Here is a 576,716-nt window from a genome sequence, read left to right as displayed (position 1 = left end):
CAGAGGGATCTGGACAGGCTGGATCAATGGGCCAAAGTCAGTTGTATGATGTTGGATGATCTTAAATTTCTTTTCCAAGCTAAATAATTCTATGAATATATAATTCTGTGATTTTGAAAGAAGGAAAATAAAACCTTATACATATACATTTGTTATACTACATTAAATGCATGCAGGTTTCTATTGATAAACCAGAAGGTATTTGAAGTAATATCAAGTTTCCTGTAGAAAAGGAAAAAAAAATTGAAAGCTGCAATTTCTGATGCCATACTCTGCTTGTGAAGTTAAATGTTGTTATTAAGATTTCCTATATAGATCGTACTAACTCAAAGAAAATATATTGTGCTGCTAAAAACATAAATTTTCTAATTATTCTAATAGTCTACTATTATTGACCTGTACTTATCTGTAATGGCTGTTTTATAACAAAATATTTTGGCAGAATTTTTTTGTACTCAGCACAGGAAATTTCTTGTCAGATCTGCCAAAAAATGCCAATGACCATAGTGATGCTTGCAGGCACTTCCATGTATTTTGGAAGCAGGTCAGATGTTGAAAAAAAAAAGAAAAAACACCAAAAAAATCCCAAAATAACCCCAACCCAAAAAACCCACCAGCCCTGAAGGACCCACCCACCACAAAAAAACCAAAACCTATACTAATTTTTATAATCTTTTTACTTTTCTTTGTCCTTCTAACATTACTTTAAAGTCTTTTATTATTGTAAAAATAGTATGTTATTGAATACTCCAGACTCTTGCTTTCAGTAAAATTGTCAGGAATTAATTGAAAAGGGTAAATGGGTAGTGGGTGAAACTGATGCTTTTTACTACCTTTAATGTGTTTACCTTTTATTTTCATTTGGGTTTCTTAACCTTACTCATCTTAATAGTGACTGGTCTTCTGAAAATGAAGATTAATAAGTCCACCTTAAAACAGTTCACATTGAAAATCCCTGGAAATGTGGAAAAAGGATGGTGGCTCTTGCAGTCTATAGTTAGGTGACCATTCGTGTTGATACTTGACCCCACTTATCCTAGTGGGTTTTTTTTTTTGTAGTTTTGTATAAAAGAAACTGATTTTGATAAAAACAATGAACCTGTATTAAGTTTTTGCTCTATGAGAAAGTAGCTTTTTATTAATGAGTCTTGTTTGTCTGTCTGTTTTTTCCACAGGTTATTTCTGTTTGATGACCCATCTTGACCTTTGGCTAGGCGACTACTTTGTTAGCAGCAGCTAGTGAAAGAGTTTGCCAGAGGTAATGAAACAATGCTTTCTATCAGTAGATCTGAACATTGGCAACATATGGCAGATTATTTATTTATTTATTTGTTTGTTTATTTATTTTCCAAATTCATATAAGGAAAACAAGTGAGGATCTGGATACTAATCCCAAGGTCATTCTCTGGACTCAGACATAACAGCTTCACTGCAAGGAAGTTCCTTGCCTGGCATAATGCAGCAGGACTCAGTTAGTAAGTTCTCAAAGTTTCAGTTACATGTAAAAATATATTAAAGCACATAACCAAAGGTTGCCATTGTTTTCCTACAGAAGAGATGCCATCTTCCTTATCAGAATTAATCTCAATACGTATCTGAAGTTTTATTCATGGTAAACTTTCTGTTTCTCTTCTTCTGCTTGTGTCTTAGACATTTTTGTCAACAGTATTTCAGTATGTCCTTTTGAATGACACCTATTCTGCTTAAGTTGTCTTAATTAATCTTTACATTGCAATACTTTATTACTGTCTTGTAGTGGCAATTTCATATCTATTATTTCCCAAGATATTTTTACTCCAAAACACTAATAAAGTTTGTAATCAATAATATTGAATATTAATTATAAAATTAATTTAAATAAATACTAATAAATAGCTGTAGTCAAATACTGAAGTACCAAATGTTTGGTCTTGTTTTTGTTGTGGTTTTTTTTTTTTTTTGAACACAGAATACCTAATTTAAAAAAAAACCAAACTCTTATGGGTATATGTGTGTTTCTTAAAAATGTCCAAATTTCTATGTAAACCAATAATTTTGTTTTCCTGTTTTGTAAATCTTTTCTATTGTCTGATAGTAAGCTTTCTAATGAATTTCTAACATATTGCAGATGAATAACTGTTAGCTTTACGGCTTTGTACTATTCTGGATCAAACAGAAGAAATCTGAGTCTAGGTGAATGTAAAACATTGTTTTACCAAATAAATCAAAATCTTTTATAAATATAAATCATCACATGTAAAGCATTATACAGCTGTATGGAATGTACTTTACAAAAGTAAACTTGTTCTTTTCAGAAGTGCTGACAGAATAAAATGGATTCAGGATTTACCAAAACAGTTGCAGTAACTTGAACACATTGAGTAATTTCATCCTTTTTAAAGAAAAGATTAAACTTTTGGGTGGTAAGCTGGTTGCCATATTACACTCAAAGGTGATATATTAAAACTCTTGCAAAAATCTTCTCTGAACATCTGCAGCATTTTAGGCAACTTACATTCCTTCTAACATTAAGAGGATTCCTGTAGCTTTTGCTTCTGATCCTTACTCAGCATGAACATCACTTACCTCTTGTTCTTTGCAATCTCAGAGCCAAAGGTGTTCTATTTTAACATCTTTATACTCTTATTTTTACGTTTTTTGATCCCCTCTGGTTGATATGACCATAACTCATACAATAATTTTAACATAATGAAAATTATAACACTTTAAAGCAATTGAAACTATGAGTACTGAATTACTTTGTTCAGGTCATTTAATTCTTTTTCTTTAGTGCTTTCCTATAAAGACATAAAAAGTTTCCATCCAGTTTGTGAGTCACCAAGAATACTAAGTAATGCTTCCTTTATTTAAGATATAATCTGTAGCTTGTTTTCCTGACTAAATATCCTGATGCAGGTGAGTTTGCATACAGTGTAAGAAAAAGTCTTAGAAAAAAAGTATGAAAAGCATTCTTACACAATACTCTGCATTGTCCTAAAAATCTATTAGAATGTTAGGCATTGAATCAAATAAACTATCCCTACCATTACTACGAGCTTCATTTTAATAGTCTGTATAAACTCAAAGGACCATTTGTCTTTTTAAAAGATGAGGTTCTCTTGCAATAAATTTAAATGTACAGTGTGGATTATTTATGTTCCAGGTAGCATAACTAGATCATTCTATTTTTCTCTAATGGATTTTCTCACTTTAATAGAAGTTTATAGGTAAGTGAAATATCTTCCATCCACAGGTTTCCAGGTGACTTTTTGGTCATATGTGTACTTCAGGTCATGCTCAAAGTACAGCATTTCCAATTTGATTATTCACTAGAATCTGTATTTCAAAACAAAACCAACCAAAAAACATTCACAGGAAATGCACACACAAAGCAATTCAGTGTTCCTTTCTACATTCCCACTTCTGGGGATTTATGGAAGTACTATTCCAAAAAATGCTTTGGTAATGACCTTCCCTTCTGCTGGCACGCTTCCTTTTGTACAGGTTCTACACAACAGCAAAGTTTGTGTGAAAAGAGAGATATGGGAAAAGCTTCATAGTTATATTTCCTGAAGGCCTGGGACAGGCTTTTATTACAACTTCTAAGGATGTGAGAACACTCAGGACCAACAAATGGTTTTCTGAAAAGTCTATGAACAGGGAAACTAGCTCCTGACTCTTAAAGCATTTGCTCTTTATCCTAATACTTCTTACTATAAAGAATAAATACTAGAGAAGAACAAACAGGTACACAGCTATTCTATGGAACTTAGACAACTTATTTTACCTGACACACTCTATATTTTCTGCATGGTTGCTCTTTAATTGTGCATATACCCAGGGTTTCCCCCTCCTCCTTGCAGTACTAGCAATAATTAACATTCCTAGTATCAAATCATGCCTTTGGCATGTTATAGCAGTTACTAGTTATAATCACAGTCAATGCTGATTGCAAATTAACTTGTTTCTAAAAATCGTAGTTGTAGATATTACAGACTGACTTATTAATATTAAAATGCAGAGCTAATAATCTTGTTCTGCAAGAGCCTTGACGCTTTAAGGACTAATCCATTTTTACCATCCATCAAAGCACAGTTGTTCTATTTATTATCTCTTTTTTCCCACTTCTCTTTCTCCTTTTTTAAAATTTTTTACTAAATTCATAATTGTTTTTTTGTTTTAATTTTGATCACTTATTTGCATATCATTTGTCTCAGTTTGAAATCCAATTTTGTAGTATATGTTATCATGAATTTTTCATCTCTGTGCCTTATTACATATAAAAGCATATAAAAGCAAATGACAGTGAACGTTAAATAAGTTTCAAAGTATTCATGATCTATTTAATGCTGGTTCCTTAAGAAAACATGTTTAATAACAAAATTCAGTATTTAAAATTAGAGGAAAGGGAAGTGTAAATTTAAATCTATATAAAAATTCTTACAATCTCTATTTATGACAATATTGTTTCAACTGAGCACTGTATCAAACTGTATAAAACAATATCTTGCCAAAAAATAGAGCAGTTCCTTTGTAACCTTTTGCTTAAACATCTGTTTCTGCATGCATGTGGGTTGTATAACTCAGTGTATGCCCAAATAATATACTAGTAATTCACAATCTTGTGTATCTTTAACATAATGGTATATATTTTGATTCTAGGAAATCATACAAGTGAAGTAATATTTATTGTCTTTCAATGTTGCATATAGAAATAAGGAAGTATTTAATAAAGAACTCTAAATATAGCTCAGGTACTCTATACCTGTGCTAAAGGTTGAGGCTATGCAAACCTTGATTATCCCTAGTTTTTGAAATCTACTAGAGATTACATCTCAAACATTCTGCTGCAACATTTCCCACTCATCATTTTCTCAATCTGGTGCATAAGTTTTGCTGTAATGAGGACTATGAATTGCTATTTGTCTTGTCCTTGGTGGACTCAGGAAAATAATGTATCACTGGTAGTTTTATAACAAACCTTTTAACAGACAACACTGTTACCCTTCTATCCCACTCTTTTGTGCTAGATAAACCTCCTTGCCTAAACAATATTCCTTTTGTGGTAGTTTAAAACTATCTTCTCCTGAATCTCAGGGCTATTGAATCTTTCTTGAACTGTAATCACAGTAGAACTATATATCCTGTGTTTTCTACCTGACAGTCTTACTAACACAGCCCAGAAGAATGTCTCATTTGTAGATCAAGTTGCTGACTCCTGTAAAGCCTTCAATCTGCTCTAGACCATGGCATCCATTTTCTTCAGTATCTGCTAGATGCTCCTAATTTTGTATTTGTTCATTTCTAAAGTGTAGTACTTTGCACTTCTTTTTTAATGGACATTATCTTGTTGATCTCAGACCTTTCTCCACTCTATCAAAATTATTTTCATCCTGTCCTGAAGAGTGTCTGCAACTCTACCTATCTGTTTACCATCTGTGAATGGTCTGAAGTGCTGCCTTTAGTTCTTCATTCAGGTTGATAACCAAAGCGTTTCAAAGGATTGAGCTGAAGGCCCTCTTGGAATAGGAATTATAGCAGCTACTTCTGTATAATTGTTTTAACCTATTATACATCTACTTTTTTAGTGACTGAATGTGCATAGGAGGCTGTTTTTAATGTTTCTGTGGAAGGATGTAGTGTCAAATGGCATTTTCACTTCTGCTGCCTGTTGTCTTATAACACTGCTCTAGCTGCCCTATGAAAGGAGTAAATTGGATTATGCTAGGTTTGGTGGGGGTTTTTTTGGTTGTTTTTTTTTTCCCCAGTATGTTTTGTTTTGAAATTTTCCTTACTATTCCCTCTATACTTGGAAATGTTTATTAGATGTTTGGTTCCAATTTTCTGTCTCGTTACAGACTAAGAGTAACTGCTTGATAATTCCTTGTCATTCCCCCCCCCTCCCATTTTTTGAAAGATAACCACTCTATATCTGCCCCTTTCTTGGTTCTCAGTGATTGATACTATAACGAATGTTATGATAAAGAGATTAGTTTCTCTACCATTTTTTTATCACCACAGATACAATCACTTTGTTTAACAGATGCTGTCAGAGTTGATACTTGTTCGTTGGATATAGTTATCTTCTTTAAATATCCTAATTGGAGTATATGACCTAAAGAATTTATTGATGAATTGAAAGCATTTTCTTGCACTGTAGCATGGAAAGTGAAATATCCACACTGATTTATGCTTTTGTGCAGACATAAAAATTTACCCATTATTAAACCTCTTTTTATTTAAGTAAATTTATTCTAAGAATTGCTCAATAGTTAATTCAGCTAGTGTCTGCTAGAACATATTAATGAACTTCTCTTAGAACATGCTAAAATTAACAACTTCTAGGTAGCTTATTGGTTTTAATCACATAGAAAAATGCATTCTGTGACATACTTGTGATGCAAACATTATACTGTGACATACTTGTGATGCAAACAAATAGGAAAATTAAGGCATAGACCGCAGTGGCTTGTCAAAGATCACCTTGACACACCAGCAACAGTGCCAGGATTTAAAACCTTCATATTCCAAATTCTCTTTTTCTGTTAGAATTAGAAACTTACTCAAATCAACAGGGTCAAAGTATTGCTGTACCTGGGCATCCAATTTTGCAAGTGCTATGGGAGGCTCAATTTGTAAAACACAGTAAATCTATAGAAACAGATATACAGAAATCTATAGAAATAGGAACAATTAGGCAAAAGCATGGTAGGAGGTTGGTTTCCTTCAGAAAGTGTAGGGACAATATCTAGTCTAAAAACTTATTAACTTTTTTTTTTTTTTTGATGTTTTGCTCTGTGGATGTTTTTTATTATGAGCTCTGAGAAGTACCATTTAAAAGGAGTGTCTGAACCCAAGGGTAAGAGAAGAATGTGAGATTCGGAAATATTGGCTTATGCTGCATTTACTAGTGTTACAGAAACCTCCACATACCTGTGACACTGCTGACTTTAGCTGTGATTTCTGTAGTCTTTGTGGCATTACACTGTATATAATAAGAAGCAGTGAAATAATCCTTTAAAATAAGAATAGACTTTTAAATTTGTTGTAATTATATCTTGTCCGATCCACATCTACTAAAAAAGGTGTCTATTTCTTCTTGATTGAAGATAAGGAAGTGCTTTATTTTCAAGTAATAAACTAGTGATATATTTCACAATTAATGCCCAGTAATTATTGATGGTTTAAATATATCTCAAATTTTAGATGCAGTGAGAAAACCCAGAAAATTGAAGACTCAGACTTCAAGTTCATTAGAATAGGGAGATCTGCTAAGCACATTAAAAGAAATGGATCTCTTCTGGTTTACTGACCCTTTCTGTGTACTCTGACAAATACAGGAAAATAACAGTTTTTAACATCTTTATCATCTAGGAGTATTATAGGAATAATAATAAGTACCTGACTTGATTGGGCTTTGGTCCACAGTTCATTGAAGATATGAGACATCTTCCTATCAACTTAATACCATGTGGGGTTTTTTTTCATAATCAGTGTTAACATTCAGCTTGTGGCTTTCACTGTTAATCTTTATTATATAAAAACCTGTACAAATAATAATTGTAACACGGAACATCTGTAAGTTTCTTGCAGCATCAGTTCCCTATATCAGAAAGTGTTATCCTCCCACTACTTTGCAAGGTTTTGTACTATGTGGTAACCATACTGCTGCTGCATTGCAACTACTGCTGTAAGTGAAATACACTTGTGCCTGCTAATCTTGCCTCCCTAGTGATAGCAATATATGTTGTAGATTATCTAGATGATGGAAAAACTTGAATAATAAAATATTTAGAAAGAGCAAACTTAAGACAGCCTTTAAGTGTGGCCAGCTGCTCCAGATCTGTTTACATGCTCTTTAGTCATTCTGTTCACATCAAAATTAACCTAAAATTAACTTAGTTCTGGAATTTACATAAGAAAAAGAAATAGTTACTTCAGAAAGCACTCTTGTTCATAGCAACTTTGAATAATTTCTACCTCTGTTTTTAGTTTCAAGGTTTCATGCTGTGTTGATTGTAGTTTGGAAGCTATAGTTGAATAAATCATGATTATGTGTCACAAAAGGAGTGGTGAGCTCAAGTCACTTAAAGAATTACCACCAAAGAGTTTAAGTGAAATAGGTTTTGCATGAATTTGTGGAAATATGACTACAAAGATTTGTTGGCAAGGTTCACTCTTTTACATATTGCATGGAGTAGATGCACAGAGATAAATCATGTTGAAATCAAGTCAGAATAGAGTTGGAAAGAGTTTATAAAGATAAAAGGTATAAAAGAGTGAAAGAGATCCTACCATTGAGTCATGAGGTTTAGAGCAGACCCCCTTGCTTTATAAACTCTTACATAGTTTAGGTGCAGCTGGATCTACTCTTAGTCTCAGACTTGGTCAATGGTTTGTCTAAAAGGGAACGATATAGAAAGTGGGGTAAAGAATAAGGCAGACCCTTCTGTTCAGTCACAAGGTTCAGAGTAGTTTCCTTTGCATTCTAAACTCTCACAGAGTTTAGGTGTGGCTGGATCTATTCCTTGTCTCAGACTTGGACAAGGTTAGAGCTAAAGGGGAGAAAGAGAGTTTTTTCGCAGTTCATAAGCTTTTAGCAGCAAATCAATTTTTTTGTTTTAAATCACAAAATTACATAATTAACCTAACTACTTCAAGCTTGCAATATATACTACAGCAAAGGTATACCTACTAAAATTTTGCCCTCAAGTTAACTGAAATACTCATGTCTTACAAGTTTGCATTCCTTAACAAGTGAGGGGTTGAGCCTTGAGGAGCAGGGGTATCAACCCAGGCCCCATCGTTGACTTTCTGTGACAGTCCCCCCTAGTATTGCAAAATTTGTGGTTTGGGAGCTCTGAGCAGCGTCCCACTCAGAGGCAGGTGCTGCTTGCAGCCCACTTGCTCAGGAGAGCTCAAAGGATCTTACTTTAGGGCCACCGTTTATATGGCTGTGAGAGGATTTGCTTTAGTCATCATCAAACTTCCATCCTGATCGCAACCTGAGCTGGCAATTTGCTCTAAAATCCCAGGAACAATATATTGTTCCACTTGGTTACCACTCAGGCTATGATCTGGTGGGAACATTCCAGAGTTGTCAGGGAATAACGGATTTCCATTCTTCTTCCCTGCTTTGACCAGTTAACAGGAGCTCCAGGACAGGCAGTGCCATTCTTGGCTGAGTAAGAGCTATCGGTACAGCCAAGGGGTGCTTAACAGCCCAACTCATCACTCAAGGCCCTGAGGCCTAGCCAGCAGCTCCTGAGGTCATAGGACAGCCCAGAGAAGGGGGAGAAGTGCACGACCACACTATGACTGAGAAACCTTTAATGATTCACTGATCATTTAAAAAAAAAAAAACTATTTGACAGCCTACATTTTTTCATCCATGATAGCTAAAAGTTGGCTAGGGTTTAGAGTTTTTTTCACATTTTTAAAAAGCACTTACTACTAAGCAAATAATTTAGGTTGGATCCTCTCACCCACCCCTCTGTGGGGGGCATAATATGCCACAAGTATTTAAAAAGTTATCAAATGTGTGTTTTAAATAATGGTGGGGTTATATCCTCTATATCCCAGTTGAAAACTTTCCTTTCTCCTTGGGAAGACAACATACTTTGTTCAGTAGCAATATTTTAAATATTAACAAAATAAAGGATCAATCACTGTTTAAATTCCTCTCACCAACTGTCATGGACATTCCTTTCTGAATCCAGCAGCACTTCAAAATGTTGATTATAAGCCAAGTTGATCTATATGCAGCAGAAAAAAATATCTTTCTTTTTAAACATTCCTTTCCTTTCGTCCACCAGTATTATCTTTCTTTTTGTTATCATTTTGGGGTCTAAAACTTGACTTTGAATTGCAGAAATGTTATAAATTTATATTCTTGTTATTTGTCTTCTTCAGCTTAGATCTTAAGTGGAAGCACTGACAGAGCTGCCTATGTCAGTTTCTGAAATATATCCTTAGGTTTGCTGTGCCCTTACAATTTCTGCAGCCATTTCAGGTTAGTCTACAGATAGATCTTTGCTAATGTGTGATGTAAACAGTATGAGAACAATGCAATTATTGAGAAAATATTTCTTTCTTATTTGGAACATGGGCACTGCTAATCATTACAGGAAAATTAATAAAACACAGATATGCTTGTTGGAGCTATGCAAGACATGCTGAGAGGTCAACAACTGACTGGGAGGAGAAACACTCTAAACTAATTTCACAGATGTATTTATAAAATACTCCATCAATCCCCAATTGGCTTAATGTGTGAACATCTGTGGTAAAGACAAGCAAGGTAGTGTTAATGAAAACATTAAAGAAAAAGCATGCTGATGTTTTTGTACTCATTGTCCTAGGATAGAGTAATATATCTATATTACATTGACAAAGTTTGTTTGTCTGAACTTGTTACAGTATTTCTAGAATCAATGGGCTGAATCCCTTTAGACTTCAATATGTACTGTCTTACCAAGACTAAAAAAAAATATAATAAAGCTATAGAGCTACTACCCTGGATTTTAGGAGGGTAGCTGTTGTGAAATTCCTTGGAGCAGCAGTAGGCTTTAGGATGTTCAAGGAACTAGACGGTACAATTTCCTGGCAATCTACTTTTTGATTGAAATGGGGTCCAGAAGTGCCAGTCACTTTTTAAGAGCGCAGAGGTAGGCAATTTCAATATGATTACAGAGATACTATTCACCACTATAGGAAGAAATCTTGTACAGCCAAAGGTCGGTTGGAGCTGAAGATGGGCAGTATGTTGGTGGATAACAAAAAAGGGAGGCTTTAAGTATGTTGACAGGAAAAGGAAAGCTAAAGAAACATTGGTCTGTTACTTAAGGTTAGTCACCTCACAAATATGGATGAAGATAAAGCAAAGACGTTTAATGCTTCTTCACTTCTGTCTTTAATACCAGTGATGGACCCTAGGACTCCTGGAGCTCTGGGTTGGAAGACCATGACTGGGGGAGTGATAAGGTCCCAGCTGACTTTGAACTGGTACAGTATTTGGTGTGCACCTGAATGCACATAAATCTATAGGGCTCAACACAACTCATCCTCAGGAAGGGAAAGAGTTCACTAATGTTATTACAAGACCTATCTTAGTTATTTATCCACAGTCTTAGGTTTCTAGAATGGTCCCAGTTGACTGGAAGACAGCAAATTTTATTCCATTTTCCAGAAGAGCAGGAAAGAAGGCCTACTAATCATAGGACTGAAAATCTCACTTTGGAGCTTGGAAAAATTATGGAGAACGTTATTCTTGGAATTATTGAAAAACACTTGAAAAACAATGCAGTGATTGGTCAAAGCCAACATGGGTTCATGAAGGGAAAGTCATGCCTTATTAACTTAATATGCTTTTAAGACAAGGTTGTCAGCTTAGTGAGTAAAGGGAAGGCAGTGGATATGGCTTGTTTGGATTTTAACAAAGCTTTTGATATTGACTCTCACAGTATCCTTCTGGAAAAAATGTCTAGCATATGTACACATGTACACAGTACGGTAGGTGAACAATTGGCTGAAGGGCCAGGCTCAAAGATTTACAGTAGTCAGGGTAACATATGGCTGGTAGTCAGTCACTATGGTGTTCCCCAGAGCTCAATTTGAGAGCCAGTTCTCTTCAATATTTTTGTTAATGACCTGGACGCAGGAGTTAGGTCACGTTAAGTAAGTTTGCTGAAGATACTACATGAGAAGGATCCATTGATTCCCTTGAGAGTATGGAGGCCTTACAGAGAGATCTTGATAAATTAGAGTGCTGGATAATCACCAATAATATGAAATTTAACAAGAACAAATGTTGGATTCTGAACCTGGGACAGCATAATCCTGGATGCCTGGATGTATATAGAGGCTGGGGGACAAAAGCCTGGAGTACAGCCCTGCAGAAAGGGATCTGGGGGTTTTGGTTGATGGTAAGCTCAGTATGAACCAACAATGTGCCCTGGCAGCCAATAGGGACAACTATATCCTGGGGTGCACTAAGTGCAGTATAACTAACGTGTCAAAAGTGATTGTCCCACTAAATGTCCTCAGCATTGTGCTACCTCACCTCAACTTCTAGGTGGCGTTGTGCTCCACAAAATAAGAACACAAAAATATTAGAATGCATCCAAAGGAGGGTAACACGGATGGTCAAAGAACTAGAGAGCATGAGTTATGAAGAGCAGCTGAGGCTACTAGGTTTGTTCAAATTAAAGAAGAGGGCACTGAGCAGTGACCTCATTGCTGTCTACAACTTCCATATGACAGAGAATGGAGACAGAGGTGCTGATCTCTTCCCTCTGGTGTTCAGTGATAGGACATGAAGGTATGGCCTGAAACTGCATCAGGGGAAGTTCAGTTTAGATATTAAGGAAGAGTTCTTCACTGAGAGGGTGGTCAAACACTGGAACAAGCTCCTTAAGATAATGGCCACAAGCCTGTCAGTGTTCAAGAAGCATCTGGACAAGACTCTTAGATATAAGGTTTAACTTCTAGGTAGCCCTGTGTGGAGTCAGAAGTTGGACTTGATTCTTGTGGTTCTCTTCCACAAGATATTCTACGATTCTATGATAGTATGATAAGGTGTTCTGTATACCTATTCCTTTTTAATTTTTTCCCATCCAATGGTTTGTACGTTGAGAATTTTGAGTGCATTAAACAACTGCTTAGATAAGAACTTTTGATATATAGTCAAAAGTTGCCTGGAAAGCCAAATTGCTAAGTAACACAATCACAGGACAGCTGAAGTATGAAGGTACATCCAGAGATCACCTTGGCCAGCCCTCTGTGTTCAAGCAGAGACAGGTACAGATTGTTGAAAAGGGTCATATTCAGTCAAGTTTTGAATATCTTCAAGGCCAGAGACTCCGCAACCTCTCTGGGTAACCTGCTCCAGTGTTGAACCAATGTAAAAAAGTGTTTCCATACATTCAGGTTGGCATACATGTGTGTTTGATTTGTGCTGGATATCACTGGATATCACTGAGAAAAATCTTCCTCCCTTGCCTTTAATATCCACATCAGGTATTTATATTCATGGATTTGTTATCCATGTGCCCCCTGAGCCTCCTCTTCTCCAGACTGAACAGTCCCAGCTCTCTCAGCTGCCTTCATATGAGAGATGCTCCAGCACCCTCATCATCTTTAAGGCCCTTCACTGGACTTGTTCCAGTAGTCGATGTTTCTTTTGTACTGGAGAGTCCAGAACTGGACACAGCATTGTAGGCATGGCCTCACCAGAGTGTGATTAAAAAGTAAAGCTGAAAGACAATGAACAAGTGATGTAAACATTTGTTCTATGTGAGCTCACTTTGGTTCCCACCTTCTGACATTTATCCTTGAAATTGCCTGTGAGAGAATATAAGCTGCCTACCTCTGTCAGACATCTTGAAATAGTTGCAAAAGAAAGTACATGAACTAGCAGCTGTCTTTTGGGGGAATTAATATGTAAACTTAATGCCATACTGCTCTGCTCTGAGCTGTATCAGTGGTTCATGGTGTATCACTGTGCTAAGAAACATGGCTAAGGGAAGACCAGGGTCATTGTTTCCCCAACTCATTATACTAATCAGTCTGGATTATAGGAAGACAGAACTGTAAGCTATCAGACAGAGGAGATCTTTAAAAAGGTCATAGTGGCAAAAGTTTCATTATATTTTCAAGACATTATCCAACAGTGGTTTCCATTCTGTGATTGTCTTTTGTGTTTTCTTATACCTTTTGTTTTCAGCACAGGACTACAGGCTGTCTTGCAATTGAATATTTGTTGATATACATTTTTACCCATCAGCAATACAGATTTTAAAATCAGTGTTAACTGTCAATTTTGTTGATGATGCACAAGGCAAAATAGAGCACAGCTTGTGGTTTTACAGCTTTTTGTCAGCAATATTGACAGCAGTAAAACCCTGAAGCAGAACCTACACACGAAGCAGATATGTGCACTAACAAGATGTTATTTTTAGAGTTTCTTTTCTAGCTCATAGCTTTTTACTGGCCATATTTTAATTGGTCCATTGCCAACATAAAAAATATAATGTTTTATAGCTGTAATCAAACAACATTTGGGAACTATCTGACCCAGTAATATAATTCCCCTTCTGTCTCAATACAAGTACACCTAATTAAATATACTCCATTCTTCTCCCAATAACAGACATTTTTTAGCTTTGACCAGTCCATAGGCTTTACATTAAGCACAGGCTTTTGATTATACAGAAAAAAAAAATAATGAGAGAAAGACAAGGAGAAGGAAGCTTACTTTTTATTGTATTTGAAACATTCTTATTTTTTCTCAAATTATATTTTGAAAACAAGTGTAGTTATAGAAGAAAAAAAAACCCAAAACACCTCTTGAACTTCTTTTCTTTTCCTCTCTTATAAAATAGTAATGGCAACTTTCTAAACTTTTGACAAAAGTACTAATAGATAATATGAAACTTTCATTATTATCAATAGCACATCTTGAGAATGAATAGTGATGGCATTAATTTTCACATAATAACTACATAGAAAAGCTTTAATGAGAAGCTTTTTTTGTGAATCATTAACAAATCTAACCTAGAAATTCCACTGTTTTGCTTATATCTGATAAGCATTTGATCATACCTTGTTTAGCTAACATGAGAATCCATATTTTATGACATCCATAACCTACTTTTCTCTAAGACAAGGAACACAACTGCGAGCATAGTGTTGCACATTTACACATCATAGCTCTAGGATTGTTTATCTAGGTTTGATGTATTCTAGGAGCCTTTATTCAGCACCAGTGAGGCCACATCGGGAGTGCTGTGTCCAGTTCTGAGTTCTTCAGTACAAAAGAATCATGGACATAATGGAGAGAGTCCAACGAAGGGCCACAAAGAGGATTGAGGGCATCTCTCCCATGAGGAAAGGCTGAGAGAGCTGGGAATGTTTAGCCTGCAGAAGAGAAGGCTCAGGAGAGGATTTCATGAATGTTTGTAAATACCTGAAAGGATGTGTGTGAAAAGGAAAAAGCCAGGCTCTTTTCAGTGGTGGCCAGCGACAGGACAAGAGAGGTGGGCACAAACTGAAGGTACCCTCTGAACATCAGGAAGCACTGCTTTACTGTAAGGCTGACTGAACACTGGCACAGGTTTCCCAGGGAGGTTGTGGAGATAATCAAAAGCACCTAAACATGGTCCTGGGCAACTGGCTCTAGGTGACTGAGCTGAGGGGTTGGGCAAGATGAAGTCCAGTGGTCCCATCCTCTGGAGGTCCTTCTTCAACCATTCTGTGATTCTGTATTTATCATCAAAGTTTTCAAATATCTCCCATTATAATTTCAATTTTTTGTCAAACTTCAAGCATAAATGAAATTTTCCTTATTGGGATATCTGATTCTGAGTAATGGCATTATGATTAAAATAAAAATTAAATAATAAAAAAGAACAATGCTTCAAATCTTAGTGAGCAATTCTAAAGGAAGATGTATTCGTTTCCAGGGAGGCAGAGAAGGAGAGAGGGAGGGAGAGAGCGGGGAAGGACACAATAATAATATCAAAACAGACAGAAAACAAAACCCTTTTGCCCAATTTTGTTCAACCACAGCCCCACAGACCAAAGAAGTCAATAACCTGACTGAAGCCCCAAGGGTTACATGGATGGCACAGAGCAGAATGTAGCCCTGCTTGATTTGTTAGGCACACAGATGGTGGCTGTCGAAAGCACACTCCAGAACAACTTGTACAGTACAGCAGCAAGGCAAGCCACTAATCATATATTGCTCAGTTAATCAATCATTCACCTAAGAAAGAACAGATGGCACAATTCAGAAGGAGTCAATTACAAGTGTACAAAAGGGCTCATCTGTATTTCTGGCCTACCCTTGCAATCTATAAAATAGACTTGTCTGTTTTATGGATTGGCTAGCTGTTCACTGTCAAATTGAATTCACTGTCACGCTTATCTCTTCAGAAAGATAATTTAAAATGAATGTATCACTAATAAATTCGTTATCCATAAGCTCAGATAAGAATGAGAGTCAATAATAAACAAAGCCAAGTTAAACTAAATAAACTTTGGGAGTCCCTGTAAAAAATTAATAGAGTGATCAGTTCCAACAGTTCTTACAGTGATAGCACAAAGATGGGTGATGACCTTAACGTGATGTTATTACCAGAGAGACTGCAAGGTGCAGCACATTATATGAAGGTATCAAAGCCCCAACATAAAATAAGGATACTCTGGAATTTCACTTGGTGCCTTAGTCTTAGAGCACTCTCATGAAAGCTGTTCAGGCTCCTAAATGATTCCAGACATGGCCAGAATCAATTCAGTTTCACAGAGTATCCTATTACCTGTCTTTCCCTCGTAGGGCTTCAGACACTGGCTGTAGGTCTTGATAAAGTAGCTGCTCCATAAAATAAACTCTCAGGTGTAGTAGTGTATAAAATGTGATGGCAAGAAATATTTGCCTTTAGTGTGACAAAGTGGTTGCCACTTCTGCATAAATATTTTATATGAGATAATATTGGTTAAAATTTCTGTAATGGACAGGATCCTGTTCAACCACAAAGAGCAGAAAGCTCAAACTTAATTATGAAATCATGTTCATTCTTGTTCCTATTCTTTATCCAGAAGGAGGAAACCAGGAATAACTTATCCTCCAAGTATTAATGAGGTTTCACCACACAAAGTGACAGAACAGTCTTAAACTCCTTAGGTAGAAGCACTGAATCTGGACAACATATATCTTGCCATTCTGTTCTATTGATTTGTGAAGAAATATTAGTGGCTTCACCTACAAGATAGATCAAATCTTGCTGGTTAGAAGAAAATGTCATAAGAACTTCAGGAGAGTGTATGTGGCTGTTGATCCTGCCTGGATGTCATACTATTACTAAAAAAGGAAGGTAAAATCTGCCACAGATGGTCAGACTAAATTTAACCAACTCATTGGTGTTTGTTTATTTGGTTTTTTTGGGTTTGGTTTGGATTGGATTTGTGATTTTGTTTTTTAAAGGCAGAGGCAAGTAAGTTGTCATGCTTCCCTTTGACTCAGTGACACATAAGGTACTTTCAGTCCTGTGCTCCTATTAAGTCAATACAAGTCTTTCTCTGGACTTCAATGTATAATAGCCTGATTTTTTTACAAGCAAGGTGGAAGAGGAGATTGAAACTTGAGTGTTATGTAGTGTAATCCTTCTTCAACCTGTGTTACAATTGCTCACAACCATATTGCACTCATTTTGGAAAAATGACTTGCAAGGGAATACATCTAAAACCTGTGTCAAGAACATAGGTATCATATGGTTTATAAGTGGTTCATTTTTCAATGTATCTGCTCGGATAAGGAGTGTTGATTCAGTATCGCTGGAACCTGAATGTACCATTATTTGGGAGCCTAGTTGTTCTGAGTGCTATATGGAGACTACTAAGCTGTGCCCTTCAGCTGTATATAGTAAGGCTAAAATAGACACAGAATATGTTGATACAATTTTTAAATCCATAAATTAAAATTTATCTTCTTATTTTTTTCCCCCAAACAATGACTTCTGTTTTGGAGATGGAAATGAAAGGCTAGAGTGCAAAAGATGTTAACATTAACCCTGTAATGAAATTACTTCAGCTGTCAATTTACAGTTTGCTCAGGCATCTTTTGCTAAGTTATAACTGTATGTCTGAAAATATTTTTTTTCCTGAACTTGCAATAAGATAATTTTTCACCCACAATCTTCCTGACACAAATAAGACAAGAAATAGTTTAAAATATAAGAAATAATAATAACAAGGATCTTCAGAAAAAAAAACCAAAACAAATTCTTGAAATCATAGTAATCACCACAGTCATCGGAGTAAGTGGTAACTTTTTGATAAGTACTTATTTAATGAAAGACTGGTATGATTTACAGTATTATTATTTGTGATTAATTATTCAGCAAGGTAAAATTTGGTTTGTAAAAAGAATTCATTTTGCAACATGTTGCTATTTCATGTACCTTGTTCACCTTAATGATCATTGCTTTTAAGGCTAATGAAATTTGCACAGTTTAAAAAAACCCTGATACTGTTTGCATATCTCTGAGTGTATTTTAGCTACTTACAAATGAAAATGGAGAATGGGTTTTTAGAATCTTTTCCTTTCTCCTTTTTTTTCACTTTTTTTCTTCTTCTAGGTGTAAGTACCTTCAATCACAAATTTCTTCTAATTGTCTAACTGCATTTTGCAAATCATTCAGTAAAAGTACATTTTTCATGGGCTTTATTCCCAACCAAACTACTAATAGACACAGGACCAATTAATCAATAATATTATTTCTTTCTACCACATCAGTTCTGCTCACCGGGGTCTCCGCCTGTGAAAATGTATGCATTATGTTATTCTTCTAGTGCAAGATCTATTCTAGAGTAGAGTAAATGGGCACTAGAGTAAAATATATGGGAAACCATCTTTCTAAAAGAGAAACAGATTTCTCATTGTTTTTTAAAGACTTGAACCATGGCCTGACTACAGTGTTGGCTTCTGGATTTAGGAAGACCAGTTTCTGTTACAATGACTTCTCACCAAGGAAGTACCAAGAGCTTACTCTGAACTGGTTAGACTGAACAGCTATGGTCCTAATTTTTTTTTAATAATTGGTATTACATGAGTATCTATTACTGTCCCTAAGTGTGCTGCACTAAAGTCAATTAAATCCTTTATTAAGGTTAAAAAAAACCAAAGCACAAAACCCAAACCAAACCAAAACAACAACAACAAAAAAACAAAACAAACAAACAAACAAACAAACAAAAAAACCCAACCAAAATTACCACCTTATCATAAAAAGAAATCCATATAAGTTTTATGCTGAAATAAGTTTTTGGTGGAATCCTGATTGCCTAGCATTAATAAGCAATTCAGGTTTTACCTTAAGGAAATTTAGTCACCTGGCTACTTGTATTCTCTTTCTTCTCCATTAGAGACAAGCAAGAGCTACAGACCCACAGAAGGCCTGTAGGGAGTTTATTCAGCCTTGCTTAAGATGAGTGTCTCTCTTTTCCATTACAGATGCAAGAAATGTTAGCTCCTCTGTTTCCAGCTATGTTACAATTTAAAACACATTTCAGAAGAATGCTCTGGCCATGTTGCCACTTTTCACCCTGCCTTCTCTAAGATGAGCAGCTGTGGAGGCAGGAACACAAGAGTACTTTTTCGAAACAATTTCAGGAATGCACTGTAACAGTCATGCCATAGATGCTAAGTTATTTTTCATTTCACATCTCTCTCTCTTTTCCTGTATCCTCCCTGCCTCCGCACCCCTGCTTTTCATCTGCCCAACTCAATTCTAAGATCAATTCAGTTCATGGCGTGCACTTTGATACAGTCATGAAATATATTGTATTTCTGTCTTTTACCACTTCTTGCACTAAATCTGAGCACAAAGCCTGGAAAACCTGGCTGGATTAACCACCTGGGACATAGGGAGTGTTAGGCATTTATGTACAGGCAAGGTTTGGCCAGACTGGATCTTACTTTCTAAGAAAGCTCATGAAGACATACACATTTTCCATAGGAAACTACGTGGGAAAGATGCAGTGCATCATTCTGTTGCTTTGTAGTAGCTATTAATCACTGTCAATTCTATACGAGATAAGAGACAACCTATTTACTTCACACTTACACAATTCTTCTCTGGCTCTGAAGCATTATTACAGTAATGCACTCTAGCAATCATACTGTAACTCCTAAATGCCTTTTCAAGTCACACCTTTCTATCTTTCTTTTCATTTACCTTGTACAATATGAATATCGGTCCAGCTCAGGGCACACATCTTTTATAAGGCTACAGAAAGTATCACATCTCTATCATGTATGCTGTTTTGTATTATACCTGGATATGCATACATTTTAAAAACATGATTGTTCATATATGTCCTTTTTATGAAATGTTTTACTTCACATACAAGATGTCGTGATATCTTAATAAAACTTTTTATAGATACTTTTATTTTCTAAAAAGTATAGCCAGTAATTCCCTGCTTTATAGTCTCTCTGGTCCTTCTTTTATCTTACAACTGGATGAATGAAAATAGTTTATGTTGTCCTCATCCAGACTTTTTGCATCAATTATCATGCTGCCCTGAAGTAGAGGACCCAAGTTGCCTAGACTGTTTCCTGTTGTCTCGTGCTCTGAGCTCTACAAGTACTCTTTATGCAGGTATTTTCCACATAATATTGGTCCTAAGCAGATTAGTTTAATACATATTTAACAAGATTAAAATTGACATTTTTTCTATTTGATTCAATACTTCTGTACATGTAGGCATATTTGCTCAGAATACCATTTCTCTGTTAGTTCTGTTATTTTCTGTATGATTTTTTCAACGTTTCCTCAGACTGTACAAGTAGAGCATCAACATCTACCACCCAAGAGATGTAGCATCAGCACTTGACAGAACTGTTAATCAGCAGAAATACTCTCTATGCGAAGATCTTTCTAGGCTGAATTCAGAATGGATTATACATGTTGACGTTGTTAAATCTATTGTCTATTCCCACTAATGTGTATCTAGAAGGGCAAGAACATTATTCCTGCAGCAGATCATAATAGCAGACACATTTGCATGTTTAGTCCTGGTAGACAATATATATTTCTTGCTTAGAAGCTTTTAGGTGAGTAAAGTATCAGTAACACTAAGACAATTTATTTTTTGTTTTCAGTAGCTATTACGTAGTGAGTCTTTTCAGCATTTCTGTAGCACAGTCACCGTAGACAGTACCATATTCATATAAATCATGTAAAGTTTTAATTTAAAGTTTTTTGGAGGGATGGTATAAATCTCTGCTTTTCAAGTCACATTTCAATACACGTATTTATAAGGAGTTAGACCTCTGATTTCTTAAATATCATACATAAAACAAAGTTTAAAATTAGCATGATCTTATCCAGAAACATACTTTAATAAAGAAAATTAGTGAAATTCTAATCCATTTGAGATTTAATAAAATAACTCACATTATATAGTTATATATCATGTAGAAGCCACAATTCTGTCATTTTCTTTAATTGCTTTCTTCAAGCTTTACGAATTGGTTTAAAAATAATTCCCTGAATGGCAGGAGTTGGGATGTTAACTTTTAAAGATTTTTTTCCCCCTAAACAGTTATATTAGCTGATTTTTTTGTATATATATTTTTAATGAGGAAGTTGCTTATTAGCATCACTTCAGAAATCATAGATTTTGAAAACCTATTACATGATAGTCAATCCATGCTTACAAACATAGCTGTCCCTCAAGATACCCAACTTTCACTTAGGTTCTTGGTTCAAGCAAAATATATACTGAAGGTCGACTTTCTAACCACCAAATTAATCTGTAACCATAGAAACAGCTACAAGCTGGCCGCAGCTGGGGTATTCCTCCTGACGGAGAGCTCATCAGTTCTGCAGAGGCCTGGCTGTTTGAGGTTCAGCATTCCATGTCCACAGGAAATGTGACCAGCTCTCAATGTTGTTTAAGTACAAGGGGAATATGGATGGATGTATCACCATGTCTTCTCACTACGATACACTTCTGCAGTCGCTGAGGTAGGTAAGGTTTCCTGCCTTTTCACATTTCCTCCATTGTTCATAAAGCCCAATGATGCAAGTTTTTATTATGAGAATTTATAACATGAGTTATGTTCAGAACTACATAAGGTTGGGATCAAAACTGAAAATAAGTTCTTATTAAAAAGTTTCTACTAAAATAAACATTTTTCTCTTCACATTCTACCAAGTTTCTATGGATGACTTCATAAGGTGCTAGGTTTAAAATCAAACATTAAAAACCAAACTATGTTGTCCTATTTCAATGAGACCTGGGGTCTGATTGTTCAGAAATGCCAAATTTTATGGGATCAAAGCTCTACACTGCTGGGGACTGATATTCAGGTTTCTTACTTTTTGATAACATAATATCAAGGGGTTTAAATTTTTTGTTGGTTTGTGGTATGTTTTTGTTTTTGTTTGGGGTTTTTGCTTTGGTTTTTTGTTTTTTTGTTTTTTTGTTTGTTTGCGTTTGTTTGGGGTTTTTTTTAAGCCAGACCTGTTCACCTACTTAGAAGACAACTTCTTAAGATTTATTTGTTGGTTTGCTTGATTCTGCAGATACTTAAGTTCTAGAGGTGTGCTGGCTTTTGGATGTGGAGTTGTTGTTATTACCTAAGTCTTCTAGATACAGACTATCAGGGTAATTCACTACTAAATGTTACACCACTTAATGAGAGTTAGACAGTTTGGATTGCTCCCCAAGTTTATAAAATTATCTTTGAAATTCTATTCAACTCAGAAACTTCAAAGACTGCAAAAAGTATATAAAAAAAAATGTAATAAACAGCTGTGTTTCTGACTTCATACTGGGTTATCAAAAAAGGGCCACAGTGCCGTGTGGCTTTACCCAGGTGTTTTTATTTTCACAAGATAAAAGTCATGCACCTTGACTAAGATGGAAAAGATGAATAGCTTGTTTGTGCATGAAGCAAAGCTCAGGAAAGAACATTAAGACATTTCATGTGGGTACCAAAAAGGATCATAAGGAACTAGTCCTCTGAAGCACGGACTTATATATGTTTATATGTATATGTCTTCACATCTAGATGTACACAGAACGATAATTTCTTACAGTGAGAATTGTTTAAAAAAACTTATTTGCTGAACAGGCACATTCAATAGGACTGAATTCAAGCATCTTGAGATGGCTGTAGTATGGGGGAAGTTAGCATCTTATTACTTGCTGTGTGGGTGCTTTTATAAATTCTGTCATTGTCATTTTGATGAAGAAGAAAAAAGTGGTACTGAAAAAATGTGGTATTTCAAAAAGCAGTCCCCAAAAGTAATTGAACAGAAAATAAATACCACAGATATTTGCAGATAAGCTTGTTTCTACCCTGAACTGTTGAAATCCTCAGAATTATCATAGTTACTACAATAAGATACAGCAGTTGTGAAAAACTTCACTCTTGACATGAGGTTTTAAAATAACTGACTAGGAAATATTTATTTTTTCTATGTGGGAGGTATAAAACCTCACTGAATGATGGACCTTAATTTAAGATAAGTTTATCAATATTAAAGAAGTCTTTGATATCAGAATGCATTCTTGAAAATTCCAACTCCCACAATTACTTTTCAAGGGTTTTATTAGCAACAGTGCATGAGAACAGTTTTCTAACTCTGATGTCTAATTCCATGCTTCTAGTTTTTTTTATTCTTGTGATTTTTTTGATGCAAAATGAAGCCCCATTCAGGTCCTTTACATACCTCCACACCAGTCTTTGAAGCATTGATCACCCTCATAGGTAATCATAGGATGCAGGAAGTTGAGATTTCTTCTATTTGTTTTTTGGATGGTTGGTTTGGTTTGGTTTGGTTTGGTTTGGTTTGGTTTGGTTTGGTTTGGTTTGGTTTGGTTTGGTTTGGTTTGGTTTGGTTTGGTTTGGTTTGGTTTGGTTTGGTTTGGTTTGGTTTGGTTTGGTTGTTTGTTTGGCTTCTTTGTTATTTTCTTTCTTGAGTAGAACCAAGTGAAAAATAGGCCTCAAAGAAATGACCTAGAAAATATTTACTCAATATTTTTATAACTGAATTTATTAAACAAAGAAGCCTTTTTGGTTTTCATGCAGTTAAAAGTTCTACAATGTACAGAAAGATAGAGCATAAGGTCAAAGACTAAATTCAGTTCACCAATTTTATACTGTATTACTGCAGGTCAAAATCAATCAGGAGACTGCTAAAGCTAAAGGCAGTAAAAAAATAAAAGCAATAAAATGTGTACAAGCAGTGGTGTTGTATGGGTGCCTAACAATCATTTCACTCAAAATAAACTTTGGTGGCTTATTTTGGTTATTTGAATTTTCAGATGGGAAGCATGCAAAGAGCTTATCCTGGTAAAGGAACACAAATCCCACAGGATGGATCCACATGATTAATAAACAGGAGAGCAGCCTACTCAGCCTCCCATGCTGAAGAAAATTCCTGATTATTCTAAGAACTTTGTTATCAGATGAAAAACTTTTAAGTTATAGGTCATATGGAATACATATTAAACGGGAAGACTACATTCCAGCATGGACACTGAGGGCTTGTTCCAGTGTTACTTCCAATACAAATTTTATTTGAATGAAGAGTAAACCCAAAGAGAGAGCAAAACTCCCTGTTAAATATCATACATTGGGTGCAATCCTTCAAGCTTCACAATATCAGGCACGAACAAAAATTAGCCATCAACACCTCAGTTAGTCTAAGCAATTGGAGTTTCCCAGGAAGCACAAATAATTGATTTCATTTAAGGTTAGTTGATGCTTTAGTGCTCCAGGAAAAGTAATCTGTTACCTGACCATTTTTTTATATGCTCTTAACATTATCAATATTTCTCAGCATACTTATTCCATACTTAAGTTCTGCTCATTAGCAGTATTTCAGAGCTGTGTGGATATGTCTGAAATGTCTCTACTATTGTATCTTCATAGATGCAATACAAATTATCTGCATTTTGCGCCTTTTCTCTTGCTAGTGCCCCTAAGTATTTCAAAGTAGCTCCTCTGTAGGAGTTCTCATTAAAAAAAAAAAAAAAAATACGAAAGTATCCTTGCATAGCTTCTGGTTGTAGCGTCATATTTAATTTCTGAGTCCTTTCTTATTTGTGGCATCGGTTAATTGGGAAGATACTCACATAATCATAGAATATTCATTATCACATTTTTCTCTCCTTGCTCAAAAGGTAATCATAGTCTTTACCTTTACAGAACTGTTTTGTTTTGGTTTTATTTGGTTTTATTTGGTTTTATGATAGCATGTTGTTACCATAATAGTGCATCATCATTACTAACTCTTATTCAGAGCAAGTTTATGCAGGATGGAATTTTCTCGTTTTTATGGATGTGAAACTGCAAGAATGGAGAATAACAGGATAGCAGTCTTCATTTTTCAATAGATTTTCTATCAGGAAATAAGGAATACAGATTGTCTCCCTGGATCTAGTACATCACTCAAAGAATGAAAGACTCATTAAAAATCTATGCCATCATCCACAAACTCTGTAGCTGATATAAAGGCCAGTTTACCAGAACAGAATTTAGTGGGTTTAACTATGAGAATTCCTCATTTATTCTTAGGTGCATATATTCCTGTCTTTGAAAAAAAAACCAAAAAACAACCAACTGGAGATTCTACAGGGAGCAATAGCCCTTGCTATTATGTATATAGCCCTCCTACTTAATGAGATTCGGTTCCTCTAGGAAAAAATAGCATTGCTTGAACCTGCTGGAACTTGGTAGAACCTGCTAGAACTTCTCTCCACTACTCCAGATACCATCCTTAAGGTTGTTTTACATGTGCAGCTCCTCCATTCTCTTTGGCCTATAATTGTGTAGTTAAAGACTATGCCGGTTATGAAGTGGGGTTTTTTCACTCAAGTCTTGACTTTACAGCATGAATAAAGTAGTTCATCAGAAATCATTCTTTCCTTTGCAGGTTTTGGAAAAAAAAAACCAACAAAATCAAACATAGCATCATGTGATTTTTCAGTAGTGTTGATACATTTAAGGCCTCAGCTTCCTGGTATGATGGTATAAGTAACTGAGTTTTCATGGGTAAGGCTGTAGAAATTGAAGAAGCTACTGTCCCCGCCTATTAGTTCCTTCTGTCTGCCAGGGTTCGTGTGTCTGTAGCTGAGTTGTATGACATGGTTCAAATTCATATCAATGTGAAGCCAGTCACAGTACTTTTATGTGCTTTAATTGAAGTTTCAGCTACTTGTGCACAGAAGCAGATGTGTAGGTTTCACTCACAGGGCAGTGACAAATGGCCGTGGGACAGTAATACTTTCTGTAGCCCTTTCAAAACTACTACAAATATATGTCCTAATTTTGTGAATTAGAGGTGAATAGCAAGGTATCTTTGAGAATGAGTTTTGTGGTCTGTTTACAAAGCTTTTTCCAGGAAGTGCTCTGGTGCTCCAGACCAATGGTCTGCCATGCAGAAGTGTAGAAGCATAAAAGTGTGCACTGATAAATTTGGGCTTATATTTCCTGGCCCTCAGTGCTGCTGTTGGGTCAGGCAGGTGCCTTACAGATAAATGGCTTCCAGGTGGTTCAAAGTATAGGTATATCAATTTCAAATCTTCTTGGACAATGAGCAAGACTCAGTTTCACCTGTCTGCAAAAATGCGTATCTACCCATATATACCACTGCTGTCTTCTCATGTCCATTTCCTGCTGCTCGGGCTTCCTGCCCTTCTTCTGGTATAAGCCCTGCTCTCACCGTCTAACTCTTTCTCAAGTGCCTGCATAATCCTGGTTACTGTGACAACTCCTTACCACTACCAAAATTTCTTTTATTACATCCATATTTTAACTGGAGCGTGGCCAATGCAGGCAGAGGTCCTTTCTGAATTATGTTTTCTCCAGGTCTGTGTTATTTTAGTATGAATTAAGATCTTCATCTGTGTCTAATTTTCCCCAGTCCCCATTTAAGAAGTGTGAAGAGTAAAATATGCTCTGATTTCAGAGATCCTTGAAGATATTATTTCCAAAATCTAGTGGATCTCTGTTGTACTTGTGATTATTGTTCAAAGATCTGTAAATTCAGGTGGGTTTGTTTAATCTAAAAAAAAAAAAAAAAAGGCTTTTCTCTTTTAATGTCTGTTTCATGGCATGAGTGTACTAAAACTATTTTAAACCCCCTAAATTAATATTTCATAAATATAGGAGACATAACATTATTTTCGTTCAGTTTTGCTTTGTTTTTAATATGACTGAGTTATTTCTGTTGAAATATGAGAAATTTTCTTGAAGTCTAAATCTTTCACAGTTTCAAATGGTTAATGTTTAAAACTTAATCATTGTGAAAAGCTGAACAAAAACTTAATATAGAAAAGGTATTTCTTTTCCTATTATCATGGACCGGATCTTCCTCATCCTATTTGTTCAAATAATCTCTTTGTTTTGCACAAAAATCTAGCAAAGTTTTGGTAGAATGAGAAATTTCCATTCAGTGCACATGCATGTACACAAACATCACTGTTCAGGGAGAATAAAAGATTATATCTCACCTTCTCATATAAAAATATGGAGCAGTATATGAGATCACATATTATTAAAGATTTTATGCCTTTTCTAAGATGTACTACCTCAAATTTTGAACAAACCTTAGAATTAAAACTAAAATTTCATTTTTCAGGTAAATAACGGAAGTACATTGTATATGTATTAGCTTTCACCCTCCTCTCCCTTCAAATTGTGTGATCTCATGTGGAAAGCTTGTTCGTTCTTGTTAATTTTTAACAAGATTCCCAAAATCTCCTTGGATAAAAACAGCAGAGAATGCCAAAACAAGAGTTTTTATACAAATCCTGTTGAATTTAAAATATGTTTTCCTTAAGCAAAAATTGTTTATCTTCTCCTATTTGCATCATTCCAAATAATTTTCCTTGTGTTTCTGTTGTAATTTTTAGAAAGGTCAATGGTGAAAATATGCAAATGTCAGAAAACTTTGATGTTACCACATCAAGAGTGAAAGCCTGAACTTTACTTTGGTGACTTTCATATGTGATTACAGCTCAACTTTCCCAATAGGGCTATAGTATGTTTAATGGAAAACAAAGTTCATAATAGCCAAACATAACCTACTTAATCAAGTGAAACATCCCTGTCTTGCAGCCTAACCTTACTAAAAATGCTGATAAAACATGAGAAGGAATTTTGACCTCTCACCTTTTGCTTCTTCACACCAAGCAATTTGTTGCTAATTCATCTCAGGAAGATTGATTTTAGGCTTAAAAAGCAAAGATCTGTATTATGCAAATCATACTTTACAAGTCTTGCTGCTGCTGTTGCTCCTTTTTTCCCTCCAAGTCACCAAAGAAGACTTAAGAGGTGATCCGCAGGCCACCATCAAAGTAATTCATATTCAATTAATCAATATACATGTAGCTATGTATACAATGATATTTGTAGGTGTTGTGGGTTGACCCTGGTAGGCAGCTAAGCACCACCCAGTCACTCACTCCCCACAGCAGGGTAGGGAAGAGGATCAGAAGAGCAAAACCAAGAAATTACCCATTGGTCAACATCAAGACATTTTAATAAAAGAAGAAAATCTGCATGTGCGAGCAGAGCAAAAAATACATTCACAATTTATCATCAGACAGGTGATTAGCCATTTCCAGGAGAGCAAGGCTCTGTCACATGTGATGGTTACTTGGGAAAACAAATGCCGTGACTCTGAACATGCCCCGCTTCCTTCTTCTTCCCCCAGCTTTATATGCTGAGCATGACATCATGTGGTATGGGACATCCTTTAGTCAGTTGGGGTCAGCTGTCCCAGTTGTGTCCCCTCCCAGCCTCTTGCCCATCCCCAGCCCCCTCACTGGCAGGGCAGAGTGAGTTAACAGAAAAGGTGTTCATTCTGTGTATGCACTGCTCAGCAACACTGGTGTGTCATCAGCACTGGTTTGGTCACCAGTCTAAAAGGTAGCAACTGTGCAGACTGCTACAAAGAAGAAAGCTACCGCCATCCCAGTCACACTCAGTACACAATGGTTCCATACTCTGATTATACAGCTGTGGAAAATTAAACCTGTTGACTGTGCTTTGTAGCATAAATCAATGTTTTTACCTATACAGAGGTTTGGGAGATATATAGACTCTTTTTGAGGGGAAAAAAAAAAAAAACCAAAAAAACCAAAAACCACACCAAAAACAAAACAAAACAAAACAAATATTTGTGCATTTCAAATGTCTGTAAAATGTCCCCTGCTGTAACTGTTACTTACCTCTCCACTACTCTAAAGGTACCAAAATGAGAAAAAGAAATGTAACTCTTTAATTTCCAGAGTACATTGATCCAATAATCAGTGTGTTATCATTCTCCTGCTGCAGCTTGGTCTCCCTTGTTCAGTATAAAATAAAAGAAATCCATGCACACCCCATTCCCAACAGGGAACAATGTCTCTTCCCTCTGTTTAGACCCCACCACCCATAGGTAGGGGTAATATCTGCTGAGGTTTTCTGAACCATTTGTCAGTTGCTACTAAAATCTGTGCCACAAACTGACAGCCACTCAACCAATGGCCTTGTACACACTTAGGGCAATGGTAAGGAAAAGCACAGGAGTATTGTGTCAAATAAAAGGTCTACAGATGAGAGACTCACAGCCATGTGCCACCCTGGGCAAAGCTTGTCGTCACGCATGTGGGGCTCCAACCAGCCTCAGAGGTGTCACTGCCCTTCTTCATTCATCCATCATCATTGCTCTGCCCATGTATCCTGTGAATCAAAGTAATGATGATACATGTACTAAGACTTCTGTACATAAGCAAATTACAACCAACTTCACTGATCCACCAAGGATGCAAGGTAGTTTGATTTTGCTTAAGCCTCATTCATTGGGAGTGAAGTTGAACAACCCATGGAGTAAAATGGGAAATGCTGTTGTTCACCTGACACAGCATGACTTGTGAAACAGTGGGAGCTGCAGTGCACATCCTGGCTCTAAGATTTCAGGCCGTCCACAGAGACAAGATGAAATTAGGGGCAATTTAAGAAGTAAGACACAAGAGTATATCTGCATGGTACAAAGCCCTAAATCTGCTATATTTGAGATGATTGTCTTACACAGACATCTTAAAATATCTTCATAATTATGTCTAACATGTTCTAACATGAATACCTTCTTGAATGTTTTATAATATTATCTGCTTCCATGGTCTCACAGGTAGTGTACTTGGTGTCAGTGTTAGGTTTAAATCTAAACAATAATGAAAAATACTGCACATTTCCAGTCTGCAAAACAATAAATGTCAGCTGCACTCAGACTGTAACTCAAGACAATTAACTGGAAGACAAAAAATTGCTTTTTCTTTCCCCTGCTGCCAGAGCTGTAAACTCTTCGCCAAATTGCCTTTATAAGAATTTAACTTCCCTACTGATTAGTTTGACTCACATTAAATTAAAAAATATCTCCACTACAACTTACTACGCTATAAAAATATCCCTTTTCCTAGCATGAAGCCATTGCAGTTGTTATTTTATTGTAGTTTGAAGCTTTTAAAAATAAATAAATAAATAATTTTGAAATCCCAATAGAAATAATGTTTCTACTTGATAATCTTCTCATAAAAATCTTCCTCTGGTAACTTAAGGTAGTTTTTAAGAGTAAGATTATTTTCCTCCTTCAAACCTGTTTTAGCTATAAAATTTCTGCTCACAAAGGAAGAAAATGTTCCACTTTACTGATTCCAAACCTGAGCTACATTTTCCATTTCATTTTAAGACTATGTTAGTCCTTTCTGACTGTATAGTAGAATACAAACCTTATTTCCTGGCTGGTCATTTTTTTTGTTTGTTATTTGAAATTAGTCATTAAGAAATTCAAACAGGTAATGGAATAACATTTTTTGCATATCTTTTTATGAAACTAATAATCAGTGTTGGGGGTGCGGTGGGGTGGGGAGGGAAAGACAGTGAATAAGATTCAAACCATAACCTCTGATAAAGGAACACAGGACAAAGTTAGATGGTGTGATGAGAAAAAAAAATAATTTGACTTCTTTGTCATTCAGAAGAGGTGGTAGAGGTACAGATGTACAGAAATGACAGTTTCAGATTGGCATGCTAGGATATTTGGAAATGAGGAGGGAGATAGCTAAAGAAGTGGGCTAACTGGTTTGGACCATAGGCCCAGAGGCAGACTGGTGGCCTTGGCTGGAACTACAAGCAGAAGGGGAGGGAAAAGGGGCTGAATGAGTTGGAGGAAAAAGTGGGAGAGCTGACTGGGTCACCGGTCAGTTCAGTAATGCGCCATGTGATATCTTTCTATACTGATATGTTAAACTGGGTGTTATTTTCTTTATACTAATGATGATATGGTGTTAGCACAGCTGTTCACATTTGTTTAGGACTATTTTGCTTCTTCTAGAGATAATAAAGTAATGAATTCAAGAGTTTCTCATTCCTCTTAAGAGAAAATTCATGTTTTGTAATATCAAGCTAGGGTCTATCTAGGAATCAAGTACAACACATTTTACTGCCCTTTAAAGATAACTTGACTGGCTTCATTATCCTGCATTTACTACTTATCAAACCTGACTTATAAATAGCAGCGTACTTCGTCAACACCAGCAAAGCTTGCATAAATAAGAAAGTTATGAGTCTAAAATGATAATTACCACAATTTAATGAATCACATAAATCATTTATAATGAAGGAAAATAAACAACGACTCAGAAATGAACACATTAATTACTTAGAGTGTTGGGTTTGGTTTTTTTGTTGTTGTTGGGTTTGGTTTTTTTTTAAAGCAATGAGTAGTTTAATTTATATGGTGTGTCCATAAACAGTACAATTGGAATCCTATCAGTGAAATAATTAGTAGTTAATCTAAAGGGATAAACATATCCAGAGGAGTCCAAATTGAAAAATAGCTATTAAAATGATCATTAAACTAGGAACATTACTATAAAATTATAGCAAATGACCAATATGGTTATAAAGACAATTCAACATCTTGAAGACATCATTTACCAATCATAACATCTCTCAGTCCCCTACCAAGCCCCCCCAAATGATTTAAAAAAAAAGTTCCAAAATGGGAAATCAAACCTATTTAGATAAAAATTTACATAGTAACAAATAATAATAATAATAATAATAATAATAATAATAATAATAATAATAATAATAATGATAATAATAATAATAATAAAATAACACCAACAACAACACCAACACCAACACCAACAACAACACAACAACAACAACAACAACAACAACAACTGGGATTCTCTGTGTCTACAGTTTCATTTAAGTATGTTGGGTGAGTATGACTTGGGTATGAGTCCAGCTGATGGCTGTTTTGGGTCAGGATTATTACATGGCATGACGCTGGTGATTCACTGGAGCATCTGTCTTCCTCAGTGAGGTAAAGAGATAGTAACCGAGCACCAAAACTACAGTAGTGATATTGAATAGTTGGTGGATTGCATTTCAAACATTCTTTTTTAATGTGTGTAGAGAAACCACTTTCAATGTATGTGAGAAGGTGACTGGGTTTCCAATCCATTTATGAATATTCAAAAGGAAACACTAAAGTAGCAGAACATTTTTAACTTAAGTACTTTGAAAGATTATAACATGAATACTATAATAAAATCCCTAACAGTGAATAGTATAGAATTGTTATATTACATGTAATAATTTAGCACTTTATTTTAATTTAGAGTGTGTGATAAATTATTGTGCAATTAGAACACTAAAAAAATATTCTGATTCATTCTTGTTTATTAGTAGTTATGAATATTTATTATTAGATGTATTGTTGCATTATTTATTTTAGCTACAAACCTTATCAACTTTCTATATTATTTTGGCTTAGTAGCCATTAAAAGATCAGATTTCTTGAAATACTGTATGTTACCATTTACTTGCAATCAAATGGATTCATCATATACCATCTCAAATTAGATGGGTGATCATAGTGCGTAACTAAGTCAATCTGTTAGAACAAAACACACAGATATGAGATAGATAGATATATAGTCCTAGTGATTGGTGAAATGTCAAGGAGCTCTCTTCACTGAGCATAATAACAGTTAGGCAGGTTAAGAAATTTCAGGTGTCCTGGAGAGCATGAGCAAGCACATCAGTGCTACACTAACCTCTCTGTCACTTCAGTTCAGACTTGAGGGGGATAAGTAAGAGATTGCAGGCAACACTCAGAAGCCTATAAATTGGGGAGATCTGGAGTAACTGAGCAAATTCTTTAGAAATGCATCACAGTGTTACTAGCCCAGTTGAAAAAAAGTTGATTTTGTGAGCTTCCAGTGCAATTATGACCACCTCATCACCTCTGCCTTCTGGCTACATCGACCCAGACACCACCTGCCAGACTTCTGTCTTGCTCAGGACAAAGTTAATCAAGGTTTTCAGTGGGTATACAACATTGTTGGTGCTGTTTTGCTTTTTCTTCACCCAGTTCAGCTCTTTCATCAGAAACAAGAATAGTCTTAGATGTTATTTATAGATAAATGTAAGAAGTGTACAAACTATTGAATTGTTTTTCTTTTTGCCTATATTTTTTATATGGCATTTAGATGCTGGGGTTTTGGTGGTAATATAAAAATATAAAATAGAGGATGCTTTTCTTCTTCTTTTTTTTCCCTCCAGCACTGGAGGAAACTCCTTTTTAATAAACAGGAATACAGAGAACTAGAATAAAGATCTCAGCTTACAGAGTAACTGAGCTTCTATGTTTCAGCACCCAGTAACTGTCAACTGGTAAATTAGAATTGGCAGAGGAGAATGACTGGCAACGTGTCCAAGCAATTCACAAATTACAACAGGGCATATCATTGTCTGTAAAATCCTTATGACTGCAAGATATCATTCAGGTTTGTACTTGATAACCCATAGAAAACAGTTTTTTCTGTTGAGTAAGATAATATGAATTTGTAACTCTCCACTCACAGTTACCAGCATTAAAAATACTAATGATCTTTGAATTCTATGTAAGTTTTTTTCTTTTTTTTTCTTTTTTTTTTTTTTTTCTATATCAAGTAGGGTAATGAAAGTTCACTGTCATTTCTAATACATAGTATTTCTGATAAGAAATGTGACCATGCTGTTGAAAATTTAATTAAGATAAATATTCATCATGTAATCATTTATCTCAGTAAAAAAAAACATTTCAAAAGAAATTAACCTTTATTCAAAACACCTCAAAATGACTTACTGGGTACAAATAGACTTTCTGTGAAGCTTCCAAGGACAAAGCTTATTTTCATGCTGATGAGTAAGTAATTTTTTATTTTAACATTACCTCTGCAGTTAATTTTAAAAGCCTTTCCTTATTTCTTCACAAATAACTGCTTTTCAGAGAAATTAGTATTGCATCTAAATCCTAGGGCCTGATTAAACATCACATTATTTTTAGTTCATTGTCATCATTCAGATTGGTGGTCAGTGCTTGAAGCTTCAGTCATATTTTTTCTTATTAAGTTCTACTACAGCATCCAAGGGCTGAAATGTCCTAAAAATAAATTATTTCCTTAATTTGTGACATACCATTTTAAAATCTATATCAATTGTTTGGTCCCAGAAAGGTTGGTGTCTGATGTAGCATCTAGCTGTCATGCCACTGTAAATACATCTTTATTGTTATATTAATCACATTTAAAGTTTTCTGTGCTGTAAAGAACACACATTAGTTTTGCACTATATGCTGTGGGGAGAGACAGTGTCACAAAATAAACTGTTCATAGGAATAAGAGGTATATTATTCACTTATTTTTGCACTTTTGATGCTTTTAGAAATTACAGACATCTCACAGTTTCAGTTACACAAGGACCAGATGGCTCTGCTTTGGGATAGTAAGAAATACAATCCCAAGACAACATTCACCAGATGTCTAGGCAGCAGCTCCAGCTGACCAGACAGGTTTGCTCTTCCTCCACTCCACAATCAGCCAAAGCCAGGAAAAGTGCAAGGACAAGGGAATAAGCCACAAGCAGTTTGGCTACTGAGCACAGAGAAAATTATGTAAAGACTTAAAGCAAGCAAACAAGCAAAATCCAAACCTCAAATCCATCCTACTTGTGATTTTCTCTTTTTTGGGCGTGGAAAGGATAGGAAAATGGCACAGGGAAAGAAGTAATTGGATTTTCTTTCTTAATAAGACAGAAAAAAATAATCTTTTTTTTTTATGATGCAGGTACTTATTTTCTGGTCACCTACAGTAACTGAATTTGATAACTACAACTGTTGTTTTAATTAGAAGTATATTGTCTAAATCCAAATAATATTCTGACAAGGTCTTCAGCTGAGCCCTAAATCAGCATAAGTCTGTTGACCCAAATAGCATTTTGAGGTTTAAACTATTCGGGCATCAGTGGACACCACTTATATTTTGTTTCTGATTGGCTGTTGTTATATAATCAATGAAAAAAGACAGATTGTACTTCTATTTCTTTGACTGACATTACAAAACAAATCAGAACTTAACAGCTGGAATACTGCAGAAGCATTAAAGAACAAAAAGGGGGATTTTGTAGTTGAAACAAGTCTAAAAGCTGAGATCCGCTTCTACTCACAATCTTCTTATATATTAACTTTGTAACTCTGAACAAGTTGTTCCCTTTCTCTCCACTTCTGTTTATTTTACTGATGGATATTTAACAGAGAGGATGAAGGCAAAATTAAGTTCAGTGGGATCTACATCTGCTTCACCCTTCCCAAGTCCAGCTATGTCTAATGAAAACCTTGAATATTCACCAAGCTCGTGTTTGTCTATGCTTTGTATCATGACTTTCATGGAAAGGCAACACGAGCACATCTTCCAGGGGGAACTCATGAACTGCTAGTCTAAAAGAGCAGAGGTGCTGCAGTCTTGAGATGGTCTAGATGCAGATGAGAATGCTTTGAGAATTTTGATTGGAAATAGGAAAGGGAGATATTTTTTTTAAGTATGCCCCACCCATTCAAAATGCAAGTTGTTTTTGCTGACATGAAGTGTAATACAGTTCTTCCTTTTCTCCATGAAGAAATAACATCACGAAGTATCTCTGTGGCAGACAGTATTTGCTGGCAATCCTACAGAAAAACCCAGTGGTGAAAGAATTATGGAAAATACATTTATTTTTTTCTTACTTTTAATGTTGGTCCTTCCAGAGACGTCTGAAGTTTTTTGGCAATGCCTTTACAAAATGATGTAATTTCCACTTGCTGGTTTTGAACTTCAGTTTTCTCTGTAAAAGTTTGACACCATTTTTTAGTAGTAAACACTTATTTGTACTTTTTTTTTTTTTTAAGAAAAATTAAATCGCCCTTGAGCTCTGGATTTTATTGCTAAATTGCCTTATTAGGAGGGATCATTCCAGTCAGACTGATTTCAGCCTCCTAAGCCATCTGTGGTTAGTGGCATTACACACACAGGATTTGATCCTCATCTCTCATGCATAGACACATATTACATCAGCATGATTGATTCCTAAATTTGAAGTGATAACCCACCCTGACAGTTTACATCAGTAAGTTAGGAAGTTTTTAGATACTCTAATTAGTGTGATTGAACCATGGGTGGAAATACAAAAAAAAAGTGACATATTTCTGAATAGGTGACACACTTACAAAATATCTTCCCAAATATTTGTATTGTGTTTGATATTAAATATTAACAAGCACCTGTAAATTATATGTCTATGTATATGCATTATGATACAGCTATCATCTGATTTTATCTTTTAAAGACTCCCATTGACCTCAGTGAACTTTTGAGCCATATATAAATAGTAGACTGAGATGACAAATATCACATAGGATTGTAAATCACAACAGAAATATTATTTATGCATACAAAACATTGAGCCAACAAACTTTATAATGTCTTTTCAAGGCGTGTTGAATCAAATTTGCATGGACAAGGGTCAAGCATCATAGATTTTTTTACACTCCCAGTGCTAAGCTGGGATTTTCACTTCTCTGGTAGATAGATAACTTTACCGTCACTGTCTTCAAAATTATCATTTTAGTTGCTATGATCCCACCATTCCTTTCTTCCTTCCTTCCTTTTTCTTTCTTTCTTTCTTTTTCTCCCTTTTTCTTTCTTCCTTCTTCCTTTTTCTTTCTTCCTTTCCTTTCCTTTCCTTCCTTTCCTTTCCTTTCCTTTCCTTCCCTTTCCTTCCCTTCCCTTCCCTTCCCTTCCCTTCCCTTCCCTTCCCTTCCCTTCCCTTCCCTTCCCTTCCCTTCCCTTCCCTTCCCTTCCCTTCCCTTCCCTTCCCTTCCCTTCCCTTCCCTTCCCTTCCCTTCCCTTCCCTTCCCTTCCCTTCCCTTCCCTTCCCTTCCCTTCCCTTCCCTTCCCTTCCCTTCCCTTCCCTTCCCTTCCCTTCCCTTCCCCACCCTTCCCTTCCTCCCTTCCTCCCTTTCTTTCTTTCCTTCCTCCCTTCCTTCCTTCCTCCCTTCCTCCCTTCCTCTCTTCCTTTCTTTCTTCCTTTCTTTCTTCCTTCCTTTCTTTCTTTCTTTCTTTCTTTCCTTCTTTCTTTCTTTCTTTCTTTCTTCCTTTCTTTCTTTCTTTCCTTCTTTCTTTCCTTCTTTCCTTCTTTCCTTCTTTCTTTCTTTCTTTCTTTCCTTCTTTCTTTCTTTCCTTCTTTCTTTCTTTCCTTCTTTCTTTCCTTCTTTCCTTCTCTTTCTTTCTTTCTTTCTTTCTTTCTTTCTTTCTTTCTTTCTTTCTTTCTTTCTTTCTTTCTTTCTTTCTTTCTTTCTTTCTTTCTTTCTTTCTTTCTTTCTTTCTTTCTTTCTTTCTTTCTTTCTTTCTTTCTTTCTTTCTTTCTTTCTTTCTTTCTTTCTTTCTTTCTTTCTTTCTCCCACTGCCCCTGGCCAACAGAGAATGAGATGGCCAGTCATCCCATTTCCTACAATACTAGCATCCCCCAAAGTGAAAGCCTGGCAATACCCTAAAAGCAAATTGCAGACCTTGGACCACTTGAAGTATTGGGCATGCTTGGTAAAGGAAGAACAAAACATTTAGGGCAGTGGTTTCTTTATGAAAATTTTGGTTCTGACTTTCACAAGAGAAGTTATGATAAAGACATACTTCCTCAATAACCCTTTCTATTTTCTCCTGACAGCAAAAGTGAGGCAAAAAATAAGCACATAAAGAAATCAGTGTTGATTTAGCTCAGTGTTCCCTTAAGGAGCTTGTGATTGGGAGACAGTAAGAGGACTAGAGCACATCTCAAATTATCGCTTGCCTTTCAAACAATGTTTCTCCTTTTTTGCTCACTTTTATAAGCAATTTTATCTTAGTTATTATCCCTGTCTTCTCATATTTCATATGACTGGAAAATCACCAGTGAATTAATAAAAGTGAGAGAAAAAATCCAAGCAGGAAACAATCATGCAATTTAAATCCTAAGGTGGTGGGTTGCAGAATCACTGGTAATCATAGATTTTGTTAGAACAATCTATTTTACATAAGTTCCCAAAAGAATTTAAAAGGAAGTACCTGAACTGTCTTTCAGGTTTATATGTAATATTGAGAATATATTAGATCCTTAACCTACTCTTTTTAATAATAAAAAGGTTCTGATCATTTTAATTAAGTTTCCTCCCCCGTGTAGGAGATCCCTATAGCATATAAAAAGCAATTTAGATGTCACTAGATTTTTATCATCTCTTTGGAACATTTGTACATTGCTGTACAGTACTAAATCTGTGTGACTGAAGTCATCTGCAGGAGGAGAGGCAAGGTCAGGTGTCCCATTCACCACTGTAGGCAGAGACCCGCATTTATACGGCAGCATGGCTTAAAAGGGCATGTGGTGCCTCATGGCAAGGCTATGAGAAAGTTGCTGTGAAAGACTGGGTCGCCTACATGTGGTGGTTGTGTCAAGAACCAGAGGTTGGGGCTGAAGCTGAGAAGCTGAAAGCATGGTGAAACAGCAATGAGTGGTGTGCTGGAGTTACTGGCCTCCCCACCATTTAGGGTTATGTGACTTCCATTTTAGTACTGTGAAGTTAAAATTAAACAGGAAGAAATAAGTTAATTATGATAGGTAGCAGTAATTAAACACATGTTTAAAGGTGTGTGCCACTTAGTTCAAGAGTTCTGTTTTGGCACAGGACGGCTTAGAAGCAGCTGGGGACTAGATTAAACCTTGGTTGCCACAAGGCAATTTTGATAATCTTAACTAAGCAGTCAACACATTAACTGTATGTGCATAAACATGCTGAATATTAAGTAACTTAATTTTTAAACCAATGTCTTTTCAGATTTGATCTTCTTTCAGTCACTAGGATTTTTTTGTTTCATTATTTTTTCTTCTTTATTAGGGCATGGTTTGATAGATTGATACAATAAACTCAAGTCCCACGTTGCTTACAAAATTCTGAGACACAATTTAATAGTCATTTTAAAAAGTACATCACCATTTCAGAGCCCTCTGGTAAGATTTCTCTGTATGCAGACAGGATGTTTTTTTAAAAAAAATGTAATCCTGATGGGAAAAAATCTGTAAGGGGAGCAAAGATATTTTTTGTCTCAGCTGCAAGGCCAGACGTAGCAGAATTTTGATGTCTGGATAAGATCTGTTTGCCGTTCAGCAAGAACCACTAGATCAGTTCAGCAAGATTCACCTGTTTATAAATTGCAGCTAATTGCCTTTTTTCAGCATTTTGTGACCCTCATGTGTAAGTGACGTGAGATGTCAATAGACTGTATGTATCACTTACCCTTTTGCCAGATGATGCTACAAGAGTAATACATATTGTACTAGAATGGGAAATGCTTCTCCAGCCCTGTCTAGCAGTTAGCTTTTTTTTCTGCATGAGGTGATATTCTTCACAAACACAGTTCCTGGAAGGCTCAGCGGAGATGCATGTAGATGCCAACTGTTAGCATACATTTTGTAACTTTTGTTCACTGGAGCATGAAAGATCTAACAAGATGTAAATGATCATCCCTGTAGATAGGAATTGATCAGAAAATTCACAACTTGAGGCCTATTGGTGGGGAATTACTGTACAATGTCATTCACTTGAAACCAAGTGAGTTTTGCTACAAATGAGCAAGAAAAGAAATATTGGGCTTTGCGAGAGCTAAATTGCATTGCATGGTGGTAGTCAGCCTGTCAGTAAATGAGATTAAAGCAATTCCTATTGTATAGATCTGTCCAGAAACATAATATAGGAGAAAATACTTAGATGAAAACTATAAAAACTGCAGTTAAACTGTAAATCTAATCAGCATCGATTGGATGAAGCTTTAGGTTTTGTGCACTATTATTATTATTTTATTTTTTTATAAGTCTACAGTAGGATTTGAAGGGAGTAAAACCACAGCCATAATCAATTTTTCCTTTTCATCTAAAGCCTACAAATATTTACAGAATTATGATTCCTTTCTTTTTTCTTTTTTCTTTTTCCTTTGTTTCTAATTATTTCCTTTCAAGACCTTCTTCAGTCAGCATCCACACATCCTAGTCTTCACAATACCAATATTGTCAGTTTTCTGTTTTATTTACATTAATAACAGGCCAACGCTTTTGTCACAAAGTAATTATTTTTTAGAAATTTTAATCACAATACTGAAATTTTATATTTATAAGACAGTATAAGCATTGCTTTATATTTATACTCCCACGTGAACTGGGTGTGTCTCTGCGAAATAACACTGAGTTTGTAGAAGGTTTTCAGTAGTAGACAAGCATTGTGCTTTATGGGGTTTTAAATTATTGTTTTGAGCTTGTCTACATGGATATATTACATAGTTTATTCTTTATTCCAGTATTTTATGTGCAAGTTGAAAAATCAGTATACAAAAAGAAAGTATCCAGAATTAAAAATGACCCTTCAATGTCAAATTGCTCTCCTGCGGCTGAGACAAATAAGAGGACATGCTATGTGATTTTATTTCCACATTATAAAGAATAATGATAATTTTTTCCTTCCTCTAGTAATTCTGCCTCCTGCATGTGAGGATGAACCTAAATATAAATTAAGATAAGAATAAAATATAAAATTGACTGCTGGGAAATAATGAGCTGTGTTCTTGGCTTTGGAGGAAAGTACAGCATACTGGTCATCACAGCATAGCTGAATATAGAATTTGACATATTAGCTCAAAAAAGCAATGTGACTGACAAAAGGACATGTGAATCTGCCAAATCAGTGAGCTAGGTTTAGCTTGTGTCCTTCAGTGTTGGTTGACGAGGAGTCTGATGAGCTGGACTAACACAGAGAGAGAAATACAGAGTGCTGCATGGTGCTGTGAGCTGGGCTGACAGGGAATGGATCATCTTGATATGAGCCAGACATGGGCTGACAGTGTTTTATGTGCCAGAAAAACTAGAGTAAGGAGGGACCAATGTCTACCATAAATTACAGCAGATTCAGGAACCATTTGTCAAAGAAACTCTCCAGAAGGAACTGGGTCTTCCAGATGCTGAGAACCTAATTGCCACTTTCTAATCTTTACAGACATTTCTTTCTGGGTACTGCCTAGCTTGACCCATCTGAAAGTCATAAAACAGTATTTGTGCCCTAGATGTTATTGTTTTATTCCAAGCATCATTAGACTTTGGAGGCAGTTTATGTGATCTCTATCAATAACAGATATTTCTAATTGGTGACTGATCTTTTGTAAAGACTATTGAAAATTAAGGGGAAATTTAAATTGTAATGGCAATTTGGGACAGAGGAATAGTCTGGTATGGAGGGTGAGAAGGCCCAACTACATTAGGGGTTAAGTTGTCTGGAAGCAGGCATGCCAGAGACAGAAGGAATCCAGTAAGGGAGGGGAGGTTTCCCTTGTTGGCTGATGAGAAACAGCTGCATCATTGTCTTGTAAAGAACATACACAGCAAGTGCCCAGGGTCTACTTTTACTCAACAAAACTGGCTTTGGGGGTTAAAGGGAATACCAGTTAAGATGCCTGATGCCTATGCTTGTATAGTTGGTGTGGATCCATGAGTGGTGTGTATAAGGATCTGGCTCGTAGTTCATCTTTACAGACTCATTATGGAACCACTTATGTCAGTAAGAGTCCATCCAAAACATTGTTCATTAAATCTCTTCATATTTAATCACAAACATGTTTAATTTACCTCAAGGGATAAAGTAAAAGTCCCCCAACAAAAGCCAGTAACAAAGACTTTTCATTGACTACAAAAGATTTTAGAGGTCATGCAATCAGACCAACCAATTGGGCATGGGAATAGGCTAGTTGGCTTTACAGTAGTCTGTGATGTTTAAATACAAATAAATACAGAAGTGCTCTATTATGTTAGGAATGATAGCTCTACAGAGCTTTGAACAAACTGTCCTCCTTCACTGAAGAAGGTGGTTGTCATAATGTCAATGCAGTTGATGAGAATTCAGAGGACTTCCTTTCTGCAAGGAGAGAACCTCAGTCTCCTGTCCATCTTGCCAATCCAACACCTGATATTTTATAATGTTTACAAGGTCCTGAAAACATGAAATCTTTCTTATTTTATTCAAAATACAAATTTCATCAGGCCACTCAAAATAGGTGAGATGAAAGAAAATAATAGTTATTGAAGTACATTGTACTTTGTTTCTGAATTCCTTCGATAAATCTGATTAAATAATAATAGAAATGCTCACTCTGATTATTTTTTTTTTTTTACAGAATAAATGATGAGGTAATCTGTTGGAAGTAGGGAAATAATTTTGTGCCAATCTTACTTCGTATTCCTTTGTCAATTTCCTATATTCCTGCTGTTTCAGCACTGAGCCATATAGAGAGAGACTGAAAAATCTGAACGAGATTAAATTTTCATCCACACATTGTAATCAATACAGATTACTATTAAACTATAGTTTTAAAGTTTAGAAGGAATTTACTAATGGCTATATTACTTGCGCCCTGAGTTAACACAGGAATCTCAGTGCATTGTAAAACTTGGAGGAGTGGCTGATATACCAGAAGGCTGTGCTGCCATTCAGCGAGACCTGAACAGGCTGGAGTTGGACAGAGACACCAAAGGCAAGTGCAGGGTCCTGCACCTGGGGAGGAACAGTCCCATGCACCAGCACAGGCTGGGGCTGACCTGCTGGAAGGCAGCTCCGTGGAGAAGGACCTGGGAGTGTTGGTGGGCAGCAAGCTGTCCATGAGCCAACAGTGTGCCCTGGTGGCAAAGAAGGGCAATGGGATCCTGGGGTGTATTAGGAGAACCATGGCCAGCAGATCGAAGGAAGTTATCTTCCCCCTCTACTCTGCCCTGGTGAGGCCGTGCCTGGGGTGCTGTGTCTAGTTCTGGGCTCCCCAGCTCAAGAGAGACAGGGAACTGCTGGAGAGGGTCCAGCAGAGGGCTATGAAGATGATGAGGGGACTGGAGCATTTGCCTTATGAGGAAAAGCTGAGAGAGATGGGCCTGTTTAGCCTGGAGAAAAGAAGACTGAGAGGGGATCTTATGAATGTCTAAAAGTATCTTAAGGCCGAGTGTCAAGAGGATGGGGCCAGGCTTTTTTCAATGACACCCAGTGACAGGACAAAGGGCAAAGGGCACAAACTTCCTGAAACACCAGAAGTTCCATCTGAATATGAGGAAGAACTTCTTTACTTGGAGGGTGACAGGCTGCCCAGAGAGGCTGTGGAGTCTCCTTCTCTGGAGACATTCAAAACGTGCCTGGATGTAATCCTGTGCAACCTGCTCTAGGGGAACCTTCTTTAGCTGGGGGTTGGACTAGCTGACCTCCAGAGGTCCCTCCAAAGCCTGACCAATCTGTGTTTCTATGACTGCTGGAAAGTTAAGTTTATTTCAAATTATCAGGAATGGAGAGACAGTAAAGAGTAACAAACTGTCATGGCTTAAACCAGCAGATTAACACTACACAGCCATTCCCTTACTCTCCCTGTGCCCCCACCCCCACCCAGTAATGAAGATAAAAAATTCTCAGAAACATTTTTTAATGTGGGTTTCTATATGAGTTTAAGCATTCCTGAAGTAGTCTTACACCCGAGAAGAAATATTCAAAAACATTTTTAATCATCAGCAAGTAGAAAAGAAGCTGAACAGTCAAAACAGGTAAAATGTCTCCTGCTACTTGAGAACAGCCTTTTCAACTAGAATAACAGTCAGATGCTAACTGAATATTCACAGTATTTAAATCCTTTCTGCTTGAACACAAACGAAAGGAGTTCAAGACCAATCTCTAGGACAACTTGATATTTTTTAATGTATTTTTATAAATCAAATTCATAGAAGATTTTTCCAATAGTGATGAAAACAGCCTTTGTCAAGTAGTAACTGTAGATAAGTTGTCTACCTTTTTTCCCTTGTACTTCAATGCTATCTTCCCTAGCAGATCATCAGGACAAATACTCTTCACAGGAAACACAAGTATGGAGAAGAAAGCAAAAACAAGTCGGCATTACTTTGATTTTTTTGTAGCTGCAATAACCAAAATGTGGATAAAGCTGACTTCTATGGACAAACTTTCTGTGAGCTATTCTTAAATATCACAGTACAGTGGAGGAATCCAGTGCTGATGAGACATTGAACCCCTCAACTGTCTTGCCATAGTTACTGAAAGCTTCTAAGTTCAATTCTGCCTGTACATCCCTAGCATGCCCTACAGTCAGCATTGGTAGGGTAGTGTCAGACCTCACAACTTTTTCTCTTGAATTCTCTCACCAGAGGACTGTTTAAGAACAGATTCCCTGCTGAAATGCCCTTGAGAACAATTTCATTCAGTTTCTGTTATACACTGAAATTTTCATCATCCTTTCCTCAACGTTTGTAGCTGAACATAGACACATACTTCAAACAGCCTGTACACCAGGCCAGTTGTCACTACAAAAAGACCAAAGGCATCTTTAAATATGATGTAATTATCTCCAGTTTGCTTGGGAGACAGAGGGTACAAGCCCACAAAAGGAAAAGAACTTATGCTTCTCTGACTCTTCTAATTTCTATGTTAGTCCTCAAACATCCGTGCCTGGCACGTTACCATTTGGATTTTTGTCAGCTGGAAGAGGATACATGAAGCTGTGTAATGCACATAAAGTAACATTTTGTATTTATAAAACTATAAAATTTGGGAATTTATTCAGATTCCATTTGGATCTAGACCCAAATACAAATAAATAATTAATTATATTATGAAAATAGTCTATTGATTTAAGTTTCCCTTTCCATCAAACACAAAAAATGTGCTACTTATCAATTTTCATTTGGATGACTTGCACCCTGAATGTGAAATAGACAACGTGAGGAAGAGGACAGTACTGCTTCTTTAGCACAACCACATGTACTTAGAAGTAGTCTTTCGTTGGCATTACATTAGATTTGGACCTGATGCAAAGCTACTGCCAGCGCAGACTAAGCAACAGCATGCTCAGTTGACAAGATATGCCAATTGCAAAATCATTTTTTCTGTCGTTATGTTTCCACTGGTGAGTGTTGGGTGTGCTGGTTTGTGGTTTTAAATATTCCACAGAGTGATTAATCAAAATAAGTGATAAATTACTCATGATTAAAAATTAATTAAAAGTAAGAACATTAATTACACTTCCTTCAAAAATGAAGAGATGCTAACAGGTGAAGTAATAAGCAGTACTGAACACAGTATTGACCTACAATTGGTCTTTGCATGATTCTAAGCACTGTCCTATTTAGACCTCCTAAAAAACCCCAAAGTCAGTGTAGTGCTGTGAGAGATCACCAGGTACAATTAAAAAAAAGTTGTCATGGATGGTGAGAATATAAAATTATTCTGTAAATGCAGTGTAACAAAGAAAGTATCAAAGTACTGGTAAGACAAATGTTAATCTAAACAGAAAAGAGTAATGAGGTAAAGGAAATATGCTTCATAGAAGAATAATTTCTAAAAGAAAGAAAAAGCAAAGAAGCATTCTGCTGAGATTTGACTACATCAGGGAACTGTGTGAGATATTAGATAATTAGGTACAAAGACTGTAGAAAGGACAAACAACAGTAGGAGGAATGATAATCTCCCTAAAGAAATAAATGACTTATTCACCTACCAGACCGAAAACTGGCTGTTGGTATTCCTCAGAGTCCTATTCCAGGAAAAATAGTGTTTGCTGTTCACAATAATTTCTCAGCCAAAACTCGATTTCACTGCTTTGTTTAAGCATTTTTCATCATTTATTTAACATCTCCCAGTCTCAGCCACCTTTTCTTTGAATAACTAGTCAACAAGATCCAAACAATAGATTGGTAAATCTTGTTAGCATTTTATGTACACAGTAAAATATATGTTTCGCTGGAATAATGCTAAAGAAATTAAGATTGACTAAACAACAGGAAAATATCCTTGACTTTGATTGTAACATCTTCTGAAGAAATACTTGCATTGAAGTCACTTACATCCCTGACTATCCCAAAGGTGTGTTCATAATGATTTACTGTTCATACTGCATGAACATGGTGAATCAAGACAACTTGTGAACAATATTTAAAGGTCAGATCCTGCTTTCTAGAAGTTCAATAGTAAAAAAAGCGTATGTAGCAATGTGGTATATTCTAGGTACAGTGGGTAGTTCTCTGTAAAGCTCAAAACCTTACAAATTTCAAGGACCCCCAGTTACCTAACACAGCACATGCTTTGGACATAGTAACCAAGCCTCAGGCAGTGTGGATGTTCTTAAAAGAAGGACAAAATTCATATTGTGTGAGACAATAGGGCTTTCTTGGGGGCTTCTCTGAAATTGTGGAACAATTGCTCCTAAACCACAAGTCCAGCATAAAACATGAAGTGCAAGGTGCTGTCCTTTGGCCCGTCTTCTCTATGGTAAACATAGAGCAGTGTGAGCACTTTGGTTCTCTCACCCCCTCTCCTCCTCATCCTCCTCTGATTATAAAGAAAATGAATAATTAAATGATATCTGGTATGAGAGCACAGAATAATAATAATGAATGTATGGAGAAGGCTTCAGTGTTTTGGTATTTCAAAAATCCTGGAAACCTGAAAATACTAGTGGTGCATATGCAAGGAGGGAAGATACCTACACAAGCTTTAAATGTGTCTCTTTCAAACATGATTTTTATGAGACAATCAGTGTCTGCCGCTTGGGTAATATATGCTATTGATATCTCTGAGCATCAGTGACAGATTCAGACATCTAAATACAGAATAAATTTAGGGTCAAACCATGAATGCTAGATCACATAACATATTAAGATATATGAGACTTTCTGGGCTAAAGGGGGGAAAAAAACCCCAGGTTAATGAAGAATCAGCAATGTTTCACTACAGATTCTCCAATAAATGAAATTGCCTTACTTTTATTAAACTCAGATTCATAAACCTTTCATTAATGGCTAACAGAGAGCCATAGGTAGCTCTGGCAGACATAAAGCTGATAAGAGTCTGCATGTGCACACATAGTGCTTTGTGGAGTAAACCCACAAAGTATACAGTGGATCTGTTAAACTTACAGAAAAGCCATAGTGTAAGAGAGATTCACAGTGTGAACATAACATCTAATACTGATTTACTTATACTATAATGGGAAAGTTCCCAATCAGCTGGTGTCACCAAGCCTCAGGAGCCATCAGTGACATGGCTGGAAATTGATGGGGCATTTGCTAGCTGGAAATAGAAAAGCTAAACAAACAGAAATAAAACAACTCTCTAAATTTAGTAGAATGGAACAGATTCCTCAGTTCTCTCTTGCATCCCAGAGAACACAGAGCACTTCAAATAAACATAGCATCACTTCAATTTTTAAATAGAAAATTCATAAAAACAGTTTACTGTTTTTTGCAGACATTTAGAAAGTGAAAAAAATATACATTTTTTCACACATATGCATGTACTACATTTCTACTTTCTATATTATCTATACTGTCTTCTAACCATGGAGGAAGTTGCCACTACGTTAAAACAAGAGTTGGAGCACAACTGGAACTTCATGTTATTCTTTTAGACCTTGTGGATATTTTTTGTTTGCTATGAATTGTTTTGATTTTATTTTTGTTCAGAAGCAAAGTACAAACATGAAGAGATTGTACTTTAGCTGCTCTGACACTTAATTTAAGCATAATTTTTTTTCTGCCTTCAGAGCTCAGTTATTTAATATAGCTGTCCAACTGTTGCCTTCTCTATTCCTATATTTAAGAATATATACAGAGCTACCTGCTACTGCTTGAGTCCCCATATTTTAAAGTATTTAAAAGCTACTCTAACTCACTTTCTACAATGGATTCAATCCCACTGGGAGTCGTAAGAAAAATAACTATCCCATATATGTGTACACTTTTCAACCATCCTGAGACTGTTCCTTCCTAAACCATTTAGAGACATCATGTGGTGCTGACATATAAGTCTCATTTAACCTGTCTCAGATATAAAGCTCTCACACTGGTGTGACTGCACATCATTTAGCCTAACTGGAAATAAAACCTTACGGTTTTGTTGCTGATGAAAACATAGGTGATGACTGATATGACTGTAATTAACCACAGACATACACTTGTTTATCCAATTGTAACCATGCTGTCTAAAGCTTAAGTGCAAGAAGTGACTTTGCCCTGAGGGGCTTACAGTGTGATTTGAGAAAGGCAGGCTGCACTTTTAATTAGCCCTATCACTGATTCCTGACAAAAGCAACACTAAGGTTTGTTTTGTTTTGTTAGTGTTCAAAAGGGGGTAGAGCTAGTCCCTGAAGTCCATGTGACCTGGGGCAACTTAGCTCAAAGACTTTTGTGCTTGTTAATACCAGTTAGCTTCTATAAAGAGTGCACTGAGTTATAGAAGGCCTCTTAGAAAAATCTGAAAGAGACAAGGTGTTGAAACACATGGAGAAAGGAAATCCATAGCAAGGATAGGTATAGCACAAGGTAGAAGATGGTTTAGGAAGAGAAGAGGACCCAATGAATCCTAGATTTTATGTAGGATAGAGAAAGAGGTGGGATGAGAGAAATGGCAAAGCAAAGGCTATTATTTGTCTTCACAGAAAAAAAAAAACCAAAACTAACCACCTTTTTTAAATCTTCTTTTTTAATTCTTTTTTTTTTTTTTTTTTTTTCCATTTCCATGTACAAATATTATTTCTGGTAGAATGACCTATTCTGTGATAGTAAAATCCTGACAGGTGATGACTCTCATATCCAAGTCTTTCATCTCCAAAGAAAGCATGTTTTAATATCCATGGTTGGGTATTAGCTGTTTCATGGCTTAGGTAGTCATTGCAATGTTACCATTGAATAATTTTATATAAAAGGACCAGAATTATGGCCTGACAAAATATGAAATGTTTCCTATTACTTTTCGTATGGAAAATTTTGTATGAAACCAAAGTTGCCTTTATAATTCTTTTCTTTTTCTCTTTTCCTTTTCCTTTTCCTTCTTCTTTTCCCTTTTCCTTCTCCTTTTGCTTTTCTTTTTCCTTTTCTTTTTTCTTTTTCCTTTTCCTTTTCCTTCTTCTTTTCCTTTTCCTTTTTCCTTTTTCTTTTTTTTTTTTTTCTTCTTCAAAGCATATGCATATAACACATACAAGAGCTGCAGAGATTATAGCTCTAGTAAATTATCCCAGTCCTGGTGTACAGTGTCCTTATTGTTCCTAATGCGGGTGTGCAGGGCAGGATTTCCACCTGTATCACACTGTCTAAGCATCTGTATTTTGAGGGGGGTGGGGGAGGAGCAGCAACAAAGACATCAAAATTATTTTTAACTTCAGTGCAAGTTTAGGTGTTGTGAACTGATGGGTCTGGAGGCTGAGGTCTCTTCCCTGTAGGACATTACCATAATTATCTCAGTTACCTAAGCTTCATATTTCAGCGCATGAATAAGTGTACTGTGCAATAAAAATATTGGACAAATGGGGAATAACATTTCAATGAAGCAGCTTTTGCAACACCTACAAAGCTCATCCTTTTCTGTGAGACAGATAAAACACCCATATATACACACAAATGCATGTAACTCCTGGACTTAACAGCCATTTTTAGTGTACATCTGGGGAGAGAATGTGATCTAGCCTCCAAAGCTTTCCCTTTTTTGACTTCATTGTTGCCAACTTTTCCCTTAGGAGCTAAACATTCTCTCTCAAAAGAAGGAAAAGATATGAAACTCTGAAATATCAATGCCACAATTACTTTTTCTTCAAATATAGATTTAAAAGAAACCCAAACCACAAAAATCTCAGCAGCAAAAGATTTTTAAAGAAGATGCAAACATATTAGTAGGCCAGAGGAAAAAAATGCCCTAGTGATATTCTGTGAGTCATCGACTGCTCGCAGTGATTTCAAAATAAAAATCAATCTGAAGATGCATTTAGTGACTCCCATTTTTATAATGTGTCAGCATATGTATCTTTGGTAGATTTTTTTCTGCTGGGTGTTGTTTTAATTTAGACATTGGGGTTTGGAATGTAAAGACTAGAATAGGTAGTGGGGTCTTGCATGGAGAGTTCATTTCTCCACTACTTTGTGACTCTGTCTCTAGATTGCAGTAGACCACTTTAACCTCTTAAGGACCAATATTCTATTGTCTGCACATTATTTTCACACAAATCTTGCATTTTTGCAGTAGCAAGGTGATTGTCAAGAAAAGGACAATTGCAAATATGTGCAGTACAAGTTATGCAATAAGTAGGTAGAACATATCCTTCTGTATTTATGTACAAGAATGGTCAGACACTCACATATCTTGTCTTTAAACATTTTCAAACTCAGATGTCAGAGGTTAAACACAGTTTTTATCTCCTTTTTGAAAGATCTGAGACTTTGTGGTGGGTTGACCTTGGCTGGACATGAGGTGCCCACCAAGCTGCTCTGTCACCCCATCTCCCTGACAAGAAGGGGAAGAGCAAATATGAAAGGCTTGTGGGTCGAGATAAGGACAGGGATAACACTCACCAATTACTGTCAGGGGCAAAACAGACTCTACTTGGGAAAATTATTTTAATTTATTGCCAATTAAAATTCAGAGTAGGATAATGATAAATAAAAACAAATCTTAAAATGTCTTCCCTGCATCCCTCCCTTCTTCCTAGGCTCAGTTTCACTCCCAGTTTTCTCTATGACCTCCCCCCAAACAGCACAGAAGAACAGGGAATGGTAGTTGTGGTCAGTTAATCACATGTTGTCTCTGCCGCTCCTTCTTCCTTACACTCTTCCCCTGCTCCAATGTGTGGTCCCACACATGGGAAAAAATTCTTCATTAAATTCTCCAGCATGTCTCCTTCCCATGGGAGACAGTCCTCCAATAACTTCTCCAACATGGGTCCTATCCATGGGCTGCAATTCTCCATGAACTGCTCCACATGAGTTCTTCCCACAGGTTACGATCCTTCAGTAATGGACCAGTCCATTATGGGTCTCCTGCAGGGCCACAGGTCTTGCCAGAAGACCTGCTCCAGTGTAGGCTTTCCACAGGTTTAAAGTGTCATTTGGGCACATCCACCTGCTCCAGCATGGGGTCCTCCATGGGCTGCAGAATGGATAGATATATGCTCCACTATGGACCTTCATGGGCTGCAGGGGCACAACCTATGTCACCAAGACCCTCACCATGGACTGCAGGGCAATCTCTGTGGTAGCACCTGAAGCACCTCCTACCCTTCCTTCTTCACTGACCTTAGTGTCTGCAGAGTTGTTTCTCTCACATATTCTCATTCCTCTCTCCTCTGGCTGCTATTGTGCACCAGTTTTTTCCCCTTATTAAATATGTTATCACAGAGATGCTAACACCATTGCTGATGGGCTCAGCCTTGGCCAGCAGCACATCCATCTCAGAGCCGGCTGGCATTGGCTCCATTGGACATAGGGGAAGCTTCTGGCATCTTCTCACAGAAGCCACCCCTGTAACTCCCCCACTACCAAAACCCTGCCACACAAACACCAAGGTTTTGTATCTTTAGAAACGTCTTTTCAATGCCTCTGAATGTGAACTATTAAAGACAAAAAATCTAATATATAAGTTCTTCCTCTCTAGTAGACATGCAAAAGTCATGTGAAGCAGTTAGTTTATAGTTTAACATATTTATTGTTCCTGTAAGATAAATTGTTCAGAGTCACAAATTAAGGAGGAAATTGTCTCAGTTTGTCCTAATTTTATATTACACAGAAGTAGACTTTTGGAGATGATATGCAGCTGAATCACCAGTACAGTGTAGGGACTTGTAATATCAAACAGTCTTGGTTTTTATTCTTTAATATCATTAAACTTAAAGACATCTTCTTTCTTTTATCTTACTTCCCTACTTTCAATTTTCTTAAATTTTGTTTCTTGTTTTGCTTGATTTTGGATTGTTTTTCCACACTGAAATGTTTCCAGTTGGGTAATTTACAAGGTGGCAGTAGGTTTTTCTGTATGCGATATTCCTATCTAATTTATTTTGAGTAGCTGAGCAACATGAGAGTTGAAGGAAGTAGCTTGCTTTGTATGTTAACAGCAATACTGTATTGTTGTTCCTTTAAATCATTTTGTTGAAGACTAAATAAGTCACTAGCCCTTCTTTTCTGCAGCATGATGATTTTTACACCTGATAGCACTGATTTTATATAAAATGAAATTGAACTCCTGAAGTTCTACACACGAACATGCTTTATTTACTGAGAAATGGCACAGAATATTTTGCAACCTCTGACAATTTATCATGCATGTAGTTGAAGATGTCAATTTAATTTGAGCTCATATTGCCATCTCTAACCGGTTGATCCCTTCAGCTTGTAAACAGTCATATCCAGTGTTCCATTAAAAAAAAAAAATATAGAAAAAAGGAAAAAAAAAAGGAAACCAACCATTGCAGCTAGTCAGCTTCAGTAACTAGGCTAAAAAAAAAATATTAATGATAATGCCTTAGACCTCTTTACTACTCTTTAAATTAGAATCAAAACCATAGACTTTGATGAAGAAAGCCATAAAGCCTGCAGGTGAAGATTATTAAAACTCTATTTGTTCCAACAAAATTTGTCTTCAATAAAACTACTCTCAAAAAAATATCCAGGGTACTTTCATATATCACAGCTTATAATGACCCAGTGATTTTTCTTTCCTTTCTTTGGTACAAATGTCACTAATAGCAGTTATTAAAGTCAGCCTTAGAAATTCAGAACCTTGAAATTAATTTTGGGTCTGCAAAGACTGTTATCTTGTATCTGGCTAATTCTCAGAGGTATGGAAAATTTTCAGCCTTAAGCCAATTTTGAACCATAATATTAGAACAACATAAAAAAAAGCAAAACAACAAAAAAAACCAACCAGCCTTTCAATACCATTGTTAATAAAATAGTTATTTGCTCACATTCAGCAATTCAGCTGAATAGCTGTAATTATTGCTGATTCCTAATAGTATGACATCAAGAACAGAGACTTCAAAAATCCCACCCATTTCACTAAGCAGTCGGCTTAGCATCTTATTTTCAGACTGTTTTTACTGAAAGAGGAGTAAGAATATCATAAGGTATTGTGGACATGGTTTTATTTTAAATGGATCAGGTTTTCATAGGGACATAATCAAAGTATGGCAATTGCAAATATGTCCAGGCGAGCCCTCTTTCTCCCTCTCCCTCTCCACATACTCTTCCCCCCTCCCTCCCCCAGTTTTAAAATACTTCTAATTTTTCCACTTTAATATGCTCAAGGCAGTTTTGGGGAGGATGGCCAGTATGAAGTTTAGGTTTATACTTTGGATTCATTAATTTGCTTTAAAATAAAAAAAATATTTTTAAAGAAGAAGAAAATGGAAAGATGCCAAGATTATTTTTTTCCCTGAAGTAGCAAATTGACCTCTGCATCTCAAAAATATATAAAGTCATAAGAAAAGTGATTCAAATATTCTCAACTGAACATTATATTGAAAGTCCTCCTTCATAGTTCCCCTTATTAGAGGACTGTTACACCATTAATTAGCTAGTTGTTGAAAATAAGCATGTGAATTATAATATGGAGACCAAGTTACAGAGGAAATTAACAAAGACTATACAGAATTTTCAACAGTGTCGTTGTCCTGGAGAGAAAAATAAAATATCTGCTTGAGCTAGGTAGTGTCATTTATCTAGGCTCTTCATCTGAATGGTGATAGTTTTGAGGAGCTAGCTATGCAGAAGACAAAAGGATTGCCCTTGATTTATTCAAAGTCAAACTTCACTAACAGAAAATCTCGGTAGAACAAAGCCCATATATCTTTGTGCACTTCTCTTCTTTGCTTATCTTTTATGATCTGAACAAAATGGATCATTCATAAGTAAAAGTCCTGCCTTTTCTTTTATGAAGATGAAACTGAAACTCTTCAGCCAGGTTCTACTGGCATGTGCTACTTTCAGGGATCTGAAAGGAAAAGGCCATTATATGTCCAAGGCCATGAAGGCCATTACGGCCTGGTAATCTAATTTATCAGATCTCAGGCTACAAAGCCTATTAATTCTTTCTTTTCAGTGTTGATAGAGACAGTGGTTAAAAAAATTATTCTGAGATTTAAAGGAAATTCTGTCAAAGTCATTGGCACTTCAGTGTACTTGATTCACAAGGAGATTGCAAAAGCCCAATGCTAAACTTGTAAACAAGCACATACAGGCAGAACATTGTTTTGTTCCACTGAACTGCAGCTCTTTCAGTAAACCCAAACAAGTGAATAATGAAGTCACACAAATTCTACATTGTCTCAGATTTCACCAAGAACCATTTGGACACTTCTGATAAATAATATATTTTTCATTAATTTAATATGTACTGGAAAAGGTCTTCCTCAGAGTAAAAAGCACTCAGAAGAGCAGGCTGGTCCTTTATTTGGGGAGTATTACTCCCTGAAATTGAAAATAAAGAACCATTTATTTAAAACTCAAATTTTATTCATAAAGTTCTTGCTTCTACAAATTTGTGTAGCACTGTTTTGTGAACTAAACCCACAACATTTTTTGTTTCAACGAGAAATTAAAAATATTTTGACCTTTCATGGCAAGATTGAGTTGGATGCACATGTATCTTGTGGGGGTTTGAACTACTGAAAAGAATTTTTAAAGGTGAAAACCACCATTTTAACCTTTAAATTGGCAGCTTCAGTGTTGATTTCAGGCTGAGAAAAATGAAAATAAGAATGTTTATTTTTATAGGGTGAAATACTTTGCCATTGCCACTCATAATATGCATGTTAATTTATTACCCCTGAGTAATTCATCTGTTCTTCATATCTGTGTTCTTTTTATCCAAATCCTTTTGATACAGGTAAAATAAATGACAGAAATAGTTGTGATCTTTATAGCTTCTATTTATACTGTGTCAACAGATCAAAACTCCTACTGGGCTTTTAATGAGGGGAGAGCTTAGAACACACAGGGAGACCTTAAAGATTATTTTCTGTTTATGTATTAGAGTTTCTCATGTGCTAAAAGAAATGAGAAAATCAGAGTGGTTTACTTTCGTGATTCTCAGCTGAAAAGTATCCCACATCGTATTACTCAGGCCTTTTGTCTAAGGAGCTTAGATCTCCTCATTTGTCCTGTTATTATCCCCCTGCAATTTCACATTTTATTTTTCCCTCCCTTTATTGACTCAAGACAACATTATTAGAGCATATCAACTCATATTATTCTTCTGCTCATTACCTGTTTCTGAAGACATTGGTGTCTGCTTTACACATCAGATTTAAAATAGAACTGTGTGCCAGAAAACAAAGATAATCCACTAGTTTGTAGCTCAGGTGTGCATCTAAGCAGGTTAGACACATAAAATCTGCTGACATCATTTATATCAGCTCTTTGGGATGCTTCAGATATAATTTTAATGTTATCTAATAAAATAAAAAGTTATTACCTTTTAAGATCCACAGTGGCACTGGGAGAGTTCATGGAAAACAATTGTATAATTGATACATGTATGATATAGTGTATCAATACATATATGTATGCATAGAGATATAGATAAGATTTTTATTTTTTTTTTTATCAAAACCAAAAATAATTTAGGTCAGTAAAAATTTTGTTCTTCAAAACAAAATAAAATAACTGTTCAGATTTAGAAGTTTGAGTTATTTTGATGTGAGAAAACTAAATATTTCATTTTTTTACATTTGAAACTAATATTTTTTAAAAAATCCTATGCAAAATTTTCTTCTGAAAATTATTACCATAAAACCTGAAAATTGCTTTTGAGTTGATTTTCTTGGAGGTGTGGAACAAGAAAGTTTACTGAGTTCGAGTCAAATTAGAGGTTGTTGCATCCTTATCCTCCATTAAAAAAACAAACAAACAAACAAACAAAACCCCACAAAAACCCCAAAGGAAATCTTATGTAACCTTAAGCAGCAAAATATCTTTAATAATACAGCTGATGCCACACACACTCCCAAAGTTTCATAATGCAGGAATATTTTGGGGGGAATTATATCTCTGGAACAGAAAAGCCTTTGAATGTTGAATTGCAGCATTCTACCAATATTGGTGCATACAAATGATAATGAATTGTATGAAATTTATTTTTCTAATGAAAATTAAATTTTGAAAAATCATTTAACTGTACAGTAAATGTAGTCAAATGTTTGTATTAAACACTTTCAGTACTGTTGTGGCATGGTTGCAGAAGCAGCCTAACTACTTTAACTGTCAAGAAGAAAGGTCCCAGTACTTGATCTCCTTATATTAGATCTGGAAAATGAAGTATAATGGTGTAAAATGGTGTGGTTTTATTTTTGTTTTAAACTTCTATCTGTATTTTTCTATGGTTTTGTCTGGACATCTTCACACTTACTGACTTGGGTCCTTTTCTATACCTACACAGATGTCTATGGTAATGAACTGCAGCATTTAAGCTCCTAAGAGGCAACTCACCAGTCAGTTGAAAATAAAAGTAAAAATTAAAAAAAAAAAGGGGAAAGTTGTCCTTTTTTTCTTCTTCTGTCTAACATGACTGAAATATTGTTCTGAAAAAGATTAATCCCAACACTGGCAATTTTAACTTTGCTACTCTTTTGTAACTCCTCAACAGTAGTTGTTCAATTTCAGTACTCTGGCATTCATTCTTCATCGAGGAAAATCTAGTCTGCACTAAAAAATGAAAGCACACATGCAATTTCTATACATCTCTCTTACCATCTTTAAGTTACACAGAAGCAATCTCCCTGCAAACAATTGTCAAACACACTCTATTTTTTCATCTAAAGGACAGCCACACATGACTATGTTTGTTTCTGGATTCTGCCCAGAAACAGGCATACATAAGTAGGTCGGACTTTCAAGGGATTCTGTAATCTAAGATCTGAAAATGATATACAGGTGTAAAGAATGGGGCATTTAAAAGGCAAAAGTCCAGACGCTAGTTAAATTGGTGCTTGGTATCCACCTTTGCCAAAGAGAAAAATAAATTAAAATGAAACTGCCACCAGAGGATCAATGAATGGGAGACACAAGAAAAAGGACTTTTCTATGGGCACTAAGGCAGATGCAGAAAGTCAGCCAAGGCATTGTCATACACATTGTGCAGCTTTACCAACTCACTTCCAAGCTGACTGGATAGCACTGCCAGCAGATTCATGAAGATTCCCAGCACAAACTTTAAGCTGCCATTTCTAAGCGTGTACACTAGCTGTCTGCTGATATGAAGTAACGAGCAGAATTATGAGAGTGAACACCCCCTGCAGAATCCATCCTGTTGAATGTCCAAATCAACATAAATATTGAGGTTTACAGAATTAATTCTGCAACCCTTAGTATTTTTGTCATTGTTTCTATATTATGATTTGCTAATTGCATTATTCTTAAAATACTAATGTGGAGTATATTTTATCATTAAATTTTTGATCTAGTATACCATGAAGCTTCAATAATCCTTTAATTACGATCATTAATAGAGCAATAACCCAAATCCTCCTTCCTTGTCCTCAAAACATTCTCATAGTAAACACTGTTGAAGGAATTAGAATTGTGAAGTGACAAAGAATGTAACAAGGAAAAAAAATTGCTTCCAACTTAAAGAGTGACTGTGAAGCATGTGTTTTATGTTTCCCTTACATTCTTTTGGACAGACTTAAAGGCTCCCCAGGGATGACAACAAATAACATTTGAATAATTACCTGGAAGGATCAAATTAGACAGCAGTTGTTTCTCTCAGGATGCAGCTCTATCACCTTGGTGTGCCTGCATTCCATTAAGGTGTTTAAGTTGCCCATAGCTTCTGTGATGTCCAGCTGGTGTATTTCCAACTTCTCTGTTTCTTAATACATCTTCTTCCTTATTTTCTGTGACCAATGTTGCTCCCATATATTTTTGTTGTTTTTAATTTGTCTCCTTTCTCCATCTTCTCTATTTCAGTTGTGTTGATATAGTCCTTTGCACTTTGTGTCGTCTTTATTTTTTGTATTTTTTGCATGGTTTCAGAAATCTAGTTTGATCAATAGGAAGTGTGTTGAAATTGAGAGGAGGTAAAGAAAGATATATTTCAGTACAAGACAGGAAAACAGAGAAGGATTAGGAAAGACTTTGTTCTGGGAAGACACAGTTTTCCTCTGTGTGTACAGGTGAATAGAGTTAAAATAGAAACCTCAGAAAAGAGAAAAATAAATAATAGCTAGTCAAATGGTATCAAGTGAAAAAAACTGCATGCAAATGAATGACTTTTCACAGTCCACAGAAATCTTGCTTGTTCTGTAGCATAAGTATTGTAAACAATGATGTTTTTGAGAAGAAAGGAAAAAAACACATAGAAATATTCTTCATGTTAAGATAAATTTGAATGTAAATTCTCAGTGTGGAATTTCATTTATAGTAATGATCGTAGATCTTCGTATCACCCATTTTTCAGTTATTTGGTATACTATTAAAACTAATACTTTACTGTTCCTATTTTCAGTGGAAGAAGCTGACAAGGTCATTGTGTTCCTTGAAAGTAGAGGGAAGTCGCCAAAACCAACCATCTATCTTATCTGAGAGTAAGGGAATAACAAATGTGGGTGCTCTAAACAAAACCCACCTACCACTAAGGAGCAACACCTATTAATAAATGATTAAATTTGAAAAGAACATGTAAAACCAAAAGCAAAACAAACTAAAAACCCGTAACAAAACAAATTCCTAGATACTCTCTACCTCTGTTTCTGAAGGGGAAGGGACAATAGTGTTTATTTATAAGCAACATTCTTACACAGACTCTCTGAGGTTTCATGATAGTAGGGGCAATGAAACAAAGAAATAAAAGAATTAAAGGAAATTGTGCAAATGTTACTCACTATGTTTAATAATGCAGGAGTTGTGAAATTAAAACTAACACAAAGCTGTCTACAATTGTCCTGCTTTCAGCTGGGATAGAGTTAATTTTCTTCTTAGTAGCTGGTACTATGCTGTGTTTTGGATTTAGTATGAAAATAATGTTGATAACACACTGATTTTTTAGCTGTTGCTAAGTAATGCTTACGATAAAACAAGGACTTTTCAAGTTTCCCATGATCTGCCAGTGAGCAGGTAAATAAGAAGCTGGGAGGGAGCATGGCCAGGACAGCTGACCTAAACTAGCTGAAGAGATATTCCATACCATAGAACGTCATGGTCAGTATAAGAACTGGGAGGAGTTGGCTGGTATCTACTGATCACTACTGCTCAGGGACTGGATGTACATCGGTCAGCAGGTGGTGAGCAATTGTATTGTACATCACTTGAGTTTTTCCCCTTCATTTTTATTCCTCTCTGTTCTTCCTTTTCATTACAATTGTTAATATTACCATTACTACCATTACTACCATTACTATTACTATTATTTTAATTTCAATTCTAAAATTGTTCGTATCTCAACTTTTGAGTTTTACATTCTTTTTTGATTCTCCTCCCCATCCATCTGAGTGAGGGGGGAGTGAGCAAGTGGCGGCATGGTACTTAGTTGCCAGCTGCAGTTAAGCCATCACAATAATATGCAAGGGAAGGTGACTAGTCATTTTTTTCAGGGTTCTTAAGGTATACTGACTGAAAAAGAAAAAAATAATGATGAAAAATAATTCTGGTTTTATTTTGTATTACAGATTATTTTTAAGAATAATATATGTGTAAATGTTTTGGTTTAGGTTTTAAGCAAAAAATATTTGTACATGCATACAACAGAACTGTCTACTAAGAGTGATGATATATTCAACTTGTTCCTGTTTTTTTTTACTTAGTTTCTAGTATAAAAACTGCAGCCAGCCTGATTTCATGAACAAAGAGCCACATTTTGCATCTCAGTTTGTCAGCTTGCCTGATATAAGTCACAAAATACATACTGCTAGTAATAATGAGAGGTTCTGGAAAAGATAGCCCCCTTTAAATTGTGAGTCAAGTTGGAAACGAAGTGACTTATTTGTGTGGTTGCATGTTTTGAGGGTGAGGAAGAGAGTCATGAAGAGTGCACAAAATAATTTTGTATTAAAAACCTTTGGGTGTTCACTGCCTCATCTTCTATCTGAGAAACATTAATGATGTATCTCTTAGTAATATTTTGGATATGTGGATACCATTTAGCTTTTATTATCCCCTACAAAGGTAATTTCACATCCTCCCATGGCAGCTTGTTCCATCACTTAAGTATCCTAATAGTCCTAAAGCCTCTCTCCTCTGATATTTAACTCATAGATTCCTTAGTATAGCTTGAGTCTATAACTGATTTTTAATGTTTTGTAGACTTAAAAGGTTACTTTAGCCTTTTTCAGTTTAGAATTTCCTCTTCTACTCAAATAAGACAACTGCTATTCTTTTTCTCAGTATGGTTCATTCCCTTATTCTTACTTCATACCTTTTCCCATTGAATTTCTTCATGTTCACATAGAAATCTGGCCATATCATCACTGTGGTATGAGCTATATTGTTGAGATTATACAGTTTTGCTGATAACTTCATATATAGATATATATACACCTGTATGTCTATATAAAAATAGATACAATAATTTTGTCTTGTTTCTGATTTTGTTTGGTTATATTGTTTAAATTGCCTTTTGGTATAACACTATTTTTGGACATGGGGTGGGATGTTCACTTCTAAATATAACACATCTATAGACTGTAGGTCTGTCTCTTTATCGTATTTCCAGTTTTCATAGCTTCACAAGTTTTCATAGAATCAGAGAATCATGGAATTACAGAATGGTTTGGGTTGGAAGGGACCTTCAAAGACCATCTAGTCCAACCTCTCTGCTGTGGGCAGACATTCACTAAACCAGGTTGCTCAAAGCCCCATCCAATCTGACCTTGAACTCTTCCAGGGGTGGGGCATCCACAACTTTGTTGGGCAACCTGGTCCAGTGTCTCACTACCTCATAGTAAAGGATTTCTTCCTCACAGCTAATGTAAATCTACTCTCTTTTAGTTTAAATCCATTATCCATTGTCCTGTCACTACAGGCCCTAGTAAAATTCTCTCTAAGCCCCCTTCAAGTGTCAAAAGGCCACAGTCAGGTTTCCCTGCAGCCTTTTCTTCTCCAGGCTGAACAGCCCCAATTCTCTCAGCCTTTCTTCATAGGAGAGAAGTTCGATCCCTCTAATCATTTTCATAGCCCTTCTCTGGACCTGTCCTAATAGGCCCATGTCTTTGTTGTGCTGGGGGCCCCAGAACTGGATGCAGCACTTAAGCGAGAAGGCCAGAATTATCATTAGAAGAATCAGTCACACAGTCTGTTGAATGTGCATATCTCAGTTATTAAACTTCACCCGGCTATCCCTTTCTCTAGACCAGTTACCCCAAGACTTCACATTAGACACAGAAGCACATTTGCCTGTCCCCTACACAGAGTGTTGTTAGTATTTTCCTCTCACCAACCATTTCTTCCGAGTAATATGCCCTTAAGTCTTCCCAGACATGTGAAAATTATATTTAAAAACAAACGTGATGCAGATGATCTTGAAGATTAAAGGAGCAGATGTTAAACAAAATAAAATAGAACAAAATAAGTCTTGTTCAGGAGCTACTGGGAAAACCAAATACTTTGTGCCACTTAGGTACTGAGTTTAGACTGCCATGGAATGCTAACTGATGGCAGAGTGACTGTGATCTGTGAATATGTTGCTGCCTGAACCAGCAAACAGTTCTAAGGTGTGCTGAATGAGGCATTTCAGTAGAAAAAAGGCTTAATTAATGCAATTATAAAAGCTCAGATGAACTTTTTTTTAAGTATTATGTTCAGCAATGTTTATATAAAACAGATTTAGAACAGAGACTAGAGCAATGGTGGGGTAGAATAAACAGAATTTAATGACTGAAAATAGATATGATACTAGGATAATCCGAATTTGGTGCTTGAACTATACTTGCTTTCAGGCTACCTGGGATTTTGCTTTAATATACACACACATAACAAAACAAAGTTTAGCTTTACATTTCCAAAGAAACAATAATACTTATTTTGATTTTTTTCCATTTTTCCTGGATTTTCTATGAATGGCAGATAACCACTTTTTGGTGGAAATAACCCACATTCATTCTAATGAAACACTGTCAAGGTCATGATAACTAAGTTGAAAACTGGTGGAAATACAAACCAAGCATGTGTAATTCTAGCTTATATTTAATATAGACTTCCTCGAGGTTCTGGGGAGAAGAAATTAAGCATGATGAAATTTGTCATGGTATTTCTGTCTTCACACAGATGATTTTATCTGTAATTTGGTTTATACTGCCATTCAAGAACTGGGGTCTTTTCTGCTTCTTTGAACTTCTTTAGGTTTATATCTAATGCCATTTTTATTATTTATTAAATCACTCCTTTTGGATTGAATGGTCATCTTCATCAGAGTAATTTGATAAATGTTGCAAACCACTTGATGACATGCCCAGCTGGAAAATAGATTTGCAGAAAAGGATCTGGAGGCCCTGGTGAACACCAAGTTGAACATGAGCTACTAATGTGCCCTTGTGGCAAAGAAGGTAAATAGTATCCTGATCTGCATGCTGTTACTAGCAGGTCGAGGACGATGATCCTTCCTTTCTACCCAACACTGGTGAGGATGCACTGTGAGTGCCATATGGATGGTTAAAGGCCTGGAGCATCACTCCTATGAAGAAAGACTGAGAGAGCTGGGACTGTTCAGCCTGGGTAAGACAAGGTACAAGGGGATCTTACCAATGTGCACAAATACGTGAAGGGAGGGTGCAAAAAGGATGGAGCCATACTCTTTAATGGGGTCCAGTGACAAAACAAGAAGCAGTTGCCACAAACTGAAACACAGGGGGCTCCATCTACCAGGAAACCCTTTTTTGCTGTGAGAGTAACCAAGCACTGGGACAGGTTGTTCTGGGAGGCTGTGGAGTCTCCAACCTCAGAGGTATTCAAAAGCCATCTGGAAATGGACCTGGGCGTTGCAGGTAGTCCTGTTTTAGCAGAGATGTTGGACCAGATAACCTCCAGAGTTCCCTTCCAACCTCAATCATTTGTTATTCTACGATAAACCACTTATACATGTACTTAGGAGTAACGACTCTGCTAGATTTAGAATCTATTTATAAAGACTACTTCTACCTTTTTGTAGTGACTACACATAGTACGTTAGCAATACCAATGACAGACTTGGTATTTCAAGTACTTTGTCCAAACCACTTTGTCTTTTTTGTCATTTTAAGGGACATGACTTGTCACAGATTATCATTATGGTTTCCTTCATTGCTTCTTTTCTCTCCCTCAAATGATTATTAACAGTCTCAATAATTTTAATTCACTGCTTATTAAGTTTGTGTCTAACTGAATAAATTTTCCTAAACAAACATTAAACTATCCATTGGATACCTGAATAACCAAGCACGTAAAAATAAGCCCAGTGCTTGTGAGGCTTATTTAAGGCTTATGTGTGTATTTTTATTTCATAAATGAACTTTATTTTTGATTGTAGTCTCGTGCAAAGGTATACAAAATACTGACCAACAGCAACACCTATTATGAATTATTTGAAATTATATGCCACCTATTAAAAAAATAGCATTGATTTTTTTGTACAGTACTTTCCAATATATCTTTAGATAATGCCTAATACAAATTTCCAATAAAATAAAAGAATTAAAATTGTTAGAATGCTGACAATCAAGAACTCAAAAGTTAGGGAAAATTCAATACGAGCTCAAATACCTGATTGCATATATTTTAAGAATAATGATAAATTTTTAGTGATCTAATTCCATAGTATATTTTAAAATGTATCATTCACTGAATAACTATTATTCAGTATTAATCTTTATTTGCTTAATGTCTTTCCCATGTATTACTTATTTGGCTCCATACAAATCACCACAAAATGCAAAAATAACTTTGGATTTGAGTTTTTGTGATGTTTGGTTTGGGTTTGTTTTTTAATGACTCTTTCCTTTCTAAAACCTATCTTCAGAAGGCCCATGTAAGGTGAAGAATTATTATCCCCATTTTCTATAACACAGGAATTAAATCAAAGAGAGTTTAAAGCTCAAATTGTTAAAAATTTCTAATTATTTTAAGCACAAAAGATCCATAGCAGCATTATTCAGTGCTTTGTGTTCAGACCACAGTTTTCAGTGACCAACATCAAAGATAAGAGTACACTGTATTTCTATAAGTTATACCCCAGGAACCTCAAATTAAATAGCGGCCACCTGTGAAAACATTTTATGTGAGTTGTCTTATATCACAGAGGAATCCCATAGCAGAGACTGTATTCCTTCAGAGTGACATTATTCTATAAGGCAGTCCTTTCACACAGAGCCTCCAGTTTCTATAAGAAATGAAATAAAAATGTTTCTTTCTGTGAAAAATATCTTTTTTTCTTAATCCAAATGAGTTGTGGAGATTAACCCTTTTAAGAGGAAAGATGTATTCTTTTAAGCAATATGCTCAGTCTGAAATATGCTCCATGTCATTTGGGGACGGAGTTTGGGGGGGTGGGGGGGGAGAAAAGAGGGGAACAAAATGGAGGAAAATTTTCTGCAATCTATTTGGCTTACTTAAACTTATTTTTGGTTGAAAATAACAGTGAAACAATTAGATAAGAACATTGAAATTCTACTAATTCCAAGGCCTTTGGAATGGAATTCTACTAATTCCATTGCCTTTTACGCTTTGCCAAATCCCCATGCTATCAGTTAATGAAAAAAAATATATGCAGAAAAATGTCAGGTATTTCTATTTTGTATGAGTTTTCAGTCATCTTTAACCCTTTCTGATGCTCACAGCAAGGTGATAATTCAGATGTGCTCTTTAGAGATTTACTTCATGATTCTCAGATCTACTCAGTCTTCACTTACTTTCGTTTCTACTTGACTCACAGATATGCAATGAAATAATGCAATGTCATTCAAAACATGATCTCTGTATTATTCCAATTGATTTGCTTTCCCTGGCTGGAGCAGCCTGACATCTTTTGTAGGTGGGTAACTTGAATTGCGCTTCATTCCAGGCCTACCAGGTTAATAGCAGTGAGCTCTCAGACTTGGAGAGCTTTTCTTTGCCACAGCTCTCAAATCTGAAGAGCAAGTTGCTTACTATGGCTCTCATAGTGAAGCAGGTTTTTTTCTCTCTGATCAGAAGGCAGCTGGTACCTATCTTCCCATTTGTATTTGTTGCTGATGAATTATGGATGTCTTAACTCTCAGGGACTCAGCTCATTGTTAAAAATCTGACATAGTGTAAAACTGCCCAGTCAATACCTTACTCATGTGCTTAATAGTTTCTTAGCTCTGTGTCTGTTCTTATAACATTTTTAAATTAAATTCATAGCTATAATCTGGCATTATGAATTCAATTAATCTAGAAAATATGCAGGACACACCAAGTACTTGTAAATCTGTGTTAAAATGCTGTTACTGTCTTATAAAACACCAAATGATTTTCCTGCATTCAAAAAACCTATTACAGCAACTCTCATGGTTTAAAAATTATTCTCATGACTGTCATTCTCTGACCTATAACTACTACAGGAAATGCTATTATATTGGTGCTATGGCCTTGTTTAATAAACTTATACTACTTGCAGCTTGTTTTAATCTCTGCAGTTATCAGTTGTTAAAACTCTGTTGTTCTGTCCATGTGAAAGCTGTTTTACAAAGAAAGTGGCAACTGTTCACAGACATCAATGAAGCAAGCAGGAAGGCAGAGAAAGTAGGCAAAAGAGTGTCATTTCTGAGCTGTAAGTGTGAGAACTATGGGGTGTTTCGTCTTCACAAAACATTGTCTGTTCTGTTAGCTACTGATACATTTCCTTATGTGTTTGAACATTAGGGCAAAAGCCAGTAACTTTGGTAAGGTCAATGGAGGAAAAATAAACTGGTCTGGAATGAACAGTCATAGTACATTAATGATGTTTAGTTTTGATACATTGATCAAGTGTAAAGCAAATGAATGGACTAAACTCCTCAAGGACATCGACAAATAGGAACTTATTGAAAATTGTTACTTGCTTTTTTCATATTTTTTCAACATTTTTTAAAGTAAAAACTTCTGGGTTTATTTTTTTATTGGGTGTATTATTACAACTGTTTAGAAAAACACCTTGACTTTTTTGTTTAATCTGATGAGAAAAAAAATGCTGTAGGTCATGAAAAGAAAAGTTAGGGAGGGTGAAATTTATAGAGTGAGATAGGTTTTTAGAAAAACTCTTCAAAGTTTTACTAAAAATTAGAACACTGACAGAATCAAAACTTCTTATAAAAAAATAATACTATTAGGTGAAATTCCATTTTTTACAGAGTGAATAAAACCAAATATATAAGCAAAAAACTTTAGGGGGAAAAAATCCCAACTGACTAAATCAGACTTTCAGAGTACATTTTACCTATTTGTTATGCACTAAATTCAGGGTAAATTGAAAGGAAAACAAAATTATGTTTTATTCATTTTAAGAAACAAGAGAAATCCATCATTTTATTTATTTGCATAATAATAAAATCTTTGTATTACATTTGAGTGAAAAAACTAACCAAAATAGTCTGCCCGTACCTGTGTAACTGAGTAAAATTGTTGGTTTGAACAACTTTTATTAGAAATATTTGAAGTGAAAAATTCCTTGAAAAGTTTCTGTGATTATTTTAAGAGCAAAGGAACTCCTAGGGTGTGAATTAATATGCTTTTCAGGATTATGAGTAAAATGACTAAGCAATTTTACATTGGGTGTCCTCCTTAGTGTGCCAGTGACAGCTATGGGAAAGCTATCAGTTATTTATAAGGGAGCCAAATAAATTTCTGCTGTTATTACAGTGTTCATAAAAACAACCCCTCTAAGATATTTTGTTACTCAGTGAAGGGCAGGAATGATGTCTGAAGGATAACCCAATCACATTAACACACACTCACTACATGATTTTCCCAGGGCCTAAAATGAGAGTGATTAGCCTCTTGTTTCCTGGGTTGACCTGTTGTCCCCTTTTTGAAGACAGGTGCAGCATTTGCCTTTCTCCAGTTGTCAGTGGCCTCTCCAATCTCCACAACCTTTCAAAGATGATAAAGACCTTGGAATAACACTACCCATCATTTTTGGAGTCAGCCATGGGGTCCTGTATGGGTTGAAATCCCTCCAGTAATTCCTGATTTAATTCTAGTCCATGGCTGGTCATTCTCTTCCTTGAATCCTGCCTCAAATCATAGACATCTCTGAGACCTTGCCAGCAAAATCTCAGGAAGTGCCAGGAAGGCACTGAGTACCTCAACCTTGTCTGTGCCCACTGTCACTAAATCACTGTCTTTATTGAGCAATGGGCTTCTGTTTTCCTTACTCACTTTTGAACTAATGCAGTGGTAGAAGGTCTTATTTCCCTCAGTGTCCCTTGCAAGTCTCAGTTCCAGCTGAGCTTTGGCTTTCCTGACACCATCCCTGCATGACCTGGGCAATGCACTGAAGCTGAGTTATGGCATTTCTGTTTAGCCGAACTGTCAATGCATTGACTTCCTTAAATGTCTTGGAGGTGGAAGTACAACACGGAAGTACAATGACAAACAACTCAATTATGAGGCATATAAATAAATGATTTTAAGGTAACAGAAAAGCATTATTCTTAGAAGCCAGAGAAAGCATCTTCCAAAAGTGGGAAAAATAGTATTTAGCAAAAATCCATAAGCTGTTCCTTCTTTCAGCCTTATACAATATGAAAGAAGTAGCTGCTTAGTTACAGCTCTTGTATCTACTGAGATAGAGGAAGGAGGCTAGCTGGCAGCAGAAACCTGCCTTCGGTAAAGTTATAAAGGAGGAATGACCTACAGTGACTGGCTTACTGCCTGATATTTCCCAGATGTTACAATGAAGTCATACTACCTTAAAATCTTGTTCCTTGGGTCTTGCCTTTCTCTCTTCAGTTTCAAGGACAATTAATTATATAACAGAAATTAAATTCTAATTTCATGTCTTGGTTAACTGAAACTAAGAAAGTTATCATTGCCTGTTAAATTTTATAGCCCTTTTCTATAAGGAATTACTTTAAATGAAATGGCAATTAAATATATGGTAAAATGTTAGAATAAAGTAGATTTTATAATGGCACATAGAATAGATACTTACCAACTGATGTTACAGTCCCTAAATGAAATAGAAACACAGCCTCATTGAAATACTTCTGGAAATCTAAATCTGAACTGTTCATGTCTTTATAAGCCAAGACAAAGAGCAATCATCTGTAGGAATTACATTGTTCTTGTTGAAAGGCTGACAGGCAGACATAGAGACTAAATTTTCAAAGCAAATACTGTAATCCTATAAATTTAATATGCATGCCATTAAGCATAAATTCCCTAATGCTGATAGTCTGCAGGACACTACATCATGTGCTGAAGGACCATTTCATTACAGTATTTTGAAATGTACAAAATTTACTGTACACAAGTCAATGAAATATTTTTTATAGATTAGTATAACATGTTCTAAAGCTTAAACACTCCATGCATTTTGCAGTACCGATGCATAAATAAAATGTGCAAAGAAAATCAAAACATTGGCACGCAGCAACAAAGTAAATTGGCTTACTATTTAGTTTCAATGGAGCAGCTCTAACTGTTTGCTGATATTTGCTAGCAAGCTGGCAATGCTGGAGCTCATCTACCATGCTGTGTTGACATCCCAAATATGTGCAGCACCAAACAGCATCATATTTGTTGGGTTCCAGGGCTGCTGTAGTACCCCAAATCTGAAACTGTTTTTTTCTGCATGTTGGGACATGTCTATGTGGACTCACCCCAGCTCCACAGTCTCTTCAGAAGTGATCTCTTATTGTTCCTGTTTCCTTTCTTGTTTCTGTTTTAAAAGCTATGTACATTGTCTGTAGTCTATGTATATTGCTATGAAAATAATCTCTGCAGATCAGCAGTGCAGAGACTAGCTGGCATGGAGACATGAGCAGCGTTGACAGTAAGGGACTGGAGTTTGCCTGTGCTATTCTGACCTTCCTTGTGACAGGCAGGACAGAGCTGCCAGGTGTGTGAGCAGACTAGGCAGTATGTGAAGCCAGGGAGTGCATGGAGAAGGGCTGCTGAAGGAAAGGGAGGCACAGATCCTAGGTGAGTACAGAAAAGGGTATTAAAAGCCCCCATCTTGCATTGCCCACCATGCAGGGCTGGAGGGTCACATCTCTCCTTTCCATTGGGACCACACTCATGTGGACCAGGAGGAGAGAGACACTACCATTTCTTGTTGCATTTCCCACAGATCCTGTTCATTGTTATCTGATTAAGGTACATGATACATGTCAGTACTGTAGTAACCTGACAGGTTTGTCAGGTCTATGAAACTTTCAGGCGTTATTATCAATTACTGATTTATACTAGGTAGAGGGCATACCCATCAATAGATACAAAGAATGAAATGTATCTGTGATAAATGTTTATACCACAAACTATAATGTATAGTAGAAACCTGTGACATAAATACCACATTCATTTATCAGGTGGATTTTATGACCAGTACTTTCATTGTTAGTAGAATGTAATGGATTCACCAGTGTACTCAGAATAACATTTCTTGGATTTCCATTGGAAGCAGCTAATTTGAGTGAAAGTCAATATATTTATGCCCTGTGAAAAGCAAGTTGCTATCTAAGAAGCAACGTGAAATTTCCTTAAAAATATCTGAATATTAACCTTTAAAAAAAAAACCCAGTAAATTTTTCACATCTTGAGGAAATGTATTTGTACGTAAGTGATGGTTTTGTATCAAAATGATTATTCTACTTGATGAATTTGTATTTGCATGGAAATAAATTATTCATGTCATTACGTTATATCAGTGGGTTGGTAAAGGTTTTGTGCTTAGAATGATTACCACCAACATACCTGACCAAAAATGTTACAGCAGGAAATAACTGAAATTTTGATAGCAGTGTACATGGAGAGGTCATTCAAGATGGAGAAACCCTACTCAGATTTAATGAGAGGCTTATCTGTTTCAAACAACTCCATCAACAAAATCTGAATATCTTAAATTCAACATTTGCATGGATAAGGTTTAAAATGGTCAAGGAGTAAGTGTGCTTATTAGGGAGAGGAAGGAAAGCCCACAGAAATTCCCTGGTTTGGAAGCCTTTCCAAACTGGATTGAGCCAAAATTCATACAGAGGTAGCAAGCAAAGATTAATTATACAGACACAACAAAGAGAAAAGCAGTATACTTCTATAAGAAAAATGAAAGAGTCTTTATTTATGGGAACCTATTCTGTCTTATACACTCAGGTAATGCTTTCTGTATCAGGGTTCTCAATGGGTGGCCCTATGGTAAATAAATGGCCACATGGCAACTTAGACTAAATCAGCCAACCACTTGCCTTTTGATATTTCATCTCAACAAATTCTTACCGCAATAAACATCACACTTTCCTTACCATAAAATAAGCATCTGGCCACCAAAGGCTAGGGGTATGTAAAACTGCATAGCATACAAACTGTAATATCACAGGCACATAAAAATCGTCATAGAATTAGACAGAGATTAAGATCTGACCACAGCCTACCACCAGAAAGAACCTCCTTCCTTAAATAATTTTATCAACTTGGTCTCATTTTTTAGAAAAGGATTGCAATGCTTACCCCAAGGAAAACTATTTTTAAGACATGCATAGACAATCACAGTGTACAAAAAATCAAAATACTTTTTCTCCAACACAGATCTTACCTGGTTTTTGAAGAGCAAACTAGAATGCCAAAAAAAGAAAGAAACAAACTAGAGATGAGTTGTGGTCTGGGGTGTTGTAGCTGTTACTGTTCTTCAGTGACAGATTTTACACTGTTACAGACTCAGAGGAACAATATCAAAAGTGACATTTCAGTCAACTGCCCCTGTACTTGGGAGCCTTATTTCAGTTTAAAAGAAATAACTCAAGTTCTAAGTTTCTAAACTGCACTCAAATATTTTGCTGTAGACCTTTACATAGGAGATTAAGCAACTGAAACAGAACAGAGTGGTTCTAGCTGTTAAATTCTGCTCTTGTGGTCCCTGATCTTCTGGGTTTTTTTAATTTTCACTCAAGAATTTCTGAAGTACTTTTCTGTATAAACCCATTTTACTGCTGATTAAAAACATTATAACTTCATTATTCAAGAGGGCAAAGGGCTGAAAACAACAGAAGTTGGACATGTATGCTATTGCCTAAGTTAGACAGTATAGATAAAGGAGTATTAGGGTCAGGAGAGTGAATTAGAGCAGTATTTGTTCTACACTTTTAAATTTTAGGATATTATATGTATAATATATATAGATAATATTTTTTTAAAGTGTATAACACTTTTACCATGTGGTGTAGTGCTAGCAGTGCTTTCCAAAACCATTGTATTCTTACACAGAACTGGCTTTGACATAGAGCTACCTAAAGCTTAGTCATAACTGAATATTTGTTTCTAGTTTGATTCTCCCCAGTTGTAGCTGGTTTGTCAGTTGTACATGTGGAAGTATACATGTGTGGGTTAATTTGCTGACTTCTGTTTTAATAATTTTGTGGCCTTCCTGTAACACCTTTGGACCAGAGCTTGGGTAGCACTAGATAAAGCAAATTCTGAAGGTTTTTGTGGTTCCACACTCCCCCACACCCCCTATATTTAATAGATACCTTAGCATGAACTACAGAAAGTTTATTGGATCCAGAATTGTAAGAGTTATCTGAATCACTGTTATACATGACGTCTTCTCCATTCTTATAAATCCATGAAATCTGTATGTATGTACTCTGTAGTATTTTCTTCTAGAAGTTTCATTGAATATTATCCAAACATGAGATAAGCAAAAATTTTAGAATGTACTTTACTTTTCTGTTTTCCTAGGGTTTTTGCCCCCAAAATATTTTTCCCTATGAAAATATCTCTTTAAAATAGAAATACTAACATCTGACGCTTTTTGTTTCAGTGTTTTGCATGACACTCTTTCAGCATTCCATTGCATCCAGCGCATCCTCTTAGTTCCATAAAAAAATAGAAAGAGCAATCTGTCTGTTATTTTGGCAGGAAACAGACATTCTGGCAGCCTTACAAAGTAGTCTTTACTCTGGGGAATGCTACCTGCATGTCCCTGTCTCAAGTGATTTAGTTAGCTTGCAGAAGCATCCAAATTCTTAACTGTTTAAATTTCACTCATGACTAATAAGACTATATGAGCCATCCAAAATAAAATGTTTGTGAACTAGTTCGGAGATAAGGTGAAGTTTAGACTAAGTTAGAAAACTTTCTAGTCAAATGCTTATACAAAATTGCATTGCTGTCTTAATTTTCTTTTTCTTTTGATCTTCACTTTTGATCATCCTCTATACTTAGTAATATGATTTCATCACTTGTTATGTTGTCATGCACATTTTCAACACAAAGAAACAGTTACAGAAAATGGTAGACAATTAGTTTTTAATCACCTTTAGTGTAGGTGGAAAAATAAATCAAAGCTCTTCCTTCTGATCCTTATTACACAGTCAGTAGAGAAAAAGGCAAAACAAAAGTAGTACTTTGTGAAACAAAGCTAACCCATGCATCCAAAACATTAGTCAGGATTTCAAAAGGATGTAACAAGTTGATATAATAGCTAAGTAAGTGAGAAATGTCCATTTCTTAATTTCTATTCCTGTTTCCTGTGTTTAATTTCTCAGTTTTTCTCCTTTTTTTTTATGAGTACAATTACAGTCTGGAGAATTCTTTTTATTTATATAACTGTTTATAGAAGTATTGATAGTAGAACATACAGTAGTATGTCAATATTGTTCTTCTTTATGCACAATGTTTTACATGAACTACAATTTTTGTATGTATAAGACTGCTTCCAGCTACAGTAAAGTTGAATACAATTAATTTTCTGGCATTTTCCATATCATCAGTATATCGTCTTGGCCTTATGGAACCATATTTGTTGTTGAGGACTAGTTCATTTTTCAGTCTTATCAGACATACTTTGTTCCTATCATCATAAGAAAGAAATGTTATAATTTATGGTTTTATATCTCCGCAACTGAGAAAGAAAAATGAGTGAGAATGTTGCTTCTATAAGATACTTTTTTGCAGAAAAATGTTTCAGTTTCTGGATTCTAGAATTTTGAGTTTACTTATTAAAATTTTTATTATGTCTGCATTTTAAACTTTTTCATTGTTCTCATTTAGCGCCTAGTCTAACCATAAAGCAAAGCAAAATAAAATACGTAAAATAAAAATAATTACAAATGGTTTCAAGTTAGCATTAGCTAAAGTGGTTTTTAATGTCAATCTGTTACTTCTTTTTTTATAATAAAAATATTTTAATGAAAGGTGATCCAAAAAATAGCTAAAATCAAATTTAATGTATTATGGTATCAACATCAAATACATGTTAACACCAAGAAACCTGTAAGTAGCAAAAATGTCTTGAAACAAAAATTCAAGTAGAACTTACAAGTTCAAGACCAAAATTTCAAAACTTATATGAAAAGATCCCATTTTGTAGGAGGGGTAATTTTTTTTAGAGCATACCATATTAACATGTGTGTTTGTACTATTGGAACCACACACAAATAGCCAAATTAAATAGAACACATAGAACCATAAGTATTTAAAATATTTTTTCTTTTAGATCATTTGATATAATTGTTCATTTCATGCATATGTGGGGTTTTTTATAGTAAAAGATTAACTGTCTAAAGTAATATAATCTAAAAACTGATATTTCTACCAGCAAAATCCTAATTCTACCGTATTCTCTTGTAAGTCTCAATAGATTGATTTGAGATGCTCATTTCATATAAATTGTTCTTATCACATTCATATCAGTGGCTTTGTTTTATTTGTAGAAGGTAATTTAGTGAATTCAAGGACTTCATATTTTCTATTACTTCTTTTGTGGACATTTCACTCATGCCTCATCGTATTTGTAGGTAATTATAATTTATCAGTCATTTTGCTGTTTCTGCATTTGAAAACTAGTTTTGAACACACTTTTTGGAAACCCAATATCAACATCAAACTGACTTGGAATTATGGTATTATTTGATTTTATGGAGCAAGCAAATAAACAAAGTAAGGCACTTTTTCAAAATTTCACAAGTGTTCATTTCAGTGTGGTGGGTTTGTTACTGACTGTAAACCTTTCTATGACAGACAGTGTCATATTTTCATAGAAACAGATTGTTCTTCAAGAAAAAAATAAAATAACTCCCCAACTTTGGCATGCAGTTTGCTATCAGAAAACCTAGTAATTGTATTCTGTCATCACAAGCAGAAAGGAAAAATGGCAAGTTTATTAGCAAAGGAGACTATGATAAGGTTGCCTTAGTTTTCAAAGATGTTTATAAAAAAATTGTTTACAATTTGCGTAAATGATATTTGCTTTTTAAAACTATTTTAAGTTTGAAATGCCAGTTTGGAGACATAGGGATTTTTTTCCCACGGATGTGTCTTTCTGTTTTAGCAAGTGCAACTCACAAAGGTAGATCTTTTTAAAAATGTATCACTGTCATGAACGTGCTACAAGGATACAAAAAAGGTTGGGGGTTTTTTTGTGTTTAGAATGTAAATAACTCAGAGATGGTAAGAATTATTTAGTTTCTGGTTAGGGAATTTTGGAGAAGATACTCATTAGAAAAAATTTCAGTGATATCTGTGTACTGAATACAAATGGAATCACTGGAATCCTGTACTATCTGAGATGCATGGTCATGGGAGAAGTTTGTTCAGATTCTCTTCCCATTGCCTCTTACGCTTTTAAACAGTATTTCTGCATGCACAGGAGTAACTGATAGAGCAGATACAAAATGTGTATGTAATAATGAATATGAAAATTGTCAAGATAAATCAAGGGTAAGGTGTTTATCAAATTGAGAACTCAACCACTTTTCTTTAGAGATTTTCACTGAATGTTGAATATAGCTAAGATCTCTTGTTCATTTTAAGTTTCTATCCCTTTGATGAAGTATTTCAGTATGAATTCATAGGAGGAGAGGCTGACAGACAAATGGGGTAATGTCTTGACTGCCGAGACACGGGTTCCAGTGTAGGTTTCTGCCCCTTGATACTGACAAAACAGAGAAGCAACTGCTTATAAGAACAAGATATGGAGTATTTAATCCACTTTGCTTTTGCAGTACTTACATAGGTTTTCTATTTATGTATTCAGTCCCTTGCCAGCACTCATAGAGATACAAATTTTGTAGATTGATTTGTCAGCAGTGTATTTCAGGATTAAGCAAAATCTCATTAAAAAGCTAGCACTGTAAATCACAGCCTACATTATTAAAAAGTTAATAATGGAAATTAGAACTTACATATTGACAAAGCAACCTATTTCCCTAGCTATCAATTAAATCCACACTGGTCGTTATTATCAGGTCTTCATGTGCAGAAATTTTTGCCTTAATTAATGTATGCTCTCCTTTTAAATTTTGAGAATGATATTTTTTTCACTTTAAGTAATATATGCTGGCAATGAGACATGTTGTGCGTGCACCAGTGGCATTCCAGTGACTTTTCTTCTACCAGTGTTGTCAATCCTCAAAGCAGGCTTGTGAGACAGTAGTTGAGTGTTCAAAGCCACTTTATTGATTGAAATACCCAGTCTTTGATGAAAACTTGTTAGAATTAAGGTGTTTAGATACTTGATTTCCATCAGTCTGTACTGATTCAGGTCAGCCTTGAAAGTCAGGGAATACGCATTTTAGTTCAGAAACCTAACAATGCCAGAAGTTTCTAGTGGGATTCTCAAAATGCACCCAACTCCTGTCAATTTTAGCTCTCATTATATTTCTGTCTCAAATTGTGGATTGAAAGTTGGAAATCCACAAAAGCCACAAGCAGATGTCTAAATACATTTTGAAGCAAATGCCTGAGGAAAACACAAAGTATTAAAATGGTATGGATTTCTAACAAGTGCTAACAGCCATCAGAGGTCAAAAACTCCTTATCTCTGGAGTTAGGTTGAAAAGAGAACAACTATATCTAATATTGTGGTGAAAACAGAGCTCAAGTATTTGCTGTGGCATGAGGGCTGCTAATAAGCAGCCAGGGGGCCATACAACAGCTGTGGGAATGCACAGGCATTCCTGGCTGGAAGAGCTGTTCGCAGGGACCACATATGAGACTACGACACTGAAGATGTACAAAGAAGAAGGAAAGTTAGGAGCAAGAAACCTTTCTGATGCCCTTTTTTCGTTTCTTCTGACACTACAGGAGGGACTCATATTTAAACCCAAGGAGAGAAGCAATGGCAGGGCAGTTGCAGTCCTGATGCTTTTCCTTAGCACAGCACAGCAGAGACTATGCTGAGACCTCTGCCATGACAAGCTTGTTCAGCTCCTGTTCTGCACCTACGATACAGCAAACTGTGTCACTTGGGTGGTAAGGACAGAGCAGATACAAGTTAAACTGTGTGTGACACAGGTAAATCATTCACAGTTAATGTTAAATAGAGTAAACTTCGAGCTCTCCATTAGAACCTTTAAATAAGATGGCTATCAAAACTGCTGATAATTTCACAAGTGGTGTTTACTACACTTCAGGCCTGTGATTTCAAACAGAAAAAATCCAAAGGAATAAGAATCTAAACTGGAAATACAGCACACATCTACAGAAGCTGCTGCTTTCTAAGGCATGAGGTGCAAACTCCATAAAATAAGCCTGAATCCATCAGACCAAAACAGAGATGGAACTTTTTACATCACAACAGTTAGGCTGAATTTAACACAGTTTCAACTTCAGTGAAAATGAATCAGAAACTAGGTGAATGCAACTTTTGGTTTCCATGCAGTATGAGCCATTTATTACATTTCACTTATTTGTTTTCTTTAAGAGTCAATTCAGAAAGCACTGTTGACTTGTGTTGAAAGAAAAACAAATACAGTAATTTGATCTCACTCAGCCAAATAAAAATATAGTTGTTCATGCACATTTGTGCACTACATAAATGTGTTCTCATGTGTCTTGTCATTTTTTATACTAGCTTTGCTTGAATAAATATCCCAAAATAAAAATCATCAGCTTTGAGAAACTTATCTTCCAAATCTTGAATGGTGTTCCTTGGATTTAATGCAGTGAAGTTCCAATGTAAATGATGAAGTATATCCATAACCTTAGAACAGAGTGCCAATTAAGTTCACCAAAACTTGGAAACATAAAAAACATACAAACCTTAGTAAATTGTTATTACTGGGGAAATCAGTTTACACAAAATATTTTCAGTAAATGTTGGGGGGTTTACTTCCTTTATGGCTTTTCGTGTGTTGGTGATTACACTAAAAAAGCTTTTTACCTGAGTGGCTGTGAATGTGGCTTGATTCTGATTATGGGTACTGTAAAAAATTACAAATTAGAGATGGGAACAGTGGGGGTTGGTCTTTCAGCAAGAAGAAAACAAAAGACAAGACCAGAAAAGAAAGGGAGATAGGAATACAGAGACAAACCTAACAGGCGGCTTGTAGTGGAATAGGGTATTTGGAGCAGGCAGGCAGAAGTGACTGACCACAACCTTTGGGGCAGAGTCAAGATTGGAAAGTGGAACATCTGTTCTTCCTTCTAGATTGTTTTTATTCCAATTTAATTGGGCCTTTGCACATAGATAGTTACACACACAAAGAAAAAAAAAGAAAAAAATATTTTGTTTGCTTTTTCACTCTGAGTTACATGTGGTATGCAATATCAACAAAATGCTGTACATCCAATTTTAAGGCAAGCAACATCTTGCATATTGTGCCATGAATCTCATTCATCTGCTGGTAAGCCATCTGAATTATTTACTGTCAAATTATATTATAAACATTTTCTTGACAAATTGAAGAAATCAGGGGTTAGTCTGACTGAATTTCATCAATGCACATTTTTTCCCCAAAATTACTGTACTGAGAACTACCCTGGTACCAGCTTATGCAGCTCATTGTGGATACACAATATTGTGTTAACTATCTTTCCAAAACTTTCAGTCATCTCAGAAATATAACTGACATAATTGTTAGTAGTTTTTTTTAAAACATAGCTGAAGTACAGGTGTGGTCTGTACTAAATGCTCGATTGAGTTAGGGACATTAAAAATACATTTGTATATGAAGTACATTTTGGTCTATAGAGTGATTCACAAGGTACTTGCTAGAGAGACAGCAGGCTGAAGGCACAGGTCACTGCTCTGCCCAGTTTAGGTCATTCCTTAGTCTCCAAGAGTTTTAAAAGATCACAAAATGTGATCCTTATTGGAGATATGCTGCTTTTTTATTCTGTCTGGGAAGTGGAGGGTATATGTTTAGTAGCCTGTGTAATCTTATTCAGATGGATGCAGAACAAATAAACTGAACTGGAGACTCCCAAGCGCCCACTGAATGCCCAGAGTACCAACTTGCTAAGTGGCTTAATTGCCATTCTAGGGCTGAGAATTTTTTCCCTCTATGAAGAAGTGGCAGTCCATTATTTCTCTCTAATATAGACTAGGAAAAGCATAGAAAATGAGAACATTTCTGTAGGAATGTTAAACACTATCTATACTGTAGTGTATACTTTATATTTCCTGTCTTTTTCACTACTGTGGTAGGCAAGAAATCGATTCAAAAGATGCAGAAAAGCAACTTCACACACAGGTTGCAGGCTAAGTAGGAGGGCTCACATCAGCCTTTTTGAAAATGACAACATTCTCACTTGTCAATGTGTGCAGTAGCAGTGAGAAATCCATATGGCAGGAGATAACCGTGAAGTTAGTACAAAATGAATTACATAGTTCTTGCCAAAATTTTAAACTGTGTTGTTCCCTTCAGACTTAAAATAATTTTTGGTGGGAAATAATTAAAGAAAGTGTTATAATATCATGTGTTTGCATCTGTATTTGTGGTGGGATGACCCTGGCTGGATGCCAGGTACTCACCAAAGCCACTCTGCTCGGCAGGGAAGAGAAAATATAACAAAAGGCTCTTGGGTCAAGTTAAGGACAGGAAGACCACTCAGTAGTTACCATCATGGGTAAAACAGACTCAACTTGGGGAGTTTATTACCAATCATATCAGAGTAGGATAATGAGAAATAAAATGAAACCTTAAAAACACCTTCTCCCACCTCTCCCTTCATACCAGGTTTAACTTTATTCCTAATTTCTCTAGCTCCATCCCCTCCAGTGATGCAGGAGGATGGGGAGTGGGGGTTGTAGTCAGTTCATCACATGTCATCTCTGCTGCTCCTTCCTCCTCAGGAGGAGGACTCCTCACACCCTTCCTCTGCTCCAGGATGGGGTCCCTCCCATGGGACACAGTCCTCAACAAACTTCTCCAGTGCGAGTCCTTCCCATGGGCTGCATTTCTTCATGAACTGCTCCGGCATGGGTAACCTTCCATAGGGTGACGTCATTCAGGAACAGACTGCTCCAGTGTGGATCTCCTGTGGTGTCACAAGTCCTTCCAGCAAACCTGCTCCGGAGTGGGCTCCTATCTCCACCGATCTACAGATCCTGTCAGAAGCCCACTCCAGTGCTGGCTTCCTGCGGGGTCACAGCCTCCTTCAGGCACCCCCCTACTCTGGCATGGGGTCCTCCATGGGCTGTAGGTTGATACCTGCTCCATCATGGGCCTCCATGGGCTGCAGGCGGACAGCTTGCCTCACCATGACCTTCACCATGGGCTGCAGGGGAATCTGCTTCGGGCCCTGGAGCCTCTCCAGCCCCTCCTTCTGCATTGACCTTGGTGCCTGCAGAGTTGTTACTTTCATATGTTCTCACTCCTCTCTTCAGCTGCAGTTGCTGTGTTGCATAAATGTTCTCTTTTTAAATATGTTATAACTGAGGCACTACCACCATCTCTGATGGGATCAGCCCTGGTCAGCTGCAGGCATCGTGGAGCCAGCTGGCATTAGTTCTATTTGCCATAGGAGAAACTTATGATACCTTCTCAAAGAAGCCACCCCTGTAGTCCCCTGCTACCAAAAGCTTGCCATGCAAACCCAATATAACGATCAGCTGGAATCATAACAATAACATTTTACAATTTATTAGTGGTTTCTGATAGCCTTTTTAAATTTACATCACATTCACATTTTTACCCTGTCTGAAAGTTCTTCCACAAGTCACGGGTCCAGAATCCCTACTGAAAGCTAGTATAGGTTCTCACTTCCAGTGGAGACATCTCATGTCTTTGTATGCCATCATGTGGTTGTTTTGTCACACCTACTTCCAGATTATTCCACCTCTCTTCAAAACTGTCAACTTTTGTGCCCTGAGCGTTAGTCACGCTGGCTGGTCACCTTTATCATGTATATGCCCCCCCAGTTTCTAGTCTATGCTGAAAATGTGCATACAGTAACAAGCAACAAGCAACAAGACCTCTGCTCCGGAGTTTCATGCATGAGATGCAGTTGGCTGACCTATCATTTGCTGTCAAGAGCAGATGTGGAGCTTCTCAGTCTTCAAAGACTCACTCCTGAGTACAAAGACCCATACAGAAAATAGGAAGAAATATTGTAGGACGAAGTGGTGAGTTTGCTTTCCAGACTAACAGGGTGTGCATCTATGGCTTATCCCTATTCACAACACACAGTTTGCTGCTTGAGTCTCATTTGGTGGACCAGGACAGAGCTGACCAGTCCTTCTGTTACTACTACCAATGTTTTTGTAAATAATTCTGTTCAGTATATTTTACTAATAATCTTTGAATTACTTTTAATTAATTTACTATTGTATCAAGGCATTTCAGGCATGTGTCTACCATTAGGCAAATTATTAGCTGTACTACATTTGAAGGTTGACTAATAACTCCAAAAAGGTTTAAATACTTCTTTGAACCTAACCTTTATTTTTACACTACAATGACAACTATGACTACTGTTATTTTTACAACCACCTGGGAAAAACATTCTGCAAGAAAAGGCTGGAGGCATTCAATCATCAGACTTTTCTTCATATTATCAGAGGGAACAAGGTTCTTGCATCCTCAATCTACACAGAATTCCTGTGACATACTGCTGCTTAGAGTCTAGCGTTTAACTGCTGGTCCCTAAGACACTAATATCAGTGGAGCTCTACAACCAGCTGAACCAGGGTTGACTGCAGCTTATCTTAAAATTCCTTTTAAAATGTTAGCACTACTAAGGAGAAAAAAAAAACAGTTAAATTTACTTAAAAGCTAATAAATTTCCATGCTTGGTAATTAAGTGTTTGTACAATATGAAAAAGCATCCTATATTTCATATTTCAAAGCAAGAAAAACGTAAAATCCTTTAGCCATGTACATACAGTCACACAAGGGTAGCTGCATTGCATATTCTGTATGTAAGGATATTGCTTCCTGGCTACAGTGGCAGGCAAAAGTTATGATGATTTTTGTTACAGTTATCCAACAATTCCAGTAACAGTACATACTCCATGTGAATCAAATAACCCATCCATAACACTTGCCTGCCTTTAAGTATTTGTAAAGGATTATGTTTTAAAAATAGGTTTGATTAATCTTGCATAGAACCTATGCTTCATAGTCACCCTTCTTTTCAAGGTTGTATTTGTTTGGATCTCATTGCTTTGACAGGATTACACAATGACACCATCGCAGTACAGTTTGGAAGGGAACACTCCTGTAGTCTCATTAAAAGGATTCTGAGCATTCACACCAAAGCCTGATTTTATAGTCATGGCACTAGCAAAAATTCTTGCCTGAAGAATATACCACTACTTTCTTGGTTTCCCCTTACCTTTCCTCTTTAAAACTCTACCCATTTTTTTTCTACCACGATGTATACTTAAATGTAGTTTTATAAGATCCTTGGTAATTAGATATACCATTCTTTTGCAGAAACAGTAAAGCACAATTTTCAGGGGTTTTTTTATACCCTGCAAAACTCCCAACCACACTTTGAAATTAAAATAATTCCCCTTGCACCTCTAACCTTCATTTCATACAACTTTGCAGCACATAAGCAAAAAGTTCTTCCTTTCCTACATCACAGTGCATTCAAAGGTGTTATCCAAAGTTTAGTGTCATGCTGCTGCCTTAGCTGTTTGCTCAGCTGAGGCTGTCTGTACACATACATCTGCACAGGCTTGAGTAAGTTCAGTTCAAACACATATTTAATAATAAACTCACTGCATTTGAGACTGCGCACCTTTGATGTTCACCTGAGTATTGAAGATGGACTACAGTGCATGAGCATTAATAGAACTGCCACAAAGAGGGAAGTGCTACCATCAAAGACTTCTCAGAGAAGGAAAGTCTTTGCTACACTTCCCATTGAATATAAGTCTCTCTGTAGACCAATATCCAAGACACATGGTATCAGAAGAAGGAAGCATAGGTTGTTTTAAGTGCAGCCCTGATCCTAACCTCAATGTCAGACCAGCCATGTGGTGGAAAGGAAGAGGAAGGAATTGCACATTGACTTCCTTGCACTGCATAAAAGAGCTGTGGCAATGCATAAAAATTGTGACAATCCATTTGTTGAAATCTTCATGGTCTATTGCAAATGCAATATCCTTAACTAATTATCAACAACAAACTTGTTAAAGGTGCATTCAACTCCTGCATCCATGGAATCATAGAATCACAGAATGGTTTGGGTTGGAAGGCACCTTAAAAACCATCTAGTTCCGACACCCTGCCATAGCCAGGGTCACCTTCTACTACACTAGGTTGCTCAAAGCCCCATCCGACCTGGCCTTGAACACTTCCAGGGATGGGTCATCCACAATTTTGCTGGGAAACTTGTTCCAGTGTCTCACCACCCTCACAGTAAATAATTTCTTCCTAATATCTAATCTGAATCTACCCTCTTTTAGTTTAAAACCATTATCTCCTTGTCCTATTGCTACAGGTCCTACTAAAATATCTGTCCCCGTCTTTCTTACAGGACCCCTTTAGGTAATGGAAGGCCCCTATGAGGTCTCCCCAGAGCCTTCACTTCTCCAGGCTGGACAAACCCAACTCTCTCAGCCTGTCTTCATAGGAAAGGTGCTCCAGCCCGCTGATCATCTTCGTGGCCCTCCTCTGGACTCACTCCAACAAGTCCATGTCCTTCTTATGTTGGGAACTCCAGAGCTGAATTCAGTACTGCAGGTAGGGTCTCATGAGAGTGGAGGAGAAGGGGAGAATCACTTCCCTCAACCTGTTGGTCATGCTTCTTTTGATGCAACTCAGGCCTATGGCTGGCTTTCTCTGGGCTGCAAGCTCATGTTGCGCTTTTTACCCACCAGCACCCTCAATTCCTTCTCCTCAGGGCTGCTCTTAATCCATTCTCTGTCCAGCCTGTATTTGTGCTTGGGATTGCCCTGACCCAATTGCATGATCTTGCACTTGGCCTTGTTGAAGGTCTTATTGTTATCAAATATTAGATACACTGAGTTTCCTGAATATATTCATTGTTTGATATAAAATAAATAAATACATTTCAAAAAATATACAGTTTTCCATATTTGAAATGGGTCCTTATCCTGTTCTATCCTTTTACTTCTGTTCACATTGATTTCAGTGGAAACAGAAATGGTCCCTTGATAAAGGTAACTGGAGACCTTGGTCTTCCTGCTGTCCATTTCTTTAATATGTGAATGACTTAAATAAGGCTATAACACCTTTTTTTCTCACTCTTTGCACCTCAGTACTGAGGCAGGTACTGGTAGAAGGCATTAGTTAATGGTTCATAAACATTTCTTCCATAAATCTCAATTTTCTTGCATTTGTGAATTAGTCATAAATTTTTCCTGTGGAGTGAAACTGGCCCACAAATTGGCCAGGGAGCAGTTAATAATCTATTTAGTAAAAAGAAACTCAGGGAAAGCTGAGTGAGGTAAAAAAGTATGCCTGTGTTTATCTTTATATAGGACTATATACACATGTATACACAAGCACTAATGTACACAGTATAAATAACAGATATGTTCTGATTTAAAGTGTCAGAATGACAGCCTCTTTAAATTCTTTTAAATGCTTCATAGGAGCAGAACCTCCCCATTTAGACATTCAGTGGCATGAAAAGTGCTAGCTGTTGGACAGATTAATAATATTCATGTTGACAGCTGTTTATAGCTCTTTTGGTTGCTATTTATAAGGGTGTGTGTGTGTGTGTGTGTGTGTGCGCGCAGAGGATACAAATCTGTCTATGTCAGCCTAGATGTTTTGATTCCACTATTGCAGGTGATGGTGGTAACCTTTTACATGTGGTAAATGCTCAATAAATTAAGCATAGTGTCATCACCAAGGGGTATCTGCTCTGTTATCAGCACAGACTGGGTGAAACTGCTCTGAGGAGTGTGGTTCACAGCCATTAGTGTATGTTTCTGTGTTTTTTTTGGTTAGAACTTGACAGTTACATTGCAACTGTCACGTTTCAGTCCATCTCCCACAGTTTCTTTCACCAGCTTGGAAAGCATGTGTCAAAAGTATGCCTGAAAAATGTTAATTTCTTGTAGCCTCTTTTTCCATGATTTGCCGAAAAATTCCTGATAGATCATGTTTAGGAAAGTGAAATTCAGTGATGGAAAGGATCTATTGATTTCTTCCTACAAACACTTTTTTCCTGCAGCAGTACATTTACCAAGATGCCTTTTCTTCTCTTACCAGGTTTTAAAATTTCCCAGACAATATGATTTCCAAAATTTACCATACATGAATATCTTATACCAAGACATTTTTGTTGATATCCAGACTATATTCCTATTATATTAATTATTAATATCATCATTTTTTTAAATGTTATCTTGTATTATGCCTAATACTCCCCCTACTTTTTTGTGCACTGTTCTGGCATTGCTAGCCTTAGTAAGTTTAATGAACACAGCACGCAAAACATCTGTTTTCACTAAAAAATTGGGTCAGTTGCAATAGCTGTATTCTACACTCAAGCAGCAAGAAATATCTTTCCCTTCATGTGCTTATAGACATATAAAACCTGTATATACCAACAACAAATGCTGTCAATAAACAGGGATCCCACATGAGTTCACAAACTGGTATGTAAAAGTATATGCATTCTTAAATGGTAAAAAGCCACGAAATCCTGTTCTTTGTCATACATATGCAAATATTTAAATTATTTTTTTCTTGTTCCATTACTCTATATGTGTATTTTGCACAGTGTCCATAACCACAACTTGTCAACACATTGAGTTTTGATATACAAGTATTGTTTACCAAATATGTGAATGGACTTACTTTTTGGGTAACTTTCATCACTAAGTGCTTCATGTGGACCTGTTTTCATATTGCCTAGTGGTGTACTGAATCAGTGAAATAAAATCTCATGTACAAATAAGAGGACTCATCTGCATAAACAAACAAAACTAAGAGTAATCTGGAAAGAAAGCAATTGCAGGACAAGGCCTCAAGGACAAGAGTCCAAGTACTGATAGCCTGATGAAGAGAGACATGTTAGAACTTGTAGGGCACAAGCCCTGGGAACAAAGGAGCAAGCTAACTGCAGACTCTTGAGCCGTTGCAGTTGAGATGGCAACCAGATGGACAAAGAGGAACAAGTAGCCAGATAAGGGAACAGATAGTGCCGATAAGGAACTTTATTAATTAAGAAAGTCACGTAGGAAGAAACCCCCTAATCTTAGAATAGGAATTGTTGCTATGACAAGGTAAACTAATCAGTTCCTATTGTTTTAACGGTGTGCCTTAAATGTCAACCAATCAGTGTTTTTTATGTTTAAGATTTAACCAATCAGTGTGTAATATGTAGAAGATAGAAATGTATATAATTGTAAGAAAATCACTAATAAACAGACAACTTGCTTGCATCAAGATGCGTCCCGTCTCTTCATTCGCCGCAAGCAATAAATGTGTAATCACAACAAGGAATCAAGCCAACCAGTCATTATGCAGTCCTTCAGATTTGCCCCAGATCTAAGCCAAATTCCTACAATGTCTTCATCTCAGTCATCTACCTGAAGTTGTTTGTTCTGGTTTTACACAACGGAATTTGCTGGTCAGGGTGATCAGAGTATTAATTTGGCAGTAATCTGTCTTGCTCAGCAAAATTTATTAGCAGTAGGAAATACTAAAACAAGAGAGGGAAACCATTATGTGTAATTTGGTGCAAATATGCGTGCTTTGAAGAGGGAAATGTTCCTGGCAAAGGGCGGGGGGAAAAAAAAAAAAAAAGATTCAGGCACATGATTTGGGGGGGGGTGTGTGGTTTTTTTAGGTTTTGGGGTTTTTTATAATAATGTAGAAATGTCTCTGCAAGCTAGTAAAATTATTGCATAGACTCCCAGTTTGGTAGTAATTGCACTAACTAGTCAGCCTAGAACTGGTTAAAAGGCCTCAGTACAAGAAGCTGTCTGAAATTGTTCTCACTGCAGTATTTTGCCAAATTAATGCATTTATACTGCTTTTGAGACTCAAGCTGCACAGTGCTACCTGGACTCATTAAGCCATCTGATAAGCTCCTTACCCTTGATAACTGCTTGTCGCAGGGCAATTAAAGCTCTGAAACCAAAAGATCAATTTGCACAGAAACTGGTGTTTGAATCAGCACGGGGAATATTGAATTTCAGTATCCCTTTTTCCATGTAAAACCAGTATTACAACTATAATTTCTAATCTTATTAGTAATGCTTTAGTTGCACGCAAACAGCATCTAGTCTAACACTTGCAATACACACATAGTCACACGCAGCCACCCTCACACATTAATTGACCCTTCGCCGCATAGCCACCACCTTTCCAGCCACCAGAGACTGCTGAGTGGCAGCACCCGCATACCACCGGGTTGGTGACTGGGGAAGGGCTACGCTGGTGACACAGGACAGCTGTCACTGACACCACATACGTCTCTCTGGGAGACTTCAGGATTCAAGGGAAGGCCATGCAGGTGCCTCCATGCCAGGTCTGCTGTCTCCACACTGTAACAGGTCCTTAGAGATACAAAAGTAAAAACCCAAACCTGCAAAGACAAACAAATGCTTAATACAATCTAGTACTTGCCAGTTGGTTCATAGTTTCCAACTTAAATACTCTATTGAAGGATTCTACACAATGTTTGGATGTATTCTTTATCTTGGTTTTGTATTGCTTTAGGCCCACAGGTTTACAACTACATGACTAAAAATACTTAGGAAGTAAACATGACAGTTGTGTCATGTAACAGTTTTTGTGGAGAAGTTCAATATTTATTAGCTAATCATTCATGGTCGCTTTATAACAACCAGTGAATGTTGATGCGGAAGGCTCAGACACAACTTATACAATCAATGTGATCAAGTTAGTGCCACTTTATTAAGGGATACACAGCAATTTATACACTAGCACAAAGCACACACATTGCTTCTAGATTGCTAATAGGCTAAAGCTGCTTGTCTCTCCTGCACTCTCTGATTGGTCACAGCATGGTATCCATGCTCCTCACCTATATTCTGTTTCAACATTATATTTTCTTATTTTTCAGTCCAACTCCTTTATCTCTTTCCCACATACAGTTACTTAATAGTCCAACTTTCTTATCTCTCTGCCAGTACACAGTTTCTTTGTCTCTCTTGGCCTTGCATATGTCCTTCACAACAGCTGCAGCTTGTTACAGCTTCGGCCTGCTCGGCCTGCTATTGCAACAGTTATTTGGTCTGGATTGCTCATAATATGTCCATTTTCTTCTAGCAACTCCACAAGTGAACACCCATTTCCTGAGAGTATTTAATCCAACCCTACAATAGATGTCTAATTTATAAGATTTTCCCTTTGGCTATGGATAAAGTCTTGCTTGGATGAAATGCCAAAAATTATCTGGTGAGACAGTAAAATTAGGTGATTAAATCTTTACTCCTGTGTAATTAAGCAGAATGGAAACTTCCCACATAATAGAATTTCAAAATAAAGGAAAATATTTTTTAGAATAATAAAGAAACTATCTTCTGAAAACTGCAGTTTGATTTTATGATGAGTAAAAGGGAAGTATTTAAATTTGAAGAGTTGCTGATGACTAGTTAAGAACTATAAACAGTGAGTTAAATAAAATCCAGTGACAGGGAGTTTGTTTACAGGTAATTTTAAACCTATGAGGAGAAAAAAATAAATAAGATTTTGTGTCATTTCTTTAAAGTACGCTAGTTGTAAACAGTGGTTCTTTCCCCACCCCATCAGACTGGATCTTCTGCTTAGCTACTATTGTTGTATAGGTTTGTAGAATAAATCAAACTGGAAAAGACTTTGGGGGAGTCAGGAGATCAAAACAATTGCTTGAAACAGGGCTAACTAAAGGCCCTTGTCCAGCTTTCAAATATCCCTAATGATTGATGTTCCCATGCTCTGGGAACATGTTCAGTGTTTGACCATCCTCATGGGTAAAGATTTTTTTCCTTTTGTTAGGTTAAATTTCCCTTGCTTCAAAATGCACATGCTGCTTCTCATCCTTTCACTATGCAACTTAGTAATAATGTCTCTATCTTCTCTGTAGCTGTCCATTAGCCAGCTGAAGACAGCACCAAGTTCCTCTTCAACCTGCCGCACTCCAAACTCAGGAAATGTAGCTCACACATCCCCTTCCTTGTATGCCATTTCTTCCTGCTCTGAATGTCTTAGTGGCCATGCACTGAGTTCTCTGCAGTTTCTCTCTCTTATACTCAGGTGGTAAGAGTAGCAACTCTGAACATGAGTCTCCAGTTGTGGTTTCATAAGTGTCAAAAAGTTCTGAAAGCTGCCCCTCAGAAATGGACCTGGTGGTGGTAATCAACAGCCAGCTGAATATAAGACCATTAGCATCCTGGCTTGTATCAGAAATAGTATGGCCAGCAGGACTAGGGAAGTGATTGTCCCCCTGTACTCGGCACTGGTGAGGTTGCACCATGAATACTGTGTTCAGTTTTGGGCCCCTCACTACAAGAAAGACATTGAGATGATGGAGCATGCCCAGAGAAGGGCAACAAAGCTGATGAAGGGTCTGAGGCACAAGTCTTGTGAGGAGCAGCTGATGGAACTAGGGTTGTTTAGCTTGGTGAAAAGGATGCTCAAGGGAGGCCTTATTGCTTTCTAGAACTACTGAAAGGAGGTTGTAGCAAGGTGGGCGTCAGCCTCTTCTCCCAAGTAACAAGCAATAAGAGAAGAAGAAGTGGCCTCAAGTTGTGTCAGGGGACATTTAGATTTCGTATTAGGAAAAATGTCTTCACTGAAAGCGTTGGCAAGTATTGGAAGAGGCTGCCCAGGGAAGTGGTTGAGTCATCATCCCTGGAGGTGTTTAAAAGATGTATAGTTGCGGCACTTAAGGGCATGGTGTAGTGGTGGACTTAGCATGGACTTCATGATCTTAAAGTTCTTTTCCAGCCTATATGATTCCATGATTCTATGCTTTGCTCAGCCTGCTGATTGCCCTTTCACTAATGTAGCCCAATATGTAGTTAACCTTCACTGCTGCAAGGGTACACAGCTAGCTTGTGTTTTACTTGCTGTCTACCAAGACCCCCTTGTCCTTTACTGTCCAACTTCTGCTTAGCCAGGCAGTGTCCAGCCAGTATTGCCGCATCAGGTTACTCAACCTCTGGTGCGGGACTTCACTTTTGTTGTCACTGAGGTTCACATAATTTCTCCAGCTTGTTAAAATCCATCTGAATGGCAGACCAACCCTGATGCATATAAGCACTCCTAGTTTGCTGTCACCCACATATTTGTTGAGGATGTATTTTGTCCCACAATCCAAATCATGAATGAACATTTTATACTGTACAAACTCCACTACCAACCTTGAGGAATTGGTAGCCAGCTGTTTAATAAAGAGTTCACCCACTTCTTCTGTCCAGGATCCACCAGAGACATCCGCTATTATGCTTCCCTCATCAGCCTTCTCTCTGATCCTGACTGTAAATTCTTGACCAGCTCATCACCCATTTCATAGTGAAGCTCTGGGCAAGTGAGCAGCTTACACCTACCTCCATATCTTCTCTCTTCATAATAACCTTGTATCCATCCAAGCATTGCAGCCATGCAGGCTGTCCCACCATACTATCATGTTCCCACCATATTGCCATGTTCTCATTGTCATGTCACTATGACTGTGCATAAACTCTTAATTCCTGTTATGCGGGGTTTGGGGTTTTTTGGGGGTTTGGTGGTTTTTTTCCCTGTTGTGTGTGAGTTTATTTGTGTGCAGGCACTACAACTGGGCCCTCAATTGTGCTACTTTCCCAGAACAAGTGTGAAAGCCTTCCTCTCTGGGCAGTTCCTCCTTGCCTCCTTTTCCTCAGCTTCTCTGAAGCTTTGGTCTCCATTTTCCAGCAACCTGGTTTAAAACCATCGATACTGGCTTAGCAAACATGTTGACAAAGATGATTTCTTCCTTTTTTTTTTTTTTTTCCCCCCACCAGTTGGATTCAATCTCTCCCCAACAGTGCTCATTTCTTAGAAGTCCTTTATTCATAAAAGTCAAAGCTCTGACTGCAACATCAACCATGCAGGCACATGTTGACCTACAATGTGCAGGCACCTGATCCTCTACCATTGACCGAGGCAATATCTTTTTCTATGTAAACTGTATTGAAAACCAACCATATTATAAAATCTGATTTCTACTAAAGGAAAAAAATAAGTCAATTTTTTAATAATTGCCTTATATAGATCAGTGGTTCTTGAATTTTTTTTAATTCAAAAAGTATATAAATTTCCTGATGGTCTGTGAATCACCATGTCACTTACCATTTTAGGCTGTGGAAGAAAGTTAATAATAAACATCTTAGCATTTATAAAACATTATGGTGGTACAAAATTGTAATTTCACAGCCACTATTAGAAGTCCTTTTAGTCTGCAATACTGATACTAAAACCATAGATGTTTGGACTTGCATCTTTTGCACAAGTTTATAACTATAACAAAGTCTACAAGTTTTGAGTAGGTTTTCAGCTGGACTTGAAATACACATGTAACAACTCTTGAGTTCTGATCACAATAGTTTTGACAAAGTTTTACTGGCTAAGAACATAGAAATATGGCTTTAGAATTAGTTTTGTAATTGCCTTGGTTTTGTGCAAATCAAAGAACAACTGTATGATCAATATCTACACGGCCTTTTTTTGTAAGAATATGTGACTGAACTTTATCAATGCTACTGACTGGCATGATGAACAATAGATAAGCTCCCAAACCCATAGACTGTAGCTGAAGTGCAGGGATAGATATTTTAAATAGCATAGTTTATTTGCTCAGTGACAGCCTGACAGTAACTGTGGTTATGTGAGGGTTTTTTGTAAGATCTTCCTCTTGCTATTTTTTGGCATAAGAAGAGACACTTCAATAATGTCTGTCTAAATAAATGCATCTCTGAATAACAGTTTGGGAAAATAGGAGGTTTATGTTTCGTAGACTTACTTTACAATGTTCTTGATAACAATCTAACACGTTTGAAAAAGTCAGTAATTATCATATAGATGTTCTGTTGTCAAAAGGTTACTAGTGTTATCATGTTTCATTATGAATGACTAGGCTTGAAAAACTGTCCTATATTAGTATGGAGGAGGGTTTAAAAAGCCTCATCATTCACTTGTCTTTAATTAGAACTCTTTATCAGTCCTGACTTGGAGACATCACTTTAGGAAAAAGAATTGCTTCATTCTCGTTATTCAGTATACTCCAAGAATAATAGTTATTAATGCTGATAATTAATGCCATTAATGTATTCTCTGCCAATGTTATTTAAAAAATAAACTTCTGCCAGGCAGTTATAGCTATCATTTTATTTTTCATAAAATGAAATTTGTGTCAACTCAGTTTGTATCTGTCAAACTATGCAGGAACAGAAAGCAAAGCATGTTCTGCCTCAGCAACCTTAGGGTCTGTGTCTTTTTCCTTGTAAACACTATTGGACATGTGTAAAGTTAAAGAAGTTATGGATTATCTCTGTGGAATGAACTATGGAGTTCAAGCATGCTAAGGACACTGCCTAAGCAAACCAACCCACCATATAATAAACTGACAATTTGTTATAAATATTTATATACATTTATTTATTTATTTATTTGTGTGCAGATATGCATATAGATGTTATCCTTTCTGGAGTTTCACTCTGAGTTCTTAGTTTTGAAAAGAAATGTAAATGTGTATATTTATGATGTTTATTTTGGCCTTTTTTTTTCTTTTTTTTCTTTACTTCTTCAGATTCAGTACCAAGTTTCAGGTCTGTTTATTTCTCCTCTCCTTTCCAGATAGCCCACATATCAGTGCATGGAAATTTCATTTTGGTTGCTACCACTCTTGTCTTGCTATAGGGGTGGCCTGGATTATTTTGACAGATGTAGAAAATTATATTACTCTAAAGTGTAACACTGATCTATACTAAGCAAAGCAACTAAATTTTGGTCAGTCTGGAAAAAAAAAAAGAAAAAAAAAAAGAGTAGGAATGTTGTTTGAAACTAGCCATTTTAAGGGAGTTTGGGTACCTAGATCTTTCCAAGGATGAGTCACAAGATTCCTTACTCATCCCTTTTATAGACAAAACCTTAGAGTAAAAGGATTTTGTAGTCTTCATTGTATTCTTACTCTGTGAGCATATTATTCTCTTATCATGTCTGACTTTGAGCAGTATGGATGACCTTGCCAAAACTTTTAGCAGTAATATAAATTTTACCAAGTGCAACTCATTAGTATTCAGAGCTATGTTATCATAATTTCTAGCTGGCAACAGTCTCTTTTCTTGGTAAAGAAAAGTCATTGAAAAACTAAAGAGCTCAAATTTAATTAAAAAAAAATAGAGTTTGCTTTAGGGCTCACTACAAATTCCACAGGTTTAAAGTCCTTTCTTTGTGTTGACCAAAACTTGTCTCTCTGGATGCTGTCTGTTGTTGGGAGTGACTGCCTGGACAGATCTATGATACATTTTGCTCAGACCCTCCTGTGAGACAGAGTTATCACTGTGCGATAAGGCTGACTGAAGCAGGGCTTCTGGAATTAACCATGACCATAGCAATGGTCTTTCATGCCTTCCTTCAAATCTCAGAACAAAAGGAGAAAGTCATACAAAGCAAAATAAATTTCATATTTATAAATTTAAGCATTGCGTATTAATCCACTCGTCTTCTGCAAATAAAAAAGCAGGCCCTGACTGAAAAACAAAAAAAACCTCTCAGTGCTCACTGTGCAGAAATGAGAATGTGAAAATCAGTAGTCAATAATAAGGAAATGGCTGCAGTAACACTAAATGAAATGATAATGAGATTTCACCTGTAATATGGGTTTTAGGACCAATTGTCCTGTATTAAGAAAATCATTGCTACACCAGAGGTGAGTAATAGAGGTTAGTTAGAAATTGACAAAAACACGAATATAAAAATGGAGACAAAAGATTAGTTACTTAGCCAAGGAAATAGGTGTATAAGAAGGAAAATGGTTCAAAAATATCTGAAGCTGTGAAAGGCAGACAGATTGGTTGCTCTCATTTGTAATGACATCAGAGCAATGAGGCTACATGATAGACTTGAAAAGCAAAGAGTAAGAAATTAATAAAACATACTTTTCCAAAAATTGCAGAACCCACTGCCAGAGAAAGGGAGCAAAACAAAGCTGGAAACTAGAAATTTGTAAAAATAGTAAGAATGGGGACTCTCTACAGAGTTAATGGTAATACAGGTAGCATTAATTGGCCAGAATTGCTAAATTTTCTTCTGTCTCCTGTTAATTTTCAGGCTTAAATCTCCTGCTTAACACTGGGATGAAACTAAAGGCAGGGACAAGTTGTCTCATGCTGTTTACTACAGGCTTCTTTAGTTTTCCTCTGAAGCATCATTTGCTAGCCCCCACTGGAACAGGAAATTATATCTGAAGTTGAAATCTGATCAAATTTTTCTGGTCTTGTAATCCTGCCTTATATCTTTCCACTCCCAGCTAAACTATTCAAAACTATCTGAGGAGCTGTCTCTCAGAAGCATAAAGTTAAAGGAACAAAAGACAAAACAGCTCATACACAAACTTTCCAAATATGATTGATTCCTTTATAAGTCAACTAAAAGTCTTCTTATGAGTTTGCTTTTCATTGCAGAAAAAAGATGGAATTTGAAGATTCTATTCTATAAAGCCCTCTAAAGAGCATCACAGTTCTGTGCAATAATCTATAACTGTATTTTCATTGTAGATATCTTTTATTTTATAGTAGCATTTTATATTCCCTTGAGTCATGAATCAAGCACCATAGGCAAGATTCATCTGCTGAAGATGAAAAGAAACAGACAACACCCCCCTGGAGTCCATAGTTGATATTCTGCTTCAGACACAGAAATTGAGAAGTTATCTTTCCAGAATGAAGATGACTTATTTAGCACTATTATGCACAATTATTCTCTCTTTTAAGGTAAAACTGACAGACCGAAGTCTTTGTGAGTTCTTGTAAGATGCAATTTTATATACATGCGTGTGTGTATGTGTGTTTTGAATCACCTTTTGTCTAGAAGCAGGACAAAGTTTAGAGAGAAATATTTATGTTTTCTTAAGTAAAGATGGTTTTACTTCTCCTTCCTCCTCTTTTCATCAGATGCAATTTAGATTAATATATTCAAAATGAGAGGCTTCACAAATCACTATCAGATGCAACTTCAGACAGATTTATTATCATCTCTAACACTTGGTTAAAGAAATTAATGCTTCTACTAATAGTCCAATGAATAGGACTATCAGCCCACAAGCATGGTTATTGGAGCTGCCTTGGGACTTTCAGTTCTCAAGCCAGCTGGAAAAGGGGCTATCATACAGAAAATACTCTGAGGCTCTGGGAAAAGATATTGAGTGCACTGTGTCTTTGTGTTCCCCTAGCAGCTGCTTACAGAGTGGTAATGCAATCTCAGAGGAGTCTGCTTGCCATTTAACTTGTAGGGTGACTGCAACTATCACAGCTGCTTCAGTGAGATAATACAGAGGAGGGGGAGGGTACAGAAAAAGTTAACCCTTCAGTGATATAACTGGAAAAAATGTAGAAGCAGACAGAAAATGCAGAAGCAGGAAAATGCAGAAGACTTCTGAGTGAACTAGTTGCTGAAGAAAACCAATCCCTTTAGAAATATATATACCAAATTATTATATTGTGTAAATCATGACACAGTGCTTATTTTCAGTGCTTATTTACTCGAAGATACCTTTTTTTCTGGATGTTTACTTACATGGTGGCAGGGGAGCCATCTTTTAGTTTAGAAAGAAACCAGCACAACCTGAAAAATTCATCTCTGTATTCACAAGTTATTTTGGACTAAAATACAAATAAATCAGAAAGAAAAAAATGAGCAGCAAACTTAAAAGATACTTTTCAATTTATGTATTTTTCTGTTTAAATGATCATTGTCTGTCCTATAGAAATCCTATGTATTTTGAAACATCAGTTCCTCAGTGAAGGGCTCAACTAACAGATTTATTTCTATGGTAAATAAGCTTTCAAAGTCTGTCATTCCTTACCATGGAGAGATGTTTGGATTTTTGGATTAAAAAAAAAAAAAAAAAAAGTTATATAATTAATTCCATGCACTTTGAAGAGCTCTCTGCTTGACCTCGCTAGAATGAAGAGCTTGGACTGTCTGTAATATTTTTTGTTCTCCAACCAGGATTCTAATGTACAGTACAAAAAATCAATTAGTAGAAAGCTAGGTTGCTTTCTTTTGCTAGGAAACGAATTCAACGATTTGTGAAAAATCTCTCTCTGAGTTTAGGGAGGACATAATTATACTCCACCCCCAATGTAATTTAAAAATATGTCACATGGGTTCTTTCGAAGGCCAGTAATGATTTGAAGAGTTTGCCTCACAACATTACTGTTCATCTGTTATAGAAGTAAACCTCAATAAATGCTCTCTGCAAAATTCTTCTCAGTATTGCATACGGGGCTGAGCTTAACCATTTGCTCTTCCATCAGAGGAAAGGTGTTTTCTCTGTCTCTTTTAAGAGCCTCAAACCTGTTGTAAGTACCTTTCAAGGAGTAACAAATAAGTGGAAATCCCAAACCAAGAGAACTTCCTCAGCATACAAGTTTACGTAAAAGATTGGACAGGGCATTTTTTAATTAAGCAACATTTTGCAACATGCCCTTGCTTCTAGATCTTACCTATGTGTTGCATCCTTTGCATTTGACTCTTTCTAACTGATGCTTTATTGTCCCTGCCCAGAATAGCTGACCTTCATTATTTGCAATCCTGAATCAGTGGTTAAACACTTGTTTCCTCATGCTCAGGTAGTGAAGGAGATTTTAGCTACAGACATAGACAAATGTCTTGGAAAGACTCTAAGTCAGTTGCTGTCCTGTAATTGTTGATCAGCCAGTTTTGATAAAGAGATATTACTGATTTCATGTCACCAATGTCCTGATTCCCTGGGAATAAAAAAATGAAATAACTAAATTAAAAAATAAAGTCATTTCCATGCAGTTTTTAAAAAATTCTTTTTACCACGTAATAATTTAAGGTAAATAGAGCAGCTTGATCATACTAAGCACATTCTATTATTACCTCCTGGTACTGTTAAAGTGGGTAGGAAACACTTTTGGCAGATGGTGCAAATGTCTTTGCCTCTAAAAAAAAACCCTAATATGGAAAGCAAAAAAAAATTAAAGGTCACTTTGTTACCACTATCCCTTGTGCACCACATATCAGAGTATAAGCAGAGAAATTTAGTGCTACTTTTCTCTAGGACACAGAGGAGACCTTTCAAGGTCACAGTTGCAAAAAAACAACAGGTAGACATGATCACAGCTGTACATCAGACTAGAGTTTTCTTTTTCCATCACAAAGATCCCCAGTGAATAGCCCTTCATTCAGGACAGTTCGTCTTTTCAAGTGTAACAACTACTTTGTGATAGTCAATGAGTTGAACCAGGCACTACAAGCATGACTGGCTGCAGTTAACGAACAGGTAATTTCTGGAGCCAGAAGACTCAGTTCTGCAAACCTTCACTTTAACATAAACAACTGAATTCAAAGTTTGCTTTTTGTCTAACCTATTCAAAGTTAGTCAGTGAAAAAAATATATTACTAGTAGTAAAGGAACTGTGCATACATTTGTATTACAGAGTGTATGGAACATGTATGTTGCAAAATGAAAGTTCACAAGAGTCTGGATGCTTCAAACCAGTTAAGTATTTCCAAAATAGTGCTGCCAAGCTATCTGGGTTGGATTTTTGGCTGATGTAAATTGTCATCCCTTCACAGAAGTCAATAGCTTTATGCTGATTTGAACCTGTTGGGAATTTGGCCCTATGCCAGATTAATACAAATCACTTTAAGGACTAATTTTGGTTTACAGGTGTCAAATATAATTTTTGGTTCAAGAAGACGGTCATGAGTTTGACAGGTTCTGACAATAAAAGTTAATTACAGGCAACACATGATGAAACAGAAGCATGAACATCTGATTTCAGCAAACTCTAGAGGCTGTGTGGTTGTAAATGAAGCACAGTGAGAAATCACTCATCCAAAATGCACAAGAGAATATCTCAGTTATGAAAACAACAACAAAATCATGTCTATACAGTTTAGTTATCAAAACAAATTAGAAGAGTTTTAACTGTAGCACACCTCCCAGATTACTGTCTTTTGACCTGCAATAGACTGAAACACCACTAGACGTTCCCTGTACTGGTCCGTTGAAACATTTGTAGTGACATGCTTGGAAACTTGACGATAAAGGTGGGTTTTGTTGGTGCAGAAATTTCAGTCTCACTGAAGCACACAGTGGTTAATTACTAGTCCTGTTTTGCACTCCTTATTGTTACATGAGGCTGAAACAGGAGGTACTTAACCCACTAGCCTGTATCTTGGAAGAAAATGGCCTTACAAATATTTTTATAAATTCAATGTTTGTTTCTGTGTATTTGTGAATATACATGTTACCTGTAGAACTATTACGGTTTCATGGGACTGCCTGTCCAAGAGCACTTCTAAGCTAATGAAAACCCACAGATTAACCTATTGGGGCTCCCTTTCAACGAATGTTGTTAAGAATTAATTATACATCATGATAATACAGTGTAAAACTGCCTTTATCTCAGCCAAAGAAACGGAATTACATCAATGCTGCTTAAAGGTAGATCAGCAAAGGCAGAGCTATGTATGGCACGTGATACTTGATTTAATTAAGCACAAAGCCAAGTCTCGGGGCCCTGAGGGCACCAACAAGCCTCCATTGCCCTGACTAGCCTCATGCAGGGTTTCCTGACAGGCAGTCCCTGACCCCAGGCCCAGGGCCTTAAACTGAGCCTGAGCTGTGTGGCAGGTAACCTGGTCTCCAGCAGCCCTGGCCTGCTGACTGGGCATCTCAGAGAGACCCTGGAGCTGACCCTGCCTCATCTTGTGTGATGGTCCCCAGCCCATGGCACTGTCCCCACCCTGGCTCTGCTCAGGCTCTGTGGGGCTGTCCCCTGTGTGGTGGGGCAATGCCCTGCCCGGGCCCTTGGCACAGCCTGGCTTCCCCAGCAGAGCAGAGTGCTGCTCCCTGACAGCAAGGCACAGGAGACAGCAGGGAAGCAGTAACTGATCTGCACCATATCCCACTCTGTGTTGGTGAGGTGAGAGGGAAAGAGAAAGTAAAATAGCAAAAGCCAAGATTTACTTCAGGGACAGTACCCTGAATATTCACACAACATGGCTGGCACCTGAGGTCTAGACTAAGATTTAAGGCATAATAAGGATATTTCCCGATCTGTAGACTGTATCTCTTGTAACACCAGGTTAGGAAGACTGGAACAATGCAGGTGTTTCGGACAGGACTTATTCCTGACTAGTTGTGTCTCCTGTTAGGTCAGAGCAGACATATTCCCCTTCAATGCCTGTAAAAGATGAGCACCCAGAGCATTCAATGTTCTGGGTCTCTCTGATCAAATTCGACAAAGCTTGGGGAAAAAAAAAAAAAAAAAAAAAGTCTAATCAAACCATTTATTGTCCTGGCTTTTGAAAAAAAAATATTTTTGTCAGTTTTCAAAATACGAAGTGTATGGAATGGTGTCCTTACAGATGTCCAGCAGCTGATAAAACGGGGCTCATAATGGTAACCTATAAAGTTATCATCGCTCTTACTCCATCAGAATTGTAGCTAGGAAGATGTTCCCTCCTGAGATTCAGTAGTCATCACCTATATCCCAAGGCACAAAGTTATCTCTCTCAGCTCTTATCATTTTATGCTAACTGCAGATGGTTCACATTTATGAAGATGTCATGCTTCCCTATCAAATGATCAGATTTTGAAAGGTAAGCAAAAATCTGTCATTCTATTTGTCATCTTATTTCTTTTGCACCTAAATACAAGGGAGATTTTTTATTATTATTATTCTTTCTTTATTCAAATAGAAAATCTCTTGTTGGATTTAGCCTTCACGTTCCTGTGGAATTTCCTCTCTTGTTTTCTCTGTACATTTATTGAAAAGAATTCACTACAACAGAATATGGTGGGTTTCCTGTATAACCATGCCTTTAGAACTCTTTTTTCTTAATTTATGCTTCTATCCCTGACACTGATCTTGGAGTATAAAGAATCTTAAATAGACAGTGAATATCAAGTATTTTCATTCTAATTTCCTTTCACATGGCTAAAGCACAGTTATATGATCCCAACATATGTGAGAATCGGTCTCTGAATCAAACTGGCCATGATATACATAAAACACAATCATGTATCATGTACTTATATGCCGAAAACATTGGAGATCAGAACCTTTTGGTTGCAAAATACAAAGATTATGTACTTCATATAATATTAATACAAAATCGTTAATGCAAAAAGTTAGCACATATTAAGAGGTGTCTCATTCTTTCCATGGAGCAGTCACCATAGTGAGATAATTATGACAATGGATAGTACTAAAAGTGATCCAAGAAGCTATGTTTTTTCTGTAAGGAACCATTTGTCTGCCTATAAAAATTCTGAATTTTAACTTCATTTTTTCATCTGCAGACTAGGTTATTCAAGCTATAGAAATCCAGATGAATAATGTAGACAGGTGGAAAGTGTGATGTTTTATGAAGTTAAAATCACAAACAAAAAAAGGATCTCAAAGGAATTTTACTAAATATTGTTACATTATTCCTAAATATTCAACATGTGATGGACTAACTTCATGTCCAAAAAAAAAAAAAAGAGAGCTTAAATGGAATCTCAGAAAAAAAAGTGTCTTCTGAAATTTCACTACAGCATCCCTAGAGCAGCATCTCATAAAATAAGAAAAAGAAAAAAAAAACCAAACCCCAAAAAATATCAGAAAAGATTGATAGCTATAGATAAAGCTGTATTCTCTAACTTACAGTAGCTACATAAGTTATGAATGGCAGAGCTATGAATGAATAAAGCAGTTATTGTAACTATAAAAACTACACTACCATTAAAAGACACTCATTTTATTTATTTGTTGTGTATGAAGTATAATTTTAAAGATAATTTTTACTGTCTAATAGTATTAAACAGCATAAAAAATAAAATATTTTTGAGCAGAAGTGTGTCATGAATGCTCATTAGCTCATAAGTGTATTTCTAGAATGATGCACCTAGAATATATTAAGTAAACATTTTCCTGCATCTGTTTATTCTGAAACACTGAGACTAGTAGGCAAACTGTGTTGAGATATTACATCTTTTCTGTAACATATCCCTCAAATTATTAGATACAGTCAAGAAAGAAAGTGGGATAACTTTTGTGGGGGAAAAAACCCTTTATAAAAAGTAAATTATTTGTCCTACAACTTAAATTATGATGTTATTGGGGAAAAAAAATCACTCAAATTCAGTCCCAGGTTTTCCAAAAGCTTCTCTTCCTGTGTCATGTGGTGACCTAGGTGAACTGTGTGACAGAAAGGTAAAGAGAAATATCTGAGCTGGTTCAGGCGTGGCTCAGCAATGGTGAAGGGAGGTGCCACAGAGCCTTCATTGACACAGTGTTGTAAGGGCCAAGGGCCAAGGTACTTTTCTGTGAGCCCGGGCAGCTGATTGGTTTCTCAGTCAGTCCTGGCACTGGGGTGAGAGAAGGTTCCAGAAGTCCTAGAACTGGGGCAAATAAACAGGGGCACACATGAGCCTCAGGGTCGCCCTCTATACTGAACACCTCTGTTGGCAGGTCTGGCACTGGATCCAGGACTGATAATCTCCCGCTCTCTCTCTCCCCCACCCTCTCTAGCTTTCTCTCTCCCCCCGCCTCTTTTTCTCTTAAAGTTGTTAAGTGATAAAGCCTACCTCATCTTCCCATAAAGCTGCATAGCTTGGTTGGACATAATTGTGAGACGGTCAGCATTTTCAGTTTGTTCCATTAAAGCTGATGTTTATGTACAGACCTCGAGTGCTATCTCACCTTAATGCACACTGAGGGGATCGGTGAATCTTGGTCACTTTCCCCTTCTCATAGGTGGGATGTGACAAGTGTTGACATAAGTTATGTCAGTTACATTATCTGCAGAATACCACCTGGCCTTTAATGCTGAGATGGCTGATATGCAAGTATTTATTTTATCTAGCTCTGGAACCTTCTTTCTTTCTTGTAGGATGCTTTCAACTTCTCCTTCACTGTGGGGAAAAAAAGTGATTGATTCTGACAAACAGCCAATTTCTGCTGCAGTCACTAGGATGCCAACAGATAGGAGCATTCAGCCAAGAAGTTCAACAGACCTCAAGTTCCTGCACGAAATCTCATGGTTTAGTCTGTTTTTCAGTTTTCTGCTGAAAGAAGGAATATTTTTGTGAAGTTTTCTTATTGTTCATCATACCTCAAATACCCACTATTGCTAGCATCTCTTGGTCTCTTCTGGGTTTTGTCACTGATTAATATTTGTTATATGTATGACAGCAGAAATAAATGAAATAATGAATCTAGAAAGAGCTTGCAACCTAAATATGTTTTGAGTTGAAGAGAAACGAAAGCACGTGGAACTAAAGCTGTGACTTAAGAGTTCAAATCCAATTCCCTACTCACTGAATCCATTGACTTTTTAAAAATCCTCATACTTGCCTGCATATGCTTGGTTGAATGTACAGCCATATATCTTTAAATGCCTGGTTATATTATGTTCCTCAGAGGGAGGGCACAGCACTGACGTTTTTCATGGGAAGTAGGCATATTCACTGTTCTCAATCAGATTGGAGGTGCTTAGTTTTAACAGATTATCCAGCATTTTATAATATTTGTACTTCATATGTTTACAGCAATTCTATTAACTTTAAATGCACCCTGAAGCTTCTTGGTAATTTTGCTAATCAGACTGCTAAGCAGTTGTCTTAAATTAGGTACTCTATGCCTGACTGTGAAACTTTGGTTTATATGCCAAGCATTTCAGGAAGAAAATCCCTTGGTCAGGAACACTATTTTTCTATTTAGACAACAGCTATCAAACCCTCTAGCAAACTCTAGGTCACTCCATCCACATGTACTGTGTACTGACAGGCTTATATACCAGGTACCATATTTTACACTACCTCACAGGGTAACAAGACCCAGGCTGTTGATGGCTGTTCTCCGTGATAGTACTTTTTAAAAAAAAAATTAAAGATCTTCCAAACAAAACCCCATTAATCTCAAAAATCTTACTTTTTTTTTTTTTATTATTATTCTAGCCTAAAAACAACGGCAATAATGCCATATAAGCAAGCACATGCCCCTTGAAGCTACCATGAACCAATGTTCAGCCAAGGTATAATGAAGTAGACATGACAACTGGCTAAGAGAATGTGCTATGGGAAAAAACTGGTATGTTTGTGATGAGTCTTCAAAGTCCATCTTGAAAGTTAAGTAGATCTATACCTAGTAGATCTTTTGGCTTTTTGTCACTTGGCTTGAGAGTACGTGTCAGTACTCAAGAGCTTAGTGGAGTGACAGAAAGTAATCTCTCAAATTAAATTCTCAGCTACAGGTTATATAAAGTTTGACTTCAGTCTTCAAATCTGATGTTTTCTTGTATAGTATGCTGAGCATTTGCATGTATGTGACAAGATTAAGTCTGAATTTTACTTGAAGTTGTTAAGTATTTTGAGAAAGCATTCTGCCAAAATCATCGGTAGTCATAGGTATAGAGGGTTTTAAACAGATGAAATGTATGTACCTGAAACCAATTATCACCTAGCTGTGAACACACCAGCATCTTTTTACTCCATTTCATTCTCTGTATTGGTGATCTCTTCTGTGGAGCAAAACTCAGCATCCTGGATAGCTAATATATCGGTTAAGTTTTAGTTTATAAAAGACTGATTTTAAAATCTGCAAGCATTTTCTACTTTTTATTCCTTCTTCCTCTCCTTTTTTCTTTGTCTTTTTTTTTCTTTTTTTTTTTTTTCTTTTTTGCCAAGAACCAGAGACACATAAAACTAGATATAAAAGAACTGTGAAAGAAATCCTTATACAATCAAAGACCACTGAGTAATAGATCCCTTAAGAAGCAAGCTATTACCTTTGTAGACATTGCCAACATCGCAGACACCAGCCTTTCACTTAAATTAAGATGCAGGGATTTCTGAGGATGGGAAAACTTGGCATAATTTCAGTTCTGGTGAAGGCTCCTCCTTCTTGACATGTTATTTAATTTTTGACAGGTAGTTTACAAATGTCATCAGCAGAAAGTGGGGTTTTTTTTTTTTTATTCTTTGAAAAAGCTAAATATTTTCTATACTTTCCACTGTTATACAGACTTTCTTTTGTACTGAATTGCTCTAAAACATTTAATGTTATGTTTTAGCCTCTGAGAGATCCTTTCTAGACAGGTGTCTCCGTTATGGTAACAGGAAACAAATCCTAGAGTGCTAATCAAAAAATTTTAGTGCAATCCAAATGTGCTATCTTTTAGTAGGATTATTTCACATGAACCTTTGCTCTTGAAGTTATATCAGAGAACAACTGACAGTTCTGACAGGTAAGCCTGTGGGGGTTTCTGCTTGTGACTGTCTACCTCATCTGACTAACTCATCACCTGTCTGTTATGGCAACAGAAGAAAATGACTGTCATGTGTTAGAAGTCAATGAAGAACTAGATATGTAGAGAAAATGATAATTCTTACAAAATAATAGATTTATTTCTTTACTCTTTCACTGGTGTAATTAAGATCCATATTTTTATATTAATCATTTCAGGTGCAGTTTTTTACTGGCAGTCAATTATGCCTGGAGTCTACATAAATAGGTATACACACGCTACAATTTGTGCAACTGTACGTTTTTGGATTTACCTGTAGGCACAAAAGTATACTTGCAAAATTAAAAACTGGGTTGATAAAATTTAAAATAGTCTGTAGAAATTGAATCATTACACCTAACTTAAAAGGAGAACTCAAGGATGTTGGTATGTTCAGGTCAGGAGGTGAGAACAGCAGAGGTGGAGAAAGGGAGGACAATCTCCATTTCTAAATAAGGAAACAGCTGTCACAGGAAATTGCAAGTGTAATGGAAAGGATTTTTAATAAGTCTATTAAATCAGAAGAGGTAGTAATCACACATTTTCTAAGCTGTATATCCCAACTCCTCTATTTTCTAACTGTAGAAAAACCTGGGTGGCTAAGATGGGCAAACCTTTAGGATGAATTTGAAGAAGTGATCAAGAAAACATGCAATGAAATGGACAGTTGAAGGAACATATGCAAAAACAAATCCTGCAACCTCATCAATTTCTTTCATAACATAAATTGTTTTACGGAAGAACAATATGGGAGATAATTCTGTTTCAATTTAATATTTCACATAGTATTACACAGGGGAAGTATTAACAGAAATTGAGATCATGCAAATATAGATGTAAAGACTTACAAAGCAGGTGAAAAAGTGGTTCTAGGGAAGATAAAGCTTTGCTCTACTGAACGAACAATAGGATTGGAAGAATGTTTTTGATAACAATATCAAGGATAGAGGTTTGGTGTATTTAATATTCAAAGTGATGAATAGAAATAGTAGATTTCTGCGTAAAAATACAGGTAATGATTTGGTAATAAAATTAACTATAGCAGAGGATGAGATTATTATGTACAAAGAACTGGATCACTTGTATTATGAACTGAAATATAATTTGGTGTGTGAGGTTAGGTTATAGTGTAAGGTTATGTTATTACAGTCTAAAATCACTTTTCTCAACTTTTCTCATTTACAGAGAGAGTAAATGTAAATATGTCTTAAGTGTAAGTGAGCATCATGTTTTAACCCCAGCTGGCAATTAAGTACTGCACAGCCGCTCGCTCACTCCCTCCTCACCCAGAGAGGTAGGGAAAAGAATCAGAAAAGAATGTAAAACTCAAAGGTTGATATAAGAAAAATGTAATAATTGAAAATAAAATAAAATTGAAAGGATAATAATAACAGTTATAATGAAAAGGTGGGAGAGGGGGAAGGAATAAAATTCAAATGGAATGGAGGAAAAAAAAAAAAAAAAAGTGATGCACAATACAACTGCTCACCACCTGCTGAGCTATGCCCGGCCAGTCCCTGAGAAGTGAATGGCAGGCTGTGGCCAACCTCCCCCCAGTTTATATACCAACCACGACATCCCATGGTATGGAATACCTCTTTGGGTAGTTTGGGTTGGCTGTCCTGGTTGTGTGTCCCCCCAGATTTCTTGTGCCCCTCCAGCCCTCTCAATGGCAGGACTTGAGAAACTAAGAAGTCCTTGTCTTAGTATAAACATTACCTAGGAATAACTAAAAATCAGTGTGTTATCAACATTATTCTCACACCAAATCCAAAACACAGCACTGCACCAGCTACCAAGAATAAAATTAACTCTATCTCAGCCAAAACCAGGACAATGAGAAAGGAGGGGAAACTCCTGGATATTAGCCTTTCATAAGATGGTTACTGTACATTGTGGAAATTAGACATAACTTTAGGGTGGTTATCAGATAAACTAATTGTAATAAAGAAATTCTCATTGCTGATATTGTATACAGTTCTGGCTATGTGCATTCAGTGAAGACTGATTCATACTGAAATATGTGTAGCTTTGTATGGACCAAAGTAGAATTATCTGGAGAATTTATTTTCTGAAATTATATAAGAACATCTTAAAATAAATTTCTTTATTTGTGTTCTTATTCTGTTGGTAAGTTACATAATTTATTATTTAATAAAGGTTCTTCAAACATGTGATGTATTCTCCTGTGTCTAACTTAATGATATCATATATGGATGAGCCTCAAGAGCAACTTGCTTACAAGATAATTCATGGAGAAAATCCTCATGCTATCTTTCTCTTCCAATTTTTTTTTTTTTCAATGGAGGAAAAGACAAGAATTAATAAAAAAATAATTCTATTAATTTATTTATTATTGAGAGACACTAAGTAAAATAAAACCTAAAGCTGGATAAAACTTAAATTTTAGAACTTCCTGGCCAATGAAGAAAAAAATAGAGTAAGACAACAGTTAACGCCCCCAAAAAAACTTTTAAAATGCCATCCCATTTAATAGGCTTACTGCGTTATCTAATTACACTTCTCAAGGTCATATCTTATAGTAACATAAACAGCTATACTGGTTCATTCAAGTTCCATCGCATAGAGAAGTAAGAGGATCTATAATTTATTCCAAGTTTAATTTTATATTTATATACTCTGCAGTTACCACTGTTTCTGCTGAAGTCTGTTCAGAAATTCAAGCGGCTCCATAGTTTTGTCTGATGTCCAGCCTAAATTATTAATTGCCAGTTTGTGCTCATTTGTTATTATGCAAAAATTCTTCCAGGGTAAACTACTCCCTTCCAGTCTGTTTTTAGTTCTGATGTGCTAATGTGTTTTTTGTTTCATTGGGGGGTTTTGTAGCTTTTTTTCCTGGTTGGTTGGTTGGTTTGGTTTTTCCTTTTGGTTTTGCTTTGCAAGGCAAGTGTCTCGAATCTCTTCTCACAAAACAGGCTGTGCTGTCTCCTCTTTTGCCAGATGTAGGGATGACATTCTCTAGTTCTTCAAGTGAATAAAACATTGACTTTTCTCATCAGGGTGAAATAGTTTCAATAACAAATGTTTTGTATAAAGGACACAAAATTAAGTCCAAATTCAGAACCTAGGGAAATGTTAACCAGTAAGTATTTTTTCATATGCTTATCATGCAGTAAATATAACGCTTTCGCTTACAACCTGAAAAGAAGTTATCACACTTCAAAATGGAACACTGGCCATTTATGTTCATGAATAAACTAGAAAAAACAATGAAGCGACTTGCTCCCAACACTTGAGTGCTTTCTGTTTCGTCCAAGATCACTTGGTTTACTCATCATAAGGATGATGGTTCTTTCAACCACTATTATCAGCCGAGCCTGCACCTTCACCTGCCACTTCCCCTTCACTCTATCATGAAACCATAGCGCCTGCAGACTGACTCACTGTGGTGGCACCATTATAAACAATGGGGACATATATCTGTCTTTTACAGCAGGAAAGTCTGACTGTAATAATTCAAAGATAGGGGTTGTTTTGCATAGCCGTTTACAGACTGGTGAGCTCTCAGTGTGGGAGCACAGAACTGCCTGGTTTATATGGATGTAACCTCAGCGTGTTTTAGATACTTCAGTTCTTTACTTTTACCTGGCTATTTAACTGGATGCCTTCAAGTTTAGAAGTGCAGTCACAAATGAGCAAGATTTTTGAACAAGGAATGTATGGGTTTCAGTTCTCAAGACAGTGTAAACAAAATCTGAAAGTCTTGCAGTCATTGACATTAAGCAGAAACAATGGAGGTACGGAGAGACTGTTTCAAAACAGAAAATTAAATTTGTGTGACTTGTGGACTACGTTAATGCACTATCCATTGCATCATACTTCTCTCAACAGTCTTCAGAAAATTAGTCCCTCTCTGCACACAAAAAAATACAACTACTATTAAAGCCACACACCACCCCCCCCAAATCCCCAAAATAAATTTCACAGCAACTCCATTAACTTTCTGTAGTGAAAAAAAAATATGCAAGGGAAACCTTCATCTCAGTATTAGGCAGAGGTCCTATGGATGGCTCTGTGGTCATGAAGAGTCGTGTCTGCAGTAGATCTAGTGTGGTTTTTTTTCCTTTTGGGTAATGTCAGATCAGTTAATAGGTTTAGTGGGAAAAAATGTTTGGAATGGTATTACCAAGTTAAAATTACTAAAAAAATATTACTGAACATTCTTATCGTAAGTACAAGGAAATAATTAAGAAAGTTGCTTATAACACTAACTGCTGTGTTGTAATATAATTTGTTATTTCATTAGTATCTTTGCCAGGCAGTAAGGTTTATTTTATAGGTAATATCACACTGCTTGTTGTGTCTTGTTATGGGCATTAGTATATGGCACATACCTGCAAAAATCAAAAGCCTATATTTAGAGTATGCAGAGTGGATCTATGTCTAATTGTCTCTATATTTTGGTACTTAAAGTACTGAATTACAAATTAAATCATAGGCAAAAAGTGATGCCTCCATTTTCATTTAACAAGGTCGCTTCAGTACCCATGAGATTCATAAGAAATTAGATGCTATCTGAAAAGCTAGGATTTGTAATAATGGCCAAGATATTACGAGGATTAGAAGCATTTGAATGAACAATCCCTTAGCTCATAAAAGAAAATGATAAAGGATAAAAGGTAGCATTAACTGTTCAGGGTCTTGGCTATGTACTCTACTGCAGCTGCACCAAATTAAAAGTCACTCACTTGATCACTTAACTAAATAAAAAAAACCACAACAAAAAAACAAGTCTTAAGGTCTCACAAGCAGGATGTTAATGAAAATAAAGCTATTAATTATGCATTTAAATTTTTGTCATGACACTGGCCTGGGTAGAGACTGTTCTGTAACAATTTTGCTTCTGTACCTTTTCAGACCAATTTAGATTATTATTTTTTAAATGAAGGCTTATGTAAAGCCTCATACAGCTAGTTTTGGGGAATACATTGGTCATAAAGCAGAGTCTCACAAAGGATGTATTAAACGTTTTGAAAAGTATAATTAAGCTATGCTGCCAAATTTTGTACCATTACTTCATCCCACTTCATAAAAAGTAGTATCAGTGGCACTTCAAATTAGCTGAAGCGTGCAATAGTGACTTAAATGCTGTGCTCTGCTAGCAGAAATGAAATTATATATGCAGCTTTCTGTACCTGACTTATATTGTCTTTAACTAGAAGAGATCTGGGGACTGCTTGTTTCCTTGCCTCAGAGTGATTCAGAGGGCAGCAGAACCCAGGGCTTTGTGACTTTTGCATGCTATGGAGCTGAAAGAATTAAATAAAAGGTGGTAAATTTCTTCCCAGAGGTCAGTGGAAAACCTCCAGTCCAGGACTTTAATTTGGGCCCTAGAAGGCTGTTAGAGAAATGGTTATAATTTGATTGTACAAAAATATTTATCAGACACTTTAAAATATCTCTTTCCCATGGTCTGTCTGTAAAGATATCAGCAGAGTGAAGTTCATGGGAACTTTTTCTTTTGTAATGTATGGCATGAAATTACAAAAATGTTGAAAGCCATAGGAAATACTTGGTATTATACTAATATATACCTTGGATACCTATTCCCAGACATAAACAATGGAAAAAAAAACATATTCCATAAGTAAAACGTCCTGTTGCCTTAGAAACCATTACCTGTTACAGGTGCTCTGAATTGCCAAGTATATCATGCAGCTGAAAAGGCCATGTATACCCAAAGAGCATGTAAAGTCTGAATAAGCAACAAGACAAATCCTTAGCAGCAACAACAACAACCTAAAATCCTACAAAAAAAGGAAAGAAACCATTATGTTTTGTTTGGACTTCTTGAAAAACTTAGATACAGAGTTTATTAATAGCACTTATTTGTTGACCTCTGTCTACTGACAGAAAGAAAAATTAAAATACCAGACACACGATCTGATATAATACATGTCTTGGATGAATGGGTGAATAGGAGGGATAGATAGATAGATAGGGGATTGTTGTGGTTTTACCCTGCCACCAACTAAGTACCACACAGCTGCTTTCTCACACATACAGAAGCATATGGTGGGTTGAGGAGGAGAATCAGAAAAAGGTAAGAAAGGAAAAAAAAAAATTAAAAGGTTAAGATAAGAAAAGTTCAATAATTGAAATAAAGTAATAATAATAATATAAACAGTAACAATATTAACAACAACAACAATGATGGTTATGTTGATGATAATAATATTAATAATAATAATAATGAAGAGGATGGAGAAACAGGAATAAACCTCAAATGGAAAAAAAAAAAAAAAGTGGTGCACAATACAATTGCTCAGCACTCACTGACTGATGCATGTGGATGGACCAAGGCACGGATGGACAAATAGAGGGGGTGGGGGGGTGGGTAGGGGTTGGGAGTGGGTCAGTGGCGGTGGAGGGGAGAAAGACAGAAAGACAGAGAGAGGAGATGAGAAAATCTGTGCATTGAGATAAAGACAGTTTAATAGCTAAAGCAAAACCTGCATGCACAAGCAAAGCAAAACAAGAAATTCATTCACTACTTCACATTGGCAGGCACAGGTTTAGCTGTTCCCAGGAATTCATGCATGATGGATACTTGGGAAGACAAATGTCATAACTATGAACATCTTCCCTTCCTCCTTCTTCTCTACAGCTTTTACTGCTGAGCATGATGCCATATGATATGGAATATACCTTTGGTCAGTTAGGGTAGCTGTCTCAGATGTGTCCCCTACCAGCTTCTTGTGCCGCCCCAGCCTGCTCGCCGGTGGGGTGGTGTGAGAAGCAGGAAACGCCTTGACACTGTGTAAGCACTGCTCAGCAATAACAAAAACATCCCTGTGTTATCAACACTTTTTCAGTCACAGATACAAACCATCTAAGGTTCAATGAAGACAATCAACAATATCCTATCCAAAACCCAATACATACTTGTATAATATATATATATATATATACAGGCAGAAAGAAACAGTGAGTTATGCAGGTACTTTTTTTTCCACTTTAACCTTCCTTGCACTTGAGCTAGACAGAGATGGGAAGTGAGGCTGTGTGTTAAGAAGTCAAAACACACGTACATGTAATAAGTGATGTAGTATTTCTATGGAAGGAGGTTTCACAGAAGAATGTTTAAGAAGGAACACAAAACAATGCAATGAGGAATTTCTATAACAGAATACTAAAGTAGTCCTGTATATATCAACAGTCATAAACTTAAGCAGCCCATCCTACCTTGCTGCTAGGATATACATCTTCAACAGACAGAACTGCATAGAGTATTTTTGGCAGTAACACCCTGATGCTCAATATACACTCCAACAGAAGTGTAGATGCATATTCTGCTTGTACAGACACCTGAACACATAATTACAAATTACCCAGATGGATCTAGTAATAGAATATGAAATAGTCAGGTACTTGAAGATTTCATTGCTGAAATTTGTGGTAGCCACATTTATCAGATTCTTTTTGGTGTTGTACATCTTGTACCTTGTTCATGTGAAGGATCAGTGTATTTTATGATTGGGGAATGTCTTTTATGTGAGGTTTCAGTTGGTTATATATTGCTGACAGATAAAAATCTCAAAATGTGGTCAAAAGGAAGTACAAAACAGAGCTCCACTGCTAGAACAGCCCCTCAAAACTGTCAACAGCCTGCATGATGTCAGATCACAGCAACTGGAAAACCAGTTCATTGATTTTGTAAGTAAAATATTGAAATAGGGCAGAAAAAAATCCAGCCAACTTTTGTTCAAAATCCATTTTGTTCCAGAATGCTATGGGAAGCATTTTAAGACTCTTTTAACAACAAAAAAATAATCAGAATATTTCACTAGAGAGTCTTTCATTGGTATATGCATCTTAAGTAATAGAAAGAGATCCAGACTTTTGTTGATAAACATTTGAAGTACAATAGAACAAGTATGCATAATTTATAACACATATATATTATATATTATAACCAGTAAGAATTTCAAAGAAAATGCTAAGACAGGATAACAGAGGAGCAGTGAAAGGAGTAGAAAAAGCCAGAGAAGGCAAGCAAAAAGAGTAAAGTAAAAACAGATTTGTAGAATATACAAAGCTTGGCTTATATTAGTCCCTGTTCAGTGGCCCAAAAATGTTTTATGGACTGTAGCTGTAAACCCAGTAAATTTTAATTTGAAACAATCCCAAACAAATTTATTTCAAGAAAAATATTTTTTTGATTTTCAAGGTTCCTTTTACCTTCTATATTCTACCTTTCAAAATAATTTTCAACTTAAAAATGCAAATCCAGTTTTGCTGAAAAGGTAATTTTGTTTTGTTTGTAAAATAAGAAAAAAAGGCTTTAACCTTCTAGAAGTGAGTAAATAAATAAGTCTCATCTTTTCAGAAAAAATAATTTGGGAACAATTTTACTCTTTAAAGTTACGTCTTATCTTAAAGCTGCATTTTTCCTTAAAGCTGCATATACTTTTTTTCAATATGTGCCTTATGTAATGGAGGTTGGGCAGAAATGCTCATCTGTACTAATCTTTAACCCTGTTCTATATTACCTGTCTGCAGCCAGTCCAAAGTTTATTACAGCTGACTTCAATGAGCTTTTTGATCAGACTCCAAGTTGGGAAAGATTCCTGCATCAAGGTCTCTAAAAGCAATATTGTTCAAGGTAGAGAACAAATTGTGAGGGTGAAAAGTAAAAAGGCAACTGAGGAAAAGGTTTGGTAGACTGGGGAAAAAAAATCAAATAAAGAGATATAAGAAGCTGAAGCATGAGAGAAACTAGACTGGAGATGGGAGATTTGCATCTAATAACAAGGTGAATAATTTACTTATTTGTTTTATTCCATGTTTATACAACATAAGTGTGTGGATTTAGTGATTTTTGTGTATAAGAATCATTTTTAAACAATTAGAAATGCTTAGTTTTTTCATATTATGAAACAGATTGGTTTACATTAATAATATTCTGAGTCTGAGGCAGAAACTAGTGTTTGCAAATTTCCTCTTCTGTGTATACTCTGCTGCTCACATTCAGAAAAATACCAACGTATAATCTAAACTATGAAGCATCTCTGAAAACAATGACATGTCTCTGAGCCAATAATAACTGAAACAGCAGGATTATTCTAGGACTGATCCAAAAAATATAAAAGTCTATTCTGCCAAACCGCACAGAATTTGGCTTGAGCTCCAGTAGCATCAAATAGAATGAAGTAACAGAGGGTGATTAATTGCAAAGATACCTCTGCAGCTGTTACAGAATGCTATGTAGAAGAGGAGAGACCTTTTATTTAAAACAGTGCAATTAAAATGCAAGAAAAGAAAAATACCATTAGTTTATTACCAGACACAATATGTGCATGTAAAGAAGATACAAGCTGTGCATTGTGAAAGTTAAGTGAATGCAACCTTGTTTCACAAAAAGTATGGTTTGCAGTGGAGCCTGCGATTTTACCAGAACATATCATTATGGTAGGTTTATGCTATTTTACTATGAGAACATGTAAACATATAACTGGGAGTACAAAAATCTTAGAAGTTGTGAATAGTATATCATGATTATGAAGAGTAATGAAGAAAAGAACCTCTTAGAGGTTGCTTAGAGAACCTCTTGATTTTTAGCACAGCAAAAGGCACTTTCAGATCAAGCCATTTTTTGTTGGTCTATTTAACTAATTTTCTTATCAACCGCCTAAAAGTTATACAGGTGAGAAGGCAATTCTTTACTTACTTAAAAGGTAGAATCATAGTATCACTTAGGCTGGAAAAGACCTTTAAGATCATTGAGTCCAACTGTTAACCTAACATTGTCAAGTCCATATCACCATTCCTTCCCAAAACATGCACCCTGCAGGGTGCTCATGCAGACTAACACCGAAGTAAAGCCCTGAACAGCACTGGATTTCCACTGACTCTGCCAAGTACCTGCTGGGGCATCATTACCCAGCACAGCTTTCATTCTACAGCTGTCTCTGAACTCCCCGGCAGCACAAGATATATGGGAAAGAGCAGCATTAATGAGCAACAGGCAGCATTTGAAGTGTGTGTTATCTCTTTCAACACTGCTACTCCTCACTGCAGCCTTATGCTATTACTGTGATTCAGGCAAGTCACATCACCTTTTCTTTTTTGTTTCTGAGCAAACAGTACTTCACTGAGTGTCAGCCCATAGATATGCTGCTAGACATCCCCATATGGAATGGTCTATCATCTTTGTTTTGACAAGATTTCATTGGCTATGAAGTAACCTCTTATTTCTACCTTAAAAAAAAATAATTAAAAAATCCTAAGATTCTTCCTCACCATTAATAGTTTCCAGCACTGAATAGTGCAGTCTCCAGAAGTAAATCAAAGCCTATAGGTCCTGAAATTATTATTTATTTGTTTGTTTATTTATTTTTATTTTCTCCTGTCTCAACAAAATACCATCAAACAAGTTGGGATGGCAGTAGATTTTCCGTTGTCAACTTACTCTTAATTATAGTAAGTAAAAAGCAATCTATACCCAGAACCCCACTTCTGACAAAGTGTATTATGTTCTTTTGCTTTTTTCTTTACTTTCTTTCCCACTTTCTTTATATGCAGTTCATATGTTTCAGCCTGTCCTGGATACCGCAAATCCATTGATATATGTCTCTGATTCCAGATAACATTTAATCTTGACTCAAATCCCAAACCTATTTAGGAAGGACTGAGGAACTTCCTTAAGGTTAGGTGGATGTTTGTGTCCCCTCCGTGAATAGATATGAACTTAAATAAATTCATGTGTCCAGGCCAAGGATGCTGAGTTTTTTTCTTTGGCCTCACTTGGAAATATTTCAGTGAGACAATTCTCAAAATGTAAAATGTGTGTGAGTGCACACATAAGCAATTACACACACATTTTGCTGATTTTGAAGGCCTTCAAATCAGGATCTTAGATTAAATACTTTGAGATATCTGTCTACGCTTATTTTATTCAACACAGTCAACAGAAAATGAAAGGACTATTTATAATGTTCCAGATTTTTCCCCAGAGCTGCTCCATAGAAAGGCACAAGAGGAAACACTGATGCTGTTACTTTCACAGTGCAGAACGCAGGATCTACTACTGCATTCATTAAATTTGGTCTCTGCTTCAGGTAGCTAGGGCATTTCTGAATCAATATGCAAAACTGCTTTCATAAACACACCTTCCATAATAAGAAAGCATGAGCACATATTTGGTATTCCAGCTAGGTGAGCTTTAGCAACCAGTGAAGAGAATAGACAAAGGATTGTGATGAATATTGTTGTATTGCTTATTTATCCAATTTTCTATTTTTATGATAAATGTATTCAGAAAGTTATCTCTGTCACAAGGCAAATACATTTTTTTTTTCTCTACAGTACTTATCAGCTCAATATCACAAGTTTAGCTTTTAGTCAGATTTATGGAAACTAGTTTTTTTATTTTTTTATGCCAGAAGTATAATTCAAGTGGGATATGTTTTGTTATATTTCTCAGGGGGAAACGCCTGAGAATAAGTGGACTAAAAGCATTATATAATGTTAGAGAGAGATTATTAAAAATGTAAAATGCAATTTTATTTATTTGCCTAATCACTGGCTTTTCCAGATTTCATTGGAAAGTTGGTTTTTACTCCAAAACTTGCCTTTTTTTTTGCCATCGTACTTCTGTCATTGTAACAATTAATGTGATTTGATGCAATTATTATTTACTTGGAAAATTGGAACCAGAGACTTAAAATATAACAGACATTTATTTGGAGTTAGCAAAAGGGCTGAGCTGTGGAAGACACAAACAGTAGCACTCTATAGCAGAGGTAGCCTGGGCATTCAGCTTTACATAGAGTTACAATAATCCAAGCTAGTGGGAAAAGAATATAGGTAGTGTCCCTTTTCCTTTGTATGAAGCTTCTCAGAAAACTGAAATTGAAATAAGATAATTTTGCACAACAATGCTATCCCGACCTACAAACCTGGCAAGGAATGCAACCACAGCATTATGGTGCCATCACTGTGAGGAAAAAAAACCTGGGCTTGGGGGCAGAGATAGGAACTGGCCAGAACTGTGAAAATATTCCCTTTTTTAATTGGCATTCTATAAGACCTGATTCAACACAACGCAGAAGCAGTTGCTCTATCTGGAACACCAAATTTCATGCACTTTTAAAGTGATTGTTGTTGTATTAGCTGAAGCTGAAATACATAGTTGAATATTGTTCTGCATGTTATTAACATACTAGTCCAGTATTCATATTCTTGATAAAATTAATATAAATTTTGTATATTTCATACTGTCATGTGAGACTAAATTACAAAATGTTAATACAGTCATGCCAGGAATTCAGTTTTTTGAACAAAAGCAATATGATTTGACAAAAATATCTTACCTGCACAAGCTTATGTTGCACTATAAATCACTGTCAACTGGCATGGGGGAAAAAACCCAACAAAACCAAACAAGAACAACAGAAGGATGAGGATAATTTGTGTCTCTCTGAAGACAAATGAGGAATGATTTGAAATTTCACCTTTACAGAGTATTTTGATAATGAAAGCAATCAGTTAGTTTTGGTCCCCTGAATACAAACCTCATTTGTTTAATACAAGTTTATTTAACAAATACAAATCATGTGCAAACTCTAAGACAGGCTGTTTCTTTTTGGAATGAAGTCACAGATCATGTAAAGATTTTTGATTTATCTAGTATGTCTTATCCAGTAAATAATAATTAAAGAAGGAAGGGGGGAAATCTCATTTTGTTCCTAATAGACAACAAAAGGAATTGGTTTTGATGCTGTGACTAAGGAATAAATATTTAGAACATCATGACATTTTGTATATCTCTACTGTATTAGAGCTTATTGTTCAATAGAAAAATATACTTTTTAACTCCCAGCATAGATTTATTAGGTACTGTGAGATGTGCTCCACCATTGCAAAGCCAAAAATAGCACATTCATAATGTCACATACTCAACTGCTTCTGCAGTCTCAGAGGATCTTCCTTATTGCATCTTTGCGAATGAAAGATTTACAAGCACAACAGAAATGGCCTTTAAAAATCCCAGGTATTAATGACACTTTTCTGATAATAGCTTTATTGCCTTCTATTAAGAACTTTATTACATCAGTCTAATACAATACTACTATATTACTGCCATAATACAATATGATGAATGAGTGCTACCTCTCCCATATTGCATTAGCACTTTATTAAGTTAGTCGAATGCAGTCATAGCTTAGTATGATGGATGAGATGCACACTATTGTCAGCAATTATGTATGAAAAATAAAAGTCCATAATTCCTATATTTTCTCACATTTTGTCTATTGAAGATAGTTATATGTAGTTCCCAAAAAATTCTACCACCAGTTGGCTTTTACAGTGCTTTGCATTTATCAAAGCATTCTGCAAAAAATAAATGTCAATGTCTTAATTTAAAAAATAACCAAATGAGGGCTGATGGGATTTTCTTCATGTTACGGGGCAGGTTAACTGCACTGCTGTAAACAGAACTTGTGCTTCTGAACTCACTGGCTACTGACCTTGGTATTGGTATCACTGGCTGAAAGAGGGATCCCAGTGAAGTTACTGAGACAAAAAATGTGAGCTTTCTTTTTTTAGCATTGTCCTCTGTCATGCTTCTTTTCCACCTCATGGGCAGGCAGCATCATACAGAGGTACTTTAACTAAGTTAGAAAGACTAATTCATGTACAGAGAGATCGGCAATGTGCTTTTCCCAGGTTATAATGGCATTGTATCATATACTATAATGTAGTATTTTTTCTCCAATATCTGAAATTAATGGACATTAGTAAAGTTTGGCATTTGCATAAAGGACACAGAGGCCATTTATACAGTACACTAGTGATAAACATGTGACTGATAAACTTTAAGACTAAAGGACTATTACTGGGGAGCAATATGTATTCAAGTGGATGGAGAGGCTACCTTTCACAGCTCTCAGTAACACTACAGTGAATGAGCTTCTGCATATTATGGTAATTAAAAAGCAATTTCAGAAACAATTCTGGCCTTTGTGAAGCTATAGTAAAAAAGGCAGCTAATACTAATGTGTATGCTTAATTTTAAACACACATCTTCAATAAGAGCATTCATATACTTCTTTGTAGTATCCCCTTCACACAGTCTACTGAAGTTAAGGCCATGGTGAAAAAAGTTAGATAAAATATAGACAATTATTTACATTAAAGTACAAGTTATTAATTATATTTGATACATTTTTTCTTTTTTACACTGGAATTCAAAACTTGCTCAGAAAACATATTGCAAAACTAGACATGCAGTGTTTGTATCATCTAGAGGTGAACATGTTTATATCCTTGGGAATGTAGATTTATTCCATTCTGTAACGTATCTGACTAAGAAATTATCTTATCAATCAGCTGATCAAAAGTAGCAGACACCAAATATTGAGAAATAACAACAGAAATAAATATTTACATGTAGAAAAGACAGAAAGAATTTCAAACACTTTGACTTCATTCAGCTAATATTTGCTCAGTGTTCAGCATCAATGTTAAACCCTTCAAAATTGTACAGATTTAAGACCATACTTAATTGCTTTGCTGAATCAATTCATGTTTTCAATTGTTTGGTATTAAGCATTTCAGTATTCAATTTGGAGTCATTAAAAAAGCAAAAATGATTGGCTAGTTATCTATGATTAATAAATTCACAGAAGTTATGTATATTCTAAACAAGAAAATATTTCCATATATACCAACTAAATGACTCATAGAGTACACTTTCTGCTGTCATCTGAAGGAAGAAAACTTGTCAAATGAGATTTTGATATTTACAATAATGGAAAAGGAACATTTTCAAAACACATAGTTTTATCATTCAAGTCAACATCAACTGTTAGATTTTTATAGTTTTGACAATTACCTGAAACAGGACATAGCAAGGTCTAGATTTTATGCAAACTGGCAACTGTCAAGTGTTCAAAATGAGATGTCTTAGAAAATAATTTTCATTTATTTTAAAAAATGTTACTTTCATATCATTATGCATTCTCCATTAAGTATTCTCCCACTGATTTTATGCAGCTAGTATTTAACCTCATATGACTGAGTTGATAATTGTTACAAATTATATAGAAAGTGATTCACAGTTGTTTATTTAGTGGAAAGGTCTAATAGACAGTGAATACCAACAGATACAAATTATTTTTGTGAAAGGTAGACCTTTCCTAGGAGGCAGTATGAGTTGAAAACACAGCACTGCATTTCATTTCAGGGTTACTTCTTTGTAAAGTACATTGAAACACAGTTTAAAAACCAAAACCACAGCAAAGAAATTCCTACCAGAACAAAACATTTTGTGTGATGCACTGTTCTCCCTTTGGAGAGGATTTCAGAGTATGAATGCACTGAAAATTTGAAAAATGTCAGCTATTTCAGTAAATGCATTACTGACAGGCACTTAGATATAAGATTTAAAAATATGTATAGTAAACAGGGTAGTAATGTAGCAAATAATATTATACTTCAGGCCATACCAGTTCACTGAAGCCTGTAGACCTTCATCTCCAACTATACTTATCTTCATAAGAAATCTTGTGCTCTTTTTAATCTCAGATTGTCAATTTTCTGTCAGTTGCAAGATAAACAGAGGCAAGCAAGCAGTACGGAAATAAATGTTGTCTGAATTTATGATGTTAGAACTTAAAGACTAACATCAGTACCACAAAAACTGCCAGAAACAACCTGTGTCTGGGTCTCCTACTGATAAGCTTACCCTTGGAGTATCCTATCATACTCCTAGGCACTCTTTTATTTTGACAGTAGTTAAAAAACGAATAATTGTAGTCTAGTTTGCTTTAAAAACTATAAGCAGATTTTTAAAATCATTATTGTATGTAGAAATAAATTATTTTAAAAAGTAGAACAGAAAGTTGAGAGAAAGAAGAACAATTTCAGTCACACAGATGTAGTCACTAGCTTTTTCAAAACCGTAGTAAAAGTGTTTCATGCATGGATCTTCTGATCTATGTGTAATTGTTAACCTAATTCTGTTCTGTGTAGATTCTCAGTGCATGCATTGTGGGTTAACACATTGAATATCAGTAATTGATGTGAAAATACTTCTCTCACCTTACACATTTTCAGTTTAGCAGGAATGGTATTGCAGGGAGGTATTACCAACTAGACCATAGCATAAATTTATTGTTATTTTTAAACCTAGTCCTAGCGTTAGCCTTTCTGTTTTAAATTAAAAAATAGTTCAAGGCAGAACATAATTTAGATCATTCCCAATATTTTACCTAGAATCTTATTTCCCAGTTTGAAATTGTTTAACAATATTACCTGAGCAATGGCTCTGACTGAGCATGACATGTCACAGGCAAGATCAAAGAAACCATTTTAACTTATAATGCATTTTTTACATCAAGGTACTACTAATTAACTAGAATATTCTGGGGGGGGTGGGGGTGGGGGGGTGGTTTGGGGTGGGTGGTGGTGTTTGTTTGTTTGCTTTTGGTTAGATGTTGTTTGGGTTTTTTGGAAGCCTGATTTATGAGTTTATGAGAATGTAGACATTTAACCATTTTGGAAAGAGGGGATTCAACATTCTCTGGGAATCAGCCACCTGGCAATATTTAGAAGAGCTTCAACAGCAACCTATTTTTTTAAAAATCCCTTTGTTCTTCTCTATAAGCAATCTCAGAAAGATAACAGCATTGGATAATGCTGGCGTGTCCAGAAGCAAACTTTTAAAAATGTGGTTTATATGTTCATAATTATATTCTTATTAGTGATGTAGCATGCTGTATGAATCTCTCACAGTTCTGATGTGTGCAACAAGTAATAACAGTGAAAACAACCTATTAAAACTTTAGGATAAAATTCATTGGGGATTCAAATGAGCGTGGGTTTGACCTCCAGCTTACTGACCTCCTCCTTTTGAAGGTTGTGTTGTAGGAAGCTGGAAGCTATCCCTCAGGTGATCATGTCAGGACAGGGCAGGCTTTTTGCAAACTACATCTAAGAAACCTTAGTTCTTCTCCTGGAAAACCAGGGGAAAGTGACTTCTCTCCCTGCAGGTGACTTCCATCACTGCAAGAGATGCTTCTTCCCCATCTTTGACTTTTTCACTTCATGGAATTGCTGGTGTTCCATTTTCTCACAGGCACAGCAGCTCAGCATGGATAGTCCTTGCCTACTAGTGTAAGAGACAAGCAGCACTGCAGGAAAGGAAAGGAGGGAGTCCAGTCCCTTTCTACTGCTCCCCCTATTCCTGGATCACCAAACTCTGGAGGAAGCTATGGGGAAGGGATGGAGGCAGTTCTGGATTCAAAGCAGGGTTAGGCAATATAGATTGTACACTTGACTAACACCAGTGCTTGAAACCTATGGTAATGCTTAGTGCCATGTGTATTTCAAAACACAGTAACACTGAGATAGAGTGATATGCCATCATAAATCTACATAGAGGAAATGAATAGGTATACTGTGGGAATATTCCCACTGTTGAATCAGAAGTGTTCAGTGTACCAGGGATGCAGAAAACTAGCAAGTCAGAAGAAAAATGGTGCCAATTTCTTCATCTACATTAGTCTTCTGTTTCAGAGGGACTTCTACTGACATAGTTAACCTTATAAGAAAAGAATGGACCTGTCATACATCATGTGACGCTCCAGTAAATTAATAAAGTGTAAAACTGACTTAGAGGTAAATTGATGAGTAGTGATCACCTTGTCCCTTCCATTAGTACATGGATAAGTGCTTCATAAACATTTAGCTTGCTCACTTCAGCTGTGTTAAAATTAGAGGGTGTTTCACTTGCTGTCATGCAGGTTTCATTGCCATCATTTGGAAATGGCAAGGAGGGTCATACAATGTTTTTCAAATGCAATGTGATTCTGAAGTGCATTCGTGTGGTGAGGCCTTATCATAAACACTTTTATGGTCCAACACTGTTGCTCAGTGTTTTGGGGAGGATACTGAACAGAAAATAATTTTTCCTTTGTTTCTTTACTTCTATTCTTGGAAAAAAAAAATCCCAACAATAAAACAAACTGAAGAAATTTTGTTTGGACACTGCAAAGAAAATTTTTATGTGAATCTGCACCGAGGTTTCTATATCATTCTTTCCAAAGCTGTGTTAATTTTCCCTAAAAACACTTACATCTATAAGTTTTAAAATTTTTCTTTATTTAGAATAAAGAACATGAAGGATAAGACCTGCTTTAACATTCTGTGCAGATACCTAGGAGTGCAGGAAAATATTAAAAGTAAGTCCCTCAACCATACAGCTTTTGTAAGAATGGTATTCTAAAAATATATATTAAAGTGTCTGAGCTGGTTATGTCACCCTGATTAAAATTTGTACTGGATTCATTTGTTCTCACTAAGAAATACGCTGATTGTCCTTTTGGCAGAGTATGCCAAGTTGAATGAAGCTACTTTAAAGATTAATAAATGTCACCCCTTACACCAGCTTTGCATCTTGCATCCTTAAGGGCTGTTCATCCTGAAGATGGGCAAGTGGCTTTACTGCGGCCTACCCTCTCCAGAGATTTTTGCTGTGATGAAGCAGCTGTAAAATTTGCTAATTGTTTTCCAGAAGATGTACCTGTAGGTGTGAAGGGATGCTGTAGATCTCCTGAATGTCACTGCAAGAGCTCTTCTGAGAGCACGTCCCTCTTTGAGCATTGTGTGGGTTACACTGAGTGACTGAAAAGCAATGCAGTTTCTCTCCACTTGGCATAGAGCTGGGACTGAACTTAGATAAAGCTTTTGCTGTATTCAGCTTTCACTGAATTACCTAGTATAATTTGATTCCTGATCAAGTCATGACAATTTGGCCTTGGAAATACAGGAGAAATGTCTTTTTAAACTCTTTAGTTGAATGGATGTCTCTTGGAATATTGCCAGTTTTAATAAGTACGTGTAATTATTCTCTGGGATTTAGATCTTTTTGGTTAACGCTCTTTTGTTCTTGTGAAATTCTTCTCAATCAGAAACATAGTCTATGAGGTGTTCTTTTGAGTCTGTGTACAGAGTTAATTGTCAGAAACAGGTATTTTAAAGGCCCACCAATGACACATGGAAAACTTCAAAAATCATTCAATTTAGAGTTACTTTAGAACATATACAATACATTTTGTGCAATTCTCATCCCTTGTTTATTATGAAGAACATTTGCATGTAAAAAAAAATCTGTGCTCATCTGCTTCTGTTGCTTATTTCTCACCTTAAGATATAATCTTCAACTTGAAGCCTTATGATTATGGTAGCTTCCTTAGACATATTTATTATGCCACAAAGGCAGGTTTACATCTTCAAGTTGAGAATAAGGGAGAAAGAACAGATGAACCCTTAAACATCACAGATCCTGTTGATAGGTGGATGTTGCTAGCAGTGGAAAAGGTCAAGAGATAAGACACACAGGAATTGAGGTAAAAAGAAAATAATTTCAAACAATACTTGTTTTCTAATAAGTTCAAGGGAAAGTCAACAGGTTATCAAAATGCAGAGATACGATATATATGATCTGTGAAAATAGTCAATGGACAATACTATACATTGATTTTATAACTAATTCAAATGATCCTGAAAATATATTTGATTTTGATGTGGAAAATCTTTTCTACCTAACACTGAAAGGCATTTGGGGGTACAATGTAGCAGGTAACTGACCCTCCAAAAAAAAAAAAAAAAATCCAACCCTGGAACCCTTAAGAAAAACAAGACAGACCAAACCAAACCAAGAAACAGACAAAAAAACCCCAAAACAACAAACTCCCCGAAAACCACAACAAAGCTACCTAACAACTTTTCAGATGCAAAGATAAATAATGTGTTTATTCGAACTGGCATTTCATTAAGAAATCTTGACTGACGCTGTTGAGTAGAAAGGACTAAACCATGATGCATGGGCTTTTAAAAGTAGTCATACTGCTTCATTATAAAGCCATCTACATAACGATATTTAAAACATTTTATACACAGATTTGATTATATGCTTTCTTCTGGTTATGGAGACTTATGGCTTCAAGGCTTGATAGTAAACTATTCTGTTTAGCAAATGATTTTATATAGACTGTAATATTATATAGAAGTTTTATTTCCCACCATAGTCTTATTCATTTCATTCTGATTGTTAAATCGATTTTTCTTCCATTTCAGAGCCGGTCTGAATTAGTTGCTGTTACTAGATAAAAGCAATTTTTTTCATTCATCTGGAACCCTTACATCCTACATTTTTACTGTAAAAAGTTCTTGTAGGAAATAATCAAAAGCATGTTCTTAGTGCTGTACACTATTGACATAATTGGAAAAGAGAAGGTCCATTGTATTTTCATTTACCTTGGTAAGAAAGTGGATGCAGAGACTTAGATGGGATATCCAGATGCCATTCATAATGCTGAGAAACAGGGACAAGAGACCTAGTAGTATTCTCATGTTCTGTACACAAGTTTCTGGGAAACACTTCTACTTAGTGGTATCTTGTTCTTTTGTGATTTGGTACAGGATTAGAAAACAAGTTCTCTGAGCTTTCACAAAACTTATTACTAGGTCTTATGGTATAGAGCAATAGTTTTTTTCATTGGAGCCTTTCTATTTTTAAATGTAAGACTACTTACACTGTAATTCATTCAAAGAAAGTAAATAAGAATGTCTCCATAATCTAGGCCTTATAGCCTTATCCTTCTAACTTTAAATATCTAGCTGTCTTTTACAAAGTTATGTATTTTTATCAGAAAACACTAAAAGTAAGGGACCTGCTGCCACACTAGATTCAGTAACCACACAGATATATTACCTTTCTCCTGGGATAACTGATGAGAAACACTCTTTTAATTCACAACTCCTTTAAGTTACAACATTTGTTTTGATAGTTGTAATATTTTTCTTTATTTCTTATTTTTAACAAAAATATTGAGGTCATTAAAAACAAGTGATGATAATAATGGTAATTTTCCAGTGTTACTAAAACACAAATTTGATTTAATGAGACTTAACTCAAATATCTTTATATCAAAGGGAGTGGAAGATTTATGATGTAATCCTTAATGAGTTTTTGAAGTGTATTTACTGTAAAATGGTTTAATTTCAGTCTTGTACTTGACAGAATCTAATGGAACAACTTATCAAGAACACCACAAAGGTTGTGGTCTTATTCATGAGCTGATCTGCGCTGTTATTTTTTAACAGTGAGAAAGAGAATTATGAATATATTATGTATTTTATACATGTATAAAGAAAATGAAATGTTCTTTTGGAACATTATTACATGTAATATATTTTTATGAAAACTAGTTGCAATTTTAATTAGCTTTTATCCCCTTGAGATCTGAAAGATCTAAAGAACAAAAAGTCAAATTCAGGAAATGACGCTTTGGTTTTCATTAAAATATAATGATACCCTTAATGCTTTTTGATTCTTTTCACAGTCAAAGACTAACAACAACAGATTAGGAAATAGTACAGATTTTTCGTGTTCTGGAATGCCATATTAGAAACAGAAAACAGTTTTGAATGTGAGAACAGTTATTTTGTATAAAAGGTAAGTACCATGTTTTACTGAGCATGCAAACATTTTAGACAATTCTGTTGAAAGATAATTAAATATTCTGTCCATTAAAAAGAAATCCAACTACCTTCTCAGAAGAGCGAAATGTCAAAAGTTAAGGTAGTGGATGTTAAACTGGGTGATTATATACCTTTTCAAAATAGTCTTTTCACTAGGAAAGGAACAATTTTACTGTTTTGTACAGATGAAGGGCAAAACCCAGTGGACCTGAGTTGATACATGAGCTTTTAAGCACTGCTGCAGTAAAACAAACAAACAAACAATCCCCCACTAAATAACCATAATGGGTATTTGTTCTCTATGTTTCTAAGGATGACATTTTAATTTCTGGCATCAACAGACTTCATATTCTGTAAAAATATCTGTAGACTGGTATGCAAAGTCATTTGTTTGTCTCCAGTGACTTTACAGGTGGTGGCACGTCAAATTTCATTTAAACGTTGAGTAACTGTGCTTCAGTCCAGAGTCCTGTATCTCTCTCTCTTTAGGTGAGATGAAATGTCTCACAGGTTGGTTTAGCTTTGGTGCTGAGCTTAGCAATCAACTGACACCAACTAAGTAAATACAATGACTGATTCCTGTGAATATGATACAGTTATTATGCAATTTTAAACTCTATGACAAACCAGATTGTTACAGATGTCATCTGTTTTGGTTTTTTTATAATTTCTTATGAACTATATATTATGTTCTTTTTAAATTGAGGTGGCTGGGCATCAGAAATTAATAAAGAAAACCTGTATGCTGGCCTTCTCCTTGTTGCTGGTCTCTGGGTCACCCTTTGATTTCTTTTCTATAGTTTCTGGTTACTTTGAATTTCCTGTATTTTAAAAAAAAACCTTTGTTCTAGGTTTTGCTCAAATGAAAACTAGATTTGGGGTTTAAAAGCCCTGTTAGTGTATGTTCACTAAAAAGAAATGTTTGTCCAGTCCCCTCAAAAAGCCCTAAAGATTTGGGGGCACAAAGACTGCATGCTGAGATACAATTTCCTAATCTGTGTATGCTTGCATCTTGGTAATTTAGAATTACCTGGATAAACTGATAGATAGTGCATTTAAGATTTGCTTAGTAATATACACAAAGAAAAGGAACACACCAAATAACAAACAAACACAAAAGGAAGAAGAAAGAAGGGGGGTGGGGGTGGGGGGGTGGAAGGAAGGAAGAACGAGAAGAAAAGCATTACCATAAATGAAACATTCTTCATTTTAAGAAAATAAATAAGAAGAATTATAGCATCATCCAGGGAAAAATATAGTAAAAATGAAGATTGTAGAAAATGTGGAGCATGTTGGAAAAATAGCAATTCTTCAAACTGACATTTTTTTTTTCTTTCATAAAGAGTACAACTAATTAGATTTCTCTTCTCTAATAGCATACAGTTTTCTCACCATTTTCAAAATAATTTGTTTGGTATAGGCTATAGTTTGGTATAGGAGGGAATGTTTTATATAGCTAAGCTATCTATTGTAGAATTCTACCTTTCAATTTAGTTTTAAGATAATGAAAATATGCCTCCAAATTGTCCACTCATCTCACAGGTTGCAATGTTATTGCAAAGTATATCCACTAGCTTTGGAGGTTTTACTGAGAAAAACCTTTATTTTTACCACATCTATTAACTATCTTGACAGTCTCACTTGTTAGAAACCAGCTTTCAACAGAAGAAGATCCTGTACTGTACACTCTAAACTGGGAGAAGATTTGCAAACATAAGATTAGAGGATGAAGAACAGAGGTAGACTTATGTCAATATCGTTAAATATCAGAAAAGAATTACAATGCTAGAGATTAATATTATTAAAAATAACACTATGCCATTAATTCCAAAATTTACAGCAGTGTATTATTTTCCATTTTTTATACAATTGTATGATTTTTGGGTTTTTTATTTCATACAAGTGTAAGTTTTTCAACTAAGGAAAGCACACCAACATTTACTTGTTTTCCACTCCTTATCAGTATCTGTGAGTGCTGTGTATACATATGTATGTGCATATGCACCCTTCTATGTCTCTCACTTTACTGTTTAACTGCATTGAATAAGAAAGCTGGTGAAAGATCAGCCTGGGCTGATCTACCGTTTATATTAGGAACTATGGAGTTTGATATGAACTTAAGGAAAAGTCTGCCACATTGTAAAAATGAGGAAAACTGCTTACAGAAGCAGGACTGGCTGTTTTGGCACACTGTGAGAAACTAATAGGTCATTCCCAAGCAAGGTATGAAAACGCCACTTAAACAACAGCCAAACAAAAGTAACAATTATTTAATTGAAGTTTGGGGGGGTTTTGTTTGTTTGTTTTTCTTAGCATCATTAGAAGTTCTGACAATTTGTGAAGGGAAGTTTCATTGGCGCAATTATATGCTAAAGAGGGCACCCTCCTGGAGGGAGGCTGAATGTATGGGTGAGTTATTCTATTCCACAGGAGTGTGTCCCTACATTAATTTATGGTCATAATTTATATGCATCATATATAACTCTGTTTCAAATTACTATTACCTTTTGGTTTTTGCTCTTGTTCTACATAATATGGCCTGTCATGTGAATTTGAAAGTTTATTTTTTCATGTCCTTGTCAGGTTAAGATTTTGATTCTAAATTGTAACATGCTATGAGTTCTTGAACGTCTAAGACAAAACTATTTTCCATGAGTAGCACCACAACAAAGCCTTTACTCTCACCCAATTCTCCGTGCAAAACTGAGGTACAGAGACATCAGCACAGACATTTTCCAGCCAAGGGCTTGTAAATCCAGAACATATTTCTCATGACTGAATTGAGTTTGAGCAAAAGTCCAATATCTTCTAGGTATTTGGTAATTCCTTGCCAAATAACATGTTGGGGTTTTTTAATTCCTTCATATTCATACTGAACAAAAGGTCAAATAAGTCTTTTGATGTTGTTCAGTACAGAGAAATCCTTCATGAGTGAAAAGTAATTGATGATTTCCAAGTCAGAGTGTTTTGAGCTTTAAGTAATAAATGAACCTTAAATGGGAATAGAGGAGTAAGTTACTTTGAGAATTGCAAATTTCTGATCAGATAGGTAAGACTATATAAAAATGTAAACTCCCTTTTGAAACTCACTCTCTGAAAATCCACATGAACAAAATATTTTCTTAATTTCCATTTTTTACTTCTGAACAGCAAACACTGCAACTGGTTACTGGTACAGTTGACTGCTTCCAAATTGTTTGCTAATGTTCAGTTTCCCTCATGTAGGTTTGAATGGGACCCCTGGGAGGATAAGTGAACAATGCTAACATGGGAGCACAAGGATTTTCCTTTAGGACATTGTCAGAGTCTGATACACTCTGACCAAGCTCTTTTAGATATTCTACACGTGGAAGGTGTAATGCTTGTTAACACCTTTTCTTATTTGAATATATTTGATGCTATACCAGATTTTGATTTAGTGACAGATACAACTGTATACTTCAATCACAGTGCAGGTACAAATTATATTTAGCAGAATATGGCAGTTATAGTTTACAGTTGAATCACAATACAAATACGATGCTCATTACCGGTCTTTATAATATACCCACTATCATGACACTAGGCATCCCTAGCCACCAGAAGGAGTGTGTGATTTGAAGCCATCTCAACTCCATTTCTCTTTGCAGTGTTCTTTTGGGTTTTGTTCAGTTTTTGTACTCTGCTGGGCTGAGCCATGTATGCACACGCGCTCACATCCTGCTGTTCTGGTTAAGCCATGAAGACATATGCAGTCTTTCAATTAACTCAGGGTTTAACAGTTACAAGCAGCTGATATGATATAACAGGTTAATTCACTGAACAGTTAAAGTCAGTTCATCCGTTCAACTGATATAGCTAGTTGGCTAATGCACTCAGTTGATGTGGCTGGCTGGTCCCCTCAGTTCATATAGCTGTTTACCCGGACCAAAGGCCACCCTTCAGTCCCCTTTTTGTTGAGATAAATCCAGCTTTCTTTGTGACAGCCATGGTCTGTCACTGCATACATTCTTCCCTGAGCCTCATGAATACACTTTCTGTGTCTATCTCCTCAGAGCCTTCTTCCATTTTAGGTGTTCAGTGATCAAAGGCACAGGTATTCTGGGATTTTCTTTTTACCCTACAAGATGTTACAAAATCTTGGAACAAGTTACCTAGGCTTCATATGTGAAATGGATATCAAAGGTTTGAGCCTAGTTCTGTATCAGGTCATTAACACAGGAAAAGTTTTAAAATGAGATGATAAGACACTACCAACAAGGAAAAAAGGTACTAGCGTAGAGAAAAAGTTAATGCTCAAGAAAATGACAAAAGCTAAACCTCAACAGACTGAAGAAATCTCAGCAAGTTATGAACCTGAGACACACAATGTAGACAGATTTGCAACAGTTGGTTGCAAATGGAGTTAACACACTGTGAAAACCATCAAAATAATGTAAATGTCGACTGATTAGGTAAGTTAGGGATTACAGTTAGATTTAAACAACCCTGTGAAACACATTCATATCTAAACTTATCCTAAATCAAACCATTAAACACGTACTACTGAAACCAATGCAAAATTGTCATTACAACACTTCAGTTCCAGGTTATGGATGAGAACATCACCAAAACCTGTAATTCTGAAAACATATTGCATGAGACCATAGGAAGAGGTTTACACCTAGTCAAAAAAGGCTAAGTAGCTTAGGCAGTGTTCTCATTTGTAAATTGGAGGATAAGAATATTCAGTTATTTGCAGGAAATTGTAAGGACTGAGAGTAGATTGCTGGTTGAGAAATTACGGATATATTGATCTACATGATTATCATCCATTTGTGTTTGACATTTCCATGTAATTAAACATATAAAGTAACAAGCATCACAAATGAAAATGAACATTTCAAATGTCCAGAAAACCTCTATCTAACAACCTCATGTAGGAGAAATTACAAGAAATAGTTCAAAATGAATTTGTGTTTTATCACTTTTCTTTTTAAAACACCTATTTGAAACCAAAGCTGAATAACTATTTAACAAAGTAAACTCAAAACTACTCAGAAGTGTTCCACCAGAGATGTGACAAAGAATTGCCAGTAGAGCTAATGTTCTCACCTTATTTTAGATATGAAGGAGGTCTGAATACAATGAAAAGAACTAAGAATGAGAAATTACTTTGAAATTTCAAATTATTAGAATGAATTTATATTTTGAGCACCATTTTGAATCCCCAGAAAATACTGTCACACAATAATTACATGAACGGTATATGATGTACTGTGTTAGATGTCAAAACCTGCACATCAACATGTTTTCTAAAAAAACCCAACAATTTAAATGCTATTTATTTTCATACAGGCAAAGCCCATATAAAAGAAAGAAAATTATTTCTGATACAATTTTTGGACTAAGATTCATACAGTCACAGTGAGCCTGTATTGTCAAGGTTACTCATTGAGTATAGAAAATAACCAATTTCACACACAAAATACAGTTCCTGTTCAAAATTGCAGTGATGTAGTTGTACATAATGGAATCCATTTTGGAAAAAAAAAAGTGATGCGGTAAAAAAAAAATCGTGCCTCAGCAGATTTAAGGTGATACAGCCAAACACCTTATCAAACAAGGTTATTAAACAAGATTCAGAGGAAATTTGTCATTACCATCATGAAGACTAAATGACATTACTTGCAGAGAAAGTCATAATAAAGACCAGTTTCTGGAAGCCACATCCAGACAAGATGAAATTAAGAATTATTAAACAATTTTATGTCATCTTCCTGCTAGATTACTGCTCTAGTCACCAATTTAAACACAGTAAAACTAGACTAAGGTATTGAGCTTCTCAAATTAAACTAGTTGCTTTTGGGAAGATACGTTAAAATTAAACATAAGTTATTAGCTCCAACAGGTCTCTGCATGTTTGAAATTATCCATTTCGAGTCATATTGATACCATAAAGGTAGTAAAAAAAAAAAAGAGTATTCTTTTCATGTTGTCTTTACAAAACAGATTCTTTTAAGAGTAAAGCTGACAGAGTGGATCAGATCAAGGGTTCTTCTAGTCTTGTACCTTATTTAAGACAGTAGCCAATAATGGATATTCAGGAATGTGAATAGGGAATACAAGTCATAACTCTTCCCCAGAATAATTTCTTAAACTTCAGAAATTTGTTGCTTAGGCAACTCTGTATTTAATAGCCCTGAACACTTTTCTTCAGGTCTTTTGTGCAGTTAGCCATATTTTGTAGTAGAAAATAAGCTGCATAATACAAAATCACAGCAGAAACTCACAGTGTCTAGAGAAACATCAGACTGTCATAAGCTACATTTTGGGCATGAATCTTTCAATAATTTGCTTTAAATGGAAATTATCATGTTATCTTGCCTATTAACCTCTAAGCTCCCATTTGCTCCAGGTTCAAATGCTTGTATCTCAAATAGACAGAAATATCATCAATATTGCTGCATAACAGTATTAGAATAGCTCCTTCAAAAAGTCTTGAATTCTTTCTAAACAACATTAACAAAAATATCCCCATTGGACTTCTGATTTTTGGCACTTCGCTCTTTGCAGGACTCCATATAAACAATAGTAGTGTTTTGCATTGCCTGTGTATTTTATAATATAAATGTAAGGGTTTCTTATTTCCCACCCCCCAGCCCCTGCCCCCTGCCCCAAGAAACTAGTTCAGAATTAGCTGTTATCATAGTCTAGTGATCCCATTACTGCATCATGGATTTCTAACACCCATTCGTCCCTGCATTATTACCCTCACTATCACAGGTGGCAACCTAAAGCCCTGAAGCCAAAGGAAATGTGTTCCAGGTTTTGCAGGAAAGTTTAAGTAGCAAAGACCAAACCACTGAATTATCACTCATATTCCCAAATAATTTTCCAGTTATAGGAAAATCCTACTAGTCTTCAATGTCTTTTTGCAAGGTTACCAAAGGGTAACCTTTTGCTCAGGGTTCCACTTAGACATTTGAAGAATATGTCTCAGTGAGACAATGCTCCACAAAAGCAATCGTAATTTTGTTGTCTTAATACTAAAGTACAGTAACAGCTGATTAAGCAAAGAAGGTATATATAAAAAAAAAAAAATACCATATATGTGAATTTGATACCTCAGCTCTACATCCAAGATGTTGTTGTCCTGGTTTCAGCTGAGATAGAGTTAGTTTTCTTCTCAGTAGCTGATGCAGCGCTGTGTTTTGGCTGTGATGTGAGAACAATGTTGACAGCACACTGATGGTTTTGGTTGTTGCTGGGTGATGTCTATACTAAGTCAAGGACTTTTCAGTTTCTTGGGCCCTGCCAGCGAGAGGGCTGGGGGGGCACAGGAAATTGGGAGGGGACACAGCCAGGACAGGTGACCTGAACCAGCCAAAGGGATATTCCATACCATATGTCGTCATGCTGAGTATATAAACTGGAGGAAGAAGAAGGAAGGGGGGGACATTCGGCATTATGGTGTTTGTCTTCCTGAGTAACCGTTACACATGATGTAGCCCTGCTGTCCTGGGGATGGCTGAACACCTGCCTGCCCATGGGAAGTGTGAATGAATTCCTCGCTTTGCTTTACTTGCATGTGCAGCTTTTGCTTTACCTATTAAATTGTTCTTATCTCAACCCCTGAGTTTTACATTCCTTTCCGATCCTCCTTCCCATTCCTCTGGGTAAGGGGGAGTGAGTGAGCGGCTGCGTGGTGCTTGATTTCTGGCTGGGGTTAAACCACGACAAATGTCCTATGATCTTTTCTTGGAAAATCAATAATCTATTATGCATGGTACTCTGAACTACCCTTGTGACTTTAGATTCCTCAAAAGAGCTGAAAATGGATTTAATGCATAGTTTCTTATCTGGAGCTATAGATTGTTTTTCAAATCTATATAGCTCACCTTCTTTTCTTCTGTGCTTTCAATTTTACTTGCCAATTGTTCTGTTCTATTTGAATTTGTTCTACCAAGATGAACACTTTTCAATATTCCATGCATAAGCCATTATCACTTATTGTTGCTCAGTGGGTCATTTGGCATCTCTAGCTTAAACTCAGTAATTAAAAGAGCTTAGAAAATCCTTAGCCTGAGCTTTCCACAAAACAGAAAAGTGAATTGTTCCCCCAGTGGTTCCTGCTGAAAGGAAAGAAGGAAATTGAGGAAACAGGACTATTAAACTCTACACCACTACCTCATATTTTATTCAGTGTGATCAGAGAATATTGGCTAGTTCACTGCCACGGGGAAAATTTTCATCTTGATTGATGGCAGTAGTTCCTACTTTTAACTTGAAGAATTAGGATTTAAAAATATATAATGATTTTAAAGTACTTCATCATAAAAAAGCTGTTTAAGTAACTAGCTCTCACCCCAGTACAAACTATGAAACTATTTAAATAGATGTGGTAAAGCAGAAAGTGACTGGCCATCATTTGAATGAGTAGCAACCTCCAAAAGCTAAACTAAGTACTTCAACAGTTACTGCAATCCTAAATTGCAATGTGATTCTTTAAGCCCTTTCATGTAGGACTAAGTGAATGACTCTATGTTCTTGTCAATCATTCAATTGAATAAAAAAATATAAAAATAATTCAAACAACTTAAACCAGACACCTAGGGAAGAAGACACTAGGTTCATCTGCTTTTTGTTTTGTTTTATTATAAGAAATGAGTAATATAATATTTCATATTATTTTATGCTCTAAATGGCACAGACAGTGTAGAGATTTTCAGATCCCTTGGGTATGTTATTTATCTGTTTAGATAGTAAATTTAAAAACCAGTTTAATTCTGGACTGAGCTCAGTGGGACTGCACATTTGCAGAGTTAAGCATGACTGTGTTTCATGAATTTACAACAATTTCACACTATGACATATTTCATGGTGTAAAATGCCATAAATCAGGTCAGTAAATAATCCAATTAATTTTATGTGGTATTAATAAAATTCTTCTCTATATGACTTTTCATTTTGGCATACTGAATTCCTGGTACACTGTGAATTTGATTTTGTACACTGCTTTTCTAGTTAACTTGAATTATTGTGTAGTCCGGCTTTGCATTACAAGATGGCTTTATGCTGTGATATTAATACATGTCCTTTCTCAGCAGTCTTAAGGGGTTATATTAGTAGCCAAACTTTTAATAGATTAATAAAATGTCAAGATAATATTTATTATTTGAACCTGAATGACTCTTTTTATTAAATAAAAATTAGTTTACTCTACAGGGTAAGTTGTGTACGTCTTGTAATGCACTGACACAATCATTTTTGTCCTGATACATGTCAATGACAAATTATGAAATTCAATAACTGTTTCATAGTCAATGAAATTTCTAAATGAGATTAAATACTTTGACACATTTTAACAGAGGATATTTGTGTGAACACTGTTCAAAATTACTCTAAAACTCTAATGAAGAACTAAAATCTCCAGATGTTTGTAATACTTCTAATAGATCATCTTGCTTCTGGACTGTATGGAGTAACATTAACTATCTATCACAAAGCAATTTCTACCTCTAGGCTTTATACTGTGGTATTGATACATGTACTGTATTATTTTCATTGTAGGATAAATCGTACTTGGAAAGAGTTGGTGAAAAAGAAGTTCAAAAGGAATGTAATTTTCAAAGGATCCTAAAAGGCTTAATACTCAGATCTGCTGAACTACAGCAAGAGTTGAAAATAAACCTCCTGTATTCTTACTTGGTTGCATTTGTGCTACTTCACACAGCTTACTCCCAGGGTACCGTATCTGGATATGGGCCAAACCTTAGATGACTTAGCCCCACACCATAACAAGACCCAAAGGTGGACCAGTACTCTTTCCCTTACCCATCAGCACCCATGCCCTTGTTTCCAAGAAAATAATCATTGTCATATGTTTTGAACAGGTACCAGTTTGGTTAATTGGATGGAGGCATCTGAGAAGTACATTATGTACCAACAGACATATCTAGACATAGACTGTGAAAATACCAGCATCAAAGTTTTTAATATTATTCTGCTTTTTCCATGAGAGGTAAACCGAGGCTGGGACATTTTTGTGTTTCCCAGTTAGGAAAAACAATTTATTCTGCATCTAACATATTTTATAAAATTCTGTTTACAAAAATATACATAGATTTTCATTTCTGGGTGCAGAGTGCCTACCTTAATTAGAGACAGCAACTTGTTTCAAAACAGCTCATATCTCATATTTGTAGGAAGTTTGATCAGGCTGTATGAGGTTTTCTGTCTCCTCCTGTTCACTAACATGTAACTCCTCTCCAGCATCATCTAGTTAAATGCACTCTGGCCTTTGTCTGACAGATAGTTCAAATTTCTGAAGACTTACATTTACTTTCATTTTGGACTGAAATAGGAGTGCTACATATATCTTAAGGGGAAAAAAAATGTTTAAAAAAACTTCAATCTAGTGTCTGTGGTAGAGTGACATATTGCTGTCACAGTTTAAAACACCAGGATGTCTACTGGAATTGAGATCAGCTGATATAAATACTGGTATTTAAACACAGTCTCAAATAAACTTAAATTCATCAGAAGATTTTTCATACAGTGTTTCAATTTGTATTTTTGTCTCCCTCCCTAATTGCACTAATAATCTATAATAAATTAATAATAAATTAGTGTATGCCAGAACATATAAACCCATGACAATGTCTGTTTACATGTGCCATCCCAGTCTCCAAGGTACACAGCATGCATTATTAAATTCTGAACAAATACATGTTAGATTAATATCTGAAATTAACTGTATCTGTTCAGGTTACGTTTTGCTATATCTGATTCTCTGTAGTTTATTGAACATATAGTATGAAATCTAGAGTAAGAAACAATAAAAAAGGAAGTGTATTTTATATATATATATATATATATATGTTTTTTCATTGCACAGGAAGCTAAACGATATTTTAGTTTAATGCAACATGCAACATTCCTAAATATTTTAATGCTATGTGCTTCAAAATTTGAAACGGCAAACTGATTATCTTCTTATACACTTTATTAAAGAAAAAAACAACAACAGAAATATTTAAAAGGTACTTACATTGCATTCTAAACTGTTCAATATAAAATATAATGGGCAAAACATAATTATTCTATAATCTGTGCAGCTGATAACCTCATTCTGAACCAAATTTTGACTTTGCAAAGCAGGTTTTCGTGTCAGTTTTCCTTTCACTAGTTCAGGCACAATAACAAGTGTGCCTATATCCGATGGGACTGACCATTTTTCTGGTAAAATTAAGTCCACAATTTGGCTGTTCCGCATCTCACTAATCATGGTGGCAGAATTTTCACATTAGATGGAGTAGTGGTATCAGAACAAAACTGCAATACCTTCAGGCAATGAGTTTTTAAGTAGCAAATTCTTCTTCCCAAGTGAGAACTACAGAATGGCTTTTCAGGTAGTGCTGTCAGTATATTTCTTTATAATTTCAAGGTGGAAAAAAATTAGAGAAAAAAAAAAAAAAGCAGAAATTATTTTCAACATTGTGCCATTACATTTTGTTCATATTTACAGGCCAGAATGAACAACAGTAAAAAACCACTAATGAAAGTAAAAATCCTGATTCAGAAAGTTCTGTCTGAATTTAAATTCCTGACTGTTTGGCTCTTTACATTTCCTGAAGTGATACTGCGAAGGATATCACCTAGACAACAAACATTGAGGAGGCTGTCTGAGCTCCAGCACACTGATTCAGCAAGAACAGTCTGACACATTGTGATATAGTAATTTCGGAAACCCAAAACTGCTTATTTAAATAAATTTTAACATATTGAATAATTCAACAATAATTGATTACATTGGGTAGAGAAACCCTCAGTAACACTCACTCACTTACATTAATGAATTAGAAATAGAAAATGCTGAAATAGGAATAGAAAACAGCTAAATTTGCAATCAAAAGTACTTTACACTAAACAGCAAAGACTATGTAACTGGATAGTGCATTCTGATCAGCATGTGAAGTGTAGTGAACATGGAAGATCAATCTAGTGTTAATTCTGCCTAGGAAAGTAATTCTTATTAATAACCTTTCAAGTCCAGGTATTTTTATAAGGAAAATTGATCATGGCATTTACATTCTTATCTATTGGCATTGTGCCACAAACAAGGAAGTTGATTTAACAGATGAATCATATGTAGTTTTTCTGTCATGATTATTGATTATCTTTCAACCTATAAAGACTGTGTAAGGTTATGAAGCACTTAAAGATTTATTACCTTTATAGATCTATCTTTTCTGTAATGATGAAAGTAAACATAAATCTCTGTTTTACCAAATGATACAGTAAACATGATTGCTTGAAAGAATTAAAAACATATTAAACATAAAGATCTAACATTTACGGCAAAATTTTTTTAGGTTAGGCAAATAATTGAACAAACATTTTTAATAGGTTGTTCTGCTTTGAGGAGCTTAATTTTTTTTTATTCTGCATTTTGTCAGAATGTATAGAAAACTACTTAAAAATAAATTGCATGTATAGTCCTAAGAAAAGTATTGGGTTTTCTTCTGCATTTGAAGTGGGGCTGGGGAGGATATGTAGGAAGGAAAGGGAACAACAATAACAAAAAATGTAATGACAAAGAAATGAAGAGAAATCAGCATCAACAGTTGTATTTTCTGAGCATCCACTAATGATGCTCAGAATTATTAAAGTGACAAAACAGTACACCTGCAGGCACATATAATCTTGCAATTGCGCTGAAGAACAATGACCTATTTTGGGTTGACAGAAACTGCCATCTACAAAAGGCTAGCCCTTCCCTCCGTACCTCTGTATACCTTCAAAACTGCTGCTGTGACCCTTCTGTAACCACTTGCAGTTAGAGTCTTGCCAACAAAACTTTTCATTTTTAAAACTGTTTAAGAGAATCAAGATCATTTTGACTAAAATTAATTAGGTCTTGATGGTCTGTTCATGGGGCTTTGGGAATAACAGACAGTGGTGAATAGATAGGTTTACAGTGGTGGCTTCTACTCCCTCAAGCACATTCAGAACACTATGGCTGTCCACACACTCAAAAGGCATTCTTAAAAGGTAGGCTTCATCCTAGCCTTTTTGCTCAACAATCCTTTTTTATGCTCCATGGAGTACAATCAGTGTAGTGACATCACTCTATTCCTAACCCTAATTTAATCCTCATGGTACAACTAGAAAGTGATCTAGTTGGTATTCTACTATATATCCTATTAGTATATGCACAGGTACTGTTTGCAGAGGATCAAGAGCTGTTCTTGGCTGATGTTTGTAGGTAGAAAGAAGATAACTGAAATGCTGCAAAATGTTGTTGATCTGGACAGACAGCAGGACCTACTCCTCAAAACACCGTTTATTTTGAAAGCCTTAGAGAGCTTTATAATCTTATGAGTCTGGTTTTATTCAGTAGAGAATGAATGCATCTAAGATACAAAGGATAACAGTGACTTCTAACTTAGACATGTTTTGTGGGCTACTATTCCAGTTCTTGTAAGATCTGAGCATCACCCTTTGTACTGTTTACCAGATCGAGCCAGAGTGTTAAGAACTGCAAAGGCCATGGACACTGAAATGACATTAGAATAAGCTTGAAATATGCTGAAAGACACTGTACATAGGAAATTTGACACGCAGAAAATAGGGACACACTTTGTTTAGTAGCACTGTGTATAATGACACATGAATATTTTTCTGTTAGAAGTTAATATGGGTATCAATTACATACACCAGGGTCTTTCATTTGCTGGAAAATCCTTTTTTTACAGAAAGTCCCAGATCAGCACTAGGGTGTAAAGTGAATATGAAAGTTGTGAAACTTTTTACTAGCAGTTTTAGAGAAAGTAAAACATATTTTTCTTCTTAAGAGAAATATTGGAAACAGACTGCTTTTAATTTGTCTAAGATCAATCTGTCTGTCTGTCTATCTACCTATCTATCTATCCACCTGTCTTTCTGTCTACATTTGTATGTGGATGTATTTATTAGAAAAAGTAATAAGTACTTATTTACTGGAACCGTTTGGAAATAGAGCAGGTCAATAAAAATAAATGGTACCTTTTATTACTGTTATCATTACCAGCATTTTAGAGATTAAACAGATTATTTAAATGAGCCCATAAAACCATGTTTATAAGATTTGTAAAGCATGTTAGAGATGCTTAATATTTCTGTTGATCCTTTTCATTAGAAATTTAGTTAGAATTGGTATTTCCTCTCCATTTGTTTCCAAGTTCCATTCCTCAGCTCCCTGAAACATGCCAATCAATTTACTGCTACCTTCTTATAAAACCTTCTTTTAAACCTGATACTGTTTTGACCTTTTCTATAACATTTCAATTTCATATAAAACCACCTCCCACACACTATTAGCATTCATGGTTTTCAATCTGGATTTGATCTTAGCATATCAAGAAAACAACCCTTCTTCATGTAAGTGACTATTAGTCAGTGATTGATGTATAGTAGCCAATGATTCCATTGTATCCTCTCTCTACCTTACACATCCATCTATCCATCAGCAGCTGCTACAAAACTTCTCTTTCTTATTGTCTAGTACATATGCAAAGACTTGCTTTACAAGTAATCCCAGCTGTTTAGAAGACAAGCAGTAAGGACATTGGACCTCTGTGTAATTCTAATTTGTTCCAAGATGTCATGGCTTAGCCATGGCAGACAGCTCAGCCCCACACAGCTTGCTCATGTCCCCCTGCAGTGGGATGGGAAGCGAATCCAAAGTGTAAAAGTGAGAAAACTTGTGTGTTACTATAAAGACAGTTCAATATGTAAAGTAAAAGCTGCATGCAAAAGCCAAGAAAAATGAGGAATTAATTCACTACTTCCTATCAGCAAACACATTCAACCATCTCCAGGAAAGCAGGGCTCAATCCCTTGTAATGATTATTTGGGAAGACAAATTCCGTAACTCCAAATGTTTCCCCTCACTTCTTCCCCCAGCTTTTATTGATAAGCATGACATCCTGTGGCATGGAATATCATTTTGCTCAGTTAGGATCAGCTGTCCTGGCTCTTTCTTCTCCTAAACTCTCATGCACCCCCAGCCTACTCACTGGTGGGGCAGTGTGAGAAACATCAAAGGCCTTGATGTTGTGTAAGGAGTGCTCAGCAATAAAAAACCCCATGCTTGTACAGTCAACACTGTTTTGTTCACAAATCCAAACTACTATTAAGAAAACTAACTCGATCTCAACCAAAACAAGTACACAAGAAATGTCTTCTCCATTTCTCACTGTACGAATGTTCTCTGCATGTAGATATTCCTTCCTGAAATCCTAGCGTAATTAGACTAAATGGCACATGAATGTCTTCAGTTTGATACGAAATTGGCAAAACAGTCAATAACTTCCACAGTAACTATAAATGGATTAAAATGAATGCCTAACATAATCAAATGATTCTGGTTTCCTCTGCAGTGACTGGAAAGACAGAGGCACTGCAAGGGTTGAGCCAGCCAGTCCTAAGCAGATGGCAAGATTCCTTTGGAGACGCCTGTTCCTTTCCTTTGATGGTGAAAGGGGTCCAAGTAATCAGCTTCAGCAATTAGACAGGTGAAGTTAATATTATCTTTATCACTGTGCAGCTGTTGATGTTTCTATTAATCTTATCATTAAAGTATGAATGCGATACACAATAACCCCTTAGTGCCTTAAGAAGGATCAACGCATCCATTTTCTTTCAGATTTCACCTAAGTGAGTCTCCCTTCTAATTTTTATCTTCCTCTTTTTAAATCATGTTATTGGCTTTCTATATGAAAGAATGAATCCACTATTTCTGGAAGGGTATTTCTCTTTGTAACATTTGGCGGTTCTGGTGTCAGGTTACTTCCATAGGTATCAGAGAGCAAGTGTTGCTAAAAAGTAAGTAATTACTAATTTAAAATATACAGAAGGCAATAAACAGAATAACATGTTGGGACTCATTTGCGTGGTGGTTTTCCTTCTCTGAAATGTAGCTGGCTTATGACTGTCCTCATTGTCTATTTTGTAGACCTCATCGAGGTCCTATGAACTGAACAAGTTCATCTCAGTGACAAACTCCCACTCAAATTAAAATCTTTGTCACACTAACATTCAGATTGCATGATTTAAGATTAGAAAACCCCTTTAGAATACAATCTTTGTGATGGAATCAATAAAAAAAAAAACAAAACATGGGTACATTCTTGGCATGCCCAACACACGCAGTGGAGAGAGATTAGACATTTCAGATGTTGGTAAAGAAATACACGACCTTTCCCTGCTTCATAGGACATTGGAATAAGTTCAGCTGACACAGTTAAGCACCTGCCATTATTCACAATGGCTGTGTGATAGTGTGCCATTTATAAAACTTTACAGCCTCAGTCCAATTGCTAGTAGATGCAGTTCTAGCATGAAAGCCAAGGAATTAATATTTATTAAGATTGTGCTATTCTTTTAGCTACAGGAAGGGTTCCTAAGACTCAGAGTGGAAGAGTGCAGATTGTGCAATGTTGAAACATTTGCCTTGTGTCTATTTTGGCGTGGTTTCTTTGAAAGTTTCATTCTGGGACTTCTGCTTTCATAAGCTGCCTATCTGGCAGCTTTCACTTTACACATGGGATGTCATTACATTCCCTGAGATATATTTGTTTAATCTTTAGCAGTCCATTATTTTTGCTGTAAGCAACATAAGCTATATAAAAAGCTTAAGTATAGTAGAAGAAAAAGGATTTATATCTAATAATGCTCTCAAATATTTTTATCCAGCTGAAAGATCACTTATTAAATTTATTAAACTCATTGAATTTATATGAAATAATTTTGCTAAATGTGGATTAGTGTGTAGGAAAAAAATATTCAATTTGTGTATACACAAATTTTTCATTTAACAACTTCATCAACTACTTAGTATTCAAATGTCTGACCCACTAAGTAATGTAAAGAGAAAAAAATAAAAAGAAGCCAGTTTTCTTAAGACTTTTAAGTCAGTGACATTCACAAAAATGACTCCATTTTGTCATTACTGTACGAACAGAAACTCCTGATGCAGCATGTCCGAAGAAGAGCAATGAAGCTGGTGAATATTCTGGATCACAAATCTGATGAGCAGCTGAGGGAACTGGGGTTGTTTAACCTGGAGAAAAGGAGGTTCAAGAGGGACCTTATTGCTCTCTACAACTGCCTGAAAGGAGGTTGTAGTGAAGTGGGTGTCGGTCTCTTCTCCCAAGTAACAAGAGCTACAACAAAAGTAAATGGCCTCAAGTTGTGCCAAGGAAGGTTTAGATTGAATATTAGGAAAAATTTCTTCACTGAAATGGTGGTCAAGCATTGGAACAGGCTGCCCAGGGAAGCAGTTGAGCCACCATCCCTGGAGGTGCTGAAAAGATGCGTAGGTATGGTGTTTAGAGACAGTTTAGTGGTGGACTTCACAGCATTAGGTTAATCATTGGACTCGAGGATCTTAAAGATCTTTTCCAACCTAAATGATTCTCTAATTTTATTCAAAAAAATAAAATTAAAAAAATTAGTTTTATTATCTCGTCTGTGTTGTTAAGTTCTTTAAAAATATATATTTAATTGCATCACCCTGTATACAGCAATATTTTTTTAATTTTTCTTTTTTTAATGTTTTTTTTATTATCATTTTCCCCTACAAATCTGGTGGGGCAGTTTAACAGTTACTCTTCTGAAGTTACATAAAAACCTGTCCTAGACAGAAAAATCTTTGACTTGGCACTTTGATCTTACATATAAACAAACACAACACACAGCCATGACTACCAGGATTAATATTAACACATGCTGGATGCCTTGGCTTTTCCCTGTCTATCGCACCCTACAGAACACAGTATGTAGAAATGTGTTTCAGTTCAACACTGACTTGTATAATAACTAGTGAGATAATGAACAAAAACAGTGAAAGATGAAGTACAATCTCATTGCAAGCAGATTCAATACAGAGAAACACAGTGGTTATGCTGATATATATTGTTATGCCCAAGTTATACAGTTGCATTTATATGAGTACATCTGTTTGAATATTACAGTCAATAAAGCACTGAGCTGAGCTTCAGTCCTGCTTCATTAGAGGCATATTTTCCTCATGTTAAGTATATACAAACAGAGAAACCACTAAGAATTTTGAATTTTAAAACCAACCAATGAACCAAACAAACCCATCAGGTATTACTAATTATACAGGTTTGTACTGTGAACAAAGTAGAGTTTTATTGAGGAAAAAGGATTACCATACATATTATTACTTCTTTTTAAGTATATTTAACTGAAAGTGACTAAAAATGCTAGCCATACATAGAAATTTTTAAATTTGCTTGTCAGGTATGTTCCAATTCAAAGTACAGAACTTGCAGTCTTGAATTACTTTCCTATACAGTCACACAGTGACCATTTGTCATCTTTGTACTCCTAATTTTTTTTCAATTTCATTTAATGAAAATTAAAGTGAAAATTTCTAGGGTTTTTTTGTTTGTTTCTCCTGAATCTTTAATGACTTGGAAGAGCAGACAGAAAATGTTACGATGGAATAAACTGGGGTTTTTCCTCCTACTAATTCCAGATTCTTCTGATTAGTATAAATTAGTTGTGCATACAAGGAGAGATTTTTAAGAAAATGTTTCTTATGATATTCACACTTTATTAAGTTATAAAAAAAACCCCAAAAACCAACAAAAAACCCAAAAAACCCCAAACCCAAATTCTTGAGTTTTGCTGCATAAACACCCCACCTTTAGCTACCCCAGAAAGACTTTTATCAATGGGGGAATCTTACGTTTCCTCAGCTACCCAGATCTCTCTTTGACAGATGATACAGAAGGCTAATATAGCTTTTTTTTTTTTTTTTTTTTTTCCCCAGCCTTAAACACACTGACTATTTGGGGCCTGTTAATGGGATTTTCACAGCACTGTTTGAGACAGATGCCCAGCCACCTCCTTTCTGACCTCTCATTTTACCTTTCTGAGTATCCAGAATGTCTTTTCCAGGGCTGTTTTCTTCTATTATACTTCTGAATGTATCAGCTTTCTCCATATTTTGTTATAGCTACATCTATCTGTCTCAGAAAATAAAGTCAGCATGGTTCTTGTAACAGGAAGTCATATTTAATACATTTAGCAGAGTTCTTTGACAGAGTGAATGAGTATGTGGTGAAGCAAAATCCAGATAACCTATTTTGCTTTTTGAAGTCATATTATGAAATCTGAGCTGTCAAGAAGAAAATAGAAGATACTGTAATTGATTAATAACTAAATAAGAGATAGGAAATGATGTCAGTGCTGATGGTCTGACTTCAATCATATACTGTTCAAGACATTTATAAATTTGTAAAAAAACATTAATAATGAGCAAACTGACTTCTTAAATTAATCAGTGTTATTTACAATAACGCAAATTGTAGCTAATGAAGGAGTCCTAGAAAGATCTTATTATATTAATTGATCAGAAGAGACAGAGACAGATGTTTTAGATATTTTTTTCCCTTGGTCTTTTCTCTGTGCGCTTAGTATCTGTTTTCTCCCGAACAAACTTTCATGACTCTTCTCATTTTGGAGAGTCTGATTCTTTTCCCTCCCAAGGTTCACACCTTTTTCTTCAGATAGAGTTAACTGAAATAAAGTTATATCCTTTCCCACCTTTCCCTTCTACATTATATCCTCTCTTCTTTCATTGCTAAAATAATATCCCATGTCCTGTTTTGCCTTTTATTATCTCATCACAGGAGGTAAGGGGAAAGGAGGGTCAGGGATGGAGGGCACTGTATTTTATTATCTATTTGCAAAGAAAGACATGAATTCACAGTGCTACAAGCTTAATATTTCATAAACATGTGATACCATAAAATTAACAACTCATACCCTTGCCAAGGTGCTCATTTGGCAGAAAATTTAGACTCATGTCCAGATGGGTTCTGCATTATGAAATCACTCCCTTGTTCAAATTTTGATAGAAATGCTCAGGTTCTGTATTTTGATACCCTCCACAGGAACAGGTTTTGGCTTGTGCATCTGTTCCCAGTTGAAGACATGGCAAATTAAGTTCTCTCTCTCCATGGACTTCCATACCATGAAGTCAGAAATTGTTCATCAGGTACATGTGATAAAAAGTTTTGGGGTGGGGAATAAAAATCATAACATGCTATGTACTTTGTTTTTAAATACATTCATTCCATTTAACTTTGATGTAGCACAAAGGTAAGTAAAGTGGGAGTGCTATCACTTGAGATTCACTCTTTAATTATTTTATACAATTAAGGAAGAGAGAGGGGCACCCTAAGAAGGATAGTCCAGACCTTAGGTAGGTTGGACTGTACCCTAGAGGTGTCTAGCTGTGTCTGTTACCTATGGAAGAAACCTAGTGACAACATTTCTAGCTCAGGTAATTGTCTAAATTTGAGTGGGTTGAAAATGCTTACACCTATCTGGATGACTCCCTGCTCGTATAATACTATAAACATAGTATTTCACTAAAGAAAAAAAAATAGTCATTTTATATTTCTATGTTAATGCAGATTTTGCAAAATGCAAAACAAACATGTTCCAAGTCTCAATATAAAAGTCTTTTTTTTTTTTTTTTGGATGCCAATAAAATAGTCAGATCTTGAATACCAACTTCATTCCGCTAGAAAACATAGTTCTTTTATGAATAAAAACAAGAACAACTTGCAGAGCTTCAGTAGTAATGAATTTAGATGATTTACAGAATCAGAATTACTTACTCTGTTCTTTTGTAATTCTATCTGTACAATTCAATGAAAGACATGACAACACAAAGATGAAATAAGGAAGAAAAAACAGACTTGCTAAATATGGCATGTAGTAAATTTCAGGAAATAATTGAAGATGTAATGTGAAAGCTGGATTATGCTGGGGAAATTCAAAGAAATTTGCTTTCTTGTTCAACACATTCTGCATGATATCTTTATACCATACATGCACAGTAATAAATTGAACAACTTGTTAAAATTTAACTTCTGTGTATGTACAACTGACTGTCTCTTCCTTGAGTCTTTCTATCAGCATAGGAATACAAGGAGCTAAAGTACCTCTACAGTAGTCTGTAGATGTATGGTTTCATAGGAATCTATAATTCCATCCAAAGGTATGGCTTTAAAACAGGTCAGCTTTAATCTCACTGTCACCAATGACAACAGCAGCGAGAGTGGGACAGACAAAATCTGATGTGAGGTAGCAGCATAGCATCAGTTTGCGTTATAATATGAATCCCAAGTACTCACCTGCAGTAAAGTTGTGTGCCACCACATGTTCATTCCTGCTGTTACCCATGACAACTGCAAAATGCCATGGTATAGCAGGTATCTACTTACAGTCGTACTGTCTAATGTCAATGGGAAAATGTGCAAGTAATATATCTGGTAATAATTAATAATAATAAATATACATACTTATTGCATATCCATTACCAATAAATAGATATCTTGATACATTTTTTGCTGACTTTACTTCTAAATTATTTTAAAATACCATTAAAAGCTGAAAAGCTACCAAAGAAGCAGGGAAAAACAGCAGTTTTCACAAAAGGAAAACCCAATAACAAAGGCAAGTGGAAGAATTTCTTGATATTGCCAATTTAAAATTTAACTTTTAACTATTAAAATACAAAAAATATAATAAAAAATGTAGTGGACAAAAGAAATTTAAAGAACAGGTTTTAGGAAAAACTATAATCTAAAAGTTATTCTAACCAGACTTGATTACCAGAGAAAGAATATAATATAGACTTATCTATATAAAAATGTCAGAGGACATTAATTTAGCAGACGAAATGCAGTTACATTTTTATTTAGAACTTTATACTGTTTCATGGAAATATTAATCTGTATATCTAGGATTAAAACTTTTTTTGCACTTTGGAAATGGCCTTTAAAGTCTAAACAGAGATGAACGAAACCAGAAGCTTGTCCTAAAAAAGTGAAGAACTGCAGTGTTTTGTGCAGTGTGCTGTTATTCACATTTTCATTTGCTTATGTAGGAAAAAAGAAACAAAAAGTGGAACACACACACACACATGCTTTGGTAAATAATGATCATTTTAAATGTCATTAAGTGCTAACAAAGTTCCAAGTATATATGATCAAGTAGTAAAGTAAATGTCATTGCCAAAAGGCTTAAGATTTTAAATACAGATAAAGAGAAAGAGTTGAGGGAAAGCAGAAAAGCCAAAGATAGTGATATGAGTCTATTCTACTAGCTAGGAATGAAGACAGCATTAATTGATATATGTTAGTAGCTATTAAGTCTTCCACTAATAGTAAAGTGAGAAGGGAAATGATAGAAAGTAAGACCCTAAGTGTAGACAGAAACATAATTAAGGAGATATTTAGAAAGACATAAGCTTAAATGTGACTAGCTAGGATTCTGACAAAGAAATTATATAATGTAATGCAGGTGAGAAAAATGGCAAGTGCACAAAAGGGAAATGGTGTAAAGCACAGACAAGAAGAGACTGCAGAGCTAATTGAGGGAGATTTTAAAATTATAATCAAAGTTTAAATAAAAAGAGATAATAAACAAAATATATACATAAGATTATTAAAAATTTAAAGGAATAAAAATGAAATGCAGTAATTATAATCTTAACTCATGATAGTATTTGATTTCATTTTATATCTTTTCAAGCTGTTTTGATAATGGACTCTTAGTAAAGATACTGGGTACTTGCTAGGATACTGTAATTAATAGGATTTTACTGTAAGAAATAATTGAACACTATGAAAAGACCAAAGTTTTCAAGTCAAAGATAAGAAAATGCAGTATTTCAGAATCTTTCTGATTTGAAGTTAAACAGGAAGCCTGATGAACAGAAAACCAAGATTGGAAGCCTTTTGATACGCCCGGATTATTTCTGACATCCCATGGTTCGGAGACATTTTCTGCAAACAAAGGTAATCCTAAGAAAAAAATCATTTCAGGGGGTCTTTGTTTATTACATTAACTACTGCTCTTGTTATTTTTTTCCTGTGAGGTTTTCTTTTGTTGTTGTTAGTGTTGTTCTTGTTGAGGGGGTGGTAGTAATAAATTCTGTATATGAACAGTGAGTAGTCCCGGGATACGTGGTGTCTGACCAACGTCCAACCATGTATTTGGGTGCATTTTTAAATGAGTCAGTATTCCTTATAACACTTCACTGCATGTACCAGTCAGATGGATAAAAGGACTATTTAGAATTTACACAACTAAGGGTGGCTGCTGCTCTCAACTCTCTTTCAAAGGGACATCAAGAGACATGACATTCATCTGTCCCTTAAAAACTGAGAGGCTTCTTTTGCTTTGGGATACTTTATTCATTCTGTAGGATGGAAGTACTGATGTGATAGAAAGTGGGCTTTGGGACGTGCTATTACATCATTAATATGCTGTTTCAGAAAGGCATAGAATATTTGGGACTTTAAAAACAGATTTGTTATAAATAATGTCTTTTTTCTTTGGAATTTATTGATCCATTAGGGAGAAGGACATAACCTTGCAAAGGAGATGATGACATACTTTGTGTTAAGTGAGCTGCTTTGGAAATTCCAATATTATATTTAAATACTTTAGAACTAAACATACGTATCCTATAATAACCACTACATTAATCATCCTATATAAAGATCTTGTGTTAGTTACTCCCAGGTAACTTATCTGATCTTATAATATTTCACAGAGCATAAAAATGGAAATATTTTGATATGGAGATTCAAAATCCCCCTGCATATTTAGCACAGCATTTAGTCTTATGGAAAAAAAACCAAAACATTTAAAATATTTTACTTCCATATATACATGCACATACACGTATATACATATATGTATATATATATGAATGGAGAAAAATAACAAGAGTCAACTAAAATATAGGCATCACAAGTTTGGGAGACTTTTTTCTGCCACTGATTGTTTCATCAGAAGTAAGAGAGTGAAGAGGAAATAAAGAGGAAAAGATCAAACTCTGGCATAAATCAAGAAAGCCCCTGTCAAGGAGGCCACAGGTCTCTAGTAAATTTCTGGGTCTAAGTACTTACCAGAAGGACTGATTATAAACCATACAATAGATATGCCTACAATAGATACATCTACATAATATTTCTCTTTGAGAGGCAAAAGGGTTCACAACTACTTTTAACAACAATAAAAAAATTAAAGATATGTGTGAAATAAAAATTTAAAATAATAATAAAAATATAAGTAGTTATCCCTGAAAGAAATACTAACTTTGTGTAGCAAATGCAGAAAATGTAACTCTATAGAGTTACGGCTAGTCCATAAAAGCACATTTCAACCGTTTCATTCGTGATACTTAAAAGTAAATTACCTACTTCATTAGGGGTTTTTTTATTCTTAAGTTTATTCTCCTTCTTTCCCTATGTCATCTTCCTGTGACTCCCTTGTCTATTTCAAAAGAACAATTGGAAAATGCAGTTAGTGATATTTTTTTACACTACTTCTGCTGATTATATTGTTATTATACTGCTCTCAAAAATAACTCCAGTGACGTAATGTTGTTCCAAGGAACCACATTTGATTGAAGGGGATTAATGCAGACCCTGGTGTTTACTTATTACAGATTTTCATGAGAGGTAGCCAGATCATTAATAAGTAAGTGAGAATTAATAATTCTGGTTTAAGGAAAGAAGAAGAGCTGATAGGAATGCTATGGTCTGAGCAGTACTGTGACAGTAGTAAGGATTTCAGGTACAACCAAACAACTTGGGAATACAGGTTATATTTGGTAAGTAGACTTGTGAGTCCAAAATCCTAGTATTTTCTGGAACTGTTTTCCAAATACATCTGAAAAAAAAAAAATGTTCTGGTCATTGGGCAAGCTGTGGAAGCAGACACATGCTGTGAGAATATGGAGCACCACAAGTTCTAACAATACACCAAGCCAGGCAGATGTAGGCAAAAATTATCTTAGTGAAATTTCAATAGAAAGAAAAGCCCTCTGGATTTGATTATTACTCCCTCTCAGGTAAGCTACCCGCTGGAAAGATGCTGCAGAGAAAACCAATAGCGTCCTAAAAAAAATGGTATGGGAAGTCATCCTGATAGGACATGACAACAAATAATAATTTTTATACCATCGGTCATGTGAAGAACTGCAACGTGCTTTACCATATATACCACAACTTATGGACAAAAATATCCAGGAGTTTGGATTCTTTGCTTTAAAAATATCTTACTGCAAATCAATTATTTTCATTCTTCTTCTGGTTATGTGGGTGATTTGGAGATTCAAACACAATTACTCTATGATCTGGAAAAACCCTTCTCACAGTGGTGTTCTCAAATCAGATGGCAGCTTCTTCATTCATAAGAATATGTGTTAAGAGAATGAGAAGCCATTTTTGCTCAGGTCTTTCAAGGAGTGTAAATTTTATATATCGTAGCTCTTAAATTAGTACAACATGTAAGACTTCACCCAACATGGTTTGGCAAACAGTTGTTGTAATTAGATTGCCAGTCTACTGAAAGATTTTATAGTATCATCTAGATTGCGCTTCCGCATACATGCTGGCTTTGTTACAAAGAATCCAACAATGCCTATTTATCATTCTTTTTACTATGAATACATCAAAAATCAATTATTATAATAATTTTAATATTGTATCTATGAATGCCTGGCTTCCCCTTTCAGTTATTTAGCATTTTCAATTCATAGTGCATTAAAAAAGCAAAATTACATATTTTTTCATAAGACTTGCCCTAATGTGGTCTTACCTTTTCTCCATTTTCTTGTTTTTGTCCTCCCTAGTGAAACAGTGAATTCTAAGTGGCCATCTGTCTGAATGGTTCTCCTCATATAGGTAGAGCTGATTTATTTACAAGACACATCTTGGCAAGCGTTCTTATATTTCACCTAGGGTTTCAGAAAAACTGGGAGCTGTTTCATAATTCACAACCATCAAGTGAAAGTACTTTACATTGCTTTGTGTTGCCTGCACAGGGAATATGAAATATTTAGATGCTACAGTGGGGTTATGAGAGACAGTTTTGTCACATCAGTTTTGGCACTTTCTTTTACACATGACCACAGCAGACAGTCAACACTTAATCATCAAATCTGTATTTTGAGAAAAGAGACCTGGAGGCAAAGAAACAGAAAAGGAATAAAGAAGTAAAGCAAAACATCATAATTAAAAAAAAATAGCAAAAATTATTAATGACTGATTTTTACAGATATCAAACCAACCTAGGATAATATTTTTTTTAACATTATGTCTACTACATTCTGTATTAGTACAGGCAGAATGCCACATTGTGTAAGCATGGAGGTGTGTATGGAATCAAGAATATTTGACACAAAGTTAAACTCAGAGTAAAGACTAAGTTTTTAGTGCCTGTTAGAAAAATTAGCTCCACTATTTTAAGAGGAAGAAAATCATATCAATACTTGTCCAAAGATAAAGAGGGTTAGTTTGCACAGATCATTATGTAGCCATGATCTACTAGCCATAACGTGGAGACAACCCTACAGAACCCAAAGCTTATGGGACATTAATGCAAACTGCAGCTTGGAGAGTCACTAAATACTAAGATATGAGTCCCAGACCCAGGCTGTTGCTCCTACAGGAAAGGACATAAATTCAAAGGAACGAGATTATCCTAGGGGGCAAGAGGTAAGCTGAGAGCTCAAAAAAGACATCTTGGTCCTTTGGGCAAGATGGTAATAACTGATGTCTCTAGGATGGGCTGCAGTTGCTGTCACTGGATGATGCTTCAAACCATTCATTCTTGCCTGCCAGCATCAGTCAGTCTAGTATACGCCCAGAGAAAGCAGCTGCCTCTGGCAGTTTGCTGCCCTGGGTATTGCTTTGCCTAGTCAACCTAACCAAGATACACAGCATGGCCCCAGGAATGACCATTATATTGTACATTAAAGTTTAATATTTTCTGAGATGTCAGGAGGTTAAGGGTATGACACCAGGGACAGGGAAGTTGCAAAGCTGAACATGAGTGCAACTTAAATGACCTCTAGAAACTGTGATGCAGTGAGGAATCCCTTATGGCAGGAAGAAATTTAATCAGAACATACAAATAGGCAAAGGGTTGTATAATAGTGCTAAGACAGATAGCAACGGTAACATCCTTTGATTCAGGATCTGACTGGTAGAAAGAAAGTAAAATACAATTTCTTTTTGTTTGAATAACATGTGCTAGACCTATTGGTCTAGAATAATTTAGGTAATAACTGTGATGAATAGTTCTTTCATCATGATATTTAGTGGTATATAAAACTGTGTCTGAAGCAGACTTGAAATTAACATCAGCTTCTTTAAGCAATAATAAGCCCTTCAGAAATAGGGGGAGGTGGTCTCAGATTTTATCTGTAGTGACAGAAATAGCTGGTAATTAAGGAGCTCACTTTGTACAGTCAGTAGTTAAGGCAAAAAGAGTAAACAATTTTCAATTAAATTTGACAGCAGAGAAAAATGATTTTTTTTAAAACTAAACTGAAGTACAGACAGCCACTCATAGCTAGAAAAAGAAAAAAAAAACAAAACCAACCAAACAAAAAAAACCCCAAGCCAAAACAAAACAAAACAAAACAAAACAAAAAAAAAAAAAAAAAAAAAAAAAAAAAGCAGGTTGGTGCATTAAGGTAAACTAAATAATGAAAGAATCCTGAACTTTGACTGAATTCATTGAATGCATCTGAAGTACCTCCACACAGGAAAATGTACACTGGCTTCTGGTTCTTACTCCAGTCTAGTATTTCACTCTACTCTAGTATTAAAAGCCCATAACACAGTTATATTTAGAATCAGCATTTCTATTAAGCCTCTGGAATAATAGTTTATTCAGAATAATAGGTACAACAAGAAAGGAAGGAAAATATTTAGGGATTTTTTTCCCTTTGAAAAGTAAATTGTGCATGGAAAGGGGAAAAAAATAGAATAGCAGGGACAGTACCCTTCACAATACGGTTAATAATAAACCTTCTTCAAATTTATTAGAATAAAAAACCTAAGTTACTGATATATATATATATGTACGTATATATAATTTTTAGTATCCAAAGAGAGCTAGTAATGCAGATATATACTAATCTGAGTTATGTAATTGTATAAGATATAAATAACATGTTTATATAGAAGGAAATTTCATTTTGGGATTTGAATGTTATCTCAGTGCACAGCTCCTCATTATAGGTTATCAATTTGTTTTGCATTCTGATAAAGACCCAAGAATTCTTATTTATCAAGACAGGTGGCAATGTTAAAGGTAAAAAAAGGAAGAAAGAAAAAGACAGGAAAAAAAAACAGTTTCAATAATGTCTCAGCTGGGTTTGGGGTACTAAAGGGAAAAGGCATGCCAAATCCTGAGCTTTCCATGTGTGCAGCTATAAGACAGACTGTAATGTCACTTGTGAACCGGATCCTGAGCTCTGAATTACTAATGCTGTCAGAATCACTCTGAACAAAAAAAGAAAAGTTGGAACTCATCAAAACAGAATACAGAAAGAAGCATAATTTCAATTTTCTTTTTGTAGGGTCAAGTTTTACAAACCTTTTGGTATGAGTCCAGAAAGACTTTCAGACAAGCGGCCAGTATTCAGTGGGTGGCTATAAAGTAAGGGCTTTTTCAAGTACACAGTCAGCCACTCTTACAGGATAGCTATTTTAAAACTGTATCTGTGCTATCTTCACCTTTACAGAAGTGCTCTTGCACTTTCAGCATCCCAACATATCTTCTAAACAGGTTCTCCAAAAAATTTCACAGAATGGTGAGAGGGGAATCAGGTATTTGTAACAGAGCAGCCTAAGCAGAAAAGAAATTGCCTGGTAGCCAACTTTAGTCAGGTAAACTCCTTTGGTGATGGTAAAGCAGTCAGAAGAGACTGAACCTGAATACTAACGGAAACGACTGGTCACTCATAAACAGTTATTTCAGAGAAGTAGCTTCAAATGTCTGCATATATTCTGATGACCGAAAACCCACTTGTCTGAAACAGTAACATTCTTAGCATTATTTTTTTCTAAAGAGGTATCTCAGTACCGCAAACTAACTAAACATTATGTAGACCTTGCAAACAAATTAATTATTAAATGATAGTATAGTACAGCTTTTTAATATTTTTTGTGAGAATTAGTAAAAAAATACACATAATCCACTCGTTGGTTTATTTCACTACAGATTTTAAATAGTTTTGCATCTTCCTAACTCTAAAACAGAGTAAAATTCCAGCACTTCATGCAATCATCTTCTGTGTTTTGCACATATGCTTATTCAAATTCAATCTGTTACTCAGCTGTATCAAACTGATGTAAATCCACTAACATTCCAGCAGTGATAATAGAGCTATGTAACACCTTAAAAAGATCTTTGCAATATATTAATTAAATTCTCTGTTGGCTGATGGAGGACAAGTACTCATACTTGACACTTCGATTTTTCCTTTTCATTTTGCATGCCATTTAAGGAGTAAAAAATGGCTTAAATCCAGGTTCTCATTAGTCTATTTTAACAGGAAGAGGGATTCCAGGATAATATATAGATACTTTCAAACTGCTGGTACCAGGAGTCAAAGCATTCAGAAGGCACTGGTGACTCAAAATTATATTCCTAATCATATATTCCATTTTCATTTTTCCTTTTTCTTTGTGTCATGAATTGTAAAATATCAGCACTTATTTTCAGGTCACACAAGTCAAGGCTAGCAGAGGAGTAGAGGCTTCCAGCAGGGATGATGGGTCAATCAGATACCTCTAGTCTCAGCATGAAGCCTCTGCTGCAGCAAAGGTAAAGGAGCCTTGGCCTGGAATTTTCCCAACAAACTAATGGTTTTTATTGGAGTGACAGGCTATTATTGTTTTTCTTTGATCTTTTACAAGAAAAAGCATAAGTAATTTTGTCTAATAGGGAACTGTTTAAGGTTCCACACTGGTAAAATGTCAGTACCATCTAAGCAAAACTACATAATACCTTTTAGTAATGAATGACATTTTTTATTAAGATTCATTTTTTCTTTTTCTTGGGGACTGTGCTAATATATTATATTTGCCCTTGAAAAGTCTGTTGCATATAATTTATTTTCTGTTATATACAATCTAACAAGATGAATCAGAAGATGAGAATATATACTGGTTTCTGCATTTGGCATAGCATTAATAATAAAGTAGAGCAGGTTAATCACAATCTATGAGAAGCAAATCTTTTAGCTCTAGGCATTTTTCCAGAGGCATACAGATTTTTGAGCCCTCTGTAAAAATGCCACTACAACACCATTCCCCCTAATAACTTACCTTTGGTGTAAAGCAGAATTACAGAATCATGGAATGATTGAGGTTGAAAGAGCCATCTGGAGGTCCAGCCCCCCCTGCTCAGGAAGAGCCATGTAGAGCTCCTTGCCCAGGGCCATGCCCAGACAATTCCTGAATATCCCTAATGATGGAGACTCCATGCTCAGTCACCCTTACAGTTTTAAGATACTCAGAGGGGACCTCCTGTGTTTCAGTTTGTGTCCATTGCCTTTGGTTCCATCTCTGGGTACCACTGAAAAGAGCCTGGCTCTATCCTTTCTGCACTCTTCCTTTAGGTATTTGTGCACATTGATAAAATCTTCCCCCAAACCTTCTCTGCTCCAGGATAAATAGTCCCAGCTCTCTCAGCCTTTCTCTGCAGCAGAAATGTCCCAGAACCTTAATCATCTTTGTGGTCCTTCATTGGACTCTCTCCATTACATTCATGTGTCTCGTGTTGAGGAGCCACACAGTGCTCCAGTTATGATCTCAGCAGTACTGAGTAAAGGGGAAGGACCATCTCCTTCCACCTGCAGGCAACAGTTTGCCTAATGGAGCCCAGGTTACCATAAGCTTTTTTTACAGCAGGGGAACATTGCTGACTAATGTTCAAGCTGGTGCCCACCAGTGTCAGTCTTTCTGTCAAGCTGCTTTCCAGCTGCTCAGCACCCAGCATATAGTGGTGCATGGCTTTGTTCCTCCCCATGTGCAGGACTTTGCACTTTCCCTTATGGAACTGCATTAGGTTCCTGTCAGCTCATTTCACCAGCCCAGATGACAGCATGACCGTCTGGCTTACGAGCAACTCCTCCCAGTTTTGTGTCACTTGCTGAGGGCACATTCTGCTCCATTGTACAGGTCATCAATGAAGATATTGAACAGGACTGGGCCCAGTATTGCCTCCTGAGGTACATGGCTAGTGGCCTCCAACAAGACTTTGTGCCACTGCTCACCACCTTCTGCACCCAGCCATTCAGTCAGTTCTCAGCCCACCTCACTGTTTGCACATCCAGCCAAAACACCAACAGCTTCTCTATGAAAAGCTTATGGGATACGGTGTCAAAGGCCTTCCTGAAGTCCCAGTAGAAAATATCCACTTCTCTCCCTTCACCCACCAGGTTATTAGAAAATTATCGAGCTTATCACAGTAGAAGTTTACCAAGTTGGTGCGGTAGTGCTTCTAATCCCCTTCCCTGGACCACTTTATGATCTCAGGAATCCCTGTTAGCCCTTAGCCTTTGTGTAATGGGTTGGGCAGTTCAGCATCCCTCGACCATACTAGCAACTCTTGCAGTGCTGAGGTGTGAAACTGCACTAGCTGTACCAGAAACATCCCTTATCTGAAGAACACCTGCTAGCCTTGGAGGATGCCTCATCTGGAACATGACATCCCTAACAAGTCTTACAACACTCTTTATTATGATTCCAAGTGATAGGATACTACAGTCAATGGAATTTTGAGAAAAAAAACACTAATGACCAACTCAGATTGAGGCCAAGATGGAAAGTTAGGGATAACTAAAGTCCCTGAACCTATAAACAGTGGTCTTAAGTGAGGTCCGTTTAGCTCTCCTGGACTGCAACAGGTTATGAACATCATTACCCTCTGAGTGGGATGTCTCTCAGAGCTCATGAACTCCTGAGTTTGTGGTACTAGGGGGACCAGCACCTAAAGCTGATGCAAGAGCTTCTGCTAATTACTCTGCTTTTCGAGGCTCAACTCCATCATCTGTTAAGAAATGCAAAGGCACCTGACTGTTTATTTGACTGAACACAAGGGTAACATTTAACAGGTATGCCTTTGTACGTATATCTCTATATTCCTTTGTGTCTGTGTATGTGTGTGTGAATTGATTTAGTAACTTTGCAGTACAAGTGTTTCCACTTCTAAATGAATAGTTAAGCCACTTACATAATTCAAGAAAATCCTGTTTGATTCACTTCATACATTGTAAACTAGTTGATGATTTATGTGCTCCTAACATCCTACGATCAACCTTAAATTGTGAATATTCCATATACACTTTAGATATAAACCATTGACCAGGTTTGAGACTAGGATTGGATCTAGATGCACCTAAGCTCTACGAAGAGTTTAGAAAGCAAGGAGGTCCACCCTGAATCTCATGACTCAACAGGAGGTTCACCCTTACTCTTTTACATTTTCAGTCTCTTTGTAAATCATTCCACTTTAATTTTAATTTGATGGTCTTTTGTGTGATTTATCTATGTAGTAAGAGAGTGAATCATGCCATCAAATTTTGTGCTTCCATAAATTCCTATTAAAACTGTTTTGCTCATACCTTTGATGGTGCTTCTTTAACCAACTTAACATAAACCATTTTTTCATGACAGTTGGTCAAGCATGACATTCCCTTGGAGAAGCCATGCTGACCACTGATGACCTTCTTGTCCTTCATGTGCCTGGAAATGGTTTCCAGGATTAGCTGCTGCATCACCTTCCCAGGAACTGAAGGCAGGTTGACTGGCCTGTGGTTCCATGAGTCCTCCTTCCTGCCCTTCTTGAAGATACAAGTGACTTTTCCTCTCTTCCAACACCCAGGAACCTCTCCCGGTCGGCATGACTGCTCAAAGATAACTGAGAGTGACGTCACAATGACAACAGCCAGCTCCCTTAGCACTTGTGGGTGTGTCCCATTGGGACTCATGGGTTTATGCATGTCCAGTTTTTTAAAGTGTTCTCTAACCTGATCCTCTTCCACCAAGGGTTAACTCTTCCTTGCACCAGACTTTCCTCCTGGTCTCCATGGGATGGGATTCCCGAAGACAGCTCTGGCTGGCAAAGTCTGAGGCAAAGAAGACATTGAGGACCTCAGTCTCCTCTGTGGCTCTTGCTCCATTCAATAGAAAGCCAAATTTCCCCTAGTCTTTCTCTTGTCACCTTTGTGTTTATAGAAACCCTTCTATATATGTTTCTGTTTGATATTCCTTGCAAACTACGTTCCCTTTGGGCGTTAGCTTTGTCCCTGGATGCTCAGAAAATGGTTCGGTATTCCTCCCAGTTTATCCGTCCATCCATCCATCCATAACATCACAAGGTTACTCATCTTTGTGAGTTTGCTCTTCACCCTGCCCTCAGGATCCTTAACTCCACCACACCATGGTCTCTGCAGCCAAAGCTGCCTTTGATTCTCACATCCCCAATGATCACCTTGTTGTTGGTAAGCATGAGGACCAGCAGAGCATCTATTTTCATTGGCTTCCCTGTCACTTGGAGGATGAAGTTATCAAGTTAATATGTCTTTCTGTGCTGTTTCTGCAGCAGACATAGAGGTGGCTATAGTCCCCAATGAGGACGAGTGCTTGTGAAAATAAGGTTGCTCCTATCTGACTGTAGAGGCCCTGATGCACTTGTTCTTTCCTGTTCAGGTGGTCAATAGCAGGCACTCACTGTAACATCACCTGGACCAGTCGTTTTCTGGTTTTTGTTGTTTGGTTTTTTTTTAATTTTAACACATAAGCTTTCAGTTGGTTCCTCATCCATCCCCAGGCAGAGGTCTACGCACTCCAAGTACTTGCTCCGATAAAGAGCAAATACCCCTCCTCATTTTCCCTTCCTGCACTTCCTAAAGAGCCTGTATCTTTCCATTGCAACACTTCAGGCATGGAAGCCATCCCATCATGTCTCAGAGATCCTAACAAGACTGTAGCCATGCAACTACATACAGATCTCTAACTCATTAGGTTTACTCCCCATACTGCCTGCATTAGTATACAGTCACTTCAAAGGCACGCACTGATGCAAGTTTTATTATAGTGAAATTTAACAGAACAGTGAACACGCAGATAACATGTTGGGATAAAATTGCAACTAGCTCAGAGCTGTACACCTCCCAGTTCTTCACAATGTCTCAGCAGCTATGTCCTTGCTCCATATACTTGTTGCATCCGCTTGTTAAACACACTCTTTGAAGGAAGGAATGCTGTTTCTATACATTTGCCAAGGTCTTTTTGTCTCTAGGCATCACTACATTATACATGTTTAATAATAGAAACAGTGGATTCAAAATAAAATAAATTAAAAAAAAGTAATCTGTAACTTCATTTCAACCTGATTCTAGACCTTTTTAACAGCCACTCCCTGTCCTATTTGTTACTTAAGTGCTTCAGAGTGGGTGAGAATTTTCCCCAGGAGCTGAGCAATGAGGCCAAGCCAGGAATAACACCAGCTGTTTTGCAGAAAACAGAGCTACACAAACTTAGAATAATAAAATATAATTTCAGTAGATTAATTTGTCCTGAGATTAGACCAGGATGGCAGATGAACATGGTGACCTAAAATGAATACCATGAGGCACTAAATTTGATTCTGAAAATGTAACTTCAAATTTTGAAGAAAACTCTTTTTTTTCTTCAAGAAAGCTTACAGGAATGTCTGGAAGATATCAAAATTGCAGCTGGTCTCTAAGCCATCACAAGCTCTGAATTGTTTCCACGCTTGCTGGTTTTATAACTGATGGTTTTTCAACGCTGTTTTAAAGTAAATGGTATAGAAGGTGGACCTGAGGAATTCATTGTGTACCTGAGGAATTCACTAAGGACCTGACTTAATTCCTATTCAACTGAGAAGCAAATTTCTTAATCTCAAGAACATATGCCACAAATACAAATTGATTCAGTCAATAGAAACAGAATATGCAGGTTAGTCACCCATTCTTCCCTCTTCTGGGATTTCAATATTTTCTATCATCACTCAAATCCTCATATGGTAGAATTCATTATTAGACAGATTACAAGACAGTACTAAATAAGGCAAAAAGCTTAGTAAAGAAAAGGAATACACTAAATGCCTGTCAGTCATTTAAAACATAATATCAATTGTAACAGTCTTGTATATCGACTAAAGATGTAATTGTCTGCTTGATGGGACAAAGGGAGGGCCCTGATGAAGTGCGACTCTTTTCACAGACACCATATGTGAACATTTCAGTTCTTTGCTTTTCTCTGACATTCAGAATACAGAATTATGCCAGTGAGAATAATTTTTACACCTACACGAACTTACCAAGTCCTAATTAAATGAAAACAGAATTTAGTTATCAGAGTTGTTACCTCTTCATAAAGATATTTTAAAACAGTACGGAAAAGGATTGATCTGGGTTTACCTTCACCCATTTACAGCTCTTGTATTGTTGCAGCTTATAGTCTTCTTCCAACAGCATCACTGACTTTCACAGGACAGAGTTTGTGACTAGTTCACTATACAAGTCACTCAGTAATAGTAATTCATATTACATATTTCAGGTTCTCCTGCTAAAGACCTGTCTGGTTGAATTCCAATTTAGACATTTGGTGGTAAATATACATCAATAAATTCGTTAGTTATAGTATGGCAGAATGTATTGGAACATCTTTTTCATCTTTTTTAAGGAATAAAAAATAACATCTGTATTTCTTTCCTTATTAAAAAAAACTCAGATGTATTAAGTGGTAGATTATATACAAAAGGGAACATTGTATTATTTTTTTTTCTCATTTCGCTGATATATTTTACTACTTCTGCTAGTCATCTGAGGATTGTGTTGTACACATATACCTCATCCCTGACTTCCAATGCGCTGGCTATTTCACATCTCCCTCTCATCTGCAGAGAGAACATATGCAGTTTTCTCTATAGCAGAAGTTAGTGCACCATCCTTAAAAGATCAACATGCTCACTCCAGAAAATATACTCCGGGATTTATAGAGAAAGGTGCTTTTATTCTGCAAACAAACCCAAAACTTTTTATATCGCTCTTTACATTCAAAAAGATGTGTGATCCTGTAGATACAGTTATATACATACATGGCTAAAAACACTGCCTAATTTTCTGCAGCACATTTTAAAAGTATTTGGTCTTTGTGTGTGGCACCCTTTATGGCACTGGTGATCTCCAAGCAAGTATCAGAACACTTTTTCCACATATCATGACAGTCCTATAATAGATTCTGTCTCCCTCTCTCTCACATACATAAAAAACCTCATCCACACACCCACCCACCCAACAGAAAAAATGTGGAAATATAGCTGCTCTTCCTTTAAGTCAAGAATTAGTTAGGGAAAAGTGTGCAACATTTCTTCTATTCCTGGATAATGGATAAAATAACTCATTCTACTAATTTCAGGTGGAGACATTTGAAATCTGTCCTTTGATAATTTTTTCCCCTTAGGACCTGCAGACTCTCCACATATAAACTATGAAGAAAATATCTAACTAATTATCAAACTACAGTTTTTGTTTTGTCACTATCAGGCTTGATTCAGATGCCTAAACACAGTTTTCCAGCACCATTTACAATGCTCATGAGTGTCCAAGAATATTTTAGAGTTACCTACATGCTACCAGGCAGCTGACAAACAATGCAAAAGACTTCTGGGAATCTCATCTCTTCAGATAGGTGTCAGGTGAGATGAATGCAGAGGGACATCTGGTGTGCATGAGACATCTCTCCACAGGTGATCAACTGTTTTCCTCTCCTGTGGTTTAGAAACAGTAGACGATATGATGGAAAAACTTTTCATGAACATTTAGTTTATATTACATATAATTTTTTACAATGCCATTTTTCTTAAGTATATCTAGGGTGAAACTAGACAAAACAAGAGCACCAACAATGATATGAGTAATCAGGCTTATTTAATAAGTGTATTTATCCAAAATTAACAGCTATTGAAAACTTTTTAGAAGTACTTAAAAATCAGGATATATGGATTGCAGCACCTTTTCCTCTTTTGGGAACTCCTTGTCTTCTAGGGTGTATCATCTGCCTTTAAATGCTGACAAATTCCTATCTAAAATATTTCACAAACACAGAATACGTATCTGCAGACTTTTGAAGAAGAGTATGTACAACAGAACAGCCCAATAATATGACTATCTGCCTTTTTACAAGTTTACAGTACTAGTATGAACATTACAATAGTAGTAGTATGAACAATATAAGCTTTGTATTACTTGTGCATATTTTAAATATACTTTTCCAAATAATCATCATAAAAAGACTAAAGAGCCATGTTATCTTACATTTTGTAAGGCAATAAAATATCTTTTTACAGGAATATTATCTAAAAGCAACTTTAAAAACAGGTGTAAGAGGAAATATTTCTTAAAGTATGGCAATATCACATTAATTACGAGTTACTAAATACATGTCTTTTTGTACCATTTATTCTCAAACAGATTGAAAATTATACTTTAAAATGTTTTTCTTATCCATCTGCAAGCTACAATTTTACTGCATTTTACTGTCAGAAAACGAAGCTTCATTCTTAAGAGAAACCAAATGCTATTACAGCCTAATGCTTCTTTTACTGAAGCCTAGAACTATGCCATAGTTCTGAGATTGTTCAATCAACTGTTACTACAAAGACAACTGAACTCCTAGCTGAACTTTAAAAGCAACCACACCAAATCACAAACAACAACAAAAAAGGTTCAGAGGGAAACAAAGAAATGAATAAAAATAGTGATTTGACGGTCTATATATTGGACAAGAAAATTATTTTTCTTCCCTTATTTAAATAAAATAAAATAAAATAAAATAAAATAAAATAAAATAAAATAAAATAAAATAAAATAAAATAAAATAAAATAAAATAAAATAAAATAAAATAAATCACGGTATATATAATGATGGCTCCTGACTTGAGGTCTTAGTACTTGGGTGCATCTTGGGTTTATTGAAACAAGTAGACATTATTTATAAACCAATTAGCTTTACCTTTGTGATCCCTGGTGTAATTTCATACAGTGTTTTCAGGGCCTGATCCTAATGAGCAGAAAATACTACCTCTCAAATATCTTACTTACATTTCCCTCTTAGGAAATCTGACCATCCCCCTACTCCCAACACTGATAGATCAGAGTTTCCTCTTTGGCTGTGAAAGAAAGCAAAGTAAGATTTTTTCACCAAATACATAACCTGTGTATCTTATATCACTGTATGTTTCATCTACAGGCTGACAGTGAAAGTTGCTTGAAGAAGTCAAGAAGCCAAATGATGATGTTTTAGACAGATAGAAGAGGATGTCTGGCATAACAGGTGTTGAGATAAAGTCCTTCCTTCTTCATATTCCATCTTTTCTCTCCTCCTAAAAGAATATCCATTTTTATCTAGAGTATGGGCCTAAACATGTGAAACTTCTTTTACTACTTCCTTAAGTAGCTTGACGTCTTCGTCAATAATATTTTTACAGCAGCTGGATGATGCATGGAGGCAAAGGCATACTTAACCCTGTCTTTATGAAATACTATGAAAAGCTTCTGACCTGTGAGAGGGGGCACTAATATAGGAAATGCAAGGATGTTGGTACACAGTAGATCTGTCTTATTTGCCTGATAGAGCATATGCTGACAGCCAAAACGCTGAAGCAGTTAGTGACGCTTCTGCAATTTATTTACTGGACAGCTTGCTTGAGACATCACAAAAGCACCCATAAAATAATTATTGCTGGAAATATTTGTTAAACTTGCTAAATAGGGAAATAAAGTGGCCTTTTAGCAACTGCAGTTAAAGAAACTATCCACCATCCTACTCCCTATTTATTTTCCTCAATCATTTAGCTGTCATTTGTATAATTTAAATTTCCCTGTCACGTGATGTTTTTGGGCAAGGGGCAGAATGGACACTTGGAGGGAAGGAAAGGGTTTATGAAATGTCCAGATTAATTTTGTGGATAATAGTTCAAACCCTCACTTGAAAAAAAATATAAAAATCAGCTAACCTAATCAAATATATTGGCTAGATAGTTTAATATTTTCCTTCAAGCAACAAAACAGGAGTCTGGGGAAAGAGGCAAATTGTGTAAATTGATTTGTCAAGTGAACAATGCACAGAGCACTTACATGCTTTGGGGTATTTTATAAGGAAAAGCTGGGGAAAGCTGGAAAAACTGGTTGTCTGGGCTCTGGGACAGAAAGTTGTTTCCTTTTTTGAGGCCATGACAAAGGCTGTCTCCACAAGACCTACTTATTAAAGTAATGAAAAATTGTACTCTAAAATGTAAACTTGGATTTTTAAGTAACACTTATTCATAATTATCTAAATGTATAAACAGACACGTGATCTTTCCTACTGGAAGCTCCTGTGCTTTAGTTTTTGCTTAATTATATATACTCACCATAACAGTTTTGTCCCATTTATACCTCCTTTTTAGGAAGATTAACTCTGAAAATTCAACATTATGTTGATGGCGTAATACAGATGACAAAATAAAAGATAATACTTTTACATTTTCATTTTCTTCATTTTGTTTATTCAACTTCTAATTAAAAATCCTTGTCTCAGTCTCCACCATTTGCATAATCTTCATGTTTTTCCTATGCTTCTTTTCCTATCACTTAACTAAATAGTGTGATGTCAAAAGCTTTATATTTTCTTTGCGGAATTTTATACTCCTACGTGTACTCTCTAACATTTTTCTGTGGCAACATAAGTACTTTCCTTTAAAGGGTATGTAAGCACATTTTCTTAAAGGGCTGCTTACAATCTGCATTTATTTTTGATAAATATTTAAATAATTGCTTTGATTAATTATTCAGGGCCAGTAGTATTTACTTCAGATGACAATTAATTTCTTAGTTGTTTAGTACAACCCAAGTTTTTTTACTTTTTTCCATATCCTCAGAAAAACCTTCTGAGTCTTGTGTATGTTTTTGTGTTTACTTACATATCAGAAAGCCTTTGTTGGTGAATGTGTGGGATATTTAAGATTAGGCACATAAGGTTGTTTTTTATATTTTCTCCAGTGTAGAAAGAGAATCACTGGGCCACATTTTTCATAAATGGCTGAGATATGATAGCAGGTATTGTCATGGCTATTGTGCTTTTGGCTGCACAAATGGTTTTGTTCAATGCTTTCTTTTCTTCTGCAACTATCCTCTCTTAATACATACTTGCATCCTAGTGGAAATTATATTCTTTCTGTATAGCTGCGCCTTGTACATCTATTATAATTTCATTTTCTCTCCCAATCATGTGTCCACAAGCTTTGTATTATTTCATCTGCTTGCAGATTAGGATAGTTTTACGACACACAAATTAAAACAGTGCTGTATTTAGACACGGTGATTCCTCATTTGTCAAATTAATTTTTTTGTTTTCTCAAAAGAAGGAGGAAAATGAGAGGTATATGTAGGGAACATAAAAAGTAAATTTTAGTGATACTTGAAATAATTAAATAGGGAAAGAGAAGGATTCGCCACAGTGTTCTGCAGTCTGTCTTTTAGAGAGGCCATTGAATCAGGGCAACCTGAAATATCCTGTCAGCATGTTTCCTGCATAATTCACCTAAACTGGTTGCCCGTATTTTGCTATTTGTAAAAATAACAAGAACATTGTATTTGTTTATTTCTTTTAAAGTATCATCACATGTACCTTTTTTAATATATATGTATACATATAATAAAAGTATTCTAATGACAATATATTAAAAAATCCAAACCAAACACAAAACAAGAATAGGGGCAAAACATTCAAGCAGCTAACAAGCATGTGTAAGAAAGGAAATAGTAAAATAAACTCATGTTCTGGAATTCATGACTCATGGATGTACTGAATACTCATTTTGGGAGCCTTACCTTCAGTGTTGTCTGAATGCAAAGTTGCATCACCTCATGGCTTTGTGAGGACAGTTTTAGAAGTCTGCAAACTTTATGACAACTGTGAAAACACAAGACAAGATTAACCAGAGATTGTGAGCTTGATGATGTTCAACAGTAGTTTACTGTAATGTAAGATGATTTTGGTTCTTGCTGAAAAAATTTTGTGTTGGTGCCAAGATACATAGCCAAGCTCAGAGACACAAAGTCCAGCTGCAATAAGGATGCATTTCACTGTGTGTGCAAGCTTCATGTGGTCTAGTTCCAAAGCTTCCATAGTCTACTATGAGTATTTTTGTGTTCATCACTGCCTTATAACTAATTTTGCATTGCTGGTAAAAAGCAGCTATCATTCACCACATTCACAGTTTTTATAACTGGGAGCTTGCCCACAGTCGCTTCAGGCTTATAGGCAGTTTTGGTCCTGAAGATTAGAGAACCTGCATATACCAGTTTTCCAAGCAGACTTTCCAAGCAGACACATCAAATAGTCCAAGTCAACACAGAGCCTTCTTACTACTATTACGGTGATGAAAATCATCAAGAAGTTGCTTTCACTAGTGCTGCTTTCATATTTATAGAAGGGCTTTTTCTAGTCAGAGGTAGCATCCTGGTTTTGGCTGGGATAGAGTTAGTTTTCTTTTCAGTAGCTGGTACAGTGTTGTGTTTTGGATTTAATGTCAGAATGATGTTGATAACACACTGATAAATTTAGTTGTTGCTAAGTAATGTTTCTACTACGTTAAGAACTTTCAAGTTTCTCAGGTCGTGCCAGCGAGAGGGCTGGAGGGGCACAAGAATCCGGGAGGGGACACAGCCAGGACAGCTGGCCTGAACTACCCAAAGGGATATTCCATACCAATGAAAATCATGCTGTGTATATAAACTGGGGAGAGTTGGCTGGAGCCTGCAGATCGCTGCTCAGGAACTGGCTGGGCATTGGTCAGGGCTTGGTGAGCAATTGTACTGTGAACCACTTGGGGTTTTCCTTTTGGATTTTATTCCTCTCTCCTTTATTATTATTATTATTATTATTATTATTATTGTTGTTGTTGTTGTTGTTGCTGCTGTTGTTGTTGTTGCTGCTGCTGCTGTTGTATGTTGGGTTTATTGTTATTATATTCTATTTCAATTACTAAGTTGTTCTCTCAACACATGAGTATCACCTTTTTCCCAGTTCTCCTCCCCATCCCACTGGGTGGGGGGTAGGGAGCGAGTGAGCAGCTGCGTGGTACTTAGTAGCCAGCTGGGGTTAAACCACGACAGGTAGGTAATATGCTCCACACATTCAGTTTCTAAAGATGACCAAGCCATGAACATTCCACTTGGGTGTTTGTAGCAATTAAAACAAAATGTCCAAGAGATGGGATTTCTCTGCTTATGAGAGGGCAGGTCCTAAGAAGGGTGTGAAAGGATGATGACCATGCACTTGAAAATTTTGAGGGAGTTGCAAGAGGCAAGAATCAAAGAAAACAATTTCTGCTCTGTCTGTGGGGACAAGTTCTTACAGATTAGGAATGTTCTGCTCTTTTGAAGTGCTATATTGATGACCACTCTCTGCATTAAAACAGCTTGAACAATTAAATTTCCAGAATCTGAAGACTGAGAGGAAGGGACACTGGTGACAAGAAACTTTTAGAGACTAATCAGACACATTTTCTAATTCTGCTGTGTAGAATATTCAAAATCTCAGAATGGCACTGTTGGTCGAAGTAATGTTACTTGTTACTTCAACTATCTCTGCTTGACGGCTTTTTTGTGTTGTTTTTTTTGTTTGTTTGTTTGTTTGTTTGTTTTTGGTTTTGTTTTTTTGTTTTTTCCCAAACCATGAGATGCAAACTGTGAGGTCTGGTATATGTAATCCCGAAAGGAAATACCTACACAAAAATATGTAGTCTGTTCTCAAAATGTTCTTTTGTGTGTGTTTTCAACTGTAAATTAAACATACTGAGAAAATGTCCAAACAATCACATAAACTGCAAAGTGAATAGTCTGCTCATTAACTGATTACTTGTTACTCTCAAGACATGAATGCTGGTGAATTACATGGTTCAACCTAGCCAGGTTTGCAAATTGTTTAATAGTGAATATAACCATGTCAGAGGATTTCTAGATTTTACTGTAACACAAGATAGGCAGGACCCATGGCAAAATTCTGTGTAAGTATGTTATATGATTCTTCAAATGCCTAAAAGAATAAGGTATCACTTTCTTCTCTTTAAATCCAGTGGTGAAGTGGGTGGGAAGGGAAGGCTGGCAGCCATACTTCCTTAGAGGGAAGAACAAGACAAAAAGCACACCTCCTAAATGTTTGTCTAAGGCTTGTCCTTTAAAGGACTAGTTCTTCTTAACCACATTAGTTATTCCTGATTTTGTTTATTTTATTATCATTGTGCCTCCTTTTTTTTTTTTTTCTTATTCCTTTTTTCCCCCTTTTTACCTGGTATGTATTTTAATTCTCTGTGTGTTCACTGTGTACTTCCAAAATGATAGCTGGGGTGTTATTAGCATACCTCAGAAAATGAAGTATGGCAAAGCCAACCAGAATTTGCTTAAGCATACTGACAAAAAATTCTGAAGCTTAACTCTTCTGTCTCTTCATAACATATATTTTAAGGTCCAAGATCATGAGCAACATAAATTTAAGTACTGCACAGGAATATGAAGTCACTCTATGACTGCAAAAATTTCTTAAATTCAGTAATGCTTCTTGTAAAGCTCAGCAATAAAGGTTCGCTATACTTGGGAAAAAAAACAAAACACAAACACAACAACAACAACAAAAAAAAACCAACAAACCAAACCAAACAAAAAACAACCCCAAAACTATATAAGAAAGGACTGGAAACTGCCTTCCAAATTTCTTGTGAAGTATCAGAATTTTTCAGTAAAAATATTTTGAAGGTCCTGTGCCTCTCTCATAATTTTCCCTCCCCACACCATACCTCTGACTACTATATGCCCCACAGAAAAAAAAAAAAAAATCATTTCCCTGGGTAGGTGACTACATAGAATGATACACTTAGAAGATTTTATTTCGATTGTTTCTGAACAGCACTGTATATAGCTTGAAAAAAACAGTTTTATGACCCCTGTCTAACAGGAGGCTGAAGTCCTCATTAGAAGACTGGGGAAACTCTTCGATTTGACTGTCTATTTCTGGCAGACAGAGATTGCCAAGAGTTTAAGATGAAAAAGAAAAGTGATATAGAAGGATTTCTGATAGCTTTGGAAAACCAGGCAACAAATCCAGCAGTAGAGCTGTCTGACACAGTGAGAGGGTTTTTTGATCTCTAAACCTGCTTTTGCCTACTACAAAATACAGTAGCAGAATTCTTCAGCCACAGGAACTGTTGTCTTCACAGGAAACTTGTCTCCCCTTTCTCCAAGATGCCTTTCTGTAACATTGTCATGGGCTTATCCATGGGCACACACTTTGAGGTGCTCCACCATGACCTCACACACGACCGCTGATGCTTCAAGGTGTACCTACTGCAGCACAGACATAACCATGGCCACAGACACTCCGAGATATACCTGCTCAGGCATGGACTTATTCATGGCTACAGGGGCTTTGGGGTGTCCTGCTCCCACATGGACTCATCCACAGGTCACAGTCCCTTTGACTCGAGTTTACACTGGAGTTCCAGCCTGTCCAGTACAGCAGCACAGAAACAGCAGTGATGCCCTGGCCGCCTGCCAGCCCCAGTGCATCACCATTGCTGTTATTAGAATGTTCCCAGGCACAGCACAGTAAGATGATAAGCAGTACAGCAAGCAGTGAAAGCAAGAAGCAACCACTAAAGCACTAGACTAATATGCATTAAGGCAAGCCGGTCCCACAGTAAGCACAGAAACCTGCCCCTTCATAGCTAAACAGCAATAACAGCTATAAATTCAAATTAGCACATTCCAATCAAATCTGTTGTTATCTCGAACCCTTCAAGCCTCATGTTGGGTGCCAAAAAAGGACTGTCGTGGTTTAACCCCAGCCAGCAACCAAGCACCACGCAGCCACTTGCTCACTCCCCCTCACTCAGAGGGCTGGGGAAGAGAATCGGAAAGGAATGTAAAACTCAGGGGTTGAGATATGAACAATTTAATAGGTAAAGCAAAAGCCACGCACACAAGCAAAGCAAAGCAAGGAATTCATTCACCACTTCCCATGGGCAGGCAGGTGTTCGGCCATCCCCAGGAAAGCAGGGCTCCGTGACATGTAACAGTTAGTCAGGAAGACAAACGCTATAATGCCAAATGTCCCCTCCTTCCTTCTTCTTCCCCTAGACTCAGCATGATGTCATATGGTATGGAATACCTCTTTGGCTATCTTGGGTCACCTGTCCTGGCTGTGTCCCCTCCCAGTTTCCTGTGCCCACCCCCACCCCCCCTCAGCCCTCTCGCTGGCAGGGCCCAAGGAACCGAAAAGTCCTTGATTTAGTATAAACATCACCCAGCAACAACTAGAAACATCAGTGTCCTATCAACATTGTTCTCACATCATAGCCGAAACACAACACTGTACTAGCTACTAAGAAGAAAATAACTCTACCCCAGCTGAAACGAGGACATACAGGATAAAGCCATGGACCTCAATCCCTACTAGTTAAGTTGGTCATTGGCCTGATGCATCTCATCTGGATTCTTACTCAGGGTTCTGGCCTGGGTATGATGACTGATACACTTGCGTTGAATGCTCACAGTTACAAAGACCATTGCAAATTTATACCTTTACTCTCTACATTAATAGTTTAACTCTTAGGCTTTGGCTTTTTATTGCAGATTTTCTATTGCATAAATTTCTTTAAGAAATGAAAATTAATCACATGGCATATTATTAGTTACTTGCAGATACATGTACTGGAACCATATGCTTTGTCTGTATTCACAAATAGGATGGATCGAAGTTTTCTTTTCTAGCCCTGAGGTGAAATATCTTGAGAGAACTAAGCTTCCTTGTGCTTCAAAACAGGATGGCCACATCCAGACTGAACATCAAGAATGTTTCCTTACCCAAAGCTAAAGCTCAGAAAGTACTGGGACAGGCCTAGTTAGTGTGGCCAAAATGGCACCAGGAACTGTGCTTATTAGCTTATTATTTAACAATGTGGAAGATTGGAGAATAACATGCAAGCTGATGTCTGTAACCTGACACTGTTTATTTTGTGTTGCTTTACAAGTACAAGGCAGAATTTAGACCTCCTTGACTGAGAATACAAAAGCAGGTATCATTTTGACAAAAAGACCATGCAGATTTATGCATGTGGAAAATAGGGCAACGGAAAGGATCATGTTCAGTACAATCACCTTTATGAAACTTTATGGGAACTTAAGCTTTTCAAAGAAATTTAAGTACCTTTTTGATACCTTGGGATATCATAACTGTATTTGCGAGAATCTGCACTTGGGTGTATTTATAGAGATTTAATCCACCCAACAACACTCTTCACTCAGAGACATCAATTCTTATGCATAAAAAGTACAGATACATTTTAGACCGTATTTTTCAAAAACCTTATCAAGAAGTTACTGATTAACAGACATAGTTAGAGAAAAATAGTATTTAGACAAAGCAGACACAGTTGCACTTTTCCAGTCCTCTTATATTGGATGTTCTGTAAGTTTATTCTGCATAGCTTACTTGTCCTGAAGCTTCCTCAGAAATAGAGGGGAGACACTGTAAGGTACAGGTTACAAAGGTTGTCTTTGTCAAAATCCAGCTTTTACCCATGAAGCTGCTCACTGTATTTCAAACAGATCCTTATTTAACACAGGTAAAAATGTCTTATGAGGAAAAGAACAAATGTAAATGAATCTGCACAAAGCTATCAGCTGAGGAGAGATGAACCTGGTCTGCACTCTTCAGGAATAGTCTAATTCATGGATTTGTTTTTAGTTGCTAAACTTATGTAATGATACTTACTCAGTAAAGCAGTTTCACGCAAAATCAACCAGCAGGAATAATCATAATTCTGAATAATTTCAGGTCTTTTTCTTAAACTGATATCTTTGATAACAACATAACCCTGCAAGCCAAAATTGAACAGCCCCTTTTTCAGACACTTCTCAGCTGCTAGACCTTTTGCTTTTCTCCTTTGCATTTCAGTAGATTAAATTAATGAGTATCTAAGCTCTCATCTATGGGTTTTAGCTTATAATCATAAAAGACAAATTATGATTGCATCCTCTGGTGTTTCTTGTAAAATTTGCTTTGCTGGTTTGAAAGCCCAGAGAGGCTGGTTTGAGAGACAGGGGCCAACTAACAGATAACTTGAAGATAAGATTGTTAGGAAATTCTTTGATCCACAAGTCATGTGCTTTGAAATCAGGATAATTTTGTGTCAGTGAGTGGGCACCTTATAAAAGGGTAGAATTGTTTTCAACCAGCAATCTTGTGATTAATGTATTTAATGGCTTGTCCCCTCTGCCACACCTTGTAAGGACAGCTATACAGTTATTTCTATAGACAGAGTCAGGAGTTCTAAGTGACATTTGGAGTAACAAAGGGTTAGATAGAAGGAAACACTCATGTGAGAGAGCTCCACATATGTCTATTCAAGCCTATGATGACTACAGTTTAGGATAGACTATTCCAAGTCCATTTTAAGAAATTACTGAAACAGGCTTTGGTTTTGTTTATATATCAGCTTGTTTAAGTCAAATCTTTGCATAATGTAAAATGCAGAAAGGGGTTTTTTTTAGGAACAAACATGGTCTTGCCCTGTCTCATTAAAAAAAAAAACAACAAAACAAAATAATAGTCTTTAGTCTTTATTTTAGATTTTGTGCATCTTAAAGAAATTCGGACAGGAGGTGTACTGGTACTAAGAGCTAATTTCTAAAGAAATATTTTTTTTTTTAGATGACAAAAGCAGCTCTAACTGACTATGAAGTGACTGTTAAAGTTGTAATAATGCTTATCAATGCTTCTGGTTTGACTCAGTCTGCTGAAGGAAGCTGAAAGACTCCAATGTACTACAATGAGTTTTCATTCAAATAAGAGTACTTCAAAGAACTGACTTGTTTTTAAAAATTTAGTTAAGTCCTGCACTTCTCTCTTGCTGTTGAAAAAACTTTCAGAAAAGTTCTGTGTGTTTAGATAAACTTATGGTTATCCTCAGGGACTGCAGATCATTCAGGCATAATGAGCAAGATTTATACTGTTCAGTCATTAACATTGTAGCTGCAACTGCCCTGAATGCAGTCACTGTTGGTAATAAAATCTGGCCAAAACCTCTGGGCAGGTATTCTGCTTAGCTTGTTCTGCTGTAGCTGTAGCAGAACAGCCTCTGCATGAGACCAAACCTGTATGCCAAATTCTTGCAACTGACAGGGGCCTGATGGATCCTCTGGTGTGTGCCTCCAGAGGGGTAAGAAATGTTTTACATCACTGATGACCTGGCACTTGCTTGCTTCTTCCACGCAAGTGTCTCCAGACAGGCATGTCCAGAAAAACCTGTGATTACTTCTTCCTGATCTCCTTGACAGATGTCAGTAGTAGATGCCTGGGAAAGGCAGAATGCATGGACAGGGCAAATACAGAATGATAGCTTCTGGCATCGTAGTGTGGAAGTATTTTCAGAGTATCATCTGGTGGGATTTTTTTCATCTTTGGTAGACCTCCTTTTATATTTCTAATCACTTTTAAATCCATTTATATCTTTGGCCTCCATAACATCCTGTGGCAATGAGTTCTACAATTTAATTATGCAGTGTGTGAAAAAGCACTTCCTTTTGTTTGTTGAAAATTTTCTGGATGATAATTTCATTTAGTACCCCTTGTTCTTGTTTTAGAAAAATATTGCCTAATTGCTCCCTAGCCTCTTTATTCATGGCTTTTATAATTTTATACTTGAAGAACATATCCCTTTGGGTACTTTTTCTCCAAGCTAAAGATTCCTAATCTAATATGCCCTTATACAGAAGTACTTCTAGCTTTCATCATTCCCCTGTCTTAGCTTCCCATTTTAGTTTTACTATGCTCTTTAGCAGATGGGAACACCAGAGTTGCAAGTAATGGAAGGCACACAGTCAATTTCCAGTGCACTGAGCCACAAAAATGAGTTAAACAGCTAACTACGTATCCAATATGAATCTATTAAAATTACTATGGAGCTATTCTGCAAGTTTTCTATTCCAGATCCTTTGAAGTCCACTTAAACTTGAATACAAGGCTTCTCAACCTAGAAATCTCTACTTCCTACCTAAGTCATTGCACTGAAGAATTTCCATGGAATTAGCTGCTATGAAGGAAGAAAAAAAAAGTTGTGAGATAAATATAAACTTGTTTTACTCTGATACCCGTGTTGTTTTGGGGTAGCTCCCCAGGCAATTCACTGGTAAAATCTTATCTTCATTGATAGGAGCAAACAGAGATATACTGAAATAATGGGTCAGGTTTATGGAAGATGATGATTTTAGAGTTTAGAGCTGCCATAGAAGACATTGTCTTCTATTTTTTTTTTTAGCTTAAATTTAGTCTTTGATGTAGTCCATCAACATTTGGGTGAGTTTTAAAGAAAAGGCCTAACTTTCTTTTCTCCTTGAAGAATTCACTGCTTACCTGAACTCCTGTTACACATTGCAGTCTGCATCCTCTGCTTTGTGTATTTTCCCAAAAGTTAGAAGAAAAACCATGTGAATGTCATAAAGACAAATGGCAATATAAAAATTCTGTGGTTAGTGAGTTTACATATGTTTGTCAGAATTTGGCATTTCTGAGTGACATTTGAGCCAACTCCAAGTGGAATGTATTGAAGTGCTCAAAGGAACACATCTTTCCTAAAGACAGTTCTGCTGTATAACAATGCTGCCTGGGATTCAAAACAGATGCTTGAATGCAACAGAACAAGAAACTGCTTCAGTGAAAGTTTAGAGAACAGGAAATGTAAATTCACCTGATTATTATCTGGAAAGAATATTAATAGGTTGCCCTTAATATAGTTGCTGCCTTTGGTAATACACTTGTAAAACCAAGAAACACTTGGATCTGATGCAGGCAGGATATAAAACTGCATTTTCTCCTAAACTAAAGCCCAAAGTTATCTCACTAGTTCAATCAGAATATTCAAAGTTTATACAGGAATGGTAGAAAAGCTGCAACTTTGTGAAATTGTTGAGGACCTTTGGAACAAATGGACATCATAAATGTTCTCTGATTCTTTTCTAAAGGGATTCCACTAAAAGCCTGTGAAATAGAGTAAGAAATATCTCATAACTTGTGAGGCTGCCAAAGAAACTTTGAGTATTTTTTTCTGAAACCTTTAGATGGATTAAACATTTCTGTTATTTAAGATATGAGATCCAAAACCGCTTTCAGATTTTTGAAGATGTTTCTTATAAATACCATTAGAACAGTCAGACACAAGGGGGCAAGGCACTATAAACATCATATTTACCAGAAGACTCATAATTTAATTATAGGAAATGACATCATATTTTTGATTATAGTCAGTGAACTTTGGCTATGAATTATAATGCCAATTGCACTGTATTTAACTACTACCCTTGTATCATAGTCTTGTTTTTAATGACTCCCCTTGTAGGAGTTCAAGTCCTTTCTTTTAATGAAACTATTTCACATTTTGTCCTTGCCAATGTCAGTTTAAAAGAAATGAATACTTCCTATCTGTCTTGTTAAGGGAGATGACCTGTCCAACCTCTCAATAGAAGGTTTGGATTCCCATTAAAACTTTGCAGTTCTCTCCTTTCCTTTCAGCTACTGTGTGTGCTGTATCTTTGTAGATACTTTTTCAAAAAATAAATGACCTAGTCAGAAGCAAAGAAGATTTTGCCCCAAAACTTTAAATTTGTTACTGAGTGATAGTGCTAGATCAATATGTGCATTAGGTAAGGTGAACTGATTGGACAAAAGGAGAAGATCAAAACGAAGGATGGTTACTATCCTTTGAACAGAAGTTAACCTTTAAGTCCCAGAACTGTTAGTTAATGTGTAGATCCAGGTAGAAAAATGGTGTGTTTGGTGGTAATCAATCTTTCAAGATGAGTGCTGATATCAGTTTTTGCTGATTAAAAAGTAAGTTAAGGCATGATATTTTTGTTAAGCAGAATGTTTGAACTCTTTTCTAGAACTGATATTGGTTAGCAGTGCAGTTCTGGGTTAATTGATAATAATAATAAAAGTGTGATAATGCAATAAATATTATTTAAATTTTTCAAAAATTATTTGTCTGGCCAATGAGAATTAGATTCTAATGTAATTGCCAATATTACTAACAGATGTTAGCTAAATATAGATTAGAAGAAGTAGACTAAAAAGCACATTGAAGATGGCTCTTCCCCTAGAATATATTTCTTCTAGCCTTTTACCTTTACTAATGCAGGTAAGATGAGCAATTCATGTAATGTCAGCAATAGGGAATGTTAATTCTGCCTCCTGCTCTCTGCTTAATGAAACAATATTTTTTGCAATAATTTTAACATAACTGACAACAAATTTTACAAATGAAAGTAATAAATATTAAGTAATACATGCTAAACATGTCTAGTTTAATCTGGTAGTTAAAGACAGTCACTACCTTTTTTTTATGAAAATAACAGATCTGGCTACAGGCAGATTACAGAATACCATCAAATTTCTGGCTTCTGAGTACAGACAGCAGATGACAAACTGACATCAAAAGAATAGAAAATTATCATTGTGAAATTAATTTAATAAAATAATCTTAATTTAAATTAAAAATCTAATAGTGATGTTAAAATAATATAAAATTATAACTGGACACCCGCCGAAATTAACAAGTAGCATCTAATCTTCCATTACATTTACTGTAGCAGGAGAACAAATTTGTATTTTTTCTAGCAGGAATCACATGGGGCTGTGATTTGAAAAATATACTTTTAGACAAATGTAATATTTTTATCTTCCTAACAGAATCAGCAAACTTCTGTATATCATTTTGGGTGGATATTCTGATGACTAGAGGGGTGAGAAGAATGCTGAATTAGTCATAAGTACTGATGTCAGTGGCAGTAGCCAATTTTACCCAGTGTGTTATGGGATACCTGCATTACTTTTGTATCAGATGTCCATATTTTTGATGTCTATATCTATTATTTTATATTTATTTTACATAGTATTTTATATATATTTGGCTATATTTATTATTTCCCAAACAACTCAGTTTCATATTGCTTTTCCTGAAGTTTAAGCCAAAGCTTTCTTCCAAGAAGAATCAGATTTTCTGAAGTGACCCTCTCTTAAACCTTCCTATGAAAGTTCAGTTTTGTGTGAAACAAAAATGTCCTCGCTGAGACATAGATTAACAGAATACCTTTGCTTGCTTTAGTAGGTAGGGCATTGTCACAGGCCTTGCAAATTATGCATACTAATCCCTCCTGCAGCTTTAGTCTGGCATATTCTCTGTAAAAGTTCTAACCACAAAGGTACTTGATAAAACAGTATTCCCACTTGCTCTCCTTGTCTTTGACTCTCTGTTAGGTCTCTTAATTTTTTATTTTATTTTGTTTAATTTTTCTCTTTACTAAAAGATGATTGTCAGACTGCAAATTCTAAGCAACAGAGTAACGTTATTAAACAGGGTCAGTCCTAGAAAAGCAGTTTACTGCCATTCAAAGAATGGTAACAGATTATTGAAGCACCGTTTTCCTCTTGTGAAGGAAAGAGCAACAGATATCAGTATAATAATTTTCCACATTTATTTTTAACAAAGATAATTTCAAACAATTTCACCAGGTGTGTAAGTAGGGATTAATGATCTCTAACTGCCTGGATCATCTTCAGCAACATTTTAAAATTGAGTTACAGCAATTTATTTCACCTCTTTAGGACATTAGCTACTTTTAATATGAAATTGAAAATTTTTAGCAGCTGAACAACCTCAGTTTATGCAGATGATAAATGAAAAAAACAAAATCAAACAAAAAAACCCAATAAAATGTTACCAAGATTTGATGATACACTTAACGATTTGTATCAAAACCTTTTATTTTAATCTTTTGATGTTATTTCTTCTTTATCATTAGAAAAGAAGTTGAGGGTAAGCAACTCCTTAAACACAGTACATGGTAAAGAGTAACAATCAAATTTTTCTTATTGATACCATGTTCTTCCTTAACTGCTTCCTTTCTCTCACTAGTTTTCTGGCAGAACTGCTAACTTTCAGTACTCCCCCTTCTAATGCAGATTAAGGATTTCTTATCTGATGCTTGTGTTAACTATTTGATCTTTGTTTTCATCTTACCCTTTTCATCTTCCATCCTGCATGTCAAGTGCCAAGGGCATGGCTTGACTGTTCTGCACTTTAGCATAATGCCCCCGGAGACGTTTACAAACCAGCAGATTTTAGAGAATCCTTGAGGCTGTGCTAAACTTCGCCAGAGGCTGCAATGGCCCTAATATTACCAAGGGGTCATGAAGATTTCTGAGACATCTTTGCCTTCACGTCTTCTTTGCTACACTAGGCAGACTCCTATTACAGATGAAGAACAAGCAGCTAGTATTTTACATCATGCTGAAATGGTATAATATACATTTTGCTCCTATAAAATTTAAAACACTAAGTCAGAATGAGTACCAGTATTTAAGCAATAGTTTAATAACTGTGAGGACCATTGGATCTCTTTAAGGGGTCTTCTTGTCTTTTTATTTTCTTGTAGATCTTGTAACTTATCAAGATATGGGCTATCCATGGAAGTTCCATCTGTATGTGAGGAAGAACTTCTTTACTTTAAGGGTGACAGAGCACTGAAAGAGGTTGCCCGGAGTGGCTGTGGAGTCTCCTGTGGAGATACTCAAAACCCACCTGGACATGATCCTGTGCAACCTGTTCTAGGTAAACCTGCTTTAGCTGAGGGTTGGACTAGATGATCTCCAGAGGTCCCTTCCAACCCTGACCATTCTGTGATTCTGTGATTCTGTCTTCAACAGCACCAAGGACTTAATTGGTACTTTACAGACCATGAATATGCTTTAAAAGCAGTATGTTTCTGAGGACAAAAGTTATGAACAGATATGTACTACAGGTGTACTCTACAAAATGTCTGAATACTCTGATGTGTCACAGAACCACAGAATGTATGAGGTTGGAAGGGACCTCGGAGGTCATCTGGTCCATCCCTGCCACTCAAGCAGGGCCACCTAAAGCCTCCTGTGCAAGACCATGTGTAGGCAGCTTTTGAATATCTCCAAGGAGGAAGACTCCACAAAATCTCTGGGTGACCTGTGCCAGTGCTCTGTCACCCACACATTGAAAAATTGTTTCTTGATATTCAGAGGGAACCTCCTGAGTTTCAGTTTGTGTTCACTGCCTTTTGTCCCATCACTGCACACCACTAAAAAGAGTATGGCTTTTTTATATCCTCCTGTCAGATATTTGTACATTGATAAAATTCTGATTTTAAGACTTCTCTTCTGTGAAGTCCCAGCTCTCCCAGCCTTTCCTCATATAAGAAATGTTCTAGTCCCTTAGCTTTCTAAGTGGCTCTTCTCTGGACCTTATCAACTTCTCTATGAGGATCCTATGGGAGACTATTGAAAGTATTACTGAGGTCCAGGTAGACAATATTCACTGTTTTTCCCTCGTTTACCAAGCCAATCATTTCATTGTAGAAGGTTATCAGGCTGGTCAAGCATGACACTCCCTTGGAGAAGCCATGCTGACCACTGATGACCTTCTTGTCCTTCATGTGCCTGGAAATGGTTTCCAGGATTAGCTGCTGCATCACCTTCCCAGGAACTGAAGGCAGGTTGACTGGCCTGTGGTTCCATGAGTCCTCCTTCCTGCCCTTCTTGAAGATACAAGTGACTTTTCCTCTCTTCCAACACCCAGGAACCTCTCCCGGTCGGCATGACTGCTCAAAGATAACTGAGAGTGACGTCACAATGACAACAGCCAGCTCCCTTAGCACTTGTGGGTGTGTCCCATTGGGACTCATGGGTTTATGCATGTCCAGTTTTTTAAAGTGTTCTCTAACCTGATCCTCTTCCACCAAGGGTTAACTCTTCCTTGCACCAGACTTTCCTCCTGGTCTCCATGGGATGGGATTCCCGAAGACAGCTCTGGCTGGCAAAGTCTGAGGCAAAGAAGACATTGAGGACCTCAGTCTCCTCTGTGGCTCTTGCTCCATTCAATAGAAAGCCAAATTTCCCCTAGTCTTTCTCTTGTCACCTTTGTGTTTATAGAAACCCTTCTATATATGTTTCTGTTTGATATTCCTTGCAAACTACGTTCCCTTTGGGCGTTAGCTTTGTCCCTGGATGCTCAGAAAATGGTTCGGTATTCCTCCCAGGTTATCCATCCATCCTTCCACCCTGAGTATGCTTCCTTTTTGTCTTTGAGTTTGGCTAGGAGTTGCCTGTTCATTCATGCAGGCCACCTGGCCGTTTTTGATGACTTCCTACATGTTGGGAGTAGTCCAATCTTGAGCCTGAAGAAAGTGATGTTTGAATATTAACCTGCTGTTAAACATACCTGTTCCTGGTGTCACCTCATATTGGATGGGGGAGTTATTTTCTCTTTTATCACCTTTAATACCATAGAATAAATGTAGCAAAATTAAAAATACTTGGTTACCTATACTATTTTTTTTGTACCATGTACAGAATCTTTTGACTAGAAATCAGAACATATTGGTCAGTGATACACATAGAAAGTCCCAAAGTCTAATTTCTTTAATGCACAAAATTGTGACAGAATACTTACGTTGTATCAAAAGGAATTACATCAACCTGGATTCAGTTCCCAGATGGAATTTTTAGGAATAAATAAATCCATTTTCTTCTGGATTAAGTTTAGTCTGGAAATCACTGAGACTCATACATGTAGATCTACAATATTATGTTCATAATCACTACATTTCTTCTCAGAATTATTTTCAAACATGGTTTTCAGTTTAAAGAAGTCATGAGTCCCTGCTAATATTTTCTATATGTTACCTTGGACATGAAAAAATTTTTGCCATGTAATAATAGAGCAACAAACATTACAAAGATTATAGCTATACAAGTTGATAGATATTGAAGATAAAACTGATATTCTGACATATTTTAACTGCTAGTTCTTCCTTTAAGGTGGTGAGGAAAAAACCCTTTGTAGAGGGAAGAAAAGATCTTTTACTGTTTAGATCTCAGGTGTGAGCAGCACTCTGAATATATAAAGGTTTACAATGAAAAACAGTGACAGGAAATTTCTGCTGAATTCCAGTGACTGCAGTTTTCTACTTTGTACTTTATAAATATTTATCCAGCTCTAAGTCCCTACACTTTATGATTTTTTTGAGATTTTTCCTGTCATGGCATTTCACTATTCAGCCTTTTTTAGCATGTCCTCTGAATCATTCAGACTTCCAATAAACAATGCGAGTTTACTGCTTCAATACTAACTACATTTAGACGCTTAAGGCAGCAAAAACTGTCAGATACCTCTCCTTCTTATTAACATTCAAGAAAATCAACATTTGAATAATGGTAAGGCTTTGGGAAAAAGTAGCTAAAGTAGGATACACATTATCACAGGAGAATATTTGCATCCTGTGAAGTTATTCTAAAAAGTTCAAAAGAAATGCTACTCCTAAGTTTTCACTCTTTTTGAAACGTAAATTTATAAAATAAATTGATGCTATTTTCTCCTGATAGCATTTTTTACTCTGTTCAAAAAAATGAAAAATGTTAAAATATTCTCATCAATGGAATAAGCACTCCTCAAAATCATTGATATAACTAAACAATTAAGCCATGCTGCTTTGGAGAGGTCCAAGTCTTTCATGAATTCTCTTACCTCAATTTCACTAAATATTTTTCTTGACAAAACAATTTTTAAACTCTGGGAACATAAAAACAATCCATGTTTCCATTTCTGTGTTTACTGTTATGCATTACCTGGATCTATTTCGAAAAAAATCACATTTTACACGAATGGAATAATAACTGAAAGACTACTTTGTATTAAGGGAGGACTTGAGTTTTTCTACCATCTTAGAAAAAATTAGCATGGCATATACATCTTGAATTAGAAGTTTTCATGCAAGCTTAACTGTATGCTGAGGTTTCTGTCTTTCCTCTCATCATTAGATGTCAAATGGGCTATGATACTTATGAATTAAAATTATGGTACATATAAGTTAAAAAAATCACTTTGTGAAAAGCAACGGAGTTTGCTAGACTGCTGGTTTCTACCTAATTTCATAGCACTAATGCTCATGTTACAGTCACTTGCTGAATATGTGGTATGATGTCTTTGCTATAAGTTACTGTATATTCACTGCAGTATCTTCATTGTTTTAGTGAGGCCAAGACTTTATACACAGTGCCTGAGCCAAAGAATGAGACATGCAGAAGCGCAGTATAGCAATAAAAGACCATGAAGAAGAACGAACTGGCATTTAGCAAACCAGACAGCAAATATTAAAAGGTTAGACATTCTTCCATTTCCAGAAGAAGAAAAAAGCTTCAGAATATTCCTTATAATGCTTTGTCTGTGATGAAATTTTTCTTGGGATTATTAAACAAATTATATTTTTAAAAGGTAACATCAAAGATCTATGATATGGTTTGGCTCTAACAAAGTAACTTGGGAGCATATATTTATAATACTTTCCATTACATCACGAACATATAAATATACAATCTTCAAATATAAAACCACTTCTCTAATCTTAGGTTTTCTTCGGCAATACCTTGGGAACAACTTGAATGAGTTGTTTTTTAACACAGCTGAGCAAATACAGTGCAAGATTTTCAGGCAACCTTTGATTGAATTTGTTTTGACAATACGTGCAACCCTTTGGTGATCTTTCTGCAGGAATGTTTGTAGGATTGAGTTTTACTGGCAAGAGCATTAGAGCAAAGTAAATTTCAAAGATGCAAGTGAATTTTTGCAAAGCCTGGGTTTTAGAGAAATAGTTGCAAAAGCTTTAACAGTCCTAAAAAATTCTTTCTGCATTCATCTAAGGAAAAAAAAAAAAAACACAAACAAAAAACCAAGTGATACAGCTGACACTTTAGAAATAAGTAACCAGTAAGTTAGTGTTTTATATGCTCATAACAAATGGTCCATGAACAGGCAAGCTGCAGAGAACCATATGAACTAAACAAAATAAAAAGCAAATCCTGAAAATAGATCATTTGAATGCTTCTAAATATATTCAAGGATATTCTGGTTTGCTTATTTATTTCTTTGTTGGAAATTATTCCACATGCAGACAATAGGCTAAATTTGTTGAATAAATCAATTGTTGCAAATTATTCACTAAACCTTAATCAATAATGCATTCTGTGGTGGATTCACTTTGACAGATGTCACTATTACTAAAAGTAATGTCTTGTAATAATGTAGTGCAATGTGAAACCTCATGAATAGTTAGCTGAACAAAGGTTTGCACTGGGAAGATAGTTAACATTTGACACCATCATCTCCAAATCACATTTAACATATATGAGAAAGATTATGATGCAATTGATTCAACATGTCTCTAAACACTCTTGAAAAGCAGAATGGAAATAAAATGGCAAAAACACATTGAAAAAATAACAGTTGTATTGAAACATGTTACTGCACTTTTGTGGAGATCTAGCAGTATTCTCAACTACAACTGCATATTTAAATACCTCCAATAACTGAAACATCCCTAAAAAAATAAATATCTGAATATATTCTTCATCACCAGTTGGCCTTATAGTTAAGAAATGCATCTTCTAAGCAATATAATTTTGATGATATACTGTGTTAATACACTTTAAGAGCCATGTTGGTTTGATGATGTACACATGCTAATGACAGGCCAGCTGGTAGCAAGAGAAATTAATTTTGCAGTTGTCATTCTGTTGCTGTCACAGAGTATGTAAAGTTAATTATTTATACAAATAAGATAAATTTGGACTTTCCTTTCAAAAATTATGCCTATATTTTATGCATGTGTTGAGAAAAAGAGACATTTCTGATAGGTTATGAAACATCTAAGAAATGTGCTTCATGTGTTGAAAGATGTCACGAGCTTTTTTGACTACCTCTTTAGGGCTAGTGTCCATTACATACCTGCTCTTTAGGTCTATTTGCCTTTCTGGGTATTTGGACTATAGATAAATTAAACAGACGCAGTTAAATTTTCAAAACTACATTTATAACCCTAAAACTATAGAGGCAGCATAGCAGTGATGGGTAAATGGAGTTAAGCAAGGTAGTCTGGGGGAAAGGTCCACAGAATGGGTCCAATGCCTGTGTTATGTTACTCATTTATCCAAATATTTCATGGGTTGGCTTCATAACAAAGTTGATAGTTCATTGAAAATGGGTTTCAGGAAAAATGGGTGTAACATGATGTGCATACAATATGTCGGATGGTGTAAAGCTTAAGAGCTTTGGATGTAAAGAATGTGTACTTACTGCTTGAGCAAGAGAGGGATCTAGATGGAGCTAAAACCTGCAAAGGTTTCTGCAGAGGAGTGTAATGAAGGAGGGATGGCTATAATGGTACCAGTGGCACATCCCACAGAAACCATCTACACTGCTTTTAAATGGACCAAAGCAAGAATCATAGTCAAAAAGGTACAAGGAAGGGGAATACAAAGGAATGGCCCAGCAAGGAGGTAGACGCCTAGGAGGAAGGCTGACCCTGAGAACACTGGAGCCCAAACTTTTTCAGCTAGGGCCTGCTGGAGAAAGTCAGGTGACGGCTAGTGCAGGAGGTAGGGCTACTTCCTAAATACAGACATGGTATTCTTGTGTATCTCACGGTGTTATTCTTGAAGCCTTTCTGCAGTGGCCTTGATTGGTTGTTGGTTGGTTGGGTTGTTTGGTTTGTTGGTTTGGGTTTTGGTGTGAGGTGGATTTGTTTTTCTTATTTGGTTTTGGGTTTGTTTTATTACAAAGTCCTGTAGTTGTGGGACAAGAATGAGCTCAGGGAAAGCTTTTATTTGATGGTTTCTTTACAGACACATCAAGAGATATTTCAAATGTTTGTGAAGGGTGTATTAGTTGCCCTTTTTACTTTTAACTGTTACCTTCATCTTTTCCTTCACAGTGACTCCGCGTATGTAATGCATTACAAAATTAGCAAAATCTTCCAAATTATGTATTAACAGAGGTTCTTCTTATCTGCAAAAGTAGAAACACTATCTCTTCATTTCCTTCCTAGACATCTCATGCCAAGGATACTAGAGAGCATTTCCAGCTTATTTTAATATCTTTGAAGGGGCCATTTCTGTGACAACAATGCTCCTTTCTCATTTTCACTCTGTCATGCAAGGGAATTGACTGTTGTCTGTTGTAACAACTAAAATTAGATTGGTTTGTCTGTACTTTCGGGGTTCTCTTTCATTTTTCTCTCTCACATATCTTTTGCTATCAATTTTAACTTTAGTCAAGAACTCACTTTGTGGTAGAAACAGTAGATCTTTCTGACACTTTTCCATATACCTCTACTTCTGTCATACACACATAAGCAGCAGAGTTACAGGAAAAATTTCTATTTTTGCTCACTCTTGCCTCATAAATTGCCCCCATAGTATTACAGAAACCTAAAAAATGAAATGTATGAGCAGGATTCCAAAATATGGAACAAAATACCATTCCCAAAATTCTGCAGTTAAGCTAGTTACTTAATATTAGAACAGAAGGCAGGACCTTATTTACAGCAAAACATCGTTTTCTGTCAGTGCTTTCATGCATTTGATCTAATGAAAATTTGTTATTTCCCCTACACAAATTTACGTTACAATATCAGTATTTGCATAAAAAGCAGTCTCTTCATTATTATGCCCTTTGATGTAACTGTTGCACAATTGAAAAAGAACAGAGAATTCATGAAGAGAAATACAAATGCAAATAGCTTAAAATATTTAACATGAAAATATGAGAATGTTTTAGTAAGACCATTAATGTGATTGTATTGGGTAGATATTCTTCAGCTTCCCAGTCACAATGAAATTTATCTCAGTCATCTATCTTCCTTTATCCAGGCTTTATCTCCTGTATTGTGCTTTGCTAATCTTGGGTTGGAATTATGCAGTTCTCCCAAGTTTAGTCCATACTTAATTATAATATAGTATAATTTTGTTATTTCTAAAATATTAATATTTAATTTCACAAACACATATAATAGTTATATTATATTATTGTAATTGATATATTAGTGTACATTATATGAAAACATAATATTTAATGCATGCATAAGAAATAATAATGATAATGATGATTATGATGATGGTAATAATAATCATAACAACAACAATATCTTATGTCATGATTATCCTGATGCTGCAGATCACAGCAAACTCTTGTTTTCTGCCTTCAGGAGTCTGTTACAAGTGGTCTACAGTGACAAGAAAATAAATATTTCATATTTTAACATATTTAAAATAAGGTGAAATGGACTTTAAAAAGAATGATGTATTAAAAAGAATGATGCATGGCTATGTAACCAGCTATTTTTTTTAATCAATAACAATCTACAGAGATTTTCCATTTCTCCATAAAATTTTTTAAAGCTAATTTTAGAAAACTGCTCAAATTATTTTGCTTTTCTGAAAACTTCAGGTATTTTCTTCTCACAGTTAACCTGCAGCATTGGCTAGGAAAAGATAACAAGTCATTGTTTCTCATTTCTGTTTATTGAGTAACTTCTTACTAATCAAATAAATACATGAATATGTGGAGATATATATACATATATATGTTATCAACTCAATAATCATGTAATGCAGAATTTTCAAAATAATCCACATAAATCCAGATCAAAAACACCTGTTAGTTTTTTTCTGGATACTTTTTCTGCTGGATTAGTTCATTGTGACAGCTCACAGGAAGGTTTGATGGGCGCGGAAAGATGGCACAAACTGAATTAAGAAAGTGAATGAACTGGACCAGGGTGCCCCAGACACCCTTAATTTAGTGTCTTGTTAGATTCTTCTCCTTTCTCCAGAACACCTAGTCCTGAAGGGATGGAGGGTATGATTCTATGCTGATACCTACATCCTGCCCTCTCCAAAGAGACTCTAGAGCTATTTTAGCTAGGCACATCACTTTCAGATTTCTAAACTTAGGTAAGCTGAAACTTACTTTAATTGCCTCCAAATAACATAAAGCTAAAAATAAAAATATTTCAGAATTCTCAACAAATACAATGGATTTACATAATAAACATTCTGTAGGCCTTCAGTTACTAAAGCTTCTGATTATCTCTTTTGAATATTTCTTAAGATTTTTTCTAAGTTAATTTCATTTTAATATGTAACTTCATACTATGTTACATAATTTAAGCCCCCAAACTTAAAATGTGGAATGTAAGTCTTTCTTTAAAAGGAGAAAAATAATTAAGTGTCAGATAACTGTGGAAAAGGGGAAGCATTATTTAAAAACTGCTGGGAAACAGAGCAACATTTATTTGCCAGGTAAGCTGCTGAGGTTTTGAAGATTCTTGGGTATCATTTCTATAAAAGACTACTGATTTTTAATACCTGAGTTCAAACCTCAAGGGCTCTTTTGCCAAGAATATCTCCCTAGTGAAATCTGAAGGGCTCCAGGGAAAAGAACAACCTAGCTGGTGGCACCCAGTATCCAATGAAATATAGACCTGTATATTCATTTCAAGGTCTTGTTTCTGCTTTTTTTTCCTTCAGGGTTTTGGTGGGGTTTTTTTCCAATAAAAATCAGTTGTTAGTCTGTAAACTGCATTTATAAGTGACTGGAAATAAAATTCATAAAAGGAGGTGCAAAACCTAAGCTGAACCTTTACTTCTATGGTTGTGTAGTCTAGATGTAGGATATTTTTCAAAAGCTGTGCTTGTCTAATAATATTAATCGGGTTAAATTATACTTCATGAATATGTAATTTGTTTGTTCATTATAGTGGGTTACACTTCCATTTATAAATAATGATCTGGTTTTATTGCTAGCATAGATAAATATTAGAGATATAATTTAAAGAGTTTTATTAACAACATTGTACCTAAAATCTCCACAGAAATACATACGATTTCTATACTACCATTTTCTCTTAAGCATTTATTTTCCTTTTGTGCTTGTGCTGGGATATGCCTCTAACATATTAGATATAAATGTTAAACACTTAATGTCTATATCAGACAAAATTAGACATGCATTTGGAAAAGTGTATTGTTTTTAAGCATTATACTGGTTTCTATTCTAGTACCTTCACATCTGAAGACAAATGCTGTAGTCTACGAATGTTCCTCCATGAATATGACGATTTCTACTGCTACCTTTACAGAAGACTTGTTTAGTTCTTCAGACAAAAGCATGGCTTCAGTTCTTTTGATTCGTTGCGTGTAGTTTAATGAGTTGGCCTTTATTTTGAGGTCATTTATGTGAAAGTTTAAAGTGATAGCACTCATATAATTAAACTCAAATATTTGTTCAATCATTTGAACAATCAAATGATGTGTTCAAGTGCTTTTCAGGTTAAGACTCCTGAAACCTAAGTAAAAGATTAAACATATCTTAACTTTTTGAAGGCAGGAGGCAAGGTTATGTGGAGCATGTACTTTAACAGTAATTCAAGATTCAACAACTACAGCTAAAGAGCCAAAAAAATGTCTATGCTACGTTTCATTTAAAAATCAGATATGGTGACTATCAATGTTTCACAGACTGATAATGCTGACAAAGAGAAATCACCTTCCTAGTTATATTTAAAAGTCACACACAGTTGAACTGTACTGGGGAAACTTGCAGACCCACTGGATGTTTAGGTCTGCAGTCCTTCCCCAGCTGTGCTTCAAAGCTTGTGGAAACCTGACAGCTACTGCTGGCATAGGAGGAAAAGCAAAGTTCAGAAACATTATGTGCTACTGCAGACTGGTCTATGGGATTGTATAGGTGGCAAGCAGAAGAGGAGGATCATGCTCTTGTTACAGAGCTCCCAGCTGCTGGAGATCAGGCATATGGCAATGCTTTGTAATTATTTGTATTTCTTCAGTGTCTAAAGACTCCAGCTGGGATCAATGCACTACTGTGTAATCTCTTACTGTGTAAAAGATGGGCCCTATTCCAAAAAATTTAAGATCTGAAGAGACAAGGCAGAGAGATAAAATAATCATTTTCAAGAAGAGAAAGAGAAGACATGGTTGGTATGAATTGTGCTAATATGAGGTTTAAAAAAAATATTTAAAGACTTTTTAAAAAATAATTAATTTGGGGGATGAAAGACTGGGAGAGATAAGCAGTCAGAAACATCTAAATGAGAAGAACAAAATAAAAGGAAAAAGACATTGAAACAGGATACAAAGGAAGTGACGAGAGAAGATAAAAGGAAATAGAAGATAGAAAGGAATGTGGATAAAAGCAAGTTCATTCACAGACCTTTAGAATGTAGTGAAATTTGATAGTACTCACTTTTTGGCTAATCTTTATTAAAGTAGCTAATCTTCATCCCTGAAGATACTACAAACTGAATGTAGTAAATGTGATTCCTTGTGGTTTATTTTCTCTGACGGCATTACTAGATAATAACTTAGTCCAACATAATTGTCTAAACAGTGATGACAATAGTGAAAAATTATTGGAATTAGTCATGGTTTTGTGGTTTTATTCCAAGATCTACTGGGTGTATGAAGTCACAGGCAACTAGCAAAAGAGCTAAGAAGATCAGGGTATTAGTTGCATTTTAAGAAGATTAAACTTTACAGAAAAAAAAGTAAAAAAAAAACCAACAACATTATTCTGTAATGAGAACAAAATAAATAAACTGCAGTAACAGCACAAAATTATTTAGGAGATGTAGACAGGAATACAGTTCAGTGATTTTCAACAAAATGCAACAAGTCATTTTGCAAAAAAACTGAAAAAACTTGGAAAAACTAAAAAGTTCTCAGGGTTCCAACATGCGGTTTGCAAACCTGATTGACATTACAATATTACCTAACTGCATTGCTATAGGTCCTCGAGAGTTGCATAAATCAAATCAGGTGGTTAGGCTCATTTTACATTTCCTGCTTTTGGTGGTTTTTTCCTTTTTAGCTCAAGCTGCAAAAATTAAAACTATGGGATGTCTACATGTTTGTAAATTAAGTTTATAAAACAGAAACAATCAATGAAATAAAATTAGATTGCTGTTTTCAAGTAACTTCCTTTTGTTGCTTAACGTATAGTTTTTAAATTAGCTAATTTAGTAGCATGTCCATCTTTTTTCTTGTATGTAAATTAATGATTTCTAATCAAAATTTTTATTATTTACTCCTTAATGAATAAAAAGAACCTTGAATAAGTGCTTAATCCTCAAATGGTTTTACTATCTTTACCACTAGTATTTCTCTAATTCTGTTGGAAAACAGAATACAGTCTTGCTTTGCTCCTCCTTAATGAAACTCCCATGTGATGGAAGGTAAATTTAGTGTCATAAGCATGACTGAAAAAAACCCTAGTAACTTCAGTAAAGTTGCAATAAGATCAGAATTGATTATCAGGCAGGATGTAAATAACAGGAGTAATCATGCTCAGTTACACCCATAAAGAGGCTATTTAATTCTCCAGTGTTTAAGCAGTTTGTGATTCCCAGAAGCTTAGACACATGTATATAGACATAATTGATATATTAACTCTGATTTAACAATAGTACTATAAGTTGTCCAAGATACTTCATTCTCTTTTCTCACTCAATCCCAAGGAATACTAATAAAAGGACCAAGGAGAAACTGGTACGAAAAGAGATTTCTTTTATATGAATACATACAAGCCAAAGTTTGGTGTGAGCAACAGCTATTTTCTGAAGGGCAACAATTAAACACCAATACATACAATTTCTGAGTTCCAGAAATGAACTTTTTTTCTGCCAGGCATGTAAGGATCCATCCCATACCAGGCACTGCCAATCCTTTAAGCCATTTACACCCCTGCAGAAGATGACTGAATCTGGCAGGGTTCTGAATGCACATGAATCAATAGGACAGTCAGTGTCACACAAAAAAATCCAAATAGCGGAAAGTTCCACTGCTACTTCACGGTGAAAATTCAGACTAAAACTATCATGTAACTCTTATTTAACCACATTTAACATCTGGTAAATTAAAGCAAACACTAACCTATGAAATGGGACAGTAGGAGGGAGAACGTCTTGAAAAAAGAAGACTTATAATGGGTGTGAATCATTTCATTTTAGATAAAGTATTATCAACAATGTGATCATTTGAAGGATATATTTGTATGACTACTTTAATGAAGTTTTAATGTATTAGTTACAACACTAAGTGTGGGGTTTTTTTATGCCGATTAGTTCACATTATAAAAGAGGCCAAAGTCCACAACAATCTTGGGTGCATTATTTATATGCATTGTAAAAACTATCAATAGAAGTTTACCCAGGAACTCAGGAACTATGTCATTCCAGTTCTGTAGACTAAATAGTATATATTTTACCACTTAGCAATTCAAGCTTAATTTGAGTTTCTTGATCCAATATGAATAAAAGAAAATTTAACAGGATCTGTGAGGGACTTATACATGAGACTGCCCAAAGTCCCAAGGAATTAGACTTGATCCAGAAGTTAACTGGGAAGATTCTTCTCTCACCCACTATTATCACTTACCACACACACTGTGGCTGCACACACCTTCCTGCAACCTGGTCACCAGTTAGTTAAACTAGAGAAAAATACATTTTTCTCCTCAATAATATAGAAAACAGTGGTACCATCTTGCTGACCTAGCATTCTTTGTACACTGCAGTGTTTACAACAGAGAGTTGCATTTTGTCTTTTACATTGGTCTTAGATATTTGATTACTTTTTTATGTGGTTACTAGAAGGAAATAGGGTTGGACAGGAGGTAATTAAGGAGAAATCCTGGAATTTAAATGTTAAATGTTTCTTGAACATTGATTTTCTCATGTAATAACAAGTCAGCATTATATGATAAATTGTAAATAGAAATAAATCCCCTCTTAAGGCGGAGCCAGTACTTCAAATAAGATTTGAAATCAATGTGTTTCCATTTAAGATTATTTTTTTTCACGGAGGTCATATGTAGAGGGAGTGGTTGTTTAACTAGCAGGTATGGTCTCTCCGACATCATAGAAACAAGAAATTGAAAAAAAGAATTAGTAGTGCACAGTAGTGTGTTACTTGTATTTGCACGCTGAGGTGATTACATGAAAAAGACAGGTTAAATTCCTTACAAAAATAGAATAGCATTTTCCTCTCTTCTCAACACCTATATTAAGTTAAAGATTATTTTACTGGGCTCTCCACATCCATAGTTTTCTACCCTAATAACAGAGGGATTCATTCCCTTTGCTTCAAAGCAGAGAGAATTTCAAAGGACTGAAATTTCAGCTGTATAGTCCCCAAAAGAGTAAGAAAAAAAGAAAGCTGAACTGATCCATTGTTTTAGTAATGTCTTTCTCATTGCAAAAGTCCCTCTGCATACAGACTGGGAATAGTAACTGCTTTCTGTGTTATCCTCTAGAAAACTGACTTATCTGCTGCACTTCAGGCCAGAAGTATGAGTTCTAGTATACACGTATGACAATTTCCTAATAAATTAATTTAAACTCTTACTATAGATTCTTAGAGAGCAGGGACTTATCTTTGATTTTGGTCTTTTTTCATGAAAGTCTATGAATTCTGGATATGCAGTGTGTTTACTTTCTGGGCAGTGGAGAAAGCAAGGTAGTAGTCACTGTCAGAAATTTATCCTGTAAGTCAGTATATAGAGAACTCATGCACTGACACTTTAAACAGTTCCTACTGTAAACATAAACCCAATTATATCACGTCACAGTTAACTATCTTACAACATAGTAGTGACCTGTTTAAAACAAGCCTAACCATTCGCACTAAAACTTCACTTCCAAAGTTCTGTTTCAGAAATCCCCCTTGAGCTATTCAGCTGGCACAATCTGCTTCATTTTCAATCAGTGCTGGTGCTACCACTTTTCACCTTTGTTACTGCTCTTCAGCACTATAGACATGCTGAGCTACCCCAGTTGTTCGGAGAGGCAGTGAACAACCCAGGCAGCCTTGGGCTGCTAGAATAAAACAGCAAAGAACTTTTTATTGTTCCATGATGAAATATTATTTGTTTCCAACTTCAGCTTAAAGCTGATTAAGTATTTAATTTATTATTGTTTCTACGACAGAACTAAAATACCAAACTCTGTGTATGTATAACAGTGTAACTGATCTCCTCCTTGTTAAAATGCCACCAGGTGCAAAAGGCTGGGGTTTTTTGTTGGTTTTTTTGTGGGTTTTTTTTTTGTTTTTCTTTTTTTTTCCCCTAGACATAGCTTTCAGAATAGAGAACAATACTTTCTGGAAATTCAGATTTTTCTTTTCCCTAGTTTCATGGGAAGATATTTGAAAGATATTATTAGTTTAGGACTCCATCGAAGGTCATAGAGTAAATTTTCACTATCACTGGTGATGGTTTAGCAAAAGGCATCCATACACTATGAACAAAACAGCAGTTAGCACCTGAACTTGTCGTATAACTACGTCCTGTATCTATAATGTTGGAAAATGATGATACCTACTTTTGCAGATACAGGTGAACTTGATTTTGGATAGAACTTCATTTTAGTACAGACTTGTTCCTTGTTAAAAAAACAAACCATATATACCAGTAAGAAGGTAGAAGTTAAAAATAAACCTTTTATTATTTTTTCCCCACCTAGGTAGGCAAAGCAGCTTGAGAAAACCTATTGCAACTGTGTTTTTTATTATGTGATTAATTAAAATAATTACTTGATTTTTTTTCCTTAAATGCAATCTCCTTCCATCTTACTATACCTGATGGAGACACACAGCATTTACTGCTGCCAAACTAATTCAAATGTCTCAATGAGGTGTAAATATATGCAATGGTCCTGTTACTGTAGTATTTACTTCCTAACTGCTCCAACTGCTGATTTTTGACAAATACATCCATCCTACAAAAATATGTGTGTGTGAAATACATAAGATTGCCCTCCCCTGTTAATATATTTATTGTTTGCTGACCATTAACGGTTTGGAGACTATTTGCAAAGGAGACTTTATGATATACTTCTACTCATGGTAACAAAAGAATTTCTATCTTTCATAGATGTGTTTCACTCACATGTTAGGATTTTCTGCTTTTTTTCAGAATGAAACAATCCTTCTGTAGAGTCTAAGCAAGCTTTTCCAGAGGAAAAGATAAACTCAAACCAGTTTTATTCTGAGTATTTCCAGTTTTCTCCTGTTCTCACAATCCACATTAGTCTACCTATTCAAGTTTGCCTTATATTAAGTTTCTAGAGCATTTATAAAGTTAAGTGTAAGAATATTTTTCAAATCATACTTACTCTTGAAGAATTACAGACTATTCAGTGGAATGATTCCCATTCTTAAGGGACTAAACACAATTTAACTACTTTAACATACCATGAAGAAAGTTCATATTTAAAGAAAATTATATGAACAATAAAGAACTCAGTATGTCAAGATGTTTATTTATGTTTAGGCATTCATATATATATATATAGTACATTACATATATGTTTATATAATTGATGAATTAAAAATATAGACATATTATCAAGAGCTGTTACAAATATACATATATATATTTGTTAAGACTTCAAGAATAAAATTTTCAAAATTGTAATCTCCTCTAAATAACCAAATTAAGCTGAAGCACATAAAGCAAACTTCATAAAATTACATTTGAGATTAGTGAATGTCCAATTTCTGTCCATCTTATTTTACTGGATAATTTTCTACATCTGAATGATTTCTTCTTACCTTTTCCCTCATGCTACCCTACTGTATGTATCTGAATGTGTAATTTTTTATGCCCTATTTATCTAACAGCAGTGTAGAGGTAAGATCTCAAACCTGACGACAGTAAAAAATGGTGATTTTAGTGATTAGTTGTGAGGAGACAGTGAATATTACCCGTGTATTAATTTTCTGTATATTATACTGGAGGTTACAAGTCACTCAAGAAATGTTCCTTTGCACTGAATTTTCTACGAGATGCCTAAAAAAACAGATTTTAAATGGGCAGAACAGCATAAGGAATATTCCATTAGGGCATTATTTCATGATATTAATAACACCTTTTGGCATCTTGAACAGTGATGGAATTACTTTACAATTTACATTACAAATGTGCATTAGAAATGCATGTAAGGAACTCCTGTAATTTTTTTAAGTTACCCTGGTTCAGCTCAAAATCTCAGTTCTACATATTTTTATTTACAGTATTCTAAGATGCTGAAAACATGAAGTCTTTCTGTTCTCTATTATTCCTTTTGTTCCTTGTGTTTATTCCCACCTGAAGTCAGAATCTCAGACTGTGGCATCAATCATAGCACAACAATGAAGAGTGATGTCACAAAGGAAAGATTATTATTTCAGGTGAGAGAAAACAGGTAAAGCATATTAATTTTTCAGAAACAAAGAAATCAGGTTTTCATACAAATGTCCTTTGTAATACAGAGTAATAGAAATGAAATGCAGTCAATATGTAGCTTGACTACAAGCAGATTTTTTTTCTTTAAGAGATGCTTTTCAAAGCTGTACCACAAGAAGACAGTGATCTTAAAGGTGACTCAAACAGAAACAACAAATGAAGCATGGAATTGCATCTCAATGGCATGGAAAACAAAGAAGCTTGAAAGTTCTACTTCTTTGCCTGTTTCCAATTTAATTCTTTTATTGTTTTTTCTTCTTGTTTCTTTATTTTTTCCCCTGTTTAAATAATACATGGTTTGTATCAATGGTCGATTGAAAAAGTAACTGAATCATGAACAATTGACAAGAAAATCAAAGCACACAAATTTAAAAGGTGGGGGTTTTTAGTGTGTTTACTATCTGGTGAATTTAATTGCCAGAATGCACAACAATGAGTACTCATCTGAGACTTACAAGTATACCAGTGAAATTAGAAAGGGTGAAATAGAGCTTTACCCATATTCAATAGAAGAAAAAGTTAATAGAAACATCTGCTTCAAAACAAAACAAAACAAAACAGCACAAACAAAACCAAAACCAAAACCAAAACCAAAACCAAAACCAAAACCAAAACCAGGCTAACATTTCCCAAGTGTCCTCTCTGTATCAATAGGGCTTATTATATTCAAATACTCATAAACTTTGTTTTCATTTTTCCTTTGAAGTATCCCCTTTAAAATCAGGCATACATTTCTGCCTGCCTTAGTTTTGTTAATGTTTCACATTTAATATCTCAAATGCTTTATAATGTATTTAGAAAAATCAGCAGTCAGCTGCATTTTCATATATTGTTACAAATAATATAATTATAGGTTTTAATTTTCTGAAATTAAAATATATCCTCCAAGAAAATAATGGGAATTTATTTGTTCTTTGACAAAAATCTGACATTTTTATTTTTATACTTACAGATTTGGATGCCAAAAAGTTTATAAAAGTGAAATTCTGAACCTACTAAATTTTGCTGACAATTCTTTCACTGATTTCCCTAAGGCAATTATTCATTGATTGATAGTACCCTAGGCTTTGGCTGAATTGCTCAAAGATAAATATCTGCTCGTGTTCCTTTTTCAAGGAAGGTTGTTATAAAAGTAGTGTTTAAAAGTAATAGCCATTTACTGAAAAAAACCCACCAAAACTATCTTGGAAGAAAAGAAATATATATATATAAAAGCTAAATATTTTAAAGTGAATGCAATTCATTTCAGACAAATAAATTAATTATAGGCATATTTAATTTCCTTCTTTTACTGTCAGAACTGATTACAATGATGAGACTGACTCACAGGATATTTGCTTTACAACAAAGGAAAGGTTTTCTGTTTGAGTCTAGTCTTCCATAGAAATCTAACCATGGTTCTAACTGATTCTGTTCCTACCTAAATTAATACACTACTCCACAAGATTTCAAATTAATGGAAGTCTCACTGAGATTTTCGATGAGGTCCTATTGTATACACCTATGGCTCACTGAGCCTAGTGATTTTCTTTTGCAGTGGAAGTTCCTAATAATTAAGAGACTATTCATCTTCTGTAGCTTGCTTAGCGATAACCCCCTGAAATAGTTTTCCAGGAAAACCTATTCCATTTAGGTTTTAAAAGACTCTATTTACTTATAGCAATACTCAGAACACTAAAAAAATCTAAGTACATTATTTTACCAAAGTTCTTGTAAATGCCATAAAATCTGTGTCAATTTGAAGTTTTACTGGAATCCCTTAACACACAGTAATACCTACATGAACCTGCATGAGGCTGAAGAATAGTTTTGTGTGAATCAAATCTGAACAAATATACCAAAAGTTTTCTTGATATATACACTAACAGTACTGTTTTATAACAACACACACTTTCACTAGGATTAGGCTTTAAACCAGAGCTAATATAAAACTGCATTCCAACCGAATTATAATAAAATAATATCAGTTTAAAACTACACTTTAACATTCTCTTTTTAGAATGTCTTTTTTAATATGTTATAAAGTTCTGCACTTTACAAGCTTTTTTCCCCACCCCTGCTCAAAAGTGCCAGAACAGACAGCTCAGTCCGGCATCGGTATTGTACAGCAGGGCCTTAAATAACTTCATTAATTTGCAATTAATAATGTCTCACTTTAAGTTGAGATCTCACTGAATTGGTTCCTGAAGCTATGTAAGTCCCACCTACAGTAGCAGTAACTGTATATTAAATGTAACAGCAATAAAGTAATGGACCTGTTGGAATGCTAATTACTCCTAAGTCTCATTCAGCACAAAACTCAGTACCAACAGTATTTCAGACTAAACTGTGTCCTTGTTGAAGCAGGCTGGGGCAAGAATAACAGAAGTTAAGGTGGACTTTTAAATTTATGCAGGCTAGAAAGATCATAGACTCAGAAAGCAAGCTGTTTCCTTCATGTTAGATAGATGAGAAGACTGAAAAAAATGAAAATATGAAGAAATCAGAATTTCCTCATGTCTCTGCTCACAGGTTAGCGTTATTGCCAGTGATAAAGTTTTAAGCAAGACAAGAAGGTGCCCACAGGACTCCAAGAAATCAACTCATTAAAAAATTGAAATGGAAAAATATTAACAGTACATTGTCTTTTTTTTTTTCCCTTTTTTTTTCTTTTTTTCTTTTTTTTCTGTAAACTAGTTAGTTGCATGCAAAGTGGAGTAGGGTTTGTGCAAGGACTATAAATCATTCTTAATTTCTGAAGAGTTTCTAGGTGGAGGACTAGAACACAGGATATAAAGGATGACAAGCTAGCTTTCAGGCTTTTTTGTTATATTATGAAAGACTTAGAAATAAAGTAATTTATCTAGAGAAACAGTAATTTTATTTTGAAAAAGGATACCTACATGTGCAATATAATTTATTGCTGAATCACAAGCTCTGCTTTATGTTTATTGAGACAAACATGTTGTGACTTAGCCCTCTTACATGTAACTAGCAAAGATGGTGATAGCGATTTCAATGAATAGAGCAAAATGGGATTCCAAGAAATGTGAGAAGAATAAAAAAATGTCAAGGTTTCAGAATTTCTCTTAATCATTATCAGAAACCCAGCAAGGAGAGGAAGGAAGCAATCTTGAAATACCAGAAAGAGGAGTGTGACCTTACTAAGAAAGGATGCATAGTAATGAAAAATCAATACCATTACTGTCTCCAGAACAATGAAGCTTTCACATTTTTCTTTTACTTTCACAAATCTTCAAACTAGCATAAAAGTTGATGAAGAGAACAGGCAAGCTGAGATACTTTTTCTGCGCTTCTCATGTTTATTATCTATATTTTCATTTATGTATTATGCATCTGTTTAGTCAGGTTGGTTTTGTTCAGTCAAGCTACTTTGTTTAGAAATCTGCATCTTTTATTTCCTGTATTTTTTTGTTGAATCATGTCTTTTTTCAAAGTGTATTTACTTTGGGTAATAGAAAGCCTTGACCTCTACTGGTTTACGTAAGAGACAGTTTGTTTTGTTTGGAAAGAATATTTTGAGCCTCTCAAATACAGTGAATAAAATAAGTGGTAGAAGATATATTGGTTAATGATGATGAATATAGAAATAAATTGTAGTGCTTATCCTTAAAGACAGTATATCAGTGGCTAGACCCCCCAGCCAGCAGAAATTGCCTGGCAGACCTGTTTAGGACTCTGTGAAAGGTAAAGCCATGAAGATGCCCTTTGGCTCTACATGGAGCCACAGAGATGACGGGACTATTAGGAGCCTGTTTCAGTGTAAGACAGGGGTTAGGTGGTGCAGCGTAGCCAGTATGAGTTTACGTGGGCTGCATACTTAACTTCCATTTTTCACTCTGCAAGTCTCCCCCTGCGCATATCGGCGCAACATCAACAGCCCGTTGCAGGGGAGCTTTTAGCAGTGGGGTTTTTTCTTGCAAAGGATGACTTCGCAATCTTTCACTAGGGAAAAAAAGATCAGTGGTAGTGAGCAGCAAAAGCAGGGCGGCTCCCTGGCAGCCAGGGCACTGGGAGCAGAGGATGCTTCCTGTGTTTCCATCGTGGCAGGGCCTGGCAGCCAGGGCCTGTCCCACCGCCCCAGCCAGGAGCAGGCAGCCGAGGGCACCAGGGACAACCACAGCCCCGGGCACCAGGCAGCTGCCTGGGGACTGGGACGGCCCAAGGTCAGGTTGGGGTATGGGCCTGCCGGTCAGCCTGTGGCTGGGCCAGGCAGGACAGGGCTGGGGGAGTTGGAGACCAGCCCAGCTGGGAGTTGCTGGGGCAGGAGCCAACAGGATCCAACAGCCCCGGGGGGCTGCAATGGGGTGCTGGGCTGTGGGCGGTGGGGGGAGCCCCAGGACAAGCAGGGCTGGCAGAGCCTCAGAGCTATGGCGGTGGGGAGCACATACATTTTGCTTATGTGACATGGTAAAATCATGAGAAATAAACAACATATTAGAGATACTAAAAGACCACCAAAAAAAGGCAGTGCTAGAGAACAGGATAGATGCAATTTGATAGGCATTCGAGATGAACCTTCATCAAACTCTTCGGTGGAAAGCATTCGATATCACTTTTGTTTTGCCTACAGCAGTCTCCTGCATCCACCCTTGATGTTTCATTTTACAAAGTCTTGCTCCCCAGGCTTTGGGTTTATATTTGAACTAGAAGGAATCTGATTTTTTTTTTTTTTAAAAAAAAAAAGCCTTATTAAAATGTACCATCTTCTGGTACTCAGTTTTAGAAACTGACATTGCATAGATTTTCTGTCTGAGGCCATAAGTATCCTTTAAGTCTTACCTCCTGGTTTCTCAGGGACTTCTTCCCCAAATCAGACAAATCACAAAAGAGCCTTTTTACTGTCCAATTACTGGAAAGCACCTCAAGTGAGTTGTAGAGCCCCCAACTAACAGTAACTCATATGAACTGAGTTGCAGTCCCAGAGAAAGGAGAGTGCTTCAAAGATGGTTTGAAAAGAGCTGAGCCACTTGGAAAAAAGATGTGCACCACACTTTGCCATTAATGGCCAATAGTATTTATACATACTGTACACCAAGGCAGCCTATCAAACACACAGTCAAGGATATTAGAAGCACAAAAACATTTTCATTTGTGCTTCCATGCCTACAGTATTGTACATGCATAGACAATGTAAATAAAAATGTCCAAGCACAATCACTGATAGAGATGCTAGCATTTACAGATTAAACAACATGCTGTGCAACAACTACTGTCACCTTATATTCAGAAAACAAAAGTTGTCTGAACTTGACCACAAGCACCAAATCTGACATGAGCTTGGAGTTATTATAAATATATGGCATATAGTGCTTGGTTTTATTCTGCCATAATATGGCTTCTAAATTCCCAGAAGTAATTTCCACAATTTCAGTCCCAATAATTAGTCTTAGTTTTCAGTGATGCCAGGAAACTGTAACCAATATTTGACTGTTCTTCTTGTCTTGATCTATTTATCTGAAAGAAGAGAGTCACACATATTCTTTCAAAAAGCCCAGTCTACCTTGCTCTAAGATTGCAGAAATTCAAGTGTTCAGAATCCTCAAACCCGGTTCCCTAAAGATTTGTTTCCGTTTCAGATTAATGAAAATGCATGACTAACAGATTAATGTAGTAATCCTTGCTGTAATTCTGGAAATGTCACTAAATTAGATTGCATTTGGTTTTGTGCATCTTAGACAGAACGTTAACATTTTAATCTGGGCTATTCATTTTTTGCTTAGGCTATCTCTGACCTTCACTTTGAAACAGGTTTATTTATAAATGGTCCTGTGTTTTAATCAACAATATGATATGAGTTCCTGCCTCTAGAAATAAACACCATATTATCCTTCCTAGCTTTTTTTCCCCCTTCCAAATGGCTAATATTCTGTTTGTAAAAACAAACAAACAAACAAACAAAAAAGTCTACTTCAGTTCTGAGTTCAGTCATTGTTTATGTGTATTAAATCAACTGGATAAAAATAAATAGAAATCAGCTGCAGCTTGGCAAAGCAGTTGCTTCAGATTCAGTCTCCCTGAAAGGTCTCATTTCAGGTTTTTTCACCTAATGGAGACCTGACCTCACTGACTTTTTAGTAATGTTTTCACGTTATATGGTGCCTTTCTTGTGTTGCGCTAAGAGAATTCTGTGAACGTTCCCTTCTACAAGCAAAATATTCCATGGCAACGTGGAGAGAGAAACACAGAGTTGACTTGTTTGTTGAGAATTTCTTACTGAAAATAAATATATTTTACTTCCTGTGTGTGTAGATAAACTGAGTCTGAAAGAAGTGGTGGCTCTAACTGTGTAAGATGTTTTAGGTGGAATTACTCCCAGTAGAGAACAGTTCTTTTGCAGAACTTAAATTTCCAGTTGGGAAGTTGGAAAGATCATTTCACGTTTGCTTTCTGGAGACCGATTTCCATATAAGATGTATGAAGACAAGGGCTAGAGATCAAGTCACGTATTAGCCCTTGGATCATTCTGTACCTAGCTCCACCCTGACCCTAAACACTAAGAAATACAGGGAACTGAGGCACTCATCTCTTTGTTTTACTGCTCAACACAAGAGCTAGTGGAAGAGATGGTAAATGACTGAAAACTTCAGCATTTATCTCCCTGATGCCTACTTGGTTTTGCATGGTAAAGCAAAACTAGAAAAAACCTTCCAGATAAGCAAAGAACAGCTCAAAGAATTTTATTGCAGATTTTAAGGGGGGTGGGGGGGGGGGGTGGGGGGGGGGGTGTATATCTCCCCACCTCCCCCCGAAGATTTCATAATTTTTCAGACAGTCTCTAGAGGAGAAAAAAATCCATTATTCTGAAAGCCCTAACTTTGGCAGGCAAAATCAAAGAAGCCATCCTACCCTGAAAATAAAGTCACTCACAGCAGCTAATGGAACAACGTCTTCACCTACTGCTTGCTTGTTGTGTTTCTACATCTTTACAAGAAGGACTAACTGCAATTTTTTTATAACACCTAATTATGATACCTTCTTTCAGCCCTACATACTATCTTTTAATCTTGGAAGTTTGTTCTACTGACTTTAAATTAGAAAGGGTTTGGGGTTTTTTTCACAACGTATAAGACAGTTTTAAAGTGTTCTCACTTGCTGCAGTTTCTTGATTAAACGACTCTGCCTTCAGTTGTTTTGCTGTCAGCTATGTCCCGTTCACCTCTAGAAACACAATATTTTCATTCATTTTAACAAGAGTTTTGAATGAGGGGAAAACAGAGGTTATTCAAGGATACCTGAAATTTTCACTTTAATCCAGAAATATCTTTTTAAGTTTTGCCCAAGAAACTCAGACACCATCAGCCATTATGTTTGCCTCACTATTGAGGCTTTCAATACAGTTCTACACACTTTTCTTTCCCAAACCTCAAGGAAGATCTTGGGAAAAGAAAAAAGAAATCTCTTTCTCATTGATTTTGAGTCTCTTTTCTCCATTAAAAACATTTAATAAGACATGAAAGCCGAAGTACTTATAGATTTAAAACCATGTCTTTTGTTTACTGTAGTATACTTATCAGCAAACCAGTGTGGTTTTCTCCATCGAAGTTTTGATTTAATTAAATTCAGTTTTCAGAAAGAAAAACAAAATCTCCTAAAGGCAAAAATGGATACTTATCTCTCAGATAAAATCAGAATGACAAAGTAACCATAATAATACTTGGATAAATTTAACATTCATTCAAGCATGGCCAGGCTTGACAGATAAAAATGTTGGGCAGAAAGCCGCTTTTTGGTGCCTCAGAAAAAAGTATAAAACTATAAATGTGGTGTGTATACTCATACTGCATTATAGACCTATAGAAGGATCTTGCAGTCTTTGATGAATGCAGCATGAACAGTTAGATGTTTTTATTTTTTATATTGAGAAGTCTGGCATGGTTTTGGTCATGTTTTGTGTTTTTTTTAAAATCTCTTAATCTTCAGCTTAATTTCAACAGCATTTCAGAAGTTCTTTCATAGGAATAAACATTCAGAAAAATTAGAATGCATTAGAAAATGAATGAAATTGTTCTTAAAGATGTTATACAATAATGATGTCTTATCTACTGACTAGAAACTTCTTCATGATGCTGCAGAAAGTAGCAAAACTAAGCCACTAGTTTAATTCAGTATTATCAACTCTTCCGAAGTAAGAATAACAATTTTCTGCTCTCATTTTATCTTTTAGTACATGGAGACATGTCTCTAGTTCATGAGAACTTATTTTTTTATCCATAATATGTAGAATCAAATTGAACATCAACTCATCTTGTCTTTGCATATAAATTAAAATGTGGTTTGGTGACAATCTATGACAAAACAGTCTTAGCTAGGATGAGTGCTGGTTCAAAACTAAACAATCTTTAAAAAAAAAAATAGCATGAGCAATATTCTTGATTTTTTTCCTAACTCAGCAGAAGTTTTGGTTCCTCTGTCCATGTAAAATTTCACCTCCTCATTCTTGTTATTAGAAACTGAAAGAATTAGCTTGAGGATCAGCTTGTCCTCAGCTTTGCTTGACAGCAACCACCTTGCCAAGCTTTCCTGTGCGACTACACTATGGCACAGAGCAAGATTGTACATAGTGATGCTTCAAATATTTAAAAAATCAAATTATCTAATGGTTATTAAAACTCTAAAATAACTGGTGACTTAACAGTGATGGGGAAAAAAAGTTGAAACAGTCACACTCAGAAACAAATGATCATTTAACTAAGGCTTCAAATCTTCAGTAGGTCAAAAGAATGCCAAATTGAGCCATTTGCCTAGAAGTGCTTCCTATAATATATGAAGATATTGGATCTTTCAACAATACAAATCAAATCAAATACATACCAAAATTCAATTGCCATTAGGATCAGGAACACTGGTATTATTCAGTCCTATTAAAGTTTCCAGTGACAATGATAAAATACCAACAACCAGCAAGGGTTTTGACTAGCGCTTCTAACATTTTAGAAGCACTCACTGCTGTTTTGTATTCACTGTTACTTGACAATGAACTGCAAGGTTTAGAGTTCAAACAAAGGGGAAAAAATGCAAAAACATAAGAAAATATACAAGGGAAACACTAAATATGATAGCGCTGGGGACATCATAGCGGCTTCTAGTTTCAAGAACACAGTTGGGAAAAAATAAAGAACACAACGTTATATACAGTTGATAGTGATGTACCAATAAAGGAAACATAGAATAACCCTGACTGAGGGTAATCCTAGATTTATTCTATTTAATTTTTCATTCATAGATGACGGTGCACAGAAAGCATTTCTTTGACTTCTACTTGAGGATGGAAGTACAGTTGCAATTTCTTCAAAGTTGCACAGATTTCTTTTTCAACAGTTTTGAAAAAGGATTACATAAACTATTGAACAGAGATTGGATGAGTTTATGAATCCATTAAATTATTTACATTGTTGCAGAAAAAGAGCTTGCAGTTTCTTTCTTTGCAATATCTTTCAGGAATTAGAGACCAAAATAATCAAACACTTTTATCTATAAAAAGATTTTTTACAACTTATTCCCTTGACATGGTTTTGGTCATGGTGGGAATATTACACCCATAACCTGCAGGCTTTAGAACATCCTCACAGAATTCAGAGTGGGCTTCAATCCACTTTTAGCAGAAATTATTTAAACCTCAGTTTCACAACTAAGGTTATTCAAAAAGGGAATACTGCAGTCCTAATAGTGTTCTACTCAGTAATTAAACAACTTCAGAACTAAAAACCAGTGCCAGGATTACATGGCTATCCATTTAATGGAGATGTTTTATAAATATGTAAATATATCTAATACTGCCCTTGCTGTGGTAGCAGGAGAGCTAATAATACTGCCTAGAAGGCAGAGCTCAGCCTCTGTGATGTTGCCTCTTAGAAGCTTCAAACCCCATGTCTTACTCTCTTCTTCTGGGCCTGCCCTGAATAACAGAGTGATTCTTTTCCAGCACATATGTAGAAGAGGCAAAAAGAATGCAAGTGTTCCTTGCTTTCTGAATATGGCAAACTGTTCCCGGTTTCAGTGCTGGTGGAGTGGAGCGTGATTCAAAGAAATGGAAATGCACACCATCTGAGTCATCAAGCCTGTAACATGAAAGCTCTGGGTAAGTCTGCAGTATTACCACATAATTTCCGCTCTTTGTCTTACACTGGTTAAAGTAGTCGTAATAGGTTATCAACATGTCATTTCCACATTTCTTCTAACATTTTGTAACATTAAACAACAGCCATCCCAGGCTGTAAAGAATCACTAATAAAAATATAAAGTAATGAATATTTTTCAGTGAGTCAGTAATATCATATTGCAATTCAAAGTCTGGCAAAATGAGTGCATGTGGAAATCAAAGACGTACTCTTAATTTGAAGTGTGAAAAGGGAGGATGGGAGGTGGGATTATTGATGAGAGATTTCAACTGCTAGAAATTCACTAATTGTCTATAATTTGAAAACAGTTTGGCTAATTTTCTTCAAATATCAGTTTGTTTGCTTTCTTAGGAAATTTTCAGATAGAATATATGTAATAAGAAAAGTTAGGGAAATGTTGAAACATGACTTCAGCATAAAGTTAGCAACTGTCACTACACTGACACTGAATGTAGCTTTGAATGATGATTTTAAAACAGAAAAAGATGCCAATACAGTTGAAACACGGTTCTTTTTTTATTCCTAAAGTAGGCTCTCGTAAAGCACTAAGCTATTTGGCGTGATGAAAACTAAATAGCCAAACTATGTGAATCCGTCACTAGCAGCTGTGGCATCACATTTCTTACTAACATATTAAAATTTACTGCAATATTTGAAACATGCAACCAAGTTGTAGCCAGATGGAGATGTTTTAAAGTAGATAGCTGCAAACACAATCCCTTTGTGCTTTTTAAATAACCATGTTAAATATTCTGGAAGATAGAAACTGCAGTTCTCACTGGCATGTATCAATCTGTTTGTCTGTATCATACTAACTCAAAACCACACTTCTAGGCCATCTCCCACAAATGGCAATAAAGTATAAGTTTTATGTTTGCAGAGTGAACTAATGTCCTAACGTAACATTGTAGTTTGGGATTCTGTTGTAAAAGCTGCATAAAATGAATTTTGCTGCTCTTGTTGAGTAGGTGTAGGAATGCTCACAAATAACCCTTATTTTTAAAGAATCTGAAGAGGTTACTAGAAGGTGCAAGATGAAAATCATGTAGACCATTCTACAAAGTGAAATGATGCAATAGTTGAAAGATTGTCTTTAAATTAAAAAAAAAAACAACCAACCATTATGTATAAATAATCCAGGAATACACTGTTACTGGCAGTTTACATCATATATTATAAGTTTGGAGCTTTAGTACCTTTAATTTTCACATGTATTACTAATACACATATAGTTAGGCACCTGAATTTCCACTGTGTATATTTAAAGACTGTACTGGCAAGTATTTGTTAGTGCAATGAGGAAGTAATGGGATATAATAATGAAAATTCAAGAACTGCTATGAAGACTCCTTAGTAGCACTATAGTCAGAGTAGATATAATCTTTAGTGTGAACCTGTAACTACATGCTGCAAAGGCAAACAAAAGGAAATATGTTTCTAAAGCATTAATTTACTGGGTTTAGAAACCTGGGCAAAATTTTCTCCTTCTAAATACGGAATTTTTATGAGATGGCAAGTTCTTTCTTTTTATTCTTATCCATGCAGTTTCTGAGCACTTTTCAAAAGATATTTCAGAAAACACAACTGAAACTAGTCTGCAAACAGCCAGCGAGACACAGAAGTAGAAGTAAGAAAATGATACTAGAAGAGAAACACAAAGTCAAATGTAGGTTCATTATCCAATGGAAAATGAGATTTATCAAAATAAATACAGTCTCTGATCTTCAGATCCTGGGATACTTCTTCTGTTTGCATCAAGACAAAATGGACTTATCCCCAGCACAAACGAAGTTAGTCTTTTCCATTATTTCCATCTCAGAACTCGTCAGGACACCAAACACTGTACACACTGAGATATTATCAACAGAGTATCATACTGTTTTCCTTTCCTTCTTTTAGTGTAAATTAATCATGAAGGCCTGTGAGCTCTATGAGATTAACAAACATAAACATTTAAAGTTGACAGTTTGATGGATGTATCAGTCTATCCATAATAGCAATAGTTTGTATTTCAGAGGGAATTTTTTTACCTATGACTTCATTGTAGACATTTGCTGAAGAGGTAAAGGCATTATAATACAAGTAAGTGTTGTCCGAGCTTAATGAGACCCACCAGTTTATCAACCAAAGAGAAACAAAACTTGTGATGAAAAGAAATGAACACCAGTGTTCTGATTACAGCCATAATGTAAGAAATGCAATTTATTGTATGCTAGAGAAGTATGCATAATTTACTGCTGGAAACAAATTACTGAAGAACTTCCATTGCAGACATTACTCGTGTGTGGAATAAAAGGCCCATTTCAGAATTTTACACACCATTTCCTGCATTTATCCCTCCTGAACAACAGCAAGTAACTTCCAGATGCAATTGAAACTAGCAACTTTAAAATGATAAGAGTTAATTTAAAGTAGGTTTAAAATAACTTCTCTAGAAAGGAAAAAAATATCTAAGCCCATACTGGTAAGAAAACTAGACCGGTGTTTTAGGTTTAAAATCAATTCCTCCATTTGTAGTTACTTACAATAAAAGTTAATAGTGCAGATTTTTTTTTTTCTTCCTTTAGTGGAAATTTGAATGTAGTGTTTATTATTTAAATTTCACCCTTAAATGACACAAATGAAAAGTTTCTGTTTCTAAGTATTTAATTTCTACACATCAGAACTACACTGGAAAAGAAACCTGAGTGAAATTTTGCTTATGTGGGAAAGCCATTCTTTCAAGTCTTGCTATTTAAATGCTGTGTCCTTCAGAATGTAGAATAATGACACACTGCCTTTTGTAAATGCTGGAAATCCATTGAATGGAAATATTTCCATAAAGCACACATACACAAAAATATCATCATACGGTTGAGTGAAATGCAGATTACCAACAGAAAGAATGAGATGAACTAACTCTTCAAAGCAAGTAAAAGAAAGAACAAAAAAACATCTGGTGATACTGGATGGCTCATTAGACAGCTAAAGGCTTTGAATTTTTCAGCTCTTAACAAGCATAATTTTGAACTTGAACTATTAATAAAAAAATTATTACAATTTCATTACTTCCTCAAAGAGACTAAATGCATCCACTTCATTTAAACTTACTGGACTTCCAATAAACAAATAGTCTCCAGAATTAGCATTCTTCCTGGCAGGCTTAATAGATAGATTTCTGAATGCATAGATTTATGTTTCACTGTTAATCCTTCAGATAGTTCTTGAATCACAGTCAGGAGTATTGGTGAAGCAAAGTGAAAAAAACTTAAATATTTAATTACTGGTAGATTCATGCAAAAAAAATCCCAGAAAAGAAAATCATTACAAAACTCAAAACTTCACTAAAACTAAGGGTATGGATAAAACTAGGGCATCCTATTTCAACAAACAGAAATAGAAAACCAAAGGAAAATCAATCCTGTGAACAGTTTGTGGCCCATAGAGAAGGGAATACTCATGAAATTATTTAATCTAGCTTCACATTTTGTTTGTGAACACTTACACACTGGGAGAACTGTCTTGTAAGATGCATTAAGATGCACACCAGTTAGCCTCCTGCAAAGTGGCCTGGATGTCTTTGTCCCTGACGTCCATGTGCCTTTTCAGTCAGGGCACCTTTGTCTTCTTCCCACAGAACAGAGGATGAGTGAAGGATAAAGAGTTATTACATGGCAACATAAGCTAGGTGTGGCACCAGGATTTTCATGACATTTAGACTTAGGATCTAGTAAGTACCTCTAAATCACAACACTATCTCAGGGAAGAACCTCAGAAACATTAAAGAATGAAAGAACAAAGCTGAGTTTATAAAATGAAACAGAAAAAGTTCAGGGCTTCAGACTCAGAATTCTGGAAAATCCAAGATTTGTTGCACTAACAGTAGCTCCCATCAGTCATGCCATCCTAGAAGGACAGAAAAGAAGGTCAGAGAAAGTGCAAATTAAGATATCACAAGAAAACATTCACAGAATTAGTCCACCAATAAATAGTTACTAGGGGTTAAGAAGGTAATTTTAATTATTTTAACTCAGACTGGGGTTCATTTGAATGCAGGAAGAACATCTCTAAAACTGTGTATATGAAGTTTTCCTCTAAAAGGATGTTAATCCTAAAGAAGCAGTTGAAATTCAAAGCAGTGAATGGACATTCATTAGTAAATCATTACAAATTTCATTGATGTATTGGAAAATAAGACAGAGAGGTGACAAGATCTAGTCTGGTTCTGCATACTTTTACCTTTATGCCAAATTTGGAGAAAAAAACCAACAATCCCAAACACATTTGCAACCCTCTTTCTCGGGGTGACTCTCTTGAAAATGACAATGAATAAACAAACAAACCATGCTGCTGTTGAACCCTTTGTAATGCTGGGCAGCAGGAGTTTAAAGTCCTCTACCTGAGTTACATAGTATCTACAGCATTCTTTCAAGTCATTTGAAAAAGTCTTTGTGGTGTTTTGCCAGCTATATAATTCTTATTCTATTCACGTCCTTGAAATGTATCTTGTTTTATGTTCACATCTTTGTTGTAAATTAGCTCAAGAGTGTGATTAACAAATCACTTTCTGTAGCTATATATTTGCCTGTTACAAAAGAGAAATATCAAGTTAAAACTTTGATAGAGCTACTGTGTGCATAGTACATACACTGTGAAAGCAAGTAGCCACTTCAAAACATGTTAATAGAATCCATTATCTTTTCTTTTAAAAAAAAAAAAAAATATATATATATATATATATATATGGTTAGTGTTCATTCAACTTGACTTATAAGAGCAATCTTACATGTAATCAAACATTGAGATTTTTTTTTTATTTTTTTTTATGACAAGGAGGAGAGTTTTGGTGGGAGGATGTATACAGTCACTTTCCTGCATTTCCTGCATTTTCCTGTAGTGAAAAACTAGATTTTAAATGCACATTAGAAGGACCGGTGTAGAAATCCTTGCCTATTCTTACCACAGGTTGACTCTGCAAACTCTGACTGAATCAGTTCTAGGAGTCCCTTTCCCCTTTTTAAAGCCACTCTGAAATTCGGCATTTGAGACAGATTCATGGGGAAACAAAATTTGTATTCTTTGTGAGAAAGCAGAATTGTACAAGTCTGCTATCTTCTTATTGGCTTCAGCATTATTACACTGTGGGGCTGTGGACAAGAGTGTTATCTCATGAATGGTTCCTCAATTACGATAGCACATATGTATATAAACACAAGTCAATATACGCAACGTCTATAGAAAGGTTCAAAATACAATAGCTTAAAGGAATGAAATAGAAACACCAATAGTAATACCTTGCACTTTAGTAATACTACCACTGTTCTGCAGATTGGCAAAATGAAACGCAGGGGGAAAGATCTGGCCACACTTACCTAGGAGCTTATGACAAAGCTAGTAACGAAACACAGTTTAGAAGCCCCTAGTCAGCTAACCCATGGAGAACTGTAGAGGAGAAGAGATAGAAATGTGAATGATATCCTAAATATATCCATTTCAGTGAAGCAAAATAATTAGTAATAGTTCACATCTTTTTTTTTTTTGTTACCACTAACTAAGCAGTGATATTATTTTTCTTTTCCTTTTTTTTTGTTTTTATATTTTTGACGCGTTTTGTTTTTAAGTCTTCCCAGCACATTACAATTTTATAAAAATCCTTTCTACAGCAAATTCAGATTTTTACATTCAAAGGTTTATTTGAACCCTTTCTGAACGTATATTAATTTCTAGCAATAACTCCCAAGAAAGCTGCACAGGCAATAAACAAGGCTTTATGTGGCTTTATGTGATTATTTATTTATCTGGAAAAAAAGAGTATGAGCTGTATGAGCTGAAATATAGAAGAAGATATGAAAATTCTGTTCTAATTCAGGAATAAAATGACAAATATGATTGCAAAAGAAATCTCAAATACCTTGAAATAGAGATCTCCTAAAGTGCAAATTCAGTGACCACTCAGAAAGTGAAATGCTGACTTTAACTGAAATCAACAATAATTTTCTTACACATAGGTCAATGTGTATATGACAAACTGAACATCAAATGATTTCAGGCTTGTGACAAAAAATCTACAATACTCACACATTAAAATACTAGCAAAAGTAATGGAGAAGTTTCATTAAAGCAGTAGCTAGGGAATACAGCACTGAAACTTTGAGAAAAATAGTGAACCATTTCAGCTATTTGAATTAATGATTCATCATTAACTGCATTTATTATTGTAGACTTTATAAAGAAATGCTGTTGGCAATTTCTTATTTTTTCTCCATAAAACACTGAGAAACAAGAGGTCTGAATATTTCTTCATATTCTTTTTCTCGCCATTTTTCCTATTTTTTACTGCTTCTTAAATACCTACTAAGAAATGAAGAAAATAAGGCAGGCACTTTTGCATTCTCAGAATAACATTTTCTGCTTGAAATTCTCCTGAAAGACACAACCTCCTCTGCAGCAGGTGTAGTTTTAATGATGCTTTGATGCCATATGTCAAATTTCATCACTTGCTGTGAAGAGTGACATTTCTTTTGATAGCTCCTAGCAACAGCAATACCAGTTGTTGGTGGTCAGCTCACACTAGACAAATATTTCCTGCAGCAAGAACATTTAATTTCAGTTTCATGCCAGGCTGCACACAATCTCTGATGCTCTCCTCCGTCTGTAATTCCTTTTAAAGTAAAATTAATCCATATTATCAATTCCATGCACACTACACTTGTTTTCACGTGCACACTCACAAGAGTACCACTACATTCTGCACAGGGACGTTTCAAAGCTGCCTTCAGAACGGGATTTCCTGTCAGTCTAGACAGTGAGTATGTAAGCGTGCTGCAAGGTGCAGCTGGGGACGACTTTCAAGACTGTTTGCCCACAGGTGCCAGGCAGTGGAAGCACATCATTACTATAGCATTAAATGTACTGGTACTTCAGCAGACATCCAGGTAGGGGAGATTTCTGAGAGACCTCTGCATGCACAGAGCGTTGGGGGATATGACATGTCCCTTTGCTACTGTCATAATTATTCTTTGAAAAGTCATATTGGTATTCTGCTGCCATTGGCATCTATAGATAAAGGGATCATCTGACAAGTCAGCTTGATTTTCCAATGGTACTTTACATATCTTTTTCTTCTAACATTACTTGTACAGCAACTTATAATAAATTGCACTGCAGCTTTGCAAATAAAACACTATTGGTTATTGCTGATCAGTGAGACCTTTAACATTTGCAAATAAATAAACAAAGCAATAATTCCAACCTCATTATAAAAGGAAGACCTAGGAATTAAATGTCTCACTGCTGGGTAGAGGAGAAAGAGAAGTATAAAATATCAAGCAATGATTTTGGGAAGGGAAGCAATTTGATACCTTTTCCAATTCAGTCTTCATTTAAAAAGTCACTGACATCTTTAATAGAGGAATATGAACTCAGGTTACAACAGGGATTGGAAATATTAGGCATCATATTTGCATATCTTACTTCAACTTCAACTTAGTGGAAGCTGATGAACTATTTATGCTAAAACAAGCTGTTAATGAAATCCTAAAACTGTCAGCAAGTATCTTTAAGTACCAAAGAAATTTTGGAGAACTGGAAAAACACAAAGACAATTTGTCATTAAAAATAAGAAAGGCAAGAAATCAGAAATGTGTAGTCCTAGCAGGTTAACTTCAGCCTTGGACAAATAATAAAACTCAGTCTAAAATAAATTTTCAAATTTATCTACATGGTAGAGTAAGAGCCAACATGAATTTGTTAAGTGTAGATTGTATCAAATGAAGCTAATTTCCTTCTATGACAGGGTAATAGACTTTGTGAATAGAAAGGAAGTGTTAGATATTACATATCTTCATTGCAGAAAGCTTTTGCCACTCTTATACGGGATTTTCATAAGAAAGCTAGGAAAATGAAACTGTTATCAGGTGAACAACTAAGTGGCAAGAGTGTTTTCCAGACAGTAACACTCTCTTGAAATAGAATATATCAAATAAGGTTCTGAAGTCTGGTACCACTGGATAACTGTAGTGAAAGAATAAGGACCCTGATAATCAAAATCACAAATGAAACTAAATTCTGACAAAGTGCAAAAATATCAGAGGACAGAAGTGTATACCTAAATAATCTTGACAAATATAAGAAACCATGTGAAAAAAATAGGGTGTAATCTAGTAAGGAAAAATACGAAGCTTTACACACAATTAGATGTAAGTGTCTGCACAGCCACAGGCTGTGGGAAACCTGTCTAGGCAGCAACATTGCAAAAGCTGGTAAAAGGGTGGTGAACGGAGTTACAGTGACAGCATACATCAATCAACAATATCACAATAATGATGAATTCTCATTTAACTTAATGAGATAAGAACTGGACTATTACCTGCAAAAAACCCTGAAGTCACAATTTTCTCTTCTAATTGCTAGTAATGTCTCAGCTGGGATACCATCTCCAGCTTTAAGCATCTTTGATTCAATTGCTTATAGTCCATGAAACAGTAAAAAGTGTGAAAATAGGTCCTGGAAACACAAGAATGGGTAAGGCTGAAGAAAATAGGTGTATTAGGTTTATAAACATGATGATGATCTCTGAGTATATAAAAGGTGTTTTGAAGGAGAGAAGGAATAATGACATTAAATGACAAAGGAGAGTTGAATTAACTTCAGGAAAAAAAGTCTAAATTAACAGTAAGAAAGGTTAAATATATCACTGGGACTACTATCATTTGAAACATTTTAAAGCATGGATAGACTCAAAAATGTTAGTGTTTCAGGAGTGACATATATATAATTGATCTGGTTTTCAGTATCTATACGTATTTGTCTACGAGACAGTTACTGTTATACCCTGTTGTTTAGTCTTGTGTCATGGTTTAACCCCAGCCAGCACTTAAGTACCACGCAGGCACTTGCTCATTACACCCCCACACCCACAAACCACAGACACATGCCGGATGAAAAGAATCAGAAAAAGTTAAATCCCATGAGCTGAGATAAAAACAGTTTAATAACTGGAAAAAAATATAATAGGAATAATAATAGAATCATAGAACCATTTAGGTTGGAAAAGAACTTTAAGATCATCAGGTCCAACCATAAACCTCAGACTGCCAAGTCCACCACTAAACCATGTCCCTAAGCATCACATCTATGTGGTTTTTAAATGCTTCCAGGGCTGGTGATACCACCATATCCTAGGTCAGCCTGTTCCACTGTTTGACCACCCTTTCAGTGAATTTTTTTTCCTAGTATCCAATACAAACCTCCCCTGGCACAATTTGAGGCCATTTCATCTTGTCCTATTGCTTGTTACCTGAATAATAATAATCATGAAAAGAAACATAAGAAGAAGAGAGAAGAAGAAAACCCAAGACAGACAAGTGATGTACAATACATTGCTCACCACCAGCTGACTGATGCCCAGCCAGTACCCAAGCAGCAATCGGCCACTCTTGGCCACCTCTCCTCGGTTTATATACTGAACATTACATTCTATGGTATGGAATATCTCTGTGGGTAGTTCAAGTCAGCTGTCCTGGCCATGCTCCCTCCTGGCTTCTTGTGCCCCTGCTCACTGGCAAAGCATGGGAAATGGAAAAGTCCTTGATTAGAGTAAGCACTGCTTAGCAACAGCTAAAACATCTGTGTGTTATCAACATTATTCTCATACTAAATCTAAAACACAGCACTGTACCAACTACTAAGAAGAAAATTAACTCTATCCCAGCCTAAACCAGGACACCCTGGAGACTGACCACAGAGAGATATAGTTTAGAATAATTCCTCTTGGAATTATCATGGGTTTATGGGTAATCTTTATCTGCTTAATAGTGTGAATTCCTCACATACTAAAGTTTAAGATTACAAATCAGATGAAACCAGAGTCTCCCTCAGTTAAACTATCAGATTTTGCATTTCCCTGTAGGATTATGCATACAGCCGATTCCTAGGATAATCTTATTTTGTGCAGATATCAAAATCCCTGTTCTCTTCCTGAAGTGTGTTGTAGTTTTTGTTTCTGTTTTATATGCATATAATAGTTGCTTGTCATAGGATGTAGGGGAATATTTACTAATTTATGGGATATATGAAATACTGACTTCCAGACAATGTGTTACATGTCTGTATGTCACCATGGACTGAGTGTGATGACCAAAATAACCCCTTGTATACCTGAATATACCTGCATCTCCAACTTCTTTCAAATGTTTTAACAAATATTATCCAATTCAGCACATAATACTACTGTATTACATATAGTTTTGTAATAATGTAGTATTGGTCAATTACTATTTCTTCTGTTTTTTATTCAAGGGAGCTGAAATATGGACAAGGCTCCATGAAAGTCAGTGGCAAATTCAGGCAAAAAAAACCCTCAGTTGCTTCTCTGGTGTTCCTTTGCCTTTTATATTCCGTCTCTTGGTCTCTTAGTGTTCTTGTAAAGCCGATACGGTCAGTTTGTATTCATTCTGCAGGTTGATACCTCCATTAGCTGCATTGCTGTACAGCCTGCAGGCAACATGTACTGTGACTTAAGAAAGAACACCAAAAACATATGTACAAGAGCACTTGTGACAAAAACAACGTAATGTGAAAGAATTTCTTCTGTATCACAGATATTTTGTTTTCCAGGTTCAAAAAAAATGCCTCTGTAAGTGTATTTTTATACTTTAAAAATCATACTGAGTAGTGTGATATCTGTGCCTTAAAAATATTTGGAACACTGAATTTTATTATTAAGGAGAATTATTCAAGAAAATTTAATAGCCAACAAGAATGATTTGTCTATGTTTCAAAATTATTATTTCATTTTAATTACTTAAGATATCCAGCATTCAGAAAAAAAAAGGCCAAATAATAAAATAATTTAAAAGAACCCTTATCATTTCAGGTTCAGTAATTATTACATATTCTGAGGCATTCTAAGACCCAAAAAGCATATAGTCTAAATAGAAAAGAGAAGCTAAAAGTCAATACACAGAAAGAACCACATCAAATTTTCAATTTGAAAATGGGTCCAGCTTATCAAAAACTGCAAGTATGCAGATCCTGAGTGGGATTTCTGCATTCTAAAATTTAGCCAAAGACCTCTCAGGAAGACTGTATTAGAGCAAATAAAAATTACCTCAATCCAATCAGATGCAGCAACTTCCTTTGATTTTGTAAAAATTAAAGGTATTATTAGCAAGTATTTGGTACTGTATGTACCAGAGGTCTGTTATTCCTCATTATATTGCAATGACAATCAGGATCTATTCATTAAATTCTGTTTTTACTTCTTAATCTGTTCTTTTACTTAAGAAAAGAATACAAATAAATAATAGTTGTTCTTTCTTCTGCAAAGATGGCCTTGTCTTTCAGGTATAACTAGCTATAAAAGATACATTCTTTTTTTTTTTTTTTTTTCCCTAATGGAGCTTTTTTTCTTTCCTTTAGATGTTTCCAGTAAAACACCACTCTCCATCCACCAAGGAAAGTATTTTAAATGACCTGCAATGCTCAGTTTTGTCAGGTTGCTTTCTGCTGTTCCATTATTCTTGAGCACTTTACAGCAAACAGAGCAAAAACATATCTGGGCTTTCTGTAGGGACCTAGAAAAATAGACAGGAGTTGTGCCTCAGGCATTCCTGGGAGAAAATTGGGAGGGGTAAATGCAGTCATCTCTGGTGAACTCTTCTGAGCCAGGACATATCCATAATTTATATTTTATTTCTTTTTCAGTAAAACATTTGCAGAACATGCATTTATTATTTATTTATTTATTTAAATGTTTGTGGTATTTGGTGGAGAGGAGCTGTGGAAATTTAACTATGAGCTCAAACAAATCTTCTGAAAAGATGGGATGATTTTTAAGTCCTCATTAAAAAAAACAAACACCCCTCCCTCCAAAACCCAGAAAAAAGTGCTAGAAAAACACAGGTTTCCAACTTTAAACTATATATAATGATAAGACAAGTAAAAAGAATCTTTACAGAGACTGTACAAGCACCGATTTGTCTGAAAGACCAACTGTAAGTTCAGGGATCTCTGAACTGGTCTGTTTTGTCGTCATTTAAAACTTTATTATTCATTTTGAAAAACTTGAAAAGTAAAAATTTATAAAAATAGTGAGCATTGTATAATGTTTGATTAGAAAAAGGATCAGCCAAATAGTTTCTTAAAATATTTGTATGAAATTGCATTTTAGATTTTTATGTTGACTGTCACCCACCTTTAGCTTTTTCTCTGTTAAAAGCAGATTTTAAATAACTAAATTACTGACCACCAGAGTGATTAGCACTTCTGAAACAAAAATATCATAGGGAGCAACAAGAATAAAAATTAGCATACACCACTGAGAAGTCTAACTTATTAGTAGTATACTTCTCTGTAAAATAATTGAATTGTTTAGGAAGTGTTGAGGATGCAAGTACAGTTATTTCAATTTATGATGCTGTATTGGTAGAGCTGCCTTATCCTGGAGCATGACAGATCAGCCTAAAGCATCAGCTCTGGTCTGTGGTCTGATTTTAAGATGTGGTGAATAGCTCAGGGAGGTGCTGATTGCCCTTAACTCCCACCGATTTCAGTTCTTCAGTACCTAACAGTTTTAATCCCTTCAATCCTAACGCCTACAATTAAACTGCAAATATTTCCCCCCTGAGCCACGTAGCCTTCTTCCATTTGGCATTCATTGATTTCCCACCCTGCTACTATCTCCCCGATTTCCAACTGAATTAAAACACAGGGAGAATCATGTTATTTTTATTTCCTTGTTGGTGTTTTGCGCTAGCATCACTGACAGTGTCAGTGCAGCTCTGGGAATAGTTAACAGCTTTTGTCAAAGACAGCAGGGAACACTGAGCAAACTGAACAAAAATTAAGGGATATTTATAAACCAAATGACATCTCCTACAGTCCTTAAGCATATTAAAGACAAGTTCACATGTAGAAACAAACTATGATTGTTTATAAAAAAACAAAAAACAACCCAAACAATGAAGAGAAACTTCAGATGACTAATAGGCAGTTGGAAGGTAGCCTGGTGACTGACAGTACTGATTCTGAAATAACCAACATTATTGAACAAAAAGTGGGTCAAAAGAAGTGAGTATTTCTGAATACAAATGTTTTTGTTTCTGATGTTAAGAAAGCAGGAAAACATAGTCCGTTAGATGAAATCAGTAAGTTTATAGTCACTAATAAAGGTGGCATGTTCAGGCCTATTCACAAACTAGCTCCTTCTAAGAATCTTATTTGGCAAGTGTGATGAGCAGAATGCCACAGCATCACACCACCTCACACTTGGCCTGATAACAGTAAAATCAATATCTATTATCATACAACAGAAGGTATGACTCAGGAATGTAGAAATTAGAGGGATGTTCATCTAAAGCCCTTCACATACAGGAACCAGCAATGGGTGCAGCATCTGTTGCACAGGTACAGAAGACGGGTTACTGATCCACTGCAAGTTCACTACTTTGGTAAATTTCATGCAAGTGTACTTAATTGGATATTGACAGTTACTAACTCATAAATACTTTTTCTGCCTATGACTGAAGTGCATAGGTAAAACAATAACCTTTACTCAGAAACAAAACACTGAACCATGCACAAGAGTATTTTGGACCCCAACCAAGCCTCCTTAGCAGTAACCACTGTATCATGGTGGCAAAATATACAGCTTCATCAATACATGAAAGATCCATGCATTTACAGGTTTTGCAAGAGGACAGTCATGAAGATTAGCTACTTAGTAGCTGCATATTGAATTCAGGTGAAAGAGCATTGCTTTGTTTAAACTGCCATCACAAGTATCTTTCAGGCTGCACTAATACCTTCTGCTGAGCCCAAACGCATTACCACTGCCGTGTGTCAGTCCGGTAGGGAATGTTTGTGCCTCTTAATATGGTTTTCTTTCTTATTCTTCTGCTGTCGATATCTTCTCTTTGTTCTGTCATTGGAAAATATTCCTTTTTTTTTTCCTTTCTTCCTTTTTTTTTTAACCTTTAAGGGAGTTTAGGGAAAATGTATGCATGGTGTTTATATAGAAATATTATTATCCCTCCTATATTCTGTTTTTCTCCCTGTTTTGGGTTTGAGGATTTTCTTTCCTTTTCAGTTTGGTTGTTCTAGTCAGTCTCACATTCACAGTTCTCACTTACTCTTTATATTCTCCTTCAAACATTTAACTGAAAAGGTGCTCATTATTTTTTATTTCAAGGTCTAGTCAAGTGTCAGAAATAAAGGGGAGATGTCTACCAGCTCTGCAGCAGCAGATGCCAATTTATTCCTATGAATATGATTCTCAATCTCTATTTTCTCTTTTCAAGGTATTGAGACACCTCTGCCACATAAATCCATCTTACTTCCACCAAGATTTTCTTATCTGGGCAATGTTGCTGACTGTATTAATAAAATAAGTGAGGGAAATATGCAGTCCACAACGCATGAATTAACTTGATCACAAACATCTGGGTTTTTAAAACTTCAAAATTAGCAAAGGATTCTGGTAGAGAATAAATCAGGTAGGTAAGTACCATTATAAGTTATTAAATTATTTTGAAATTGTTATGAAGTAATGCAAATGTAAAAATTATTTACTTTCATCTGCACTCCTCCCAAAAACCCTTTCAGTTTGGTTGGTTGCTTGGGTTTTATTAGGTAAATAAGGTAGGTGGATGTGTTCAAAGGATTTGACTGCAAGGAGTTGGCAAATAAAAAATATTCTCCCTAGGTGAATGATAAGCCTCAACGTGGGTACTCTAAAGCACATTTTTTCATGAACATTACTTCTTTCTGGAAACTGTACGTCTTTGACATCACATAAAAGCTGTGTGGTCTCATGACCACAAGAGCAGTGACAACTATTTTTCTGCTCTAATGTCTTTCAAGGGTGGTTTCTTAAAAATTAAGTATTAGAACAGACTTCAGCCAATAAGGGAAAATGACACCTAAAGGAAATCTGATAAGGAGCCAAAGAGAGAGAAACCAAATACCTTTTGGCAAATCACTTCCACTATTCCTTTCACTAGTTCAGGAAAAGATGGAATAATAGTACTGAAAAAGACCCATCAGCTTCCACTATGAAAGATCAGCAAAAGAAAAATGCACTTTGACAGGATTCAGGTATAAAAGACAAAGACGATTATTGTCACCAGGTTCTGAAAGTCCACTTCAGATTCAGTTTAGCGTTGGAGTCCGTTGATTGGAGTCCTCAATTCACAATATTCCCCATGCTATTCACATTTTAAACCATTTTAATACTTTGTTTAGCCATTGTGTCAGGAATATTTAAACTTTACTTCTGTATACTGTCTTTTCATTACTCTGCTTTGATTACCAAGCAATCTTCCTGCTTCATTTCACTATTTCAGCCTCACAAATGTGAAAATGAAATAAACCCTTGAACATAATAATAACAGATCATTATGATAATGATGATGAAAATAAGAATAATGGTAGAATGATGATTATAATGTGTTCAAATTTCTATTGTTTTATGCTTCTTTCTGTTCAATCTTCCTGCTGTAGGAGTACTGTTTGGCTGTTTTCACTAGTGGACAGGTAAGTTGGGTAGATGATCAGTCAGAAATTTCTTTCTTTTAGACTATACAATGAAAGTCTTCTGAATGACTTAAAGATTCACTCCCTTCTGCCAATATCCCATGGCTGGTGAGTGCTGAGGATGCTGACAGCCATTTTACTTTGTTTCCGAACACAATCTTCCCAACAGAAGCTGCAGCCAGAGCTGCCACTAACCTAGTCAGTCTACTGTGGTCAGGTGCCATTTCTCTATTGAGTCCAGGAAACTTTAAATAACCTTTATTTACTTCCCGCACTTACAAATATCCTGTTAAATATCATTGATCACCACCCTTTTTGTACTAACCATAAGAGCTCGGACAGTCACAAACATCTTTTATTTAGGTTTCTCAGTTACTTTGTATTAAGGATCGACAAAACAGTAACCATGATTAATACATCAGAATTAGCATGTATGGTTGATAACTCTCCTCTTTTTATCTGTATTTCCTGACTTTTTTGAAAGCTTTCTTTGGATTGTTTCTTTTTTTCCCTATCTGCTTTCTAAATCTCCTTCTGTAATACTAAAATTTCTGTCTCTAAGCTTCCTTGGGGACATTCATTGTTCCTGGAAACCAATCAGATACATTTCACACAAATTAACTTAATTGACAAAACATATAACAACCTTCATATAACTACCAGCCTTTTGTTATGAAATATCTGTGTCTTTTTTTTTTTTAAGTCTGTTCTGATCAAAGTCTTCTAAAAAGATTTTGCAGTGTTCTGTAAAGATAAAATGCACCCAGAGAGAACAGTCATTAAAACATACAGATTGTTGTGAAGCTATAAATATATATATAAAAATGTATAATACTTGTATATAATTTGATACAGTATTTGAACTGCAGTTTCTGCTTTCATTTTTGTCCAAGCTACACTTGTCAGAATGTAACTTGTCTGTAGCATGGACCACATATTTGTCTTTTTCCACTCTGAGGTCACTCAAGGTTTTAACAAAGTCCAATCTACAGGAAATTTTATGATGCAAATAAATGATTACAAATAATAAAAAATGCTGATTTTTTTTTTCATAAATATACACATATATCTTAACAAGTGGTGAAATGAGTTTTAGTCAATCTAAAATACTATTCTGCTGTAAATGTCTTCCCTACTAACTCCTCACATTAAACTGCAGTTTACTAAATTTTCAGACAATTTTTTCCACACACATGCACACATTGCATCAACTCACTTCATGTAAAAAAATGTAACATGGCATCCATAAAACTTGAATATGAGCTTTAACTTTACTCAGACTTTGTAATAGTCATCAAAATTGCTTGATAAACTTGTTAATTTTGAAAATAGATATGCAATTCAAGTACTTGCACATTTTACCTGTTTAGTTTGTCCAATAGTTAAAATATCATGGAATCTTTTCGTACAGAAGGGGTACAAAACATGATGGTTCTTTCTGTGTCTGCTTTTAGATTCAGTGATTCATACAGAATTAAACCAAAGTTTTCTAAGCAGTTGCTAGCATATAACTTCCCTTAGACTTGTGGTTCAAAGCTGGGTCAGCAGTACTGCCATTCATGATTGTTCTACTACCTTTCGGCAACAGTTTGTTCTTGGTATTCTGCCATCTAAAAAGTGCAGGGGGAAAATGACAGCCATTTCTACACTGTGAACTGAATTAGTAACTTCTGCTGCAAACAGACTGTATTCAGTCAGATTTTGAGCACTTCCTGTGAGGCAATAAAGCACAGCAGAAAACATATGTAGATAATGTAAAAAAGTGTCTTGTTATACCTAATGTGTGGGATATTCATTCAGATAAAATTTTCTGAGTGACTAATTGACTTAAGAGTCTGACCTTAAAAAATATTGTAATTGTTGCCCATTTTACCTTTTTATCTTTATTGTGTATACATATTCAATCTTACTCTCTCATGAGGAGAGTTGTAGAACTGCTATGGTACTGGGTTTAGCAATCTTTCCACTTTTTGCTTTAATTTGAAGCAACGTATCATTGCTAGAGAAGACAATTTGGTCACTGCATTTCATAACAATTTTATATGCTGAAAGAACTGTCCACAACCACCCTTATGCTCCTAAAACCTGTTCATAATCCACCAGAAAGTGTGTTGGGTCTTCACATTTCTTCACATTTCCCAATTAAATACACAGCATATATCTGACAATGACCTTTATTCTTTAAATGTGAATGTTGTATTAATGCAAATAACTGATTTTTATATGCATAACATGAATAACTGAAATGCTGAGAAAGTTGGAACATGCAGCTCAGTAGAGTGGAGTTATCTTACTTTTTCTACATTCCACTCTTGTTCAGGTAATGTGCTGTTAGAAAAAAAAAAAAATTAATCAGTAGTGCTCTCAGAGGAATGAGTGACTCCCATATGTATTATCACCATTAAAAAATTAAGCTTAAAGTCAGCTGTACAGTCACACATACATCAAGATAAATGGCAGTTTTATTTTTCTTCATACAATGAGTCTTTGAAGTCAGCCTTCATGTTTCCCAACATATACATCCTTGAAAAAATATTTATTTCCAGAATTCAACTACTAGAAATAGTGACATCATTTTGAAAGCTTTACTTTTAAGGATGTTTTGCTTACTTGCTGTCTGATAGCACCTCTGATTGTCTCATCCTAACCCTCTGCATATCCACCATAGTCCACATTCTATTAATAATGTGACTCAAATGAAGTTTGGTAGGTATCAGTAAGAAGTCTTTTCAACATATGTTTAAAATGAGGTATGTTTATTAGGTTTTAACCTAGAATTCATTAGCAAAAAAAAAGTTTTGTTTTGTTTTGTTTTTTTCCTTTGTATGCTATGGATGACAAAAAGAACGAAACAAGCTTGTAAAACCTTTATGTAAATAAATATTCTTTTTCTTTTTTTCTTAATTTTTTAAACAAGAAAATTAACCCTTCTTCAATGGGTTTCCAGATGCTGGATTATATGCCAAGTCTTCATGCCTGAAATATAGCTACTGTGTTCTTAAAAAAAGGAAGACCTTAGCTGTCATAAGGCATTTGTCATTCTTTTGCTTATTTGCTGAAGTTGAAGTTCTGTTAGTGTTTTCCCTGATCTTTCCATTTTCTTCAGGGCTGAGAATGACAGGAATGCAACAAAAGGGGAAAAAAAAATCATCTCTGTAACCAAGATGCTCAGATGAATGCCCAAGGATGGGTCAGCTGTGAGCAGTACAGAACAACAACAAAATACCGCCCTCCCCAAAACAAATCCACCCGAAACCAACAAACAAACAAACCCAACCAACCAACCAAACCAAACAAAACAAAACTCTTTTTAAAAAGACAGTTCTCATAACATGGAGTGTTTCAGATTGTCTCACTAATTTGCAGTTACTTTTGAATACCTGTTAGAGCTAAGGAAAATAAAGCCATGGAGCAGAAGGCAGCAGTGATTCATTACTAAATCATAACTGAAATAGGGATGAGGAAAAGATGTTTGTACTCTAAATCCTAATTCATGTTAATCTAAACATCTGAAAGAAAGGAAAAGAATGACAGAGGCAATGCTTTCAATAGGCCTCTCCTTACTGCCCAGAACCATAAATTGTTTTAACTTCTCCTTCACTTTCCTCTTATCTTCTAGGTGCCATATAACATGAACCTAATTCACTTTTGTCTGTATCTTGCTGAGAAAAGTTGTCATTCCTAATAACCAGAAGACTAGTTCTTACCGTCATGAACACTCATCTAGCTGTCTGTGCTGAAACCTGTGTTGTGTGCAAACTACACATACCCCATCTATATAATTCACTCTGCCGAAATCTCTAGCTCCCTTGAAAACAGTTTGGCTGTACACAGGCTCACATTTTGAACAGGAAGCTCCAAAAGGTATGCACAAAATGGTGTTTTACAACTTTTGGGACATAAGCTACTGTAGTTATGAAAGCCTAACCTCTAGAGCACTGTTAACTGGCATTTTAAATAATCATCAAGCATCATAAGACACTCTAATTGGATTCTAGGAAACAATTCACAGTAGAAAAATGTTACTGCTTTTTTCTCTCAGGAATGATTTGTTAAACAGACTGCAGTTTCCTAGTATTTATTTGTTATTCAGCAGTCACCTTTGTCAAGAATTCTTGCCCATGCTTCTTCCATGGCTCAAGTTTGTGCAAATATTTAGTCCTTTAAATTCCAGGTGTTTTGAGTGAACATGCATAACAGATTTATGTATTCTGAATTAATGAGTCTGACTCATGCAATCAGGTTTTCAGTACAAATACTGTTGAATTCAAATTAAAAAATTATTTTCCCTGAGTATCGTGCACATTCCTGTCAGAACTCTTATTTGCAGTGGTGGTCTTGATTGGGCCACTTAATATTTAGGTAGTTATTTCCTGCCTTGCTTTCAAGCTAGCATCCCAAAAATAGTAATTTTCCTGCTCCTGGCTCAGGTTCTACCACTTCTAATTAGCACAGAGAAAAGAAACAAGCAGCACAGGTTTTTGCTTTGTCTAGGATTTAAAAATGTTTCCCCTCTTTCATTTAGTTCAAATCTACCTTCTTCAGACTTAGTTAGTCATGTACTGTAACTATATTTATCTCTACAGAGATTCTCTATTTACTTATCCCTCTTAGTGTTTGAAGAAGTCCCCACTTACTCTCCTAAGTCTGAAAGGATTACTTTCTTAGATACATGCATGTGTCAATTCCTGGGTGACAAAATGACAAACTAAAGAGGCTTTTTAATATTAGAGATATAGTGTGTTGAATAAAGATTGCTGAGGAGGCCAGTTTGCACAGGAAAACTTACTGCTGCATTTGATCCCTCTCACACACACAGTAAGACAGCAAGTGCATGTGAAAAGGAAAAGCTACAAATATATCTATGAAGACATCAGAGAAGAAAACAGAGCAGGAGAAAGATTTAACTGATGAAGAACTGAAAATATCAAGACAGTGTAGGGCAGAAAGAGAAAGTGTAAAGGGGTAAAGAAGAGAACAGATGAAGCTGATTCAGCTGCATTGGAGCAAAAGATTGCTACAGAATTTCACCAGAGAAAGGGGGAATAGAGAGAAAGCTTAGGAAACAAGAATACATTTACTACAGAATACTTAATTCTGTATGGGTATGGAATCCCAAAGAGCACTACGAATCACATTGATGGGATATATGTGGGGCTAGCAGTGCCCTGCTTTATTACATTCATATGGCACCTGTCAGTAGCAAGGTATGTGTGCAACTACTGACAAAAGAAGAATATAATTTGGCCATATGGCTTGCATTTCATCCCAATGTTGCCTTCAATCAGCCTAGGTGGCAGACAACTTGTGATTGCATCCTCTTGTCCATCCACCTGGCAGCACTAGTCCCCTGCCATTCAAATCTGTCTTGTCTCTGGCCTGACCTCCCAGCTGCTGCCAACACACTGCTCATGTTGCTTATGCTGCTGCTGTACCTGGTGATGATCGGTCCCTTCTGGCCTTCCTCAGACTTTGTGCTCCTTCACCAGCAGCTCCAGCTGCTGCTTCCTGTTCTCCTGTGACTCATTCCCTTTGGCTATATTCCGTTCATGTTGTTTGCCCCTCTATGGACTTACATTGGTGAGCACAGGATTCACATGAAACTGATTTAGTCTTCTGTAGGCTGGCACCCAAATTTTTTATTTATGTCTGCTTAAGAGATAATACTTCTCCCCTAGTTCAATCATTCTGTAACCTCAACAATTCCATCGTTCACTCACAGACACAGTAAAGATGAGGGCTGCAGGCTTTTTTACTGCATTGCTCAGGATTGCTTGGCACAGAATAAATTTTACTATATTTTGTGAAACTGACAGTCATCTTCCAACCCGTCTTTAATTAAAGGAAGAACTCTGATTAAAGACAAGCAAGTCTGGTAGTCTAAGTTTTTTCTAAAAAAAAAAAAAAATTCCTAGTCTTCCAACAGAATTTTTTAAATACTCTGGATGTATCATTCAAAACCTGCCTTACATGGATTACATACAAACATGAAAACAGGAGCCAATTTTTAATAGCAACACAAAGTGGCATTTCTCACATTGTGACCTGAAAAAACATAAACACCTCCTAGCTGACATCAAAGATAACTTTAAAAATTCTCAGATGATAAGGCCAATCTTTTTGCTGCATTCCCTAGGACTAAACAAACCTACTTCCATCAGGATTAATCAGTATTAAAAAGGCTGCTTGGTTTAATCTATCTTGTGCGCTCCTGGCAAAGATAACCATATCCATAATCAGCCTAAAGGTCAAACCATGGAAAAGGCAGTATTCATTTACCTTTGGGACACTGACAACATCACTTATTGCATTTTTGCTACCCTTGGTAGTGTTTTTGTCTTGTTATTTACTAAATGAGAGCTATTAGCCACAGTAGAAAACTATGGGTTTTTTTACAGAAAATAGAAGATACATGTATAATGACAGATGGTTGTATATGTTCAAATACATTTAATAACTAAATTTCAATAATATATTTAATTCACATAGTTGCCAGGAAATCTGGGAACTCAATTCACTACAAACTAGAGCGTGATATAACAACACAGAACAGTTTCTCGAAATATGTTGACTCAAACTCTCCTCAAAAGATCTAATTTTCTTTTAAAACAGTGTTTCTGAAATTGTGAGCCTATAAATATCAATGGAATAACCTGGCTGAGGAACACACCTGTGTCTGAGGTAATTTTCTTTTTATTTATCTATAAATGTCCTTTTGTATTTATTTCTCTACATCTATTTGTCTATAAATAATGATATATAGGATATCTGTAGGTTTAAATAGATCTAAAAATATTTAAACACTTCTAGATCATATATAGATCTAGATATAAATAACTAGATGGATAAATAACTGGAAATTTATTTATAAATTGTATAGTTATTTTAAATGACATAAGTTTGTGGTGAGTCCTTTCACTGTCTACCATTTGGATATAATTTAGCATTTAAGAGGAGACATAGAACACTAACCATAATAACACATTGGTGTCATCATTCTTTTGTGCCCCTGATTTTTCTAATGTAATTGAGTTAGATTTAGTTAGATCATTTGGTTTTTTCTGATGTGAAAAAATAATCAGATAAGCCACATCTTTCTCCCACTTAGATACATCAAGTTGTATAAACATTTCTGAACAAAGTTTCACATAAAGAAATAGCACATTTTGAGAAATGTGTATTACTCATTACTTATCACATAAAGTGTCTCTACCTTCATATAATTATTGATAGAAGAAGGAATGAATACATTTATAAGTAACAGTTCAGAGTTTATTGTTTTCCTTAACTGGAGTCCTAGAGTGCAAATTTTCAAGGATTTTTGCTGCAACTATAAACAAAAGAAATCACACTTTTTATAAGCAAAGATGTATGTTTTCTTTTGATCCTGCATCTCCAGAAGCAGTAATCATGCTACACCATGAAAATTAATGAGATTCATGCTGGACTCGGAAAATAAATTATTTAGCCTAAATTTTGGGTCATATTGAGGTTAAAAAAAGAGTTTAAATAGTATATAAAGGAGCAAGGAGATTCCTTATTTCTGAAAGAAAATAGAGGAGGTAGTTAAAATACTTCCAACTTTTCTTCAAATTCTGGAACTATTGAGCTACTTGAACTGATAAAGTCCTGTATATTTTAGAAGATTCACAGCCACTGGATATCTGTATTATATTTCAGTGGGGGTATATAATCATATAATAAATTACTATACCATTTTTCAAAAATGTCAAGAATATTTCAATGCATGGAAAAAGTCCATTAGCAATAACATCTCCTTAAAGCAACTTGACTAGCTGGCTAGATCAAATTATTAATATAGTAAAACTAAGTGTCATGAATTTGAGCAGTTAACAGGTGGACTAATTAAAGATCAAATGGCTTGTATGGTATAACTGATAACTATGTTAATAAGAAAACAAACATAACTTTGCAAAGGGAAGTATGTATTTGCAGTGTTGGTGAACTGCACTTCTTAAATGAAAGTGATAACCAGCAAGGAAAAAATTAAGTGCATGTAATTAAAAATGCCTGCAGAGAAAATGGAAGTGTAAACAAACCACAGAAATTACATTGTACAAGGTATAGGGGTGAATCCTGTACATTGGAAAAGCGTCCAGCAAAAAGAAACACTGAGGGCTTCAAATTCATTTCCTAGTTCAATTGCCAGAGTTGGTCAGGAACACAGAAGTTTGATGATGTCTGTGTGATGTTACACAGGTCAGCATTCTCTGCATCCACTGAATTTACTCCATTTTCCAGCAGTCATTTGTCCAAGCCAGGGGGAAGGCAGCCTGGGAACGTCTGTCTGTTTGCTATGACAATAACACATTTTTTAGTACTTGGAAGGTTTTCACAGTTTGCATGTTAAGGGAAACACCAGAATCCAAATAAGACAGAAAAGTAACAAAATATAAAGCTTATCAAAATAATTGGGTTTTGGGGGTGGGGGGGTGGTCTTGGTGGTGTTTGTTTGTTTGTTGGGGTTTTCCCTTCCTGAAGCTTAACAGACTTTGAGGAAGGGTGAAAGTGCAGCAGTGATGTCAATGTGGGAGGGAGGGACTGGCCAGAGTGCTGAGTCTGCTGCTGGTCCTGCTGCTGTCAGGGGGACTGGGAATCGGACTGAGGGTGCATGACACAGGGGTGGAGCCACCTCCCTCCACCCAGTGCCACTATTACCGCAGCCTGATTTCCACCCTCAAAACTAGCTATCCAAGTATCTGGTCCCAGTTTTCTGGGATCTGATATAGGTCACACAGGCAAGGGTGCTGCCTCCCAGCTATACCTGCTTATTTCGTATTGGATATGTTTTCATGTGGCTGGCAAGAAGCTGACACAAGAAAGTAATTACCCAGCAGATGTGACCACTCTGGTGCAACAGTGAGAAAATTAAAGCAATATGTGAGAACCACTGACAATTTTACTCCAATGGGTACAGAAAAACTTCTGCTCCTGTTGTGTACTATTATGTCCATGTACCATTCCACAACATGTGAATCTGATACTTTAAAGTGATCTTCATATCTTGTAACAGGCATTTAGAACTGACATAAGCTACTGACATCAGAGGGGCAGACCCTGAGCCACTGCCCAGCTGCAGTAGCATATGACCTACACAGTACATCACCAGTCGAAGATGCAGCTTACAGCTCCTGACAGAGAAAGGTGGTCTTGGTTTAATTCACGACTACTTAATAAAGTCCCAGAAGGCTGGTTCTGTAAATTGTAATTTCACTGCTGTTTAATATTCATTAGTGCTTAAAGCAATGACAAGAACTATGTACATATTATAAATATATAGATTAAGATAGAGAGTCTTTTATGTCCATTAATTTCCTTCCCCAAGGACATACAACCCAATTCTGTAATGCCTAATGTTCCTGAATGCTTGGAAACCACATTAACAATTTTCAGAAGGGTTTCGATGTTAACTGAGTTTAAAGGAGTTTTGGTTTCCCTGTACTGCCATATGTCCTTGTTAAGGGGAAAGAAAAAAAAAAAAAAAGTAAACTCATTTCATTTTGTTCTCCTGACTAATGTTTATTTTCTTATTGAAGAACATGTTTGTTCTTTCATCATGCTGTATCTGTTGCACTGGTTAGAACTGCATAGTAATAATCATATGGTAAATTTTTATTTTAGTAAATACATCCATAGATAATTAGAATTTCACTATATAATCTAGAATATTTACCAGAATATAGCAGACAACAGTGACACATACATATGAGAACACTGGCCTATTCTGCATTAATTGTGTTTAAGGAAGTTCTGCTTCACCCTTTTGGCTGAACATTGATGCCTTACTTGACAGTTGCTATTGCTACTAATCATTGGGTTGCACCGCCTTTGTCTGACCCTTTGCTAAGAGCATAACCTGGTAATCTATGAACTAGTTTAATACCTAAGTACGTCCCCGAATAACCTGCTCATTGCACTGTGTTGTGTGCACCTCATTTCCCTCCTCTTTACTTCTGTGGAGCATACTTTTACTAGAAAAAAAAAAAAAAAAAAAATTAAGCAAACAAACCAACCCAAAGAGCTGGATGTACTGGGTTTGCCTGAGATGGTGCTAATTTTCTCCATAGCAGCCCACAGTGTTGTGTTCTGGATTTGTAACTAAAACCGTGTTGATAACACACTGATTTTTTGGCTATTGCTGAGCAGTGCTTAGTGTCATGCCTTTCTCTTTTTCCTATTTGACCCTGCAGCTAGTAGACCAGGGTACACAAGAAGCTGGGAGAGGACACAGCTGTGACAGTTGATATGAACTGGGCAAAGGTGGTACCATATAACATTGGGCTCAGCAATAAAACCTCAGGGAAAGGATGAGAGATATGGTTATGGTGTTTGTCTTCCCAGGTAACTTTTACGAGCACTGAGGACCTGCTTCCCTGGAAATATCAATTCTTCAGAAATTCAATGACTGTATACTGATTTTTATGATATGTTTGAAAGCTTGCATCAGGACCTTGGCCCAAACTTTTCTGAAGTCTGTGGGTATGGGGACAGATTTGCCTGCTCAAAAGAAGTACTGAATAAGTTCCTTGTTCTGCTTTGCTTGTGCACATAGCATGTGCTACAGCACTATCAAAACTAGCTGGCTGCAACAAGGCTTTTACCATCCCATACCAAGTTAACTTCAATAAGTAGTTCCCACACCTTGCTCTGGCACAGCCACCAATTCCATATAAGTTTTCAAAAGTTCATCTACTGTCCATGCTGTTTCTTCATTGTCTTCAGACCAGTCCACCTTGCTTCTTGCCTCTGCTGTGTCCAGATTCTTCTTTTTCTGTGCTCCTCTTCCAGCCAACCTTTCCTCATCCAGGCTCCCTTCTTCTCTCTGCTTCCCCCAGGCCTCTCCTTATCTATCCTATATCTGGGGCATGCTCTCACTCCCCCCTGCTTCTTCTGGGTCTTTCTCCACCCAGGCGTCCTCTTCCATATCCCTTAGAGCTATTTAACTACTAAGCAGGAACCAGCCACAGCTACACCTTATCCACATCAGCCAACCCACTGCCCCTGAAGCCAGCCCACAGCTGTATATTATCAACATTAATTAACCCAGCTTCATTCTTCTACATGCATACAGCTTTATTTCACTTATTAAACTGTCTTTTTCCAGATCCCCAAGTTTTTAGCTTTTGCTTTTCCAATTCTCTTCACCATCATGCTGAAGCAGAGAATGAGCAAGCAGCTGGGTGAGGGCCAGGTTCAGACCTCCATACTGGAGAACATTAATAGTGCTAACAATCATTTAAGGTTTGACATTTTAAAATTCAGTATACTTGTCAAAGTCAGACCAAAAATGGTAGTCTAATTTGCATTGAAAATTACCATATGTGATTAGACTATTTGTTGCTGCACTGCTATAGATTATGACATTGAAACTTTGTATAAAAAGCATGTTGCACTCCATATTTTAAGAAATGGGATAACAACTTAGCAAACCATTAAACCTGTCTAGCTTATGTGTTACTACACATCGTTATATATATACTATATATATACTGATCAAACCTAAATCCTTGTTAAATTAATCCCAGTGAATAAACAGACAGTTCTAATGAAACAGGGAGCTTTATTTGCTTGAGCTTTTACTGAATGAGATGGCTCAAGAATGCTACCTGGAAATCAGAAAGAAACTTCTGTTAGATAAAGGCTGCTATACACCACCCAACCAGGGGGTCCCAAACAAGGGTCACCTGTATAATATTAAATTGTTACAGACCTTTCACTTTTTCAACACCAAAAATACAGGAATTTTCCAGCCTTTCCTACCTAGCAGAGTTCAAAGTAATAGATCCTGAAATACTAATTTGGAAAGCTGGGACAGCCATGCTATGTTGTGTGATTACAAGAAATAAGTGGGATAAGAAGGTTAACAAAGGAATTGTAAATTTCTGTCTTTAATTTTTTATGGCTATTACTTTCCACAAGAAGTGCCAAAATAGTGGTGCTCTGCTATTATAATGTCCATTTCTTTGATTAGGACAGTTTGTTAGTTATTTAATAAATTATGTAATAATGGTCTTAACTTGGTAGGGATGTCACTTGGTTAATTAGTCAGTGAGTAACTGAAATTTATTCAACATTGTGAGCAACCACTGGCAATATTTTTAGTTCTCATGTGCTGCATCAAGACTAGTCAATGACTCAAAGTCTTGCATAGCTGTCTAAATTTCAAACAGATGTTCCTCAGATGCTTCTGTAAATTAAGAGACCATTTCTTAGAGTACACCTGATTAAACTGAACAGTGCAAACATGTTAACGCAGGAGAAAGAAACAATGAAGGCTGATTATCATGCAGTGCTCAATTTGTGCTAAAGTTAACTATCCTCTTTTCAAGTGTTGAAGTATGAGAGTGAACACTACATCTCTGACCACAGACATTCAAAGAGAAGTAACACCTATCTCTGGCTAACAAGATTATCTCACCTTTACTGAATATCAGCATGGTTGTAAGAGGTCAGTTTTGTCATGTCTAGGGTAGTAAGGGAAACTGCTCTTTAACTTCTCTTTATCTGCAGTAACAGAAAGACATTTCAACTGACTACAGAATCTGTGGTATAGTAGGAGAATTTGAAGAGAAGCAGAGCGTTTCTGGAAAGAGCATGTTGGTACCTGTAGTCCTTAGTCCATAGATGTTCCTCCCAGGTTTTGACCCACTGAGCGGTTAATGTAGCCTGTATTACAGTGGTTGGTTCACTGATTGGTTTGTTTGTTTACTGCACAGTGTCGATTGTCATGTAAAGTGTTAAATAGTAGAACTCAACTACAAACTTGGTAGAAGTAGAAAATCAGATTAGAAACCAGAGCTCTACACCCTAAAGATATGGGGATGTTCTTCAAGGGCATCATTAATCCCAAGGGAAAAATTCCTCCTCTTGGATCAGTAACGGAACAACATATTGCTTCTTCAGAATTTATCACCAACAGTGCATATATTAATTTTTGGTGATATATTTCAAAGTTTTCATCTCGATCTTGGCTCAAACTTATCTGAAGTCTGTGGGTATGGGGACAAGGTAGAACCAAACTTTACAAAACTGAGAATTAAATGGTGAGGAGTGTTTAAAAACTAGGGATAGGATTACTACCCATATTAAATTATAGCTCTTTACATAGATATTATATAGTAAATAGAGATAATACTGTTTATTTGACCATTGTGACACACTGAATTGACTTTTTACCTTGACAAACAGAAAATATGTTATCATTAAGAAAAAGTGTATTTATGTCCTACTTTCATTCCATGGTTGCAAGAATCATCGTCACACAGAATAAAGTTCAAAAATTTGAGATATTGCAAATAGACTTTTTTTAAAAAGAAAATCATTAGTACAGATTGTTTCATGCCTAAATAAATCAGCATTCTAATGCAATATTTTGACAAAATACTGTATTTATTTCCTTTAATTGCTTTATACAGTCACAAATTTTTACCTTTCTGTGTGACCTATAGCATCACAAGCAGTTCATCAACCACTGAATAAGATTGTGAACAGAGCATTTTACTAATGTGTACTTTTTTCCTCAAATGGATCTGTATCAATTGCACTCTAAAAGAAAACTAGATAACTGCAAATAGTAGATGTATCCTTCAGTAGTAGGTGTGGGTGCTTTACATGTAACTGTACCTAAGATTACAAAAGAAAATACAAATATTCCAATAAATACATGATTTCCAGAATAATGGTGCTGTGCTAACATTGAAAGGTGGTTTTAATGCATTATAGTATTCTCAAGATACCTGGAAAATGAGAGGAAAACAAAGTATGTATTCATTAAGAAAGTAATTTGAGATACTCTGGAACAAAAAAAAAAAAAAGTAAAAATGCTATGGTAAGGCCAAGCATTTTCCAGAATAGGAGTACCTATTAAACATGTTTAAATTCACCATTGTTTGTGAAGAACAGAAGGAAAGAAACTCCAATGTAAGGTATTTGTTTCATAGGATATAGAATTACTTCAGTATTTCAAGCACTTTGTGTTGACTGCTGGAGTTAATACCCAACACTATTTTGTTACTAATTAGAATCTAGGACTAGTTCTAGAACTTTGTAATGAAAGTAGTTTTGGGGCCACCAGCATCAAGAACTTACCATGTCAAACATTTTGTGTTAACTACACTATTCTCCATCAACTGTCATTTATAACAATTATGCATTTTATCAGACCTTAAAAACCACCTAAACAGCAAAAAGTCTTTTCAAACAATAAACAGTCTTTCAATAATTACTTGTAGAAATAGACAGATGAAATGGTATATCAGTTTCCTCTTTCTTTCAAAAATTGTGTTTTATAGAATAGAGCAGTTTAGGTTAGAAGGGACCATAAAGATCATCTAGTTCAAAGCCCCCTGCCATAGGCAGGGGCACCTTTCACTAGACCACATAATCACAGAATGGTCAGGGTTGGAAGGGACCTCTGGAGATCAGCTAGTCCAACCCCCACTACTAAAGCACATTCACCTACAGCAGGCTGCACAGAATTCTGTCTAGGTGGGTTTTGAATATGTTCAGAGAAAGAGACCCCACAGCCTCTCTGGGCAGCCTGTGCCAGGGCTCTGTCACCCTCAAAGTAAAGAAGTTTTTCCTCATATTCGGGTGGAAATTCCTGTGTTGCAGTTTGTGCCCATAGCCCCTTGAATAAAACAAGCTTGTTAGATGTAAGCCTGGAGGTGGTGTCACAAAGTTGGAGGTGAGATTGATGGCACAGCTGAGGTGCATCTACACCAGTGCTTGAAGCATGGGCAAGAAACAGGAGGAGCTAGAAACCATCATACTTCTCTCCACTCAACTCTTTAGCTTGTCCAGGTCTCATTAAATGACAGTGCAGCCTTCTGGTGTATCAGCCAGTCCTCCCAGTTTTGTATCACCAGCAAACTTGCTGAGGGTACACTCTGTCCCTTCATGCAGCTCAAAGCCAGTCTAGCCTTGAGCACTTCGAGGGATGGGGCATACATAGCTTCCCTGGACAACCTGTTCCAGGGCCTCACCACCCTCATAGTGAAGAATTTCTTCCTTATATCTAACCTAAATCTACCCTCTTTTGGTTTAAAGCCATTCCCCCTTGTCCTACCTCTTCTCCAGGCTGAACAACCCCAACTCCCTCAGCCTGTCTTCAGAGGAGAAGTGTTCCAGCCCTTTGATCGTCTTAGTGGCCCTCCCCTGGTCTCACTTGAATAGGTCCACGTCCTTCTTCTGTTGGGAGCTCCAGAGCTGCATGCAGTACTCCAGGTGGGGTGTCACAAGGGTAGAATAGAGGTGATCAATCACCTCCCTCTACCTGTCAGTCTCACTTCTTTTGATGCAGCCCTGGATATGGTTGACTTTCTGAGCTGCAAGTGCACATTGCTGGGTCATGTTGAGCTTCTCATCCACCAACACCCCCAAGTCTTTCTCCTCAGGGCTGCTTTCAACCCATTCTCTCTAGCCTGTGTTTGTGCTTGAGATTGGCCCAACACACATGCATGACCTTGTACTTGGCCTTGTTGATCTTCATGAGGTTCACATGGGCCCACCTCTTAAGCCTGTCAAGGTCCCCCTGAATGACATTCCTTCCCTCCAGTGTGTCAACTCCACCACACAGTATCCCAAGGTAAAGGTCTCAACCCCAAAATTTTCCACCAGTACACCTTTTCAATACGAAGCAGAATTCCCAGTTGTTGTGATCATAAGAATCTCTTTAATTTTAAAGGAATGAAAGACTTACTGCTAAAAAAGATAAACATACTAATAGCTAAGATTAAACAGATATTCGTCAAACCCTTCCCCCAACAAAGGGGTTGCAATAACTGAGAAAAAGTATTGCAAAAATTCTATTTTTTTTTCCATTTTGTTTTACTGAGTAAGTACATGACAGTCAAACAGGGTTGCCCTTTACCTGAAGAACGGCATTTCACTATCTGGCAATAAAACTGCTAGATTAAAAATCAATTTTTATCCACATTCTTGTAAAGCAATATTTTTAATTAAAAAATAAATCAGAGGCATTTGGGACATAAACATATCAATAAGGTCTGTTGAAAGTAAAAAAAAAAATATCTATACATTACCTTGTAAATTCTCTAAAGAGACAAAAGTATTTAAGTACTATGTACTTTCATTAACTTCAATTGTCTTTGTCCTTTATTACAGTATAAGATGACTGAACAATAAAAGTCCTTTTTATATGAAGATCCTTTTCCCTCTAGGATAGTTGGGAGCCAATGTTCACCACATTTTAAATGGATCAAATAACAGCACTTTTGCAAATCCGTCGTGAACAGTTCCTCGTTTGGGAATCCTGACTGCTATTGCCTAGCATGTTTTTTCTTTGATAATTGATCCACCCTACTACCAACACGGGGAAAAAAAAAATCTTTTTCCATATAGCTAACCACCAAGTAACCAATATACTTTTTCATGACAGGATAGATGTTCACACATATACTGCTTCCTGGCATTGGTAATGTCACATGTTTAATTGATATTAAGAATAAAAAGTTTGAAAAAAAGAAAGCCCCAGAAAAGTCACATGAAAAAAATCACGTATTGATAGCCAAACATCAAAATCAGAAATCAGACGAGAATTCTATAGTCTGCACTATGAGGGTTCACATCACTGATCCTTATAGATGTTAAAAGCCTTTAATCAAATAGCCCTGTCTATCTCAAAGTTGAATCTTTTCTTCAAACTTCCCAAAATCCATAAATTGCTTGCTTATAGATGTCAGGTGTCCACTCAGGTGAGCCTGAATGAGCATTACAGTAGTCCAAGGTCTATCAATAAGAAAGTAAAAGATTGAAAATAAATCCCCAAGAGCTCCACTAAGTTGTTCTCTTTTCTTTCGATTCACAACCTCTGTTGTGTTCATATTCTTCCTCTAGATTCATGGTAGCCTTCTAAGCATCCTGTATACAGGAAGGCAAAGCCTATCTCTAGAAAAATATCTGATAGTGCAGAAAGATGAGGAAGAGGCTGGAAGGATGCCAGAGGATGAAGACATACTTCCTCTCCAGCTGTGCGAAGGTATTTACCTTTCACCGGCTGTTCTCTAATTGCTGTAAGAATGGGCTCTTCATAGTAACAATATTATATTCAGCACTCTTTAATAAACTTTTTTTTAACAAACTTTCAGCATACTTTCAGCCTGCTCATGTGATGCTTTTAAGCCTTTTGCCGCCCACTTGAAATTAATCACTTGGACTTAATTTTATGCACCTGCTTTCTTATTACAGGTGCATTATTTCCTCAAATAGAATAATAACAGTTGTGCTACCAAAGTTTTTCTCTTGTACTTTGCCAAGGCACTTGGCTTCCTGTTGATTTAATCACTGATTTCTGTAAATATCACTTTTTGATTCAAATAAAAACAAATTGTTTTCCTAAATCAGATATGTTTATCATAGTTTAGTACAAGGGTTGACACAAGCAAAACAGAATAATAAACTAGGAACATGAATTACTAAGACTACTTAGTTTGTTACAAAATTGTAAAGGTGCAGTACAATACATATCCATAAGTACTGTCAGGACAACTGTCAACACAAGTGCGCTTTAGTTACAGGTTGGGTTTTTTTAGGCGAGAGAGCTCCTTTTCTGCAGATGTAACCCAAAGGAGAAGGATTCTTCAAAAAGTAAAATCTTTTCTCTTCCTTATTATCGGGAAAGGAGAGCAGGAAGAAAGGTCCTCTAGCATTTTTTACCTACCAGTGGGAGATGGTTTATATAAAATATCAAACACAATACAAGAGTCTTCAGTAACTTTGCACAGTCTTGCTCTTTCTCTTGACCACAAAAAAGGCAAAAAAGAAAATTTAAAAAAAATGGGAAAAAGGAAAAAATCCCACAATTCTGAAATTGTCATTGCCTTTTGCATAAAACTCACTAAACTGTATTTCAAAGGATTCTTTGTATTTTAATTTTTTGAAACTATCTCTTGGGATAACATTATTTCCAACCAGAAACATGATTTTTACCTACTGCGGCCATTAACTCATGTTCTCTCAGTAATCTATTCCCTCCATATTCTACCTGTTATAACATATGACTTTAACACTATTCCACTATCCAGGTTGTAAAGATTACCTTTTTTTCTAGCACAATTCCAATCCATGTTTTTACAGCAGATTTCCACATTTGCCATAGCTTTGTTCTTCTGATTCTGATTTTTATTCCTTGTGTACACTATATATTTTTTTATTTTATTTCAAGTTTTATAAAAGTTTATATACTGCAGCATTACTTTGGAGAGAAATGGGTATCATACACAGACTCTTAGAGAACTGCATTTTTAAGCAGTGATCAGATGGCTCATAGCTATTTTTATATTACTCCATGCTATGAAATAGAGAGGAGAAAAGGAAGGGAGGAAGGAAGGAAGGGAGGGAGGAAGGAAGGAAAAGAAAGGAGAGAGAGAGAGAGGGAGGGAGAGAGAGAGGGAGGGAGAGAGAGAGGGAGGGAGGAAATGGGAAAAAGATTTTTTTTTCTGTTATTATAGCCTGAAAAAATGAGGTCCATTATTTACAGAAAATGGCATCTTCAGATCTCATACTAAACTGTAAATAGTATCAACAAAAGATAACACCTTTTTATGGTAAACCACAGGAATAAGAAAGAAAGCAACTAAAAGATAAACAGAAATTTACATTAACAAGCAATTTACATACAGCATGATGGTTCCAGTCTACACACATTCAGTAACTGGTGCTTATATATCTATATGTCACGTATGTTTTAGTCCTGAAAGAGGTGTGAGGACATTTGGTAAGGCTGTTAAGTCTATCTGTAACATGCAGTTTTAAATGGTCATTGAAATAATGCATGGAGAGATATGAAATTGCTGAATGAAATTTTATGGCCCATATTATGCAGGAAGTCAGCCTAGATGATCATAATGGTTGCTCTGGGACAAAAATTTACAAAACTAAAAAAAATAAATTATTGATTTGAGCACAAAAATGAAATTAACTGATAAAAATCTAGAACTGACAAAGGAATTTCAAAATAAATGAGTTCCTAAATCTTTTAAACTTATTTGGAAATCTCAACTAATGCTCCATGTCAAATCAAATCATTATAATTGATCTTGTTATCTTACCCTGAAGAGCAGCTACTTTTAAATACAAGTTCAGAGACTTTTTGGAGGAACTATATTTTTCAAATCTTCCACCTCTAAAACTGTCCACTGTATGAGAATAAAAAGGAAAAATACATAAGAACAAAAGCATGTGAACAAAAATTTGTAGCCTATGGAGGATATTGAAATATAAATGCTCTGACTTCCAACATTTCACTGTTGGAGGTGAATAATGCACATTCTTTTGAAAATAAGTCTTTCCTGTTTTCTAGTTTCAATATCTTATAGTCTAACATTTGTTTAGAAGTGTACCCTGAAACATAGATATATTTTTTTTCCCAGTTATTAACAATTCCTTACTTGGAAGCTTAAGGTTGCCTGAAATACAAAGAAAACCAAAGAAAATAGATTGATGGTTGTTCAAAGCTGCTCAGAGCTTTGTAATGTTAAAAAAAGACCTAATTTTTATGAGTTGAAGTATATTTCTACATTCAGAACCTAAAGCTATATATCTTGGAGTATTTTCTACACTCTTTTCCAAAACATACCTTCCTGCCTTGTAATCACATATCAGCCTTGGCACAAGTTTCTGTTATGGAGCCAGCTATGTGCAACAGCTTTAGAGCTCTAATTTCTCTTTACAAGTCTGCATTACTGTCCTGGTTTCAGCTGGGATAAAGTTTGTTTTCTTCTTAGTAGTGGGTGCAGCACTGTGTTTTGAATTTGGTGTGAGAACAATGCTGATAGCACACTGATGTTTTCAGTTGTTGCTGTACTAAGTCAAGGACTTTTCCATTCCTCAGGCCCTGACAGCAAGAGGGTTGGAGGGGCATGGGAAATTGGGAGGGGACACAGCCGGGACAGGTGACCCAAACAAGCCAAAGAGGCATTCCATACCATATGACATCATGCTGAGTATATAAACTGGGGGAAGAAGGAAGAAGGGGTGGACATTTGGTGTTATGGGTTTGTTTTCCCAAGTAACTGTTCTGCGTGATGGAGCCCTGCTGTCCTGGGGATGGCTGAATACCTGCCTGCCCATGGGAAGTGGTGAATGAATTTCTTGGTTTGCTTTGCTTGCATGCACAGCTTTTGCTTTACTTATTAATTTGTTCTTATCTTGACCTTAGAGTCTTTCATTCCTTTCCATTCTCCTCCCCATCCCTCTGAGTGAGCAAGCAGCTGTGTGGTGCTTGGTGGCTGGCCAGGGTTAGGCCACAACACTTACAGAGAAGTAACTCATCAAAGCTCCAGCTGTGGATCTTAAGATACTATCAAAAGAAGTAGCCAAATGTGAGAGTTCCTATTTTTAAAAATAGGAGTTGTTTTATGAATTCATTTACACTGAAGTTTAGTATGGGAGTGATATGGAATCCCTGGTCTTGTTTTCCTAATAATGTATTATCATGTTAAGCGACCAAACTAAGCTCTGATTGCTAAAATGCTGGAAAAAATTAGAGCTCTTTAGTTCAAAATTTCTAGTCATAGAATTTTGTGACATATCTGAGATGAAATAATGGCACATATTGAAATGAAAACATTTACACAGGTATTTAATAAAATACATTTTTAAAGTGTTGAATGAAATTTGCTTTTGCTGTGGGAAGGTTTTGGATATATTCTTGGTGTTTAAAATTCATTAGCCACAGCTAATGCCTCCTGCAACCCAATCAGATTTGTCTCCTGGTTATCAGGTGTACACACTCCTTCATTTTTTTTTTTTTTTGCTATTCACTCCCTTTTCTCCAAGACAACAGACATGCCTGTGCAAAAAACCAAGGAAACATCCTAAGATTCAAAACACTTTCTTTTCATGGAGGTTGTTTTTTTTCTCACCCTTTAGCATTCTGTATTTTTGAATATTGAAGGATTGCATCAAAAGAGTTTCCATAGATTTCTAGAGCACACAGAGAAAGTATCTACTCAAAAGCTGATAATTCTCCCAATGCCATTAGCTCAAGTTTACATAAACAGAAGGAATCAGGAAAAGTAAAGGAAAAATAATAGCTTTCAAATAGCAATTTTTTCATAATACTAAAACTGCATACTTTTCCCTGCCATTTCTTAATTGGACAGAGAAGCATTTTAAATTCAGTAGAACTTATTTAGTGAATTACACAGGTCATTTATACAGATATTTCATTTACTGAAGAAACTAATGGAATTTCAGTTTTAAAATAACTTTGCACTTCCCTTTCACTTTTCTTTTTCAGGTGAAGAGACCAGTTGTTACATAGAAGAAATCTATGCAATTTATTTATATAAGGAAAAAAAAAGCTTGGGAACTTGGTTTTGGGAACTACCTAAAAATCTATTTTACAGATATATATGCAGAGATTAATATGGAAAAATTACTTCCAATAAATCTCAAATAGTCTATTACAACATAGCCTAAAAATAAACCCACAGGCAGCATTGTATTTGCCTCAGGAATACTGTGAGAAAACAGATGCAACTTCAATAATCCTTTAAAAAGGAGGGGGCGGGGGGGAAGGTTAAAATATATATCAAAACAACATCGGAAGAATTTTAGAGGGGTAACTCATGCAGTGCTCTACTTCTCAGTTTTTAATAAAACAATGGTATCTAAAGTATTCGTGAAATGTTAATTAAATACATCTCACCATAACAAAGCCTGTACAACAACAGCATATATATGAGTATGAAGGATTGCGATAGTTAGGAAATTGAAGGTGAAAAAAATTTTGTATCTCTTATTTGATCTTCTCATTTCAGTAGATATACAATTCATTCAGTGAGATGGAAAAAGTAACTTAGAAAATAATGTATATATCCACCACCTTCTTTCTGGTAAAAGAAATGGTAATTGACAAGGATAATCAATTTATGATAATCAAATTTCTGTTGTACAATTTAGACAGCTCAACAAAAGATCAGAGCTTTGACATTCATACAGAAATGAAAATAAAATATTGAATTCTTTTCCATGTATATATTTCACTTCAATGCATGGATTTTGTTCTCTACTGTGCTCTTTCTGGTTGATATTAAAAATACACTTTCTAGCAGGGCCAGTGGCAATATGCTTCAAGGAAGAGATTTTAAATTTAGAAATCAGGCTTTTGGCAATTTTTTTCCCTCGGGGAAAAAATGTTGATTTCATTAGGACTGTATTAGAATAGAAGTTATCAAAATATCTAAAGGAAAGCAAAAAGCCAAAAAAAATGATCATGGGAGAGAACAATGCAACAGAGAAATTGCCACCTAGAAAAAGCTTGTTGTTCATATGATTATAGCTGACATATTACTGAAGACAAATGATTAATTCTGTCTCACATCCTTGAAGGCTGACAAGGGAGACAGGTCTATCCTTAGACCCTTGTCCTTTAATTGGCTCCAAACAGTCCACCTCTCAGTGTGTTATACAATAAGGAAAATATGGAAGAAATGGTTTCAGTAACAGGTAAGTAAAGAAGGATGAGATCTATGTTCCATTATTGGACACTGGCAGAATTGAAGTTGAAAAAAAAATCTAAAGTATGTGAAATTTCTATTCCATAATTCTTTTCCTTAGTAGGAATAAATGATAGTAAGAGCTAAAAAAAAGTTAGTGATATCAATTGATTTCCAAAATAAAAACAGGATGTGATCCCAGTCATGGCCTTCAAGTAGAAATCACAAGTACTGAGAATAAAGAATCAGAAGTGTACAGTGCTTCCAGTTGATTTCTTAGCACAAGATTTATATTGGAGCAAAAATAATTTCATAGATGTTCCAGAATATGTAAAGAATTCACACATTGAAGAGAGTTTGCACAGCCGCTTAATGAATATATACAAATAATGAAGCAATATATAAATGTCATACTCAGATTAAATAATTGTTTTGCAAATTGAATATACTTTCAGAATTTTTACAGGAAGTCTTTATATTCAATCTTTTCTTTTTTACCTGAACTGGATAGCATGCTGACAGAGCTGCAAATACAAACCAGACTGTGGCCTGAAAATAGTAATCTCAAACGCTTTTTCTCCAGACTTATGCTAAATAAGAAGTGAGATATAACCACAGCAAAACAAGTCAGTAGAATATCAATATGTCTTTTCTGAAGACCAATACTTATATGAGCTAAAAAAAATATATTAAAAATTCTCTGTAGCCATGTACCTTTAATAAAATTGAAGAAAACAATTATAGCCATGACACCCAGCTGCTTTATCAAAAGATGCTTCATCAGTTTCACTTGCTTTGCTTTAGCAACTGACCTGCTAAAAATAAAAATTGTCAGCTATCATTTCATATTTTGGAAAATGTAATTGATCATGCTTAACCTATTAAAAATTTATTCTTTGTTATAAATTAGTAAATTCATTTTTTCTTTCCTAGAAACACAAAACTATTAAGTATTCCTGTAGAAACTTTAATAACTTATTCTAAAAGCTCACGAAGCTACTTTAAGTAGTTCAGAAACTTAATCTACACAACTTAGAATTTATTTGTGTATGAGCAAAAGGCTTTTCAATGCAAATGACGTTTTGGTGGGAAATAATTTTAGGGGAAGAAATTTCTTGTTTCTAAAATATTTTTTTTCATTCCTTTGGGAAACTCTTTTCTTACATATAATGAGCTCATTTTAACATAATTTAATTTTAAGGTAGATGGTTTGACATACTTTTTTTTTTAATGGATCTACTGAAAAATTTACCTGTTTTCACTCTGCAGTGAAATAAGGTATTTCTTTTTACATGTGGGGTGCACTACATTAATACAATGTTATACCTTTTTAAAGTACACCTCACATTGTTACCCCTTTTTTCTTCCTACTGAAGGTTAATTTATTTGATTGCAAATACACCATAAATTTTTCTATCACTAATTGTGGAAGTGTTGTGGATGTATTGCAAGGTATTCTGTGAGATATCAGAAATACCTTTAAACAAATTACAGTAATGAAAAGACATGGATGCATAAATCCCTATCAAGTGTGAGGAATAAGACCTGAGGGGAATCATCACAGGTTTGACAATCCTGTGTATTTGGTTTGGATTTTTATTCTTCAGTTCTGATTCAATTTAATTTTCATTTCTGTTAGTGTTTTATGATGTGTCACTATCAAGTAAGCATTAGAAGAAGAACAGAAAACAAGACAAGATAAGAGGGTTAAAGAAAGTCTAACAGCGGAAATGCACTGTACATTCTGATGGATAAGTGGAATGATGAGATTCCATTTATTGTTGATTCACCTACATTAAAAAAAAATCTAAAGTAAATCAGCTGTCCTGAGGAAAAATTCCATGTTATCTCTGAAGTCAGACACACAGGAATGTGATACCTTTAACTCCTTCAGGAAATAAGTTATAATTTCATGGACTCAGAACAAGATTACATAGAGGTAATGTTTCAACTAAAATAGGGATATCATGTAAAATATCTATTAAATATACTGTAGTTAGTACAAGCAGTATAAGTATACTAGATAAGGAATAGGTATGTCTAGACTTTGAAAGCAGAAACTTTTGAGTTGCCTCTTCCTCCTCTGAGAACTCCAAAATAGGCAATGAGGGTAAGGGACAGTATTGGTTAGGATGTGAAGACATAAAATTTGTTTACAGATTGCACACAGGCAAAGCATGAGAAAAACAAAATACAAACATGATGTTTTGTACTGAGGCTATGTTATATGAATAAATTGTCATAAGGGTTTCCATGTAAGGAAATAGTTCTTGTATACTGTCCGTATGTTCAAAGAACAATTTCACTTTCCAGAATACCCCTATACAATAGGAGTGAGACTCTGGAACTTGAGGGCCAGGAAAATAATGATGAGGACGAAGGCCCATCCAGTTTGGAGGAGTTGCCTAGGGAGAGTGAGTCAACCCCATACATCATGACTGCTTCTGCTAAGAAAAAAAGATTTAGTGACTCCACACTGAGAGGAGCAGAGGACCCAATATGCTGACCAGACACAACTCACAGGGAAGTCTGCTGCCTCCCTGGGGCCTGCATAAGGAACGTTAACAGAAAACTTTTGTCTGGTACGGCCCTCTGATTATTACCCATTACTATTTTTCCAGGTGGGTTGCAATGAAGTCCAAACAACAAGTTTGAGGGCAATCAAAAGAGACCTTGTGGTCCTGGGATGACTGGTTGAGGGATCAGGAGCTCAGGTAGTGTTTTATTCTGTCCTGCCAGTTGCAAGGAACAATGGTGCATGTAATCAGAAGGTCACACAGATCAATACCTGGCTCCAGCCCTGATATCACTGGCTGAATTACTTTTTTTTTTTTTTTTTTTTTTTTAACATGGGTCACTTTACAGGGCAGCAGACCTGCTGGCAAGACAGAGGGTTTACCTGTCTCAAAGGAGGAAAAGGATTCTAGGTCAGGAGTCGGTAGGGCTTATTGAAACAGCTTTGAAATACATTTAAAGGGGGAAGGGGATAAAACCAGGGTCAAGTGATGAACCTGGGGGCCGCATGCCAGTATTGGAGGTGAGACTGATAACCCAGCTGATGTGGATCTGCACTAATACATGCAGTATGGGCAAAAAACAGGAACAGCTGGAAGCCATCATGCAGCAAGGAAACTATAACATGGTCACCATCACAGAAACATGGTAAAATGACTTGCATGACTGCAGTGCTGCAGTGGACGGCTATATACTCCGCAGAAGGTATAGGCAAGGAAGGAGAGGTGGTGGAGTAGCCCTATATGTTAAAGAGCCTTTCAACTACCTTAAGCTTAATGATTGTAATAAGGACAGATGTTTATGGGTAAGGATTGGGGGGAAGGCCAACAAGATTGATAAGCTGGTGGGAGTCTGTATTGGATCACCCAACCAGGATGAAGAGAGAGCGAAGAAAAAATTATGCAGTCAGCTGAGAGATGTCTCATGATTTCTACCCTTTGTCCTCATGCAGGACTTGAACTTACCAGAGGTCCACTGGAAATAAAACACAGCAGAGAGGAAACAGTCCTCTGTTGAAGACTGTTTCAACAGTGTGTGAAAGATGACTTCCTGATGCAGCTGGTGAGTGAGCCAACTAGGTGAAAAGCCCCTCTGGACCTGCTGTTTACAAATAGAGAAGGACTGATGGGTGATGTGGTGGTTGGAGGCCATCTTAGGCATAGCAATCATGAGATGACAGAGACTTCAATTGTCAGAGAAGTAAGGAGGAGTGTCAGCAGAACTGTTACCTTAGACTTCCAGAGGACAGACTTTGGCCTGTTTAAAAGACTGGTCGACAGAGTCCCTTGGGAGATAGTTCTGAAGGGCCATGGGGTCCAGGAAGGCTGGACATTCTTCAAGAAGGAACTCAGAGGTTCAGAGGCAGGCCGTCACATGTGCAGAAACAGAGGCAGGCCGTCACATGTGCAGAAAGACAAGCCAATGGGGGCGAAGACTTGCCTGGCTGAACAGAGAGCTTTGGCTGGCACTTGGGGAAAAAAGGAGTATACAGCCTTTGGAAAAAGGGGTAGGCAACTCTGGAGGACTTTAAGGTTGTCACAAGATTATGCAGGGAGAAAATTGGAAAGGCAAAAGCTGATAGGTTTGCCACTGCTGTAAAAGATTAAAAACAAAACAAAACACATCTTTACAAATACACTAGGAACAAAAGGAGGGCCAAGGATAATCTATATCCTTTGTTGCATGCGGTGGGAACATTGCCACAAAGGGTGAGGAAAAGGATGAGGTACTTAATGCTTTCTTTGATTCAGTCTTTAACAGTAAGACCAGCTTCCCTCTGGGTACCCAGACCCTGGAGCTGGAAGACAGGGATCAGGAGCAGAATAAAGTCCCAACAGTCCAGGAGGAAACAGTTAGTGACCTGTTGCTCCACTTAAGGCACACACAAGTCTATGGGGCAGGATGGGATCCACCCAAGGGTACCAAGAGAGCTGGCAGAAGAGTTTGCCAATCCACTCTCCATCATTTATACACAGACCAGCTAACCGGGAGGTCCCAGAAGACTGGAGGTTTGCCATTTGTGATGCCCATCTACAAGAAGGGCTGGAAGCTGGAAGGAGGATTTGGGAAACCACAGGCCTGTCAGCCTGACTTCAGTGGTGAGAAAGGTTATGGAGCAGATCATGCTGAGTGACATCATGTGGCAAGTGCAGGACAACTGAGGGATCAGGCCTAGCCAGCATGGGGCTATGAAAGGCAGGTCCTACTTGATGAACCTGATGTTCTTCTCTGACAAAATGACCCACCTAGTGGTGCTGGAGCACATCCAAAGAAGGGCAACAAAACTGATGAAGGGTCTGGAGCACAAGTATTATAAGAAGCATCTGATGGAACTGGAATTGTTTGTCCTGGAGAAAAGGAGGCTCAGGGGGAACCTTATTGCTCTTTACAACTACCTGAAAGGAGGTTGTAGACAAGTGGTGGAAGGTCTCTTCTCCCAGATAACAAGCAATAGGACAAGAGGAAATGGTCTCAAGTTACAGAAGGGGAAGTTTAGACCAGATATTAGGAAAAAATTATTCATTGAAAAGGTGGTCAGGCATTGGAACAGGCTGCCCAGGGAGGTGGTGGAATCACCATCCCTGGAGGCATTTAGAAAACATGCAGATGCAATGCTTAGGGACATGGTTCAGTGATGGGCTTGGTGGTCCTGGGTTAACAGTTGAACCTGATGATATTAAAGCTCTTTTCCAACTTAAGTGATTCTATGATTTTATAAGAATGACCAGCTGATTTGCAGTTCAAGATTTGCAAACCAATGTCTCAGACTGAGCTTGCTGTCCTCTGTTCACAAGAATGAATTATTGTGGACTCTGACCTTCTTTACCCTGGCTGTCCTGCTCAGATTTTGCAGGTTACCACTTACCACAACACTCAGGGTTTTTTTCGGGAAATTTTGTAGAATTCACAGAAGTGTTTCTATTGTCAGCACTCAATAAGAATCAACATCATCTCACAATTGTTTTGTTGTTAGGCCTTAATGCTATTCTAATTCCACTATTTATTCACTTTCTGTAAAAATCTGAAGACTATTTTCAAATAAAATGTTTTTTTACTGGTGAATTTTTTAAAGGTAAAACAGACTTTCACAGATTTTTAAAAATTCAAAACAAGTTTCTCAGCCAAGACATTTAACTCCTGAGTTCTTTCAGATTTATGATCAGTTTTTCTTGGTTTTGTTTTCTGGGTTTTGATCAACTTCATTTGTTCTCTTCCTGGCAGTGATTTAAAAGTATGCGAGTTTTAGTAGAAGCTGTTATTTGCTGCTGTCAGTTGCTGTTTAGGATCCAGTTCAAAGTAATGTTCCTATTAGCTGAATATGTTCTGCTACCTTTCAGAATAGGGCAATATCCACTGCTTATCATCTATAAAAATAATTTCAGCAGGGATATGTCACTTTTCATGTGGTAAAGGAAAAGCACAAAGTCTAGTTCTCCGTTACCCTGTACTTCTTCTTTCATTACAACAGATGAGAAAAAAAGAGGTTTTGTTTTTTATTAAAATATTTAAAGAGGTAGAATTGATCACACAAGATGTAAATTTCTGTAGAATTGAGACAAAGGAAGTCAATATTTTTAAACCATACCTGAAAACATACTATCCAGTCATGAGAAAAATGACCACATTAGTACTTCAGAAAAATACTCATTTTGGCAACAGTTCCTGATAACTCAAGAGCAATAAAGAGCTGAAACAGGGACTGAATTCATCTTTTTGAGAATAAAGTACCATAACTGTTAATGTTCAAGTATGCCCTAAAACCTGCAGTAATATTTTAAGAGTTAACATTTGAGAAGGCATTATTAATCCCCATGAAATGTGTAAATACTTGCATACCTGTGATTCTTCTGTATTATAATGTACTTCATTCATCTGATAGTGATGTCAAAATACTTGCAATAGGCATAAGCAATGCAACAGTTCCTTATCTGAATGCTCTCAAAATCCCTTGGGATTTGGTTGACTTTATTCAGCTTTAGCAATAGTACTTGAAACAGATGTTAATTCTTCCAGAGTTACACAGGTTGCTAGACAGCCTCAGGGCCCTACCATCTGACATGCATATTTTGGTCTGTATATATTTTCGTATCCCACTTATAGGGCACCCACTTTCTTCAGCATAAAAATAAATGGTAAAATTTGCCTTAGGAAACATTACTTGAATATTTTCAGCTTTACAAACTGAATTGTTAGAACAGTTTCAAGGAACTGACTTTTTTGGTCACTTATTACACCAGGTTATGTTCATAATTTCCTGAGAATGAAACTTTGTACATTCACTTTGAGATTAGCAAATGCCAATAAACAGAGGACAGAGCTGAATCACAGAGTTCCCAATAATTTAGCACTTTGATGATTAAAGGGATGTGAAACTGTTAATTATGCAGTGTAAGTTTCCATGAAAAACAGCTGCAAATGACAAATTCTGCTTCAGGTTCTGAAAGCAAATAAATATCTCAGGCAAAGCCATGCACAGCACAATAGAAGCTGTTCTCTACTACACACTGAATAAAAGAGAAAGATGGAAAAGCAACTATGATTTTAATAGTTTGTTCTCCCCTGTCAAAATAGAGTACTGTAGGAATTCTTCTTTTAATACATAGCAAAGATAGTCAAAGGGTGAAAAAAAATAAGAATACCTAATGTCAGTAGGTGCGGGCTGAAACAAAATATAACATTTTTTATACAATGTAAAGGAAAATATTTAAATCATCTGTTCCCCAGATTCACTAAAGGTATCTAGTTTTGTTGTGTTGAGATCTGGAAAAAAGAGCTTAATATCAATATAGTTGTGGCTGGTCTTATGTTCAACTCATTTTTACCAAAAGATTCTGCAGAAAACCAAGCATCCATAGAACATCCACAGAAAGAAAAATAGATGTTTTAGAAATTTTACACTGTTAATATAAGAAGAGGACTCTTTTACCTTCCAGACAGATAGGCAGTTAAGCATTAAAAATATCACAGTTTTTTCATGGGGATACCTGAAGATTTCCTTAAAATCCTTTTCAGAACCATTTGATTTACATCACTTTAAATGAGGGGAAACTCGAACAATTGCCTCAATATTCCTAAAGCAGCCAATCATCTTGAAAATTCATGAGTCTAAATAAAGATGAATACTCAGTTTTTAGGGAAACAGAGTGGTTGAATTATATAACTAAGTCTAATTCTCTAAAACTTCTGGCACAGGTTTAGACTTATTTTCAAAATAAATCTTCTCGCTTCTTTCAACTTTTTTTCCTTCCTGTCTTCCCAAATGGATATACAGCTGTAACACCACCTGAGAGTTTCTAACAACATTTCAAAGTGCATGTCTGTCACCTTAGACGTGACATAGCCTGTTCCTTCTCTTCCAAAATGGATGTGCTCATCTCTACAGTTCCAGAACACCATTCACAAGCAGCTGTGAAACCAGTTCTCCATTTTGTGCTGTAGCATTTTGCTGCTTTACTTTAGAATTTATAGTATATTTCAGTATATTTAGGTAATGGTAATAATATCTTGATTGAGCAAAATCTTCTCAATAGAACTGCTCAATGTTCCATGTACTCTTCTATATCCTTTATATACAACATAGAATTATTTTGCCAGTATGTCTGGGAAAATGACAGTTTTTTCACTTTCATGTAGTAAAGCACAGTGTTTTTTGTACACATTCCTATGGGAAAGTAATCAGTGAATTTACGGAAATCTTGAAATTGAGAAAAGGGGTGAAAGTAAAACTGGTAATACTATAGATGAGGAAGAAGTACTTAAAAGGAAGTATAAAAGGTGAAGAAAAGGAAGAGTAATGCAAGTAGTGGCACTATAAAGGCATCCAGTTTAGCTACTCTAACATCCTTTGACTTCTACCTCATGAGATGTTATTGTCAACATAAGTCTCCTTTTATCTCGGTAATACTCAATCACTCAATCAAAACCAAGAATTTTTATGCTTGAATGCTCTGCAAAGAACAGCTTGGGACTTTTGTTGACGTTGCTTGGGGGATTTTTGTGGGGGTTATTTGTTTCTTTCTTTCTTTTATAGCAGCCACTACAAAAATATGGAAATCTGTGTTCTACTATAATTAAAATTTAAAGTTATCAAGACACCAGTACTAAATGCTTTGGATAACAGATCATAAGAGCACTGTCACTAAAAGTGATATAAACATTATAAATACCAAAACATAGCAAAGCAGGGGACTACCTGCATAGATAAGCTTTATCATCACTGAAAAGTAAATCAGTTGCTATATATAATCTGTTTTCTAAGAGAAAAATCCCAACAAATTTGCTGTCAAGAGCATATAACCAATTTACTTTATGTGATCTTTGGTTTTATTCCATGTTAATGGAAACCAAAACCAGCCCAATAAGCACACATTTCTAACTGCTAAACTCATTATCATGGACAAGGGTCTGTTGTCCGATCAGAGGCCTTTGCTGACATTCGAAGTGCCCTACAATGTGCAGCACATTTTCCCAAAGCTGGCAAGTGAGACAGACTCTGAGGGAGACCCAGCCTGGTCTGGTGACCGGAGACTGGAAATTATTTCCTACAATGTGAGAAACCACATCAGATGTCCTTGTGTTGGCTGGCCATCAAGCCTGGTGCTGACAGTAAAACATCCCCTTGTAGAAGCTCTGTTCTCTTTCCTTAAAGTAATACTTTAAGTCTAAGCTGCAGTCCAAGCTATCATTTTATGGCACAATATAATGGTGCACAGAATTCTTTTTCATATATGTAATCTACCACCCTTTCCTCCCCTCACAATTACGAACTTACCAACTATATGGATGCCACAAAAAAACAGACCACTATTTTTTTCTTGACAATTTGGGGGAACTAGCTGATTTTTAATAAACCACTGAAAGCGGCATGTGGGTTTGTTCTTTGGTGCTGTCTTAACTTTTAAGTTGTTCTAACTTAAAAAATAGATAATGATTCTGGAGAATATCAGTACTTCTTGTTTTCAGCAAGATGCCCTCTTCACCAGAGGCTACAGAAAGATTGTGAAAGAATAACTTTTCTTGCTGGGGGAATTCAGAAGTTGACATATAGCTCCAGAGTTCACCTAAAGACACATGTTTGTCTTACTCAAATGTCATTCATTATTTTGTTAGCCTGAAGGAGAAAAAGCATCCTTTCTTGCACTGGAAGTTTGAGAAGCATACATAAAATAAATAAACCCATTTGCTGTCAACATTCAAGGGATGAGGAACGAATTAAATTTCTGAAAATAAGCAGAATATCAAGAATGCTAAATAAGGAGTGCAAAAAGGTACATTTGATTTTTACAATGAAAGACTGACATACAGGACTCAAGTAGTGAAAAAGACATCTCTGTTTTGTTTTGGTTTTGGTTTTATTTTTTATTTTTAGTTTAAATCCTTAAGACTCTAAAGAACACTACATAGTAGAATATATGAATTGCAATGAAACCTACTTGTCAGGAAAATGCTTAGTAGCAGATTACTCATCATGCAACTCAGCCAGGCAGCTGTTAATTTTGCCAACAGATGTTCATTTTTCCAGTCCTGGTAGTCATAAATAATTTTTCCCCAAAGTCCAATGACAAAATCTGTAAGATCCACAGTTAATTCTCAAAGGCATGTAAAGGTTGAAGAACTTGCTGGTGTTTGATTAGAAAGGAAAAGTAACAAACAGGAAATCTACTATTGTGGAGTGAAATGTTTACCTATCACATACTTTGATTTGGAAAATCCCTCCAAAAGAGTTACCTGTGTTTGCACTTTCTTAAAAACTGGCTGACAGTGAAAAAGTCAATGCAAAACATGCATCTCATGCAGGCTTAAAAAGAAAAAGGGTGCATTCAACAATAATTTATTCTAAATGTTTATGAATTGTTTTTTAGATGTCAGATTTCTTATTTTACCTACTAAACAAACACAGGAGGTATTCAGTTGTGCTACATTCAAATACTTAATTACTGGAAAGGCAATCACAAGATTACAGAAACAGCTATTCTCCAGAAGGCTTTTGATCATATCTTTATTCAGCAGACAAATCAAAGTACCTGTGCATATCCTGATGATGTCTCAGTCACACAGGACTGATATAGTAGTTCAGCATGGGTGGATTTCCAAATTACACAAATGGATTATATTGCCAACAGAGATATTGTTGTGTAGAAAGTCTAAATTGAACTGAACCTTTTTATAAAACCTTAGTTTTGAAGACTATTTATAATTCAATTTTAAAATAATTCATAATCATAACAATAAGAATTTTGACAACAATAGTGGTTGTTTGGGTCTTTTTACATTTACTTTTCTTTTGCTTTTCTTTTCCCTGATAAAACTTTTTAGAGCTGTACAGATATTTTCTTTGTTTGGGAAATATGCTGACTTTTTCTGTCCTAAATTTGCCATTATGTAGCTTCTATGAATTTAACAAATCCCCGAGATAAACCACAATTTTCTGATTCCTTCCAATTTCTAAAATCTCAGCTTTTCATATGGTGTGCAGATCTGAAATTACACAGAGTCAGGTAAATGGCAATTCACACTGCAGTGGCAGTTGGGTTTTTAAATATTCAGGTGGGATCCAAATCAGCACAAAGGAACTGCGTCAGCTGTAACAGCATGATTTGATTACAGATCATATCCTTTTTTTACATAAGCAGCTCTTCCCTCCCAGAAAAACCCAGATCATTCCACTTCCCAGGAATCTAAAACAATATGCTATACAGATGGTCTCTGGCTGTTAGACACTAACAGTCTAGCTGTCGGTCCGTATTGACATAAGCCGATTTAATCAGAGATACCTTAAGCTACCATAGCTGCGAGCAATATCAATCACACTTGTACAAATTCAGCACAAACTAGTTTGGGTCTGGGAGCAGTCTGGTGAGTTCATGCAGTGACAAGCTACCCAAATCTATTTTACTTCCAGAACTATGGGGCCTATTGTGTAACTTTTACTGCTTTCAGAAGCAACGCCTCAGAGCTTCATTTGTCATTCCAAGATACTAAAAAGCATCAACTGGCACAAATCAGGAATTTTTCAATCAGAATTTTTTTTCAAAACAGATTTATTCGTTGGAATTTTTTTACAGGAAGATTCTAGATAAGAATGGGTCTATCCAAAATAACTAATTAAGCACTTCATGCCCCTTGTTAATTAAGCTGCTGTTGTTTTTCTTGGGGGGGGGGGGGGGGGGGGAAATTGATCATAGGGACTAAAATCCATGGTGTTGTCCTTTCATTACATTCTGTATAGTTTCGGGTATGGAGAGATATATATATATATAAAACATCTCTTATTTTTCTGGCCATATTCTGGGAAAAGATTTTTACAATAGTGCTTTTTTATATAATACCGTGCATCTTTAACTTCCAAGTATTTTATAAAATTTCCTATATAGAAATATTTATTTACAAAATACAAATTTATACATTATTAATTAGGAATTGTAAAAATAAGAATAAATGTTTAGAGTCCTTTAGCAAAGATACATCTAGATGTTACCTCTGTTCTTCAAATTGAAGCACACATTCACTAATAATTCTTTGGACATAAACAGAAATTTCTTCTTTCAACTGGGGGGAAAAGTCCTAATGGTTTTAAAATGCTTATTCTGCTATGTTCAAACTTATTGTGCCAATTGTGTGATATGGAATAGTGTGTACATATCCCAGTCACAAACAGATTCTTAGGTGAAAAGTATTGCACATACATGATAAATCCTGAGATGAGAATCTGACAATCCAAGTAATCACTCTGTATCTTAAAATCCATGATAATGAAAGAGAAATCTGGCTCAAAAAGACTTGTGACATATCAATGCACCCCATTTTCCCACATATCCAATCACCAAAAATGCCTTGTTCAGAGACACAATCAGTCCTTATGGTCTTTGCTTATTTGACTGGAGTAGGAATAATTCCTCTACACACTGAGGAAGAACAGACAAGAAAAATAAATTCAGTTCCTACCCAGAATCAACTGTTCAGGTTTCCTGGTTTATTGTAATAAAGTCTTATATTCAAAGCAATGGATCCAGGCCCCAAAATACCTGCTTTTAAACCTGTCAGATGAAGAGCTGTTGGGAAAATGAAGAGAAAATCAAATATTCAGATATTTTTGTCTATATGTTACTAAAATAACCAAGATTAGCTTCTGATATTTAGTTAGAGGGGTTTGGCTTTCCAAAACAAACAAACAAACAACTCCCCCAAATAATAAAACTGAATACATGGTGATTGTAGGCTTTCATTTCCTATTAAACTTATATTGATGCATCATTAAAAGAAATTCCATTTTCTCACAGAGCTGGCCAGTTGCTAATTGTTTTATGGTCAATATTTATCTGAACTGCTGTGATTTTTACTCCAAATTATTATTCTGTCCTCCTCCTCCATTTCTTCTTGTCATTTCTTCTCACCAGTAATAACAACATAGCTGCAATCGTTGACATGTTTACAATGATGATCATTTCATGATTCTTTCTGTCATTTGAAATTTCCGTTTTCCTCCCCATGAAACCACAGTAACTATAAGCTGGACATTTTAAATTAGGAAGTCTAGTAATGCAGCTTTTAATGAAAGCCAGGTACATTGGCCATTAGGTCTATAGCTTTTAAGTAAGCGCTTAACGTCTCAATATCCGTTTATCATGTGTAAGAGCTGGCAGCTGTGGAATGTGTTTCAAAGGCAGTAGCTGTAAATATTTACTAAAAGACCATCAGAAAATGTTATTCAAAGGTTTAAGTCTCAGCTCTGAAGTAGGCAGGATCAGGTGAAAATATGATGAAAATATATTATTGTAATGCAACCCAGATGAGAAACGTAGGAGAAAAATAACTGAAGAACTTTGACATGAGACTTTTAATATAACAGTAAAACTTATTGGACATACACCAAAGCTGTCCAGTAGAGCTTATTGGATCCATTTGTGAGTTTAAAGTTTTATAACAGACATAAAATATAAGTACCATTATGCAGTACTTTATGTTTGCAACTCTTAAGCATAAGTTCTGCAGTAGCTCCATGAATTAGGTGAATGGTATCAATGGAAAAAAGGCCACTGACAGCAATGCAAATAAATGATAAAAGGGGAGTATAAATAACATCGTTGTAAACTGTTTCATAAAGAAATTTCCTGTTCTGAAAACTAGTTTATTTTATATAACTAAATAAATCCTGTGCCTTTCTGTAAGTGTTTAGGGCTGCATTTTCAATCACATCAATGTTACATGTTTCCAGACAAAAAAAGTTAAACAATATAAATTAGTCCTACAAAGAGTTTACCAAGATGAATACTTAATCTACTCACCTCTCTCAGAAAGTTAATAATGACAGCTGAGCAAGATGAGAATCATGGAAGTGACATGATCAGTGTTCATATATTAGATCTGTATTTAACAATCTTAGAATAGCATAAGTAAGATAATTGAAATAAAATTCATCTAGCAACACGATCTGCAACAAGATCTAACTTTCCACTGTCCTTATCCTTATGTTTCACTAATTATTTTTCTCCAGAGAAAGTAAGTATGTAAATATATAGATTTGTACTTCTATTAAGGCTTTATGAATTATAAGGTTTCAATCGAAACTCACTGTATAGTGAAGCACAGTTATGGCATAATGATCACAATAGTATGACTGTGTAAACTTAAAATTTAAAGTGACAGGGTTTAGTTTATACTTCCTTTGTATATTTTGGAATTGCTAGGCTTAAAAATAATTCAGAATAACTAAACCCAGTAAAGTCTCATGAAAAAAAAATGCAACTATTCTGGCAGGTACTGACTGAGACAAGGAGAATAGTGTGATGTAACAGAATAGTGAAGAGATGGGAACAATTCACTCCCACTTGAAAATATTTTTCTTTAAGGATAAGTAAGACTCCCACTTACCTTTCTCTTGGATAATATTTTCCTTCAAATCTTTACCCCTTTACACTGTCTGTATAAATGTTCATCTTCTACCCTGTGCTTTTTATCATTGTTCTCATTTCTCTGTCATCTCTCTCCTTCATACCCAAAAACCCTTATTTTATTTATTCTCCAGACAATAAATCCTGAAGTTTGCAGGACACCACACTGTTCACATTCATAGTCAAAGTCCTTTTCTTTGAATTAATATTTTACCGCTGGTATTTAAACACAAATTACATTTTAAAATAAAAAGTTTAAAAATTATTATTGCTTTTAATAGATTGTTTGGAAGATAGTTGTTTTCAGTATTAACTTAAATATCTTTCAGAGGAGTATATGATAATAATGTTCCTGCACATACTCCCACCCAAAAAAAAACCCCCCTCCAAACAAAATAAAACAAAAAACACAAGCCAGACAACAAAAACAAACAAATTGGAAAAATTAAGAAAATTCTGCTTCTCAGGTGGCAACAGATATAAAAGGGAAGGACCACCCACTGAAAATCATAGTCCCTGTTGAGTGCCGATTAGAAACTTTCCAACTAGAACACTGAAAAAGAATTTTTCCCCCTCTAGTGTTCCCTACAAATCTGAAACATATTCCTAAATGTAAATTAACTTGCCGAGAGTCGTAAATTCACTGTGCAGTATAAAAAAGGTGGGGTTTTTTTTGTCAGGAAATTGTACATGCGTGGGGATCTAATGATGATGAGAACTGTTACTTGTATATCTTGTAAAACTGTGATCCTACTCTATCATCTGGAGAAAATTTAGAAAATATCTATTTTATTTTTGTTCTGGTTTGACTGCAGTCCCCAAATTGTTGGTGTTCCTGGTGAAAAAGATAAGTTGCAGGCTTGTGAGATGTAAGCTTAGATATTACATATTACAGATGGGAAAGACATAATTTTGAGAGAATTATGTTTTAAATGGTGGTTTACCAACAGAAGGAGATAAAAGACAGAACACATCAACATAGTATTAAAACCTTCTGGATCACTCTCCGGAGGGTTGTGTGAATGGTTACAATACAATTATTGGATTTGTAGAATTTGGCTGCCTCCTCTGCAGCAGCTTACGCCGGGAATAGAATCCCTTCGGAATACTCCCCTTGCACTAAAAGGGGACATCATTCTCGTCTAAATGTGCACATTTACTTTTACAAATAAGACTATACTGTATGGCCAGATAAATTCACTTACCATATGTGCATATCATTTTATTCTGTTTAATACTACATGTTTTCCAATCATTAAGAAGCAGGATAATCTCATAGAAGACTTTAAATTATTCTGTTTGGAGAAAGTACTCTGCTTTTGTAGATTTTCTTTTTATTTTTTTAACTTAATTGCAAGGTAAAAAAAAGTCATGTAGAAGTTGTCTTCTCTGAAGCATTTACAGACAGATTATGACTTGTAACTTGTGTATTTTTACCAAGCTCTTAGATGACATTTCAACTCACGATCTCAGTAAAGTGTCTTCACAAATATAATCTACCTGCTACAAATCCTGCACACCTCTAGTATTACTGCTTCTTGTAAATAAATACACAAATAAACCATACCCTCAGATAGCCATTTCAAAATTGGTTTCAAGAAATTACCATCAAGAGTGCATATGGTCTCTCCACCCAGATGAGTTTTTAAAACCAGGCTTATGATATATATAATTGTATGTGAAAGTCCAGGATTAGTACTTTTAACGTGCTAGGCAACACAACATACTTACCTTCCAAATAGTTTACTGTTTAGTGGCAACAGACACCAAATACAAAGAAGTTAGTGAATGAAAAGCACGCTACTAAAGTTTAAACTAACAGATTCAGAATACCTTGGTCTGTAATTTTGGTGAGAGTTTGAATGTCATACAGAAAAAAGTCATATTTTGTGGGGGAGAATTATGTTTTGGGTTAGAAACATCTATTTTAGTTAGAAAATTAGGAAGAGGGATGTGATTGTAATTCCATTTCAAATCAATTTGAGCTGTGTAGTATTGCGCAAGATATCTCGGGGGAACTGAAGCATGAAGAAGTTAAATTATTTGCCTAAGATTGTATGGTAAGACAACAGCTGACATGGGAAATAAGGGGTAACTTTTCAGCTCAAGTCTACATTCTAATACTGTTCTTAATTTCATTTACATATCAACCCACGGTGAAGCAGAAAAATGGATTACAATGCCTAACACTGAAAGAGAGTAGCAAGGCTTTTAAAAAAGAGAAGAGGCTGTGCACATAACATCTTTTGTATCTGTGAGTGGCTAGAAAGAAAATATATTAAAAAATTCAATATGCAAGGACATCAGAGTAGGGAAAACAGCTTGACTATCTCTCAGGTGGTTGTGTGATTCAGAGGATAGCAAGATTCACAAATGGATCTTTCTCCTGCTTACACTTTTCTCCCTTTCAAAATATACATATTTTTCTTCACAAAGTCCCAATTGTCCTGAGGCCACCTGGATGCTCAGGAACTCTTGACAGCTCTCAGACAGAGATACTGCTCTCACACTAACTGCAGCTCTGTGCTGGGACACCAGCTCCTCTATCATCCAAAGATATGGCTGGCTGGGAACCTCATCTTGAGCATTCATGATTCCCTCTCTCACTGTGCCGCATTCCTTGTCTGTTGCCAGCTATACCAGCGCTGCTCCAAATACTGTAACTTCTGTGTTCAGAGGTAGCATACAACCCCTTTTACTGTGGCCAAGCAAAGTACTTTGGCATGCCCTCTGCTGCAAATTTTTGCTGTGACAGAACACTTAAAACAGGAATTTCCACTCTTGTGCTTTGCTGCCCTTTATCTGAAGAGAAGGAAAATGAGTTAATTTTTTATAGGGCTTACAGAAAAAAGTAAGGAAAAAAAAGTATGATGTGTCACATAGCACAGAACTTTCTCTAGGAGTAGTCCCTACAATCCATGCATTCAAAACAGCCTGCAAGTTCCACTGGACTCTTTCTATCTCAGTAGAAGGCAGACAATGAAAAATAATCCTTATTAAGGTGGCATTTTCCACCTAATAGAGCAGCTGGAATAATCACACCTTTTATACATCTTTATGAAAACAATAAATTCCACAGTAAGTGGAATATTAAATAATTTCTATTTCTTGGTTTATGAACATATGCTGGAGATAGAAACCAACGAAAATACTGCTTCTTGTTTTGCAATCTGATCTCAACTTCTATTGTTGCAATTGTAATCTTTGCATATCATCTTCCAAAGCCTAGAAGAAAAAGCACATTTCTGGAAATGCTGCAGATAGAAAGCATTTTTGTGAGATTGGCTGCTGCAGCTCATTGTAGCCGTCATCAGAGAGAACTTAATAGACATATAGCATTTTTATATATAGCAATCTCTATACACTATAGCATTCTGTCTCTTTCTCTGACCTTATCCTATTATTTTTATATCTTCTCCTTCTAATTTAGATTCACCCAGTCAATCAGCTTGCATACCTGCCTAGTCTGCTTTAACCACACACATTCTAAGGTAATACCTGGAGGAGGCAGAACGTCAGAATGGAATATGCATTCCTTCCCTATGTAATTGCACAATGGGATTCTTGCCAAGGTGAATACAAATAATAGAGGAGATACCATTTTGCAGTGTCAGCCCACTAATATATCAGAACAATGAAAGATTCTATTAAATCCATTTCTGAAAGTATGCATAGTTTCAGAGGCCTGGTACAAGTACATCCTCTAAACACAATAGTACAACTTTGTAATCTCCACTACCCTCCAAAGTTTCTTTCTGAAGAACAGCAATTTGTCTTCAGTTTTCTAGGACACACATTATATGGTCACTTATTTATTTTAATTGAAACACAGACTAAGGGTCTTATCTACTGGTTGTTCATGAATAAATGAATGATTAAATGTAAGCGTGTAGTTCATACAGAGTAAATGTTGAACTGAGTCCATAAAATAAAATCTCGTCCTGCTCTTGATGAAGCTAAATGTCCTCATTTTTATTGTGGTCAATTACCATGAATATGATTCCCTGAAAACATGCATGCATGCCCTGTTCCTAGACATACATTTACATGAAAAGAGTAGACAAGTTTGACTCCATGGATAGAAACCATATGTTTCAAAGAAGTTAAATGGCCAAGTACTAATCTCAAATAGCACTTACAGTCATAGGACTAGATTTATATTTAGCTGATAGTCAGCAGTTTACTGTTTCCTTGGTTTAGTTCCCCAAAGTGATGACACAAGACTGGATGATGGATAGATCATTTTTATGTAAGATACCAGTTCTATCCTTTCCTACCCTGCTGGAAAGAAACAGGTGATTACTTCTGGATTTGCCTGTGTCCCAGCCCTCTGCTGACAGTAACAGGCAGAACTGTGTCCACCACTGTTAACTTCAGGCAGCATGTGTGCTTCATTCATGCTTGGCTACACCTAGAATACATTCAGTCCATGCACTGTATTCATATTTTGTTTAATCTGCTATGTCAGTAGCTTCCTACAGGTAGATACTAGAGTTAGTTACTCACCTCTGACTCTAACATTGCCATGTTGTTTTCTGTAAAGCTGTATTCCATTCAAATGTAATACTTCCGCTAATCTATACCAACAGAGGAATAAACAAACCAGTTTTAAGCTTCCTTTCCTGACAATATCCCATCATCACTGAGAGACATGGACGTTCATTAATCCTTAAGACTTAGGTTTGAGTCAGAGTGTCCCTGATAAAGAAGTCACAAATCACCACAGTTTTATAAGTCTAAGTATGGCAGAGTAAGGGTCATGAATCATATTCAGCTAGCCAGACAGTACTTATTTCTTCCAAGACTATTTACAGAACATCCTACAGTATCTATCTTTAATAGCTTATCTCTTGTGACTGGTATCTTCTATCAAGCTTGAGTATAATCAACATTCAGCAATATGATGACAGATTCACTGTGTGCTACCATTAACCCTCTGGCTCAGTTCTGTTTGTAAAAACAGGTTTGACTAAATGTAATCGGAAGCATTTGTGAACTGATGTTAATTATGTTTGTCATAATTAACTCACCTGAGGTATGCTTCTAAATTAGGAAATAAATTGAAATGAGTGGCTGAGAGCAAAGAATAGGAAACTGACCACTTTGAAATGTAAACATATTTCATACACTCCTTGAGTACACAAGAAGTACTTGATTCCCATCATAATTATGGTTTCAGCTGCCATTTTTGTTATTGAATCATTGGGTTTTTTTAACTGGTACCAGGTGAGTAACATTCTATAATAATGAACTCAGGCTTTAGTCATGAGCATCAATTTTTGTAGTCCGTATGTGTGGTATCATTTGTCTGACAGCTCAAAAAAAGCCAAATTGGATAAGTAAGAATAAATAAATTCAAATTTTTATTTATAAGGCATCATATTTACATTGGTGTAGAAATTTAGACTACAGTCCTCTGACAGCCCTTTCTAACCAGAAAGCTAGTGATTCAACAGACCAAAGCTTTCATGGTCAATGAGTTACTTGTTGGTTAGCTGAGCTGCAATAGCAGATTTTCTATTTCCTTGCAGTACATTTCAGTTAATCAAATTTTTAAACATGGTGTAAGCAAAACTAGCACTCAGACACCAAGGTGAGTGGCTCTGCGGCCAGCGCAATCAGCAGCGAGGCATTCCAGCATGGTGTACAGGGGGTTCCTGAACCAGGGGAACCTCAGGGGAGCCAAAAGAGGTGCCAGGAGCCCCCGGCTTGTGCCACAGCGGCTGATGGGACTCGGGCAGGGCCAGGAGGAACGGCAGTCAGGCCTCCCCACATATAAAGGAAGCCCTTGGGGAGCACAAGCGACCTGGCCATGGTGCAGCAGTTTGTGCAGGGGAGCATGCAGGAAGGGTGCTGAAGCCCTGCCAGCCTGACCAGGGAGAAATGTTACCCACCCAGAAGAAAGCCATGGCCTCTCTGAGCTCTGCACCCACCATGACTGATACAGCTGCCCAGGCAGAGCTCCGGTGGGAATACGCTGCCACCCAGGTGACACCTGCCAGCTGTGCCCTGCTGTTATGCCAGTACCGTCCAGCAACAGCGAGTGCTTCTGTGGGAGGTGAGCCCAGGCAGAGGAACTCCTCTGCCCAGTGACAGAGCTCTGGGAGCAGGTGGGTGGGTTGGGGAGTACCAGGGAGAGAGGGAGACTGCTGGAACCATGCCCTACCTTCCCTGAGACAGGCCCAACAGGGAGACAGGACACATGATAGGGAGGATTCCCTATCCTCTCTACGACAGGCTGAACACAGCCCCTTAAGGGACAGGGGGCAATGGCAACAGGTTCCTGCCCAGCCCAGTGTGTGTCTCCTCCATGACTGCACCACCTGCCCCGCTGCCCGTGCGTAACAGGTGTGAGGCTCTGCAAGTGGAACCGAGCAATAACAAGGACGATGGTTCATACAGCCTGAAGGTCTTGCCAAGGTTAAGTCATCCCACACTCTGCATCAAAACTGCTTCCATGAAGACAAAAAGGCAAGTCATTGTCACAGGAGAATCCCTTGTGAAGGGAACAGAAGGCCCAATACGGAGAGCAGGCCCACTTGTTAGGGAAGTCTGCTGCCTCCCTGGGGCCCAGGTTAAAGATGTGACGAGAAAGCCTCCTACCCTCGTACAGCCCTCGGATTATTATCCATTATTGATTTTTCAGGCAGGCAGCGGTGAAGTTGTAACAGGAAGTCCAAGGGCAACGAAGAGAGATTTCAGGGCCTTGGGATGACTGGTTAAGGGATCAGAAGCACAAGTAGCATTCTCCTCTATCCTTCCAGTTGCAGGGAATGATGAGGGAAGAAACAGGGAGAGCCAGCAGATCAACACCTGGCCACTGGCTTGTATCTGAAACGGTGTGTCCAGCCATACAAGAGAATTGTTTGTCCCGCTTGCACTCAGCACTCTTAAGGCTGCACCTTGAATACTGTGTTTGATTTTGGGCTCCTCACTGCAAGACAGACACTGAGGTGCTGGAGCGTGTCCAGAGAAGGGCAATGAAGCTGGTGAAGGGTCTGGAGCACAAGTCTTATGAAGAGCAGCTGAGGGAACTGGGGTTGTTTAGCCTGGAGAAAAGGAGGCTCAGGGGAACCTCAAAGCTCTCTACAGCTGTCTGAAAGGAGGTTGTATTGAGGGTCTCTTCTCCCAAGTAACAAGCAATAGGACAAGAGGAAATGGCCTCAAGTTGCAACAGGAGAGGTTTAGATTGGATATTAGGAAAAATTTCTTTATCAAAAAGGTGGTCAAGCATTACAACAGGCTGCCTAGGGAAGTGGTGGAGTCAACATCCCTGGAGGTATTTAAAAGATGCGTAGAAGTGGCATTTAGGGGCATGGTTTAGTGGTGGACTTGGCAGTGCTAGGTTAACAGTTGGACTCAAGGATCTTAAAGATCTTTTCCAACCTAAATGACTCTGTGATTCTATGTTTCTAAATGATTTTTGAGTAATGGAATTTACTTCACAACTGAGTCAGGCCTGTAGATTAACCAGGCATTAAAGGTGTTATGTTGGAGAGCCTACAATTAGATTTTACTATTTTTCATGGCTTAATGCTACTGATGTTGACTTAGTCAAACATGTCGCAATATAATTTCATTCCCTCAGAAAAGCCAAGTATAGTCTTTTAGTTCAGGCTACCTCCTTTTAAAAGTCATAAAAGTCAAGCCAAGCAGGAATTCAAGAACACATTTTTTTTCCTTATTGTATGTGGTATTTTTTAAACTTCTCCCCCCCCCCCCCCCCGCCCCCCCCCCCCCCCCCCGGGAATCATGCAAAGTAAAAACAAAATCCTGCATCTTCATGGCATCCCATAACTTCAATGAGTTTTAAAGTAAAGCTCATTGTAGGATTGGAATCTAGATCTGTGAAAATGCAAAGAAATTGGACTTTTCATGAAAATGACTTCTAGTGGCAGGTTTTTTGCATTTGGTTGTTTTGTATATATGCTTTGATGATACGACTTTGTTCTTTGAAATGTAAGTTGTACACTAACAATTCTTCAAATAGGGCTGTGTGAGACTTTTTAATTAATCTAGATGAGCTATACTTAATCAAACTAATTTCTGACCCTTCCAAAAAACAACCTCAAAACCACAAATCCCAGACTGGCAAGACTGCATGTTATTAGTGTAAGTTGTGAAATGACTATACTGCCACTTCTAAAAGACAAAAAATTAGTCATATCCAAATGTAAACATGCCTTCCTTATTTTTATCATTATAATATGAATAACAAAGACATCTTTTGAACACTTTATGACAGTTTTTCAGGGTTAAGAAGAGCAATTAAATAGAAATTGCCTTTTTTGGGGCACAAATTTATCCAGTTCTTAAAATCTGGGTATATTGTGTTGTGGTGGATAACCTTGGCTGGTTTCCAGGTGCCCATAGAGCTGCACTGTCACTCCCCCTCCTCAACAGAACAGGGGAGAAAATATGAAAAAGTTTGGGGGGTCAATGTAAAGATAGGGAAATCCTTTACCAAGTACCATCATAGGCAAAATGGACTCAACTAGTCGAAAATTAATTTAATTTATTCTGAATTAAAATTATTCATATGGTGAGAAACAACAAAAAATCAAACACTTTTTCCCTACTCCTCCTTTCATCCCAGGCTCAGCTCCACTCATTCATTCCTAATTCTTCTGCCTCCTCCCCACCCCCAGTAGTGCAGGGTGATGGGGAATGGGAGTCCTGATCAGTCCACAACAGTCCACAACAGTCCCTTTGCTGCTCATTCCTCCTCAAGCTGTTCCCTTGCCCAAGCTTGGGGTCCTTCCCAAAGGATACAGTTCTTTATGAGCTGCTCTGCGTTGGTTCCTTCCTATGGGCTGTATTTCATCAAGAACTGTTCCAGCATGGGTCATCTCCATGTGGTAAAGTTCATCAGGAACAGACTCCCCCAGTACTGATGCCCCAGGGGCCACAGGTCCTTCCAGAAAACCTGCTCTTCTGTGGGCTCCTCTCCACTGCTACAGATTCTGTCAGGAGACTGATCCTTTATAGGCTTTACATGGGTTGCAGCTCTTTTCAGGACATGTCCACCTGCTCTGGCATGGGTTCCTTCACAGGCTGCAGTGCATGTACCTGCTCCATCATGGTCCTCCATGGGCTGCAGGGGAACAACCTGTTTCACCACAATCATCTCCATGGGATGCAGGGGAATCTATTCCGACACCTGGAGCACCTCCTCCTCTCCTTCTCTCACCTTGGTGCCTGCAAGGCTGTTTTTCTTACATTTTTCTCACTCCTCTCTCACAGCTTCTGCAGAGTGTTTTTCACTCTTTCTTCAATATGCTTTCCCCAAGGTGTCACCATCTTGGCTGCTGGGCTCAGCTGTGCCCTGTGCTAGTGGGTCTGTTGGAGCCACCTGGAACTGGTTGTGTTTGGCATGAGGCAGCACCGGCCTCACCTCACAGAGGCTGCCCCTGCAGCCCCTGCTGCCAGCACCTTGCTATGTAAAACCAATATTTGTTTTTAGATATGATTTGTAATTTTCTTCCTTGTACATGCTTTGATGCCCATGTATTAAGCACACCTTTTACAACTTTATAAACACTAACTTTAAATTACAGTTTCATAATATATACTCAGAAATCACAATCAAGTAGCTGTAAATATCTAATTTGTCTGTATAAAAATATTATTCTAAATTTATTCCTAAAAAAATAATAATTTAAGTAGAAAGTATTTTTAAACTACTTCTTTTGTTCCAAAGTTTAAGAAGTGTTCGATCAAATACTAAGATCCCAACACAACTGCAAATCATGCAATATCTTTAGAGGAAAAATACAGTGTATGAAGGGTGAAACAGGAGTAACTAAATGATGGAGCTGAAGTGTTTTAACTGCCCTTATGAAGTACAGAGTATCTTGAGATCTGAAACAAAATAAAAGGAAGAATCTCCTAAAGGTTCATTGAATTCATTAAATAATAAGTATACTGTTATTTAAGTTCATATTACATATATCTACTTCTCATTTTAATATAAAAAATATTATGATTTACACCTAAGCCTGAGGTAACTAAACAACCCACAGTTGCACCATTAAGTTAGGAGAATTGCAAGTTTCAGTTTATTCCCTGTAGAGAAAGAATAACTGCAGTTTTGACCATGACAAATACTTGTTATTTCTCTATAATAACAGGTCTTGAGCTATAAACCATGTGCTGTTGTAGTCCTAAATTCCAGAAAGGTAATACCATATTAGTGATGCAGGAGACATATTTAGTATGAGCTTTAGGAAATTTTGAATTAAAAGAAATAAAAACCCTGACATTTGTAATTATCAGTTGTGTTCTTCAGCTGTTTGTAGCCAGCCAAACACATAACAAATATAGCCTTAAGTGTTTCCAACCTTAAAAAGCCCTATAATTTTTGTTGGTTGATTGATTGGGTATCCCCTTCAACTGAAAAATCAAGCCACATAGACAGGTATGAACCTGCAGATATAGTTAAGAAAAGTTTGCAACAAAATCTCTCATCAAATGTTTTTAAAGAAAAGTAAAATACTATGGGATAGGAAAAGGGATATTCACATGGGTTAAGAAGGTGTGAAGAGAGAATACAGAGTAGGAAAGAATGGCCAGGTTGCAGATAGTGTGGATATGATCAGAGAAGACTCACAGGGAACCTAGTGGAATCAGCTAGATGTAATATATTGACAAATGATTAGGCGAGAGAAAGGGAGTTGAAGTGATTAATGTTCCCATTTGATACCCAATTTCTCAGGATAGTAAAGACAAGGGCTAGCTGTGAAGTACTGCAGAAGACCATCACAATACTGAGTGACAAAAGACTAAATTAAATTCAACAAGAAGAGGTGCATATTTTCCAAGAAAGGAAATAGAAAATTATTTTTTTAGAATGAATAAAAATAAAAGAACACAGGAAGCATCATCCTGCCACTTAATGAATCTAGAGTGCAGTGACATTTTGAATGCTATCAGCAGATTTGTTCCAGACCACTCCCATCTCGAAAAAGCATGTTGTAAAGTTACACAAGGACAATTACACCTGTAGAAAAGTTTCACATGAAGAATGATTAAACAGAGCAGATTATTCAGTCTAAAAAATAAGTGACTGAACAGATAATGATAGGTATCTATAAAATAAATCAAATGTACAGAAATTGAACAACAAATGATTATTCATTGTCTCCTGTAATACAATGGGTAAAGCTAGGAAGTGGCAGGTTCAAAACAGAATAACTTTGTGTCCTCAGTGAGTGTTATGAAGCTGTGAAATTTCTTGCTGCAGGTTCACAGGCTCATAGGACTGTTCAGGCTGGAAGGGAGATCAGGAGGTCTTTAGTCCAAACTCCTACCCAAAGCAGGGTCAACTCTGAGATCAGACTTAGCAGATGAGGTCAAATTTATAGAAGGAAATTATATTATAGACTATTCCACCCACAAACCCCCTTCCTCTTCCCCTCCCCCATCCCCAAACCCTCTGTGACTCTGGGGAGCTTAGAAATGGTGGTGGGTACAAGTCTTCTGGAGGTATGTTGCTGTGTTCTTGCTTTTATAATATTCCCTAGCCATGTAATTTTGATGGGGACAAAATATCTTTTTTCTGATAAAGTATAGCTTCTTTCATGTTCTTACGAATGTACTAGTGAAAAGTGTGATTCAATAGAGGAATTGTTAAATAAATGAACAATGCATTTCCCAAATGAAAACCTAAAAACTGTAATGAAGCACTAATAAGAAAGAGGTATATTATAAAGATTAAACAATGTATATGAGAAGCAGTATGCCATTACTAGTTTTGACACCAAGCTCATGAGAGTTGTGCCTTAATTGCCACTTAGACAGCATGCTGAAATAATTGGCTGTAACTGCAGATTCACTCTTCTGCCATTTGAACTGCCTGTTTTTTCATTCTGGCACACTGCTTAGATCTGGTTCTCTTCGATATAATATGAGGGCTATAAGCAATTGAAAAAAGTCACTCTGCTGCCAGAGTTCAAACAGTTATTATCTTTTATAGTGATTTTAGCTCAGTGTGGCTATGAATGAAGAAATGGTGACTATCTAACTACTGCCATTTTGCAAGTAGATAAAGACTGCTGTGGACCCAATCCTGTACCTGCCGAGTTTCAATTGTAATTTTTTTTGGTGCTCAACAGTTCTCAGAAAGGGATCCATGGATCAGCATGACAATCATGCCCATCTATGACCTCAACAACAGGACTTGAGCAGTGGGATAATACCTCTCTGCTGGGGGTTGCCTCATTACAAGCCTTAGCCTGAAGGCAATCAGCAGTATGTGTGAGCAGCCCAAGGAGCAAATGTATATTGCCAGATACACTGTAATTTTAATGTTGGACACAAACAGCAGTTAGTGCTAAAAATCCTGCAACACATACACTCTACATATGTAACATTGACAAATTTATGCTAAGAATGCTACTGTGTAAAGGCAAACAGAAGTCAGGAGTTACCAGAAAGAAAACTGCTTTTGTCCTAATTTAGCCCCATTATACATATACATTGTGTAATTATGTTGTACTTTCATACAATTTTCTGAGTATCCTTGCCTCATTCAGAGTACCTTTCATACTCTGTAGTGTTCCTACACAACATCTTTATCTTCATTATTCACTGTGTGGCCATATGCCTTGTTTGCTGAATATTATTCAAACTCTGCCTTGAAGGCAGAACTAATTTGTTTGTAGACTTTTCTACAGTATTTATCACTGATATTACACTGTGGCACAAACAAATCACTTGATTTTTACAGTACCCTTGGAAAATAGAATGTCATTTTCCTCTATACAGGAAAGCATAGAAGATCAGACGCACCTATTAATTTGGAGTTCCTGTTGTGGCATGAATTTTTATATCATGTGACAATATATTCTATTTTATCTATTGAGTAAAAAGCTCAGAATACATTTGCTCTTTACTACCAGACTTTTCAAATCCTAAGACTCTCTGAACATGATAGTTTGGTGACCCATAAGAAGTTTTGATCAACATGACCTTCACAGAACCATAGGTTTCAGTGTCATAAAGAAGGACAGCCCATTGCCATATAGCACCATTTAAATGGCTATTTGTAAGACTGTTCTTTCTGTCTTCCACCTCTGCATTTCCTCATTCTGTTTAGAACTTTCTGAATAAGCAAAGCAGAATACCTAAAACCAGCAGTTTTATTACATAGTCTCTGTTCATATCTAGAGCATGCCTATCTATTCTTTACACTGGATACATGGTAATGGATTTAAGGTTATAACTAAAGTGCATATACAAGAAGCTGAATGGCTGCAGAAAGATCTCAAATCCAACACTTTCTGAGCTTGGAAAGCTTTGCTATGCTAGTTGGTGCAAACTGGGATGCAAAGATAGATGAAGGAATCACAGAATCACAGAGTTGTTTAGTCCAGAAGGGACCTCTTGAGATAATGTAGTCCAACTCCCTCATTCAGACAGCATTAGCTAGAGCACAGGACCACATTCAGTGGGGTTTAAAATCCCCGCATATGGATCATTCACAGACTCTCTAGACAATATGCCTTCAGTATCTGACCACATAAAAACAAAAAAAACCAAAACAAAACAAAACAAAAACCAAACCAAAACAAAAAAAAAAAACCCACCCAAAAGTGTTTTCTTGTGTTCAAGTGGAATTTCATGTGATTTCATTCCTGGCCATTACCATTTTTCCTGCCAGCAGGCACTACTGAGAAACATCTGGTTGTCCCATTCTTGATTCCCTCCCATACATCGATAAGGTCTTCCTGAGCCTTCTATTTTCTAGGCTGAAAAGTGTCAACTGTCTCAACCTTCCCTCATATGAAAGATGCTTCAGACTCTTCAATAATTTTTGTGCTCCTGTGCTAAACTCATTCCAGTAAGCCCATATCTTTCTTGTATTGGGTAGACCAGAACTGGACACAGCACTCCAGCTGTGGCCTTAAAAATTCTAAGTAGAGTGAAGGATCACTCCCTTGACCTGCTGGCAATGTCCATTAGCACGCAGCAACCAAACTCAGGATGGTGCTGTTAGCCTTCTTTGCCCTGAAGGTGCATTGCTCTCTCATGGTCAGCTTGTTGCCCACCAGGACCCAAGGTCATTTTCTGCAAAGCCGCTTTACAGTTGGTTGGCCTCCAGCATGTACTGATACCTGGGGCAATTCCTCCCCAGTTGCAGGACTTTGCACTTCCCTTTGTTGAAATTTATGAGATTCATCTCAGATGAATTCTCCAGAATTTTGAGGTCCCTGTGAATGGCAGCACAACCCTCTGGTGTACCAGCCGCTCCTCCCAGTTTTGTACCGTCTGCGAACTTGCTAAGGATGGAATTTGTCCTAGTGTTTAAGTCATTAATTAAGATGTTAAACAGTATTGGTTACAGTAGGAACACCTGGAGTACACCACTAGTGATTGGCCTCCAGCTAGGCTTTATGCCACAATCACAATCCTCTACAGACAGCTGTTCAGCCAGTTTTCAACTTACCTTACTGTCCATTTATCTAAACTCTACATTGGCGGCTTGGCTACAAAGATGTTATGAGACACAGTGTTAAAAATCTTAACTATGGTAAACTGTGGAAGCTAAACTATGTCACTGTTTTCCCCTCTTACACAAAGGCACTCACCTTATTACAGAAGACAGAAGGTTCTCAGGTTGGACTAACATATTTTCCCTTTGGCAATTCCATGCTGACTACTCCCAATCACCTTCTTCTCCTGCACGTCTTTGGAAATGGTTTCCAGGAGGATTTTCTCCATCACCTTCCCCGGAACACAGGTAAAGCTGACTGGCCTGTAGTTCACTGGATCTTCCTTCTTGCCCTTCTTGAAGATAACAGTGGTATTTGCTCTCTTCCAGTCTTAAGGAACCTCTCCCAGTCACCATAAACTTTCAAAGATAATTGTGAATGGCCATAGAGTGACATCAGCCAGGTCTCACAGCACTTTTAGGTGCAACCAGTGAGGCCTCAAGGACTTATAAGTCAGGAAAGTAAAGAAGTTCTGTATAAATACCTACTAGTAACAGATGATTGAAACCTAGTATTCTGGGAAAGAACTCCTTTGGGTTCTGGATTGTCTGATCTTCCTGCTTGCCAAAATCCAGACATTGTCCTTGCTTTCTCCATAACCCAGCTCATCAGCTGGCTCTTATACTATGTATCTGAGGACTGCACAGCAGAATGTTCAGTATAGTCATTGCAAGCTGGTTCAGGTTCAGAACAGCTTGGGCTGACTAGAACTTTCATGGTACACAGCAATCAGCTGCTCAGATACAGTCAGATACTCTTTGTCTTATGTGCTACCCTTATGGTCTTGTTTTTTAAAAATAATTGTGGATTTTCAATCTGGAGGACCTGAATAGTAGTGCAGCTATGATGCTGCATATTCTTTTTTAGCATGGCTCTGGGTATTTTTTTCATGTTCTCAAGCAAAACTTAAGGACACATGGATATATTTTAGAGTGCAGGACAAGCTGGAATTATGTTGGAAGACTAGACTTGTCACAGCATAATTCTGACATAGTGTTCAGAGTAGATCCTAGAACAAAGATATCCCCCTTGTGACTGGGAAGGAACTAGTGAATTTTCTTGAGAAGTGAGCAATTAGTATGCATTCATGCAGTACGACCAAGAGAAAACCAGGACATAAGAGCAAAAAGAGACAAAAAAAGTGTTGGACACACTTTCTGCTTTCTTGGCAACTGATTTCCGGTTCCTTCATAACGCCCAGCCCCACATTCCCTGTACTTCTGGCCAAGTCAATAAATAGTTCTTCCCATGTCCTACAGGCCCAAACACACTTGCTCACCTATTAGTCTTTTGTCCAGAAAATTCCCAAAGTTCTGTCAAATTCCTTGTAGTATGCAGGCACAAGTTAATCAGACATTTCCAAAGTCTCTGAATGAAGGTTCTTTATTTCATTTTTTTGTGGCCCATATAAGTCAAGAATAAAAAAAACCATCCCCAGCTCCAGTACACCTTAAATTTAGTTCTTAAAGCTTCGTATTTCAATAATTCTTAGTATCAAATACAGAAACAATATTTCTTCTGGTAGCTGGATCTCACTCAGGTCAGGATCTGGTGCGCATGAGGCATGGACAGGGTCTTAAAGGAATATACAACACTAAGAAACTACTGCTGAAGTATGCAGATTGGAATTGTTCAAAAAGTAGAACTTGGCACCGTATGGTCAGACATTTCCATAGATGTCTACAAGCCAAATCTGTCACAAAGGGTAATTCCATGCCCCAAAGGACATAGATGTTAGCACCATTCAGTGGAAAATTCTGAAAGTTTATAATATTGACAAAAAGCACCTTTTCTCAGCTTTTCTTTCACATATGGCTGAAGTTTACTGATAAAGAGCAAATACTATGCATACAAAAAGATTTCTTTAAGAGAAGCATCTAACAGATAATTATAAATAATGTTTGACAAAGGTCTAAGCAACTGAACACATTTTCTTATACAGTATCAGAAACCTTTGACACAGTTATTAGATACATTTAATCTAATCATCATGTGACCAGTGCCAATTGAGTTTTTACTTCTGCAAAAATGGCAAAGCAGTTCAACTACTACATCATAGTTAATAATCATTACATGTTGTTTAAAAAGAAGAGTTCAGTCAATGCACATTGAAAATATGTCAAGATAGATTTTGTGTTCTATCAGAAGTTCTACAAAACATGATTTCTATAGGTTTAATCATCATTACTGTTGTTGGAGATAGAAGTTTCTTCCTTATGAGTGGAACTGAATAGCAGTATTAAATGTTCAAACTGCTACAGAATATTTGGTTACATCTTTTGGAACTTACAGTAGTGTCAATTACTACACTCATACAATGTATTTTATTCAATAATAGTCCTCTACAGTTAGAAAGAGTTAGACCACTCTTTTTAGCTTTTGCTTCTTTCTGCTTTGATTACACAACCAATCTGTTTTTTGAAGCTGCTTTTTCTCCCCACTTAACCCATATATAGTAAGTAAGTAGGTGGCTAAGAATATTTTTGGTTTCCAACAGCACTTTAGTTACTGACATTGAATATCAGTGTAATAGCAGATACATTAGATAAATTAACATAATCGATAGCACTGTTGAAAAAGGAGTCATCTTTGTTAACAAGTGAAGTATCAGTTCAAAGCATTCACTAATAATGGAGTAGCCAAACTAAAAACATTTCTGCAGCCTGTCCTAACCACAGGTCAGAAGATTCTTAATCACTGCAAATACCAGCTGTCCATGCCACCTGGAAGAAAATACTGAGGCTTGAATCTAATGATATTCATTTTCAGTCAAGTAGAATAAACTTTCTGAGAGCCAGTGATGAAGCCAATATCTTAAGTCATTGCAGATTGCTTTGCTATATACCATATTGCTAGTGCTTTTGTTAAGGACCTGGGGGTATGAGAGAGCATGACTCATTGACAAAATTCTAGTAACTTCTGCCTTGCCTTACACATTGTGTATAAAAATTAGTGTTATTTTAACAGATGGACTGATCAACTGAGAAAGCAAAGTCTGCACAAATAGGTCATTTGTACCACAATGCAAGAATTGTGACACTTTTATGAATTATAAATATTTTAATAATTAGTGCAGCAGCTATTAACAATAGTGAAGTATAAATAATTACTGGAAAAATCAACAGGTTTATTGATGTATTGATGCACAGTGAATTATTTAAGGAACAGCTTATTTACCACTTTAAAGTGGTAAATTTAAAATATTTTTAAAACTTTAAGTGGTAAATATTAAATCAAAATCAAGTTTAATATCAAGATATCAAATCAGGATTAATGATGACTCTGTTTCTTCCTCTGATGAGCTCAGTCCTCAATCTTATTGAAAAAATTGCTTTCCTGCATTGAAACAACATAACATTGTTGCACAGTCTTTTTCAGTTCTACATATTTTATTTACTCCACTTGCTTTCTTTAACTTTCTGACAATAAGTAGTATAAATTGATAAGGCAACTTCTTAGCTGGAGAAAGAGTAATCCCTTAACCAAATTTTTCAGGTTAGTCCACATGGTTAACTGCATATAACATTGTCATGGACCATTATTGTAGTTTTCTGTAACAGTAGATACCTGAAGTAGTATGAGAGGGATGGGGGGGTGGGAAGGAAGAAAAAAGAAGATAACACCACCACCACCACCCAGTATAGTGCTGTCTTTTTGAAAGGGGTAAATAATATTTCTGAACAGTTACGATATGTCAGTCTGGCACAAATCCTTAGTTGAGAACTGAAGAAGGATGCAGTTAATGTCATTTAACTAAGTCTACACTTGTCAGATTAACTTAATTTGAAATTAGGGTAAAACCCCCAACAAATTATTATTGGTTAAACAGGTAAGAGCAATATGACTTAGGCTTCCATCTTTCCAGACAATGCTTTTCAGACTCTGTCTTGGTACTACATGATTTACCATATATCAAGAGAATTAAAAAAAAACAGTGATTAGTAAACCTTGAAACCAATTAGTTGACCTGGTTAAAATCCTTTCAGTACATAGATTTCAGAGAATCATTGCAGTTTTTTTACTTTTGTTAGTAAGTTTGACTACATTAAAATGAATAATAAAGATTTGATATTACACTTGTGATATAGATAACAAATATAGGAGTATGTTAGAATCACTTTGTGTTTTTTATGCAGGCAAACAGGCTTAAAGAATACTATGCTGAAATAAAAAAATGTATGGGAATTATCATAAAGGTTTGGGTACATATGACACACTTATTAGAATTTACTTTGGAATTTATGAAAGATTATGCCATGTTGACATTTTTAAAATCCAGACTGGATATTTTTGAAGATTCATTTGACTGAAATTACTGAAGCATATGCAGACATTTAGAAGAATCGCATACTATGTGTTTTGCAGATCAGTGAGATCACTGTATTCTGTCTGGTATTACATTGTAAGACTTTCTATGAGGAAATATTAGCACATCTACAGTTCACAAATATGAAATGGAAAAAAAAAAAAACACCAAAACCAAAACCAAACTCTAAAGAAGCCTTTGTACATCAACAGGAAGTCCAACCCCCGTCCCCTGATGTTTATCCAAGAATGATCACCAGACTGTTCATTTGCTTCTTCGGCCATTTCCTTTACCACCTGTTTCATAACTGAGATTCAGTTTCCAGAACATTTTCTAAGTAATTGTCTTTATTTGTTCAGCAAAATTTGTGGCTGCCCTTCTACAGACAGACCAGAACATGAAGAATGCTTTACACAGTATTAGAAAGCACAGACAGATATAAAAGAATTTCATCTGGATTTATAAATACTTTAAATTTGTATATTAGGATTTCTGGAATATAAATTTTAATAACTGAACATTTTTAGCACTGATTATAAAAGGTATCCCAAAACATTCAACTGTTTGCTTAAGAGAAGACCAACAAAAATAACTGGACAATGCAGGGAGTTCAACTATTGCATAGAAAACTTGTTAAGCAATATTTATGTTTTACTAACCCAAAGAGAACTAAACTTTGTCTTCTCAACGGGACTAGAAATAAAAACATTGTTAGCTTTCTGATTGAAACTGTCTAAACATCAAATTTATAAAACTTCTGAAAGTAATGCTAAAGTCATGCAAACATTTCTGATGTTATCACTTTAAGCTTAAAATATATCATTGTAATAGAAACTTGAAGATGTCTTTTATATTTTTAGTGTAGTAAATATAATTACATAAGGTAAATAGTGCCTAGGTGAACTATTACCACCAAATAATAGTGGCATTAGTGGCTTTCTATGATGGACTGAATGCATCAGTAGACAAGGGAAGAGGTACAGATGTCATCTACCTGAACCTCTCCAAGGACTTTGATATCAGCCCCCACAACATTCTTGCCACTAAATTGAGAGATATGGGTTTGATGGATGGGCTGTTGGATAAGGAATTGGCTGGATGGCCATGTCCAAACACTTACAATCAATGGCTCAATGTCCAAGTGGAAACCAGAAGTGAATGGTGCCTCTCAGGGATCCAATACTATATAATATCCTTGTCAGTAACATACACAGTGGGATTAAGTGCACCCTCCACAATTCTGAGGATGACTTCAAGCTGAGCAGTGCAGTTAATCGTTCCAGAGGGACAGGATGCCATCCAGAGGGACCTTGACAGGCTTGAGGAGTGGGTTCATGTGAACCTCAGGAAGTACAACAAGGCCATGTACAAGGTCCTGCACCTGTGTCAGGGCAGTCCATAGTATCAATGTAGATTGGGCGTGAATGGACTGAAAGCAGCCCTTAGAAGAAGGACTTGGGGATACTGGTGGATGAAAAGCTGGACATGAGCTGGCAACGTGCACTTGCAGCCCAGAAAGCCAAAAGAATCAAAAGCGTGGCCAGAAAGTCAATAGGGGTGATTCTCCCCCTTTACTCTGTTCTTGTGAGAGCCTACTTGGAACATTATGTCCAGTTCTAAGGCACCCAGCACAAAAAAAAAAAGACATTGACCTGTTAGGGCAGGTCCAGAGGAGGGCTACAAAAATGATCAGAAGGCTGGAGTGTCTGCGCTGTGAAGAAAGACAGAGAGTTGGGGTTTTTCAGCCTGGAGTAGAGAAAGCTCTGAGAAGACCTGATTGCAACCTTTCAAAACTTGAAGGAGACTTATAAGATTGAGAAAGACTTTTTACTAAGGTCTGTAGTGACAGGTCAAGAGATAATGGTTTAAAACTAAAAGAGGGTAGATTTAGATTGGAGATAAGGAAGAATTTTTAATTATTTTTTTTTTATGATGAGTATGGTAAGACACTGGAACAGGTTGCCCAGGGAAGCTGTGGATACCCCATCACTGGAAGTGTTCAAGGCCAGCTTGGATGGGGCTTTGAGCAACCTGATCTACTAAAAGATATCCCTGTCCATGGCAGGGGGGTTGAATAAAATGATCCTTAAATGTGGGTTCCAACCCACACTGTCTATGATAATTCTCTTTTTATCCTCTCAGCAACATGCACTAAACATACTAGTGCTCATATAGTTAGCAATTTGTTGTTGGGGGGGTGGGGTGGGGTGTTGGTCTTTTTGGGGGTTTGGTTGGTTGGTTTTGAGTTACACGTCCTGTGGCTGGTTGACCAAGTTATTGAAATCCTCATGTGACACTATTAGGTCCCCAAAATTATTTCTGACACCCTGGATAATGTTATTATCTAAATACTGCTGTGCCTTTCTTGCCTTTGTATAAAAATGCCACATCTGTCTGAGAAGAACATTACAATATGGACATTTAAACAGTATTAAATATTTCTTATTATTGGCACGTCTTCGTCACCGTAGTCAACTACCATGAACCTATTGTAGACCTGAAACAAAGGCAATCTCTTGCAGAGTGACTATGAGAAAGAAATTGACTTTTCGTCACCTCAGAGGAGTTATTAACTGTCACCTCAAGGAAGTTATTAACTGTCATGGTTGGCCTCAGCCTTGAGACTTTAATCAACTCCATCTACTACATATGACCCAGTGGAAGACAGCATTATGCATGGAAGACTTTTATGTAGTCACCAAAACTGTATGGGCAGGAGCTTTACACCTTATAGCCAAGACTTATTTACTGGACAAATGCATGGAGATGATTCTTAGTATAAAAAAGGTATCTATGTTGTTATGGAAGGTAAATAACCTTTCCACTAAGTAAGTAAATGGCTAAACCAGGGGTCCTCAAACTTTTTAAACAGGGGGCCAGCGTGCGGATGAAGTGGCAGGCAGTCATCTGCGGCTGCTTGGTTTCCCCCCCAACCCCCAACCCCCGGCGGGGGTGGGGGGTGGGGGTGGGGGCGTGGGGCAGGGGGGTTCTGTAAATACCGGGGGTCGGATTGAGGACCCTGGGGGGCCGTATCCAGCCCGCAGGCCGTAGTTTGAGGACCTCTGGGCTAAACAGTCTCTTACTTAAGGAGAGACTAGAAAGAGCTTTGGGGCAAAAGATGAAAGTCCAGCCTCCCTGGCAAACTATAAGTGCAAACTAACTCAAAAGAGCTAACGTACTCTGCTGTGTGAGACACGAGGCACATGGCAAGTCTAAGACCCTGTCTATCACACTGTCAGGAGGGAAACAAAAAATCAATTAAATGAAGAAGAGAGACACAAAATAAGCACAGAACTTCCCTTTCTCCCACCCATTTAACACCATTAAAGTATAAATCACAGAGTACAGAGACCAGCTGGAGGAATCTAAAGCTGCTCTATATTTTTTTAGTGTTTTTTTCACTGCACCATATGCAATTGAAAGTTGCCAATTCTCTTTTATCATCCCAGCTATACATTTCATGCTGTTGCCTTTCTTGTTATCCTATCTGCATCTCAATGACATTAAATCACTCATCTACCTTTCACCTAATTCTTTTTTCCTTCTTTGCCACTATTTGCCCACTAGGTGACAGTTCTTTCCATTTATTTCCCTCCCCTCCCTCCCAAGTAAAGGCTATGTCTCCCATTGTGCTTGACCTTTACTTCAGCTGGAAGATGAAGGAGGGAAGAAGCTAGTCCAGCTGCAAAGGGTGGTGTAGCATTCACAGTCAATCATTTATCAGGTGATTTTGCAAAAATGAAAGTGTAGAAAGCAAAAAGAATACCCTGTCCCAAGGAGCGCTATCAGCCTGTTCTTTCAGTCTTCTGCCATGATGGGACATATCAAATTCCCTTTCAGCAGAAAAGGGAAGACATTAGGACTAGAACAGATGCAAAATATATTAACAAGGTTCTGAAAATACATGTAATAGAAGAAAGGTGGAGAGCACATATGTGGCACTTATAGGTTAAAAGCAATGTACACTCGCACTGAAGTTTAAATGCTAAAAATGTATGGCTAAAATAGAGTGACTTTTATAGAATTTATTGGTTAATTCAGCTCCCAGTGTCCTTCAGGTTTCCAATGGAATTACTGGAAGAACAAATAACCTGGAGAAACACTATGGAACTAGGAGGGAAATATAGCTGGCTGTTAGTATACTTCTTTTGCTGTTGTTTTAGTAGCCTCAGCCATGCTGTTGTACTGTTTAGTCCCTTTTTTTAAGGAACAAAGTCTGATGTCTCATTTTCTTGGTTTGAATCTTCCTCCATATACCCTAGCTTCAAATTCATAGAGCTGAGCCTGCTATACTCCAAAATTAGTTTTCCTGTAGGTCTCAGATCAAGTTATGGAATTCTTTAATTAGCAAAAATGGTTTGGGACAGAAGGAACATAGTAAGTTTACTAAGTAATTATAATGAAGGAACAACAAAGTTACTGATAGCAAAGGTGGAAGAAAAGGTGTTGAGTACACACATTAATAATTTGAATTCTGTCTCAATTTTGTTGTTAATGTTGCTTTGTCAGTAGTGTTGTTGCTAGCTTTTTTCAGTTACGTGACCCATCCTATATGTCTTTTGCCGCCTAACTAATGCACATTTCTTAGGAAAAGGAGTGTTGTCTCTACTAACTAGTGGAAGCTTCTGGAACTAAAAAACATACAGGTAAACATGTTAACTTTGATGGAGTTATTTATTGTCAGTAAAAAAGTTACTATAAAATCAGATCTGATAAATTAGGTTCCCTCTCAATTTTCAGTGAACAGAGCTAGTTTTTAATTATTTTTTATTTCATCCCTACAAAAGCTTAAATAAAAATTACATAAACCAGAAGAAAAATCTAAGTCAACTATCTTTACTGCTAAAATACAAAGTCATGATGAACAATAGAACAAAGAAGTTCTGTCATGTTTGTGTTTCCTGCATGACAAACATGACAGATATTGGGCATTAATATGTCAGTTAAAATATTTGTTGAAAAATAAATCTAAAGAACAATGTTTTACTGATTCAGCATAACCCCATTTGTATTTATATTGTAGTGTCAGAATGGATTTAAGGCTAACACAGCTTTACAAATACACGAGATATTTTAAAGTCAAAGTGACATCCTTATAAAGAATCTTATCAAAAGTAGGTGTCAAAGCAACTTTATTAACCTGACCTAAGTTATCTCACACTGCAAAGTTTAATACCTCGTTAACAATCCAGTCACCTCCTAAATCAGTAGTAAATCATCCAAGCATCTTTCTATTTACATCAGTTACCAAAGCTGCTAACGCACCAAAACTCACTAGAGCTTACTAAATGCTAATTGTATTTTTATTATTTTTTTATAAAAAAACAATAAAATTTTAATGTATAGCCTCACCCACCCCAGATCTGGGAAACAGTAATGTTGTTTATACACACATACATACTCTATATAATTTTTTTTCCTAGGTCTCCTTCATCAATACTGCAGCTGAAGACCAAATGAGCCTTCTCTACCACTGTTTAAAGTGTGCTGTGGCCCGATTTCTTTCTTATGCTTTAACTTAGGTCTCCAGCTAACATCAGCTGAAAAGGCAATGGCAGCCCAGCTAGAGTTCTCATGAGCACACAGTTTCTTATAATATTGAGCAACTGAGGTGTTGATAACAGCTGGCTGTTATAACACTCCTCTTTAATTAGGTATGTTTCATGTCTTATGAAGTCTCAATCACATTAACTTTTAGGGAAAGATACCAAAAGGAGAAGACAGAAGGCTGGCTCGCTTTGCACTAATCCTTTTAATTCCTATCAGGTTGCAATGAATCCTTGAACTGAACTAGAGCCAATGAGAAATTTATAGCTCTCTGGATTTGGGGGAAATGCAGCTATTTCTTCTTTCTCCTAAAAGATTAATTACATAATTTCATAGAAGCTAATTGGTTTAAAAATAATAAGTTTGATGGATCATCCTTATTCACTGTGCTTTTTACTATGGTTTACACTTGCTCTTTTACTGCCCTGTTTTGCATTACTAAATCTTTATTAAACTAATGAATAATTATTATTTTTTTCTACAGAATTATCCATGGTCTAATCAGCAATGTTTCCAGTTGTGTCTTTAACTCATTGCCATCATTTTTGCAGGACAAAAAATGTCTGCATTGTCTTCTGTAACAAGCATTTTGTTGAAATCCAAAAGTTTTAAGATTACTCAGGCCTATTATGTTCTATTTAAATTCTTATACTAGACCAGTATTGTCCAAGCACATACCAATTTAAAGTGAAACTAGAAAACTAAAAACCTAACATTTTTCATGTAGAATTCTTTCTTGCAGCATTTCTTTGTGAAAGAATATAGTCTTCCTAGTTTAATTTAAAGGAATGAATACTTATATATATGGTGTATACTTTTCCTCTTATACATGAGACCGATAATTCTCTACTTAATTCTACTTTAAAGTAGTTTTAAAGTGCTACATTAAAGTGAGTTTTCTCTGTCAGTAAACAAATCCTGCAAAAAAAATAACCTCAGATTATGTAAAATCCTTAAAGTTAATGATTCACTCTGTTAAAATCCACAAAATAATATCACTGATATAATTATTGATGATATATATATCACTGATATATATTTATATAATTATATATATAAAATAGAGGTTTTATTTTAAAATAATTAATAGCCATTAATAGAGGAATAAACCCCAATGTTTTTAAAACATTGCCTATTCTATATTGCCTTTACACTCAAGTAAGTATGGAGAAATGAGACTGTAGGATATTGTCTAAAGGATCAATAATAAACATATACATACCATGGTCTGCCTGCATAGTCTATGAAAATTTGTAATTGAATTTAAATGACATGTTGTTCACAGCTAGCTAGGGAAAAAACAAACAAACAAACAAACAAACAAAAAACCCCAAAACAACCAGAAAAAAAAAAAAAAAACCCACAAATGTAAAAAAAGAAAGAAATCTTCCAAAAGCCAGGCGACAGTTTAAATTTATGCATTCTTAAATGAGTAGCTAACAAATAGTTGGGAAAGAATAATAGATACAATCAAAACAGCTTGCTTTTTTTTTTTTTTAAAAAAAAAAAGGCTACTTAGTTAACACCTTTTGCTTTTTCACATTTAGTCACCTGTATTAAAAGTCCCAGCCCAACGGACTTTGATCGTTCCAATTCCGGAAATCTTGCCAGATACTATATGAGAGAAGATAATGAAGCACCAAAAAATCTTCCACTTACTGGCCTAATTCACTTCTGACACTCCAACAGATCTTCCTCCTCTTCAGGCATAATGAATATTGTCAACTCACAGATTTTTCTGCTTTTCATCTTCTTAAGGAGGAGGAAGGAAGAAAGCTTACCTTAGATGTTAGAAGTAAATTACTACCATATTTAATGTAGAAATTCAAGACAAAACTCCAGTAATAATAAGGCGAATTATTATTATTGAAGTTGAATTATTCAGTGGTATCAATTAGCATAGTGATAGCACCACAATGTTAAATTTAGACTTCCTTGTAGACCGCAGCAACAGCTTGTTTCCAGAGCACTTTTAAACATAAAAACAATGTGTGCGCTCAGAAATAATATCAGCTGAAACTGATAATTTCCCTCTTTTGTGGCTTTGTTTGTTTTTTAAACCAAGGACTTTATAAAGCCTTTCCAAAAATACTTTGGTAGAAAAGCACATGTGTTCATCTGATTGTTAGATTCTAGATTCTTATTGTTCAGTTTGCAGTTGATAAACTATATAACTATAATCAACAAATGTAACTTATACATCACTTTTCTTATTATAAAATCTACTTGTAGAAGTGAGGCCCATTTGTCCTGATTAGTCACAGTTTTTTAAAGAAGCTATATTTTTCTAAGTGTGTCTGCACTGCAATTCATAAACTGTCAAGCAAATATTTTTCCACTTTGTTAAGGCCTTTGCCCTCTCAGATTGTTTTATTGCAGAAGTACCAAATTGCATCTTGCACATCTGAAGTCATTTCAAGCAGAGGAGAAAGCTCACCTTTTCCATAACTTCCTTTGGAATATTTGCTATAAATGTCTTCATCTTTATGAGAAAGAGGGAACATTTCTTAATGCAAAGAAATGCAAAATGTATATCTTACATGGTTTCTTTGAGCTTATTTTGTCATAAAAGTACAGATGTGGAATTGTTAAAGTTCTAGTCAGTAATTCATATAAAATAATAGAAACGTGAAAATGAGAGAAGGAACAAATTCTGTGCAACATTTTTTTCTTTTTTTTTTTTTTTCCCTGAAAAAAATAGCAGAAATACTTCTACCTATTGCTTATCTCTCTAGAATACAGGCATAACTAGTACTGTTGATGTATTCAATTTACAGCAACTAGCCATTAACTTTCCAGAATTCCCACTATAAATACTTTTGTTGGCTTTAAAGTCTTCAAGTCAAGCTTTTACTACAATGGTTTTCTTTAATGCCACTCCTATCATTACCAGTTTTATGCACTATTTGTTTAACCACTTGATCTTCAAGTGAATTGGTTGCAAAGTAACTTCAAAAGAAAGAATTTTCTTTCAGAATATTTCCTTCCATTTGCTTACAAGTTTACCTTCAAGCCTTCAAGACATGTTGAAAATTGAATTCATGGTGAGAAGCCAGAATAAATTCAGGCATAATTTGAAAAAAATTCAAATGGAATTTCTACATTATTCTACTTTTTAAAGTTTGTTTAAGAAAAGGTCCAAAGCAGCTCTCGGCTGCTTTGCAGTACACTTACCTACACTCGTAAATACTGAAAGCTTCATCTTCTTTCCCCCTCCCCCTCTAAATACTATGGATGTCTATTTACTCTTATTTACAAGAATGTAAACAAGTTTAAATTTAATTGCAAGGGACAGGAATAAAGGGAAAGACAAAGGTGATTCAACTGACTCCAATCTTAGTGTAAAGTAGATACATGTTACAATAATAAAGTACTTCCTCTTCAACTGACTTCTGAAAAGCAACTTAACTATGCAGAAGGGGGCATGACCAGGTGACTTTTGTGGAAATTCATCTATTGGGTGCAGCACAAGGCAGAAGATTTTGTGATAACATAATATTATGTTTTTGCAGTCAACACATGAAACCTGATATAGTTACAAAGTAGTAGCAGAGAGAATTCATGGATACTACTCAGTATAAATGTGGACACCATGGGTCTGGTCAGATTTGCAGGGAGTTTTGACAGAATTTAAGGACCTTTAGGGCATATCTTTCTGGTCATGTACACAGGATTGTAGAATCATAGGATGGTTTGGGTTGAAAGGGACCTTCAAAGATCATCTCGTCCAACCTCTCTGTCATCTTTCACTAGATCAGGTTGCACAAAGCCCTATCCAACCTGACTTTGAACACTTCCAGTGATGGGACATCCACAGCTTCTGCGGGCAATCTGTTCCAGTGTTTCACCACCCTCACTGTAAAAAATTTCTCAGTGCTAGAGACTGGTCCTTAAGTACATTCAGTTCAATTCTCTGGCAGCACACTGTTTCTCAAATCATGATCACAATCCAAGAATAAACAATGTTACTTTGACAAAAATGAAAAGCACAAAAAGAATCTCATAATTAATAGAATATTGCACTACAACATTAGGTTTTTAACAAAAGATCAACAGTGTAGTTCTCAGTAGAAATAAAATACTTCATTAAAATGTTACAAATCTTTATGAAAACTTTCCTGTAACAATGCCCATTTGATATCATGCATATGAAATATTGTAAGACTTTTTTGTAAGAGGTCATGTACCAAAAAAAAATAATTGTAAAACGTTTCAAGGAATGAAAATAAGCTATTTATAAGGAATATACTGTAATCCAGAATTTTATAACAGCATGATAGTATTTACAGGCAGAAGTTTTATTGCACTTGCACCAGATGATTAAATTTATGGTAAGTCATATCCTGAAAAGACTGCATCTAAATTGTATTAAAATCAATATGCAATCTGTTTATGACCTTTTGACATCAAAAGGAAGTTTTTATGTAGGTAGTGAATAGTATTATTGATTTGATTTTAATTGCAATGTAAATGTACTTATTTAAACCTTATATATAGGTTATTTACATTAGTATTTCTCATATTTTCATTGCCAGTTCAATTTCTGTATAAGGTTTTATGTGGTAGCATAAACCTGCAATTATTTGCTTTGTGGCAGGCCTAATGGCTTTAAGTAAAATCAAGTATCCCATTGTGTTAGATGCTGTATGAACATATGCTAAGAAGCAACTCCTCTACTGAATATGAATGTTAAACTCTTTAATGACAGGTGAAGACAATGCAAGTAAGCCTATGCCATCATCAGCCTCCAAGGATGCTGAGATCAAGACATTAAAAATTCCCAGAAAATGGAAAATGCAGCTTACCAAAATGTCGACATTTGTTCACCCTCATAAGTGATATCTAGTAACACTAGACTTCCGCTTAGGTACCACTAAACACAAAGAAACAAACTCCTTGCCAGCAATTAACAGTTAGGGGTATTGTTCTTGATATGAGGCATAATGTTCAAGGCATACATAAACTTATCCCCTTTGAATAGAGAGAGGCACTACTTGCCCTACAGTTCATAGATTTTTCTCATCACCCCATATTAAAATTTTGATTCAGGGAAATTCAGCTCATATTCAACCAGTCCCTCTGCCCTTCTTTGAACTCTACTTATCATATTAAAAACAAGTGGAAACTTGGAGCTCACTCATGTGTAAATCCTAGAACAGCAGAATTTAGAAAAGGATTTGCACAAGTTGACTCTTGAAATCCCAGTGTTCAGAGTCGTGACTTCATGAGGAGCACAGAGATCTGAAAGCACAGAGACATCATTGGAAAGACAGCTCCAACGTTTAGAGAGTTCTTAGATCATTTAGATAGCTGTGCAAACATCTGCTAGGTGAAACCCTAAACACTAAGATCTGATCCCATAGCTGATCCTGCTTTGAGTAAGAGTTTGGACTACAGACCTCCTGAGGTTCTTTCCCACCAGTTATTCCATGACCAGAAACTTTTATGCCACAGCTCCTGGTCCAACTAGCGAGTTATCATACACAATGAAGGTCATAATGTTTTCCTCTAGTAAGTTTCCACATTGTACTAAGGGAAAAATTAATTTTGTGTATTTAATTTTAAGTAATTCAACATTCCATTACTATCTGAGTCCAACATTTCCAAATACAAGGAAAGAGCCATGTTTGTGACAATGTAAAGATGAAATAATGGCTTAGCAAGTAGAAGGTTCTACTTAGGCTTCCCTAGAGTGACAAAGACAGTATATCATAGCTTACTGTGTAACATAGCCATTAAATACGTCAGCAGATCAGATACCCCTTCTTCTGCAAGTCTACCTCATGCAATTATATGTAAATTTTCTAACCCTTTTTTGAATGAGGTATATGATATTCCTTTAAGAGATAAACAAGCATGAGTTACTTAGATTTCACGCAGTCATGAAACAACAGATCCCATTAGAACACTGAATTCCTAAGCTGCACACAACTTTACAGACTTAGTCAACCCTAAAAACTGGCGTATTTTGATAGGGGCAAAAAGTAATGAGTGAATCTGTATTCTAACCCCCACCCCACCACCACCCACCACCCTAAATGTGGACCGCTGAATTGCCTCCCCAGCAACTTCCCAGTCTTGATGACAATGTTCTGCTACAAAGTACTAGACAAAAAGAAAAATAAATTGTACAGAGTTGTAGCATAGAACTGTTCACCTGCCCTACCAGTTATCTTTAATATCACAGTTTGGGATTAGGAATAAGACTGCTCATTAATGCCTTTATTGCAATGAAGTTCCAACATCTTCAACACCAAGAAAATTCCTACTCATTTCTTTAACAGTTACAAACCTTTTTTTAAAAAAGGGAGTAAGAGGAAGTAAAAAATAAATTTATTGCTTATGTGCTACAGCTCAATAAAGCTTATTGCTTTTGATACTGCCACTCTTCCTGACCTTTCTGCTTTCTACTTTTTTCTTAATGTATTCTTTTTTACCACTTTCTATTATGTCTGCACATTGTGATATGTTTCTACAGTATGAAAATATACCCCAAACTAAAAACCCTACAACATTATTTTTTTCAAAAGTGGCAATTTGTGGCAAAATGTCCTGTACAGAATTAGAGAAAACATTCAGCTTTTGTAAATGTTGTCATCTTTTTTTTTTATTTTACTATAAATTTTTCACATTGCACAGACTCCACTTTTTGGTGCTTTGGTTTTTTCAGTCCATGACCCCAAATCTACAAATGACACTGTAGAGCTAGACTCCAGTTTCCCACAGGGATCTCCAGATCTCCCTGTAATTGGGTAAGAGGACTTGTGCAAAAAAACTCTCACAGAGCTTTATCTGTTAAAAAAGAAAAGACTTCATATCTGAAGATTGTTTCAGAGGGGTATTTGAATGACTAACAAGGCCCTTTTTAAAATTCAGTAGGTAAGCTTTTCTTGTTTATTAGCTTTATTACTTGTATGACCTTTCATTTTGAAACAGGAACAGTTAGCAAATCCGTGCAGCTTACTTCAGCTGAAGATTTCTAAGCGTTTCACTGAAAATATGAATGAGTTTTTCTCTGCTCTGCAGGACATTACAACGTATAATTTGGCAAAGAAAACTTTAAATGTTTTACTGGTCACCTGCTGATCAGTAATTAACTTCATATACTCCCCTCTGTTTAACGCAATATGAGAATATTAATTTGCTCATGAAGGAATGCTGACAATTTGCCTGACTCCTCACCTATTTTTATGAAAGACACTTCAGAAAGAACAAACAGTCTCTTCTTCCTGGTGTGCCAATATTAGCCAGAGTGACAAACAGCATGAGCATTATGAAAATGTCTGCTACTCTACTTTCACTAATATTTCAACGTTTTCTTCTAATCTGATCAATGTCTATTCCTCTTTTCTATTTTTCCATCAAGATATGAAATCCTGAACTCAGATTCTGGACAGGATGGCAAGGGCTGAAGCACCTAAAAATAAATTTGAAAAGAAGTGGGTTTCTACCAATTTTTGCACTTGCCTGGTACTTCAAGTGTGAACTCTTCTAATGTAAACCATTGAGTAATTATTAGTGTCTTCCAGTACTGCCTCATATACAGACCTCTTGTCTTTTCCTCTTAGATTTACAGGGCAGAAATAAGCATACCTAATCACAAACTTTGAATCTAGTCTGTGCCAAAGCGTGGGCAACATGACTAGTGCATTTGGAAAGTATAAACTTCAAATATGTATCTTACACCACAAGTCTGTACATGGATAGTAGACTATAGATCCCAAGGGGAGGCCTGGATAGAAAAGAACATGTCAAGGCAGATGTACGCATATATGGTAGTCCTATTCATGCAAAACAAATAAGTGAGGAACTCTTGTTCTTTATTTCTCCCTTTGAGATCACTTTTTTGGTGATATATCAGTGATGTTGTGGGTATGCACAGACCTGTTCCAAACCAAAGGTACATTTTCTGGTTGCAGGGATTGGCATTCAAAACTCAACATTTACAAGCTGTCCTATGATTGCAGTAGTTCTTTTATCATTCTATTATCTTCAATAAATGCAATTATTTGCAGATATCTAGTATACTATCTTTTTTAAAAACTAAGAATTGACTCATAAATGGAAGATAACTATGTTTTACAAGGTATTTTGGAACAGTTAAAGTAAAACTGTCAATGGATAAGTAGAAGATGAGTAGACACTTGCCACATCTTAATTGACAAATTAATGTAAATCAGAAAATGTCTGGACTGACATTCTAGGCTTCTAGGAAGTGTTTTAAAATAGCTTTGCTTGAGGACAAAGTTAACAACAGCTCATGTGATCAAATTAGAAAGTAGTATAGGTGTACAGAATCTATATAGATTAATAAATATGGTAAGACATAAAAATATGTACTTTGCATAAATAACTTGTCTCTTCAGTGGAGAAAAAGCATGACAGAAAAAAAAAATGTTTCAGAAGAAAGGAATTCAACATAGAAAACCTGCTTTCTTCCCAAAGACTATAATCTTCAGGGTGAATGGGAGAAGTGTGTTTTTTCTGTGTTTACTTTTTTCCTGCCTTTTGTGTGTGTATGTTTCTTAAAAGCCCACTCTTCAAGATGTAATTCTTCTGCATTACTTTGCGTCACCTCTAAAGACAAGTTTCTGCCTGCTGAAACTAAAGCTACAGGGATTTGCTTCTCTCTGTGGTGAATTTCATATAAAACATTAATCCCAGCAAAGCAGAAAAAAACTGGCATTTATTATCAGTACTTCTTTCTTATAGAATCGTTCATTGTGTGACATTTTAAGTCTATTTCATTCCTTGCACAGCTGTGTGGTGTGTGACTGTCAATAGAACAGATTGAGATTCAGCTTTTCAAAACTGTTTACAGGCAGTTTATATCGCATTATCATCTGTTTATATTGTCCTTTTTTTTCCTGCCAACTTTATAAATTCATATATATATTTTTATATAAATATAAAATATATATAGTACTAAAAGTGATCTAGTTTATTTCTAATAGTTTCAATGTGACGCCCTTCTGAATAGAATAATTAATGTTCCTATTTTTAAAATATCTTGCATACATTCTTAGTCTAGGTTTTACAACCTTACTAAGTAGTATCATAGCTAACTATCTGAGTTACTTAGTACTAACATTTGAATGATACTTGACAAAGGGAATTTGAACATTTCTAGGCATGTTACAAACTTATTTATGTGGTAGTCCAGGTCAAATATTATTACTAAACTAATTTTTAAAAAATAATAATAATAATTTACCGTGATTGTATACAGAAAATATCTGGTTGAGACGTTTATATCCTGTTTCAAGGAAAAAGAAATGAGGAAGCGTCAGAACCACAGCCAAATTCATAACAAACCTAAAGAAACAAATAAGAATACAGTTGGTCAAAGGAAGACCTTAAATCATCTCTACCTTTTGACAAGCAGCCAAGTAGTTGGCCATGTGTCTCTCCTTGGCTACTGGACTATAGACCATTTTAAAAATTAAACAAACAAACAAAAAACACCCCTAGAGATTTCGGAAACTGAGCTTGATTGTGCATCCACATAGTGCATATGCATGCGTAGTATGTGGAGGTATACTTCAGAAATTGCTTGAACTGCTTTATTTCTGTTATGCAAACAGAATCAGTCAAGAAAAAGTACAGATCTAGTTTGCATATAGCAAAAGTCAATTTCACCCTTCCACTAACAGATGAAAAGCTGACATACCAGCCATTATATGGTCCTCAGGGCAAGTTTCCAAAAGTGAGAAAAATGCATTGCTTAGCATATCTTTTAAAAAATTATGCAAATGTACATTGAAATAATTGGTTAGCCCTCAATTGAGCAGTACAGATTTAGAGCAGCTTTTCAGACTCCATGTGTGGGAAAATTGCTTGGAGGGGGGAAATTAGAGACCTAATAGAAGTTGTAGTATTATAACAACCTTTTTATGGAAAAATACAGTTGCCATTTTCGGACGGTTGGCATGCATGGAATCTACTCCACCATGGTTCCCTAGGCAACACAACCTGCTACCCCAGAGGAGCAGTGGAGGGTGAAGTGGAGTGGAGACACTGTGAGCAGGCTCTGCTGTACTCCCTGCAGGACTGGGAACTTGATGGTACCATACAGCTGATAAGCTGCATAGCAGCTGTCAAATGGAAAATATATGAAAAGATGTCCGATACTGGGCCAACAACTGTGGTGAAACTGTTCTCCTTAGATGAACCTTTCTCATTATAATCTCATTATAATACTAACACACACCTCCATCCCAAAGACCTCCAAGGCACGACACCCTCACAGAGAATGTGCTTTCTATTTCTTATCAACTATGTCTTTAAATGAAAGCTAGGTAAGTTTACACCAATCAATAATGAAAGAATGTATGACTAGAGTCACTCAAGCTCAACTTAAAGAAAAGCAGAAAAAGTGAATGAGTGAGAGGAGAAGTTAGGGAAGACTCCATCGTAACTTCTGGGATCAGGTGACAGGGCTAAACCTGTCTTCTCCCCCTCAGGGGCGCCTTTTAGGAGAGAACTTTGACTTATGCATGCTAAATAACTCACTTATTCTAGCTGTCATTAGTAATTAAGGTTTTGGTTGTATATAGCTTGGTTGTGTATCAATTCAAGCTTGTTTTTGCAGACAGTCCCTATCACCTGCAATCATGAATCTTAACTTGTCCTTATTTATAATAATGAATGTGTGAGAGCCCTTTGTGGGTGCTAGCAGTTGCTGACAGTGGGTAACACATTAAACAAAGTGCAAAGACCCGCCAAGGAGTCCTCCTGATGCTGTTGGTGTGTTTCCCTGAACAAGGCAGTCGAGTCACTCTCTGATCCAGTGGGACTGTTCAGTGAAGGGTCCTTGTAATGAGACGCTGACAGACTGGTCGGGCACAAGGGTCTCATCTTTCCTAGGGTGCTGATAGACAGATCAAACACGTGGGGTTTAGAAGATTCCATGCCCCCCCTTTCATGTGACACCATGATATAATTAAATTATTTCAAGTGACATCAAATCATTTCATGAAAGTAATTAAAGTGAAGACAGGTCATGGAGTTATTTAACAAAAAAATGTTCCATTGGCCAGGTAAAATGTTCAGACATTTGACACAGATTTCAGTAACACCACTCCTATAAAAATAAGGCAAAAAACTGAACTCAAATGAGAAAAAAAGTCACTTAAAGACATGTTAAACTTGAGAGGCTGTAGAGCAAGGCCTCAGGGACAAGAGTCAGAGTACTGTTAGCCTGATGGAGACCTGTTAGAACTTGTAGGGCATAAGCCCTGGGAACAAAGGAGCAAGTTAACAGCAGACTCTTGAGCCGTAGCTGTTGACAAAGAGGGACATACAGCAGGACAAAGAGGGACATACAGCAAGATAAGGGAATGGATAGTGCTGATGAGGAACTTTGTTATTCAGGAAAGTCAAGTTGGAAAAAAAACCTCTAATCTTAGAATAGAGATTGTTGCTAAAATAAGATAGACTAATCAGTACCTATTGTTTAAATTATGTGTCTTAGAAGATAACCAATCGGTGTAGTTCACGCTTAAGATTTAACCAATCAGGGATTGCCTAGTATGTAATGCTTAGCTTAAAGAACCAGTCTGTTTAAAGCCCGCAGCTTCTGAAACATATATAAACTCGTGATTGTGTACAATAAATCAACATCTTGCTTGCATCAAGCTATGTCCCATCTCTTCATTTGCCGCAAGAGGCCGCTTCCTCCTTACTCTTGAGGCCTCCAATATTAGATCTAACATTTCTGGTTCCCTGAGGTTTACAGCCATGAGGTCTTCCTTGCGCATCAAAAGGGAAATTTAAATAGCACCTGGGAAACAAAAAAAAACCCAAAAGTAATGTGTATGACTTTTAAGTACCCCAGACCACATATACTCCACGAATACATCATTTTTAGAGGGAAGGTTCACCAATATTCAGTTATAGGTTATTTATTTTCACTAAAATACTCAGAAAGAAACACTATGCAGTAAATGTGATCAAAAGTCTTCATAGAAGTGATTTATAGTGTTTGGACAACCCTTAAAAATACTGAAACAATGACAGAAAGAATGAAAGGAAAGGATACAGTCTTTACATTTTCTGCTAGTCTCAAGTTAGAGATCAGAGAGCAAACAATACAGATTTCTTGCCTAGTAATCATGAAAGGCTTAAGATTACCTAAAACTAGGCTTTTGGCTAAATTAGGAGGGAAATGCATCCTATGAAATAAAGGTCAAGAAAAGGCATTATAGCTCCAAGAGATTCCTTATTCTCCCTGAGACACAGGGGTTTTTTTCTTCTATCATTATGATTTTTTTTTTTAATTGTTTCTATTTTACTAAACATCTTTTCCAGCAAACTGTCTTCATGTGGAGGGGGTTTTAGCCAATGTAGTCTGAGCTTTTCTGTGCATCTCACTGTCACTTATTGCTTAACAAAAGGACATCCTTTACTTTCAGGAAGACCTAGATGGATGTCACCAAAAAGAAACAAGAAGCTTTTCAAATATTCTTCATCTTCCCCTGTAGCTTCTCTCCCTGATTTGTCCTCTCTCCAATTGCTATGTTAAGGTTTCAGATTGTTCTTGAACCTCATTCTCTCTACCACCTATATCTAGTATGTCAGTTTGATATACTCTTCAAGAGGAGACAAAAAAAGACTTTTCTAGGGACAGACCACCACTAGACAGAATTGAGGTCATACAGTTTCTTCACTGTGAGGGTGGTCAGTCATTGTAACAGGCTCCCCATGAAAGTGGTAACATCACCAAGCAAGTCAGAGTTCAAGGAGCATCTGGATGACACTCTTAGTCATATAATTTAGTTTTAAGTAGTTCTGCAAGGAGCAAGGTGTTGGACTCAATGATCCTTATGGCTCCCTTCCAGCTTGAGATATTCTATGATTCTATGAATTTAAAAACTTCCAGACCATTCGGCTCTCCTCAAAAATGCAATCACTGTATGCCAGTCATTTCTATTTTTTAAAGTTTATTCTGTCCCTTCCTCAGATGGTCTGCTGCCTGCTTCACATTTCTCTGGTTCTCCTGAGAAATGATGTGTCAAAGAATCTTTGGGTTATATCTTGGTTTGGGATTAGGACATACAACTTTCTTCAAAGTGCAAACACCTTCTGTTGCTCAAATGGAGAACAAAAGTCAAACCTTCATTCAGACTCTTACTGCTGCTACACAAAAGTCCAGTTTTTCCATTTTGATGTCCTCACAACTTTGTTTTGTTTCTTTCTCCTTCATAGGGTCCAACATTCATGATTCTTCTCATGCTCTTGATATTGCACTGCTATGCAAATATCACAAAAAGAGTAAAAGTAGGCAAGTCTTACCCTACATTGGTTAATAGAGCTGCATGATACTGAAGCAGTCTCTTTAAGTGGATCAGATTAACTCTCTCAGTTTTTTAGGGTAAAGCATCTTGTATTAGAGCACCCATCTGCACAGACAGAAAGGTACATCCAGTTGCCTTCTCTACCTGAAGGTATTTAAATTAGTGTCTCCATTTCTCTAGAAAATTACAAGTACCAAGCTGCAGAGTATTCCAGAATGATGTTACTTAATCTTTGACTATTCTTAAATCAACAATGGTGTTTTTCAAGCAGTACCAGCAACAGACACACAAAATAAAGCCCAGGCACAAGTAAGTCCTGTTTTTCATCCATTCCACAATAATTTGACATCATTTATGGAAAAGTTTGTATCAACAGTGGCAATCAGAAGATGCTGATTTTTTCTACTTTTACCTCTAAAACAATTGCAATTTAGAAACCCCAGGAAGAATTTACAGTTGTCTCTGGTTTCAAGACAAAGACTTAAAATAAAATAATAGTGTAAATTGATTTAGAATGCATTTCTGAAAGATATTCTGTAAGAATTATGAGCTCTTTGCAAGGAGCTCTTGATAAAATATTATGCCCTACTTAGTGCAATGGATCATAATAGCCTTAAAATAGACTGTCACAGAAATTAGGACAATAGGGGGATAAAAGAAAAAAGAAAACCACAATGATTTGTAGAAGAAAGTTATTGTAATAAAGCAGTATGTTCATTTGTTTATTTTCAGGGCTTTTCACTGTCCAAAACGTTGGGCTTAAACCAATATATTTCAAAAATGGCAATGATTTGCCTGTTTAACTGAAGAGCTAAAATAAGCAGATGCTTGCCCATCTGCCATCTGTCTGTCTGCCAATGTTGAAGAAAGCACAGTTCAAAACAGCGGTGCCTGAGGTACCTCTATATACCAAATACTGGCAACTGAAAGTGTTTTCTTTGTAAATGCCTGCTACACAGTTTAGAAAATACACAGAAATCCTTGGTCTGACAAAATTATTAAGTATATTATCAAAATAATTCACAGCATTCCTTTTTTTATATGTAATCTTTTTCAAGACTTGCACGTTGTTTCTTCCAATAACAATAAGGAATCTTCCATTATTGTTTCTAAGATGATGAAACAAACGGATGTTACTTACTGACAAGCACCAAAATCTAATATACATTCTTATTTAGAGATAGCAACAAAATATCACTTGTATAAGTAGATAAGCTCGGTAATTGTATATATGGCACTAAAGCAAAAATATTATTCAGATCATTACAATTTGAGAAATTTTTGTCATTGACTCACTTTGAAAGGTGAGTGAATGACAATGACATCATGGGGTTCCATACATATCCTTCTCTCAAAGCCTGCCATAAGGCAACTCTTTTCTTTGTAAGTCAAAGGGTGATTTCTATGATCGCTAGCCCTGCAGTTTTGACTTAGATCTGAAAAATCAACCACAATTTTATCTAATAATCTTGCAATCAGGGATTACTGGACAGTTACATGCCAGTAACACATTAGACAGAATATTATATAGGATAGTTTTGAATAGCTGTTTTTTCTTAGCAACATTAGCAAAAGTAAAATTTATTAGATCCCTAAAATTAGATAACAGTATTCTTTAATGTGTTCAACTAGTTTTTGACCATATTTTCTACAGTAAAATGAGTGCTACAAAGTTGACTTAATTTTCTGAGAAAGTTTTTCTAATGTTATCAAATTAGTTATGAAAATAGCTATGTTATTACTAGATTTGTGTAACTTAATAGTTTGTGGTATAGATATTTTGCTGATTACTTGTTTTTTTAATGGAAATTTTCCTGAAAGTTGCATCAAAAATTTTCACTAATAATTTTTAGAAATTCTTCGATATTAGACAGTCTTGGATATTTTTAACAAAATCAATTTTTGTTTTTTTGCTATTTATAATGTAATATTTTTCCTCTGTAAAATGTTGCAGTTGTCCACTGAGTAAGAAGAAAAACCATTACATTTAAATAGCAAAACAGCCCATGATAATAAAGACGCATAATGAAAACCCTTGTTTCCTGCGATTTTGAGATCTATCCTCCTTTGTTTAAATGCTTTTGATAACTGAATTTCAATTAAAAATTGTAGAATGCAGCCTGTGGAGTACTGCAAGTAAATACATGGAAAAACTGAAGGCAATGAATATATTCTTGTACTCATTAAGGGCGCAAGGAACATAGTTGTTAGGAATGACTAGTTGTACGAGTATCACTGAATGTGATGCAAATATAGGAAAAAAATGAAGATCGGAATGAACTAGTATTTCATTCTCAAACTATAGCATTGATCTTCATCCTATGTGACAAGGAACATTGAAATGTTTTAATTTTGTCATTAAATATCCTCACAGAGAATCAAATAGCTTCACATAGAATGAAGACAGTCTCAAACCACAGTTAAAGCAGTACTATTTCCCTCTTCATAAAAAATAAAACAAAACAAAAAAAAATCTCTCTTAAGGGTCAGAGCATGCAAGGTAAATAATTATGTGGGAAAGACTCTTTTCCACATGAAACAAAGGGAGGTGAATGGGAGACTGTTTAGTAAGGTGAACATAGGCAAGGGTCAGCCAGAATCATTTCAGTATTACTAATAGCATATCTTTCAGATAGATGTCTGAAATAAGTGATGATGCCAACATTAACTTCAGGGAAATTCTATAAAGACAATTATAAAGTTTCCTTTCAACTGTCAACTGGTTAAAAAAACATTTACCACTTTCCTTGATTTATATCCCTCTTCCAGATATATATAACCAAAGAAAGAAAACACAGAATATTACTTTTGTAACATTGTCTCTCGTCCTGTCAAAAAGAGTGGTCAATCATTGGAACAGGCTGCCTAGGGAGGTGGTGGAATCACCATCCCTGGAGGCATTTAAAAAACACATAGATGCAGCCCTTAGCAACATTGTTTAGTGATGAACTTGGTAGTCCTGGGTTAATGGTTGGACTTGATGATCTCAAAGCTTTTTTCCAACCTAAATGATTATATGATTCTATTAAGTACTTTAAAGTGTTATACATTTTCTTTAATGTTTTGTTTTCTATGTTACACATAATGTTTTGTTCCACAGTCTACTTCTAATGAAAATACATGCCAAAAGTCAAAATATATATTTGGGGAAAAAAAAAAAAAAAAGTGTCAATACAATCTAATTAATGAAATTAAGGCTTGCAAACAAAGAGTACAGGCTACACCTATTACAGAGAGTATTTTGATTTGGAAGGCAATGAGTCTGAAAATCATAGTCAACTCAACATGAACTCACAGAGCAGTCCTGTGGTTTGCAAGGTTGCTGTGATCTCTTGATGTACAAAAAGGAGCTGCAGAACAAAAACGGTGATGTGACCTTCCTTCCATGCACAGCACTTGCTATGCTGAAACTCAAATATTTTATCAGTCTTTTGTTCAAGCTTCAGGAAGTTTGTATGAATAAAAAAAGAACTGAAAAATTTATGTTGCTGGAAATGTAACCCTACCACCTGGGATTAATACATTCAGTCTATTCAGTCAATAAAGGGAAAATCAAGATGCAACGTGGTGATAGATATACATGGCAAATATAATTGAGATTAGGGAGGTTTTTATCCATGAGAGAAAGCAACCGTAACAGTGTTTTTGATTCCAAGACTATCTGTATGTGTCTATATTGGTATTAAAAAAAAAAAAAAAAAAAAAAAAAAAAGCTCCTGGCTCTCTCCATCTGAATAATATCTTCCCGCCTCCATGTAGGACACATCTCCAGCTGATAAGGTAATACCATGTGCTGTTCTGAATTCTTTAAAAAGAATTCCTTATTTTTAAATTAGGGAGCAAGTGTCCTGTTTCCAGTAAAGTTCCATAAGACTGCCATACTTTATTTCCCTATTAAGTTAAAATAATGTATCCACATAAGAGTAATGAACAACTAAACCTTTTACAGCACAGTTACCTATACTTCTATGAAATACAATTTTTTAGTTTTAGAAATATTTTTTAATAGTGAGGGTTTTCTGATTGACAGATTTCTTTTTATGTAGTATCTTAAATTCAGCTTAAATCAAGTAAGTTATTCTTTATTATTAAAGACGTGGTGGAGTACAAAATTATTCTACATATATAACTTTGTGTTATGATTCTAGGTGTATTTCATATGAGAGGTTATAATAGCTGCTTGATGATCATTTTTACACATCAAGTTAAAGATAACTGATATGGACTGTCATAAAGTCAAATTAGAAGTCCACTTAGAAGACATTTAAATCAACTATTTTCTTCATAATTTTTCAGTCTTCTGAAAATGTGAAGAAAACAGATTCTGATGTAATACTTTTATTGTAAATTTCATTTTTCAATATTTTTATCTTCAATTTGTTCAATATTATTTATTTCATTGTACAAAAAATTACAATTTTCCTTATTCCTGAAACATGATTAGAATAAACTCATTTATAAAATATTCTTGGAGAGCTCTTGTCCAGCAAAGAATATTCTAACCACACAATATCTTTATACAACAAGAAAGACTGAGCAAGATACTTGAACAGTAAAACAATTAGACATTTGCAATCAATCGTGACTGTGAGAAATGAATCTGCCTAAAAGTCAAAATGCTCTTCTGCAGCGTGCAAGTTACCTTTTAAACCTACATAATCAGAAGAAAAAAATTGCTGAAGGACCTGAGACTAGTGAACAGTATATGCACAATTTATTTATTTCAGTCCTTCCTCCTTGATAGGGACCACAAGAATTATTTTTATAGTCTCATTCCAGATCTGAGCACCTATTTCCCTGAGATACCACCATGTGTATCTTTGTCCTTATTTCAGAAAAGGGGATTGTTTTATTTAAGAATTTGTATATGAAGTACTTAAATCTTTATGGTAAGCCAAGTCAATCAGGAAATTATCAAGAAGAAAAATAAAACCACCATTAAACAAGTTTATCTTTTCAGTGGAGAGAAAGCTTTAAAAAAAAAAAAAAAAAAAAAAAAAGTGTCATATATTTTTCCAAAATGAGAGTGAAAAAATCTTTGAAAACAGACAGTCAATTTTTCCAGGTGTAGTTTATAGGCAAGATGAGTGTAAGACTCAGAGAAATGGTAAATATTAGAAAGGCTGTGAATATCAGATTTCACTGTGTTTTTATTGAGTACTGGCAATATTTGGACTATGAATATTAGTATCCTAACTGAAATAATGCAATTCTTTTATGAGCTTGCCAATAGTTTGATTTGACTGAGAGTAAGGCCTTTATATATATATATATATATATATATATATATATCTCGATTCTTTAGCCCACGTTAACTTCACAAGGTCTTTAGTCCTTTTTGCAGCTCAGGCTATTGAAGTTTAGTTGTCACTTGTATGTGACAAATTAAATGGCAAGATCAGCAAATTTTAGCCCTGCTTTCGGGGTTGGCTTCAAATTTTAGTAGTTTCCCACATGCAGAGCCAATGTTGCTAAATTCAGTAATGTGTATTCTGATGAGCCTTTCTTCGGAAAGACACTGAGAGAAGGGAAGAGTAGTTAGTATTAACTTCAAAGGGACTGAACTGTCTCACTGAAAATGGATTCCAACATTCTCACTCTTCAGAAAGTTTTTAAGGGATCCTATTTGGAGTATCCATAGGTATTTGTAGATGAAAGCAAATGGTATTGACTATAACCAAATTAATGTCAAACCTGTCAAGTGAGTTTTCCTCTACATTTGGTAACTGTAAAATTCTACTTGGAGAAGAGAGTTAACGGTTTCCTTTGTGATCTAGGAGGATTTATCTAAAACTTTCCAGAGTTATATGTATATTAATTGCTATTTATGTGTAAGATCTGAAATTGTTGCAGATTTTTCATGTTTTCTTTAAGTTGAGAAGTTTTGATTTTTGCCTCCCTTGTGGAAGATATATGCTCTTTCCAAAACATCCTTATCAGGATTATTGTATTTTTTTAAAATCTTTCAAATAATCACTGTAGATATACTGCGAACAAAGGATAATATTGGTACTCATAGTGTCTTTCAGCATTTTAGCATATCTGATGCCAAAACGGCACAGAGTAACTGCTCAGAGGTGAATTTTGTCTTTAAGGAGCAAAGGTATTTATTTCATGCAATGTTGGGGAGCTAGCTGATTTGCACTGGACAAACTAGCTCCAAAGTTTTCAGTGAAAAGTTAGGTATTTTATACAGTTTTCATGGAGGTTACAACATCTTTACATACATATTAATTTGATTTTGACACCTAATCATTCCATTCACAATAGGTGGGATCTAGGTGGAATAGACCTCTCAGTTTACTTTATTCAATGATTTCCTGACTTGATGGTCTCCTTATCTCCTTCAGGTGCCCACCTTATCTTTTCTAATTATTCAGAGTACATTCCTCTCTCAACACAAACAGAGCATCACCAAGAGCATTGTACCAAACTCATCCTGAATAATCTTTTTTTTTTTTTTTTTTTTTTTTTTTTTTTAAGACCTCGTTCTGTTTCATATCCTATTGAGGGAGCTTTCCAAAGTTAGATAGTGGCATACTCTTAAACCATAATGTTCCTAATACTGACCGTAAATACATGATTCAGATACAAACATCGCATGGATTCCTAGGAAAAAAAAAATGCTGTATAGGGTAATGAGAACAATGTACAGTCAAGTTTCTTAGTCTAAAATAACTTTACATGTGCCATTTAAACTAAAGAAAGAACCGCTATTAAATTTTTCAATTCCCTCTTAGGAATCATTTTTTGGAAGGAACAGTCAGTTTAAAGTTCTTACAGGAACAATCAGAATGGCTCACATAACTGAAGTTTTGAAAAGAAATATGTTTTATGCAGTGCAAAAGAAAATCAACTAGAATCCCCAGAATTAGAATCAGGGAAACAGCTAGCATATTAAGGAAGTAACACAACATTCTCCTTAGTGCGATTACCATCCCATCTCTGTAAGAGAGATCAGCAATTATGGAAAGCTTCTGATACTGTAGGTTGTATGTCTCCTTTTTTAGTTTGCTTTCTTCATACCTTTTTTTCTTTAATCAGTTGAGGATGCAAAACCCATACAGTCTGTATGTTCAAGACAATTCAAATGAACTTCCTAAAGGAAAGATAAAAGTGCTTACAGGTTTTTATCATGGCCAGAACAGTCGTCGTCTTTAATAGGGATTTGAATACCTTTTATAGACCACAAGAGCTACTTCAGCCCCAGGCAAACTATTTGATTGTAAGAACAGATGTTAATTTAATGATGCAGAATATTTCACAGTGAACTCTCACAGGCCAAAGTACAAGAATGTGAAGTGGGTTAATATCCCAAATGAACAGGGATGGTACCAATATTTTATAAAGCAAGAGAACTCTTGTCCAAAACATAGTTTTAAATGTTTTAAAAGCAATGTCAGGATAAAAATTATCTAATATAACCAATTCTTTGTCATCAACAAAAAATGCTGAATCTGTCCAAAAAGTTATTTCCCATTAAAGACAAAAACTATGTAAAAAAAAAAAACACCAAAAAACCCCGAACAAAACACCAAAGCAGCCCAAAAACTTCACCGAAACCCCCAAAACAACAACAATAAATCAATGACTCTCATTAGTGTTGGCAGACTCTTAAACACAATCAACTAATCACTTCATCCATAAGAGACAGCAAACTCCTGGTTTCACTAGTCTTATTTCCTGCCCTAACATCAAAGTTAACACTTCAAGCAATTATCTTCTCTCTCTTTTGCTGCTCCCTTTTAATTAACAAGTTATGAAATACTGAATGTCAATGCTCACTCTTCTGCATGGCTGCCTAGTACTTAGCCTCTCTGATTAGGTAGACATTTGTCTCATTCAAGATGTAAAATATAAAAATGAAACTAATAAACTGTACAGTGTTTACATTCATAGATTTAAAAGCAAATATACAAACCTGTCTAATATCATGAGATGAAAAACATATGGTATAATTCTATGTAAATTATGCTGTGGAAAAAATAAAATGGAAATTGATGTGATTATTGGCTTTATGCCATGTACTATATCTACAGTATCAGTTATTAAGGGAAGGCATAGGTAAAGAAACTCCTTACTAAGAAAATACTTCTCCCATTGGCTTATGATTGTCCTGATAATGAAATGATTAGTTAGCACAATTTCAAGAAGCATTATGCCCTTTCGATAGTGCAGAATCTAATTTCAACATTTGGATAGTTGTGCTATGAGGTTTAGGTGGACCAATTACTTCTCCTTCCCCCTTGCATCTTTATTCTGTTTTCTCTATAGAAAATAAGTTAACCTCTGGCACCTTAAGTGAAGACAAAATATACACACACACACACACACACACTAAATAGGAGAATAATAAATGACTAGAGGTCTCAAGGAAAACTTATTGTTATCTGGACATCCACAACGATGTTTTTGTTACTATGTAGGCATTTAAGCACAAGTTAGAAAATGTCTCACTCTTTCATAAAAGTGGAAAGATTTATTGTCAATGTTTGCAGCTTGGCCATAGCAGAACTGAACAAATAATCTTGTTATGCATGGATGATCTGCATTTCTCTTTGTAGCAAAAGAAATATCTTATCAACCTAGAGAGTAATTATTCATATACTCTTTACAGTTTTGCCACATCACCTTTGGGTACTGGTCACAAATCTACATCACTGTCAATTTTTAGTGTACTAAAAATGTACACACAAAAAAAGCCCCAATCACCACCACACAAAAAACCTACAGATGGGAACTTAACCTGTCCCTCCTTGAGAATACTGGCTGTGAAGGGATGCTGGCTGATCTGGAACTTCTCTGTCATGAGTTTCACATGACACTTTCACAAGCTGTATGTGTCTGCGCTGCCAAAGAGTCTGATGGAAAGGAGTGATCTGAAACAGTACTGACAGTTCAGTTGGCACGTGTAAGGTAAGCCTCATCCTTCTGGAAATTATTCTTGAGGAATAGAATTATACTGTCATATTTGGAGGAACTTTCTTGCATAACAGGCCTTAGGAATTGTGGAAACTTGATATTTTTGAGTGGTTAATTAATAAATGATACACTGAGAAGAATTCACAGTGTGGCTATTTACTTACATGTATTGCCATACAGCTGTGATATCATCTTTCTCCTTCAGTTACATACACATGTTTATTTTCAAGTTACATATAATGTACACCAAATAAGAATGTTGACTATATGACAGGAGAATAACGGTCACAAAACCACTGCTGTGGTTTTCTCTAATCTGGGATAACAGAGTTCACAAGAAAAGACTGCTGAAGGCACTTCTCTCATCTGTCCTACTTTATCTTTCTTTACATCTTCCTAGGTGAGAGGGAAGGGGAGGAAGTTTTGCTTTGACACTTACTGAGTCACATGTTCTCACAAAAGTCTTTGGCCATAGTTTAATACTCAATGCTTTCATCATCTTTCAGCTCCATGTTTTATCTTTCCTTTTCAGGTTCCTGCCCCAGTCTTATAAAGCCTCTACTGCATGTTTTCATCTTTCTTCTTCCACACCAAGCTCCTTCCCAGGGGTTAAAGGGGAGGCTAGCAATGCTGCTGCATTTACTCTGGTTTAGCAGCACAGATTTAATCACACAGACGCCCTGCCAGAAGATCCTCCCAAGTCCTTTTTAACAGCTCAGATTTTTCTCTAAACTTCTAGATAACCTTTCTTACTAATTTAGATTAGACTGTGCTTTAGATGTGTCCTTAATGATCAAAGTCAGACCAGAACCAAGTTTCTACAGATACCACCTATGGACTATTTTGCATAACAAGATCCCTGGGGCAGATTTTTAAGATATCCTTCTTTTTTGAATCCTTGAACCTCAGGTACTGTTTTGTCCTCTCAATTACCAGCTGTGAAATTGGATGTGTGCATCCTTAATATGTGAATGCAATTGGGCTCTTAAAAGCCTAGAATAAGTGGTATTAGTTGCAGCCAAAAACACTCCAGGGTGCAAAACTGAACATAATATTTTCATACACATACAGAAAGGAACCACCCTGGGACTAGTCTCAAATGGAGAACTGTAATTGCAGAACTGAAGGAATTTAAAGCTAGCAAGGTAGCAGTGAAAGACAACCAAATTAATCAGAAGACTGCTTGTAAGCATCCTAAGGCATTAAACACTGATATTAAAGCAAAAATCAAATCCAGGGAATTGGATATAGAATTCAGATTATTTTATTATGGATTCACAGTAGAGGTATCTAGAATTTTTTATTTAAAATATCTAGAGTAGTTTGAAAGCTAGACATTTGGCCCCTAGGGGCAGAAATAATTTGTAAAATCACAGAAGAGTCAGTAATCTGTAGCCTTCTTAGAAGTTTGATTACATCAAGAGACAGGACTTTAAAATGATTAGGTAAAGAAAGAATAGCAGTGGCATATGCTCTGTTCTGTAACTTATCTCAGAAAAAGAAAAATCACCATTAAAACTAAAATAAAACCCCACTGGTCTATATCATTAATAAGAAAACCTGCTAGAAAAAGAGGGTGAGATAATAAGTCTTGTAATACTTAAAATAAAAGGAAAAATACAAATTATACATGTCTGAAAAGATAATTGTTCTCTCATTTTTTAAGGATTATGAGTTCAGAAGAAACCACTACAATCATTTACTCCTTCATCAAACTCTGGTGTTTTCTAAGTTTTGAATGACATAAAAACTGTATTTTAATTTTTCCATAATTAATAAATACTGAAAATATTGGTTTCAGAAATGAAGGCGCTAGTTGGTAATTTTCACCTTAGTAAATGCTATAGGAGGAAAGAAAAAAGGTGGCCTAAATGACTATGAGTATTTTTTTTTTCTCAGACAAGCTATCTCTAATGAATTAATAAAGACGACCACCATACCTGTAAATTGTGCATAGAAGTATTTATTGCATCAATAGTATACACATCAATACAAATCCAATAAATGAGAGATATGTAGACAGTATTTTTTTAATGACAGCAACAGTTTTACTGATATTAATGTTAGCCTAAATATACAAAGATTTCAAGTAGGCAAAGACAAAAAAAACAGACAGAAGTAAGAAAGCAATCTCAATAATTTACTCATAGTGAAATTTGAAAGACTGTTTTACAAATTAAATTATTTACAACTAGTGCATTAAGATATTAATTTATTTTCTTCTTTAAAATAAATCACAACAATAAAATTATTGATTTTGCTTCCACCATGATTCCAGCAAAGACAGTACAAACAAGTAGCTATAACATACCTGGCAGCTTACTCTGAGTTTGGGGAAAAAAGCTCTATCTGCCAAAGGATTTTAAAATCCCGAGAAGGAGGCAGTAAAATGGTAGGGTGTATAAAAAAGATACTCAGAAGTGAGGCCCAAGTTACCTATGAACAAGAACAGAAACAGCAGCACAGGAACTGGCCATGGGAGGCAATATCAGGTAAGAAGCATCTATATCTATTTTTCAAATATTACGCAGGAAGAAGTAGTTCCTAAATACAGTAAGACACAGAAATGGATTATTTCTGGAAATGAAGTGTGCATTGCATTAGATTGGAGGGGAAGTAAAAATAATAAAAGTAACTAATAATTCCAGAATTTAATAGTTTTGTAGTTAAGAGATAATAGTGAATGCTCTGTTTAACAGGTTAAAAAAAAAAACCTCCACAGTTTTATAGTGTCTGAGGTCAAATAATGTCTATATTTGAATTTTAAAACTATTGTCAACTTTCTATTTGTACCATAACTTACTTAAATTTAAAGCAGGACTATTACTATGAAAAATCCCTAGAGAAAAGGATTCCTTGTCTTAGAACAGGGGTCCTCAAACTATGGGCCATGGGCCAGATACGGCCCCCCAGGGTCCTCAGTCTGGCCCCCAGTATTTACAGAACCCCCCCATCCACGTCCCCACCCACCCCCGCCGGGGGTTGGGGGGGGAAACCAAGCAGCCGCAGATGACTGCCTGCCACTTCATCCGTGCGCTGGCCCCCTGTTTAAAAAGTTTGAGGACCCCTGTCTTAGAAGGTAATACTTTTTCTGTAATTAGTTTATGCTGTGAAATCACTCAGAGTCTCAGGACTGTGGCATCAGGCCTGTGCTATTATTTAAAAAGATGTCCTATTTATTAGGAAGTTCAACTAACCACACACACACCGATAGCAATTTAGTTGCCCCACATCCAAGTAAGAAGTGTTTAGAGCTTCAAGTCACTGCACGCATAAGGAAACATTTACAAGTTAATATGGAAACAGTGGTTTCCTTAGGGAATACTGCAGATTTTTGCACATCGTCACTAAAAAACATTCAAAGTTTCACACTTAGTTCCTGATGGACTGTCTGATCTCGGTCACAATCAATCTCTGTTTTTCATTCCTTCCCTATGGTATCCACACAGTGATGTCTCACCCACTTCAGTTACATACCGTTTCTCCTCAAAGCGCACAGCATACTAAATAGAACAACAGTTACACTGCTTTTTTGTGTCACACACCAAACATCTCAGAAAATCTGTTTGCTTATAAACTAGCACAAAAGTGTCCCTTCTGATTTATCTTAGTCAGTGAACATGTGTATTCCATGGTTTAAATGCACAGGAAGAGAGGCACCCACTCAACTTACACAAGACAGCTAAAAGGCCAAACAACAGAAAAGAAAAGAAAAACCAGAGGGAGAAAAGCAGCTGCATCTGAGCCACGCTTCGAAGCGCTGCTGCTTTCATCGACATTTACCTTGGGTGCTCCCTGGTGCACACCAGGCTGGTGAGATGGGATTCATCCTTCACCCTGTGCACGGAGTCAAGCAGAAAGGGGACTGGAGTGCCTGGGCTTGGAGGAAGCCCCTGCTGTGCAGGTGAACCCCTGAATCTGGGCCACTAGAGACCAGCGTCTGCATTCACCAAATGACACTTGTACTTCCAGCCTAGGTCTGACATCTGGATTAAATTCTGCATCTCGGTGATCATTCTTTATCGTAACAAAACAAAAGAATTTCATACTGCTGACTCAGTTACATCTTTTGTAAGCATCAATTTATTTCTAACAAGTACAAATTTCGCTGGTTTTATATCAATCTGTTAGCAATGCTGAGCCCTCTGAATTCATAATTTGAATTATATGCTGGTATAAATCATGCTTTCTGCACGATTTTTACCTACTACATACTTTTTTCCTTATTGCTCTAAGGCCTTACAAAATTATTTAACCAATTTTAAAAGAAACATCATTTTAGTAGAAGGATAAAAATAATTTTCTTCCTGGGTGGGTTTTGTGGAAGATTTCAAGTCACACATAAATATGGTACTACCATTTCTATTGTGGAGACACTATATTTTATTGATTTTTTGTGAAAATAAACTGAACATCTTTAGTGAGTTTTGCTTTTAGATTGTATTTGTGAATTGTCTTTTCCTGAGGTAGAGAAAAGGAACTGCAGACTAATTACATTTTTGTATTTCTTTGAGATGCAGAAATAACGTTAAAACTGTTGCCTTCTTGTTGATTGACTTTTTAAGAAATATATGTGTATCTAAGATCACAATTTTAATTTCCCTCATTTTAAGAAGTTCAGATTAATCAAAGCAATGTAGGAAGAAATCACAAGTCTATGCTGTATCCTTAAGAGGGTAGTCAGTACCCTTCAAGCCTAAACCTGGAACATAGGCAATTCCAGACTAACTGTTTTCCTATTGCCCCAAAATATCTTAATGTCAAGTCCATTTCCTAGGGGGTAGAGGAAAAGATGTCCATTCTGGGTTTTTTTTGTAGTTACTAAGAAATTCTGAGCAATGAAATGCAAGATTTTACCCTCAATTCTGCCAATTATCTAATGGGAAGAAGAATAATCTTGTGGCAGACACTATTCAGTAATAAGCCTGCCTGAGAACATCAGCTCACCAGATACTGGTCATCAAAGAGCATGACAGCAGAATATCCTTCAGGAAGCAAACTCAACAGAGTTAATGATAACGGGAATGAGGTGGGAATATGCATGCTGGGAATATGAGTAAATATTTCATGTTCTCTTCAAAGAGCTATTTTTCCTTATTATTCATTTTCACTTCTGATTAGCAGCCTATTAACCTCCTCCTCAGAATTTCCTACTCTCATTGTACAGTAACTGGCTCTTGCACAAAAAAAAGTTTCTGTGGTGAATTTGTGCCCCCTGCCTTATTACTTTCTCATTGTTTATTCCAAATGAAGTTAAAAACCAATCAAACAAACAAGAACAAAAACAAACAAACAAACTCTTTAATAAGGAAGGTTATAAGAGAAAATTACAAACAGCCTTTAATATGCAGACAGTTCAGGCTACTGGCTGCCTGAGAAATATAAATCTTTGAAGACCTGAGTGCTGGTGCATTTCATAGGTGTTTTATGCTGTTGCTGATTCAGTTGACCACTGTATCTTTAAAACCTTACTCTTTTTTTTTAATGCAAGAAAAATATATTTTTTTAAGCTCAGTTTCAGGCACTTTTACCATTTACTACTCTTGGCAAATTTGGGTATTTCTGTAAGCATATTTGTTATTGAGATAGGTGATTTGAAACTCATCATTTATGTCTGTAAGGCACAATCTAAATAAAGTTACAAGAAAAAAAAAGTTATTATGATGGAGAATTTTGACTTGTTATAAAATATAATTATTAAAAATGGGTCCTTTCAATGCCTGAGTGACAAGTTATATTTCTTTCTCTAGCTTTCGGGAGAAAACAGTTATAATTTACCTATTTTTTTAGGCAAAAAGATGAGCTGTTATCTGATTATATCCACTGTCCCTTATTGTTGAAAAAAGATGAAAAAAGTCGAAAGCAGGGGATGTTTCCCCTCCCCCCCTAGACCCTATCATGCTAATAAATATCTACAATTACAGGTGATCTAAACCTCCTCTACCAGACCAGCTTCACTAAAGTTAATTACAACTCTTGTATTTGCAACTGTGAAATACATCTGTATTCAAAACACAACATCTGTATAGGGAGTGCAGTGTTCTCCAGGCATTATCCAAGTTATTTTGTATGTTTTTATTTCCATACTGTGAATTGCAAATGGGTTAGCTCCACTATTTACGTTGCTAATGTGGACCCTCTTTTTAAGTCAAGCTAATTTACGAATGTTTGCCCAACAGTATCTTTTGGGATGGGCATGAATTGGGCTTTCCAGAGACACAGCATGGTCTACAAACTGTTCTAGGACGTATTCTATTAAATATTCTATTCCAGATACTTCTCTTCCCCCCAGTAGTATTAATGTCAGGATGAGGAAGGAGCAGGATGAATTAAAATTTAAAATTTACCTAACACGTTTTCCAGTTCTCTACTTAAAGTGCTCTACTGTGTGACTAGAAACTGGATAAGGAAAAAAATCCTGAAAGCAGGGTTGTTTTCCTTTTAATGTATGAGTGTATTGTGATCCCACCAAGTACCAACCTGTCAGTTTCCACTTACATTTGTGCTGCAGAGAACTTCAGTGAAGTTGCTGCTAAAAACTGTAATAATGCAACCTGTACTGATATTGCTTTCTAGTAGTCCCATATTTATGTTCCCCTAAAGAGAATCGGGGATATAGCTACAACTGTAGCTATACATGCAGGAAAGAGACAAGACACTGTCTAAAACCCTTTTCTTCCCAGTTGAAGTTCTGCCAGCAGAAAAACCCTCTCTATTGTTTGTTAGAGACTTAATATAAAAAGCATTCTTCCTCTTCCCCTATAAATTGCCATAGTTTTAGTGTTTACTTTAATTTATTGTTCCCTCAACTTTTTGTTTCCATCTTCTCTCCCACAACTTTGGCTTTCATTGGCCTTCTGACTGCTATGCTATAGTTAGCAGAACCTGCAGCTCCTGTAAGCAATCCTCCCTGTTTTCTCACTTTAGATAGAAGACCGAGTCAGTATTAGAAGGTAGAGGACAGAGAAACATGGCAAGGATGACAACTGATAGGGATAAATTAGTAGAGAAAAAGATAGTGAAAAGGAATAAGACAAAGGACACAAAAAAAAGCTGTAGCAATCTGTGACTGAGCTGAATGACAGAGCAAAAGGACATCTTATTTTGGAAATTTTGCTAGTATTTATGAGTATTTTACAGAGTAGAATTTTCAGTCAGGTGGACAGGACAACACATATGGGATGAAGGAAAAATCCAAGAGATATTTCAAGCTCTTTGATCTTGATTTACACCTTGTCCATGACCATATTAAGCACTGGATAAAACCTAGGACTACACCAGCAAGAAGTTTAGAAACACTAACTTTCTTGTTGTTCTTGAAAAATGCCTTCTTCTACACAGGCTTTTTACAGCAGTCTTTTCTCCCCATAAACTGTAGCAGTATTTTCCTTTTTATTTTTATTTTTTAAAGAACCATCAGTTTGAAGCTGCTAAGGAAGTCCTGGGGAAAATGAGTGAACAGTTATGGAACATTAGTTGGCAAAGGTGCCTGATATTTCATTGTCTATTTTCCACCATCAGTCACCACATGGTTGTCACCTCATGTCCTCCAAATATACAATCCAATGAATTTAATCAAATAATAACATAGAAAAATAAGATTAATGCACTAAAAAACAGATATTTTTTTTAAGTTCTCCAGGCTTTTAAAGCCATGTCTTGACCTAGTATTCTTTTTCCAGGCCCATAAAACCAAGAAAAATGTCTTCTTGATTGAAAGAAAATCACAATATACAGGTGTCAAATAAGCATTTTAGAAGTTAATCTGGAATTTTGAATGCCTTGGTTTACAAGGCATTTAATCATAAATTATGTTCTCCTAGACATTTTAACACCCTTAAGATCTTGGTTTATGTTTCTTTTTACATTACCTAGTTATTTCCAGTTGCGAAGATATATGAAAGCTGCCTATAAAGCACTCTGCAGGACTAGTTCACAGCTGCCAATTCTTTCCCCTTGAAACTGAAAGCTTCCCTCTGTTTTCAGCTATAGTCAGAGCAGCTGTAATACTCAAGCTCGGGGTATTCCCCTTTATAGTTTGCCAGTTCGTTGGTGGTATCACCAGGGTGTATACCACAACAGTGCTACAGTTACACTTCAGCACTGCTTTTTCTGAAATGTATCAGCAAAATCTAATTGTGTGCATTTATTGTTCTAGGTAGATGTCAATTACCATACAGAACAATATGTTCAGATTTGGTCTAATGATTGCATACTGTATACACAGGCCCAGGTGAGAGTGTTCATAAAAAAGAAGCAAAATGGGATGTCAAATCTGAGTATTTCCTATTTTGATATTTCAGAGTCATACAGAGCTTTCCAAATCCAGAATGGTTATGAGATTATTGGCAAAATAAATCCAGGAACAAAAATTAGGTTCATGCAGGAATGACTTGATCTAATCCCAAGCAGATCATTTCTCCTCCCTCAGTTCCCCAGACTATGAAATACTGATTCTAGCTGCAGTCAGGGAAGTTTAGGAATGGGCTGTGATTTTAACAGCTGGTTCCACTGAATTAAATTAAATCATCACCAGAATAGACTTTCTTTCCATAGTGCTTTATAACTCGGTGGGACAGTTCCTGTCAGCACACATTTAAAAACTGAGTGGTAACCTGACTTTCATGTCTTTTTTCTAGGGAAAAATGGCCTGAAAAATGTGCTAGACTATAATAAGAGATATTTAGAGTCTAAAAAATATGTTTTAAATTCTTTGGCAGGTTCAGTAGCACATAACTACTGATTTCCTTTTTGAAATCTGTAGCAGATTTATGTACACAAAACACACAACACAAACATAACATAAACATAAATTTAGCATAATTTCAGAGACGGGCATAATTATTAAAAGTTAAATTATTAAAACCTCCATGTAGATTAATTGTTGAGCTACAGTCTCCCAACTGTTCACTAGTCATTTACTGAAGCCCATAATACTGAAGATTATGAAAAACCATCACTGATTGTTGTATGAATATATGTCTAATATATGTCTAATAGCTTTGAGGGAGGGTTGAGTTTGCTGGTTTGTTTGTTTTACTCAAAATGAGATCAGTTATATTAGATCAACAAAGATACAATTTTTCTAAACACTTGACACAATTGTGTGGCTTGACTGAACACTAGCAATAATAATATAATAAAAATAATATATTTGTTTAACTATAAATGAAGTTTCAACAATAACACAAAATCAACATTCTTACAAAGCAAAACACTGCTTGCAATTTTAAACTCATCCTATTTTCACAAACACTTCAGCTTGACAGAACAAGATGACAACACGGGCATCATTCCTGGGAAAGCAGTAGACAACTATTCCTTTCTATTACTTTGAATGACCCATGCCATCTAATTTACTCATTTATACTTGGCAAAAAGAACCCAAACTCGTGTCTCTACAGCTCCATTCATTAGCCACTTTTTGTGTCACAAAGGACAGTGAATCCTTAATTGATCACGGTCTACCTTCTCCATTATTTTCATAATTTTGTCATGTCATTTCTGTCATGTCCTTCCTCAGTCATCTTTCATCTAGGCTGAAGGAAATCAAAGATATTTAAAGACATCTGTGAGGTCCTCAAAAGATCAGGAGACTGACTTCAAAATTCAGAAAGACAAGTGAAAAGTATTTGTCTTTTTATAGGTGTCTTATATTTTCTGACTCTTTCAGGATCCTTGGAGATTACGTTGACAAATTTTCCTCAGTGAACATAAAAGTTACAAGCTTTTAGACTTGTTTTATAAAAATATGTAAACATATTCATTGGAGCAGGGAGAGAAAATTGTATCTCTTTCTTTCAGAATACCCTTATCTCCCCTCTCCTTATTTTCTGCCTCTATGAATTATGATGATCCCAGAAAAATGGGACTAATGCAATGGGAGAGATCACCTGCCCTGTGTGCCCCTCTGATCTGGTGGCACAAGCAGTCACACAGCAGGTAGAGAAGTCACCAGTGTCAGGTACCGGTTAAAAGAAGCAGGTAAAATTCTTCCCTACACAGGTTTTGTCCAGGGCCTAATCCCACATGCATGCTGAGAGAAATGAACTGCCGAGCCTGTCTGTGCCCAGCTGCTGGCACCAACAGGTGAAGCCAACAATGGGTATAAGCAGAAAACAGCCCCGGGTACCCTGATTGCTCAAGTGATATTTTAGAGGGGCATAAAAGGACTTTCTTCCTTTTCCATGAAGAGCTGAGATAAGAAGCACAGCTGTGGCTTTCCTAGCTGAGAACTCTTGCATCACCACACTATCCATAAGAAAAGAATCTTTTTTCTTTAACTCTCTTTAGACCATAGATAAGAAGAGTTACCATCTTCCTGCTCATGTAATCAATGAATGTATTCCTGATGGTTTTATCCACCTGATGAATGAATCAAGGAGCAACTTGCCTTCTCAGCTAAGAATGACTTAGGAAAGTTTTCCTAAGGACTTGAACTAGGATAGTGTGGATATTTCAGCTCTGTTTCAGTGTCCATTGACAGCTTCTCCTCTTCATGGAGGATACTTCTATATTAATCTAGTTTTTTCTTGTATAGTAAGTTTGGTTATTCTTAAAGTACGATATGATTATCTAATAAGCAGGGCTCTTTTTCCCTGGGACTGTAATGAATTTTATCCTTTTCAGTTTGCTATTTACTTGCCTAGTTACAGATTTTCTGTGGAGATATTCTTACCCCATAAAACCCTCTAAATGTTATCCCTTTAATGCTTACAGAGTAGTTATTATTGTTTATAGCAATGTATTATTGTATACACCAGAGTCCAACTGAAAAAAAATATGCTACTTTTGCTTTGGACTAACAGACCATTTCTCTCATACCACAACATTTTCTAATTTTCCTGGGACGAATTAATTTGAGAATACATGAAGAGCCAAATACTGCTACGTCCTTTTTATCTGTACTGTTTAGGTGCAGAGCTGATCTACTGCATTTCTCCCATCATTTCCACTCACATTATCTTTGTCTGTTATGGTCATTCTGTTATATTTACTCCCTGTGTTATTTTTGCCATATTTTCAATTGAATTTCACTAGTCTTTCTGAAAGAGGTCCCTTTTTGTTGCTATTGATATTTTGCTTTTCTAATAATGTCAATAGAGTTATCCATACTCACTAAGCTTCCCCTTGGACAGTATTATTATCTCTTTTGAATTTCAGTCAAAACCTCATCTTTTATCAAAGACACAGTTATCCACCTGCGATAGCAAAACCAATTTTTCAGTCATCAGAAATCTCCTAAAATTTTACCTTTCTTTATCTTGTGTATTCAACAAATCCAAGAGGCTTTGGATTTTACACAAAGCATAGGCCTCATCAATATTTAATGTAATCTTTCCTAACCAGGCTTCTTTATCCCAAAACTTTTAAGTGTCACTTTAGACCCAATCTGTTTGAAAGAGATCCTTTCTGTATAATGACCTAATATTATCTATACTGTCATAACCAGAGAGCTTGCTGCTGCTGCAGAACTTCTGCCTACAAAGTTAAGCCATTTAAAGATTCAATTTATATCTGATAAAGTAGCTGTAGTGTTAAAATTATTTCATGAATCAGTGGTCTTTATCTAGGGCTAGAAACTGGGTGAAGTGGACCTAGCTCAAGATCAATCTGAGGATGCCAATAAACTTCAATCTTCATCATTTTCAAACTCTCCACTGCTCATCACCAAGAATCCCCCTCACATCTTCCTTACATTTTAACCGAGGGCCTATGTTATCATCCTTTTTTGTCTATTTTATGTTCTTCTTATCCCTTTGAATTCCTTTTTAGTATCTTCTATGGTAATCACTCAGTTTTCTAGCTTTTGTCCTTTGTTTCAGATTTCAACTAAGACACAGTCGCAATGAACTAAAGGGCAACCTTGACCCACACAAAAGACTTAATTAGAAAACTGCTTTTATTGGCTTGTTTTTTACCTCTGTGACCTAATCTTTTATGCCTCTTTCCTACTGTTTAAGGAAATGAATATTCTTTAATTATACAGGAATATTGCCACACTAAAGCCAATTCTTATTAACTACTAAAAAAAAAGCCTTTTATGATTGAAACAGGAAATTCTCACTGGAATGCTAGTATGCCCTGGAAAAATCTCTTTTTAAATAATAACCTCATGTGTAAAGCAACAGTAATGTGTTCACAAAGAAAGAAGATATGCTTATTTTCTGCTTGCTAGCTAGAGATAAGACAATTTCATTGTTTTCTGTTTTTTAAAATAGCATTCCAATGTCCAGATATGTTTTGCAAGAAAGGCATGATGATACACAGAGAACAGGAAAAAAAACAGGGGGAAAAGTAGAGATTTTAACTACAATGAAACAGATTAACTAGCAGATAGCATTGTGTAAGCCTGTGAAATTCTGTTGTTTCCCTCTTCCTCGGTTCATTATAGGTGATTTTATAATCTCTCTGGCTGTTATTTCTATCAATAAAAATGCAAGAAACTGTTGTTTTTAAATAATTTATACACTATTCAGCTACTTTTAAAATAAATTTTGTGATGTACTGCAATGAGAATTTCTGAGTTTGCCTTGTTAAAAGCTCATATAGTGACTATTAATGGCACATTAGAAAGCTGGGTTGTACAGTCTGCAAAACCTCCTAAATGCCATATCCTGCCACTGCAAGAAGGCTTAGGCCAGAATTTTAATGGCCCAGTGGTGACAGTGCATATGCGTCTAAGGACAATGCACATGCAGAATAAGCTAATTAACATCAAACACTAATTAGTCCCTCAGTATTTAGCAATGAAGTATCAGCAGCTGTCTTAGATGCCATATGCTAATTAGCATTAATAAACTTCAGAAATAATTGTCTCCATTGTTCTGTGTCATAATACTCCTTCTAATTATACTTTGGAGAGCATTGCCTATAAATGGTAGAAAGTGTTACATTGCATTGCTTGAAGTTTAATGAGCAATTTATGGCAACTTGTGGCAATAAAAAAAAATCTATATCAGAAAAAAAAAGATTAATACCAATCTTATATGTCTATAATTAGCATGTTGGCTTGTACCTGTGTTCAGAAATTTTGTGAGGTGGGAGGGAGAAACTTTTCTTTGTTCTGTGTGCTGTAGTGTATGCAGCAAAGGAATAAAAAGATGATGTTTAAATGTAATAGAACAGATTCACTGTGTCTGCATGCAAATGCTCCAAAAAAGCAGTTTTATATCTCACACAAAATTGTATGAGCTATCATACTGTAGTGTTTATGCTCTGTTCTTGGATTTTATGGTTGTTCAGAATTCTCTCTGTCTAACGGTGAGGAAAAAAGAGAACCATTATTTTTGGTTTACTCTGATCAATATGCGTTATCAACTATGGATGTTTTTCCACAGATTTGTATTTTCTTGGAGACATTGAAGAACTGTATGACTGTTGGCTTTTTTTTTTTTTTTTTCTTTCTTTTTTTTGGTGGTGGGGCAGGGGGTGGGTGGAGGGGGGAGCTTTAGTTGGAACTCCAGCAAAATCCATAGGAAACAAAAGTTTAATATTAGGTGTGTGACATAAAACCTCAGACAACCTGAGACTCTGGAAATCCTTTTAGACTTGCCTGAAAAGTTGTAATAACCATTGCTAAAGACATCCAGCACTCCACTGCAGGCAGTGCAATCTTCCATAAAATGATCCCTCTACACACACACCGCTCAGTGTCTATCTTGCCTGGTTTAAAGTACGTCAATAAAGCTAAGCAGTTCAAATATAGCAAGTATATGCAAAATTTGAGCACACCTCCCACCAGGGATTCTCAACGGGGTGGAAATAAAAGCAGGAAAGGGCATATAACATGGAAAGGCTAGTGACAAGAAAGAAGAACCAAGCTCAGCAACAGATCCAGAAAAGGGAGCCTGTATCCTATAGAAAAACACCAGACAACCCCCACCATCAAAGACTTAATTCCTAAGATGGGTCGAGTCAGCACAGGGCAGCTGAGACATGTTCTGACTGTGTTTCACCAGAAGTACTAACAAACATCACAGGGATTGTGCTTAAGTTTCAGCTACCTGTATTTTTGTAACTAGTATGGCTTAAAACAAAAGGCAAAGATCCTAACATCAGGCTTCCTTAGATATTTGTTTTCTTGTTCTCCTCTTCTTTTTCTTTATGTATTTACAAGTCTCCCCCCAGTTCAACTATAAGAGTGGAAACTACTTAAATAAATAAACTAACAAATATGTACATGCAGAAAGAGAAAAAATCTTTTACTGAAAAATCCCCATAAATTCAATAGTAGGGTTGGTATTTGCCCCAGATTTACACCATTAAGTAAGACAGCAGTGGAGTGACATGGAGCTATCTAAAATTCCATGCATTTTGACTCATGATAGTTATTAATTTCTCTGAAAAGTCTAAATGTTGAGGTTTTAGAGTCAGATACTTGGCACAAATGATAAGTGGGACTGTTAGTTTTCTTTTCTGGAAAGTCTTTAACAAATTCAGAAATGGAAAATAAAATAAAATAAAATAAAATAAAATAAAATAAAATAAAATTAAAAAATAAAATAAAATAAATAAAATAAATAAAATAAAATAAAATAATAAAATAAAACAAAAAGAAAGGAGGCAATCCACTGCCCCACTGCCAAACACTGTTTCATTACTCCAGAATTAAGCTGCAATTAATCCAGCTTAGTTTTACTGGAAACGGAAGCATCCTGAAGGGTTATATTGCAAACAGAAAATGTTGTTCCACTATTTACTGATATTTTTAAAAAAATTACTCACCTTCCTCCAAAAGGTTTTTAGGAATATCCAGGATGAAAGGAAGGAGGAGTGCTTATAGAAGCAATTTTTCAAAAATGAGTGTGGCAGTTGGTAAATCCATTAGTGTTTAACAGCCTGATCTGAAGTTGCAATCGTTCAAGACTGTGACAGAACTCTGTAAAGATTGTTTCCTCCAAGGAAAGGGATCATTAGCTAATAAAAATGACTAATATTAAGAGATGTTATTAGTCTATTATTTCTACCAGTGCAGAATCTAAATAGGAAGATTTCACTGATTGCATTAATGCCTATAAAACAAACGAAGATGGAAGAATGCATATACTTAGGATAAGCACGTATTTGTATGAAAGCATGAAATTTAACTTTTGCGGCTGGCATGGGTTTGAGGCACAAAATATAGTTACAGGTTGTGTTTGGACTTGCAATTTATGATTAAAAGCATCTACAAACTCTATTAATAAACACATATGCCCTCCCTATGGAAATAATAGTAAGGTTGTTAATGATGCAGGGGGAGGACCAGACTTGAACGGAGGTTTCACCCTGTAAACCAGCTTCTTAGCCATAATTTAAAGATGCTTGTATTCCAATTTACAATGATACCTATTTTCTCCCATTTTAAAACCATTTATTAGCCTCGTGTAACAGTGAGAAAGAAAGGAAACATCCACTTCAAACCAAAGTCATAATTATTTCAAATGCATGCATTGATAAAATTTGTTAGTGTATTAACAGTATGTCCATAAAATTAAGTAGATTGTGTATCTTTACTTGTATTCACCTGCAGAAACATAAAACTGGAAAGATATCCTAATAAACACTTTTATACATCTAAATTAGGAGTAGCTTTCTTCATATCTTAAGAGATTTTCTTTAGAAATAATTGTTTTACTTTAGCTTTGAAATGTCAAAAATAAAAACTATCTTTCAAAAAATGTATTATTTATTCAGACCTGAAGGGGTTTCTTTCAGCAGTTAAAACTTCAGCTTGGACTAACAAGGTGATTTATGCATTTGTTTTGTACTTTATTTCTTTAAAAAAGTTTAATGCAATTGGTTTGGGGTTTTGTTTCCACAACAAGCCCTAGGGCTTTTGATAAAGCTTTTAACTGGAAACATTTCTACCTTTACTTTTTATCAAGATTTTATAGCAAAGTTAGTATATTATGTAGGTAGTTGATTTAGATACAGCATAATTTTTTCTCATTTTATATTAACAAGATTTTCTTCTTCTGACAAGTTGATGCTTCCTTTTACAGTACCATGTATCATAACGCAACATTTTTCTTGATTGTAAACATATTAAAAATATAAAAGGATAATTCAATGCTTCAATTTTTCCATCACTAATATATAAAAAATCTTGACATTACTAGATTTCTGCATGTCAACACATGGACTTCTAAGCTGCCCATTTCTCCTATATATCAGAAACATAGACTATCTCATATGCTGAGGGCAAGATGACAGCATGTAATTATTTCCAACACAAAGGATGGTGCAGAACCACACTGCTGTAAAGGGGAGGATCAGAAGATACCCTGAATTCTTCAAATGTTTGGTGAGGGAGAAGTATGAAAATAGATTTAAAAAAAAAAAAATAAAATCATGAAACATTTTGCCGGTCCTGGATCAGTGATGTGTTTAATGAGGAACTTGCTTTAAGTTTATATAAGATCCTTTTCAGGATTTTCTTAGGACTGTTTATGTACCTAGGTGAGTGATTGTATAATCTCAGGTGCATTCTGGCTGGCTGAACACCTAAACAATAGTTCCACCTTCCTATTCAATACCCACAGGACAGATGAGCTCTAAACCTACATCTCCCTCTAGCTGTTCCTTGAAGTGACTAATAAGAATTGCTGGCCTTGTCTTCATGGAATTTAGGGCTTTGTGTCCATTAGCGAACAATGAGACCCGCTGGGAACACATTTGTGGAGTAAATTAGTGGGTATTTCCTCTACTGTTCGGTATATCCACACTGTGCGCACTGCAGGCGGCTTAATGTCAGACAGGATGCAGAGCGGTCCAGTCAACTGAGTGCCAACTAGTGGCTGCTGTGAGTGTGATTTTTCTTCATGTCTTCTAGTCTGGTTTCTTCCAGAAAGAAAACAGTTTGTGCAAGCCAAAAAGATCTACAGTGTAAACCAAAGCAAAGGGACAATTAAAGAGTTTTTGTTCAAAGACAACTCTTGATCAAAATGAGAAGTATATTGTAAATACACTCTAAGAGTCTGCAATCCTGACCTGTTTTCTCATGCTCTCTGCTGTGTAACCGATTTCTACCTAGAACCACAGAATCACACAATGGTCAGGCTTGATAGGGACCTTTGGAGATCAGCCAGTCCAACCCCCAGCTAAAGCAGTGTCACCTACAGCAGGTTTCAGATGATCACATCCAGGCAGGTATTGAATGAGGGACTCCACACCCTCTCTGGGCAGCCTGTTCCAGGACGCTGTCACCCTCAAGGTAAAGAAGTTCTTCCTCACATTCAGATGGAACTTCTTGTGTTGCAGTTTGGGCCCGTTGCCCCTTGTCCTGTCGCTGGGTGCCACTGAAAAGAGCCTGGCCCCGTCTTCCTGACACTCGCCCTGAAGATATCTGTATGCATCGGTAAGATCCCCTCTCAGTCTTCTCTTCCCCAGGCTAAACAGGCCCATCTCTCTCAGCCTTTCCTCATAAGGGAGAAGCTCCAATCCCCTAATGGTCTTCGTAGCTGGGCGCTCTTCGGTAGTTCCCTGTCTCTCTTGAACTGGGGAGCCCAGCACTGGACACAGCACTCCAGGTGCTGCCTCACCAGGGCAGAGCAGAGGGGCAGGATCACCTCCCTCCACCCGCTGGCCACATTTCTCTTAATGCCCCCCAGGATCCCGTTGGCATTTCTGGCCACCAGGGCACACTGTTGGCTCATGGGCAACGTGCTGCCCACCAACACTCCCAGGTTCTTCTCCACAGAGCTGCCATCCAGCAGGTCAGCCCCAGCCTGTGCTGGTGTGTGGGGTTGTTCCTCCCCAGGTGCAGGACACTACACTGGCCTTTGTTGACCAGCCTGCCCAGGCCTGGCTGAATGGCAGCGCAGCCGCCTGGTGTGTCAGCCACTCCTCCCAGGTTTGTACCATCAGCAAACTCGCTGAGGGCACACTCTGTCCCTTCATCCAGGTCAGTGATGGATAAGTTGTACAGGACTGTACCCCTGGGGAACACCTGTAGCTGCAGACCTCCAGCTGGACTGTGCTGTTGATCACAGCACTAAGCTCTGCCATTCAGTCAGTTCTCAATCCACCAAGTCAAAGCACTTTGCATGTATGAAAACTGTGAGATATTTATTCTTCTGTTAATTTCAGATAATCTTTATAACATTTTTTCCTAACCCTTGGGAACTTAGGGCAGAGATATTTCAACTTCAAAGGACTTTCTGGACTTCACTGGTGAGTTTAAGAGTTGAACTTTCTTACCAAAGATTCTTGAGTTAGTACTGTTAGCTCACTAGCACAGGTTCTTTCAACACTCTCTGACATAATATATATATATATATGTAAATAAGAAAGCCCAGTCATGCCAAAGCAAAACCAGACACCCTTGCTGACAGGGACAGCAAGACAGATCCCTGGAACAGTGACATACCCAGTCTTAGGTCAGGTGAGCAACAATTTGAGGGAAAAATTTCTTGCATTCAGTATTGCTTGCTTATCTAAGACTGAACAGTGAGGACTATAACCTTCATTTTTTTTCCAGTTATTATCACAGTACATACATTTTTACAAGAATCATGTGAATTTTATTTGTGTTTTATCTAAAAAAAATACATTTAAGAGAAGTGTAGTCAAATTACAATTACTTTAATCTTTGCATAGTTTATTTTACTTATACAAAGTCAAGCACTTCAAATGACTAACAGAAATAGCAGATGGTTTTCACATATGCAAAAGGCGTTTAATACCCATGACACATTTAGCATGTTCATTTTTATTAATTGCAGTGGATGTTCTCAGAAGCCAAGTATCTGTCCTACCAGGCACTGTACAAATGTAACAAGCTTGAACTAATGCTGATTTAATCATATTCATTCAGGAAAGCGGTTACATTATTTGCATTGATTCAGGGTCATTGGCCTGCTTAGATTTTAAATACAGAGAAATGTTACTGGAGTGCCAGTTTCTACTGGTGTTAACTACCTACCTCCAAACTCAGATTCAAGTTCAGAAAGCACTCCTGACAATTTATATTGAGTAAGCTGCTGCATTAGCCTCCTACACTGAGGTAAAATTCACTGACAATTTCTTGCTCATGTCATACCTAGTCTACCTTCAGGTCAAATCACCGCCTCACTTTCCCATCACTTTTGTTGTGCTTCACATCTGGAGATGTTCAATGGCTGAAATACTTTAATCATCAGATTTACACAAGGTACTGGTCTTACAGTTTAGGCTTCCTGGACAAGCTCTGCTTTCCTAAACTCCAAGAGTCTTCAGATTTCTGCACCTTCAAGGGTTCAAGGTCTCGCCTCTCCAGTTCTCTGTTCTTTTGCTTTTAGCTGTCACTGTATCATTTTGATAGAATTCTTCAAGAACCCCAGAGCTAACCTGTTCCGTAAAATGCCTAAATTCAAAACCGTGAAGGAACCCTAGGCTAGTTGGTCTAGTGTTCCCTAGCCTTACGCATCTCCTTTCCAAGGATTTACCAGATCATAAAAGACTGCCTATGACCTTTAATTCTCAGCCTTTTCTTTGCTATCTGGCCTTACAATTCAGTATAGTTAATCTTCCTATTTATACCAGTCCATGGTCCATAAGTGTAACAGAACTGACAATCTGTTTCCATTTTCAGACCCTGATGCTGTGCACCTTTCCTTTTTCTATTTGAAAGGGAGGACCATGCCTGGCATAGATGTTCCAGCTTCTTCATAGATGAGGTTCCTTGCAACCCAGGCAAACAACTGTTTGGAGAATAAGAAAAAATAAAATAAAATAAAATAAAATAAAATAAAATAAAATAAAATAAAATAAAATAAAATAAAATAAAATAAAATAAAATAAAATAAAATAAAATAAAATAAAATAAAATAAAATAAAATAAAATAAAATAAAATAAAATAAAATAAATCAAATCAAATCAAATCAAATCAAATCTTATTTGAAAGAAATAAATTATCTGTTTAAAATCATAGAATGCTAGTGACAATCATTTGGCCGCAAATCTTGAATAAAGGATATTATCAGCAAAGAAAACATATTTTTTTAAAGTCCTTTTAGTCTATTCCATTTACATAGACTATCAGAGACAAACTGTCACATTCTGGTTTCTTTGATAAAGGTCAGAGTGGAACGTACCAGTTGCCAGAAGAAACTCTCAGAGGAACTTTAAGTAGATAGATAGCTAACTACTTCATATCTGAAAAGTGCCATTGGTTCACAACGGACATTCTTACAAATTCTCACCCAGTACCACCTCCTGAGGATTTAGTGCCAGCACAGCTACACTTCTGTAGACACATGTATGTACTTGTGAGGGGAAAACAGGGAGCAGACCTATTGTTATTTCATTAGAGAAAAAACAACCTAGTGTAATAAAAAAAAAATAAACCTTTTTATTTATGTGAATTCCTTCCTAGGGCAATTTTTCCTTTATATTTTACCCTTACTGACCAATCCTGGATCAGGAGGGATATCATATGTAAAACATATGCATTATTATAGCTAGCTCTACAGTGTGTTGGGCATTTGGGTATGCGTAGTTGTAGTATGTGCCAGCAGCAGTTATCTATCTTTTCTGGGTTAGGTTTGTGGGGGTTCTTCTGCATAAAACAAAGAACTAGGAAGTTTCAGTAAAGGTAGAAACAAATGCACGTTTCTCATGCTAAGTGAACAAAGCAGTAGTAAATAGATACTCTGCATACATGGAGATACTAAAGGGAAATATAAAGTAAGAATAGGAGTAATAATAGTTTATTCTTGCAGGTGATTCACTAGATAAGTGAATCTGCAATGAATCTCCAACATTTCTGGCAGGGTGCCATTACAGCAAGACATTACTTATACTGACACGCTACATTCTCATGTCCACCTGCGTGACTGTCAGTGTGACAGCCACCAGAAGCAGAAATGCTTGCACTTCATGCATTCCTTGTAAATCATCACCAACTTTTTTTTTTTTTTTTAATATAAAACTGAAAGTTTTTTTCTCCATTACTTAGGACTTGATGACACGGAATATTTTATAGCTTACTTGTCATAACAGATGCTCCTTTCATTCTGCAAACTAGGATAAAGAAATTATCATAGGCAGTAAGCATTTTGGCCCTAAATAAATGCTGTGGGAGAAGTTATTTTTGCAGGAAAGCAAAAAACCCAAGGACTGAGTGATTTGCAGCTTTTTTAGATGACTCTTTTTACAGCTCCAACAGTTGTGGTCTAGCTGACAAACTGATCCGCGATCTAACAATTGAAAAGGAAAAAAAAAAAAGACTCTAAAATTTATATCAGATGAGGAAAAATTAACCCTTTGTAAAACTTCTGCATCAATGACAGATATTGCAAAATTATTTCCCCTAGTCAGAGTTCAGAAAGTGTTAACGTCAGTGCAGTAAACCAAAACAATGTGAAGGAAAATAAAAGCTCTCTTTATACTAAAATATTAAAGTCATACTATTGCTTTAGATGTGGATATGTCAGTCATATGACTGATTTTCTGGAATGCCCTGCAAGATATGTAAATTGAAAACAATGTCCAATGTAAAAGGAACATCAAAGTAGCTGTGCTACACTTGAGGACAGATAGAAACACACTACCTCCAGCTTTTTACTAATAAAGTCTAAACTGCTTGTGCCTAAACATAATGATCAGATTGTTCAAATGGTATTAATTATTGATAAAACATAACTTTCCATATATCCGTACTTGAAAGAATTAACTTTGAAGTCAATACTTCAAAGTATTCAAAGTACTTCAAGCCAAAGTGCTTAAAGATGGGTAGAATGAAACTCATAATTAATTGTGTACACATTAAATTCAAAGGGTTAAAAAAGTCTTCTTCCTTTACTCAATATAAGGTTTCCTTTTGCTTTTCAAGTTATTGGAAATAACTGATTTAATTTAGTGGTTTTTACTTGGTAAAGCATATTTCATTTCAACAAAGTGGTAAAAATCTGGTGGAAGGATAATTTCAAGATAAGCCAAGTTCATAGTAAGACCGTAAGAAACACAACAAAGAAAGACAGAACATAGATCTAGCAACTGGAACACAATAATATGTCCTTATCAAAAATGGGTTAGGGACAGGAGAGATGCTAGAAATGGTAAAACCCTGGATGACCAAGATTGTGGCTGCCACAATATTTGCCTTTATGTGCAATAGCTTCCATGAATTTATAACAAGTGCTTTTCTTCAGTCGTAGCAAAGAATCAGTTAAAATAATTTCTCATGTCGTGATCAGCCTTGCATTTAATGTAATGCCATATTTTACTGAAATGCATTCTGTTTTAATAGGTTTTTTTCTTACAGTCTTGAAAAACAGAATTCAGAAGAGCCTAGCTTTCACTTCAGGTTAGTGCACATTTAACTTTTGTTGTTGTTGTTATTGCCTTTTTTTTTTTTTAAGTTAATCCATTTATTTACAGTCAAAGTTTGTGATCTTTTCAATCCTTTATACCCTAAGTTAGTGCATTAGTTTACTTCTAAATGTTGTGACACACACTCCTAAATATAGTTATCATTATACTTACCACCTCAGTCCCAGGCGTCCCGTTTTATTACTCCTATATCCAGTTCTCTAAATATCACACCTCCTATCTGATTTGATAAAAGGATGTTTTGCTGTTAACTTCTCTGGTCTTTGAAGTTCTCAGTGTTTTTGTTCCTGCTGCTGCAGTTTCATGTTACTTCTGTCAAACAAGCCAAATGAATCAGTTTATACAATCCTGAATTTTTTGAAAACCTTTTTCTTAGCCGGGTGCCTCTCATCTTCATATAATATAAGGTTATTTATTTACTTTATTCTCTTAAAAATGACAAAATAATTTCCCAGAGAAAAACTGAAATATCTACATCCATCCAAGTTAGGATTGTCACACAGCGAGACAAGTGACTAAGTAATTGATGAGTTTTTCCTCTGGATGATCAATGAAACGTCACGTTCACCTTAAAATGGAAAAAAAAAGTATCTCAAAAATACATTGTATACATTTTGCACATTTCATTTCTGAAGGGAATCAGCAACAAATACTACTTATTCATATATAGGAATGATATGAAGTTGTGTATATGCCACTGACAGTTTTGAAAAATCTTATTTACTAAATTTACTTTGGTATGCGCAGGATTTATGGGGTTAGCTATATTTTAGATTCCCAAATACCTTAAAAATTTGACTTCTTTGTTATGTCCTACCTAAAATAATCTTGTGTGTCGGAACACAGAGGACTACTCTGATGTTAATAAAGTTTTGTTAAGTCAGCAATGTCACCAATAAAAAGTTCTTTATGCAATTTACCACAGAAGGCCTGGCTAAGACCTGTATACACCACCTACAGCAAGAGAACCACAAGAAAATATTTTAGTGGTTCTCAAGTAACAACTTTTATGGAGTACAGGCTGGATTACACTGAAAAGGTGATGGAAGAATGAAGAACATTGAGAGTGAGAGACAGGTTGCTTGAAATGACAGATAAAAAACCAACTAAACTGACTGGAATAGTATTACATTCTCACTGTCAGCTGTGTTAATACATGTTTAGAAACACCTTGACCATATGATATGCATTGAACAGCTATTGCTTTAGTTATCCTAAAAACTTCTGATGCAAAATATTCTATCCTTCCATCAATAAAGAATACATATCATTTTACCTGTATAATTACTGATCAAATCAGTCACAACCGACAATTTAGTGTTTTCATAATGTCTACTGATGTCACTGTCATTTGGAAACCGTGATTTCTGTGACTGCCGAGAAGTAGAAGCTGGCAGAGCTGCAATGAGACAGCTCTTTGCTAAGGGGTGCTTGCCAGACATGAACAAACTCTGGACCTTTGATGAATTTTTGCAGGAACAGGCATGCCTGAAGCCTGTTGTGGAAGGGCCTGTAGACATGATGGTTACTCAGAGTTTGAGAAAGGCCAACATGAGCAAAGGCTTCTGCAGTGCTTTTGACATTCCTGTTTGAGCTTGAAGGGATCAGTGAAGAGATGGGCCACTTTCATCATGGGGATCAGAATATCTATGGGCCTGTCTGAATAGCTTGGGTGCTCCACAGTCATACCAGTGAAAGGCAAAGCAGAATTTACACCCACTTTATTAATAGTGTATGAGCAAGTGTTGAAAAAAAAAACAAAAAACAACCACCAAACCAAACCAAAAACAAAAAAAAAGGAAAAGTTTCTGTGCTATCTGGACATTTACACTGGGGAGTGGGGTGGGGAAATGCAATCTTGTTCAACAGCAGTGAAATAGATTGATAATGTGAGAGACAGTTGCAAATTTAGAAAGAGTAGATGGAGGAAAAGGCTGGCTGACTGTTACAGAGAGCTGTATAAAGTTCCTCAGATTCTCATGCCCTAAGGCAGCCAGCAGAGCTCAGTATGGGCTGCTGCAGACAAGAGGGTCCATGGGACTGTCTGAGAGGAACTGTTGTGGGATCCAGTTCAGGTACTTTGCATGATTTTCTGGCATTACCTTTCCATATCTTGCCTATGAACTTCAAAACTGATGTTGTAGCAGTTTTATTCCCTGTGTCTGTATTTAATATTTGGTCAAAAGACACAATAATCCTGCTGCTATCAATACTTTTATAATGGAGATGCATTGTAAATGGGGACTATGAAGATGATACAGCTGATAAGCCTAAAAAGGGATTTACAACGGCATCAGTAGAATGTACAGTGAATTAAAGCTTTAACACTAGGTTTAAGCTACAATATTATTTTTTCATAACCAACACCATCAATGAGATGTAACTGCATTGCCAAAACCTATCTAATAATAGCAATATTTTTTCAGTCTAGGTTTTCATTGTTCATTGCACAAAGGTGCATATTAGTTCCAATGGATATTTTCTCATTTTCACAATCATCAATCTGATTTGCCTTGCTGAGTTTGTTCTGATTCTTAAAACACAACTTCAGTCGTTGCACTATAATCAACACATGCATCTGTCCTTTACTTGAGGTTATCTAAGAAGTCATCAATTCATCCTTTCAACTGTATCAACTCATTTTTCAGAATATAAAGGCTTTCAATGTAAGAAGTAAAATTCAGTACCCGAGTTTCTCTTATACAACTCTTTCTGGTATGAGTTTGGGTTATTTTGGAATTTTTTGAAGTATAATACCTTAGGCATCAATGCAATTCATGATTTGATATTGAGATGAAACATTTGTCTAGAGTAAACTTTCAGAAGTAAAAATAACAAACATTACTTCTTTCCATTTTTTAAAGATTGGTATCATAAAATTTGACTACAGTGCTGCATTACATCAAAATATTTATCTAATATGCCTTATTTTCATAAGAGGAAAGGTTTATTTTATTTTCTTCTCCTTTTTTAAGAATACATTCTAATTTGCTTTCTGAGAATTACTACAGTAAGCCAGACCCAATTTACAAAATTAAATCCTGGGGCCTAGTGTACATTGACAGTGATATGATAAACAATTCTGCTTTGTTACAGTATTTTGCTTGAAGCCAGAAAACAGCTTTGAGTTCAGAAATTTCTTACTAAAAACTAACAATCAAACACAGAATACTAAAGTGTTCAGTAATTATTTATTTTTATTTTTCTTAGGAGGCACTGCAAATTAAGGCGAGGCTAAAGCAAAAAAAGCATTACCTATAAAATGACAGACAAATTATGATTAAAACCATTAATTCTTTATAAAAAAATGAATGGAAGCTTTTTCTGGTGTTTTTGCTTTGTTTCTTTCATGCTTTGACATGACAGACTACACATTAATTATTACAATCTACTCTACAACCCATTGCATGGCACAGATTCCTCAGCCATAGTTCTTAAATGATAAACGCTCGACTTGCTTATCTACATGACTGCAGAGGGTTGCTAGACTAAAATTCATTCTTGCAGTAATATGCCAACTATTCAAGCTATTAGGCAGTACAAACTCTTAAATGTTCGTGAAGTTTTGGCCTCTGTATTCAGTTAGAGCAATAGATCAGTAATTTTCTCAATGCCTTATTTTATTCTTGGTACTGTATTAGGATACTTATTTTGTTGAGTGAAGATGATCTGGTGTCAGAAGTAAAGTCATCAGTGCATGTTTTGCACTTAGATGGCCTAGTCTCATTAAAATTTAGGTCACGAAGAAATTAAAAAAATATATCTATAAAAGGGGTTTGGTTCTTCCCCAGCCACATGAAACACACAAAGATGTCTTTAGAAGGGCTTGGAATAAAGTTTTCAAAGAAATCAGATGTTTCTGAATGAGTGGTAAAGCAAGAGGAGTTCTGCAGGAAGGGTTCTCTTTTTCACTCTTCATTCTTTTTCTGCCTTTCTCTCCTTCTCTGATTCTGCTAATTCTTTGAAAATGAGTGAAGTCTTTGCACAGTTCTACAAGTGTTAGAAAAAAAATAATTTGTTGACATCTATAATGAATAGATATAACAACAAACACACTGAAAAAGTTTAAACAAAACAAAAGTTCCCAGAGGCTGTGCAGTACTGAGACACCAAAAGAGGTATAGAGAAAGGCTATAAAATACATACTAACACTGCAGATCTGACAGTTGCTAAATTAGCATTATCTTGCTCCTTTCCATTTAAAAATAACAGATTGTATGAGGGTGATTTCTTTTAAATAAACAAACTTTCTGAAATATCGCTATAGATTGATATTTCTCTGATCTTCATGCCCCTCCTGGCAGATGTGGTTGTCTGATCTGTTCACACTAACTTTTCTAAAGGTTTCCACCTGTCAGCTTTGAAATAATGAACAGTTGTTGAAACACAGAGCATCAACTAGCTTTGTAATGGAACTTCCTGATAAGTCATTTGTCAATGACGAACCCCCTCCGCTAGGTCTTCTTAGAGAAGGAAGAGGTCTCTGTTGTGGAAGCAAATCTACCCTACACATAATTACATGCCTTAAGTATCATATATTTGTAGTAAGTGTGTGTGTGTGTGCCCTCCACATTTTGTGTTAGCCGTGATGCCTTGAATTAAGGAGACAGCATGGTAGGGTACTATAGTTTGACATTTGATTTTTCATATTTATTATTCAGAGCCATTGACCCTGGCAACTACAAACCAGTCAGCCTCATCTCTGTGCCCAGTAAGATCTTGAAACAGATCCTCCTAGATGATATGTTAAAACATATGGAAGATAGGGAGGTGATTAGAAACAGCCAACATGCCTTCACCTGGGGCAATTCATGCCTGACTAATCTAGTAGCCTTCTGTGATGGATCGACTGCATCAGTGGACAAGGGAATAGCTACAGATGTCATCTACCTGGACTTCTGTAAGGCCGTTGATATCATCCCCCACAGCATTCTTGCCACTACATTGGAGACATATGGGTCTGATGAACAGATTGTTAGATCGATAAGGAATTGGCTGGATGGCTTTTTCCGGAGAGTTACAGTCAACAGCTCAACATTTAGGTGGAAATGTGTGACAAGTGGTATCCCTCAAGGGTCCATACTGGGACCAGTATTATTTAATATCTACATCAGTGACATACACAGTGGGACTGAACGTATCCTCAGCAAGTTTGCAGGTGACACCAAGCTGAGTGCTGATAATGGTAGAGGGACAGGATGCCATCCGGAAGGACCTTGACAGGCTGGAGGAATGGGCTCATGTGAACCTTCAGGAAGTTCAACAAGGCCAAGTACGAGGTCTTACAGCTGTATCCGTGTTGTGATTTAATCTGGACTGGTAATTAAGCACCATGCAGCCCCTCGCTTGCTCCCTCCTCACCCAGAGGGGTGGAGATGAGAGCTGGAAAGGAATATAAAACTTGAGGGTTGAGATAAGAACAATTTAATGATTGAAATAGAATTAAAATGAAAGAACAATAATAACAATCATGACAATAACAGTTATAATGAAAAGGGGAAGGGAAAGAATAATATCCAGAGAGAAATGAAGAAAGAAACATGTGGTGCACAGTGCAACTGCTCACCACCTGCTGACCCATGCCCAGCCAGTGCCTCAGCAACCACCTGCCTGTAAAACCCATCTAAGAAACACTTTCCTGGTACAGACTTCCAGCACTAGACAATTTTTAACTCCAAAATCTGATCTGTTTATATGGCTATAAATTAAAATCAGAAATGAGCAAAGTCTAAAAAGTCTTCATATGTTCTTTTAGAAGAAAAGTTAAGGGGTAGAGCCTGTATTGTTTTAAATAAATGATTAAATAAAACTATATTGCATCTAACAGGAAAAAAGCTCAGGTCCTTCCATCCCTGATTTTCACTGCTGACATAGCATGGGCAGCACAAGATCAGGTTTGTCAGCATCTGCTAATATATACATGTCACTGTGTTGCAGTGGTAGCAAATCATTGTGTATGTGTTGTAACCACTATGAAAAATAAATGCAGCAAGAAAATCAGCGAGCAAGTACATTCTATGTAACTGTGCTACTTTATCAGCTGACTAGCAGGAGGTACCTGTACCTTCAGCAGCTGTCATATCCCCTTCTCCTCTACTTACATCCCTCATCATGCAGGAGAGCCAAGGTCAGGCCACATAACTGCATCACCTTCACAATATCAGCACAGCTAAGCTTTCCCAGCCAAGTGAATGGCTGAGAGAAAGACAGATGAGGTTGCTTTCAAACCAACCTTCCCATTACACAATACTCCGAACAGCTGCTAAGCCACCTGGCCTGCCACAAGATTATACCTTATTTAATTCTCATCCACCAGAACTCAAACACTGTATAGCACTACTATTTCTGACCGCAGGAAAAAATGTCTTTTTTCCACATTGTTAGAGTTTGGATAAAACATGTTTTCAGTAAACGTTGTAGCTCCACTGAAGACAAGAGATGAATAAACTCCACTAGCCAGCCAGCTGTTATTAGGAAAAGCATTGAACGTACAAGTACATGGCAAAGTTGGAACAGAAGTTGGAGACCAAGAGGATTCATTTGTAATGAACACAGAGCCATGGTCACTGAATCACATATACTCTGTTCATCTAGCCATTTGTCAGAAAGATAGTGTACTGGGTTTGCATGGCAAGGTGTAGCAGGAGGCTACAGGGGTGGCTTCTTTGAGAAGCTGCTGGATGTTTCCCCCATATCTGATGGAGCCAGTGCCACCTGGCTCCAAGATGCATCCACTACTGTCCAAGGCCAAACCCATTAGCAACAGTGGTAGCACCTCTGAGATAACATATTTGTAAAGAGGGGGGATAACACCTGTGTAAGGGCAATTGCATCCAGAGAGAGGAGTGAAAATATGTGAGAGAAACAACCCTGCAGACACTCAGCTCAGAGCAGAAGGAGGGACAGGAGGTGCTCCAGGTGCCGGACCAGAGATTCCCCTGCAGCCCATGGTGAAGACCATGGTGAGGCAGGCCGTGCCCCTACAGCCCATGGAAGTCCACAGTGGAGCTGATATCAGATATCCACCTGCAACCTGTAGAGGACTCCGTGCTGGAGCAGGTGGATGTGCAAAAAGGAGACTGTGATCCATGAGAAGTTTATACTGGAGCAGGTACCTGGCAGGACCCGTGGACCCATGGAAAGAAAAGCCCATGCTGGAGCAGGTTTTCTAGCAAGATTTGTGACCCTGTGGGGAACCCACACTGGAGCAGTTCATGAAGAACTACAGCCTGTGTGAAGCACTTATGTTGGAGAAGTTTGTGGAGGGCTATCTCCTGTGGGAGGGATCCCATGCTGGAACAGGGGGAGAGTGTGAAGAGTTCTTCTAAAGAGGAAGGAGCAGCAGAGACAACATGATGAACTGACCGCAACCCCCATTCCCTGTCACACTGTGCCACTGTGGAGCTGGAAGTAGCGAAACTGGGAATAAAGTTAAGCCTGGGAAGAACGGTGAGGAGTGGGGGGTCTTAGATTTGGTTTTACTTCTCATTATCCTACTCTGCTATGATTAGTAATAAACTAAACTTATTTCCCTGAGTTCAGCCTGTTTTGCCCATGATGGTAATGGCTGAGCGATCTCTTCCTGTACTTATTCCAACCCATAAGCCTTTTAATATATTTTCTCTCCCCTGTCCAGCTGAGGAGGGGAGTGATAGAGCAGCTTTGGTGAACGCCTGGTGTCCAGCCAGGGTCAACCCACCACATATGGACAGACAGCAAAGACTGACTAAACTGAAGAGAATGCGGAGAGAAATACATAGTCACGGAAGGACTGCTGATGTTAGACACCAAAAAAACCCAACCAACCAAACAAAAAACCCCAAACAAAACAAAACAATCTGTATAAATAGCCAGGATTTTAGCAAACACACCTGGAAGACTTGGAGATACAACTTGCACATTTTCAACTGATGAATCTTTCTACAAGTGCATCACTAGTGTGAAGGTTGTGATAGGCTCAATAGAAAAGAACCATTCAAGGTCAGTAAGACAGCAGCACCAACACCACACATATTCCAACAATCAAAGCCTGCTTTATGGAAAACTTATCAAAGTGTCTGTCCCATCCTGATTTGTCATGAGAAAGATTATAGGATAACCTGACGAAATGAAGATTTACATGGTATTCAGAAAATGAGAGTAAAGGTATTTCCAAACTATTAATTGTAACATACAGATGTTTGGGTTTTTATGAAGTACCTGCAAGTCTCATCTCTATAATAGTCTTCTATACAAACTTGACCTAAAATAGAATTGCTGGGCACATGAATAAATAGGCTTTACTGTGGAACAGGCAATATATTTTTTCTTAAGAAAATTATTTCCCACAAAACTGATGGACTTTAAAAAAAAATAATTAAGAATTCTCTGGAGAAGAACATAGTAGAGTCTACTTAGGTTTCCAAAATAGTCCTTAAAGAAACTAGGCTACAGTGAAGATATAAACTCATTGGCAAAAGGTTAAAAGATAGAAGACAGGTAATGAAGGTGAATGGCCAAACCTAATAGTATCAGCAAATGGGATTCAATACAGATATAGGATACATATGAGAAAAATTGTCTTATTCTGAATAAACAGTAGTGATCTTTGAACTATCCTCTACCACTGAAGAATAAGTAGGTCTATGAAAGAAGCAGGGCAGAGCTTATATGCTGCTCAAGAAAAAAGGAAGTATTAGGAAAGAAAGAGGAGAAAAAAAAAATACTGATGCATAACATGACCTCACACTTTGAATGTTGTGTGCAAACACCCCCATTATCACAAAAAGGTACAACAAAAAGTGCAACTTGGAAAAGCCAGAGAAGGGCAACAAAGATGACAAAACAGATTGCACCATATATATAAGGAATTCACAAAGAGTGTAAACTATTTAGGTAATGACTAGACTAAAACTTCTGAAACCGTAGAAGAGACATGAGATAATAGGATATAAAAACTTGACTAACAAGGGGGAAAGTAAATAGGAAATGAATGTTAGCAAATTTTCTAATACCAGATCTAGGGGTTATTAAAAAAAATAATAATCAGGACTCAGCTCAAAACAAACCAAAGTACTTAATCTGTTGTGTAGCAAAGCCATAAAATTTCTTTAAGGCATTTGTTTCGGACATTAAGCAAGTCTCTGTGGTGACCATGAGTTTCCTGGGAAGTGCCCCTGAAGCCTGCTGTTTCCTTATGCTCTTCTCCAGGCATCTGCCTTTTCACCAGTAGAGTTATAACCGGGCTTGATGAACCTGTGGTGTGGACAACTCATATATTCCTCAACTACTGATTATTTCGTTCCTACAGAAGAAGGAACACAGCTTTGATTAGTTTTCTAAGGCAAGAATAGCTATCACAATCAAGGGAGGTGGTGTGTGTGTGTCTGTGTGTGAACCTAATTAGAATCGCATATCTGCATTGAGTCAGTAATTCTTACATTGTTAGTAAGTTAAAACTGTTGGTGTCTCCGTTACAAAATCATTGGCCAATTTTTCCAGAATAATAAGGGAAAGACTAGGATGTCTGCTACACTCAGGTAACTTGTACCAGGCAGGATCAAGAAGGTATCTATATTTTTAAATATTTTGATATATTGAAAAATCCATTGTCTGGTGGTATTACAATGACTATCAGCTGATTAGATAAAAGACCAATTTAACATGTTACCCCTGTTCAGATCTACTTCTGTTTCCCTGATGTTATCAGGAGCAAACCCTAACCTCATTGAAGCAAGAATACAAGTTTGTTTAATTTAGGAATAGTGTTTTTCCTGTTTCTTTTTGATCAGTACCCTTAAAACATGCATGCTCTTATAATATCCAATATATTTCACTTAAGATCTTGAGTTTCAGACCTTTTTTGGTAGAACTAGACATACTGTCATTTGTGGGTGCTTACTCTTATTAGGGCTGCTCAAATATCAGAGGGTACACAACACAATAAAATAGTCAGTGATTCTACCTCCCTTCTTGGCCTAGCTAAGCCAATGGGCAAGTTATGATAAAATTAAATTATTTCTGCTCTCTACTTATCATATTTATATGCTGTTATGATCAACAAATTACATAGTTATTGTAACTATTACTATCTATTTATTATGGAAGGATGTACAGACCTTGTTTTGCCATCTACTGCTCACAGAATGAAGAGTATAAGGGTTGAGGAAAGGGTGGTGCAAGTGAGTGACAGATACATGTGATAATAGACTGATGTTGAAAGGTGGTGAAAGAAAAACTCATGTGAGTTCCACAATTAGTTTTGTTGCTATGGTTTCTCTGGATTTGGAGAAGATAAGCTAAAATGAAAAAAAGAAAAAAAAAGGTAGTGTGAGAAAAGTTGAGAGTAAGCAGGGAAAGTGTAGAAGGAAATTAGAATGAAGGGACAGGGAGAGAGAAAGTGGAAAATCTGAGGAAGCAGGTGGCCCCACCTGTCATTAAAAAAGAAATTCAACCAGAGGCAGCTAGTAAAAGTTCACAGATATTATATCTGTTATTTTTTTTTTAGTGGGCTGGTTTTTTCTCTGGTGTTTTGGGGGGGGTTTTGGGTGGGTTTTTTGTGCTTCCCCCCCCCCCCCCCCTTTAAGTCAAATGTTGAAACTCCTTTAAACAGCTCTGGGTCAAATGACATGGTAGTGAGAGAGACAGCACTGTTTTACGCTCATGTCAGAGATAGTTTCCTGGTTGTTCTTACTGAGCCTTCTGAAGCATTGGTCTGGCATATTCCTGCTGCATTAATCCGTCTGCATAGGTTACACCATTTGTATGCATCTCACTTGCAAAAAAGGTCAAGTAAAAGTCTTCATCACAAATAAGACATTTTGTAGCTTCCATTATTAACCACTTTTCACCTCTTTTTTGTAAGTATCTGTCTTTCTCATTTTGTACAGTTATGACAGTGAATTCCAATGACATAAAAAATTACTGAAGGAATCATACTTTTAATTTCATTTTTTACAGATGCTAAATTACAATGTCTTCATTGCATGGAAATATGTCATGCCTATCCAAGAATACTGTGTATTTGGGTTGGATATAAGTCTGAAAGTAAATAAGAAAATAGCTAGAACATTATCATGTTTAGCAAGACACATTAACAACTAATGGGAAACAGTATAATTAAATGCAACTAGTTATTATTGACAGTTTGGATATGTGTATTATTACTGCTTGTAGCTTGAACACATACAGCTTTCAACTTAATGAGCACAAAAAACATCAACAGAAGTCTAACATACAGAAGGAATTACATTTCATTAGTGAAAAGGACCATAGCAATACTCTAAGAGTACAAAAGTTATATAATCATTAATAGAAGCTATTGCTGGTGAGATATGTGTAGATAAATAGGAAGAAAACAGAAAGCTTTAGTTCTCAGCTCTTACGTTTATAAGTGGTTACAAAATACTTGATTTAATTTCCTTTTATTTGATCAATTGTTGACTATTTCCATACCTTATTTAACTGAATCTACTAATTAGTTTGGCTTTCATTTTAAGTTAGCCCTTAGTGAATCAAGAGACTTCATGCTGTAGTATTTCTCAAGAATGTGTGCCAGAAATATGAAGAATTATCCTTTTTTGTTATTGTATTTACTCTGCAGAAAGCTAATGGACAATTTTATCAGTGGAGTCCCTGAAAACACAATTTTAGCAAAACATTGAATATTCACTTTGAAGTAGAAAATGCAATTTGTTGTGTGCCTGTAAAAGGCCTCACAAAATATTCCCTACTATCATACACAAAAATAATAATAGATTTTGCTATCTTTTAATATTGTTGTTAAGGAAAATCAATTTTGATATTGTAATTCCAGATGTTTATGTGCAAAAACAGGACTTAAATCACTATGTTTATTGAATTAAGGAAAGAAAACATTATTGACTCCTCAGATTTTGCTTTTCAAACCTAGAATATTTCAGTCAACCATTTGTAATTTAAGCATCTATTAGGTGTTTGCCATATAAAATATTAGGAAAAATGTCAATAATTAGCCCTAATGAAATATTATTTGGGATAAATTGCAGCTACAGAGTTATGTATAGAGCTTTGATAAAGAAACATGCATAGTCAGTAATCTGCAATTCTGTACCCACTACAGTCAGTTGGAAAACTTGTAGTGATACCAGGACAGATTTCAGCCTGGCTGAAATTAATAGGTCAGAATACTATTTATTAATGATGCTTCCGTTTGTTAATCAGTAGCTGAAGATATTGGGGGGTGGGGGGAGGTGGGGGGTGGGGGGCTGTCAGACACCCACACAGCTGCTGTCAGGACACAGGGAGAAAATAAGAAGGAAAACCTCATGGGTCAAGGTAAAGACAGGGAGATCAGTAACCATCGGTTACTACCATCACGAGCAAAAAGACTCAACTTTGGAAATACCAGTTTAATTTATGGCCAATTAAAAATAAAATAGAATGGTAAGAAACAAAGACAAAAACTGAAAAGACTTTCTCCCTGCCACCTCTTATTCCCTGGTTCAGCTCCTTCATTCCTGACTCCTCTACCTCCTTCTCTGCAAGCAGAGTAGGTGGATAGGGAATGGGATGACTGCAGTAAGTCTGTAACTGCTCTTTGCTATTTTTCTTCCCCATAATTTGCTCCTGCTTTAGTGTGTGTCCTCTATGGGCTGCAGTCCTTCAAAAAACATCTGCCTGCTCCAGCACAGTGTCTTCTCCATGGGGTGAAGAGCGGATATTTGCTCCAGCATGGTTGTCTTCAGAGGCTGTGAGGGAGTCTTTGCTCTGGCACCTGGACCACCTCCTCCCTTTCCTTTTTCTTTCACCTTGGTGTCTGCAGGGATGTTTCTCTCTTTTTTTTTCTCAGTCCTCTCTCTTGATTGTATAAACAGTAGGTTTTTACCCTCTCCTAAACACTAAACTTCCTAAAGCTACCATTTTAGCTGGAGGGCCTAGATGTGTCCTGCAGTGGTTCCACTGGAGTTGGTTGGAACTGGGTGGCTCTGGCACCAGGCAGCCCCAGCCCCTTCCCTGCAGCAACCCAGCCAGAAAAGTCTTGCCATGGACACCAAACAAAAATACATATAATGGAACTCTGCAATTACTCTGAATACTTGGACTAAAAAATAAGACAATCCTATAATTCCAAATATTGGAATTAAATGTTGAGAATTTGAATTTATGATATTTGCTAGAGTTGTAAATAAATATGAACTTCGCATTACGAGTTCAGTTTGAAACAGAAGTTACTCTTTATATAGATACCTATATACATACTTTCACCCACATATACACATACACTTACATGTGTTTTTTATGTTTATGTATGCATACATAAATATGTAATCGTTATTGCCATAGCTGGGATTTCTCTGTTTTCCTTACTGTGAAGTATTAAAGATGTATTCATCTAATAGAGCATGGGAATTCTGCAGAAAGAACATAATGTTCTAACTGAAAACATGTGAACTGTCAATTCTATGTGTATCAGTCTAATTATGTAGAAGATACATCATGATTAATTGCTTTAAGACTTAAAATTGGTTCCTCTTGAGTAACTCTTACAATAAAGTTGTGTCAATACAATTTCCTTCTAACTTTCAGTTTGCACACAAAAAAGAGCAATAACTTCAGGTTTACAAGGATACTGACTAGCATGCAAAATATTATACCTGCTTTTTCTTTTTTTTATTAAAAAACTTATAGTGATTAATGAAACACATAACATTATCTTTTCACAATCTGAGATCGAGAGGTAGGAGAAGAGCTCTATAAACTCTCAGATAGAACATTTACATTCATGCAGTATTTGTGAAGGGATTTTTTTCTTTTTCTGTTTTTGTTTTTTTTTTTTTTTTTTTTTTTAGGGTGAGGTTTGTGGGGGTTTTTCTTTTGACAGGATGGTCTAGGTTACACTAAACAGATCAAATACTATGGCATGGATGAACAATAACTAGAACACTCTATGCAAAAAATAGAGGGAGTGTGTATCTTCAGTGGCGTCACAGATTTTCCTCTATGTCTGAGTCTACGGACCGAACAGTCTCAAATAAGAAAAAGAGAGTATTCTCATTAAGTTCACAGTTGACAAAATTGGTGGAGTTTATAAGTACATTAGAGGTTGGAATGAGAGTTTAAATTATTTTGTTGATTTGGGGAGATAGTCTTGTGAAAGAATCAAACTTGGTAACAAAAGAGCTAGGTTAAACTTCGTCATATATTCTCCTGAGCAGGAGAAATTCCATTTTAGTTAGTCATTAAATGAACAAATCTGAGATTTGTTTCTACTTTGCCATTGAATCACCAAGTGTGTGCAGTTTATTCTGAAACCCGTGGCACACAGGATTACTGCACAGTTAGATGCATGTTACATCTCATATTCCTCTGCCAAGGATCAGGTACATAACATGCAAAAGCAAACAAGTATACAGTACACAGTGCTTGTTCACTGTTCCCACACCTGCCTTCTTTGAGCTGAGGGACATAGTCATTTGTGTCTGTGCCCTAAATCCAGCAAGCTGGGAGTCAACGCCTTCACCTCTGGGTTTACCTTCATAAGAATATCTTTTGTACAGATAGAAAATAGAAACTAACTGGTTACATCAAGGTAAAGAAAGATGTGAAAGTTTAAATGAATCAAGCTGCACACAAGTCATCTGTAAAAAGAAGTTATGACAGGGCAAATTTCTTGCAGGAGCAAAGCAGCGGACTGCCCAACGCATTGAATAATTCTGCTATATGAACAAAGGTCTAGAAAAGGAGACCTATAAAAAGGTATTAAACAAGTGTGGCTGTTCCATTAGGAGAAAATCCACCGATTAGAGACTTGCTAACTATATTCAAACATAAATTTTGCATGTGTTCATGATTTTCTGTGTGTATATAAATGTATACATAGGGCTCTTGTAGGACTCTACTGTTCTGCCTGTCTGGTCTTGACAGGGCAAAAAATAAGAGCTGTAACTGTAACAATACTTGAACAAAACATTACAGATTTTTTTTTTTTTACAGTGGGATAGAGAGCTTGATTTGATCATGAATATCAGAAATTTCCTGAGGAAACATAATTTCTAAGAATGTACAGTTCAAACTTTAAGCATCCCAAGATCCTTTCTTGGCCTAAGTTTTAATGAATCTATCACTAAAATATATGCAAAAGATTAAGACATGCTGGATCTTTTATACTGCTAAATGTTAGATGTAACTTTTTTACGGTATTCCAAGAATCTACTACTTCTAGGGTTTAGTTTTAATATACAAGATGGTTATCGATTTACTTTTGTAACCTTAGAGTCCCAAAAATATTAAGGATAAGTAATTAAGGTGCAGGGACAAATAATTCTAGGAGATTAAGCAGTTCAGTTAAAGAAAGGTCAGCTTCACATAGATAATAAAGTTTTGATATCTTTTAGAAAACCCATATGTAGAGTTGTACTAACAGAAATGCACATCTTGAAAAAAATCATATTGTCTGCCTGGAAAAATATTACAGAATAAGTAACTTGACTGCCTCAACAACCAACCAACCTGTTTTCTCTGTGTCTCCCTAAAGAATGAAAAGTTTAGATAGAAATAAAGAAAACTTTAATTAGATACTTTATATGTAGGCTTCTGTACAGGAAGTGAAAGGTGTTCAAATATTTGTGACATGTTTTTTATGCCCAAATCCCCAACACTCAGAAGCTTTTTTAATGTCTCCTGAAATTCTTTAGAGCTATTAAAGTCAAAATTGATTATGCACACAACGTAATTAACTGACAAGACTTTGCATCTAACAGCAAACAGTACAAAAGCTGGCTTTACTAATCAAGATTAGTAGGAGCTTCCACTGCTAGTTCTGAGAGAACCAACCTGAGGAGGCAGAGGAAGGGAATATGTTGGGATCCCTTTATACAGACTCATAAACACTGTAGTAACAGAAATAACACCACTCTTTTTATCTAGCCTCCCACCTCCCAGTGGGAGCTACTAAGGACATCTCAACGAATCCTTCCCAATAAAGAGAAAGAAAACTTTTAGTTATTTAGTTTCCACAGAAGACATACAGGTGCTACCGAAGGCCAAATAACCATTGTAACCTCCCTAACTGTGAATGCCACATTCTTTATGTCATATTGAGGAAAGGTAACTTTTCTGCTTTTAAATGTTAGACTGTGAAAATACTGCCTTCTCAGAGGGAAACAAAGGCTTTTTGTCTCGATCCATAGACACAGAAGGGTCATGAAAGCAGAGAAGGAAGCCACATTATATCTCCATTTACAGGCTTTTCACATAGTCTATAACCCTAATGATGATCCTGTAAGAATCGGTTCAAAGAGAACAATATTGTCTCAACATTGCCAACAGAGACCTGGAGATGGAATGTGGTCCTCATGGACACCAAGACACAAAGACCCTGGGAAAGAGAACTGCATGGTACGAGGAGTACTATGCCACTCCCAGCTACCTGGGACTGAAAGGAACAATTACAATAAGGCAGCATAACGACTGTCCAGAAGATGGATCACAACTACTGTCATAGCAACAAACCAGAAAACTTGAACTTCAGGTGAACTTTTCTTCATTATAATACAAAAAGACACCTCCTGGTCTGAAGCTACCCATCTCTAAGGCAAACCACGTCTCAGATATTCTTCTTTGAACATGCACAGTAACCTTGCTCAAGGAGGAGGAGACTGGCAACAATCCATGGGCCAGAGGAGGAGCAAGGTGTGTTGCTTGGCATAAAAGATGGCTCCTTAGCAACTGAACTTTGAAGATCTTCCCCACTAAGGACCACGACGATGGGAAGGACTCGCGGGACGCTTGCCTGGACCTGGGACCATAGGGACGCCTTGGATCCATGGTGGTAGCTATAATCCTCTTTCCTTTTCTTTTTACTTTACCTTCCCTTCCCTCCCTGTCACTCTATCTATCACACATTGCTTTATGGGCAAACAATGAAGTTGTGCTGTTTGATCAAAGCATAACCCCTTGGTGTGGTTGCTTTTATTTTTGCACTTCAAGATCATAGTAAATGAACCATCATGAGTCCACTGAGTGGACCATGACAGATCCCTACCAATGATACCTAGATACAATAATTAAGTTCTAGTCTCTGTTGCAGTTCTGAGGATCCTTTTCAGGGACTCAAGGCCTAGGAAAAAAACCTGATAGATGGTGTCTAGGATGAGCCTGCCCTAGCTGGGCTCTTTAGGTGCCCTGAAGCTCATTACGCATGTTCGTTCTGTGCTCTGTGAGATACCGGGGGAAAAGTATTCCAAAAAGTTCAAGGATCTGTTGGGTTTAACAGTTATTCTCCTTTCCATAAATTTCATCATTGCGAACAGTTCTAGAAAGATAATGTCCTGCTGCAATCTCTTTTACTGGTCTCATTATACTCAAAATTCTAATGGCTATGTGTATTTTACCTTGCTTTTTTTGGTCATATCATTATGCTTTGTAGCTCTTTTTCTACCCATTTTTAGTAATTCTAGAAATATTCCACAAACCTCCTGTTGTATGTGTCTCTTTCTCAAACCTGCACAAGCACAGGAATGCACATACACAAAGCCTCGCTTGTCCTGAGTCTACAGAGAATAGTCAATAAGGTATTGCTTCTTTTGTACTAAAATTGCAACATCTTCTTAGTTTTACAGAGAAAGTCTCATATTCCAAAGTCAGCTTTAATTTAGTATTTTTCAAAGATCTTACTTTTTTTTTCAAAAAGAGCTCCTTTTCAATCATTCAGATAACTGATCATAAATTCCAAGAAAGTACCTACATAGATATGTTTTGTTTTTCACACACATGAATTAACACAATGCTTTTCATTTGAAGGCTCAAATTTTCAAAATTAAAAAAAAAATCAATTAAAACTATCCAAAAATAGTTAGTTCCACATCTAGAGATAACTCATGCAGTCTCGCTTTTCCTTCATTACTCATTAAAGTACTGTATTTGTGCATTTTCAAAGACTGTATAAAAGCACCTTTCTGTGCTTGATCAGAAAACATTATCACAACACGAGTGTGAATGAAGATTCAAGAAGTACAGAAAATCAGATCATTTTCCTTTCACCACAAGACTCTTTTTCAGAAAAGGCTCCAGGGTAGCTACGATTTATCTTTATTCTTAACTGAAATTTTCATGTTTTACATTGCCATTAATTTCTAAGTTAGAAGCTGAAGAAATCAGTACCCTTGTGATTTACATGGCCTTATTTTCTCATCATGAGCAACAAGACTGAATAAATCTCTCCAGAGTTTGTCTGCAGTTAACATTACTATTAGCCAAAGATCTCATATTCATGATAGGTTCTGAACACGCTGAATTTGTCAGTCTTGGGATTTGCACAAAACTCTAACAAACATTTCTGGAGGGAAAAATACTTTTTTAGATGCACACCACCAGCGAAGTACCAACCTGTCTGCTGAATGTACCTCTTGACATGGTATGAAAGCATATGATCTCAGCAAGCTAATTTTCTTTTAATACCATCATATGTAGATGACAGAGAGAACAAAACAACAACAAAAAAAAAAAAAAAAAAGGCAGCAGAGAAAGAATTCCTGATAATGATAAGGTAGCTATATATTAAATGTTTCTCAGGTATTTTTAATACCAAAATAGCAGATGCTTTAAAATTATGTATGTCAAATTAATGAGCTAGTAGGAAGGCTTGAATTGTACAGCAGGAAAATAGTCCAGTGCTTCTAACATAAGTATTCTGCCACTGTTTGTCTCTGAAGACAATGAACGTTAACAGAATGGGAACAGTTCTAACTTTTTCCTTCAAAATCCATAACTGATAAATAATGTTACTGTCTCTGCTCCCAAGGGCTTACTATCCACTGCTACTGTGAGCAGTAGCCAGATTACATTAGTCTTCAGGGAAAATTTTTTGTACAAATGTTACATGACTAGTTGGTAAAAGTATGCCTCCATTCTTCTTTTTTTGTTGGTCATCCCTTTTACTTTCACAACACAAGAAGCAGTAGCTTAAGGGGAGACAGGCACTAGGGAGAGCATGTGTCTGGAAATGCAGTATTAAATAATATTAAAAACTTAAATAACTGCAGTTCCTATAGTTCATCAAAAGTTATATAGACAGGTTGCTTCCATTCTTGGTTTTTTAAATGGAAAATCAGTTTCTCTACTTTTTCATAGTTCTGTAAAATTCTTAGTAAAATTCTCAGTAAAATTCTCTTCCTCCAAATCATAATCTACTAATTTCTTCCCTGTCCTTCTACAAAAGCAAAAATCCTACATAACTTATTGCTTCTCAATAGCTGTGATCTCCACTATCTAGCTTCTCATATTGCATATAATAAATATTCAAAAATGAGATTGTTAGAAGTCAGTGAAGATGTTTCACAATGGTTACTTAGTTATTCATTGTGACTACAAACATTTAAAATGTTAGAAGGAATGCAATAGTAAAAAAAAACAAAACAAAAACAACAATCTTGAACTTTAATCACATAGAAGATTGGGCAGACCGATAAGAAATGTTCAACATTCACAGTACTGTAGTTTTTTGTTAAAGAATAAAGCCCTTTGGAATCCATAACCAAATGCAAGACAAATGACAAGAGACAGAGCTAAATCTCTGGATATGTTTGTTCAAGTAAGACGGAGCACTGGTATTGGTTTTAAAAAGAATATCTATTTTACCTTACAAAAGCTTTCAGTCTTTGCAATCTATCCACACTGAAAGACTGAGAGTGACATATCATCTAACTTGTAGTGTTTTCAACAGTGGTATCTATGCCTGCATTAGTTGCCCTGACTTTCTTTTAAAAACAATGGAGAGAAGTTAATAATCTATTTTGGATATCTACCACAGGGTGAGTTGAATCACATCTTTCAGGTGACTCCTGTGATTTTAAAGGGAGGTTAAATGACTAGGTCATATGCTAACGTATGAAGTTTGGAGAGATAAATCCCACTCCACAATTTGGATGGTACTCGGTATGAACTTTACAAACCAAATTCAAATGTACAGGCCTACTTGTTCATAAAAGGCTGGAAATCAGCTACAATGCTGAGATTAGTATATGTATGTCTATTCAAGCAGTGACTCTTTAGATGGCTAATACCTGTTCAGAGTATTTGGAAAAAAATTGTTAGACATTTTCTCCACAGTGGCATTCTAAAATTCCTCCCTCCGGTCCTAGAGAGGAACACAAGAGATAAATATCTTCCATTTCATGTCAATATCATTACAGTCATTCTATCTACATGTTTATAAGGCAAATGAACTTGCAGTGAGATTCAACCTTGTAAAATTAAACCCATGTTAACTTGCATGATTCAAACGTGCATTGCAGCAGACAGTGCTAATAAGGATGGCTACTTCATAACAAACCTGTCCTCTGTGCTTCATGGTGACAGCTGACACAGCTGTGGATAAGGTCAACTGGACACTAGAATCTTCTTAGCACCCAACAAATTTTGATTTCTACCCAGGGTAAAACCTGCTCAAGAAAAGCCAATTCAGCATGTTGGCAGAATACCAGGCTGATGTGGCTCTACTATTCTTGCACTTAAACATGCTCTTTCAGAGTAGCACCAATCTTGCTGTACCTCTAGCATACGTCTATGGAAGCCTACTAAACAACAGAATGCTTCAGTTCCTGTTGTAATCAAGAGAAATAATGTCACAAATTCCTGCAGGAAGACTTTTGGGATTCTCCATAAGTATACAATGCATATACCATATGACAAAATATATAGCTTTGCATAGCATGTTACCTACAACAAATATATTATGATTAATAATGAAAGCATATAGAAAGGGGACTAAAATATATGTGTATAAAAGACAGTCACTAGGGATTGTGTGTTATAGTAGTTACTTTTGAAAGTTAGAACCAGCAGCTCCTGTCAAAAATACACATTTATCTAATTATTTAAAAGGACTGAGTTCTGCGTTATTGTAGACATTGCCAAGACAAGATAAGCTTATGAGAGGCATATTGAAGCCATTATGTAGGGTATTGTCGAAAATATGACAGGCCATAACTCTTGTGGAACTTCCCTTGCATATTAATACAGAATTCAGCAGAAGGTTTTGATGAAGTTAAATGTTTTGACAGAATAAATTTGGCCTTTGAGACAAAAACAAAACATGGTTTTCAAAGCTTCCTGCTTTCTCTGGCAGCAAAACCAGTAAATTACAGCACAATAATATTTGTTTCCTCTGACAGAGGCTGCAGCTTATGTGATGCATCACAAATGTGCAGTCTAGCTAGCATGCTAGGTATTTTTTTTTCCTTTAAAATATTACCAGGTTTTCATATTTGCAAATAAAAAAACCCTTAATCATGTTTAAAGTGCTAGAATAAGTATCCAAGCATTTTGTAGACTAGTCAAGGAACTAACACTTGCTTTACCAAATCACAAAAATATGCATTTCCTAGTGATTAAATCCAATACCAATATCACAGAATCCAAGAGGTACAAGTCAGGATTCTACCTGTGTGTAAATCTAATGCCATTTGCAAAGAACTTGTGAATTTATCCAGAACTCATCATCAAAACGAAGGAATGTTATCCATTTTAGTAGTGTTCAGAAATAGGAACAATTGAACAATTACTCTGAATTTCGAATTTGAATGAGCTTGAAGCTTAGAAGTAGTATGTCACCTAGACCCAAATAAAACAAGAAGATCCTGATTAATTTCATATGACAGAACTGGACACTGAAGCCTCCAGATCTACACAGAATGAGTTATTGTATACATAACTCCTCAGATGCGGTAAAATTGATGAGAAAAGAAACTTAGAATGATTTAGCACAGTTAGGATTCAATTTCATGGCTACAAAATGCACCTCCTAGATTTTTTATAAAAAACAGTCCTGTGTAAACATAGTACCTCTGCAGAAAAAGCAGCAGGGAAGCTACAGACTGCTGACAGATTAGCAGAGTCTGAGCAAAATGCCTGAGAAAGAAGGAGGGTTTCTTAAGTACATGCAAAGGTTAATTTCCAGACACTGGCTTAGAACAACTATGCAATTTTATCAGCAACAGAATGAAATACCTACTAGCTGTAAAGTCTTTGAAGCGTTTCTCAAGACAGTAGTCATGCACTGTCCCATTCAGCCTTCTTGAATTATTTGGAGTTGATTTAAAAAAATAAACGTGAAAAATCATATTTTAACTCAGGGTAATTTAGAAAAACTCAGTTTTGACATTTCTGTACTATATATGTTTTGATTTGAATAAGCCTGAAGATCTATATTTTGTGTGCAAGACATTAAAGACAAAATGTCTTTGGCTAGCAGCATAATTCACTGAGACTACTGTTTTAAAAAGTGACTTAAAAAATATCAATACAATTTCAGTGTAAATATTTTTTATTTTTTGCTTTTTTATTTACAAATAAAGCTAACCCTGTAGAATTTTTTATTATTAATGAGATCAAAACCTCTCCAAATACAAAGTTGTGTGACTCAACAGAAATAGAAGTTCAGACCAAAACATAACACCTTTTTTTTTTAACTGTGCATTTTTATTTGTGTATATGTGTGTGTGAACGTGACAAATGATTTTTCACCTCTCTCAAAATGCTGAGCTGATTCCTTTAGCCTTTCTGATTATCAGAAGCCATAGGCTTTTACACATCTTACAATATTTGTCCACCTTGTGAAGCAGTCTGAAAACCTTCCACATTAAGAAGCCCAATTAAGTCACTGAAGCATGAGGAAAAAATAACAATATTTTGTAATCTTCAGCTTGTCTGTTTATTGCTTTGCTCTTCACAGAGGAGTCTGGAAAATACCCGTGACCAATGATTTTTCTTCTGCTTTGGAAGGAATGTTCTAGGGAATAACTAACAAGTCTTCGCTTTTTGCAGTTTTTACTTTTCTTTCTGTAGTTTAGGAAACGAATCCCAGCAATGAACACTGATAAACTTCCCTTGGGCCACAGACTGCAGTGTGTTTGTCTTCATCACTTATGTGGATTTACTATTTTCCACTAAACATTTTCAAGTATGTCATATTGCTTGAACTGAGTTTAAACCAGGCAAATTTCAAAGAAGTCCCCATCCCAATCTTACCATTTACTTTGGTAAAATAAATTATTGACTATGTAACGAAAACATTCCTACAAAAGAAAGAAATTAAAAAACCACTACTTGTATGCAAAGGTGGAGCTCCTCTTTCGGCAAGTCAGCTCTCTCCTGCAACTCTAGACCACACTGGGGAGCTATCTTACACTGGTGCCTTTCAAAACACTCCTTGTCTCTCATCTGCCTTTCCCTTATCAGTATTCTGTATGTTCTGGTTTTGTAAAAAGAATTCATACCTGAAAAACAGCTTTCTCGTCAAATACAGCTGTAGCAACTTGGTTTTCTTTTTTCCTGTTCTCTAGAATTAATTTTTCCCCAGTTTCCACTTCTCTTTCCCTTTTTATTCTCTCCCCAACCGAATTCCCTGACTGTATTCCTTAATTAGTGCATCAATTATAACTTGCAGTATTTTTCTGAAATAAAAATTGGGAATGGTGGTCATTCATTGTCCATAATATTTCTCAGAAATACTCACTGCACATTTTTAATTCCACTTATAGCTCACCTTTAGCTTCTCATAAAGATCACACAAACCATATTGTTAATACAGATGACAGATGCGGCAGTCTTAATGTTTTTGCTTATCTGACAGATGTGTGCTGACTGGACACAGGTGTATGCTTTTGGTACACCTTTTTCTGCTTTGGGGTCTGGACAATATAGGAAGTGTAAAATCATTAATATAAAGTTAGATGACACATTAGGAATGGAAGACTGTCTCCAGATTTCAAAGTTCAAGTTAAAAAATAGATACATTTCCTTGTAGCTTGCATTGCAAAATTGTACACACTTTGGGAATATGTGTTGATCAACTTGTGTTTGTGAATACAAATGAAATTCCTGAAATTAAACGTTTAAAATCTTGCTGAAGTCCAGTCACTTCAGGTGCAAGCATATAATTGAAAAAAAAAAACAAACACAACAACCAAAAACAAACAAACAAGCAAAAAAACCAAAAAACCAGTAGATGTAATTTAAGAGCCTTTAATTACTGTAGATCAAACTGTCACAACACAGAGGATTTGTGTGATGTCCATAAGGTCACAGAAAATATCCTTACGCTTAGATTCCCTGCCTACATTTCCTGAAGCCCTCACCTACCCTGTATGTCAGATACATGAAAGGTCTTGCACACTGTTTTCCTTAACCTCTAACAACTACAGACCTGCTTGTCTGTATTTGCTGTGACTGCTGACTGTAGAAAACAGTGGTTAAAGACCCTCCTGTTATCTTATGCATGACCATACACATTCTTAAGAATACTTTCTAAACAGACAGCAACCCTTCCTGTGTATGTGCCCAACGCTAACCCGGATAGCTTGGTCATAGTGAAGTGCAGAAGTGCCTTAAGTGAAAATGGAATTAGCAAAGAACAGTGTGGGTTTATTAAAGTATCTTGCCCTTCTAACAATTAATGTTTGTTTATTAGTATCTTCAAATCACATTAGTGATTGGTTGTTTACCTTGCTGAATCAAGTATGTAACACTGATTTGAAGAGTTTCATATTTTCTACAGTCCAATGTTTCACAGAATGTACTGACAGGTAAAAGTAATGATGTCCTTCAGTGATGAAGCTGTTTCTCTGCAATAAAAATAGCAGCAGTTCCATACTTGCTTTTTTAAAGTAACATAGGTAATAATCAATTCAATAATATTTTTAAATTTCCTATCACTGTAGCAGTTGTTGTCCTTGTGGTTAACAAAAACAAGCAACAAACCCCCACAGCAGCCTCTTTTCCCCAAGCTTGTATAACATTTTGCAACAATAAAATAAAATTCTTTGTTGTATGTGACACACTGGAAAGATGAATTATTTTTAATGAAAGTAATCTATTTATTTTGACTACATTGACAGAATAAAGTATTCTTTTGCTGAAAAGATGAACTTCTGCCCCAGTGAAATCAATAGGTATTTGAAATTTGAATGAATTTAACTCACATGGAACGGATATTAAATTTAGATTGGAGATGATTTATGTAATTCCATCAGTCATTTTTGCATACGTTCATACATGACGGGATACTATGAATTTAGGTTAAAAAAAAACCCATTCACATAGGTTCTACCTTCCGATTGCTTTATTAAATCTCCTAACTTTTATTGCTATGAGGAGAGAAGGAAAAAAAAAAAGTCTGAGCCAAGGAATATGCATATAGAAGATATCAGCGTACACTGCAGTGGAACAGGCATGCACATTTAACTCCATGTGCATTGCACCTCTCACCCCTATTAAAATCTGAACAGAATATAAACCAAAGCCTCATCATAGTTTTATGCTCGAATGCATGAAAATAATTATTTTAACTTATATAATAATTTTGAATTTCCTACTCACTTTCATACACAAATGTAGGTTCATAAATAGACATTATCTTTGAGTAAACATACACATACAGCTCTTTTTTCATTTCTGCTTCATGTTATGGTTTGTTTTCCTCTTTAGACCCTAATGTGGGCTGTCTATAAACCAGAACTGCTGTGAGCTGGAGTGATTCTTGCAGGTGCTGCTGCTTTTCTTTTGTTTCTGAGCTTCTTCTGCAGACTGTGGTGCTTCAGAAGGCACCTGTCACCATAGGCCTGTTCACCCTCTGGGGCAACACAATGCGCAGTAAATGCACTTCATAAGTGTACTTCTGGGATTTCATCAGAACATCATCCTCATTCATGCGCTTGGCTTGAATACTGAAGCTGCGTCCAGTTATTAACGAATATTTTTATCCATGTTTTGTTAGTGAAATCTAACATGAGCTATTAAATTACAAATTAAGCTTTTGTAATGTGATGATGTTAGTAGCTAGAGTGTTATAGCAATCTGGCAACAGTCTATATCAGGGGTCCTCAAACTTTTTAAACAGGGGGCCGGCGTGCGGATGAAGTGACAGGCAGCCATCTGCGGCTGCTTGGTTTCCCCCCCCAACCCCCGGGGGGCTGGGGGGATTCTGTAAATACCGGGGGCCAGATTGAGGATGCTGGGGGGCCGTATTGGGCCCACGGGCCATAGTTTGAGGACCCCTAGTCTATATATTCCTCTCAGGATCCTATTCCTCTTTCCAGTTGATGACTTAGACTGTGTATTGTATGCACATATATATACATGCATACACAGAAGTATGTATATACACACACAGTACTTCATTATGCATGCAATACTTTGCACATATATTAAGAGTTTGAAAGAAGTGTCTGACCAAAATTTGTGCAATTTTTTCAGCTGAAGCTAAAAAGTACTAATAATTTATCTTCTTGGTAGAACTAAATATACTCCCATCTTCTTCAGAAGAAGCAGAAGTAGAAGTTGCAGTTGTCACTTATTTTGTTTATTTTCTATAATATTTTAATGCAAACAACTTTGGTTTGATGTAAGGTGTGTATGACAATGTTTTACAGAGCTTTGTACAGGAGCACAGTCTTGTGTTAGAGACACTGAGCATACGTGATAGATTTACCAATTCTAGTAATATTTTATTGACTAAAGTACCTAGCATTCCTGGCCATGATACACTTGGACTGTATTATCAACTGTACCCAACTTTTAGAAGAAAGAATAAAAAAACAAAACAAAAATTCTTTTACTAGATCTGTAATTTTTTTTTTTTTCTCTGAAACTACCTTAATCCCACTCATTTGTTCACCCTCTTCTTTGCCGTCTCCAAGCAAGTACACCTGAATATCTGGAATCTGTACACTCTCTAGTTCACAGTCAGATATATTCATTTAGACAAATATGAAGGAAATAGCTGAAGTCAGTATTTCAGAATATAAGTTTTTGCAACACTCCCTGTCTGGGTACTTTTGCTTTAGTTAACTTTTACCATAAAAGAAGAGACTCTACAAGCAGGATACACACAAGTGAAGAGCGTAAAGCAGTTATCTGTAGGCCAACACACGTGCAAGGCTAGCACCAGCAAGCTATATGTTCAGTGTTAATATATATATTCTCACCACTCGAGAGGTCCAATGCTTTTTTCCCAGTCAGGCAGTTATACTTTAGGTGGACAAGAGTCAGCCTTGGGTGCTCTGTAGTGCAGATTTGTCACAGCGCTCTCCAAACTAGCCAGCTGCAACATGGTCTTTTACCACCACATACCAACACACTCTTCATACCAGTCCCTCTGCTGCCTTCTCCTAGTCTCTCCTCATCCAGGGCCCTCATTCTCTCTTCCCTCTGTTTCTTCTCAGCTTCTTGGCTGCTCCCTCTTCATTGGCTGCCCAACCCATTAACAGAGCCAGCCACACCTGCACCTTGTCTACATCAGCCAACCTGCCACCCCTGAAGCCAGCCCACAGCTGCATATTATCAATGTTAATTAACTCAGCTTCATTCCTCTACACAGATTGATCCTGAACAATGCCAAGTTACTATCTTCTGAATCTCCTCTACTATTTGTTAAGGTTTTATACCTTTTCATGTCAGCATTTTCCTTCTTTAATCTCTGAGCTCCTAACTATCTCTGTTTTACCTGTTAAATTTCTGGGGGTTTTTATTTGTCTTATTTTGCTTGCCCTTAGTTTCTGTACTTTTTCCCACTTAATCAGGAATTTTCTTCATGAAAGTCATGGTCATACAAAACTATGCTGTGTGACATTAGGCCTCAGTTCACAAAGAAATGAACCCCTGGGAGTCAGGTTAAGCTTTAGCACTAAAAAAGCAGATATAGTGCCCATTCCACCATCTTTTCTGTCTTTGGTGTAAAAGTCAGGTACGCAAGTGGAAGAAAGGATTTGCCAAATGTAGCAGCTAAACGTAATGATGTTCATCAGCCAAAGTCTTATCGCAGTTGCTGATGCTACTATGTTCTCTTGGGAAAACATGAATATCAGCTACCATTAAAAAAAAAATCATCCTTTTGCTACTGTTGACTTTATTAGTAACATAATTAAAATCAACATTGTCATGTTGTTTCTGAATAATTATGAAAATTTGTCTTAGATTATATTTCTTATTCCTTGACTCTTCTTCAAATCCAGGATTACATTCAACAGCACTTGCCACAGCAGTATGTTATCAAAGATGATCTTGGTACTGCATTATACTTGCAAGACAAACCAAAACTGTGCAACAGAATTCACAACTAGCTGAAGATGAGAAATGTACCTCAAAAAACTGGCAGTAAATTTATCTCCATGAATCTTTTTTTTTTCCATGCTGGACCCACACTTTGAGGCTTTGAGGTCTGGGATCAGATAAGAAAACAAATTTTGAATTTGCTTACAGATCTCAGTATAGATTGCAGAAGACTGACTATTGTGAAGCTTTGCAGCTGTGATCCTATGAAAACAAACTCATTAACTTTTGGAATTATGTAGGTGATGTCTACTATACTCTTCCAGATCAAAACTCTTGATTTGAATGTATTCAAACCTGAGCCTGTCCAAAATGTGACTCATTCTAAGCTTTATGATCTAGACCCCGTAAAAAGCAAATTAATCATAAAAAATGTTATGGGCAATGAGAATACAGTTTCTAATACTCCAGAACTTCTGCTTCCCGTTTCAGCAGGATTCAGAATATGTGAAGAAATACAAAAAGTTATCCTGACACATGGCATTCAAGAAAGTACTTGGAAGACTAGGGAAAGGTTTATGCTACATCTTACTTCTCACTTGAAATATAATGGTTACTTTACCATTAATCCATAGCTGCTCAAACAATGAAAGCCAAGCAGTGTAAGGAAGATCAAAAGAGATCCTGTACATGTGTATTGCACTTCTGTGCAAACAATAAATAAGGTTCCATTCTGCTAGGCATTATGTAAAAATATAACCTAAACAAGCAAGTCAGGTAATGAAGGCCCTGAAGTCTATGAAAGTATTTTTTAAAGAGAATTGTATGTACAAGAAAACTTAAGTCTTGAGCATCCTCGTTTAATAAAGTTTATTTATCTCTAGTAACAACATTAGAGCAAAGAGCACAAAATCCATATCTTTAAGGAAGATATTTTATCATCACAGAAAAATTCACTAGAAGTTTTGAAGACCATCATTACAGAGAGAAAGAGTTTAACAAGCATGTTTGAAATACTGCACCTTTGTAGCTCCTTCTTTATGAATGTGCAATGTTTAATGATTGCTCTAAAGAAACAAAAAACCCCCGTTATTCTCCAAGCATGTGAAAGTCAGCCATATTCATCACTTGAATACTTTGGCCACAAGGATAAGACAGAATTGCCTTATGTATTGCATTAGGTATTTAACCTCTCTTTTTAGTTTCTGGGTTCAGCTTCCTATATCTGGATATCCAAATGTAAATGGAGCTATACATTTAATTTTCCCTACAAAAATTTTTGTTAATGAATGACTACTAAACTATTTTTTGCATCTCAATAACCATCTTGAAAAAATGTTACTATATAAATAAAACCTGATTCCAATACCCATGCTGATTAACTTAAAATTTGAGAGAGGATAATTCCCTATTTGTATTTTTAACTTACTTTCAAAACTTGGCAAAGAGAAAAGCTCTACAAAAGCTGTCCTGCTGTTTGCCTTCTTACAGCTGACAATGTAAGTATTTGAGAAAAATCACAGTTATATCAATTTTCTCAAAATTCAGATTCCTTCAGTTTCTGACTTGTTTTAACCAAATGAATCTGATTTTATTCTATCTGGCTAATACAAAATGGTACAACCTCGTAGTTCTCATCCATCCTAAACTTTAACTGATTTCTGTGGGGGTTACAGGCCTGTAAGGGCTATAGCCTTGCACCATAGCATGTCTGCAGGATCTAGCATGGGCATACTATGTTAAAAAATGGAATGCAGACTGCACATGCCGAAGCATCCTCCTTGTCCACTGTGTTTGACACCTTCCCTGTTGTAGAGCAGCTCCAACAAGTAAAATAGTTACAATCCCATTTTTATCATGACTTAGACTCTGCTGTTGCCTTCACCCATATAGCTCTTTGGTGAGGCCTCAGTGCTGAAGTTATGTCCCTTACTTTCATCAGAGGAGTTTTTATCATGTATGCTGCGGCAGGAAGCAGGTCCTGATAACAGACTATGGAGGTAAGATCAATCTGGAAATAAAACTTAAGGTATTATTTATCCAAGAGTTAACATATATTTTCTCTTATTTTATAAAGGAATTATGTGTCATTCTATCACTGAATCCTGCCTAGATGAACTGTGACAAGGACAAAAAAATTGTGGGGTTTTTTTTTTTATTCAGACTGGACTGATTACAGGCAGTAAAGTGAGAAAACCTTAACAATCATCAGGCTGTTGTGTATCTTTTTTTGCCCCAAAAATCTGCTGATTTTTGTAGAACACTTGGAAACTTCTGTCCCAAAATTACTTTGTTCCCATAAAGTAAGCCTTAGAACAGTAATGCAAGGTGACTGTATAATTGAAATAAGAATTTATTTGGATTATTTTAATTTGTTTTCCTGAAGCTAGGATCCTTACTCTTTTAGGATGGTCATGAAAATTAACTTCTTTTTTAACATTTGACCATACACTGTTTTCAGAAACATTCAGTATACATGGTGAGCTCTCAACAAATATCTTTGCCATATCTGCCACAGTAACTTGACACTAGAAAATCCAGAATGAAAAATCTCTCTCTGATTAATGAAACTGATAACTGTGGCCAACTCAACAAGTACAGACTAGTCAATAGCACTTTGCTGCCAACACATTCCCAAGGACCCATATGAAGCCCAGTCCAGGACTTAGTGAGGAGACAGAGAAGGCAAGAACAGAATTTGCGGTGACAAAGGTGCAAGTGATATCCGAAGAACAAGAAGAGAGTTTGAGACATCTTCCCCTTTAATGGGGAAACTCCTGTCACAGCAGTAAGGAGCTAAGGACCCTGAAACTGCACTGTAGTAGACTGACACAGAGACAGGATCCTGATATTCCCTACACTTATCCTTTGTGTTACTTTTACTGTCTGCTTGAAGCAATTGAGTAGAAACATTTCAAATTGCCTAAGTCATCTCATGGAAATTGAAATCACTGTGTTAGGTCGGGGGATATCTGGCAAAGCTAAAAACAGGCAAAAAAGTGTCCAACAGTGGTGAGGCCCACACAGCACCCATATGACATAGTGTTTTCAATGGTGGTCAGGCAGGGACCGCTCACCTCAGTGAGCAAGTCTGGATGTAAGTCAGAACACTGGGTACCATTTTCTGTAGGGTCATGACTGAGGTAAAGCATTGCTTATTTTCACTGGACTGCATTTCTGGCTTTACTTACGTACTTATTTCCTCAGCTAGAAATGAAGCACAGCTGTTCAAGCACAAAATTTAAGTCTTTAGAATTTAGAAAAGTAAGATGTACACACAAAATAGGGGAAGTTTCTGGGTCTGGTTAAGCAATAAGAACATTTCTGTGTGCACGAGAGATCAAAAGAAAGCAAAAGCTCTGTCTAGTTCCTGCCCTATACACATTTGTGGCACCGATAGTGTCTCTGTACAGCTGAACTTTTCTTTAGAAACATATAATGGCCAAAGAAAATAACAGAGGATGAGGGGAAGAGGAACACTGTGAACAGTCAAATGTAATAAAACGAAACCTGTAGGAAGAACAAGAAGAAAAGGAATAATGGCAAAGGAAAATGAACATTTTAAAAAAGAATACTGAAACCGTGTATTAAAAACTGGAGGGAAAAACTTAGGTCACCAGCAAAAGTTTTACTGAAGAAGTGAGAAAGATGAAAAGATTACTATTTTCCCCTAACAGAATCAAAGCAAGCATTTTAAAGAAAGTTTTGTGCTGTATTTTTTCCAAAGTGAACAGTCTGTAAAATTGAAACGTTTTAACTAAAAGCCAGAATGGATGCTTGAGTGCATAATACTGCCCCTATAGTTTTCTGAAGATTGTTACTTCTGCTGTTCAAGACCTTTGATCATCCTTTGCCCTTATTTTCTCTAGGTAAAACTTCTAGCTGCTACTGATGCAGTTCTTCAATTATAGAAATTAGAAATGGAGACAACTGATTTAAAATGCAGCTTGTAAAGATTTGTTTTATAATAAAGAATGAGTAAAGTCAAGTATTTTTTTCCCTTTTGCTCATTTCCTCTACACTCATGCTCTGACTTCTCCACTCCCCCCCCCCCCCCCCCCCAATTTTGAATTTCTAGTCATCTCCTTCCACACCTTCACAACAGCAATGTAGTGTCTTCTTTTGGACCTCTGCAATAATTCCTCTCCATTGTTAAGCCTATTCACACTGTACAGTACATGTGACTGACAGAAAAGCTTAGAAAGGGCATGTCTGAAACATATGGACTTATTTTATGTTACCAAATAGTGCTGTCTGAAATTCTAGCATAAAGATTCAGTCATGCAACTCCTTATTTAGACTTTTCAACTAAGATTTTATTGTGAAATGTTCATAGCTGAATTTACTCAGAAAAGTAACATCATCAGGATCAGTAAAACTCTTCATTAAAAGAGATCAATCACAAGCTATTTTTATATAGATTTTATACAAATACAGATTATTCATGTCTTTAAAGAACCAAATTCTCATTTCTTAAATTGAACCAATGAAAATTCCAAATCAAATGCACGTCTTGTTATGTTGTTTCAGCTCTGGCACAAGGGGTTTCTTTTCAAAGAAATAGCACCTTAAAGCTTCTTTCTATGGAGCCCTGACAACTGCTTTAGCAGTTACCACTTTTTTTCCCCCTGTTTTGTTCCATTGAATCTTGGTCAACTTGCAAAAATTTCTATTGTATTTTGAAATTTTAGTGCATGACTTCTCATTCCTCAAAAGTTCTTACAAATGAGACATTCGTTTCACAAGTGACAACATAAACTGAACATTTCTTGTGAGTTCACTCTCTATTTTACCTGAGTATACCAAGGTAACAGTGATAAAAATAAAAAATGTCCATCAATGGGCTATGTAGTATTGGAGAACATTAATTTTTCTGAGATCACACTCTCCTCTCCTCTCTTCCTTCCACTCTTATTTTCCCTTTTTCCTTTTCTCTTTTCCTTTTTCCCTTTTCCCTTTTCCTTTTCCCCTTCCTTCTTCCCCCTTTCATCCTTTCCCTCTTCCCTTTTCCTTTCCTTAAATTATACCAGGGAGATTTCTGAAAGTATTTGTCACAACAGATTTAAAAAGACAGCAGACATTTTATTATTCGTTCTCTTCCTTCCCAGGATCTGATGGCCCTTCCTGGCAGTAAAAGAAAGGTTTTTGAGCCTCAGATGCTCAATTAATCTCTTAATTTTGAGTCATCAATTCTGCCTGCATCTCCCTTTCTACGACTGGGGCAGGAGCACAGGGGAAATAAAATGCCTTGTAGTTAACCAAGTCTCCCTTCAGTCCCTCCACCACTCAACTAAGTTAAAATGATTGTCCTTGTCTTGTGAAGAGATGAATGGCCCACAAATGTATGTGTTCTCATCATGAGTTAAATTTCTTTACCACTTTTTTCTCGTATAAGACCATAGAGTTTATCACAAAGCCCAGTTTAGCAATGATATTACAAATTCAGGATGAATTGCTTAGATCTAATGAGAAAATAAATAAATAAATCAGTATCTCACATTTATTTCCTGGATGGAAGAGTGTATAAAAGTTTCTAGTATACATATGTTAACACTCATTTTAAAATCCAGATGCAAATGGAATCTGTTTTTCCATTAGCACATACAGTGACGTAACTGTAAAAGGTCTGTGAAACTGCATGAATTAAATTCTTTCTAAAAAAACCATGGATATTTGCTTCCACAAGTTTTACATTAGATTTTCAGTTTACTTCAGTCAGGTCTCTCAATCACGTTAGCAAATGGTTTGAGATTTTTCATTCTTTACCTGAAACTCCAAGGAAACCATACTAAGTTGTTTGGAATCTCCATTAACACCTGGATTTGCCCCCTTCAGGTAGTCCCATATAGAACTGCTACTATATGTTATGTTACCAGCACCAGTCCTGCAATTAAGTCTAAACTGGGTTATTGGGGAAAAAAATCATAATTCTCCGTTATATACTTCAAAACCACAAAAATAGAATACTTGATCTTTTATGTTTGGTTTTTTTTTTCCTTCTAATATTCCTTCATCTCTTCAGTAATACAGATGGCATCCTTTGTCACTGGAGTCAAAAGACATTTTCCACTATGAGGATCAGTGTTCATTTACCTCAACTCCACATAATTCAAACTATTTAACTGTCTTTCAGATTCAGTGACTGCCTGAGAAATCTTTAAGAACAAATTGTGAAACAACTGAAATGGTCCATTATTGCCAGAGGTATGGAGAAAAAATGCAAACTTTTTCTCATTACAAAATTCTGACAGCCTTATTTTTAACAAATTTTGGTGCCTTGCCTTCTTCAAGGAACTGGACTTCAGGAAGAAGTCACATCGATGTCATGACACTTCTTGTGTAAAACCAATAAAAATACAGAATATACCTTCAAATAATACGTTTTAAAAATAAATTTATTGAGACACAAGGTTTTATTATTTATATTTTTTTTTTAACTTGGGACATTCCAGGGATTATAAGGAGCTGCTCTGATAATTTTCTTTACTCTTACAGTTCTTATGGATGAGTAGTTTGCAGATGCATCCACACAGAGTAATATATCCTCACAGAGCATTTGCTGTCTTCTTACAGCTCCAGTGTGTTTCATCTGACTGCTCTGGGCTTCCTCTGACACTGCTGAGCGTAACAGCAACTTACACTTACATGGGATAAGTTGCTTCATTTAGACTGTTCACTAGCATTTGTCCACACAGGGAATTAATACAGGGATAAATTATGTGCTCTGAATCCCTGCCAGGTTTCCTTTTTCTTGCAGTTCTGCCCCAAACAGAGCTGCAGGCTGCTTAGCTGTTTGATTTAAGGTCTGTATGGTATGTCCTGAAGTCTAATTTCATGATTGTCTGTTGGGTTTTCCATGGTGTCCTAGTTTTGACCAGCTCATGGGGAAAAATGGATATTCTGCATTATGTTGTAAAACAAAAACAAAAACAAAATCCGAAACAAAATTAACCATCTTTGTCAGATCTTTAGTTTGTATATTCTCAGAATCTGAAACCTAAATTGTGAATTACAAAACAAACAAACAAACAATTATATTAGGGAAGGTATAAGAACCTGATTCCAGCTGGAGAACTGAATGTAACTCGCACAAAAAACTAAATTTAATGATTTTTTAACTTCTAATTACATGACCTAGTAACCTTGATGATGTTCTTTTAATGTAAGATTCCATGCAAGATCAAGATATAAACTAGATTTTCCCATTTTAGTTTTGGAGATGGATATGATACTTTTAAAACAGAAATGAATTTGATTTCCAGGCTTTGGTGAAGCTTCTGTAGTCTAGAGAGAAGCATTTTTTATGATACTGTAGAAGATTCATTTGTTAAAAAACTTTCAGAAAAACACCTAAAAAATAAATCTTCCAGAGAATGGCTGTTCAAAGTCTTATTTTTTCTCAGTCTTCCAATTTAACCTTTTCTCTAATGACACATTAGCTAAATTAAAGTATGGAAAAACATGTACTGCTGCTTTTTCTGTAAAGGACACTTTCAAAACCTGATATATGATTCATCAACCTCCACCACTCAGAGCTTTGCATAATTCCTAATAAATTTCCTGCAGAACCAAGAGCTGCTTTTTTTAATTTAGCAGCGTTATGATGCTCTCTATGAAAGGGACAGCTGAGAAAAGTCATTCTTCAACTGCTGCGGTGAAGAGCCTAGCCCAGAAATTTTGGTTGAACACAGTAGTTTCATGTTTCACAAGGTCTCGAAGGAGTACCTTATGACATGGAGTACAGGCTTTCTCCCCAGAGCAGTTTGTTTTAAGGCAAAATGTAATTTCACCATTATACATCCAAGGCAACATTCATTTAAGCTGTCATGTGCTGCCCTGTCCAAAATGACACCCTAGGCTTCTGATAGTCAACAGAGAGAGAGCTGTCCCTGAGAGTTACATCATTCTAAGACATGTGCCTAAAGTAGATGATGTGCCTTTCTGTACAACATCGCTGTTTACTCTGTATAAGCCATAGTTGATTAAATATTTAGGCAGTTTACCTTTGAACTATTAAACCGGAGGGGAGGGGTGGGAAGGAGGGAAGTGTATAGGTTGCATTCCTTTCCTCATTATTCAGCCTCTTCCTCCATAAAGACAAACTTAAATGAAATATATATTATATCACATAGTAAATGTTTTTCTGTGAAGTCTTCTTCATTTTTTACCTAAAGCATTAAAAATGCTTCTTTAAAAGTTACAGAGGAAAAAAAAAAAGTATATATAATATGTTTTAAATGTTGAAGAATTAAAAATTACTAGTCTGGAGATTGTCTGTATCGTTGTTATATAGACATTCTTCATTATCCTGCGCACAAATGCGATTGCTCTCCCCTACTTGCAAGATTACATACCAAAAGTAAATCAAGAAGTTATTTCCTACAAACAAGTGCACAGTTGAGAAAACCAAGCAAACATTTGCAAGCTCTAATATCAATTTCTTTTGCGAAGGAAATGCAGAAAGATTTTGTTTCTCTAGCTGTATTTCTCCCATTGTTTTTGAAAATCTATTCTATTTGAGGACATCAAGACTATTGGAGTGACAATGACATGCTATGGGTTTCCCTAAATCCATAGTCAAAAGTGTAAATGTTTTTTCTAAATGCTGAAAACAACATAGAATCAAAATTAGGTGTACAAAAAGTGCTTTCAAATTTTTTTTCTTTGCAGGATCTTACATGGCATTTGTCACCTCACCATTTCAGTCTTGTAATAAACAAGGGGGAAACATAATCCTCAACACAGACTTTGGGAAGAAAGTCAGAGAGAAATTACTTGTCCAAAGTAATTGTTTTAAGGCAAAAAAAAGGAGACCTACAACAGATTTCTAGGAAAGCCACTTGTCAGGTCCTGAATAGTACTCCTAGTAGAATGCGTTAATGACAATATCCAAAACTTTTCTGTTTCAATGACTAAGAGATCCAGGGCACAAACACCAAAAAGGTCTGACAGTAGCAGAAACAACAGAGTTCTTTAGTGTTTATTTGTACTTTCATGTTCAGTGTTTGTAATCTGTATTGGATTCATAATGGTAGATGTAGTGGTCCTTCCTAAAATAAGACTGCAGCAAGCAGTGCATCTCTGAGAACGTACTTTTTTGTTATCACTCTTCCAATACTCTTGATTTAGGGTTCATACTCAGCTCTAGCAAATCTCTGCAGAACACATACCAGAAATATAGGCTATGCTTGGGAAGAGATTATGACCCCACATAAATTGCTTTTTACATGAGAATGCTTTATATTCAAGCCTTGCTCCAGGATGAAAAACCTTCCTAGCAGTTAGAAATTTCAACAAAGAGAAAAAAGATATGACATCAGCCTAAGCTGTGCCCAAGGAGCTGCAAAAAAATATTACTTGGACTCTTGTTTTACAAGATCCCTTATTTGCTACAAATCAAGCTTGTTTGCTTTAATAGTATAATTGAGTAAGAAATGCAAACATTCCCGATCATTTTTCTCTTCCCCTAGCAAATATAGCAATGGTTTGATGATTGTCTGATAGCCCACAATGGAAACTCTTCACCAGGTACAGTCTAGGATACAAATTTTTATTAGGTCTGAGCCCTGACTGTCATATCTGTTGTTAGCAAAAATAACAACAGAGTAGATAACCTGAATGAATGGTAATGATAAGCTGGTGAAGGTAGATTTCTTGCAAAAGACACCACTACTGCTACTTGCTTTAATTCACTGAAAGACTTCATGAGTCTTTAATTTAATGTACTTTACAGGTAGTCTGTTAAACACACACCTTTATTTAAAGATAAGGGTGCAAAAAGCATCAAAGGTAAGGATGCAGAAGCACAGGTATGATCAGAATATGACAAATATCTTCCAGACTGTCATTGTATAAAAAGTTATATTACTGGATTACTCTACAAAATACCCACAGAACAAAATTCTGGACCCAATGGCAAAATTACCTGTAACACCAGTGACTTAAGTCCTTCTAGTCTCATATTAACCATTTTTGTATTCTTCTTCTACACTTTTTTTCTGCATTTTTCCATATTAGCAATAATAATCAATTCACAGCTACCTTCTCAAGTTTCTTAAATGTTATAGTCCCTCATAACACTCAAAGAAAATCCTACACTTCTTTTTTTTGATTGGAAATATTAATCCTTAAAAAATAAGTTTATTGCCTCTGATGAGTTTTTTAAGTCTGTGGAATTAAAAAAATACTTACAAAGCACCTGCTTAACCATCCCACAGCAGCTCAAGGGATGTGTTACATATCTGCTTTGTATTTGGCTGTTTAAATATTACACTGAGTGTTGTTTACAGTAGCCTAGCTTATTTTCTCCTTGCCTTAGTCTGCTCTTACACTTCCAGATAACAAAAAACCCCCCAGGCTTCTTGATAGAAGGAAAGCAGAGAAGACTTTTTGCTGGTGAACCAGGCGTGTTAGCTTGATTCTTACTCCAAACAACTCCATCAACAAATGAGTGTCTGAATACCTTTCCTTGGCTGTCAAAGGTGGATGAATCTGACGTCGGACCTGTAGCTACAAAACCTGTCTTGCTGTAAATGTGCTAACCCTGTTTGTCAATAAGTCTGATTTACAGACACATTGTACTTGTTGCAGAGTGCTTTTTTGCAGAATGTTCATTCACAAATTGTTCTCACCAATGATTATCAAATTAAACTTATTAATGTAAATTAATCTTATATAAGGTTAATAAAATATTTTTTGGCAATAACTGTATTGTTTTTGTTTTAAGACACTGGCTAAGTGGCATTGTGTAACACCTCACAAGGTCACAAAAAACACACATATGTCAGTTACCATTCACAGGTCTAAGCTTGCTTTCCACTTCACATTTTACAATTTTTTAAATTTTCATTGGCAGCGTGTCCCAGCCTCCTTATGCAAGAAGATGACATGGTGCTATATCTATATGGTGTGACATGAACCATTTTATCTAAGGCAGCTATAGATGTGAGGATGCCACAATAGTCCCAGGCTTCTGCCACACAGGATGGTGGGAAATTTGAAAAGAAGGCTGGTACTCCTAACCCAGTGACTCATGAGATCCTCCACCATGTACAGCTTGTCAGAAAAACAGGCGGGAGCACTATGCAGATCATAGATTAAATGAATGGTAGCGAATATTAGGAGAACAAGAAGTATGTTGAATGGTATCTAGGAGCTTCCTTCTGAATAGTTAAAAATAAAACAAACACAAAACCCTACATTAAATCAGCTAATTAAAATTATAAAAAAGCAACCCTGAACTTTAATTACAATTTAAAAAAAGATAAGAGAGGTTCATAAATTCAGAAATAAAACAGTTTATGACTGGTAAGACTTCAACAGATCATCCAGAAATTTTACCAAAATGCACTGAGGGAGAACTAGAAAGTTAAATATTGGTTTAATTACACTGATTTGCTCTCAGAGCTTTGACAGTATGCTAGCAACAGTGTCTGCTTCATAAAAGCCAGCTAGGCAAAGCACAGCCTTTTCTTCTAAAGTCACGGCCACACAGCAGTGCTCTTCAGAATGATACTACTATTCATCCTATCCAGTGTTTCTTCACTTGTCCAAGCATTTATTTGCATGTGACTATAGTCACAATAATTCTGTCTCAATGTCTTTTTAACCATATTGGACACAGCATGAAAGTTGTAACACTTGATACGGAAATGAATGAAGTAATAAGGTTGTGTGGACATGGCTGAATCCACCTTAAGATAGAAACAATTTTATCAAAAAAATCAGCTGTATGCAAATATATATACACATATACAAACTTAGTTCCCCAGTCTATCCCCTTTTGTCTGTGCTCTGAATAGAAACAGATGGAATATAAGAAACAGAAATACTTCAGGTCTGCCTGAGAGCATGAAATATCAAAAATGCTAATTGTCTTTATGGGATTTTGCAGGCATGGGACATCTGGGAAACAGCAATAAGGTTAAGAGAAGCAACTGAATATTGTAAAGCACCAGGTATGTTGCAAAATGGGCCTTAACTCTTGCCCAGAGGAGATGGAGGTACACTACAGTCACCGTCATTAATTTTTTAGTTCTACTGCGAGTAGTCTTATCAAGAGTGACAAAGCTAAATCCATCAGGTCCACTTTTACACTATAACAATGGTTGAAATCAAATATTTAAGAGATCTTACCATAAACCTGGGTCTCTGACTGATTTAAAACCTATATTTGTAGATAATTTGTAGATAAATTCCGATTTGTAACTCTTTCAAACAGCATACTCGTATCTGTATAGGTTTCCAACCCTTTGTTTAAATGGCACTAAAAATGTTCTCAGTAGAGTCTCAAGTCTAGCTAGATATCAAATGAAAAAAAAATTTGGTTTGGGGTTTTTGCTGTTATGAGAAAATCCACACTGTGCAACTAAAGCAACAAAGACTCACTTTGTCTTAATGAAAAATATCTTTCTCTCTCCTCCCTCTTTAAGTGCTTGGCACTGCTAAAATGGTTTCACTGTTTGTGATGTACTACACAGGCTCAAATATGCTGACTACAAATTTCTTTTCAGGACCATCTCTCATATTTTCTAAGAAAAAAACCCCAACTTTCAGAAAATATGGTGGGTTTTTTCCTAGCTATAACATTCAGTTTTTAAGAATGCTTAAAAGCCAATAGCATTATTCACATAAGTATTGCAGAATTCTTTCAGTCTATGATTATTAATCTATGTGACAAGAACAAACATTTTATATTTTGGAATATCAGTCACCATTCAAAAGTTTTCAGACCCTATATCAAATATTACACTTAATTTTTTCTCCCATAAGAAGAGGGGAGGAGGAAGAAAAGTAATAACCCAAATGACCAAGCAAATAAATATATTTTTCCATTAGGAAAACAAAATTGAAATATTTTGTATTTCAATTGGAAAGAAACATCTCCAAAATTAAATATTATATAATTCCAGGACATTTCCTTTGTCTTGCACCATCACTGCACCTTAGCCAAAGGAAGAGACAGAAGTGCATCACAGGAAGGATATGGCTTGCTCACAGGCAAGGAGAAACCAACAGCAATACCTGCTGTGGAAGTCAAGAACATCTATGAACAAAAAGTGACATAATTGGGAAGAGTCAGTTGATAGCACAGTGTCAGAATAGGGTATTTGAGGGCATCTTTTTCAGCAGAGTTTCAGCATCCAGTTCTTTCATCCAAACTTAAAAGAAGAGACATGTTTAAACTTCAGAATTTCTTAGACAAGAAAAAAAAAAAGCTCAAGTACAAAAGTAAAAAATTAAAATGAAAAAGGATGCAGCCAAAAAGAATGAAAGAAAAATATTTAGAGATGGTACAAAAAGAAAATTTTATATTTCATATAAACACAAGCTGTGGCAATTGAAAGATTTCTAAGATGGAGGGTTTTAATAGAAATGATTGCTCAGGTGCCTTTAATTACAACAACAAAGTAGCACCTCAGTTGCTTTTGCTAAACTGCTCTGGCACTTTGCAATTCTATATTTAACTGACACTGTTTAGTTCAAAATGTCTCTGCTGAGGTTACATAAATTATTCTTCAGCAAGGTAGAAAACTGTCATTTCTAACTTTAACTAATGCTTTTTAATACTAAGGAAATTCCATTCAGGACATTAGCTGTCATTCTGAATTTCCATGTTTATTATTGAACAATATTTAATATTTATTTTCATTTGTACTTGTCATTATTTCATTAACAGGCTTTTTTGTATTTCAGTCATATGAAACATTAAAAAGTATATTTCATTTTAGCACACTGAATAACTGATAGAGAATTCTCACAATGCTACCTATGACACAGGTAAATTCTGTAATGTAGCTTCATAGATTTTGCAGTTTGAATAAATAATACATTTGATTAAATAAAAAGATCGTAAACCTGAATTTATATTACTTTCCAAATTAATACATTTCATACATTTATGAAAGCTTCATATTTACTATGTGTAATCCAAAATAATGCAGAATGATAAAGCCTGATTTTCCTTCAGATACTGGGTGTATATTAATGTAAATACAGTATCTTCTACAGAGTTGCTTCTGATTTACTCTTAGTTAGACCTCATGAATATGGATGGCCTGACAAAAGTTTTTTTCTTAGAACTGAGTTATCACAAGTATTATGGGCATTAGGTAAGATCCAATTAGAGGAATTACTTCAATTGTTGAAAATAATTTTTAATTGTATAAAAGGATTCATTTACTGACCTCAATGATACCTCACAATTCAAGGAGTTATAAAAACCCTTGTTTATCTCTAAAGCCAAATATTTCTATAAAATTCTGTATACAATGTTCAGAGATTATTTTCTTTAGCCTTACTAGTGTTTTTATCCACGCCTGCCCAGAGTTAAACTGCTTTCAAAACATCTGTTACCTATGATGTGTTTTCAACTTATAGCTCTATCCTTCATTTCCCTATTAATTCCATACAACAGGTAGATTAATGATTTTAGTGGTTTTTGTATTGCTCCCATGCACTGCCTAGGATCCATAGATAGAGGTCTTGACTGGTGATCATGCAATCGTAATGCAGACTATAAATCAGCTCAGTATAAACATGGTAAGACTAATCCACATATTTTAGGCATGTATCCAAAGGAGAAAGGGAAATACTGTTTGTCTTAATTTACTTCAAAAATGTATCTAACCATTCAGACCTATATGTAATTCAAAGACACTTTGAGAACAGAAGAAAACACCAGAGGCAAAATCATTAATTCTAATTAGGTTATTAATGATGTACAGACTTATAAAAATTGTTTTACCCATTCAAAATTGTATGATAATATTTGAACTAGAATTTTAAGCATTGCTTTCCCACAGACCTTTTGCTATTACTTGACAAAGCAAACTACTTCAGAAATGAGTGCTCAAATAAAATTTTTGTGTGTTATTGCCAGCTTGACCAAAAATAACCTTGCCAAGGGGTTGTTCAGTGTAGGTTTAAAAGCTTTAGGTTAGTAATCATCTACATGTTGCACAGAAATAACAATTATAAGCTACAAGCTAGAAAAACATACATGCCATCCAGCTGAAACACATTTCCCAGATTGTGATTTATTCCAGTAATACTGTGGGTGACAGAGCAGTAAAATATTACAGTGGGACAGTGAGTAGAAGACCTAGTGTTCTAATTACAGAAAAACACATATTTGCCCTTCCCGTCCCCCAAGGCAAAGAGACGTGGCAGCTCTGAATGTCAGGCTATTGCTTTGACCCCTTTTTTGGTAGAATTGTGGTATGGTTCAGAAGAAGTTGTAATTTGTGATCTTGCAAAAGAGAAGCCAAAGTGGTGCAGATACCTGGAGTAATCATCTTGGTTACTTAAGCAACAGAAGTTTGCAAATGGAAATAATATTTTTAATAGATTAGTTGATGTCAGGGGGAGAAAAAATCTTTTCTATGACAAAGATGTTTTCAAGTCTGTAAAAAAATCAAGTACAAAATAATTAATCAGTAATTTTTTTGTAATCATTGTTGCTTTGGTAGAATGAATTGATGTGTATGCTGATAATCATATTCTTCTAAATGAGAGGTTTACTCCACCGTGCATCATTCAGTTTCCACTCCCAAAATTTTAGTCCTTTTATTTTTCTTGAACTGACCAGTTCCCAGCTAAACAAGCCACATAAAAGGATAGTAAAAATGGTCCAATACTGGCCAAAAGGGCTCTTGATGAGTAGAAAACTGGTCTCCATGCTTTTTAAACACCTAGAACTTTCTAAAATCTGAACTTTCTGTTAATGCTATTTCTGAGCAAATCTAGAACACCAAGCTACAAAGGCTGGAACTCCCAGGTAAGGCAAGAAGTTGTTTTAATTCTGAAGATTGCTAAATGGCGCCAAGGTATTTCCAAGAAGTGTAATAAAAAAAAAATATTGCTTTCATTATTTACCACTCATAGCCCCCTCCTTCATCCGCTAAATGGTGCAACAAACTAGACCAGGTTAGCATCATTGTCTAAGTTGTAACAAACAAGCTATTTTCATAAGATAATTTCATTGCAACTTTGAGCAAGTTTATTTTGTCTTATTCCCTCCCATTCTTCTGTAGAAGTAAATAGCAATGAAAAATATAATGTTTGCCACACAAGGAAAATAAGGTAATGTTTATGAATTCTTTTGAGAAATTTGTACAAAAAGTATTGGATGACTAAAAAAACCCAAGAACAAAATTACCTGAGTTCATCGTATCTCAGAATCACTTGTGATCTGCAATTGAAAGACACTTAATGATGCTGGTATTCACTTCAGTGGAGTTTATTTCAGGTATTGGAAAGTTAGTTTGCAGTGCATATTCATGTTCCTTCACTTAGTAGTTCTGTATAAATTAAGCTGTAGTATAAAATCACCTTATAGGTACTCTCTGTGTGACTATACATTCACATATATAACAAATATTTTTATTCTGCCCACACAAATTACATTTTATTATCTGTTTATGAGCTGTCTATTCTACAGGTTGCAAAATGAAAGCTTCTAGAATACAAAAGACATTCAGGAGGTAGTATAGAATGAAATCTGTAAATACTGAGACAAAAGTACAATTACAGAAGTGTTCTGTAATTATTCATAAGTGAAGGATATAAAATAAAGGAGCTTGGGGTTTGTGTTGTGTAAGTACCCATTCTTCATGAACAGTTTAAAGAAAACAACATACACCAACGTGGCAGCAGCACTTGTGTCTTTTAAAAAGAACCTGCATTAACTTCCGACAATTGAGATTTTGCTGCTGCTGCTGCTGATCTTAGAAGTGGTACTGGGTCTGAATGTTCTTTTGCACAAAAGGTCAATGGAATTAGATGACACTGTCCTTCTTTGCAGGAAATAAATTAGGGTCATCTACAAGAATACCTCTCCAGGTCAGTCTCAGAACAGTAATAATCAAACCTGACCAAGCAGCAGACAGAAGTCATACTGAAGAATCATAAATGAATATACTCCTTCCTTCTTAAATTACACTGTTTGGTTAAATATAGCTAATTTGGAATCACAGTAGGGTGACTTATCACAGAAAAGCCAAAAAATCCAAAACCCCACTACCTTTTCCTTGTCTTTTTCTTTAGTAATCTTGTGTGCATTTAGTCCTTCCCTCCGTCTTTAGTCCCTAAGATGCAAGACTTAAGGAGATGAGAAAACAAACACTAAACATGGACACGGTACGCAAGATAACAGGGAACTTCAACAGTATATCTGACCTTTGGAAAACAGCAGCTAGAGTTCCTCATGGTGAAAAAATGCTTCCAAAAGCATTTTCACCTCGGAGACCCCTCATTCACAGCTGCAAGCCTTAGCTTATAGATCCATTAAATTGTGCCCATATCATGAAAATTAAAACAACAGATGACATCTCAATTTTACGTTCTTGTTCTGCAGCTCCTATATGTCACAGAGAAACAGAGCTGCATCATCACTTCCTCTGCTCCAGAACAGTTTGGGCCACCTGCTGATGATGGCCCAAATGTTCTCTTCTGCTGGCTTTGTCAGTGTAAGGAGACAGTGATTTGCTGGTAGAGGAAGCATTGCCCTGTCCTGCCATGCATCTATGTTCATTTGAAGTTTGCCTGTATTGTCAAATATACCATGTGCAGTCATGTCATATAACCAACCCATATACTTTAATGCCAGTATACAGGTAAATCTCCCTAGCGCTACTTGAGAGGTGAGTCCTGTGCAAGGAAAATGGACGAAATGGAAGAACTGACACAAGCTTTCCTGCCAGCATGGTCCTTTTTCCAACAATGATGAGAAGGCGCTTCAGCTCTGCTGACTCACTCTGTGCATATGCATCGAGTATATTTTCATGTGTGCAAAGGCAGTTATTAAAACCAGCAGAATGAATGCTTTCAAGCCTTACACAGGTACAGAACCATCAATATTCATTATTTAACACAGATCAAAAGGAAAGGAAATAAATTTATCATCTCTACCAGTTCTAGAAACTCTTAAATGTTTGAAAACTGGTAAACACTATTGCAGTGGCAAGGGATTTTTAAGTCAGCCAGTTACAGTGAGAATGGCACAGAACTGTAGAGGACTTTCAGATGCTTTGACTAGAGAAATCATGGACCAAGACTGCAGCTGCAGGAGAGACACTGAGAAATAACAGTTGTGCTTTACAAATTACAAAAGGTGGAATTAGACTACATAAATATACTGGTCAAGCAGTGCTGGGCTGATCATAAAAAATGAATTTCTAAATGAAGGTCATTATGAATGTGCAAGACCAGCATGTGTATTGCCAGTGCTTTATTTATTTGTTCATACAAAACCCTGTTGTATGAAATACAAACGCTGTAATGGAGGACAGCTGGTTTTGCCTGGTGCTGCACTCAGAGGTCAGTATGACCAACTTCAGTGAATATTATACTGAGCTCATAGTGCTTTCTCCTCCAGCTCTTGTGCTGCAGTGACATTCCCACTGGAGTCACTGAGAATGATGCATGAGCAGAGACAGAATACAGATTGAAGTACTGAACCATAAAGTGAATGCTGACAGCAATTTCTAGATTTTTCCAAAATGAAAGGTTTATTGTCGAGATTCCTAGATACCAGAAATATCTTGTCCCCTTGGGAACTAAAACATACCATGCAAGATACCTATCTGGATGAAAGAAATTGCAAATCTCTTGTTCTCTAAAACTATGAAATATCTAGATTTCTAAGAATGAGGTCTACTGATCAGGTTAAGTAGTCAGCCATCTTTCCCTGCCCCCCCCCCCCCCCTTAGGAATAATTAAGGGAAGAAAAAAATATGAGACATTTATGGAAATTCATGGAAAATGACAGACTAAAGAATGACAAAAAATCTGAAGCATCTCAATGTCAGAATGACTAAATATTTTTGGCAAAGCATTGCTCATTTAGAATACTAAAACCAGAAACCAAAACACTTCTTTTTTTTCTCTCATGGGTAGCTTTGGATTTTTTAATCACAAAAGAAACCAAGTTGTAAAAAATAGCTGAATATGCCATTGACTATGTTAGTTTGGAGTTGCTTGCCTTTATCTTTAAACACATGTGATAATACCCAAAGTAGTCTTTCTGACATACCGATTTAAAGGAACATCCAAAATCGTAGTTTAGAATGGATATTTAAAGGATGCTTTGGATTTTCAAGGGAAGTTTAGGGAGGAACCCACATTCCTTATCTAGATTTCCGTTCAGTGATTGGCATAACTGGTAGCACTGACATAACAACTATTGCAGAGGTACTCATTACTAGTATTTGGAGAATTAGAGGGGGCTGGAGGGGGCTGGAGGGGAGGAGGAGAGAGAAGCATGTGTCACTTTGTTTTGTTTTAATTTTCTTTTGTTTTGTCTTAAGATGGGGAGGGGGTTGGCACCCCCTTATACTGCTTCAGTACTCTGCCTTTAACAGTCTAAGTTGCATTTTATAATTAAAAAAAGCACCACAAATCAAATTAATGCCTCTTGAGTAAAAATTAAATTCAGGACTGGACTCAGTTTAAAGATTTTGTTCAGAGTTTCCCTAAGGAATGGTTGTACACAAGCATGATGACTCCTTCTAAGAAATAAAAGGTAAAATGTACTATTATTATTTTAGACCAGGTAGCTACCAAGCATTTCACTGGTTACTGCCTATGCAGAGGGAATGCTGGCTTCTGCAATCCCAGAAAAATCAAACCAAGACATACAAGAATTCATGATGAAATAGTTCAACTAATTAAAGTATTTCTGGAAGTAACTACTGGTCAGCTTAAAGGAAGGCCCAGAGCTCAGACAATATCCAAGTAAATATCAAAAGCAAATTCATAGTATTCAATTAAGGGATGTACTGAAAAGCTACCTAGATACAGTTAGAAACACTGAGGACATGGACAGAGTTAATTTTTGTCAGCTAAAATTCTACCCAGGTGCTATACTCACACACAAAAAAAATAGCCTAAATCCCGCTTATTTCCTATTTTGAAATCATTAATGTCATAATTCTCATTTAACTTCCAATAAGCCATGGAAATGTGAACATATGAAAGTTCTTTTCCATCTGATCTTAAAGAGTGGAGGGAATGAAGGTTTTTAAAGAGTCATTAGAAAAATAAAAATAGGAACGCTGATCACTCTTCTCCCAGTCACCAACAAAAGCCATCTTTCTTCTCAGTGAGAACATAGGCTCCCTCCATCTCTGGTCTAACAAACATCTAAATATCTATTGAAAGCTGCAGTTCTTCAAGGAAGAAATGAGATCTGCTCCACCACACGTTTCCCTTAGTTTTGCTAGGCAGAAGATACAAATCTGAATCCATGTTGGGCAGATAGCCTTTGAATCTGGCCCATCTGAACCCTTAGTAGGTGTTAAAGAGTCACAGAACTATTGTTTAAATGGTTGAAACTCCTGCTATTATTGTCATGAAAAAAAAAAAACCAACAACAAAAAAACCTTAGAAACCTTCAGGAAGGGGTTCGTGTCAGATAATACAAATCTCAGTAAGGCTGAATAGATCACTTAACAAGGCTTACCTTAGATACCAACTGGTTATAACAGTAGTTTTCATTTTGCAGCTGTATAAACAGGGTTTCTAACCCTTCTCCATTATCAGAAAAAACACGAGGTTTTTTTTTTTCTGTGGCTCTGGGCTCATGTTCTGGCAGTGGATGTGGTACAAGCACCTGAATGAACTACAATTCTCACTGAATCAGCATGGGAACAGGACCTGGTCTTTAAATTTGTTAGCTTAAATGCCTAGTTTAGTGAAATTAAATGTCTTTATGAAATTTATTTGAGTCGGGGAGAAGAACAATTAACAGATGCTTAATTTATCCTTGCATAATGAACAAAGATCTTTTTGAAAGCAAATAAAATTTCAATTTAAAGACATTCACTAGATAACATTGTAAGTCTCCCAGGTAAAGTTTTAAAGGAATAGACACTATGAGAATTGAAATTTTAGGATTCAGGACACGACTATCTTCATTTATTTTTTTCCTACCATTACACTATCTAATTGTTAAGTCTTCCATGTAGCCCTACTTCTTGACTATTCCCAAACCCAGGTTTTCATGGAAGAGCACAATAAAGGCAGAAAATGACAAGAGTATGACATGATGCAATTAGATGCCATATGAAGGAAAAAGTATATTAGTGATCTGAGAAAATGTCACTGCTGTACACAAACGCATTAGCACAGTCACAAAGAATAGGAAACTGAGACTTTTTGTTCTGCTTTATACTCCGCTGGTCTGAATAGTATCCAAATGAGAATTTTAAGTTCACCGAGAATGCCATCTATTCAAAAATACATATTATTAAACACCATTGCATTAGCATCTCATTGATCCAACTTAATGAATTAGATGGAAGACCAAGAAATTCTTCTCATCTTTGTCTTCTGCTTTTACAATACTAATTGTTGAAATTATTCACTCTTGCTTGCTCATTTGCACAAAGTTGAAGCAGTATGAACAACACATGCTATAGAAGTGTGGATAAGTTCCCCATTTAAACCTGCATCATGCACTCTGAAGAAAACTTTGCAAGAGCACTTTTATCATAGTGAGCTGAACTTTCTCTTACCTCAGCACATAGTAAACTTAAGCCATTTACTTCCTTGGCTTCTGTGTTAGAAAATAGATATAAGAATTACCTCTTGCCTGCAGAGCCTTCTCTGCAAGTCCCTACGTGAATCTCCTCTTAGTCCCCCTGCAGACATCCTGTCTTTGTAAGCCAGCACACAGTGTTTCTGAGACCCCGTCTATTAATGACCTGGAAAAGGAGTGTGCCAACCTTTGTTTAAACTTGGCTATAAGATGTTTCCAGATACACTTGTCCCTGCCTACACTAAAAAAAGAACACAGTTTCTAAACTCAGTGGGTGGAGGGCTGGTAGGTGACAAAGCCACGGCTCTGAGCCATCAGAGGTGTCACCGAGGGGCAGGCAGGTGCTCTGCGGGGCTGTGCTGAGGACTCACAGAGCTGAGCCACCTTGGATGCCCACCTGAGGTAACACTGACACACTTCAAATGGGACCAGTGAAGAGCTGCACTGTCAGAAGGCTCGGTCAGAGATACTGTGGTAAAAATAGTTTCAGGTCTTATGAAAACTTCACCAGTCTCTTTTAAGCACAAACACACAGAATGGCAGGTGCTCACACTATCCCACCTGACACCATGCTGCTACAGTCTGGACGTGGGAGGAACAGGACACTTTGCAAGACTATTGAAGTCTGTGTCATCACAACTGTCCTGGAGACCAGGCATAAAAGTGCAGATTGCTTTCAAGCTGCGCTAATGCTGTAAGATTGAATCCAGCTTGAAAAGAGCTGTTATTGGATAAACAGATACAGCCTTCAGAATCAGCCCCTTACCAGAGCCTGTGTGCTGTAATACCCTCCAGCTGTTCAGCCCATCGCTGTAAGACCACCTACACCCTGTGGAACATTTCCTTAACAAAATCCCTTGGAAAGGGTTTTTACTCCACCTACCTTACTTCTATTTATAACATGTATTCAAACAAAGAGGAACAGACAGTGACTTTTTTTTTTTTTCATCCCAGCTGAAAAAAACCCCAACCAAACCCAAAACTTGTTAAAATATTGCATAGATAAAAAGCAGACTCTGCCTGTAGGAAATTAAATATAAATAAAGGAGTAAACCAACACTTTTTTTTCCTTTGTAATAGAAATGTCGGGGGTGGGGTGGGGGGTGGTGTTAAAAAAAGAAAGTGAGAAACATGAAAATACTAAAACCACTGAAGTAGAGCACCTATAGTTTTAGTCACAGAAATATTCTCCTCTAAAGTCAAGAAATTAGTTCTTCCTCACCTTTATTTTTTCAGTAAGACAGCAAAGTTTATAAAAAATGAATTCTCATGTAATTATAGGAGGTTCCACACATGCATAGAGATGTTGAGAAAATCACAACTAACATGCATGGAATAATCTGAGACTATTACCATAAAAATCCTGAATTTTTATTTATTTGCTTCTGTCAGTGACTCCAATCTGTTTAAATCTTAGCAGTACATCAAAATCTGGTGATCATAAGGAAAAGACACATTTTTCAGAAAGAATATGCTGCCCATGCCATCTCGTTATAGACTAATTTGAAGAGAATCAACTTCTGCTTTAACTATGTAATCAAGAACAGATTATTTCAGAGGGTTTGCTGACAATAAAAATATCCTACTGTTATATGGAATATGGTTTGTGCACCAAATCTGTCTTTCAATGTTCTATGACCTCCCATTAAAACCAGCATAGAAGGTTACACAAATTGAGCAAGAAGACATGAAAGAAATAAGAAAAAACTTCTACTTTCTACATGCAGGAAGGTGAACATCTGATAAAATCTTTAAATCTTGGTAACATATCTTCATTTTCCTTTATCCTTCTGGCAGAATATTTTCCCAATTGCAGTTTACAGACTGGTTGCCACACTGTAAGCACTACCCACTAGAGCTCTCTGTAAAAAATTTCATTCTTTTGCTGCATGTTGTCTTTTGAAAGATCACTCGTCTCTCTATGCCTTCCCATGAATGAATCCATAGGTTTTTGTTTCCCTTCCAAAAGCAGAAATAAACACTGGGAGAATTGCATATACAGTTTGGTAGCGAGTTTCTTGCTGAAAGTGAGATATTTCAAAACCCACAAAGTACTGCTTCTCTTCCCGATGCTGGGAAGGAGGCTAATTAGCACCCTAACTACAGCTTTTCTGAATGACTGTTTAAGTATACTTCTGAGCTAACATACTATCTCAGCTGTAGATTGCTGTTAGTTAAAATCTTCATTTTAGTGTATGACAGTGTATGGAAGACCAAGGATTCAAAGTCCAGGGAATGGCTGTTCTTGATCTTTCTGATCTAGTGCATCATTTCTGCCCAACTCAGACTGTTTCTTTGTCCCTTCTAATTTCTTTGTCTCTTCTAATGATTTCTCTTTCCCATATTCTGTCTACCTGAATGCTATTATTCTGAAATGCTGCACTAATTTCTCCTCTCTCATTTTGCTGACCTCATATCAGAAGAAATTAACAGCATGAGGGCAGAAGAGGACTTTACCTTCAGTTCAGACTAAAACAGTCTCAGCAGTTGAGAAAATACTATCAAAAGTAATTTTTGTCTTTAGGTTTGAGCATGCTTGGCATAAAGGGATCATGGAGAACTTGGTCTTCAGGTTCTAATATTAATTTCTGAACATTTTGGCAAATAATTACTTATATTTCTTCATAACAGAAATTCCTGGACTCCTGCCACTCTCAGGTTTGATGTTAAAAGTATTAATTCAAACCATGAAGTATTTTATTTTTTTTTTCTTAGTGGAATACTGAAAAAATCACCCCCTTCAACTGTGTTTTATTTTTCTTCCTGGATGCAGCCAAAAAAATTACATTAGTCAAACTTTCCTAAAGGACTAATTACTGGCTTTGACAATGTAAGTGTTCAAATACTGATAAAGGACAAATATTGCAACAAATATTGCATCTACGTGTTTAAGGTCAGCATGTGTAATCAACCACATAAGAAGCAGCTTAGTGCTAGTATACAGGTACTGAACATGTGTTTAAGGAGCAGCTTCTTCCCATTTACCTAAATAAAGCTACTGTTGTATTCACTGTTGCTTAATTACAGACTCAGGTATAATTATAATAGCAGCTGTACATACAACCTGCTAGTGCAGGATTCATACCCCATGGAGTTTCTACCCATGGAGTTTCTAAGAGAAAAATTAACACATTCTCAAAACACTACAAGGTAGATCTGCTGCTCTGTTTTAGCAAATTCAGCCCATTCATTTAACCAATATTAAACATGGCTGAGCACTGTTGTGCAGCACACAATACTGTTTTACAGGACTGATGTTACACTTTCTAAATAGGGGGCTCCAACAGGCAATCACAATCTCAGGAATTTTAACCTACCACCTCCTATTCTGAAAGCCTCGTTGCTTTCCTTGCTTGCAGGTTTGCCTTCCTTTTCAGTGCAGCTGAAGCCTCTGCCAAATTCCACCTCTCCTCAAATTCTCCTGGGCAACACACACAAAATGTGTTTTTCTCATTTATTTTCTCAGTGAGTAATCCCATGTCCTGTACAGTTTGAAAATGGCACCTACCAGCACTCTCATTTGCCAGAACACTCTGGAATTCAAGAAATGAGTGGGAAACAAGCAACTTTTTTCTCAAGTGGAACTTTACTCCATCCTTTTGTAGTTGCAAGCAGATCTTTGAATGGTGTTATGGCCAGTAGCTCAAGAAGTGTCATCCCAAGCCGCATCTCTCACCTCCATGTGGTCATTTACGACCACATTAGTAAGGCGCCAATAATGAACTGTGCATATTTAGCTCATCTAGATGATTTTTATCTTTTTTTATTTTTTTAATCAAGCACACTATCGTTGCACAGGCTGATGCAGAGCAAAAGTTGAATACAGAGGACTTTTTCCTATGAAACATACCTCAGAAGAGGTGCTCTTCCTTATGAAAAGTGTTAACTTTCTGGTCAAAGACAGCATGTGGCTTAATGAAGAGACATTTTCAAAGGAAAATAATTCTTACTTTAATTATTCTAGCAATTTCTGATATCTCCCAGATCTATTAAAAAAAATACTTCAAAAAGGGAGGACTTCAAAAAGCAATTGTCTATTAAAGCTATCTGCTCCACTGCAGAAGATTTTCCTCTAATAGATGCATTCTGAGGTATATGGTTTTAAAAATTACAGAATCTCTGAATGATGGGGGTCAGGACAGCAGGTAGATAACAGAAAAAATACCTTTATGATTTAAACTCTATGGAAGTAGATTAATAACTTGTTTTCCTTTATTTTTTTTTTAACCTCTGTCCTTCATAAACATTTTACCTTACCCAGCATTGAGTTAAGAATGGCTTCAAGGCAACAGGATGGAAGTCTTCTGACTTATAAACAGAGACCTTAGTAATTCTTCCCAAGATGCCTAGTGTATTCAAGAACAAAGTGTGCCTTCAGAGTACTTTGTTTAGGAGAAGTGTAAAGCAGAGCCCATTAATAATCAGAACAGCATCAGGGCATCGAGGAACATGCTTAAATCCTGAGGTAGCAAAAATATTTGTCACATTCTGACATGAAAAAGAAATAAATTCATCCTCTAGAAAAAGAGACAGATAACTGAGCTGTCAAATTATTTTCCTTCAGTAAAATGGGGGGAGTTAGTGTAGGTGTATGGGGAAGCATGCCTCTGAATTCTCATTTGGATTTGTTAGGAAGAAAGGCTAAAAAAAGACTAAATCACTATTACAAAACATTCCTAAACAAAATATAAACTGTTGTACTACTAAGTCAAAATTTACTTCTATTCATAATTGAAGGACCCTTAAGATTTACCACAGTGTCCTGAATTTAAAGTTCAGTAATGTGATTGGTACTTTCTGTTACATGTTATTCTACGTGAGGAAATATGTCAACTGACAGGAGATCAAACCTGCCTTTTTCTATAGACCTCCATCAAGGACTATCTTCAGAACCACCAAAAAACTATTAAAGATTATCTGTGTAGAAATTTTGTATTTAAGAGAAAGTTTTCAAAGCATGAGCTTCACATTTAGTAATTATGCCAGTGCCATGCAAGATTTGAGGTTACAGTAATTTAGCTTTCTTAAGTTCTAGCTGCTAACTTCCCGGTCAGTTGACAACCTGGGCAAAGCCCATGTTTTCCCCAAAGTCCTTATGCTGCATGTTCAACAACGGAGATAATTCCCTCAGCCTCTACCTGCAGTCCTGCTCAGCTTCGCAACTGATCTGAGCAGTCTGCTCATAGGAAGAACAAACAAGTCTACTCACACGAAAATGTTAGTGTACATGAAAAATTTGTGTTATGTAGTTCTGTATTTAAATAGAAAATAAATACAACACTCAAGCAAATTTATCCATTTACCATACCTGAATAGTATAATCTCATTGAACCTAAACAGCTAGGAAGTTGATATAATCCATCAATTTCCATGAAATTCAGTGGAAACTGGGAAAATTAGTGCTCTTCAGTAACAAGGAAGTTTTAATAACAAGCAATCACAGTAGCGTTCTATATCTCCTCTAGCTTTACCTATCACCCTAATAAGACAAAATATTAGCTAGTTTGTAAATGAGTAGGCCCATTAATAAATAAATAAATATTTTTTGGAACATTATAAATAAATAAATTAATAAATTATTTAATAAACATGAGTCCACATTAATCTGCTAAAGGTAACATTTGATTTCCTATTTCCTGAGGTTTTACACTCAGCACATATTGATTTGTGGGGTTGGTGGCCAGAGTATCATTCTCATTTCTTGCTTTACCTATCCTTATTTACCAAAAGCAAAAATGAACTCAAGTATCCTGTTGAGATCAGTCCAGAAAGGATATTTAATATTCTTGATCTACCCTTGTACTTTTCTTACTTAATTAAAAACCTCTTAAAAAAACCCAAACCAAACCAGCCAAACAAACAAAAACAAAAACCCCCAAACCACCACCAAAAAAGACAACTGTTGACAAGATATCAACTTATTCAAACAAAGCACTCCAAAATGTTTCCATAACACTTTCAATATCTCACTTATTTCAAATAAGTTTTGCTAATATAAGAATCAGTAAATTGAATAATAAGCCAGACTTAGGTATATTAGATGAAGTAGAAATATCCCTGAGGAAAGCAACTATAAAATAACTTCCCCAGAAATAAAATTTCTTGCTCACCACTTGAATTTTTTTCCTCCTTAATGACAGCAAGCAAGGTAGCATCTTAAGAGTGAGTTGATAATATGACCCCCTGTTTCTAGGTAAATTCAAACTCAGATACATACAACTACAAATACAGTTATCTTTTAATCATTTATATATATATATATGAATTAATTTAAATTGCTTGATCTTAAGCCCCAATTTTTTGTTATTAACTACCCAGCCACATCCCTAGAAGGAAACACACTCCAAGCCCTACTGAGACACAAGTTGTGCTCTGCAAGAACTGTTGCGCTTGGTTGTACCACAAGTGATTGATAGTTTTGCCCTATGCAGTGACTTTGTGGCTAGAAGTGCATGTGATCATCGTAAGTCATTGTACCAAATGCTTCTTATAATGTCAAACAGGAATCTGGTTCTCCAGTGGATAGATTTTGAAGGAGCACACAGAGCTTTGAGAGCACTAAGCATCCATCAAGAAAAAAAAAATTAACAGAGGCTTGGGTTTGGATACCAAAATATAAATTGTTCACTAGCCACTTACGTATATTTCAGTAGTGTAAATACACATATTTAATGTGCACATATGTCTATATGCAGAGGTATACATGTGCAAAAGAAACTTATAAAAATGTTATAGATCTGATTTACTATTTGACATGTATTTAATTTTAGATATAAAAGTGGCATCTAGTCAGCAAGTCATTTTTACTACTTCCTATGGGAAGATACGAATATTGCTTTCTTCTCTATTTGACAACATTTACAGTTTGATCAAAGATATCAGAATTTGAACTTTAGACAAGGTAGCTGTTATTTTGCAACCTAAAATATAAGATCTGAAAGAGATAGAATGATCCTTTTTCTTCCCCCCCTACCCCCCACCCCCACCCCCACCCCTGCAGAATGAGATACACGGTGAGTTTAATATGGTATTAATAACAAACTAAACATTGAAGATTTCTGATATTTGTTTCTTTCCCCTTTGGTTGCATCCTGTAAAAGAGCTATATATTTTTACTGAAGATTTAGAACAGATGAGCTATTTAATGCCAGTGTAATCAAGGTGAATATTAACTCCAGACAGTTGTGCTACATGTATTTGGAATAGGAGTGTGACTGCTTTAAGACATCTGCAGTTTTCTGGTAGCTTATCAATCTAATGTCATAAAGGCAGTCTCCTATAAAATAGGAAATACTTTCACCCAGTTTTAGTATATTTCATAGAATTTACCATGCAACGGTAAATAATATTAATAAGTGGTTGACAAATACACAAACATTACATACTTTTGTCCTCTAATTAAAGTCATTAATCCTTTCAATCCGGTACATTATATCACTTTGTTTTTAGCAAAAATAAGACATTTACTATTTCCAGATAGCTTACTGGAAATAAGAAACAAATGACCATGCCATTTAACAGTGCTGTATAGCAAAATATTCATTTTTTTCCAGGTCCAGATCATAAATTCCATTGTTTTCAACGTATTGTTTTTCTTATACTGAGTACCCAGTGTGTGTCACTTAACATAATACATCTAAAACAGCAGTATAGCAGTGTTGGTCTCAGGAATGCACTAGACATTACTGGTGCAGAAAACAAATATACCACCACCACCTGAAATCTATGGTGAAAAAGTTGAGAATAAAAACCTGAAAACTATAGTTCCTCTCTTTGTAGTTACAGAGGTTAGTGTGCCTCTGAAAAAAACTAGTAATCCAATAGGACATGACCAAAACATTTTATCTCCATTGTTTATCAAAATGATTGTTTCCATCATTTCTACTTTCTTAGATCAGTTTGGCAACTCTTATTTCCTTGCTTTTTAAAACTTCACCTAGAGCTCCTGCTAATACACTTCTTAGAAAAGTAAACACAATTCCATAATGCAGTGCAAATGTTGTCAACTTTCTAGAAAACTTTAACAAAGGTGCATTTCCCCACCAAGCTGGAGAAGATTACATATAAATACAAGCAAAACATCCACCCAATAAGTCTTCAGTATACCATAAATAACCAAGCAGTATCTGATATTAAGAACCAATAGTTTTTGTTTTGCTTTTTGTAATTTTAAGGGAACAGGGTTATATGCCTAATGAAGAAGACAAAGCCGTAGATAATTGAGGAAACTGATCATTTAGGAAAAAAAGCAGCAAGAATGGAAATTAAGATCTTTCTTTTAAAATGTTAATTACTTTTCTTCCTTGTTTATACAAAGTTCACCTAAGCTTGACTGTGCAAAGTTCAGTGAGAACAAAACAAATTGGGTTTTTGGAGGTGTTGTTTTGTTTCTGTAGGTGGTTTTAATTTAGAATTACATAGAAAGTGATCAGAAAGATTTCACACAAAATTCTTAAAACCGATGTGGCCTAGAAGACTGTTAAAGTGCTTAAATATAAATAATGTCTCAAGCATGGAGGTTATTTCCCTCTCAAATAAGTAGTGGTAAGGGCAAAATTTCTCTGATTCCAGTGCAAGGTAAGACAGCTCCATTTAAATCGTAGTGCTATTGTCCTTTAGATTTCTAGTATTTTGGCCAGATGTCTATCTATAAGAAAGTTGTAACTCATAACACAGAATGGAATATTTATTTCATGAAAAATAAGGACTAGTTGCATACTGAGGTATAAATGTACTTTGATACGCTGTTCATATCAATGCTAACTCTGATTTTATTAACCATAGCCAGTAAGAATCTTACAACACCAAGAGACAGTCATACTGACAGAGTAAAGAAAGTCCTTACAGTATATTGAATTTCTCCCAGAAATCTTTGGGTGGCAAAATACTTGTTTAGTAAGGGTGCAATGATTAAGTCAAAGGAGGTCACTAAGAAAACATGAATTGCCACAAAGGACATAAAACAAACAAAACTGCCTCGAGGTGGAAAGAAAATATATCCTTTCTAGTCAGTATGAGCTTCATCTACCTTTATTTGAAAATATTATTCTACAATATTGAAATCTTAAGGATATAATTTTAATGGAATTATTTCTGTGGTGTTCCTTAGAGGATCAAACTTTGCACAAAGAAAGGGAAGAAGCAAATAATAAGCAACTAATGTCTTCTTTTACCTGTCATACTTGACATGAAAAATAGAAGAAAATTAACCAAAACCAAAGCACACACACACATTCAAAACCCCACACCCCTCCCCCCAAAAACAAATCACTACTGCCTTAAAAAAAAATACTTCAAACCACGCTCAAATTCGTATGAAATTTCTTCTGGAAGTTGAATTAATAGCAAACTTATTGATTTACTGGGGACAGCGAGGGGAAATCAGCCAGTTCTAAACACTTCCAGCAAGAAAGAATTACTCTACCTGCATCAAAATTTATGCTCAGTGCTCTGCAGGACCCTCCTGGACTGTGTGTGCCTGGCTGTGTTGTCTTTCCAGCAGATTAGGGGCATTGAAGTTCCCCATGAGAGCCAGGGCTTGTGATTGTGAGGATACCTTCAATCATCTGTAGAAGGCCTCATTGACTCCCTCTTCCTGACCAGGGGGGCTGTAGCTAACAACCACAGCAGTGTCCCCCATGTTGGCCTGCCCCTTAATCTTTACCCATAGGCTCTTGACTCATCCTACACCCACTCCTAGGGAGAGCTTGTCACATTCCAGTTGCTCCTTCACATAAACAGCAACTCCACCACGTCTCCTTGCTGGCCTGTCTTTTCTAAAAAGTACACAGCCATCCATGACAGCATTCCGGTCATGTGATCTATCCCACCGTGGCTCTATAATTGCAATGGGATCACGGCCCTGCAGACACACATAGGTCTCTAATTCTTCCTGTTTGTTCCCCATGCTGCGTGTGGTGCTGTACAGGCATTTCAGAGAGGTAATTGGGCACGCAGGTTTCCCTGGAGGGATGCAAGTGGATCCTCCATAGCCATGCACACCCTTGAAGTGGCTGGCCTTCTGGTACTCAACTTGGGAGACAGCTAAGGAACACATATTGTTGCTCTGCCTGGCCTGGCTTATCCCCTAGTTGGATGCGATGGCATGAGCATTGCCGCTTTGAACCTGTCCCCTCTGAGTTTTTCTGTTTAAAGCTGCCTCACCAAGGTGGCCAGCCTGTTGCCAAAGATTCCCTTGCCTTTTCCAGACAGATGGATCCTTTTTTATGGATTAAGCCCTGAAAGATGATACAATCTCATGACAGTAGTTTTGATAATAAGCAAAGCCATGTATTGAAAACCCATTTTTAGAGTTCTCTAGCTTAATTTTGGAGTCAAATATTTTCCAATACAATTTTCATAAAAGCACAGTATCTTTTCGAAAGTGATAATTACCTTCAGCCCCCTAAAGAGAACCCAAACATCGTCAGAGTAAAAACTAACCACTTGCAAATAGCTTAGTATTTTCTTGTAATAAAGTCAGTGTCTTATGTCAAAACTCCTAGAAAAGCATGAAAGATATCTGGGTCATTCTGAATAGCCTCAATATTTTAAATTCTGTTTTCATCTTTCCTTTAAATGCTTCAATTTTAATTTCCAACGTGTTTGCACAGAGGACATGACAACCAGTTAACCTCTAATTTTACTGCCAAGATGTTAATGTCCTAAAGCAGAATTTCAAGGAGCAAATACCTATAATGAAAAATCAAAGATGCCACGCTTACAGGAGCCCAGTCCTGGGTTTGGAACATAGCAGTTGCTGTACTTGATCAGACAACAGGCTCAGAAAATCCCATCACCTGCATAAAGCAGAGTCCATCACTACATTTTCTCTAAGCAATATATTTCCTCTTGTGCTGGTTTTGGCTGGCATAAAGTTAATGCTCTTCACAGTGGCTAGTACAGGGCTATGTTTTCAATTTGTGCTGAAAACAGTGTTGAAAATACAGACATAGTTCCATTACTGCTGCGTGGTGCTTGTAGTCAAGGCTTTTTCTGCTTCTCACCCCACCCCAGCAGCGAGCAGGCTGGGGGTGCACAAGAAGCTGGGAGGGGACGCAGCTGGGAGAGCTGACCCCAACTGACTAAAGGGTTATCCCATACCATACGACATCATGCTCAGCATATTAAGTTGGGGGAAGAAGGAGGAAGTGGGGAATGTTGGGAGTTAGTGTTTGTCTTCCCAAGTAAATGTTGCATGTGGTGGATCCCTGTTTTCCTGGATATGGCTAGGCACCTGCTTGCTGATGGGAAGTGGTGAATGAATTCCTTGTTTTGCTTTGCTTGCACAAGTGGCTTTTGCTTTGCCTGTTGAACTGTCTTTATCTCAGCTTATGAGTTTTCTCACTTTTAGTCTTCTGATTTGCTCCCCCATCCCACCAGAGGGAGAGTGAGCAAGTGGTTGTGTGGGGCTTAGCTGCTGGATAGGGTTAAACCACAACACCTCTACTGCATCCCAGGAATGAATGTATTTAAGTACAGCAGTAATATAGTGCAACACATGGGAGAGAAAATCCTCTTCAGTTCTTAAGGCATGAGACCTGCTTTATCATTACATACATAACAACAAATGTATCTTAAAATTTAATTACAGGATGACCTTCATTTGCAATAGTTTCACAGGGGTGACTACTTACTCTTGGGAGGTGTAATAATGTATATTTTATATTTTCTAATAACACTAATTCTTAGTGTCTACCAATCTTTTGTAATAATATAGTGTAATGTGAAGGAATTACACCAACCAGACTAGTTTATGCCATGGAAATCTGGTCTGTTGAGATTCATTTGCTCCTACTTTAACTTTCTCTGTCTTTCTTTGCTATTGTCTATCACTCTTAGAAAAAGAATATGTCAGACCTGAATCTGAACGAATCCCATTAGTTTTTATTTCCTTTACAGAAATAAAACCAGAAGTGTTATTTCTGACCCTTCTCTGCAAAAAAGAAACAAACAAGATGTCCCTCCCAAATGTCTTTTTTCTGTAATCTTTCTTCAGCTACTGTACGATAAGGTTTTGTGGAAATTATCTCATGTTTTCTTTGACTAAGAAATCTTGGAAAGGTGAGCTTTCTTTTCACTCCTGAATACTGTCATTATTCTCTGCAAGAGTTCACAAGAAGTGTTTGGGTCACATATTCACAGTTAATATATATGAACCCAAGTCAAGTCCCTTAAAAGGATGTTGCTTGTTAACAAGGCCTATTTTCCTGGCCCTGGTTGCTGCACTGCAGATAAAGTGGAGTCTTCTGCAAGGAAAGAAAAGATCACATTCCACAAGAGCTGGTGAGCACATCACACAGGGGAGAGGGGCTAGAAAGAACAGTGAGATTCACAGTGGACCCACAGATATTGTGTGGGATTTTTTGAAATCCATCATGTAAAGGCATAGGAAGGAAAGGGGAGATTTGCTTACAAGTTACTTTGTTTCTATTCTTTCTCATCCCCTGTTCTTTTTATTTCTGAAAGCTCCTTGTTTCAATTTCTGTTCTAATAAGCTAGCTTTGTATAGTCAAAGCGCTCTGATGTACAGACTTCAAAGACGGAGTGGAAGCAGGGCCATCTTAAGGGTTTAGGGACCACATCCTTATCCCCGAAGACAAAGAGAAGTTCTTGTCTTGCCTTTAATATACAGTTCTCTAACTGCCTAATGGTGGGGGAGACGAAATAATAATAAAAAGAAATTCCTACTTTTCACTGAGGGATAATTATTCTATCAGGGAACATCTCCCCTCAGTCTCACTGCTTCTTTTGCAGCCCATCCAATCCATTGAAATTCATCTTGTTCTTCTGCATCTCTACCTGAGATGATGATTTAGCCAAGTACACGTTTCTGCTTCTAAAATACATGAGGAAAGGCTTTTCATCTGTTGTGGGTTGACCTCTGCCCACAACTCAACCCCACACAGCACTTGCTCACTCCCTCTCAGTGGGACATGGAGAGAATCAGAAGGGCAAAAGTGAGAAAACCTATGGATGAAGATAAAGACAGTTTAATAGGTAAAGCAAAGCCACTCGCGCAAGAACACAAAAAAGGAATTAATTCACTACTTCCCATTAGCAGGCAGGTGTTCAGCCATCTCCAGGAAAGCCAGGCTCCATCACACGTAATGGTTACTTAGGAAGACAAATGCCAAAACTCCAAACAATCCCCTTTCCTTTCTCTTTCCTCCAGCTTTTGTTGCTGAGCATGATGTGATATGGCATGGTATATATATTAAAAATAGATATATAATATATAATCCTGGTAAATATAGGAAGTTTGTTTTTATTTCAACTCCAGTTCCAGCATTCTGCTTAGATGTCTGGAAAACTTTGTTTCTAAGGGACTGTATGTATAGTTCCTTACAAGGTTCTGGTACTACAGAATACCCAGATAAATTTCAACCCTTTGAAACACAGTCTCAAGCTTCTCTTGAGAAGTCATTTCTCTCAAAGCCACACGAAGGCAACACAGATATGAAGAAATAAATTCAGTGTAGCTGCAACTGAGATTTTGAAGCTCAGAGCATTGCCTATTTTCTTCAAAGATGCAATGGGAAAATTAAAAAAGTATAATTTAAAGATTTACTGAACATCTGACATTCCCAAAAGTAATGCTGTTGATCAAACTCTGCTTAGTTGTCCAAGCTCTCATTTCATCCACCATAGACACAGAAGTGCATTAGTAACTCCATATTTTAGTGACATTTTTACTTGCAGGAATTAACTAATATTAGTACATTTGTGTCATGATGTAGCAAGGTGTAGTTTAATCTGCTTTAATCAGCTGAGCACAGCTGCAGGAAAGAAGCGTTTTCTTGTTTATCTTTCTGTAAACATTTAGGAAGTTTCAGTGGGCAAATTCCTTGTTACTCAGTCACCTAAGGAAGCTGTTCACACCACTGATTTCTACTGCCTTCTCCTTATGACTCTCTACATAATATTTGAATTGGGTTTTGTTTGTTTGTTTTAATATTACAGAGTGTTAGGGATGATTTGGAATTGTGACATACTATGTAGAGATTGTAAAGTGGAATATCATTATTTTGAAGCTTCTTGACTTTCATTAGCTTTGGCAAGTTTGCAGATCATTCAGTCACTTTTCCAGGTGCTCTTTTCTTGCTGCTGACACTTACTAATGTTGCCCTACCTGCACAAAGCAGTGCAGAAGACAGACAAACATTGCCTAAAGGAATAGTTCAATGATGCGACCATCTAGGCCTGAACAGAAGACACTTCACACTTAGCAAGCCAATCCAACTATACACTACCCTACACAACTGAGACCTAACAATGAATGTAATCTGAGGCTGTACAGATAGGTTTTGGTAAATGTTGCAAGATACTCTACAGAAGAAATACAACTATACAGATTTATGAGGTTTTGTCTCATTTCTGGTTTTAAGCAACTTTGCTGAACTCTGTTTGTTTGTTTGTTTCTCTCCTTGATGTACACCTATCGGGTCATGTACTAGGCACACATACATCTGTCCTACTGATACAAGGAACTGGGTGACAGAGACACAGGACAAATACATGTGCACTACAGTTATCATTTGCTTAGGAAATTAAATCATCTTTTTTCCTGGAATTTTGCTGTAACACTGAACTTTGCTAGTTGTATTTGTTAATGCTCACCTCTGATGTACTTAAAGAGAAGCTTGACAAGGAGAAAACAAAAAAGTTTCCCCTTAAAAAACTCATACTGTACAAGTTTTGTTAATACATGCAAAATTTCTTACAAGTTATAATGACAGACTGTTACATTAATTCAAAGAATCACTGAAAAAAAATACATCTAAGTTGTAGGCAGGTAGAGAAACTAAATTTAGCCATTATTTTTGCATTACAGCAAAACCTAAACATGGCACATTTTAAAAAGATTTACTTGGTACTTCATTTTAATTTATGTAGAAAAACAAATACAACCAAGAATAAACCTATTGTGCTGTGGGTTTGGGTTTTTTTCTTGTAATGATTTTCATTCCATTAGCTTTTTCCCGATGTTATTTAGCTTTCTAACAGTAAGTCTTCAGATATAGAAATGCTTGTTGGGAAACTGGTCTTTAACCATATGAATCTTTACATATATATTAGATTTAAATACAAGAAAAACATCTGTCAACTCCTACAAGTTAATACACAGCTTACAATACAAGTTAATACATAGAAAATGCTATGGTTTTTAGAAGAAAAGGCATTTATGCTTATCTTGAACAAAGAATAAAGCTATATTATTACTCTTTCCCCATCTACTTTGCAGTGTCATGTCTACATTAAGGAATAATCAAAAGATAATGAAAAAAATATCTTAGTACAGCTAAGGCCAAATTTGCCCAAATTATTAAACTCTATACAGCTTTTCTGGATAAAACACACAATGTTCAAGTCCTTTCCCTCTTGCTGGTATTCCACAGGGACAGGCAGTTTAAGTTACATACTGTAACGTCATCTGAAGTTTGAAATTTTAACTGATTCAGTAAAATGCATGGTTATCTCATCCCATTGCTTTGGCTACTTATATCCAATAATTTATAGTGAGAATGGTTGTTTAAATGACTACTTTAAATTTTCAGTTGCCAGAAAAATTAGTTTTGAAATGCTTAGTTGAAGTATTTGGTGAGGGCAAAAAGGAGAGGGAGGTCATTAAAGCTTCACTATGTAAAGCAGTTCTGTACAAAGCTGCTAGAGAAGATGAATTATTTTTCAGAGGTTTTTCGTATTTTTCACATAAAGTACTCAGAAAAACTTTGCAATAACCAAGTATTTCAGAATCATTTTACACTGACCTGTGTTGGCAGCTCTGAGACTATTTTTCTGATTTATTTTTAAAAGAAATTTATTTCCTGCTGCAAATAGATGAGAGCCCATTTCAAAGAGAAACTTCCTTTAACCTGGTAAATAGAATTGAGATGAGATATTGTTTCAATCACCACTTGGACTCGTGGTGGGGGTGGACACAATGTGGTTATTGCCAGGTTGACCTGGAATTGGTGCTCTTAGAAGATTGAAAACAAGTTCACTACTTAAAGCCATATATATGTTGTACCAGGCAACAGCAGCAGCTAGACTCACAGATGGTCCCTTCAAACAGCCCTGTATGGTGACAACAGCCCTGCTTCTTTTCTTTCTTATCCAGCAGTGCTCCTCTGAAACATCTGAACTGGAACCATGGAAGTTGCAATGGAGTGAGTTCAGAGAAGTAAAGCCTAGGGTATATAAGCAAGACAATTCTTGGAGCTGCCATTTTCCTTCTGATTAAAAGAGCTTTACATTTTGATACTGTAAAGCTGTGATCCCACAAGGACTGCTGCTCACCTCTGTACAGCTGCCTGGTATATCTTCTCAGAAGAAGTATATCTATATGAAGCTTTCTTATTCTTCTCAGTGTTCCCTTTCTAGTATGAAGGCAGTATTGAACACAAAGGTTTATACCTCAAGTTTGTAATATTTAGTGTTTTCCTAAAGCCATAGTCACTGACAATAGGTATAGCATGAGAATCACCTGTTAATCTGTTGAGGAGTGTGTTTGCTGAGAGTGAGAGATAGAGAGAAAGGCTCCCATGCCTCCACATGGAAAAAAAATTCATCATGACAATCTATAAGGACAGCCAATACACCTGGGAACAAATCCTGAAATCTATTTATGCACATTAATAAAAGCTGTTGCACTACTTTTTGTAGTTTCATTTTATATGAAAATTAATATACCTCAAATCAATATACTCCAAATTAATAAATTAATATACCTCAAATAAATTAATGTACATCAAATAAAAATTAGATAGAAATTCAAAATGTCTGCCCAGTGGGATGGAGCCCACTGATACAGCAGGAGAGGGAGGAGTTTGCTCACTGAGGATAAGGAGGAAAAGGAGGCAGAAAGAAAGGTAAAGAAAAAGAAAAATCAAGGTCCAAACACTTGAAAAACTGAAGTTCTCTGAAGTGGATGAGCGAGGAAGAGGGCACCCCAACAGCGCTGTCTGTACCTTCCCTGCTGAGGTTTCTGACAGATCTGGAACCCAAATTGCTCAAGGTGCCCAGGCCTCATGCCATTCTCAATGGTTTAGACCAAGAAATCCTGCTAACTGAAATCAAAACAAAGCCTCTGCAAGGCAAAAAGAGCAAGTAGCCTGCAGAAAATATATGAAAATGCCAAAAGTACATGTCAGTTATAGGAGATACTGAGGGCACCCATGTGCTTTCTCAGACTCAGTCACTAAGCTCACAGCCAAGGCAGCCAATCAGCCACAAATGATTGTCATGGCACAACTAGCTTGTTACAAACCAAAGCTGTTAGTCACACATACTGCACTGTCCTTCATTGCCAATATGTTGTCACTAGGCACCAACTCTTGCCTGAAGGTTTTGTTCTCGTTCTCTCAGTTTCATATCCAAGCTCTACATATGAGCACATATACATAGACATGCAGAGCAGAAAAACAAAATAGTTGAAGAAAAGAAGAATGTGTCAACTTACCAAGGTGTAAATATTTTTTCATATTCCAGTCAGTCAGAAATGCCTATAAATAAATGCTTTCAAATAAATCAAAATTTATAGATAAGATGCCATCTGTAGAAAAGATGTCTTTTAAATATTCTAAGATCACAATGAAATACTATTCAAGAGTTCTTTTTTTGCCCTCAGTAGATCCATGTTTTATAACATTCTAGTAACAGTGACTTACTAGCCCAAACAGTAAAACTTCATCAGACTTTCTGTTTAAGGACTGACATTTTAGTAAGTTTATGTATTCAATTTTTTTCAGTCATTAAAGTGTAAAAATAAGATATTTAACAATAACTGTTGTCGTGGTTTAACCCCGGCTGGCAACCAAGAACCACACAGCCAGTTGCTCACTCCCCCTCACCCAGAGGGATGGGAAGGAGGATCGGAAAGGAATGTGAAACTCAAAGGTTGAGATAAAAACAATTTAACAGGTAAAGCAAAAGCTGCACATGCAAGTAAAGCAAAGCAAGGAATTCATTCACACTTCCCATGGGCAGGCAGGTGTTCGGCCATCCCCAGGACAGCAGGGCTCTATCATGCGTAACAGTTACTCAGGAAGACAAACGCCATAATGCCAAATGTCCCCACCTTCCTTCTTCTTCCCCTAGTTTATATACTCAGCATGATGTCATATGGTATGGAATATCTTTTTGGCTAGTTCAGGTCAGCTGTCCTGGCTGTGTCCCCTCCCAATTTCCCGTGCCCCCCCAGCCCTCTGGCTGGCAGGGCTCAAGAAACTGAAAAGTCCTTGACTTAGTATAAACATCACTCAGCAACAACTAAAATCATCAGTGTTCTGTCAGTGTTACTCTCAACCAAATCCAAAACACAGCGCTGCACAAGCTACTAAGAAGGAAACTAACTGTCCCAGCTGAAACCAAGACAACTGTCTTGTCATGAGCTCTGTAATGATGATTTCTTACACAAGCACCACAGAAGGGCTCTGTCTGTTGCATTGTGTGATGGCTATTTTCCCTAACAGGTTTATTATCTGTACAACTTGTTTAATGAGTGAAGGCTACATTTATGAAAATGAAATTTCTGCCAAACTTCAGTGTTGTATGGAAAATAAAAAATCAGCACAAGGAAAATCCTAACATTGAATTGTAATCAACAAATAATTACAAAAGTGATAGTTCTTCCAGGAATTTTTGTGGTTATGGGGTTTTTTTCCAAGTTCTTGCACTACATGGAGAGAATATGGTCATAGAATCAGTGACAGCAGAAATTACCCAGTAATTTAGAGTTACGCAACTGGTTCAGCATGCATGTCAAGATAACCAAAATACTTTTGAAGAGTCTCCTTCATACCTATCTGATAAGATTTCCAAATAGTTTATCACCCTACTTGGAAAGAAAAAGCAAATGTTTTGGGTTTACATAAGAAAGGATTTTTGTTTATTTTTTTCAACTATAGCAGTTGTTTAATTAAATTAAATTACCTCTGTTTCATATCCTTAAAAGAAAAGTGGCTATATCACAAGATATAAGAATACTGCTTTTATTCTCCAGGAAGGCTTCTTCTGTTGCAAAGAAACAAGCAAGGCTATGAGAAACAAAGATACAGACCTGTACAAAGTTGATAACATGAAATCTTTGAAGCCGGAAATACGAGATGAAAAAGCAATTGAAAGAAACTGCATTCAAGGCAAAGCAAAAACTTCATAATCTGATTACAGTGACATTTACATGAGAAACATGGGAAACAATGAAGCAATCACCTAATCATATTTGAAGCATCTTCTGGTAAAACAAAGTCAATATATACTCACCTATTATCTTATCATTGACTGACAGTTTAAGAAACAGCAAAGCATATGAAACAGTTTAGGCAGGAATGCCATGGAAATAACAGAGCAGTAGAAAAAAATTGCCTGCTTTTATTACAGTGACCTAAAAAAAGAAAATTTAGTTCCTGAATGTAATCACTTAAGACACTACTTTCTAGAAACAGAAGAATCCTTGTCTATGCCCAGCTTCAAGTATGAAGGCTGACAACCTAGATTCTACCTTTCTTATCACTAAAATTGTTTTGCAAACTTTCTTTAATATGATGGTAACAAACTGCAGCATTGAACTAGACCTTTTTTGAAGCTGAGGCTGATTAAAAAGGAGTTATGCATCTCTGTGATATAAATAACACTAAATTATTTGTCTCTGATGGCTATGAGTTTGATGTACTTCAAGAAACCGTTTTCAGATGTGATTTGCAACTTCCCTAGGAAGTTATCAAGAAGGTATCTTTCTTAATGAGTCAAATAAATGTGTCTCTTGCTAAAATATGCAGCACATTTCAGAAAGGAAAATATAACCACACTTATCTAAGTTTTGCTATTTCCTGTACTACAGCAGCACTGTTCTTAGAACTGACAAAACCCATCAGATGTCCCTGGCCTTACCTCCTACAGCTACCCAGGTGGATGGACCCTGCACCCTATTGTACAGATATTGAAATGAGCAGCTGTTCTTTCTCCAGCTTGCTATTGAGTCAGTCTCTGGCAATAATAAGGAGCTTTAATCTTTCTGAGAGTACAGTAGATGAGCACGCAGCAAGCAAAGGTGGGCTACAAGGCTGCATGAACCACATCAAAACAGCTACTGGCAGAAACATAAATGCTGATATCCACAGAAATGGAGTGGTGAACGCTTGTCCTGGAAGATAACTTCCAATTTCCGAGCCCAGAAATGACCAGCACTGGTAATGGTAACCTACCTGTATGAATGGCTGGCCAGGGTATTTGAGGCCATGGATTAATGCAGTACTCTTGTTAATGATAATATCTGTTAGCTCTTCAGGGCAAAATTGAATGAGGATCTGTGGCCCGAAGGTGCCTCTAGTGAAACTGAGCATACTATGTATCTGCATTTAGGAGGGGGGAAAATAAAAACAAACCAAACCAAAACAAACCAAAAGCCATTGTGTATAGCAATAGAGGAAAGACCAGATGGTGTGTACCTTGCAGGCCTCAATTAGATTGAAAACCATGGTGGATGTTCTGACCTACTTTGCAGCAGATCTGTAATACAGGCAGCTTCAAAAGGACAGTGATGCACTGTACTGGAACGCAGAGCCAGGTGACTGTGACCTCAGCGCCAGTGCCCATGCAAAAGCATGAAGAACAGGAGCATCATTCAATTAGCAGACCATTACTGATCACCCTAATATGGAGAATAATCTGATGCCACTGCAGGAACTCTAACACAAACCTATAGCTATCTAGAGTGGTAATTATCTCATTACCGGTAGGCTCCAGCAACTCAGTTATATACATATGTGTATCAAAGATGTCTAAGATGCAGCTGGCACTGGCACCAGCTGAACCAAAGTCCAGGCATACCACAGTCACTGTAGAACCATGGTACTACCGTCTCAGGTATTCCCAGCACACCTTGACCTACTTTTGATAAATCAGACTCTATACAGGAGTGAAGCCAAAGGGAAATGGGTATAGGGTTATGGTAAACATGACTTTGTGGTGTAGTACAGGATGATTGTGACTCTCCTCTGTCATTTCTGTTGATTGAGATAGTAAGAATGATGGCTAAGGTCTGACAAGTAACAGAGTCCTTGTCCTTATACATAGTATGATAAACCCTGTGGTGGCAAGGCACAGACTGGGCTTAGGTGAGAGCAGGGAAGAATTGACATGAGACACAAGAAAAAGCAGCGTGGATTTTAAAGGCTCAGAGGACAGGAAAGTGCTGTAAAACTGTAACTAGATGGAAAGGCAAGGTGTCAGTCCTTATGCACACCGGTACAGTCATGCTGTTGCTTATCTAGCTGTACAGAGGAGACAAAGAACTTGTGTTTTGAGAAATTTGCAGAGCCCAGTGAAATATTTGGAGAACACCTTGAAGTGACTTATAGTCAGGTGATTGTACCCCAAATGAACAGTAGCTGTACTGTTCACCAAGAATTTCAGGGTTGGTTTACGCTGGAAGAGTGGTCCTGGAGCATAAGGCAAACAGTAGTATTTTTCAAGCTAAGCAATAAGAAGTATTTATTTTTAACCAACTGTTTACTGTAGTCCATAACAATCTGTTACACTTATTTTTTTGATACATTACAACATTTCTTTTGAAATACATCAGGCATTGGTTTTTAATAAGAGAGATTATGTAGGGTAATGACAGGATGTAAATATATTGAAAGTGAGGTCAATTTTAAATTCGTTAGGTTGAATAAATTAGGACTTAAAATTGCAATGCCACAATGTCAATGGCAGCATTACTGCAATAGTGCCAAAATACATGCAAACCACACAATTAAATAATATTGAAGTTGCAAGACTGATTTTTAATTGATTTATCAACAGATTGAAATACATTTATAACAGATCTTCCAAAACTGTATTGCCAATGATATGTATCAATCTGGCATTTTGCTCTAAAATGGCTAAGTGTTGCTTTTCAAGCTTTGAATGAATTGGGCTCAGTAGAGCCGTTAGTAAGAGACTAACCTTTTTTGGTAACAAAGTGAAATCATAAAATAGGCAATAACTATAGTGTTCAAGTAAATTTAAAAAAGTTCTCTAAGTACAGACACTTGCAAAATTGCACCTATCCAGCAGAATAATATCTAATTTAACACAGTTACTAAAGATAAATGATTTTTCTTGATCAAATTATATCAGGATGAATAATTTTATACTATGTAATTGGTGAGCTGGATAATTCAATAAGCCTATTTGCTATGGTTGACTTCCTTTCACAAGTAGAAATTCTGTAATGAGGAAGGCAGTTTTGTCAAAACAGCTGCCAAATGGCAACAGCATAATAAAAAAAGCCCATTAATCAGAAAATTAATTAAACATTCTCTGTATGTAAAACCTGCTGCATACTGAGAAAATGTGAATGGCCTGACAGTAGCATTTGTAACAATTTATTCATTGGAGAATTGTAGGAAACAACCAATGTGTCAGAACAATATACAAATACAGCTATTCTACAGGATGAAAAGGACTCAATTTCTAAGGTTAACTGGCTAGGAAAATAAGAGAAACAAATTAAATATTTTTCTTCCTTTTCTTCTTAATCTCTGTATAAATGCCATAGGATACCATTCGTCTTAAGTGAAGAGTGCTCCTGGCAAAGAAGACCAGAGTAAAGTGCAGTTGTAACATGGGTGGTGGGTATCAGACCCCTGACATCTCTCAGGATTGAGTAGTGTTATGGGACGAGCTGGGGCAGAGTTATTCTGCACCATTTGACACTGAATGAGCTAACAATAGTTTTGATGCTTGTGAAGAGTTTCCGAAGTTTCTTTGCATTTGTTGAAACAGTTGATCTATTCTTGGCGTTTAACCTGTGTAATATTCATTGAAGGCTCTGTTTTGAAAACATGTTGTTAACTTTCCTCAAGCTGGGCAATACCTTAAAGATCAAGCTGACATGGCAGTCTTATGACATTGAGAATCTGGATAAACATTAACCTATAATGGTAGGCACTAAGATAAACATTGGTCTCTACATTGATCTGAAAAAAAGAAAAGAAAATAAAAAAAAAGCAGGGTAGCAGTCTATATCTACTATGGAACAAACACAGAGTTGGGCCAGTGGTCAGTATTGTATAGATGTATTTTATATAACTTAGTATTGAACAATAGAATTTGCTCCCTAAGAAGAACATCAAATTATTTTGGGAATTAATGTGGAATTTTGAGGTGTTTGACCCTTTGCTTTCGGTGGAATAAAACTTCAATGGCTGTGCTGCATATCCACAACCATTTTGTATGGTAATGAAATGTGCCCTGATTTTCTGGGATATATAATCATAGAAGATTACAAACAAAAGTTCCAAAAGCTTCCAATGAATTTAGACCCCTCAGTCCTTTGAAAATCAAGGAGACTAAAACAGGTAATGGCCTTAAGCAATTTCCTTGTATCTGCATAATTGAGTTTGAAATAAATGAAAGAAGGAAAATTTGTGGCCTCATGTGCAATGCCTGCTACTTTTAAATAACATTCAACATAATTACTTCTTTTTATTTCACATTCCTTATTTCATTTTTAAGGCAGAACTGACCAAGGACAGGATGATACGGCTGAGAGGAACCCCAGGTCCATGGTCCCTATCAACTGGAAACGCACTCTGACTTTAGGAAAGCACAGATTATTTCCAATGGAGTACATTTGAAATACCCTTTCTTTTTGGCACCAGATGTTCTTTTCCATACCATGTATTTGATTTGCAGTAACAAGAAAATTTCTGTTTATAGTGCTATGTCTGGTTGGATGGATAGAACGCCTAAATTATTTTATGTGCTACATAGCTAATGAAGTGATCTAAGTATTTCCATAGTACCATATACAGAAAAGATTAAATCAGAGTTATATAGAACAGGTTAAATTTAATGTCTGATTTTTTGTTTCCCTTCACATTTTGTTAAGGGAAATGATTTATTCATAGGTAGGTAGTGCTTGAAGAGCCCATATATATTTTTGCTATGGAGGTCAAGATGATGCTGAAATAACATGAAGTCAACTCTTAGACTCTACAGAACATTTTATTATTACTGCAGTATCAAAACAAACAATAGGAAACTGAAAATTAATAATTATGGAAAAAAGCCATTGCATAGACAACAAAGCAAACAAATTGTACTAATGAGGAATAGCTTTTGTGGATGTGTTCCACTTGCAATATTTTAAAACTGTGTCTCCAGCTGCAGAAATAGTGTGTTGAACTGAAACCATGAAAACCACTGAATCATTCATTAGCTTGCCGGAGGTAGAGGGTGGTTAGGCGGCAGAGTGGGCTAATGCAAACTGGAGGCGAGTTATGTCTAGATTTAGGTCACAAGTGAGACATATTCAGTGGTATCAACTTGCTTTCTGTGGATAATTTGTCACCTGCACAGATATCTTTTATGACTGGCAATCTGTTCCCACATGAAAAAAGATGGGCATAGCAATAATATTGCAATCTGGATTAAGAGGCTGTGTAGACAAGTATTTAAAGTGACTGCCTACATGATGACTAGCTCTTTTCAAAACTATTGCTCCATTCAGAAACTTTAATAAGTATATAAATCACAGTCTTCCTCATAAAATAAAAAAAAACCACGTTTGTTTTTAAAATAACACTAAAATTGAGAAAAAAATATAAAAATTATTGTATAGATGCACGAATTTTTTGAAGCAACTAAATAAATCTCCAAATTTTATGTCTTTTGGGATAATAAAAACAGGCATTTAGTCTCTAAAATACTAATAACACCTAACTGTATACATAAATACAGCTGTACAGCATAAGAAATTACCTACATAGACAGAGATATGATTAGGAAACCTCTGCCATCTAGGGGATGAGTGCTCTGGGTAGATACAGACTTTTTGCTATGCAGGTATTATTTGCTTCGAGGCTAAAGTAAAGAAAGCTTTGATGCTGGAAAACCAGTGAAGTGAAACTCATGCTGCGCTCAGTCGTCATATGTGGCATCTGTGTGTGTGCTCAGGCTGTGCATGGTGTGGTACATGTGCACAGGAAAAGGAGGTGGGCTAATGCAGCTGAGAAAACAGAAAACTAACAACCATCAAGATTGTTGTATGCCTCCTGTTGCTCAAATGATGGTCTTTTTTTCATCTCACTCCTTGAGGATGTCAAGGTAGCCAAACAGAAGTAAGAAGGACTACTTTGGTGTATCATTTGTAGACTGGAGCATAAGATGTGATTTCATGACATTCAGCTTCACAAACAGGAAGCTTGAAGCCACAGGTGTAGGTTACTTGACTCATTTGCTTCCAGGTCACTTAATAAATACGCAACAGTGATACATTGTTCCAGAGAGTTTATACACTGAAAGCAGAAGAATCAACGTGAAGCAGTCTGTAGGCTGCACCATAATGTACTGAAAAGTGCTAGTTATTGTGCGGTATTATAAGCTCTTTTTTTTTTTTTTTTTTTTTTTTTTGTCTGATTTCTCAGGACAACACTTGGCAATTAACCTCTGAAGTTGTGACACTCAGATGAATTTTTGCTTCTATGTCATTCTTATCCTTTAATTCACCATAGAGAAGATTAGAAACTCTTAGGCTTTCATTTGCATCACTTCAATCCTTATTTATTCTATATTCAAAGGCAAACCCCTGCTTTGTAGCAACCTTCTACTTATCTCCAACCATTTAACAATCTTCTTGGGAGCTTTGAATGGCATCTAGAGTAACAACAAGTTTTACAACTTGGAAGTCTTACTAACGAACCACAATTATAGGTTTATGAGCCCAAGGCAAACTCTTTATTAATATATTTGAGAAGTCTGCAATTGGTTTAAACTGTTGGTGGCAAGTTTGTGAAAGAAACGTCCTTCTGGGTGGTATGCTTTTCTGATGGATTACTGGCATGAAGTAGGCTCTTTTTAAAGAAATATGCTGGGCTTTCTGTTGTTATTTTTTTTGAAAGAGAAAATGTTATTTTTTAGTTCACTTACAAGCTGCATCAGCGTAATATCCTGCTAAGAAAAAAATCAATACTGAGAACAAAAGTATCGGTTGGATAGCTCTTCTATGCCTCTATTCTTTATGTTTGAGGCATCATTTTGGAGAATAAAATGAGCTCACAGGATTCTTAGCAAGTTCAAAGTGCAGGATAAAAGTAGCATTTCCTTTTAAATACACCACAATGCACATAATTCATTTATTTCAATGTCCATCTATTTATTATCATAGTTACTCATACAATGAGCTAGATATGAGCTTTGGTTTAGACCATCTAAGTGGCCACTGTGTATGCTCCTAATCTATCAACTCTTAATTGTTTTCTGAACAACTTGTTGACACTGTTGGGAAAATAAATGTTTATTTATGAAGTTGAAGCAGATGCTCTAAATGAAATCAATGAACAGCTGGATTAGTATGTAGAAGGTATGAAAATTAACTGGTGAGCCACATGTACCTTGCATTTAAAAATATGAAACCCTTGCTTTTGCTTCCATCTTCCACCTTTAAGTTGTTAAGCACTCTTCCAAAAAGTGGACAAGAAAGAGAAAACAACTTTCTCTCTTCAATTTCCTGACATCTATTTCTTGCTGGTGGGTTTATCTAAGGCCCCTCAATGGTTTAACAAAATTTAAATATGATTTATGTTTTTTCTTAGAAACCAGATTCCTTTACAGTTGTAAAGTACTAAACTCTTAAATAAATACATAATTAAAACACTATTTTGGAGTTTCATAAACTGTTTTGCCTAACTGTCATTGCCAAAAGTATTATAACTGCTCTATAGCATTTCCTAAAGGGTTTTGAAATATTTGGAGAAAAGAAATATCCTGGAAGGAGCCAGGTTCTCATAACAGCACTAGCAAGACACAATGAAGTGACATGTAAAGAAAATGTTTTGCAAATATGGAAAAGTAATGAATTAAACCAGCCTTTACCTAACCTGTCTTAATTTTTGACCTGCTTAACCTCTGATAATGTATTTTGACAACTTTAATGTTCCCATAGCAAATAGATGATGGATAGAGTTTTGTAACACAGTCTAAAATAACTGTAGATGTTGAAGAGTGTTGCATAGAATTTTTATTAAGACATGCTTATAATATTATCTCTCTAAAAAAAAAAAAGATTCCCAATGTATATTTGCCTCTATTGCATCTTGCCCCTGATTGCATGTATAACTACATTTCAATATGCCAGATCTTTCATCCTAATCTAGAATGAGCATTAACTGCAAAAATAGGGGCTCTTATCTCTGGCCTCCAAGTCAGAATCTCCACTTGGAGAGATGCCCCCAGGGACAGCACATCACCCACAGTGAAAGCAAGCAGGCAAGAACATGGGTTAACCATAGTCATGCTTTTAGCCTGAACAAACAGGCATTCATAAAAGTTGCAGGTCAGCTCCAGGAGATTTACAAAACAGACAGCAATGTTGTGTCTGAGAGGTGTTAAAGAAGGTGAGCAAAGCACTCTTGCTTTCAAGTTATTCCCACCACATGATCATCAACACTTCCCTTCACCCCATTGTCACAGCACTATCAAAACTAGCTGGCTGTAACAAGGCTTTTACCATCCCACCAGTTTAACTTCAATAAGTAGCTCCCATGCTTTGCCCCAGCACAGCCACCGATCCTCAACAAGGTTTCAAAAGTTCATCTACTGTCGATGCTGTTTCTTCAGCCTCTTCAGGCCAGTCCACCCTGCTTCTTGCCTCTGCTGCATCCAGATATTTCCTTTTCTGGGCTCCTCTTTCAGCAAGCCTCTCCTCATCCAGGCCCCTTCTCTCTCCTACATCTGGGGCACACATGCGCATGCTCACACTCTCTCTCCCCTTCCTTTGCTTCTTCTGGGTCTCTCTTCACTTAGTGCTCCTCCCCATACAGTCCTCCTCTTCCATACCCCTTAGAGCTATTTAACTACTTAGTAGGAACCATCCACAGCTGCACATTATCCACATCAGCCAACCCACCACCCCTGAAGCAAGCCCACAGCTCTATATTATCAATGTTAATTAATCTGCCTTCATTCCTCTATAATTCGTCTACACCCCACCATGTTCTTTGCTAAGCATCAGCAGCTAAAGGGCAGGTGCTTGCCACCCAGTGGCCCAGGAGAATGAAATAGGGGATAGGTGGGGACCTTTGTACTTGGCCAACCTGGTTGCCTTCTCAGATGAAAAAACTTGCTGAGTGGATGAGGGTAGAGCTGTGGTTGTCATCTGCCTGGAGTTTGGCAAGGGTTTTGACAGTCTCCCACAACATCCCCATAGACAAGTGGTCAAGCTCTCTGCTGGACAGATAGACCATCATTTCTGTAGAAAATGATCTAAACTACCAGGGTCAAAGTGTGAATGGTTCAAAGTCCCACTGGCAGAAATCAGATGTAGAGTTCTCCAAGAGTTTCTCCTGTGTCAGGTGCTGTTAAGTATCATTATAAATGATCTTGATGATGGGACTGAATAGACACTAACCAGGTTTGTGGATGACACTGAAGTGGCAGGACAGGCAGACAGTGGAAGGAAGAATCAGCATGCAGAGAAACTACAACAGGCTGGATAATTGTGTCAAGATTTGCATGAGGTATTACAGAGAAACACAAGCCCTTCACACCTGGGACAGAATAATCCCAAGTAACAGCACAGGCTGGGATCTGACTCAGTGGGGTCTTTTATCACTTTATAACAATCTTTGATTATATTAGAAAGAGAAGTGGCTGCTATATTTCTGTGTTGTGACTCTCACCTATCCAATCTCCTTTCCAAGTCACCATTCATGTAGACTCCCTCACACTATTCAGGACAGAGGAATAGAACAGAGTAGCTCTGGTGACCTGAGGGACCCCGAACCTGTGACTGTGAAAGATGGAAGTCTTCCATGTATGCTGCAGTTCTCTTTCCAGAGATGTCCTCTCCAATTCACTGATGCTGAGTCACATGCCCATCAGTGACTCAGGCATAAGCCCCAAGTCCCTAAGGCAGATGTACATCAACTGTTTTTCACCAAGAGAAGTGACATCAATTCCCTGATGGAGACTGTTGAGAGATACAAAGGGACAGAAGAGGCCAAGCTGTGATCTCTCAGGGAGAAAGATGGTATGTGTATCCTTGTTATGAAGGTGCTTTTAGACTCTGCCTTGTTTTAGACTCCTGCTGTCTTGGTTAGTGGGAGAAAAGAGCTCAGGGTGAGCAGCAAAAGGAGACCATTGCAAACTAGTGTTGAAGATGTCCTCATTCATAGGGAAAGAAGGGATGGAGAGATGAAAAGGGGGGGCATGATGGAAGGTATATAAAGAAAAGGAGAAGTGGAAAATGAAGTAAATCTGTAACAGTAATCTCTTGTTCATATACAGATATATATTAACCTTTCTATATTGGTCTCTCCACTGCCATACCTAATTATTAATGCTGGAAAGAAAGCAAGGACAGATATCTTGTTTTGGGTGGCTTTTTGCAGGCATAGTCAGGTCAGTTGCTTTTATTTAAAGTGTATCAGTTGCTTTTATTTAAAGTGAAACCCATAAAGATTTGCAAGAAGAAAAAATTAATTCCATGAAGAAACAGAACTCAGAAGTTCAAGATAGGTTTTAAGCACTGACAAAGTAAGAGGTTGAAATTCAGCAGGGGTAACAGAGCACTTTGTTTCCCAAAGTTTTATTTTGTTTTCTAAGTTTGTCAGAAAAAAAAGGAGAAAAAAAAAGACAAAAAAAAAAAAAAAAAGACCCAGTAAAAGATAATTTATTCATCATATACAATCTGTTAAAATTATAGCTAGTTCTGGTTCTACTAAGAATAGATGCTTAGCATAACTCTGGAATACCATCTAAACATGCTCCCTCATTGAAAAAGACAAAGGGTTAAAACAGTTCTCTTTAAAAAAACCGAGTGGAAAAGCAGAAGCTAAGAATTGTAAAGAATTATTTTCAAATAGCAAAGAAAAAAAATGAGGATGTAAAGGAAAAAAAAACCCTCACAAACCCTTGTGCACTGGAAGCATATGCAGTTGCATATTAATGACGGCATCTGTTATGTCCTGCCTCAAGTTCCTTTAACCACAGAATGTTACATAACCACTGTCAGGAGATTTAAAAGACTTCCATTAATTTGTGATGGCAGCAATTAGCAAGGAGGGTGTTAATACTTACTGGTGCTCAAGCTGTCAATTTCCAGCTATTTTTCATTTGGATGCTTTGTAAATTCTCACTGTTGTTTACACAAGGATATCACTGCATCTAGATAGAAAACAAAATTTTTCTTACTGGTGTGAGATACTCACCAGACAGCTGAAATTGTTTTAGGAACAGCTAAGGATATTTTGCTCAGAATAAAATCAATACTATCTATAAGTCAGTACATACAGAAAAACTAGGAGGTGCTTGTTTGATAAAGTATATTTCTGTTTGAGCCCATTGCAGTTCTTGCATGTTACATGCTGACATATGTGCCCTATGTAATATGGCAATGTGAATGGTATGAAGTAGATCTTGGTGAAATATATTTGCGTTAACATCTTTTCATAAGGAAAAAACATTTAGTAAGAATTGAAAGCTTTTTAATGAAAACACGCTAATTTTTTTACAAATAGATTCTTTGACAAGGTTTCTCTAGTCAAACACTGAGTTTGTGGTCAAGAAAATACAGTGACTTGAACCTACAGGACTTGAAGCTCCCAGACAGGAAAGTATTTTTTTCACGTAAGAATGAAACTCGGTAGCTGAGTTGACAACATTTCTATGTCTTACTTTAGAGTTAGTTGCTCATCACATTCTAAGAAACATGGTGGAGGCCAAGAAACAGCACAGAACATCAAGGTATCAATGAAGCTCTCTTGTTATTTTCTATTACAGGTGATGCTCTGTCGAGGATAGCATAGACCCAGTCTCCTTAAAAGTTCTGCTGGAGGTGGCATCCAACATCAGGAAGCTGTAGTTATGCCGAGCTAAATACGTGATCATTTAACTTAGCAGATTTAGTCATCCTATTGTGGAATGCCAGTTCAGACTGGTTTTGAGATAATTAGTCATTTGATAAAATTACAGTATGGTCCAGCATCCTGAATCACTGGTGGTGTTTTGAAATCACTTATTAGTTCACACATCTATTATAAATATAATACTAGCCTATATTTAAAATATTTTTGTGTCACATGGGTCTGCAAATCCTTTATGTAGTATAAACATATGGAATTGAAGAAGTACATCCCCTTCTGGAAACAGAGGGCAGCAGCTGAGCTGTGCGAACCATGTTGTATAATGATAAAAGGAGAGAAATTTTTTCCAAGGAAAGCAAATTCCATCACCTACAAAGAACAGCTATGGGATCTTTTTTATGACCACAAAACCCCAAAAATCATAGAGGTCTTACTTGAAAGATCCATAACACAGTAAACTGCATGCTACTGGGTTTTTCTCTGCCTCAGATTAATTACTAGGTTAAACTGGCACTGTCCAAAATTAAACTTTTGATTCTGTAGAATTTATTTCATGCTTAGCATAAAAAATACTGTGATCTGTCCTAGTAATATCTCCAGGCTGCATTGCTTGATAACATTAGTTAATACATACTGAATTGAAAGAGTCCCCATCATCTGCAATGGTTTTCGCAATCTGTATTTAAATGTTCTGTGCCTACAGTATTCCAAGATAAGCAGAAATAATATTTCTTGGGTTTTGTGAGCCTTTTTTCCCCCACTGGTAAAATGCAATAACTTCCAATGCTCAGTTTTGACTATAACTACAAATGTCTTTTACTCCTCTGTGATCATCAGTTGCATGGCTAATAACAGCAGGAAATTCTGAATAACCGTAGAGTAAGAGGACACCTGGGGACAGGCAGCTAAATCAAACATATAATTGAACTGTGGAGCTCATTTTCAATGGATGTTGTGGATAACAAAAGAATAAATATGTGTTAAAAGATGTTAAACAAACAGAGGATTGTCTATAAGTCACTATTAAAGATGATGATCCAGATGCATTGTCCAGTTCAGAAAATTCAAGAAGTATTTTTTTTCTGATCATTAATAATAAAGGAAAGTTTCAAATAATTCCCTGTTTATTGTCCCTAATTACCTGCCTTTGGTAGGCAAAGGGAGGATTGTAGGTGGCCAAAGAAGGACCTTTGGTCTACTACAGACTCTGAAAGTACTTATATTCACTCCCTGGATCAGGTTCTCCTGGGGAGAACAACCATACATCAGCTGCTGTAGCGGTTGGGAATGTACCGCTTCTTACACCTCTTTGCTTCCTTCTTTGCAGCTGCAGCCCAGAAAGGGGAAGGACACAGTGCCAGCACTGATGGCTGTCATGACCTAAAAGGAGACATTTAGGATGACCTCCTCCCCTTATGACCAGCGACCAAGTTTGTGATACCCTTGGACCGACAAGGTGAAACACCACCAACCAACCAGTTTTATGATATACTAATAGAAAATACAAGACGTGGTTAGATACAATAGCTCAATGGCGATCACTTTAACTGGATAAGCCAGTCCTGTGCCACATGCTGTTACTTAGATCTGGTCAGTAGTCAATAGAAAGACAGACAGGAGAGACGAACGGGGTGGGGGAAGTGTAGAGAGAGAAAGTGAAATCATCAGCTGTGGATCCAGTGGTGTTTCACTGGTCCTCTTCACCCTAGGTGTCTTGGGGGGGGTCCCACCCATGCTTTCATTTACTTGCATTTTATGCTTTCCAGAGGGGACACTACATACAAAGCAAGAGTGGGTGTCATCTGTCTGCATGAGCTCAATGTGTGAACGGTGGTCACAGGGGGTCCTCATTGGTGGTCCTGAGGGTTGTAAACAACCCCTGCTCTGCACCTAAGCTGTTATGTTATGTTACCACAGCAGGTTTTTCCAGGAAGCACTGGACAGAACCCACCATTGCAAGACCTAAAGCCATTCCATCCTGTACCCCCTTGTGGTTACCAAGTTAGGCAGTTCCTTTCCAATCTGACCAGAACAGCTTTGCACCAGCTCCACTTGAATTTGTGCACTAAGCAATGTTTCAGGCAATTATCAATATATCAGATCTTACAATGGAGGAGATGGTTCTCTGCTGTGTCACAGAACATGGCTCACAAACCTGCAGGACGTTAGTACTATACTACATAGTACTGTAGCATATAGTATTATACTATATGCAGTATTGTAATAGTATTTGGAGCCAGGGAGTTCTAAAGAACTGATGGTGCTGTGATGGGATCGAGCCACGGTTTCTCTGGGTGGTGAATGGGGAATATGAGTCCAAACATCCTTTTGCCCTCAGAGGTTGGTAAAGGGTAAAGGGTGTCTTAGAGATCCACCTTTGTTAAAACAGCGTGTGGGAGATACTGAAATATGAATTAAATTTGTTAATGAAGCCACATGCCCTTCTTACACTGATGTCATGCAGGGATTTAAAACTGTCCATCCTGTACGTCAAAGCACAGCACATGTTGATGTACTTTAATCTTATAGCTTTGGATATCAGTGTGTTGAAGTTCAATATGGGGGTATGCCCTTTGCATACCTCATGCGATACCAGAAGCTGACCTGGGCAGGCTAATGTTAACTTGAGCGATCATATCTGCAAGGAATTGGACATCCTGGATTGCAATGTAGACCCACTCACAGATAGTTGGGGAGTCAAGGCAGGCAAAAACTATTAATCTTCACAAAAGCATTTTGAATGTAACATACCTAAACACCACATACAGATACTGTTTTACACGCTTAATTTATTTGACTTAATTATCCTAGTATATCAGTTGTACAACAATATCTGTGTCGAAAAATGCTAAAGGAATGTGTTGATGCCCAGAGGCTAAAACTACATCTATACAGAACTATTTATGCCAATTGCATTAGATGCATGCTCCAGTCCATGTGGTGTTCAGACCAGCACATGATCACAGCAGCCTTTTTGGTTTCCAGGCTGTGAAGAATTACACCTAGTGTTTCCCTGGGGGATTCTCCATAATAGAGACAGGATACAGCAGAAGTACATCCCTGGCATTGAGAACTGCTCATGAAGATGGTGGTATTGAGGGTCCCACTGCAGGAAAGATTTCAGCTAACTGGAGTAAGTTCAGGGGAGAGACACCAAGACATAGAGGTCGAGAGCAGGGGGGGCTGTAGCGCTTGCCTTGTGAGGAGAGGCTGAAGGACCAGGGCTGGTTCAGCCTGAGAAGGGACACCTTATAGCAGCCCCTTGGTGTGTGTAGGAAGGCTATTAAGGAGACAGAGATACGGTCTTCACACTGGTGCACCGTGAAAGGACAGGAAATAACTGTCATGACCTGGAACAAGAGAGGTCCTGACTGTGTATAAAGAAAAGCACTTTCTTCCTGCGGAGAGCCAGCAGTAGGACAGGCTGCTTAGAGAGCCTGTGCTGTTTCCAGCTGTGGAAGTTTTCAAGACCCAGCTGGATAAAAACCTGAGCAACCAGGCCAGACCTCAGAGCTGGCCCTGCTGTGAGCAGGAGGTTGGACTGGAGACTCGTGAGCTCCCTTCCAGCTGGAATTATCCTATGATCTTATGATCCTATAGGTGTAACCATTTCAAACGTAGTGACATTCACATTCAAATCCACAACTGAATCTGTTCAAACTTTGGTCTTACAGACATTAACCAGACTCTAATTTTAGCTGAATTTTTCAACCATTTTTCTGCAAAGAAAGAAAGGAAGGAAGGAAAAAAACCCCACTGAAATTCATGTTGATGTGAGAATTTCAAGCAGTGTTTCTATAATTCCATGTCCCTGAAAAGAAATCTTTGCCTTTGGAAGTAGTTGTAAAAATGGTGGCAGGCCAAAGGTAGCTCCTGAATGGATCCTGTCCAGAGTACAAAAGTATCTTGGAGGTGGAAGGCAATTAGGTTTTGCTCAGGATAAGCATAGCTTTTTAAGTCATCCTTCAAGGTGCATACTCAGATCTGTGTCCAGGATCTTGTAGACTAATATGTCTGCTTTCTGCAAGGTTCCAGTGAGTATTACATTCTCAGAAGCACTGCAAGTCACTGAGAATTTCAAAGCACTTGACAATGTTTTGCATCCCTATAAATATCTTCTTTTCTTTCTTTCTTTTTTTTTTTTTTTTTAAGAAATCAGGGTAGGAAGAAACTTTCAAAAAAACATCAGCAAAACTAAAATCAAACCACAAACTGAAACAAAGAAAGACCCAAAACAACAATAAATTAAAAAAAAACCCCAACAACAACCAACTGAAAATGCTTTACTGAATAAGGCATACCCCTCACAAAGCCTGCAGAAATGTAACAAAAATTTCAAGTTGCTTCTGCCTCCAGATACATTAAACAGTGAGTATAGAGATTTATTTTTTTTGGATAAAAATCCTGATCACATTGACAAAAACAAGAATAGTATCCAGATTATACACTGTATTTTGAAACATTGTACTTCTACTTTTTATCCAGTACTCACAAGTTCTTAGTTCTTAAAATGTGTTTGGTTTTAATGTTACTATTTCTTTGGTGCTCCTCCTCTCCTATGTATTTGAAAATGTGCTCTGTAATATCCCAATTTTAATGCTCATAAATGTCAATGAACCTACCTTTTTGGAAAATGTGCTCTATTTCATATTAGTGTCGTGGCTTAACCCCAGCTAGTGACTAAGCCCCACGCAGCCGCTCGCTCACTCCCCCCACAGTGGGATCAGGAGAGGATCAGAAGAGTAAAAGTGAGAAAACTCATGGGCTGAGATAAAGGTACAGCAAAAGCCGCGCATGCAAGTAAAGTAAAACAAGGAATTCATTCACCACTTCCCGTGGGCAGGCAGGTGTTCAGCAACTCCCAGGAAAGCAGGGCTCCATCATGGCTAATGGTTACTTGGGGAAGACAAATGCCATAAAGTTGAACGTCCCCCTCTTCCTTCTTCACCCAACTTACATACTCAGCATGACGTCATATGGTATGGAATATCCATTCAGTTAGTTCAGGTCAGCTGTTCTGGCTGTGTCTCCTCCCAATTTCCCGTGCCCCCCCAGCCCTCTCACTGGCATGGCCTCAGAAACCGAAAAGTCCTTGATTTAGTATAAACATCACCCAGCAACAACTAAAAGCATCAGTGTGCTGTCAGCGTTACTCTCACACCACATCCAAAACACAGCGCTGCACCAGCTACTAAGAAGAAAATAAACTCTGTCCCAGCTGAAATTAGGACAAGTAGCGAAGAAAAATTAATTCAGTGGGAAAGGTTTGTGGTGGGTTTGCAAAATGCCATTATTTTATATATTAATAAAACTGGTGGAATCTATTTTTTTCTTTATTATATTTTTTTATTCCAATTCTTTATAAATTATTTGTTTTAATTTACACATACAGGCAATATACACACCCATGGGCTCACTGTAGCAATTTGGATAATTAAGTAAATTCTGTTTGCTTTTGAAAGTGTATTTGGATTTTTATTTTGATTTGATGTTATTTTTTTTTACTTTATCTGACAGATATTGGCTTCAATTATTATTGTTCACTGTTTTCAAGACTTAAAAGTTCTGCAGAAAGCACGATATCCTTATCCATAGAATAGCCATCTGACGCACAGAGAGCAATGAATTCGAGCAATATATCAACAGTAGAAAATCTATTGCTACAAGAGGCTGCAGCCCAGTTTTAGGTGGAAGACCTTTTATTTAAAAGGATAGGTGTTCCCAGAATACAGCCTGAAGTACAACTATCCTTTGCAAGAAAACAATTCTCTTTGAAAAGCAAAGCACTCAGCTAGCGTTCAAGTAAGAATACATAATCAGGAGAAAGTCTGAAAAGGAGAGTACCATCCCTCCTGATTTTCACAGTAAACCTACTACAACTATCAAGTGCAGTTATTGATCTTTATTTATTATTGATTATTATTGATCTTATTATTTGTTCTAACCAAGACTCTCAATGGTTGCAGCCTAAGTGCATGACTGGCAATACAATAGGTGTGATTCAAAATATGTCGCCTTTCTGCGAAGCAGCAGGTTATTTAAATTACCTATTTTTTCTCCATTATTCTAAAATATATTTTGTGTTTAAAGATGGCAGCAATATTGTTAGATACACCTTATTCATCTCAATGTAATGTGTACATCCACTGTAATGACCTACTGAAACATGATGGAAAAAACTGAGTATGGATGCTTTTATGTAAAGATACAAAGGTCGTATGTTGATGCATTAAAATTTCTATTACTCTAATTATAGACTCCTTTAAAAATGCAAAATATGCCAAAACACATGTATATAAACATTCCATATTTTCAATATAGGCTGGCTTCCATTTCACACATTACTGCTTTCTGAAAGCCTGAATTTCAAAATTTCTTTCATAATGGAATTTTAATCATAAATTCACTAATCTGGCTTTTAAAATCCCACCTCTGACCAAAGAGCAGTATCAATTGTAGAAGTCTCACCATATATTCACTGCCTCAGCCAGGTTAACCAAGCATAGCTATCCTTTGGAGAAAAAGGACCAACAAAAACCCCCAAACCCCCAAAACAAACAAATAAATGTAGAAGCCTGAAACACCAATTAGAATGCTCTGGTATTTTTCAAAATTCATTTAAATATATATATAAAAAAAGGTTCCTTTTCTAATTCTAAAGGAGATTTTTAAAAATGCAGTACTTTTTTTTTTTTTTTTTTTTAATTCCAAGGTGTACAGAAGATCAAAATGTTTTGAATTTCTAAAATTAATACAAGAACAGCTAGGATTTACATAATCTTCAAGTTGTCTCTTGTCTTTGTTACCAAACTAGGAGAATAATCTAAAGGTAAAAAGCTTTTCTGATCAGTATAAATCCTGATAAACTTTTAGCCTTTCTTTAAAGGAAATAAAATTCATTGCATCTAAGAATACTTGCCCATTGCAGATATACACTAAAATTCCATGCCATCAAAGGTAGTTCTTTGTTGCTATTGTTGTTGTTCATACAGTTGTCAACAAGACAGACATGTAATTGACTAATACCTAGCTTTACTGGACTCAGTCCATCAAGGAATGCTTTTATTGCTGTTCTTTTATTTATTCTAAGTAACTGCTTCCTGACTTGTACTTTTCTTGATCCTCTTCTGGACTATGTAGAGCCTAGAAGAAAAAGAGTAAAAACAAATGGAATAGCACTGAGCAGTGCTATTGAGCTTCATTATCTTTTTTGAAGTGTGATGTACCACCAGCGGGATTTTTACTGCTTTAGGGAGACAAAGTATGTAGATATAAATTGCAAAGAAGAAAAACAGAATTGAGATTCTATGTATTCAGAAGGAAGAATAGGTAAAAGAAGGTAAAATAAAAGCAAAGCCCCAAGTAAATAGAAACATAAAACATTTTGCATGAATTTAATGTTTAAAGTTGAATGAAGTCATAGTCCTTTCTGCAATATAACTGCAGAGCTGACTGAAAATGGCTATTTAATTCTTAGCATAATTCAGACTAATTAATTTGTTTCTTATAATTTTACAGAGTTCTTTTGCAGTTCAGCACTTTCTGTATTTAGCTGTTTAAGTTGGTGCTGTGTATGACTGATATAACAATGAAATGTGAGCATTCCAAGTGTGAATAGATACAAATTGCCTTGTTAGTGGCTGAAACATCTGGCATAACATATTTTTACAGTAAAGTGAAGGTGAAAACTACATTTACATTTGTTGGTACTATCCTCCACCTTATTATTCAGTTTAGGATTTAGATTAGGCTAAAAGTACCATATTTTGCGAACAGGCATTAAAACATGCATTTCAGAAGGAAGAAAATGAACCTAGACCTGTGATTAAAGAAAAAAAAAAAAAAAGTAGATATGTCAGCTACATTACACTGCCTAAGAAGAGAACTGGTCACAGTGTCCTCTTCTTACCACTTGCAGGCAACTGATGATAAATCTTAAATTCAGAAGGGGTCATAAAATCTCTATGCCACAAACAACAAACCACGTCTGACACTCTGGTAGAAAAACTGAAAGAGAGAAATTATGTTGTCTTACGGAACACAGTAGGAAAATGATATATTTTAAAAGATTTTGGTTCCCTGTGACAGAATAAACTTTGTTAGATGATGTTCTTAGACAATAAACTATGCTACCACAACTCTACCATTGAGTGTATCATATGAATAAGAAAACATCTTGTTATTTTGCATCCTTCAAATGGCCACCTAAGTTATTACACCTAGCTATATATTTCTGAGGGTTTTTTTTTCAGGTTGTTGGTTTTTTTACATGCTCACAAACACACACTCACAAAAAAAGGAAAACTTACCTGCTTAGACATAATTTTACTTGTGGCTAAGAGTGTGGGAACTTCTGCCTGACTACTGAGGCAAATGCTACTTGTTCAGTATCTTCAGTTGTTTACTTCTGGTCAGTGGTCCCACTGAGCTTTTGCACCTGGCTGCCTTAGAAATGGCACTTCTGACTCTTTCAGCTTATCCAGAAGTAACTTGCTTGGAAGGTGGACTGTTTCCCAGTGACAGGAATTCAGGGAAAAGCTGAGACCCTCACCACTGTTCAACAATATTGAAGACAGAAAGCAAAGCTGTGACAGGGTGGATATTGGAAGCAGAGATCATGGGCTTGAGACTGAAGGGTAATGCAGTAGAAAGACACTGGAAATAGGATCTTTGATTGATAGCATAGAAACAGTGGGCATGGATCAACACCCCTCCTGAAACATAGCAAAGCATTTAAAAAAAAATCTGAAGAATTATGTATACAGAGATCATCACAACCTCCTCTATACTTAGGTAAATACAGTAACCAACCCTCCAGGCAGATCTAGAAATGATCATGGAAGAAGTCACCTTGGAAGGCACAGAATTTAGGAGCTCCAGTTTCATCCAGGTTTATCCAATGGAAAAAAGGGTACGAACCTTCAGCATGTGTTCTTCTGAGTCCCTGCACTAGATACCTACAGTTATGTGGTGTAAATTTTTCTCCCACAGTATTTCTCTTTTCACACTTCGTTGCTGTAAATGGTTTTGTTATTAATTCTTTAGTAATGTTTTTTAATTACCCATTAGTACACTAGCAACTTCCCACATAGTAAGACTATGACTGTGGAGGACAGCAGAGGTATAGTCCCCTGGTTGTAATCAAGATGTATGAAAACAGGGGACACAAGGAAGCTCAAGTTAGCCTTAGGCTGTACCACACTTACTCACACGAATTTGTTTAGATTTATTTAGTTGAGGTTAGAAAAGAACTGCAGAATTTGGACAACAGTTTCTTACAGTTCAGCATTTTGAGAGCATTCTGTACTTCATGCCTAAAACTGTTTACTTTCAATTACAGGCTCACACTGGTGAACATTAGGGGTCATCACTCAGCCACTTAATTGTAGACAAGGCCCAAAGAGACTACTGTCACTTAAAAGAGTAACAGAAACAACAAAATTAGACTCAGATTGAAATTTGGCATCAGCCCAAGCATGGGAGGGAACCAGTTATCTTGGATGGATTGTGCAAAGCACCATTTATCTGGATTTGTAATGTACTACTTCAGGCAACTTTTTGATAAATTCACACTTAAAGGCTTTAGTGCTTATTCATATGCTTACACTGTCCATGTCATTCACAGTTTTAAAGATTAAACAAGCCTTAAACATCTTAAGGCATTAACAGTGGAAATAATTACTGTGGGCAACCTGAAATTTATTGCAATGATTAATGCCGGCTTGTGTATCACTTCATTCCTACATAAATCTTAAAAATAATACATGTAGAAAACAGTGATGTATCTTCCACTTTATTGGTTACTCTGGTATTTGCATCCCCAATGCCCTATGAAGTATGATTTAAGTGTCTTCTCTGATATCTGATATCTTTGATGAATCAAGTGACAGAAGAAGACAAAATTCTGCTTCTGGCAAACCCTGCGGTGGACTACCACTGAGTAAATGTGCTGAAGAGTAAGTGTGGCAAATTCAGAGAAACAGTCGCACTTAGGTAGTTTAATAATAATGAAAAAAAGAATGAGAGAATGCTCACAAAAGTCTGGTCTGGGAAGATGCTGAAAATACCCGTTTTATATGATGTGCTATGGATAGTGATGTAAATATATCTTCAAATAGCAAGCTCATCAGTGACATCTCTCAACAGAAACAGTCACGCACAGTGTTACGCACACAATTCAGTGTTTGTAGGCAAGAAGTTCAAGTTTTCACTATTTCTTGATCTCTGAATTTTCTGGAGCTTTATGGTAATTAAACATAATGCATTTTTACACTGCCATAGCCTTCTGTATCTGATTAGCTATGGGTTTAATATTTTTTCATCCTATTTTATTTAATTAGAACCGCTGTGTACATTCTTTCCATATTTTTATGAAACATATTCATTTGCAGAATGAAACATTTGCAAAAAAATGTGAAATATCATAAGTTACTTGTTTTGGATTCATAGTCAGAGATGTTTTCAACAGCTCTTTAAAATCATTATGACAATTATCATCACTGCATTACTAGCTAATTGGATTGAACTGATCCTTTGCAAATTGAGACAGCAATTATTTTTTTTTTCACAGCAGATATCATTAGCTAGGAGCAGAAGTGATTCAGTACCAGCCTGGAATCTGATATTCTGGTATGTTTTTAAACAACACATTTTATATATTCACAGTTGCTTGTGGATTCTCCAGTGACTCACCACCACTGGAACAGAATGATGAGTGTCATGACAGTGCAAGCACATGCTATCTTCTCTTCTCCATAACTGAACAGAGTGATTCTGGAGGAAGTTATTGGTGATAGCTCACCAGAGAACCTTTTAGATATTGGAATGATTGGTCTTTGGTTTCATACCAAAGATCTCTGTCACCTAGGAGAACTTAAATATAACTATACAAGAGGGTTCATGGACAGGGTAAACACAGCCAAACCATCTAGAAAGAGATTTTCTAATCTTTCTTACACTGATCAGGAAAACTATGTTAGAAAACATTCTAGCACACTGAATTTTAATGACATTAAATAATCCCAAAGGTGAGGATCACAGCAGCTCCATGTAAAGTGCTGTTTGGTAAAGCAATGTAGAGGAGATCTGCATGCTGCCCTAAGGCCACTGGACAGTCACCTGCAGGACTCTGGCTCATTAACATGTCATATAAATTCTTGTGAAGCTGGTCTGTTTCATGACCATGCACTTTAATAATTTAATATTAATATCCTTCTTGAATACTGTTATTTTTCTTTTTGTTGTTCCTTGGGCTGCTACAATTAGCAGCCTGCAGAAGAAAATGTGCATTTGTACATAACACCAGTTTTACACATCTTCACCTGTTTTTTCACTAGAACTTTATACAGTTCTTTAGGTCTTGTGCTAAAATTCACATGCATCTTTCAAATAATTTAATAGAACCAGATAGCTAGTTTGCAACGATATTCCAAAAAGCAAAGAGATTAAACCTATATTACTTTCTGTCTCTTGCTCCCTCTTGCAAGTATTTTAGCTTACTGTCCACTAATGCTTTTTATGTATATCTTTCAAAATGTGTAGAGGCAATTGGCATGAACTGAAACACAGGAGGCTCCATCTGAACATCAAGAAGCACTTTTTTACTGTGAGGGTGACTAAGCACTGGCAAGACAGGTTGTAGGTCTCCATTGCTGGAGATACTCAGAAGCCACCTGGACAAGGTCCTGGGCAACCAGCTGCAGGTGACCCTGCCTGAGCAGGGCGGTTGGACAAAATGACGTCCAGAGGTCCCTTTCAACCTGAGCCATTCTGTGATTCTGTGAATAGCTATAAGCAGCTCAAAACAGAGAAATATAGACAAGACAATAACTAACAAGAGAATAAAGCTAACCAAAACATCTGAAATCCTACAGAATATAGCTATCACATGTCCAATCAAGGTTGTCATGTCTTGCTTTAAAAGTAAAGTCAAATTCACGATCTTCAAAAATAAGGTATCTTTATTAATACTAGAAGATGTAAATCATTATACTTAATGTACCATGTTTAAGTGAGGAAGAACAAATCAGTTCTCAGACTATTTTATTAATATCCCTAAATTGAACTAATTTTTTTTGTAAGTATCATTTCCATAAATTAAATTAAAGAGAATAACAGCATATTGTAGAAGTTGTAAAACACATTTTTGGTTTTGGATTCAAATATGAAATTTCAGAGAGCTTGAGCCCTAACACACAAGTAGATTGTATGTATATAGCAGATCCAATACTGACAAAAAAGACTTCAGAAAATTATTGTCCTAAACTTAGAAGAAGAAAAATAATGTCATATAGTTGGTTTGAATTAGATAAAAAACATTATTAAAAAAAAGAGTAAAATTTAAAATTAAATTAAAGACCTCTCACAGAGTGCTAAAGAGTTGAATAATTTTGCAAGAACTGAAAATGCACAAGTGTAGAAGCACATAATCTAAGCAATCTTCTTTGAATAAAATTACCATATATACAGAAATCAGCACATAAAGGTTTTAGGTACCTGTAAAGAAACAATTCATAAGCAGATTTAGTGGTTGAATGAAATAGTAACAAAGAATTACAATAATCTAGCTAATCAAAGTGATTTCTTCATGAATTGGAAAATAAAACCTAACTCTGTGGAACACAGAGAATCACAGCTCGGCAGCCCTCTGCACACCCTGGGGCTCATCCCACTTGCACTGGTGTTCCACCTCCTCAAGACGGGTGTTTCCAAATCCCTATCATCTGCCAAAGCTAGTACAAAATTACTGGTAACAAAGAACTGTCTCCCAGTATAAGATCACTCCGAAGTCTTCCTGCCAGTCTTTGGAGACAATGTTCACGAACCATGGAATAAAAGCTATGTCATTATTCTTAGCAGTGTTAATTATGCATCTGTAAATAATAATAAAGAGACTGGCGCATCAATACCTGATATTAGTCATATGCTTTTTTTTTTTTTTCTTTCCTATTATCTTTTAAAATGCCTTCTTGTCTCATGGACTGTTAGGTTTTTATTAAGACATCATCAATAGGATGTGAAACGAGTAGTCAGAATTGCTCCCTAAGCATCAGCTACAAAAGGCTCGGCTCCTTTGATTAAAAACTGTATACACAAATAGATAACTCTGATGTAGGAACTATGGAACCTTTACCTCAGAACTCAAAAGGCTGACTGACAGCTGTGCCACATAAATCACTCTTTCTTCTTGGTCATTTTGGCACTGTTTCTTCAATAGAATTCATAGGTCTGGGATGCCTCTTTATTTACCTGACATATTTTGATATAGCCAAGCAAAATTTTATTTCTCAAACTTTGGAAAATGCTAGACTGTTAACTAAAGAGTTGGGGGTTTTTCTTATAAAAAAATATATCCATATAACTGTTGTATCCTCAAAAATAACTGATAGAAGCGGTACGGGTTTTGCAAGTGGTCAAAATGCAGAAATTCATTCTTTTTAAAAAAATGAACTTCTTAATTTTAATTCTCTATGAAAACTAAAAAGAGTTTAGAAACAATGTTTTGTAAAAGAAAAATTCTGGAAAAAACCTTCATCTCAGCTTAAATAAATTGAAGAGTTCTTTGATTACACTGAAAATCTTTCCAGTTTCTATGTTTTATTGTATCATTTACATAGCAAAATACATTGCAAGAGGCTGATTTTTTTAAAGAAAAGATGTTATAATTATGGAATGTTAATCATTATTTTTTTCTTCATGAAGTTTAAGGACTAGACATTTCTCCTGATATGGAGATGTTCATTGATATTGTAATAGTTGAATGGGTCAAAGACCATAGACCTCACTCTAAAATTTTAATTATATCTTTACTTCTGCCAGAATAAAAATGAATCCTTAGCTCCTTATCTGACATTTTTCTAATACTTTAGTATTTGAAGAGCCCCTTTAATTCCTGATATTATGTATTTTGATCTTTGTTTTTCTTCTTGCTTCCACTTCCCTCAATATTTTCTCTTTTCCTTCTCCAAGTACCTGTTCCTCTCTTGCATCATTCAGCTACAATCACAGTGACTTGCAAAATTTTCTACAAGAAAGTAATATGAGATCAGATATACAGATACTTTCACACATGTATAATATACATGTATATACTATATATACATATAAACTTTAAATATGTCACTTAAAGGACAACGTCTTACTATCTTATTAATTACAGGTGAGATATTGTAACAAAATTTTTTGTGTCCTGTAATATGCTTGAACATTAGAAGTTTCTTCCCTTGTTTATGCAGTGTTTACTGTGTTTTGCATTCCATTTAAGCGTCGAGGCAGTAAGTTACATCACTGATATTAAGTCAGACCATATATACCAGCAATTTTTGCAGTATTCATCTTGTTTCATCGCAGGCTGCATCCACGGAATTCAACTGAGTTACTGCTAAGTGTGGAAGTACAGAGTAAGAATAAAATCTATCCTTTGCATCTTTCTTAAAAAAAACCAGCAACTAATTCTTCATTTTTTGATCACATTAATTTCCCAGAAGCCTTAAATTAATATTAGGAAGACTTATGTGTCTGATTTATATCATATAATTCATAATTTATTGCCGACGGTATTTTAAGTAAGGAGAAGATTTTTATTTATTTTTGGTCTTGGTTTTATAAGTTTACCATCATAAACGGAAAGGACTGTCTTATTTTGCTTCATATTTTACAAACAATATATAGAAGTATCAGTCAATTACTAAACTTTAATTGCTTTCCAACACAATGTGCAAAAGTCTATATTAAATAATTATAAAGATTTACATATTTCCCTCTGACAGTTACTTCTCATCAGCAAAATCTCCTATCTAATCAAGATCTTTTTATATTTTCACATACCAAAAGGGAAAACACAATTTTGCTATATGATCCTTCAAATATTTATGCAAAAATCCTGAAACTAATCACAGGAAGAAGTAAAAAAAAAAAAAGGAAAAAAAATATTTGCAAAAAGCTATAGTGAAAATATTCATATTAAAGAAAGTTACAGACCTTAAAATACAATACTTCTTTATCCCTGAAAAAAAAATAAATGACAATCTGAGGAGTATGATGTTTGAGTGCTTGAGCAATACTGTGGTTTTACGTCAAGTGGCTCAATGGGGCTAATGTCCTATTTGCATAGTATAGGACAAAATGCAGCAGGTATCCCATGAGGCACCATTGCATTGGTAGGTGTTAAATAACCGTGAGAACTCACTCCTGCATAAAACGCCTCTGGTTTTGTGCTTAGACGTACAAAATCTGCAAAGCTAATTCAGTCTGTGTACTACGTCTGCTATAGTCTTTAGGTCTCATCTGTAGACCTCCCCAGTGTAGCCAAATCTATTCAAATAGTATGTTGCAAATTTCATTCCATACACATCTCAAAGAGATGTCAGTGAATATAAGATAACTAATATCCTTTTAGTGCTTTTAGACAAAGATGATGTAAATGAAGTTTTAAAGTTCTTTGAAAAAATATATTTTTTAATAATAAATATTTTTTTTTCCACACATCTTTTTTTGGTTTACTGTAAATATTTTCTTTTCTCGAACACCCTGATTATTTTGTTCTGTAGGCTTTTGACTTTTTTGGTTCAGTGATATCCTTGGGTTTTATTTTTTTTAATTCCAGAATTAATCACTCACCCATATTTTTCTACCATCAGTCATTTTCTGTATCACTGATGAATTTGGATATATTTCCTTTGCATTATATTTTGTTACATTTTTCTTATTTCTTAAGCAACTGAAGAGGAAGAACAAAAAAAACCCTACATAGTATATAACATCTTACATTTTCAAGCATAGCATTGATGCAAAGTCACCACCAATGTTCATATGCTGATCCAGTGATCATGTCTAATTATTCTGTTTATAGAATATGAAATGTGGAATATGAATTTGAATTGCAGTCAATATTTGTCTAAACACTCCACAAAACTGCATTGAATCTCACTGTGTAGTGAATGGTTTAATATATCATTTTTAAAAAAGAAGAGTAAAAGATCTTTAACTATTTCTCTTCTGTCTAGAGTAACCATGATGTTCCCCCTTTGAAAAGTGAAACTTGATTCCTAAAGCTGTACCTTGTAATAACAGTTTTGATATTTCCAATGTTTTTGATATATAGTCATTTATTTAGAGCAGGGGTCCTCAAACTTTTTAAACAGGGGGCTGGCACATGGATGAAGTGGCAGGCAGTCATCTGCGGCTGCTTGGTTTCACCCCCCAACACCTCGCAGGGGGGTTCTGTAAATACTGGGGGCCGGATTGAGGAGCCTGGGGGGCCGTATCCGGCCCATGGGCCATATTTTGAGGACCCCTGATTTAGAGGCAAGATAAAAAAAAAAAAATAAGAAGGACTATGTAAACTTTTTTAAATTTTGTAATATTTTTGCCAAATGCACCAGAGAAAATACTCTTATGAAGAGCAATGTAACCTTGAAACAAAAAGTAACCATTACCCCTGTTTTTACATTATCACATACTGAATGACACTTTGACTGTCTGTCTCCAAATGACAGTAGCTTCATTTCACTCTGCTGATGTATGTGGTTCCAAAGAAGTTAAAGATCAGCAAGTATTTTGACTGCTATAATTCAGGAGCATGACTTCTTCAACTTTCAACTTGTTATATATGGTTGATACAGTTGGTTTTGCTTTGTTATTTGTTTTTAAATTAGAGTCCTAATTCTTCATTCAGGAGTTGAAATAAAGTTCTTAGTTTTTTAAAATGTGCTAAGCACCTACCTTTTTTTTTCTACCAGTAAAAAAGAGGATGTTTTCTTGAACAGTGCATGCTGAACTTTGAAACTCTGCTATTAAATACTGCAGTAAATATCTACCTTATTTTTATTGAAGGTATTTATTACCTTATTTAGTTTTTTTCTTTTGTTTTGCTTTTCCTTGGGCAGCTTGACTTATACCATGGTCTTATACCATGAAAAACAGATGTTGCTGCAGTACAGACTGAAGAAAGGATAAATGGAAAAGACATAGAGCAGGTAGATCTATATATATACAAAATCAGTCTATCATTCTTCTCAAGTTTTCCATGCAAATCCAATGGTTAGTATTACAAATTTAAAGTATGTGCTTATATTTTGTTGAATCTAAGTGAATGCAAAACAAAAATAAAGCAATGGATAGCCAAGCATTAAATTTACAAAGGGAACATAAACACCACTCAGGAAACCACTTGTTTCCCTTTAGAAACAGAAACCTGAATAGGTGCTGTTTAAGTCAAAAGACTTTACTCAGACTTCTTTTATTCTCCAAATACTGCATAAATTCTGGAAATCACATGCAGCTAAGTGTCATTTTATTCACAAAATATCACAAAACATCATGATAATGCTCTCTTGGGTTCTTTCTAAACATTCTTAAAGTGATATAAGGATAGCTGGCTTTGTGAACCTGTTGAAATATTCTAAGCAATGTAATCACATCAGGACAGACTTTTTCATGACCTAATTTATACTACAGGCAACCTAGAGCTGATTCTTAGCTGAATGAGCTGAATTATGATATCCAGTGCTGAAATCATCAAGCCCTCTGAGCTGTTTTCAAAGACTTAAAAGATTTTATTTACCTTACCTAAGAATTTATTTTTTAACACTAGAAAAAGAGAGTTTATGAAGCTAAGCAGTCCACATTGTACTCCACATATTTTCCCAGATATATATTTTTTTAATTTCTTACTAATAATTTCATTTTTTTCTTAGGGTTTGGGTGGTTGTGGGGTTTTTTTTTTGAGGGGGAGGAATGTTTTGTTTGTGGGGCGAGGGGGCTGGGTGGGCTTTAATAAATGGGAAAACCTGGAACAAGCAATAAAAAGTTCTTTATATGTTCCACAACCCCAAGTATTTCAGAGCTTTTTTTTTTTTTTTTTTTTTTTTTTTTTTTTTTTTTTTTTTTTAGCCTATAAGGTTTGCGGGTACCACTAAAATCCAGTATCTCCTTGCCCTTGTTTTCAGTGCTTGCTTAGTGTATAAAATTTGAGGTTTGTTTTTGGTGTTTTTATTTTTTTTTTTCTTCCTCCTGTTCTGTTGTCTCCATGCACTGTTCTGTACATGTACTTGCTTTTCCAGCTGGTATTGTAAACATCACCATCCTGCATATGTTAAAAAACGAGCAGCCTGCTCTTTCCACTTTTAAAACTCAGAGTAACAGAAGCAGATTGGCATTGTTTTTTGACATGCACAGCGCACATTACTGCAAGATGTCATATTTCCCCAAAGGGGTACTCAGAATGTCAAGAAACTTGGACCAGACACAAGAAGATCATAAATATGCTACAGAGAACACACCAGGATATTTGTATAGGATTATCATTAGGTATCAGATGAATCCTGTTTCATCACATGCTCTCTGTGGAATAGGATTTGATGGTTACATACTTATGATAATATGAATTATATCTCTATTTTAATACCACTGCTTTGCAAATAAGATTTCAAAAATAAGTGGTGCTTCTATTTATTCTATAGTTTAGATCTTTAGAAATCTTAGTTAAGAGAAGAATGGAATTGCAAAGTTTTCCATGGCCATAAACATCACTTATTTACGCTTCATACCGTAGGGTGGATATTCACATTGTGCCAGGAACATTAAAAACACAGTCAGAGGCAGTCCCCACCTTAAAAAATCCAAATCTGAATTTATTTGATATGGAAAAATAGTAGTTTATAACTATCTGAGGGCAGAAAAAAAAAAGTGTATTACCCTATAAATACCTTTTAAGTAAAAACTTTACAATGTTTTAATTAAAAAATGCAGGCAAAAAAAAAGTAAATCTAATTTCATTTTGATCCAAGTGCCTTTTCCCCCAAAAAACCCTAGTAGAACAAAATGTAATGAAGAGTTTTATGTTTTACTTAGGCCACAACCTTATTACTTCTTCTGGGAACTATTTGCAATAACCTATACAGTGCAAGTCATGATTCCTACTTTAATGGTTCCTATCTTGTGGACAGTTTCCCTTCTAATAAATCTCCACCCAAGAAAACTCAGAAAAAGAATGAACCTGCTACAAGCCAATGCTACAATATTTTGATATCACAGCTGGTCTCCACCTACTGTGACCCATAAATATAACCCTGAAAAAAAGGATAAAATGTAACAATTTAGCACATATAAACCATTGATTTACCTTCTGTAGGTGGAACTTTTACACCTGTTTATGCTTTCAGATTTCACCATTAACAACCCTAACTTAATGGCCACCTATTTCCATGTGGAATAACAAAACCAACCCTGAAGAAATTAAATCCTGATTTACCAGGAGATTGGTAATACATGTCTGTAAACAGCACTGTCATGAACTGACACCCCTTTCCTGTAGTAACTCCCTCCCTGTGAAAATGCAACCTCTCGGTACAGCCACATACTGTTAGAAGCAAATCTGTGGTGCAGTAGTTTTGCACAACTTATATTTTCCCATAGTCCTACAGTTTTTGTCCTCTCTTATTTTATGTGTTCAGAGACTGAGGGTAGAGATGCTAAATCTGGGCTTCCCACTGCAGGCTTTTGCACTACTCAGCCACATTGCACCTTTTTCTTCTTATACCCTACATGGAAACCTCCACTCCAGTAGCCACGGTATCACAGATTGTACAAGCACATTCTGCAAGGTCTCAGTCTGGCCCTAAAATAGAATTCAGTAAATTTCTCCATGCCTCAGATATTCACCTAAATGGTGCAGGAACCGAGTGGTTTATACTAGGACTAATCAGAAAAAAAATCAAATTGCAAAAGTCTAACTGTGCTAGGCAACTTCCTTTGATGACTTCCACAACCAGCTAATTTTGCTCATTTCATAGACTGAGCCAAATGTTGTGTGAGCTATATACAATCTTCAGCTGTACGTACTGTGCATCTCTATTAAAAAAAATCCAGCCTCTAGAATAAACATACCCTTCAGTTCCTCTCTCAGGCCTGCCTTCCTGTTTATTGGTCCATTGATTGAGTTTTTTCTCAATATCTGTTATCAATATTTAAACAGACCTTATGACCTGTGGCTGACTATTCCGGATCTTTCCCATAAGTAAGCAAAAAACACCATATTTTTTTTTTTTAAGGGATTGTGTAACTACCTGTCTTTTGACAGAATCCTGGCTGCTGCTGCTGCATTGTCCGTACTTCAGTTGTTTTTTCTTGGTAAAGAAGTCAGCTCATTTCTGATTAGCTGTTTCTGAAGATATGGACCAAATTCATTCTACCACAGAAACACTGTGTTTTATCACACTGAGTATGCTGTTACGGACTTGCTCATCACAGGTGGTCTTCACACAGAGGTGCTTGGCCTCAAACCTGAATTTTGTTTCTGAATTTGTTCAAAAGTATCTGTATCACATTCCGGGTCCTGGTATAATTATATTCCTTTGGCTGTTGCCTCCAGGGAGTAGAAACTGCCAGTTATTTATGGACTGGTTGGTAATATTGTTATTCATCAATATATGTTTCTTACTAAGAAAGCAGCACACCGTATCTCTGACCGTAGGGGTAGTTTTGCCATGGTCCTGCACTCACAGATGAAGGAGAGACCTGTCTTGTTCCTCAGAGCTTATCCATCCATCCCTCAGTTTACAAAGGCAGAAGGAAAGAGTTATGTGTTTGGGGAAAAAGTCCAGCCAGTCACCCTATTTCCCTGGCAAAGTTTTTTATTTGTGAGATAAGAAAGTTATCCACCAGCTCTCACGTGCCTCAGCCAGTCTTGCACTGTTCTTCATATCAGCTCGCTCCCCATCTGAAGCCCTTCCTCACAGTCGGCTATGTGCTTACTGCAAGGCAGAAAGGTTGGAGGCAAAGCAAAGCCTAGGTGAAAATAATCACCTGCTTCTCCAGCCACACTTTCCTGCTTACCTTTACAGGGACAACCTTTATGCTGGGGGGCAGAAAAACTCATCCTTGATGCCTGACCTTGGCCCTATTGCCAGCTGGCCATCCTCATTTCTCTTCCATGCCTTCCCCTGTGGTTATTATGGGAAAATTTCAGCAACAAACATTTGTAACACTGATAATTGTGTTTGTTGGGACATGGACCTCACAAAGCTGCTGAGCTGCATGTAACCACACTGCAGGGCTCTGCAGGCCTTTAGGGGATGCTTAATCTTGGGAGAACAGGTTGGACTTGTCATCCCACTATGCATGATGATCAAAGGCTTACCTTGGTCTCACTCCTACCTGCCCAGTTACATACTTTCTAAGCACCTGTCTTGCTATCTTCAGAAGATTGGAGTCTTTAAAGGAGATACTTACTTTCCTCTAGTTCTAACAAAGACCTTTGAGACTTTGGTTGAATGGGAGCTGTATTTAGAATGCTAGACAATTGAAAACTCAAAATGTGTCTGTCACAGTAAAGCACGCATATACTTCTAATGATAAAGCATAAAGTAAATACAGGATGGACTACTGCCACCTCTTGGCTACCTATATGTTAAGGCATTTAAAAAAAAAATATTAAGAATTGTTCATGTTAAGAAGGTTAATGTCAAACACAAAGAATAGCCTTTCCAGATATTTTTTTTATGAGGATATCACAACAGGAAATGGCTAGTGTCTCAGCAAAAGGAACAGATGTGTAACATGGTGAGACAGAATGCCAGTCTGCAGCATCTTGGTGAAAATCTCAGCTGAACCAACCACATCTGAACTTTCACTCATACAAAAACAGGAACTTGAAAACTTAAAAAAATTGATTCCACAAATGTTACTTCTTTTTTTTCTCAGATTTCATTCTCAGTGTAGTTTGCAACCATTTTTCAGAACAACTATTAGTGATTACAAATCTTAGAAACCTAGAAGTCTAGTTTTATAGCCACATTTTTATCCACAAAATGTACAGCTGAGTGTGCAAAATGGGTTGAGCTACTCAGTATTTTATTCTTCTCTGATTAAGTCACAATTGAAAATACCACTATTCAATTTGAACACACAACCAAATGCCTGACAAATCTAAGTCAGATCCAAACTATTAAAATGCAAGCTGAAGATCCTCAATTTTTCATGTACTCAATAGGTCATCAGGGAATAGAAGTCTGCAGTATTTTCCATATATTACAACTTGACAGAGCAAGAAGAATAGCAATTAAGCCACAAAATGCTGTATCAATATATTCATTGCACCTACAAAAGTATCAGAGATCTGTACCAGAGATAGATACATTTAAAATTGTTTTACAATTAGCAATATTGCTTCTATGAGACTGATACCTAAATATTGATACTGGCATTGTTTAGGTTATGGCCTTTTGCTCCTCACCAAAACATTTCATAAAAATAGAACACTTCATCAAACTAGTTTTAACGTTTTGTCACTTCAGAAAAACAAAACAAAACAAAACTGAAAAACTATTCCAGCTTCTGACAACTAAAAATGAAAGCATTTTTGATGTGTAACAAGCAGTGTTTAAGGAACAGCTAAATAGTTTCCCTAGGCTGATGAAAATAATGAATTTACAGATTTTTTTATTGTTACTTTTCCAGCCAAAATCTGAAAATAAAATAAAGTAAATAAACAAATAAATAAAAGAGGAAACAGAAATTATTTCAGGTGGAATTTCTATTTTTAAGACAACTTTTTTTTTTTTTTTTTAACTACCACAAACTTTTCTATCATTTATAGGTACTTGAGTTATAGGTCCAGAATTAGAAGGGACCTAAGTAAATAACTTAAATGTAGTCAGGCATTGCTTACTGTATCCTTTTCTAGAAAACCTTGTATGAACTACTTTGATTCAAGAACTGAACTTCACCAGCTTTCTCTTGTGAACAGGTAAGGGCTATTCTAAAAATAATTTTCAAATTTATGGTAAAATATAAGGATGTTATCCCTTTAAATAGTTTAGATACCTTGTAGAGGAAAATTCTGTTTACTATCAGGAGCTGTCAGAATTTAACAGAATTATCAGGGCATATATGTCACTCTGTAGGCGTGTCTGTAAATTAAACATGAATTTTGAGCCCAGAGGCATATTCCTCATATCCAAATGGTACCAGAAGCTTCTCGGACTTTCAACTCCCCTGCATGCTGTGGGCATCCACAATGATGTCAAGTACTCAAATTATTGTGAGTACATCTTTCATGATGCCTTGGCTTGCAAACCACAGTGATAAACTGATAAGCTAATGGCATACAACCCTTTCAAAGTTACCTTATGAGGTTCAGGGGTGGAAGAGAAAAGGAAAAAAAAAACCCAAAGAAAACCAAACATCAAAAGAACATGGAGAAAGCAAGAGAGAAAGCAAACCAGAAAATTAAAACCTCTTCCAAGTGGACAGCTTGGGAGAGAAGCAACAACAGCCTCCGAATTAGTATTGTCTCTTAGACATCCTTCCCAGTCCAGGAGGCAATTTCCCCCACATACTTTTTGCTTAGTAGCTATACATTTCTCACCACGGCCCACTCAAACTGCCCACTGGGTCTACCTGCCCATGCCTGGAGCATGTTTGACCCGATACAATCAGTTGCACACTGATTGATTAAGCTTTATGCATGTCTGTTATAAGGTAATTTTTGTTGAATATGTAGATATTACTACTAGACTGTGGAGTTATAAACCAAAAGTTGTGGTGGGAAGGGTGAAGACGTCTTAGTACAGAGTTACAGACTGGAAGCTACAAGGTGAAGGAACGGAGACAGAGGAAGAACCGAACAATGTGAGTAGCAAAGGCAATCCCTTCCCACAGAAAACCCAGCATACCAGTGGTTCAGATTCCATGTCTGAAAAACCACAGGAAGATGAGCACTTGGGATGGGAGGCTAAAGGCACTGCCATAGCATCCTCATGGTGGGTCTGTGAAGGGGTGTGGAGTTCCTTGTAAAAGGCAAGCTACAGGATTACAGGAAGAGTTTTGCAGTATGACTTCTCATGTTGCAAGGCTGTATTGGGTTTACATGGCGAGATTTTGGTAGAAGAGAGGCTGCAGAGGTGGCTTCTGTGCAAAGATACCAGAAGCTGCCCCTATGTTGGACAGAGTCAGTTCCAGCTGTCCAGCTGGTTCCAAGACAGACTCACTTCTGGCCAAAGCTGAATCGAGAGGTGTTGGTAATGCTTCTGTGATAACATATTCAAGAAGGGGTAAAAAAAGGCACTTAACAGCAGCTGGGAGAGGAGAGTGAGAAAATGAGAGAGAAACAGTTCTGCAGATGCCAAGGCCAGTGAAGCTGGTGGGGGAGGGGGGACAGGGAGGGGGCGGGGAGGTGTTCCAGACACCAGAGCAGAGATTTCCCTGCAGCCTATGGTGAAGACCACAGTGACACAGGTTGTCCACCTGCAGCCCATGGAGGTCTACAGTGGAGCTGATATCCACCTGCAGCCCATGGAAAACCCCACACCAGTGCAGGCAAATGTGCCCAAAGGAGGCTATGACCCGCTGGAGAACCCATGCTGGAGCAGGCCTCTGGCAGGAACTGCAGTCCATGGAGAGGAATCCACACAGGAGCAGGTTTTCTGGCAAGACTTTTGATTCTATATGGGACCCACACTGGAGCAGTCCATTCATGAAGAACTGTACCTCATGGAAAAACAAATACTGGAGAAGTTTTTGAAGAACTGTAGCCCATGGGAAGGATCCATGTTGAAAAAGTTGGTGAAAGACTGAATCCCATGGGTGGTACCCCATGCTGGAGCAGGGAAACAGTGTGAGGAGGAAGGAGTGGCAGAGAAGAGCTGTTTTGGGCTGACCACAACTGTCATTCCCCATTCCCCTGCACCACTCAGGGAGAGGAGGTAGAAGAGTTGGGAGTGAAGCTGACCCTGGGAAGAAGGGATGGGTAGGAGGAAGGTGTTTTAAGAACTGTTTTTATTTATCTTTATCCTACTTTGATTGATTGGAAATAAATTAAATTAACTTCCCTAAGAAGAGTCTATTTTACCAGTGACAGTAATTGGTAAGTGATCTTCCTGTCTTTATCTCTATTGATGAGTTTTTTGTCATATTTCCTTTTACTGTCCTGTTCAGAATGGGGAGTGATGGAGTGGCTTGGTGGGCACCTGGTGGTCAGCCAAGGTTAACCCACCATAAATAAAGGCTGAGGCACTAAGTCACTCTGCAACACAGAGACATAGTATCACTTAGGTTGAAAAAAACCCTTAGGATCATAGAATCCAACCATTAACACTGCCAAGTCCATTACTAAACCACATCCCTAAGTGCCACATCTACATGTCTTTTAAATGCCTCCATGGATGTGACTCAACCACTTCCTTGTGCAGCCTGTGCCAGAGCTTGATAACCCTCTTGGTAAAGAAATGTTTCCTAATATCCAGTCTAAACTTCCCCTGGCACAACTTTAGGCCAGGGGAATTCAGACTGTCTTGTCACTTGTTACTTGGAAGAAGAGACTGACACTATAGTGCTGTCTCCCCCTTCCATCCCTCCACAGCTTGCTCATATATGTGAAGATATCATATAATAAAGCGAACGGTGTCCTGAACGGACTGCCCACATTGTGAGGTTTAGACACGCTCATGGGGAATGCTTCTTTTCTGCTTTCTCACTTTGCGTTGTTCTGCTTCTGACTTAATGATCTGTATAAAAGTGACTATGGGAAACAAAACTATTTTTTGTTTTCTTGTCCATTTAATAACAAAGGAATCCTTCTGCCTGTCCATTTTACGTGTGATTATTACATTTCTTTTTAAAAAAATACCAAGAAATGCCTACATTTAGGGAGTATTTCTGAATTATTATTTCTATTTTACACATGGGAAGACTGAGGCTCAAGGACCTTTAGAAATGTAATTGTAGTTATACAGTGGCAGAGCCAGGAGTAAAATCAGGATTACCAGAGTACCACTCCAGTACTCATCCCGTTTTAAGAAATGTTAAATTAAGAGTTAATTTTATAGAAATTACACACACACACACACACACACACATAAATAAAATAAAAAAGACAGAAAGGAAGAAAAAGAGAAAGGGGAAAGAAGAAGACGACAACAAAGAGGAAACAGAAATTTTTCAGATCCTTTTGCAAATATATTCTCATAAGAAAGACATTCTGAAACAATTGTACAGTACCTAAGTCATGCTAGACAGACCACAGAATAAGCAAGCAAGGTTTTTAATGTTATATGCGAAAAAGGGTAGTCCTTGAAACATCAGTGGCCAAATACAGCTACAGCCTCTGGGTATTAAACTGCCAATAGCATGCAATTGTACAATATGCTTTACGCTCCTCAGCAAGATAATCTTAATTCCCCATTTCCTCCTTTTTATTTTTTCCTTTGCTCTTCCCAAACCTGACACAGAAAGTTATTCTGTTTCTGTATCACTTTCAAAGAAAATTCCAGCGAAGTCTCTAACCCCATATTGTAAAGAGCATTGTTTCCCACAAAATTGAAGGAAAATAGCATACAAATAAGATAGGATTTCCTTTCAGGTTTTTTGACAGTTGTATTTTTGAATATATATGCACAATACTTATTTTCTCTTTCCTGCAAGATGATAATCTTGGCTGCATTGTATCTATTTGATGAATCTCTTATTTTTAGCTTGCTACTCTGACTGTGTCACCTGAAATCTCAGGTCACTGCCACTTGCTTCTCACTTTAGTCAATACCACTTAGCTGCCGTTATCAGCTTCGGGTATTTTCTTTCTTTTAATTTTCATGTATGTAATGGTGTTACTTGAAAGTGAAGATGTGGATTCTTTTGGGCTACCCTGTCGTGCCTCGCTTCCAGATGATGTTGATATTTTATCTTCTGTACTTGCTGGCTGCACTTGGCTCCTTTCATTATTTTCTGTTACTTGTTTCCCAGTGAGCAACAACATGATGAACTTAGAGACAAACGCTAAATGAATCACAACAAAAGAGATCCCCAAAGAAAGAATTGATGGAGAGCCACTCAAGCGCTAACATCAGAATTGGGAGAACAATAAAATAAAACATAAAATACAAATAGAAGAATATCATTAGAAAAAGGAGGAAAGGAAAGAGGAAGACCTTAAACATTTAAAGAAGATTAAATATTAGACATTTATTTAAATGAGGCCACATATAATGTCCATTTCCTTTCTCATTAGTAAACCTATTCCATAAACTGACAAAACCAGTTTGCATTTATACACCAAACCTGATCATTTAACAATGTTCTAGCTTTTAGAAAAGATTAATCACCATTAACTTTATATCTGGTTTATATATTATACACATTATTCATATTATAAGTCTATTATTTTAATATGTTAAATTTAAAATGTTCACAATTATGTATTTCTGTATTATGTATTACTGTAAATCAGAAGTAGTTTTACAGGAAAGTAATAAAAAAAATAATTGTCATTTTTCATGCTTTCTGGCAGACACCACTTACTTATATAGCTGAAATCCCAACAATCTTGTTTGCTTTTTAGTCTAACACAGCTCTAGTGACAGATAAGCTGATATAAATTCTTATTCTGGCTTTAAGATTGATTTTATGTGAAATAAATAAAAAATTCTCAAACTCAAAAGAATAAGAATTTTCTTATTTTAGTAATGATAAAACAGGTCTATTATTTTTCATTACTTTTTCATCATACCAAATAAAATTAAAATGTCTGACGTGACCAAAATTGTGGGTTTAATAACCCAAAAAATAGATTAAATACAAGTACGAGCAGCAACAGGTTTTCAGAATTTTTTCCGTTTTCAGAAAGAAAACACTTTTTAAAAATGCTGAGAGGCATTTGGTGATAAGAATAAAAGACGCTAGAAGCTGTTTCTGAATTTCATTTCTCAGTTTCCCTTGACTTCAAGCAATTCACTTTAAACTCTTAGAATCAGCTAAACTTAATGCATGCCAGTACTGTAAGCCCTTTCTTCATTTACTCACTTCTGCTTGTCCTCCTTTTTTGGATACAATAAATATACATAAATATATATACATATACATATATATAATAATAATTCCTATTAAATTTGAGTTAAACTGAAAAAATACTGTGTATGGAGTGAAATACACTGTTTTCTAAAATTCTTGCTTTGAACTTTAATCAGCTATCATTTGTGATATATTTTGAGCTCTTTGTCTTATATAAATAATGTTGCTACTTAAAAAAATTATAGTGGGTCTACAATCTAGATCACCATTAACTTCAGACACGAGCAGAAAATAATTTTAGGCAGTCAATGAAGTTTAAATGCCTATGCAACATCATACACTATTAACACAAGATTTTGACAAGCTAATGAAAAAGCAGTGAAGGTATTTTAAATCCATGTAATTTAAGTAATCTCCCTCTTAAGTCTGACAGAACAAAATCAAAATAAGATATAATCACCCAAATCAGAAAGATAAAACCTTTAACGATCTATTTTGACCAACTACCAGTTGCAGCCATAAGTATTTTCTAACTCATACAAGAACTTTTTTTCCCTGCTACTCAGAAATAACTAACACACTGAAATCCTAGGTTTAGAAGGCTAAGTATTTGAAAATATTGTGACATATAATCCATAAAACTCTAATATATACTTTCTTATTCAACTATGTATACTACCCTTGATCCATGGATGAGCTGTCTATCTGTTGTCCTTTATGCCAAGTAGCTTGTGTCTTGGTAAAATTCCAGCATGTTTAATTGTAATTTGAAAAATAAATATTACGCCATTATTTTGAACTGAAGAAGTCATTCTACTTCTTTTGTGCCTGAGATATTTGAGGTTTTCTTTACTTTGAGCTCTATTTACCCCTAGAGGTAGATGTATTTCACCAATTAGTGAAATATTTTATATTTTCTGTTTATGTTACAGAAGCGGCACAAACTGATTTAGGGAAAGAATTTTGAAATAAAATTTATAGCTATATAGAAGATAGATGATTAGATAGAGAAATGGTTTTCATGCTGAACATAAAGTGTACAGACTAACACTGAAAACACTGAGCTGAATAAAGTGTGTAATATGGATGTTACTGATGATGCATTTAATAGTCAGAATTCAGATCTTTCATACACTGTAAATGCATGTTTGCTGATTTCTTTCACTGCATACATTCACAGATTTTTTTTTTATGTAATATGCATTGGTTTGGCAGTAGAAATGTGTCCATACAGCATGGGAAGACAATTTCACCTTAATTTTTCATAGCACGAGTTTGTCCCTGGACTCACTTAAGGCTGCACAAGAAAGTGTATGTTAAGACCTGTGATTCACCTGATGTGCTTCCTTCTGTACTCAGTGAGCACTAGATGGAGGTTTGTGCTTATCTTTTAAAAAGCATCCTCAATTTTTCTCCCCAAGACACCATTGGATGCAGCTTCATAGTGTTTTCCTTTTCTGGGTTTGGGAGAAACCCTCACATTACAAGTAGTGCCAATTCTAAACCTACCAATTGCAATCCAGAAGAGATTTAATGCTGTTTTAAAAGCACCAGAGTGGGTGCAGAAACTATATAAATTTCTGCTTTTCACAAGTAAGTTTGCAGCTATATTCATGCATAGTGCAGCAGCTTTGCTTTTAAGACATGACAGCACTAGTGAGAGCTCTAGCTATTGTTAGCTAAAGCATTCTAATGATCACGTCAAATCTCAGCTAGTCTTAGTGCTATCGGTGCTGTCGATGAATAAAGTTAAATGTTAATCCTTGCTCATTTCCAAGGAAGTTCTGCCACCTACCAGCTGAAAATGCATGATCATGGCATCACAAGTCACTGAACTCAGTCAAAATATGAGACTGATAGCAGTAAAAGCAGATAAACACTTAGCTGTAAGACTGTTGTAAAACTAATCTTGACTGATATTAAAAATGGGTTGTTTGGGATTTTTGCTGTTGTGGACTATTACAAAAATATAGTGGTTAGGAAAAAAAAGATTTATTTTAATAGCTATGATAACAGCTGATTGAACACTATATTCTAGTTGTTTTCACCAACAGGTATTTCTTCACTATTCTTTCTAAGGTATTGTCTATAAAGAACAAAATGCTATTGGCTAGTGTTAAGATAAAATTCACCATTAATCACTTCCTTTACATTTGAGAGGTGCGTGTAAAGAAACCCAGGACTGTGCCCTCAGGTTAGGCTTCCACAGCAGTGTGTACTCCCTCAGCACAGATATAAATGACTGTTTAAGGTGTATGTCAGAACAGGTTGCTGACCTGTGTGTCCTCCTTTAAAAATACAAATGAGTCTACCGAATACATGCATTCTATTTATGTACAGGATAGTGAATCAAGTTCTTAATTTGTTTGTGGCTTTTATTAACTACAATAAAATGCTTCTTTTAGGTATGATATAAAACCAAAAAGTGATTCAAAATAAATGCTTTTGCATTCTTTTAATATTTTTGTTTGTTTAAACCAGTTGAGGCATAGTATAACTATGAACCAACACACAGACCTTCTAAACTGCTAGTAAATAATCATCCCTTTCAACAGCTTCTTCCAGAACTCATGCTCTTGAACTAGCAAAGCCATGAGTCACCTGTTCATGCATAACACTGCTATTAAATGGGAAAGCGCATGTTCAGTAACTTCTGTTGTAGCATTCAAAAATTTCATTTAACTGCCAAAAGGATATTCCAGCAGCTAGAATACCGTGGTCATGCTGTGCATCCTCCAGACTACAATGCCAGTGAGGGAAAATGCAAAGCGATAGTAACAAGGGAAATAGTTGGCAGTAGGTGCCACCCAGAGACCCTGAAACACAGATTCTTCCTCTCAGGAGCTCTACCCTGTCTGTGCATAAACTTGCTGACCAGGGTTGGTGAAAAAAACCCAAACAAACAAAAAAACCCAAACCAAAACCCAAGCAAATTCACTTGCTTGGTATCAGTCACTGAGAAATGGAATAAACCCAATACTATTTAAATAAGAAATGTCCCTGTTTGTGCTTTACCTCCATTTGCCCTCAGAAAGCCTTCCCTGCCTGCTTGCTGCCTGCCCTCCGAGGCGTACCACGCAACAGGCATCTACCTGATGAGTCAAGGAGCCTGACCAGGCATCTAACCTTTCATTAAAAAAAAAAAAAAAATTCTGACATTACTACCATTTGTGCTATTACAAAACACATAGGATTTACAACTGCAACTTCTACTGAATTTACCATTTATCAATAGAGAAAAAAACGGTCTGTGTTTTAATAAATCATCTGTGTTTATTCAATTCCTTTGCTATTTTGACTAGCGCAGTCTTCCTCAATAATCATCTCTGAAGACAATATCAGGGGCTAATAGCTATAAAATGAAGAGAACAGATCACCCATAATGGAAGCAATAAAAAAGGATTGTATTAAACAGAAATTGCTGGTCTTCCCCCCGTGCAATCTACCAAAAATTAGGCCCCTGTATTTCATATTTCTTTTGCCATTAACATAAATCAACTTAAGCTTAATGGGGAGGAGTCAAGAATCCCATTATTAAAATAGATCTAAATGAATAGCACATAGACAGTGGTAATAATGTGAAACAGTTTTTCAGATGCATTTACTGACAGCATAACATGCCTCTGGGCATAAATTATTGGGAACACATCTTTTAAAGCACACTGAGATTCAAAGAATGCATGCAGATGCCTATTGCTTAGACTAAATTTAATCACCTCCTGCTTGTGACCATTTGGCAGCTTCAGGAAAGTTTTCTCCAGAACTGGCTCTCTGAAGCCAAACTAATAAAGTGCTAATTAAAGAAAGTACATGGAAGACATGAACACTAGGAGCCTGAAGTAATTGGCTACAAAAAAGACAGAGCTGAAACACGTCACTTTCTCTGCTGCTCCTGATTAGGCTCTAATTCAAATACCAATATTTCACTGCACGTCAAGGTGCTTTGGGAAAGATCTCAGACTTTCTCCATGGAGTAGAGGGTCTGCTACAAACATGATACAAATGCTTAAGAAAAAGATCTATATCTAATCCTGTGCTACCATCAGGATAAAGTTTGTGGCAGTCTGGGCAGTATACAGAAAGCTTTTATTTTCATTCCACAGTGGTGACTCAGATCAGATAGAAATAAAGGAAGCCACGATTAAAAAAAAAAAAAAAAAAAAAAAAGGCAAAAAATAGGTTCTGGAATAGAAACCATCTCCCAAGCCTGTCACAACTGAGCAGTAATTAATCTGAGGATCCTTTCATCTGCCTCGCAGGCAAAATGGAAAGGACAACTACTGACACTTTCCTGAAGAAATGGATGAGCAAGAAAGAAGTGAAAATCACTTCCTTCATTTTATTTGAAATGGGTTTTATTGTCCATTTCCTCTTGAGTATCATAAACTTAACTTTGATTGCTGATTACATGAGCTGATGTACAATTTCATTCTTGTTGCTATTGCTGCTGTAGCTCAATAGATTTCCTTCATTTCCTGAGAACAAATCCATTTTCTTATCTGTTTATATTATTATTATTTAATAGCAAGAGAAGATATTTTTGAGGTAAATCTATTCCACATGTGAAACAGGAAATCACGCAACTAACTGGGCAACCACTCACTTTATGATTCAGTAGAGCTGATAATTTAAAGGAAAATTACTTACGTATCAATAACCACACTACATTCATACATTAACACTATCAAGCTACTTACACACACTTATACATACTTACACATACTTAGTCATACATTTAGGCATATGAATTTAACAAGATATGGACCTCTGTTCAATGAAGTTCTTTAAACATATACTTAATCCCACATCTGCTCAACAAACCTAGGTAAATATATATATAATTTGAAGATCGTTCACATGCTACACCAGAGATGATAAAAATAAGATAATTCTAAATTTTGAGTTAGAAAGCCTTGTTTTTGTTAAGGTTTTTCACTGCATTATTTTCAATAGAATACTGTAAATTAGAAAGATATCACAAGAAAACAAAAAATGCAGACTTGTAAAATTATGTGAATTATATTTTGTTATGCTAGGGATAAATTCTACTCTACTTTAACAGTACTTTTAGACCAAATAATACTTTCTCTTTTTTTTTTAAGTTAGTAAACCTGAATCCAAACTGCACCTCAGAAAATATGCAAAACCTCCTCGGTCTCTCAATACAACATGATAAATTATCAATCACAACCATTAAGAAAATGTTAACAAGAGAAGTGGGCTACTAAATGCTTCTAGCAAGGCATTTGGCACAGTTTAATATTTTCTATGGTTACTTTATCATAGTTCAAATTCGATTTCAAAATCCAGTATTTTTCAAGTATTAACATCTTAATTATATTCCTTTCTTCTGACAAAAAGCCCCAAAATATTTTATCAATTTTATTGTCTGAGAGTGATATTTATGTTCATGTTTGTATTTAAATGAAGGCAGGATCCTTAGAAGACAGTTTCCATACCAAAAGATAAAAGCAGTCATAGCCACATATTTTGAAATTTACAAAATACCAACTTTAGTAAACTCTAATGGCTGCCATGACTCACCTAATGGAGTTAACTGACAATTCAATCTTAAGGATAAACAAGAAAGAACAATTTCATGAATGTCACTCTTCACAAAACTTTGTACAAATTCATAGTGCTCACTAGTTTTGATGAGGTGGGGAGACATGATTCTTCATGATAGCACCTCCTGTAAGTATCTACTGCAGTGTTCACTAGATCTAATTGTATTTGAATTTCATTGACCTAGGTCTAATCCTCTCCTTCTGTACTTCCTAATCCTAACCCTTCTGCATTTTGTACAAAATACATAAGCATTAATTGGTATTGCTTATCCAAAATGAGTGCCCTAAACTAGCATCCCAAGGAGCTTCTCATAACCTTATCCTCTAAATACATTGTACTTAAATAGTTCTTGACATTAAAATAGCTATTGATATTGCAACTGAGAAGTAATCCCCACTGCCCTGGTGATAACTTGTTGCCGCATGAAACAAGTTTTTTGAATATGCCGATAGTACGGGCACTCTTCTGGGAAGTGGGAAACAGGAGTGCAAATTTCTTCAAGGCAGAGGAAGGAACTGAATCTGACTGAGAGCCAGTAACAAAATAGCTCAGTCTTCCAGTAATCCATTTTCTTGACTTCTTCTGCAGATGTTTAAAATACAGCTTGACATACAGTAAAACGCTGCATGAAGATCAGAAGGAAGTTTTCAACAGAAACGAATGCCCAAAACCGTAAGCAAAGCATCAGTGAAACTAATTGCTTCTTAGCATTTCACTTTGGCAAGGGAGTAGAAAATTTATACCTTTCTCAGCTTGAAGTGTAGAGATAACACATTTCTAGTCTGTTTTAGCCACAACTTAAATATTTTATTCAGAAAAGTTATGCAGAAAAAGGAGGGCAAATGCAGTTTCAAATCTAGAAATGGGAGAGCAAAGTACATTTTGACACACTGCAGCCAGTGAGGTGAATCCCAGTGAAAAGATTTTTCATCCATTCTATGCATACATTATATGTTTTAGGAGCATATTTCCTCCTCTTTACAAGACATAGTTCTTTTTATATTCGTAATACCAACCTTGCAATTACTGGAAAACTTCAGCACTAAGAAGAGGATGCGAGCAACTCTCTAGCACTATCCCCCATTGTGTAACAGCTTGTTTTGGTGTTGGTCTCAAAATAAATTATTATTACAGGAATATGAATGTCTAATGTGAATAGGTAATCATTACACTATTCCTTTTATTAGGTCAAGGCTAGCACGTACCTTCACTTGTCTATAGTCATAATAGATGTGGCTTCTAAAACAAGTAGCCTTTTAAATTTTTCACTGTTATTGTTTCACCCTTCTGGCTCTTTGTCTAGTTACTGCTGAATCATAGCCACCCAGCTGCATTAAAGCCACACTAGAGATTAGGCCAAGCTTGTTATCTCCTTGATATAAAAAACTTTGTAATAGTTCATAACTTACAATAAGAAAGAGAAAATAAATCCAAGATAAGAAGAAAGCTATCAGTATTCTTAATAATCATTTGAAAAGTATAACAAGATCATGTTTATTGGCTTACAGAAATCACTGTAAAGGGAGGGTGGGATCTCCGCCCTCCCCCCACCACCCCCCCCAAGAAAAATAAAGGCTACCCCAACGTTATTTAACTGAAATTACCAAAGAAAAGGTGCTCTGTCTTTCTGTCTCTTCCCTCCCTCTCTCCCTCTCCACCCCATCCCTGGTGGGACAAGAGGCATATCCATCAAAACTGAACTGTATCTGCAAAATTACTTTAGATTTCACATGAAGACATTTATTTTAGCCTGATCATTTAATAATATATTCATCTATAAAATATCAAAAAAATCACTGTGAACAGTAAAAATAATGCATCACAGTCAAGGCTGTATGCAGAATCGGTTTGGTAATCTATCCCATATTAGTTGTAGAATAAGTATGAACAGCAGAATTAGATTAGATCCCGAAAACAGTCAAGTTTAATAATACCTGGGATTTTTAGTGTGTTTAAAATAAAGGGAATAAAAATACTGCTGAAAATATTTACATATGCAGCTATTGAGTCAGTTATGTGAAATTTTTTGTCATGCTATTTGATGCATGAATAATGCATTTCAAACTAGTCATGAAGCAATTTGGACCTGCTATACCAGTCAGCTTCACTACTTTGTTCCCCTCTCCTTTTTAACATCTTACTTTTAGTAATAATGTTAAGATTAGAAACCTTTTTTTGCACAACATCCTTATTTATTCTTCCATAAAATGCAACTGACTGCAGTAGAATTATACTTCAGGTTACTTAACTCTGTGGTCTTCAATCCATTTCGAAGAAGATGTCCCCATCACCCTTTATTTTTGTTGCACATACTAGAGTATGAATTAGGCTCATGAGCTCCAGGTGGTAGATGTGCCATGATCTTTCTTTGACCTATTTTCTGAACTACAGTTCTGGATAGACCTTTTCATTTTAATACTATATATAGATGCGAAATGAAGTAATCATTTGGGTCAAGAAATTTAGTGCCAAAAATTTGTGTCAGATTTCTATAATGGTGTTATACACAGAAGTTTAGAGCATCTGTGCTGTGACGTGCATTTGAAAGATGGTTATTGTATAGCATAATTTTAATGTTGGTTCCCAATGGCAATGTTAATCTGTAGTATGGATGCTAATGCCATACTCAATTGCAAGACTCACAGTGGCATTAAAGAGAGCAGACACAGGCACATGTATAGTTTTCATTAGGTTTAGTACTAATTTCTGTTGACATATAAGTGAAGCATGTATCACTTTAAGTAGAATTGAAACCTTACATATCATAACTAGTGCATTTTCAAATATAATTCTTATAAGATACCGATAATAAGACATAATTCAATTACTATTAAAGCAATTATTTGTAACCTCTTGGGCTTTGCGGAGAAATTATTTCTTTACATGAGGATTGCCTGCAGTGCAGTTAAAGTGAAATATAAATGAAAAATATTATGCTACCTTTAATAATGAATTATCAGTCTCAAAGTGGAAAGAGAAATGTTACTTTCCAGCAGCCAGAAGGCAGGTGTTCACTTAGCTAATACTTTCAGTGTTTAATTTCCCTGTTTTAGCTTCTGTTATTTCTCTACCTGTGCCTTATTCCCCATTCTTTTTCCATTCCCTATATTCCCAATGTAGCTCATGCCCACATGCTTTGTGAAGCTTCTGCTCTTTCCCAAGCAAAAAATTTTGCACAGTAGAGAGTATGTAAAAAAAATTTCACTTGTTTAATTCTTTACAAGAGCACTATCATGTGATGCAGTATAAGAAAGCACAGGCATTTGTTGTTTCTGCTATTTCTAGAACTGTCCAAATTGAAAGACCTGCAAAATGTGTTTTCATATATTTTTATCTTTCTCCATCACAGGCAATCTGCATCGGGTGTGAAGTGTTGGACACCCTCCCCTGCATACAATACACCTCAATAATGTCTGTTTCTTCATTTTGCTTCTAGGCAACACCAAAGTTCACTTCTTGGAATATCTTTAATAAGAACAACCAGCAAATACTCCAACTTTTCAACAATTTCATGTTGCTAATGAGCATTCATATAACATTGCCCTAGCAGCCCTTAAATAAACCAATTAAATTAGATATAACCACTGTAAACATCTGTAAAATATTGACACACACACAGCAATTAAATCTCTTAGCAAAGAAAAATGCAAAGATTTAATGAAGCAGTTCACTCATACAGAAATGAGAGTGCCATGACCAAACAGCAGAAGCAATTGAAGAATGTGTTGATGCGGATCAGGCTGGGGAGATACCGAAGAATAAATTAATGTTAGAGCCAGGAATATGCCTACTGGTGGCCACGTTAAGCACTTCCTTTGTCTCCTGATGTTCTGCAAGGAAAACGAGTTTAGCTGGGCTTTAGAAAGACAGATAGGAGAAAAGAAAGACGGAAGGTGGCTAGGGATAATTAAAAGTGCAGTATATTATCTAATTACTCATTTAGACTTACTGGAGTGAGGAAGTTTGGAATGACGGAATAGAGGAGAGCTGGAGGAAGACCCAGCTCCAACACTGCTACCAGGACAGGTGCTCCCTTATTTCAACCTAGCGCTAACAGCAATTTCCTCACAGTACAGAAACCTCCTTACCCCCAACATCCAGTGCTGAGCTCCTTCAGCCCTTCTAGAAACGTGCATCCAGGTTTCCTCTGCAAACAGCACTCATTCTGGTGAGATGCACAATTGCACAAATCACTGGCTTCCTATGTGCAGAGACAGATATTATTTTTTTTCCCCCAGAGAAAAAAAAGGAAGACAATACACTACTTTCACTGTATAAAAAGTCTTCACAAGAATTAGCCTTGAAGGGAAGGCCTGAACCAGAAAGTGTCATCCTCAGCTATTGCAAGTATTTACTTCATATAATCCTCTTAAATAAAGGTCATCCAAACCCATTTTAAAAATGGGCTGCTTTTTTGCCCTCACTATGCTGTTTGGAAAATAATTCAGAATTTCATTGACTGGATATTTAGAAAACCTCCTGTAAATCTATCCATGACCAGTTCAGAGTAATGTATTCTTGTTCCAGCATAGTCCTTTAGTTTATATAACTCTTTTTCTCTGATGTTTGCTCCCTGAGGTATTTATAGGGAGCTTTCAGCTGAGTGAATTCAGTCAAATACTTTTAGTCTCTGCCAATAAGAATAATTATTTTTCATCATGATCATCCTAGAAGCCCTTTTCTGCATTGGCTCCTGTATGACATTATCCCTCTGGAATACCAGATGCACACCGTACACTGGTCTTTAGTACAATACCCTTAAATACCTCCCTAATTCTACTGGAAAAAAATTGCTTGACATATCCTAGGATTGCATTAGCTTGGAAATACACAACTGCTACTGTAGAAAACTACAGAAGAAATATTGGCATTAATAATTCATGTGTTCATTATAAATGTACTGACCATAATAGAATATTTTAGTATTAATTCTAATAACCAGAGGATTGCCTTCTGTTGAACCAAGTGAATCTGTTAAAGTATCCTTGAAATGAAAAATCAGTCTGAAATTCAAGCATTCAGACTCTGCAAATCCTAACTTTAACCTTCATCCTCAGTTCTGGTCCCTGCTCACTTGGCATTGAGCATGAGATTTAGCTGCTCAGCCCCTGATTTCCATAGGACTGATTTCATGGTAATGTATTGCTTAACATCAGTGTTCAGTCAAAATCAGGCTTTCCTATTGAAACAGAAGACAGCATTTTCTGTGTAACGTCTCTCTTTGTAATGTTCTCATACTGGAAATGCTGACAAAATTAACAAATGAAAACAACAAGCAATTGGGCACTACTTCAAGAACATTTGAAGCAGTGGCAGCTTTCAAGGCAGCAGGGAGAACTTCTGTCTTTCTATTCCCAAGATCAGGGAGGATTTTGGGACAGCGTTAGCTCTCATTACAATTTAATGTCTAGTAGTTGCCAGGCGGAACGGTTTCTTATGGGCCGTGTCAGAAACTGGCATGCAGCATGCTCCAATGATGTCCACTCTGGCAAGAAAAATTATGAAGAGCTTGCTGTATCCCACACGTAACCCATAAAGAGAAATCTCTAGTCACGCTAGAGCAGTTCTTGGTGCTCTTTTCACTTAAGCAACCAAGGATCAGAACCAATATATCAACCAGAAAAAGTTCCTGTGGAAATTAAACCTCTGTTCTATTCTACCACATCAAGTTCATTCATTTCAAAATACCCTGTCATTAAAAAACAAAACCAAAAAACCTAAACCCAACAAAAACAAAACAAGAAAGAAAAAAACACAAACAAAAAGAAATTAAAAACTTGGTGTGCATGAAGGTTTCCTGGATCCTCAACAGAAATGTACTAATCACATAATCCTCTGTGCCATTCTTAGCAAACAGGGGATTCCAGGCAAAGCTCGAAATAGGAGAATTAATATTCTAACACTTAATAATCTTAGCAGTTGTAACCCAGTGTCTAATATGTACTGTGGCAATGAACCAGTAAAGCCCATGCAACAGGAATGCCCTCTGTGAAAAAAAATCCCATCCCTCAATTTCCACGGAGCTCAGGTAACAGGAGTATCCATATACTTTATTTCTGTGCTGAGACTGAATGTCTTGATATTCACTGAGAAACAGCAAGTCTCAATGAAGCAACCAATACCTACTTACTTCCATAAAATATATGTACCTGAATGCTACAGCTTTTGGTGTTTCATCTGTTACTTGAAGGCAGCACGTGTACTCTCATAGCCACAGGATAGTTAAGGAGACAGGAATCTACATTAAATAAAATTCTACCTGAAACTAGGTTGGACTGACTTCTCATTGTTCCTTTATATGGTGTGTTAATTTACAACACTGTTCAAAATTGATACAGGAAACCTGAGCGGTAAATTTGTGATTTCCTTTTTACTCTCACACAAGAAACACACAAAGAAACAGCATCTGTCAGCCCACAGGCTGGCTTAATGTATCCAAGATTACCTCGTTCATGATTCATTTAGAGTGATAACTCTCCAGGTTAACGAAGATGGAAGTCACTGTTAAAGTGTTTTGGTTGTGGCAAAATTAAGGTTCGTTCAGGTGCCCCTTTCCTCAATGTGAAAGTGTATGAGAGCTCTGTTTTTATGCTAACTTTGACAACAAGGTTACCAGCTACCTCTTTTAAAACTTCTAGGATACTTGCAGAATAACTGTAGGACTCATCTCTCTCTCTTAACCAATACATACACATCCCCATGTATAAGCATCCCACCTATATTTCACCAAGTACATCCGGAAAAATGTCTTTATTTATTTCCTACTTACCTGTGAAAATTTAAGGAGATTCTATATATTCAGCTCTTGAGCAGTATTTTACTGGTTTCAGATTTTATTTCCTGAATTTACAAAATACTTATACCTTTTACCTAAGAAAATTGAAATTATACAGAATTTTCATGATGTGGAATTTGACCATGCAGTACAGAAAACTGCTAAGAAAGAAAGCAAAATATTGTCACCTCTCAGAGGGACAATCTTGTTTGTACAATATCACGTAAAACTGCTGCAAGAAGATTAACATAGCACTTCTTCCTGTTTCCCCAAAAGAGTCTGTTTTAAAATAAAAGCATTAATAATATTTGAGACACAGTGAAAAAGAGGTAATGACCTTCCTTTACAGATGAATAAAACTAGACTGTGAAGGGAGGAACACTGGTACTGTGGCAGGTGGCCTTCTTTTAGGTCACCCATTGAGCCTCTGGAGAATACAATGAAGAAAACTAGAAAAGACTGAGAACTTGAGAAAGCCTTGAAAACAACCAGCCTCAGGTAACAATCGAAAAGTCAGGCTTGGACTTCATCACTGATTTTTCGTCTGGTAACTGATAGCTGTTGCTATGGCAGCACATTTGCCTAGCACTCTCCCCTCACGCACACACACACCCCTCCCCCAAAAGAGGAAGAGCATAAACTCAGATAGACAATAAAGGAAAAGCACTCAAGAAGACAACAAAACATTCTGTAAGCTTCAGTCTACAAGATTTTATGTAAAACAGCTACTGCAGGATTTCTTTCACTTACTACTCCCAAAGGTAAACGTCTAAACACAGAGTTTTGCAATTAAGAGAGTATATTCAAAGATATCTATGCCTTCCACTTGGTATAGATGCTCTGTATAGCTAAGGAAATAAAAGTGTATTGGCAGACTTCTGAAAAAATGCAAAAAAGTATTTCTTAATTATCTGGGAGTTCTGCAAATCACCCCACTTAGTCCAACATTTTAAATACGGTTTTAAGAACGTGACAATTATATTGTCATTAGAATAAACAGAATTTTTAAGCCAAAATTTGTTCGGAAATATAGTCTCTACATACCATTTCCTCAGTTTCTAATAAGAACATACACTTTATTCTTATGTGAGATCTTATTTATTTTTTTAGTTTTAGAAAAGAGAAAAAAAAAAGGCAATCTATAAAGGCATTGCAAAATATATGTTTTATTTTGCCCTCAGGAAAGTAATTTTCCAAACATAAATCTAAAACTAATTATTAGAATCTCAAGTTTAAGATTTTCTCCTGCAATGTGACATCGCCTGGTTCATGTCCTGTAATAAAGCCATATTTCAGTTCCATATTGCTGTAACTTACTTCATCTTTTTATCTATATATTTACATATAGAAAAAGATCCCTACAGATAATTTTTGAATTTTCAATCCTTTTTTTTTTTTGTAATATTTGGTGTAACAGATCATGTGTTGTTCAACTGGAACTCTAGATTAATGACTGAATCATAATTTTAGTCAAGAAGACATGATCAGTATCATCTCATGCACTCCATTAACATGCTTAGACTTAGACAAAATTATCTTGAAAATTTTTGCTTGTTTGCTTGGGCTGGATGCCTGACTAGCTTTTCCTCATGAAGGTCCAGATTTCTACTCTCATCTAGCTGAGACATTGCTTCTTGCAAGACCAACTCTGTAGAAGAGGTGTCCCACAGAGCCATACAGAACAGGAAGATTTGCTGGGCAGCTCCTGCCCTGTTGCTGCTGCTATTGCTGAGCCACTTGGTTTTACATTGGTTGAAGGATCTAGCCAAAGGAATACTTAACGGCAGATTCTAAGTGAAGAATTTGCCCCGCATTTGTAAAGGGAAACAATCTACAAGGAAAATCTACCTCCTTGGGGAAAAAGACAGTTTAAAAGGGAAGTAAATAAATACCATACATGTCATTTTTATAAGGTTCATCATGTGCCAGCATAAATCCTGATAAACCACCCAATATAATTATTTAGCAACAGATCAATTTCCAATGATAGATTGCCCTAATGTCTGTATAATGTCTAGTTGGGTTTTTTTTGTTTTTTTTTTTTTTAAAATGCTATAAAAATACGAGGCTTTATTTCAGGGGTCCTCAAACTACAGCCCGCGGGCCAGATATGGCCCCCCAGGGTCCTCAATCCGGCCCCTGGTATTTACAGAACCCCCCCATCCCCGTCCCCCCCCGGGGTTGGGGGGGGGGGGGGGGGGGGGAAACCAAGCATCCGCAGATGACTGCCTGCCACTTCATCTGCGCGCCCCCCCCCCCCCCCCCCCGTTTAAAAAGTTTGAGGACCCTTGCTCTATTTGATTTCTCTAAGAGTAGAGGGAATTCCAACCAACTCTATCTGGATAATAGGAGACAATAAACAATTCTGTCTTTGCAACAGTGAAACATCCATGTGAATGTTTTTTATCTTTAAAAGGTATCTTCAAAATAAGCTAATATTAAGAACTGATTTTAATATCTTTACTCTTGATATTCCATCTTCCAAAATGGAAAACTCAAAGCAAGTAATGTACTAACAAAGTGAAGTTCAGATCCTTAAGCTTTTTAAAATTTTATGTTTCTAAAAGGTCCTGATTACTTTGGAAACTTCTATTTAAAAAAAAAAAAAACAAAACCATAAATTTCTCAACATGTTCAGCCATTAACTCAAAAGTAATAAAAATGCAAGAGACTCAAAGGGCATCTGTGACTGTTTATGCTTCCTAAGACTCATGATCTCCTGATTTATATTTTCCCAGAGACAGGAAAAAACATAGATCAAAAATATCTAAGGCCAATCACCATCTGAAGATCGTGAAGGCTAGCACTGAGCAACAGTATGTCAAACCAGAAGTACTTCAATTATCCCAATCTTGAGAACAAACACAATTCTCTTTCTTGTGAGAGAAATTATTTTAATTGATTACCCATATAGTTTGAAACTGTCAGTTGTGCATCTTTGTGGTTGTGGTTCCATGTGCATTTGGGCTAACAACAAAATGAGCAGGGAACTGAAATTCATCTATCACTTACGATTTGAGGATTTTGTCACCCCTGAGTCTCTGCAAGATCAGTTCAATTAAGAATAAAATTTAAACCTTTTTAAAATGTAGCTGTAGTGCTGATAAGTCTTGCTCAAATAAACCTGCTAAGCAGCCTTTGGGGAATATGACTGCAGGACGGCTAGCCATACCTAAATATAGCTAACAGTGTGGTTTCATTTTTCACACAGGTCGTACATGGCCCTCGGCACTCACAGATCTCTACTTCATACTGTGTCTTTGTTGATATTGTTTCTCAGATATCTAGCTCTAAGAGTATGTCTAAACATGCTGTGGTTTCAACATGGTCTGCTCTGGGATTTTAAATTCTGCACTGCAGCTCTGATAAAGGAATTCCAATGGTCCCCTCTTGGTTCAGAGGACCAAGGACTCCATCAGTATAAGTCTCATGTTTGGACTGAGATCCTTAGCCTGAAAGCATCAATTTGAAAGCCACAATCATTTTTCATCTGTTTTTGCTAATTATCTGCATGGCACTGTTGAAAACAAGGCAGAAAATGTCCTTTTGCCATTGTATGAAATTTCTACAAGCTAAAGCACTGTGTGTGCTTTTGTTCCTGGCATCTCAGAAAAGATACAGTAGAGCTAAAGAAATTGTAGAGAAGGCCAAATATAACGAACAAGAATGTAGAAAAACGCCCATACCAGGAGAGAATAAAAGGATCATTTGGATATCTTCCATCTGTAAAGACGACTGAAAGGGCATCTAATTGAGATGTGCAACATCAGGAATGTAATGAGTAACGTTTATGCAGAACTGACTTTCATTAAAACTTGCAATACTACAATTAGAGTAAAACAATACAACTAGTAGAGATTCAATTTAAAATTAATAAAACACAGCACTCTTTCACACAGGGGGCAGGGAACTTCTGGAATTTCCTGGCGCAGAGGTCACAGCAGCAGACAGTATCAGCAGGATAGAGAAGAGATGAGACAAATCATGGACAATAGCTCCATAAATAGATAGTGAAAGAAGTAGAAGAGGACAGTCTTTGCAATGTCCCCAGTCAAATCATCAAAGTTGCAGTGGAGCTTGAGGGTCAGCAGAGCACAGAAAGAGACCAAGCTTGCGTGCTTTTCCTAAACACTCTCTGCTATCACCACTGTCATAGACAGACTTGCAGAGTAGATGGTATAACATTCTCTCCTTTCTGGTATTCTTATACCCCACCCTGCAGAAGTTGTCAGTGAAATCAAGCATCACAGTCCTAAGCAATAAAGGAAAAAATGAGAGAAATAAAACAAACTCTGATCCAAACTACTGGAATAGGAGAACCAAGGATGGACTTATGAGCAAGGATTAAACATTAGACCAATGGCAATACTAAAAAAATTTTGGTTTGTTTGTGTTTTTTTATTCCTGGCCCTATTGCTCCGCTGGCAACATCCTACTGTCTGTGCAAGTAACGACACAACTTCCAATGGCACAAAGTGCCGCAGAGTAGCTTTAGGAGCCATCAGGCAGAGCATGGAATGAACATTTTTTATCATTTGGGTGGTTTGGGTGTTTTGGTTTTTTTTTTTTAGTTTCTTTATTTCCATAGAACCCTATCAAACTGTTTCTCTGTTTTTCTCTGCCTTTTTAAATTTGATTTTTTTTTTGTCATGAAACTTTCTAGTACAATTTTTTTCAATCTTTACAAAGCAAGGAAAAGTGATTTTCTTCTAAAAGTTGAAAATGTCATTGAAATCAGAGTATAATAGTTCCAATTTTGGTATTTTCTTCTGAATAGAAGCAATAACAAAAGATAAAACGAGAAGGGGGAGGAAAACCACAGGTGTACACAAAGATGTGTCTGTATAGTGATGCATACAGGAAGAAGAGAGGCAGGAAAATGGGGGTATAAGGAAAAAATAACTGAGATATTACAGACATGGATGATGGCTGAAACTGGATAATTCTGACTTTATTAAATGGGATATTTCTCTACCTCATATACTAATGTAAGCTTAGAAATAGGTAGAAGGAATCATTAGAAACATAGAAAGTAAACCTGTGGAGAGACACCAGACTCCAGTAGGTGAGAAAAAAAGGAACAGGTAAGACAGGACGACTGAAAAGAAACACACCAAATGCACAAAGCTTCAGAGAACAGATGCAAAACTTTGTCCTTTTGATATATGAGAACATCAAGGAACTGCAGTAAAAGCAAGTAAAGACGAACTTAAATTTCATCAAGGAAAAACTTGTTTTCATAAAACGCATGATGAAGTCCATAGAATGTTTTATTTTTACTGGAAGTGTAGTTTTAAATTGTACTTCAATCTTTATTCCCCCTCAGAAAAACAAAACCAAAAGTAAAAATTGTAATATCTTAAAAAGAATCTAAACCATGGGCAAGTCTTCAGAGACACATTTATGGAGTTACAAAATTTTAATTTTTTTTAATATTTAAAACTTTAGAGACCCACTAAAAAAGGGTTATGAAAAAGATTTAAACAATGCATAATGGAGTGTTATTCATGATCTATCACAGTGCCTTTGTAAGAAGGCTACTTCCCGCTTGTTCACCTTGAGTATTCTTTCAGCTTCTTCTGAAGGATTTAGGACTGCCAGGGGTAGGAGACTTGCCTAGATTGACAACCTGTATGATCATGTACAACAGTTCCTGTGATTGAGGCAGCCAGCATGGCTTCACCAAGCATAAGCCTTGCCTGATCAGCCTCGTGGCCTTCTATGATAGAGTGACTACATCAGTGGAAAAGGAAAGAGCTGTGGTTGTCATATCTCTGGACTTTTGTAAGGCCTTTGATGTGGGCCCCCACAGCATTGTCATAAATTGGAGATATGGATTTGATAGATGGACTGTTCTTTGGATGAGGAATTGCTTGGATGGTCACATTCAGAAGGTAGTGGTCAATGGCTCAATGTCCAGGTGGAGATCGGTGACAGGTGGTGTCCTGCAGGGGTCCCTATGGGGACCAGCACTGTTTAATGTCTTCATTAATGACATAGACCATGGGATCAAGTGCATCCTCAGCAAATTTGCAGATGACACCAAGCAGAGTGGCACGGCTGACATGCTTAAGGAACAGGATACTATGCAGAGCAGAGGTCCTCAAACTACAGCCCGGGGGCTGGATTGAGGACCCTGGGGGGCCATATCCGGCCCGTGGGTTTACAGAACCCCCTGCCTACCACCCCCCGCCGGGGGTTGGGGGGGGTAACCAAGCAGCTGCAGATGACTACCTGCCACTTCATCCGCGCGCCGGCCGCCTGTTTAAAAAGTTTGAGGACCCCTGATCCAGACGGATTGGAACGAGCTCAAGAAATGGGCCCATGTGAATCTCACGAGGTTCAACAAGGCCAAGTGCAAGGTTCTGCACCTGGGTTAGGGCAACCTCCAGCATCAATACAGGCTGAGGGTGCAAGAGACTGAGAATAGCCCTGAGGAGAAGTATTTGGAGGGACTGGTGGATGAAAAGTTGGACATAAGCCAACAAACTGTGCTTGCAGCCCAGAAAGCAAATTGTATCCCCATTCCTGGAAACATTCAAGGTCAGGCTGGACGGAGCTCTGAGCAGCCTATCTTGTTGAAGATGTCCCTGCTTATTGCAGGGGGCATTGGGCTATATGACCCTTAAAGGTGCCTTCCAACCCAGACTATTCTATGAGTCCACGATATTTTGCTTTGCTTTGAGGAAATACATTGCAAAATCAGCACATCTTGTCATATACTTTTAGAGAAAGAAAAGAATCACCACAAATTCAGATATAATTCTGATCTGGAAAGGCCTAAGGCCAAGAGAAATATTTTGTGTTTCACTTTGTTTTATTCCAGACTACTAAAAGAAGGCAGATGGGGATTCTTAATAGTTTTTTTCCAATTAAATGGTCAACTGTTCCATTAGAAAATAGAACTAAAATTCTAAGAGAATCAATGCAACTTAAGGCAAAAGAAACCGAATAATCACTGGAATCTTTAATCTGATACGAAAGAAAATGTCATAATACTTCAAATGCATCTTCTGCAGTTCTGCAAATTTCCAATAGACAGCGTCTCTTTCCATGCAGGATAAGCCATCCAGTGCTCTGACCAGAATAGAGTCAAGCTTGTAAAGTTGTTTGTCTGACTCTAAACCATCTATAAAAGGCAATAAAGTTCTGTTTGCATCAAGAATGCCAACGGGCCAACTGAAGCTCTGAAAACTTGCTGAAAATCTTGATTAAATGAATCGCATGATAAAGTAATTGTGTATCTTAAACTGTGGAGAAAAAATTTACATATTTATACTGTACAGAAATGAACAAATCTTATCCTCAAGAGCTCTATGCTAGAAAGAAAAAATGCTTGAGAATTTTAGTTTTACAAACTAAGCAATGAAATGTATTAAAACAGAAATTTAAAATATTGCAATATTTTTGTTAACTATTGTAATAGTTTCTTTAGTTACCAAAATGTAATCAGCATATGCCCTTGAAATATACATTAAGAGTTTCCAAAACTAGAATGCAATGGTAGACTCATTTTACAGGTTTAATGAAAGTATTGGATAGAGAGTTTTTTGCAGAAAGCATTTACATTCCAGTTGCATTATTCTTAAAATAAAAAATGTTTGTCTCAGGCAATGACATTTTAGGTATCAGCCAGAGAAATTGCCTATCACACGCTCGTACATGTAGTTGAACACACTGGTAAAATGCTATATTTTATTTATTTCATTTGCAACTGCTACTTTTAATTACCTGCAAAGGTGTGTGCAGTCCAAAGTAAAACATTGGCAAAGCAGTAAATGAAGGTATATTCATAATGTGATATTTTAAATTAAGGAAGATAAATTAAATTACCACAAATCTTTGAAATTTTTGAAGTTTTATGTGTTTACATATTATCAGACAAAAAGTGTGAGAAGGTGGGAGAATTTCCTACATTTCAGAAAGATGCAATTAAAAATGTATTAGTTATTATGGAACAGTTGGCTTGTAATGTATCCAATTCTCCTTTTAATCTGCCTATTAGCTTCACGTTTTAATAATTGTCCTAAATGTACTAAATATAGCTGAAGCACAGTTGTAAGTCATGATTCCTATTTTTAAGATGGATAAGGAACAAAACACCTCTTTAAAATTCTCAGATTTTCTTTGAAGTTTGTGTTAACTTTTCTCATAATTCATGTCACACAAAAAGCTCTTCTCCCTCACCAGGTTGTCTGGCTGTTAGTTAGCAATAATCAAATCACTGTTGACACTGCAAACTGAAATACAGACAATGTAAGCTTTAATGTGTGTTTGGTTTGGTTGCTTTAGATGTTTTCACCTCTTTCCTACTTTTCTACAGGCATTCTTACTGGTGACCTCTTCAAAATGATCTGGTGAATCTAAGCACTTTATAATACATTTCTAACATTACTTTTTTCTAACTTATTTGACAGATGAAGTCAGGGAGTGAGGACATTGGCAGATCAATCCCCCCAGGGGAGGACAATGAGAAGTAGCTGTAGGGACAGAAATGCTGCTCAGGGCCAGTCAGGAAGCAAGTGTGCCTACATTGTATCCAAGATACTTTGTCTCCTTCCAGTGCAGCCTGCTATGTGTGTGCACTCTGCATGGCTAATGTTGAATTGTTATTGCTACCGTAACTTTCCAGGTAGTCCTATATAGTGACTGCAGAGGAAGGGGTAAGTATATATAACTATATATACACACACATATCTATGTATGTTATTATAAATGTAAAAAAAAACCAACCAAAAAAAACCCTAAATTCTACTTTTACTATCCTCCTTTTTTCCCCAAAAAAAGCTTAAAATGTGTAACTGTAATGAGCTGCAATTAGCAGTAAATGCTGTATTTTGGTTTGTTTACAACGGAGCTGCTTAATACTGTTATTTACAAAATTGCTATGGTAAAAACATCTAGTCACCTAAACAACTACATAAAGTTCTTTTCCACCAAATGATTCTTGAGTAATTTTTTAAAATGCAAACTCAGTTTGACAGCTGTGAAAACTGCAGTCATGTAAATCTGCATAATTCAAGGCCCACACATTTGCAAAAACTCCTAGTGAAAGGCAGTGAAACTAGAAGCTTTATTTCTGAACTAAATGAAAGCTTTATAGAATACAGAGAATGTACTTTGTTACAAGTGTTGGAAAGTCAAATGAAATCCCAGAGTATCTGGAAAACAGTAATTACAGCAATAACATGCTTTTTTTCTGTTTTGTGGTCTTTCCTGAGCTAACAGAAGCTGACCAGACCATCAGAAAAGTTGTGCATTTTCTATCTTCGGAGACGGAATTGGCTCTAACTTCAGAGTTTGAGTAGCGACTTCCAGACAACCTCCTGGATCTTCTTCAAACCTAAGTTGTTCTATAAATATTCACTTTATGATAATGTTATCTGTGAGCCTGTACACAAAGGTTGAACCTAAGAAATAAATACATCAATACAAAAGTGTATATATACTTTTATGCATGTCCATTTCCCTTTTACAACTTTCAGGACAGCAATCCAATCAAGATCAAACAGAGATGAGTATATGGACTACTTTGCTCAGAAACTTCCTCTAGAGACTAAGAAACCTTCACTGAGTATTGCAGCTGATCTGTACAGACTATTTCTATCCCTGTTCTGCAAAGTACCAGTCTACTCAATGTTTTTATACCACCTATAACGGATTTCTTTCTCTGACATTTCAAGATCCTCAAATATCTGTAGAATGCTACAGGAGACTTGTTTTTATCATTGGACATCACATTTTGTGTAGCTGATAAATTGTAAGCTCCATGTATTAAAATTAAGAGTACTTTTCATTAATTAATGAGCAGTATATTTAACAATATCATTAATGATAGCTTAGTGTGGAATAACATTAATTTGAATATCAAGCAATGAAGCAATAACTTCCTTTTTGCTGCTGGGAGCCACCATTTCAACTAAACTGTCATTCTCTCTTACTTTATGTCAGTGTCAGAGTTCTTACTTGGCACATTCACTGTGACAGTGAAAACTATCCTCCACGCAATAAAAATCTGGGTTGCTATACAGTCCTTCAGATAATCTCATAATATAACATTAACTGGACTATACAGTTGTGTTTTGATTTTTCCCCCCAGAAATTTCACAATAGGTATATTTTACAGAATTCCTAGAGATTATTTTTTTTCTTGTCTTGTTTCCAGTGTCCTAGTAAATCCTTAAAACTGAAGTACTTCTTAAATACCAAAGATCTTCACAGTGTGATGTGTAGATTGTATAATGTATTCTTCCTCTTTCCCAAAGTCTAGAGATAAAACAAGCACTGAAGAAAAACTATTAGTAGTACTACATAATCGACTGAACTATGATGAAATTGTTTTAGGGAGAGGAAAAACACCAGTATTAGCAATTTTTGGTGATGTGACTACATAGTTTGAAAGAAGGACTGCATGTATTAATTAACTTTGTATAGGGCTTAAGAACCAATTTTGCTTTGTAATAACCAGAAAAATTCTGATTTGATTTTTAATTCTGGAAGGAAGTGCTCATTCATATAAACAAATATCTGCTGGAGATTCTCATTTTTCCTTGAAATATGGCTCACTGAATTTTCAGTACATATGTTTACACATAAAACCTGAAATTCTGTGTATCAAAATTATGAAAAACCAAAAGTTGATCTCAGATAACATTTTATTCATTTGCTTCTACTGCTGTCAATGTGACATTTCACCCAATGTATGTTGAGAACTTTCTTAATTAAAATTTGATGGAAGAGAACAAAATTTAATTTCATTATGATAAAGATTATTCAGCATGTCAGGAGAGGACTCCTATGTTTCAGAAAAAAACACACCTGACAATGCTCTTTCCTCCAGTAATCTATTCTTTCTTTTCTCCTGAATAAAAGTAAGCAATCTCTGTTGTAACCAGGCCTATCAAAAACATTCAGTAAACAGCCTACGACAGACTGAGTTAAAGAGACCTGATGGCTCATAAAATATATCTCTAGTGCATAAAGATTATGCTCGTTTTAAATTGAACAAATATATTTTTCCAACATTTTGTCACTTTTCTGGGTCCGTCTAAAGTTCCTTACCATCTTTTCAAGTTTTTCAGGATCTAACAAATGTTTTAACTTCACAGTCTGGCTGCAGTTGCAGATTACTGGAATAAATACAACAGTTTGGTAGTGTGGCTTAGGTAGGGTCCACAGCCCTGCCGCTTTCTGAGGGTGAGCACCACAGCATACAGGGTAAGCCCCTTGGCAAACCCGACATAACTTTGTGAAGAAGAAACGTTTCTCACCATCAACAAGCTCCCCTGTTAACTGAAGTGCCTGTTTTGACATATTTTATCACGGATTTAATAGGCCAGAGAATCTTGCCCTACATCTGGTGTATCCCTTTCCCTCCCTGGTTTTCTAAGTGTGCTATGGGGACAAGAGTAATCAAGCATGTCTGCAGAGACTGAACTGACCTAATGAACATATGTCTGAGTTAATGAACATTTCCATGAACTCTGCCAGCGCACTTCCTAAGGCAATTGTAGGCACTGAGTGGCTGTCATTTTCTGAGCTGCAAACTTGTTCAGCCAGCTTGCCTCAGCAGTAAGTCACTTCAGTTAGTGTTGCTATTAATAACCACATTTAGAGGAGCTCTAATTTTGCTAGGAGTTCAAGCTTTTGTCAGGGGCAGAATGCTGCACTGATTGATTACTTAGATCCATAACTGCATGCTACTAAGTGAGAGTAGTGAGTGGTCTGATTTCTTTCATATTTTGTTTCCTTAAATCTCCAGAAGTCGTGACACTGAAAGGAGAGAAGTTGGAAGATGCATTTTGGGGTGTTATGTTAAGAACAGGTTTCCTTGTATTGAGGGACCGTCTGTCTCCTTCTCTGTATGGGTCAGCTCTTATTTCCATTCTAGCTCTGGCTATGCAGCCTCATAAATTATCTACCCACTTGCTCTCTTGAATAACATCACGAGGTTTTATTTTTGTGTTTGAATACGTAGGATGATGTGAGGGTCCACCAAGTTGTCAGAAAGCATGTCTATTCTGGTAGTATCTGGGGTGGTTTTGCAACATGATATGCCAGCTTTGCTATCTTTATGTAAGCAAAAGGACAGCTTATCTCATTAAGGTAGTCACAGTTGGTATATTGTTATTTTAATTAAACTGTAAGTTATTTTAATTAAGCTCTATGGCTTTCTCATGACAGTAGACTTCACTCATTCTTTGGGACTGTATGAACACAGCCAGCCTGAAACTGCACACAGAATATTCACAGATCCCTAGAGAATGAAAAGACAACTCCACCATCCTTTCCTTCCGTGCTCAGATAATGGCATGCTCTTTCACAACAGCGCAAACTACGAAAGATGAGCTACAATTTTTTCATCAACAAAAAAACAACAAACTATTTTACCAGCCAACTAATGTCATGTGACCGATTGACTAAGTGGTAAAAATTTCATTGCAATTCAGCGGACATAAATGTAGAATGACACACTTAGAAAAAATTATCCCGATTTTACATAAAACATGAATGGCTGTAAGCTGCCTGTTCCTACCCAGTGATGGGGCTGTAACTGATAGTTCTGTGAAAATGACAGCTTAGTGCTCTGTAGCAATCCAAGAAGCAAAAAAATGTTAGGAATTTTTAGGAAAGGAAGAGAAAACAAATCTGAAGGCATCTTACTTCTTTGTAACTGACATGTGCAGCTCCGGTCCCAACAGAGGTGTCTATAGAGGCATGTTGTGCCTCCCTAAAAAGGGATGTAAAGCAGTTGTGAAAGTTACAGAAACAAGTAACAAGAAGAGAAGTTTCTATAGATGAAACAATCAAAGTGAAGACTCTTCTTTACAGAAAAGAGATGCTTAGAGGGAAATGATACAGGTCTATACAATTGTAGTCACAGAGAAAGTACATAAGTAATCATTGTTCATCACCTTTCCTGTCACGTGAGTTAGGCATCTTTTTTTAAAAAGTGTCATAGTCCATATAGGTTCAAAAAGCAACAGGACAAATACATGAAAGAAAAATCCACCTGAGCCTAAAAAAATACATCACTGTATCTAGCCCTGGAAGTCCAGAAGCTGCATATTTGCTGTCAGGTATCCTGGGAAACTGCATGCCTGATTTACCCCCTTCTCTGGGTATGTGCTACTGCCCACTGTTATAAACAGATCACTGAGCTACATCCACATTTGGTCTGACCTGATGTAGAATTGCTTCAATGAAAATGAAAGAGGTGTACATTTTTTTTCTGTAAAACATCTAGTCCAATTTATGAGCTTTTACTTCTATTTTCTTTTCCTTCTATTTAAGATCTCACTGAATAAATTACAATGAATAATATATAATGCATATATAACCATCTCTCAAATAAATCTAAAGATAGACACATTTCTCTTGTAAATATTACAGGCTGCACTCCTCCTATCCCGTATAGTTCTCCTGGTTGAACCTTTGACAGGAAATTCCCCTGCTAGGCACAGCTTGCACTGTTCGGCCCTTCAGCCACCATGAGGGACTGGAAGGGCTGTTACCCTGCAATGGTGTACTTCTGACTAGTGGAGAATTGCTGGTGGTTCCTGATCCTTCCATGTACTCTCTCCTCAACAGGACTTCCCTGTACCCAAGAGCACCACCATGCAGAGCTGTTGCGGTTTCAGGCTGCTTGCACAAGGGATTTTACGCAATCCCTCCCTTCTCCTCACAAACCCTCACAGGATGCTTAGTAAGCACTCATCTTCACATATTTAGCATGTTACATCAGAAACTAGACAGAATACTCACTCTTTTCATTCACGGGATTGATTCAGTTGACATACCAGCACCAAGGCACCGAAAAGTGGACCATTGCTGGTCAAAGGTAGCAGATAAGCACAGCTGAGTACTCATGCAGAACAGCCCATGGGTTACCTGTATTTATTGTTTCTCTTTCTAAAGAACAAGACAGAGATTGCGGTTCTGTCCCTGTCAGACCAAACTCCTTGGGTGAATCAAAGCATAATCATGGTATTTTAACATAAGTTGACTACAAGAACTTCAGTCAGTTTTTAGTAAAGAAGACATGAAGGAAAAAGCCACCTTTTGCTTTCCCTTGTTTCTATGCTAGAGGTGATTCCTGTTCATCAATTAGCACACAGATAATTTCTCAGAGAATTTTGGATTAAGAACAGGTAAAGGCAATTTATTGATATGTGCATTTAGCTCAGTTTGTTGTCTTTGCACAGACAACCAGCAAGCTTGTGAGCTTTCAGGTAATAGCTGCAAAAAAAAAAAAAAAAGAAATTCATTGTTACATTTATGCTGACTGTAGTTCTTGTCATTGCTCTGTCTCTTTGGAGTTGGAGGTCTGGAAATGCAATTTATTTTCTGACTGGTCTCAATACTCATCATAGCAGGCAGGGAACTCCTTCACAAAAGCCACCCCTCAGCTGGCACTAATCACTCCCCTCACTGGCAAAGTCACCACAAAGGCCAAAGATTGAATGGAAATGAAGCCCCAACCTCCATCTGGTCACTCCTGGTCACAGCTGAGGTATATGGAAGGATTATTACATCAGCTGCATGGTATTTGTTCTGTAGACAAACTGAGAATTCCAATCTTCCAGGCTATCAATCAAAAAACTTTTATGGACACTATATCCTTTAAAAAAGGAAGAAAGAAAGAAAGGAGAGGAAAAAAAAGGGAGAAAAAATATTTATTGACTGTGCTTCTAGTAGCAGTAAAACCATTCTAGCAGTACATCTCTGTCATGATCTATTTACTTTTAGCTATAAACGATAGAGTAGTGGAAATACCTGCAATGAAATATTACAAACCGTTGCAATTTCAGCTTTGCATTTTCAGCCACTATGTAATTATCTCCCAGTGTATCTGCCATTGAAGCTCACTATGTATAATTCTTGTTAAATAAACATGTTTTCACTCACATTCAAAATAATTGGGAAAATAAGCAGAAATGCAAAAATGGTATGTACAGACATTTGAAATAAGACATAATTTCTCTCCTGCAGTCTTTAAGGTTGATCATGACAATAATTATAATTATATCCTTTTTATGCATATATGAGCTCAACATAAAATTACCACAAAAGAAAAAGGTAAGAAATTGTATGCATATGAACAGTTTAACCCTGTCTAACAAAACAGAAAAAAACCCAAAAAAGTCAAAGTAGACCGAAGTATTCTTTTCTACATATTGTTATAATTCAAAATACAGTACTGTATGGTTCTCAAGTGCAGACTTAGCTAGTATAAAACTGCAAATCCTGTTTCAAAATAAAATCAAAACAAAATGGCCAATTACATGCTAAGAGAAATGTCATGGGAAGAAGAAACCACCTTCTTGTTCTCTGTAGACTTTCCAAATTTAAACACTTTATCATACTAAAAAATATATCTGGAAAAAAATTCCAGGTAAGGAAGCAGTTATTGAAATGTTATGAGATTGACCCAATCTAAGGAAGTAAAAGTAGATACTCATTTGGAATCCTGCACTGGCCACTAGCAAAGTACCTAAATCATGAATTCATGACTAAGAAAAGTCGGACTGATGTTGATGGCAGTACTTAGGCCTAGCAGCACAGAGCCTTCTGCAGAAATAGACCGGGTAATGGTAAAATTATGAAGAGAAAAGCTTTCATCAAATGAACCACTTGAGGAGAAGCAAAGTATAATTGTTTAACTTTTTTAAAAAAGCTTATATATTTACTATAATCAATATGCCCAACAGGAGTTTCACAGAGCCATATCCTGCTAATCACATCAGAAAACCTGTGTTTTTATGAGACATCACAAGGAATTCAGATAAAACATTTGAAGGGTATGTGCTATTTGACACCATCTTTCCTAGACCTTATAGAAAATATTCTTACCGTCAGTTGAAGAACTTCAGCAGTAATATGTTTCTATTTGAGACTGTTCAGCATGCTTTAGTTTTTGTCTCACTGAAGCCTCATTTATGTTCTGATTTTTCAGGGAGATGTCATGTCAATTCATACCAATTTTTGATTGAAAAGATCTTAGCTGCTACATTGCATAGGTACTTCTGTGTTACCAGTCATCAGCTGTACAAACAGGATGTTTTCATCTGATAAAAGGCATAAAATAACTGTTCTCCTTTTTCTATTGTGACCTTTTGTGACCCATAAACAAGGAATTTTCTGACCGTATAAAATTCATCAACAATCTTGCCATTCAGTGATTAGAAATCAGGTCAATTGGACACAGAAACACAAGTGAATTCAAGAGTTCAGCCAGAGTTAAAATGGATTGCTATGTAGACTAACATGAATATGCAAAATTAGAGCAGTTATTGGGAATATATACAATTTTCTATTCTAAGGTTTAAAATGTCTTTTAAATAATAAAAAATAAGAGTTAATCATCTGCTACTTTTTCTCAAGAAAGTGATAATGGATTATCAAGCCTCAAATCTGATTCAATGAGGCTATTCTAGTTAAAATAATTATTCTCTTGTCTTTAAGAAATCAAATTTGCAAATCTACTACAGTCTTGTTTTAAAAAGGCTAATAAGTTAACTTACCCATTTAAAAACAAGACATGACAGTGATTCATCTTTTAGTTGTTTGCTTCATAATCTTTGTTGAGAAAACAATGTAGGAATCCTTCTTAAGTGTCTGGATTGGGCTATTGTTGGTTAAATATTTGTCTGCTGTGTATCAACAAGATATCTGCTGTATATCAACAAGAATATAGTCTTCTTCCTACTGCTCTACTTTGCAGCCTGTGTCTTCACTTCTCAAGATCTCTGCTATCATACTAGGCTTGTCTTTCTCTGGGCTTCATCAGTGTGTTAAAAGTTGTAAAACCATGGTAGTACTAAAGATGAACATTATGTTGGAAGGGACCTTTTAAGATCTAGTCCAACTTTCTGCTCAAGCAAGAACACCTAGAGCAGGTTGTGCAGGTCAGTCTTCAGACAGCGTTTGAGTATCTCCAAGGATGGAGACTCCACAACCTCTCTGTGCAACATAACAATGCTTTACCACTCCCACAGTAAAATAGTGTTTTCTTGAGTTCAGATGGAATTTCTGGTGGTTTAATTTCTGCACATTGCCTCTTGTCCTGTCAGAAGGTACTAATTAGAAGAGCCTGGCTCCCCGTTTTTCATATCGTTCCAGAAGATATTTATATACAGTGCTAAAATCCCCTTAAGCCTCCTCTGCTCAAGGCCAAACAGTCCCAGCTGGCTCAGCTTCTCCTATTGAAGATGCTCCCATTCCTTAATCATCTTTGTGGCCATGCTCCAGACTCCTTACAGTAAGTCCTTACCTTTCTTGTACGGCAGAGCCCAGAAATGGACCCAGCACTCCAGACATGGCCTAACCAGTGCTGAGCAGAGAGGAAGGATCACTTCACTCGACCTGCTGGCAATGTTCTTGCTAATGCATCCCAGGATACTGTTGGTCTTTTTTTTTGCCACAAGGGCACAATGCTGGCTTGTGGTCACCTTGTCCACTGGGATCTCCAGGTCCTTCTTAACAAAGCTGTTTGATAACCTATGAACGCCGGTATGTACTAATGCATGGGGTTATTTCTCCCCAGGGGAAGGACTCTGCATTTCCTTGTGTTGAAGTGCATGATGTTCCTCTCAGCTCACTTGTCCAGCCTGTCTAGGTTCCTCTGAATGGCAGCACAACCCTTTGGTGCATCAGACGCTTCTCCCAGTTTTGTATCATCTGTGAACCTGCTAAGGATGCACTCTGTCCCAGTGTCCAGGTCAGTAATGAAGGCAGTATTAATTAAGGTAGTTGACCCCTGGAGTACACCACTAGTGACTGGCTTCCAACTTTACCTTATGTCACCTATCACAATCCTTTGGTTGTTCAGCCAGCTTTTAATCCACTTCATTGCCCATTTTGTTAGATTATCTACAGTCAAATTTGACACTGTCAAATGCTTTTCTAAAGTAGAGGTAAAAAATATCACCGCTCATTCACCAAGCTAGTCACCTTATCACAGAAAGGGTATCAGGTTACTCAGGCATAATTTCCCTTTGATAAAGCCATGCTGACTATTATCAGTCAGCTTCTTGTGATTAATTTGCTTAGAAATACTTTCCAGGAGGATTTTCTCCACCACCTTCCCAGGGCGGTGGTGTGAGAGATGGGGCTGACCGTCCTTTAGTTCTCCAGATCTTTCCTCTTACCGTTGTTGAAGATAGGAGTGTTATTTACTCTCTTCCAACATCCACAAATTCTCCCAGTTGTCACAACTGTTCAAAGATAATCTAGACTGGTCTGGCAGTGACATCAGCCAGTTCCCTCAACACTCATGGGTGCAACCCAACAGGTCCCATTGGCTGAAGTATATCCAGTTTGTTTAAATGTCTCCTAAACCGTTGCTCCTCCAATATGTGAAGTCTGCCTTGTTTGAGTCTTTCTGTCTGCTCTCAGGAGCCTGGGGTTCCTAAAGGTTGGTTTTCGTGGTGAAGACTGAAGCAAAGGCAGCACAGAGTATCTCAGACTTTCCATGGCTTTTGTCACAGTCATCCTGCCCACTCAGCAGCAGGCCAACATTTTTCCCAGTCGTCTTTTGGACATTTCTGTGTTTATAGAATCATTTGTTGTTGCCCTTCACATCCCTTGCCAGATCCAACTCAAGGTCAGCCTTGGATTTTCTAACCCTATCCCTGCAAGGTTGAACAGCAACTTTATGCTCCTCCTGGGTGACCTGCCTCCTTCCACATAAATCAGTGATATAATTCAGTTTCCCAGATATCACAAATAAAGGAAAGAAAACTGGAGCATTATGGCAGAACCTCTGAAAAGTGTGTTATATTAACTTACTTTGTAATATTTGTCTAACATTGAAGAAGCGTGAAGTATCTTTATTGCTCCAGGGGAAAAAGAAATCTTTTCTGAGCAGAACAGACACAAATTGTCACAATTAGATCACACAGTTCAGTGCTCAGAGAACAGCAGGTCAATTCTCTAAATTATTTTAGTTGGAATATTCCTTCCTATGCTTTGTTTATCCAGTGGTGAAGCATAGTATTTACCTGAAACCTTCAGCTGGTGTAAATTAAGGTAGCTACACTGAAATCAGTGACTCAATTACTTCAGTAAAGCTGCATTTATTAAATTTATTTACTAAAACGTACTTTTTTCAGTCTTACATAGTAACCAAAAATAAAAACATAATGCTTAAGATGTTTTGAGATTAACAATACCACAAAAAACAGTACTGGCAAAAAGTGGAGCTCTTCTGAAACTCAGAATATGTCATTTCACTGTATTTTGCCAGCCTGACATTGCACAAAAATCTTCAATGAAATGAACACAAAATTAAGAGAAAATTTGAATTTTAATTTTCAAACTTACTGTAGGAGAAGTTTAATTGTGTGATACAATGTATTTTGGCTGTCATAGGAAACAATGTAGGAACATTATAAATTCCCATTTATATTTTTTATTTTATTGTTAAAATGATGGGGCATAGACTGATGATTTGCCATGGATTGAAATAACCTAGAATTGGAAGGAATTTTCTAGACAAAACAATCTGAGTTGTAATGACTGAGTGTTCTGAACAAGGAGAAATGCAATCACTATTTATATATTACAATTATTATTTTCAACATTTCTGAGAAAAATGAGTCCAGGATAACAGAAGAGAGAAATGCATCCAACTGCCTCATTAATAAGGACAATTAGTTTGGGCTTTTTTTATCTTGTGACATATACTGACTCTAAAATACATGTAATAATTATATTTAAATTTTAAACTGTATATTGAATCAGCATAGCAACACTTCAAACTCATGTCCCACATCATGTTTTCTCAAGACAACAAATTATTTCAGATTATATTCTAAATGGTTTTGAGGCACTGCAAGACAATACAGGAACAGTTTGTCATCTACAAAAAGGAAAAACAAATTTCCGTTTGGTAACGGATTAACTGATTGGTGGCTAACACTTTCATCAGTAACAGAGTGAGCATCTATGAAGATGGATCCACTGTCCTTAGTGCAAGAACTGAGAATGAAGCAGACCAATCTAGGAATTTTGGAAACACAAGTATGAAGTGTTAGCCACAGAAGATTTCTGATCCTTTTGCCAAAGTATTAGCAGACTAGCAATAAATTCCACCAGTCAAAAGGTCAATTAAGCCAATTTGTGATGAGAACTCAGGACAGCTTACACTTGTACAAAATGAAATATTGTTGCTAGATTTAATGACATACTAGTAATCCTGTTGGGATTTTTAAAATTAATTAAAGTGAAGATTTCAGAATATCAGGGAACATTTTTTAACAAGACATGGAAAGTGTCTAAGGCAGCTGTAAAAATACCTATTTATTTATTTATTTATTATTTATAAAAAATGAAAGCTTGCCAAGAAATATTTTTTCCTTTTGATTAACAGTCTTTCTGTACTTTGTTAAAAAATGTCCAGGAAGTTGGTTTATTCAAGTAGTTCTGTTCTTGTTGAGCACTTAAAGAACACTGCTTCTAGTTAGTATGAAACATAAAAATTTAAATTCTTAGAGTTGGTGGTTGCCCTCCATGAGCTTTCATCTGTTCCTCTGCTGTATTGCAAAGATTCTGTTTCCTCCTCTCCTTTGAAAAAAATATCTTCAATGTGCACTTTGTGGCTGCAAATGCTTCCAATATTTTAACATGATAATGAAATAACTTTTGCAACAGTCAGCTTAAGAAGCCAAAATGGAAGAAAACAGCATGATGAAATACAGTGCCTTTTTTCCCCAAAAACAAAATCTGCATTTATTTTAATAATAATTCTTTTATTTAAATAGTGAGGTAATTTTCTCATTCCAGTTTCAATATGATAGCAAAACCTTTTTCTAAATTCTTTTTTTAAAAAAATATTCTAATAAATGTTCCTAACTACAAGCTGAAACAACTTCACACATACATGAGCCATTAAGAACATGCTCAAATACACGATAACATACTGTAATTTTCACTTGCAAACAGCTTCGTTCTAAAAGCAATTAAACACTTACTTTTATATATGCATAAGTCCATTTGCAAACAGTTTGATTCTGAATGCAGTTACACACTTAATTACAGGAATTACTTGAATATAAAGCCAGGAAGAGAGTAAGTGGATAATCCTAAAATTTAAACAATTTTATTCTTAATTTTGTGAGAGAAAATGCAATAACAACCTAATGTACTACAGCAAACACATATTTTGTCCACTAGGTTCAGTAGACAAGACATGGTAAACATACAAAGAGACTGACAGAGTTATTCACTTACCCTCTGCAGAATACGCCTGGATTTTATTATCTATTCCACAACATTACTGAAAGATTAGAATTACTGAAGATGATATTAAAATATCAAATTCAGTTCTGTACCTATGAAACTGACTTCAACCATGTGTTCAAGATTAGCTGTACTTTAAAGAGGTTTTTTTCTCTCAGCTATAACTCAATCAGAAGATTAAACGACTTTTTACAGTTACAAAGAAAAAAATCAATCTAAATTCACCATTAATTCATGTAATTCTGCTGTGTTACCTGAGACTTTCAATAACACACACAACAGAACACACAGCACTAGCAAGGCACAGTGAGAGCATTTAGGAACAGAATTTGGACTCATGTCTGAATTATTTTGGTTTGGAGTTTAATTCTGCTTCTACAGCCTTTGCAAATAGTTTTGGGATAGCTGCATGTCGTGGTTTAACCCCGGCCAGCAACCAAGCACCACGCAGCCGCTTGTTCACTCCCCCTCACCCAGAGGGATGGGAAGGAGAATTGGAAAGGAAAGTAAAACTTTAAGGTTGAGATAAAAACAATTTAACAGGTAAAGCAAAAGCTGCACACGCAAGCAAAGCAAAGCGAGGAATTCATTCACACTTCCCATGGGCAGGCAGGTGTTCGGCCATCCCCAGGACAGCAGGGCTCTATCATGCGTAACAGTTACTCAGGAAGACAAACGCCATAATGCCAAATGTCCCCACCTTCCTTCTTCTTCCCCCAGTTTATATACTCAGCGTGATGTCATATGGTATGGAATACCTCTTTGGCTACTTCGGGTCACCTGTCCTGGCTGTGTCCTCTCCCAATGTCCCATGTCCCCCAGCCCTCTCGCTGGAAGGGCCCAAGAAACTGAAAAGTATAGACATCACCCAGCAACAACTAAAAACATCAGTGTGCTGTCAACATTGTTCTCACATCAGAGCCAAAACACAGCACTGCACCAGCTACTGAGAAGAAAGTTAACTCCATCCCATCCAAAACTAGGAACTGCACTTCATTAATGTCTCAGATTCTGATTTCAATTACAGTGCTATTCTGTTGGCATAATTTCCAAGATACTATAGGAGTTATTTCTGATTACGTTAATATTAGTTTAATAAGAATTAGTGCCACAGCTACTCTGAAAGTGTATTCTAAAATGCCTCATGCCCGTCAGCTAATTATGTGTTTGAAAGCTTATTTTTTTAACAGAGTAGACACTAAAGCATGTATTTATACAGATATAGTTTCTATAAATGTTTATTTTTTTTTATTTTTTAAATCATAGAAGCTTGTTTGAGCACTTGCAGATTATTGAGTGCTGCTATTCCTCTTTTCCATAGTTCTCACAAAATTACAGAATGAATTTTAACAACAAATGGTTATTATGATGAAAGGGAACTTACGGCAGGCTTTTCATTAAAATTATTCACCATGAGAGAGAAGGCAGTAGAAAGTAATGTGATTACAAACAATTGTTTAGTTGTAAGAAGACTCCACTATCTTCTAAATGTTATCTGTCATTACTTCAATGATTAAAAACATTTCTACAGAATTTCTTTGGAGATTAATTTTAAAAACACTGCCCCAGTAAAGATATGGAAATATCACTGGAACCAGAAAAAGGAGAGACAGACACGCTGCAGTGCGCACTACAGCTGGAGACCAGTTTGTGAAAGATGGAGTCCAAACACAGAAGATGACACCACTGTTGCTCTGAGATAGTAATCCATGCATAAGAGTGAGAAAATGAGAAAAGTCTTCTATAGCCTAAACTTTTAGCATTTTAAATGTACCAAAATTAACCTCAGAAAAGCTGGGTGATACATCATGTATGAAACTCTGGAATTCACAAATGTAGAAAAACAGTTCTAAGATTTCATTATTAAGATTACCCAAATTACCAAAGGCTCATCAAGTTGCTTAAGTCCTTTTTTAAAGTACTTATGAATTGGCTGTCATTCCATGGGTGTTCTTCAGAAAGAATTGGTTAGATTTTTTGGAAGTTACTTAATTTTTATTTTTTTTCTGAAATCTATTGTACAGCAGGTATGGCAACTAATTACTGGTTCACAGGAAGATTAACCAGTGACTGCACATTTAGGTGACAATAGACATTTAGTAGGATACAACCTAACCCTGCCAAGTACCCAATTTTCACACAGGGACACACTGGTGTAAACTACTTCCCACAGGCATCTTTTTCTCATGTCACTTTTCTGCCAGTTATTTGCTTTCACATAACCAGCTAAAAACTATGGCCTCACTAGATTCAGAACTTTATAAAGCTTTTCCAAAAAACACATGGAAGTAGTTCAGGCCTTCTGTGCCTCCATCTTCACAAGCATCTATAGTACAGGGAACATCTCAATTTCTATCTTACTTGTGCTGACATCTTTGTTTGATGTAGTTTCTGGCAGTTTGACAACACTGGCAGGCCAGTACTTGGCAACATTGGTTCTCATTTCCAGTCCTCTGAAGCAGATTGAAATATGTGTCCCATGTCCAATCATGTAGTCTTTAAGAGTTATTTAAACGAGCCTTTTGAGTAAGAAGGTACCTGTAATGACTACATATTCATATGGACACAGGTGTAATCAGGGTCCTAAAATACAAACTATTTATCTATCTGAATCGAAAGGGCTGAACATGGAGAATTTTTTTTTCTTTACTGCAGTATAAGCAATATTCAGAAAGATTAGTTTTCTGAAGAAAAATAGATTTGTAAAAAGCAATTGCTTTTTTTATTCAAAACTGTTTAAGTTTACTAACATTTATCTTGTTCTTGATTCCACCTATGAACAGGATCAAAAGTGGTTCTTGAGAGTATTTGCAGAAGATGACTGGTTTATCAAATTTCTTCTCCAGGCAAAAAGTAAAGAGCTTTGCATCATCATTTAAAAAAAAAAAAAAGAAAAAAAAAAAGAAAAAGGAAAAAGGCAATATTCAAGAATAATAAACTCAAAGTTTTATGAAAGTATATTTCATTTAAAATGAAAGATTGTTTTTATCCAGAAATGCATTCAAAATGCTTAAGGTCCTATTTCTCACCATCTTTTGCATTATTCATCAAATAATTAGAGCATAACTTCATTTTGCATACATATCAAACAATATACATTCTTCTCCTTTTCAGCTTTACTTCACCTTATTTGTTGGAATACCTGGTGCTGAAGATTTTTTTGGCGTAAGCAGGCATTTTTTATAAATTATCCATATCAAATTAACCTCAAGAAATTAAATTAAACAGATTAAACTTTAATATGTATGCATTTGAAACATTTCTTGTATATGTGAAAAACATGCTCTGATTCCAGTGAAAGGCAAGGAAAACCTATTGTTTAACATGTAAGAGCCACACTAAACTAAAACTCATCAGCACAACTATAACAACCATATAAAACACACAATACATGCTTAAAAATGTACTGGTACAGTCATATTCTTTTTTTGTGGTGTGAGAATGTGAAAAATCAACTGAAGTATCTCATAGACAGCACTGCTTCCTATGGATTAATTAAGTTTCACCTTTGGATCACAATCATCTGATCCAGTACTTATCATCTGAAGCTTCAAGACAAAGTATCAAGGCTCCAGGAATGCTGTAATATGGATGTTCAAAATCACAGCTTTTTAGAGGTTGCATACTGAGGAAAACACTTAAATCATTTAAGTGTTTTTCAAAACCTTGATTAGAATCTCTACGGGATCTGTAGCAATGGAAACTACTTTCTTTAATGGGTTCTCAATTCAGTCTTAGGGGCTGACATTTGGAGATCTTTCCTTCTTCCTACCCTGCCAGACTTTCCTTCGGGATCAATGCATGTTACTGGGATTGTTTTGAGCATGATACCCAGGCCTCTGATTTAGCTGGATGCTTAGATTTCTTTGTTCTCTGTTGTGTTCAGTCACAACACGAATTCTTGAGGCATAGCCATTTGCTACACCTGTTACTATACTGGAGGCACCAGCTCCAAGGATGTCTTAGTGCTCCCACTACCTCCATCTCTACAAGCAGTGCTGGCAGACAACATATATGTGGCATGGTGGCATTGATGCTTGCTGGCTCCTTCAGCCCCACAACTCACATGTGAGTAATGAGCCCTACAACCAACTGTCCTCCTGTGCCAGCACCAGTCTCAGAACTTGTGTTTGTCCTCTGGAGTACGGTGATCCCACTTCTGCCTCCTCGTTTATTGGCCTGGTCATGTAGATCCAACTGCAGAGACACAGGGATTAGAGCTTTTTTGATATGCATCTTTTTCCAGCACAAAATCAGTGACAATTTTATCACAGACTCAGGGCAGAAAATATGCTTCTTCCACATAGACCTATGGACTGATTGTTTTCAATACACAGATTGTGTGAATATCATCCCATGCATCTGTTCAGAAAGCACCAGTGAAAAGTTTTAGTAGGTTCTCTCACTCACTAGAACAACTGTTTCAACTCTCCATGGAAATGCTTTGGTGTCTACCTCTCAAGTTAGCTGTCATATTCTTTTGGGGTTTCCTCTGCAATTATTTTCTGTAATTGTCTTTATTAAATTTAAAGTCAGTGGCCATTTATTTTGAGATACTGAGATATTTTGTGATTTCCCAGAAGTGATACAAACAGGTGAGGCGTATCTTTCATGTCTATCACTAAATCCATAAATTAGGAAACATCTTTCACAATACCTTTTCAACTTTTCTGTATGTTAGAAAATGGAAATAGCTTAAGACCTTTATGCATTTTCCTGACAGGTCCCTGAAGTTTCTTTGCCTTGATTAGGCAGTCTTCATAATCCATGTGTCAATCAGAAGGTGATTTCTTCTTTTTTGCTTTCTAATGCAATACCAGCACAGAGGGATTATAGATAGGATCTGATCTTAGTAACATAAATAATTTCCATTTCTGATGTGGTTTGACAACTCGTCAATTAGTGATTGTGCCATTCCTTATCAGTGCAGTAACTTCACTTGCAAGGATTATTTTCAGATGTTATGTTAGCCTTGGATAAATACATTTCAAATTTTAGGCCACAACTTTGTGTATCGCCTGTTCCTGGTACTTTCTACTGGTTTCATAATTGATTCATTGACATATTTAGATTAGAGTCTATATAGAGACAGAATCACTTGCTGGAGCAATTTTTTCACATCTTTTATCTGTAAATTAATTTTGTTACTGTTAACTAGGTTATCCATATTTTCTTCAGTGCTAAATATACTCTCTTCTACATTTGCAAGCTATGAAAGTCTTGTCTTGACTGAAGTTTCTTACATTTCTCAAGTGTTACGGAATTTGTTACTCTGCATGTTTTAATACTATTAATGCAAGGGAGAGCATGGTTTCAAGGAAAAATATTTTCTTTTAGCCCCTGTACAGCTTTTTATGTTATCTGGCTTCCATCCCTTTCTTAAATATTTCTTCCTTGTTTTCTAATGTTGCTTTTGTCAATTATAGCTTTAGGTTTTATTGCTGTAAGAACTGTAACTTAAGTATCCTCTTGCACAGAAATTGCTAATGATTCTGAGAGAGTAACTGGAACAGATTTACTATGATTGCCATCACGCTTTAGGCAGTAGCTGGTACCAGCTGCAAAGTCTCTGGGTCAGAGTTCTGTGTTCAAATGGGAACTTGTCAAACTTTCCTCCTAGTTTAACACAGCTTTGAGAATTTGATATGGCATTTTAATATCCAGCTGCTTTCTGATCAACTGCTTGTGTTAATCTGGTCTTTTGTTTGTTTGTTTGTTTTAAAGTCTGAGCACCAGCTTCTGTTTTCATCTTTGTGATGTTTCCAGAAGTAAATAGTGACTCAGATTGTTTTACTAATCTGGTCATAAACTGGTACAATCTTTCCATATTGTTATTCACTCTTATTTTCATGTGTGAGCAATTTCATTGACCAAGATTCTTTGATGTTAATGCCCAACATTACAAAAGGTAAGGAAATTTATATAAAATAAATGGCACTTAGCTTAATTATAGGGCCCGGAAACAAGGAAGCCTAGAAGAGGGAAACAAACAACTAGAAGAGGGAAACAAACTATAGATACCAAACACTGAAAAAGGAAGTTATGGTATAGGTTTGGATAGTCCTGTGCAATATGGAACTTTTTTTGTCTTAGTTCTAAAGAAAAAATAAAGAAATAGAAATCATAAATGTTGAAGAAATTGTGCTTAAGCAACCCAACAGATTAAAAACAAGAAAAAAACTTGTAAATCAGAAATTCAGGGACTTAATGAAGAAACAGTTACCCAGCTGGTAGAAAGGGTGCAATAGTAGTAGAGTAAGTTTCACTATGCTGTTTATCCACATTCTGAACAGTGAAACAAAAGGTTAATAAACAGTAAATAAGCTGTCTTGTCCCAGACAATTCGGATCAGATTTGTAAGACCCATATATTCAAAAAACTAATATTTGTAATCATATAGTTTCATTTTTCTGTCTTGAAAAGCTCCTATTCAGAAACACTGGTCATCTAAGAACAGCTGAAGCTCCTGCTTACATTTTTCCATTGTAAAAGTAAGCTATTTCTAAAAACCACCATTTTAAAAATTAGGGCTACATACAGATAGGTATCACTTAGTTACTTTATAAGAAATGAAGTTTGCCTGTAAATCTGATAATTCTGTCCTCTGATTAGAGCACAGTGAATTTTTTCTGCCAACAATTCATTTTGAAGTCCTTGAATAATAAGACATGATCATTTGCTTACCATTTCATATTTAAATAAAATGAAAACTGAGCTTGAGCTGTGCTTGAAACTTGTAATTATGTGAAAACTTTGAGCTTTGATAGTCACACAACCTTGTGCTTCTGTTAGCAAGGTTATAAAGCAATAGGAATGTGTATTTCCAGGATTTACTATATTTTGAGTGATTAAAGATGAATTATAAATACAAAAAATAAATTGCAAGTGATAGCTATGTTAACATAATAGTGTTCTTTCCTGTAGCCTAATTGACTGTTTAAGAAAATATGATGAACAAATACATCAAAAATATTGGAAATATCTGATGAGTGATAAGCTCTCCTGAAAAAGTTTCCTCATACCTGGAAACTGAGCATCATTTTTGAAGAGGGACTTTGTGAGATGGATGTATTTCAGCAAATATTTTTGTACATTTATAGACAGAAGGGGGGTGGTGGCAAGGGGGGATTTCAAGTATGAATGAAAAAGCAAAGATAGTGGGAGAGAGGAAGACTGAACCTAAGAATGCTGAAACTGTAAGCCATTTAAAAAAAACACGGTAAATACTGACAAAAAAACCCTAAATAACTATTGTTTAATTTATTAAAATAAGTCAATTACATGTTTTGTTCATAAGAAAGATGGAACACAGAATAAGAGGGACACCTAACAGGAAAACAGCTAACAGGAAAAGTACATCCATTATCTAGCAATAGAGCAAGTTAATGTAAATGTTCTGAGTCTTAGGTTCTTTCCAGCTTGTACCAGATTCAACAAGAGATCTTCCTTTTTATTTCTAGATATTAATTACTTCACTAATTTTTAAGTTGATTTATTCTCCTTGAACTTTGGATACTTCAATGATAATACTTCAATTATGCCAAATAAATTTGAAGTTTGAGCTGTTTAGATATTTTGTTCACAAAGTTCATGATTACTTAGGGTTCAAGTATAATTTATGCAGCAGTATTCAGAAACAAAAATCAGCCTCTAAATATAAGCAGTCATTTTTAGAGTTCATAGATTTGAATAGGTGAAGTTTTGATCACCTGTTTTGAACAAGTTTCTAAATGAACAAACACAAAAACAGACTGAAAGAGAAGAATCTTTAAGTACCTCAAAATTAAAGCTGTTTTAGAAACAGCTCAAAATATTCACTTAAGCTTCTAATTTCAGCTGCATTTTTTTAACCTGTGTTACTTCTATTTAAGTTGAACTTAAGAAATCAATGAAGTTGTAAAGAGGCAATATATGCAAAATACATACATTATGTAGTCATGCTACCTTTTTAATAAACTAATTTTCAAGAACTACTTTTTGTAAGAGCTACTCTGCTAAGAAATAGGAATGAAAAAGTTCAAGAAGTAATGGAAAGCAATTCAGCTTCACAGTCTTGTGTCTTTACAATGCTTTGCTGCTTTTGTTTTGCTTTTCTTTCAATTTTCTGTCTACAGTGTCACACACAAAAGAAGGCTCTTTACTATTTTGCTCTAATCTGAAAAAAGTGAAGCATCACTCACATTACAATCCTGATACTTATCTTAATTAAGAGAAATTTCACCAACCCTAAGAAATACATAAGCATATTATTCTATCCATATATAGAAATGCTCTATCAAAATTCATTCCATCAACACTTTTTTTTTCCCCCTACAAAGGATGATGAAGAAACACACATTCTTCAGTAAGTATTGCTGTTCAATGAACGAAGGCAAAAATTTGTAAACTTAAGGTGTGAGAACTAGGAACAGTCAAATTAAGGTTCCCTACTTTGTAGAAATTTGCAAGAAAAAATAAGTTCTTCATGAAGAATGTTTTTCTCATAATTTCTTTCTATTAATCATAGTATCATAGAATGGTTTTGGTTGGAAGGTACCTTCAAACATCATCTAGCTCCAACACTCCCTGCCATGGGCAGGGACACCTTCCACAAGACCAGGTTGTTCAAAGCCCCATCCAACCTGGCCTTGAACACTTCCAGGGATGGGGCACCCACAACTTCTCTGGGCAACCTGGTCCAGTGTCTCGCCACCCTCACAGTAAAGAAGTTCTTCCTAGTATCTAATTTAAATCTACCCTCTTCCAGTTTAAAGCCATTCTCCCTTGTCCTATCACTACCCGCCCTTTTAAAAAGCTTTATTTATTGCAAATAGGAATAGAAGACAGATAAAGAAAGAAGGGGAAGTTTGAAACAGTTCTTAATGCATGCCAAAAGATCATAAAGAATTTCAGTGCTTTCATGGAGGTACTCAATGGGTTCTTAAGAGAAGTCCAGGGATTGTTTTCAAAGCTGTGAGCTACTGAGACCTCAAAAGGAACGCAAAATCAGCTTCTAGCACACTTCTGAAGCAGTATTTGGAACCAAAAATCTGTCAGCATTTTCTGGATGGCAGATGGTTGGAATGGTTATAATCTTTAATTTTCATTACCTAAGTTTGTGATCTTTTAAGAAACTCCAGCTCTTTTTATACACTCTTCACTGCCTCAACATTTCTTCCTCTTGATATTTCAGAACACAATTTACTTTCGTGAGAATGAAAGAACTGCCATACTGCATTAAATCAGTGTTTCACCCAACTTGGTATCCCATGTCTGACAGTGTCAATTACTGTATGCTTAGGGAAAAGTACAGGGAATGAGGCAAGCCTAGCATGATTTTCCCCTGTCAGACCTTTACAATAGGATTACCTTTAGTACAAGGAGATCAGTAACAATATTGTAACACTTGTACTTCCAGTCCATCTCCCCTAGAAGCTAACCCAGACTTTTCTTAGAATTCACTTCAGAAGAGCAAAATCTTTTAAAGTAATACCAGTACTTCATTAAAAACTCTAGAAAAATTATATAGAAAAAGGTTACCTGTCATAAGTAATGTTTACTATTTTTCTTTCATGTTTCACCGTTCAAAAAAGCTCTATTCAGCAACAGATTATACAACAATAAATCATATAAAGATGAAGTTGTTACCCCCAAAATTTAGCCAGAGAAAACCTGTTAAATGAGATACAGTTAACCTAGCTACTCTAAATACTGATTCTGAATCCACAACTCCGTAAATCTGCAGCTGTTCCAGCTGTGGTTAGCTGAATTAAATGAAAGAGTTTACTCATTTCAAATATACACAGTACTCATTTCTCACTGCTTCATCTGATCCATTTTTTATTAACTGGCACTGGTTATTAAACTCTTATATAAAACAGACTTAAATTCAAAAGCAGTGCTGTTTTCAATTTGGAATGTCTTTTAGTTTCTTTCAAACTATGAGTATTGCTAGATGCAGCAGTATGAAACCTTGATTTCATGAGATGACAGAATTATTTTGTTCCATTTTTGCAATGAAACCTGCAAATATTAAACCTCTCAGAGGCAAATGCTGAAAACAACTTATACTTCGTATTGATTAAACACTGAATATAAACAATGTTGAAATATTTTGTTTCATTTTTGAAGGTTTTGTTATATTACAGAAAATCAAAGTAACAAATTTATGTGCTTCAGTCCAGTTGAAACAGGCTATTTTCTTTGCCTTTTCTGTTTTTCACTGTCTAATAGAAAACATTTATTTAGAGTTCAGCTTCTCATGATCTCTTTTTTTCTGTTTTCCATTCCTATCTAAATACTACAAAGCCGAAGTCTGCTGTCCTTTACCACCCCACACAGAAGGAAAGCATTACTTCAGTCAGTGGCAAAAGTGTCAGAACAGAGATGTGGAGGGTAAACAGGCATGGATGGCTATTTGAGCAAAGGTGGCAAGGGATAGTAAGAGTTAGGAACAAAGACTGCAGGCTAAATGAACGAGCAACTTGGTTAGGAAATAAAGAACAGAGAGGGTCTCAGCTCATTTTGCAAACTGTCCAATAGCTTCTGCACAAATACCTGGGGACTGTAACTTTGTGTTTCAGTCCAGGTCTTCTTTCTCTTGCAGCAGCCAGTGACTGGCTATCTTGGGAATGACTTTCTAACTGCGTTGGAAAGACTCTTGTGTGCTATGCAATATCTCATTGCAATTGTCTTATTCAGCTTGAGAAAACTTGTATGCAAGGTTTAGAAAATCTTTGATGGAAATACTAAATTCCAGGAGATAAATGAAAACACAGAGAAAATCAGCATGAGTTGGAAAAAGGCAGTTTATACTGATATGTAAATGGGTATCTTTCCTTGGAATAAAATCAGATATTCTAGACAAAGGGAAAGCACTGAAACCAATGGTTAGGTTTTTCTTCAATCTGGCTAAACAATTAAATATCTAATTAAGATTCTCAGTCAATGCTATCTTAATTGACTAATACATCATTCTGTTAACACTAATGGTAAATTAAATACGCTTGATCGATATTCAAACAATGAATTGTGGTTAACTGACATTGATCCGAATGGGCATTACTTTAAAATATTAGCTGATGTACATCCCCAGCTGTAGGGATTACATATTACAGTATTAAATTTCAGGCTATCATTTGCAAGAAGCTTTAGTGACAGTTAGTAAGCCTTCCTTATATATGAAGAGGAATTGCAACCAGTCATCTCAGAAAAGAAAATTAAATTATCCCCTTACAAATAATGTATTATTTTTCTCATTACATCGGTTTTCTTTTTTCTGCTGAAATGACTGCTTGGAACAATTAAAGACTTCTTAATCATAATTTACCAACTTTGTTGAATTATGCTAACATGGAAAATGAAATAACTGAATTAAGAAAAACAAGTGCATTAAAATGTAAACAAGTACAGAAAAAAGAAAGCTGTAGATAAAGGAATTGAGGTCAGACATCCAATTGTTGGATGCAGAAGACTCTCAATGTCCTGTGGAATGAATGGAAGAGTCATTCTGATTAAGATTTCCAAAAGGGGCTAGCAGCAATTAGTATCCAATTTCTAACTGCTTGAGAAAAATCTGCTTCAAGGGGAGCAATACTCAAAGGACGATCCCTTGCACTTTCAGAAATCCCCATCACTAGTTATTTCACAGTTAGGAATGACAAAAAAAGCCCATTAATTTCTATTTTAAATGTTGGCCTTGTTTCATGGCTGGCTATCAGAATCATGGCCTGAGCAGTCATTTGACATGTATTTACACCTATTATTCACATTACTGTAGCAACTAAATTCTTAGGAGTTCAACATTATTTTAGTTATTTTTAAAATCAAGTTTATCCACTTGCATTCATGCATTTATGGATTCCTGTGTGTATACATATATATATATATGCACAGATATAGATATACTAGGAGTGAATAACTTGGTAAACAGATCAGGCCTTGTGTTTCAGGGGATGCCTCTCCAAAGGCCTCACAAAGTTACAGTCCTAACAAAAAGATCACTGGTACTGAAGGTGAATATTAAGAGCACCGTTCAATTTGCAAAGGATGTTTTTCTACTAATAAGAAATCAGTGAATAGAAAACAACAACTACACAGGAATGGCACCTAAGGTGGCTAGGCAAGGCCAGAACATTTGACTAAATTAACCCCACTTTTATGAAGAGTCGGACAATTCATCTTTTGGAATATAATGAGGCAAAACTGCTGAAATAAATATGTCTTGCTGGCACAACTGAAAGGAGACATTAGGAGAACACCATTTGATATACTGAGAATTCAGCAGGCATTAAGAATTCACCAATTTTAATTCCCCCCTGAAGCACCGAGGCATCAATTCATGGTCCCCTGCAGTTAACGGAAGCCTTCACAGAAATCCCACATAGCAGCCCAGCAGCTTCAGGTCTCTCCGATACAGTGAAGAACATGCTGTCTTAATTATTTCTCTTTCCATTATTTATTGTTGCAGCAACTTCAGCCCTGTAACAATTACCAGGCAGTGAAATGGGAGACTGAGGCACGACTTACTGCTGTGCCACGGTTTAAGTGATCTGTCACGCCAGTTTCCACCCGGATTCACAGCACCAGGTGCCGCCTCGTCCCACGCGGCGGAGGCGGGAAGGGCGGGCTCGAGCTCCCCGCGCGGCACCCGCGAGGAGCCGCGGTTACGCGCGGCCTCGGTGCCGAGCTGCGCCCCTTGCCGGCCGAGCTGCTGATCGCAGCTGCTGCGTGGCAAAGGAAAGGGGATTTGTAAACTTGACTTCTTCCACGTTCGATACAGAAAACGGACTAAACTTGACTTTTCAAACTTCAGGCATAGGGGTAATCTGTAAAGCTGAACTGTACGAGAAAATCGGAGAGGGAAAGAAGAAGACGGGAAGCATTCACACGCACCCCAGCTCGGTTCCCGGCCCTGCCCTCCCCAAGCGGCAGGCAGCTCTCAGCGCCGTGGGGCGCATATTTATGACTTCAGTGCCTGCCCAGTGCCTCCCCTGAGGCAGGTCCTTGGGTGTCGACGCACATGTGCGTCAAGCCATGTGGAAAGTTTTTTAAATGAGTCGAAGGGGTGGTGTCGGGGTCCGAGATGTCTCCAGAGCCCTGCCAGAATCACCTTCAGTCAACCTTGCCTTCAGTGCGCAGGCGCTTTGCCTCAGCCTGTGTGACTCCTGGGCTGGGCTGTGGGCATGGGGACGTGCCCCCCCAGCCGCCGAGCGGGTGCCCCTCGGTACCTTCCCTCAGGCGTGGGGGATGTTTAGGGCATGCTGAGAATGTTAATAGTCTTTCACAATGTTAATAGCCCCTCACATCTATGCTTCAAATTTTCGGTTGACTTTAGTGAGAAACAGGCTCCTAAATATCTCTAGTTTTGCTGTTACATTGTGAGACCCACCATCGCCACAGCAGATGTGTTGTCTCAACATTGCTATGGCAGGAAACTCATGCCATCACCACAGTGAATGATCTATCTATACATTGTTAAGGCAGGAAGATAACACCACTGCCACAAAAGAGATTTAAGGCAGGAAGATAACACCACTGCCACCACAGAGATTTATCTATACCTTGTTAAAGGAGGAAACCAACTGATGCCATGGAGCAATCGAGAAGGCTGATCCTGCAAAACTTAACTAAACCCCTGTGCATGCACCCAGTCCTGGGGTCAGGGGGATCAAGGTGCCTGGAAGCCCCTGAGGACCACCTGATGACATTGGGCACGTACACCATTGCCAGGTGGAATGTTTGGTTAAGCAGAACAGCTTGTAACAACTCTAAAAAAATGGAACCAACTAACATCAGACGGAACGTTCCCCCACTGGACTTGGAAATGTATTGGACTGTTGGGGTGTCACAGCTCCGGGGTGGTTGCTATTGCTGTGAACTCTTTCCTTCTTTCCTTCTTTCTTTCCTTCCTTTCTCTTTCTTTATCTCTCGCTCTCTCCCTTTGCATTCGCAGATTTATTGTTGGGCAAATAAAGTTCTTTGGCTCTTGACTCTGCTTTGAGTCTTAATTCTGTTCCTGAGAATACAAAGAGAACCACGCTCTGGTCTCAGACCAGCGTGCGACACCTGTATTCTGTGCAGCTCAAGTCAGAACTTACATCAAAGCCTTTCTAATATTAACAGTGCATTTGGTTGGCTTTCAACTGCAGACTCCATCAAATGGCCTTACAAATGGGAGCTTGAGCTCTAAGCAAATTTTAGAGAGGTGTGACACTAGACTCTTACCTCTGCAGTTAGTAGAAATGGTGAGCTACATGCATCTAAAGTGGGTTCGTGTCCATTCCTTCAAACAACCTGTTGGTCTGATACATACCTTCTTTCCTCTGCTCCCATGGGATTTTATGCCTTGCTTTGCTGTTAAGCCGTATTAATTTGGGTTCATTTTATTTTGAGGTTTTGTGAGGAAGTAGGATTGATGGTATATTGACCCTATCTTGTTGATATCCATTTCTAGACAGCCCTCTAATAAGCTTTAATTTTACCTGTGTGAAACATCTTACATTGTCAGAGATGTCCCTGGCACCTGACACGCAGGAAAAGATAACCATTATGTTGTTTTATTAGTATAATCTTATAATGATGGTCTAGGGAGACTGGGGAGGAGAGAAGCGCTTCATGGATGCACGAGACGCCACCTTTAGCACAGACCATGAGAAGCATCTCTTGATACATGAAGCTCTGAACCCACTGTTATCCATCATATATTCAGAAGAATATAAGGACACACTAGTTGTGTTAGTGCAACTGAGCACACAGGTGCAGATCTGCATCTATGTTCGAAGAGCAGCTGAGCTTTCGTGGTTATAAATGATGCAAAAGGAGGATTATCTAAGATCTATAAGGTGGGCACAGCAGCCTCGAGGTGTCTGGCTCAGAAACACAAACCACAGATCAAGCAAAGCTGCTAAAGGATACACAATCTCTTAGGGAGAGGTAGGAACACAAGGAAGTAGACACACATAAGCACACATGCACATGTGCGTGCACACACATACACCCTATCTTGTTGGGCATGTGAGAAGATTACTGAAATAATGGGTGTTAAAAGTACCTAAGACAGTTGGTATCTCAGGACAGTTGAAGCAACAATTAAAATAAATGTAAGAGAGCATGAGGTCTAGCTACACTGCAAAGTAATGAATGCTGTTGCAGAGCTGTAGATAATTAAAAGGGATTCAAAACCAGCTATATCTTGTTTTGTACCTTGCAGCATGCTAGATGTGGACACTGGCAGCCCATCTGAGGCAGTGAATTAAAACAGTAAAGGCTCTTAGGTCAGCTCTTTATAGGGAAATTGCACTAACAAACAAAATAAGAAATAAACTGGCATGCACCATATGCATGTAATAAAAAAGATAAAGGTAGAAAAAGCCATTCTAAGATTACTATTCTGTGTTTTTATTTTTTGAATGAAAGCATCATGAAATCTTGCAAACCACACAGATCTATAGTGAAAAAGACTGTGTTGTTTAAACCATTCATGGCTGATTTTATCTGACGTAGTCACAGATGAGCACTGGAGTTAAGACTAAAAGGTTTGAAAACACTAAAGAAACTAGGATTCTAATTTCAAAGTCTCAAAATTACAAACATTTAGAGGGAATTTTTACACTGGAATATTCCAGCATTATTCTTTGGGGCGTGTATATTAAAGTGTTGTGAAAGAAGAGTGCATGAATGAAAATGACAACCTAAAGTGCCTACATTCGTCCTTGGCATATCTCAGTGAACTTTTCCATTGAACTGTTCATTGGATACAATAAGTATGATGTTCTTCAGAATAAAATATGACCCAAAATGCACCTGCCCTTCTACACTGGCAAGTTCACTTTGGTGGAAAACAGTGCTACATTGCTGTTAAGACCTGGACCCAGCATCAAGAAGTACCCTAGCAGGGAGTCTACATATGGGGGGGGAAAAATCATAAATGATCAGGTTTACACAGTAGCACATCATCCCCATCATTTTGTGCAGAATTGCTGAAATGAAAAAGTGAGTTGTATTCACTGCCATTGATCTCACTCACTGCATTATCTTCAGGGCTCACCAAACTTGTTAAAAAAAGGGAGAAAAGAAATACCAACACCTCTGAGCTGATCAATTACAATAAATCTATGCCGTATCATAGTATGTAAAGGAACTGTCTTAGCAGTTAAATTTCTGATATGATTGATAAATGTTATCTGGCAATACAGAAGACATGAGTATTACCTCTGTACAACATGCTTTACTCAGGAATGTTGAATGAGAAGCCAACACAAGCTGTTATATGATAATTTTGGAGGCTAATCAGATCTCCATCTTTCTGAGGAGCTGTTACAGTAAGTATGATAATTTCTGTGTTTACCTATCACAGTTTCCAATGTTATCATTCTCCATGGTCAGGATATTTTATTTATTTCAGTAAGATGATAAAAATTGCCCTTACTCTGTTCAGGCTGGTGTTCAGAGTTGTCAATAATGCTTGGGTTTGGTTTTTTTTTTCCTTACTACTCCCATCACTGTAGAAAAAGCAAGGAAAATAGTAAAGGAGAAAGCGGATAGCAATACTAAGCATAGAAACCAGTTTTCTTTGGGTTGCCTGTGAAGCAAGACTGAATCACAGCTGAATTCTGGAAGGGGACAAAAAAAAAGGGTTATTTCAACTTTTCCTGCCTTTCATTGTGAAGTTGCATAAGTGGTGTGCTGGCAGGGAAAGAGAAACAGGAGAGAAAGAGGGTAGCCTGTACAGTGGGAAAAGTGGGACAAGAGTAGAAAGAATAGGAATGTAGGAAGTTTTGTGATATGCAAAGAAACTTTTTAAAGAAATCTTAAGGTTTCAGAAGTTAGTGCTCCAGTTTCAGGAAAAGTGAGTGTGAAGAAAATCTACACTCAAATCTATTTATTTTTGCATATTCTTTCCATGACAGACTTTTTCATTACATAATGCTGCACTATTTTTCAGAAACTGTCATTGTTCTTTTTTTCAAATATAAATACAAAGAATATGTCATATTCTGTCCTTTTTTTATATATATTCTGGCACTAGGGTCTTTATATAGATTTTATTATCTGACATATTTTTATTTAAGACACAGACCATTTGGTCTAGTTACTGTTTTCTGGATTTTGTAAAGCTGCATCTGCTGGAAGGTATATACAACAAACTGATTTAAATGCACTTCTTTGTTTCCAGGAGTATTTTTGTTAACACTGTATTAAGTCAAAACAAAATACGTTTGCCATGACACAAACCTGGTGCAACTTGGCTTTTTTTATCAAAGTGACATCATACCTGCTTTTCAGTTGCACAACATGAAGAAAAAAAAGTCTGTTACTGACCTATTTATGACTTGGGGTGGGCCTTAACTTCAACATCTGAAGTTTAGCCAGCTCATCCAGGCTAGATATCTAGCTCTATTTGTAGACATAAGGAAAAAATAATGGCATCACTATTGTATATGATGATCTGTCTCTTGGACAGATCTTTTTCTATTGAGTATAAAACAAGCTGAAATAACTGGTGCAGTTAAGATACCTAACTAAAGTTAAGAGAAGGAATTTTATGTTTGGCATTTGCTTTATTGCACATCTGACTGTATTTTTCCAGCTACCATTTGGCAGTAGTGTTTTCACACTGCAGTCAAGGCTTGGTTTATCTACTTGCAGTCAGCACAACAAAGAGATCTAATAGGAATGATTTGTCTTAACCTTTGCTTAGTCAAGTGTGTATTCAGAGTTTACTTTAATAATGCATCAAGAAAAGTTTTTTTACAAATGAACAGTCATATGGAACTGGACACAGACTTTCCCTTGTACCTCTGATTTATTTGTCCTACAGCTAATAAATGTGTCCTCCATGTGGTGAAATCTACTTTCATTAAGCATCAACCTGCTTCATAATGGAAGAAGAAAAATAAGAGACAAAGTGTTCTTATTTTTTTTAAAAAAAATATTCCATTGCTTTTTACGATAAATGCTTTTATGGTTTAAAAATCAGAATATTGACCTGTTAAGAACCCTAAAGGCCCAATAACTTTGAGCTTATTAAAGGACATGATTCTCACAGACCAAGAACACAATACAAGATTTTTTTTTTCCTGCTTCTGCTTTACAGACTGTGATACAGTATAAAGTATTCAACTTGCTTCTACTGCAAAAGTTAATCTATTGGGAACTGGATTACATCCTCTACTAAAGTAGTGCTTGTACTTTGTTTTGCAAATATGAAGTCTTTGTCATCCTGTAAATCAAGCTTAAAGAAAAATACAGACAGGATCAGTATCTCAAAATCATATCAAAGAGGAAAAAGTACAAACAAAAAGAAAAGTCCAGGGGAATTTAAAACCGCTTGAACTCAAAACAACAGTCTAATTCACCCATTGATCTTTGTTACTTGGGATGGAATTAAATGAAGAAAAAACATTCAGAAAGCACAAAAAGATTATTGATGTTAATATGGGCAATAATAGTTTTTCCTCCTATCAAGAGATCTGGACATATTAAAAAAAAAGGATAACAAAGTCAAGAGAGCTGAAGAAATTAGACTAGAGTGTGGAAGTATTAAAAACTTAATACATACAGCAGAAAGGTCCATTTCTAAACAATTTCAGTTGTCCTGGGAGCTCAGGATTCACTTAAAAGCACAAATTTGCTTTGTTTGGTTTGCTGCCTTCTTAGAAGTTGATAACAGCTTTATTTAATCAAATTGAGCACCACGCTAAATCTAGCCCTTCAAACACTTTTGAACTTCAAGTTCTGCTCCAAATACTGTTGTCAGGCTTTATTGCAGATAATTTATATTACTCATATTTATTATGGGATTAACCGTCAGGATTAGTTGCAGCGCACAAACATTGAGGAGCTAACAATCCCTCTCAAAAAAAATTAGAGAGACTTATTTTGAAGATGCAGCTATGACAAATAAGCAGACAAAATGATCAGTATCTGTTTTTTTCACTTGAGTAGTGCTTTTTAAAGAAGATGCAGACCTAAGGCTACCTTGATCCTTGTTCTTCATTATTTTGTTACAGATAAACTTGTTGGGTTTGGGTTTTTTCTTTTTTTTTTTCTTTTAGTTAGGAAAGTACAATGTTTTGAAGGGTGTGACTTCAATGGAAATGGAAAATATGAACCCTGACCCCAAAATGGGCACTTCACACTGAGCACTGCTCCCAAATGCACAGAACAATTCCTGCTGATTTCAGGAAGAAATCCACAAATCCAGGTGAGGGCAGAATTTAGGACTATGATTTCACCGTGAGAGTTACTGCTAGTGATTCTAACAAAAAAGTATGAGGATAAGTAGCAGGCAACAAAACATTACTAAAACACCTTAGCCATCAAGCAGAACACACAATGTGGAATCATGCATCTGACAAAGACATATTTTGCATACAACCAGGTAACATAAATAATAATTTGAAAATAAAATAAGGTTAATATATTCCTAAGGTACAGCCTTAAGGCAATATAATAATAACAAAATAAGCCACAATGCCCCTCATCCTACCCCCAAAGCAAGGGTCTATGGTAAATCATTGTGTATATGACACCCTTTCTTTTAACCAAATAGGGCAACAGATGTTGGAGCTCAGACAACTTCATGACATTTGACTTATTTCTGCTTTTGAACTGGTATTATAAAAAAACCAGTTCTCTAGAGCAGAGAAATAGAACTCTTTTTTTCTTTTTTTTCCAAGTGACAAAGTTTCCCCACACTGTCTCAAAAGAGTATATTCCAGATTGGCCAGACCAGACTAAGCAAGTGATGGTATCTATTCATTTTAGTACAAGTTCATTACAGAGTCTGACTGCAAAGTTTAAAAATGGACAGTTATACAGGGTTTGTTCTTTCTAGCTTTTTGTCCAATTCTTTCAGTCTTTTAACCTCAATTTCAAGTGATCACTCTTCATCTTCCTAAAGCCCTTTCAGTATTGTCTCTCCTTTCATTTTTCTTTCCAGTTCATATATTTCCTTCCTAGCAATTTCCCCTTGGTTCCCATTAAAAAAGTTATGAAAAATCTTCTACCTATTCTGCGTGGAATTAAATGAAACCTGTAAACTCCACCTCTGTCTCTCTCAAAAGAAAGTAAAAAGTATCCTTTGAATAATTCTTAGGAACTAAAGGAGGATTTTTTTTCTTTCTAAAAAAACCTGTCATTTAATTTAAATAGCTATTACTTTGTGATCAAATCCATCCTTTCAGAATGATGTTTACAAGTGTTGGTGATGTAACAGGTTGCATCCCAGTTTTAGCTCTTTGCAAATTTCCTTGTATATGGATCAGTGATAACTGAGTCTGAGTTTAAGTAAGTCCAAGACAATAATAGGAAGGATCAATCTATTTACAGTCTCACCAAAGGCAACTTGATATTGTTCATGGCTGCTGTACAACTGATCATGTAAATAATATAACTCTTTATTATCATTTTCATAAGACTTCCCCAATGTCAAAAAAAGACACAAAAGTTTTTCCAGTGGGCTTAGCACCACTGAGTTAATATGAATTGAGTAAATTAACTAGAAGTTACTTCAGCATTGACGCGTCCTTCACGAATTTCTCGCTTTGATTATTTCTTGGAAAGAAACCAGAAAAACAAACAGGCTGGTGTAGTGTACAAAGCAATTAAAAGGGAATCATTATGCATTAAATAAATGAAACCTGCACTTAAGGCAGAGATATTGCCAGAGATAGGATGCTTACCTAATGTGGTAAATCCTGTGGGCTTAATTCTGCATATAGTTGCACTTTGCTAATTCTGAATTAGCCCCACTGAGTTTCTGAGTTTAGGCTGAGTTTCTTAAAATATATGTTGGGAGCAGATTTGGGTGTCCTGGTGTATTAGCACTCAATTTTGAATTTCTCAGAGATGGTCAGAAAAGATCAGTTGGAGATCTCTGTGCCACTGCTTCATATACACATAATTCTTTTCTAATATACAACATCTATTTTCCTCATATTATACTGCCTAAAAAGTGAAGCATTCCTGTCCATCATTCCTCACAGAATGACTGGAATATTCTTTTTAATCAGTTAGTCACATAACATGTTTGATTTTCTTTGTAATACCTAATGCAAATGATAATCTCTCTTGTCCTAAGAATATAAACCACAATATTAATTAAAGTGTCTTTAGAGAAGCATCAGGATGCTCTAAAGAGCATCTGCCTCTTCTGCAACTGCTGCATATAGCTAATTTAGAAACATGTCATGGGACATTAAGGGAATGCTGCTTCCCACCAACTCTGGTGCCAGGGGTATCTCCTGCCTGGCCACTGGAGCCCAGCCTGGGCAGGTCTCTGTCCCAAGGCGATGAATGGGAAAGCTGTAGCTTTCCCTGTTGTACCTGTTTGTGGATTCAGGCAGCAGCAAAGCTGAGTGTGTAACCCAGACATGCACACACACACAGAGGACATAGACACTGCCAGCTGCCCAGATGGCTGCAGACAAGGTGCTGCCTTTAACAGCACCCACAAGTAATATGACCAGGACTTACACAAAACATAGCCATCTAGACGTATAGAGACATGTAGACAGCCAAGTCCCTTTCCTCTTGTTCAGCTGGTCAGGACTGAGGGTCACTAATGCAGGCATACACACATATGTCACTCTCTAGGTTCCCAAGCACATGCACAGTTGCCGGCCTCCCAAGTACTGTCACAGCCTCTCTGTCTGCCTGGTACTCCTATCTGGATCCCAGGTACTCTCACTCATGCCATGGCTCTCCTGTCACCAGTTGATCCAGCTTGAAGTTTGCTAATGAGTTACACACACATACTCCCATAGACACCAGGTTTGGGGAAGATGTAAAGACTCTGGTAACCCCCAGCATCCAGCAGCAGGCACATGGGCTATGATGCACAGTCCTGCTCCAGCTGCTGTCACTGAGTCTTCTGCTCACTCCCCTTACCCCAGATCCCCCCGGCAGCTGCACCGAGGACACACACCAGTCCCAACCCAGTGGCTGGACGTGACACCTCCACTCACTTCAGCAGCTGACACCACAGGGCACCTACACCCCCAGCCTGACTCCAGTCACTCACAGAGGTCGTCTCACCAGTAGGAACACTCAGCCCTTACAGCCCTCAAACACCAGGTAGAGAATGAGATTACACAGATAGTTAAGAAAGCATTTATTGAGAAAATAGGACAGACTGGGGTGATTGGACACCAAACTTAGTCAGACAAGCGTACTGACCAACTGACCAGCCCCAGTTTGAATGTGACCAGCCTATAAAATATATGCTTTTCTGTTTAATTTCCTCTTTGTTCCTCTCCAACCTTTCCCTCCAAATGTTCCTTCAGAAGTTTTGCATAGTCCCACAGGATGCCCTTGAATATCCCAAATCCTCATATTCCTCATTTTCCCCTTCATATCTGTCCAAGGTCCAGGTTGGCCCTCTCCAGTGTTGTGCTTAGCATTCCACAGTGACCCAACAATTAGCAGCTGGAGGCTTCTGGTCCATGGAATTGTCTCTGTTATGCCTGTCCTCAATTTGTGTCTCTGCTTGCTTTTCTTTATCATTTCCCTTTTTACTTTTAATTCCCTTTTGCATTGAAAATGTCCCTGATTGGATAAGCTTAACGATGCAGATGCTCTCACCTACCACGTACCCTCACAAAACCTCACCCTTGGGGTGAGCCTGGCCAAGCAGCTAGTCCTCATCTATAGTCCATGCAATTCCAAGAGGCAGTGAGCTAGCCTAAAACCACCAAAAAAGCAAGATGCTGAGAAGATCAAAGTTTCCATTCCTTCATTCCATCTGTCATGAAAAGGAAGAGGAATATTTATTACTTTGAAGAAGGAGCAAGTCTCTCTGTGACACAAGAAACTTCTGGAAAATTCTCCAAGGACAGTTTCCTTAATAGCCAAGAACTCCCTGGTAAAGCATAAGGACAGTGCGTAGTGCTGAAATAAGACCATTATTCTGACATATTTGTACAGTTCTAAGTTTTTGTGGTGGTGGTCTTGTTTTTAAAGTGGCTAAATGCTCCGTGGTATGCAGTTAACACATAATGGGTAAGCACATACAAATAGTCATAGCAGAAACAAGTAGACTTCCCGCTACAGAGCACTTTTTGTCTATATCCTACGAGGTGAAGAAATATTAAATCTCCCTGTGTGAATCACTTTCTATATATAGCTTCATACTTAAAAGAAGAACAACTAAAAGAGTACAAACTTTAACTTAAGGGCCATATCAAAACATAATTTACGTCAGAGAGCAAAATTTGCTTTTAAAAAAACCCAAAATCTTAATTGAGTATTTTCCTGTGCTACTTGTTATTTCACACACAGATAAGGGAACAGCACAGGAAAAAGAAACAAACCAAAACCAGACCCATAGACAACATCCTTGAACATAAGCAATCTGTTTATTAAGTAGCAGAAAAGGTTCAATTTAGTACAGAATCTAAAAGCTTGCTACTAATATAAATGGAAATGAGATATAAACATGATTAGGGTTTCCTACTGTTTGTTCTTCAGTTTTTATTTCATTATATAGTAGCAATTATTTTTAAGAAGTGTTATTAAATTTCTGATAAGAGTTCACGGTTGCCCTAAATCAACCTCATAATATATCTTCACTTAACTATGTGCAAGACTTAGTTTATCCAATGTCTGTGCACATCTCAGGCCTCTATTTACAGTTAATAACATTTTTTAGTGGAAAGGAGGTTCAGATACAGGTAGAACTCAGAAACAGCTACAAGATAGGACAAGTGCAACGACTGCCTGCTGTTTAATAAAAATGCATGCTCTGATTAATCTGTCTCATGTAACTTGTTTCTTTTATGATCCCTTGACTTCTGCAACTTCCTGAGGGTTGATTAGGCTCAGGCTAGCCCATTGAAGCAGGCAGCAACCGTACTTGCAGGTCATCAGTCCAGAGACAGCCCTGGAATCACAGAAGATGTTGTGAAGTGAAAAGGATCCTGCATTTGGGGGAGGAGGGATGTAGGACAACCTGGTTGTGCTGTGCCCCTGGAACAGCAGAAGATGAACATGGAGAGCAATTGTAGGGCACAGAAAAGGTTGATATCACGATGAGCTGGGTCCATGGGTCAACAAAAGTGAAAATACACAAGCAAGGAGGAGATTACACTGTAGGCTGGGCAGAGGTGACTAGCATCTCTATCTAGAGTTCTTATAATCTAGTCTTGTAAATGGAGAGATAGTTGAGTTTTAGGACTATGATCTGCAACAGAATATCTTCTTGTAGTGGTTTGAGTAAAAGGAAAAGTTCTGTAAGGCTGCTTTCAGCATATGAGATGACATGTGCCTGAATGTTTTGTCTATAAGAATAATGTGATGAGGAAAATTGGTGAAGGTGGAAAGGTCTGTCCAGTGGAGCACTGACTGAGCCAGGTACACATGGAAATAGATAAGCATGAAGCAGGGCATTTGGCCTTGTATCCCTAGTGCCATTGGCTGAATACTCTGAGACACCATCTCTGAGGAATAGCTCCTGTAGGCCTCAGAGTATGGGTGTAGTGCAAAGCAGGCGACAATGATGCTGACCCTTTTGGTACAGAAGAAACATTACCAAAACGCAGTCTGTTCACAGAAAACTAAGTCTTGCTGCCTGGACAGCATATCCAGGCAGTAAGGCAAATTTGAAATTTAGTTATATACAGTATGAATTAGCATGATTCAGAAAAAAAAAACAGCTGTAGACAAATGACTCAAAGTTTCATTTATCTAAGTAAACACTTCACATTTCTCTTATAATAATTACTTTTCACGCTGCTGTACTTTGTGCCAGGTGAAACTGAAGTGCCAGGCTGCCCTGAAGTTATTTTTAGACTAACCAGCACTAGCAGGAACAGCAGCACTGAAAACTTCACAGAGAAATAGGTTTTCCCGTGTTTTACAGTCCAGTTTGTCATGTTTAAATGCGAAAGCAGTCATTCATGAGTTAGCATTTTGAGGGTATGTCTTTCTGATGCAGCCAGCACTGAACAAAACTGATAACCAGGGCATGTACAGTCATGTGAGGTAGCAAATATCAGCCTGGGAAGAGTGCCATGTTAACATTTGTCCACTGCTCCAGCACTGGAGTTGGGCTCTTTCCAACTATTTTTACTGGGTATGTCATATAAAGGAACTAGCCCATCAATCACATGAAAATTTAATGTAAACCCCATTTTATAATTTTTCCATAGCTTGTTGCTGTTGTTTGGTGTTTTTCCTCCTATTCAACAATCCTGGAGTTGGATACTTCACAATAATGTCAGTGTTCACTTCTTGAAACAGCAGTTATTGAATCTTCCTGATTGCTTAACAAGGTCACACAAAGGCAGATAAAGAGAAGCTAAACTCATTTTTGTTTAAAAAGAAATCTAATGATTTTAGGTCGATGTCATAATTTTCAAGAAGGCATTTTAAAACATTTAAATATCTAGCTAGATTTAGTAGTATTGTCCCTAGCCAGTTTATCAGACTAATTCTGTGTTTCAAAGTCAATTTTCTATGTTAATAGGTAGCTATTTGTTGTTGTTGCTGAAATGGGCTTAGTTTTCACAAATCCTGGAATCATATTATTATTTATTCATCTGGATCTTTAGCAAAAAACTTAAGAGCTGCTATTGACAAAATTTATAATTAACTTAATGCTCTTGAAGGTCATTCTAGTCATTTTGATCATGAACTTCTGAATTATGCCCTCAGAGGACCCCTAGAGAACATGGATAGTTAAGGGGATAAGTCACAAAGAATAAATCAAAGAACAGTATAAGTAAAAACCTGAAGTTAGGGAAGCAGGGAAAGGCTAAGCCTAGAGACACATGAAAAAGGAATGGAGGGGAAGCAAGTCTACAGAAAAAAAACCAAACCAAAACACAACCAGAAAAAGAAGATGTAGAAAAGACATTAGTATGGCATATTGCTGAGATAGAGCACTAAGTGTAGTATGATTCTTTCAGAACACTCCTTTATACTGTCTTGGAGCTTATGGTGAGACCTTTCAGGGCTTCTCAGTTATGGAAAGACCAGTTGTGCATTTACAGGTAAAGCTGAATCCCATTTTGCTCTTCACTCAAGAAATCAACCTCTTGTTAAAGACAAAGAATTTACTGTACTATCTACAAACAGTATGTAGGCTTTGAAAGGAACTGGATTTTCTTCTTTGTGAACTAGGAGGTGTAAAATACAGGAATGAGAGAGAAATCAACACTCCAATAGTAATTTACCTGGTAAAATAAGGGGTATTCATGTGTTTTTTACAGAATTAAACTTTCCTTGATGTTACTTAAACTCTTGCTTTAAACTTCCATCTTTGCTTTAGATTTAACTGTAGGTTTCCTCCAAATTTTAAATTCTCTGGATTTGTGACTATCACCGTTGGGATACTAACATTTCTAGTAGTGATACCGGTGATAGTAGTAGGTAATAATAATAATAATTATAATAATGATTTCTAAATATTTTTGCAACTGAGATTCAAAACCAAAACCAATTTTTAACATCTTTAGTCTTCAAATATTAGTAAAATACCCAAATTTAACAATGTGAAGATAGTTTCCAGTCATTTAAAGAGTTCATACCACTGTGTTCCCTTTTGTTAGAAGCCAGAGTGGGTTATCCTCTCAAGTTTGGCATCATGAACAATAAAACATACAGTTTAATAACATCACCAAACCTAAACACTGAATCCAAATCCCCCATCAAGTCAGGTTCTAACACTGACTTAAAATGTTGGGGCGTCTAGATTAATTTTTTTATTTCTCTGATTTTTTTATATTTCGGCTCAACTGTTGTCACATTTACACCACACAGAAAGACGGTGCAGTCTTTATTACTGAAGAGAGATGAAATTTTCATCACAGAGTTCTTGTGGTTGGGAGATTATAGGAAAACTGAGAAACTTGACAATATAGCATGTTGAACCAGCGCATCTGTTGGATAGCTAGAAACATTTATGCTTTGGTAGCAATAATCTAAAGCTACTTGTCTGTCAGAGGCCACGAAGGAAAGACTGATGTATGGGCTTAGGGATATTACAGTGCTCTCACCTTGCCCAGGAACCTGGTGCTTGTTGCAGCCTCTACTGCCTGCAGCCCTTGCACCTAGGAAGTGCACTTCAGAGGCTGGAGGCCAAACCATAGTGACCTCCCTGCTCTGCTTTCAGGACTGTAAGAGTGAGCATTGCTCCTGGTTTTGAGCATTTCATGTCTTTGTTTTTTGGCACCTACTGAACCATATTAGACTGAGCAGAGAAGACAAGTGCAGTACAGCCTGTTCTTGTCAGGTAAATGGAGGCTTCTCCTCAACCTGCTCCATGCTCTGGAATGCTGTCAAGCCAACCCACTTCTGAATCCTTTCTGACTGATGGTAGCTCTTCTGCTGAACTGTCAGGAGTTGGAGTTTCTGCCCTTTTTTCTGCCTTCCTTCTGAGCCATCTGTCCACCTATGCCTTGCCCATATGCCACATCATACAGAGCTGTGATACTCTTGTGCTGCAGTACCTGTATCTTCTCTCATTCCAGAATTGCTTCTGTTCTTTCTATTCTTTAATTTCCCGGAAAGCTGAGACATTTTTGGCATTTTTTACCTTGTTTAATTCATTCCATGGCAATACACAGAACAGGTGTAATGTGGGCAAACAGGCAGCACAGGTGAGTCATACTAGATATAAACATAGCTGTTTGTAATACATGAAACAAATGATCTGAGTGGTTCTTGTCGCAAGTGTGTGTTCCTCTGTATCATTCTGCCTGCTAGCCTCAAGAAGAAATTGCTCCCTATCATAGTGTCTCATATGTAGTCCCTTCACAGTAACAAGCTGCAAACTTGAAAAGGCAAATTCCTTTCCTTACTGATAATATGCGCTAAGTCTTATGGCTTTTGCTTTTCCATTTAATTTGTTTCTTATGAACTAGTGTTCAGGTATATTTGTATCCTTTAGAGGGAGATAAGTTTGAAAGCTGGGCTCATCAGCGGGACCAGAGAATTAGTTTACATGCCCAGGGCTAGGAAGCCTGGAAGGCAGGTATGTGAAATCAGTGATGCTGGGAACCAGAGATCCTGGGTATGTCATCACAAAGCCTAGCTGACAAGGATATTCAAAAGATGAACTTTCAAGTGATAGACAGTCACTTTGATGTACATCACTACATTGATATCTCATAATAAGATAAAGGTAAATCCTTGGGAGATGTCACATGATTGGAAACCCACACTGAAATTACCAAAGAAAAAAGACTTCTGATGCCTTCAGTTGCAGACATAGGCATTGGCCCTAGAAAGCCTCTTTGTCTTTTCATTGTAATGATTGCTTCACAGGGAGAAAATAATAATTAGAAAAAAAAAAAAAAGATAAAAGTGGTATGATATTATACAAAAGGAATAAAGCAAAAAAAACCCTCAACCTGAGTATCTGAATAATATCTGAAGTGCTAGAAAGGTTTCAGTATAGGACTAGGAAAAGGAATTGGAGTTGGAAATCTTTTTTATAATATCTGCCATTATTTGACTCAATTAATAGCTAGGATGGAAACTGGAGGCTCAAGGGACCACCATGAAAATGTGGATAAAATGGCATATTGATCTGGCAGTGCTTCTCACCAAGAAGAGTTTAATGCATTGATATACCCATAAGAAAAGAATATTACATTTTTTAAGCCTGCATTGCACCTGATGGGATGACAATTTAAGAAACAGAGAGCAGTAATGATTAACACCTCTCTGAGCCACTTTTCACTATGTATCCTCCATATGAAATTGTGTGAATGAAATAGATTTTTATGAACTGTATAAAACCATACAGAACTGTACAACTAATCTAATGACCGTGTGCTCAATAGATGGCAATTCCCATCTCAAACAATCTTTTCTATTTCTGGTTTTAATTATTTTTGAAGAACAGAGAGGATGCAGGGGAATCAGTGAAGGTGGCATTTCTACTTATACTCAAATACTTTTGTTTCTAAAAGAGAGACTGGACTAAAGAGACCTGAAAGCCATATCTAAGCCAAGGGAGAATAAAATGTCCAATTTTTCATTATTTCTTCTGAAGATTCTTTCTTCTGAAGTGATGATGGGGCTGTTAGATTTAATTCTTTCATGTTGTAGAATAGCTGCTTTCCCATCAGCACTTATATCCTGATTAATTTTACTTTCACTATTAAATCTGTAAGGGTGTAGGTTTACTTCTCAAATGGTATAAAATGTTCATATAAAAGAAGTTTTTCTATGATGGAAGTCAAGTAACATTCAATGGTGAATTGATTCCTGTGCAGAGGGAAGGGTGGTGTCAAAGCAGGGAACTATACGCTTGGACCGAATTGACATTACATAATATCAGGTTTCATAGTCTGGATGAGCACTGCTAGCCACCCATGAAGCACATTTACCTGTACCTAGAGGAGCAGAGTATTCTTGTTGAATATGTGTTTGCTTGTGTTTCAATTGGATATAAAAATCACACTAAATCCCAAAAGCGAGGCACTTTTTTCACTGTATCATATGTGTGCGCATTCAAACTACTGACCAGGGTTGGCCTGGCCTGTTCCCAGGCCCTCAGAACCGCTCCTGTTCATGAAGAAAGGATGGACCAGTCTCTTCATCTGTTTGGTCGCTGGTTACAGAGAGATTCCGTTATGATGAGATGCCTGAAATGTAGATGCATGGCTCCAAAATGCAGATCACAGAGGAGCAACCTTTGGTAGCTGTGCCTGCCAGACTGAGGAAGGTGGGCAATGGGGAGAACCTAAAGAAGCTTCATGAAACTTTTCTTTCCTGCAGAAGAGCAAAACCGAAATGCAATCTCTGTGCAAATGAAACCTTGAGGTTACTAGTATCTATAGTGAGATAACACAGTTAAGAAAAACAGTTTAAGGGGTAAAGTTCTACCTTCCCAGTAAACACCAAGAGTGGGAGGTTCTGTATGAACCTGCTTATATTGAGGTTTGAAGATTTCTGCACAGATTATTCCTCATTCAGTACTCACTCCTTGAGCTGACAACACACAGCCTAGCCCATAATGTACGATTCTGATATGTGGGGCAGTGAAAAACAGTTTTCAGTGAGTTTTTGGTAAGCATAAAACTGTTTAAAAAACAATCTGAAGACATTTCTAAACAAAAAAATATGTGTCATGCAGTTGGAAAACTACCTTAAAGTGCTTCTCTATCCCAGTTCTTTCCTGTAAATTAAAGCACTCACACAACAGAGTTAGTTTTTTAAAGTTTCAGTGTCATTTTCATTGAGATGCTTCTCATGGGGACATCTTTAAAAAACACTCTATCAATCTCTGTCAGTTTCTCAGAGCAGTCATTAGTGAAATGTCACCTTCTAAGTTCCTCACACTGGGAGTTTAGACAGCTTCAGATTTTGAAAATAAAAACTTAAGATAACGTAATCGGTACACTTAGTTAAATTCACTTAAAGGTAGAATCATTGCAGAAGAGAGGCAAATAAGTATGTTAAATTACTGTATCTGGCAGGGAGGGGGAGCGGGGGGAGTGCTTTGGTTCAATATTGGACTATTTCACTTTCCCATAGCCACCTTTACATTTTTGCTGAATTTTAAGTAAATAGTCCCAGTTTCTGTGGTTTCTGAGGTCTCTGTTCTCCCTGTAAGGCATATTTATGCAATTAGCCAAAAGATTCTGCTATATGATTCTTATGAAAGAGAACAAGCCTCACAGAGAAAGATTTTCCATTGAAAACATAGTAAAGATTTCTTGAGTGAGAAGGTGTCTAGGGGAGCACATCACCAAGATAGATTCTGGATTTTTAGCTAATGGTGGGTAAAAATACCTAGATAGTTCTGAGGTACAGAGCCTGGAGACCAGGATTAAATGGATGTTCTAACCAATTAGAGATGCTTAACTGATTTCCACACTCCCTTACAGTGCTTGGATTCTGTAGTCATCCATACAAAAGGTGGAAACTATTGCCAGCTCATGTAGCATAGAGTCAGATGGCTAAGGAATGCCTCTGACAGTGAAACCAGTGTTTTGTGTTTCTGTAGTTAGAGGAGGGCCTGCAATGTCCTGAATCAGCTTTTGAACATATGCCTGACATCTTCTGTCACACAAAAAGCAGAAATAAAACCTCATAATCACTTTTCTGTAAAAAGAAAGAAAACCAAAACAAAGGTATTTCTTTATACAGCTAGGGAATCAAGTACTATTAGTATGTTAGGTGCTAAATACACCTAGTAGCTTGACATCATCAAAGCACTTGGGCACAGCTGTATTGTATCGCTGGAATGCTAAAGAGCACAGACTGGAGGCAAATCCTTGGGCAAGAACAGCTATATAAATACATGCATGTATATTGCAGATGTTTAGAGCAAAAGGGGGTGTGCCTGCCATGAGAAGCTACTTCCAGGATTAACAGTTCTGGGGGACTGGTCTTTCAGGTCACAGCTTTATACTTAAGAATGTAAAGCTCATTCTTGCTATATGTCTATCTGCTTTTGTGAATCTGACTAATGTAATATGCAGCAATGGGAGGTATCAGAGGAAGGTTAAAAGAAGGCACCTCTGTATTCAAGAGGATAATCTGGACTGAAGTTAATGAAACGAGATTTAGTTCTAAACGTCCAAGTCTCTGATTTTATAGACTTCTTTATTTTCTGAGTAACTGAACTTTCAGGGATTAACTTTTCCACTTTCAAAATGTCTTATATTTTTACCTCCTTCTTTTTAAACTGGAATTTTGATGAAGCTGATTAAGTTGTCAACTTTGCTAGGTACTGGGAAGGGCTATTGTACAGAAATTAATAATAGATATGATGACACCTAGTGGTGCTGGAAAATATTTATTCTTAAAATAAAGACAAAGTGCAATGCAGTTTAAGTCCCTCCATTCAAAACAACCGAAAAGGCTGTCTATTTGTGGTCCTTCACTCACCTGAATATACAAAAGTGCAGTGGTTTGAAATTTTAGTTCTGTATTTTCATTTTGTTTGCAAGAAAACATTAAAGAAAATAATTGTTCTCAGTACAGAAAATAAATGCTTTTTTTGAGATTCCTGCTTGCCACCAGGTTGCACTGACCTCTCAGAGTTCTACAGAAAAACAGTTATCACCATATGTAGCTGTATCTCACTAATGAAATAGCAAGGTTTAACTGTCTGCCTTTCCTAGGGAAGTTAGTTCCGCTATGCAAAATAAGGAGTACAGAATTTCCTCTTGTCTTATAAGTTACATTACAGAAGGCAAAAAGGCTTGGCAAATGAATCCAAGTATCTTTTTTTTCCCCAACTTTAATTACTGTAGTATTATCATTGACTGTGATTGGACTACTTGTTTCTTACAGTGCCTACATGAACAGGTATCTAATATTCAACTTCCCCAGTTTCTCAAAGGAAGAAATAGATTATCAGAAGTAATATGATACCACTTTTATTAGCCAATGGTCTAAAATGTAGAAGCAGTTAACAGATGAATCAACACTTAAACATTTAGGATTTACAGGTATCTGTATAAGCTCTTAACATAGAACATATGTAAGTCCATGTAGCAAGTAGCAGCTGGATCATGCAAGATAATTGAAATTACCTTAGCATTTCTACCTGTGTAGTCTAAGGACTTTTCCAACTTTATATTGTTTTTCCAAGAGTCTCTTGCAAATGCCAATGAACAAAAAGAAAGCCTCCCTTCCTCACTGTTCTACTATTTGATGGTAACACCTCTGTTCTCAGTAGGTATCTTAGATACCTTCTTTGCTAATTCCTACTTTCTCTTCCCATGTGCCATATACAGTGTTTTACTCTCAAAGGCGTCTGTCATTTGTCAAGAGTAATAACAACAAAAAAAGGGAAAATCAAGGTATTTGTCAGAAGGTGAGGGGTTACTAATCAAACAATGGAATAAAGACCTAGTTATAAAATAGATAAAGGAGAGATGAGTAATTCCTATTTATGGAGATTTGCTGGATTTTATTTAATCAGAAGGTGAGCATGCATACAGAAAAAAATAATAACATCCATCTTTGCACACTATGTTTTTCAACAATGGATAATAAATCTGAGTTCATCTCCATCCTAAAATCTGTGAGCAACAAATTTTCTAAAAAAAGTATGGAGGAAGGTACTACGTAATACCTTAGTGTACCAGTTCTAAGGCGGATTTTCAAGAGTGACAAGAAATACACCACACTATTCACAGGATGGTGCCGCAGGCTCATACAGCCCACAGAAAAGGTGATGATCCTCTGCATTGCCATCATCTTGCCTTTTGCTGGTTACAGAGTACAAATCATTAGCTGCAATTTTCTCCTGTAGGCAAAGATACTTTTAACTGCCTTGAATTTTCCCATACAAATCCATGATACAAAAGAGAAACAGTCATAAAAAGACACATGAATGACATAAAAATTTGCAGAGACAAAAAGTGACACTGTCAAAAAATGGCAAAATGTGGCTCTTTTTTCCTCTAAGTTTATATGACAGTTATCTTTCCAGCAAGAAGAAATATAACAATTTTAGACATTGAGAAAAAGACAGGTTAAGAACATTTCTGTTTTTAAAAGTCACAAATTTGCTCTTTAAAACTCCTTCTGTTTATTTGAATTAAGGTTACACTCCAGTACAGAAACACGTATCAATGAAGTCTTATGACTAATGATAAATTGAAGTAACTTATTAACCCTTTTTTCCAGGGTAAGGATTCTACCTGGTAGTAAAGACAAAACCAAACTCACTTCCTCCAGTCTCTGACTGCAGGTTGATGATGCAGAGATAATATATTTATGGAAGAATGCCTTTCTGTACCGTGCAGAGAAACAAGAGTTATCTGTTTAAAACACCAATAACAAAAGTTAAGAGTCTGAAACACAGCATATATGGACTGCTATGAAGAAAATTAACTCCACCTCAGCCAGATCCAGTACAGTGCTTAGTAGTAGGGGTTGCTTCAGGAATGCAGCAGAAGGCATGAGGAGCACTGTGGATAGACTGGCAGTCCGTTGCATCAGGAGCATGTATAATGCAGCATAAAAGAATAGTACCCTCCAGAAAGCATTTACAATCGTAGAGTCACAGAATCATAAAATGATTTGGGTCAGAAAGGACCTTAAAGACCATCAAATTCCAACCCCCTGCCATGGGTAGGGACACCTTCAACAAGACCAGGTTGCTCAAAGCCCCATCAAGCCTGGCCTGGAACACTTCCAGGGACGATGCATCCACAGCTTCTCTGGGAAACCTGTTGCAGTACCTCACCACCCACGCAGGGAAGAATCTAGGCCTTATTCAGAAGTCACAAATCCTAAGGTGGTGAATGTGTCTCAAGAGTTACGAAGGAAAACAATGTAACCTTCGTATTGTCAGGGCACAATATGTTCTTAGGAGCCTGACAGCAAGAACCACTTGTTTATACATTAATACCTTACCTAGATTTTCATGTGAGATACATGTATGCAGCTACACTAAATTAAGCTCATTACAATTATTAATGTTAAATGAAAATAATATAATGAAATTATGAAATGTTAAATGAAAATAAATACACCATACCAGTGCCTGTATTTTGAGAGTGCAGAGGTATCATACTCTGTAAGTGTCAAGAGGTAGCATACCTCATAGAAGACTTTGGAAAAAGAAAGAACAAAGCCCTAAACAAACATATTAATGGATGCAGCATGCTGTAATTTCTGTGGCCAGCAAGTTGCGGAAAAGGAGGTTAAATCTTTATGTGTGTATATCTATAGATATGGATGTGGGTGTAGATCTAGTTAGACAGGTATTGACATTGATTATTTAATAATAAAAGAAACAAACCATCTTTTCAGTTCTATCACACAAGACTCTCCCCCAAAAATGAGACAGAGACTTCTCGCTTCTAATATTTTTAATGAACTACAGAGAGTACTGACAGGCTGGCCTTTTTTCCACTGCACAGAGGACAGACTGAACTGATAGGTAGGTACTTTTTATATATAACTTCTATGACTCATCATGTGGAAGGACAGGATGCAAGAGAGTGCCACAGTATAAAAATTAAAGCCAAAACTTTAGACCTAGAAGAAGAAACCCAGTGAACTCACTGGAATTTAGCTATTAAAGCTCCAGGTTAAGAAGGTAAAGACTATGTGTTTAATTATAAATATTTGGATCTCTCCATTGAATTTAGTCTTATGCTTATTTTGTTTAATCAAAACTGACACGGTAGAGTAAACAGAGCAGTAGAATATCTTAAAATTAAGTCTTTTGTCACTTAACATACAAACCCTGAAGTATTTATTGCATTACTGACATTTCTGTTATTGACAGATCAATGAATGACATTGAAAACAGGGGATACTTAGATAAATTGTTTCATTATTATAACTAATTTCCCAAGGCATCAATTAGGTAAGTTGTAACTACAGATGCTTTCAAAGTTTTAAGTTGTAGCTTAATAAATAATACTGGTAAGACCCATTAATGATGTTGCAAGCAATAGGAAAAATAAAATAATTTCATACTTAATGAGACTGAATTTCATTTCAAAAGATTAAAGGCAGCCATACTGCTTTCAAATCTATTAATATTAATAATAATAATCTGTGAATGACATTGGGTTTTGGCCTGTTAACTCCATATTCCAAGTGCATTTATTTCACTGAAGGAAATAGAGGCAGGCTTTTCAAAGACGTTCATTTAGGAATACAAAATATTTAGTTGGAAACATTTGTTTGGACTTTCGAGGGCCAGATTTTTCCCATTAACAAGTTGAAATCTTTTCAGATTATTTTTACTGGAAAATTCATTAGTGTTTGTAAACAAATAATGTTTGCAAGTGAGCAGGATGTGTGAAAGTGAGTCCGTGCCCATTCTGCACTTTTTCATTCCTCCCTATCCATTCCTATGTGTTTATAGTACTGCCCATTCTCTTGCACTTAGGTTAATCCCTTGTACAAACACCTACTACACTCACAGAACAGCTTCTACAGGGCATTTTGACACCTTGATTCATATTTCAGAGGTTTTCATGTTTCATTTCTATAGAACAATATTACAGTATGAACGAAGTCTTTGAATGAGCCCCAGCCAAACAGAAATCACAAAGACACAAAGATCAACTTCGAAACTACCATTTGTCACTCATCTGCATCTCAAAAGAACCATGTGATTAAAAAAACCCACAACACAACAGTATTTCTTCAATAGGCTAGATTGAAATTGAAAAAAAAGAAAATGAAAAAAATTCCTCATAGGATATCACTAGGGTAAAATCAAAGTCAGGATCTTGGAAATAAATATCTCAGGAAACAATTGGGTTTTTGTAGCAGAAACAGTAAATTCAGCAAAGTACATATGAAGTAATTCTAAGAACTGTTCCTCATCCATTGATAATGGCACTCTTCCTCCTGTCACTGTCAGTAAGGGTACATTATGGAAATTTAGAGTTGCATAAAAGATAGATTTGTGGTAATTATCATCTCAGGTGATATTTGAAAACAATGATTTTTTGTGTTTAATTGACATTTGCTGGAAAGATAGCGAAACCAGAGCACATATTTCACAGCACCTGATATCTTTTAACAGATCAATCAATTCTTTCTGTTTCATTTTTTTTATTAACAAGTGAGACATACGATGAATAGCACTTCTCTGAAATGACCCAGAGAAGCTTTAGCTTTTTTTTTTTTTTGCTTTTTTTTCCCCCTAAAGCATACACACTGTTCAAATATGAGTTAGTCTTTTCAAATATAAGCTATATAAAATCAAAATGGGATGTGGACTAAGATTTTGCCTCAAAAACACATATGGGTTTCACTTTTAAGGTTTTATATCCTATCACTGTTTTATATTTGTCACACTAGAAAGTCTGATTGCCTTATTTAAGAGACAATAGTAATTGGGACACAAACAATTCTGCCCCCAAGTTTCTTAATCCATTTTTTGAGTTTTCAGAGCAGACTGCACAGAAGTGAGACAGTCAGCAGCAAGTGAACACAAGTTCTTAATTTTCATCAATATGAGAATAAAAGCAATGCCTAAATGACACCTACTGAAATTACCTAGGCTGTTGCTGTTACATGACATGACTTCATTCCCCACAATTAAGGCATGCCCAGCATAGTACACCACCACAAACATTTGTGCTACACAAAATTACTTGGTCTCCTTTTGCATATGTCATTCCATTCGTAGATTCCAAAAAACATTGTTATAGTTGTGGTAACTCAGTGCGCAATATGGTGAATAAGCTTTTAGTCAGACTAGTGGCATACATGTCCCACATATGACAAAAACCATATAAATCACTTTGATATCTAGAACTTTGTTTTTAACCTATAGTCCTTAGGCTTAAAGCATTGGCAGGCTGGTTTTGAATAGTCTATAAGGAAAAGAGAAAAAATAAGCTTATGCTTAAATTTAGCAGGCATACATTTGAACCTCCACTGGGAAGTGTTGCCATGTCCACAGATTAAATGAAAGATTGCTAATGACTGGCCTGCTCAGGCTAAAAACACCAACAAATAAAATCACTAGTATAAAACACAAGCAAGGTTGCAGAAATGGATATAAAATGCTGTTCATATTACAAATGACAGATTCAAGGGCTTGATGCTTGATATTTACATGTACTTTTTGTATAACACCAACTAGACTGCCTCATAATTAGAGACAACTCCCACGAGGTAGAAAGTAATTGCTCATTTGTAGATGAGGTACTTCTGGATCAAGAAGTGATTAAAATATTTATATTGCACAGCTTGTTCAATTCACTCATATTATCAGATTAATTAACTTTAATTCACCATGCATTAACATTTATATGGTTTTCCTCCAAAAAATGGTACTTGAAATAGAATAACTTTTTATTACCTATTTTGCAGCTTAATAATGTCAGTGTGTGGGGCGGAGAGATGGCTACTGCCTCATTAGCAATTTTTATTTATTCTATAAGCATTATGTTGTGTACAGGACATGAAAAATATATAGGTACTTATGATGAAGTAAATTTCAGTCTGGAATCTCCAGGTAATATGGCTTAAATAAATAAAGACTTACTAGTAACAAGTATATATAATTCTGTGAGTCCTGAGAAAAAAAAGGTTAGGATTTTTTTTTTCCCTTCATCAAATCGAAGTATTTGTATCTGAAGGTTTCATAAAACCTGATATTCTACTCTGGCCTTTATTTATGAATTAAAATCTCTACACTGCTGTGATTTGTGTTGCTTTCTTTCCCCCAAAGGACTTAGTAAATTAACTGGGGTACCAATCTACTGTGTGCCTGAAAAGTCATCTCAACCTCTACCCTTTTTTCTATACACAACCCATGGAAATAGGGTGCAATGTATTTGTGTCAGGGCTAGTATATTGTTTATGATACCAAGTCCCCAGATTTCCAAGGTGAGACTTTGATAAGCATCATTAAAGTGTCTGACAAAAACTGCAGTGGACACATCTGCAGGTTGAACAGATGCTCCTGAAGCCTGACTGCTTAGAGTTCAAAGCAGGCTTTATAGCCTGCCCAAGAAGATGAGCAATATCTCAGATTTTAACTAACTGGTTTAAGATCATTCAGACATGTTTATCCAGCTTGCTGTTACAGCAAGGCAGACACAACCCCTACAAATGTACTATCAAACAGCAGCAGTACTGAGACACTCTACCAGCTCTGGGGACTTTGCATCATTAACTACCTTTTCCATATTATGTTCCATATGGACATGCATGGAAAGGCAATGAAAAAGGCATTTTGGGCAATGAGAAGGCACTTTGTATTCTTAAATAGCGTATCCTTGTTTCTGAGGGAGAAAGCACTGCCAATCCATAAATCACAGAAGAGCAGAGTGTTTAGGCTGTGGTTATAGGACATACCAGCATATCGAGGTTTAAGCTTCCTGCAGACTCAATAAGCTAATTAAAAAATAATAATTAGAAAAATAAATACAATTAAAAAAAAAAAAAAGAGGTCTGGAGCTTGGGCTTTAAGATGGACAAGATAATATCCAAAAACCACTATTGACCATCAGATTATATTGAGACTACACTCCTCCAGTTAGAATTGATTTTTGTTAATCTCCAAGCAACTACTAAAACTATTACAGGAAGTAAAAAATATACCTAATAAAGATAAAAAAGATGTATTGCTGGAATCAAAACTGTTGCTTTCAGTCAAAACCCTAGCCTTTTACCTTATCTACCATGTTTAGCTTCAATGTGATCAATAGGGATGGGATGGCTGACAAAAGATACGACAAATCAAAATGTTTCTTTGATGGTTTGTTGTATCTGTTTTACATACCAATTTCTCAAGGATTTCCTGACATGTTTTTGGTTGAATTACATTAAAACCCCATTTATAGGTCTTATTAGCTACTTAACCACTAATATTTCCACCAAAGTTACATCAGATGATTACAGTGATTTTATTATTACTGGAACTTAACTTCTCACATGGCTACTAGAACTTCTAGAAAGGAACTCAAATGGGCTAAGCTAGTGAAAGTAGCATGTCTCATTTTTTGATCAACACTCAATAACTTTTCAGGGTATGATTATACTTAAAATTCAATAGTTATGTCAATGTAAATTTTTGAGACAAAATCTTTGTGCTAGATACCACTGCAAGATAAAGAAATCCTCAAGGAGGTGATCATACTAATAAACCATTATTATTTCAGCTTTTGTTTTCAGAAATCTGTTTGCTTGTTTAGCAGTTTCACAAGTGTGTTGCCTAAAGATCTGACTCTCAGCCAAACCAAGACTGAGAAAAATGTCCTAGGGATTAATTACAATGTAGGTGAAAGAGAAGCACGCCATTTTTTCCCTGTAGTCAATAGAAAATGTGATACATAGGAATCTGGAACTCTTGGTTTTATAGACACCTTGTCCACACTTCAGAAAAACAAACCTCAAAGCAAGAATAGAAGTGATTTTAAAATAAATGTTAAATGAAATCTCTGAGTTACAGTATTTATTTGCCTTCTGTTTTAGTGCAGATAGACAATGTCCAGTGGACAGTTTAGGGCAGGGGATCTGCAGTGAGCCTTGTTGCCCTCAGGAAAGGAAGAAAAGATGGAGAAGAGCTGTCAGAACTCTTCATTTAGTTCTATCAGACACAAGCTGCCTACAGTGTCTGCCAGCATAAAAGAAAATAAAACAGATACTTGTCCAGTAATAGACTCAATGGTATCTCTTAAGAGACTTTACCGTGGTTGGTTAAACAATAGAGAAAAGAGAATTAAGTTACAGGAATGTACTTGCCAAAACAAAAGCCTACAATGTCACTCTGACCAGCAAAGGGCCTTTACGGTCACAGTTAGTGTTTTCACCTCTAGGCATAGTTCTTAGACTTCGGCATAAAAATTCTGAAAAAAAGCACATAAACAAAAGTAGAGACCTCAGTGAGGAGCAGTCTCTTTCTGGAAAGAATTGTAAGGGATTTTGAAACTACAAAACAGAAAAGATACACAATAAAGGCATTATATTAGTATAAAGAAGGAAAGAAAGTTATTTTATTGTTATGTTTTACAACAATTAAGACTGAAGTCACTTCTGTTAAGTTTTAACCACACTAGCATTATTTCCTTAGGATTTTTGCTTTGTTATAGTTAACTGTACCTTTGATTATTACTGTTTTTACCTTCTGCTTTTGATCATTAAGAAAAGTAACAGCAGAAACTTGTCCACAGCAGAGCAGCCACAAGCTGATTTCCTGGTTTTCATGTTTCAGAATGAAAAATAAACAAAGTTCTCTTAATAAATGTCTTTAGCACTTTGTGTAATGCTTTTTATAGGAAATATTTTTTTTTGCTTACAATGCCAAAAAGGAAGTCTTTCAAGGTTTGATTCTCAATCCTTGTGCATCTTATTGGTCAAAATCACACTGAAGCATGCCTTTCACATTTATTTATAGCATCTGTATTCATGGAGTCACAGAATCACAGAAAATCCAGGCTGGAAGGAAGTTCAGGAGGTGTCCAGACCAACCTTCTGCTCACAGCAGGACCAGTTCTGAGGTCAGACCTGGTTGCTCAGGGCTTTGTCCCATTGGGTGTTGAAAACCTCCAAAGATGACAACTGCACAGTCTTTCTGGGCAGCCTATCCCACCACTGGGCTGTCCTCAGACATTTCCAGAAATGTCCAGAAATTTCTCCTTGTATCCAGCATGAACATCTCTTATCTTGGTTTACATCCATTGTCCCTCTCACTCCCACCTCACACAGTTGTGAAGGGCCAGGCTTCATCTCCTTGATAACCTCCTTGCAGGCAGTTGGCAGGCTGCTGAAACAGCCCCTGTTTCTCAGTCTCTCCCCACAGGACAAGTGATCCCACTGCCTCCACCCTGAGGCCCCTCTGCTGAATACACTCCAATTTGTTGATGTCAGTCTTATATCAGAGGTCTAAAACTGGACAAAGTATTGTGGATATGGCCTGTTGAGTATTTATTTATCCTAATGAGTACGAGGAAGATAAACACTCCCTGTAGCTGCTGGCCATGCTCCTATTCATATAGACCAGGGAGCTGTTGGCCACCTTTACTGTCTCAGGCTCAGCTCACTGCTCAGCAGGCCCCATGGCCCTTCCTGCATGGAGCTGCTCCCATCCTGTCTATTCTGTCTGCAACCTGTTGCCATTGTAGGAGCTTTTCTGTCCAAAGAGCAGCACCTGACACTTGTTCTTGCTCAGTTTCACAATGTGTCTATCTGCCCATTTTTCTAGCTTTTCCAGGTCTCTCTGTATGGGACTTTATCCACAAGTAGATCAATTGGTCCCAGAGTTTGGTTTCATCTACATAATTGATAAGCATCTCTCAGCACCCTCAATGCAGCTTTTATGTGGGTTAAAATTTTTCCAGTAATCCCTGACTTGATCCTTATCCAGTGCTGGTCATTCTCCTCCTTGAGCCCTGTCTCTAATCACAGATGCCTGGGAGACTTTGCCAGCAAAAGCTCAAACAAAGCAGCCACTGAGTACCTGCCTTGTTTGTAGCTGCTGTCACTAAAACAACTGCCTTCTATAAACAGGTCTTCATTTTCCTTGTTCAGCCTTTTCCTTCTGGTGTAGCAGTAGAAGCTCTTCTTGTTGCCTTTGGCATCTCTTGCAAATGTCAATTCTGAATGATTTTAATTATTTTTATCTCAAATGGAGAAACTCCTGTTCTTACAAGATACAGAATCAACTTCAGCCTTTAGAGTCTACATAGACATCATGTTATAGTCAGGGTTTCTCAAGTTGTAAGTACAGAATTTCTTGATTTGATGGAAAGTTTATGTATTTGCATGTTATTCTTGATTGGCATAAGTACTAAATAGAATGCTCCTCCGTTTTCGTGTTCAGCAACCTTTGTTTGTGCAGAGACTGTTGTAAATGTATTAAGCACCTGTGCATTTATGCATTTATTAATGGGTAGGAATTACTTTGTGGTAAGGTTTTGTCCCAGATTTCCCCCTATGGCTGCATGTTTAATATGTCCCACTTCCATGAAAACAGAATTCTTGTGATAGACCCACTCCCATCCCCTTCCTTCCAGCAATTTGACAAAGCCAAGGAATTCTAGATTTTAGTGCAGATTTCAAATGTCAGTGATAAAGGACTTGTTTCTCTCACCTGCTTTAACATCTTTTTTTCCTGAATTGAACTGCCTGTTTAGTGGCTTCTTTGTCCATCCATGGAATACTTAGCACAAGTCCAGGTAAAATGTATGGATGCACTCCTTTCCTTGATAATTCTTTTCCCCCAAGACTGCATTCCACACATATACATCTATGCATATACATATGCATATCTCAACAGAAATCAATACAGAACTGAAGATTATTCTTGTACCTCAAGTCTCAGATCAACTGCAGTTCATGAATGAACTGGAAATAGTACCTATATTCTTAATGTAGGGAAGACCAGTTTTTCTTAATTCATTTATTGGTGAAGACCGAAAGCTTGGAAAGAAAACATTTCCTACAGACAAAGGTTGTTGATTCCCAAAGGAAAAATTGTTTTTAAAACTGGGAAGCCAAGGGTAGTTGGTTTCTGTTGGAGGTACTGGTTCTGGGACTTTCTTTATAGAGCCATATTTACTGACAAATGCTTCAAACTTAATTTGGACTTCAAAAAGAAAAGCCATGCACACACAAATAAACATACACAAGAGAAATAAAAACATTAGAGTAAGTTAAAAATGATCAAGTTTCCCACTAGTAATGAGATGTTGCTGGAAACAGTTCTTTGGATTTCTTTAGAGGCTTCTAGTTGCCGAAGACAGGCATAATATTTTCTCATTATTAGCTCTTCAGCAGAGAGGAGAGAAAGTAACATGTTCTTTGCAATCACATAGGAAAAGTGGTATTTTGAACAAGTAATTTAGAGCAGTAAAATGAAGGAAAGATGACTGCAGAACTTACAGTGATGCACAATCAAGCAAACAAGCAAAAGAGGACTGTGAACTCTTCTGTCAGGTTTCTTCAAAAAAAAAACCCAAAACAACAAAAACAAACAACCTTCTGAAATCTGATTTAAGGAAAGGAGGAAAGAATAAGAAAAAATGGAGTGCTTGAGCATATATGTTCCCACACTGCACCAGGTAATTTTTAATCTGCATAGTTTCACATTCATCAAAACAAAACTAGCAGATGCAAATTGTGGAGGCATCATTTGGGCATCTTGTTGATTCATCATTTCATCAGTTTTCCAAGCAGTAAACAAACCATTTTCGGTTAAACACTGTCTTTGGCAAAGCAGTATATTTTACATTTGTGCTTCCAAATGTGAAGAAGCGATGTCATCCCAGCTGTTCTTTCCCATACACAACAGCTTTCAAAAATAAGGACTTTTACTGCCACAGATGCAGGAGGTAATATTTCATCCCATTTTCTTAAAACACATTACTGTCACCTTCAGTTATTATTAGGTAGGGCTTTCAAAAGCGCCTAGACAAGTTATCTTCATATCTTTTAACCATCTCTATGGTAAAGAGAGTTTATGGTTAAATCTATGGTTAAGGCAAGAAGTCCCTTGAATCACATGATTAAGCAGTGACTCACACACAGAAGAAAGTAAGGCAACTAAGTTCTGAGTTCTGGAAAGTCAGTTTGCTTTCTTAAAGACATATGCTGTCTTGCACCTTTTACCTTGATTTCTCCATCTATAAAAGGAAGATAATGATACATAGCTGTTATATGTATCTCACTGGCATGCAGAGGAGACTTTTAATTGCATTTAGGTTAATTTAGCATTGAAACTGGTGATGAAACTACCATTGGCATTAGTGACTGAACTATTTAGAGTGCCGATTTATATGTGTTTCATAGGGTTTGAGAAGACCTTACAAAACAATCTGCCCAGTCCTCTAGTTTATATAACCTAGCTCTATCTGATGGTCATCTAGTCTGTCTTCAGAAGCCTCCCGAGGTAATCTGTTCATTTGTTTAGCTATCCTTACAGACTTTTTTCCCCAGTTTCTGAAATGAATCATTTCTACAACAAATCAAGTTAATTATTTCTTGATGGTAAGAAAAATACTCTATAACTTAATGACAGTTTACTGTGTGAAGTTTAATATTGTGCTTCCTCTCACCTTTCCTCTTTCTACCTCTTCTGTCATCCTAGGAAGATTACCTCGGTAAACATCTCTCTTAAAGATGTTTACATGGTACTTTTAAGGCAGACAACTACTAAAAGAACAATTACTTCTCTGCTTAAACATGACACTGGTTAGATCCCTGATGATGCTTATCATCACTGCAACTATGTCATTTTGGCTCAGACACCATATGTGAACAGATGAATCTCCTAGATCAGTTATTCCTCCCTCCTAGCAAGATTTCTCTCTCCATTTTAAATTTTATATTTGCTGGGTACGGAAGGCCAGGTTGACTTAAAAAATATAGTACTTTCCCTCATTTTAATTTCATTATGTTAATTCAAGACCATAACTCCATTTATAAAATTTACACTTAATTCAAAGCTTATCCTTCCCAAGCACTTAGATCTTATAAAACTCTTTATTCAATTACCGTAATCTTTAATACAAATTCTGTGTAGTTCCAGGTCAGGGGGGGATCTCCGGTGGCCCACACAGTAAATCTTCACAGTCAGAGAAGGTTTTCACTGAATCACAGGAAAGTTTTTTGCTGGATAGCAGAGACCTGATAAAGCCAAGGGAACACTGGATGGACTTCTGAGGGATAACCCTAATAGGCCCTGCGTACACAATACGCATGGATCTGCAGCAGGTTTGTGAAAGATGAGAATCCTGTGGTTTCAGAGAACAGAGCTGGAAAAACAACTGAAGGCTGGGCTTTCACACTAAGTCATTACCACTTACCACACCAGCTGCATGCAATCCATTGATAAGACAATTTCTGAAATACAAGCACCCAAAGAGATGAGGTAAGAAAGAAGAAAGAAAAGCAAGCTCAGTCTCTCACTGATTTGAGAAAGAAAAGAGAACTCCAACAGTTTGGAAGCATGAGCCAGTTGAAATATGTTCCTTTGATAGAAACTATGCTCTTTGTCCTGATAGGCAGCTACAGAATAAAACTCAGACTGTGCAGATGAGGGAAAGATAATGTAACATATATTTGTTGTAGGCACCTAGCAATACTCTGTGAGGAAACATAAGACAGAATGCAACATATGATGGCCACTATGGTCTACTCCAATAAAATAACAAATAACATCAAATTTCTTGTGCTGTGCTGCTGATGTCTAAGGGCAACAGAAAAGTTGTGGTTGAGAACACACAAAAATAAAAAAAACCAAAGTGTTGTACACCAATTTCAAAATGCAATAATTTCAATTTTGAGTGAAAGAAAAAGAAATTGATGCAATCTAACACATAAGCTTTTGTAGCTGTAAGTTCTTTTACACAACTAACTTCACTCATTTTTATTTTTCTTTCAAAATAATAGAGTCACTCAGGGTGAGTAGTAAATAATCACAGGTTTAAGCTTTCTGTGTTGTGAAACACAGGAAAATTCTTCTGTCTTGTGAGACAATGAAATCTAACTAATCATAAGAATTTTTTTTATTTATTTTGTAATAATAACCTTCATTTTACTGCAACTGATAGGAAAAAAAAGGAGGCTGAGGAAGGAAGGAAAATGTGTATGAAGAACATCCAGACAGATGACCTTAAAGAATATATTATCAGGAACATTATGTATTCTAGCACAAAACTGTGTCTGATTTTCTTACAACTCCTTTAGTTTCACAGCTAGTCAATCAGAGGTATGTTTGGGAGGTCTCTGACAAACATAATAATCTGTTTATGTCTCATACCAACTATTCTCAGTAAAACTGTAATTAGAAAACTAATTTAGGAGGCTAAGGTCCAAGTCTACAAAGATATTCAGGCACGTAAGTTCTTATTTAGATGCCTTATTCCCCTTGAGAAGCACTCAGACATGATTGCCATAACAATGAGCCTTGCATTTTTTATTTTCAATGGATTTATGATAAGGTCTCTGTAGTGCAATGGCAGCTGATTGTCCTGGTTTTGGCTGGGGTAGAGTTAATTTTCTTAGTAGCTGGTGCAGCACTGTGTTTTGGATTTGGTGTGAGAATAATGTTGATGTCACATTGATGTTTTTAGTTATTGCTGGGTGATGTTATATACTAAGTCAAGGACTTCTCAGTTTCACAGCCCCTGCCAGCAAGAGGGCTGGGGGGCACAGGAAATTCAGAGGGGACACAGCCAGGACAGCTAACCCAACTAACCAAAGGGGTATTCCATACCATAGAATGTCATGCTGATTATATAAGCTGGGGGGAGAAGAAGGAAGGGGGCACATTCATCTTTTTGTCTTCCCAAGTGACCATTACGCATCATGGAGTCCTGCTTTCCTGGGGATGGCTGAACACCTGCCTGCCCATGGGAAGTGATGGATGAGTTCCTTGTTTTACTTGCTTGAGTGCGCAGCTTTTGCTTTACCTATTAAACTGTCTTTATCTCAACCCATGAGTTTTCTCATTTTCACTCTTCTGATTCTCTCCCGCCAGCATCCCACTGGCAGGGTGGGGCATGAATGATCGGCTGCATGATGCTTGGTTGTTGGTTTGGGTTAAACCACAACACTGATGTAAATATTTCTAGGAAAAGTCTACTCATCTCAGCACAGCACAGCTAAAGCCAGTTAGATTCACACAAAACAGTTTCTCCAACAAGGCTTCACATTTGCCAAGAAAGCTTGGTCCCTTCTAGGCAAGATATTTCTGTGCCACATACCACGCATTAGAGAAAATCCTGATGTTGCAACCTTAGAAGAGAGCAGAAAGCAGAGTAAGTTTAAATTGCATACTTGAAATATTCTGATTAGCTCAATAAAAGTGATTGTGTTGTTTGATAGAAATAATAAAATTCTCTTGCATTTTGAAACACTTCACTTTTTTCATTAATTACAAAAGCATAAATAATTATTTGAGAAACACAGCAGTGTATAAGTTGTGATTCAGAGGAAAAGTGAAAAATTAGATATTGGATGAATGGACTGATATCTTTTCCAAAAGAGTAGTGTCACATTTTTTTAATCTTACTGATGTTATCAGTATTTCATGTCCCAATATTTTGCACAGAGTCCACATACATATTTCCACAAGTAGAGAATGTATTTTACCCATGTTTTTAATTTTTAAACATTGAAAAGTAAATTGAATGTGTTTTTCAGGCTTTTTTTCTGAAAATTAAGAGTAATCTCTCTAATGCCTCTGAAATTCATTCCTACCAAACATCAAAATTCACCTATGATTTAGAACACTGAAGTTGTAGACTAGTTTTCTACACAGTCTTTAAGGACTTTCATAACTTTGACATCCTTTGATCTATCCCTCACACATCTGCCTACATTACTTTCTCATTCAAATTACTTTGTAGAGCTACTTATAAAATGGATTTTTGAAACATCCCTGTGTGCAGTTGGACTTACAGAGAAGAAATCAGAGTATGTACTATGCACAGAAATACTGAGAAAATGATACCTAGGAGTTGGTTGACACAGGTACTTGGTGCATACCAGCCTCCTATTAATTTAGGAAGTGTTGGGGATACTAAGAGGAACATGTAAATGCAGGACAAGTCCAAAAATAAAAGTAAAAATAAAAATTATAGAGAAGATAGCACAACTGTAAAAGAGTCTTGTAACACACAGCCATTCAGCAGGAAGGAGGCAGGCATAATACAGCTTTAGTTTTCAACCCCTGACCTGTGAAAAAATGAAGAGCGTCCAATACAGAGCTTCTAGGCAGTTGCAGAAGAATTACTTCACCATCTCTCACAGTGGTACACCTTTCTTTCTCCTGTGAATTGCAAGTGGTGGAGAAGTATGATAGACTGAGCTAGTGTGCATCACTTCTAGCCTTGGTGATCCCTGGAATGCATCTATGCCTTTTTCTGCTCTGGCATATCAGTTCCTCACTATTGATTAGGCAATGTAAGCAGAATGCTGAAATGGAGTGCGAATATGTAATGCGTTATAATAAATGGGAAGAAAAGGCCAATGAAAACTTGAACGTATGCTTAGATGCTTCCTTAAGAAAAGTCTAGAGCAATTGTTTATTAGCATACACCAAGAGGACAGAAGAAATAGGAACAGGTAAAAAACTTGATCTGAAATTCTTCTCTAACATTCCTAGCTGATAATAGGAAATCCTAACAGTTACATCATCACGCACTCAAAAATTTAATCCCAGCTATTACCAATTCCAGTAAAATCCTGTGAAATAGAAACTTATCAGCCTCTTAGAAATTTGAAACAGCAAGTTCTTTTGTTGATCCGATGAAATAAAACAGAAACAGTAAAGTTTACCTTAGGAAGGAGACTATCTTCAGTATTGATTCAATGTTGTCTTTTAGCCAATGCTGATCTATAAATATGTGAATCACCCTTCTAATATGCAACCATAAGTTATACTACCTATATCAATTGTCTAGCCCCAACAAGACAGAACTGTTTGTCATTATGCACAAAGGAGTTCAATGGTACTTTAAACAGCAGGAATGATTTCACTGCAGGACACTAGCTTTCAAAAATGTAGATTAAAGAATAATCATTAAGAAGTGTTGCAGCACAAACAAATTAATAGGCTGCAACAACACTTTTACCCTTGGTCAGATTCTACTGTCCATGCTGCTTCTCCTTCCTCCAGAGGCCAGACAATACTTCTACTGCTGCTCCTCCAACCAACCCCCTCTCCTACCATCCTCAGTGCTATTTAACTACTTAGCAGGGATGAGCTACAGCTGCACATCATTCATGTCAATCAACCCACTGCCTCTGAAGCAAGCCCACAGCTGCATATTATCAATATTAACCCACCACCTTCATTCCTCTACAGAGAAGCTTAGATATTCTTTGATAAGGAGAATAGCAGATCTCTTTACCAAAAAGTCACCAAAAGAGTAAGAGGTGGTATTGTTCTAGACTGGGTATATAAATAAGGACATTATGAAAGGGTTTGTAAGAGAAAATTACCTTGAAATGTGTTGTAATTTTTTCACTTGGTTTAAGTTAAATAGAAAGATAACAAAAACCACAAAGTTACCATGTGAAGACAGCTGGACCGAGTACTTCATGAAGTTCTATCATACAGAGCATGGAATATTTAGAAGAAGCAGGATGGGAATATCAAGAAGGGAGTAGAAAAGAAGAATGCAAAGGACGATCAAATATAGTGGTGCACTGGTATCATAACATACAGTGCAAACTAGAAATTGGAAAGATTAAGTGATTAGTTGATCATAAAACAATTATAAACTGTTGTATTATGTGCTTCCTGAAATGTGTTTCTAGTGTAGTATTTGCAGTAAAAACACATTATAATGAATGTTGCTGTTGATGAAATTTCTTCTGGAATTTGCACACCTGTTCTGTCATGTCCAGGAAAGATGAACTGAAAATGGAAGTGGCTCTGGCAAGGGCATGCAAGCAACCTATGGAGCAGAACACATCTATTTCAAGAAAAACTTGTAAAATAAACATGGACGAAGGATATAATTACTTCCTATTATTACACCATGTCAACTAACATTTGCCAATGATAGTAACTTATTTAAACCATAGTGATATTGACATTAAATAGATATGTAATGGATATTAAGAAAATAAACTAATTAGAATAAGTTTTGTCTGGGAGACTAGGGAAATGTGGAGGCAGATACAGCAATGGCTTTCCAACACACCCAAAATTATTGTCTTTTTCCTCAGAACCAGAAGTGATAAGCAGAACTGGCTTTCTTGTCGTGTTTTCTTCGTCCTACTGTCCAAATATTATGGTTGCCTATCTCACCCGTATTGAAGACTACCCCTTCCTGGGCATGTTTTCTTGCACAGAATAATAGAGGTAAGGCCCAGGGATTTTAGGGAGACTGAGTGAAAAGGAAGTAGACAAGAACATCTGACTTTAAAAGTGCCAGAATTCAGTTTATTAAATTGGGCTAATGTTGCTCTAAAGCCATGTTATTTTGAATACATTTTCATTCTTCATAAAAAGGAAGAAAGGAGGCTTTTGTGCCAAATACATGCTTGTAAATATAAGTACTGGTTTTCATTTTGCTGTAAAACCCATGGGTGGCTAAAAGCAAGATATTCCCCTGTATTAAGGAAATATAAACGAAAAGGTGAATTAATTGATTAATCATTTGGAAAGACACAGCAAACATTGAAATATCTTATTAAGTTTTAAAATACACATAATTGGTTTCAGTGCTTTACATGAGCAAAATTAACATTATTATTAATACTGTTTTGAACAGGTTGCTAAACTGGGGTAAATCAATTTAACTTTGCTGATATCAGTGAAGCTTTTCCATTTTACCTACTGTTACTCTGCCCCATTTTTAAAAATTAACTGATGTAGGCAAAACCTATTATTTCCTCTAAAGAAAAAACAAATGTTGTAATGATCAAACATTCCTTGTTTGAGAAACAGTTCCGCACTTTCAGAAACAAAGATTTTTGTTTAAAGGAGCTGTGTAAGGTCTGTCAGATTCAGTACAGTATGTCTTATTAATGGCCTCTAAGCCAATCCTCAGATAGCTGTAAGCCTACAGCATTATCCAAGATGTATTTGAAGAAAAAAATTGCTTGACACTAGAGAAAAGGTTAGCACTACGCTGCAGGGATTCTAATTCTTAGTTTCATTAAGGAATTAAATTAGAGTGAAACTTTTACCCTTTCCTCCTCCCCTCATCACAAAAAGGAATGTTAACCTCAAACGGACCTGCTGCTCATCTTCAGTATTTTGCAACCTTTTCTTCGCAGCAAGGGCAAAGGCCTCCACATTGATATTCTGAAGGGAATCTGCATGACATTGTTAGGAATGGGGAAATGATCTGAAAGTCCCTACACAGCCAATATAATTCTGATTAAAGCTTGGCATTTGTTTTCTTGCTCTTTGGAGCAGACAGCATGCTGCCTGGAATTAGAAATATGAAAGGCAGAGGAACTTCCTACTGTGCAGAGGGAGTGGGGTTTTTTTTTCTCCTCCTTTTAAAAATGCAGCTAAGTTTGCAAACTTTTTTGTTGTTGTTTTGAGCACAGATCATTAAAATGAGGTCATCCTTGTTTTCCCTTTCAGAATAAGATGTGCTGTATCTCACACGTTTTCCTCCAGAATTACTGAGAAAGTCCTTGCTGTACTAGCTTCCTAGCTGATATTTCATCTTTAGCATTTTAAACTGGAAAATCATGATTTAGTTCTTCAAGCAAAGAGATGTATATAGCTTTTGAGAGAATCTTACACATATTATAATAAAAGTAAATTAAATATCTATAGTAAAATACTAAATTTTGAAGGAAAGTTCTTGTTTGAGTGTGTAGATGCTCACTTACATCAAATACATTTGTAACCCCATTTCAAACTCTGACTTAAAAATTATTTGATTAATTTCCATTTAAATGCACCTATCAAGAATCCTGGATGCAGACTAGTTTCCACCAAATTAGAAAGTCCCTAAATGGTGCAAAACAAAATCTTTGAGTGAAATCCTAATTCCCTTGAAGTCAGTGCTAGAACCATCACTAGTCTTCAGGAGTTTATGAGTTCCTTTATTTTATTTTTTTTCATTATATGTATTATATCCATTATTTAAAATCTGTTGCAGTTGACTTTTAACTTGTAATGTGATTCAATGACAGCATTTACCGTACAATCTTGCAGTAAAGTATTGAAAAAGTCATACAGTAAACCTTACACAGCTACCATATATATTTTTGTTCTTGTTTCTGAAAGTGCAGTACTGTTTCTCAGGTAAGAAATATTAAGTCACTACAACTTTTGTTTATTTATTGAGAAATTATATATTTTGGCTGTATCAGTTCATTTTAAGAAATGAGGCAGAGGATCAGTAGGTCAAATGAAAAATATTTGTTCATATCAATTAAGTTAAGCTGCAGCAGAAAAATGAGGACAGCAGGAGTCTGTCTCCAGAAAACTCATAACATGAGATTCAGGTGACCCCAGACATCTAAGTTTGTTCTTGAACAACCCCAGCTGGTTCAGGATCTGTGCCAGTGGGTCCCCCTGTTTCTCCTCCGTAAAGAGGCTGATTGATCCCCTTATTTAGCCTGCAAGAATCTCAGAACATGTACAAAATTTAAAAAAATCTTAAAACTGTCTAGAGATATGAGAAGTAATTGAGGGAGATTATTGAGCTTTCCAACAAAATGGTTTGTTGAATTTAATAATCTTTACCACTAGCACTTATTTTCAGATTCAGAAGCAGTTTAAATTCCTAAACTGCTACATTTGCATCACCAGATTATGGCTTAAATACTGTTTTCCTTGAATTCTTCAATGAATTTAATTCATACACTATGAAAAATAAGGAGGTACATTACATATAACATATGGTTAAATATTTCATAGAGAAGCAATGTGAAGAAACTGTAAATATGTACATACGTATACACACATACATAAATAAAACAGCCTGACAAGTTTAACACAGATCCAACTGTTCAGAACAAATATAATCATCCAGTTTCTCTCCTTTTTCATTTGTAAACAAATTTTGTCATGTAGGAACTATGTCTGATTAAATTTGTATGAATAATTTTCAACCAAAGTTTAGATTTGTAGTTTTGATATTATTATCTTTGCAGTTAAGCTTTTATAGTAGCTAAAAATAATTTTACATTGAGTTACAGTCTTCAGAACAGATTTTTTTTTCTGTTCAGGTAAGATTCCACATAAAGAAGGTCATGCTGACCTGTCTATGTCTAGGAATAACAGTACCAAACTCTACAAAACAGCTAAGAGTCCAGAAATAATCAGTGACATACTTCTTTATGATTTTGTGCAATGCACAAAGTATTTCAGAGACCACTGTAATAATAGTTTAGATCAAAGTAATGTGAGGTCAGAATATCTCAACTAAATGAGTGAGAGATGCATGTTTATCTGACATGTCCTGTATTTGCAGATTTTATGAGGCATGGTGATCTAGTCCAAAATCTTACTTAATACAAATGTTAACCATTCCTGGTTTGTAGCTATATAGTTTGTAGTGCAAATTTTTATTTTCCATACTTAGGACCTAGAAGATCTTGTGCCTGTCTGAATTTTCATCCTCCATTGACAATTTATATTTTTCAACAAGGTTAATTACAGTCTGATTAATTATCTGTGACACCCATTAATATTACCTGTGGGATATCTAAATCAGGTATTTTTTCCCTAGCTTACTTCTAGCTAGTGTTCATCTGACCACTAGAACAAAAATACTCAATGACTGAATCCTATGGAGAGCACTCAGGTGTGTCTCTGGTATAGACCTAGACATATGTCAGGTTTTTTAATGAATGTGATGCTTACTCTGAACAAACATAATAAAAGGATTTCTTTTTCCAGTACACTACTCTGCCTCACTGTTTCATTTTTCTTGATAAGCCACAGATAAAAAAGCAAGTAGGCTTATTGCAATAGACACTGATGCTGAGAATGAAACAAAGGTTTTGCTTGTATGGCTGTTACTAGCCTTAGGCATGACAGCTGCAAAGTTAATTAATTAAATGATCTGTACTTCAGTTTCCTCATATGGGATATAGTAAGACCTATGTAAAATGGTCTTACCATTATGTGAGAGGCAAGGATGATGATGAAATTTGTAATGAAACATTTGATCTATTTCCCAATTCTGAGACTCTTCTGATAAATTTCTCATTTTAATTTCTTTATTATTTGAGGAATGTCTTTAAAACATCACAAAAATAATTACTATCACTCAGCAATTATATTTTGCTATGTCATGACAAAGTTGACATGCTATTATAAATATATATAATACCTATACATTATATAATATATGAATAATGTAATATAATGAATTATAATAAAGAAAATATAATATAAAACTTAAAGCCTTTGCCTTTACAGGCAGAACTTTTGTCTGTCATTTAAACAAAAATTAAAAAAAATAATCTACTGTAACCACTTGGGATTATTTTACAGCACTGAAGTTTAAGCAAAACTCCCCACTAATTTTGCTGAGATTTCCTTTATACATCAATGATACTATTGCCTGACAGCATTAGCAAGCATGTAGTACTAATGACAACTGAAGACTTCAGAAAGCCTTGTTGTTACCATGTATCCAAGTGATATATAAAATATTCTTGCATGATAAACCAAACTATTGCCAGATGCTTAGGAGACTGACAGGCTGAAAGATATTTTCTGTAGCCATTGTGCTTAACAGAGACCATCACCTGAAAAAGTATGATTGAGGGAGGGTGAGTAAATGAAGAAAGCAACAGGGCTTTTTCTGTGTATCTTGGCGTAGTGGATTTGCATGGCAAAGTTTTGGTAGTGGGGTGAGGCTACAGGGGTGGCTTCTATAAGAAGATGCAGGAAGCTTCCTGCATGTCCGATGGAGCCAGTGCCAACTGGCTCCAAGATAGATCCACTGCTGGCCAAGGCCAAGGCCATCAACAATAATGGTAGCACCTCTGGGATAGCATATTAAGAAGGGGGCGGGGGGGGGGGGGGTGGTGGGGTGGCGCGGGAAGAGGCTGTGACCTGTGAGAAGTCCACGCTGAAACTGGTTTTCTGGCAGAACTTGCGACCCCAAGGGGGACCCGCTCTGGAGCAGTCTATTCCTGTAGGAGTGCACCTCATGGAATGGACCCATGCTGGAGCAGTGTGTGAAGAACTGCAAGGACTCACATTAGAGATGGAGAACTGTCTCCAGCAGGAGGTACCCCACTCTGGAACAGGGGAAGAGTGTGAGGAGGAAGGAGCAGCAGAGACGTGTGATGAGCTGACCACAACCCCCATTCCCCATCCCCCTGCACTGCTCAATGGGGGGATATAGCGAAATCAGGAATTAAGCCCAGGAAGAAGGGAGGGGTGGAGAAAGGTATTTTTTCTGACTTGAATGGTGATAAATTAAACTAATTTTCCCCAAGTCTAGCCTGTTTTGCCTGTGACAGTAATTGCTGAGTAATCTCCCTGTCCTTATCTCAACCCACAAGCCTTTGTTTATACTTTCTCTCACCTGTCTGGTTGAGGAGGGGAGTGACTGAGCAGCTTTGCTGGGCACCTGGCATCCAGTCAGAATTAACCCACCACACTGTCTATGACAGTGGTGTATCTATGACAATGGGACATTCTTTGACTGTAGTCTGTTAGGGAGGGACGGGATCCACTGGCCTGGAAAGAGGCAAGGGAATCTTTGGCAACAGGCTGGCCGCCTTGGTGAGGCAGCTTTAAACAGAAGGACTTGGGGGGAGGGGTCCAAAGCGGCAATGCTCATGCCATCACATCCAACCAGCGAATAAGCCAGGCCAGGCAGAGCAACAATAGGTGTTCCTTAGCTACCAGCTAAGGCCAGCCACCTCAAGGGTGTGCGTAGCTATGGAGGATCCACTTGCATCCCTCCAGGGAAACCTGCGTGCCCAATTACCTCTCTGAAATGCCTGTACAGCACCACACGCAGCATGGGGAACAAACAGGAAGAATTAGAGACCTGTGTGTGTCTGCAGGGCCGTGATCCCATTGCAATTACAGAGCCACGGTGGGATAGATCACATGACCGGAATGCTGTCATGGATGGCTGTGTACTTTTTAGAAAAGACAGGCCAGCAAGGAGACGTGGTGGAGTTGCTGTTTATGTGAAGGAGCAACTAGAATGTGTCAAGATCTCCCAGGGGTGGGTGCAGGATGAGTCAAGGGCCTATGGGTAAAGATTAAGGGGCAGGCCAACATGGGGGACACTGCTGTGGGTGTCCACCTGGTCAGGAAGAGGGAGTCAATGAGGCCTTCTACAGATGATTGAAGGTATCCTCACAATCACAAGCCCTGGCTCTCATGGGGAACTTCAATGCCCCTAATCTGCTGGAAAGACAACACAGCCAGGCACACACAGTCCAGGAGGGTCCTGCAGAGCACTGAGCATAAATTTTTGATGCAGGTTGAGGAGGAGCTAACAAGAAGAGGTGTGTTCCTAGATCTTGTACTCACAAGCAAAGGACTGGTTGGGGATGTGAAAGCTGGGGACAGCCTTGGCTGCAGTGATCACGAGTTGGCAAAGTTCAGTTCCTGCGTGGAGGAAGCAGGGCAACAAGTAGGACTTCAGCCCTTGGTTTCAGGAGAGCTAACACTGGCCTCTTCAAGGACCTGCCTGGAGGAATTTCACACCTTGGGACTCTAGAAGGGGGTGGGGGGGGTGGGGTGGGGGTGTCCAGGAGGGCTGGCTGGTATTCAAGCATCACTTCCTTCAAGCTCAAGATAGGTGCATCCTTACGAGTAAGAAATGATGCAAAGGGGGCAGGAGGCCTGCATGGATGAGCAAGGAAATTCTGACAAACCTCAAACAGCAGAAGGAAGTTTACAGGATGTGGAAAAAGGGACAGGCCACTTGAAAGGAATATAGGGATGTTGTCAGATACCTGTATCCACATACTTAAATGTATTAGTCACTGTTATTGATTTGATCTAAAATACACACAGGTTTCTCCTTAACAGTCTTGTCTGATTTCCTTTTATTGCTATGTGTTATGTGTCATCTCATGCAGTGACACTAGTTGCAGTCACGACTTGTTCATACATTATAGAAGAAAGAACTTTCAATGCAGCATAAAATGGAGAAGAATCAAAAAAATCTTGGCTTCAGCAGTAATAATATATTCCTCAAAGCAGACTTATGCCAGAAAACTGAGATTAAGCAAGCTCCAGTAAAATACATCTTGTGTGCACTCAATGTCTTCATGAAAGCATCATGTAAGAAACTGCAGATTACTCAAAACCAAAACCAAATGTACAAAACTTATCAATATTTTTTCCTCAATTATAGCAATGTGAGGTGTATTTGACTTTACTCTCTAAGGAAAGGAAAAACAAAGAAAGATCACAAGTCGTCTTAATTCTTATTAAATAACTGTAAACATAGGCAGCTTTCATGATGGTGATTTTTTTTTTTTGCAATGCTTCAACTAAACCAGCAGAATAACCCTGATGAGTCTGGCTTTCTTTTTACAAGATGCTGTCCTGGTTTCAGCTGGGATAGAGTTAATTTTCTTCTTAGCAGCTGGTGCAGTGCTGTGTTTTGGATGTGGTGTAAGAACAATATTGATAGCACAGTGATGGTTTCGGTTGTTGATTGGTAATGTTTATATAAAGTCAATGACTTTTCCATTCCTCAGACCATGCCAGCAAGAGGGCTAGAGGGGCACAGGAAATTGGGAGGGGACACAGCCAGGACAGCTGACTCAAACTAACCAAAGGGGTATTGCGTACCATAGAATATCATGCTGAGTATGTAAGCTGGGGAAAGAAGAAGGAAGAGGGGGGGATGGTCAGCATTATGGCATTTGTCTTCCCAAGTAACCATTACACATAATGGAGCTCTGCTTTCCTGGGGGTGTCTGAACACCTGCCTGCTGATGGGAAGTGGTGAATGAATTCCTTGTTTTGCTTTGCTTGCATGTGTGGCTTTTGCTCTACCTATTAAACTGTCTTCATCTCAACCGACGAGTTTTCTCACTTTAGACTCTTCCGATCCGATCCTCCATCCCACTGCAAGGGGAGTGAGTGAGCGGCTGAGTGGTACTTAGTTGCCAGCTGGGGTTAAACCACAACAGATTCGTAATATGTCTTGAAGTGATTTTAAACAAGGACAGGTACATTAACTGAGACAATGCTAATTCATACCATTAGGGGAGGGAGGGGGAATAAAAGCTTTTATTAGAAAAAATAATGTCCTACACTGTAGAGAGAAGGATACATTTCATACATGTGCATAATGCCATAACAACAACAATAACCTACTGTTATGAATCCTTTGTTAAATGAACATTTCTTTTAAGAACTAAAATTTTGTTTTCTTCTTTAACAAACAGTATCAATCTGCCAAAGAAATGGGATCTCAGTTGAGGGTAGTTGGATGTAGCTAGAAAAATAAAAGTAGGCCCCCCAGGAGAGTGGGGGCCGACATATCTTCTAAACTACAGCTGATAAGGCATAAGATTTGTAATGAAATTCTGGATGGTAGAGTTGATGTATATTACTTTAATAGAGCTGATGTTAGAAAATTATGTCCCAACATAAGACCAGTACACTTCTTTGGGGAAAAAATGCTCTGATGGTTAGGTAAGTGAACTTGGGTTTCAGCATCTGCAAAAGAACAATCTCATGATGCAACATTATCAAATGGTTGTTTCAAACAATGTTTATCCTGTTTCACAGGAGAAGAGAACGTGTTACGTGTTTCTTTTGCATAACACCTCTAATTTTCTTCATGGTAATTGACATGAACCACATTAGTACCACAGTAATTACATCATAGTTTACATTCTTTTCCTCTAACTCAATTTCTGAGGATTAACCCACCTCCAAAGAAGACTCATGTTCCCATTTTCCTTCCTCTTATCTCACTGAAACTTTTATTGAATAAGCTTCCTGAGGAATAAAAGACTGTTTTTTGTAACAGTTTCAGTTATCCTTGCTTGAAGAATAAATTCAAGAGTAATTTTTGACAAGGAAGAACTTTTACCCCAGACTTGAAAACAATTCAGCATTGTCATCAAGGAAAAAAAAAAAAACCAACAACAAAACCACCACCAAATATTTCTCTAGTCATTTTTTTCATGCAGTGACGCAAATTATTATATTTTGTCAAATAATACATGTAATGTTTATCAGTGCAACTTCTAGGCGCCAGTATCACACTTTCTTTTACCCCTTTCAGGAAAATGTACATTCCACTTGAATTAAGAGAAGAATTTCACATTGTGCAGGAGAGCAATATTCAAGTGGAACAGAATGTATGTGCAGCCACAGTGCATGAGACACTGAGATCTGCAGAGTCCTTTTCTGAGTAGTCTTTGAACAGATGTATAAATGTTTTCTTCTATTCAAGCCTGCAGAACTACATCTCTGGTTCTGATCACTACAAGCCACGGTTAACCTTTGCTTTTCCTTTAGAGACAATGGCAAGGCATTAGGTATCTCAAACCCACTCTTTGTAGCAGGAGTAAGATAGGTGAAGTTTATACAAATCCCTAGAAGACTAAATTAAATGAAGACTACCAGATACTAATCACCTACAGGTTGTTCTCAGGGGGGTGGGGGTGGAAATGGGGGGGAAAAAAAAGGTAAAAGCAAAATAGAAAAAAAAAAAAGAAAAAAGGAAGGCAGAAAAAAAAAAAAAAGGTTGTGCAAACCCAGTCAGTTGGAAGGAACATGTATTTTTTGACTCTGATGTCAGAACTCCACTCCCTATTAGCAGTGAAGTGTTTTGATTGTGAAATAAGCCTGGCAAATGTCAAAGTACAGTTATGTCAAATGATATTTCAGATGATCCAAGCAATGTCTTTCCTCTCTTATAACAACTTATAAAATAACATACATGAGACAGTGAATAGATTATTAAAGACAACCCAGTCATCGATAGCTTGAAAACAAATTTTACTGAGCTTTGTGATATTTTATTTTTATTTAAAAGAGCAATAGAACAAATAAACACCTTGCCAGATGTTTGTTGTCAAAGCAGCTGACAACTGTTCATTGTCAGAGCTGTTTTGGCTGAGCCTTGCAGTTTTTGCAAGGCAATGTAGGAGATGCCATCTCTTGCAGGGCAGCAGATGAAATCAGGTGTTGAGCACAGAGGGAGCACAATTTACTCTAAACCTTTTTATCAGTCTCAGCAAAAACTTTGTTTCATAAAGGGTAACAAAAAAATCCTTTGCAAACAAAGATGTTAATAACTTTACATGATAAATGCTTGCCTTCCTCAAGACATTAAGCCCTTTTTTTTGTGCAGGCTTTGCAGAAATTGAAAACTGAATTATAGAACAATTTTCTATGTCTTTGATAAAGTAACTATAAAGGAACACTCAAAAAGTGCACAGAGCTGCAAGGGAGGACCTAACATTGCCACTGTATAATTGACAAACAATATAGGTGATCTGGATGGAGAGGGGAAAAAGGATAAACCCTTAAGTCTATTTATTCTCCGCTACCACAGTGGTAGGGCAGATGATTTCATTTTTTTCATTCTTTTCTCCTGAGGTAAGGAGATGTCTGTCAAAGACAATCACTGCAAAAGAAGTCAGAAAACTATTCAGAACTTAGTACTAGGAATCCAAAAATATAACCAAAAGCAGTGGAAAGTAAAAGTATTTTCACTCCTGGGAAGGTATATCAACAGACAAAGGAAGTAATAAACCTAAAAAGAAAAAAGAAAGAAAAAAAAAAAACCACACCAGGAATACAGTATATTTTTTAGATCTTTCCTGATGTTAAAACAGATGTAATTGCTTTCATTTCAGTTTAGACCTAAATTTATGGTACCCCCTGTTTAGATTCCAGAAATTATTATTTTATGAAGATGTTTATAAATTGTACTTTTTTCTATTTCCCAAATGTAAAATGCAGTGTTCAAAGCCTGTAAGTATTTATGTATTAGAATAATTTTATGTGCATGAATAACCTTGTTGACTGAAAATAGTAAATGGGGATTTCAGTGAAACTCCTCATACTAGGAAAGCTATTCACTTGTCCAAATATTTAGGATTTCAGCTTTTCAGCTATCTGAAAAATACATTTTAAAAAGTATCTACATCCAGAAAAGAATTACATTCCCTAAATATATATATATATTTATAGTTTACACAAGGAAGTGAGATGATTAAGATGAGAGATAAAAAGAAAAAATCCCAGTGCTTTCCTTCATACTAGTTTTAAAATTGTCTGAGCATTTTGTCTTTTGAGATTATAATAATGTTTTCTCTTTTTCTTGTAGAATTGGAAATAAATACCAATATTTAATATTTATGATATCAAGTGATTATCAAACACAGTCTGGATCTCACAGGTCCCTGAAGCTTTTATGTTATGCTATATAAATAGTCTAAAATTAAAGTCTGCTGAAAGTAGCTGACACTATATACCATCATGTTCTAGATTTGTTCCAGATGCTCATCATTTGGTAAACTTACCATATATGCTAAAGCATTTTCTCTGAAACAGTGTTAAGAAGAACAAACATCCACCTGCAGACAGATTAATGATAAACTTGCATGTACATAGTGTTTCTGAAGAAAGTAGGATGAATTTAAAGATGAAAGTATTCAGAGATCCAATTACTGAAGAGGATTACACTCTACAGTGGCTGTAGGAGCCGGGCTTCTCTTTCTCCAGGTTGACTCTATATACTGGTAGTAACTGCAAGGACTTCACAGTCCACTAAAACTGACTGAATGGCAACCTTTGAAAGTCTCAGCCTTATGGACACATACAACTTCCTACTTCAAAAATCAAGTCAAATATTCATATGTCTGGATTCAGCAAAAATTAAATGTCAGGGAAATGCCTGATAGTAGTAGACATTGCACAGTCTTGAATCTGGCAATCAGATTTTGCCATTTTTTTTTCCCACTGTCTAGGGCAAGGTAGAAGGCAGAAAGCAAACACATTCAGGGTGTTCCTGTAAAAGAGGAAAAAATGGTTAGTAAGGAAAAAATGTGTAAGGTGTGGGAGATGTAATGGAGAAGAAAAAGAATGAAAGCAGGAGAGAAAGAGAAAAGGACCTTATGTTCTTCCTGCGACTGACAATGACGCAGAGATGCTACAGAAGGCACATGCGCATCACAGAGCACTGTGGAGGTATTTGTTGTTCTGTCAGTTTAGAAATAGAAATAACTCACTGGACTGAGCCTGAGGGACTCTTATGTAAGACTTCAGTCTAATAGTTGTCTCCTCTAAGTTTTAAGAGCAAAGGCAGAAGGTGAGTAATACAGAAATGTGTAGTGTTGAGTCAGTTTTCTTTCATTCCCATATTTTTATTCATTCTATTATAATTCCTTTTAAAAAAAATCTATTTAAAAATGCAAAAGTTGAAATAAGTTTTGTGCTGCTAATTGTTCACCTCACTCAGGAGAGGAGAGAGGATCACAGTGGGCTGTGACTCTGCGACATCTGCCTGCCTAAAACTCTTCTCCATGTGGTGACAATGCCTTTAGACAGCTGGCAAAGTTTAGATCAGCTCCTGTCCTTCATTCTCCTACCCAGAATGAGGGTAGAAATCCCTTCAGAAGAGGAAGCTTCTGCTCTTAGGACTGTAATTATCACACTGAACCTCTGTGTTTAAAGCCATCTACTGAAATAATTCCTCAAAACCTTGCCATTCGCTTAGAAGGAAAACAGACAACCCAGGTGATGTAAGAGTATGCCTCCCCACCAGTTGTGACTTTTGAACGTTTTTGGCATAGTGATTGGCTAATTGGATATATTTTCATGTTTCGTGTTTCATTTGAACACATTTAAGGTGCTTCTGTGTCCGTGATGTGTTCACATACATTGACAGGGTAGCAGGTGAATCACATTGGTCCCTGACAGCTCAGTGGCTGTGACTGCTCCACTCCTTGGATTTATTTTATTAGATCTGATTCTGCATGCATGTTTCAGGTCTAACCTACTGCTGTGTTGTCAGACGTTAATTTTCTTGTTTGTTTACAAATGTGAAAAGAAACTCTATTCTTTGGCAATTTTTCAGCTTTTGTTGCTGTTCAGAACAGTCTTAATTTTTCTTTATAAAAGTCTTTAACTCATTTCCATCATCCTGGTGGCTATTTTATGTAATCAGATGCCATAGTTATACAATAATGTTCCAGTACAGTAAGATTGCATTTTTGGATTAAACCAAGCTACAGCAATTCGTGGAAAGTAATCTCTGTCTGTCATCACATGGAAAAGCTGGGGTCACCACTTCTGAGTACTGCTCTGGGACCTCAGAAGGGACCAGTCTGTTATTCACTGCACTGGTGGTGAAACTGGACAGCTCTCCACCAGCTGAAGGTTTACTTATAACACTATCATTACAATCCTTTTCTACAACATACTAATTAATAAACTGTCCTTTTCTTAGTTGCTTTGGGATTGAAATCAGGAAGCATTTTTTATTTGTGTTGTAGCTAAGTGACCTGGCCTCCACCTCAGAAGCTCACTAAAGACATAGCAAAGAAAATGCTGACAAATATTTCTATCCCTGATCTCAGTAGAAGTTTTCTTTGTCCTTCAGGTAGCTCTCTAACCTTGAAGCTGGTGCAGTTCTGAGATTTATTTAGAAGTTCAGAGCAGTCACATAATCAAGTTGCCTTGTTACCACCTCCAAAATGGAGCACTTGAGATCTGGGCTCCTGAGGGCAGCTACAGAGATATTAGCTCATACTGTTCGGGGCAGGGGAGGGGGGGTGTGGGGTGTGTATTTTCCCCTGCCTTAACTTGTATGCTGCAATTTTCTGTTCTTGGTTTCTCGAACTAACTTGTGTTGGTGTGCAATTCAACTGCAAAGACACATGTTGTGCCTCAAACAGTTCTGCAACTTCTGTTTATATTGCAGTTAGGACATGCTTCTCCTATTTACAGCTTTTAACCACTTACATGGTGGTTTAGGGATTTTAATTTTCTATATTCCATTCATTCAACAAAATGCAGTTTTATAACTATGCTTATAAGCATGCAGAAAATTTTCTTAGAGGCTGTGCCCTTTCAGACTTTGGTACTGTGCCCAATAAATTATTCCCTCTGAAATAGAGGGAAGTCCACATTTGAAACTACATTTAAAAAACTGTTCTGTAAGATTAAGTCTTTTAAAGTTCTATTGATGCCTATGTCTTATATTAATTGTGTGGTATGCCCCCAGATATTTTCACAAAGGGCATTTTAGAAAGGTAAATTCAGCTGATTGATGAATTTCTCTGCAGAGGTTTATTAACATTTTTGTCAATTTATCCCATTAAACACAGCAACATCCCTAGGTGGTGATGAACTGCAATAGCAGCACAGGCTTCACACAATGATGGCAAACTGATTACAGTAATTTTCTCAGTAGTATCCTCATAGCACAAGAGAAACATTGATCTTTACAAGTATGGCTAGGTGAGTAAAAAATACATGGATAAAAAACAAATACGTGCTTATGAATATTCATTTAGAGAAAACCTACCTCATTATGTGCTCAAACTTCAGCAACAGTCTAAGACATGGAATTAAGCGGAATTAACAGTATTCAAACCAATATTTCCCTCAGTAAGACAAGCATGTCAGAACTTTGTGTAAGTGTACGTATAAGCTGATAAATGAGGCGTATATATCGGAAACTTAACACTAAAATTTCACTTTCTTTAAAAGAAGGAATAAGCCACACAACCTACACACACTCCAGGGCCCACAAATGCCAGCGAAATGGTTCCTACCAATTTCAGCAGGCAGCACACAGTGTAATAGCCTACCAAAAAAAAGCTTAAAATGCAGGTTTTGGTTACTAAATATTTACGACAATGTGCTTATGAATAAGTTACATTTCTTCACAGGCAGTATTCAGCAAACAGCTTCAAATAATAAAGAAACCCCAAATTCTCTATTTTCAGGAATATCTCAAAAAATGGCAAAAATCACTGAATAAATTCTTCACTGCAAACTATTCTCTTCTGTGACAGTGACTCCTTATCTCTCACAACAGAAGGTATTTACTTTTACTGCATTACAGTTTTTCTTTCCTATAACAAAAAAATAACTGCTCATAAGAGTTTAAGAAATACTATGAATGCTACATTAAAGAATAAATATTAACATATAAAAACTTTTTAAAATTTAAGTGAAGTATGATAAAATAGGGAAAATGGAATTTAAGCAAAGAAAAGGATTTAAAGTACTCTGTAAAAGCAAGCTGATTGTAATATTGTTATCCCAAAAGAAATTATAGAGGGTTCAATGATCAGGTCACTCATAGTCAAAGAATGGGAAATCTATCTAAAAATACACTGTAGGGGAAAAATATTTTGCCCATGACATAGAACACAGAAGTAAATTGAACACAACTTCTCTCCACATTACCACTTGTAGTTTGTGAATTGTTTTTACTTATCTACCTCTCTACAGTAAAAAAAATAATTTGATTTTTGCTGCTTAATATCCTAACAGGGCTATGACTGCTATATATCTCCTAACAGGCCTATATCTGCTTTGCGTTTCGTCAAGCTTTCCAACAAAATATTGGCTAAATTAGTCTTTCAGAAACTGTTTTGTGTTGTTTGTTTGCTTTAAACAATGATAGATAAAGCAGAAATGGAGATGGCTGGTGATGAATTCTGTAAAATACAGAAATGAAAGGCTGCTGAATACTGAAACATCTTCAGTATTCACTTCTCCCTTAGAATACATGAATCCACCTCTGCTCAAAAACATTAATGTGGCAAAAAGTGTGATTTTTCCTTGCTTTGATGTTTTTCTAAGGCTGCCACATAACAAAGGAAAAGACAGCTTGTTTTTCTAATTGCAAATTGGCTTTACCAGCAGCAGGAAAAATACACTTTCAATTTCTAAACACAAAAATATTTGGTGTGATTTTTTTTTCTTTTCTTGAGAATGAGTCATCAAAGTATGCACTTTTTTTTTTTTTCTTCAGAGCAGAGTAAATTCATCCCAGGGTGAATCTTAGCCATAGATTACCAGTACACTGACTTCTCAAATCTGAGTACTCATTTGTATGTGTCTTTAATTTTCTTGCTACAAAATAAATATTAGTTACTGAAAAGTATTTACAAGGGGTTTTCAGTATCATTCAGGACTATCACAAATATAGAATAACCAAATTCATGTGGATTTAAAAGAATATATCTTTTTAGATGACTCTTCAAAGATTAAAAGTCCAGAGTTTCATGATCTTTCATCAAAATACCTTCTTATTTTCTCTCTTAACACTAAAACTAACATTATCTCACATAAAATCCCACTGAAGGAGCTATCAAGGGCCAAAAGGCATAATAAATTTAGAGCATCTTTAAATATTTCAAATTAAAGAAATATTTTTATTCTTGGCTTTAGAAAAAGTATCATTTTTGTGCTTGCACATTTATGATTCCTTTTTACAGCTTAGACATGCAGCAAATACTGTTCCCTTGGATACATTGAAATAATGAAGTTATGTTGCATTTAGTAATAACTGCATTAGTTATTACTTTCTATTTACCTATAAGGCCCTGGATTTCCAACTCATTTTGCATATTTAGGTCTATTCAGTCCTATAGTACAATAAACACTCCCATTTTGGAAATAAGAATACAATAAGCAGTCCCATTTTGGAAGTCAGTTGAACATTAAATGAAATCTCACAAATAAAGAACATTATTAACCCTAATTTATTTTTTAAAATTTATTTATTTTATTTATTTTATTTAAGGACCAATCCAGAGACCAAGACAATCAGTGTAAATGGGTTCTGGATGAGGTACTGTATGATTCTGACCTGTAAAACTCTTAATTAGCTAGTTGGACAGCAAATACAAGTCTTGACATATTTTTTAGCAATGATGATGCTAACTATACATGAGATAAATAATACTTCATATTCAATACTGTTATTAAGAAAGCACTTTTTAATAAGCTGATATTATTTTTTTACAGTGAGAAAGATTAATGCCAGGATTACAATCAATACATTACCTCTGCATGAGGAAAACCTTGCTCCTATAGAAAGCTGACATTTTGAGTAAGGTCAATTAAAATGACAAATTTTAACAAAATGTATTTTAATCCATGAAGAATTTTTTTTTATTATTATTATACTCTGCATTCTTTCCCTCATTTCCACATGCTCATTTAAAGAAGATGATATACATCAATTTTTTTACTTCTAACTCCTCATAAAGCTCTCTGGATAATCATGAAAGATAACATAGTTCTTAAAGCTGGTATTGGAGAAGAAATGATTCATAAGACAGTTTCCTTATTGAAATATTTCTGACTATAGAATGTTTTGTACAAATCTAATCAAGTTTCTCTGATACAGCTAGCTCCAAATTATTTTCTCTTCTCTCCAAATTATCTGTCTCTTCACAGATATGGATCAAACATTAAAAACAAAATGATTGATTTTGCAGTGTGGAATGTAAGGACAGCAAGTCCGAAAACCAAAATAGATTAGATGATCAGGAAAACATTTAATCTTAGAGGACCACGGTACAAACTCTTCAGCCACCTCTTCTGTCTTCAGAAAACTAACTTCCTAATGTGTGGACTTGAAGAAAAATCTATCTATCCCAAGCAAGACAGAAACTCAGATCTAAAGCATTTAGAAAAGGGGGACAACATTAACATTGTGTCTAATAAATCAGCATCAATCAAAAAAAAAAAATTGGAGGCTGTCACAAGATAAAATCTATTTTGGTTTGCCTAAAAACAATTGTTGCAGGTTTCTTTCTTTCTTCCTCCGTAAAGGCTTTCCTATGACTCGCACACTGACCACTTATTTATAGCCATAAATCAAAATGTAACTTTCAAGAAAAATTATTTTTATTTCCCTTGTATTCTACCTAGGTGACAGAAGAATCCATTTCTAAATATGTATTTTTCCCTTTGCAGATTACAGCTCTCAGAAATACTACACTTCAAAGACACCATGAACCACTTCACCTCATCTAAAGATGGGTTTTTAAACAGGTCATATAAATCACCCAGAATCTGGTATTCCTCTCCATTTATGATAAATGGCATTTGATACTAACTCAGATGGCATTAGAGAATCTAGACATCTGAAGACATGCTTCCAGGTCCCTTCACTTTCTGTCTCACATTGGGGAGAGCTAAGAATAAAAATAATATTTATCTTAAAGGGCTGATAACTAATAGAGCTAAGAAAATACCTGATGCAGAAAATCTCAGTGTTTGAAAATTTTTAGTTAGAAAGTAACAAAGTGTAGGAAAGTTTCAGAGTGAATGATGTAGTAGGAGCTGAAGGTGATAAGAAGGGGTGGTTTTCTCATACAAACCACACTTTCTACATTTTCCTGATCTATTGATGCTGGCAGAATCATGTATCTGCTGCAAGCACAGCAGTGCATGCAGAAAATACATCTGTGGTGAAGATATAGAATCTGGAGCAAGAATTCTCACAATCATAGGTTAGCCAAATGAGGATATTGACATCAACGAAAAATGAAGCATTTTAGTCTTATTCACCCAATAGAAAATTCCACCAAAATTAGTATCTTTCAAGAGAATAGGACCCTTAGAACACAGTATAAAAATACATATATTTTTCACTTTCATTGCAGTTGAGGCAAGAGGTTTAGCTTTGATTTGCAAGCTGTGATGTAGAATGAAGCACAAATACTGGCAGAGGCCATGGTATTCCTCTTCCTCTCTACCTCAGTGGAATTAAAGTGACTCGGTTCTTTAGATGTACACAGGTAACTTGGAATCAAGGCTACTGTTTTCTCCTGTGTAGCCTCTGAGTATGGGGCTTAATTTTCAGCACTGCCCTGAGTCTGAAAGTCCTTTCAAGTAGATGGCTGTACTACAGGACTCAATAGCTGACTCAGTGATATAGTTAGATATTCATAAAGGATACATTTTATGGCTTTTCCACAGCAATGGAGTGCTTCATGAGGTTAAGTGTCTAACAAGCACCACAAGAAAGGTGGCAAAACCACCAGCCCAGGAGTAAGAGAGGACAGGGAAAAAAAGCAAGGAAAAAAGGCATGGAAAAGCTCAGGGGCAGAGCATGGGAGCTAGTAAATCACATTAACTGTGCATCACACAGACACCTTAAAGACTAGTTTATTTCATGTAGCAATGTTCTTTGGTTATTCAATGTTTCTTTTGATGCAGACTCTCCCTTCATCTCACCCTAAGGAAAACTTACCTTTGTCCAATGCCCTCATCATAACTCAGCCTCTCTCTTTGGCTACTTCAGGGAAAAGCAAATGGCAAGCTAAATAAGTAAAAAAACCTGAAGTCTTTCTTTGGTTTTAAATTAAGGCTTAGCTGCTATCTGAACATAACAAGTGAGGTAACTACTCTGCATAGACAAAAGATGGTGAATGTTAAGACTTTGCTGGCAGCCAAAGTCATAGTGATTCAGTCAGTATCAGCAGGTTTTAATCTAGTTCCTTTAATGGCCACCTGCTCCCAAAATACCCTGGCCACTTGTTTCTGTCCTCACATTGCCAACTGGCCCAAGCATCATGTAGCAGTGCAAACAGACTATCAGATAAAAGAAATCCATCCAGTCAAAAGTTACCCAGAAAACGACTTGTAAATGGATCAGTTCCATGATAATGTTTACCTCCTGGCTGCATGAGCACTTGCATTAATCACATTTGTGCAGGATGAGAAGAAGAACAGCTAAAACCTTTTGTTATATTTTCTCAAAAAGCCTATTTATCTTTGTAGCCATCTGGGCTTACATGTGCAGAATGAATTTCTTCTCATTCTGCATAATGTGTAGTTACGGCTCATGGCTGCTCAGGACTATAAAAGACCATAATCAATACTCTTCATACATGCTGTTGCAAACTCTGACCAAGCGTGTGAGGGCCAAAAGTTGCAAAGAGGGAGGGATGTAGGCTATAAGGTAACTTGCCATTCATTCTGTAGTTACATGAAGTAGCTTCAGTGTTTATGGTGATGATCATGAACAAACCACAATGGAAATAACCTAAGTAAACAATTATAACAATAAGTTGCTTTTGCAGATACTCCAGACCTCATATCAAAGCTCATGTTTAGTTTCTTCGGTAGCTGTTTGATGCATGGGTGGGAAGGTGTTGTGTTAGAAATTGTGTGTATTGAATGTAGAATAAAATAGAACTCTACGTTTGTATAATTTGCAGTCTGAACTAGTTGGGAAAAAATAAATTCCTCCTGCATAATCTCTTTGATCCATGCAAATGGAACACAGAGTTGGAATAAAAGACAACAAAAATCATAATTTTCCACTCATCTAGTGATAATATTTGATATTCATGTTGGAATTGTGTTGAAAATAAATTGGGGGTCTAGTCAGAATAAAAACTTTAAAACATACAAATTTTAACAGCAGTAGTCTATTTTTTGGTACAGTTAGTTTCTTCTTGTTTTCTGAACAAATAGATTTCCACTTACTCAGAAAATAAATATCAACAAATATTCCATAAAATTACATTAAAAAGTGCTTCCCTGAACAAGATGAGTGTTGACATGCAAGATTTATCACTGCAGACTGATCCCTCAACCTGACCTTTTTATCAAAACTGGATTGGACTTCTGCCATTATAGATGGTCTTGTAAACATCTAGATGCCCCCATTAGTTTCCATAGCTTTCCACCAGCTGAAAAACACTGGAAGTGGTTATAGCAATATAAGCTCTTCTACCTTGAAACCAGATCAAGCTGATGATGGTATGACAGTTCGGTAAGTTCTTAGCAGAAGTTTTGATAAATGCTTGTGCAACATATATTACACATGCATGTGTGTTTGTGTGTGTGTAGCAAGCTTTTAGCTAAGAACTTTCACTTTGTCTTACATGAAGAAGTCTGGAAGAAAATTTGAAATTAAGCAATGTTATAACACATCAAACAAGCACACTGAAACAGTTTCCTTCTGCTCTTACTGCAGACTCCTGTGATAATTCCACTGGTTTTAGAGCACTTACGTATTTTGTGAAGACAGAATACAGTATGATTAAGGGGACTGGATTAGATAACTAGACCATTAACCTTTTCTTCATATTTGTTGTGGTTTAACCCCAGCTGGCAGCTCAACCCCACATAGTCACTTGGTCTCTCCCCCCTGCCCCAGTGGGATGGGGGAGAGAACTGGAAGAGTAAAAGTGAGAAAACCCATGGGTTGAGATGAAGACAGTTTAATAGGTAAAGCAAAAGCCACACATGCAAGCAAAGCAAAACAAGGAATTTATTCACTCCTTCCCACCGGCAGGCAGGTGTTCAGCCATCCCCTGGAAAGCAAGGCTCCATCATGTGTTGTGGTTACTTGGGAAAACAAATGCCATCGCTCCAAACATCTCCCCCCACTTCTTCTTCCCCCAGGTTTATGTGCTGATCATGGTGTCATGTGGTGTGCGATATCCCTTCATTCAGTTGTGGCCAGCTGTCCTGGCTGTGTCCCCTCCCAGCTTCTTGTGCACCCCCAGCCTGCTCGCTGGTGGGGTGGGGTGAGGAGCAGAAAAGACCTTGGCTCTGGGTAAGCGCTGCTCAGCAGTAGCTAAAGCATCTCTGTGTTATCAACACTGTTTCCAGCACAAATCCAAATCATAGCCTCATACTAGCTAGTATGAAGAAAATTATCTCTATCCCAGCCCAAACCAGCACAATCCATGAAATAGTCTGGTTCACTTCTAACACTCAGAAGAAAAAAGTGAGACACTGACATAAAGTTACTATAAAATCAGCACACCAAGACAAGGTGTTTGGTATGGACATATATATGTGCAGTACATGCTTATTAAATGGAAAGGTGGTGTACGGTGTGAAGAATTCTGTGAAAATCATTGTGCAGTGATCCCCAGAACTGTGGTTAAATCCAGTTAAGGCTATTGTTTGGTATGCAATTTGCACTGATTTTCATCACTGTAACTGGGAACTTCAAAATTTAAAAAAGGTTATGACTATATTTACAGATGGGTTTGACTCCTTCAAATAATTGTTCACTGATAAGGGACAAGTTGGTGAAACAATCTTCTCTGCTACTGTTAAGCATCTATCTCTAAACCAGAACAGAATTGTATTTGCTACCTAATTTCCAAATAATGAGATCTTAGTACAATTTTAAAAATATAAAAATAAATAATTACCAAGTACAGACAGGTTCCCTACTTTTGACCTTACTAAATCTGTAGATTTTTAGTCACTGAGTTCCTAGTACCTTCTCAAATGAAAATAATTAATTCTCCTGTCAGCAGGATAGCCCCAAACTCTTTTCTTCCAAGAGAAGCTCCAAATATATTAATTCAATTTCACCTAGGAAAAAAAGAAGAAAAGAAAAGAAAAAAAAAAAAAAAAAAAGATTGGTCTTTTCTGGTGCAGCAGCATCAAAACCTGACCTTTGAAATTCCTTGCAGAATTCTGCCAGAGAGCTGCAAAAGAAACAAGAAATTGGCCTCAGCATGGTATTGCTCACGTTTCACAAACACTTCAGAAAACTAGATACAGTTTTCTCATGGGTGTACCTTCAACTCATTACAGACAGCAAACTGTGAGGACTGCTCACAAAGCAAAATGAGTAAATTAATTATATGACAAGTGTTAATATCTTATTTTAAATCAGTAATCCCTAAATATCAATTAAAAGTTTTCCTTGGTGTTGGAGACTGTTTACATCTAAAAGGACAAAAAAGCATCAGAAACTTAATGTCAGAGTAAACTCGTGAATTTTTTTTCCCTTTTAAAATATTCTATAAGAGTAAAACTAGTCAACATTCTTCAAGCAGAGAGCTTCAGTGCTGAAAATCATATCTTCATATGAATAAGAAGTTTCTACGGGAGTTTTTTAGTCCCATGAATAAACAATTCTGTCATTGTGACAAAAAAGTATTTCCTAGTGGGATATTTCAATATATTGCTTAATCTAGAGAAATGTAACTCAATTTTAAATTTAGGAATAACATGGGGGAAACAATTTAAAATCATATAATTTTCTTCAGCCTATTCAAAGATTCAGATCAATCCTAGTTCAATCTTAGTGAATGCTGAAATGGTAAGATAGCACTGAAATGGAAATTTTCCTATGTCTTTATATTTCACATAAATATTGTACCCATCAACAAAATCTGAAGTCTCTTTTACTGGCTATTTCACCTTAATAAACACTTTAATACCCTGAAAAGACACTGGTTGCAATTTGCAACAAGCTAAAAATTTCTGTAACTGCTCAGTGTTACTCTTCCGTCCACAAGAGCTTTCAGAGCTAACTCCAACATTCCCATCAGTATATGTAAAATGAAATTTTGCTGCTGTAGGAAGGGGGAGTGGGATTGAGTTGTCCCTGCTACAGAAGATGAAGTTGGTGGATGAGTGAAAAGGGAGATGGCAGAGAGAAACCTACACTATCTGGCTTTTTTTTTTTTTTGTGATGATGCTCTTACAGGTCACTTCCCCCTCGACTTGCAGTCACCTTTCTTACACCACAACCTGTCCCTCAGAAGTGTCAGCAAACTTAGCTTTTTAGGATGTGGATGGCATGTTCCTTGTTGAAGATAAAAGGCCATTGATATATGTAAGAATCTAGCAAAATCAAATAGCCATGCAATACAGAAAAGAAAGGAACACGTGCCAAAATTTTAAATAAAACAAAAATCTGAATATTCTTTGCAGTAGGCTGACCCAAAATCAAATCTGTATTTTTGTGAATATACTTTAATACTAATGAAAAAAATACTAATATAGATATCGTAAAGGTCTTTGTTGCAACATTTATTAAATAGAAACTTCATAGAGACTGAGGATCTGATTCTGAATGCAGGGGCAACCATTTTTCTAAATTATTTATTTTTTCTTAGGCATAGTAAATATAAACAGTTAAGCTTCTTCTCAAAAAAAAAAGTGTAGAGTAATCTGGAAATTATTATTTTATATCAGCTGGACAGATGCCTATTTTTAAGTTTTCTGGCACGTGAGGAGTTTATATTTTTAATGTTCAAATTGCTTTTCACTTAAAATGTGGTGTGCTCAAATTTAGTTATTTTATTTTACTATGAGGACTAAGCACTGCTATACAAAAATCAGGCTGCAGATCCATCTAATAGAGTATCACCCCTCTGAAAACAATTAGTGCTCATCTTTCCCAAATGTAGTATCCAATTGATCCAATTATATACATTCTATGAAGAGGTATTTACTGTTGAATTCCTTAACTTTTCATTTTGTAGGATAGGTTCTTATGTTGAGAATGGATGACAACTCCTTGATAAATTGGTATTTTTTTATAGCTGCAATACTCTGATATTCTCATCTGTGTAAGAAATATGCTTGTCATCTTTATGCCTTTTTCCATTTTAAATTAAGTAACCCAAATATTTTAAAAAACTGTTTTATTATAAAAAGATTTGATTGTATTTTTTTTATACTCATCATCTTTCTCATTGCCTGTCCCTAAACCTGTCTGGTTTTTCTGTACCCTTTTCAAAGCAAGGTAATCCATATTGCAAGCAGGATTCCAAATGAGTCTGCATCAGTGATTTACATAAAGACCTTTATAGAGCATTTATTCACATTCAGAAAGCAAACACAAAATTAGTGTAAAAAAAATTAAAATAAATTCATTTTCCAAATCAATCTCATAGATTTTTTGCAGCATTAGCAGAGCTCTCTTGCTGAGAGCTTCTACTTCTGCTGTCATTCTACAATTATATGAAAAAAAGCATTATATCTCAGTACAGGAAAAGTGGAGCAGCAATCTCTCTGGTATTGAACAACACTGTATGTCAAGTGGTGTGTAATACTCAGTTGATGCACTGATATAAATCTTAAATATACAGTTTAAAATCAGCATTAGTTCGAAAGCATAGACATTGCCTCTCCTAAAATGTTAAGTGCACAGATTTAGAGTTTTGTTTAATATTTTGGGATTATAACTAAACACTTAGTTAAGATATCTTCTTTCCATGTACATTTCTACTGGGGTTAAAAAAAAAAAAAAGCGGAAAAAAAAAAAAAAAGCTTGCTAAAATATTTTTGAAATCAAAACCCAAAAAAGGACAAAACTCAAGGATCACGTAGTGACTTCAGTGGTGATTTTTCATGTAGTATCAACTGAATATCAAATATCCACCTTTTTCATTCATCAGTCAGAAGTTTTTGGCTCTAATTAAATTTTCCCTTTTTCTCACTATAGGAGTTGATACATCCAAGTGTTTATGAAACTATCTCGCTTTCTCCATTTGTAGATGCAGTATTACTAAGTTCACAGCATCCCACTTCCCAGACAATATTAGCATATCTTATTAGAGTAGACTTACTCTGGCAAAACCACCAAACCTGTGAATAAACCTCCCTGTGATATTTGAAAGTGTTAGAATATACTTTATTTCTAAACTGGTAGATTCAGTTTAATTTTATGCCAACTAAATATAGCAGAGGAAAAGAACTGTCCTTGTTTCTCATTGCATAAGAATTTTTAGTGCTTACAGACTCCATGTGTACTTCTATATCAGCTTCCACACTGTTGAAGACTGGCTGAGAGAGCTCTCATCAGTCTTGCAGAGCATCCAGGGACTGTGAGAAACTGGTAGTGCACTGGCTTTCTTCTTGTCAAGTCTGTAACACACATCTGGTGAGGGACTGAAACAGAAAAATCTCTTTGTATTACACTATACCTCTGGTTTCCTGTTGTTGGGTTGTTGGGGTTTTTTTTAATGTGTGTATATATCCTATATATCACATATATATGTATATGTGTGTATATATATCATATATGTACACACATATATTCTGCATGTGTACATATACTCTGATGGAAATGTTTGAGAAAAGTATGTTGCATTAGGTGATTTTTCAGTGCTAGCTTCATCTTTTTCTTGATTGCATCCTGTAATACATAAAATGCATTAATATACATATTGTGTGTAATATTACATTACCTGACATATTCATAGTGTACATGTTATTAATAATACACAGATTTATGTAGTTCCAATTGGATGTACCTTTATATTATTCAGAGCCAACAAATCTGGTGCAGGTTATGTACTTCATCTCCGGCTAGATTGCTTAGAGTCCATTACTGTGTAACAGTTTGTGCATAACTATAGCTGCAGCAGAAGATACCACTAAAGAGGATAGCCGAGGGAGCATCAGGTAGTTGCTATGCTCCTCCAGCACCTGGCTGATTTGTCATCCAGACAATCAATGACTGAAGTTGTGGCAGTTCCATTTTAAAGGGTTTCGAGAGCAATCTTCCTTTTACTAATTTATGATAACTCTTTAATGTTCATCAACTGTTTAATGCTCATCAGTGGTCATGTAAATAAAAATATGACAACATGAAATTTGGAGGCAGGGGCAGTGAACTGTGATGACGCCCTGAGGTGTCCACATTCAAACTAGAAATAAGAAATCACTTGATTGTTGTTAATGTAACTTTGACCCTTACCTACTAAACTTCGCTAGGTGTGTTAGTCTGAATTCCATGTAACGAATGCAAATGTGGCTTCTAATTTGGAGCTGGTTCATGCCTGGACAGAGCAAACTAAAACCTACTTTTATAGGTATTTTTAGGGGTCTGAAGGAAGGTGAAACTGTCAGAGTTAAGGTCAATCAAATCAATTTATGAAGAAATGTAGTTTTAAAACACAAGTATTTTTACATTACAAACTGCTAGAAATTGTCTATCACACTATATTATCAAACTATAAATAAAAGCAAATTAACTACAGTGGCACTCAATCAGTTCTCAAGACTTCTTCTGTAATAAAAACAGACATATAAGGCACTTCATTAGTAGAGGAGGCCTCTGAAGACAATTCTGGGAAGACTAAAGGAACTGTCCCATTTTGTTCTGGATATATCCACAATTTTCTTGAAAGTGATGTGATATCTTTGTCTTTAAGAAGTGAGTGGCTACGGTACAAGGTGCAAAACCTGTGGGGTTTATATGATCTAGTTTGTGATAAGATAGCAATATCACAATTTCAAAGACATTCTCTGTCTTCACAGCAAGATGACTGTAACACGGCATAGTCTTCACCACTAGAGAATCTATCATCAATCTAGTTAGATTCTGTTTCATTATTAAAGACATCATGTAAACACATAGACAAATCCAGGTCCCAGAACAGCAGAGAGAGACAACTACGTTTCATAAAAAAAACATGAGTCCTGGTGGTTATTAATATAATTGTATGTTTTGTCTCATTTGTTTAACTGTGCTAATTCAGTTTAGATACATGAATATATTTCCATATCGTGGTGGTAACTCTTACTGTTCTCTCCTTTAGGAGCCTTACGTTTAGAAAAAAGTCTATGGTTTTTCTAAGATAACAAAACTCTTCAACTGAACATAGCAGTCAGGTATAAGGCCTCTGATTATAGCTTCCAAACCTATGAGCTCTGGGCACCTCAGATGATATAGTTGTACCTATTCCCTACAGATTTTAAAATATAATTTTTAATGACTCGTTGATACACTTTATTTTTGTTATTAGCTACTTACTTTCTCCATGATCTCCACAGTACAATCATTATATATTTATCAAGCTTCCCACCCTTAGTAAGATGCTGGAAGCAAGATAACTGAAGAAGCTTAACGGTACTTATTTTTCTATTATTACTGAGATGGAAAAAAAGCAGTTTTCCAACCAAAATATATATTTTCAGAGGAATGTTGAAGCTAATGAATCAGTCATAATTATAAGAATTTTAGTCAATACAGGAGAGCTGTAACCTTGAGAAAGAGCTAAAGAGTTATTTTGAACTATAATTATTCTGCAAATCTCAGATACCAGTTAATGATGCCAGATAAAAATAAATTAAAATTTGATATTATTATAATTAGAAAAAAAACATCCTTAGAATAGTTATGTTACTGCTAGAACATCTGTTGAGCCACCTTGTTCAATAAGATCACCAGGTTCTCACTTTCTGGGCATTGTTCCAGCATTCTTGGGGAATATCATGGATTTCTACTATTATGGATTTTATTCTTAACTCTTGTTTCTCTGAATCATCCCATCTTTCTGAGTTTGTCTAAGAATTCTCAAGTATAGCGATACATATAGGAACGTTCTTTTGATTCTTGTATAGGTTAGCAGAAGTACTCAATAGTCCCTTTTTTCATATCCCTTGTGATCTGGAGAATTCAGAATGCTTATTTCTGCTTTCTCCAAAAAGTGTGCATGTTGTAGGTATACCGTGAAAGGGAATACATGTGAGAATGTCCACATTTTGCATAAAATGTTCAGAATAAAATGTCATTCCTGAAAACTGAAAAGTATCTGGGTAATAATTAAATTGCTAGCTATCTCAAAAGGCAAATATATGGGAAATCCCACCAGCAAAATGAGAGTTAAATCCTACTGGAGACTTTTTGGTAATATGGCAGTACTGATTTAACATTTTTTAGATATTTGCTATTCTGTGTTATTCTCTTTATACAATTTAATTGCAAAATCTGAAGATAATTTTTACTGAAAAGAAATCTAAAATATGACCATGTGTGAAAGCAATCTAAAATACAAAACTATGAAATCAATGTATTCATGAACTATGAAATCAATGAGTTCAAGCTCAGTCAAAGCATTTCTGTGTGGTGAAACTATCAATTCCTGTATAAGCAAAACCAGAAAGAAGGTAGGACCTAGTCCTATACAGAGAACTAGAAGCTGAATAAATCATCAGGTTTTTAAGAAACCAACCAAAGTATCAGAAGCTATGTCATAATTATTTCCTGAAACTTCAGATCAGTGGATTTAGAACTGAATTATTTTCTTGCTGTAAGATGAATTAGAGGATACAAACCCAGGACGTTTTTGTCTTAATCTAATGTGCTGATAAATGCACTAATCTAAATTACCAACTAATCTGATTTATTAACGTGCATGTTGAACAGGGTTATTAGATTGCAAAAAACCTTCAGTATCTGATTCACAATTATCCAACACAAAGACTGAAGAGAATGAATCATTTGTCTTCAGACAGACAGTAGTTTTTCCCTTTCTCTTTCAAAGAGTATGTCTCCAACTCATTGACTTCTGTGCTTTAACCAAGATTAAATGATCTCCCTAAAATGATTAGAAAAAAAATAAAATCTGGAGGACAAGCCCAGGTCTTGCAACTCTATCATTCCTGTTCTTATCTTACGGATGTATTCAAGGCCAGGTTGAATGGGGCTCTGAGCAACCTGGTCTAGTGGAGAGTGTCCCTGCCCATGGCAGTGGGGTTGAAATTAGATGATCTTTAAGGTCCCTTCCAACCCAAACCATTCTATGATCTTATGCTTATCAGAAACCAGCCTTCTGTTCCTTATCTAGATTTAGCCCAATCTCCTCAGGAGTTCAGTCTGTCTTGGCGAAATATGTGGACTGAAGTTTCCCTTGGTGATGCTTTCATTCAAACCACCCTCACTTTCAGCTGCACATTCAGCTGAACCTTTTCTCATGATCCAGAACTTCAACAACAGTCAGTTGGATTTATCCTTTCCTACCAGCTAGCAGATCCTCTGTAGTCTCTTCTTTCATGCATTAATACTAGTGAGGAGATTGCTTCTCTGTCTTTTAGTCCATCTACTACTCTTGATCCTGAATTATCCTTGTTGGTGGAACAGATTATTTACATGCTTGTAATCTGAGTGAAATGGCAGTAGACCAATATAACTGAACTATAGTAAAACACCAGTTCAGACAAAGACTGGAAAAAGGTTAAGAAGCACAAAGTGAAAGCTTTCTGATATATAGACAAAGCAATAATTAACTGTCTCTCTCCAACTAGCTATAATTAGCAGGAGCAGAGCTAATGATTATAAATTATGCTGGTGATCTTTTCTTTCAGCATTTAAAAACACACACAAAAGCTTGTCAGCAAATAGTATGTTTAAAGAGCCCCTCCTCCCCCCCCTTTATTACCATATACTGTCATAGACTGTCATCTCTCAAGAGAATAGCTGCATGGCAGCTACACTACACTTCTAAATAATACATCAAAGCAAGGTTTGTCATTTACAGCCATTATTGCGCTTCTGAGTGAATGAGTTGTGGCTCTATTTTCTTATTAATTGAAGATTTCAATAGCTATCTTAGGTACCAAGGAATGGGAGAGAAGGGAACTGTGAAGGGAAAGATGTCTTATGTAATGAATTGTTAAGGTACAAAATACAAAACATGACTAAAGTATTCTGTGGAATCTGAAGATAGAAAGAAAGACTCTCATTACCTGCTGACAGCATGACTTATATCTTACCTGTCTGGATAACAAATGCAACATGCAGGGAATGCAAGTTCATCAATTGTTTTCATGTTGTGATTTCATGGATTGGAGAGTATGTAATATAGCATCAAACAAACAAAGAAAATAAAAGAGCTTCCACAGAACTTTAGTCATGGGTTATAAAAGGAAAATGTGCTTCCACAAATAATTCCAAGAATATATTAAAGAAATAATTAGAGGAAAATATCCATTAACTTTGAGTAGCTCTTTCAAATATGAAATGCACTCGCTAAAGATCATAGTGTCTTCCTTTTCTGTACTTTGTTTTCAAGCTGACACTGAAAACTGAGAAATACTTAATATCTGTGAAAAAAATAAATATTTTTATTCTGTTGGAGATAAATACTCTTAAATGAGTATTTATTAATGACACTGGGTATTGTATAATGACTGCTGGGCAACCCAACAGATTAAATTCTTAAAGGTAGTAATCATTAAAGAACACAAGCCTGCCTCATTTTCAAAAGCACTCCTACGGCTCAGAGTCTTAAAAATGTATCCTTCATCACTAATAGAGAAGCATAAAATAAATAAAAAAAATATCATCCATGTATTTAAAATTTTGTTTTAAATAATTTCTAAAGGAGGATATTTTTCTTTCTTGAAACCAGGATAATTTTCTTCCTTTCTCAAGACTGAGGGAGACCAAAGAAGCCAGCAACAGGGACAGGTTGGATCTGCCTCAAAAGGCACAGCTGAGCTCTGGAGGAGCTTCTCTGGCTTCTTTGCCTGAAAGGAGGATATGAGAAAGCAGGACACTTCTAAGGCTTGGACATCTACATTGCAGGCAGAGAGGATGTGGATGAGGAAACCTGTTAAAAGGGAGGTCTCAATGAAGCAGTAGATATGAATCACATGGTAAGTTCCAGGGAACAGCCGATTTCAGATGGGCTGGTAAAGAAAACAAGGTGAGACAATGAGGCACTGGCAAAAGGGTCACAAGACTTGGAAATGTTCTGGAAGGTTCTAATGGCTCCTTCTCTGGGACACAGCAGCCTGTGATGGCAGGCTAGTATATTTCATTGTCATTCATTAACGCTGCTTCAAATTCCTCTGAAGACAAAGGGCTGAAAAGAAACCTTCCCTACAGAATGGAGAGAGGTGGGGGGCAGCAGGATGGGAATGACACAGGGAGAGGGGGCAAGGGAGAGGGAGAGATGGCAGGAATATAAGGATTTGTGACTCCATGATTTCACATAATCCTACACACAAAACAAATGTAATAGAATATACTTCAAGGATGGAAATATATTCAGAGGAAATAATGTTTTAAGGCTTCTTAATCATAGTGGCTTTAAAGCAAGTGAAGTGAAGATATTAATGCATCCACAAACTATTAGGGAACTCTTTCATCACAATTTCTAACTCCACTGTAACTGTCGCATTGTACATACATACAATTTTAATTTCATCTCAGAGCAACACACTGATGGTTAAAATATTTTAAAATTATATATAGTAGTCTCAACAGAATAATGACATTTTCATTGAGCTTAGTATGCTACAAAAGCTCAGAAATAACTAACATGTAAGTTTTATGAAGATTGCTGATTTTTCAGATATGAAAGAGTTAGCTGAAAAGCAGATTGTGGACAATTATGGGCATTTTATGATGTATGCGTTATTAGATATAGCTCAGGCAGCAGACCTGAGGTCGCCTGTGTGGTGCAATTTGACTGGTGTGAAAGCTAATTTAGGGCAGCATTCTGAAAGTGTGGTTTCAATTTTAAAGCTCAACAGGGACACAGAGTGTTATTGGTTACTGTCCTGCCTACATGACATGAAGACAACTGTACGTAATTAGAATATTTCCAGGAAGCATCAGAAGACCACTGAGCACACTGTGCATCTCTTGAGCCTTACAGAGCTTCAAAATACAAAACCCGTAGAGAACAGTTTGGTGTTTAACAATCGCATATATTAAAAAGGAAAATGGGAAAGAGATAAAAGAGAAGCCACTTTTGTGTCTGTGTCTTTGAATTCTATTTTAGGGCAGGAAGATAAATTTTATGAAATTACCATTTCATGATTGAAATTTGTAGAGTGCAAGGAGTGCAAAGTTCGAATATTTTTTCATGGGAAGGCTTCTTGAGCTATAATGTTCACAAGATTGATTATTTCAGTCTCTAGTGTACCTCCATCAATCCTACAGTCATCTTTGAGTTTTTTACATAAAAGTTTTTCAGGACACAGTATCTAATGCATGCATATTTCCTCATTACAAGGTGAAATTTGTACAGCTGTATGTAGGGAAGTACATATGACTAAACACGGCAAACTCACTTTAACTTCAAATACTTTTTAGGTGTTTTAAACTTTCCATATGCTTCAAAGTATTTGTGCTAAAAAAAGCCCGGATTGTACTTGTGTGGGAAAGAGGAACAGAGATACTTCCTGGCAAAGTTCATCAAGAAGTCTAAATAAAAATTATCTCTTGTAGATTGTTTTAATAACTGTCTATATAAACACTAGAATAAAATGTAACATTTTCTTTGATAGACTGAAGATTATCTTTCACTGTACTCAAGTTAGGTATTTTCCTGAAATACAAGGATGTGGTCCCATGACATTCTTGATTTATGACCTTAGCCCTTTAATTTATTGAAACATGAGGAATTTAAACAGTTAATCTAAAGTGAGGTGACAGATCACAATACTTCTGTAGGAAAATCAGGCATATAAGCACAGAAAGGCAGTATTTTTTAAAAAACCCTATCTATAGATAGCATTAAAAGGAAAAATTCTAGCAGCAGTCACAGTAATTGCTGGAGGATGAAGACAATTCTGTTAAACAGAAAATCAATGGCAACATTTGTACATGAAGTGACTTACATTACATCCTGTCACGGAACCTTAAACCTAATTGACACTCAATAGGTCTATCCTTTCCAGTTCTCCTTTCTAGTTTATTTCTCTGTTAAAAAATGACAAGTCCTAGACAACATGTCATCTGAGATTCTCAAAAGCTTTTATTTCCTTGTGTTCCAAAGGGCTGTGTGGCCATTTGAAAGAAAGAGTTGTATCTTGAGTAGGTTAACATGAAATAAAATCTTGGTGAACACAAGGCAGCCAGTGGACTTAACAAGTTAGGACCAACTCAGTAAAGGCTTATGTTAATCCATTCATCATCACTGAAACCAGTTTCTGAATCTGCAGTTCCTGTAGCAACCTGCATCAAGTATCAGAACTCCTTATACACTACATGGGAAGAGTTAAGTGTTTGATAGTAAAATTCATGACTGCTAGTACACAAAGCAGGCCAGTAATAATACCCCAAGTCAGGAGGAATTAATGAAGAGACATTGTAACTTAACTCCCTCCCACCCTTAATCTTCAGGCCATGCATTTCCATGCAGACCAGTGGCACGTCACAATCCAATCTGGAATTCCTCATAACAGCTAAGGACATGGCCCTCTTAAAAATGAAGCAGCAGGTGATTTTTCTCAAATTTAACAAGGAAAAGGGAGATCTAGACTCAGTTACATCTACAGCTGGGACATATTCAAGCCTACAGTAATGAACACACTACTAGTTTAAATTTACTGGGGGAAGAAGTCAGAGAAAGTCCTAGTTTACCCATTCTGAATAAAGTAGCAAATAAGATAGATCCTGTTATCTAGAAAACATCCTATATAGCTAGATCTTTACTGGGACATATGCCTGAGACCATTCTGAGTATTTGCTTAGTGATTAATATATAGAGAGAAAATTTAAACAATGTTTTTGGAGAAACATTTGCTTTTACTCCCCAGAAGGAAAGCTAAAATGGTTAAAACATAGCCAAGATAGATCTTGACTGGATGAAATTAAAATACCTGGTTTCAATATAAGGCAGCTGACCTAGTTTAGTTTACTCTTCCTTTCATGTCCTTTACCATCAGATAGAAAACTTCCCTTAGTGCAGGTTTTTTTCCACTCAGCCTTGTGCATATCTTGCAGCTGCAAACTGGAAAATCTTGTTTCCTAGCCATAGCAGAAATGAGGAGTTTCTACTTCCTTGAAGGAAGTCTTTTCTCCAATATGATCCCCATACCTCTTTAACATTGATCAGTTCTCAATCTGTAGTAGCAAGATCTTATGGGACCTAGCTATCATGTTTCCAAGCTTCTGAAAGTAAAGAGAAAAATAAGGTAAGAGACCAAAATAAACTGAACTAACCAGCATTGTTGACTAATCTACCACTGACATAAAAGACCCATTACTAAACCTTAAATATATCCTCACTCTTACAAGAGGACAGCATAGTAAGCTGTTCACAGAGGTGTACAATAAGCAGGAGTATTGAACCTTACCAGCCAGTACACAGGTGCTACTAAACTGCTCCTATATACTGCATTCCCTACAACCTGCAATTGGTTTGGGGTGGTTTTTTTTTCAAACTTATGCTGGGTAAGTATCTGTAACAAATGAGAAAGAGAAAGAAAAGAAAAAAAAAAAAAAGAAAAAAAAAGAACACAATCTTTAACAGGACCTGAAGTTGCCAAAGCTTCCCCATTCCTGTTAGCAGTGCTCATAGGCAATGCATATAACAGTATTTCAGAATTCCTGTATTTGCATTGTCTTAAGCACATTAGCCAAGAAAGAGTTGCTTGAAGGTATTTGGAAAGTAATGCAAACTTCTTAAATGTAACTTTCCCTTTAGGAAATAGAAAATCAGAATAACTGGAAGGGAAAGGTCTGTATTTTCACACTGCATGATGGGGAATATATTTTTGAACATTCGTGTTTCTGTCTTAATTTAACACTGTCTACAAGTTTACTGAATTAAGTTCCGCCCCTGTACAATATTGATTCTATGTGATGCAGAAGAGCTTCTGGGCAAGTTTAGACTTCTGCAATGATAATTATATTTCTGTGTATCTCAAATTATTTTGGTAGCCATTTACCTTATCTAAGAAATAGGAGTGTATGTGTATTCTAAACTGCACCAAAATCAAATAACATAGGGAATATATCTCTCAACTAACCAAATCAGTCTGTATTACTATAAAAGCCTTACACTTGCATTTTGTATGCATCAGATACATTTGTTTAGGTCTAATATTAAAGGACATATAATGAAGGATTTATTGAATTTGAGGACCAAAATCTATACTCGGGTTAATTGATATTGATTTGTAACTAACAGCACATTCAACAACGTTGATATCACAACGGGTGATAACATAAATTAGTGGAATTATTCTGTCAGATCTAATAGCCACAGAAAATGTAGCATTCAATTGGCCTAGAGAACTTTTTCTGCAATATTTAAAGCTATTGCTAGAGCAATTTTACAGTACGGTCCTTTAGTAATCACATGATTTTAGAGAAGAAAATTTATCAGTGAATTGCTAAGTTTTCAATGTGTTCTGTGGATCAAAAAAAGAAGTGAAACATTGCTTGATTAGAGTATACAAACACATCAAGAAAGATGAACCTGTAGGTCCTAACAGCAGATCTAGCAGAGTAGCTTGATCAAAGAGCTTGACACATTTCAGCCTGAAATAAGGTGCTGATTTTGGACAGTGAGATAACCAATGTTATGAAAGGCATGTGGGATTCTTCTGATGACAGGCAAATAGGACCTGAAATTTATGCTAAATGGCATTCAAAAAAACATTTGACAATACATAAATGCCTGTCTGTCCACAATACTAGCTTTATTTTCAATGTATCGGTCAAGAATGTCTGCCACATGCTTAGCAGACAATACCTTTCCACTACCAATTTTTTAGAAATTTTGTTGCTTAAAACATTAAAAATAATAAAAAAGTGAAATATGACACTATCCAAGAAAAGGAAAAACACAAATTTGTTTTGGTGTGATGCCCAAATGGCAGAGTAACTGCTCAGAGACTAATTTTGTCTTTAAGCGGCAAAGGTATTTATTTCATGCAATGTTGGGGAGCTAACCAGTTCGCACCGGACAAACTAGCTCCGAAGTTTTCAGTGAAAAGTTAGGTATTTTATACAGTTTTCCATCTTTACATACATATTCATTTGATTTTGACACCTAATCATTACATTCACGATAGGTGGGATCTAGGTGGAGTAGAACTTTCAATTTTCTTTGTTCAGCGATTTCCTGACTTGATGGTCTTATCTCCTTCAGGTGCCCACCTTATCTTTTCTAATTATTCAGAATACATTCAGTGGAACCTTTTCTAAATATTCAGAGTACATTCCTTTCTTAACACAAACAGAGCATCAACCAGAGCATTGTACCCAATTCATCCTGACTAATTTTATTTTTTTTTAAGACCTTGTTCTGTTTCAGGTGAAGAGATTTGATACTAAGAAGAAAGACACTTTTTGTTCTGATATTTAATATCTTGTTACATATTATTCAAAAAAATCCTATATTTTGAAAAAAAAAAAGAAAAAAATGAAAATAAAAAATGCTCTCTTATGGGAAAAAAAGAAGATAGTCTCCATAGGCAAAACCAAAGCAGTAAAGTGATCATTTAATTTTTCCCAGTATTCTGGGAATCCCCTCCTGAAATAGTAGATTGCTTGGACATGGAAACAAGCCACAGCATCTCTATCTGATGGGCTTCCTTACCTAGGAAATTGTCACAAAACATGACACAGGTTATGACAGAAGGCTGGAGGGGCACAAGAAATGGGCATGGGACACAGCCAGGACAGCTAACCCAAACTAGCCAAAGGGATATTCCATATTGCAGAACATAAAGCTCTGTATATAAACTGCGGGGGGAAGTTTGCTGGGGCCTGCCGATCGCTGCCCAGGGACTGGATGGGCATCGGTCAGTGGCTGGTGAGCAATTATACTGTGCATCAGTTGGTGGTTGATGGTTTTTTGTTTTTTTTTTTTTTTTTTGGATTTTATGCCTCTCCCTCTCTTTTTCATGACAATTGTTATTATTGTATTTCAATTATTATATTGTTCTTATCTCAACATGCATTTTACCTTTTTCCCCAATTCCCTCCCACAGGGAGGGGAGGGAGTGAGTGGCTGAGTGGTACTTAGCTGTCAGCTGGGGTTAAACCACCTCAAAGGAGAAGGTACAGTTATTCTAGGATAAACTAAACTATTTAAATTTTACCTTGTGGTACCATTCAACTTGTAATGAATACATATTCATCTGTCTTCTAGTAACCTGAATAACTTACCATTATTAGAAGACTCTTGTTTACCACTATAGGGCTTTGACTATCTATAAACAGTCAGATGTAGAAAAGAAAATACCAGGTTGTTTTTGTTTTTTTTTTTTAAGGGAATATAAGGAAAAAAAATTAATTTTTAATACGGTCCAAATTGAGCTTGTTTTAGAAAATGTTAGTATGATTTAAATATTTGCTAGCTGCCCTTTAGGCATACCCACTATATTTCTTAAATGGAAGAATTTAATTACACCGAAGCAAGTTAAGCTCAAGAAGAAACAGAACTTTCTTTTAAAATCAAATATATCACATAACTGTTGATCTCATTCTCTTCAAATATTTTTTTCAAATACACAACAACCAGAACAAGTAAGTTCACCAAATCATGAAGAAAGGACTGTATGGAAATACATGCCAAGAGTGATTAATATTTTATTTTGTGTATTTTTGCTGTTCAGACAATGAACACAATGCTATTTTAATACCATTCAGATCACACCTAAGAGAAAAATCTCTGAGATAGATAATTTACAGTAAATAAAATTGTATATTAATAATAAATAATTTGCACAAGGTTACAATAGGTCTGAGCCTGACCAAAGAATGTTCTCCCTACAGCTCTCAAAGAGAATAATTAGTTGCAAGTCTGCTTTGCATTGGGATATTTCAGATTTATTTTTTCATTAAGTAAGAAAAAATATTAATGAGTGAAATTTCTTCTCTAGAAATAATGGAGAAGGATGTATTTCTTGCACAGTTGAGTGCCTCTAAAATTAGAGGTTTCCCCAGAAAAGTATATTCCTTTCCTGCAGGAAAGTACAGAACTTAAAGCTTCAGATACATGCATACGCTAGTGAGTGTGGCCAGTGTGATCCACACTCCTGAGATGCCTATGATGCTGATGGACAAACTTAAAATATTTTAGCCAGCATAAATTTGATAATATTTTACTTTATATTCAGGCTATTTATAGAGTATAGTTAATTTATCTTGGCTTCCAAACAGATTGTCTAATTAGCAGATATCCAAGTAACAAAACATTCATATTTCCTAAGCATCAAATAAATTGCCTAGAAGTATATAATTAAACAATTGGAAAGGGAGGGAGAAACCATGGGAAAAGGAGGGAGAACCTAAGCCTGTCAGCAGCAACTTAAAAGGTTGGATAGCTCCAGAAATAAAATGATCATTTTTAACAATCAGTTTATATTACAAGTACGATATGTCCAATAAATTTAGGTTTAAGATGAAGAAAAAGGGGAAATGTGTTTAATTCCTCTTTTCTTGCAAAGCACATTAGCTTGACTACAAAGAAAACAGGGTACATCTTGTTGCTTTGGCAGCACAAAATCAAAATGGACTCTTAGGAACCACAGTCTTTAACTGGATCTCATGTTACTAGAACGTCTTTAGATCAAAACTTTTCTAGGTCCTGAAAAATGGAGGGAACACAGTAGCAGCAAAAGCATGGTCAGACCATTCCTTTCTTTCTAAATGAAAGAGAGGGGACTGAAAAATCATACTCAAACTACCCTGACTGACAACATGGTCCCTGCAGGACTGAAAAATCCTTCTCAAACTGTTTGAAGTCCCCCATGCTATTTGTATTGCTTATTGGAAAGAACTGGGCAGCAAAAAACCTGGGTCCCCTGTCTTTATTGGTCACAACCATGAAAGCCAGACAATTCTGTTGTACTGTTAATGTGTCTGATGCAGGAGTATGTCACAACACTATCAAAACTAGCCAGCTGCAACAAGGCTTTTACCATCCCATACCAGGTTAACTTCAATGAGTAGCTCCCATGCTTTGCCCCAGCACAGCCACCAATCCCCCACAAGTCTTCAAAAGTTCATCTACTGTCGATGCTGTTTCTTCATCCTCTTCAGGCTAGTCTACCCTGCTTCTTGCCTCTGCTGCATCCAGATTCTTTCTTCTCCAGGCTCCTCTTCCAACCAACCTGTCCTCACCCAGGCTCCCTTCTTCTCCCAGGGTCTCTCCTACATCCAGGGTGCTCTCTCTCCTCCCTCTGCTTCTTCTGGGTCTCTCTTCATCCAGTGCTCCTCTTCATACACTCTTCCTCTTCTATACCCATTAGAGCAGGGGTCCTCAAACTTTTTAAACAGGGAACCAGCGTGCAGATGAAGTGGCAGGCAGTCGTCTGCGGCTGCTTGGTTTCCACCCCACTCCCCTCCCCCCCAACGGGGGGGGGGGGGGGGCATTCTGCAAATACCAGGGGGGCAGATTGAGGACACTGGAGAGCCATATGCAGCCCACAGGCTATAGTTTGAGGACCCCTGCTTTAGAGCTATTTAACTACTTAGTAGGAACCAGCCACAGCTGCACATTATCCACGTCAGCCATCCCACTGCCCCTGAAGCAAGCCCACAGCTGTATATTAATTAACCTTCCTTCATTCCTCTATAATTCTTCTACAGGAGGAGATGAGCCATCTGTCCTTGAGGCTTGGGTATGTCCACAAAATAGGAAATGTGGGAAGCAGTCAGAATCACTGCAGGTAAAAGAGGAATAGTGGTTTTGGAAGGTTTTTTACCAGTATAGAGGAAGACTAAAACAAATAGAGTTGGATTTGCCTGGGTACAATAATAGTAAAAGCATCTAGAATAGAAATGTGTTACCAGCAGTAGGAGGTAGTGTTTTACAAAGATTTTCAAGATATTTACCAGGGGTTAAAATGAAAAAATAGACAAAATATTATGAAGTATGCAAAAATAGCAGACAATCTGCTGTACAAATAGCAGTAGGATTTCCTTAACCTACTGTAAAATTTCAAATAGATGAACTTTCCAAGCTTTAGGAAAGCTTTAGATTTTTCTGAATCTGGAGAATTTAAGCTGTTTGCAAAGGAGAACCTGAAAAGTCTACTGGGGACTTTAAAGGATATGGAGGAGCTGTTACCCCACTTGATCTGTGAGTACATGTAGCTTAGAATTAGCTACGATGCTGCAAAATGCTGTAAAACTAACCATTGTCACTGGACAGCACAAAGTCATCATAAGGAAACAAGCATATAAAATACAAGAATGATGGTTTTGTTCCATGTGACAGACACAAAGAATGTAGAAGACATGGTATACTGTGGACTGCCACAATAAACTTGGGCAAAACAAGACGTTTGAAACAATTTCTACAGTACCTAAAGCTTTCAGAATATGTGTTTATCAGGATTTTTGGAAGAAAATCTGTTTACATAGAAAAGATTTTCTACGTGTGTCAGCTTAGCTACAGCTATCTAGCATTGTATAAAACTTCCAAAAGCATCCTGAACCACCCACTACTCCTCAGGTCTCCTCCATTCAAATACAGGTGGCACAGTACATATTCATATGCCAATATTTTTACATTTATTTATATCCGAATCTTAGGTGGTACTGGAGAAATTTTCCTGTGTACATAAGATCAAATCTACATTCTCTGAAAATATCTTTTGACAATTATATCTTTCTTTTACTAATTGCATAGAGTAGAAGTAAATGAAAAGAAAAAGTAGACTTGAGTGTCCAAAATTGCAGCTACATATGCCACAGGAAATGAGAGCAGCCCAGAATGTACGGTTGATAATTACCTGACTTAATGTGAAGATATAGGGCTGAATCATTGTTCTTAGAAAACGATGAAAAATTTGGTATGCATATGGCATCTTTGAGAAGTACTGCATCTTAATCTTTCATTAATGCACATTTTAAAAAACAAAAGGTGACACTTTCTTAATTTGATTTATATCCTAAACTCACCCTCAAAAAAAAAAATAATCTTAAAATTGTTCTTCATAAACTGTTAACATCAGGGATTTTTTTTTTTTTTTTTTTTTTGGTACTAGAAATTTAGATTCAGATTAGAGAAAAAGAGTTCTGAGTATTCAAAAATTGCAAATTTTATGACCACAGAAAAATCCCACTGAGAAAAACTAATTTTAAGCCAACAAGAAACAAGTCTTTTGAGGGTTTTGTACCATTTGTAACTTGATCCAGATATGGTATATTGTTTTAACAAAACAGAAATATTATTTGTGCCTGTAAAGAAAACAAAATGGTACTAGAAATAATTAGATTGACTGTAAAAGTGTTCCACATGCAAATGAAACCCCCTCTGCACTCAAGGAAGATAAACCGTGCCCTGTATTAATGGGACTTGTTTTGTGCTCTTGCCTGCCAAACACCTGCTGGTTGAGCAAGAGGGCTGACTGGTTAAATTGATTAAACACCCATGTGGGGAGACTGTGTTGTTTTTTTAACTGACTGAAATGCAACAACTTACTTGGTGAGTGACAAATTGTTTTTGAAATTGATCATGTGTTTAAGAAGCAGTTATGTGGTGCCCTAGGAAAAAAATGGCAATTGGGAAAATGTCACATCTAAATGTTATTTTCTTTTCATTTTTTACTTTCTCTACTAAAATGAGGGAAACTGTAAATTTGTAGACTTTCTTTTACTGATTATAGCAAGAACAAAATATCAACATTTTCTACTGTAATGTACAGTCATGTGTCACAGTTTTGTAATTTTATTTTCTGTGCAATTATATGTGACATCAGGATGATGAAATTCATGTGACAGGGAACAGAATTTTTATAATTATCTCCTTAATCCATGAGTTATACATAAAAGAAGGTTAATATTGCAGAGAAAGAAGTAATACTAATTCATAAAAGCCATCAACTACTTTGCAAGTTTAGGAAAAAGTGTTGATGTATGTGCAAAAAATTGTGATAGATCCATGTGGAAAAATATAGAAAAACAATTAAAAGAATTGTTATTGATCTGAGTTACTGAATTGTTAATGAAACATAAATGCAAAAGTTCATGGTGCCTTAGTGTGCTGGATACCAAAGTATGTTTTTAGTATTTGCATTATTATATATATAATATATATATTGCACATATAAGTACTATTTTTTAATAGTAGGTTTGATGTTGAATTTTAAAAGTATGATTTGCAAAGGATAGATACATTTGCTACACTAAAGTGGAGGGGTTAAGTGTTCTGCACCACACAGCCCTCAGTCTGGTTTACCACTTATCCAGGCTGAGAACATGACGTAGCACACTATTTTTTCCTACCTTCCCATGCAACTGAGCCTTTTTTTTTAACTGAAACAGAAGTAGATACAGGTCCTTCCTATGGCAAAAAGTACAATGGCAAGGGAAGGGATGGTTCAAATTTCAGTTTTGTTCTGGTGGGAAGTTAAAGACAAAAGTTGAAAAGCACTCAGAAATACCACAATTAAGACACAAACACTGCATCTTTAAATGTCTCAGGTAAAGCAATATCTTTGTACATCTGACTTACTTTGTTAAAAGAAACAGTTATTGTCTTTTAGAGGAAATTTCTGAAATCTCTTTACAAAAATTTTAAAATTAAACCTTTTACTTTTGTTCTGATCTTGCTGATATCTTAGCTAATAACACTAACAAAGAAAATATGCTCCATTTTATTGCAGCCTGCTCCATGGGCTCTTACTGCTAGTGCTTGCATGCCTTATTCCATAAATATAATGTGCATAGTAATTAAGAGAAAGAAAAAACTTCAGGGAAAGGAGTTTTCCTTGGTGAAATATTTCTTCTTCTATATATGCATCTTCAGACAGTTCTTGAAATGTATTACTAACAAAACCAGAGGAAAACCCTAATTGTTAGAGGTTTTGAAAGCTGCCTCTTCCTTTCACATCAAAATGTTAATTCCAGGTAATTGTTTTTTTAGCAGTGTTTCCAGTTTTTGGTGTGGTCAAATAATTCAGTGCTTTGCTGTTATGACTACTTAAGAAATGTGAACATCTGGGAGGTCAGAGGAGACCATATCCTGAATAGAGAAAAGGATTCATGTGCTCTGAGAGCTCTTCTGAAGTGCTCTTTGGTATAATTTGTTGTGTAGGTATTTATCTTAGAAAAAATTCAATGGGTTCCCAAATTAATAGGCCAGAAATAAAACACTTCTTGCTTTGTTAGGTAGAGAGGAGCATATTATACCCTTTGTTACCTTGTTCAGTCAAAGCTGGTGGCCAGTCCAGAAATAATAAAGTTAAATAGTATTATTCTCTTTGTCTAAGTACTGTGGCCATTCTGACTATGCATCACAGAATTAATCCACATCCTCTTCTTGATTATTTTTTTTTTCTGTCTAAAGTCAGTCCTTCTGTCATGAAGTCATTGACTGGTCTGCATTTTAGAGAGCATTATACGTACCTCTGGCAGAGCTTTTACAGGATTCTATGGAAGGCTTATTTGACAAATCACTGTTTGAACAGAAGGTCATTGGCAGCAAAGTGCAGACTGATAGATATTTAGATATAGAAAGGCATTGAAATATTAAAGGAATCTGTGTGATCCATGATTTGAAGGCTGGCATTTAGAATGAAGTTCACTAATGCCTTTTCCTTTCCATGTGCAATTTCAACCTGTGACCGAGTTCAGTGTTTATTAAAGCTATCATTCAGTTAAATGGGAGATAACAAAGACAGCAAGAAGAAGGAGGGGGAAAAGGTAGAGCTGGAGGATCTCTAAAGAATTAAAGCAATTTAGCAAAACTGCTGATTTCTAAATTCTTAAAAGTTAAGGCTAGCTTTTTGATAAAATTATTTAAAACACTTGAGAAAAAAAAATCTCTTCTGTGTATGTCGTGTAAAACTCAAAAAGGTTAGACCAAAACAAGCGTAAGAAATTTAAAGATGCAGAGTTCTTTGTCTACTTTCTCAGTGAAATGTAAATATTTAAAATAGCATTTCTCAATATGTAAAATTTTCATTGTGAATCAGTAACTTCACAGCCATGAAAAACATATACCCATATCTATCTATCAATCTGTCTGTATATGCACACACTGTACTTTAAATAGACATACAGAGGCACACAGGTTCTCTACTTTGTAGTTGGGACTGGATCAGATAGTGTCAGCATTGCATTGTTTGTTTTCAGGAGCTGACAGTGATTTAATAAAAAACTGTTGTTAGAACCAACTTTAATAAAGGTGTTTTATGTTTAATAAGCAGAACATAAATGCTCAGACTGGGAAAAGGAGGAAAAGGAAAAGAGGAAGAATAAGATGAGCATTAATATGAGGCTGTGGAGAAAATGCAGCAGAATGAAGGTTTATATTGTTACATGAATTGAAAGCCTGGTGAATGTTGTAGCCTTTTTTCAGCCATCATCTTCTGGGAAAGGCACTGGACTGTAAAATGGAAAAGCATGATGGTGTGCCACATCATCAGTGCACATCAGTACAAACTGTTTCCCCACAGTACGCTTTACCAAGAAGAAAATGCTGGTATAAAACGCTTATCAAAGTGCCAGCAAAAGCTTGTTCCCCTTATGTGATGCTATTAAAAACTGAGGTTCACTAGAGTTAATTAGACAGCAGTCTCTAGGCACACAGCTGCCCTGTGACTGCACTCCCTGATGGGCATGAGGAGTGGAAGGGAGCCCCAGCCACCTCTGTCCACATTTTCCATGAGCAAGCTATAGAGACACAAGCAAGTTTACAGCCAAGCAAGAACAATGGAAGAAGGAACGCAGCCCCAGTGACATAGGTGGTAGTCTAAAAATATCTGTCTACCAGGGTCAGCAGAATAGCATGGATCCCATCCCATGCAGGGTTTTTGCCCCTTTGGTGTTCAACTGAAGGTGATCTCTGTCATTCAAACATACTTCAAATAAGCTATGCAGCAACGTGTTGAGATCAGGAAAGGGTCCATCTGTCTGACAACAGTGACATCTGATTTGTGGTAGAATGAGTTTGTCCCGCCTGAAGTCCCCCACCACAGAGGAAGTCCTGAAATGTATGCATTGGGAGTGCTGCAGTAAGGCCATGGAAGATTAATTGCATGCTGAAGTGTCATGTATCATCTCTAACTCAGTAAGTACTGGGGTAGTTTCTTTATCCCAGAAATATGCGATACCAGGGCTTTATGATGGAAGGAGTAACTCAAAGGGCCTAAAGCCCCTGGAGTCCCTGACAGCAGAATACTTAGGGCACGTTGATTCACTGAACACTCTTAATAGACATTTTTTGAAGTAATATTATTTATTTTAGAATGTATAAACAAGACTGCAGGTACTTTCTGTTTGGCAAGAAGAAGAGGAGGTAATGTTGGAAGGATGTCTCCAAGACATGTTGTCAATGCTGTCTAGAAACTCGACTCAGTTAAAGCTGTTAAAAGGAAACATTATTTCCTTTTAGAAATAATGAACACAGTGCTGTCAAGATCCATGAATTCCAGATTTGGTGAATTAAGAATGCATATTTCACAATATAAAACATATAAAAATGTTAAGGTGAGGTCAGACCAAAGGTCTATGTTCACATCCTGGCCCTTCTGTGTTTCTTCTTTTACTTTTCCTAAATCAAAGAATGGAATCCACAGCTGCAGTGTTTCACAGTAGAGATTATTTAGGCAGCAATTCTGGGCCATTTATGAATCACAACATACCTACTCTTAGAACAAAGTGTAGAGAAGTGCTGTATTTTGATGTAGTTAACGTAAACTAGCTTTCCATCACGACCCCCCTCTCTCCTCTCTGGCTATAGATAGGTATGGTCTACTAGTTACCATTGTTTTCTTTTTCCAGAAAACAGACATAAGATACATGGTGTTATCCTCTTCTACTTCTAATTCTAATAATTTTAATCCAAATTTTAAAACCATATTGTGAACTCTAACATGCATATCCATTATAGATCCATTACGCAGAAGAGAGTAGAATGGGTAAATTGGAAAGTGTGACCGGGAATTACTTGCATTAGCTGGATTCTGCGACATGTGACCACATCACCTGACCAGGAGGCTGTATTACTGCAGTTCTGAGCAGTCTGACCACATGTGAAAATACCTTCTCGTTCAAAGAAACTCAGTTTTTCAGGGAATGGATACTGCTGAACACTGAGAAAAATATCAAATGGCAAAATAGCTAGTAAAAGGTTTGTTCATGGATCTATTATCTTGTCCTGTGTTTTAAAAAGGGAATCGAATATATGCCATCAGGTATGAATTTATGCAGAGAATGAAGCTGATTTAAAACCAGACAGTATGTTACATACTGTCATGGAACATTGCATGATCACATATGCATGTTTTCACACCCACTTCTTTGTTCATATACCAGCTCCTAGCTGAAATGAAAGTAAGAAATGGGGCAGCATAGGTGAAATGAGTATTGATATTTTGAAAACAGTGAAGACTTTCAATGTGTATTAAATTTTATTGCTCTTTTACGACTCAAAGATGTTATATTTTCCCAACAATCTCCATCAAAATTTGCAGACTTGATAGCACTGATTTACAAGCTATCTCACATCTGGAAACTACATATATTATCCATGTATTCTGATGAATAAACAAGATCATACAGTCATATAACAAAATCCTTGAGATTACCACAATATATTTCTTTTCTCATAATACCTGTGTTCTGTCTTCGTATTTGTGGCACCGCAATAATTAAGATTTACTACCTAAACATTCATATGAAGCATATCTGTGGTGAAAAAATCAGTCTTGAAGGCAGATAATTTTCAAGAAGTAAGGAGAGAAATACTATGTAGAAATTACCTTAAGTCAAAGAATACCTATCCTGGAATGCAAAGCTAGAAGTTAATTGAATAAAGTGAAGCTAGTATAAGTCCATACTAAAATAATTCCTAGATATTTCAGGAGTGGGGAGGAGAGGAGCAGCAGGTATAATTATTTCTTCATATATATATATATATATATATATGCATATATATACAGAGCAAGAGGGAAATAAAACTGAAAAGTTGGAAAAGACATAAACAAATACAATGGAAATACAATGGAAGACTTGAATCATCTCCACAGTAATGGGAAACAATTTTCTCATCGTATGCCAAATCAAGTGCAGTTACACATCTTGTCTTCTATAGTCATTGTGAAAAGGACATAATAAGGGTTCTACAAACTTAGAATATATAATATACCAAGCATGGCATACCATGCCATGATATTTGGACAGAGCCAGCTCTCCTTGTGCTATCAATTCACTAATGTTTTAAAGACACAGTGAAAGAACCAGTTTTCAATGAGATATGCATTAACTGCACTTGTTGAACTATATGTTAATTCTAAAAATGTAACTTATCTTGATGAAGTAACATCTTGACATAGTCATGTATTTCTTCAGACGCTTTTTGAGAATAGCTCATAGATCTTGATTTGCAACGCCTTGTAATTCGAAACAGGAAATAAGAAAGATTTTTCAACCTATACATGTCAAGATGTCTGAAAGTCACAAAGATTTGTCTTCACCTCTTCAGTTACAAAAAGGCCTTACAGACTAGGATATTACTTTGTGAGAGTATGGATTTTACTTCTGGAAATAGAAAAATACTAGTGTAAATAGTGACTTCATTACGGTGATTCCAGTGACTGCTGGATACTGTTTTGGCCCTGTTACAATGAAGTGTAAACACAGTGGGTCTTTTTTAATCTAGCCTTGAATAGCAGCTTCCCAAAATCTAGAAGTGTCACAGCATTTTGCATGTGCCATGTTGTAGCACCTCTTCTCTCCCTTCTCAAAGCTATCATACAGGTGGACATTGTTAGTTAACTAAAAAAAAAATTCTTAACCATATCAAAACTCTTGTTGTTTTACATCCTTGGTGACCTACCAACATATTCCAAGATGCCTATTATGAATGTTTTAGGCAATAAATACATTTGTCTCTTCTCTACAATATTGCAAAAGAAAATATGTAAAAAAGCGGGGTTTCTGAGCTCTTGCTGGGCAAATTATTCTGAAACTCCCATAGAATCATGGATTGTGGCTGTACTACCCTCAGAGTTTATTCTATTTCAGAGAAGGTGAAATAAAGTAGTTACTATTGTTATTTCACTGAAACCATTTGTTATGATCCCAGTGTATTTCCAGCCTTTGTCAAACATATCTAATAGCTATGCAATATAATTACATAAGCAGTAGCTAACACTGAAACCAACTTCTCTATGTATATTTCTGATTTATACACTATTTAATTACATAGAGTCTGTGAAAGAAGCATTTTTCCCTTTGCATCTCGTTCTCCTTTTGATGTGATTGTAATCGATGTGCCACATAAAATCACTAGAGTCATTTGGATCTAATGCAACTACAAAGTCAGATAAATGTGGAAGTTCATTTCCCTCCCTAGCTGCTATTGCAGGATGTAAAGCAAAATGAAAAGGTGGGGTATGGGGGTGAGTTGTGGCATGAGGAATTTTGAGTGACATGAAGAAAAATGTCCATAGACTGTTGTAACTTGCAGTTCTTGTACAGCATATATTCTTGGCCGTTCCTGAAGAAATGGGTAAATCAGCTGATTTTTGCAACTGACCTTGTTAACAATGGTGTTCTTTTCCCTGTTTCTAAGCCTAATTGTCTTTAAAAATACTAAAACCTGAAAGTCCTTTGGGTATTGGAGAGTTCCCATATTAACAGAACTTTACAGGTCTTTTTTTAAAGCTCTGGTATGACACTTAAAATCAAGATTCCATCTCTGCAAATGCCACAGGTTTCATTTCTGACATTAAACAGAGAAATTTTTTTCCACAGGTAGATATTTTAGATATCTATAAATAAAGTGAGAAAAACAATTTTCCATTTACTTTTGTGTTGACTTTTTTTCTTTACAGATTTATATATTGACTATCACCTGACATCTCTGGATTCACCGGTGATAAATCACCCAAGCAATGTAAGTCACTTGGATTTTTTTTTTTCCAAATATGTCCTTTTTCAAGCTGGCTTCCACTCACTACATCTAAGCACATCTAAGGTACCCAGTTACCAGTTTGGGAACCTTGACTTCCTGTGTGTGAACACTCTGTGCAATTCTGGTAGGGAAAAAAAAAAAAAAAAAAAAAAAGAGCATCTAATACTTCATTTGGGCAAATGCAATTATTTTTGTTTGAGTGACTATTTTAGGTTCTTTTTTGAGCAGAGATTTATGGTGACATTTCTGTAGTCCATTTTCTTCTAAAGCTCAATGACTAGTACCAATATCCATTACAGAAAAAAAAATAATTAAATGTTTTCATATGTTTTTCTTGTCATTCAGCATGTTCAGTTTGAGTTCTACAAGCTGTGTCCACCATCCAGCATGCATAGTAATGTGTCACATACCTGTACAGTTTCTTAATGAACCAGATCCCTTTTTACTTGCATTTAGACCTATTAAGGCTACCTGTCTGCTAGATCACAGCTGGTAAACTGTTAATGTTGCAAAGAAGAAACATATGACAAAAAGTTTTAATTTTTCCAAGTACTTGCTGAAATTTTGCCACATCTTTGCCATCTCCCAAGGTATTGAAATCTATACTCTAATTATTTTTCATATTATAACTCCAACTCCAATAGGAGCAAGAAATACTGGCTTTTTTTTTTTTTTTTTTTTTTTTAACCTCCTCCCAGGGGTAGCAATTAGTTCCCTTGTTCTTAAGAGCAAAAACCTTGACTGTGACCCTCAAAACTGTGGTCTGACCTTCAGAAATAAGTCCAAAAGCACAGTAAGTTGAGACAGCAGGTTTCTCTTGAGCAACAGCAGCAGCTGTAGGAGCTCTGACAGTTCTGAAGAACTGGATCTTTTCTACGTTGCCATGGTGAGGCTTCTCATTTATAAGCCATTAATGTTATGCTTTTGTTCCCCATATTCAAAATTAATTGTTTAGTGAATGCCTTCCACAGGAGGTGGGTTAATTAAATAAATCAGTTTACAAATCCTGCAAAATAAATCAGCAATCTACCCTTTCAGAATCTTTTAACTTGAAATCCTTACTTTTAAAATTCCGTGTTAAAATTCTGCACAATTTGTCCATACATTGTCATTTTAGCTAAAATACTTGGTTATAAAGCCTCCTCAATGCCGTCTTATTTCTTATTGTAAAGCATGTGTCCCGCAGCCTGTCTTGCAACAACCGTATAGTTATATGTTGACTGAAGAAAGTCTTGTGGTGATGAATGGATCACTTCCTGAAGTTGCACTCTCTAATTTCAATGCAAAACCTTTACATCATAGTACATATTTGCTATGCAAAACTAGCTTTTATATCCCACTTTTCTCTGTTCTCTTCTTCATACATTTTTTTCTGCTTTTCCTCAATTCCTGCCTGCAGTAATTACTTCTGCTCGCTGAGGGTTCCTCTACTCCCTTCAGTGCACTGACTGCCACACTGCTCAATTTCAAACATACAGCACCTTTGATTCAAAAACTGAAAACAAAAAACTTCACACCTTTCTACTTACCTTTTACCCTTCTTTCTTTAAAAGAAAATCAGTCTCTTTTTTTAAACAGTGCTATTAATAAACATTGCAAAGGCATGCCCATCTTAAAATTGTCTTAAAATGGGTGAAAAAGGCATACCACAGGGGCAAGTGCACTAATTGGTACCATTAGTACCACAGGAATATGTTCTTTTATATTTTGGGGCTAGTAAGACTTATGAACTATTCTAGAGGCAGAATTTAACACACTTTGTTTTCAGCTCCTGAAGCCAAAATGTCTTGATACTTTGATTTATATCTGATAGCCAAATCAGATCTGCACCACTACAACTTGATTTTAAATTATGCACAAAAGATTGTTTCCCAGGTTTTCACTCTCCAGAAACCAAACTTTTCAGGAGCACTTTGTTGTTAAAAAGACTGGAATGGCATAGGATTAAGTAACTGGTGACTTACAGTTCTGATGGCTAATCGGTGTGATCTGTAATGTAAGACAGTATTAAAACAGAATGTTTTTCCTGATGTCACCTGAAGGGTTCATCTGGAATGGTACAGCTGAAGACAGAGAGCAAAAGTAATGGACTGAAGTGTGTCATGTGGAAGACATTAACCAAAATGAAAAAAAACCAACATCCAAATCCAAGCGTACATAAAAGCAAAAGGAAAGAAAGAAGAATACAATTAGCAAATTAGCCTCGCATGAAGTAGCAGTATGTGAAAAAGTGACAGGCAGGGGACAGTCAAACAGTCTTATGAGGAATCAGAGACGGGACACAGCTGCTGCAAATGGGCAAAGCCTTCAGCCTTGGGAAGAATATTATTCTCCATATAGTTTGCAACTTGTCTGCACAATGAAGAAACATATGGAATACCACACAGCCACTGCTGCTGCTGAGAAACAAGAAGGCAGTTACCTGAAAGACACACAGGAGGCAAGCAAGGCTAAGCTTGTGACCAACTGCTGTTTTTTCATTATTTAATTTTACGTATTTAATATACTAAAAAACATATGTCTCCAAAGAAAATTAATTCATATGTTAAAAGTATTTTTTTAAGACCTGGATTGCTGAGACAGAGGTAGAATAGACAATCCTTGCAGAATGTAAAATATGAAATTACAGTCCTTATCTAAATCCCACTGACATAAACTTCCGTTTTAAGGATTTTCTTCTGACAAAATTCACAGGTTAGTATGATAATGGCTTTATGCCTTCCATAACACAAAACTCAAGGAAACACCACTAGATTCTGTGACAATATTTATTTACATTGTCTTCAAGAATGTCTTCTATCTATCTCTCTCTCTCTCTCCTATCTGCATTATTATAATTTACAATTGAAAATACACATTGCTGTACAGTTTCAGCACAATTATTTCTTGTGGGTTGCTCTGTCTGGAGTTCAGCAGTTACAACAGACTCCAATCAGGCAATTCAGAATCTCCTTACTTCTTTTCAAGAATGCTTGAGAACTGGAGCACTAGTCCAGTCATCAGTCCACCTTCTCATATCCCCTGCTGCTGTTCTCTTCCACAGTAGTCTTTCTTTTCCTGAACTTCCTGGCTGTGACACAGCTTCCTGGTCTTTGTCTTCTTTCGTGTTTGTTTCCATAACTATTGAAGACATCTGCAAAGAAAATCCCTATCTTGGAGAAAAATGCAGAGCAACGGGCAGGTTCAGGCAAATTCTGTGAAAATGGGGGGTAGGGGCTTACACTCATGAACCTGAACACCCTGGGGCTATATGACAGAAAGTACCCACGGAACAGAAAGGCTCTCCACAGATATCAACTTCTTCCTGTAGCTGTGATGGCAAAAGCATATTCTAAGAACAGACTTTGATGATGAAGCCATAGCTTTGTGAACATCTGCTGGGACCTCTTCCAGGGCATGAGCAACAGAGTTGAAGAATATACCCAAGTATTTGAAAATCTTGTCAGTGGGCAATGAAGACTGACAGTACAGATTTCATTCTATCTGAATGAAGCATCTGCTTCTCGTAACGCATAAATAAGGTGGAATGAGTGCCTCTTGCAGCAATATTTTTTTTGCATCCTTTGAAATACTAAGAAATATCAAATTCCCTGACGATGCCATCAATATCTATGAATGAAATAGTCTAAGTCACTATAAATCTGACAGGCTTTTTGCACACTACTGAGCTTCTAATGCACATTTTTAATCTGTTACATTAATAAGTGTTAAAAATGTTTTATCCCTCCAGATGAGAGCTGTGATTTTCAAGTGTAATGGGGCAACAAGTATGTAATTTGTAAACCAATATGATGATTGCAAAATGCACATTACAGTGTGATATTATTTAAAAAGCATCAATGCTTTTAAACAAAATCCACTAGCATTTCTGTATTAAACATTTACAATACTTAGAGAGTTTTTATACTTTCTGAATTAAAGTCTAGTGTCAAATCATTACAGTATTAACAAAAAATGGAGTTTACTCTTTGACAATGATACCAAGCATGTCATGCTAGACTGAGTCATGTTATTCCATTATATACTTTATTATAATGTTTCTTGATTTTATGCATTACTGTTCACTGTGTTTTTTAAAAATTAGGGCAACTGGAAACAGTAGTGAATAAATATTTAAAAATATTACTGCCTTACTTCTTATGTAAAATGCTCCAATTGGAAAACCCCATGGAAGCTGGGAGTAATCTCTCTTTCCACAGGTGTCTTGAAAAATTGACAGATTTTTTTTTTTTCCATTATGACACGGATTTGAGTCCTGAAAGAACCAATGCCATTAATTCAACAGAGGTTTGCAGTTTTTCAATGTCTTGGGCAATCAGCGTGGAACAGTTTGCCATTTGTGTTCTGTCTCCCTTAAATACCAATGGATATATCCAGGAATGAATTCATACAAGCACATTCACATGTTCATAATAATTCTTGAAAACTGGAGTCATGGTAGTTGTTTCATTATTAATAATAGAACTGATTACCAGAATCCCAGACAGTCAGCTTTATCCTATAAATCCTTTAAAGTTGAAGGTTTTTAAAAATAACTTTATTTTTCATAAGTCTTTCATAATGCACAAGTCTAGTTCACATTTTGTTTTGCACCCATGCAAAAAGAATGCATAAACACTTCATAAAATAAACTACCATAGTTGTTACTATAATGAAATCTCTTCATAATTATGTTATTCTTGGCATGAAAACCTGTGCTTTTTAAATCAAAATCAGAACTAAAAAAATGTTCTCCAAGAATGAATTTTCTCCCTAAAGTAGACTTGGAAAGCAGGGATCCTACCTTTGTTGCATGGTTACAACATGAATAAAGCCTATGCTGCAGGGAATAAGTAGCAGCTGTCATTCTGATACATTAGTCTGTAAGAGCAGTGCAAGGCCATGACTGCAATTCTCTTTGAATGTCTGGCTAAGCACTCTCCTTCATGTATTATTAATGTTCATGGGAAGTTAAGGACCATGCTTAGCACTTATTGTGCCTTTCTTTCCTGCAGCATGTGGTACATAGCATAGTGGCATTCATATGAATATCGAAGAAGGTATGTAGGTTCTTCTAATTTTATTTTTATAAGATTTGTATTTTTGGGGGTGAATTAAAATCAGGGACTACAGATCTTTTTTACAAAAAGCCCTTGCTAAAAATATTTACATGAAGAACTGAAATTAGACTGTAACATATACATTGAATACATTTAATATCAATCTTGTTATTTTCTCTGTTTCTTTCTTTCAAGACTTTCGGTTTGGCATCTTGAATAATCCTGTTACTATGTCTCAGTCTGGGAACTAACTGAGAAACATATAAAATATTGCTTTCAAAATGTAAAAATATTATAACTATGTCAATAACTACTTTGCTTAACAAATCCCACCCACACTGTAAATTATATATCTTATATGTGTTTCAAAAAACACAAGAAATACTATGTTTTATCACACCAACTGAACTGGGAAAGGTTGTTTTAGCACAATTTGAACTGTGTTCACTTTTGGTATAGCATTTGTGACCAGAATTGACTACCAATGTATAAAACAAAACATTTTTTTGCAAGTTATAATATTGTAATACCAGAAGAGTACTGAGAAGAAATAGAGTACACCTTTCTTAAATCAGTAATGTATTCAAAGTACATCCAGGATTACAGAACTGCTTTTAATACATAAAAGTACAAAATACATAAGCAAATAGAACAGCTTGGAGAAACTCTGAGGGCAGCGCAACATATTAATATTTTTTAAAGACAGGAATATTATATAAGATAATCAAAACGCAGAAACAGAAAAAACAAATAAGAAAAAAATACCTATATTTCCTTGAAACATTTCTGTCCACTTCTATTTCATGCAAGAACCAGTTTCCCTATGTTTGGTTTAAATACATGATATATGGATGCTATACAAAAATTAAACAATGTTCTCTATTCATAAAAGCTTTTTTTTGAGTTTGGAAGCATCTTAGTCGTAAAAAAGTTTCAATCACACTTTGTCAATAGATCAAGTTTTTACCAAAGACTTTAGGCAAAAAAAGGAGTTATAAATTGCCCATATTCTTTTCACTTTATATTACCTTGTCTAATAAACCTCTTTAAGTAAATGTACCTGAATGGCGCATTACAATAGTGGCTTGGACAACTGAGTGAAAAATATTTGTAACAGCAAAATGTCTTGTTGGTGTAGTCTAATTATAGCTAAAATGTCTCTTCTTCTGTTTAACTGGGACTTCACTAGATCCTCTGGATTCTGTTTGTCTTCTTAGCTGAAAATGAGCATAAGAAAATTTACATACAAAAAGCAATAGGGCACATTGGGCACAGATTTTGAAAAAGAAGATTCGCATTTTTTCAGAAGCAACTAAGATTTTGCAAAATTTGCCCTTCTTATGTTTGTCGGTTTCTCTTGAAAAAAAATGGGGATACTATTTTACACATGTTCCACAATACCAGCATATAAGGACAACCAGCGTGGTGTGAAATACCACAAAAAGGGCTTGAAAATATTAATAACTTTACAATCCTCTACACAGTTTTGCTACATTGAAGTAAAAGGACCTGTCCTAATTAATTTGCTGAGCTATATTCCCTCCTAGCTCTGAAAGCAGCTAAAGTAATATAAAAAGCTATAAAATATTGTAATAATGTATACAATGAGATGTGAAATTTAAAGCCACAGAGGCTACCTTAATTCTGAGATATAAAATATTTGGCATGATTTATGACAGTTATATCTTGTGTATATATTTTGGTAGAAATTATCTTATTATGTCTAAAATACTAAGGTTTTCATAGCTGGCTTCATCAAAAGTGTAAGAATGAGCATGGTTAAAAAGATGGAGTTCAGTTACAAACACTGTCTATAGGGAAAAATTAAAGCATGGCCAAGTATCTTTCTTTACTCATAAAAACTTCACATGCACTAAGCCATTTATCAGTCACACATGGCTAACCACCAGAAAGTAAATACATGAGACTAACAGGTAAATGCTATAAAATAATCATTCCTAAAGACCTTTCTTAAACTGATCCTGTGAGAGAGATAACCTTCTGAGCAAAAGAATTGAATTTCCAATACCAACATGAGCATTAAGAGTGTAACTCCTATCCAAATTCCACTGACATGATTCAAAGTTTTCATTAGACAATGTTCATAAGAGTTCTTGATGCACAGACAGGAAACCATAGCTACTTGAATTGAATAGCCTAGTTACTGTGGCAAAAATGTATCATTGATTGATCTTGTCTTGTGATGACTGTTTCACTGATTATATTTGTTTTGATAGGTATAAATACAGTGATATATGAAGAGATCCTGAAAAGTATCTAAGCCAAAAATAACCCATAGTAGTAAAAAACTAAATCAAGATTGCATGTCTTTATAAAAAAAAACACTTTTCATGCATGTCACAAAAACTGTGAATTACTGTATTTGAAAGACATGCTGTTTTCGGTGCCCATTAAAAACTTAGTCTAGATGATTGTTATAGCTATTTTGCCCTGTGAAGTGGTGAATTGTTGAAATCTAACAAGAATTTTTTGCGATCTCTAAACCAAAAAAGTTCATATAACTTATTTGATCAAATTACTTAAATTTCAGATTACTGAATCAAGTTGAATTTTAATCAAAGAAATTTTAAGAACAAAAGTTATCAGAGGGATGGAACACCTCTCCTATGAAGAAAGGCTGAGTTAGGGTAGTTCAGCTTGGAGAAGAGAAGGTCCCGGAAGATCTGACTGTGGCCTTACAGTATTTAAAGGGGGTTTATAAGAAAGATGGGGACCAACTTTTTAGCAGGGCCTATTCCAATAGGACAAGGGGTAATGGTTCTAAACTAAAAGAGCGTAGATTCTGACTAGGTATAAGGAAGAAATTTTTTACAATGAGGGTGGTGAACACTGGCACAGGTTGCCCAGAGAGGTGGTAGATGCTTCATCCCTGGAAACATTCAAGGTCAGGCTGGACGAAGCTCTGAGCAACCTGATCTAGTTGAAGATATTCCAGCTTATTCCGGGGCGCGGAGTGGACTAGGTGATCTTTAAAGGTCCCTTCTAACCCAAACTATTCTATGATTCTATAAAAGTGCTTATCTATTATTTTAATAATTTTAATTATTTTAAATGCTTCTAATTAGTAGAGCTTAAACTTCATGCTGCCATGAATTTGAATTTCAAGTGGTACATTTTCAGAAGACCCTTTATCATCTCTGCAAGATATACCCCAACTGCTCCCAAAGATTTGTTTCAAAATCATGTCAAATCACACACAAATAGGTGTGGACTATTTGGACTGCCAATGGCTCTAGGAGTTATATCTGTCTTGCAAAAGGTGTTTTGAGTTTAAGGGGCTGGATTTGTTTAAGTGTTTTGTTGTTTTTTGTTTGGGCTGTATTTATTTATTTATGATGTATGGCTTGTATCCCAGCTATAAGTAACTTTAAAAATAACTACAACTCGAAAAATCTATTGCAAATTAGTATACTTTCAAGGTTTTTTTAGAAATCAGTGCATATCACGAAATTCCTTGTACACGCTAACAAAAACAGCACTGAGAATTCTTTATCCTTAATATTAATGTGAAAAATAAAGTACTTTGTGTTTAGATATAACTCTGCATGGAGTAAAATGTTCAAATTACTGCATCTGACAATACCAAATATACTCTTGATTTTTTTTTAATTCTAAAAAGATATGACTGTTGGGTATTTTTTCTGTAGTTCTCATCTTGTATTATAGAGAGAACACCAATGTTCCTATGTCCATATATTCATATACAGCATAAGTGATATAAAATATTTTTGAAAGATGGCAGCATTTATCCTTTGAAAACTGTCAAGCTTCTCATTTGGGTTGTTGTCATCTTATGCTAGTCTGGAAGCATAAAATGCCATTGGCACTAAATTCCCCAAACTTATATTTGACCACCCAGACATTCAACAAGGTTTTTTGTTGTGGGTTTTTTTTTTTTTCTTTTTTCTTTTTTTCTGTTTTTTTTTTTTTTTTCCTAAGAACGTGCTACTTTGCACAGCCTTAGTATGAATTACTAGGGGCTGGAAGGAGAAAAAAGCATTTCAGACATTAGTGATTCTGTAATAATTTTTACAGTCAACCATGGAACTATGCTGATGGGTTTTATTTTAATTATCAGAAATACATTTAGCTGAACATCTCTAAAGCTCACTCAGATAAAACCCACATGGGACCATGCCACCTAATCTTACCGGCAATGATTTAAATTGAAACCAGGGGCAGAAAGCTGGTTTCAACATGAATGGTACTCAGAAATTCAGCTCATTGCTTCTTAATCCATTGAACACCATTCAGACACATTAACTGGAAGACAGTATTAAATTTTCCACTATGTGCCAAAACAGATAAAAACTAAACTTAATCTTTTTAAAATCAAAAGATGGAATCTAAGGACTGTATTTAAATTAATGGGAGTAGAACTGTTTCTATCCATGAGGTAATAAATTATTTTGTGGAAGTGTCCTGCACTGATTTGCACTGAGTGTGGGCTATCGGGCAAATTTTCAAAGCTACTGAACAAGGGC

The sequence above is a fragment of the Falco rusticolus genome, chromosome 3, assembly GCF_015220075.1.
Source record: "Falco rusticolus isolate bFalRus1 chromosome 3, bFalRus1.pri, whole genome shotgun sequence".
Lineage (NCBI taxonomy): Eukaryota > Metazoa > Chordata > Aves > Falconiformes > Falconidae > Falco > Falco rusticolus.
Note: the sequence above shows the minus strand (reverse complement) of the source record.